General features: G+C 38.1%; 1 protein-coding gene across 19 annotated transcripts; it reads right to left on the bottom strand.

The window, feature by feature from the left end:
• Positions 1-201,310: 201,310 nt before the first annotated feature.
• On the bottom strand, positions 201,311-485,756 carry LOC127467540 (uncharacterized). 19 transcript variants are annotated; one of them, XR_007903162.1, is made up of 9 exons: positions 431,715-432,066; positions 407,029-407,101; positions 384,540-384,661; positions 337,269-337,325; positions 294,388-294,436; positions 284,929-285,083; positions 264,142-264,192; positions 238,676-238,739; positions 201,311-202,297 (listed from the first exon to the last, which is right to left on the bottom strand). XR_007903162.1 is itself a non-coding variant. In XM_051779616.1 (8 exons), the coding sequence occupies exons 4-8, from the start codon at positions 384,593-384,595 to the stop codon at positions 240,851-240,853; spliced, it is 339 nt and encodes a 112-aa protein (XP_051635576.1). In that variant the 5' UTR covers positions 384,596-384,661; positions 407,029-407,101; positions 485,060-485,350; positions 485,596-485,756; the 3' UTR covers positions 240,825-240,850. The 19 variants fall into 19 exon arrangements, 9 of the variants coding, with proteins under 9 accessions (XP_051635576.1, XP_051635575.1, XP_051635577.1 ...); XM_051779616.1 differs by lacking the exons at positions 201,311-202,297; positions 238,676-238,739; positions 284,929-285,083; positions 431,715-432,066 and adding exons at positions 240,825-240,976; positions 485,060-485,350; positions 485,596-485,756; XR_007903161.1 differs by lacking the exons at positions 284,929-285,083; positions 337,269-337,325; positions 384,540-384,661; positions 407,029-407,101; positions 431,715-432,066 and adding exons at positions 315,961-316,039; positions 316,475-316,522; positions 330,466-330,561 and having other exon boundaries at positions 201,312-202,297.
• Between the last annotated feature and the right edge of the window lie 23,270 nt (positions 485,757-509,026).

Genomic DNA, 509,026 nt, shown 5'->3' on the forward strand with positions numbered 1-509,026 from the left:
AAGAAAAGGAATACTTTTCATGCATGCACTCATGGTGCTCCAATTTTTCTAAAAGGATAAATGGAAAAAGCAATAAATTTGCTAAAACAACCAAAAGTGCTTTCAGATAAATGAATGTGGGTAGACCTTTGATGGATAGAGGTCAACAGAAATGAGATCAGAGAGCAAATCTGATGACACACATCTTCTGTGATTCAGATAGAATGTATTTATCTCAGCACAGAAATAAAAGTTGCTAAAGAAAAGGAGATGTTTAAGCCCAACATAAAAGGAAGGAAAAGGTAGTCTTGCTGTTAGTGCATAGAGGAGGAGGAATTCAGGAGAACTGGACTCAATGTTACTACAGACTTCCTGCAGGACTTAGGGAAAATCATTCAGGACAGAGTCTATAAAGACAGACTGGTACATGAATATAATCTGGGCACAGGAAGGTTTACCTGCATGTGGGACACTGGAACCAGGTAGCAGAACAGTTCCTAGGAGACAGGAAGAACCTATTTTATGCTTTGTTTACAAAGCTAAATCCACTTAAGTTGACACAATGCCACTGAGGAGCTAAATTTGTGTATAAATGATGGCAACAACTTACTGGAAAGAAGGAGAAAAAAAAATCCTGGAAATTTAATACCTTTGGTGATCTATGGAGAAAATCAGATGTGGATAGCAAACTGCAGTGACATTATTTGTTGTCATAGTAGCCGGTAAAAAAATGGTAGATGGCCATTTAAGTACTTTGATGATGTTAAGGTTTCTCTATCCATATCTACAAGTGGATATACTTTTTATTAAGTGTGATGGACAAGAAAGCTCTTTACCAGATTTGCAGCTCTGAGCATGTTAAAAATTCTTTAAATTTAGTTTCAAACAATAAAATACCTACTATTCTCCTTTCAAACTGCCCCAGAAACACAGTGTTTACTTGCAGCTGTTGAAACCAAAGAAAATGTTCTTTTCTAGTTATTTTCATGACTAGTCCAAAAGTGCATTCCCACACTTAGAATTCTGAAGAGCATTATGTGCAGCCTGTAATTTACTGTTTTCAAACACAGGTATTCTCTGTGATATAGACACTGTTGATTCGTAGTAGGTTTTGCTCATATTTGAAATATATAGATGTTTGACTGCTTCATTTGGAGAAAGCAATGGGGGCTCAGGGGACTTAAGAGTGGAGTCATTTATCTCTACTTACAGGAAGGCTGTGAAATAGTTTGCATCACCTCAGTGACTACAGGACTTCTGAACAAATGTAACTTTCCGGTACTGAATTTGGATTTTGATATATTCCACTACAAATTTGCAACTCTCACATACCAGGAAAACCATTCTTTGACTTATCTACATGCAAGTAATATCAATATATCTCACTTAGCTTGTTGGTGCAGCTGGGTGGCCAGAAAAATAATTTTTTCTTCAGATTACATTGGTCTGTTTTCTGGAAAATGAATGGTCTTTATAGGTCCCCCAAAGACCCATAAATATTTGAAAACACTTTTAAAATGATCATCTGGGACTTTTGGCAACTATGTAGAGGTATCCATTTCACGAAGTATATTCTCACAGCACCTTACAATGGCCTGCTAATCACACATTCCCTGGCTCATTCACACACATAAAACTACTGCTGTACATTTGGATGCATTTATAGTGCATCTACAGAATGGATATTATTTGTAACATATGGGCAAAAGAAGCCATTTTAGTATGAAGAAGTAATACCCACTCAAATCTTGACCCTTCGCCATTGCTAGAATCCCAAAAGCTTATTTTTCTGCACTTCTAATGGAATGAAACTGATTTGTAATATGTGTAAAACAAAATAAATATTCATACAAATAACTACTACAACAGCTTTATAAAGAGGACCCTTACTGTATCAGATTAGAAAGTATCCCTTTTGGATTTGTTATAAATTTAATGGCTGTATCTCACTAGGCAAAGTTAATTGTACAGGTATTTGCAGTAAACTTGGGACCATCTAATTTAAAAATTAATCCATCAGTCCCACAATCACTGGATCTGCAAGTTTAAATATAAGCAGCTCAGTAATTAAGGGACTTTAAAATGCTTCATTAAAAAAGAGACACTATACAAGCTGTTACAAAGTTAATACAGCAACCAACTGTACCTCTTAAAAAAAAAAAAAGAAAAAAAAAGTGATAGAATTTTGTGATTCAACTGAGTGAAAGACATCATGTCCCTGTATATTGTCAAGACCCAAAGTCGAGAATCTGCCCAAAAATCTTGGGATTATTCAGCTTTTAACAGTCATGCTTTCTGAGTATTTCCTGATTTTTAAACCCTCTCTTTTCCAATGCATGCATGACTACGAGTTTTATCAGCTCTAAAAATGTTACCATGAATAAATGGTTTCAGTTCCAGCTGCAGTGGGGAGACTCACTCCCTCCCTCTCCTTCCTGCCAGTATAATCCTATGAACTCTACAGCCTCACACACCACAACAAAACTGCCTGCAGGGGAGACCAAGTCAGTAGACTCCTTGCAAAAATGGACTGTACTTATCAAGCAATTGCTGTGCTTTCAGTTGTAGGAGTGTTTACACAAAGAGTAAAAACTGATACGTTTTGTGATTGTAGTGTTTGTAATAAAAAGGGAAGAAGAAATAAATGATGACCTGAGAGTCGAGGAACTGAATTCAGATGTTTGAGATGAGTTGGGTTCAGTTCTTTCCTTTCCCTGAAAGCTCTTAAAGACTCTGGTGAAAACTATTTGATCACCTCATTTCCTAATCTATTAAATAAGGATAAAAGGCTGCTTTTGCCTACCTTGTCTACTTAGCAGCTAACTGCTTGAGGAGGCGATAATATCTCATTATGGGTGCATTTAGTACAGAGCTTTCTGAGATCCTAATCTCACTGAGTACTTCTGACACAAAAACATTGGGAAATCTTCTTTTGCAAATCACACTGAAGGCTGGGTGTCATCTGTTTTCAGATTTCTACCCTTTAGCTTTTACAGAGGCAGAGTTCAAGTCTGAGCTTTAGCCAAGCACGACTTGGTGACACCCCCTTCCCCCTGCTGCACCTTGGCTGCCTGCTTGGCTCTGACAAGTTAGTGCTGTCCTAATTTCTGCATGCAGCTGGTGGCTCCAGAAGACTATTAAGGCAGCCAGGCACACTCAGCCAACACCAGGCAAACTCTTCTTCCTTAGCCATGAAGTGTTAGTCCAATGAAGGAATTACTTGGGTACTTCTCTGCTGTGCTGTCCTATAAACACATCCTCCCCCACCAGGGAGGTGAGGGGGGAGGTTCATACAGTTTTTTAAGGGCATAAGGTAAGTATTTCCATTTGCATCATTCCAAAGCCTCAAAAGCAGACAGAAGTGCAGCCTGAAGTGGTCATCTATCAGTGAAAACTGTTGATTCTTCACTTCTGACTAGTTCTCATGCACACACAAGCATCAAGTGACAGCAAGAAAATCTGCAAGCCAAACCAATGTTCCCTTCCCTGGTGCCAGCTTTGCCAACCTTCAGCTGCAACAACAGAAGGCCTTGATGCCACTCAGGTGTCTGTTCTGCAGTGGCAATCCGTGTCTGTCAGCCAGAGGATTTGCACCAGCATCAGCAAGAAGGGAAACCAGCTCCTCTTTTCTGTCTGCCTGACCTCCAGTGAGGCCTTTGGTGTAGATCTGATGGGAGTTGGGGTCTTGCAGGCTTTGCCTGGTGAAACAGTGCAAAGCAAGTTGAAAGTAAGATGCTGCTCTGTGCCACTGGCTGCCATGTCGGATGCAATACTGCGGACACCATCTACTTCTGAGTCATTCTAAACCCAAGAAATTCTTTCCTGATGTGCCCTCCTTTGTTTATCTGTATCTATATAATCCCTGTGGTAGCAACAGGACTCAAAGGTCTGGGGCAGTTTATTTAGATACTGCACCAGACTGACAAACTGCTGTTCTGTACCAGGAGGAAAGGAAAAGATAAAAGGACAGATGCTTAGATATGACACTTCCTAAATGTATCCATACAATTTATTATTTAAAAGATTTTTACCCAGCTTGCTGAAATCTTGCTGAGTAGTTTTTTCTGGCTATATATCATTTATCTAGTCATATAGGTCACCTGAAAATAAGAATCCCTGTCTAGGAATCTGACTAAAAATTTGTCCTGCTTGACCTAGATACAAAAAGAAAATTCCTTCAGTAAAATAATTTAATTCACAAACTAAACAATGACAAAATGTTAAATGCAATAAAATGGAAACTTTTTCTTCATGCTGCAGTAGGAATGGAGGGAGGAAATTGCAATGCACTCTAGATACTCTCTGCTACCTGACTATAGTAACTTACTCCTATTAGATAAAAAAGTTTGAATGGTTTCATCTGACTTAAGTTACTAATTAAGATGACAAAAACCTCTTTAGCAATAATTTCTTCCTTTTTGTAAGCAAAGACAAGAGAATGCCCCAGGAGAAAATCCTGTCCATAATCCTATAGCAAGTTCTCATAGCTGCTATCATCCTACTAATTAAATACTCTTATATGTCCTTGGGTTTCATTGATCTGGGCTATCGAGTCTTCATTTAATTCCTACGTATTAGAAAGAGATATGATGGAAAGATTATTTCTGCCCCTAAAGCTCCTGATCAACTTTTATGTTCATATCAATATAAGTTTATATATACTATACATACCTTTATATACACACATCTATATACGGACATGATTAGAACATATTTATTTAACATAATATTATCTTTACTTTCCCCAAGGCTTCCTGTGTAAATGATGAGAATTAAGTCCCTTTTCATACAGCTCTGCTTCAACTTTATACCTGCCTGTATAACAAAAAGCTGTGTTTTGTTTCAAAAGAGCTATTTAAGACTGGAATGCCACATTTTGGTATTTTCACTTCTTCTCATCACAATAGTAAGAACCAGTTCCCAATGTGCTTAACACAAGTTTGAACTCCTATGACAGTCAATATATGTTTAACCTCAAAAACTACATGTTGTTGCAAAATGTAATTTAGATTACTAGAATTTTATGGGTGGAAAAGTAACCCAGTAAATATTTTTTTTTGCACAAATAATAGTAGCAATTTGAGCAGGCTTGGCTGAAAATATGTGTAATAAACAGCTATAAAGCTTTACGGATTTGGGGGGTTCATCACAGTTGAAATGAGGTATGCTAATCTGAAAATGTAATGCATTTGGAAACGAAACACACTCTTCTAAAAGCAACTTTCTATTTCTATTAAAATTTTCTCCAGCCATTCATCCCTCCCACACACCCAGACAAGAACTGAGTTTGACAGCAAGGAGGAAGGGTCATTCTTGAAATTTACAACAAATAAATTTAAAGCAGATAAAAGAGGCTAATCACAAATTAGTGTCATTAAATATCAGGGTACCAGCCCTGTTATAAATGCATGTGCTCGTTAGCGCTGTTTGTCTGAATAGCACCTTCTATGGGCACAATCTCTGGGCAATATGATAAAAAGAGACACTACATGTTTCTTTACCTGACCCAGGAATGAAAATCATAGGAATTCACCTCACATTATCCCTGTTGGTAACACTAATAAATCTCCAATATGGATAATCCAACAGCTGGCAATGTGATCCTAAGTTTTTATTACACAGATCACATGGTCCAAGGACCTTAAAATTTCAGGGTCAGCAGTGTGGAAAAAGCAGTGGGTCAAGGACACAGCAAGACTTCACCAAGAGAACCACTGGGCCTCTGCTGAGCACATGTCTTGCTGGAGCAGAAAAATGTACCATTGTGACATTTTCCATAATCACATCATATCACATCAGGTGCAGAAGCTTTCTCTCTTTACTCTCTTTGTCCAGAGTTGGAGTAATTTTTTTAAAAATCTGAAATCCACAAATACGTGTACAAAGATAACACTTCCATGCCCACACACTTGACAACTTATATGTATTCAAAAAAACCCAAAACCACTTTCAAAGAATAATTTTGCCCAGTGGGGATCCCTGAAACAAGAATTTTTTCTCAAGTTCTGAATTAGTGTCTCACTGCAAAAACAAGGTAACATAAAGTTACCAGTGCATCAGACTTTTCTTTCTTACAAGTTCAGAAAATAACCAGAATGTGTGGTTTTCAGGGGATTTCAGTTCCACGTCTTCCAGGTCTTAATTCTTTTTCCCCCTTAAATTGTCCACGAATTATGCCAAAAAGCTTACAGGAGGAAAATATTTCTGAGCTGATCTTCTTTCCAAATGGCCCCAATCCCCTTGTCTAGACCTTTTCAAAAATGAAAAGGCGAAGTTTGGTGTAGGTGGCAGTTTGTCCCCTCTTGTAGTGACCCTTGCTAAGGAAAGTTAAATGTTGTAGTTTGAATGTAAGACATGCTCAGTTATTTCACGTGTAGCTGTATCACCCACAGTCATATTTCCTGTAGTAGGAAATAGAGGATTATGAGGAAATAATCTGATAGGCACGGCATTAAACAACTGACCCCGCTTGCAGTTTGGGATGTACAAACAGGGAGTACTTATATGCACCTTTCAGTTTTAGGAGAAAATCTGTTGTGAATAGGCAAAGCTTATGTGCTGTAACATGACTAATTTATGATCTGAAATAGATGAAGGCTAAGAGAACATGAAATAGTAAAAGGATACCAAATCAAATACTAAATGATCTATTGTGATGGACTGTAAATATAGAGCTGTAACTTTACCTGACATGTCCACTTGCAAACTTGCCATACTCAGATGCCAAGAGAAAATACAGAGATATGTAAAATTATTTAAAGCATCCAGAGCTCCTGGTAAGTTTTCAGCCACAGAGAGTCAGCCTACTTGTTGGTGAAGCCTAAGTACTTTTGAAATACTACATAAACTGCATTGCTCAAAATCTAGTTCTGAATCAGCTTTAGGCATAGGTGAGAGATGCATGAAGGCAACAGCAGGTTTTGACACTGGATTATCCCATCATACAACCACAGAAGCAAAGAAAGTTAAAGTCTCTCCCCTGTTCTTGGAAAATTAAGGCGCATATAACCTAAGTCTCTCATGTCTTCCTGGAGTGAAGTGCAGAAATGTGGAACAAACCCTTGGATGGTGGATGGTTGGAGAACTGAAATAGACTTATTTTATAATGCAGTGTTTGGAGAAGCATTCAGCTAAGTGTAGAAAATTGTTTTTTTCTGCTTCATATGGGTTAGAGAGATTTGTATCACTCTAATATATGATCTGGCTTCCAGGAAATCCTTTACTTCACACTCCATATTTTTCTGACCAGTTTCCTGCTATAAGATAAGGTAAGATCTGAGTACAAGTGAGTTAAAGTGGCAGAGTTTTTTTAACCTTTTTTTTATGAAGGTGCAGGTCAGGGAAAAATAATCACATGATGATTTTTTTCTCCTCTGACTGTGTTCAGAGCAGACAAAGGCTGAAAGGGGCAGCACAAATGTCAAGTGAGATCTGATGCTTGAGGAGAGAAGGGAAACCTGTAACCTTCACAGAGCAGATATTCCTCTTGGCTCAGTGTTCCTCCTGCCTTCAGTTGTGGGTCTCCATCAGTCAGGGATCAGCTGAGTCCTGGAGTTCAGTATGAAGAGAGTCTACCTTAAGCTATGAGATCAAGAATGGGAACCCCGCAAATACACAACGGACCCAGCTAAACATCTGATACGTGAGAAAGGATGAATGGGTGGTTCCCTATGGAATTTAACTAATAAATTTGTGGCCTGCTGCTTCAATACCTGTCTTCCACTCCTGCGAGTCCTGATCTAGCTAAGTACAGGCCATGATTTGGTTTCTACCTATGATTGGTTTAACTGGAAATGTGTCAGTTCCTGTTGCCCGTTACCCAGGATAGTGACTGCAATGAAGATTTAAGAACATATATCTTAATTAAATTTATCAGGGTGTGCTTGCCCAAACAAAACTTGCTTTCCATCTTCATAAATCAAAACAAAGGTCCAACCTATTTCTGGTGACTCTTGTGCTGAATTCCACTTTTAAAGAAAGCTTGCCAACAGAACTGGAATGTGAGTCATTCGCAAAAATATTTTTCCCAGTCAGTCCTAAATTTTTAAATAAACAACTTTGTAGGTTATTATAAATGTTTGATTCAAGTAATTTGACACTTCTTCAGGGAATAAGAAAAATTGCCTTATTTTTGTTGGTTTTAGTAGATTTTGTGTGTGCCCTGAAATATGAAGATTTTCTTCTGTATTTCAATACCAAAGGGCAGTTTTCAAATAACTGTACCTAATTAGCATTTAAATATTGATCAGAACTTCACTATTTACAGCCTTCCATATCATGAACTGCAAGCAACTTCAGCATGATCAACTATTCTAAGATTTGTTATCCTATTTTATTTTAAAGGCTTAGATATATAAATCAGAGAAAAAAGGCATAGTATATACAGTAAATTAAGTTTCAAAGCGTAGCATATTAAAGGCAAATTTGAAGAGTCATTAGTCACAGATAAATCAGGTTTAATGGATAAAGTACATTGGGATATTTTTCTAGATTCCTTTTGTACTTGTGTGGGGATTTAACGGAAAGTCGTAGCACTTGAGGTTCCCCAGAGAATATTTATACTTCCTATACACAGGTGAATGCTTGACCACAGGCTGAATTCTGTTTTTACTGAACAACGTGGCAAAATTCCCATCAACTTAATAGAAACTGAAATAGTATCCAATAGAAAGGAGTTATGCATGTCTAAGAGTTGGCAGTATTTTATCTTTAAGGACTTTTTCTCACTAACAAAAAGATTCTTTGCCCTTCCCATTTCCAACACACAGAGCCAGGTAAAAGTCTGCACTAAATCAAAGTGGCCTATTCTAAGAGTTAACATTAAAACACTAACATGAAACATGCTGTAGAACCCACAGATTGGACAGTTTCTTTTAATAGTGTAATACTCTTTAGTATACTATTTCATAACATTTGGAGCTTTCCAATCTGGAACTAAGATTCCCAGTGATATTCTGAACAAAAGTGTGGAACTTCCATAGTTTTGTTTAGTAGTTGCCCAAGAGGTGTGTTTACCATTTTTCCTAGAGCTTAGGCAGGAAATTACTTTTAAAATATTTACTTGTTCCTAAACCCACTAGCAATTTTTTTTCATATTTAACAGTAACATGTGGAGCTCCACTGATCCAATTACTGTTCTCAAAGTAGTGGTATGAATTTTTAAGATGTAATGACATTACAATGCGATATCATGGCTAAAAGTAACAACCCTGTAATGCTGAAATATGGTTACAAAGGCCATTAATGCTATGCATGACATACATTTGCAAGAGAATAATGCAAAATGGAACATGTAGAGTGAAAGGGATACTAGAAAAATTTGGAAATGGAGATCCTTCCTTAGAAGAGGTAGGTTTCTGAGCTAGAAATATGTCTGAACATATATGTGTGTGTACCACATTTCTACTTGTCTTTCATAGACAACCTCCACCAAGCTGACTGGATGCACACCAAAACTTATCCAAAAGCCACAGGAGTTCAGCACCATGTCAGAGGCTACACAGCCAGGCTCTCAGCAGGGCTTGTGACCCCTGGCCTAGAGCACCTTCATGAAGCTTCTCTGCTTTGACTTCAAAGCCTCCTCAACCTCAGCCAGCCCAGGACACAAGCAGAGCAACCCTGGGTCTGTCTGGAAAAGGCTCCATTGGTAACCCTGTCTGTGCTTAGTCTCCTTCCTATCCGGGCTGGGAGGGTTGAGGAGTGCTGACTGCATGGATGGAAGTCACAGGATGTTTGAAGCATCTCAGAATGAAGAGCAAGAGACAGAGCTATTCAAGCTAAATGGGAACATCAGAATAAAAAAGTCTTCTCAAATCTAGTTAGTCTGGCAATTAAAAGGTTCCTAACTTACGAAGGGGAAGGCTTTCAGATGATCTTCTAATCAGAATAGTGATGAGCAAAGAACTAACTATTTCTAACAAGTAGCTTCGGAAGGAGCTGATAGAGATTCACTGTATATGATTACAGGAACTGCATTTAATGATCCACATAGTTTTTTCCAGGTATGTGCTTCTAATAATTACACAAAGCAACAATAAATTATGCAAAATCTGTAGAATCTGTAGCACAAGCAGTGGGAAATCTCTTCACCTTCTGCTGGATGGATGAATTCTTCCTCCTCGAGGTTTGAAATGCTTAATGATGCGAGCGTCCTGTAAATAGAAATGCAGAGTAGACAACTTTTCACGTATTCAGGTCTTTGCTTCAGGGAAGTGTTCACACTAATGGATGGCTATTTGTATCTCCAGAAGCTGTTTGGTCTCAGAAAAACTGATATGGTAGTTTTCTGAGAATGCATCTTGAGAAACTTTTAGTGCATTCGTTTCAGATCTGATTAATGTTTGTGTTGATTCAGTTTTCATTTGAGCTAGACCTGGGAAATTTACAACAGATGATTAGAAATAGTATGAGTTTCTGGAACCCGTTACTATTTCTCTCCAGGTTTAATTTGAGTAAGATTTACAGAGTTATCCATTATTTCTAATTTTAAAGCTTAAATTAAAAAATATCAGCAAGTGCATTTAAAAAACCAAACCCAAAATATATTTCAGCTGCCATTTTCAAAAGTACTCTGAATTCTGAATGGAAAAAGTATGCCTTCTTTTCACTAGAAGAAGATCTTTCCAACAAACAAATCAATAATTCATCATGTAAAATACACTCTTGTCTATAAGCAAGGGAAGCAGCTTTGATGCATTGACTTGTACATTGTACTGATTCCAAGGTATGGATTCTGTAGCATTACTTGCTGACTCAATAGTTAGGGAAATACTTATTTGAGTCTTACATTTTAGTCCTGAGAAGAACTTTCTCAAAAGTTTTAAAATTAACTTATTGGAATAGTTTTAATTTGGAAATGTTATAAGCTCTAAAGCATCAAGTCCTGCATCCTTTCCTAAGATGGTTTTGAAAAATGCTGCCATTAGTCTGGTTTTGCATAAGTATACCCTGCACTCCAGTACTTTATATTTCATTAACAGCTTGATCCTGGAAAAATAGTGAAAAACGTTATGCAAATTTGACAGGGACTTGAGAAGCAAATACAATTTCTGTTAGCTTGTGTTTCACCTTGAAAAAAAAAATACATTTTCCAGATAATGCTTTAATGTGCAAAGAATCCCTAGTAACTCTGCAGGTGCTTATGTAGGTAATATTGTAAACCTTTTTAAAGTGTTACATAAGGGGATAAAAGAACTACTTGTGATTCAGTTTTTAATACGTGTTAAATCCACAGCATAACTGAGACTGTAAAGTTTCAGCATTGCAGTCAGCTAAAGTAACATGCACTTAAAATCCCATATTAGCAGAGAAAGTTAAACAAGAATGTCATGGCAAATGCTTGTTGGCTTTCTTACAGAATCCTTCACTCTGTTCTTGCTCCACTGCTGTGGTCGAGATAAATGGAGACAGTTTCAATTAGTAATACCTGGAACACTTTCTCTCCTCCTTTGCAACAGAAACAAAGATTTTGATATCGAAAGAATGGTGAAGTGTATATATATTTATTGTGCTTGGTCTTGGAGTGAGAGGTTTCTTTAAAATTTCATAATAATGAACGATCAGAATAAGTATAGATGTTATTATAAGATGATCTCTAAATCGTTGACCCTTTTTTAGACATGATTAGATTGGGATTTTAAAGTAAAAATGTTCCTAGAGATACTACCTCTTAAAAATGATATTAAATATCTCAGTCTAACTTTTAGGTTGTATATCTATTTTTTTCCACTCTAGTTTTCATAGAACCATAGAATTGCCTGGTTTGGAAGGGAACTCAGAGATTGTCTAGTTCCCTCCACCCTGCCATCAGCAGGGACATATTTCAGTAGACCAAGTTTCTTAAAGTTCCATCCAACCTGGCCTTGAACACTTCCAGAGATGAGGCATACACAGCTTCTCTGGACAACCTGTTCCAGTACCTCACAGGAAAGAATTTTTTTTCAGATATCTCATCTAAACCTACTCTCTTTCAATTTGAAGCCACTCCCCCTTGTCTTGTCACTACAGGCCCTTGTAAATAATCTCTCTCCATCTTTCTTGTAGGCTCCCTTCAGGTACTGGAAGGCTGCAAATATGTTGTATCTAAGCCTTCTCTTTTCCAGACTGAACAGTCCCAGGTCTCTCAGACTTTCCTCATAGCAGAAGTGCTCCATCCATCTAATTTATCCATCTAATTCTCTGGACTCACTCCAACAGGTCCCTGTCCTTGCTGTGCTGGGGACCCCAGAGCTGGAGGCAGCACTGCAGGTGGGGTCTCAGCAGAGCAGAGCAGAGGGACAGAATCCCCTCCCTGCCCTGCTGCCCACACTGCTTTGGATGCAGCCCAGGACACGGGGGGTTTCTGGGCTCCCAGTGCACATGGTGGGTCATGTCCAGCCTCTCACCCACCAGCACCCCCAAGTCCTTCTCAGCAGGGCTGCTCTGGATCTGTTCATACTCCAACCTGGATTGGTACTGGGGGTTGTCCCAACCCAGGTGCAGCACCTTAGACTTGGTCTTGTTAAACCTCATGAATTCCCACGGGCCCATTTCTTCCCATGCAGTGTAATGTACATGCTACAGAGTGATTGTCTATGTTCTACTGAAGCTTCAAACTTTCATCTAGATAGGGAAGAGTTTTTTTTCAAATAAGGATGCTTTGTAACCTTTTGATGCATTCTAGAGAGGTGCAGGAGGAACAGTAAAATGTTCATAAGGAAGAATTCCCCAGTGTAATTGTGTTCCTGCTGCTACTACAATACCCCAGAAGTCTAATTTCAGCCCTGAAGAAACTGTCTTGTCAGTAATGGGAAAGATGGCTTTGCCTTATAACTTTCTCCAGTATGGCCTAGTGTTACTTCCAATTACTTGTGGACCATCATTTAGGAGCTGGCAACCACTATTTGCAACACAGTCTTTCAGCAGATCCTAAATGATGCAAGCCTGGGTAATCACTTCTGTGGGTGAAATTTCAGCTTCACTAAAACCAGTGAGGATGGGAGATTCTCTCTCCACCTCCTTCCTGAAAGATACCTGCTGTTGGATACCAGCAGTATGGGCTGTTTTAATTACAGTGACAACACCACACCCCTCTCCTGAGTTCAGTTTGAGCAGGGGAAGCAGGAAGCGCTACAGTTTTGCCATTTGTTTTGTGGAATTTCCCTAGGTCCCTATAGCAGCAAGAGTCCCACACAAAGGAAAAATCACAGCCTGCTTTTTCTTCAGAGGACTGAAAACAGAGTAACATCTTTCTCAGAGGTGCACAGTACAGATGAGGAAACACTCATAGCTTGCAATGAAGCTTGAAATATCACTAAGAGGGTGAAAAAGTGCTGGAGAGGTTCCCAGAGTAATGTCTCCATCCCAGAGTGATGTCTCCATCCAAGAGTGATGTCTCCATCCTCAGAGATTTCTCCACAGAAACCAGAGGGACAAATGACTGGAGCTGATCTGGATGTGGGCATGGAGTGACTCCAACATGAATTTTCTGAGATTCTCTCATTCTTGAGCTACCACAAGCCACTTTACGCTACCTCAGAGGCCACAGTAGAATTCTTCACTGGTTTCACTTTACTCTCTAGATCTGTCCAAAATACCAGAATGATTTCTCATTTCTAACTAAACTTTCCCTGCTACCTGGTATTTCCTGCTAAGTAGAAACCTGATGGAAGTTCACTTGCAGACAGTTGTGGCCTCCTGTTCTGCTCCTATTCCCCACCTCACTGCTGACAGTGAGCAGGCAGGTGCCACTGTCATCTTTCTAGGACTTCCCCCACTCCCCACAGCAAAGCACAGTGTAGATAAACCCATATCCTGGGCTGCATCCAAAGCAGTGTGGGCAGCACGGGAGGGAGGGGATTCTGCCCTTCTGCTCTGCTCTGGTGAGATCCCACCCAGCTCTGGGGTCCCCAGCACAGGGAGGACATGGACCTGTTGGAGCGAGGTCATCAAGTTGATTAGATGGTGGAGCACCTCTGCTATGAGGAAAGGCTGAGAGTATTGAGATTTTTCAGCCTGGGGAAGAGAAGTCTTTGGGGTGACCTATTTGTGGCCTTCCATTTCCTGAAGGGAGCCTTCAAAAACGACAGAGAAGGACTTTTTACAAGAGCATGTAGTGACAGGACAAGGGGGAATGGTTTCAAACTGAAAGAGAATAGGTTTAGATTAGATATTAGAAAAAAATTCTAAACTGTAAGGGTGGTGAAGCACTGGAACAGGTTGTCCAGAGAAGTTGTGATGCCCCATCCCTGGAAGTGCTCAAGGCTAAATTGGATGGGGCTCTGAGCAATCTGGTCTACTGGAATGTGTCCCTGCTGATGGCAGGGGAGTTGGAATTAGATGATCTTTAATGTTCCTTCCAACTCAGGCTGTTCTATGATTCTATGTTTCTATGATAAGGCAATCTACTACCCTTATTTCCTATGGTTATTTTAGTGATGCTATTTAGTGGATGGGTCTCTTCAGTTTCCTTTCTGCAGTACTGTCTATCAGCTCAAGTATTTAACAAGCAAGAACAAGGCTTCAGAGCAATTGTGCCTTCAGAAAGCTCCAGTGTATTCACAGAAGATTGATAAGGTACTATTAAAAGGCCTTATATTAAATAGCATCGATTAATTATATTTAGACACTGAATGAAGCTGATTTCTGTCAGAATTTTTGTCCAAGAGTGAAGGCTGAACAACACAGTGAGATGAATTAAATATGTGCCCTCAGTGGAAGAACTATGCAGTTAAAAGTCTCATCAGCATTGTTATCAAAGAGCACAAAATAACTGCAGAAAGTTTAATTATCTTATTGATCTGCATTTTTAAACCAGAAATTTCAAAAAAGGAAGACAGAAATAAGATAGCTTAGTTTCAGGCAGTAGTATCAGTTTTCAGTTATTGAAGAATAACTGAAAAGCTGTCAGTTTTTTCCCCAACTATGAAACTATTACAGAACTTGTTACTAAAGCCACACTAATAAAAAAAATAAAATATTCTTTTTCTTAAAAAAAGAGAAAGGCACAGAAAAGCTTCTAATTGATTTAAAAACAAAGACTCAGTCTTAAAGTTTTAGGTGCCTATATCCCCCAAAGCCCTAGGAGTAGGATAATTTCTGGGATCTCATACCTCCAGAAGTGAACTCTGGGGGAGGGGAAAAAAACAAACAAGAGAAAACAAGTTGTTGAGCAAAAGAAGCCACATACTCCACAAAAATAAACTATAGTGCTAGTGGAAAGCTGGACAGGTGACCTCCAGAAATCCTTCCGACCAAAATTATGCTGTGACTCCATGATTCACACAGCCCTCAAAAATCACAGCCCACAGCAATCCACTCTGGGCTATCCATGCCAAATGCTGTATGTCAATGCAGTGATATGTGGAAGGAACTGTATTTCATGATGCTTAATACCAGGCCCAGATGTGACCTCACAGCACTGGCACAGAGGAAAACAGCAGCATTGCAAGCCAGAGGAACTTTCCATAAGGCCAGTGGAGAACCCTCTAGCAGAAGATAAGAATCCATTTTATTATTATAAAAGCAAATGAGATAGCAAGTAGGCAGGACTAGCTGCATTCCAAAATCAACACAATTAACATGGAAAGAAGAAGTACATGAGTAGGACTCAGAACTATAAGGTTGTCCATACTGAGATTTACTGTATCAGTAAGTAAATCAGAAAAGTAAGAAGAAAACTGATATTACCTACTTTTCAAAACATCATGAAGGTTCAGGAAGGCATCCTTTGGAAAAACAGAGACCAGATACCTCTCACTTGAATATTACTTCACATTCAAAGCATACAAAGGCAAAGCAAACAATATTTGGGAAGATAAATAATGGAACAGTCATTACTTCTGGAAGGAAAAGTGTAGGCAGGTAACATCAGAGGCCACAAACAGCTTTTGTAAGGACCATAATTGCACTACACCTTGGAAAATATTAGTGGTACCTTATAGCATGGTCAAGGCAGTCAGCAATGTGGTGAAAATTATGAACTAGGTATGAACTTACTGTGCTGCAGCTGCCAGTGACTTCCAGCTTGACTGGTTGTAAGGCCATTTCCCACACAGGGAGCATGACTGTGTGTGGATGTCATGTCCTCAGCACTGACAGACAGGCACACTCCTGTTGCTCTGCACTACTCAGTAATTCAGACAACATCACTGGTGTTTCTGAAAAGGGTCCCAGCACAGTTGCTCTTCACCCATAGAGCACTTACTTATAAGTTATGGACATTAATGAAACAAAATGTCAGTAGGCTTGAATACAGAAGGAGTCTTTGTGTTCGTTCTTAGCAGACTTTTTTTTGGTCATGAACCTATCAATGCTACTGACAAAAGGAAGATAATAAATATCTGCCAGTCAGGAATGCAGAGATTACCTTTTCATTTAGAAATGCTGTGAATACTGGGGAGACTACACAGATAGAAGTTGTGTGTATACATATATATATATATATCTATCAGGAAAAATGATCATAACTTTCAGAGTTGCTGCTACTCTGGAGAAAATAAGAAAGACTATTATGTCAGAGTGCCTAGGACAGCATGTTTCAAATTCCTGTTATCATTGTAAAAGGTCCCTCAGTATTAAATGGGTTTTTACTGTAGAAGACATAAGAATCCTTCTTGGTGCACTAACAATAGGGAAGGCACAGAAACACACACCCACACAAAAGTTTATGTACAAATGTCTAGCACAAAGGCTGGAGACAGTTGACAATGCTGTCAAGTGATGAACACTTAAAACTTGCTGTGTACACCAGGAAATACAAGCCAAGCAGACACACTGAAGACTCCAAAGTCCCCTCCAGCAAATTATGTCTCCTATGCTTTTTTTTACTTAGTTCTCCAGTATAAGCTTAGCACCAGTATTTTTATAGATAACATTCCTATCAGAACCATTTTCACCTTGACACGGTAGTACAGAGTGATGGGCTGCAAATAAACAAACATAAATTTAATTTTGCATGAGTTATAGCTTTGGATACATAATCACCATTGCCTTGCTGAGCATAGAGGAGCTAACAGTGACTATGTTCCCAGTTTATCTACTCCAGCTTAGTAAAACAGCTATGTGGACCCAAGCCAAGCAGTTATGCTCACACACCGAGAGACTCTGCACACAAATGAAGCACTTGCAAATGTGTGTAACTGTGCTCTTTAGCAGCTCTGGCCTCGTGTGACTAATATTTCTTTCCAGAATCTACTATTCTCTTGTATTCTGTTATGTTCAATGTTAATTTTCCCCTTGATTTTAAAGTATATATTTACTTCTTGGATTGTTAGGGAGCATATTAAACTTCCAATAAATGCCACTAATTCCTACACCCACAGAAATATAATTTGCTCCAATGTTTTAATCCGATCTGCACTGCATTGACAAGAAAGGTTATTTGCCAATGTTTTGAAGTCAGGCAGAGTGAGAAGGAAAAGCCTTTGCATTTTCCAAGTTTATAACTAGGACCCAGATGGAAACAATTCTACAACAAAAGAATGAAATCTGGTAGGATATTCTTGAGATCTTGTAAGTTCAGCAGCACGTCACTGGTACTGAGGCCAATTTTCCAGAAGACTGATTTGAATTGCAGAAAAGAGGAGGAGAAGAAGGCCAAGTGGAATTCTAAGTTAACCCATAACATGCTGCAGTCTGGAATTAACTGGGAATTTTACATAAAGCAACACAAATTATATAATTAAGTCAGGTTACATGTTTGCCTCAGTTGTTAATACTGAAGAATAATATATGTGCTTGTGGTTTTTTAAAGGAAAAGCCTTCAGCACTTTAAGGTAGGCAAGTGAATGATGCGAGTTTCTGTTACTGATTACAGTACTTAGAGTACTTTAGAAGATCTGTATTTATAATCCCAACATTTATCTTTGACATCAGAGGCTTCAATCTGCAACACTTAAAAGCTTCATACATTTTGTTGCAAAAATCTACCATTGAAGCAAATAAATGATACCCCCTATCAGCCCACATATCTTTCAAAATAGATTGTTATACTAATCAGTGAGTGAAAACAAAAGGCCTTTTAAAGCCTGCCAGCAAAGATGGAATGAATTACTTTTAAGATGCAAGACTGCAGAGCTGGTAGCTTGCTAAGTAATCATTCTTGGAGACTGTTTGCCTTTCACAGTTCTTAAAAAAAGTTTCATGGCGAAATTAACATCCAATTTAACATCTGTTTCCTAGCAGAGGAAGGATAGTCCTGTGGATTAAAGTTGAGGACTTCTGGACTCAGATTTCCCAGGGAGCTTTGACCAAATCACTTAATCTCCCTCTGCTCCATTCTTCGTAAGTAAAATGGGGGTGAAAAATATTTCCTTGGGCTGCCTTTATCACTTGTAATGAAAGCTTTTGTGGTGGAGGTTGTGCCTTGCATAGGGACATACCGCTCTCGTGACTAAGTGGTTCTGAACTCAGGTCCTTTGGGCCCTGTTGTACAAAAAAAATGAATAAAAGTAATCAGAGAACACGCTGATGTATCACATGCTCAGGGAGTTACATCAGATGCACTGGAGCTGTCAGAAGAAAAGGTCGGGAAAATAGGTTTTGATCAATGACTTGGGAATTTTTTCATGAAACTACCAGGGCTTTCATGAGTTCTGTGACTGTTGTTGGGAAAAAACATTGTGACAGACAATCACCCTCCACAAGGACTCAGTGAACTCAGACGGAATTATCAAAACTAAAGCAAGTGAATGTAATTCATTAGGTGTGAGAAGAGCTTTCAGCTTGGATAGCTCGTTTATGTTGAAAAGACTCAAGCCTAGGTAACTTCCAGACACAAAGCCCAAACAACTGATGCTGAGTCTAGGCCACTGGAACTAGAAATAATTTTCTTCTCCTAAAGCAGGGGATTTTCCTGTATTGCTTAAGGTATCAAGTGTCCCATTCTTAAAAAAATCACTTATTTTGGTTTAAACATTGGTTTAAACATTGGTTTAAAAATTTCAAACTGAAATAATTAATGGGTGAATAAGTTGTGTGAATCAGCTTGAGACTGACATAAAAAGCTAAATATCTGAAATATTTCAAACAAAGGGTGGGATTTGAACCTTATCAAGTAAACCAGGTCTTTTTATTTATTTTTATAGAAATTTCTTAGCTTTTTTATACCAATAGGCAATACTAACTTTCTACAAGTGTGCTTTCCTAAAGGTTGAAATTCTTGGTGGGTTGAATATGGTGTTTGATTATCTACTGTGCATTGCAAATTTGGGTCAATCAACCTGCCACTCATCTTCTTACACTGTAAATAAATTCACTGAACAAAACTGAAGTCAAATAAGAACACTGAACACAGAATTCTGTTCTAAAGCTACAGATGAAGATTCTGGTCTAAAGATAATCATTCCTATCTCTCATTCCCTCCTGTATTCCTACCAGTCCATAGAAAATGGCACGAAAAGCAGAAGTCTGGGAGCAGTGAACTAAAATGAGGGCAGAGGGGCACAAGGACACACACAAAGTGCAGAAGACACAGCGAGTTAAGTGAATGACCATCTCATCTCATCTCATCTCATCTCAGGAATTTTCATGTTCGTGCAGTTCTTCAAAGCTGGTTCAAGCAGAAAAGAGTTAAATGGAGCATAACCAGAAATGAACTAATCAGTTGTTTTGTACTTATTACTGCTCAGGTCAGCATAGCCTTTCTGTATTTTGATACATTTTTAATCTCGCTTTTCAAGGAAAAATGATTTTACTATTCTGACACGAAGCTCACCATCCAGAATAGATTTTTTTTAAACAAAAAGGTTTCACATTTTAGAGAAAAAAAGTAAGACTGTAACTAGAGCTAAAGAAATATGAAAATGTATTTTACACAAACATTTATACAATTGTTTAAATTCTATATTTTGAATTTTGATACTGCCAATGTGTCATCATCAAGAATGTATTGCAGATATGTTTATAAAAGATTTTAAAATGTGTAGTCATGAAAGGTGCATTGCAATCAGTGTTTGAGCATAAAAATATTTCAGCAGGGTTTTGACCATGTGACCTGCAGAGGTTCCTTCCAACCCAAACTATTCTGTGATCTTATCAAAATAAATTTTTATGAGTTATTTGTGTCTAATCAGTGTCGAGATTCCTCTCATGTGACTCATTTTAAATCAAAAGGGCTCATCTAATAGTGTAAGCTACTCACAACCAAACTATGAGCAAAGAATTCTCAAAAATAAGTTTTCCAGTGACCCACTCAGACAGTGACAGTATTGGTGGAAATTGTAAGAAATCACAGTCAGGATGGAGAAAAAACCAAAAAAACCCCGACTAGATAAAACAACAGCAACAATTTATATGACAAAAAATGTGAAGAAATGGAGAAATCCTAAGACCCCAGAGCCAAATTTTTCTATTTTTCTTAAAAATATTTTTGTATTTCTGTCAAATGCCAAATTATTTAGTTTCAATATTTACACATTTTGTTGATTTATGGAAAGTTATGTTACAAATAATAAACTTTGTTGGAAAAGGTTCAGATTCTGCAGCTTTTAAACAGTTTTTGACTAGTGTCTATTAATTTAAAATTGTGTCACTAGAATAAGTAAAATTGTTCTCCTCAGTAATTGTTTGCAACATGAAGCCACACTGTAATAATAGGCTTATTTCTCCAGACTTTTCTCTTGTATTTACATTGTGCATTTCATCATGATTTGAGTTATAAAACAGTTTGAGCACAGGAAAAGGTTGGCATTGGATGGCAATGAGCAGAAACCTACATAACATCTTGCTCAACGTGTTTGCAATGTCATTATCTTCTTTTATCTTTTCAATTTGTTAACTATAAAGAAAAATAACAGTAAGAGCAGAAAAGATAAGACCCTGAAAAACGTAGTGGGCACAAAATGTGTTAAAGACAGCTCTCATGGTACATAGTTAAAGCTGTTGGCTGAAACATGCCACGAGTCATGTTCCATTATAGCAGTGAAGTGTCAGCCAACAAAATTTGAAGTACAATCCAGATTTCTTCTCCTTTAAGCAGACTGTAACCTAATGAAATTAAAATGTATATAGAGAGGCTGGATGAAAAGCACAAAATAACAGAACCATGATTTGAGTCTTTCATTCTGAACAGCTGAGGAAGAAGTGAGATCTAATGATCTGGTTCCTCTTGAACCCAAAGGGAAAGGGGACACCATTACAAAACTCAGGCTGAACTCTGAGCTTTTGCACTTGGAATTCTCCCTGGCATATGGAAACTGTTGCTCTTTATGGAGCAATAAAGGTTGGCTTTTAGGCAGAGTCCTTCCCATTTCAAATACTTCACTCAAACAGTTAATCCCTAACACTAGTTCCATTGAGTGTTCCCCATGATCTTTATGAATATAACTATTTGCCTACATGTATCAGAGTGTACCTTGAATCAAGTTTAAATAAAGGATAGGAAAAAATGATATTAAGATGATGAGATGGAAGTTTGCCAATGGGAGGAGTACATAGTTCACGGAGATGATGAAAATTCAGCATAGAATCAAAACAAAAAGTGAGATGCAATTGGTCTCCAAAGGTATGACTACATTTTTAAAATGTGAAAACCACTCTCCTGTGGATGTTGTTGAGTGAAGAAATTCAGATCCATAAGATTAGAGAGAATATCTCTGATATAGATCCATCTACAGTTTCAATTTTCCTCCCTTTCCAAAACTCTTTATTTACAGCTGCTTTTACAGTTAGATTTCTTTATTGAATTCTTTTGAAATAGTAAACTTCAGACTAGCCCTAGGAAGGGAGAAAAAACCCCAGATTTCCTTATTTATATGTTATTCTACTTTTCTTCCCCCCCACAAAATATTGATTAGTATTAGCTTCCATTCTATAACAGAAGACTTAATATTTTAATCCCTGTTTAGCTTGTGCTCACTCGTATTTTAAAGCTATCAAACATTTTCTTTAGATATAAATATTTTTCCTTAGCAGCCTCTCTGCTTATGATTCCGTTTTGCAGAAAGTCTTTGTTTCTGGGCTAACAGGCAGTTCTTGCTTGCTTGCTTGCTGTTTTTTCTTCCTGGCTTTATTGATTTCCTGCTTTTTCTCTCTCTCATTCTCTGTCTCTTTCTTTCTCTCTCTCTCTTTTTTAATTTGAAACATGTTGAATCACAGAAGCATCTCCTTTAATAATTCTCTTTTTTAGTCCAAAATAAAACACAGCAACTGAGATTCATTTGAAATGTCTTTTTTTATAATTTAGACTGCACTGTATAGTGCATGTTAAAGAAAGTGGTTAAGTGCAGGCTTCCTAGCACCCTTCCACTACCTAGAACACTGACCATATAATAAGGGCAGTGTACATTAAGCATAATCACATCCCTCAGCCATAGTTTCTCCAGAAGAGAAGGATTTCTTCACAGAATTTATACATTATTTGTACTGCAGTGGTCCCTGGAGATTCAATAATGGATGGGGAACTGGTTGCATCCAGCAGGAGAGAACAATGGGACAGTTGTCCCATGGAACATCAGAGCAGCGAACCTTTTCCCCCAAAACTATAAGTAAAGCAGACATACTATTATGTGCTTCCCCAAGGGACAAGAATGAATAAACATGGCCAAAGCTTTCAATCCCATGAGAGAGACATGAGGAGAAACCAAGGCAATGTTTTCAAAATAATGGTGTGTATTCTACTGAGGAAGAGACTGAAAGACTGTGGAGAGGTGTCCTGTGTAGCTTTTTATACTTAGAATTCTCTAGAGCTGCAGTGCCCAAAAGGGAATATTACAAAGGATAGAAGACATAGGGGATGATGGGGTGTTTGCTGATTGCATCAATTTTTCTGAAGAATTTCTCATGGACTTTCCAGAAGAAAGGGCTTTCCCAATCAATTCAACGGATGAGATAGGAAAGAGCTTTTTCTTTGGGCACAGAAAAGAACATAAATAGTAAATGAAGGAGAGACCTCGAACAGCTGGCAAACTCCTGTATAGCCACAGTTGCCAACCATTGTAATTAATTTTTCAGGAAGAAAAAAAATAGATTTGAATGCCCAGAGAGTTAAAAAAGGAGAAGGAAAGAGATGTCACCAATGTATCCAAGTACACATGTGAGATGCAACACTATATTATCTTGAATGGATATGGACCTATAAGAATCATCAAGCCCAGCTCCTTGCTCCTCACAGGACTGTATACCGGAAAACAGAGCATCATCCTTGACATCCTAGTGCCCTTTTGAAATGTCCTCTGGATATTTTCATAACACAAAGACTGAAAAAAATTTAAAAAAGGAAACACACAGTTTGAAGGACATATTTTCATTTTCCTTTACAACTAATATACTCCTTAGCAATCTTCTTCAACCCAGGGCTGTCTGCCTTTTTGTCTGTATCCTATGCTTAGAGACTTTCAATAATGAAATGCCCCATTTTAAAGGGGGTTTGGAATAAGGATTCCCAGAGATTTAGAAGTCATGAATGTTCAGAAGCCTTTCTCACCATTTTGAACTCTCTCGAAACATACCTTATTACTGAAAGCTGCATCTACTACCTTGATTGACCTTGTCTGAGTAGATTTGTTCACTTTTTTCTCTTTCTAGCATTGATCAATGCATAACCTCTGTTTCAATTGTATATAGATATTTTAAGAACACACAGAGAATGCACTATAAGCATTAAGGGAGGAAATACACATTTAATCCTGAATTAAATCCCTTGCTGAAATGTTATGAAGACAATCGATATTAGGCAAGATCCTCACCTGGTGTAGATTTGTGTAGCTCTGAGAAAGGGAATGAGCTCTGAAAACATATCCCCACTGAGAGTTTGGTACAATATATTTCATACAAAGGAGGGACATAGATTCTTTTAGATTGAGCTGCTGTAATGTAGTTTTATCATAAATTCTGTATCCATAGCATGTTTCAGTTTGTATCCTAAATCATATTTTTGTATGCTTGGCTTCTTAAATGGGTTGAGCAATCTCATCAGAGCTCCTCTTATTCTAAAAAAAAAAATCCCGCAGTGTCATCCTCCTGGCAGAGCTGTACAAGATGAATGGAAGGTAATGAAAACATGAGTGGCTGCCTCAGCTCCGAGGCTAGTTAAGTTTGCTCCTTTTCTGATCTCCTCAAGTGTGTTTGGTCTTTTCCTCTTGCCCTTGGGATGATTCTCCCACTTTCACCTCTCCATTCAAATTGGTTTAGGTGATTCCCAGAAGGGGACAACAGAGCCATAAGGAGTGTGTGCTTGATCTTGGTATTCAATGCCTCACAGTGGAGTGGGTACTTATTATAAAGGGATCGGCCCTCTCAAGTGGAATAAGATGAAACTGCTGCCCTCTCAAGTGAAAAATCAAGTGCACAGATCGAAATGGTCTATTAATACAGATATTTTTGGCTCTATTTTGTTACAATTACAGAATGCCCCATTCATAATTTACATTATATCCACAAACCACTACACTTTTTTCTTCAGGCATCATACCAGGAGGACAAGAAAATGAGAAGATAATAGTTTATTGCATAGTACTTTCTCTTTGGATGTGACAGTGAATTCCATTATCTTCTAATAAGCTTTCTTTGTCATAATTTATAAATGAATATTATGTTGCAATTCACAATGAGTTTGTAGCTCTTTTCTGATTTGGTGTGCTTTATTGCTGAATGTTCTACCTGAGAGTGAAATTTTGATACAACTGAGCTATTACAGACTGCTCTTATACATCTGATCACATTAATTTCTTCCTTGCAAATTTAAACAAATTTATATTACTATAAAGATGCAGTGCTCACACATACTTGTATAACAAAATAAAATGGCCTGTTTTTCAAGGAACTCAATTGTTACAACCTCATGATTTGTAAAATGAAGCATAATTTTAAATTTAATTAATAGGTACTTGAGTGTTTGGCACTTTGGATGAAAGGAAGCTTCGATAAGCTGAAACCTGAGCACATTTAATTATACTGTGACTTATCAGTTCTGTTTGCCATTTCACACCTGGCCCCTGTCACAAGTATTCCAGATAGTCGTGCTTTACTCCAGATACTGTCATTTAACTGCTTTATGCATTTCTGATTACCTTGCCACAAACTGCAGTGTCAGCACAGACCTGAATGTGTGCTGCATGTTATGGTGTGTTTTGAAAGTATGGAATTTTAAGTAGCATATTGCAATTTTTGGTTTGGACTGGAGTGATGCAAACCAGGATCCTGAACAGGATGAATTATATCACTGTCCTATGGCCTACAGTTTGAAAGAGGGTTTGATTTTATGATAAACACATTTCTGCCATTACAAATAAAATAAAAACAGATTTACAATGCCATGGCATTTTACTAGGAAAATGTGAAAACAACAGTTTTACGATGCTCAGTTTGTGGTCTAGGACATTCCTCAGTGTTATTACAGCTCAGCAGAGTACACATTCTCATTCTGTAGGCCAGTGTTATTAAAAACACAACCGGGAATACTTTTCAAATGCTGCCAGCATCCCTGTAACAGTATTTCATCAATAGGTGTTCTGGTAGTAATCTCCTTTTTTTTTTGTAACTACCGGTTCCTTTGTGTTACAGTTTCACCTCCCGGTAGGATCAGCTCCTCAAGGAACTCCAGAGCAGCTCTGTTGGTCCAAGGTCAAGGATCTACAGCATTTCAACAGCTGCAGTTTTGGCTAGGCAGCTGTGTGGCCCTCCCTGAGCAGCACTTGAAAGGCAGGACTGTCAGTGGCCAGCACTGACTTCTGCTCAACTGCTAATTTCGTGGAATCATGGAATGGCCAGGGTTGGAAGGGACATTAAAGATCATCTGGTTCCAACCCCCCTGCCATGGACAGGGACACCTTCCACTAGACCAGTTTGCTCAGGGCTTCATCCAACCTGGCCTTGAACACTTCCAGGGATGGGGCATCTACAACTTCTCTGGGCAACCTGCTCCAGGGTCTCCACCCTCACAGGGAAGAATTGCTTCCTAATGTCCTAAACCTACTCTCTGTCAGTCTGAAGGTATTCCTCCTCATCCTGTCACTACATGCTCTTGTAAATAGTCTTTTTCCATCTTTCTTGTGAGCTCTAAATCAATTTTCTAAATCAAAACCCTCTACTGGATCCTGGCCCAAAGTTTGTCGTGGAGGGCTGCTTGGCATTTCTGCAATGGAGGCACCTGGATGTCTAACAGACCTTAGGGTCCTGACTTATGATATCCACAGATGGTAGCTCAGGTCTGCCACTCTCTTTTAGCTTTTCTTAACCAGAGAGGTCTTGGGTCAAGTGCTGATGGCTTTGGAAAGACATAGCTCTAAATTTTGAGATCTTAAGTGAGAGTTTCCAATAGTGGAATAAGTCACCACTTGCACTTTATACAACAAATTAAAGTGAGTTGTGACAGTTCTTACATGATATTTTTGACTTACTAGGTCCTTTGGCTACATTTTATAGTTCCTTTGGCAGCTACACAGCTACACAAACTCAAAAGGTAATAGATATCTTAAGGGGGAAAAAAAAAAATCCTCTGCTCTCAGAGGGCTGTTTGAATTGCCTGTGGTTTTCGAAACCTAATACTAAGGATCCAGAGAGCTACCATAACTTTTTTTTGCATACCTTGGCATCCCATCAGTATGGATAAAATCTACAAGCCACTCCTTTGTTTCTCGTATGACCAAATGATATACGAGCCATGCAAACGGCTTATGATAAAGACGGTCACCCACTATTGACAATTCTACTAAATAAGCTGTGCTTTGATGCTAATTAGCTGCCCAAGTAAAATAGTTAGCAAATATCTTACTACTTGACAAAAATGCCCGACCTTCATTCAGTTGATTTCTTTAATGGCAGACTGAGACACCCATGCAGAATTCTCAAGCCACAGTCAATCTGCACCGTTTATTAGATCCCCAAAACATACAGGATAAAAGAAACAACTGAGATTGAGCATAAGGATTCATAATGTACTCAATATGGCTCACACTCATTGGGCCACCTATGTGACTTGAGTCTTTTCCAAACATATTAGTAAAAAATCCTCCAGTCATCCGTTCAGACCCCAGAAACCTTGGATCTTTTGCCAGATCCAAGAAACCTGTAGTTACCCTGGCTGTTTTGTTTTGATGCATGGGTTGATTCTTATCCTTTCTACATTGTTTTTCCTGCCATTTAAACATATTAATATTCAGAGGAAAAAGGAAGACAAACAAGACAGAAGAATTTGTCTCTTACCTTCTGATGGATTGATCAATTCAATTCCTTTCGGTTGTCTGTCACTCTCCACTGTTTAAGGAATCTAATCTTATGTACTTTTTCCATGTGATCTGATCAACTTAGGCAGCTCATGGACTACAAAAGGTAGGGATGGGAATCTAGTCATGTCTCCTAATGAGATTAAAAAAAAAATCAATTCTACATAGCAGTACTGAAATGCAGCATTACTTCACATTTGAAGGATGGAATGCTGCACAGAGGGACCTGGACAAGCTCAAGAAGTGTGCCCATGGGAATCTCATGGGGTCTAACAAGACCAAGTCTAAGGAGCTGTACCTGGTTCAGGGTAACTCTGGTACCAATCCAGGCTGGAGTATGAACAGATCCAGAGCAGCCCTGCTGAGAAGGACTTGGGGGTGCTGGTGAGTGAGAGGCTGGACATGACCCAGCACTGGGAGCCCAGAAACCCCCCGTGTCCTGGGCTGCATCCAAAGCAGTGTGGGCAGCAGGGGAGGGAGGGGATTCTGCCCCTCTACTCTGCTCTGGTGAGACCCCACCTGCAGTGCTGCCTCCAGCTCTGGGGTCCCCAGCACAGGAAGGACATGGACCTGTTGGAGTGAGTCCAGAGGAGGTATCAAGTTGATTAGAGGGCTGGAGCACCTCTGCTATGAGGAAAGGCTGAGAGACCTGGGACTGTTCAGTCTGGAAAAGAGAAGGCCTGGGGATGACATATTTGCAGCCTTCCAGTACCTGAAGGGAGCCTACCAGGAAGATGGAGAGGGACTTTTTGCAAGGGCCTGTAGTAACAGGACAAGGGGGAATGGCTTCAAACTAACAGAGAGTGGGTTTAGATTAGACATTAGGAAGAAATTCTTCCCTGTGAGGGTGGTGAGCCCTGGCACAGGTTTCCAAGGAATTACTTTCTGCCCCATCCCTGGAAGTGTTCGAGGCCAGGTTGGATGGAGCTCTGAGCAATCTGGTCTGCTGGAATGTGTCCCTGCCCATGGCAGTGGGATTGGAACTAGATGATCTTTAAGGTCCCCTCCAACGCAAACCATTCAGTGATTCCATGAGTCTGTCAGCTGGATATCAGCAGGACAGAGTTACCATGATTGCAAGCAGGTAGGTAGATTTCTGGTTAAGCTGTCCTGTGGCCAGTATTCTCTAACAATGTCATGAGAAGATACAGATCAGTGGTGTTCTGAGTATAATGCTTTCATATTTTAAGGTTTCAAAAAAAATTACCCACTAAAATTTGATATCTTATAATAAGACACATATTTTCCAGAGTGGGTGGCTATCTGGGGACTTTACTCAGAGTAAGCTGGCAAATAACAAGCTATAGATTTGCATGTTCAAGTGTCCTAGGCATGATGGGATAACTGAAAAGGCGTAGAAGTCAACAGCAAAGATTTTGAGTGTTGAGCTGTAAAACAGTCAGTTATCTCACTGCTAGTTGAAGATGGTGGTGCAGACTATAGAGTTCCCTCATTGCTATAGCAGAAGCAAGGTGAAGTGCAGAATAAAAATGTTTAGCATACAGCATATAAAATGCGAGCTTTATTATGCTGCTCTATACTTAACAAAAGGACTACCTTGCAGATCAATTCTTCTCCAAATTGTGACCTTTTCCAAATGTGGTTCCCTGCATGCTTAAAATGAAAATGTAACAACTTGGAAAAGTTGGTACTTGAGCAGCTGAAAGTGAAGATTCCTGCTGTTACTAGCCATATATCATAATACCACAGGTAGTACAAATAATCTGCAGTTCTGTTTCCTCCAGAGCTATAAAAAGATGTGAAGAGTAAGATGACAATGTCTTTAAAGCCTGTGTAAGAATTATTACACCCATTCCACCAACATATTATAAAGACTTCCCTAAAATAATGTGGCATAACTAGACGTGTTCCAGGCTCTATATGGGGAAATTAAAGGATGATCTGTTTAAAATTGAAGCTAAAGCTTTGCAGTGAAGAGGAAGATGAGAGGGAGAGATTCATATATGCAACAGATTTTGCTGCAATAGATTGGAAACTGAGGAAATGGGGACATGAACACAGTCCTACTCATAGCCTTGAACGTGGCTGCCACCCAAGGCAGTGTGAAGGGGGTCCACATCATATTAAATGATTGAATTAAGAATAAGGTAAATGGTTGCAAGAGTAAAATCAATAAGTTACAGTAGACAATTTCCAATTTTATACAATCCAACTTAGGTTTTTGTCATTAAATCAAAATAATTTGGAGTTTTTTTTGAATGCAACTGCAACACGACCAACGAGATCTAAGTTCTGTGGTATTATCACTCCTCCAGAAGTCTCCAGTCAGTCAACAAAGATCCAGAGTTTTATCAATTTCATCTTCCTATGGAGTTTTTTCACATATACTAAAGTCAAAAAAAGGGAATCAACCAATCTTCCTTTTGTCCCATAGAGTAAACAAACATGGGAGGGATTTTATTTTCTTTTCTCAGGAATTGAGCTTGTGAAAATTTGAGAATTTAAATTATAAAGGAGAAATGTCTTTTAAGGAGGTAAGTGGTAAGTAGGAGAAAATTATTTGAACCTCTGGGAATATATTAGTATTGTATGTTATGAAAAACAGAAGAATCTTATGAGAGTAACTAAAATAGATCCTACATACCAGAGGTGAGCACCACAGAATTGCTCTGAGAATCTGTCCCAAGGAATACAAACATGACTTTTAGGGCTTTTGATTCTCTAATGTCAGAAAGCTCAAATTTAAGGATTTCTCTCAGACTGATCAGGATGTCATATTTACCAACACATCATCTGCTGCAGCCAAACTAAATGTAACATCACCTGTAATTATGGCTCTGAAAGATTAGTTTAGACACTGTGTACACAACCTGGAAATGAACTTATGCTGTAGCAGGTCATTTGTGGTTTGGGAAGGTTCATCTACAGGTCACTGAATACAGGTAACATGAATAATTTACATTTGTTTTTTTAGGTAGAGGAAGAAATAGGTTATGCTATATTTAAACCCTATGCTAAACAAAGGAGTCTTTGAAAATTTAATTGGATTTATTATGTGTGGTACAAATTTTAAAGCTAAATTTCTCTCCACATACTAGGGCATAATTTTGATTGAATTCCTAAAGGCATTTTCAGTCTCTGCTACCTAATTCCAAGCTAGTCTTCTTTCATGGTTACAGTTCAGCTAATCAGATATGATATGTTACTCCACTTGTAAACATTTCCTGAAAAAATTAGTAATAGATACAGAACAGAATCAACTGCACCAGGAAAATGCCAGTTCTTTGCTAATATAATTTAAAAATTATTTATGACATATTTGTTTGAATTAAGGCTAAAGGCCCCAAAACCTCTCTCAAATATCCAAAAGCAGCTCCTGACTGACTTCACTGGGAATTGTGCCTGTCTATCTGAAGGCAGAGCTGGGCTGCAAGTGTTTGTGTCAGATAAAGTAATCCAAACCTAACAGTGGGACAAAAATAGAGGTGATCAATTACATGAGAAAAATAATTTTAAAAACTTCAAATGTTAGGTAAAACTATGCTTCCTTGCATAAGAAATTAGAGGTAATGAAACTGAAGTGAAACCACTACTACTTTTCCTTAAATAGATCAAATACTGTGACCCTTTATCATTTATAACTTCCTTAAAATAGTATGTACACCAGGATTTTCCTTCCACATAACCCACATATCTCCACAAGATAATAGCACTCCAATCAACTGTTTTAAAGTTCTCAGAGCTACATATTCCAGTAGCTTACCTCTTTTATGAGAGCCTTTTTTAAAATCTGGGGAGAGGAGAGGGCAGGATAATTCAGAATAACTGATAAGGAGAATAAAATAAAGATCATAGTTGGTTACAAACTGTTATGACATTGGAGATGGTAATTCTCCAATTATACTTAGTTACAGAGGTGAAAAGAGTGATACCAATCCATGTAAATCCATAGGAAGAGAGTCAACTCGTCTGTTGTCATGAGGTTAATGGAAGTGGCAAACATTAAGGAAATCTATGGAATTAATAGAGTAAAAAGTAGATTTAAGAAGATTCACTGAGTCCAAGTTATCAAAATGAATATACTGCAGCCCAGGTAATCACGTAACATGACTGCAAATAGTCCAGGGACATATTTTTTCCTGTCCAGCAATTATATACAATTGGTGAAGTTTATCCTTTCAGCGTCTTTCTAAAAGTTTACAGAGTGACTAATAAAAATAGGACCCACTCTGGATCTTTAGCATCCAGGGAAATCATATGTATCATAATAACAAGCAGCAATTGAAATTGCTTCCATCTTTGACTTGATTAGTCAAGTGCTTCGTCAAACCACGGATGCTCTTCTTTCACCTCTTCTTCACTTTGACACATCTCTCAGAGGCTGTGTCAGTGATGCTGCTTTTGAGACTGACAGCTGTGAAAAACTGCTTATATTTCTACCATCTCTTCCTCTTTGTAAATTTTACAAGGCAAACTTTCAGCAAATTTGCCAGTCTTAACGGAACTGGTGTTTTTTAATGGTAGTCGCAAATACCAGACCCGGATTTTTTTCTCTGGACACAAATTCCAACCTGTTTTATTCTTACCCTATTCTCTCCTATTTCTATTAAAACTAGTGAGGGTGTAAGAGATTTAAAACACTGTTGAAAGTGGCCTGTTTCTGTATAAACATATTTAAAAGCTGTGATTAACAGTTCTGATTAAAGATTCACAATACTTTTTCATGCTTATAAAGCACTGTGTGTTGCTTAATACTATAATTAAACAAAAGGCATAGACATTGCCCCAAAAAATCTTACAGTCAAGGTTCTGAGTCTGCAGATGTATCCTTGTGAACTAATCTTCATTTCTCCAGAAACCCCTTCTGAGCTCCACAGGGTCCTTGGAGGGTAAAAAGATTCAGAATTAGTAGGGTTGTGTGCTCTGTACGTCATGAACCTACAGAGTTAGGAAATGAGAATGGAGTAGGACAAGGAACAAAAAAAGGCAACAAAACACAAATAATAACAGAAGATGAAGGAGAAAATGAAGCAATGAGGACTTAAAAAGTTACTTGTAAATTAAAATGGGATAAAATTAGAAATGAGCACCTTAAGTTCACCGCGTTATAGAAAATCCTTCAAGAGAACTGTTAAAACCTCCCTTGGTTGAAACATTTAAGAATAAGCACATGAACATGGCAAATATTTGTTGTGAGAGAAAGGACTAGAAAATATCCTCTCTATGTTTTTTAGACTAAGTCTCATAATCCAACAGCAAAACAGCTTCACACCCCCTATTATCAGGTCATCTCCTGTTCATGATCGTGCTGTTCTCCTTTGCAGGACCTCATAAGGAAGAGATACACATGAAGTTCATGGGGCTTTAACACTTATGAAAGGTCAGGTAGTTGCCAGAAATAAAAGGAAGGTGTAGAATATGGAAAACATTGTCTCTATAGATTGCAAATCATAGTCCACAAATCAGATAACTGAGCAGGTTTCCCTTCTCAATTGCATTGTCCACCCAAATGCTGTCATCCAAGTGTTATTTCGTTGCGTTGCTGAGAAGCATATAATCATTTCTCCTTTGCTTGGCTCCTGTCTTTTCAGTGCAGCCCTTTACATTAAAAAAAAAAAAAGAAGAAGAAAAAGAAAAAGCCCTGTAAGCATTGGAAATTGTCCACTTCATAGACTCACAGAATGGCCTGTGTTGGAAGGACCTTAAACATCATTTAGTTCCAAACCCCCTGCCATGGACAGAGGCATCTTCCACTAGACCACTTGATCAACACAGCACAGCATATGCAGAAAATAAGGCTCTATCTTTCCATGTTTCTCTCCATTAAAAGCAAAAACACCACATTTTTTTTATTTCAGTTATGAATTAACAGCTCGTGTAATTATATGATCCATTATATATGTGAAAGTTGCATAAATTCTGTTATTACTTTTTACACATAAGAACCCCCAAATCAAACATAGTTTAAACTCAAAATATAATTTCACAGATTTTTACAAAGAAACAAAATGCCTTTCACATGAGAGTTGCAGTGGGTGTCAAGATGATGACTGAAAGAAAAGTGAGAGAACAGATTCAATGAGAGACGTCACATATATATGATTTCTGAGGGGTGAATGAGAAAAATCTATGCAAATGTAAGCCATGCACATTCTCTACCGTGCTTAAATTGGTTGCTGAATCCTGAACAGAACCAGGTTCATTTTTGGAACATACAAAAGGCTTCTGGACAAACAAATGTCTGAGAAAACCTGAGCCATCCCTTAATGAACAGGTCTCTGAACATGTCTCCTGAGAGTGTTCTATTGCAGCACAGAAAATAAACAAATTATTGCTGAGTTGTTACCCCTCCAAACCTGACAAAACCCACAGAAGAGTCCCTGTGTGGGGCTGGCTACACACTGTAACCCAAAAATTAAGTGATGAGGGAACATTTTAGATCCAGGTAGAAAGAAGTTTTTATTCATAGTTTAATTCATAGTGTCCTGCACCAGAAAATAATTAATGGTACTTGAAATGTGAAATCATGAAACCTAAAATATTAAATGACATTTTATTTTTAATAATAACCCTTATTTTTGCCAACGGTTAGAACATTTTGCAAGCGAAATGCCAACCTGTCTCAGTCTTCTAGAACACATTATAGATGTCTTAACAGCCCTCTTCAACAGGAAAGAGAAAAGTTGACTGAACTAATCAGAAATACTCGTTGCTGTAATTGAAATCTGATACTGGTCCCTTGCACGTGAAATGAGACAAGAATAGAAATGGGAAGGGAAAGAACTGAGATATCAAAGTCGACAAACTGGCAAAGCAATGGCAATAACTGCAGAAACTCTCCTGTACAGAACAGTGAAAAAGAAAAGGTTCTAAATCTTAGTAGGCTCCCTAAGCTCAGTGATGACTAGGAGGAAAGAGAGGGTGCTCTGGTCACCTACAAATAACTGAAGAGCAGAAAACCAGCAGGAAAGATGTACTGGTTACGGTGATCCAGTAGCATGTCAGTAAGATTAATGGATTAAAACTGACTGAAGGAACAGTTAGCAACATTTCCTAATAATGAGGTCTATTATACTGTAGAAATATCTCCCAAGAGAGGTGGTGGAAACCCATTGCTTGAGTCATGTGCAGTTAAGCTTGGACAAGACAGTGGAGAGTGCACTCTGAGGAATAATCCTGCCCTGGCAGGGATTTGAGGAATGGGCTAAATTGATTTAACAAGACCTTTCCAGCACTTTTTGATGTTGTTTTTGGCAACAGTGCTATAAAAACAAATCAAAACAAGTTTACAATGGACCCATCTCTTTGCAAAATCTTCTTGAAAAATCCCCTAGCATTTTTTTTTTCTGTATTGGAACTGTTAGTTTTAGCATCATTTTTATATGCCCCACTCACAATTTTGCTTTCTGTTCTCAAGAGTGTATTTCTGATTTGAAATACAACTCTTATTCTAAGTGGAAAATTACTTGTCAATGTGTTATAAAGAACCTGCTACATAAACCAAAACCAAAGAAGTCTTTTAACATAAATTCTTAAGTCTATAAATGATTTATTGTAGCAATCCATACCAAGAGTTTTTCAATAGCATGTAAATAGAAAGTACCCTGTACCCCTCCTGCAGTCCATCTTTTTAGAAAAGCAATTCTGTTTTTAGCCAAATCTCCATCAAAATTAGTTCAGGTATTCTCCAGATGGTTCTGTCTCTAAGCTGCTAAAAAAGTGAAATAAAATAACAGAAAGTTCAGTACAGACCTGTCAGTGTCTGCATCTTACTTGACCTCTCTCAGTGTGGGAAAAGGCAAGACTGCAGAGGTCTCTGTTTCCCTACTTGTCCTAGTCCTGTGCTCTCCTGTTACACTCCTTGAGAATTTGGCTTTTGTGGACTCAGTGAGAGAATGGGTGGGAAGTACCTGAAATGGGGATCATTTCTTCCCTGTGAGGACTGCAGAGAGCACAGAGCTGGCTCACACATGACCTGGTCTGTGGTTTGGCCTCTGGACACCCAGATTTGTTCCTGCTCCCCTATGACTTCTCTGAAACCTTTTCCTCCCCATTCAACCTCACCTCCTGCCCTTAAATAATTTATAAAAAAACAAATTCCGAAAACATTACAATGTTGGCCCTGAAGTTTTGAAAGACCAGATCTCATAGTTTTAAAAGACCAGATCTCCCATTACAATTCTTTTCAAAAAACTTAAACATGTTCTGTCACACAGATAGGTCAGATTTAGGTTCTACTTTCTCATTTAGTCAGAGGGTTGTGGTTTCTCATAGGTGCAATTTCATCTTTGCTGACCGTGAGATGCTGGAGTTTAGGATCCTAAGAGAAGGGAGCATGACAAAAATTAGTATTGCAAGCCTGTATTGCAGGAGACTAGACACTGATCTGTTGAGGGTTTGACTTCAAAGCATACCTGGAGAAGAGGGGAGAAGAAGAAATTTTTGATTTCCAAGTATCACCTTCTCCAAGTCCAAGGATGATCCATCTACATGGGCAGGAGGAAGCCAAGCAAAAGTGGCAGGAGGCCTGTATGGATGAGCAAGGAACTGCTGACAAGATCCAAACATAAAAAGGAAGGATCAAGAGGTGGAAACAAGGTCAGGTGACCTGGGAGGAACATAGAGACACTGTCAGACCTCTCCAGGATGGGTTTATTAAAATCATAACCCATCTGGACTAGAATCTGGCAAGGAACATGGATGGCAATGAAAAGGGCTTCCTCAGATACTTCAACAACAAGAGGAAGACCAGGGAAACCGTGGAGTCACTGCTGAATAGGGCAGGGAATGGGGTGATAGAGAACAAGAAAAAGGCTGAGGTGCTCAATGCTGCCTTCACCTCAGTCTCTACAGATAAAATTTACCGTCAGAAATTCCAGACCCCTGAGATCTGATGGAATTCTGGAGCAAGTAAGACTTACCTTTGGAGGAGAATCAGGTTAGGGAACATATAAACAACCTGGATGTACACAGTTCCCTGGGACTAGATGGGATGCACCTCATGACTGCTAAGAGAGATGGTCCGTGTTGCTGTGAGACCACTGCCAATCAGCTATAAAAGCTTGTGGCAACTGAGGAAAGTTCCTGAGGACTGGAAAAAAGCAAATGACATGCCTGTTTTCAAGAAGAGGCTGATGGAGCATTCAGAGCACTACAGGCTGGTCAGCATCACCTTGATTCCTAGGAAGGTGGTGGGGCAAACAATACTGGAAACCATTTCTAAATATATGAAAGTCAAGAACGTGACTGGGAGGAGTCAGAACGAATTTAGGGAGAGCTGGGACTCTCCAACCTGGAGCAGAGAAGGCTCAGTGGATATCTGATCAATATGTATAAATAACTGATGGGTGGAGCAATGAAGATGGAGCCAGAATCTTGTCCTGTCATTAGGCTCCCCTGAGAAGAGACAATTGTCCCAAATTGAAATACAGAAAACTAAAGAAAACACTTTTACAGTGGGGGGTGTGTAGTGGGTTGACCTTGGTGGGATGTCAGGTCAACTCTATCATTGCCCTCCTCAGCAGGATGGGGGGAAGAAAATAAGATGAAAAAGAACTTGTTGGTCAAGAGAAAGGCAATTTAATGAAGTAAAACCAAAGGTCACATGGAAGCAAATGCAAAAAAAAAGATTTATTCTCTACTTGCCATTGGCAGGCAATGTCCAGGCACTGCCTGGGAAGTAGGGCCTCAGTAAGCATTGTTGTTGCTCCCAAAGAAAAATGTAAGAACAGGTGCAATCCCCCCTCTGTCCTGCTCCTCCTTTCTCTTAACGTTTGTTTGCTGGGAAGTCATCATAGAGCATGGAATATCCCCTTCATTGGCTTGGGTCATCTGTCCTGGCCCTGTGCCCTCTCAAGATCTTGCCCACCCCCAGACTAATGGGATGTGTGTGTAATGCTGGACAGGTGGCCTCGATGCTGAACAAAACCACTGGTGGGTTCTCAGCACCTTTGTAGCTGCTAATGCAAAGCATTCTGAGGGCTGTTGTGGAGAAACCTGACTCCATCTCAGCCAGTCTTGACACAAGGGTGGTCAAACACTAGTAGAGGTTGCCCTGAGGGGCTGTGGAGTCTCCATCCCTGAAGATATTCCAAAGTTGACTGGACACGTCCCTGAGTAACCTGCTCTGGCTGACCCTGTTCTGAGCAGGGGGTTGGGCCAGGTCATGTCCCAATGTGTGTTCCTGCATCAACTGCGTTTCTGTCTTAGATAGAAAACCCTATTGAGAAATGGTGAATAGATAATCAAGCAGAGTATAATGTTAACACATACTTCAGCAAAAAGAAGCAATAGCTGGAGAGCACGGTAAAACATTTCCTCCCTTCTAAAGAAGAAAAGTATTTGCTAAATGTTTTTCTTTTAATAGAAAACCTCTATAGAATGTGACAGAGGAACTGTTGACTCTATCAAAAATGCTTGATTGGTAGGGAAAATACAAAAAGCTGAGTCAGATTCTGCTCCACTTCCATCTTTCTTTCTCTTCCTCTCAAAAGCTTTGGGACATCATTCATTTGGATTTAACTTTCATGATAGAAGTGTCTCTAAATAATTAGCTGAGGCACAATATCCAGAAACTTCTTGCAAAGTTTGGTTTCAGATACAGTCTTTCTGGCCGAAGTTAATTCTTCAACCCATCGCTCAGATTAAGTGACATTCCCATCCTTTAAACAATATTCTTTATCTATTCACCCAAGAGAAAATCTTGGAATTTTAAAACTTCATCTATCTTTTAATTTGAATGTTTGTACATACTGAGTTACCTTTGGCAACAGTTTTTTTTGGCAAATGAAGTGAGACTTTCATGGCTAAACTTCATAAAGTTTTGACCTTTTCTTAGTATTAAATATAGCTATAAGAGCAACCTCAAATTATTTGTCTGTTATTCAATTTTTAAATCACAGACATTTTCACCAAATACCTCAAGGTCACAGGAAATCCAAGCTAACTTTGTTCTACAGTTTTCTTTATTTTCTTTGTCCACATTAGCGCTCTGAAAATAAAAACACAATATGGCAAGACAAGCACATTTTCAAGCCTGCCTCAACCTTTCAGACAAAGAACTATCATACTGCACAGGAAAGTTGTATAACCTGCAGTTTGAAGGAGCAGTAAATATTAGGGGTTACTGGTCTGAGATTTCTTTGGCATATTCAGAAACTTACACATTTTAAAAAAAATATTGATTCTGTTGTACTTTTGAAAACCATGTTCAGAGATTGGTATGTTTTTCAGAAGTACTCAAAATCCAGGTGAAAGAAACAATGGGAAAAAAATCATCACCTGGCACAGTTCTCTTGAAGTCAAAGAAGCTGTGGCATTTTCCACCTGGTGAGGGTATGACCCAATATTAACAAATGCAAAACATACAAATGCTATTCCTCAGGTAGCTTTAGACGAGCATATGCTTCAGTCAGAAATATAGCAATATAAACATACATCCATAATAAAGTATAAAACTTTAAAGGAATTAGAGGAAAAGACATCTATTGGGACAATGAAGGAAGAGAAAGGAAAATCTCAGAGCACAAAGACAGTTAATAAGGCAACTTCACAGTATAATGGTCAGATTTATTTTTCCTCTGAAATTATCATCCAGTTCCTGTGACTTAATTTTTCCTAGTGGAGAGCTTTCCCTCCATGACTGCTTTCTTTTGGAACAGATTTGAAGTTCACTAATTTGAAAAACAAACTCTAACTTGACAATTCATAAATATTCCCTCAGAGTTATTTCTAGTTCAATATGGGCTTAACTTTACAATGTTTATCAGATGTTAAAATTGACAAAAAAAGTGATGATTAAAGCGATGATGGCGTTACACACGCTATGGATGTGCTTTCTGAATAAATAAACATTCTATACATTCACTTAAATACACATGTATATGTATATAGGTTACTTTTATATAGTATTCCATTTGCAGCTAAGAATGCAGTGTTCAGCATAACCTATTTCTGAGGCTGTCAATCAACAGCTACCAGTTTGAATGTGTTGAACTTAAATTCTGTGAAACGATATTTAAAAGAAACCCATTCCCTCTGACAGTCTGGCTGCAATTTGTGTCACTGCCACTATCCCGAAACATGCTTTATTTGAAGCATGAAAAAAAAGGAAGAAAAACCCCTCCACCAAACATTTTGGTTTGCAGCAAGGAAATAGACTGTCATGTTGAAGTCTACAGAGAGCTCGATGGAAGGTACACATCTGAGGATATGAAGAGGCTTATTTGTTTATGGCACAAGCCCAAACCACAAAAAGGGAGGGTCCAGAACAAATTGAAGCATTTCATGATTGCCTCTGTCTTGTGCACACTTTTTCACTACATAGCACCTTTAATGATACACTTAAAAAGACATGAGACAAGAAATATTGAAGAGGAAAGCATAATGCTTTGAAACACCAATGAATTAGCATCTTATCTGCACAATGGCTTCACTGCTTTCAGCAAGGAACATAAATTCCAGCAAGGCAGCATCAGTATCCTATGGCTTGACAAGGTGGTATAGCTATAGATGAGAATGCTGAGAAGGTTCAAAGCCACCTGAGGAAGGGTTTCTTAGCAACAGACTGGATCATGAACGAAAGGAAGAGAATGTGATATAGCTATTTTTAATGTTTCAAACCAAACAGAGATATTTTAAAGGTGTTAACCTTTAAAACCTGCATCTTTGCTATGTAACCAGCTTAAATGAAATACTGGTACTTCATTAAATTTAAAAATTTTACTGTATCTGTCTTAGAATCACAGCATGCAGATGTGTAAGCAAGAACAAACCTCACGAATAACTAATATGCTACAAACAAATCATTTCACTGTGTTGATTAGTCTTCACAGAAGAAACTGTAGGGGAGAAAATCCAAATTGCTGGCAATTATGAAAGTCCAAATAAAATGTGATTCATAAGGGAGAAATCTCTCAGCAACTCATCCAGAGAAAAACCCTGAATCTTACAGGTTTGGCTTGTAGCACCATGTGGCAGATGAGGGGGAATTCAGTTTCGTTGATGACTACCTAAAAAATGAACAGTTCTGCAGTAACTCTTCTAGCAGTTGGGAAATTAAACTTCCCAGAGTCCCACAGCACAGACATTGGGTCCTTCCCTCACCATAAACTCTCTCCATAATTAATTCTTTCCCCATGATTCAGAGGCCACAGACACCCATCTATCAGCAAACAGTTGTGATGGTTGGAGATGTTCCTGTCTTCTGCTACCAATGACTATTTTCCCAGCAAAATCTGCAGAAGGCAGTGAGGACTCCTCCATCTGAGTGCACTGTCAGCCAGGTTAGTGCAATCTGCCAATGGGGCAGTTTGAATTAATCTGGTACTGAAGTATTCAGGTGACGTTTATATTCTCCATTCTACAAGTTAATCTGAGGGAGTAGGAAGAAAAAGCTGAATAAAAAAGAAGTGAACAGAGCACAGTAAATGTTTATTTGCTGAGATCACCAGAATTACAGAGACTGAAAATAGCAGATTGAAAAGCAAGTTAAAAATAACTTTTTTTTTTTAAGAGTTGCTATTTTAGTGCAAATTGTTCTGAAAAATACAAAAATATTTTTTAAATGAGCTTTTGTGTTTCAGGTTTTATGTAACTTTTTTTCATCTGTGTATTTTGTCATTGTTTCTGAAGTATCTTCTGGTTTTGAAAACTATGGATAAACCTTCCAAGCTGACTTTTGCTCAGCGATCTCTGGGTTGGTTTCTTTGCCTCACCCTTCAAGGCTTGTTGCACCTAAATTGTGGTATTACACTGACCCAGACTGCGGGCACTGTGTGCCTTGCAAAGAATCTGTTGAACCACAGAAACCTAGGGAACGAAGAAGTCCAGAATTCCACAACCCTGCCTTCCCGAGGAGTGACCCATTCCCTGTGTGAGGGAAGGTGAGGTCCCTCACCTCAGAGAAGGAGCTGGAGTGAAACAACTTATCACCCACCACCCACTGCCACTTGTTTAGGGACTCCCAAGTGCTGACAACCTCTCATGAGACCCCTGGGATAAGGACTGAAGGCAGACTCAGGCCCCTGGCAGCAACTTCTCCAGGACAGTGAGCGGGTTTTGGCTCCAAATGCAGCTTCTTCAGTCGCTGGGAAAGTAAATCAGGACCTTAATAACAGGACTTACAAGTGGCCTCTCTCTGTAACAGTCCAAACCAAACTCCTGGCTAAACCTACCAACATTTTTTTGCTTATTAAACTCCATTCTAGATCCAGTTTCTCTAATTCAAACCATCTCTCATTAATTTAAAAATAATCCCGGCGTGGATGCAGCAAGACAAGTTATGCTATTGTTCAACATTAACATTCAGCTAATTACTGAGTAATATGGGTCAAAGGGGGTTGAACTGGGGGCACATTTGTTTTGACGTTCTCTGTCCTGTTGCCACTGTGATCACAAAATTTTTTTCCTCATAAAAAAATTTTGTATATATCAGTTCCACAAAAACTTTCTTGTGCACACATAAAACCTGCATGTTGTTATCTTACTGACCATCTTCTAATAGCATGGACAATTTCACATCCTTGAGGTCCAAATCTGTCCCAGTCAATGCACTAAAGTGAGAGGGAACTTAAGGAGCTCACACAGTTTGCAGCTGCTGCAGTGATTTTGACATCAGAGACATTCCAAGCAGCAAAAAAGTAAAGATTCTGAGAAACACACAGTTGTGATAAATCTGCATGATAACTGGCAGAAACTTTAGTGACAGAAAGATATCCCAGAAACCAAATCTGAATTTGCGCTACAGTGGAAAATTCCATATATAAAGAACGTTGCACGGCAAACAAGCTTTCATGGCTCGATACATATAAAATAAGTTATTGCTGATTGTGGACATTCATTGTCTGAAAAGAGACAAAGTCAAAGTTTCAATAGGTGTTTGGACAAGGAAAAAGGGCTTTACTAAAAAAACAGGAAAAATATATGTGAGAAAGAGTTGAACCTTTAACAGTGAATAAAGTTTTAGTCAAAGTCTGAGATTTAATTCACGCTCCCAGCTTATGTTAAAAAGAACAAACTGATTTGTCTCAAAGGAAGCAGATTTGAAGGATTTTCTTCCTTTCTCATAAGAAGCTACCTTGGAAATCTCTTATTGCTGCCCTTTTCCTAAAAACAGTAAGCAGAAGGCATTCAGGCAGGATTTTTTCCTCACAGACTACCTCTTAACAGTTTCTCTCAAGCAGACCTCTCTGCATATTTTTCCTTGAAGGTGAGCAGCTGGTTCTTTGCTGTGTTTAATATGTGATCTGAAAAACCTCAGTGTTCCTCAAAATGGATTTTAAAATATTTTGAATAAATGTCACTTTAAAATTAAAAAAAAAAAAGAGAGAGTGGTTTCTGTACAAGCATGTTCACTATACTAAAAGGTGCAAGCATTTAGTCAGGAAGTACATTTAGTCAACATGTACAGAGTTGACTTTAACACAATTTGACATGGAAAGTCAGAATATGTAGGTTTAACTACAATCCTCACAACTGAATCAGCTATATTTCAGTTACAGGTGCTCATCAAACCCTGTTTTAGTTTCTAGAGCTTCTTTCCTATGACCAACCCACTTTTTCAGATTAGACTCCATTAGGGAAAACTGTCAAAACAGCATTTCTAGGTCTTTGCATGTATGATTTCAGTGTGTACAGCAAGGCTCAAGAAAGTTAAGTGCAACTGAAAAAAGGATGGGGACAAATTCTCATTTTAGTTTGTAAATATCAAATGTATCATCTTTGCAATGAAATTAAATGTATCTGTATGTGAAAGCAAGAGAGGGCAATGCACCTTCAGATTTTGTGTGTTGATATAAATGAAAGAAAATGTTTATATCCTGATTCTGCAGAATGCATTCATGACTTGCTTTAGTTGTATAAAAGGCCCCACAGGCTCCTCCTTCTTTATATCAACTGTATTTTAAAATGCAGTGGTTTTATAGTTCAGGGATTAGGATCTTAAACTCACTCTAAATGCTTAAAGCATGCCTTTACTCTCTAAACTTCCAGTCTACTGAGCAGCACGGGGTACGTTAATTTTTAGAATATTTTCCTTCAGTATTTTGTTTTTCTTTTTGCATTAACTGTATGTCTTGTCTTGAGAAGCTTTTCAGTTTTAGATACATTAAAAATGTTGCAGCACTACAAAGAAGAGAAATGGGGAAAGGAAAAAAAATGAAAAGAATGAAGAAGGTGAAGCAAAACCTGTACAAAACACATTACAGAGCTTCTCCACCTTTAGACTAGGATTTCTTAGAGGAGAAAAGATACAAAGGGAAACCTTTAGCATAAATATCTCACCTGAAAACTGAAGGTATACACAATGAGGGCTGAAATTTGAACACTGAGTTTTATTCAACAGTTATTGTATTTTCAGTCTCTGAAAGATGAAAACTTCCCCAAGGCTTCTTTCTGGACTTGTACCCTCAGTGAGAATCAGATACCTTGCTCTTCCTCCCCATGCTGGTCCCTGTGCCCTAGGACAGAACCAAATTTTGCATCTTGTTGCCGAGCTCAGTTAACATTTTGGGCAAATGATTTTGCTGCTGGGTGTGGCCCTTTGCTATTCATTTGGCAACACTTCGCAAGCTCGTTTCCAAATGTAAAGTCATGGGCTTTTAAAGTTGCAAAAACCCCCCAATTCCCTTGATAGCCTTGATAGTAATTAAAGGAACAGACAGAAAGTGTAAGAGAATACACCACCACCCACAGCACAAGAGCTTATACAGCCTACATTGCAGTACAGGAGCATATCTGTGGTAACCTCTCATTGACTTATGCATTTGGATCTGACTCTTTAAGGGCTGCTGTGATTGCCAAGGAAACCCTTCCCAGAGTTTTGCAGAGGCACAGGTGATTGCAAGGGAGATGGCTCTCATCAGGAGTCATCACCCTTGCAATCATCTCATACAGTTCATCAGGAGCTGTAGTGACAGGACAAGGGGAATGGCTTCAAACTGAAAGAGGGTAGATTTAGATTAGATATTAGGAAAAAAATCTCCCTGTGGGAGTGGTGAGGCACTGGAACAGGTTGCCCAGAGAAGCTGTGGATGCCTTACCCCTTAGAGTGTTCAAGACTAGGCTAGATGGGGCTTTGAGAAACCTGGTCTAGTGGGAAGTGTTCCTGTCCATACCAGGGGGGTTGGAATGAGATGATGTTTGAGGTCCCTTCCAACCCAAACCATTCTATGACTGCATGATTCTATATTCTAATTCTACATTACATCAACACAGTACTTGAAGCATATTCTCAGGGCACAGCTTCCTTACACAAGCAGTTGCAAATACCACATGGCTGTCATACAACCACTAAAAGGTTCAGAGAAACAGCACTATCATGGATGGGAAGTATTTTGCATGAATGGGACTACGTTCCCACTGGAAATTCCTTAGTAAAAAGCAGTCAACTATGGGGAAAACAACATTCAGTAATCACTGCAGTCAAGAGCCTTTCATGAAATACAGTAGTCTATGGGATAATTTTTAAAAATCTGAGTCACAAATTATGTGTACCATCAGAACCTGATGATGAATACAAAGAAAGAATTATTTATTTTGTGAACATTTCTTTTACTGTCAGAGTAATTTCTTTTCCTCTCTTTGTTCTGAAATTTAGAGAGGGAGAAATGGGTATTTCTGAAGCATTGTCTGCTTTTTTAGGTTTGAGGCATGCTTGCACAGCAGATGAACTTTTTCGGAATCAATGACATTTGAGAATGTCTTCCATACTTCAGGGATTCATTTTACACCTAATTTTGGCTATCTAAAATCTTGATGTCAAGATGTGCTCCTGGGAATACTTTAAAACGGAAGCAGAAAAGTACCTGTGGGAGAATTTACCCCCCATTAGCACAAGGTCAGGAAGACCCTTGAGAGTCTTTGGTCACCATTTGGTTGACCTTGTGGAGCTGCTTGGGCAGTGCAACCTGATGAAGCACAGCTGGAAACAGCCTTCCAGGCATGCAACTAATGCACCCAACTGCAAGTGGATCCTTGGCCAGAATCAGGCTAGTCCAAAGCCTCTTCCCTGTACTAAATGGCATCATGCTGAGTCCTCAGGACAAACTGCTCCTGCACTGCTGTGATGAATTGTCCAGGAGATGCTTTTCTTTGTTCATTATAGCAAAAGCACACCCAAAGAATTTCTACAAGCCTAAAGTTAGGTGAAGTTAATCCTGTTTTGCACTGGACAGCCTCCATTTTCTAATATTTGTCTGTATTTCAAGACCTATTTTTTTCCTCCCTTTTAGCCTGAAGGAAGCTTGGAAATGGGATGGTTGGAAAGACAATAACTGGTAACAATTTTGTTAGGGAAGCTTTTTACGTAGTGTTTGTATTTGTGTTGTTGCCTTTTCTTCTAGGAAAAAGAAATAAAATCTCTCATTCAAAAACATAGTAGAACTATGGGAAGCAGTCCTTTTAAAAGCAGATAACTAAATATTACCAAATTTCACTAAAAGCTGAATATCTGTTCTTCACATATTTTAAATTGTTCATTTAAACACATTACCAGTAAAGCTAAAAGGTGTGTATGAACTGTTGAAGAAAGAGGAATCAGTGTACACCAGCTATTTGCTCCATTTTGAGGTGAAAAATCCACACCCTCTACTGACAGAAAAAGAAACCAAACCAAAAAATAAAATCCCATCAGGCTTTAGTCTGGCACTCTATCAGATTGAAAGTGAATCTTTTATTAGACTACTTATGGTATTGATAATATGCAAGCTGAACAAGAAATTTTGAATTCTAATTTGTTTCAGCATGGAGTTTCTTATTTCCAACCATTTTCAGACTGTAGGATGTAGCTTTCAAATATACTGCTCTTCAGAAGGAATTAGTTCCTACTCATGGAAAACACTTTTCTTAATGCATGACACTGTGAAGGTGAAAACAATAGGAAAATACAACCTTAATGGAAGTCTACAATAGAAGCCCTTCGATTTTGTTGAGTGCATAAAGCTTTTTTGACCTGGTCCATTATGGGTTCATAAAACATTGATTGTTTAAAAATTGGATATCTTAAAGCAAAATGAAGAAGCTGATTTGGGTCTCTTAGTTATAATAATAACAGTTGTAAGTCACTTGCTACATAATTTACATCAAAATTTGTCAAGCCATACAGTAGAATTTTTAAATAATCTTGAGGGAAAACAAAACTGTTACTTCTATTTCCAGAGTGCCCCAGAAGAGTTCTGATAGGGTCTGGATCCCTGAAGGGATTGTGGGTAGAGGGAAGTTCCTCTCTTCCCTTTCTGCACTCAGGTGCAGTGCCTGCCTGCCCAGGCAGCAGAAATCCTCGGTCTCAAGACAGACCAGGAAATGAATGAAATCCCCAGACAGCAAAGGTGTTCTTGCTTGCTTTCCCTGCTGCTTTACTAGCTTTCTTCAAACTCACATCCCCTCTTCTCTTATTCTGTCAAAAGCTTATGGATCATTTTTGCTTGTCTTTCCCAAAGTTTTGGGACAAACCTATGTAGGAATGCACCATTCTGCTTTAACTTATACCCGTAAAAAGAATTTAGGAGTAACATCAGTGAAGTTGCTGACTGTAAAAATCTGAAAGAAAGATATAGTATTTGAGGCCTGTTACCAAGAAGGCAGATGCATTGACATTTCTGCCACCATAATGACCTCTTTGCCTTAGTGTTAACTTTACCATTTCTCGTCAGGAGATGGGGAAAGGGAAGAAGGGGGAAAAGTACCTGGAACACTATAACCAGGGGAAAATCCATTGTTTTTCTTATATTCCATGAACATGGCAGCGAGGAAAGGTTGAGGAGGCACATAAACCAACATCACAGGCCAAGTGTCAGTGTGCCATCATCAGCCTCCTTGTAGCCTACTAATCAGTCAGCCAGCTAAAAATTTCTGTGTGTACAATAAAACACAAAGTCATGCTTAATGATTTCTAGTATTTTTATGTAGCTACAAGTAACAACTGCATTGCCTTAATTAATGTTTCTCTTTATCATGCTTTTATGTAAGAAGGAATTAAAAAAAAAATCCATTGAGATTTTCTTGCTTCTATATCAATGCTGCTTTCTGTGCAGACTGGCATTCTCTGGAGAGACAACATTTTCTGCCCCTCAACTTACACAGTGAATTTTAGACTAGGTATTGTCATAATAAATAGTACTATATTCTTAAAGGGATATAGTGATGTAGAGTATGTGCATGGGCAGTACACAGTGACACAAAGGAATACACATGCAGGCCTGGAGTGTGGTGTTACCGTGAGAGGCAATTTCATGAGCAAACAAAACGCCCATGGGAAGCGTGGGCTATAGTGCAGAAACCACCAGCCCTGCATGCAAAATGAAATTAAAGAGACAAGTGCAGAAAAGCCTTCCCAAAACAATGAACTAGACACAAGTCTGCTATGCCTGACAAATGGAATGAAGTTAGGATAATTCTGACAAATTCATACTACCCTTCATTTGCATACACTTCAGGAGCAGATATAATAATTGCTAATGAAAACAGTAGTTAAAATGACCCTGACATGGTAGGCTGCCCAGAGTCTAACCAAACAGTGAATTAATATGTAACAACGATGACTAAATGGATTATTTAAATCTTCATGTCTTAGAACGAAATTACAAATTCAAAGTAATCACGAACCAATTTAATAATTCATTTTGTGAATTTTGAATGCACTCATCTTTGCAAGCTACAGAAGCCAAAAAATTATGGTCAACTGATTCACCATGGTATTAGTTATGGTTGTTGTGATAGCACCTAATGAACAACCAACCGTGTGTGTGACTCCCTTTGTTCTAGGCAGGACACAAATATCTAACTGTATATGTGCCTTTCCAGCAGGACTCCAATCCATGCCAAACCTGATAGATACAAGATTGGATTCTCCCCATCCCTTTGTCCAGAATAGTTAGCAATGAAAGGCAGCAAGTATAATTGTAGTTTCCAGGGTATGTGGGGTTTTGTTAAGCATTTCCCCCCTCTTTTAATCTTGGCAGAGGGGCAGAAATGGATAGGGAAGCAGCAGAATAATTATCAGAGAAATAATAAGTGAAATGCATGGGAAAAGACTGCTAAGAAAGACAAGAAAGTGAGGAAGAGAACAAAAATTCAGATACAGAATGTGTCTCAGGTGGAGAAGATAAGAAGAGAAAGGCCGGAAAGAAGAGATCAGAATGATGGTCATGGAAAGCATGAGGTCTAGTCAGAGACTGATGAAGTAGTAAAAATTTAGCATCTGGACTGTGTCTTTTCTCATCTATTTCCTTTCTTTTCCAAGAAAAGCCCCATGCAAAGAGGCCCTAGGACTCAGATAAGAATCCCTTTTATGATCAGGTCCTTCAGCTAATGATCACAGGCCTCACTCTTAACAGCATGGAGTCCCCAAGGCTTCTATTTAAAGTCAGCAGGAGAAGCAAATGCTCAGTAGTTCCAAAAAAAATAATAATAATAAAAGGAGAGGTCAGACTCTTTTCTTTGAGAGTACCCACAGTAGAAATGAATCTGAATTCTCTTGCCGACAATTTAATATCAGAATTTTTAATGGACTTTGAAAATCATCTTTCTTGGTATTATTTCTTCCCTTCTAACTGCTTTTCAGCTCATGGTTCCACTCAAGTTTTTTTGACTGTCATCTCTTTAATGTTTTTTTTTCTTCAGCACTGTATCACTGTCATTATGGCAGAATTGCTGGATACCTGCAATAAAACATTTCCAGCCAGGAGGAGAAACAACCCTCTGAAGAGCACATATGAACTGAATATTTTCTTTGGTCAGTAACTCTGTTATTCCCTGAGAACCCTTTAGTGACTTCTGGAATAAATCTGTCCTTTCTGTGCCTGAGCTCCTGCTGTCAGATTGTCCAAGTAACTCCATAGATGACTCCAACATTGAGGGTTTCCAGGATTTCTGATTAGCAGGTTCAACTATGGTCTACCATCTCATGCAGTAAATTTTCTTAGCTGTGCAATTTTGAAGAGAGAGTGTCAGCAATGGAGTCCCATTTTCCCCCTCTTTAAATAAAGACCTTCATGCCTTTGCACCTGTATTCTCATGTTTCATAATTTCAAATATTGCTCTGTCTCATACTTGTTTATGAAACACTTGAATAATACAAATAAAGGATTAATTGGGTTGCATTGGCTTGGGCATGTGAGATACCCAAAGTCAGTGACCACTGAAATCAAAAGAAGGCTGAGTTCTCAATGTTTTGCAGATTTCTTTGGTGTAAAATTGTTTGTTAACAAAATTGATCTTGTCTGATTTTGTTTGAGGAGCTGCCTAGCTCCAATGATCTGTCAACACAGCCCAGGTTTGCTTGATCTAAAATATTTAGATTTGTGATTCTAACAAGTTGACACTTGTTAGTGTTCTCTGTTCAGCTGTGACTGTCTCCTTAGATACCTCTGACACCGAGCTGAGTTTTTAATTAGTCGTATCAGTTTCCATAACCAACATTTATGTGTGAAGTAGTAACTTAATAGAGAATTGGAATCATGCTTCAATATTAAACTGATGCCAGGCAGGCCACAATTCCACGCAGCATCTTCATCAGCTTGAGTAAAATAGATAACTTCATGGTTATATGCTGAACAGTTTCTTCTACTATTGCCAAGGAAATCAGACATTGTTCATTGCATAAGTTTGCTAGCTGTTTATAAGTATCACTCTTTAAGCAATCAAGGTGATACTTCCCATGCTGTCATTCTGTCTTAAGGTTTATATTTATTTGTTTGTTTTGTGGAAAAGATAGGGGGACAAACTCCAGGGGGAAAAAAACCAAACATAAGACCACATACAATCTTTCCCCTTTTTTTTCTGAGAAGATTAGTGATTACATAATTTCAGTTTACTCATATTAAAATTTCTGGCAGCTTTTCCTTTAGTGGCTCTGACAGCCCCGTGTTTTGCAGCACAGGTACTGGAGGAATGGTATGTCTTTGTCCTCCTCGTAAAATTCCACCAAATGTTGGACAAGCCATTAGCTTTTGGAAAACTAACTGTTAAATCTCCACACTTTGTGTCCCTGAAGAATTCATCTGCACTTGTCATGCAGCAACCCAAGCCTGCACTGTGGGTTCTCTAAAAGGAAGAAGATGGAGTGGAGAAGACCACACTGACTAGGAACACATCTCAGTCAAGACATGTTTAAAGTCCCAAGTCAAAATAGAACAATGTCCAGAAGCACTCATCAAACGTAACATTACCTTGTCTGAACACTTATGAACATCATCAAAACTAAGTTCGCATTAACCTTGCTCAGATATGTACATTGTTGCATAATCTCAAACATCAACCCTATAATAGTACTTTTCGCACCAATTTACACCTCTTCAGGTTTTTTATGAAACAAGTTTTGGATTTCATCTGTAATGCTCTAAAATTTGTTACCTGAAGCGTAACAAACAAGATTTGAGACACTGTTCTTTGGTAATACATCTGGGATGAAAATTCTGAAGGCTTTTTTGTTGCCTAAGAAAACAGCCAAGTTAAGTGGACATGTGCTAGAAAACACTACATTCACAAACTTCACCCTGAAAACCCAGGAGAGAAACACAGTTTTCTTAAACCCGTGAAGAAAAGAAAAAAAATACCAGACATGTCAGGATCACCAAATTCCTGGAGTCTTACAAATGTTGGACCCTTTCTTCCATCCAGATCTTTTGAAACTGGGCATTCCCGTCCTTAAACTGGAGTATAGGTTCATCCCACATAATTATGGAATAAAATACGATCATGTGAATATAAGTCTCAAAGGCAGGGGGAAGCCAAATGAGAAATACTTCTTCCCCTTCTCAATGTTTCATAAGACCTCATGACTTGAAGATATTTCTATGCTTGGGAAGAGGAATTTATGATTAGTTTAATATTAGAAATTGACAGTCCTCATATAGAGTTCTCATCTTTAAATGGAAGGTAGCTGCTGCTAAATCATAATTACAAGAGACAAAAGGAAGGTTTGGGTCAATTTATCAAAATAATTTCTCCTGTTTTGTGGCAAACACAGTATTTCTGGATGTCATACAGAAGAGCACCCACCAGCTGTTGATTTCCTTTGTCCCAGCAGAACCTGAATGTTCTGATCTCTTTCTGCAAAAGCACTGCCCTGTAGATTACAATGCAATGTTCTTGAAAGACCCTCAGTATCGTCTGTGCAGGTGTTTAATTGCTCATTTGCCAGCATGGAAAAAGCCCAGTGTCAAAAAATTCCATCTAAAATGCAAACTCAAAGTACTCTAAATCAGATGATAATCGTCTTTACTGAAGCTTAAAGTGCAATAATTTTTATCCAGACAGCAATGACATTATGCAAAATAACATGAATTTGGGAGTACTTGAAAGAATTACATGAATGAGGAAAAACTAAAAGAACTCTTAGAAATGCACACAGATCATCATCTCACACCACAAATAGGAGTCAGAATGACAATACCATAAATTAAAACAACCCTCAAGCAAAAACTAACAGCCAGGAAATGAGAAACAGATTTAAAACAGAGAACAGAAACCAGAAAGCATGACCACTAATGAGATTCTGCACAGCACTCACAGTAACAAAGGAGGTGACAAATGATAGCAGAGATACAGTATTAATAAGGAAGTACAAATTATATTTCCTGTTTATGCAGTCTTTCACCTTGCATAATGCCAGCACCTAGCATTTGAAAAGGGGACACAATCTCTTACTTTAGAGGGGTGGAAAGCTGGGAATGGCATGACAATCAAATTGCAACACACCTCACAGCTGGAAAGTGGAGAAAAGGGGGAAAAAAAAGGCAAGCTGAAACAACCTGCAGAATTAAAATGACATTATAATGCATAAAGTGATGCCTAGCCAGGACAGGAATAATGACTTCAACCAAGATTGCAACAGTCAATTTAGTGTAAATATATGGCATGCTAATGTAGTGTCATACTCATTTCCTCTTTCCCTAGTGCTGCTCGTATTAGAGGCAGGATTCCCACATTTCTGTCCAGGATTTCTGCCGAGATAATGCAAAAGCAGGGAAATTGATGCATCTGGGATACCTCAGAGCAACTGCACACATGAAATACAGATAACCTGTTTCTGAGAAAAGTCAGGCCTACAGTACTTAATGTTCCATTAAGCCCAAAGCTTGTGGAGCCCAGGAGATTTTGAGTACACGCACAGACCCCTCTGCTGTAGAGCCAACACCCCCTGAACTCTGCCTGTACGTGCTTCTTTGGTGGTCTGCACCAGTGCCGTGGACACATCCAGGGCTGTGACATCTCTGCAGCCTGCGCAGAGCTGTCAGACCACTGGAGACCCACAAATCCTGGGAAAAGATTCACAGCCCTCAAAGAGGCCACATACAAGGAAATTTGGCCTTGTATACATGGGGCAAGTCACGGGCTATCGACCCCTGGTCTGCGGGAATCTGAGTGCAATTTTGGAGAAGTCACACCTAGACAAGGCAAGTGAAGCAACTAATTGAATACCTGAGAAATTTCCAGTCCATTCAATAATTAGAAAAAATATATCCACAGGATGTGAACTGAAGTTCTGAGTGACATGATTTCTATGCAATTTGTAAATAAAGTTGCAATCTATCAACACAAGGAGAATAACTTAACACTGCTTAGTGCGAACTAAACCTTTCAATCAGTGACCTAAGAAAAAACCCACTTTCTTGCAATATAATTTTTCCTATTGCTATGAAACATGGTGCAACGGAGTTTGATAACTCTGCATGCACTCTTCTGCATTGTCACCATTTCTGCTCTTATTTTCTTTTCTTCTGCTATCCTAGTGCCTTGGAACTCCTGCTCTATTGTTATAATGGATAATGAAGATGCATTCCATGTACAGCATGAAAAAGCCCATATATGGGAGTTTATTCCACTGAATGTGGAATAAACCCATTAAAAAAATCCCACAAATATACAAAAAATACATAAAATTAGATTAAGAAGTGTTATGCCTTATTGAACAACTGTAATAGAGAAAGTCTACAAAAATAGACCATAAACAGGATAAAAATACTTATTATTCTTTAGGAAAATGAAAGACATTTATGCAGTCAGATGCTAATTATGAATCACATACTCAGAAAATTTTTGTCTAGGTCAATTAAGAAAAATTCACCCCAGTGTAACACTATTTTGACTTCAGTTAAATTGGGGCCTAATGAACCTAATTGGTGTACATCATTAATTGGTACAAATGATAACAGATCCTTTTTTGGAGTAACCTTTTTTTTTTTTTGCCTTTACAACTTTGCATATACTTTACAGAAATCAAAAGGCCAGAAGTCTTGAGTAAGAAAAAGATTAAGTACAGGCTTAACTTGATTCATGTGTATAAACTCATGATAACAGTGGAATTTTTTTTCCCCATCTTCACAGATCAGATATTTTCCTAGAGAGAATCTTTCTTTAACCAGTTCCAAAATGTTTTCAGGACACAAACTAATCCATAATGCTATAAATCTGTGTTTCCAAAATTGGATGCTACATTGAAGTTTTGTTCCAAATTATCAACCCCATGGCTGACCTTCTGGCACAAAACAATACTCTTGTGCTATCCCAAGCCTCTATCTAAAGGTCTTTGCTATGTCTTTTAATGTAAACATCCCTGCGTTTTGTTAAAAGTTGATCTTTTAGAATACTGTCTAAACTGAATTATTTTGCAGCAATATGTAATATTAACTCAGAAAATGGATAGCGACGGATGTTTAGCAGGCACAGAAGTCTTCCTAAACAGTGAAAAGCATGGGCTATGTCTGTGTTTTTCTGCTAGCTCAGGATCCATGCTTGCAATATGGCAAATGTCCTCAGCCATCTACATGGCCCTCTCAGTGTCCTGCAGTCTGGCTTTTGTCAGAGCAGAGTCTGGCTCCACTCTTCTGAGAAACTTGGTGGTTGAGCAGGGCTCCTCCTTGGGCTATCACTGTTCCAGCAGGGATGCAGCCATCCTGAGCTTGCAGATGTCCCCAGCTACCCTACCATACTTCCTTCATCTCCAGAACATCCTCAGCACTGTTGTCATAAGATTGATTGAACAGCTTCAGCTGTGTTACAGGAAAACCATGAAAGACAGGAATATATAAAAACACAGTTCATGCTAGGAGTAACAAGTTAATTCTATATAATATATACTGCCATCATAAAATTCTAATTATATGTCAAAGTGCTGGAGAATGCAAGAAGTTGGGTAGAGTTAGAATTGAAGTATATTGAGGTATATTTTCAAACTATTCTCATAATATAGTGAATGGACTTTATATATAAAGTTGAATGCCATGTTCAGTCCCAGCAGAGGAAATATCAAGGGACTCTGAGTTTTCAGACTGCTATTTTGAACTAAAGCCAAAATAAGACAATTTAATACCATTAGCATTATAAAAGAAAATATTGCTGAAGTACTGTCCTAAACAAAGCTTCTTTATGCAATTTGAGAATTGGTTTAGAATTGACATCTCAAGGAAAACAGCACAGTTTGTCCTCACTCTTCACTCTTTCAACATTACCTATGCATAATAAAATTCTTACATGCCTACACATCTCAAAAGAAGTTTGTAAACTGAATTCAGGCTCTGTGCTTCAAGCCTACCCAGTAAAAGTGAAGCAAATAGCAGGAAGGGGGCTTTGGAAGGTTCTCACTCCCACTCTGAGGAGGAATGGTCCATTGCTGCTGGGGAACATCTGCTGATGCTGCTCACGCGCACCCACAGAGGTGACAATTCCACAGCCCCCCCAGCAGCCCCTTTATTGCCCTCTCTGTTGTAACTTAACCCCATTGTTCTTTGTTCTTTCCTTGGCAGGTCCTGACAACAATTTATTCTTTCCCTGTTTGCAGCAGCCTTTTTAGGTATTTGAGGACTGTCTTCGCATCTTTCTTAAACTGTTTTCTTCCAGACCGCATTAGTCCCAGAACTGGCACTGAGCACCAGATGAGGCTTCAAGCAGCATTCACTGAAGTCAGAGATTATTTTACTTGCCAGTATTGCTCCTATTTTCACAAAACACTGTGTGCTCTTTGCTCTTCTGAGGAAAAGTCTATAAACTGGCAGTAGATGACAGAAAATGAAGTTCTCTGAAGCACTGTGATTGCTCCCATATTTTGCCTGAGCTGGTCCTTGCGATAATACCTTGTTTGTGTTTTGGGTTTGTATACTTGAAAACAACAGCATTAGCAGAGGTATATTCCCTGCATGGATTGCCTCCTACTTGCAAGTAATAAGAAGAATCTGCCTTATTTTGCAGATGTTGCATTCTGCTTGTCTATTATACATCAAAAATCTTTTGTTGCTGTCATATTGCTGAAGAGTGAGCAGAGCTACAACCATTCTGCCTAGGTTAATGTATGCTGTATTCCTCTCCCACCACAGCAGGGTGCCTTTAAGATAGACTGACTGCTCTCTGGTCTGTCCCCAGAGAGCAAAAGGATGTGTCTGTGTGTATTAGTGTGTGGAAATGCAGAGTGTACAAGTTTCCAGAGATGTGCTGTAGCCTCTGCACCTCCAAAAGCCTCCAGAGTCAGAAGACTTGCCTGAGTCAAATTCTCTTGTGTTGTCTGTCCTTACCTAGGGGACTTCTATCCTCTCTCTCACTCCTCCTTGTCTTTTCAAAGTGTAAACTTAGATGGCAAGGAGTGAATAGCCTGGGCAGCACACAGACCTCAGAGCCAGCCCAGCCAGCACCAGCACAGGTATGTCACTCTAAAGGGATGCACTGTACCACATGCTCCAACTGGCACAACACTGTCCTCACTGGGATACCTTCAGAAGTTGTCTAAAAACTTGTATTTCTTTCCTAAAGCAGCATTCTGAGGTCAGCATGTCTTTGGATGGCAAAAACTTGGTAGGATCTCTGACTAGTCATGGACATTTCCAACTTCAGCACTGAATGAAGGCGAGGTACAGGGAAGCTCAGACCATCACACTAATGGAAATATCTCATGGGAATTCTCAGCTGGTCAAATACATCCCCAATCCAGTCCTACAGTGATGTTCACATGGAGAAACAGAGGTGTGCAAAGAGTCTGTCCTGCAATATCCACTGAAAACATGGAATTCTCTACAATCAACCTCACTTCTTTGGGTAGGAAGAAAAAAACCCAAAACCAAAGCCAAAACCAACCCAACAAAAAAAGCTAATAATATTTTAAGTACCTGGTTCCTGGATTGAAAAAGAATTAATGCAAACCAGTTCCTCCCACGGCACTCACTTTTCTACACTCTCGAGCCTATAACATATAGTGTGTATTTCATTTCATCTGATGAGATCTCTCTAAGAGATAGAAGATCACTAAACAGTTTGAGGTTATTAATCTGTCGAGTACAAAACATGAAAGGCTGCAAATATTTGTAAAAGCAACCTTTAAATCACTAAGCATATTAAATACACATGAGATGTAGAAAATAGTGGCAACAGGAAACTGAGGAAACAACAGAAGAACAGAAATCCATCTAATGGCATATTCAAGGATTTCTACCACACTTGTAGGATTCAGGAGGACTACTTCTCCAAGTTACAATTAAGTCAATTCTTGTTACTTTAATTTTCAGTTTATTGTTTTAAATTTCCTGCTTGCACGAGTTCACAAATTTTACATGTAATAGACAATTTTAGGACTGCCTTCTTACAATAGAAAATGGACAACCCAGTAATCCACACCTATATTGATAAGGCTTTCCCCACATTGTTTCTACCTCTACAGTCATAATATGCAGGAGATGGAAGGAAATATTGGAAAGAGCTGGAACATGGGATTGTGAATAAGTGATAAAAATAGAGGAGAATGCCAAAGAGCATGGAAAGGGACTATGGGTAAAAAGGCAGATTACATTTCCATGCACAAGCTTCTCATCTTGACTTCACTCCTAAACCTAACAGTCACCACTTCTTTGGAGGCTTCAGGTTTTAGGGTTTTCAATTTAATACATCCAGAATGGATATCTACATTAGAAACTTGTGATCCAGGCTTTTTCCCCGGTATGAAATGGAATTTCACACATATTATCCTACTGTCTGACAGGTACCAAACTGAACAAAATCCATAACAGAAGCACCAATATTCCCATTTACATGTTTGTATTGCACAAGTGTCAGACTTTAGAGTCCCACCAGGTTTTGGTGCACAAGCCAGTTTATAACTAGCCCCAGTACCTTTTCACTGCTGCAATTGCACCCTTGGTCCTAGTAAGTTATCTTAATCCTAAGAAGGGCCAGACTCACTATACAGACACCTTCTCTAGAGTAAAACAAAATTCTGAAACATCTGAATTAAAACCATTAGTGGTCTCAAAACCAGCACCTTGAGAAATCCTGAATCTTACATCATGACAAGGGCAGTAAAGATTGCAAGGACTGATGGTAAAAGTGTGGGAAAGGACCTAGTCAGAAGGAAGTTGGCCAAGTGATTTATGCCAATCAAGCTCTATAGAGTTCTCAAAGCAGCAACTATTGAGTCTGACTTGGTCAAATTTGCATAGTGCTTTCTGTTTATTCCCAGCAAAAAGGTATTGCAGACAAAGTATTAGAAGGAAACTTTATCCTCATTTACCATCATCATTACCATAATATCCCAGCACTCAGACTGTGCCTACAGGCAGGGTGATGAGAAAAGGATACTGCACATAAATTGCTCACTTCCCATCTTAAAGATTTTGTGTTTTAAAGGAAAGGTCACAGCACTTGTACAGGTAAATATTTGTTCCAGTTCAGCTGTTTTGCTGAGATGTTTGTAGCTGCATCTAGTATGTTGGATAAAACTTGATTACTTTGTGCGCTCCCCATGCAACTGGTGATCCTTCTTATCCTTTCCTTCTGCATGATTGCCAGTTCTTTTTGCAGAGTCCCCAGCAGAGTCAGCATAATTCTGTGTTAGGGGGACTCCAGTAGGGGGACTAGCTTCATTTTTAGGTGTTTATTTCCTTCATATACCTTTTTTATTAGAGGAATACTAAACAGGACCCTCCCTGACACTGTATTGTTTTGTGATCAAACACATCCATAGTTTGAGTTACTCTGCTGCACAGCAACAGACGACATTTCTGTGTCAACTTTTATGAACTCTTTCTAGAAGCATCCTCCTGAGTTAGCTACAGAATTAAGAAATACAGAAAATGGAGCTGTTTCTCACAGAAAAACCTATACACATGCATTTATTATTTTTTCTCTTCTTGCAATGCTTTTGCAGTGCTATGGCCCCCCTCCAGATTTTCTCTCAACTTTCCGTCTTTTTCCTTCAACTTGAGTGATTATTTTGAACTAATAAGTTTATAGTTCCAGAGCTTTCATTATATACTTTTCCTTGCAGCTTGGAGGCCCTTCTTTAGGATGAGGTCACTTTTACCCTCAACAATTCCTCACGTATCATGCTAAATTCAGGAAAATGGTTGCTTTTAATTGCAAAACCTTTGACATTTCTATACCAAGCTGCAGACACTGGAGTTTTCTACTTTGCAACGTGACTGTCTGTTCCTTTTCTGCTTGTTGGCTTCAGGCAACAAACACATGAGAATTTCAATTGTATTTTCACGTAATTTTCCTCTGTTTCAGACATTAGTTGTAAGACCATATGTTCCAGAGCATAAATACCTTAATTAAGATGTAGGCTTAAAACAGTCCCTAAATAGTTTGAAGAGGTCTGAACAGATTTTTTTTTTAAGTTAGGCAGAACTTCAAGTTTTTAGCTAAAAGCTTTCAGGTTTTGTACATCATAAAAAAAATTATCAGACTACATCTTCTTGACAGTTTTATTTTAGACACTACTTTTAGTCTGTTGGCACGGAACAGAATGAAAGAACTTGTTCTGAGAAAATGCTACTCAGTAGAAGTTCAGAGTTTTCCACAATACACTGCATCACAGCCAGAGTTGAGAGAAAGAGTCACTACCATATGAATACGTGGTTTCTTTCTAAATTTGATGCCATGCATCTTAATAGTATTTACATTTTTTTGTTGTTTTATTTCTGGGGTTTTTTTTCCCTCTCTTTATTCTTCCTATCCATGTCACTGGACACTATTAGCTCTGATTGGAAAAGAACACAATTGTGAAGTTCATAAAATAGATCTTTACCCAAGCAGCAGTACAGGTTGCAAGACCTGCAGCAATTTCTCAGAAGTTATTGGAAAATAAGAAGTTAAAATGCTGCCAAGACAAGTTTAACTACATAGAGATGTGACTAGGAACTATATACATCTTGGATGCTGAGAGGCATGAAGGTGTGATCTGTTCCCAGTACAATTCAGAAAAAAACAGAACCATTTTCTTCAACTCTTTGTTAACAGGAGAGTGAAACGAGATCTCCTCTGTCAGATCTTCAGCAGGGTTTTTTACGAAGACAAAAATCACAGCATTTTTGAAAAATAAAATGAAGCCCCAGTGAAATAGAGAGATGTCATTAAATAGAGTGACTGCAAAGAAAGGCCACATGATCTCAAGTCAGTCAGCCTGTCTAGGTTGACCTACACAGCAAGCAAATGGTCATGCTCATGGGGCAGATCAAATCTAACCTCATGAACCTGAACACAGAGATGGTTCTAAGGTTTTCTGGTTTGATTATGGTGGAAAGTTGAAGCTTATCAATAAATTAACATATCCAAATTACTGTTCCATTATACTCCATAAGTGCTTCCTCATTATAAAACAAGGCTAAAAAAAAAAAGTTTTAATCAGTCATTTTGCTTTTTCACAATGTATTTAAATACAATAAAATTTTTTTAAGGAATTTTTTCAAGGAATTTTTTCAGTATTTCTTTGAAGTGTGACACTCTGAATCGAATGGATGGCATAATACTCATAACAACTACCAGCTTTCCTAGAGACTATTTCTATTTATCCGATAGCCGCAGAATTTTCAGCTCAGTTTCCTCACGTGTTGTCCCATACACTGCAGTTTATATGGCCTGAGTAGGGAGAATTAATTCATGTCTCAGCCTTTTGTGGGCTGAAGATCTTAATAATGCCCTGTGGCATGGTGCCCAATATGTGCTTTTTCCAGGGCCATCTGCTACCTATAGTTCAACAGAGAACATGACTTGGCTACAAGACTTTCTGCACAGAGACGTGCTCATCCAGTTTTTACTGGCTGTTCTGAGGTCCATGTCAGGAACATACATTTTTAGTCCTCAAAGAAAGTAATTAATTCACCACACCCTTTTCTAGGGGGAGCTGTCTGGCCACATGTTTTCCTTGGCACTGCATCAAAACTAAATATCCAAGGGTAAACACCTGCAGCTTGCACATACATGTGGCTCATGGTCAAGTGCTTAACAAATTAAGTTCCACAAGGAGAAAAAGAAAAGCTATGCTACTTGTATTTTATTTCTATATTCTGAAAGACAAACATATCTATTTCAGTCTACTGTTCAAATATCCCAAAAGGTGACAAGCAGCTCTTTAAATGAATGACACTTGACTTATGTTTGAAGAATATTTGGACTTTGACTTCGAAGCACTCAGACATAAGGGATGCACTAAAAAGGAAGAGATTCATTTTGAACAGATTATAGAAACCATGTGTGACAGAGTAGAACAAATGGTAAATTCTTGTTTTGAACATAGTTGAGAAGGGCACTATCAGTATTTTATGCACGAAACATGCATAAACAGAAAAATGTATCCAGTAGCTTCCATCCTAACAGGAGCCCCATGTATAATCAGTTGTATCTTAGATCAGTGGCCAAAATGGGTATGTGAAATACTCGGGTGAAAAGGATGCCATGGAATGCCCCACTCACTTTTCTCTGAATTTATGCTGTAATTCTTCTATTAGGTGGTGTCAGAAGCAAAGATTGAAGTCAAAACCTAGAACACTATTGTAAAATTTCAGAACAGTTTGTGTCTTTCCCCTTTTTCAAACCAAGGGAAAAATAAATCCAATCTTATATCTTGTGTTAGTAAAGTTCAGTCCACCAAATCACTGCACTATGCAACTTTTTTTATTGTCCTCAGAGGAACCTGTGTTAAAAGCACTACAAGAAAGCAATCACAGAGCTTCACCACACTACACATCTCACTGGTGAGCCCATTCAACTAAGGACAAGGTGTCATCCAGATAAGTTGCTACTAATTTCAGATCTAGAAATGCTGAATTAGTGGTTGTTTTTTTGCAAAGTTGTCCTCCTTTTCTGCCTTGAGCTTCAATGCTGATTAGGGCTCAGTTGCAGACCTCATCTCTGGCTATCTCCAGCAGCAAGAGGTTACTGTATAGAAAGAGCCAAACCTCTGCACCCAGCTCAAGGCTTTTCACCAGAGTAGCAAAAATTGTTGTCCTGAGGTCAAGAATAAAATAAATTAAGCTAGAACAGATAGGTTTTCTGCCTTGCTGGGTATTGCTGGTCATCTAACTGAAGTGGTCCTGCATGCCCTGACCTATGGTAGCAGAAGGATGCTCACCTTTCCCTGGCTCCAGCAGCAGTGGAGGAGGAAGCAGGTTCACGGTTGCTCTTCTGCACAGCCTTTTCTTGAAGCCTTCTCCTTGGACACATCTCAGCAATTCCAACACTGATAGTTATGGGGCTCAGCAAAGTTGTCAAGGTCTATTCAGCAACACCTTTGCACTCTGAAGACTTTGATAGCAGTACACCTTAGCCCACCAGAAGGTCTCATAAATGAGCAATCTATGCCCAGCACCCTGTTCAAGCCCCAAAGGAACAAAGAAGTAGCAAACTCAGAGATTAGTTTTTCTCAGACACTTTTGAGTATCTGAATTGACCAGATGCCAGATGGTAAGAGCAGGGAGCCCTGCTTTGTACAACGCAGACACCAGGTCACGTACTGGATTAAATCCTACAAGTATCTTGCAAGTTGCAACTCCCTCAATGTCACCTGTTTTGAAATTGAGGTGTAGTGTAGTCACATCTTTTTTTCTCTTGAAGGGAGGACAGCTATTGATAAATAAGGGAAATCAGTCTTTGGGGCAAAATCAGACTGGCTCCAGTGGGTATATATTTGGCTTCAAGAATGGAATTTTGATCTAATCTTTTACCCTTTCTAATTTTAAGAAATTGAATTATCAAGTAAATCTCTTGCATTTTTATTCTGTGCTAAGGTGATGCTTTCTGTTTACCAAAGTCACCACACACCTAGGACAGTCCACAGACTGGACTGGTTGTTATTCAAATGATGACATGAGCCTGTGAAGTGTAATAGCCCTGATGGGCAATAGGAATGAATGTGGAGGGTAGGGAGAATTGATTAGCTGGTGGGATACCAGTAAATACAAAGTGCTTAATCACAGGCAGACTCAGCACCTTGATCTCCCAATCAATAGCACTTGCAGGTTCAGAGCACACAAGGAAACCTTGGGTTTAAAGAGAAGATAAAAGGTGCTCTCTCTTCTTTGTTATTTTTACAGTGTTCTATACTTGTATTTCCCATTTTATCCTAACAGTCCAAAGGCTTTTACAATTTTGTAAATGAAGCAAAAACTTCACCCATTTCAGAGAGAAAATACACCAGCTGTTCAGTATCCAAGAGTGGAGCAGGTCTGGGAATAAAGAGAGTACCATGTCTCTTGTAATGCTATGATTTGAGAAAAGGGGGTTTCAGTAGGCAGCACTTTTAAACCTAAATAAGTACTTAATCGAAATAGAGGCTAATTACTCATACCCTGGCAGAAATTCTACAAAGTTTTTTAATGGGCATGGAACCAACATGTACCGTGAGAGATACCACCTTTAATATCCATTATTACCTTCAGTAAGCAGGAGCACAGTAAAATCTGCAACTGGCCTAGGGAGGAATGAGCTAGAAAGAGGCACAGTTTGATTTCTCCTTTGGGCTAGGGAGAAAGAAAGGAAAACTAAAACCCATACACAAGGCTTATGTTTCAGCCAGCAACCACCGAGCTGTCCCTGCTGTGAACTGATAACTGAGAATGATAATAAATGTAGTCTGACTCTATCAGCTGTACAGAATTATTGTGCTCAGCTGCAAATAGAAATAAAATCAAGTAGTGCCAAAGATGGACCAAAATGGATTCTCAGAATATCAAGACCCCTGTGAACTTTGGCCTTTTGGTCAGTAGAAATCTTGGACACAGACCATCTCACGATAGGGTTGAAAAACATTAATCCCACCTAACAATGTACCAGTTTAAATCTCAGGGTTTTAATTTCATATCTGTAAATGTTGTTTGTCGACTTCAGGATTGAAAAAATAAAAAAACCTGAAGCAGTATTGCATTTTAGCATTCAGCTTGAAATGCTCTACTAGAAAACAGGGAGATTTTATATTTCTGTGATTCTATTTTTATGATATACCTTTGCTCTGTTCTTGTCATATATTACAGTTTTTGGCAAGCAACAAGCAGCTTACCCTTAGTAATTGAAAGATATTTTCCAGCCTTAAGCTGGCTGCCTGCTGGCACATCTGATCTTGTGCTACTGCTTGTGCTGGTGGAAATGAAAGGGCTGAGAGACAAAGAGCCACAGCCATCTTGCAGCTGGGCTGCACGGAGCTGCTCGGGAAGTGGGAATTTGTACAAACAGCCTGTCCCATCCCAAGTCACTTCTCTATATCCTGACACTGCTCCTCAGAGCTGCTGGAAAAGCTATGGGAGATTTCAACAATGGCAAGTTCATAATTCCCAAAGGCTGAAAAGCAAGAAAAGAAATACTTTTTTTTTTCTTCTCCTAATTGCCTCTTTTTTTTTCTTTTTCTTTTTTTTTTCCTAGGGGTATGTCTTCATCGCAGTGTGTTTCTGCAGGCCTCCTGCAGTTGCCTCTCCTATTTTCACCCAGTTGCACTGTTTTCCATGAGTTCGTGCTCTTGTCAACATTCTCCAAGCATTTTCCATCTCTCCCCTGTGTAAATCCATATAACCTTATTCTATTGCTACATGTGTTGAAAAGTCTGAGTTGCTGAGTGTAATGTTACATGTGATATCTCCAGAGCCTTCAGAGCTTTGAGGGACCATCTGATGGCATCACTGAGGGCATTTGAGGCATCTGATGCTTGCAGAGCCAAGGCAATTGAAAATGTTAAGACTGAGACTAGAACAAATGGAAAGACTTAACAAAAATAGTGGCTGTAAACAAACAAATAGACTGAAATTGGGGATAAAGACAGAGAAAAAAGTCAAAGAGAAAAACATTCTCTTACCATGGAAACTATTGGTGCTACATATAGATAAAGGTCTGACAGCTTTTCCTTTTAAAATCCCCTATTTACAGGGATTATAAAGCTCAGATGTGGAAAGTCTCTGAAACATGGCTCGCAAGGTCTCGGGAAAGAAGCTTTAAAAATACATTTAACTATTTCATGCTAAAGTATAAGACTATAAATGTTAACTAATTTCAAGAGTAATGTAAAAAAAAAAAGCCAGAACAACTTAGCACATTCCTTGAGTCTATGTTAGATTTTTTGATTAATTATTTAAAAATTTGCTGCATCATTTCAGCTAATTCCTGCTACTCAGACTCTTCACATGAGTTCAAAATGCAGCAGAGGCTATTTTTAATTAAATAGATAGAGACTGATCTAGATATCCAATTGTATTTTTCTTGTTGGGTGCTATACATTACTCGAAGATGGAAGAGGGAGATAAGAGTCACTGCAGTCCCTTTGCCACTAGCAGGATGTTTCTCAGCAAGGAAGACTCTCAGACCACCAAACCTGCAAGTGATCTTTGGCTGTCACATCCTCAAGGTAATGAAAAACCTCTCTGAACCAGGAGTGAATATCTGCTCCCTGACTGGATGAAAACAAGAATACAGCCCTGCTCATAAGTGGTCGAAACTCCAAGTTCAAATTCACCACCTGTAAATATTTTGCAGTATTTTCTTAAAAATAGGCATTTCTGCAAATATTTCTTTTAAAAGGCTCACTCTGTCAATGGACTATTTACAAAGAATAAACACAAAGCAGACATTAGAACAGAGCAAATAAAAGAGGTGTCTATTTGCAAACCTAATGGCTAAAACGGGTTCACTCTTCTGTCCTCACAGGTTCAAAACTGTAGTTTTGTGGGAGTTTTACAGGTAGAATTTTTTTTTTAAACATTTTTAGCCACTCACACCACATTTTTAACAAGAGATGACTGCATAAAAATATATATATTTCTATTAAATTCAATATGCTCACAAGCAGATTTAAAGGTTCATGGGCACACCTGGTGGCAGAGAGCATAGAAATGACTACCTAGGCCTCAGAAGTTAAAGTTTTGCACATAATCAGAACAGAATCAAAATGTTAAAGCCTTGGAACCCACATACTTGGACACAAATATGAATCCCTTTTCTCATTAAAAAAAAAAAAACGAGGATGAAAACAGGCTGCTGAAATAAAAGTAGCAATTTTCCTCTGGGTTTTTATTTTTTTCAACCTAACCATTTCAATGCACCAGTGACCCTTCAGACCTAAGAAATACTTTCAAAAATGCAAATTTGTGTTCTCAACACTGTGGTATAAGATGCTCTGATGTGACACAGACTACCGACATCTAGGTCATCAGAGGTAGGAGAAAGTGTTTTCTGCATGGATTGGAAGCATTGAACTTTCCATGAGGAGTTCCAGCTTCCAATGCTGTTCAAACCTGTCCGTATCCCAGCCATCCAGCTGCGGTGCAAGAGGTGCTCATTTCTTGATGGAGACGTGCCAAGGCATACGGAGCTGGGAAAAATTGCTCTGTGCAGAACATGCTTTGGCACACAGTGCTTCTGAACATGTCACAGCGATTAAAAAGAGGGAGAGAAGGTGCACTGAACTGGCAGATGTCACTGGATCAGCGCCTGCACTGGCCTGGGTTTGTCCCTGGAGGATGAGCTGGCGGATCCCTGGATCACTGCTGGTCGAGGTGCCTCTGCACAGTGCAGTGCTGGGCAAAGCCAGAGCACAGCAGCAGGAGGATGAGGAATGAGGCAGGTTTAGAGATTTGGGCCAGTGGGTTTTTGTTAGATAATGTTCTTTTCTGCTTTTCTGTTGGACTCATCGTCCTGCATGATGGGACAGAAGGGACACTGTAAGTCACACTTAAAAAAAAAACTCCCTGTCATTTCTGTTCCCAGAGTAGTTTCTGTTCCACAGCTAAAGTGGACTTACAAAGCTCAAAAACTGTAATTCTTGTTGCTTACGGGTTTTTTTCTGCCTACTGGATAAAATTTCTTCATTAGGTTCACAATCCACTTATGTCTGGGTAGGTGAGGGCCTATTTAAATGTTATTGACTTTAGTGACTGTTTTCAAAAAGAAACAACCCCCTCACACACACACACCCTTTCAGAAAATGGACAAATGAGTGGAATATTGCCTTAAACTTGGACCATGCAGCAAACCTGCTGTGTCCAAGGTGGATGCAAGCTTTGGCATGGAACTAAATTCTGGAAAATTTCATCTGCTTTCTTAAATCCAAAAGAAACTTAATTACACTGATAAAATCCTACCTTGTAAATGGATCTCACCTTTCTTTCCCCTTCAGCTCCATGCCCTTTTTCCACTACAGAAATTACAGCACATGCAGGAGTGAAAAACCTGTGAAAGGGGTGGGTTTTTTCACATTAACCACAAGTGACACAATCCTAACTGCAACTCCAGATACATATATAACTTTTCTATAGGTGCTAATACTGTATGACTTTGCCCTGAAGGAGCTTATTGTTTTTCATAAATTGTAACACTAAATAAAAGCCTGATTCTTTGCATTTACCATTTTGCTACAAGTTAAGTGTCAAATGTATTTTAAGTCACCTAAGTTGTTGCACACAGTTTCCAAAACCTACAGCCATAAAAAAACTATAGCAATTTGATTGGCAGCATGCTTTGAATGTAATTAATACAATGAAAATAAAACATGAAAAACTGTGATTGATTCTGTGTGTATGTGCATATTTGCATGCTCGATACAAGAAAAGCACTAAATCCCAAGAGGAAAAAAGCTACTATTCACAATATTGACTATCCAACTTCACCAGAATATAATTGGCCCTCAGGGAGTACAACAAAGAGTAACAAGTAAAATACATAGAAGAGTGGAAAGTGAGAGTAGGAAGTTTAAAAATGCAATTATTTTATGGTATCTAAAATAATGATTGTCGAAGCCAGCTCTTTTTAATTTGTTTTGATGAAAATAGAAAATGAAATTTAAAATCTATTTATTGTTAACATGGTTATCAGTGGAAGAAAAAAGACAAATTTTAAAAAGGCTGAGACTTTTCTACAGATACTCCCATTGCTTCTGAAAAGCCAGTTTTCATCAATTATATTTTGCAATCACAAAGAAAACAAACCCATCTGAGCAGCCCAGCTTTTTATACTCATAGTTTCTATGGATGCTTAAGGACTACATAGAAGAAAACAGGGTTCATTTTTACAAACTTAAACAGCTATGAGAGGGATTTAGGATGACTTCCAGGCCTCAGTCCCCTTGGAGATATTGAAGGACCAGACTGAAAGATGATTTGGTGAATGCCTTGGGGAAAGCGAGTTTCAGAAAGTGATGAGGTGTCGTATGACAGGTAACAACCTGCTCCATTCCTGAGTTCCTTATCCCTGGGATTTTAAGATTATATGTTTGTGATGGTAGCCTGCATTTTAAAATACTATCATCATCCCTGTTACTGCAATGTTGCTCCTGCCAGGCACTACATAACAAAGAGACTTTTTGTGCCCAAGAGAGTTCATAATTAGCTTAATGATGAGAGGCAATAAGCAGATATAATGAATGAAAGGAGCAACAGGGAGCAGTGAGATGTTTCTGCACAAGGGATGAATGACACTCACTGCAGACACAGCACCCAAATGCCACCAAGTGTTTCGTAGGCATGTCAGAGCAGGCAGGTTGGAATGAGAGATCTGAGGGAGGATAAAGCACCACCCCTTTTGACTTTTGCAGATTTTACAAAGATTCCACCTCCCTTATCCCAGCTTCAGTCTCCAGGGGACTGGGGACAGCCATTGGGCACTGGGGATGAGGGAACAAGTGCAAACATGGGAGAAGGGGCAGGACTGGAAGAAGAGCAAGGCCACTCTCATGATAAGACAAGGGAAAGAAGGAGAGGACAGAAACAAGAACTGTAAAAGGGGGGAAACTGTGGCAAAAGGGAAGATAAAGCAGATCAGGAAAGATCTGCAGTTCTCCTGGAACTGAATTGCTAAAAGTTGAAAAACAATTTGTATGTAAAATACAGTTTGATGGCTCAAGTAGTGGCACTGTGAGTGACAAGTCTAAAAGCCTCTGTCTTATTGAAGACAGGCGTGGAGATCACTGCAGTCAAAAATAAACAATTTTGTGTTTACTTTTTTTTCAGGTCTGAAAAGTATAAGAAATGACATTTAAAAGTACATAAAGGGATTACTATTGCAATTGCTATGCCAGAGATTTATAAGTTTGAAAAAACAGAAAACCCAAGGTCTTCTGTGCAACCTCAGCTTCAACCCCTGGAAGCAGATATAATCTTTCCTTATAAACTCCCAGAGAATTTTTGTCTTGTTGTGACTTCTGCTGATCCCTTGTGTCACCCATTTGTGTGGCCTCACAAGTTCTCAGACTGAGAGAAGAACAAGCACACTATGTGGCTAATTTTAGGAAGTATTTACAAGGCAATGAGCTAAGGTGGTTGGCATACAATATTCCTTTAAGGCAAATGTTGTCAATTTTAACAACAGTAATAAATTATCCAGAGGTATCTCATGTTCTGCTATTAAAAGTAAGATAAGTACAAACACTCACCCTCATACCTTAATTAAAAAATCCTCAGTGTTGTGCTTTTGCTCAAAATGGATGACATTCATTTGATTACTGTGAGCATAACTACACAGCTATAACCACAACAAATTATTCATCACTCCCACATCTTATGCTGTTAATGGCAATGTAAGTACAATCTTCAAAAGCATCCAGCAATGGCAGACTAAAGGCTGTTTCATCGCTCATCCAAAAATAGCAGAAAACTACCTTTTATATCATTCCAAGGGCTCTGCACTTTCTCGAAAATGTATGTCTTACTCTTATCTACACCTTGTCAGACAAAAACCATATGTGTTAGAAGTTCTAATATGCCCTTTTCTTCAGGTAGACTTGGTTTTCCAAACTGTTAGTGGGAGCTTATTATCTTGAATTACATTAATTAGCTCTGAAGTGTAAAACTGCCTATAATATACCTTGGTGTTATTATGTTGCATTGACAGAAAATACTAAAATGGGAAATGTAACTGATGGATGTGGTGTTGAGCCGCTCCTGGGAGGACTAACAAGCGATGGATGTCCTAATGGAACAAGAACAATGGAGATTAAACAGAGGCCTGGGTTTTTGTCCTGCAAAGTATCTATAGAAAGAGACTATTTCTAACGTTAACTGTTCAAATAATCAGGCACCAAGGGAGTACAGGGACTACCATGCTGAGGAAGACCAAGGAATAACACTAAAGTTTGCTCCTCTACCGGTGATATATACAAGACATTTAGGATGAAGATACAAACCCCAAATGATACATGCTTTAATTGTGGATTCTATAGGGTCAGGAGGTGAGTTTCTCCTGGCCTCAGCCACTCTTCTTGTGCTGTGAAATATGATAGCGGTCTGTGATTTTCATCTTGACTACTGTAACAGTAGTTTGCACCCTCATTTATATTTCCCCTTCTGAATTAGCCGATACAATCTACTGGTAACAGGATTAAAAGTCACTGCAGTACACAAATAGATCATTAGAGACAAATTACATTTTTAACTAATGCGATTCTTAAGGCTCAGAGGTGATAATCATCAGATGGTGGCAGACAAAAAAAACCCTAACAAAATCCTTCAAAACCCGTGGCTGAGCTTGCAATTAAGAAGAAACTAAATTTGTTTGATGTCAGCAGTATGTTCATTGCCTCAGCTTCCACTGCAAGTGGCATGCCAGTCCCTCTAGGATCACACGGTAATGCCATATTCACCTTGAAGCCAAAGGGGAATTCCCTCTTAGAGATTCTGTGCCACTGGCCCAGGTAATCAAGCAGCAGCAGCTCTGTTCCTTCCCTGTTGATCTGGCCCCAAGGCTCTTCCATTTCCTTTACTGCTCCAGTCGGCCAAACCCCTGCAGCTTGGCTCATGATCCAAGCCCCCAGCTAGAGATGCTTTTGCAAGTTCTCCCATAACCTCTCATGTTCAACATGTTACTTCTGTCCCATGGGAACCTTTTTCTATAGTCTTTGTGATCTGAAACTGTTTCCTCTCTCCCCACTCCTTTTCCTTTTTCTTATAGGCTCCCTTCATGAGGAACTTCTTCTAAAGATTTTCCCAAATATTTTTGTTGATAAAGATAACTTTCCCAATTCTTCTCCCAGTTGAGAGAATAATCATTGCTTTCTCTGGATCCCATTAGCCATACTTAGGATGTTCTCTCCACAACTTTCTCAGCCTATACTCTGCAATCTGCTTTTACTGCTACCTTAGATTCCACCTCCTGAGTGACTGATTTTGGGCTACTGGACATTTTTATTTTTCAGCAATCATTCTAAAAAAAATCCCTGGTGTCTGTGGACTGGGTAATGAAACCATCAAAACACATTCATTTGAGAAAGGAAAAGAGAGTAAGGCAATTTTGGAGCAATAGTTAGCAAGCTCAGTCACACAAACAGATGGAATAATCTGAAAAGTTTAGTGGCCACATTCCCATTTCTACTCTACTATGTTTTTTACAAACATGCAGCTGTTTCAATATGTGAAGTAACTTCACTGGGAAGTCAAACAAGAATCATGAACTTCCCAGTCTATTATATGCAAGACTCTTGAAGAAAATGTACAGAGAAATAAACCATACATATTTAGTAATATTTTACTGGTTGCTGTGTATATTCTTTAGATTCCTAAATGTTTATTTTTACTAGATCCAGACACCCAATCATGAAGAAAGGACTGCGTATTTCCTGACATAATAGTTTAGATGGATTAGGGGTGGCAGAGTGTGCAAATTGCAAACTTTAGAATTATTGTAGTTTGAGTGTTTCACATCAAAATTATGACATGTATCATGGAATAAGTGAGTAAAGTAACACAGGCTAATAGAAATTTGCATACCCTGAAAGATGATGAGGTGGAACTCAGTTGGCATGTCATTACATGTGAGTCATCAGTGAATCCATCTTCTCTATTGCTGGTATGCCAAAGCAATATCACCTCCAACTGGAATGTACTTGTGCCCCAAATAAACCACTGAATGTCCAGGAACTCTGCAGTTTTCTGATCTCTGACTTTTTATAAATTATCTTGCCTGAAAGTGTGATGTACTAATAAAACTGACTGAGAAAAAGGATTTCTAACAACAGAAAACATCAGTGCATGTAGCACAATATCGAGCCTTGGTTGATGCTAAGACACTTCACAGGTGGTCCTCAGCTCACTTGCATTGCTAAACCTCTCCTGGAGTACCTGGTAAAGGGTCGGAGACTTTAGAGGGTGAAAACTCTTCTTGGCCTGAGCAGGAATCTGCATGGTCAAGATTTGACAATCCAGAAGAACAAATTGCTCAGAACTGACTGCTCCTCTCTTCTGGACAATGGACAGACTTGTAGTAGGATCATAGTCAAAAGCTTTTCATCATAGTAAAGAATACCATAGATAAAAAAAATTCTTACAATTAATTCCTTTTTCCCCCATTCTAATGAAATTCCTATTTTGAATGCACTAGATATCAGTTGTCCCTATGTATTTATCCTTCTTACAAAAAAGGGATGCTGTCTGAAGCACTGAAGATGCCAACAAGGAATTTAAAATCATCTTATTCAAATTCATTCAAGTTACCAACCACTGTGTTTTTTACCACCAGTGTGCTTTGCCAGGCATCTTCCGGACTTTCAAAATCATGAACTTGCTTGTAAGTGCATAAACAACACAGAAGCAAGGGGCACAATGAGTTGTGTTGCTTTCAGGTTTCATGAATCCATTTTTATTTCTCTTTGTGCTGTGCCACAGCTCTGACTTGCAGCTGGACTAAGAGGATGGCTGCACTGTGCTGCATTTCAAATACTCCACCATGAGAATTCCACCATATTTTTCCCCGGCAGCCAGAGAAAGCAGGTCAAGGATGTCATTTCACACACATTCACACACACACACACACACTGCTGACTCAGGAGCAGCTTTAACTGAAAAGAAGTGATAACCAGGGGGGAAGTTGCAGTTAGTTTAAATCAGAGGCAAAGGAACTAAACATCAAAAAGTTGGAAACCCATACAGCTTCAAGCCATTGTTTCACACACTCTCACAAAAGGTGATTAGATGGAAACACAGCAGGTGTAAAAACAAAATCTGCCCTTAATGGCTTTGTTGGAAACTAGCTTTTGTTTGAGGTAGGTTTAGTATAGCTCTCATGCTGTTTCATGGTTAGGATATTTCCCCCTAAAGTAATGTGTCAGGTATAGATAAGTTTGTTTTAAATTCTATATAATTAAAGTATTAAATAGAACAGTGACATGTCTGTGACCTGAAACACTGTATAATAGATAAGTATATGTGGGACTGTGCTACGAAAAACATGCATAGAATAAACCAGAGGTCAGCCAAGGTCCTCTGCTCTCAGTGAAATTACCTGTTTACTCTAAATCATGCATCAGCATTAAAATTGCAAGAAGAAAGTTCTCCTCCTCCCTCCAGTACTGAGACAGATGGAACAGACCTCCAGCTGGAGCCTTTTCAATGTTTTTGTGGATGGTACTGATATATCCAGAAATTAAAAGCTGTATCTACTAATTTTTTTTTTGCTCTTGTGATAAGTATGCTAATTGGATAAAACAAGCACAGACAGTTGCAAACCCATTGCTACAAGATATACTGTTTAATATCCACTCTAGCAATGAAAGTGATTCTGTTTGCGTTAGAAAGAGAAGCCAAGGAGAAAGGTCATTGTATTGTGTCTGCAGCTTTCGCTCCTAATATGTGATTCTCATTTCTCAGTAAAGGGAAAATCAATACTTCCTTTAAGTTGCCTTGGATTCAGAAAAGATAGAGCTTTTACCTGCGGTGTGGTAGTGATTTAGAATGATCATGAGGTATATTATGCAATGCTGGTTTTTACAAAGCTCTGAAGTTCATTTTAAAATTTTTAATTGTGCCATTGAATCTTGTCCAGACTAGCAAAAAAGAAACATTTTTAAGTGCTATGATTTTTTTAATAGAAATTTAACTCTCTGCTTCTGCTGCTTTTTAACACCTTGCTGTTCTCCTCAGCTCTGATTTAGCTGGGAGATTTTACTCCCAAAGCTGGAAGATTAAAGGCAGCCATGGCATCCAGGATTTCTGACAATAACAAAAGAAGTATAGTTCAGGTTCATACATTTATTAGGGTTTGCATAGCAAGAGGCTGTGCCTATAACAGAGATGCACAAGTAATTTCCTTCCATTTTTCCTTTATAGTTATAAAATCGTATTCTCAACCAGATTAGGCTAGAAAGACTGAGAAAGACAACTAGGTCATTACTGAAAATGATAAGGAAATAAAAACAAGTTTTAGTTTCGTTATAGCACATAAAGAAATATGTGCTATATATTCTAGAAAAACCTGGCAAACTAACGATACACATACACAAAGGAACAATGAGAAGGAACAATGGAAACATGTACTGTGGAGTAGGAGCTCTTGTCAGATGTGAAGGAGCAACTGGGTTCACTGTAAAAAAAAGCCTGGAGTCAGCACCTTGAGGTACAATCTCCCTCTCAACTAGGACATGGCAGCATTAGTCACCAACAAGGAGTTAATAAAGAGGAGTGTAAGGATGTTTCTCATAAGAAGAAATCTCTCGCAAAAAATAAAATTCCTTAGGCTTAAAGAGATCAGTATCATCCCTGACGTCATAAACTCCATGTTCAGCACTAAAACCACAAGCCCCTTCTCTTTGGCATACAGTTTCCATCTAGACAAAAACATTTAAACATGTATGCAAACCTATTCCTAAGCATGTGTTGGGGAGCTTTGATGCTCTGTGCACCAAAGGAGAAAGTAACTCCACTCCGGAGGGCAGTTCCCTCCTGCAGTTGCTGGGCCATGCTGTACTATGGGCTGAACAAGGCCCTGCATGAAAGCTATTATTCACCATTTACGAGGGATCTCAGATCTACATCCAAATCCTGATCCTGAGTCATCAGCCCTCAACAATAGGATTCCCTTAATTTCAGCCTCAGATTCCAAGTTATGCATTACCTTTTCCCGTACTTCCTGTATTCTTTTCTCCCTTCCATTTTTTTTTTTAATATGGAACACAGAATTTTAATCTGATATATGAAAAAAAAAAAAATCAAAAAAAAAAATTGCCATTGCCACCTGCTCCTTTCCCCTCACCATCACTCACTGAAGACACCATCTGGGAATGACTAGCAACCAGAGCAGGGAGTGAGCAGTCCATATGTTAAAATTTAAAATTTGACAGCCCTATTCTGGCCTTTCCATCACCCACTATTTTTCTATTTTACGGTTTCAGTACTATAACTAGTGTCTTCAACATTTGCAAGGAATAAATCATTTTTTTTAATTGTAGATGGATCTTTATTTTAAGGTAAATCTTTCATTTAGGCTGAAATTCAGCAACTTCTGTCTACACTCAGACTTTTTCCTAAAATTTAATGTGAAATGGGATGAGACAATTATCAAAACCTGTGGCAATTATTGTACAGTTCATGTATTAAATTATTAGACCAGAAAGAAAGATGAGAAAGAAAGCACAGTTCTCTCTTCTTTTGCATTATTTTGTGACAGAGCTCTGGGTACTGTTATTAATTTTTCACAAGGCCAGCAAGAAATCTAACTACTTTATTTTCTTCTTCCCATTTTGATTCCCATATCCCATCTTGTGGTTTTGCCTTATCATTCACATACATCCAAAGTGTAGTGAGACTCTCAACCAACAGCAAGATAAAATTTTTAAAAAAAGCAAAATGTGTTCATAATCACTATCAAAATAGGCAGGAGAAATCCAAAGGAAGATAGAGTATCTGAAATTATGTTTGTTGCTTACTAACTACCCCTGGACCAAATTTTCCACAAACTAACTCCTCTTGTAATAGTGAAACTTATAGATGTGTACCTCTGTAAAGGTTTTTGGTGCACTTTCATGTGGGGAACATTATAACCTAGGCTTAGGCAGATGGAGGAAAAATAACTTGTGAAAAAGGCCAGACACACAAACTTTTATATGTACAAAACAAAGCCAGACTGAAGCATTCCACTGAATATCAGCAGATCTAGTACATTTATCTTTTGAATGCGTACATTTGTTTAAAAAGCACAAAAAGATTCTGTAAGACCATTTATGAACATCTGAAAGAAGTTTAGACATTGCAAGGCTTTACTATTACATTCTGAATAAAACCAGCACCCAATAAAACTCTTTGAAACTGAAACTATATTAAGCATTTACTTTAAAATAAACCCTGCAACTACACCTGATAAAAGCTTCTGAATGCTTTTATACTCTGCTCATAACCCTTTCAAGGTTATTTGGTGCCAAAGCAAATATTGTTACTGCAACTCAGGAGGTGTTCTGACCAGGCAGACAGCACAATGGGTATCTCAAGGATGTGCATGAATTCCTGAAAATGTGAGAAGAAAAAGAGGAGGCTCATCAGAATACCTGTTGGAGAAACTCAATTCATACTTCTAAAAGGTCCTCTGCACTTCTTAGGCATTATCATTTTAACATTTAGTTTGTCAGTAGTTTTCTAAATTTTAAACTTGTGTGCAGACTCAAGATTTTATTGATAAAGTATTTGGTTGAAATAGGCATTGTTACAAGCCAATATCTAAGTGGGTAAGGATCAGATTCTGATATCTTCAACCCTCTGGGTGTAGGCAAAAATCATCAACTTTTGCCACAGGGAAAAGGTTTACTTTGAGATTGTTCTAGTGGAAAGGAAGAATTAGGCAGGAATTAGCACTATACAGAGAGTTATTTCTTTTAGCCACAAGGTTCTGAGATTTACAGCTGAAGAACTAGTATGTTGTTTTAGTGAGAACCTATCCTGTAAAAAGCACATATTTTATACCTGCCCTCCCTCCTCCTCTCATATTTTGGAACCCTACTGGCTTGGCTGCCAGCTGTGACCAGACTGTCAATTATTTGGCTCCCTCACTGAATGGCTGGATCAAATCCAAGGCTTCTTATTTACAAGGCTAAAACAAAATCCAGGTCCCTTTTGTTTGTATACAGGTGCTCAATTAGGAGAGATCCTACAGGGAACAATTTTTTATTTGAACCATAAAAGACATTGATACTCTTTAATCTGAAAAGTCAGCAAAAAGGGGGGGACTGCCTCCTGTCAGCAGGAAAAGTGATAGTGGAGTCAGGAGTTTCCCTGATTCAGTGCACTTTCCTCAAAAATTACCTATTAAGCCCAGAGAAACACGAGGAAAAGCAATGTTTAAACTCAGTTTCAAGTCTTTTTCCACCAGAAATGAATTCCAGAAACTTTGTCACTGTTGCAGTTCTGCTTTCTGATAGCTTTACTGCATTCCCACACACACCTTCAAACCACTGGGAAAGAATCCTCTCCCAGTCACTTCTGACTCTGCTCTGAGTGGGAAATTGCCCCTTTTTGGGAGTGAGAGCCACGATTTTCTCTTACACATTCCCCAGGTAAAAGAGGGGAGTTGTGCTGCCTCCCCCAGCCATGGGAACCAGTTACCTTGGATCTGGAGGTTCCTCTCCAAGATGTTATAAGGATCTTTATTGAAATAGCAAATAGGTGTTACACAGGAATTCAGAGCCCTTTTCTGGGCACGATCATTGCAACAATTGCAACTCCTGGTCCAAGAACTGCTAATGGAAGAGTTTTCCACAATTTTATCAAAGCCAAAGCATTCAGCAAAGTTTTCCTTTAACAAATTTTGAAATATTGTTTAGTATGTAATTTTCACTGAGATGTTCTCTATAATTTTTTTTCTTTTCTCATTATGACACGAGATCGGGAAAAAGTGTCTAAAATAATGTTATCTTTAGCAATTCTGGTTTTTTTCTTGTGTCTTGTCATGCGATATAACAACAAATTTTGACTTTGTGTTATATTTTATTGTACAGTGGGGCAGCAAAAGTTTGAATATTCTTCTGTTGTCTCCCTGCGGCTCTGTGGCATTTAAGCTGCTACTGTTACTAACCAGAAACAGTTAAGCATTTATTTTTCTTTTGTGTTTGAAGTTCCTCTTATGCCGTGTCACATCAAAACTTTGACAGGCATACTTTGAAATAAGCATTGCCTACTAGCATAAAAGAATTCTTAGATATTTCTCTGAATATTTTTTCATAGAACAGGATGATATCAACAACAAAGGAAAGCATAGTTTTTACAATAGAATAAAAGCTAAAGAACAATCCAGTACAATCATATGAGTGCTATCATGTGTTATGGTGGAACTATATGCTAGAGACCAGCAGCAGCACCTTTCAAGGCTCTGCAGAGGGTACATAAAATTTTAAAGCACTGCTTAGGCTGTCGATATAACTAGGAATATTTTCCTCTATCTTCTCCTTTCTTCTTAGAGCTGAAGATCTGAAACCAATGGGTAGAACACATCCATTGCTGGGAGGTGCTCCTCTAGTCTCTGTGGACTTTGTCTATATATCCAAGTAAATTCATTCATCCTCAAATTTCTGAACGTGAGGAAGACTTTCTACCGCCTTCCAGTATCTCTTTAGTATTTAGCAGTGCTTAACTGCAGCAGATTCTCAGATTAAGGGTCTTGGCAACAGTTTCCCTCCTCATAAAGATCTCCTTTGAATTCTCAGGGAAGATGCTCTTAATGGTACTTATCTTTCCCTGCAGAAACAAAGCCTCAAAAGCAAAAGTTTACAGAAAAGGTTTATTATATCTCCAGTACCACAGATAAAGGTGTTAAAGGTGTTACATTGGTGCCACAAGGAATGATTTGATTAAAGCAAAGGAGATACCTCTGGTATAAGAAGGGATTCTCTGGCATTCGTGATGCAGCAATTTCAAACTGCTTTTGAAACTGAGCATAAAAATTAATGGCTCAGCCAAGCATTGTAAATTCCTTATAACACTGTGATGATACATAGACTGGCACATGTGCTAGTTCTTTACACATAGATGAATTAGCATCTCTTTTTCAGTGAAAATCAATACAAATGGGCTTTACCCATGGAACAGGTGACCTCTTTGTTATACACCTTGCGAAATGTTTGCTAACAATATTGGGAAAAGGGGAAGAAAGTATTGGTCTATGCCTGAGACAACTTGCTGTGACCCCAAAATGATGGTCAGTTTTGGCTTCATCATTAGGTGTAGTGGGAATGACCTTGCAATTCTGGTGCCCAGAGGATGATCCTGTTGCTGCCATGCCTTCCTGCTTTCCTTACAGGGCTGAGGTAAGGCAGTAGCAAGATCATAGCTTCAGACTGATCCTTGGATATGTATAAATATCCAGATATAGTCACCTGCATCATTCTCAGAGGCACATTTCCAAAGAGGCACATCCTACAGAAGAGTAAAGTGTAGGACGAGTGCTCCTGGTAACTCTGCCTAAGTGTGTTTATGACCAGTAAGTGCCAACAGAGACACACCCAGTTTATTTTTACAGTTTTCATACAAATATTAACTTCATATTCCAGTTACCTTGTATTCCCCTTCTGGAATATGCAGAGCCTGGCTTTATTCACTCAGCAAAGGCAGAACATGGCCAAAGCATATATGAAACACCCAGGTATCCATAATTCCTTGGGGTTACAGCTCACCACCTCTTGCCTTTCCCAACTCCCTGAAGTTCTTTCATCACTATGTGTTTACTGAAAGATGGACATGGGTTCTATATATAGCTGTCACAACTCTCACAAAAAAGATTTTCTTACATTTGCTCTTTGCAAGTTGACTTCTGATGTCACTGAATTTTTTGGGAGTTTTTCCACTGCCTTCAGAGGTCAGTACTTTGCTCTCTTGTAAAGTCACTGCATGAAATTCAGTTGGTTGTGAAAGGCTTATACAAGATAGAATAAAAATTGTTGCTGAGGGGAGACTTTTATTCACAGAGGAAAAGCTGGAACGACAATGCTCTGATATCTGCTGGGTATAGAACTGCAATTTTTGGTATTCCAGAAAGCTTTCCAGTAATTTAACACCCTTGTTGTTCCAAAATTATAGTTGCAAATTATATAGAAACAAATGAATGTTCTTTCTTTTTTTCCAGATAGTTAAATTCACAACAAGTTTTTGTTGTTCAGTGTTGAGAATTCTTTGGGTTCTTTTGTATGTTCATTGACATTTGTCCACAAAATCAGTGTGGCTGATTAGTCTAGAATATAACATCTATCCTTCTTTGTGACTCAGGGAAAAGGTGTGTTTGAAGATTAAAACCCTTTTTTATATTCACTTATTTCCTCATCAACCAAACCCCAAATTGCCAGACAGCTTGTCTATCTCTCTACTGAATTATCTAATGTAAGATGTAATTGAACAATCATTTTGGTTATATCCCACTCACCGAATCTTAAAACAAGACAATACATTCTATACAGAAAGATTTTTTTTTCTTTTATTAAAGTGTGATCTTTAAAGTATGAAACTCAACAGTTTCATAATATTTCTGAAAATCAATGCAGTTAAAATGATGAAAAAGCTGGAGTTTATGAAAGATTTACAGTAATAGCTACTTTCTTCTTTTGTAGGTGTAACAATAAAAGTCAGCCAGAATTGTTTTTATTTTAGTGTTCCAAGCAAGTTATTCAGAAGCAGCTCAGTCTTTACCAAAGCAAAGTCTCCATTGGTTGTGAGGGTGATTAGATTCCTGCATAAGGACTAGCCATAAAGGACAGCACTCCAGATACTCCATGACAACAAGGACATGCACAGGCTGACCCTGCTCACACTGAAGTTTTTGGGAGTCATGCTGCCTCACCAAGGGCAGCATTGCTGGGATAAACCAAATTAAACAGAAAGCCATTTACTACAAAGCACTGCTTAAAAAAAAGAATATGGGTGGGTGGTACTTTTTCCCACTCCAGCCTGGTTTTCCACTGGATTCCAAGTGTTGCAGGCCAAACACAATAGCTGGTACAGAGGGGATGGAGGCTCCTGCTCTCTTTGTTTCTGTCCAGTAGGTGTTCTGGCTTATCAAAGAACTCCACCTGGAAGCTTATTTCTCACACTAGAAATAGTTGACCTCTCCTCCATACTTGAGTTTTAGACATTGTATAAGGGCAGTACATATGGGTTTTTTCATTTTTCACTCCATGTCATCGAAGGCACTAGAAAAAGATCCCCTTTTCTTTCTTGGCACCAGCAACAAGAAAAAAAAAGGCAAATAGTGGACACCTGGAAGTGGCTGATGCTTAAATGCAATTGATTTCACCAGTACAATGACAGACCAGCTAAAAAGCAAGTTGAAAATAAGAACTCTGAAGCCATAATGTACTGACATGTGAAAAAATATGCAAATATTTCTGCTGATTCACTGGACTGCCTGACTAAAAAAGGATTTACTAATCCTTAAAACCCCTGAAAAGATACAAGATTGAAAAAAAAAAGGAAAATCCAATAGTCCCTAGCAATTGCCAGCCCTTAACACCAGAATAATCGATTCCTAACTCTATCCCTAAACCTTTTGTTGCCTCAGACATGGATAAAGAAGGTCTAAGCAATATGAGGATCTCCTGGATGAGCCAGGGATTACTGAATCTTTGCTACCCCTTAGAGGGGGTTTCACATGCATTACCTTTATGCCAGGCCAGGTTAGCTGTCCACACAACAAACTACATTTCAAGTCAAAGTTCTTCCAGACTTCCAACAAATTTTTTCCCTCCTCTCAATTTCATGCCATATACCTGATGGATTTTTATATTGTCCCTTCATCAAACACTTCAGGGTATGGATACAGTATATTGCTGTAGGTAATCTCCCCTTTATCTACCAAACAAGACATGATAAATTTCCCTCTGGATCTGACTACCTTACCCTTCTCACTCCAACATGATGTATATCCTCGTAGCTTCTCCAAGTGAGTGAGCACTACAGCTTTATGTTGGTAGGGGGTCTATTGGCCAGCCTGGCTTGTGACATGAAGGATTTTAATATGGCTTTTGAGTATTTGAATAAGCATTTCCCCCATCTTTACACCTTGTAAGTGTGAACCAACAGGTTTGGTTCTTGCTTAAATCCCATTCTCCAACCACTTCTCCTCTTTACCTCTGAACACCTTTTCAGGTTTCTCACTTTCACAACGTAATTATCACATTCCCAATGTCTTATAATTCAGTATGGGAATTTCTCTTAAGCATTTTTTTGCAGTTCTGACTGAATAAAATCACACTGTTGCCAGAGCACTCAAAGCTCTATGCCAGGAGCTGTACTTTGCCATTTTTCACTGTTTTTTTTGGTCATGGTGCTTCACCCAGAAAAGTGATTCACATGAAAGTACCATATACTAAACAGACCATAAACATCCAAGTGACACCCTGGCTCCTCCATCACAAAACCTATCTGGAAATATACCCTTGATCAGGAAAATGTCATTGGGCATGGTCTTAAACTACTACTTTCCCTTCATCTGCTAATTATAGATCAGCATTGAGGACTGTTATTGACATAGGTAAATCCTACCAGGAATACACTTTGGTGGTTCTTTTAGCAAGTCAGCCCTAATAAACATAGCAGAATTTGATCTTTTGTAATTCTATTAGAAAAAGGCAATCTGGTTTGTAAGGCAAGAGTTGTTCTTTATAAACTCATGCTGTTTATCACTCTTGGCATTACTGCCCTGGATTTAGTTATTTTTCTCTCAATATTTGTTCTATTATTTTAATGAGCAACACAATTATAGTTCTAGGCTTTGATCCTGAAATGAGCTCAGTAGGAGCTTTACAATGTCAAAATTCAGTTAATTTCATGCCCTTTTTCACTTAAAACACTGTCCAATTAATACAAGAGTCACTGGGTATTTCACTTGTTGACTTAAATTAAATTTAGGTAAAACCTAAAGGAACCTCTCTCACTGATACCTAATCCACACTCTTTCCTTTGACTTTAAAGTGTTTTACCCTGGGTTTTACTAAAAGCACGGCCTTAGTGCATTTCCATCAGCCTTCTTTCCCCTGAACTCTTCCAGGCAGTGTTTCCTTTCTTTGCCTTCTTGGTTTGGTGTCTCTGGATCTTTCTGAAAGGCACCTTTCCCTCTAGCTTTCCTTCTCCAGTGCAGCTTTTCTTCTGTGTCATCCCTGGGTACACGACACCTCATTTGCAAAGCTGCTTTCTCCATACATTCTTCTTCCCGAAAGTCCTGAGCAGCAGGAGCCATGGATTTATGAACAACCAAACAGTAGGTGGGTTGGTGTTATTGAGACATCTTTGGCTTGGGAAATCAGGTTGAAATTCCATGTAGAACACTCCAGACAGGCTCCCACACACTTCTCTGCTCTTCCCATCCTGGCAGAAATCGTCAAGTGAGAGACATGAAAAGGGGGAAAAAGAATAAGGGGGAAAAGGTTTTAGGCATTATAAATGTTTGCACTGGGCTTAAGGAAGGAGTAAAGGGTCAGCTTGGTTCTTCTTTTGTCTGATATGATTTATATGTCACTGTTGACAACAACAGGCCAACTCCACATTATGGATTAACAGCTTGGCAGTGAAGGACAAAGTCATTTATTTACTTTTCATTACAGAGTTCATGGGTTTTGGACTCTTATATAGGACATGCTGGGAGATTTCTCTGTATTTTCCTAACATTTACTCCTAAGCAGACCTTGGATGAGAGGGCAGGCTTTGATTTGTGGACATTTGGTATTCCATTGTGCATTAGATATTGTATTACTTGTCATTTGGCACATCCGACTTACAGCAGAGAGACAAAATAATAAAAAAATGTAGAAAACATTTCATGATATTAGAATTGGAATTAAACAACAAAAGAACAGAAATACTTTTTTTTTTCTTTTCTGGATGTAAGGGCTTTTTGAAAACAACTACTCAACTATAACCTTATGCATCAAGTCTTTAACTCGGGCAATTGTTTATGGCTGAATCACATGAAACTATAAAACACTTCATAAAGGTGGATCCTGATCAACAGCTGTTTTAGCAAGGTTCACTAGAAAGTGGAGTTTTAAAAACTGAAACTTGCTTTTTCATGTGATATTTTGACCTTTTAGTTTCTCATAACTGCTTGATCATGATTTTCCTCCCTTTCCCAGCAAATGCCTCAGGAATTTAGCAGTTTGCTGGCTAACCTGGGACAGGTTGTGTGCTTCATATTCGCTTAGATAATGTCAAAGGCAGTAGCAGCATTCTGGACTGATGTCAAGACAACAAATTCTATAATGAAAGTGTCTTCTTTCATGTATCTGCACAAAGAGGAAGATCCTCTGTAGTTTTTGCTTTCATTTTCCCAAGATTGTTTTTACACATTTCTTTCCGCTTCAGCAGAGATCTGAGTTTGAGTTTGGGGAAAGCTAGATTTTATTTTATTTTATTTTATTTTATTTTATTTTATTTTATTTTATTTTATTTTATTTTATTTAGTTTTAAAAAATATGTTTGGTTATGAATGTTTGCAAATGACACCTTTGGATTTCTAGGAGATATCTTGGCAGTGGATAGGACTATAAATCTTCACGCACACACTTCTGCAATCCAAGAAGAAACTGTAAGACCACCAAAGCCTGGCAGAAGAAAGTGAAATAAAAATGACTGTTCCCTTTTTCCTGCAACTGCCATTATTCAGAATACTAAATAATAAATCTGACAGATGGAAATATTTAGATTGGAGCTAGAAGAGAAGATACAGTATTATCAAAGTGGATTCTACTCTACTTTTTAGTCTCCAATGCCTCCATTAAAAAAGCACGAGGCAGAGCTATTCTAATGGAAAACATTTTATTTGCATTTATATGGGAGAGTGGAAACCTAAGTTTAAAACCACAAATTACTTTATATTTAACGTTTCAGTATTGGGGTTTAAAGTGTCCAGATGTGAAGAAATATTAGATATTTTGAACTGAACTTATTATCCAGGGGAAAGGAGAGGAAATACAAACGGATTTGCTCTAGTCTCTAAAATACCTCAAAAGACAAAAACAATATCGAGGAGTATATGACTGGGTGATATGTGCCAACTAACCAAAAAGTTAAAAAATAGTAGGAAATAATTTTTATTAAATTAGAGGTTGCTAGATTTCTTGTTCAGACTGACTTCAAAATATAATTTAATTATTGATGATTTATATGTAGCTAGGAAAGAAAATTGTAATTTTGGAAATTAATTTTATGAAATCTGAAACATAGTCTTACTTTAGTCAATATCTTAATAGGAGACAATAGGAGATTAACTGACATAATTAGTAACTACGGTAATAGATTTTATTATAAATAAGAATCATGTTTGAAGGTCATGTTTAAGTAAATTCAAAGAAGATAGAGAGGATCTCTCCACACAAAGGGCCACATAGAGAAGGCAAGGAGCAACAGGTGCAAGTTGCACTAGGAGTGGTTTCATCTTGAAATAAGAATGAAATTTTTTTGCAGTAAGAACAATCACCCACTGGAACAACCTCCCCAGGGATGTGTCAGAGCCCTCATCACTGGAGGTTTTCAAGACGTGACTGGACAGGGTGTTTGGTAATCTTATGTAGTTCCTTTTCCCATGAAAGGTTAGACCAGAGGAGCTTCTCAAGGTCCCTTCTGCCCTGGGCAGTTGTATGATTGCATGATCATCAAAGAAACTGTGGATATCCCATCCCTAGAAGTATTCAAGGTCAGGTTGGATGGGGGTCTGAGCAATCTGGTCTAGTGGAAGGTGTTCCTGCCCATGGCAGGGGGGCTGGAACAAGATGATCTCAAAGGTCTTTTACAACTCAAACCATTCCAGGATTCTGTGATTCTATGATTCTATGATCTAGGCTGCTGCAGTGTGGATGTTTAAGAGTAAGGCAAACACCATTGCCTATTCCTTTTCAAGATAATGAATGAAAAATTATGCAAGCATTTCAAAATGGAAAATGTTAAAGAACACAAGAGAAAGGACCGAGTTCTATTTTTTTTTGGTTCTTTATCGTTTACAAAATGTATCACTGCTTTTTAAGTGGTCTTATTAGAAAACATTTGAAAGAAAAATTCTAGTAGTAGATGTTTCCAAAGGTCCCGTCCTCACTCATGTGTGGCATTAGAAAACATCAGTCATGCTGAAGGCATCATCTCCCAGAGCAGTACATCTGGTACTTGCCATTCTTAGGCTGTCACAGACATTTCCTTTCTAGCAGAATTCATCTGCAACAGGGCCAGTATCTAAGAGGCTTATTAATAAAAGATTATACTGCCACTGTATTCTATTTGGTTTCATATAAATAATTTAGGCACAAAGGAATTCCCTTTTTTACAGACTTGGAAAAAAAATACAGTGCAATGTCAAAGAGGATTGTGGCAAATCAATCTGTTCTTACATTCTCTTGCTAAAGACACATGATGAATTACAGAAATAGAGTGAAAAAGATTGTCAGAACAGTCAAATATGAGGTACAAAATGAAAAGAATTATAGAAGACGACACGAACACAGAGAAGAAGGAAATGAGAAGTGGTTGTATTGATGCTAATGTTGGTCAGAAGCTAACAGTGTTTTATGAAACATTTCAAAATATTCTTTCTCTTTTTCATATTACACATTTGAGTAAAATTAATCACTTTCATGGAGAGAATGCTCCCAAACACAGCAATAATTCACCAGCTTGGCTGACAGGGGCTCTCACCCAAGGCTGGAAAGCTTCTCCACAGTGATAATCCAGAGCAGTGCCTTGTATGGGTCTGTGAACTATTGCAGGGGTGGTTTGATCAGTCAGATGTTTTAATGTTCTACTACAGCTGTCTCTTCTTCCTCATTCTGAACTTGAAAAGTTTCCTGATGAATGAAACCCACCAAACCTGTTTTGCAAAAAGATCCAGAACCAAATCCCATTGCTACAGTTTTATCAACTCAAAATGAACTACTCTGATTTGCACCAGTAAGGAATAGAGCCAGAGAGAGAAACCTCATAGATTACAGGTGACAGCTGGCTATTTCCTCTCTTTGCTCATCTTCTTTCTGTCATTTTAGAGTTCATCTAAATTAAACCTTCAAGCAACCTAATTTCCTATTTCTTAACTTTCCTCTTTCTCATTGCTCCTCAGCCAAAAGGAGCATTATGCAAAACTGCAGGGTTTGTCTACACCTATAGCTTTTAAAATAGGTTTCTGAAGGTCTAAGTCTCCAACATATTCTGTCCTGTCCCCATAAACAATCACCACTTATAACAATGGTCTCAACTCACACACCTCCAAGTAACTTCAAAAGTATGTCACAGTTACTCTGGCACAATCACATCTGATGAATTTACAAATTCAATTTGCCATGAAGGACATGCCTGAGATGAGAATTCGCAAAGGCAGTCAGTAGAAGTTATATTCACAAATATTTGCAGAATATTCTGAGTTGGAAGGGCCTCACAAAGATCATCGAGTCCAACTCTTAAGTGAATGACCCACATGGGGATTGAACCCACGACCTTGGCACTACGAGCACTGTGCTCCAGCCAAGCCAATCCACTCCCTCCATCTCCTATAGCAGGAATAAAGCCAGAGCCAACTACAGCAGAACCAGCTACAGGGAGTCAAAGTCATATTCCAAGAAGGTAACAGACACATTTTTCATGTACAAATCCTGCATCCATTAAAATGGTCCATAAAAAAGCAACTTTATGCCATCACACTAACTGATGATTAACTTCATTCCACTGCTGACGAAGATGGATGAAAGACCTAGCACGGGCAAAATGAGCCTCACTCAAAAAAATCGTGATCATGATCTATTTGGACTCAAGCAGTTGTAACTTTCATTTATTCTCTGGTTACCATTAGAGAGGAACAGCAACAAAAATAAAGAAATTAAATACCAGGGGTTTAACTTGCTATGCTCTTTAAAACTGCCACATGAAAACTGCTTACTGTGTTAGAGGAAATGTTGCATGTTTGAATAAAAGAAAGCTACCAAATGTGAGGTCAATCTTCTGTTGCTTACGTGAGCATTCTAACAAGCAGTCTAGTGATTTACTGCATTTATAATTCCTTCGGTTTGGAAAAGAAAAAATATATTCTTGTGTAAGAAAAATAACTCCTCTTAATTAACTTTTAATCCTACCTTTTTGGTGCCAAGCCATCTCCTTTACATAAGCACTTACCAACCACTTCCATTGTGTTTGATGTCATGTTTTGTGCACTTTATTCTGCTAGTCAACATTACACTTATACTACTTTTATTCTATGGTGATAACAAAGCATGAAGTTACTAATACAATGGAAGTATCTTAAAGAAACGTAGCTTGACTTCACTAATTTATAGTAAGACTAAAATACTGTTATTCTGTAATTAAAAACATGAAAAATCAATAAATGAGTACTAAGACAGCTGTTTTTATAAAGTCATTAGAAAGGACTGACCATGCTATAAAGCAGAACCTTTCAAACACTTGCTTTGTTCCAACATCCTTAGTTTGAGTATCCTTACTCCTGTTATAAAAATAAATACAATTTTCAGTTCAGCTCTAGAAAAGTATAATTGATTCCTGTTCATAGGTTTCCGGAGCCATAAGTGCCAAAGGACTTAATAAAACATACAAATTTGTCAAGACATGAAAAATTCAATATTAATTTTCCATTATTTATTTCAAATGTGGAATGTATAGAAGTATTGTTGTCAATTTTAATAAGAACACAAAGGATCAAGATATTGAACACTGGTAAGGCAGCTTAAAAAGAGGGTTGTGGCCCACTGATCCACTACAAACTAGATCAGTCAACATTTCTCTACCAAATAATGTCACTAGAATAATGGATAGTTTGAGAAGCTAGTATACAACATTTATAGCATTCCTGATAATGTGACTATTCTTTAAAGTTACAAGTGTTCTAAAAGACATTAAAAAGTTTCTAAAGGGCTGCATTTTTTTCATAGAAAATGTAATGTGCCAAGAGCACCCTGTTTTTCACTTTATCACCCAGCTTTATGACAACATCTTTGGTGCCTTCTAGTCTTAGCTGTAGATTTTTTCCTCTGTCTCTCCTACCTGTCTGCCTGTGGGTTCACTTCTCCATTAGAGAATTATAGTTCAAATAAGAATATATATGAATTCCCTTCTGAAAAAAAAAAAAAGAAAGAGAGTTACCAAGATCTTTATAAAGCCTCAGGCACTATGGAAAAGCCAGAATGCAAGGCCAGAAAATGCCTCAGGCTCATGGCAAAGGGCAGCATAATTCATAGTCTGGGGGAACGTAGGAAAATATAGACGCGTGTTATTGAAACCAAAGAGCAGAGGCATTCCAGGATCCCAAGGACTGCAGTTAGAACAGAAAGTTCCTCCATTCTAAAGGAAGATTTAGAAGTTACTTTGTGGCCTGAGATCTTGGATGAGGCTCTTACAGCGAGAGATGCCATTTTTAACAAATACAGGTGCTTATACCAGGCTGAGTTTATGGTGCGACTAGAAATTGCAGTGGCCTTTGTAGTTAAAGAGCACCTTCCTCTTTCCATGAAAAAGTGGTGGCATAAAATGTCTAGGCAGCCCATTCTTACAGTCCTCCAAAACTGAAGCATTGGAAAGAGGCTCAATGATTTAGCTCTGGACATCTAACCCTCACTTTTACTAGCACATCTGAAGTAAGGTTCAAGTCTATACTTCCTTGTCAACTAGATAAGAAGGTTGAAACATTATTTGTGTAGCTACAACACCATCTAGATGGTAAAATGGAGAACTTAATAATTATTTCATATAAAAAATATAGCTTCAAAAAAAAAAAATCAGTGGAATCATAGAATCCTTAAGATTGGAAAAGACCTCTAAGGTCACCAAGTCCAACTGTCAACCCAGCACCACCACCATGCTCGCCATTAAACTGTGCCCCTCACTGCCTCATCTGCACACCTTTAAATTCTTCCAGGGATGGTGATTCTACCACTTCCCTGGGCAGCCTGTTCTGGTGCTTGACAACCCTTTCTGTGAAGAAATTTTTCCTAATATCCAACCTGGAAGATATCTTCAAATAAAATTTGGAATAAATACAGATTCAAATCCATCCAGATTTTTAAGGGTACTGTGTATCTGCTACTTCTGAGGGAATTTGCCTATGATAATGATCAAAATACTTCTTTTTAGAAACATCATCACTTGATACGCCTTCTCTCAAGCATATTGATCTGTATCTTGGTAATTTAGAGAAACCTTTTCTTTCTAATTTGGAGAAAACTCATCATGATTAAATTGTCTTCAGTTGTTTCTTAGGTTCAAGTACTAACCTGAAATATAATTTCTAACAGTGTCTAGTGAAATAGGAAAGAAAACCCTTTTTGATAGCAGCAATTATATTTAGTTGAGAAATGGAGGAAAAAAAAGTCCCATCCGACTGGTTAAATCAGACACTTAGCATGGGAAAATGATCTCTTTTTTAACATGTTTTTCAGATCTTTTGAAGTCCTTGTCTTCAAATATGCCAAAGTAGGAATCACAAAGACTTGGAAGGTGCTAATGTGCCAAGCTTCATTCTGTAGTCACTACAGACAGGCAGGTCTGCTAAGGTCTGCAGGTCTGCAAGGGTTAAATGAGGATACTAACTCTTAGTCACTCCATTGGCAGAGAGGGTAGGGGAGAAGACAATTTCTAGGCAAAATTTGGGCTTTGCTGATGCCCCTCTTGAGCATCCCTGGCACTTTTCCGTTCTCAACAGCATTCTCGAGTTGCAAGAAAGGTTGAACATTTCTGTGATGAAACAAATATCAAAAAGAACTTGCATCAGATTAGGAAATCAAGGGTCCTATCAGTGTGGGTTTAGCAACTCTCAGGAAGCTTCCTAGAAAATGACTCAGGAAACTACAAAATATATATTTCTGAAGTACTGAAAACAAAAGTAAGGATCCTTCCCTTCCCTTCCCTTCCCTTCCCTTCCCTTCCCTTCCCTTCCCTTCCCTTCCCTTCCCTTCCCTTCCCTTCCCTTCCCTTCCCTTCCCTTCCCTTCCCTTCCCTTCCCTTCCCTTCCCTTCCCTTCCCTTCCCTTCCCTTCCCTTCCCTTCCCTTCCCTTCCCTTCCCTTCCCTTCCCTTCCCTTCCCTTCCCTTCCCTTCCCTTCCCTTCCCTTCCCTTCCCTTCCCTTCCCTTCCCTTCCCTTCCCTCCCCTTCCCTCCCCTCCCCTCCCTTCCCCTCCCCTCCCCTCCTCTTCCCTCCCCTCCCCTCCTCTTCCCTCCCCTCCCCTTCCCTTTTTAATTTGAAGTATCCCAAATAATGAGTTCATATGCTAATATCAGGTTATTGTGCAAAGACCAAATCCCTAAACTTCTTGAGAGTTTCTTTCCTATTAATACTTCTTTCAAGTTGCACTTACTGGATTTGAAAAGGAAGAAAGTGTGCTGTAGTTTGAAAGGAGAAAGATGAGAGATACAAAGAAAGAGAAAAATAAGAGGAACAAAAAATTGAAAAAAATAAGGTAGATCTAAAAGTAACAGTTCCATTTGCTAGTGCATTTTAGTCTTTCAAATGTCATAGTCTGAGGGACTCTAACAGACATGAATACATTTGTGTAAGAGAGTATCAAATGAGATGTATTCCCCAGGCTCTGGAAGGTTGCCTCTGCAATTTTCTATTGGTCCTAGAACAGTTCCTCTTATGAAAAAAACACAAAACAAAACAAAATCTCAGGCTTAACAGAGGGAAACTCCGTGTAATTTTAACATTTAATTTCATAATCCAGTGCGAAGCAAAATGGCAGCATGGAGAACATTCCTAGAAATGTAAGGAAGCAGAGCAAGTACCAATCTTCAGCCACCATTAAGCTCTTTGAATATAAGAGACTTCAAAAAATCCTGCTCAGAAGAGCTTTCTGCCCTTAGTACTGCATATAAAATTTGGCATTGATCTGTCAGCAGAGATCTACTTTTTAGATGTTTGTAAAAATGAAATAGAAATTTTAAGTTATAGTTTTGAAGAGATAACAAAATTTGTTTTCTTGTGCCAAATACTTTGCTTAATGGCAGACATTTCTCTCATCAGCAAAATTTCTCAGAGACTCTTAGAAAACCAAAAAAGGATAGATATAATTTGTGAAAGTACTCCTCATAACTATGACCTGTATAGAGGAATGCAGGTATATGCACAGACCTGTAAAGCTTCCATAGGCATATTAAAAGCAGGATTTACTCTGTATGTATGCGTTGTCCAGAACACAAGACAGACTAGTAAAAGTCTGTATAAACATGTCCTTTCCTCAATAAATATAGGTATTGCACATTTCATATATATTTATAAACGGAGAAATACACTTATGCACTTTATAAGATAATTACAAAATCAACTAAGTGTCAATAGTGTGGTAAGGTAGCACAAAATAAGTTTAATTTGCAGGAAATATGGTTCCAATATGTTCTAAAGTAAATGAACATAAATTAATCATATTAAGAACAATTTAAAAAAAGTTACATATTGCTTTCTTAATGTACCATAACACTTTTGGATATTTTCCAAACATTTATCAGAAAAAGTGCTTCAACACTCTATAAAAGGCTTCTATACATTTTCATAAGTGTTCCCATGCCTTCCAATATTCCTCCACCAAATAAAGTGGAACATATGCTTATGAAAATATCTTCCACATTTCCTCTTGATATATCCAATATACATATCAATATTATTTTTTGCCATACATCACTTTACCATATATCACATTTTCATACATATACTTTAAACATAATCAAAATATTTCAGAACATATTGCTCTTGCCGTAGGAAACACAGGAAAATCTGCCATCAGTGGTCACCCAAGAGACCAACAAAAAAAATAAATCGCTGCTTAACAGAGGTGGTCTTTTTCTGAAGTCAAAGCAGCAGAGTGCATTCAATACTGGTGGGAATACTTTGGCTTCATTTCTTTAAGACAAGAAATGGCTTAGACAGGGTGGTCCCATGAATAACTCCCTGTCTCACTTACTTGATGATAAACTCAAATAATAACACAATAAGCCTTACCCATATGTAACACAACTCCATGAGAGCTTGACTGATCCTAAAGGTGCACAGACCAGCAAGTCTGAAACACAGAACTGGCTTACCCTAAATGAGGGCATTTTCACTTTTTTTTTTTTTTAAGTATCAAGCAAAACTTATTTTTAAGTAAAATGACAATGGTGGTGTAAAAGGATTTCTGTTAAAAATTGCTGTACAGTTCCCTTTTTTCAAAATAAATCTTCTTTATCTTTTCTATTTTTCTATATCCAGCTTTTATCAATAACTAAAAAGAAAAAAAGAGGAATGAGAAATAAACCAACCGTCAAATCTTCTAAATATCTCAGATTTATTTAACATAAACTTTACTTTTCCACCAATTGTCACCACACCCACATATTCAAGGCCCTTTGACTCTTATATCACTCATTTCTGAGTTAACTACTGACACTTTTTTTTTTTTCCCCCCTCCTTGGCAGTATCCTCAAGAAGGAGTCTGCAGTTTCTACTGAAGAAGTCCTGGTAAAGTTGGACACCTGAAAAAAATAGTGAGGAAAACACAAGAGAGGAAGAATAGTGGAGGCACATGGACACGGGGACAGAGAGGAGAGGAGGCAAAGGAGGGAATACACACAGCTTCCAGGGAAAAAGAGAAGCATTGGGATCTCAAGAAGAAGCTGAAGAAGAAAAAAAAGTATAATTAAGAGGGTATAAGGACTCATACCAGTCAACAAAAGTCTCCCCCTAATATTGGTGCTGTCTTCACTCTCCTGGATAAGAGAAGTGCACTGGCAGAGCGGAGACAAGGTCAGACCTTGAGGTGATGCCTGAGACCCCATGAGACCATCTGGGCAGGCACAGGTGGAAGGGAGGCCTCTGAGAAATTTCACAGCTAATTGTGAGAAGGCAGAGGGCTTTTTCTTGTGTTGTTTTGCTTTTCAATTTATAAACCCTGGGGCTTTCAGAATAAAGCTTTGAGCATAATAAAATATTTCCTGCTAGAGCAGGTTGCTCTTAGCAACCACAGAAATCCCCCGCACGCTCTTTTCTGGTGCTACCAACCACTTGCACAAACTGTTTGCCACTGCCAGGCCCAGCAAACTGTCATTAAAAGCAACCAAGCCTATGAGCCCACCCACTTCTGACTCAGTTCACCATCTGAGGGTTTTGTCTGCTGTTGGTCTCCTCTCAGATCATGCATTTCCAGGCTGAGTGATCAAGAACACCTGCTCGTTTCCTCTCCTCCAGATGCACATGCACAGACTTTTGGCCGACCAAGGCTGTCTGCAGTGCTGTCAAAGACAGGCAAGCCCACTGCCTTTAAGCCTTTGTTGTTCCTACACTAAAGAAGCTGCTATTTGCTCAATGTTGGCCTGACAACAAAGCTCTTTTTTCCTATGGACACCTGGACCTCTGGGCATTTTATCCCTGTGGATACTGCAAGGAAACAAAAACTTCAGAAAATCTTTTCAGGCACCCTGCAATGGACGGCAGGCACTCTCTGGATGGTCTTCAAGCAGTCATTTAAGCATCACTTACTGCACTTTCATTGTTTCATTAAAGACAAGCCTAAACAGAGCTGCTGGTGGCAGGGGGACAGTCTGACTTTCACAGTGCCCTGCTGAGCATGACTGTCACACCTATGAGCCCCTTGAGGTGGGCAAGGAGCTTGTCTGCCCCAAACCCAACTCGCACCCATGTGTATTTTATGTTCTCCCACCCAGCTAAATCAGCTTCAGGGTTTGTCTAACTGACCATGCAAGTGCAGAAACTGCAGAAACTCATAGGACAGGGAGGACAAGTGACACAACTAACTACTTTCAGCAAGAGCTACCCAGGGCAGTTTAAAATGATCATGAAACACAACCTGAAATACGTCTGAAACTGCTTTTTTTTTTTAGCAGTTGTAAGAAAACTGTATTAATGTTCAGAAAGATGTTAAATTTCAGCACTGGATGCAGCCAAAGGACGTGGCGAGTTAGAAAAGGTCTAGGAAATCTTACTAATCTGTTGTCAAGATTATCCTGTTTTAAACTATATCAGTGAAGACCTCACACACTGAGTTTCTTGGGCTCAAATCTTTGAGAAACTCATGGGAGGAGAAGGGACTTAAAAACTTTCCATTTCATATGGAGAATTTGACAGGATGTCAGAAGTAATTTTTCAAGTATGACATTAAAGTGCCTTGGGAAGACTGCACCAGAAACCCAGTGTTTGAAAAAGGCCCCAAACCCAAAAACATCCAAAGACAAAATGCCCCTTGAACTCAGACTGACCTGAGCAGAACCAGACAGTGCACAGGAGCAACTTGGAACCAGAAGGAAGCACAGCCCAGCCTTCCTACCCCTGCACCTTCCGCCCTGCCCAGCTTCTCAAACTCTAGGAATATATCAGAGTAAAATCAGAGTTAAAAAAAAATAAACAAAACCAACCAACCAAAAAAAAAAACCCAAAAAACCAAACACGCAACTATTCCTACTTTTTCTGCTTTAAAATATTTTCAAATGGCTAAAGTAATTCTACAATAAATAGCTTTGTTGTTTGGATGAGGCTTTACATGCCAAACATCAGCCTCAAATGAGTATTTATAGCAGAGTTTAAAGTCCCTGAAAATAGGGATTTATATTTATAATGGAAAGGTTGACGAGTTTTTGCTGTAGTTATATTAGCAATCCATTCTATAATAAAAAGGTGTTATTTTAACAAGGAGTACTTATAATAGCAGTCTAATGTAGTTAGGAAAGAATGAACTTTACAAGGTGAATGCACAATTTAACACAGATATTCATGCCAAAAAATCAAACAGCAGATCATGAAAGCAGTCTGTTTAGTATGCAGTTTCTCATAGACCATCTGATTTTAGACTTTTACCGATGAGAAATACAACATCTTCTTCATAAATCAGAATTGTTTAAGTCTTCATTAATTTTAATAGCTGATGTCTTACATAGAGTCATATTTACTTGAAAGAAGTTTATGAGCAGAATTCATTGGATTAATAAATTTCATCAGTGCTGGTGAGTGGTCTAATGGGATAATATTAAAAAGAGGAACTGTATATGCAAATTCAATAAACTTCAGGATTTTTTAATGCATATCAGTTACAGCATAGTATCAAGATGTCCTCTTAGGAGTTGATTAAAAAGAGGACAAATTCTGATTCCACAGAGAGAGAGAGGAAATCCTTTGGAAAAAAAAAAAAAAAAAGAAAGAAGGAATACTAACAAGAAATCTGGTATTTCTCTATAGATCACACAAGCAAATTCTGCATAAAAAACATGCTGTGCTTCCCTCCTCCCTTGTCTCAGCATACATCCAGAAAAAAGCAGCTTTGTAAAAGGGGTTGTGGTGGAGAAGACCCCCCAGACCCTGCCAGCAGGCTTTAGAAACACCCACCTGCAGCCTCTCTGCAAAGCTGGGACAACTGTTACAGCCCCGAAGTTCCTCTCCCAAAAGAACTACAAACAATGCAATTGTGAGCATCATCTCCTCTAACCCATTCTCATACCTCTCTTTCAGCTGGTCTCTTCAAAGCTGTACCAGAAGCTCCTCTCCCAGCACAGATGGGAGTGGATTTCACAGGGTGGGCTGCAGACATCCTGCCATACACGCTACACACATTTTGGCAGCTCAAGGAATGCCTCAAGCAGACCACGGCTGACCAAAGCGCCCTGCCCAAAATCTGCCTTTGGTGCACATCTTCCCACTGCATAAATCTGTGGAGCTGTGACTGGGGCTAGACCTAAACAGAGCTTCCCAAACTCAAAAAAAGTCGCTGCAAGTACTCTTGTGAAGTGCTCCCTGCAGGGCAATGAGCCTGTCGGTCAATAAACATAAAAAAGCCCTAGTTCCACAAGCACTTACATACCTGCTTAAATTTAAGCCTCTGAGCAGTCCCTCTGTGTGTCAGTGGGCCTTCTCACTTGAATTCAAGCAAAATCCATGTTTATAGGGTCAGGAAATGAAGCACTAAAGTTGTTAGTCTCCTCCTGCACCATCTAGAAGAATTAAGAGCAAATCCCCTCAATTTGTAAGATTCATTGTAAAAGAAGAGCACATTATGTGACTGTTTAAATGCTGTAAGAAAAGCAATAAAAGAAAGAAAAGAATATGGTACGCATCTTTTCTTCACCCTTATTTCAAATTCAGTGTTGCCTTTTGCTTTCTTTTACTTCTTCTTACTTTGTTTCCACAGATGAACAAACCTGTGGTCTCTTATTTGTTTTTAACTTGTCCATTTTGTTTAGTGATAACATGAAACGGCCTGAAATAGCAGCTGATTATTAGTTACACTGTTAATTTTTAAAACAATTTTATAAGAAAAGAAAATATGATGTTCCCCTTGGTTGCTTACTTTTCCACGAAACTTACTGGAGTTTGTTTCTTCCACTGAAGTGATAGTGTTAAAACTAGTTGTCAAGGCCCAGAATTTGCAAATTGCAAAGAGACCTAAAACAAAATGGGAGAATCCAGTGTGGGCTTCAAATACACCACTAGAAAAAAACCCCCCAACTTTTATGGACACTAATTGTGCGGACAGAAATGTCTATTTTAAATAACACTTTTTATTAGCTAGAAATATATGCAAAATTATTATTAACACAAATATACATATTTCAGAGTCATGTTTCTAGATATAAGTTTTAAAAACCACTTTGGACAACTACTATCTCTGCAAGATGACAATTGCAATAGCAGTTTTCCAATGATTTTTTAAACAGAACTGGAGGATCAACTGGTTGATAAAGACACTCCCTTTGCGGATAACACACTACAGTAAGGCCTGGATTAAGTTCATCATAAAGAAAATGCTTAAAAAAAATTCATTATACCTAGGAAGTGAATATTAAATGTTGGAATACTTTCTTTAATTTCTCTTAGAGAAATAGAGAAAATTATTTCTCTTACTGCGGTTGATCTCCATGAGGTGACTCATAATCCAGAGAATCAGCAGTTCCTCAGGATGTAAAAGCTAGTGAATTTTTAATATTTTATTGCATTGTGTACAATTGTGAGTTTGTTAGAGCTCTTTCTCACTGCTAAAGCATTATGCAGCTTGCACCATTTATTTCATTTTTTCTGCTGCATCAGCTGCTGAAGGAATATATACTAACTATACAGCAATGCTTTTCACTGTCTCATTTCCAGATCTGGAAAAATATGACATAAATTCAATGCTTGATTCCAGGACAGTGTAGCTCCCTCAACCCCTAACTTGTAAAGAGTCAGAAAACCAATGAAAGCTCGTATCTCACAGCACCTTGTTGACGTGCTCAACTGAAATCAAGCACTGTTGATCAGCTCCTGTTATTGGATATTGATTCCCCTGCAAAAGTGACTAATTCCCTCCAAAAACCTGGGTAGTTCAGGTCACCTCACATTGAACACATGTTTCCCATTAAAAACCATCAGGAAGCAAGCACACGTATTTAAGGAATGAGTTGTGTTTCTTTGTGCATGTTTGTTCCATAAAATAAATTTTTTCCGTCCCATGAAATTGAACAACCTTATGTCCATTGCAGACAATGGAAAAGAGCCATTGACTCCAACATGCTTTACATCAGGCCCTTCGTACTTCTAGTTATTCCAGGCACAAATTTCCCAGTGCCTAACGTGGGGTTAGTCACTTGAAATCATTCAGGACTCTTATAACACTTCATTATGTATGATACAACTTCTTTCACAATAAATTCTTTCAAATACTGCCTTTGTTTGGAGAAACAAGCTCATGATTAATTCACTATGTGTATTTAAGAACTGCACCCTTCTCTAGAGAAGGTTAATGGTAAATTTGCTGCAAATAATACCTGCAATTTAACCACCAACTTAATTCCACGTAAGGACATCAGCAGTTTATTTGGCAAAAAATACTTGTATGAAATATTATGAAAATGGTTCAAGAGTGTAAATCCATACTGTGCATTTTAAAGTGTTACTATTACCACAAATTTATGAGAGTATAACAACAAGGAATTAGATTTCTTAAAACCAGAGTAGGAATGCCGGTACCACAAGAAAAACAGAATTTCCCAAGCTAATCACTCTCTTCTTGCTTCCTTATATGTCTGCATCTACAATGGGCCTTTCTTCAGCTCAATTTGATGTGTTTCCCTGTAAAACTGTGGAGGAAGTTCACACACATGAACAAATCAAGTAACATTTGACCTACCCAGTTTTAAGTTGAAGTACTTAAAAGTTGTCCAAACTTTGTTGCTGTTGTTGTTGCTTTTTCTCATCCTGATTTCACCAGATTGAAATCCAAGGTTTCTTTCTCTTATAAGTCACTCATAATTTTTATTTAAACTCCTCAAACTTTTGGCTTGAGAGACTGAAGCTGCAGCACTGTTTCCCTTCCACATCCCTCAGCTTTGCATCCATATTTTTGTTACAGGGTACCCACCAGCAGCAGTTAGTTAATTATCTGGTTTCAAACTAGTACACAGAGTTCTCAAGGGCAGAAGGGATCACAGTGAACATCCATCACAGTCTATCACAGTCCATAGGACTGCTCTTCATCAGACTCTGCCTTAAATTGAATGGTTATGCTTGAACTAGCCCGGGGCTTTCAGGAAAAGCAAACAAACAGCTATATCAGTATGAAAGTTACCCATAGCAGGAAAGCCAAACCAACCTTCATTTTATAGTTTCAGGGCTCTGGTTTTTAAAAATACCTTACTTTCAGAATGAATTTTTTTCACTTCAGCTATCATATTTCAATTCTCCAAAAGCCATTATGAGTAATATTATTAAAACAAGCAAGACAGCCTGTCAGAGAAGGAGATAACTAGTTAAATGCCACTGATGAAAGATTTCATTTGTGATAAGTTCAATTCCCTGTCATACACCTGGGGGCATTCCAAAGTGATTAACTCCTTTTCATGATTGCAAGGCAACGTGCTTCTTCCCCAGGCACATGTTTTCCCATGTGCAATACATTCACTCAAGTTCCACTCACTGAGGCAACAGTCATTATTATTGAGAAAGCATCACCCCTGTTCTCAAAGCAATTCCTTCAGCAATTAGTCCCGTAGAAAGCAGAGTTGTGGCCTTGCTTTTAACAGTGATCAAGACAAGCTATGGCAGATTTCTAGACAATGTCCCAGTACTCCTGTTCCTCACACTGTGTCCTGTCCCGCTCATCCTTGGCTCATGAAAACACACCTCCTGACTTCTGGAGTAGGTGTTCTTCCCTTTTGTCCATACTTTTTCCAGTATATCCATAATAAGAGGCCTGAAACTTCTGTATCTTCTCATAATATATCAAACTGGAATCCATCTTTTTTATCTAAACATTTTTATAACTTTATTATGGACAGTTGGTAAGTCTCTCAATTATAGTACAGCAAAAAGGGGGGAAACTACACTTTCTTATCTTATGGGACATTGCAAGAATAAGTCCTTTAGTCAAAAGAATTCAGATCACCACACAAACTAGTTAACATGAATACACAGGCTCAAAATAAAGATGACTCTATCACACTTAAAAAAGTATTGAGAATTTACTCATCTCAGAGACAAAAAAAATTAAAAAGAAAAATTAAAAAGTATTAAGATTACTAGAATGAGTTGTGAGTTTGAAGTGAACTGGGATTTTAATTCTTTAATTATTTGGGCACAAGATTTCAAAGAGTTAAGATTCATTTTCTTACTGTCCTAAACTGAATACAGGTGATGTTAAATAGTTGTTTTAAATGGAGTGCAGTCTAAAATTTCTAAAAAGGAAAAGTGACAGGAGATTTTCTTTAAATCTGTTTATGCATATGGAATAAAAAGATTTATTCTTTTAAAAATGCCAAGGATTCCTTCATCCTCCTCCACCCGCTCTTTCTCCCCCAGGTCTCAGCTTCTGATGTTGTATTCTCTGTTCAGGGAGAGCTGATGGAACCAGAATAAGCAATAGCTTCATATGCTCCATGACTTGTTAAATCCTTCTCTCAGGTTACAGCGATAGTTTATGATGGGTCTGACGTGTCATTAGAACTGCAGTGGTTAATTACCAGACACTGCAGAGACACAAAACCTGGAGACAACGCAGGAGTGTAGGTTCACATGTAGATGAAAGGGGGTGAGGATGATGAATGGTATAAAATTATTATTGTATACTGAGTAAGACAAGTCTGAATGCTCAATATCTGGAATTTAGCAAGATCTTTTTAAAATGTTATGTAGCACTTATTTTACTTATTTTACTTGGCTGGTGTGTTCCTACATTATAAATTCCCTCCATGTATTAACCACTGCCCTCCTGGCAGGGACTTGAGCCAGCTGTTAATGGTTTTGTTGCTGGGGAAAAAAGAATAAATTAAAAAAATAGTGTGTCCTTGACATGTCACTGGTATAAATAAATATTTTCAGAGAAGGATGTGAGCCTAGATGCTATAATTTTTGCTTGACAGATTAGGACAACTGGGTTGAGAGTATCTGACAGCTAGATACAGTCTGATTTATAAGACTGAGTAGGGAAGCATGACAGACATATGTATTTATTAAAGATACATTTACAAAATGTTCCAGTTTAATTTGACAACTCTGCCAGCTAAGGCCTCAGGAAGTGCAAGGATATTACTCTGTACTTACCATCACAGTACAGTCTCAGTAGAACTTAAAAATCAGAAATGAATAGTTTTAGTGTTTCAATTTATAAATTGCATGTACATCCATTAATAGATATAAAACAAGTGTATCTTTTTACAAAATAAATCACAGAAGGTGAATTATTCCGCACACATGTAGAAAAAATGAAGATGTATATACATATATTTACAACACTGTACAGTGTAATGACTATTATATTCAAGTATATATCAAGAACAATGCTGTCATGGCAATATCCTAGCATAGAAATATTTTTGTCATTTATTAAATTGTACAAATTTAATTATACAAATTCTAACTGCAGATGGCGTGCACAAGATGCTTTCCCCCCCCCCAAGAAATTTATAAGAAAAATGTAGACATTCCTCTGCGACTGAAACAATACTCTAGTGTGTTCCACTTTTGAAACTCAGCTTTCTCACCACAGTCACTCCAGCTCACCTCATATTTATCTATCTGTCAAGATTTCAGAGAACTGGACAAATTGTACTTTACATTTCTCTGGCTCTCTAACAAGCACTTCTTTTAAAGAGGTGTTTTCAGTGTTTCTTATGGATATAACCAACCTTCCAGGAGAGAAAATAAGAGTGGTTAATCAGCCCATCTATTTGCCATTGATCTTTGCTTCCAGCATTTCTGATAACTTCAAATGAGTGAAATCATACTCCTAATATTCCTACCTGCAGCACTGGTGCTACAAAGATACCCACATGCCTTCACTTCAGGACAGGAGTGAAATCACAAGTGCATCAAGGCACCAACTGGCAGGCGTAGCGTTGTAGTTTAGATGAATGTAAAATCTGTGTAAACCACAGACCACGAGAATGAAAATTCCTCCTCATTTTAAAGAACAAGGCAAAACTTCATGAGATAAAACTTCATCAAGAAAGATGGTGACATCCTTGCATCCTTACTAAACTGCTACTGAGCCTTCAGGCCCTTCTTGAAATGCAAGATTTTCTTGAGGGAGTGAAAAGAAGCAGCAAGATTTAGGTTTTAAATTTTTTAGTGACAACACTGAAGAAAAGAAATTATTCTACAGAATTTTAATGTCCTCTCTCTCTCCTTTGTCTTTCCTGTTGAAATTCAAATTATCAGCTAACTCTTTTTAGAACCTGAACATGCTGGTTCCTACAGGCAACATATTTCTAGTGCAAATCAGTATGGTAGCAAGGCCAGTAGAATCTCCATGTAGATAAATATGGTCAATATGCATAAAGTGTATTAGATGTGTCCAGAAATTTCAGTAAAATTTTGCTAGACCAGACATTTACATTGTTAACCAAATTTAATTCTTTCTTTCAAAAAAAAGTGTGGTTGAACCATTAACCCAAGGTAAAAAAGCAAAGACTGAGCCTTTTGAGAAAACTCTTCCAATCAGAGTAAGTGGAAAACTTTCTCTCCTATATTAAGCACAACACTATGAAAGAGGCAAGAAGAGAAAGAGGGAAGGGAAAGAGGCAGGGCAGTTGGCAAGATAAAAACCAAATAAATCAAAAAGCCTCAGTATTTTACATAATGAAAGTGCTGGACAATTCAAAGTAGCTAAATATAAACTAATCCTAATAAGTATTTTAAACACATTAACTGTATTATCTCCCAAAAGAAAAGGATAGTCCTCTACCACTTTTCTGCAGTCCAACCTTTTTTCACTTGCCTAAGTTTTCCACTTAGAGATGAGGTTATAACTCTTGTCCTACCCTGGGAAAATCCTTCATACTTCTGCTTCTCATCTTTCTTACTGACAGCCATGTACCAACTCTAAGCTCAAAGAATTGTTGTGCATCAGTAGACCATAAATTAGTAACTTTGATAAACAAGGAGAGAAAGCAATGCACAAGAAACTGAAATATCAAACAAAGAAAAAATGACAAGAAGTAAAGAAACGCAAAGACAACATTTTTTTTTTCTGAAATCAATTTCTTTGTTTTCCCCAAAGGATAGCAATAATTTGTGGGCTAAAGTTGTTAAAAGTCACCCTTAATGAGTAGGACCACTCACCCACAGCAAGCTTTTGCCAAATTTCAAGTTCTTTAAAGAAAGTAAATCCAATCAAATAGCTTAGATGCATGCTAATACGCTAAGAAAGATGCTAAATGTAGTTAAAGGCATATATTTGCCCTGGGTAAAATTTGACACTTCATTTGTGTTGTGTGAGAGCAAAGAACAAAAAACTTCTGTCCAGTTTGCAGCCATACGAAAGAAAAAAACCCTAGATTTTCAGGGAGGTGATTACCACCCAAAAATATTTCAAAAACAGAAAGGAAAAAGATTAATCCACTGAAAAGAATTCCTAGTCCATGGTTTATTATTAAGAAGCTTAGTTCTTTGTTGTAAGTAACAATGATAATTTTAGATGCATTAAGATATTTGATCTCATCTGGTGACAGTAAAGTTCATACTTACTAATTGAAAAAAAAAAAATTACAGCTCTTAAAAAGAAAATGAAATTATTCTTTAGTCTGTAGTGTTAATCCAGGCCCAGACAGAATTTCAATAGATTTCCGCAGCTTCAAATCCCAAAAATATTTAACAAGAACTTCTGGGATTTGTTAAGAAGATGCAGGCTGCAACATGTAGTTAAGTCTGTTGAGCAAACATCTTCATCACTGAGTTTCCCCACTTTTCCTCTTAGAGCTGTTTGTGGGTTTGAGCCTCAATAAAATATTGTAATGTTTTTAGATAGCAGGTGAAAAGTCCCCATGTTTAACTTGGGTACAAACTGATAGAAAAATCTGACCCCAGATCCAACCCATATATAGCATTCTTGGACCTCACATATTTTTAAATTTGGATGGAAAACATAAAAATTAAGCTTTCAATGGAAATACATTTACAAACTCAAGTAGAAAGCAGCTCGTGCCATTTCTTTAATCCCTTCACAGTCTGTATGTTATTACTGCTATTGAAATAGATGGCAAGAATACAACACCAGGGCCCTGCACATGATTAACTTTTTATTCTTCCTGTAACTTGCTATAAACCTCAAATGAACTCGCAGGTTGGCAAGAGCATGTTAAGAGCTAGATGCCAAACTGTAAGAGACATTTTTTCCAAACAGCATCACCTTCCTTGGACGTGGTTCCCTTTCCCTCTCCTCTGCTTTTTTCTCCCTCTGTCTCCCAATAGCTATTATAGCTAGGCAGATATTTAGTTTGTATTTGGGACTTAAGTCCTTCAAAAGGTCTCAATTTTAGACATAAAACACTTCACAAAGAGATTTTTCCTCCTTTCAGCTCCAGCCATGGTCTTTCTGCTAAGAAATGCTACAAAAAGAGACACCAATTATTCCAATTAGCCTGTCAGCAAAGACCTATACTGGACTCACCCACCCAATTTCCATAGGTCCCCAAAGAAGAACTGATGTTGCAGAGTAACTATACACCTTCAGCCACTGCTTTCTGTACCACATCTAGCAAGTGATGATGGAGACTCAGTGCCCAAGGAATCAGCCTGGTTCTTGAAGGAAGCTCTTCAGTTCTCAGGGTCGTGAACAGGACCCCTCCTCAGATTTTGGGAACATACTTAATGGAATGTAAAATACCTGCAAAGGGTCTGCCTAGTACAGGACTCAGAGATTAAAGCCTAACAAGATTTTTCCATGAAGAGTCAGATTTAAGGCAATAAAGGAAGAGATTCCTAAGGACTAAGCTCCTTCAGGCAGCAGTCAGCCTAGGTACAGACAAGATGAAGAGTGAGAGCTCAATTTTGCTGAAATCCCACTGGTTTACTGCCAACATTGTCCCTTACTGTATTGCTTGAGGATCAGATCTGATCTCTGAGCAATCAAAACAAGCTGGTGTCTTTGTGTTTGTTTTTTTTTTCAGGGCTTTTTTATTTCTTAGGAGGAAGGAACAAACTTTTGCCAAATCATCTCCTTGTTAACATGCCTTCAATTGTTGAAAATCATGGAATCACAGAATGGTTTGGGTTAGAAGCAATATTAAAGATTGTCTAGTTCTAATCTCCCTGCCATGTTCAGGGACACCTTTCACTACACCAGGTTCCTAATTCTCTCAGCCTTTCCTCATAGCAGAGGTGCTCCATTCCTCTAGTTATCTTGGTGGCCTCCTCTGGACTTGCTCCCACGAGCCCATGTCTTTCCTGTGCTGGGGACCCAAGAGCTGGAGGCAGCACTGCAGGTGGGGTCTCATTCCCATTACATTCACCAAGTGAAAAATGAATGCCCTTGTACATCAGTGTGATGTGGAATCTCGATAGCATACTGAAACAGCCAGACATTTCAATTCTATGCTGATAAATTTGTTCCTTTGAAAATGTGGAACATACTTCAAAAATATCAATGTGATGCCTCAGTGAACATCCCTTTATTGAAAACCAGAGTAACAATACAATTCTGGTCACAAACAAATGGCCTGACAAAGTCCAGATACAGACAGTCAAGGTCCTGTTTTGCCTTCACATTTACAAGACTGATTACAGTAGAAGTGGCCCCCCATGCACCTCAGGGAATAATTGGCCTTTAGTTTACAAAACCTTTAGGTCCATGTAGTTCCGATGATGAAAGCTTCTCTCTCACTGCAACCAATACTATTTTCTATCTCTATAGCTCTTGTGAAAACCATGGCATTTTTCTCAGAAGGAGGGTAACTGTGTCTGCATTACTAGAAATGAGAAGAAAAAAGCAAAATATTGAATGACAAACTGACATGCTCCAAGCTATTGGCAGCTACAGAGAATACTGACTTTCAGACATCCAGTCCACTGTGCTCTAGCTATTCAAGCTACCCGTAGAGTTGCTAGATACTTTGGAGATTGTACACTGATAGTACAGAAAGAAGGAAAAGGAAGAACTGTGAAAGAAAAGATAAATTAGAAAGTGTTAAAACAGAAGGATTGAAATGATTGGTGACATGGGAAAAAGGGAGTCTGGGCAGCAACATAAAAATAAAGAGCAGATAGTAAAAAGCAAGAGAAGAAACACCAACAGATAGCACCATCAAGTAGCAATCAGGAATTAAATTTGTTTTGTAAAACAAAGCACATGTAAATCAAGAAGAGACATGTATCAGAATTTAGGTGAGGTGTGACTGTCGGCTTGAATTTACTGGAACTAAAGATGGAAAAATTATTCAAGTTGTGTAATTGCTATATTGTTATACCTTCTTTTGGCATGCTGGAGGAAAAATATGCACTGAAATGTTTTGCATTGCCTTTACGGTTTTCAGTTTAATTCTGCTTGTGGTTCTTTCTCTGGGGTTTTGCATGTGCAAATAGCACAACCAACTACAAAATCCAAACTACAACTGCATTTCCTAGTTTCTCTGCTGTCCAAAAGCTAGGACAGGATCCTTTTTCTTCTGAGAGGCAGTTCCATAACCCTAGGTTAGAAGGCTGGCCAACACTTTTAACACCTCCTAAGACCCCCTGTTGTTTGACCAAAGAGCTTGGAAGGCATTTCTGACAGCTGTGTTGAGTTTAGCGTCCTGCTGAGCTTGTGACATGTCTACTGGCATCCCACTTGCGCCGTCCCAGTGGTGCCGAGGGGCTGCAGCATCCCATCACCCTGGCCAGGCTCTCACGGATTTGTGGCTGTGCCTTCCCTCTGCTGACCTTCAGGGGCAGCTGCAGTGCACAATCCACCTTGAGCTGAGGTCCTACTGCTGTGACCATGGCTAGAGGGGCATGATATTTCTCCCAAGTTTGATATTTCTCCCAAGTTTGATATTTCTCCCGAAATCTGAACAGCTCCTCTTCAGATCAGTGAGTTGTGCACAAGCGCGGTTCCTTCCCCTACGTCGAAGAGCTCTGAGAAACAGAAAACAGACAACTGGGTAAAACCTCACATGGGATATTAATAATGTCATTTCCAGGCTTCTAAGGTTACAAAGACTTCAGCTGTACAGAGTGTTTATTATGTAACTATTCCCCATCAGTTTATATATACAAACTGGTAGAGAAAAAACACATAGGAATGAACTGTAGTTACACATAACATGTTGTATCTCAAGAAAAATAATATTGGCATTCCTGTTTGAAATATCTCTTCTTAGTTTCAGGATATATAAAATAATTCTGAATATCATATGCATACATGTGATGTGTAAAACACTGTATATTAGATAAAAGACAGGAATTCTACACTTATAGTTTAATTCAGTTTTATGTTATAAGTAAGGAGTCTGTCTGCACAGGTCACTGAGGAAAAAATAAATTTAAAATGGCAGCAAACTGGACACAAAATTAAAAGCTTTATCCATGATTTTTATGAAAATGTCACCATACATACAACAAGAGGAAGATGGATTCAGAAATGTGTATGATGTATGTAGCAATTGAAAAAATGTGATGGAAAAGCATATATTTCACATATATTCCTAACTTTCAGTCCCTTTTCACCTCACAAAGATCTGTTATGCTGTTTTGATGATCATCTGCATAAAAACTTAGCTTCAAAGGATGTCTGAATTTTAGATATGCCCTATGAGAGGAAAAGATTATGACACAGTAATATTCATCAATATTTTAATTTATTGTGAACTGTTTCTAACATCATCAATAATGAAAGTAAGCTTATGCCTCATTGCAAACTTGAACTAACTTGTTTGACTTGAGGAGTTAGATTATGGTTGCCATTGATTTCTAATTCTACAAAGAAACCCCATGACAACAGACCCTAGCAGAAATTATAGATTTTGATTTTCAGGACTTCCAAAAAAACCCCCTAAAAAACAAGCCAGTTGTACTTGTGTTTCCTGGTGTAAGTGGTAACTGTGTTCTGTTCTTTTGCTGCCACATGTTAAAAAATAACACAGGTTTGTTTTTTAGCATGAAAACATTTCAGAAATATCCTTAAGAAAGTTAAATGTAAATGAATAATTAAACATAAAAAAAAAAAGATAAATTGAAAGAAAAGGAATACCTGCTAAAGCTGGACTGCTTGAAACTTGTGGTAGAGTTTTTCAGCTATTAGCTGTTCCATCAAAAAATATGATCCTGTTGGAACCATGAAATTTAACACATTAATAAAAACAACTGATCAATACAGCAGTACCAGCAATTGGCCATCTGTAAAGTTCAACACTTAATCATAATTAAGTCAGAAAAAGCTGACAAACACAAGTTTAAGAAACCACACAAACACAATGCAGGAAGTAACCAGCCACCCTTAAATCATCAATTTGGTCAGTTCTGACACTGGATTCAGTTACTTCTGTTTAAGTTCATTTGGAATAAAAATTAATCCCTAATGCATATCTTTTCCAAGTATCAAATTAAGATTTAACCCAATAAGCGCAGCAATATATTAATTATATTAAACCACATGAAGCACACGGTAAGGGTGTGAGTGCAGACAGCTACTTGGGCATTGCACATTAAAGAAATTAATGAAATAAAAATAGTAGTGAGTTTTCTTGCCCGTAAAATATTGTGCTGCTATCAGAGCAACCCCTGTTGGTCGGTAGATGGGTATAAGGAGAAGAGAATTTACAGCTTTGGATGTAATTTCTTTTCCTAGGGCACCAGGTGTTTTAAATGCCACCAGAAGGATGCTCTAGGCAGTGCCATACTGTCCAACATGGCTTGGCATAGATTACCTCAAAGCCTTTGTGCCTTTGCAGACTTTGATTAAGGGCCAGTGTTAGAACTCCTATGGGTTTTTACTTGATCCGGTGTAGCACAGGGATTTTTTTTTTTCATCACAGCCGCCAAAAATATGCCAGTTAAGATAATTACATTTCAATTTAAATTGGTAATTTAATGGAAAATTTTAAACCAGGATGTAGGGTAGGATATTTACTTCCACCCTTATCCCACAACATTTTTTTTTGTGTGTTGCAGATAATTTAGGGGCCCAGTTTCCTATTTCTGGCTTTCAGTGAGACCAGAGAGTCAACAACTCTCCACAGCTTTGCAGGATTCTCTCTTCAACCTGTTTTGTCTTCAAACCTCACCTCAATTTGGCTTCATCCATCTAATGTTTGTTGTTTCATTAACAATCTTTATGTTTCATGACCTGTCTCTATGAGTCATAGCATAGACAAGAAACAAATTGTCCCTCGGGATATTTGCTCCCTTTTGAGGGGACAAGTAGAAGAACCCAAGACATTCTGCCTGCCATTCCTCTGCTGTTTTCATTATTTGTTTCGGGGCTGACACAGAAGCCTGGCAGTCGCAACATACTGTAAGGGGAATCATTTTCCTTTGTTTAGAGCGCAGTGTGTACTGTCATTTACATAATAAAATCCTCACACAAATAACAGATGGCGAAGAGGCACTCATGTTGCCACATGTTGGAAGCATGATATAGTTCCTTGATGAACTCGTTTCTCTTGCTCTTGCCTACAGATGTCTACCAGCTATTAAACCTTGGGGGTTAGTCAGCTGGTCAGAGGTTTAGACAGGCAAAAATCTGTCTACAGAATTTTCCTGCTTCTAGGAGGAGCAAATGTTGGATGTGCTATCCGTTGAAATGTGATGGAAATGTGTTATCCGTTGAAAATTGTTTCCACCACCACGGAAAGTAAATAGTCATCTCTATTTTCAACACTCATTGGGCTGAAATGGTTTACTATAGAAGACAGAAAATGCCATTATTCCACTGAGTCTGAGCTGTTTTCTCTCTTTTTGGAATCCTATTCTGAGCAGAAGCCGGGGACAGAGTGAGCTATGCAAATGCTGCATATTAGCAATATCAGCTCTTGGATGCATTACCATTAATTTTATGTGCAAATTAAGTGCTGGAAAACAAACGTCTGTCACTCGAAATAAAGAGCCATACAGCCTGTATACAGTGCAGTGAAATAGGATCACACCACATTCCCTAATTAGAGCTAATGGATCAGCTTCTGATCCCATTTACACCGATGTTACAATCATGTAATCCACGCTATCATCTCCAGTGGAGCTGCTCTTTAGAAAGAATCAGTTCCAGGATGACAAAGGGTATTTGAATGAGTGGTCATTTAGTTAAGTCTAAATGTTCCGTAGATGCATGTTTGTGTATTATTTTCAGAGCTGGACCGCTGCAGTTTCAATGCAGGAGTTGGGATGGGGAGACTGGCAAGACCATGGGTCTGGTTTATGACTTCTGTTTTGCCTGAAATGTGGCGTTTTGTGTAGCTGTGAGGACAGAGAAAACACTTTAAATAAGCTAGGTCCCTTAGCAGTTACTGGAAAAGAGAGCAGCAATTCCATGTGATATTGGTTACATCACAACTTTGTTCTCATCACGTTAACACCCTTTGGTCTGTGTGCATTAGTGTAAGAGTGTTTATGAATGCTAAATAGACCCACATCCAGCTAATCCACTTTCCTGTATGCTCAAAATTCAGCCCATGGATTCCAGAAATCTGATTTCCAGTTCAACAAGAGGCTTGTTCATACTCACCAACACTGTTGATTGACAGAGGGCAGTTTCCATTTTGTGATCACCAGCATAGAATTCCAAATAGCGAATATTCATCCATCTGGCTCTGCTGATGGGCAGGAAGGGCAAGAGAAGTGGTTTACAGTGGTGGGTCTGCTCATGAGCTCCCCTATGTCCAAGAAACCCTGGGATCATGTTGCAGTACCAGCAGTGGGAATCTGCTGTGCCCAGGCTGAGAGGGAGCACCTGAACACACCTCATGAGGGCTGGCTCCATGCAGGACGGGCAGCCCAGGGCATGGGATTAGCCATGGGCAGCAGGAATGGTGGTATTCACTGAGGACCTCAACACATCAGGGTCACCCTTCATCCTGTCCCCATTTTCTTTGGAAGCTCACATGCCTTGTAGCCCTAAATCAGCAACCCTGAAGCTGCTGTACAAAGCAGAGGTGACATATACAAAAACTTTCTTCCAGGCAAAAAGCTCTGCTGTAGAAACCTCCTCCTTCCATCCCACCCTCTATATTTGTTGCTGCTCCTCAAAAATGACTAGACTGTACATTTCTGTTTCACATCTGCCCTGGTAAAACCTACAGACCTAGAAAGTCTATATAATAGAGCTGTTAATCAGGCAGTACTTTCAGAGTGCCACAAGTGCACAGGATCTCCAGTCTCTAAAAGAACCCTAAAAAATGCCAGATCAAAGCAAGCCCGAAAGTTTAAGTTCTGCATGAAAGAGTACACTATGATGGCTTTGAGCTCTCACCCAGGCTGTAAACCTGATGAGAATATTTTTTAATGTTTGATTAGCTCTGATTAACTTGTTTGGGTTTTGTGGGTTTTTTTGTTGGGTTTTGGGGTTTCTGTTCTGCCTTTGCCACAGGAGCCTGTTCATAAGGAAAGAATATTTTGAATTGCCAGATTTTTATCTAGTACAGCCTAAAGAAGAGTTGCAAGCCTGATTATCCCATAACATCCCTGATCTGCAGTCTTTAGCATCCAGGAACTGTGTGGTAATTTTCCATGCATTAATGCACTAACATTGGTCAATTAATTTGAAATCACTTGCATCTCATGTCATGACATAAAAGGAAATGCAGCTCCACAGCCACAGACTTATAAGGTTGTGTAAAGACAGAAGCAACAAAAGGGAAATAAATTTCCTTCCTATATTTTACATCAAGGTAAAAACTGAAAGGCATCTCTCTCCTGAAATGCTTTAACTAACACTGATGATGTCACCAGGAACTTACTACTCCTGATCCAGTTTTCACATCTTCAGGTTCTGTTCACAAAATATTACATTCTACTCACGTAATCTCACTGAATTGTCTTCACTTAAGAAGACAGTGTCCCTTTCTTACCTTTCTCTGACTTCTCTCCTTCACCACTCCCCAGGGCAAACAAAGAAGATTGTTTGCCCAGAAACCTGAAGATTGAGAAGGACTAAAAAATGTCTTCTGGGTGATTAGGGAATTTGAAATAGGATTTTGATTACTTTCCTTGGGAGAATCTACATGTGATTAACAATAAAAATCACATTATTTTCATTTCTGCTTATTCCTCATTAATTAAATCTCCATAAGTACAGCTATACATCATACATTTTAATTGTGACAAGTACAGCTCTTAAGCACAATATGCTTGTATGATTACTAATGTTCATAAAAAAAACCCCACAGAGGGCTAGAGTGTGGATGTAAGACACTACAATATGGACGTGCTTCTCAAGCTGTAGCTATAATGCGTGTTAAAGTTAAACCTCTAGCACAACTCTAGCCAAATAAAAATAATATGCTTGAATAATTGAAACCAAAAGTGACCAAGATTCCCAATTGACTACTTTGCATTTCCCCAGTTACAGATTATATAAATATCAATAGTTTGTTCATAAATAAATGTCAGGAAAATTACTTTAATATTATGCATAGAACTTTAAACTGAAGCATTAGAATTACAATCTGGAATAGCTGAGAACTGAATTGAAGTATGTCATCTTAATATTGACATAGAACATTGACTGAGAAATCAAATGTCTATGTACTTTCTGTAAATGAGGTCTCTTTCTCTTGCACTGGAGCTAAAGTAAGCAAAAGAGTGATGAGTACAAGCAGAGAACAAGAAGGTCGTGCTATCTTGATGTTCACTCAAGATTGAAATAGAACTTCGAGGATTTAAAGAAAATCATTGCAGGAAAAGGTATTTAAAATGATGATAATGAGTCAACTCTAGAAAAAAAGGGTCAATTGTTTTGATAAACACTTTGACCCGAAAAGGAGTTGGTTCAAGCAGTTGAAAACTTTACCCACACTCTCACTTTTATTATCCAGAAGCATGGTTAATGATACCTTTTAAATGATATTTTGTATTTCTAGTTCTAGACACATAAAAAGAATAAAAATTCCACAAAACAAACAAATAAACAAATTAAAACAAACAAACAAACAAACAACCCCCAAAACTTTCTCCTAAAATATTATTTGATTTTATAGAAATTACGATGCTTGCCAGGCCAGTTTACAATTGGCATTGAAGGCTTCCTCCTCTAGCAGAAGGCAGTGCATTGTCCTGCACGGCATGACCATGGCTGCATCTGTCATGTTAACTCTTGGCTGCTAAAAACCCATTACACAGTATACCATGCTTCCATTGGACCTTTCATTTTCCTTTTTACTTTCCCTTTGAGACATTATTTATCTTACTGTTCCCTCCTCCCCTTTTTCCTCATGCTTTTTCAGCTCCAAAAACCCGTTTTTCTACTGAAAGTTTGATTTGTTTTATTTTTTAAAATATGACTTAAATTCTTATTACCTCCTTTGAAGATCCCTAACTAACACTGTTTCAGACAAATAAAAATTTCTCATTAGTCTCAATTTTAATGGTTTTCCTAATGTCTTGAATTCAAATTAAGATTTCTTTTTCTTCTAGGGGTAGATACTCACTGTCAAGGACTCCTCAGCTCCAACAGGTCCCTGACAACACAGACTGATCAAACTTCAATATTTTCTTATAATCCCTTTCTGCTTTTTCTTAAGTTTTTATTACAAATCCCAACCACATGGATCTCTTCTTATGAGCAATTATTTCTCCTAAACCTGTTTTTAATAGTTCTAGGTAAGGATTTCCCTTGTCTTAAAACCTGTATTGCTATGCAACATGGAATAAAAAAATTATAAATGTTAGTTTATTGAAAACACAGCTGCACTGATGTGTCTACTGGAATTACCTCTTTTTCAACACTGACACATCTTTTGTACTTGCACATAGAGCTTAAAAGTCTACAGTACCAGTAAAGCATAAATACAAGAATTTCATCCTGGTTGTCTTTTCAGTTCCCTTTTTATTCTCCAATTTTTTGTTGTCCAGAGAGGTCAGAAATAGCTGCAAACAGTCCTCTTTTACCCTTCCCAAAGCTCTTTTTGTGGAATAGCTGCAGCAGCTCTGTGACAGCAGGGAGAAGTCTCAGTTCAAAATAAATCATGGCAATTTCCATGTTTATGTATAAAACTTATTGTAAGCCAATTACAGAATCCACAAATGCAAGTGATGTCAGACTACAATAACCCAGTGGAGGGGGGGTGTCTGAGGGTATTTGGAAATATTAAAGGGAAAAAATTATTTCATTACTATTTGACCTATAAACAGTTCCCTTCTCTGCTGGAAGTTTTGGTTCATTGATTTCTGCTGCCACTCTTTTTGATGTAGCAAATAAGCAGCTCTTCAGCTTTTCCCTCCACTTATAGAAGGCTCCGGGGAAACATTCACTAATACAGTGACACCAGGGACATGGGACAATGAGAGGGAAGTGCAAGAGTTCTAAAAACCATGAAAAGATCTTCCAAATGCAGTTCCTTTTTGCTCTGCTATTATCTATTATCTATTAACACTTACATCTGAGTACCAGCAACATCCTAACAAAGTTAAGCGGTCTTCACTCCGACAAAACAAGAGTGCCTATCATGGTACACATAAAATTGGAAGACAGACTAAATTTTCATTTTTTCAGTCATAACATGTATTTGATAGATCATCCATTTAACTCAGACACCCAACAGCCAGGGTCATAAACTCAAGGTCATCACATCTATTTCATTCATTGTCTGCTCTTTCTTCTAAATACTTTTTATATAATTTTTTTGTCCAGTTGCTAAGAGTTTATTTGAATAGCATCATCTCCTCTATCAAGTAATTTGCAAATCCCTTTTCAAACCACAACTTTACAATCACTAAGTGAAATTCTAAGTCCACACAACCAGTTTTCTGAGTCATAGCTTTGACTGTACACAAGATGACAGGGTTCTTGTCCTTTTCTCCATCTCCTTGAAGCAGGGGTTGGTTTTCTTTCATAAAATAAACAACCCAACAGGAAAGAAGGTATTGACAGAAATCTTAAAAACAACAAAAAATTGCATTCCAGGATATGTATTTACAATTCAACATTGGATTTTCCTCTTAACTAATTCTTTTACCTCTTTTATATATCTTAAGGCTCGAATGAGACAGAAGAATATGACTGACCATTTTTCTTACCATTTCAAATTACTCTAACATAATCTCCTGAATGAGTAACTTCACTGAATATGGAGTTATCTTTCTTGTCCTTTTAAATTTAGAGAAATACTAAAAATACTGATTACTACCAACATGCTAAAAATTCGGGATGACTAGACTGTCAGTGAACCAGGTCATTTAGTTACTCATAGCAATACAACCTGATCATTGCACTCATCCAATCCTAAGAGGCAGTTTCAATTTTCATGGTAGGGAAGGGAGGAACTTCATTTTTTTTCTGTAGTACATGTTTCACAATATTGAATCAGTTAATACACAATGATATATTATCGTTGAATATTAGCACATCGTTACTGGCAGAATGTAAATACTTTCCAAGCAATTTTGAAAACACAAACTGCACAGATTCTCAGGTGCATAACTTTCCTCCTTTAAATCAGCAAGATGTACTGCCCAGTGTGCAAATCATTAAAAACAGTACTGAAAGAACAGACAACCAGGATCACAGGTTAGATAGTTACAGCATATTTGTGACTTGACAAAGTAAAGGAATCCAACTTTTGGAGATATATTTGTCCACCAAATTCCCATGTGGAGGAAAAAACAACCAAAGAGTTTTAATTTGAGCTCTGCATCTTTATGTACTTAAATCTTTAAGTACAGACATTTCCTTATCCATAGGCACATAAAGTCCCTGCATAGTTAGGCCTCCATCAACAGGGATGATGTGTTCAAATTCCCTTGAAATGTGCACAAAGAGGTACCTAACTCCTGATGCTCAATGCACATCCTTCAACAACTTTCACCCATGTTCTTAATCTTTCCTGTTCAGCTTGTCTAAACCAGAGAAATATCTGAGGCAAAAGCAAAAAAGAGTCTATGCTTGACCACTGCTTAAGGCATTCTCCCAGGAGACCAGTATCTAGTCCTACTTTTGTGAATGTGTACAAAGGAACAGCTTGAAAGTAGGAGATCAGACAGTTACTGCTGGCAGACACTGTTGCACTTTTGCAGGCACAGGAGATAAAAATGGATCCAGGGAAGTGCTTAAGTCTGGATCCTTCCCTCTCTACCTGTTCAGTAGGTTGTAAGTTGAATCTAAATTATGAGTCAGGAAAAGACTACTTGTATCTTCTCTCCCTCCACAGACAATTACAAAAGCCTGGTTGGAGTAAGGAAATGAAGACTGGTTGCTGAATGCAAGAGTCTCGCAGGAAACCTAAACAGTTAGCAGACCCCTGGCATTGTCACTCCAAATCTAAACTGTTGACTAGAGGAGCTTCATGGCTTTATTCCTCGGTGTTTTCTGGCAAGCTGTCTAGAAATTTTATTGTACAGCAGAGAATTAAACCTTGACATGCAACATTCTGGCCTTGCCAGTTTACTGTGCCTGTCTGAATATTAAACAGTTACATGCTACTGAAATGGAACTCACTCTTACCCCCTGTTCCCAACAAAGATAACAAACACCAACTCAGGATGGTGAAAATAAGGCTGATGCCTAAGCTTGCCTTATAGCTGACACTGAGGTCTATGACAGTGCTAAGTCAGACTAAACCTGTTTAAACTGTATTTGCTTCAGTGGTAGCAACCCCAACACATCCTGATCCTCAACCAACTTGTGCCGATTGAGTTATGAGGATGCTCCCAGTGCAGGTTCCCTGGATTGCAGGTGGTTCTGCAGAAATTTATCTACATGGAGAGTCAATGATTCTCAATATCTCTCCTTTACTCTTTCAAAGAAACAAAAAATATAAGCATTGTTAAAACTCACAAAAGTTTTATTTAGATCTTTATACACTTCTTATTTGAGTGCCTGCCTTTCAGACATTTGCAGATGTTGTACTAACATCTCACCTGACCTGTAAAAATAAACTTAAATTTGGCGAGGGAGACTGATCTTTCATCTGTGTCCCACTTCCCATGTCCTGACTGAAGAGTCAAAAGACTCAAAAGTTTGCATTAGTGGTTTAAAAAAGAAAGTCCAAAGGTGTACAAGAGCTGATTTGGGCTTAGTATATCTGGGTCTCTGTAGGAGTTTGGCTACGTGGGGAGACTGCAATCACCCTGAGGGCTATGGCACATTGAGACTCTGTTAATGCTACCTCCACACATCTATCCACCTCCTCTCTTATTTTCTGAGTTCATGGGCTGGGACAGTGTTACCCACACATTTAGCAATTCTAACTTTTTGCCTCCCTTAACACCCTTCCACCGGCTGAATTCCCAGATTTAAACATCCAGCACTCACACGTTGGGCTAATCTTGCTGCCACTATGCTAAAATAACTGAAACAGGTATTGAACTCTTTCTAGACATCTAAAAAGTACTAATTAGATAATACCAAATCAGCAACACTAATAATTTTGCACATGACGGCAGAAAGCAAAACAACTCTGCATTCTCTCTCCAGGAGCTCTCTAATGGTTCAAGAAAATGGAGATAAGTAAATGCACTTACAAAAAAAACCTGACAGAGCTTTGCCCCACTGTGCAGTGGAGAGACATGACCTATCAAATGAGACATCAGTCTGGGCACAGGAGACTTTGGTTCCATTTCCAGCTGTGTTAGAGCTCTAATACACAACCTTAAGTAAATTGTGTCTGTGCATTGGCTTTCTCCACCTTGAAAGGGATTTTGTTGGGGTTTTTTTCTCGTTTTTATCCTGTAAAGCACTAAATTCTGCAGACACGAGAGGCAGGTATTATTATGTTTCACAACTTTATCTTGACTATCTGAAAATGTATCCTTCCATGCCAGTGGCATTGCTGTTTGGTTGTTTATCATGTACTTTTCCATCATCCAACAGCAGATGTACTTTCTGGATAGTCTTCAAGATTGCTTTACAGAGCACTTGAGACTATTTTGTTTTAATTTTATTTCTTTTGTTGCTTATTTTCTTTAAACATTTTATCCTCAGGGATTTGGCTAAACTACGACTATTAAAAAATTATACAGTAATATGTAGTTTCTGTTTTCCATTTAAGCTAACTTTTGCACAAATAAATCTCCAGGGATTGAATATACCTTCTCCACTTTTCTGATTCTCTCCCCATGAATGCTGCTTTCTGTCTGGGCAAGGTCTCTTCCCTTTGTAGAATGATTATTAAAGCCAAATGTTGCTTGAAATATGGATTATATTTGCCTTGCTCCTAGAATTAAGAGCACAGTGATTTCCTTACTTTCCTGTTTGTCCAAATTCTGTCATCAGGTTTACATAAACAAGTCAGGTTTCTTGAGCCCAAGGAGATGATGACAGGAAGAAAACAGACCAGAAGGAAAGTTGCAGAAAATAGGACCTATTCAAAACAACCCAGTGAATTTCTCTAGTCTCCACTTCAGAGAAGCCCAGACTGCTAAAATAAACTTAATCTATCAAAGCATGGTTAATCCAGGTCATGACCTTGTTTTCTGTTCCCACTCCCCGTTCTTTACTGTTATTAAAGCCACAGCATTTCAGAAATTACATATTTTTACAGTTCAAATTTGACTCAGACTTTAGAAGGCTATGGAAGAGTTGAAACCAATCACAACATGCAAAGAAAAAAAGTCTGTGATTAACTGTAGCAAAAGGAAACAAAAGGATTGCAAAATTGCTTCAAAATTGTGCCATAAACTCACTACAAGAGAGACTTTTTAAAACTGTGCTGGAGTTGCAACTCTGCAGCCCCCATTACATTTTACAGAGGCTGTATATCTATGTTGTCTAAGCTGCTCTGAAGTACCTCACCCTGCATACCTAATGCCAATAACATAACACTTGGAATTTACTGCTCCGTTTAACCTCCCTCTGCCCACTAAAGGATTCTCAAATTCTACAAATATAGAGTAGCTTCAAACACCAATCTTTACAAAGAAACAAAATCCTGTTTCAGAAACAATACCTTTCTTTTCCTTGAGTATTAAGCATAGACCCAGAAAGAGGGTTAAAATCTGATGTACTCTGACATATTTGGTTTACAAGCAGCTTTTGTTCAGTTGAGAGCAGGGTAAAAGTCAACCTGAGAATATTTAGGTGAACCCAAAAATCAACACTGGCAAGGGAAAAAACCCAGAAATCTAACCTGTTCCTATTCATCACAATTATTTCTGGCCCACGGATTCAACCTAAAAAGACCTTTGAGAAACTCTAAAGATATAATCATCTACAATTCTCCCTTCATTAAACTGGGATTTTACAGAATGTGGATCCATTAAGAAAAAAAATTACAACCCCCCAGATCCCCAAATTTTACGTGTGCAAATGGAGGCCAATTGCTTCCCTCTCTGAATCTCAGTCCTACCACTGAATTAAAAATTATTTCAGCTAAATTGCATTCCTAGGGATAAATTTCAGATACTCTCTCCTTTGCTTTCATTATACTACCTGGGGGTTTAGATGGCCACAAAAGCAAGCTAAAATGAGAAAAAGTCAACCTTTTCAATAGGGGCCAAAATAAGGGGTTTTTCCGCTCTGCAGTCAGTCCTTTAGCAAATGATCAAAACTTTCATGAGCATTTCATGAATCCCCTAGTTGTTTCTACCAGCCCTGCACAAAGATTGCCATGACCCATCATCATGGGATCATCACTTTGCAGAACTGTTAAAAAATACCCACAACCCCCAACACAAAGAGCAAGACGCACCACCTAACAAAAAACACCTAGAGTTGAGGATAAAAAATTGGTAGCACAACACGTTATTAGACTAAGTCTGCACCTGTTCAATTCACTTGAACAGGTCTTTTGGAAGGCATACATATGGCTACAGATATTATTTATTTGTACAATAACAAGTAAAACCTTTTTCAATGAGCAGAATATTATTTAAATCTGGCAAATTCCAAACCTGGTGTTCAAAAAATGTTTTCTATGGGAGATCCATCACAAAATTGATTTCCAGGACTTATGGGCGGGTATAAGCCCTTCTTAAAATCTTCCAAAAGTTACAAAATTAGTTAACTGTTGTGATTTAAGGACCTATGTCCTTAGATAATTGGTAACTGGTACTACCAATGATGCACGAGAGACGATTTTCACTGTAATTTCAAGGATACAAATAGATTTCATCAACCTATTCCAGACTAAAATCGCCCCAGAATATAATAATATAGGGCACATATGCATGTTTATGTTCTGATCAGTTGAATTAATGACTAATGTATACAAAGTGCTCTTTAAATCTTCACATGAAGAACAAGCTTCCGTAACTGTAAAAACAGAGGACATGGCGGCAAGACATCTCTTATTCAAAATAGTCAAAGCAGTTCATGGGATCCCATCTCTGAATCCAGCTGCCAGAAGCGAAGAAGAAACAGCCACCTGTGAGAAGGCAGTGAAACAGTGGCAAAAGCCTAGGACTGGGTGAGTGAAGTGAGGGAGAGGTACAAGGTAGAGAACTACAAAGGAGAAGGGTTTGGCATCTTGAAATAAAAGTCTCTCAAAAAAAGACAGAGACTCCATATTTATTCCTTCCAATAACAGTCTCTACCTCGCTTCATTTTCCATAGGTAAGAATTTAGTATTCTGTATATTTATAGCAGGATTTACTTTAACTGATATTTTTAGGCATCCACTGCACCATTCTTAATTCTGCTTACTGTGAGACTGCTTATGTGTATGTACAGAGAGTAGCATCAGAAATGAACACGACATCAAACCTTATTTAAAACACTCATGTAAATATTCTCTTCTTTCTTCCCCATTTACCTTCCTTTTCCTTGTCAACTGTCTTCTTCTGCCTCCCTCCCCTTTTCATAAGTCTTTCCATTTCACTTCCCCAGCTTTTTTCAACTTTTCCTCTTCTCTCCCTCTCTCAGGTCTTTTATTCACTTTTACTCTTCTGTTTTGCCTTTCAAATTTGCTTTTGGCTAAAGTGTTCTCAAGACTATTTGAATAAATACAAGCTGAATGGATACCACAGGCACCAGCCACTTCTATTGTGCTGCAGTAAACAATACTTTGCTTTTTCATTGCTGCTGCCTGGAACAATGTATTGTGCTTAGATTATACTCACTTCATATATATATTGTTTCAGTTAATAGAAAGCAATTGCATACTGATTGCAGAAGCTTCAGAGGAATGTTTGAGCAAAAAAAGATATAAACCCAATCTAACAGGGTGAAGAATAAAAATATGAAAGCCTGGTAACAGTACACACTGCATGTATACATGAAGTAAAATATTATAATTTTAAGAGCTCAGACATACAAAGAACAGGGGAAAGGATTTTTATTCCACATATGGTAGAGGCTAAATGTCCTAATGAATTCAACACCCATTTCATCAGTCAAATTAAGGAACAATCCTAGTATCCTGATACAAACCGTCTTTTCCCCAAAACCTCTCTTCTCTGAGTCTTCTTGACTGGCCTCTGAACCCCAGAGAAAGTAGAAGGAGGAGGAAAAGCACAGGAGAGTACAAGCATGGCAGTGTCGCTGTTGGTTTATCCAGAGGGGCAGGAGCTTCACAGAAATGGTTTTTTTCTGGGCACAGATAAAGTTAGGATAATCCAGACCTTAAATTATGAAAGCAATATTTAAAATAATTAATGAAATGTACTGCCACATGTGTGTTTGAGAGAACAGGGAAGGAAGCACTTTAGCTCTAATTAATCTGTTATCAGTTAAGGGAATATTAAGCCTATGAATGCTGAACCTATCCAGGGGATAAGCTCTCCACTGATGTTAAACCTTATTGGGAAAAAAAAGATACACATGCCTCTGTTAATACACATATGGGAGAAAGGCTGATGAATAAAAAGAGGTGAGAAAAAAAGTGAAGAGATACAGAGGAACTTTAAGTAATTGATTTGAAAACATAGGGTGTGTTTATCATTGTAAAACTTCTTTGTTTGTACTATACTGTAACAGCAGAAGAAACTCATTTGGATGATGATGGCAATTTAGTTTTAGCCCAGGTCCTGGGCTACCAAAGCATTTTATCCGTACATTTTCTTTTTTCATTATTATAGGAGTTACTGCAAAGAAGATTATTTTTATGTTAATGTTCTCACTTGTTCCCTCTCCTTCAAAATTCCTTTCATTTAAGCTACTCTTAGGAAAATTTGGCAGAAGATTTTTCTCTCCATATAACAAGACAAGGAAAAGGTCTCTTCTCTTAAACTATACTTAGGTCTTGCTAGAGACAGAGGAGGAAGTGCAGAATGATGACAAAGGATAATAATAACAATGATAAAGATACAGTCTTTGCTCATTTAAAGCTAATCCAAGAAGCATAAACCATAAGCAGATTCAAACCTGCATTGAAAATAATTGTTACTTTGCCCATCTGCTAGTTTGCCTCTTGCAAACACATGCTTATTCAAGTCATGGATACTTAAACAAAATAGCTTTATTTACTTCACCTCTTCCAGTGTGGTCTTTCCCACACCCATGGAGTATTTCCTGATATAGTTCCCTTTGGAGGAACATTCCATAAAGGCCAACTTGACATGTTATCTCTTGGTGGTGATGCAAACCCACATGTTGCTACTCTTTAGAATGAACACTTTATTAAGGCAATATAATAATAATCTTATTATTACTATTTATGATTTACTCTTTGCAGCACTGGTACAGCCTCCCTGCCCACTCCAAGGTAAACAGGCAAAATTTCTATCTGATTTAATACTGAAATAAGGCTGGCCCTAGAGAAACTGATAATTCCTGTCTTACCATTTGAAGGCACGGAGAAGAGAATACAGTATTTTTCTTCAAATTTTCCCCTTTTAGGTTTACATCACCCTTGCAGATTCACAAGAGCAGAATGGCCAGTGCCCTCTTGTGAACTGACCCCGAAATTGTTTCACAGAAATGCCTGCAAGAGGTGCTCAAACACCAGTTGCTCATTTCCCCCTTATGGTTTGCGTGCTGCTGACACTCCTCAACTTCATCAGTGAGGGGTAAGACACCTAAGGGTGTTCGTGGTGTAACATCTTCCACAGTGTAAGAAAGTACAGTTGGTTTAAGTACATACTGTAACTGATATTAACTTCTTTTGAACTGGGAAAACACCTGTATTTATTCTCTTACATTTATTTTTTTTTTAAGAAATGCATTAGATGGCATGGAGGTGGTTACGAGATATTTGAATAGATAAATGGTAAACAGTGGCTGTGAAGACCAATAGTTTTGTTCAAACCACATGAAAGTCATGTGGTCATAGTGAATTACAACAATAAAGATTGGCAGCCTAAAAGAATTGAAATTGAATTGTGTTGAATTAGGTTCTAGTACAAAATTGTCTCCTGGGCCAACTCTTTGCTTTTCCCAGTAGGAAATTACTACAAAAATCATCACCTATCACAATCCTTGCAGTAGAGAACAGAAGAAAAGGAGAAGAATGGCCTTGAGAATTAAATTATTTTCCCATCCCTGCAGCCTGTGTAGTCGACTGTATAAAGCCAAAAACAGACAACACCTTTGTAGGAGCACCAAAAAATAAGTCTATATTTACTTGTTTTACATGGAAAATAAGATTGTTGCATCTCTGTAATTAAACCCTCTATTAAAAGATAGCCGAGTTCTGCAAGCATGAGTTAACAGTATAGAAAGAGGTTCAGAAAGCCCTGTGGCAAGACCTGGACTCAGCAGACTGAAGCAGAGCATTCCTGTTCTCTGAGAACATGATAACAGCACCATGGAGGTGAATGAAGCTTCCATGGTGAGCAAAACCACGTCACTGTGTGCAACTTCATATGTGTCCTGACAGGGCAATTCCACAGAAACATGCTCAGCTGATCCTGTGCCTTTCACAAGCATTACAGATAAGCACCAGTTTTGCTTCCTGTAAATTACATTCACTATTTCTTTTGCAGTTTGCCAAAATAAACAAAATACAAAGGCTGCCTGTACTTGTGTCCTCTATGTCAATTATACAGATAAATTCCAACTATTTTAGACTCATTCCGTGCTACTTCAAGTTAAATCTCACAGGTCTTTGAACAATGGCGTTAAATTTTTCCAGGCACAGCAGCAATCCCTTCACTTTGTAACCCTTGGAGTTCTATTTGCCTTTTTTTGTAGTTGTACTGCAAAGGCAGCAGGTGATCACCTCTAAGATTAATGCACATGTATTTTTCATTACTTCCAAATGGTTCACTCCTACCTGATGACAGGGATTCTATTTGTATTGGCCTCCAAAACAGAACCTGTGCATTATGATAGAAAAGTCCACTCTTCCTCTGCATCACCATTCCAGTTCTTCCAGTGTGAAATCTTTGCTCTCCTCTGTATTGCCAACACCACTTAGCAGCATGAATAGTTGTCACCAGCATGCTCCCTATGTGAAAAATATTAATGAAATAGTAAGTAAGAAAAACCTCAGGAGTATTCCTAGGGGAGCTTAATCTGTAAGTTTCTTCAGCTCCAAGACCCAACCTTTTACCAATTTGTTATTGATCTCAAATTTCTGCTACTTATCCCCATCTTCTTAAATAATTGCTAATTTTCTGCATGGTGTTGTTTCAAATTCATTGCAAAACTCCACACAGGCTAAAATCTAATATTTTCCTTGCCTACAAAATCAGTTATTTAAAATCCTAACCTAATGAAAATATCAGGTTATCTGGTGTGATCATGCTTTAATAAACATTAATATATCCCATTTTTTTATTTGCTAATATATTTGAGTTTTATGGTTTCAATAAATATTCATTATATTGATGCAAATTACTGAGGCAGATTAAGAATTTGATAGGTGAACTTGAACAGAGTAAATCCAAATCTTTTAGCTTCCCATCTTGAAATAGGAATAAGAATAGACAAGAAAACAAGAGTTTTCTTAAGAGTAATGGCAGAAAAACCACACCTATAAGAGCTAGATCATGATAATTGTATTGTTGGACCTTCATACTGCATATTTTTCTAACCCAAGTATTATTACTGGGTAGCACAGACAAATTATGAATGCTGTAGGTAACACTTATGCAAAGAAAGATAAATGGTTAAAATACTAAACATTCAGCCTGAAAATGAGTGTTGTTATTGACATTATCACCTGAGAAGCATTTCTGCAAAGCATCCTAATGACAAAACTGTGCCCACAGCCACTGCTTGTGTGTGACAAAAGGAAAGAGGTGGCTTCAATGGAAAGCGAGGAGAGGACCATTTTCAAACAGAGGTGAGTGTAAAACCTAATTTCTGTGGAGTTCTCACAGTACTGCATCAGAGAAGAGTTTTGAGCATGGATGGCATGAAGGACATATTTCAGTACATATTTGAAAGGGGGCTTATGTGACAGCAGTAAAACATGAACACGGCAGCCTGGAAGAGTCATCTTGATTCTCTACCAGAAAGGAAAGTGCAGAATCAACTGGAATCTGGTCTAGCTCTCTCTGCCAGGGACCAATGCTTTATAAAGGAGCCTGCCAAACTAGTTTCCTCAGAGTGTTCACTGTCAACAGCTGATGCTCTCAGCAAGCAGAGGTATGCCTTCCCACACCACCATCTCCTTCCAACTGGGAAGGCTCCTGGCCCCCAGGTTTCATAACCTCCATCTTGCTGGTTGGGTAAAGCATGGCTTATACGGGGTTACAAAGCACTGCAGCTTCATCCTTACCACTTTTCCCAGACTGTGGCTCAGGCTAGCCTGGCACTTTGCATTTCCAACATTGGTCTAAATATGTGGCACTGAATACGCTCTGAGGGATGCCCCAGAGCTGCCCTGGGACTGGGCACACTCAGAGACAGGCCTTTATCCAGCTGCAGTGACTTTGTCCGTAGAAGATTTATTCACCTCTATCTGTCTCCAATAGCCCTGATGCAGCCCCTCCTGAACTGAGGACACCCTCAGCTCTCTAATGTGCCCCACAGGTTGCCTACACATCACCTTCACCAACATGGTTGGCCCACCCACCAACATCAGTAGATGATCCATTCTCACAAATCACCCACCAACTCTCCAGCACCTCTACCCACAGGAGCTGTGCATCTCCCCCAGCTCTGTGTCCCACAGACCCACACAGCTTCCAACTTCATCATCAACTGCGACAGGATTCATCAAAAACAGAAAGCATAATCTGAAAAGAAGGTGTTTCCCTTCTAGTTCTGTGTGCCCTCTTCAAGGGTACAGCTGATAGGACACATCAGAGACTAAGTCAGTGCCATGAGCATTGGAGATTGAGGTTTGACGCCTGAAGGTCCATAGGAGATGGAAAGAAGCTACTCAGTGCCAACACAACCCCACAGCAGCATGAATGTCATACAGAGACCTCCAATCCACTGCCCCATATGTGGGAGAGGTACTATTTTGAAGTGACTTATTAGAAGGCCAGAAACAGGAGCTGCTCCTGGGACAGGAAAGGAAATTTCGTATCCCACTGGGGCAGGAGTGAAAAGGTGCCCAGAGGAGAAAAGTGAGACAGCAACATGGTAGGTGTAGTGTGGGAAAGCAGAATATGACAATAAGCTGCATGGTTGTTCTCAGAACAAGGAAGAGCAAGATCTAAAGCAGAGTAAGGGGGTAAGGTATAAGAAGGAAATTTTTTTTTTTTTTTTTTTTTTTTTGAGAGCAAAATTCCTGCTGCACTAAAGGAATTGTACTGTCAGTTTTGGAGCTGTAATAGCAGCCTGTCTTTTCCCTTGCTTTGAAAGCTGCATACCAGTGATGTGGTGGCATTCTGTGCCCAGTTCTGTGAGGTGAGAGCAAGTGTGTACCTAGAGAGAGGGACAAAATGATTGCATCGGAAGTCTATCAGGTTTTTGAAGCAACCAAAAGCTTACCTGTTTTCACTTACAATCATTAACTTCTAATGTCCATGAACTATAAAAGCAAACTTCAGGACGATCCCCATCACTGAGGCAAAATGGGAAGAAAAGTCTGTCATGTATTACATGAAAATAATTACTGTTGCCATTTTTCTTCATCATTAAAGAAAGGCCAGCGTAACTCCATCTAACACTTCAAAGAAAACAAATCTCAGAGAGAATACTGTCCAAAACTGCTCAATATCATATTAGTAAATGCTTGCAGATCTACAAAGATGTAATTAAAGACTTGGATTTTAAATGGTTAAGGCTATTTATGAACTTAGGTTGTGGTGAATCTTTATGTTTTGCTAGGGAGAAGCCTCCAGGAGCAAATTTTTAAATTCATTTGAACCAAAAACCATATGTCAGTTTTTAGTTTCGATTTCTATTAGTAAAAATTTCATAGTGAGATCAAGGTTAAGGTTTTAAAAATATAATTATAATCATATCAAACAGTATTATTACACTTCTCAGAATATATTACAAGATGTTTGAGAAGAGGTGATAACAGCAGAGTTGGGTTTACACAGTAGCAGAAGAAATGCAAAATTCTAGGAGTTCTGTAGACCTCAATAAGAAGGAGTTAAAAAATAGAAAAATACATCCAGAATTTTAAATCTCTCTCTTTTTTTTTAAAAATATATTTTATAATGGCAACAGTTTCTAGGATTCCTGAAATTTGGCTATATCCACAAGATGATTTAACTTAAAATGTAGTTATTTTTCTTCTTTATCCACTAAGAAATTCCATTAACCTTGAGCCTGCAATGTCAAAACAGTAATAGTGAAATCTGCAGTTTGCACTTCCAAAAACATTTAGTAAAAATATGGCTGAAAGCAATCTGCAAAAAGTGTAGGGGTAGCTAATGGAAAATAATATGACATACCAACACAAGGATTTTAGAAAAAGACCACTTGTCTGCCAACATCATTGTCACAGTTACTTTTCTTTTTAATAAATTCTAAAAAATAAAAAGTGCAAAACTTCAGTCAGAAGGATTCTGTACTTTAAAATTAGCCCATAAATATGATTTAATATAGGATCACCTTACCTTTTTAATACAAATGTTTTAAACCTTATTTTATGCTCCACATGAATTATACATCTGCAGTTCATATAATTTATAAATGATGTGGCCTTTAAGGAATTTGACAATGGACTGATCTAAGATCAAGGGGAAGTTCTCCAGAATGCTTTTAGGAATAAACATCAATCTGACATTATAATTTTTTAGGCATTTTGAAGTGAAGTATCAATTTTGTCAGATAATTATCTGCTGGAGGTCATTGTATGTCAGCTTCCAATCATTTTCTATTAGAGATATAATGCAGAGAAGGTCTATATGTACTGGAACAGATTTTCCCTGCATAGTTATAACTAAGTAGACCTTCAGGCTTCAGGAAGAAAACATAGGTAAGACAAAGATGTTTAACCTGCTCTCCTGAGCCAGGTAAGATTCATAGCATGCACAAAAACTGAAGTCTCCTGTTATGGCACTGTCCTAGCAGGGATAAATTAGTGAAAAAAGCTTAAATTAATCATGACCAAGATTCAATGCCATCTCAGAAATGCTGCATTTTTCAACATAAATATATGAACCTCTAAATTCACCAGAAATCACAGAAAAACATAGATAAAGTTTGTGTAAATTTACTTTATCTTAACTATGCTCAATAATTCTTTTATGGTACCACTTCTTTCCTTTAAATGAATTTTATTCCAGATCTTTGTGTTGTTCCCTATTTTAGAATCAAATTTGATCCGTTTCACCATAAAGAAATGTAGCTTAAGTCCCACCCTAGTTTATGAATGTAAACAAAAAGAGGAAATTGTAAAGTGGAATATTATGTCATGCAATTATTTTAGAGTTATGTCTGTCCCCCTCCTCAAAATTGCTGAAAATTAGTGTGACCTGCAAGGGGATGAAAATTCATATTTCCCGGGATCTGGCATCAAAGTTATGGGATACAGCCTCTTTCCAAGACCACCTGACACTGAGTGCCATTGGCTCTGCTGTTTTATCTAATTGAAAGTACCAGGTGCAATTTTAAATACGGGTTTTTGACTTGCAAAGCAGAACAGGAGGACGGATTCTGCACCTGTTGCAATTTCTGTGAGTGGCCATGTGGCTTTGGACACCCACATTGCTTCTTTGAGGGTGCTTCCCTTGTCTATCTGGCTGGGAGGCCTTGGGGTGGAATCTCTTCTCCTTTTAGACTCTCAGCACTGCTGGACTGTGAAAGCACAGCTAAAATTGAGGTAACAAATGCACTCACTCTCATATCCTATTGCACTACAAGAGCAAGGTTTCAGGGGATTCAGTTGGGAACCTGGTAAGCTCCAGGGAGATATTCCATCTGTGAATGTGCCCAAATGGAAATAACCATCAACTGTAGACCCACAGGACTCATTATAAGATAAAAGGTTAACAGTTAGTTTACAGAGATAAAATAAACAAATAAATAAATCGGTTTAGAGTCTTTTCTCTATGTGATTCTTCGGTGATCTATGTTTTTCTGAGAAAGAAATGTTCTTACTGCATAACTTCCATATTTAAACATTGCAGAGGAAGTCTAGAACAAAAGAAAACCAGTATTTAATAATAATAATAATAGTAACAATAATAGCAGGACATCAAACCTCATGTCAAATTCCAGGTTTTGGGCTTTTTTTTTTTTTTGTCTTTATCTTGCATAAACCAAGAGCCTAAAGTTGTCAGATTGTAGCACTACAGTATGTCATCTCAAACTGCAGTATTGACTGGATTTCACAGATTAAGACACAGGCTTCCCTGCCTTAAATACCAGCCAGGCTGCCACTGCCTCCCTCCACATCGGGGAAGTAAGAGTACATCTAACAGAGGCTTTTGGAGCTCTGCACAACATCACTGAGAGAGATTCTCTATCCTTAGGTGCAGACAACACCAGATTAGGTCCTTTCTGGTTATGACATGTTTTAATTCCAGTATGGTCCATCCTGAAGGTCAGTTTAGACCCACAGTGTGAGCAGATCTGATGCATGACATGGCCCTTCCACTGGAGGCTGGCTTCACCATTTCCCAGTGGTGGCAGAAGTGCCAGCACATGGAGAATCCTGCTTTAGCCTTCCACAATCTCTTATTCCTCAAAGATAAGAGACACTACAGCAGAAAAAAAGCAAATGGTTTTGCCTCAAAAACACATTATCCGGAGGGTTAGCCTGGTGTATAACAAACTATATTTCATCCTTTTGGCTGTCTGTTTTTTTTTCCCTGCAGGGTGCTAGCTATTCATCCCATAGAGCTTAAAACGCACTGGAAACACTCTAATGAATAAGGGCTTGTGCTACAGTTATAGATGAGATATTGCCCCCATTTCACAGTTGGAAAAATAAGTGCACACAGAGAGCAAATGACTTTCCCAGTTGCAGAGTGTGCATATCTGTGGCAGAGCTGGGAGGGTTGATGGACTATCCCTCTGCATGAACCACCATCCTACATCTTATCCCTTCCCCAGGAATAATTCTGTTCTCATGAATGGTAAAAACCAGACAGAAGTTCCTGAGAACAGACATGTCTGAAAAAGTCTTTGGCATAGATTAAAAATGGCCTTGAAGCTTTAAAAAGACACTCTTGGGCTCTGGAGATGTGTAATGGGTTTTTAAGCTTCATTTTTAGCTTTTGTGGTTATGCAGCAAGATTTTCAGTAGTCAACCAGCCCAGTCCATCTGGTTGTTCCTGCTGGTGATGATAGCAGTGGCCTCTGCTTATACATGCTGTGCTCATCCACAGAATTCTGCAGCTGACATGCAGCACACTTGGGTTTTGTTCCAGTTGAGCTTTGATCTACAGCATTTGAAGATGAGCACTTCCTTTCAAGATATTTGCAAACCTTGTCAGAGTCTGATTGCAGCATGACATCGACATTAGGCTGATTATTACTTGTCTGAGGGAGCACTGTTTCCACGAACACACTGGCTTTTCTCCTGCTATCTAGTGAGATAGATATTAGTGGCAGCAGCTCTATAGCAAAGTCCCAGTAATGAAAAGTCCCAGTAATGAAAAGAATTCTTTTTTTATCTGTAAATACTAAAAATCTGCAAACAGGATTTCAGGACAGTGTTGCTGTGTATCATATCTCAGATTAAACAAACAAACCAAAAAAAGCCTGACTAAACCAGCTCCAACTCTGACTTATTCAGTATATTTGAGTATGTACAGAAAGTCTATTTCACTTAAATAGTATATTCATTACACATTATACATTAGTGTTGCAGGCAAAAAGAAAATAAAGAGGAGGAATAACCTCTTTGGAAATGACAAAACATTACTTTTCTTCATTCTTTTCTTTTTTTTTTCTCCACTTTTCACCGTTTCAACCCCGAACTGCCACCTTTTTCATGGTTTGAAAATGAAAAAAAAAACAATCCCAGACTTTCAGTCTGAAATGACTGGATTAAGGTGAAGGGGTAACCTTGGTGAAAGAGGGCGTGCATGCCATGTGCACAGAAAGTCATGGCACGTCCAGAGGAAATGCCCAGTTCCACTACATCGTTCAGGAACTCCCTGGGAACACTGAGCAACCAAAACACATCTGAATAAAGACAAGGAAGGTTCAATCTCTGCTCCCCTGTCCAAGATCTTATATAATATTGTACAGTTGCTGGTCTCTGGAGAAGTCACTATAAATAATAAAAACTATTGGATAAATATGTGTTCTATACATAACCACAATCCCTGCTCAGTCTTCTGTTCTCCACACGTGCCTTACATCCCTGACTCAGACTCTGCAAGTGATGGTAAGAGACTGGAGGGGACCTGGACTTCCTCAATATCTGATCACATTTTGGCAGTTGTGTGGATTTTCAGCCAAGCACAGTGAAATGTTAAATATTAAATGAGTCGATGTCCTATGGACATCTGACAAGAGAGCCTCTGGAAGAGAACTGCTTTGCTGCACCAGAGCAGCTGAGCTAACAGAGACAGCATTTATTTTCACCAGAGCATGTTGCCCCATCCTCTGTTTATTTTAGTATTGTCAGATTTTCCAGTAAATCCTTTGGGGATATACTCTGCCTCCGATGCATGCATGTAACTTTCATTAACTTCAGGGAAAGTATGTATTGGGACAGGAAGAAAAAAAATCTCTATGGAAAATATTTGGGATCTTCCTCCATAATTACAAGCATTTGTCCATGTAGTTGGTCCTAAATTCTATTAAAGGTAATTCCAAAACAAAACAAATACCCAACAGAATGAGCAGAAACTCTATAAGCTGGTGGTGTGTCACACAACTCATGGTGTTAATAGACATTTTGGCCTATTGCACCCCCTGTTTGCTAATTATACAAATAATAAAGGAAGAAAAGAATCACTGATGAGAATAAAAAACCCAAAAAACTAGGAAAAAAAAAGAAAAAAAAAAGAAAAAAGTCATTACTTCTACCTTTATTCAAATACTATGCTGAAAGGCACATTGATTGAAGGAAAAGAAAAGAACAGTCTGAGGACATATACCATTACACACAGGAATTAGCACAAGTCTACTACCAGAGAATCTTGCCAGACCTCAGGGTATGAGTCCTTCTCTGCTTAACTCTCCTGGAATCCCCTAGTGTCAGAGGGGAACTAGCAAGATGGTTTGTACCCTTTCAAGCCTATTTGTGAACTGGATCAGGCTGGTGCACATAAGATTAAATAAGAGAACACCAGTGCTGTTTTACTAAACTGTTTAATTAATCCATGAAATGGATTTCTATTTCTGCACCTGGATATAACTGACAGCTGGGATGTCACAAGCACAGTCTCTACCTGCTAAGAACACATTTATTTCCTGAGCAGTTTCAGTTTCTCTCCCTCTCCAAATGACTTTCCCAGTTGTCACTTTTATAGCTGTATGCTTGCACAAAGTGAGTTTATGTCACTAACCTGCAGTACCTTAGTTCTTGGTTGTCTTCTTTTCCTAAGCAAAACAAATTAAATGCCTAAAAAGCTGAGTTTGCTTTTTAATGTCTTTTAAATTTTATTCTTACTATTTATTTATTTATTGTTTCTTGTTGATGGAGCTTGGAGCAAATTGTAACTCACCACTGACTTAATGCTGCGTGACCTGCTGGTTTTCTGAGGCAATCCAACATTAACTAGGACATGGAATGAAGCATATTCAAGTCATATGCTTGCTTTTACAGGTTGCCTTTTCACATGACTCACTTCCCACCTTTTCTACTTTTTTCTCCAGTGTCAGTCTCTACCTAATTATCAGCATTTCTTGCAAAGAGCCCTGAACCATATTTCACATTCCTGCTTGTAATAAACAACCCTGAATGAAGAGGAGCCAGAAAATATTTATTAATTCATCGTGCTCACCCCCATGATGCCTCTTCAGTCTTTCCCAGGTGTGTCTATCCCACAGAGGAGAAGGAACCAGCCAAAGGTCTGCTAATTTGGAGAAATAGAGTAGCATTTGCTTTTACCTGGTCTTCAGTAGAAACAGAAAATCTTCTCTGAGATCATGATACACAAAGAAATATTTATTTTTTCAAATACAGTTAGTCACTGAAACAAGGAAAATATTTTTTTTAAATTGCTACTTATTTTAATTAGAAAAATAACAGGAATATATACTAAATGTTAGCATCTAGCACATTTTGGGAATAAGGTACCAAAATATACATAGATATACCTTTCAAAATTGCCTTCAGTGCAATTGTTAACCTGTATGCAGCACTCCTGACAAGAAACCACCATTAGAAGGGTCCTTAAGAACCATAATCTGGCTTTGAAAATAGAAACTGAGAAAAAAATCAGTGCTAAATTTTTTTATATTTTCCTATATTTCTTCAATCTGTCACTCCTCTTGGCAGATTATTATTGAAAATATTTCAAGAAAAAACACACAAAATAACAACATTCAGAGTTGCTTCAGGTAACTCCAGATTTCTATTAGAGGACAACTTGAAATAATTGTGGACACTTTATTCATATATACATACATTTTATACATATATTTATCTGGTAAATAAAATTATATTTAAATCAAACTCCTTCATGTTAAATGTGAATATGAAAATGGCAATTTTTACATTAGGAGAGTAGAAAGAGGTTAGAACATGCACTTGCAATTCATTGCACCTTAAAGACTGATTCTATCTGCAGCAGTCTTTTGGATTAATAACTATAAAAATCTTCATTATTCTTCCTTTGACCTAATTAGTAGTATTTCAGTACTCTCCAGTTTTAATGTCACAGTGAATTAGTACAAGGTCTGCAGCAATAGCAAAGATTTTAATGGCAACCTCTGATCATAAAACAAGGGGAACAGAGAGAAAGAACAAGAAGCAGAAACAGACCCAGTGCTGGTCTTTCAGCTGTACAAACCTCCCCATAAAGTCCACACCACTCTACAGACATATGTTTGGAATCAAAGCCTTCTGGCAAGCTGATCACCTTTGGTATTCTCTCATTTGGTCACTTTTGGTTTTGTACTCGGAGAATTAATATACCCTTCCTAAGCAGTCAAGTGTCCCCAGCCCAACAAAAGGATACCTGTGTCTGGGACTTTGCTGGAGAGGTGTTAAGTACCTGCAGCTCCTGTACAGCTCCTAAGACCTGTTCTGCAACTTGTCATCAGATTTCTCTTGCACATTTCTCCTTATGGCTCAATTCTTGTACAGTTTTAGAGCCTCAAATATGAGGTACAAAACTACAAGGGCCAGTTTCTCTTATTTCTGCCAATTTTGCATGAATCATCCCATTACTGGTCACCAATGCTTTGTTGCCTTCACAATCCAGTCAGAAGCAGGAAAAAACCAAACCACCAAAACAATGAAGAAAAAAAGATCTGTGAAGTATTTCCACCCACTTCAGAGGACTTTGAATCAGGTTCACAAATGCATGAAATAGACCCAACATTCAAAAAGCTTTTAGATTTTTTTTTTTTAAATAATCAATAGCTCATTAAAACCCCCTAATGTTAATGGGAAAAATGGAATATAATTTCTCTGGCACATGCAGTGGAGAGCCACAAATATAAATAGCAGAGGTGCAAATATAAAGGCAGTTACTTTATCTGCATTACCATTCTGTGAGCTACCACTGGCTGCCAGTGTTAGCTGAAAAGATCAATGCAGATATTTTTAATTTGAGAGGATGTTTGAAAGTAGTTGTCAATATGTAAATAACATATTTTTATGTTATTATTACTTGTTTCCTTAGGCATCCATACACAGTTATCCTCAGCTGGGTTAAAAAAAACAAAACAAACAAGAACAAAACAAATAATCAAAACCAACATAAAAGCCAGCCCACAGACACCAAAAAAAATAAATAAGTTCAACAAATAAACCCCTTCAGACATCTCAAAATAACAGTAACATCTATTAATGTAAGTAACACTTCCCTTAAAATCTCTCTCATAAATTGTTGTACCAAGTACCTATATCCCAGCTCCTCTGCAGGAGAGTTTAAATCTAAGAGGACAACTCAAACTTCCATTTTGTTTGCTCCAGGACTCCTAAATAAATAAAACACTTTGTGTCAAAATATACTTCAAGAAGAACAAAGTGGCCTGTTTTTACATCCACAAAGTGCATATCTGCAGTCAAAATAAGCTGTCAGATGTGGTGAAAAAGAATGACAAGAAATAAAGGGGTTTGACTAAGAGCTGGTTAGCATCTCCTTTAAAGTTAATATAACAGTGATTTTGCAGTATAAAACACCTTAAAGTTTTATATCAATTCCAAAACATCATTAGAGAGTAGCTAGAGTTGCTCAAATCCTCAGAAATAGTGTCCTTTACTCAACTGCCTATGGAAACCATGTGCAACAGTCAGGGATGCACACCCAGATTGTAGAGAGAAAGGGACGAACATGCTACACTGCTGTAAGCCTTCCTAAGGTCTTGATGAGAATCCCATGTAAATCTTCAGAGCATAACAAATAATTACATTGGCAAAGCTTTACAATAAGCAGCAAATCCTTACTGCTTTACTCAGCATTTGTTTCAAAACAACATGCTGTACTCTTTTGGCGTTCATGTGACCGTTACGCTCACATGTGCAGGAACTTCATTGCCCTTTTGCTTAAGAAAAGAGGGAAAAGTGTAGGAAAGGAGAAAAAAAAGAAAGTCAGATGACCCCAAATGAATACCCGCTGTGCTTACATACTTGAAACATCTTAATGGAAAAATATTCAGTAAGTTACTTTACAAAAGTTTGTAATGAGTCAGGATAATTACGGCAGAATTCCTGCAAGTTGAAGGCCTTGGCAGCTGTTGCTCATGTGACACAGCAGCTGCTTCAGTCCCATAGTAGATTGATGCTTTGTCTTTGATTTTCTACTGTTTTCTGAAGTTTCTTTCTATTAAGGAATGTCCCCAGGTATTTTCACCTTTTTTATTATTGGTTTTAAATATACTGTCCAGTGTAATTTCATGACGCTATTAATGATCAACAGGAACTTGGGAGAAAAACAATGAGCAGAAAAGAGTCAAGCCTATGGGTATTTTTATTTACATGAGTCCTTGCCTGAACAAAAACCCCAACAATGTGGGGTCACCCTAAATGACAGGTACACATTAATGTCATAATTACAGCAACAGAGCAGAGGGTAAAACCAGAAGCTCTTCCAAAAGGCGTCAGCCACACACTTTGCAAGAGTTGTCCCATGCTGAGGGGACAAGGCTGCCAACAGGAAATGCAGGAGCAGGGCAGAGCATACAGACACAGAGAGGGAAGTGTACCAGAGTCACAAGTAGGACAGTGGTACAATTAGGTTGGTCCAGTCTTTCTCCTTTCAAGACAACATTCTACCAATAAAGAATGTCAATATTCATGCCACAAGAAACAGCATCACCTTCTAGTCAAGGCAGATAGAGTTGTGGTTCTACTGTGCCTACCCAGTTCTCTCTGTCAGGTATAGCTTGCAGGCAGGAGGACTTTAAATAGTTTTTAGAGTGCTATTAATTCTTACTGATGCTGTTTTCCTTCTCTCTCTTTCTGTAAAAGCTCCTTCAACAAGCAACTCGCACATGACAAAGATGAAAATGCATAGATAGAAATATCTGTAAAGATATACTAGAAACATCCAAATTTCATGAACTGTGGCAATTAGAACAAAACATACTCCACAATATTTTCAGTTTCTTGGCTTTTCCACAGCTTTATGCCAAAAGGACTGGGTTAATTCCCTTTAGCAAGCAGCATGATGGTGCTTCAAACATGTTTTCTCAGAAGGGTGAAACACTTGACATACCTCATATAGGTCCCATCTTTCCAAACCAACCAGTGACCAACAAACACACTCTCTTTTTGATGCATCAGAGTTTTTCTGAACACATATTCTTCTCAGTGAACTTAATAACAAAAAGGAGCCTTTTGAAATTACTAATGTTCATTTGGGTTTAACTGTGAATCAAAAGCAACCCAGGTGAACTATAATGCCACAGGTCACTTGAAATCTCTGCACCTCCTAAAGAGAATTTCTTGAAGGAGATGTGGATCATAGAGCACAAATACAAAGTTTTGACAATTAACAGCACTATTTAAACTTTCAAAACACTTTAGACTGTGCAACCTAAAAATCAGCATAGATCTTTGACAAAGTGGTTGCATAAATTCTTGAATCTGCCAATTCTGCCCTTATTTAAGATATCACTTGGGCAATATCATTGCTGCCTGATTTTCACTTAAGAATTTCCAATCTCAGTAGGTTTTTAGAATGCATGTTCAAATACAGGAAGAAATCACATCGAAATCTATGGTAACTGGATTTCATTATGGGTTCATATGTATGATTTGATGTGGGCATAGATGTATGAAAACTTGGTTCCCTTCTTCCAGTCAAGCAAGCAACATGGGAAAAGGCATTGCTGCTACAGTAAGGTTATTCTTTCAAGATGTTGAAGCAAAACAAGGCAGTAACAACTTACTGTCAGAAGTGTCATTGTGGTAGACAGGATGGTTAAAGAATGAAAGCTCAAAATATACTATACATGATATCCTTTATTAATGAAGCAGCACAAGTATATGAAATTGAATCCTTAGGGGACAATGTTAATATCAATTTAATTCTTATTTATAAATACAAAAACCCATGGGTTTTTAATGTAATTTTAGGGAAAAAAAAAGAAAAAAGACAGCTGAATTTAGGGTTCAGTTTGAAAAACTGCAGTGGAATTTTTTAAACTTAAATTTTAGTGGTTAAAAAATAATCACTTAACAGAACTTGTAGAACAGGACCTTTTTTCATTTATTTGTGAAAAATGTATCTGAGTTTTTACTGAAAGTTTTCAAAATGAAGAGTTTTTTTTTTCTATATAATACGTAAAAAAATACATATTATTTTTGCCACAGGTCCTCACTTTTCCAAGAGACAAAACTGCAAAAGTAACCTTTCATAGACCCAATAAGAAAAACTTGAGCCAATGATAATACTTGTTCTATAAAATTCTGATTAAAACATATTTCTCTGATTCCCTAAAATAATAGATTAAAAAAAAAGGCAAAACTCACTTGTGATATCTGTAATTTTTTTCACTGTCAGCTGCTTAGAAATATCACATAGACTTTTTCTGCATTTTTTACTAGATATGGAAATACAAATCCAACCTACGCTGAAATAATTTATGTTTTCCACCAAAAACAAAAAATATCAAACACACAAAAATATAAGGATGTGAGATGAAGGTCAAATGACATATTAAGCTTGGTTTCACAAGACAACCAAACCAGAGATGTCTAATGCATTTCTAAATGACAGTAGCAGCCAGATTTATCTCTGTTCTTTATGCCCAGTAATTCAATGTACCAGTACCAGTTTCTGAGGAAATGTGCAGTAGGAGATGTTAATGCCGAAGAGATGCAAAGTGAGGCTCCTGAGAACTTGTTATCATGGAAGATCCCAGGCCAACTGCAGGTGGAAGAATGAAGACAAACAACTGCACAGCTTTACACTGTCAGAGTGAACACCATTATTTTCCTCAGAAGTGATAGAGGCTAGAAAACTGAGGTTTTCTCAATGATGTTTCCCTCCAGCTCTGACAGTTTTGGTTTCAATAGGTAAGCAAGGGATTGAGCATGAGAGTGGAAAGAGGAAAGATACACAGGAAAAAATAGAAATTATGGAAAAAAGTTGAAATGTTGAGTATTCCAGCCCTGGGTTTGCTCCATGGTGGTGTACAGCCCTTTGCAAAGACCAGGACTTTGTATTGGGCTCAAGGGAGGGATTTGAAGGGGGCAATGAAAACCATCATGATGCAAAGAGAATGAAATGACTGATTACAGGAACTGAGGTGGGGGGAGATATGTGTGTGCGTGTCTCCAAACCAATGCTAAAATGTTTAACCTATTTTTGCTCCCCTTTTCCCAACAGACAACCCACCTGCTGCAACTTCTCCTAAACCTTTAATTGCTTACAGGTTCCTCATGAAATTTTGCCACAAGCCTGGGAACTATTAGCATCTGTACAATAGTTATATTTTAACTTTGATACATGTCCTTTACTTCCACCCATCCCACTGCTCCAAGGTCCTCAGCTGCGTCACAGAACTGCTGATTCATGTCACAGGTGGTGCTTTTAGCTAAAGGCTGCCTTTTGCAACTGGGCATAAAAATGCCTATACAGAGACGTTGCTCAGTATACCTAGAACAGGACGCACTATTTCAAATAAAAACACACTTTTAAAGCTAGAGTCAACAGTGTTTAATCACTATGCAAATCTTGCCATATGTCCAGACATAAACCCAGACAGCCATGTCTCTCCAGCCCTGTTGGTCATATGGTCAACCTGGCTTCTGCCAAGTCTGTGGCAAGGGTGTATTTTTTCAGGGCCCTGGAAGCTTTCCTCCTTTTGGATTAGAGCCATAATTATTCAGGGATCCCAACAGTTCACAGAAGAACTTCCCATGCTCATGCCAGGTTGAAACCACTACAGACCAGGCACTCACACACTTTAGGTATTTTGCTGTCTGGCATGGGCATTTAAAAATCCACTGAAATCTGTATTACTGGACAATATAGCCAAGTTTCCTTACTTTTTGCATAAGACCAAACTTACACATATATCTAAGACAGGCATACTCTTTCATCTTTCATTTCAGAACCTTAGTTCTCTCTCAGTTGTTTTTCCCCTTTTGCCCCTAGAATGGAAACTTCAAATGTATAATGGAGTGGGAATAACTGAGAATAACTGTAAGATGAGTAGCACTTGATATTTTCCAAAAAGCTTTCTTTCTTTCTGCTCCTGCAGCTCTTTCTGCCTGCCTGCCTCCCCAGTGATGACAGTGCAGTTTCTTTGCCTTCAGGGCCCCTTTTGTCATTTAGGTTCAGAATTCACTAGAAGATGTAGACAACCAGGCCTGTCATTGATCTCTCTTAGACAACTGAGGTGGTGACTCAGCGTCTGCACAGAAATATTGCCTTAGAGATAAGCAATTAACCTGATTAACTACCCAAATTATCTTCAGGTAATTCTGAGCTCCTAGCATATGCTCCATACACTTCTCTGAATGTTAGCTGCTGCATCTCCATGCTGCATTCATATTTCTCTGTCTGGCAATAGCTATGCATGTAGACTGTTAGATGGATATCCGTGGATAAAAGCGATGATGAACAAAACTGCGTCTCTCCCTGTTTTGGTATTCTGTGACATTCCCATCTCAGCAGACTGTGTCTGGCAGTCTCACAATGAGGCACTGCATGTGTCAGGGAGATGGATTATATCTGCAGTGTCTGAATTTCAACCCTGACTACACGAGCTCCTGCTTAACCTTATCTTGGGGATCTTGAATTTTGTGTCATTGAATTAGAACAGCAAATACATATATTTTCACGTGCGCTTATTATGTCACATTGCAAACATTTAGCAGTGTGAGATAACAAAATTATAGAAAACGATACCTTTTTACATATTTGGCAAATAGCATGCTTACTCTTTATATTGATCTAAAAAGCTCAAAGTATTGCAATAGCACTGCAATTGTATTTTTGGAGGTTTTTTTTAGGTTTGGGGAATTAAAAAAAATCAATTATGAATTTCTTTTCAGGGTCTTTAGGCATATCACATAGAAATGAGAAATAAATGGATTAGTATACCTGTTTCCACTAAGGTACGAGCACCAATGCTGCAAAAAAATCTTGTGAAATAAATTGGTTTATCTCATTTCCTTCTGTCTAGTTAAAAATACTGGTAAAATATTGATATTGCAGCTCACAGCTTAGCTGAAATATATATCTAGTCTGCATTAAAGGAGACAATGGAATGGTTGGAAAATTTCAGAATCACCAATACCAGGATGATGCAGAAAAAAAAAAATCACACCAACTGGAGCTGCACATTATTTTTTCCACAAAAAAAATTTTTTCCATTGAAAATTGCTAAACTTGGACCTTCACTGCTATAGATTTAGATCTGAACAGAAACAAAAGGATATACTAATATGCAGGGCTTCATAGTTTGCAATTTCTGAAGGCAATCATATGGGAAACAGCTTTGTCCATTTGAGGTTAATTTGGTCTTTTTGAGTTATGACCTAAAATTTATCTTATAGAAATTTAAAGACTATAATAGAAGTGTGATACTTTGAGTACAGCAGTGAATGCAGATGAAAGAAAAAAAAACTAAATACAATAGCACAGACCTGCAGTTGGATACCTCCTACTGTTCACAGTCTTGGGCATTGGGCTGCTTTCTGAATGGAAACGTCAAGCTAAAATTCTTATAGATAAATTTGTTTTACCACTACTTTCTCCTTTGTAAAATCTGCTAATTAGCAGGACTTATCAGACCAGCATTTTTTAAAGGCTGCAATGTGACTTTTTCTGAGAGGTGGCTCCAATAATGCAGTGGGAGCACTTTTCACCCGTCTTTAAATGTGGGTGGAGTTTGGGGTTTAAACTAGCACATGGAAGAGGAAAGGGCTCTGGCCACTACAATATACTGAAAATACTGAAGTAGCACAATGGATTTAATTGATCTCAATACCTGCACTTTAAAGGCTAAATTTTTAAATATAGATGAAAATAACACCCTGGTTCTATAACAATTTTTCATAGTCCTGAATCAGAAAAAATAATATTAAAAAAAAATCTTAACACTGCAGTAGGCTGGGAACACAGTGCTATACATGTATCTCTCTGCATGTTCATTGCATGTTAACTCTACAGAAGAGAAAAGTATTTAGGAAGAGAAATATCCATATAGGATTTATTATGTAGCTCATAAAATATTTCAGATTTTACTCTTAAGCTTTGTTTGCAAATAAGGTTTATCCATCCCAAATCATCACATTTGAAAGTATAGAATCCAGCCAGTGCAATAAAGAAACAGTCCTAAAGATTTGCAGAAATGGTCTCATGCTCTGTTATATTTTCTGGTTCACCTCAGCTGAGACAAAACCCAGGACTTTCCTCACGCTCAGAACAAAGCAGCTGTTTCATTGATCACCTTATTTTGCATTTCAACACCAATCTGATGTTTTAGTTTCCAAGACATCCTTATTTCTGTATTTCTTCTTTCTGATAGAGACCAATCTATAACTACTGTCATATTGCACAACCCACAGTATTTCTCATGACTGCAGATTCTGCATATCTCAGCAAGCAATAACCAGAATAAAACATTCAAAAGTCTTCAGTGACCGTATTTCAGAGACAGGCTTGAGCAGCAGAGACAACTTGGTACATTTGAAGATCAGTGGCAGACTCACACTGTCACTGAGATTATTTTTGGCTCTCCCCATCCTCTAAATGGTACGAAAAGCTGCTTCTACAAGTCATTCCAAGTCTGTCTATATTGCCTCAGGGTATATATTTCATTAGTAGTTTATACAGTTACTTCTGTTATGTAAACAGTGTTGATGTTCTTTAATTTCACTATGGCTCCCAAAGGCATTTAATACTGTCTGGTGCTTCTGGACCCAACAATATGGATAATGCCTGTCTTTAGGAAGTGGCAGCAATGCCTCCAGAAGACTGGATTGAGATTCACACTCATCACAGGAAGCACTGCACGTCAAAACAGGCATGAGTCCTGTTACTGTAGCAGCAGATGCAGGATGAGGACCACCATCCTTTGGTAACTGTTGGTTTTTCCTTTCTGCTAGGATTTATGTGAAATGGAGATAAAGAGACTGTTCCATGCATTTAAAACCCATGAGTTTGAAGTTATGAACTGCACAGTGACCGTGAAATTCAGACCAAGATAAAAAAAAAACCAACAAAACAACAAAACAAACAACCTGCCCCCACAACAACTACAACAAAAAAAGCCAAACAACAAAATCCAACTATTTTAAAAGAAGTACATCATAAATTAAATCAAACACAAAAAAAAAATCTTTGAAGTTTTAGTTTACTCAGTAATGGAATATGTCCTTTACCACCCAAACTAAAACTTTCTGTATATGCAATTACAAACAATTTAACAGTCTCCATTACACTTATTCCTGTTCTAATACTTTGTTTGTCTCTGGATGGGTGCAATGCTTTGTTTGTCACTTTCTTAGTCCCTTAACTGTTTAATGTGGAATGTTTTCTGCTACTCCAGTGTACTGAAAACAGCCACCTAAAAACATCCTACTTAAAGATATAGTGACTCTCTTGAATTAAAAAAGGATGTGGTTATATTTGGCCTTCAAAGAAACAAATTATGCTAACTGATTAATCCAAAAAGATGAAAAGTTTGGAGCATCGATCCTTCAACTTTGAAACAGAATTAAAGTTGTGGTTGTTTTTTGGGGCAGTTAATCCCTGTATTAAGTTCATGTACTGTCTTCCAACAAAGTGCAACTCTTACTTTTTAAGAGAACATTTTAATAATAAAAACAACATGTAACAACACTTATTAATCCTAAAATGTATGATGATTCAAGGTTTTATAGATATTACTAATCTAAAAGCTAAGTTTTATCCTGCTGTTTCATGAAACTGAACACGGACTTATTTCAGGAGGACTTTGTAACATTCAGACTAAACAGTTCAATGACAATGAGTATGTCTTGACCAACTTACCTAACCTGCTGTGCCATGATTCCCAAAATATGTTATAAAGCCCTGAAAAAAAGTGCTATTACATGAAGAAAAATAATATGTCACTGTACAGTGTCCCAAAAGGTTTGCATTTAACCTCTAGATCACATATTCTATGTCAGTCTTGGAACAAGATACACACATGCTATGTGTCTGTATTTATATTTATCAATTTATAGCATACATAAACTTAAAAATTTGCAGATAGTCTGAGCTACAGAAGTTCAAGAAATGTTTTCTTATGCCTACATTTTTTTTCTCAGTATATTCACCTTCCTTCCCGGCTGTGAGAGGTTAGATATAATATCAAAGTTCTCACTCCCTTCTAATGAAATTCATCTGTGTAGAGGTACCTAATGATAGCACATAAATAGGACCAAGTCAGACTATTCTTGAAGATGCACAGTGATAAGCTGCAGATACAAAGTCTAACAGGGAAATGTTAAGTGGATACTAGGAATTGCAATTAAGGATATCAAACATAGAAACAGGTTGCTAAAGAGGCTTGAACATCTTCAAGGATGGATATTCAATAACCTCACTTGAAGAAGGCCCTGGACAATCTGATATAATCTAGTTATACATTAAAGAGGGAGTTCCCTTCAACTGAAATTATTTTATAAAAGACCAAAATGACTACATATTTTGCATAAGTAGAAGTTTCCTATATTCTATCTTTGGAAAAAGGAGAACACTGTTTCCATGGCACATCAGGCAGGCACAGCAAGTCCTACCTACTGCTACACAGTAGACAAAAAAATTGAATTACTAAAGTCAGCTGTGTGAAAGTATGCTAAGAAGATTATTGACATAGCAAAAAAATAATTAATTGTTAAAGAAGGGGATCCTTTTCCTGGATGAACTGACCAGTCTCACAGATGAGTGAAAGGAGTATCGTAAGATTCCTTAGGATAACAGCCAACAGTATTTAGCAAAGGTGTTCAGGTAAATTTTAGACCAAGACAAGAAAAGGAGAAGTTAAGAAAATCTCTCAAATACTCTTTACTGTTTCTTCACTAAATTTCCCTGCTCATCATGACAGATGATATAGATATGTCCTAAGAAGTTCAGCATGAGCAATTTCTTATGTGCTTTTATTTCACCAGAAGAAAAAATTAGATCACCAACAACTGAGCACTAGTAGATCATATCCACAATGTCAGGTGCAGACACAGAAGACTTTTGCATGCATAAATGCATGCCAGCCCCTCCTCCTCCTCTTCAATCAATCAAAACACATTTGTTCACACACAGACCTACTCTGCAGCAACAATATGTCTGTAGAAGGTTGAAACTAGCCCAGACAGTCTAAAATAAGTAACATAAATTCAGTGTAATTCTTCATTATTTGAATGCAAATACTAAGAAAAAAAATTGCATTCAGACTGCTGAATCTTAGTCTTGAGGATGGATTGTTACCTCTATTGTTTTATCATAGGACTCAATTTTATTCTTTTCCTTTAAACCAATACCAGGGATAGAACCTCAAGGTCATCAATAAAAGCTTTTGGGTTTTTTTAATCTAGAATTTCTTTCTGAACTTTGTCACTTACAGAAAGGAAAGTGCATTACAAACATTTTTTTGACAGATGGTCTGGGTGTTTCTCTGTAGTTTCAATTTTTCACAAAGTCATTGTTTAGATTTAAAAGACAGGAACAACTGAAATCAGAAAATAACCCACCAACTTCGCCCATGGAAAATGTTATCTGGACTATGTTGTTAAGCCTTTAGAAGACTTCTAATCATCATAAGGATGTCTTAGTATCCTCCCATGATTTCTCTCCTGGAGAAGTCAGTTATGATCATTATCCCATGGATCTAGCAGCTTGGCTGGAAAAGATAGCTGCTGGACAACTTATATCAACAGTTTCACCACCTGGGAGTTAGGAAGAAAATTGCTTTCAAGATTCAAACTTTTCATTTTCCCTTTACATCTGAGCTAAAAACTCACCACCAAAATCAGTCTCTGGGAAGTGTCAATCTAGCTACTTGGAGAAATAGAATGAAACACGACTCAGATTCTGGTCTAAGTAAAGATGTATTTGTTGAAATCAAAGTTTGCTCTTCAAAGCCATCTAAACCTCAGAGCTCGCTTGAATCCATACCTGGTCTTCCCAGTGAGCACAATGGACAGAGGTGACTGCTGACTGAGTTATGTCATCATCAGTCAAATAACAGGCAAATACCAAGAATTTAAGAGGCAGAAGTCCTTAAAAAAAGTTAGTTGCATGAAAGGAAGAGAAGTTATTGGTCCTAGGAGGCATGTATTTGAACAGATTGCATGTGAACAAGTCAGGACCACTTTCAAACTTCAGGTAATGAACTCTGAAAGCAGTGCTTGCAGGACTTTATCTGACAAGAACAAGGGAAAACCACTGTCCTTTAAGTTCATAGATTGCTTTTGCTTACATTATTGTGAGCTCTGACTCCAATTAAAATCATGACAACCTGACAGTGTGATCTACATCTAACAATTCATCTTAACCACAAAAACCTCAAACAAATTGCTCACCAATCCAGAACTAGGGATCAAACAACTGAATGCTCTCTGGATAACAGATGATGCTCAGTCTGTCTAGTTACTAGTTATTTTAGACCATAACCAAAACCATTTCTAACTGAGAGAGTAGTGGTATCTTAGAAGCCTTCCTTTAAAAAGAATGTATGAAATATCAAGTTGATAATGAACTATAATATTGCCATTAACTTAAAAGCAAACAAACAAAAATTCAGGAGGGAGAGCAGAAAAAAATTGAATTTCTAGATGTAGTAAGTAGTAATAATACCAGCTCTTCCATAAAACAATAAGAGCATGCTTTGGAGAAGGAAAATGAATGACACAGCAAGATGACAAAATAGGATGAACACAAAAGGACCTGCAAATGTGCTGACAAGTGAAATATTGACCTTTGTGCCATGAAGTTCTTGGGTTACTAAACTTACTATCTTAGGAATGGCAACCATTAGTCAAACAACTTCATCATAGCGGGAGAAGATTAATATACATCACTCAAATGGGTTTGACTTTATTCCTACTGGTCAAACACTGTGGACAAATTTTCAGTTCTGTGCTTGAGCCTCCAGCAAAGTAAGTGTATAAGCATAAGACAGTAAGGGGAAGGAACAACCTCTTTTCTAATCCTGATATCTTCAGATAACTCTGTAAATAAATCCCTTGTTGTTTTAATAGAAGAAGGTTTGGCTGCATAGCTCAAGACAGTCTTCAAAAAGCATGGAGTATATTTCAACAGTTAATGTGAGTGAATACATGAAGAGGAAAACAAATGACAACAAATGAAACTAAAATAAAAAGATATTTAAAAAAAAAATCTAAATATTGGGAGTTCCAGTTCCTTTACAATCTATTTCAGGAAGGCTTACAGCAACAAATTAAAATATTAACAAGACTACAGTTACAAAAATTTTTTCTCACTCTTCTGTGTGCTGAAGCAGGCTAGGCTTCATCTCCTACTGAGTCTTTGAAATACATTTCTCATGTCACTTCTTCCACACTGTGCAAGCAAGATTCAAGGGTTTCCTTTGACTATTCTTCTGGCTTTTGCAAGGAGCGTGGTGTTGTTCTGGTGCAGCATAACTTCTGAAATGCTGAATGAGTATCTCACTCTGAGCCAACTTCTTTCCTTAGCAACAGTTTATGACTACATTTTATTATTTTAATGAGAGATACAAGTAGCAGGAATGTTCAGCAATGTTGTAATAACACAGATACACTGTTCATTCAAATGAAACTGTATTAGATACAAATTATTCGTTAAAATAACGTTTGTGTGAGTCTTAACCTTAGAAACAGGGTAATTCAAAGCCAAAGCTGAGTTTTTACTCCCATTGGTGCCTTCACACTGCAGCTGTCACACTCCATTGGTAAACAGACAGCAAATGATTTGCAACAACTAGACAGTTTGGTCAGCAAAGACTTAACCTCAATTTCTTTCCATCAGTACCTTAAACATCACATAAGAAGTGTTGTTCTCTAAAATTTTTAAAGTTTTCTTTGTACCACAACTTGATCAAAACCATGAGTCCAGGAAAAAACCCAGCCATTCTGTGTAACAGACTGGGAGTTTTCCAAAACCATGAGTAAGACAGACTCCCATTTTCAACAAAAAATTGAACATGCTATTTTTTTCTTTTATTAGTTTAGTAACAACCAAACAGTTGCATGGAAGAAAAAATGGCACACAAAGAATCTCACATATAAATAGACTCAGCAAAACTCAGACTTGACAAGTCATTTTACAGAGGGGGAAAGAAAGTAAAGTTCTTCTCCTTTTCTCTTTCCACATGAATATGTCTCAGTGTCATTCAAATCAGCCTCATGAATGGCTTCCACCAGTTATTTATACAAACCAAAGGACTAAAACTGTCTTGACTGGCTGAAGCAGAGTTTGGCAAGAATAACATTCATAGTAGTTCTGCCATAATGCTGCAGTGCTTGTTCCACTGCCAATAATACACTGAGTAACATAAAAGTCAGAGAATGGTTTAGTTGGAAGGGACCCAAAGACCATCTAGTTCCAACCCCACTTCAGTGTGCAAGGAATCTTCTACTAAACCAGGTTGCTCAAGGCCCTACCCAACCCAGCCTTGAACACTTCCAAGGATGAGGCATCCACAGTTTCTCTGTGTGACCAGTTCCAGTGCCTACTACCTTCTGAGCAAAGACTATCTTTCTAATATCTAGTATAAAACTCTTCTCCTTTAAAACCATTCCTCTTCTTGTTCTATCGCTATCTGCCTGTGTAAAAGGTTTCTCCCTCTCTCTGTTTTGGAAACCCCCTTTAGGTACTGGAAGGCTGCTGCAAGGTCTCCCCAAAGCCTTCTCTTAACCATGCTGAACAACCCCAGTTTTCTCAGCCTGCTTTTGTAGGAAAGGAGCTCCAGCTTCCAGAGCATCTTCCTGGCCCTCCTTTGGACCTGCTTATACAGGTTCACATCTTTCTTGTGCTGAGGACTCCAGAACTGGATGCAGTATTCCAGGTGGAGTCTCAGGAGGGAAGAGTAGAGGGGCAAAATCACTTCCCTTGACTTGTTGGTCAAGCCTTTTTTGGTGTAGTCCAGGATGAGGTTGTTTTCTGGATTGTAGGTGGAGAGCACTGGTTCATGTTTGGCTTTTTATCCATGGGAATCCTCAAGTCCTTCTCCACAAGTTTTCTGGGATTGCCCCAACCCAGGTACAGCACCTTGTACTTTGTTGAACTTCATGAGGTTCTCGTGGCCCCATTTCTCAAGCTTATTCAGGTCCCCCTGGATTGCATTCCTTCCTGCTCTTCTGTCAACTGCACCGCTCAGCTTCCTGTCATCTGCACACTTGCTGAGGGTGCACCTGATTTTGCTGTCTCCTTGATGAGGATATTAAAGAGCAGCTGTCCCAAGACTGAATCCCAAGGGACACCACTCATCACTTGATTCCATCTGGACATAGAGCCATTGACCAGAAGTATCTGGCTGCAGCCATCCAGCCAATTCCTTATCCACCAAGTAGTCTACATCTCTCCAGCCTGGAGATAAGAATGTCATGTGGGACCACACTGAAGGCCTTGAAGAAGTCTAGGTAGATGACATCAGTGGCTCTCCCCTTACCGACCGTAGCAGTCACTCCTTCACTCCTGACCAGGTTGGTCAGGCACAATTTGCCCTCAGTGAAGCTGTGCTGGCTGTCTTGGATCACCTTCTTGTTTTGCATGTGACGTAACATTGTTTCCAGGAGGATCTATTCCATGATTTTCCCAGGCACAGAGGTGAGGGTCACCAGTCTGTAGTTCCCCAGGTCTTTCTTTCTTCCCCTTTTAAAAATAAAAGTGATGTTTCCCTTTTATCCGTCATCAGTGACTTTGCCTAATGGTCATTCAAATATGATGGAGTGGCTTGGCAAAAACATCAGCCATTTTCCTCAGGACTCTGGGATGCATCTCATCAGGCCGCAGAGTCTTGTGGCTATTCAGTTTTGTCAGGTGATCTTGAATCTGCTCTTCACTTGGAGTCAGATGACTTTGCTCCCCCAGACCCCTGGAGGACAGAATTACACTGGAGCAATCTAGGGTACAGTCCAACCACCAAGTGTCCTTTGTTGGTCCCAGCCTTGCTTTTTACCATGGACTCTCAACCTGTTTGTGGCTGTATCTCAAAGGCACTTGTTCCTGATGTAAACCTGTCCCTTCCTCACTGTCCAGCGACTCAAATATATACCACAGTATTCAGGAAGGAAGGCAGGGGATCCTTGGACTTATTTATTTTTTTTTAACACTTATTCATTTATAACTATGGTACTTGAAGCACAGCCAAATAAACACCCTTTATCCTTGAAACCAGTGTGGAGAGGGGAAGTTTGTGATTCCCTAGGGTTTCACAGGGATGTTGTATAGGTTTGCACCTACACTCTAGAAAGTCCTTGCTTTACCTGTACTGATCCATTGGATATGAAGTGCCTGTGTGTGTGTGTGCACATGTATTTGACTTACTAATTAAATCTGGGTCATTTTCTTCCATTTCTTATTTTTCCTTTGCAGTATTAGCTGGAAGGAAGGTGCCCCTTGGGATCTCAATGGTTATAGAACACATTTCAAGATATTTTTTGCTGAATGCATTCAGAATATATTAACAATATATATATATTGACTTCACATTTCAGTCAACATCAAAATTTATTGACCTTTGAGGTAAATATTAATCTCAGCCTTGACTCAATATTTACCACTTGGTTCAATACATCTTGATGATCATCTCAAGATAATTCAATATATACTTGATATGCAAGAAAGTTTATTACACTGTTACGTGGGGTTTATGTACTGTTCTTTCTATTTTATTTTAGGAGATAAAGGTTCTAAGTGGTATTTTGATAACTAATATTATCTAGCTTTGGATGATACTTTTGATCATAAATAAAATAAAAAGTACATAGACCTGATTAGCAAGCTCAGGGAATGAAGAGTTCAGCACCAGCAAGCTTTGTTTAGTAACAGATACAAGAAAATGTCAAGGACAAAGTACATGACTGCCATCTAAAAAAAAAAAATAAGTATTTTTCGGTACTAGAATTTTTTGTATTCACAAACAAATTTAAAATAGAGGAATTGTAATAATGCTGCAGACATCCAGTAATTCAAAAAAGGAAGAAACTGTTCTATAGGTATAAAAACCGGTACAATATACTCCCAGGGAAAAAAAGAAAAAAAAAAAAAAGAAGAAGAAGAAAGGTGAAAAAATGCAAGCCAACTTTTTTTCAACACTTTTCAAACAACATTTCAAAAAAAATTCTGTTCACAACCCTCACACCGTGGCTATTAAAGAAAAAAGCCCTATAATGGAATCTGTACACATGATTCAACTCTGACAAACACCTGAGGCCTGCCATGGACTGAAGAACCTTATGTCCCCTGAAGGTGCATTCTCAAAGCTGCTGTGGGTTTAACTGGTGAAGTCAGAGAAACAAATTCAGATTTGGTTAAAACAGGCTATCCCAAATTCAGTATTTTGCTCACTTCAAGGACTAAAGGCTAATAACAGATGCCAAACCTAAGCAGGTATCCTAGAACAGGAAACTGAACAGTCTCCCTCCCCAGATTGTTCCTGTTATCCATATAAACTGGGTACAGAAAGCATGAGTCAAAACTAATGGTATTTACTGAGGCCAAGAGAAAGGCTGCTTTGACAACTGAGGACAAAGGCACTCACACTCTCACCTCACTCCGAGCACATCCTCAACACGTCTGGTGGGAACCCCCGACACCTTACAGGGCTCTCCACACCCCTCTTCCACAGGTTCCTACCTGGTTGGAAGTAAAATGGAGGCACAACGCAGATAAGCAACTTAACGAGAGTCATGGGTCAGGTTTGTCCCACAGACCAAGACTGGCAAAATCCTTGTGCCTTTTAGTCCGTTAGAGAATCCACAGAACAAAACAAACCCAAAATTTAAGTGTCCCAGGTGTGTTGCTTAAAGCTAAACTTCAGATACATTTTGTTCTATGGAAAGGTAGAACACACACATTCATTCACACACATGCCCTGCTGAAGTTATTATATGTTGAGTAACCAACCGTCACATGCTTTGTAAGAAGTTATATTGTGTTTCCAAACTCAAATGTTTCTCATGGAACATATTAGCAGGACGAGAATGATACCTTTTACCAAGAAAAATCCCTCTACCTCAGGTTTTGTTCAAGAATGCAAAAATCAATGAGTTTTGCAGACTTCATTATTTCCTTAACATCAAGGGGTGATTCTTAAGACAAATTCATGAAGCACCTACCTGGATATCCTCAGCACAACATACAAAACAGAAAGGCTTCTAAGAAGCAAGAGAAATTATAACATCTGTCTTCAAACACAACATGCTCTCTGCTATCAGAGGACAGAGATAAAATTCAGAGTTTTCAGAACACAGTATTTCAAGATTTTGCAGCTCTGATTATGTAGCTGATGAGTACTTTAAGCATACAATTCACAGGCCGACTGATGTTGAAAATAGCAGACCTGTAGCTTTTACTGCCTCTGTATTGATTTCCACAGGAATAGCAGAATCTCTCAAGGAGAAGATGAGCATGTAGAGCACTTCAAATGCCTAGATATGTGAAAATATGGGCAAAATACACCTAGATTATATAGAAATGTAGGCACCTGAAATTGAAGATGTGCACGAATTTACTGTTTACTGCTTCACGCCAGCAGATGGTGAACGACAGGTAGTTCTTAGCTTCTGACTATGAACTCCCAGAAGCCAGAAGATTGCTCCTGCCTGCCAGAACTAAGAGAGCAAGCCTATATTCAGCAAACTTAAAATTGCTAAAGGAAAGGTGTTTCTCCACTGGAAAGGTTTAGATTTATGGGTCCCCTGGAAGATTAAGAACTACTGATTCCATCTATTTGTTACACAGGTCTGAAAATGGGATAAAAGCTGTACAAGAAGAAATTTAAGCTAGAACTAGATAAAGCTCCTATTAGCACAAAGAAAATACTCTGAAAACCAATTGGGATTCTGGTAAACCTTAGGGATCACAATTTTCTGGTCTGTTTCCTTTCTCTTCCATCTCTAACTTTACCACCTCACTTCTGTAGTTTTTAACAAGGATAGAAAAAACATTGCATTAGTACAGCAGAGAAATGGCTACAGTTCCCAATACAGCAGAAGAAAAATGTAGGCTGGAACAAATGAAATATACACATGAATAAGGTCAATATAAGAGAAATCTTTGTTGCACAGAGAACCAGTAAAATATACTGTGGGAGGGATTAAACAAAGGAAACAAGCAAAACATTGACAAGATTAAACATGTGAAACTTTGTTTTTCTTTTTAAGTGAAGTGGCTCTCTCAAGTGCTTCTGTAAGTAACCAGTGGCACAGACCTAATGTTTGTATAAATGATGTTGCTAAGTCGTCTACCTGATCAGTCAAACCCAAGGAGGAACTCTAAAGCTGTCCAAAAGATTCATCCAGACAGAAGAGTTTTGTTCTTTGAATAAACATTTGAGTAAAGGACAGAGACTGGATACTTAAAAAAAGAGTATGTTACAAAAAATAATCAGCAATTTGGTGATTAGAATAATAATTTTAATTCAATGCAAAATGAAGGAAAAAATAATTAGGGAAAAAGAGCTGTGGAGTTTACCACTGCCATCAGGATTAGGGTGGAGTGGGGCAGCCCTAAACCATTATTGAGGCTTATTTGGCCCTATTCTTTATTTTTTAACTCTGAATTTCAATTCAGTCTGCCAGTAAAGGCAAGAAAAATTGAAAGGTGGACAACATTTGCCAGGGGAATGCAGAAACACTTCAGGTACACCTCATTTCTTCCTATTCCCCATGCACTTTTCCACCATTGTCTTAAATCTTGGATTATTTCTGACAGGACAACATCAAACCATTGCAGGAGACCCCAAGGAGGCACTGTATTTTCAAAAAAAATAAAGGTCTCTGTTTTTTACCAGAGGTCAGCAATGCTGCCAGTGAAGCCTCATCAATAATTGCTATCAGTGAAATCAGACAGACCTACCTCAGAGCTTCCAACATGCAGTGTAAAATGTCTTACCAAAAGATAATAATTCTGTTTTCTTGAACACAAACAAGAAACCTAACAAAATACAAGCAAAAAATCCTCCAACAAAACAGTAAACACCAAAATTAAAAATAACTGGATAAAGACACATTTTTAACCATAAGTTAGAAAGCTATCCTTCTGTTTTAATCCCTGGTTAAAAAATCAATAGGGTACTTTTATGTAACTGTTAACGATAGTATATCAGTCTGCAGTACCTTCAGTACAAGAATAGTTAAATCACCAAAAAATACATCATTTTAGCCCTATGCTTTAAGATGATTTTGCCTTGCATTTAAGGCTAAATCAAGTCACTGGGTAGAGCCCTGCAGAGAGGAGACGGTAAAGAATGTGGTAAGCAACAATTAGCAAAATTATCTATCTAGAATATTTATAAGGAGTTTTGAAGTCCAAATGAATCAAGACTTGGACCTGCAAGAGCATGTCCCAGCAAAGGGTGATATAAGGTATAAATTAAAGCTGTGCACGATGCAAGAATACTTGATGTTATGCCTTGAAGATGGAAAAAGGCTACAGGAAACTCCCGGAGGACCCAGATTTAACTGTTCTTCAAAGTAATCCACCAGTTGAGGTGGACTGGTCATTAGCTAAAAAAAAAAAAGGTAGTGGTTATTTATGGATTTTAGGCTGAACAGAAGTTCCCAAATAAATCTGTTGTCATAAATATTATCTTCTGGTTCAGTCAAATAAATAAAAAAAAATTGAGGGCTTACAATGTTTAGCCATTTTTATCTCCTGCATTTAGGTCTGAAATCAGTGCACAGATAACCAGACAAAGATAATTTTATCAAAAGAGAATAATTCATCAATTAGGCTGATAAACAGTTTAGTTAACAATTACTAATCAAAAACAATATTTTCAGCTGCAACAAGATTGCATTCAAAAAGAGGTGGCAGACTAGAACTGAGGAGTTTGGAGATGTCATCCATGAAAAATAGAAACTCAAAAAATTATTATTCTAATCACCATCTCATGAGTCATATCATGCTTACATAATCCTGATGCAAACTTACATTAGAAAAAAGTCTAACAAATAGGTAATATTATATACTTAAGTAGAGTGATGTGCATAGTTGTAAGAATTGAATGAATATGTAATGAAGATAGAGTTTTGCTACCTATAAGTTAAGAAAGAGTTTGGAATGATTGACTGCATTAAAAAAGTTTTGCCAGGAGGCCCTCAAAGAGGTTTGCTATACTCTTAGCAACCTCCTAAATTCTGAGTATGCCATGTCCTCCAAATAACTCTTGTACTGTGTCACAGAGGATGCACATGCAGCTACAGCTTCTGATGGCATGGAAGAAAAAAAGAGTGAAACAAGATATGTGAGAAGCAGAGGAAGGGCATGCCCAGTCAAAGACAAGTTATCAAAGCTTCTGCCAAATCACTTCCAGGAAGTGAACATGGTTATTCAAATAAGATGGTTGGATCGGCATATTTCTTCCTTCTACAAGGAACTTAAAAGAGAAGCTTTCAGTGTCAAAAGTATTTTTTTTGTAACCACATGAAGACTGGGCAATTCTGTACCTCTGTGCAAAAGATCAGCACAGTTTACAGAGGACTTGAAAGAAAATCAAATAGAAGAGGTGAGAAAAGGGAACAGTGTCACTGAAATTGGTGCATTTGCTAAAGCATGAACCAAAAGGAGAAAAAACTTCCTGTGAAAATAGTGAAGGAAAGGCTACCCTGACACAAAGTAGGCTTACAGTTGGTTTACAATGGCTAGAAAAGGTATAGATATGACCATCTTAAATTAGTGTATCCCTTCTCTAAGACAGTTTTAATGAGAGTTACTGCAGTTACACAGAAACCTTCCTTCATGAAATACATCTTGTGAAATGCATTTCACAGTGACTCTCACTTGATGAGCAGTTTATTGGGCACTTAGCAGTAAAATACAGATCAGGCATGTCACAGCTAGACCTCATCAACTTTAACCCAAAAGACAGTCAGAAAATGTTTTGAAAATAATAAGGTATAGATTTAAAAGAGCTAGAGATTCAAAAGAGCTACAGATTTTGCTATACCCTCTTGAATTCCAGAGCAGCACTATTGAAGGTTTTGCTGACTTTTCTTTTTTTGAAGAAAACCAGAAGCCTTGAATGATTCAATGCCACAGAATTTGCTTTAATGTTCCTAAAATAACCCTAAGACTGCAACAAGAAACAAAAAGTAACAGAGATACCACAAAAGAAACCGTACAGTCACAATGAGAAACTTTCCTTGGACAACCACATGTTCTCCGTGAATAAGTGATACCTTCACAGAAAGAAGGGAGGAGGTGGCAAGTTGACTGTTTCTCAGAGAAGATCCAAGTATGGCAATGAAACAGGTGAATCTCAGACCAGAGGATACTCAGACTGAAGTTACCAAAGTCTCAAAACTGTGGTGCACCTCCATCACTGGACAAAAGCAGGTCTGTACAGCATTTGTTTTTTGGGGTAGTAAGCAACAACTGGAAGAAAAGCCAAAAATAGAAGGGTCATACACATTGATTTCTAAGCATTTCTGTCATAGAGCACCAGTAGTGCTCCTCCTTCGAGGAGGACCAGTAGTCTCCTCTATGCTACGTGGACCAGAAAAAAGCGTTTTGTAACTATTTGACAGTCAAGGGAGATCTAAGTAGAAACAGGCCTACAACTTATATGTAGTCACCTGGTTGGCATGCTCACAATTTCACTTGTACTGATTTTGCTAGGCTGGGAAAAAAAATATGAAAAACCCTATAACTTTTCTTCATGCCAGAGTACCAGTTATTTTGTATCATTTCACCTGCCATATTATTCCTAGTCTACACAGGGTAAAGAGGCCTCTGTCCTGAATTTCAGTCACTGGTTTAGTTTCCAGTACATCAGAAACGCTCTGTTTAAAACCTGAAGGTGGATATGTATGGTATCATTTTTCTCCTCTCCTTTTCAGGTCCTCAACAGACCTGCCAATAAGAGTACAATCCCAATAAATAGGACACTCTCCAAGGATGTGTAAAACAGAGACTGGCATCCATGTCTGCCAGATTCCTTTTGATTCCCTTTCGCCTAAGATAGGGAAGACATCCCCATGTTTTATTACTTTCCTCCACTTATTTTCCAGTGTGCAGTCATTTCCACCCAAAATCACTCAGACAAGTGCATGGACCTAAAGCTGTTTTCAAGGGAGTGACCTGTCTATATCCAGTGCCCTGTTCAGCACTCGTTGACAAACCCACTGACAGCCACCCGTGTGCTCTGTGGCCGTGGCCGAGCAGCACAACACCCTCAAACACAGTCCCACGTGTGCCCGCGAACAGGCGCTTCCAGAGAGCCCCAACCCTGCTCTCCCAGGAGTCTGCAAGGACTTTGCCAATCACTTCAGCGGGGGCAAGAAAAACACCTTTGTGAATAAAACAGGGAAGGAAATCAGTTCTGTTCTAAGCCGAGTCCGTAGGTCCTTTCGTACATTAGGTGGTCCTCTTTGGAGGAACGACAACAAAGCTGAAACCCTGGTGAAGGAGTCCCTCTGGGTTCTCTAAGAAAAGCTCACACATTTACTGCCACTCACTTGTTAGGCTCAAGATAAAAAAAAAAGCATACCAGAACCCTGCCAATAGTTATCTATTTATATTTGGAAATTCAATAGTTTTATATGAACACAAGACTATTGAGGGGGAAAGCTTGCCAGCCAAAAACAAAGACGATTGTTCTATTAAGAATAGAGAAATATTTAATTTCTCTTAGCATTTATTCATATTTCTCCATTCTATTTACTTTAATTAAGCATACTTTAGGCTCACAAGGTCAAAGGGAAGGAGGTTTCTCACTCCCCTATGGTTGTACGAATAGAAATTGTTCTCCGAGCAGATTTTTCCAAATGCCTACAGCTTTGCTCTCTACTTAAATAAAAGACCTTCAAAAGACAACTGTGTGGGATGGTTCACCACAGCTTTGAGATTTTTCTAACAACATTCCTACAGTGCTCCAATTTGGAGGGTTTTTTGTTCAAAACCTCAGCTGCTATTTCCATCCAGCCATAGATGTCAAGATAAGGGGAGTACTCTTTGGAACTTGATACTGGAGTCACACACATCATCAAGAATGTAAGAAGGGTTATCCCATCCTCACTTTGTTGTTAACAGAGATTGTCACAGCACCCACTGAATTACTTTTAATGCATATTTTTAAATTCCAGGCCAAGATCTTGTTTCACTCTTTAACTTAATGTCACACCCTCTGCTTCCAAATTTATTTTTAAGCTGAAGTTGTTCAAAGGGCACTTTCAGTGATATGGAATGGAAGCTAAATAGGTGTTGCTTTGTAAAATGATATATTCCCTAAAACTGTTTCCATTGGGTATTATAAAGGCTCAGCAAGCAAACTCTCAGGAGGCATAACTAGGTAATACATCAACAAAGACACATAAAAAAAAGAGGCAGCTGGGCTATTATTAAGAAATGAAGCAGAAGCCGTTGAAAGTATAGGGTGTGAGTTAGAGGAAAAAAGCAATTTGGTTAAATAAAAAGAACACCATCATCTGCATTTAAACTGGAAAGCAAGAACAACCATAAAAAAAAAAAGTGAAATCCTATTTTTCATTGTACATCAGTCTTACTGCAACCAAAGAACTGAGCAAAGTCTATGCCTGAAGGGCCCTTCAAAGCAAAAAATTTCCAGACATAGTTTCACTTTCACTGAAACCAGCAAGAGTTTTGGGGTCTGGGCACCTCTGAGAGAGGCAGTGTGAGCTCTGAAGCTCTGTGTTGATATCCACATGGGGGCACAGTTGTACTTGCATGAAGTCCCATTGAGCTGAATGGTTCAATAGCCCTCCCTGAAAACCTGCAAACAACACAAGGGCATCTACTTAGTTACCTCAGTTCAGAATTTGGCACTCTTCCTTGTGTTTTTTTTTTGTTTGGTGTTTTTTTTTAATAATTTATAACCAAGTTCTTATTCCCACCATAACAAACTTTGCTTTTCCTCCAAGCTGGTCCTATATCCACAGCATCATGGAGTTCAGTGGGAAACCATGAATTAAGATAATAGCTGCTTCAATTTTTATTTTCAGTGTATTAAAACAAAATTAGAAGTGACGCTTACTAACTTCTGCTAGAGATCTCTGGTGAAGGCATACTGTAAAGAATTCAACATCAGCAGATCTATAACATTAAATATTACACTTATTAAAATTTGTTTTAATAGTCACGCAAATGTAACATTCATTTGACTTGAATTGTGGAAATTTGTTTGAAGTTCATGTAATCACTTTGTGTTCAGAAAATTGAATTAATGTCTGGATACTCAGTACTCAAAAATCCCAAACAAACAAACTGGATAAAATTATAACCATGCAGATCCAGTACCTAATTCTAAATAATTTCTCTGTCCTAGTGTAGTTCACATCCAAGAAAAACAAAGACAATAAAAATTTAGTCAGAAGGCAACAAAAGATGGAGGTAAACACCAAAATAACTTACAGAAAGCACCTAGTGCTTACATTGCAGTGCTTTTGGACTGATTTTGCTGTAATGTAATCAAAAGCAGAGCTTGACCTTCAGCGTCCTAGTTATGGTAACTCCAAGCCTGTTTTGGTTCCTTCAAACCCTTTGGTGGAACTCCTTCCCAAACAAACATCCTACATCTCTCCTTAGCCCACAGCGTGGGCACCATCAGATGAAGCACCTGGTCTTTGCTTCTCACTCTCTTTCACAGACAAGGACAGAGGCTGACTTGAACATGGTCAGACTCAATCTGCACAAGATGCTCTTCTGGCACTTCACTCAGGGCTGCAGCAGAGTAAACACCCTCATCTGACTGATTTAATCTGTTATACAGAAAAGGGTCAATTCAGCCTGTTATGGCAAATCAATGCCTTTAATGTAGCACCAGGCAGATGTGTTTCAAAGAGCATCCAACTACCTTTTAGCCCAACCTACAAGTTGGCTTTTTGCATTTCATCTTTCACTGCCTATGATTTTTTTTTCCTTTTCTACGTAGTTGCTGGGTCTACCTGTTTCAGGTTAACAAAACACTTGATATTTGTACCCAAAGCCCAAAAGACTATTTTGATGGCTTTGTAAATCCCAGATAGGAGACATGCCATATTTTCAGCTCTTATTATAAATACTTCATACAAGGAAAGATAAGAGAACAAGGCCCATCTTTTTTCAGCAGACCACAAGACCTATGTTAAACTGCCTAGAATCAGCCTCTTTTCCTTACTTACCTACATTTTTTGTATTTCCCAGCTTTCCTTTCTTACAGCCATGGTTGTAGTCTTTTAAAACTGCTGCTTTTAGTGTGCAGCAAGGGATGAAAGAGTAATAAAGGGATCCATTAAGGCTTTACATGCTTCAAGTTCATGGGATGTATACCCATGTCTCACAATATCCCAGACCACAGCCAGCTACTGACCAAACTACTGCCTCAATGTTAAACTGCAGAATAGAGGCACAATTCCAGCCTTCAGATTATGCATCTCTGTCTACTAAACTCACATAAAAGTCATAGAATCAGTTGTTTTTCTTTCTAGCAATTTAGGAAGAAGGTAAGTTTTCAATAGAGTACTTGTAGTAAAAAATCTGTGAGCCAACAAGCATTCAATTCAACGAAAAAAAAAAAGAAAGTGGAGGGAACCAGGAGGGACAGAGGGATAGATTTAAAAAAAATAATATACAACTAGAGAAAGGACATACGTACTGACAGAAAAAAGATTAAACCATCCAATTTCTATTTGTCTGTAATAACCTTGATTTCCTGCAGAGAAATATAAAATATTTATTTTCAGTCAAAAGAAAAGCTAACAGAAGGGGCATTACCAAAACAGAATCACATTAAAAACATTTTAAAGGAATTTTTCAAGGGACTCGTAAGGTCCTCATCTAGTTTCCTCTGAAATCATTAGGACCCTTGCCATAGATTTTTTTAGATGGGACATTAGGAAAGAGCTTCCCTTGAGAGAAAAAAAAAATAAAATAAATGTCTTTCCACCACTATATAACTCCTACAATTGTGCAAGCAGAAACAAAATTTTGTTGCCAGCACTTGCCCTGCCATAACTCAGATATTACATAGCAATAATAGCAAGAAACTACCAAACACTTAGTAAACTAGTTGTCACATTTTAAGAGCAGTATTTACTGCATGTGCACACTTTGAGTTTTAGAAAAACTACTGTTTAATTAAGTAGTTTAATCTCTGTCTGGAAACTTGACTCACCCCATGCCCCAAAAGAAGTCACCAGGTTTTGGGTCCAGATTTACACAGCACCCACAGCATCACTGGTGGTAATGGCAGCACTGCCAACTCCCAGCCTTTGCTGGCTGTGAGGGAGGGTGGTGGGAAGGGTGTCACAGGGTCAGCACTCACTGCAGCTGAGTACCTGCAGTTACTTGACTGCACTGAGTGGTGGAGCCTGACATGAGCTGGCAGAGGAGCTGCTGGTTGGTTTTTGACCCCAGTGGGGGAGCAAGGGCAGGGAGTGAGCTCTCTCTCCCATCCCACCTCTGCTGAGAGCCTCTGTCCGTGCATTCCTGGCTGATCCAGCTCCCCATCCATCAGCTGCAAACCCTGCTCAGCCAGCTCTGCCTCCTCTTGCCTTCAGCTGTGGTGCTGTGCCATAGGGAAGGCAGTGGCCTGGGTCTGCATGGAGCAGGATGGGTTAAACAGGTTATTAATATCCCTGCCCTCAGGCAATTTAAATAAATTTCAGTGTAAGAACCAGATAACTATCAGCTGATATATGGAAGTGCCTCACAAATATTTACTTATTTCAGACTGAAACTTTGTCAGTAGTTTCAATTATGACATATGCTTTCGAGCTCTGTGAATTGTTTTGGTTAATAAAGACATTGGTAGATATATATATATATATATATATATTTATTCCCTATTAGAGCCGAAAACATAACAGTAGTGGTAATTTAAAATAAATAAAAAAACAAACAACATACAAAAATTCCCACAGCAAAAAAAAAAAAACCCAAATAGAAAACCATTGAAATTGGTTATATAGAAAATGTTGGCAATAGAAAAAAAGTGAAAAATAGAATTTCCTCCCCTTCTTAGATTTAACCATTACCTTTATCATGAAAAAAAGTAAAGGATTTCTGGTAGATGTGTGACATTAAGATTGTTGTGATCTTATAATTTACTAAAGTGTTAGAAAATTCATTTCATATTGTTACAGTGCATCATGGTGATGGTTAAACTTATTATGAGTGAAAACAAAACCACAAAATGCACAACATTTCCCAGTAAACTCATACTATGTTCTCCTCCCTTTGTCTTACTCTTTTCTCCCATGACTGTAACTCTACATTCAGAATGACTATAATAGCACTATATAAAACCATGCTATTGCACTGTAAAATCTTTTAAAAAATTATTTTTTCCCATAAAGAGATCGTAAGATAAATTTTATACATAATTTTCTTAATCTAAGTGATGGCTTGGTCTGCAAAGAAATCAATTAAGTAGAGCAAGAGATGCATATTCTTCAGTCCTCAATTTTCTTTGTCATAAGGAAAATACTTTTATTACTCACAGAGGACTGTGCCTTACACCTAGACATGGTAAACTTTCATATTTTGTTGTATGTATGTATCTCAAGATATCTAGAAGGGAGCCTGTAATTGCCTGCATATGACTCAACCTCATATAATTTTTCTTGGTTGAAACATAAGAGAAAAAAAAAAATCTAACCTTTAAATTGAAAATCTTCGAAGCCCAAACCAGACTGGCATACACTCTTTTGAAAGCATTTAAGTAGACTGTACACTCAGCTCAGCTTTTTTTTCCTCCTTTTTTTTTTTTTTTTTTTTTTTTTTTTGTGTGTACTTTCTGGGCTTGTCGACACAAGAAGGGATAATGGGGAGGTATATCATTCACAGCAAGCTGCAGTTCAGTAACTGCTGCATATTTAATGCTAAGCTGCAGCCATGGCTGCACAGCCAGCTGGCTCACATCTACCGTGCAAATAACTGCTTTCATATTTGTGGGGATTTTCTTGATATTAAGCATTACATGACCATACCCCGTGTTCCTTTTCCCCCTATCAGCCCATCCGCACGGCAGAATTTTGTCTGCTGTATATACTTCAAACCACAGCAACAAACAAACAAACAAACAAAACACATTTACCACATTGATCCTTCTCCTGCCATGCCTTAATCCACCTCCTCCTCCCGTGCTGGCAGTACCCACACCCAGCCCAGCCACCCAAGTGGAACCGGTGTTGTGTGCCACATTTGTGGTTACCAGCACAAGGGCATCTGGAGGTATATCTGGGACTTTGCCAGGGCCCAGGGCAGCTGCAGAATGCCAGCCTGCCAAAGCCGAGCTAGAGCCTGGACACAGAGCAGTGATCGACCCTCCTGCAGCCACAGCAAAGGGACAAGGCACAAACATAGCTTGGAAAAGGTTCCTTAGGATAATGTCTCCCCAAGCCACTGCCCAACATTTGGGGCCAGATGCAGATGGTCAGCTAAGGTGCTCTGCTTGGCAACATTCGGCAAAACACAAAGACTCATCCATCAGCCAGAGAAGAAGAAGTGAGAAAAGATCAGGAGATGTCAGCATGGGACATCTGTAATGAGATAATCGCTATCCTTCGTGGTAGTGCATAGGTGACAAAATTAATTTCTCAATTAATTAGTTAATTAAACAAGGAGCATTGAAATCACCCTGTCAATGTGGGCCTTTCCAGATCAACCAGTAGGTTAGAAAATGTGTGAGCTCAGAGGATGGAGTACAACTGTACAAAAAACATGATCATAGATACCATTAGTTGCCTAAGGGCAATTTGGGAATTACTTTTTGTGCAAACTCCCCAGCAGTCTCCTAGAGATCAGCAGGCCTTATCATACAGCTGACATATCTTTTTTAATGAAAACACATCTCTCCTACCAATGGATCTGCCCCCATCATATTGGTAGGCTAAGGATTAATAGTAGCTAGGATGGTATTTTGGGGTAAAAGCAGCTACATGAGCAAAGGATCACTTATGCTTTTGGTCTGCTGCTGTTCCTGCAGTTCTGGGAAGAACTTGTCCTAAATCACAGAATAGTTTGTGTTGAAAGCGACGTTAAAGATCATTTAGTTCCAATCCACCTGCCATAGACAGGGACACCTTCCACTATACCAGGTTGCTCAGAGCTCCATCCAACTTGGCCTTGAACACTTCCAGGGATGGGGCATCCACAACTTCTCTGGGCAACCTGTTCAAGTACCTCACCACCCTTAAAGTAAATATGTTTTCCTAATATGTAACCTAAACCTGTTCTCTTTCAGTTTGAAGCCATTCCCGCTTGTTCTGTCACTACAGACCCTCCTAAAAAGTCTCTCTCCATCTTTCTTGTAGGTTCCCTTCAGGTATTGGAAGGCCAGAATTAGATCACCCTGAAGCCTTCTCTTTTCTAGGCTCAACAGACCCAATTCTCTCAGTCCTTCCTCATGTGCAGGGTAGTCTTTTCTATGAGGTTTGTTGAGTATGGCAAAGGTATGGATATTATGCTTACAATTTTGGTGGAATTCACCTATCAGATGCTATCCTGACTGATAATAACTTTTATTGGACAACTGGATATTCAACAGAACGGTTTAACCATCATCAGAGCAATTACATTTGGCTGAAGGAGGCGAAGCTGATGCTCTTTCACAACTAGGTTAGTGCTTGCTGAGCAATGTCTCCACCTGGCACTCCAAGTGCATGTCATGTATTACATAACACCCGTGGAAGCATGAGAAAGCAGCTCTGGTGGCTGGAAGGCATGACTTCATTCAGCTTTAGGAAGGCAGAAGCAGCCAGCACTCAGCCTCCTCTGAAAAGACAGTTACTAGGGACATGTCTAGGTCTTACTATATTCTTGCTTTACTTGCTAGATAAAGACTTGTCTTTTGGATTAAAGAATACATTTTCCAGTGATATGGGTTTTTTTTCTTGTACCTTGTATAATTTTTCATGCATATTTCATGGGCAGTCTATGCAACACAACATGAATATTTCAAGGCTTTTTTTTTCCCCAGAATGTCAGGGAAAGTTCTCTCCTATTTGAGTAAGAATATTTTCTCTTTTAAAGTTTTAATTTTCTTATTACTCCTCTTTTAAAGCTTTGTCCACTGAAAAAGGAGGAAGATTATGTATGAGTTGACATACAGGATTAGCAACTGGACTGCACAGAAGTCCCACGGAAAATACTGTGATCTGAAACTAAAACGATGCTTTGATTTTGCAACAGTATAAAATGCCTAGCTACTTTTATTATTAAAAAGAAAAATATACAAATGGACAAAAGAATAACACAAAACTAAAATAAAAACTGTGTGAGAGTGTAGTGTGACTGTTTATTCACAAAAAAATCTGTGTAAAATAGGTAAGGTTTAGTATTCAGTCATACAAGGTCACAGTCTCCTGTACCTCTTCAGCCTGTGGCAAAAAGCACAGTTGGATTAGAGGACTGAAATGACATTTTTGGGCCACTGTTCTTGATGTCTTTGCAATATCACCAACAGTGGTACAGGACTATTTGGGGTTGGGAAATGGTAGCCTCCCCAACAAGAGCTCCTTAGGTTATCCAAGGCCAGAGGAGAAATTCTGTACAGCTGCTGTCCTGTGCCAAATAGGCATGTGGAAGAGGAGAAAGAGATGTGACAGAGCACTTCTTTCCATACAGCTGCCCACTCCACTCATCAGCTCTCATGGCAGGTTAAGTAGGCAGCCACGTGCCCTATAGTTCTATAAAAAGTGAGATCTCATGGGCACACATGGTCCTGTCCCATCCTAACATAAGGGACATGGCCTGATGTGTTCCCACAGCATTTCCTCCTTCCCATGAAGATAGGTGGACAGAATCTCCTGCTGACTTATCAGCCCTTTGATTTCTCAGCCCTTTGATTTCTCAGCTCAGAGAAATCCCAGTAATTGCTGGTCTTCCTTACCTGACTTCTGGGAACTGGTCAAGTATTCCTCATTTTTTTCTGCCCACTTGGACGCAAATCTCATGGAAGACAGTGCAATAATAAACAACAGTGGTCCATTTGCCTCATTTGCAGGGAGGCAAAGCCATCATCTCGTCACTGTTTTGGGAGATTATGGGCATCTTCAGCCCAGGCATTTAAACCCAAGCCAGCCCACTGGTCTGGCCCTAATACCCTCACATTGTCCAACACAGATTCCTGAAGGTAGGTGAGATGGATCCCACTTGTGCTGTCTCAATCCAGCATGCCTGGGGAATCCACTACCCCTGACTACAAGCACCTTGCAAGTCTGAGAAAACAGCAAATGGCTCTTGTGGGTGGTGGGTGTGTTAATACACAGCTGTTCACTTTGGGTTGTGGGAGAAGCAGGACCAATCTATGAGGCCACTTGGCAGTTATATCTGCACCCGTGCAAACATCTCTTCTAGCAGAACAAATGAGAGTGGGGAGAAGAGAAAGTTTCTTTAGGAAGACTGGAGTGAGCTCAGCACCGTGTATATTATGTCACTCACCAGAACGGTGACATTTGGTGTAAAGTGGAAGGGTAAAGCTCCCCAGTGAGGGATGGGTGACAAGGCATCTACGCTTGGCACAGTTTGGCTTTAGTAAATTGCTTTCCCTGTTTTTCCATTTCATGCCCCCTGCAGCCATGCACAAAGTTCACTCTGAAATAAATGGAGTTTTGAAATGATTGCCGACAATGTCTTCATACTGATACGTATTTTCATGGAATAATTCCACAAAATATTTTTCTCTTACTTAGAGTTCATTGCCTAAGAGCAATACTAGGGTTTTCTTAAGGGCAAAAATTGAAATACCTTTGTACAGCTGTAATGATCTAATCTACATGTGACAAAATGCTCCAGGAAATACCTTGCATGTTGCCTCACTGGTACTTTGAAATGCACTTCATAGCATGTTATGATATCTGTAGTCACAATAAAGGGCTTTTAGCAACCTGTTTCTTTTCAGCCTTCTCAAGCTCCTATTGCCTCAGCTCGGGTTTTTGTTGCAAGAGGCCCTCCTTCACTGCTTCTGCTCAGAGCTGTAATCCAGGACACCTGCACCCAAATTGCTGCTCTTCCATGAGCCATAGTCCAGGACTGGTGTCACAGGACCAAACACTGCCCACTTCTTCCTACTGGTGGAAAAAAACATAGACCATACTGTTGTCCTGAAATGGCTTCTCTGGAGAGACACAGGGGAGGGCTGCTTCTTGGCATCCTTGCAAACTGAATTCTCAGATTCCTGCTTTTTATCTGAAGCTAATGATTGGTCTGAATGCAATGGCCAGTGCAATGCAGGGCCATCTACACATATAGGCACCTGCCCACACTCACACATGTAACAAATGTTTCTGCTGGAGATTCCTGAACACCTATTGCACCAGAAATAATTAAGGATTCAAGGCTTCCAACAAGCTGATTATGCTGTCCCGGCATCTGATCCTAGCTGAAAAAAAACTGATCCTAGTTGGGCTTAAACAGAAACAAGATAGATAAGAAGGAAGAGACTGACTGGCCTGGTGGAGAGATAAACCAGAGTGCAGTGTTACTGCATAGGGATGCCAAAATACTATATAGAATAGGCCAATTTTGTTCATTATTAACTCCATGCTGTCTAATTTACTACGCTTAGATACAGAAGTATGGTACAAACAATACTTTGTCAGGTATACGTACTACGAATCGTATCTTGGCAATGCAGCTCATCTCACTAAGCTCATTTGAGAAATTTTACTCAGAACCAGCTTCCTTTCCAGCCTCCCTTAGATAATCCCTCTGTGTTTCACTGAAGAAATGAAAGCATACCAACAAACCATGCAAGAAAGAAAGTTCTGACAGCATCCTATTAACTCTACAGAAACAGACTGGTTATCTGTGAAAATGAATAAAATCTTCCCTTCTGAACAGAAAGAACCACCTAATTTATTTGTTCAATAATAACTGCATGTTAAAATTCCAAAGTTAATCTACTTCTCAAAAGCATTCTTTGCATGTTCCTCCCCCTCACCTTCCGCTCCTTATGTAGCCAGTAGTCCTGTCAATCTCTACACAAGCTTTTCACTAAATCCCAGAGTTCCAGCAGATTAAACCAAGAACATGAATTCTTTCTGTGTGTTTAAATGCTAAAAATAAAGCATCAGATTTTCAGATGACATAAATCAGCCTGATTACACCGAAGTCCACAGAAAGCAAGGGATAAACTAGCATACCAAATCCAGCTCACACAAACATATGAAAGTTACCCAGGTACCTGCTTCAGAAGATTTTCCACCAGCTGTGCCTTAATTTACCAGCTCTTGGTTCTAACATATACTTGCTACATTTTAAGTAAGTTAAAGGTGTAACCAAAAAAATTCTGTAGCAGAACTAACCATAAACAGTGCAGAAAGACGCTGTTCACCTACATATGTTATTTGCAAAGACAAGCCCTAAGCATGCCTGAGGGAGTATTCCCATGACTTTTGCTCTGAGTGACCACAGATTTCCATACTCACGATGAAAGGCACTGGTCACACCTCTGCATTGCTGTTTAAGGATGCCTGCAGACCCAGTGAAGTACTAATAAGAGAAGTTGGAATGTTTATGCTTGTTGTTAAGGTTGTGACAGCTGTAAATATTTTGTACTTTAGTGAGATTATGAAATCTTGAAACCCCAGATCTTATGCTATGTGAGGGTTTCACTATTTGGGCCTTTGTGTTTGGAGTGTCTCATGCCAAAAACATTGGATAGGGACAGAGCAGGCTTCCAAGAATTACTTAGATTCCCCTCAGCCCTCAGATAGGGTCACAGTCAATGACCAACCTGTTCCAAGACACATTCTGTGATGGAATGCCCTTAAACCAGCTGTTGCAGTGTTTTACTTTCCTTCCTGACAAAAAGATTATCTAATGTTTAACTTTTAGGTTCCTTACTGAAAATGAACTCCATTACTTCTCAACATATCTGTCATGAAGATAGGGAACAGATCATTCTTTTCCTCCGTGCATTAGACATAAGCACACTTAAAGATTAATGTCATGTTTCTCATCAGACTCCTCATCTTTAAACTAAATAGTTTTATCCCGCAAAGCAAGTTATCTGGACTTCTTAATTTTCCCTGTTCCCTTTCAGATCCTCTTCAAGGGGTTTGGAATAGCAGTGCCCAGGCTTGAACACAGTCATCCCTTTGTGGTTCTTCCTGTTCTTTAAGAGGCATGTATCTTATAAAACAAATGTGTTGACATTTTCCTGGTTTTCAACAGCATAATTATATTTACTTCTCTCTTTATTCTCAATTTGCAGGTCCCTTTCCACACACAATGTGCTGGGTTGTTCACCTACCTGCCTTTGCACAGCTAAAGCTAATTCCTACCTAAACTTTGCATCTTGCAATTGTCCCTACTGACACTTATCCTATCCTCACCCATGCCCAAGGTCATTTCTCCAATTTATTGAAATAATTTTGAGCTCCAAACCTGTCTTTCGTCGCTTTGGCAATCCTCCCCTACCTTGAGCTGAACAGGCAACTGCAGAAATCTTGAAAGATCTTTCCATCTTGATAATGAATTATGAACTATAGTTTCCTAAGTAGTTTGGTTTTGAGTTTTATTTTTTCATCTAGGTCCCACTTCCTTAATTTATTGTGAGGATGTCACATGAAATACTACCAAAACCTTCTGGAAAATCAGTATACATATCATCTACTATTACTTTTTCTCTTACAAAAAGCAGTTAAATTTATTTAAAATGAAAAACTCTGTTGTTCTTTTTTTGCTGCTGTCTTCTAGGTGCCTACAAAAATTTGTTTAAATCATTGCTAGGTAAAATAGTTTTTCCAATGTTTTTATTCTCTGCCATGACACTTAAGCTTAGAAAGAAAATTTATCTACCAAAGATGATACTCAACAATGGGATCTTCCAATTCTTCTTTAACACTGATAACATCAGTACAAGCTCCTCAAAGTACCAATTTCTATAGATGTTAAGGTTAGCTCATCACATATGGTTAAAAAAGCTGAAACGGTATCATCTAAGCAGGAGGGAGAGCAGTGGGAGCCAAAATTAGCCATGTTGTGAAAAGACATCTTGCAGAGGAGAAGAGGTTGCATAGTACTTCTTATTCCCACATTTCACAACTACAGTACTATGGAACAGAAACTACCCTTGGACTTGTGGATGGTTGGTTGTCTGCTACTTTTGCTTTTCCTTGTGCCTTCTGGCAAGTCATTTAACCTTTTGCTGCTGCAGATTTTCTGCCTATATGGTGGACATAATGGTGCACACTATCCTTTGTAAAATGTGCTTTACCAGCATCAAAGATGAAAAATGTTCTGTAAGTGCTAAGGTGTTATTTATGAATAACTTTTCCTGGGCAGAGGAAAGTGAAATTTAGAAAATGGGGTGGTTAAAAAAATGTAAACAGGTAGCATCCAACATAGCAAAGATAATATGTATGAAAAACCTAAGGAGTTTCAGAGATCATTGTTCTGCTCATAGAAGTAAACGAAGATGTAGCATATGCTTTTAACTCCTTTTTCTTTTCACCAGCTGTCCCATGAAACCTTTAACTGCTCAAAAGAAATAAGCACATAAGTGCATTATTGGTTGGGAAAAAAAAAAAAAAAGCCCTATCAAGTTTTGATGCACAGTATTCCCTCCACATACATTAAAATAAAATCAAGATTTATGCAGTTCAGTGCCATTTTTTTTTTTGGTAATTATATTTTTCCCATAAACTTTTGTAGATCTTGTCTAGACCTGGATGACAGAAGATAGGCTGTCATTTCAAAAATATCAAGAAGTACACACAGTTACAGTGATCCTACAGAAGAGAGTAGAACAGGTTAAGCAACCTAAAGCCTAACAATTAAACTTTTCTGAAGAAATCACATGAATAAATAAATATTAGTATCTATAATACTAAGTAATTTAGTTATATATTTTATGCCTTCCTGTGAAAGAATGTATGAAAAAAGAAGAGGATAGAGAAGAAACAAGAAAATGGTTACTGACAAGCCTTGAACAGACCTGTCTTTCAATGTAACTTACTCAAAATATTTGACTATATATCATTTATATCTGTGTCATGCCCTTGACTTAAACACTATCAGATCACTCTGTCTTACCATATCCATTCATTTTTCTTGAAAATGTGAAGTAGTTACTGAGACAAGAAAGCAAAGCTTGAAATTTGAAGTGGAGGTTTTCCTAGTGAACTTTAGAAGTACCCAACACATGCTGGGAGGTGGCATTCCTCTAAAGAATTTGTCAAAGGGATCTAATTATGTGGTAACATTTGTAAATCCCATTTGCTAGAGTGTCACCAAGTTCAAATCAGTAATGGAAGTGGTCTTCATATACATTTCCATATGTACTTCAAAGAGGAGAGTCTTCTGCTCACATATGGCCTGTATAAGGCATTTAGAATTCTGGAGTGCAAACTTGTGGGATGTGAAGTAGCTTTGTACAGGGGAGGAGGTTTCCATCTGCAAATGCAAAAGGCCAGAACTGTGTCTTCACCAGAGCCTTAGCATTTATTCTTGCTTTCTTAATTCTCTTTATTGGCATATAGTGTGAATTACACATTTCAGATCTGGTCTTAGCTTTGCTGTAATAGTCAGCAAATGGAAGTCTATTTCTAATGTTTTGTTCTTTCATACTTTTCTCTTTTATTCTCTTTAAATTCTCCATTAGTCCTCTCCAATATGACTAGTCGACTATTGTTCCCTTAAAAAATGCTCACTTCTGCTCTCCTTTTAACTCACCAAGCCCACATGTTCATTTCAGCCAAACTACCTTATAAATTCATTGACAGTGGAGTAGATTCCAGCTGAAATGTTGTTTCTCACTTCAGTGTGGATGCTAAAAGTTTTAAACATGTCCTTCCTTCCTTCCACTCAGTCACAAATGTTACTTTAAGAAACTTTCATTTGAATACTGATAGTGTTCATAATGGTCCATACCCTTCTAATGGGGTAGGATCCTCAAATGTTTGCAGTATGCAACACAGCTTCAATAAAATATTCTCATGAGTGGGATAGTCTCCCAAGTGAGACCACATAGCTCAAAAACTTGAGCAACATACTCCATATAGTTTTAGTTTGCTTTAATGCTTCTCTGGATCTGGAAAATGGGAGTAAGCCTTCACTACATGATACAGATAGCTCTATCTGTATATACAGCAATTGCTCAGAAGACCATTTGTGTCTCTGGATTACAGCATAACCTTGGAAACAAAATACTACCCCTCCTCCATGCCCCATCCGGGCAAAGATTTCAGCTACATTTGCAACGCCACACTGATGGTTTTGGTAGCAAACAACCACTACTACATAAGTTTGAGATGTCATCTAGGCTTCACCAGTAATATCCCTTGTAGCTTTAGATATTTTCATCAGGAAAAAATACCGAAAAACATTCAAACTTACAGTATCATGTATCCATATCCATAGCTGAGCATACGTTGATTGTCCCCCGTACTCGGCACTGGTGAGGCCACACCTTGAATCCTGTGTTCAGTTTTGGGCCCCTCACTACAAGGAGGACATTGAGGTGCTGGAGCAAGTCCAGAGAAGGGCAACGGAGCTGGGGAAGGGTCTGGAGCACAAGTCTGATGAGGAGGGGCTGAGGAAGCTGGGGTGTTTAGTCTGGAGAAAAGGAGGCTCTGGGGAGACCCTATCACTCTCTACAACTACCTGAAAAGAGGTTGTAGCCAGGTGGAGGTCGGTCTCTTCTCCTAAGTAGCAAGTGTTAAGGAAAAAAACAGCCTCAACTTGCACCAGGAGAGTTTTAGATTGGATATTAAGAGAAATTCTTCATGGAAAGAGTGGTCAAGCATTGGAACAGGCTGCCCAGATAAGTGGTAGAATCACTACCCCTGGATATATTTAAAAGACTTGTAGACATAGCACTGAGGGACATGGTTTAGTGGTGGACTTGATAGTGCTGGGTTAATGGTTGGACTCAATGACCTTAAAGAACTTTTCCAATCTAAACTATTTCAGGAAAATTTTAAGTGTCAGGATAATAAAAGCATGTTAGGCAGATTATTTCTGCCAGGTGTTTGATATTTCTGAAGGTATAATCTCCACATTCTGTGCTGGTGGGTAGCCTCACTCAAGGATTTCCATAACAAGGTCAATCATAGCTTAAGTAAATATAAATCAACCTCCCTAACAATTAAGTCATCAAATGATTCAGCTCCTTCTATGTTATGAAGAAAGTTTATAGAGATCTTGCAAAAACTCTAAGCTCTCTGTTCCTAGACTGTTTTCCAGTTCAACACTTTCCTTCTCTTTGAGCAAGCTCCTCAGCCAAAGGTAAAAAAGGAGCCAAAAAGCTGTCCCAGGTCAAGCCAACTCTATAATGGTTATTTCCTATTATAAACAAACCTTTGGAATCACAGATCAAAACTTGCTATCTATATTGTTCTTTCTCTCTCACTTGCTATCTATATTGTTCTTTCTCTCTTCAAATTAACGTTCTTATCCTCCAAACTCACTCTATACAATTATCTTTGAGCAAAAAATTACAGCTTCCTCTCTACATACACATATCACCTTTGTAGTGACAGATAATACAAATAAACTGTAAGCACACATTCCATCCAGGCTCACTCTGATGTTCCTTTGCTTGTAGCATTTTGTTAGAGACACTGCTGACACAACCTACTGCCTAATTAAAATACCACTCACCTACACATCAGGATGATGGCTGGTATGCCCAAGTGAAATGAAGAGTCTTTGTCACACTTGCTCCTCTTTTTGGACTTGCATATCTATCTTGAAAATAAGCCTAGTACAAGACATGAGCTTAGATGTAAACCTAGTGTGAGACCTGAGCTTAGATGAATCCATCTTTCAAAAAGAGTCTCTTACAGAAAGTATTTCCACAGCTTTTAGTCATTTTTTTTTGTTATTTTAGCTTTATATTTTTCAGAAATACTGTTTCAGTTCTTTTCCTACTTCCTTTTCAAAGAGGTATAAACCCCCTCCAACAACATCTTACTGCGCTGTGTTCTTTATCTTCCTTACAATCTGGAAGAAGGCTCATTAGTAGTACCCATGATGATGATCTCAGTGGTCCTTTCCAACCCAGCTGATTCTATGATTCTGTGATTTTACAGGTAACCAAACACTCTATCTGTGGTTTCTCAGCTAGGCCAGAAGTCATTCAGCAAGATGGAGGCGTGGCTGAGGGCCTCAGGTGGGGCTCAAGACCCTATTACAGAGTAAATAGTCAGAAAACTGAGAATCCAGCAAGATTAAGAAATAATAGTAATGAAAATAAGAAAGACATTACTCACTTTGCACGAATCTCAAGAGAAACGCTTGAAGAAGATTCCTGGGTAAGACCGTGCTTTGGGAGCTATTAAGTGAAGCTCTGAAAGCTGTGCTTTAATGATTTGAACACCTAAAGTTTTTAGGAAAAGAAAAGCACCCAGAAAAAAGCATTCATAAAAAAAACCCCCAAACCAAAACACCACAGAGTTTATATCTCCACCTGTCTTGGTTTGCTGCTCTCCAAACTATTCAGCCAGTAGCCACAGACACATCTTCATGTGGCCAAGAAAATATGTTTACACACAAAGGTTTCCAGAAAACCAAAGTCTTTTTCCACCACATCAAAAAGCCATGCAAAAAAAGTATGCTGGAATAGAAGAGGAACTCCTAGTCCTTGCCCAGACCTGTTTATTGGTTCAGTGCATATTTGTTCATCTTAGTTTTTGACAAGAAGCAGGACACAGGTCACTGGATATTTTTTTGAACTATGATCCAAGTAATATAACTTTATCTAATTTTTTTCCCACATGAGAACCCTATCACTGAAAAGTTTTAATAGGAGTAAATACTCCAGAGTATTTAGAATAGAAATGGTAACCAACCACCAAATTAAGGAGAAAAGATGATAATAAGAATAATCTGACCTCATCCTGGCAGCAAAGTTGGTTGATCAAAGCAAGTTAGAGATGAAAAACTAACACATGAGATTTGCCAGTAATTTCAACTCCACCTTCATCAGTGGTGAGTCAATGTCCAGCAAACACATCACCATATGGGCAGGATTGAAATAACCTTCATATGACTGATAGGCTGCCTCTTAAAGGACAGCTGATTTTGATCCCTTGAGCACTTCAGAGGGCTGTGTTAGTTCAGTACCTTGAAGAACATAAATTTACAAAAAAAAATCACAAAATGCCGGATGCTAGACTGCTTTTTAATTTATTTTTTTTAAGCACATTCACGTTATTCAGTAAATAAGCATTTGGAATGTAATAATTTAAGGGCAGAAGGGAAAAAAAAGGCACAAATAGTAACGATCACCAGGGCCATTAATCTCCTCAAAGCTACCTGCCAGATCTTGGCAGTGGAGGCAACAGACTAGTTTTTTTGGAAAGGACACAAATACAGTACTGTGGCTGATTACTTCTCCAGATATATTGGTTTGGCTCTACTTATATAGACCTCAGTGGCACACATTGTCCAGAAAGTAAGTAAATACTTGAGAAACATGAAGTCCTCATGTCAGAAAATGGACCTTTAAAACAATTAAAGTATTTTCATAGAGCCGTTACATTCAACATTGTTGTCATAGTTTATTTTGCCCCCAGAGCAATGAGAAAAAAGGTAGAGATGAGAAGAGCATGAGCCAGCACAGATTAAAGGAAAAACAAAACTCACAAACCGTCTGCAAATATTAATGGATTGATATAAAGACTTCTAGCCAGTCAACAACCATTGCACCTGGATCTGCTCCTGCACAATTTCTGATGGTAAGATGATTAAAGATGAGTCTATCTGTGGCACCCTGATAGCCTTAAACTGAATGTTCTAGCTGAAAGGAATGTTGAACATGAGAAGGTGAAATAAAAATCCATCAACAACAAATGTCAGTGGTTGGCACAGAGCAAAACCATTGCCTGACCTAAGATCAGGGATTGGAGCTCTCAGGCATGTCAGAATTAGCAGATACTCCTAGCCTCCTTTCTGTGATGATTCAGAAGGATTGCTTTGGGGGATCTGGGCTCATCTGTAGTATTTTCCAGTTCAACAAGGAGAGAGTCAAGGACCTGTTTGAATTCCCTAATGAAATGTAAACTACTTAGGAGACTTTCCACAAGACCACATCAGAAGACAGAACTATCTTAGCAATGAAGTGATCTTAAAACCTCTCTCTGTGGATACGCTCCATACACATGTGCACGTGTGTTTGTGTTTTAGAAATGTTGATTTGTCATTTTAAGTTTTAATGTAATTGCCAGACAGAACCAGGATATGTTGTAAGGTTAGGATAATGAATGGGGCAATTTCAGGAAAGAGTTTTTCCTAGCAGCAGCATAAGCCACGTTCTTATTTAAAACATCAGGGAACACCAAATATTTCATTTTGTATGAGATCATGTATATCAAAACATTACCATTTTCTAAAAAAAGATGTTGCTTTTCATAATGGAAAAGGTTTATGTTAAACTCTAACAACCTGGAGCAGTTATTTGATGCAGTTGATGCAGTACCTTGTACTCTGAGAATCTTGTTTTTACCTCTGGTGACAGAGGCCTTTCTTAGTTTTGAACCATCAGACACATTTACTTCTTTAATTGAATATACAGTCCAATCCCAGGGTACAGCTATGGCATAGCTTTCATTTTATAAAACAAATTAATCTGACTTTATGCCTACACTCTTCAAAACGCTAAAAGAAAGGAACACCCCAATACATCTTACATACAAATATGGAGGCTGCATGGTTTATTCTCTTCCTTCAAGTTTTCTTCTTATAAAATATTTTTCTCACTATCAAACAAATTATTCCAGCAAATATTAAACTGCTCTAGTACAAAAAAACCCAGAAATGAAACAACAACTAAGCCACAAAAATTAAACTCCAATAAGAGGTGAAACAGAAGCAGGTGTCCTTTGCCCATGCAAGTCCACTGGCTTTTAGCAGCTTCCTGTCCTGCTGCCTGAAGCCCTATGCTCTTCCAGAGCATTTGTGCAGGACCATTGGAGCATTATCCATGTTCAGGATGAGCCTGATGCTTCCCCAGCACCCCACCTTCTGCCTGTGTTTTGCAGAAGTCTCCTTACTTAGGGGTGCTGTGCATTTCAGAACAGGGTTTGCAAGACATATCTACAATGGATATAAGAACAACCACTTTGTAGTTCCCAAAGCTGGCCAAGTGGGTTACCTGTTCAACACAGTCAAGACATATTCAGAAGAGCTGCAGTCATATAAACAGGTTTACTGACAAAAATGCAGGTGTGTATAACCTTACAGCACTTAGAGACTAGGCAACAATTTAATGGATGCTTTGGAGACGTGCATTTGGATGTTTCCAGGGGCAGTTAGAAGAAGAACTTGGTAACCTGAATCCCATGGCAGGTTTAGCCCAAAGAGCCTATGCTTCCTCTGTAATTTTGAAAATCTACCCCTGTTCTTGAAGTATAAGAGAAAGACGTTTTCTTTTGTGACAAAAAGAAAAAGAAGTACTGCTTCAGAAGGACTCAATAAAGCAACTCCTCACTGATAATATTATGAAGAAAAATCTTTGCCTCTGACTGCAGCAGAGACCAGATCTTCACCATGACTTTGTTCTGTTTGATGGATTTTTATTCACTTGAAAATAAAAAATGGAGTTACTTGATATCTACATGATACATATTTACCTTCTACCGGTATTTCCAGCTTGGGAGACTTTTGGCTGTGACAGGTGTCCCTGAAAGCAATGCAGCTACTGTAAGAGTTCATATCTTGCCAAAAATCATAGTTTCCAAGACCCAGAAAAATACTGTAGTCTTCATGTGATCATCTTTTCCCTTTTGAGGTCTTCCAAAGGAATAGGGAAGTGGTATGGGACTGAGAGGGGAAGGCTCCAAAGCATCTTTCCAACTGTATATGGGCTGATGTATACCCTGGACGTGCCACTTCCCTCTTGCAGGGTCATGAGTGGGTACATAAGACTCTCCACACTCCTAACTTTGGTGCCTGCAGAGGCACAGGAAGAGACTGAGTCAGTCTTTCTTCCAAGACGAGGGAGTGCACTCACATCCTCTCTCTGTTCAAGGGCCCAGAAAAACACAAAAAGAGGTTGCAGACAGAGTGTGAAACTCCTTGCCAGCCTCATCAAAATAGATCTGTGAATCCTTCCACTGAGATTCTGTGATATCTTGTTACTTCAGTTATTCCATAATATTATTTATCAGATTTTCATCATTTTAACACCATAAATTTGCATGCCAACCAGGAGGAACTGAAACTCATGGACTCACCAGGTTCAGAACTGAAGTACATATTGCTTCTTACCACAGTTAGAGACACACAGCTGTTTCTGTGTCAGCCAAATCAGTGCTCAGACATCCAAAAGAGAAGTCTGAGCGTTTATTTTTATATCACTCAGCAATCCAACAGAGGGTTTACATGGATTGGTTAGAACCATATGTTTATGTGTATAATTTATATATATATATAACTATATATATTTGTGATATATGCACCTCTTAAAGCAAAGTCAAAGCTTTCATCAGCTGAATGCTTAACACAGACAAATTAAACACACTTGCCTAGAAGAGAATTTGCACTAGGGAGTACTGGTATACAAGCAGAGTGCTTTTTGTATTTCTGTACAAGATTACCTCGCCTCCCTCCATTTCCTCTAAAAATCTTGGTAGAAGAGGAAATTAAGGGAGACAAACTGAACTGTGATGCTTAGGGAGTCCCTTGATTCTGTCTGTCACAGTTTTAAGCCTGCCTGGGGCCTCAGGGGAGTCTGGCTGCTCTTACTCCTCCTCTGCCAAGCAGACAGTAACGGCCCACTGCTTTTATTCATTACCCTGAATGTAATGCACTAAATTTAACAAGTAACACACTCAGCGGGAATTTATTGGCCTTTTGCAGCATGATTGCAAGGTAGGATATGGATATGGATTCCAATTACTGCTGACACCCAGATAAGAGGAACAAAGCCTATATATGATTGTTATTAATCAGAGGTGATATCTGGTATTACGAAGAAAAGAAAAACAAACCAAGAATAATTTAAAAATACTTAGCTAAGTACTTCTTTCCTATCAAAATGTCAGTTGTTCCAAATAAAATTATGCTGGCATTTTTTAGCTAGGGATAATAAAAAGGATAAGCATATTATACAAAACTGGCCAGGAAAAAAATGTAAATAACAACTGCTATTGATTATAAAATGACATGCAGAAAATTCACATCCCAGGAGAGGTAATATTCTGGGTAAAGCCTAAAAAAAAATATATGCATGCGTTCATAGCTATAGAAGTATTAATGATCACTAAACAAAAAAAAATATCTGTGTAACATATTCCAGAGAGCTGAGATTCATATTCATCTGAAAGTATTAAAAAATAGGATAGGAAGAAATTAATTTTTCTTATTCACATCTGGAGTTTAAATAGGTACAATATGAATGGGCAAAGAACAAGCCAAAGACCACTGTGTCAAAATTCCAGAAACCAACAGATGTGGAACACATGTATATCCCTCCCAAATATCTCCCAGGTGAGCACAGTAACCAACCACTTAGCTATATGGGATTGCATTAATTTCATAATACTGCAACCCACAGCTTATTAAATACTACAGTCATTCAGAGCTGTAAGAGGCAAAGAATTCAGATTCATAGTGTTTAGAATTGCTGTTCAGCTTGGACCAAGAAGATGAAAGTCCTTTCCAGGCTGTCTAAACCATTAAGGTCAGCAGAGTGGGACCAGAGAGCTTGTGAAGTTTCTTACTACTGTTCCCAGTATTCAGGCTGAGCATATCAGATGGATAATATTTTCTGGTAACAACTCCATTCCCTTTCTGAACCATAAGCAGGATGAATCTCTTTTGAAAACTGGTGGGTTAAAAACAATGAAAATTTCTGAAAGACACAACAGTACAATTTGCTTGAAATCCAGTGAGTCTGCTATTCACTTACAGGCTGCCTTATATGCTATAACTTATGTACTACTTAAAACATTAACGAGAAAATGTGAAAATGATGTTGCAAATACCACAGTGGCCCTTCCTGGCCTGACTCAACAACTCTTTCCTGCTTCTTGAGAACATATTTCCTGTATGCTTTTCATTTCCCAGTCCCTTCAGGACTGGTAAAAGGCCATATGTCTGCCCAGAACTGCCACAGTAGCTGTCTCAAACAAACCATCACAAAATTTCACTGAGACTTCCAGAAAGGAATGTGATGCAATCATTTGGAGAACAAACTTAAAAGAACGTTGACAACTCTCCTGTCCTTAACTAAAGACTTCATTCTACAAGACATTATTATCACCCTCTCTGCATAAGACAGTGCACATATAAAATTTAACTGCACATATAAGCTGTGTTAGGTTGCTTTTTCTGGCATGCTGTCTTCACCTGTGAAAAGCAAGACACCAGTTTTGCTGATATTGAGGATTATATTATTCATCTATGCCACAAGCAGAACAGTGTTCATGCCTTACACATACAGGATAGATAAAACATAAGTTATAAAGATTTACACATGTCATCAAATGAGGAGGAGAGAAAAATCTTAAAAATAAAGGCCATTACTTAGTGAAACAGAAAAGCAATCATGTTTTCTAACTGCTTTTTGCCACTTTACCTGGTATATGGAAGTGTTTTTTTCAGACTGGGTGCAGCAGGAGGGGGAAGAGAATAAATAGAGAGGAATAACATATTTTTAGGAAAAAATCATATTTTAAAAAGACCCTGTATACATCATATATTGTGTATTACCTATCACATGACATTTGCTATGTGTATATGAATGATGGATTGTATGAGAGCATAAAATAATTTTGATTGCATTTGATGTTGTAAGGTATTACTGATAAATATTTTATTACATATATACTTGATTTCAAACAGAAACAGTCAGCTTGGTGATGCAGCCTTGGGTATCAAACAGATCTTTTATTTTTATTAATAGCTCTAGCATTTTCTTGCAATATTTGAAGTTTGTCACTGAGACAGAAATGGAAGCAGCTAAAATTTTGATTCCTCAAAGTATGCAACTACATTTATAACTTTAAGCTTGAGAGCACTTTCCACCAGGGCTTTGTAAATAAGGACTTTGCTGAGCTATGACTTAGTAAAATACACCGTTTCCCAAACACTGGCTTTAGAGATCTGTTGGACCCCAAAAGGAGGATTACTTCTGTAGTCCTCTAACTGAAATGCATGCTAGTGTTTTACAGTCCTTGCTCACAGCAGCTATGTTTCTGTGATTGTCTACACACTGTTTTGTAAAGAACATGAAACTAATGCTGTTTCCTTATTTTACAACTAGAACCTTATATGAGGAAAAACCCCGCGGGTGGCAACAAATGTTGAAACTCCAGTCTTTTGTTCTCAAATGTTAATGGCAAAAACCCAACAACATTTTCTGAAAAAGATTACAATTTAAAATGGTAATGGTACATTTGTCTCAAGAGAATTTGTATTCTCTCTGCAAATCAATCAAGATATGGTAAAAGGATTTAGAGAGAAATCATGGCTGAATGCGTAAAATCCTGGGAATAAAGAATGGTACCTGCCTACAGGAGACAGCTGGCAAAACCCATCAGTGAAAAGAGAAAAGCAGTTCTCTTATTCTTGTAAATACAAAAACTTCTCAATTTTTGTAGTTTCTACTATTTATGACACAGATTTTTTTTACAGACCGCTGGCAAGGAAGTTACCCTGCCCTCCATATTTTTGCTAGCACATACCATGGATGTGTATTACATCCAGACTCTCATGATTGGAATAAGAATCACTGAAACGTGGATCAGCTTGATAACTTTAATGTAAAATATTATCTTCTCTTTTTCACCCCCCCCCCCCCCCAATTTCTCACAATGCTTTTAACACACTAATCCTTAAAAATCATTTAAGCAATAAGAGTAGGAGAAGGCATCATATTGGAAGGGAATAATTTCATGCCTCAGATGTGTTGTGAAGCATGAGGATGAAGAATGAGTGACTTCAGTCACCTGAGAAGCACTGCCCAGAAACGCACTGCCTAGAGTATCTTATTGCTATTACTGGGTGGAAATTATTTTACAAAAGGTCACACCCATGGAGCTAGTAAGAATGATTAGATATGAGCTACCAAGGTGGCAACCATACAGCTTATAATTCAGTTTTTAATAAATGAATGAGTTTTTCCATCATGCTTTTAAAAATAATGTGTACATTTTAAAGATTAAAAAGAACTTCCTTGTTCAGGTGAAGTCCCATCCTGGCCAAGCACTACTGTCAAAGCTCTGCTACAACAAATGGTTGTCCAAACCAAAAACAAGCATTCAAGATGTGCAAAAATGTTTGTGTTGACTAGAAAGAAGACCAGAAAGTTGAACATCACTCTACCATACTGTCTCTGGAGTGCTGATGCTGGAGATATCACCATGGGGAAGTGTCCACTTCCCATTCCTCTGAGTGATGCCTCTGCCCAGGGCTATCCCTGAGAGTATTCGTGGTCTTCCTGGGCTTAAGAATGCCAAAGGGCTCCTCACTGTGTGGGCAACCAACAGTAGTGCTCTTTGGGTCAAAGATCTGTTTGGGTTGGAAGCAGATACTTCAAATTTTATCATTAGTTTTGTTGGAGCTTTTATCCCCATTCTGTTTCTTTTACATTGAAAAATCACTTCTATTCTTCAGGGTAAAAGCAAAATGATATCTTATTTGTGTAGATTTTATATTTAATAAATAGACATTTCAGAAAATGAAATGTAAAAATGAAGCCTTAAAAAAAACCATCCTTCATTACATGGATAACAGGCTACAGTTCAGTTTGTTGATACATCATTTCATGGATTCTACTACAGCAAATTATCACCTATTGAATGGAAATAACACTTTGATTTTGGAAAAAAAAGTATAATTTTTCTTTTGAAAAAATTGAACTATAGTTAGTTTTTAAAGTTATATCACTAATCTAAAGTTTCACCTCCAAAGATCACAGTCCTACTCTCATTCCTGATATATGGTGCGATTTAACCCTACTGGATACTGTAAAATATTTTCTTCCTTATTCATGTCAATTTGTGTCTCTTTAATTCTATGATACTTTTTTTTTATTTGCCTGATAATCTGAGTAAAAAAAGAAAAAAAGTTGGTTTAAAATTTAAAGAACCAAAGTAGTCTCTGAATTTAAACCAGTATATTTTGCACTTTTGCTAGTCTTCTGAGGAACTGATCCAAGTATCTGAAGCACTTTTGACTTTGCCATCACAATGAAATATTTAAATTAAGGGACTTATTTTTGCTCCCCTTGAAGTTCTATTCAAAGTACCTCATAAGGATAAAATGTGATAAGAAATCAAAAGGATGAGGCATACTTGAGGAAGTATTCTCACAGCCTACTCAAGGTACATAAATCAGACATGATTTCATGTAACTAAGTTCAGCAGCCAACATCTGCCACAGAGGCAATAATATGTAGAGGCAGGTTCCATCAGAGAGTAGTAAAGAACATTAACTAGTTTTAAACAGTAAAGAAAGTCTTACATTCAAGATAAATTTACAAGGTGTTTACTGATTGCCAGAATGGAAGAAATGCTGTAATTTACTCCTTCTAGCCTGAACTTCTGCTGTTGTTCGATTTTCAGCAATTGTTTTGGGAATAAACAGAAGGGAGTGTGTTGGTCTCAGCACCTGAGAGCAAGCGAGATCCTGCAAGTCTTTGTCTTTCACATTAGAGAGCATCAGCTCTGGAAGGACTTTGGGGATTCAGAAGGACTTGACAGCTTTGCATCCTCTGGTAGAGACTAATTTGCTACCAATTGTGGTAAACATTATATATTGTGGTGGGAAGTGGGCTTAATTACCTACAATAAAGGTTTTTGGTTTAAGAACTCAAGCTGCTCAAGCTGGAAATCATGAAATTACAACAATGACTGTCTTCCTGATTTTTTTCCCATTCATTATTTTTCCTGCCCCCCTTTCCTTGTGATCTGGTTTACATGCCCTCATTTGCAAATGTTGTTGGGACAATGTCAGGTCGCTCTAGGCCAAACAATGAGATTTCTTATCTGTTTTTTATAAAACTTAATCCCACTGGCAATATTGGCTTGATTTCTCTAATGATTCCAATGAAAGCAGTGTTTCATTTGGCTTTAAAGTGTGATCACAGACAAAACATTACAGGACTATGCCAGAATATGAGGGCCAGGCACGGAAACCAACACTAAACAAAAACTGAAACTACTCATTCTGTGTATTGGTTATAAAATCTGAAAAAAAAAAAAAAAAGAAAGGGTGGGGAGAATAACTCTGAAAAACCCATAAAAGTTGCTTACCTAAAGAAACAAATTTTCAGTGATTATATTTATAATGGAAAATGTTCCCATACAATGGCTCAGCGTTAAGTTTGCTTCCTTTTTTTTTAAAAAAAATAAATAATATACCACTATACCTGCTAACATGCTGCTGATGTGGTATCAGCCATCATCCCAGCTCAGAGCTGTGGGGTCCCAGATGGGGCAATGTTCATTAACACCCAGCAGCTGGATAATTTATCAGCCAACCAGCACACGGAGTTTCACATCTCCCTCTTTCTCTAATTCAAAGGGGACCCTCTCCTCCAGCCCGCTCCCACTCCGAGTTTAACCCCACAGCAAAACTTTTATGCTTTCGTTGCAAGGATGTCTAATCCACACTAAATATGCTAATCAAGAAACACCTCAAGGGCCTTTTTTGATCGTTTTGGTTATACATATATGCTAAATCTGCAGCTTGTGGCGTTATCTGCGGTGAGAAGTCACTGTCCCTGGTTCATCAAGTGCCATTTTCTTTGTCCTGCATAATAGGCAGGTTTCAAACATACTATATTTTATCAACAAACACAGGCTGGGAGATCAGTTCAGAAGGACACGTTCCACAGCAGCAAGACGGATGCCCTGTCTGAAGACTTTGACCTTCTAATCAAGACACATCTGCACAAATAATTTGGTAGGGAGGGAGGAGGGCAGATGAGGAAAAGTGTCCACCCTGCCAGCATCTCCATCCACACATCCATAGCATGCACAGAGAACAGCCTGTATGCAAGAGTCCTGTGACGGATAATGGTGCAGGTCCACCAATTTTTGCAGCTAGCCTCATTTATTTATTTATTTATTTATTTATCTATTTATTATTTATTTATTTATTTTATTGTGAGATTGCCTAGAAAGAAGAGTGACAACAGGAAACACAGATGGGGCGAGTCCCAGCACCACTGCAGTGTGTGCTGCCAGATAGCAAGAACCTGCAGCCTCAGAAAAACAGGTACACAACTCCTACACCAATGGTCTTGTGCTTCTCTGGAAAACACTCTGGGATGTGCCAGCTTTGGGAGAGAAATCTCCCTTACTCTTTTAAGGGTAGAAAAAACCTGCCTCATCCCATGGACAAAGTAAGGAAATATCTGTTAGTGAAATTTTGTGGAATTTCCCTTCAATTGATAGCTTTTATTGCAAGTCTTTAATAGACAGAAGAGGGGGTTATGTCCTGGCTTGAAATTACTAAAACTGCAATACCACATCATGCTGCATATAAATGCTGGAAAAGAGGACATTTGAGAACTGGGCTGAAGAAAATGGTGGCTCTTCCTCTTTCTCAGACCTGATTTTGTGAGCTTAAAGGTCCATCTGGTGAGATGCTGCACTGCCCGCTCCCACCTCAGGGTCTGGAGTGATGGGCTCCAGTGGCAGGTGCTCAGCACCTCCAGTCTGGACTCTCCTTCTCCCAGAGGAGAAAAGGAAAATCGGGGAGGTAAATACAGAAACAATATGGCAGCTCCTTGCAGCTTTGCTCCCTCTCCGCAGGTACCAGCCTAAGATGGGGCACTGTGTGCTAAAGCAGACCTCTTGTAAATATTTCATATTCCTGAGTCAAGCAAAAAAGGCCTGTCACCACCCTGTGCATTTCTATTATTTAAAGGGTCACTAATCAAGCAGTGAACTTACCTTTCCAACAAATCTACACACCAGACAATCAATATTCATCTGCTACTAGTGATACCCTTCCTCCACCCGCCCAGCATGTGGATGCAAGCAGCACTGTCCCCCTCCTCACTGGGGATTAGCACAGCCTGGGCAATGAGCCCTGAGGACTCAGGAGGGTGTGCTGTGTCCAGTATCCCTGGGAAAATGTTTGGAATAGTTGCCAACCGCCGCAGTAGGTACAGTAGTGGCAGGACTAGGAAGGGTTAAAGTTTTGTCTGTGACACTGAAATTGAGGCCAGCTGTAGGTCATATTCATGTCCCAGTCACAGGAAAATGAACCTGTGAGACAGAACCTAATTATCTGCTAAACCAAAAGCCAGTCTCAGTTCAATAACTTACGACAGAGCTGGCAGCCAGATATAGCGTTGTCATGGTAACGCCGAAAAAAAATCCACTGCAGTAGAGAACAAGAAGGAAAAGAAGGAGACTGTAACCCTAAATATGCTGTAGCCGTTTGATCTTGGACAAGTGGATATGTCTAAAGAGCCAGATTGTTACAACTGTCTATCCACTTTAATATCCTCTATAATTACTGAAATGAAAAATGCAATTACAGTGTGCTCTGAGCTAAAAACCAGGAGTAACTGGCTAACTGGGAATTAATTTTAGAGGGAACAATATCAGTTTCTTTCCCCTCTTAACACACACGGACTGAGAAGTACGTGGGGGTTGGAGAGCACAGATGCCTTCTTCCTGCTAGTCCAAAATCACGGCATGCCAATCAAACCCTTAGTTTTGCCTATCACCTTCCCCTCCTCCCTCTTCTTCCATCCACAATCCATTACAGACCAGGGAAAAGTTCAGTAGAGCAAAGCAGCAAAGATCTTGCTTTGGGGACTGTAATGTCTGACCTACATGAAGTTATGGGTAAGATGAGTTAAGCTTGCAATGTCCTGAGCATGGCCCCTTACACGAGACACACAACAGGTCACAGCACTCCACAATGGACTCCAGGGAGTCATGGGGCGAGGGATCCCATCCTCCCAGGGTGCTCCTACTAGGAGTTAAGCGCGGCCAGCTGGATGTGGGGCTTTTCCCAGCTCAAGACAAAAGATGCTGTCCTTGAGTGGTTCCCCAAGCTGGACAGCCACACAGTGACAGACCAGCAGCTTGGCTGTGGACCACCACCACCCTGGTCTGCCTTGGCACACCTGCCAAAAAGTTTACGACAAATCAGACAGAAGTACACACCAAACACAAAATCAAACGTGTGTTTTGAAACATATATTTAAAAAGTTATATATGCATATGTATATTTATATGTGCATACACTGCTTGCTTCTCTGAGGACCACAAAACCCATCTTCCATCATTTTGGTCAGGGATGCAGATTTGATGTCAAAAAGATCAGCAGTGATTCCATGAAAGAACACTTATCTGATTATGCGAGTGCATATCAATGCAAATGCAAATATAAATGTAAATGAAACATTATGGTTAGAAGAGAACAATTAAACCGAACAGGCCACTTATTTGGGTCAGCACTTCTGTGTTGGTGTTTCCAGCTTGCTGCCAGGGATATCTGTGCTATCCAGAGCAGCTTGCTGAACAGTGAGACTTCATTCCCAGATGCTACAAACTGCATGGTTTCAGACTCTCACACAGGCATGCTATTCAGACTCAAATTGTTCTTGCCATTACTAATTATATGAGAGACTTCTGAAAAAACAGTAGTATTTCAGGTGGTTAGGACAACAAAATCATTTCCAGCCTGAGAGTGTGATTAGGAAATATTTTTGCCCTCATATTTTTACCCTACACAGGCTTTCTTTCTTCTGTCTGGACAACTGAAGTCCAGATTTGGCATCTCTTTTTCAGAAAAAAAACTCTTATGATGTCTGGACAAGAAATAGTGATTTAAGTATGGTGCCTTCTGAAGAAGGTTATGTATCAATCACTACTGCACAGTGCTATGTAATGAAAAGGAAATCCATTAAGCAGTATGTTGTTGGTATTCTACCTTAAAAAAAAAAGTAAAAAAAAAAACCCAACAAACCAACCCACACCCCACAAAACTCCACAGACAACATATCATGTAGATGAACATACCTCCATATAGTTTGAGACCAGCATCCTGATCTTGTAAATACTTACCATTAGTACCTACTCCAGTGAGTAGTTCAGTTGAGGTAGTAGAAGTGTCTGGTATCTATACAGAGGTGCAGCATGACCTTTCCACACATACACAGGCTTTGTTGGCAGTAATGCAGATCAAAGGATGTCCATGGCACTATTTTCAGTGAGCCAGCCTGATAGTTGGCATACGTGAGGTCTGCTAAAATCTGTGGGCCTGAACCTGATTATGGGGTCACTAATTTGACCTTGTTTTCGTCATAGGATATATAAAGGACCTTGTGGTGCTTTTCTTTCTTTGATCTCCATGTTTCTGAAATGTTAGCAACTTGCTTTTCAACCGGTCTAAGAACGTGCAGTGTCTTCAAATTTTAGGAAATTTTAGGAAAATGTCTTCTGTATCTGCTGGAAATTGGCTTTAATGCTCTGTTTTTCAGCTTTCAAGGATCTAACTTTGTAAATTGATAACTAATTTTTGAGATAAATTTCTCAACAAGGCCTCTGAATCTTAATATAATGAACACTCACAGGAAACTCCGAGGATGCAAATAATGCAAAAACAGAAAAACTATTGGGGAAAGGTAACATTCACTTCAACACAAGGAACAGAAATTCTGCTCCCATTTAAAAAAGCAAAACAAAAAATACCCTGGTCTTCACACATGGGATAAGGAACAAAATCTTGACTTTGCTACTCAGTTGTGTTTGTTTCCCACCTGAGTCTGCAGACACTTTGAGACAATATTTCTCAAAATGGTGGACTGCCCTTTCCCTCTCACTTATATGGACCTGCTGAGGAAAGACAGGCTCATCCAGCAGATGAGGCAAAGAAGAGCCCCAGTGTGGGTCTGCTGAACCTCTGTGCAGCAGAGCTGCCTCTGCTCACTGGGAATCTGATAGGGCCACTATTACGACTGGAAATTTTTCAGGAAAGGAAGCAACCACCCTCACCTGTGATGTTGGCAGCACATTCATCACTAACAAATCCCTGGGCTGTACACTTTAAACTGCTCATTGTAGCTATGAAAGGGCTAAGCGAGAGTACTGACATAGTATATGTTTACACAGCTGAAATCCAAACGTGTGCCTCAGTTGGTGTTCTGACATTTGTTGAAAACATACCAAAAAAAAAAGGCCAACTTATGAAAAACGAGAACACCATTTTGTCATGGCAGAAACATTACAGACAGTTATTGGTCAAAAAGTCTGTCTTTTTAACATCACCATTGAAGGAATAAAGAATAAAGTAAAAAGAGAGAAATCGTGATCTGACAATTATAGCAGTAATAACAGTGGTCAAATGCTGTCTTGTGTCTGTGTATGAACTCCAGCTTACATAAACCTGAGTTATAACAAGTATCCACTGACATATTTTACTTTCTGCGCTTTTATCCAATCTCCCCCTGAAAATATAAACTCAAAAAATGAAGCTGGTTGTAATAGACATACTGGAGTAGTTTGAGGGAGATACTTTTCTGAACAAAATGCATAGTTTGTGAAGTTCATAGGAACACAAGAGAATGGGACAGGTAACACAGGACTCAATTTCCTATGTGTTAAGCATCTGTTTCCTTTCATGATGCTTTGGAGTATCTGAGACATCTACATGAGGCCAGCAGATATGTCACACAGTCCAGATGACTTGCCATCTTCTGGAGTGGCTTTACTTGATCTAAACCTCCTGAAATCAGCACTTACTATTACATGTTGAATTTTGGTTATGAAATAAGACCTCAATCACCGTCTTAAAAATGAGGTAACGACTGTGAATTACTTCAGGTAGAGTATTTGGTAACATCACACAATTTACAAATTGTGATGGTATAGTTACTTTAAAAATCTCACATACAGTCTACATGAATCATCTAATAAAGCTGCTATATTAAAAATTAAAATCTCTGTTTAAACTAAGCAGTTAATATTTAAATTCCTGTTCCATTAAAAGTATGCCAGGACAGTTTTGCATCATGTTAAATGACACACAGTGAGGCCACTGGATTTGTTTCTATTTTTGCTGCGGTTTTTAGATCCCTGGCAAACCAGCTAAATATTATATTTCTTTGCTTGAATCTAAACAGAACCTTTCCATCTCTTAATATAGACTATTTAAAACCTTTTTCCAGAGCTAGCATTCTACTTTGATGCAGTCTTCAATGTAAACTTTTCATCTTGTTCTTGATACCCATGACTCGGTAGGCCTGACGTTCTGACAAGGGCTGCTATGGGGAGAAACGCCCTCCAGTGTGCCTTACACTGTCCCACAGGTAATCTGGGGACATGAGAAGTGCAAAAGGATCCAGCTCATAGTATGGAGCTTTTCGGGGTTGGAAATAGCTTAAGTAAGTGTTTTGTAAGGGTGGTGGCCACGCTTCAAAATGTTTAAATTTGATGATGACATCTTAGCAGCTGAAGCCAAAAGCTCCCCTCGACTTTAACAAGGCCAAAGCATTCCTTTGTGGAAACTACAAGGCTGCAAGATGCCTCTGTCTTCCAGGGCATGATTTGCGCTGATAAAAACAGTCATGAGAACATCACAGTGCCAAATGTCACAGTTCTGATCTAATCCACCTTAAAGTCTCTCCGTTGTACAGAACAGTGTGTGGCTGGAAAAGTTTGCCAATAAGCTGTATGTATCAGAAAAAAAACATTGGCCCCAGGTAAAATCTGTCATATAACTGCACATTACAAATTTTACCTGTCAAGAAAACACTTAGGGAAAACAAATTAAGCGAGCATAATTATGCAGGTTGTGTAGAGGTGTTGTGCCTTGGAAATCCATGCAAACCACTTGCTCCAATATTTTCTCAGTCTTCCTTGAATGCAAATGGATCTGCAGAACATAGAGAGATATTTGTGACCAAGAAAAGATACCATTGTCATCATATGAAAAGGGTTCAGCACAAGTAATTAAACAAATGTACAGAAGAAAGGAAAAAATTCTGCCCAGGGTGCTTAAACAGGTTGGTACCACCTATCAGTCACTGCACTGAATTCTGCAGGAGACAGAAAAAAACCCCACAACAGAGAAGTATTGCTTTACTTGTCCTGATCTTATCCCTGTCCTTTTCCCTGGGCATGTGCTAGTGGCTACTGTCAGAGAGAAAAGATTCTGGGCTAGATGCTAGCAATTTGCTAGATTGTTAGCATTTCTTTCCACACCAGTACCCTGTCTTTTACTGCCTCTTAAGATGTGCTGCGATAAAGCCGACGGACAGTGTCTAGACAGCACATAGCTACGGCCTTTGGAAGGCATTCGATGCACTCGGGTGGTGTTATACATGCATGGTTTTAATGAGGTTCTTACAGGTTTTTCAGGAGCATTGTGCAGCAGGCAAGAGACACGAAAAGAGAGAAAAATCCTTACCTTTGATTTCACACCTGTTGCTATAGACACCGCTACGTGTTTCGCACTATCCTGTTTAAGGGTCTTAAACAAGGAATGGCCATCAGGTATTTTTAATCCTCTGTATGCTAAGGACATTTTTCCTTTTTCAGTTTCACACAGGAATGTATCTATTGGCAAATTTAGGCACAGCTTACTCATTTGGCTTAGATTCTCATGTAGGCATTACCTTACGCCACCTTCCTTTTTTAGTCAAAGTGTCATCTAGATTGTCTTGTTTTGCCAAGTAAGAAAACTGAAAATTTGCAGTGTCGTAGCTCCTTGTGAAAGTATTGGAAAGAATATTTCAAGGTCGGTTTTGGACCTTCAGTCACTGGAGGTCTGATGCCACCTCAATAGCTTCAGCTGAAGCACTGGTTATGTGTACTACCCTGCCTGTGACACAAGGGAGATGCTCCCACAGCCAGCCTTCCTCCAAAAGAGCTGTTGAGCTACGTATCGGAACAGTTGGAGCAAAGCAAATTTGGGATTGTATTTACTTACACTTAGTGCGACAGTACCGTGGGTGCTACAAGCACTAAGCTCATTCCCCTCCCTCCTTGAGTGGGGAGTGTCTTGTCTTTACAGCACATCCTCACGAACCAGGCAAAAGGGAAAAAAAAAAAAAGAAAAAAGAAAAAACAGAAAAGGCAACTTTAGTTTCATTTTCTTGGGTTTCTTTCTCTCTATTGACATAATAAAAAGTGCAGTTGGTTTTTTTAGAACTTCTGGGCCATTTTAGGTGCAAAAAGGCAGTTAGAAGCATGACAACTTATTGCACAATGGGAAGTCCTGGTGCACCAGCACTGCCACCTCTTTGGAGCACCCCCTGGGTGTTCACATCCAGGTGAGCAGGACTGTGAGATCACATGCTCTGAGCTGTGCCTTTTCTTCCTGCCAGTGCAGGTTAGCTACTGCCTTTGGAGGTGGGAAGAAGGTAAGGCAGCTAAAGCAGCTGTGCCCATCACCTTCAATAGGCTGTCAGAAAAGGGCTTTCTTTCCCCACTCCTACATGGTACAAGGCTCCGTGATGCACTCCTTACACACAGGCATTTCTGTAATTCTAAACTGCATGTAGGAAACAAAAGTCATTGTATAACACAAGTAAACCTTTAAACCTTTATCAGGATCATGGAAATTCTGAATAAGACACAAAAAAAAAAAGAACACATTTGGAGTATCCCAAGATTTGTGAAATGAAATTGATTTCCATTCAAATCAGGTCTTTTACTCTTCTTGAAAATGTCAAGGTGTCAGCCTTGGCCATTACCAGGCTGTGATTTATAGTTGAGGCAAAGCGATAATACTCAGGTGACTGTCTGGAACTGTACTGCTGTGTCTGGAAAGGCTACAGATGACAGCTACCTCCATTCTTAACCAACTTGCATTGCTTATCTAAGATCAGTCTTCCCCCCATCCCTCCTCCCGAAACCCATGATATGAAAATGATAAAACATGTAGGCTTGAAGATTTACTGAGATCAGGTAAATAAGCTTTGTGAAGGGACTAGGTTACAGAACTTTGGAGAAACACATTAAAAATAATCCTTTAGCTAGCTATATCCTAGCTGTTTGGATGAATACCTGTAAAATGTGAGACTGATTGCCTGGTTTGAACACATGGGTATGTTTTAATCCATCTGTAGGATCTATTTCTGTAATACTGGAAACACAAAAAATGCTGAAACCAAGTAAGCTTTCAAATAGTAAGAATAATACAGCTGCTGTAATTTCCTTCTGAAATTAACAATTTATTCAATAAATAGATTAATGGATGTCAAAAATTACCTGGCTAATAATCAGTCAAAGACTGATAAGCTAATTCTGTTATTTCTCCTATTGACATAAGGTTTTGCTTAAATAAAGGCAACAGAAGTTCTTAACAGTTTAGGTGATAAACTCCTACTAATTTTAGCTGGAATTGGGCACCTTCAAATACCTCAGACAAGCATTTTTCAAATCTATTTCTCTCTTTATTTCTTCAGCTACACTTCTGGTCTTAGCATAGTGAAGTGAAAAAGAGAATAAACAAGATAAATGAGTAAATCAAACAAAAGAAAAGAGGAATTACTGGTACAACTAAAAATACCATTCCTGATACCAGATCATTCCTTCCGATATTAGTATTTGCAGAGGATATTGACAAAATGGGAAAGGTTCAAACAAGAGCAAGCAACATGATCTTATCTTTCCAAAAACCTTAAAATAAGACAATGAAGACAATCTCATTAGATTTTCAATGAAAAACTAATGGTGGTGGAAAGAAGTAAATGACCATTTAAATTGTCAGGAAAGTTTTTAGTAGCTGGAAGCTGATTCTAAACAAGTTCTAATTAGAAATAAAGCCTATGTTTTTAATAGCGATGTAATAGACTACTGGGAGACTGTTCCAGGGGGTTATTACGGATTCTCTGCCATCCCAAATCCTAAATATACATGCTAACCAAACAGAAATTGTTGGTGTTGATGTGGGAGTTGCTTGGTGAATGCTTTGGCATGTTTTATGGAGGAAGTCAGACTAGATGATTGAGTTTGCCTTGGCAGCGGACGTGATATTTCTGCTGTGTGTGGGAGATACGAGGGAGGAAAGGGGAGGGAAAAGGAAAGAAGAAGGACGTGCCTGGCTGTATTTCTTGCCTAGTCTACGTAAGGTGCAAGCCTTGTGTGATACCATGTTTCCTGGTTCAGTGAACGGCACATGGTACCTGGAAGCAGGGAGGAGACAGGAGGGTATTCAGCCACAGGTTTTACCACAGGGCAGGAGAGTCTGCAAATTGTCTCAGAAGACTACTGCAGATACTAAGCTCTGCTGTCACTTCACAATCTGAGCTGGGTGCCAGCTGGAGGATTTTTTTCGCCATATTGAAATCTTTCCAAATTGAGACACACATTAGACTGCTTTATAGAAAAATGTTGACCCAGGGACCCTCTGTGGATTTAGTCTTTTGCACGTTTTTTTGCCTTACTTGCTATTGCAGAAGATCAGGACCTTTAAAAATATTAACCTGAAAAAATGTAAATGTGCATGCCAAAACAAATCTGAAGTGTTTTGATGGAGACTAGATGAATAATGGGATGAGAGATCCCATAGCTTGTTCAGATGCAACCCTCTCTCTTCCCAACCACTGCACTAAGTTACTGTGAACAACTGAAGAACAAACAGCAGAAATAAGATTCTAAAAGAAGTGTGTAAAATGTCCCCTCACACTGCCACACTTCATCACGACCTCCTACTGGCCACTGAGTGCTTTGCTAATATTTGCTTTATACTCTGGTCTTGGAGATCTAATCAAAGTCAAGGTCCCACCATGTTCCCATTAGTGAGTGGTGGTCCCCACATGAAGACCCCGTGGTCTGCCTGGACAACACTGGGCGAGTGGCAGGGAAGGAAAGTAAAGGTTGTCTCCCTGAAACAGAGCTCGAGAGAGCTTGTTTGCATTCATACTGGGTGCCAGGAAGCGACCCTAAGCCTTTAGCCATCGATGCAGGAAAGAAGAGCACGTAGGCAGCAGCCTGGAAACATTTCAAAGGTTTATAAAAGTGTTAGTTATTGCATGTAGTAATTTTGATTTCCCACTAGCATTTAGGGAATGATTACCAAATTTCAGAAAGCCAAGCTGCAGCCTTTGGAATTTATTAACTCGTAAAAGCCTACCAAACCTCAATACTCAGATACTGGCAACACCCACAAGAAATCTAACCCCTGAGTCAGTCAGGAGAGGTTTCCAATACTGCATGGGTAACCTGTTGCACTTTTAAACATACAGTCATTGCTTAAGAACCCGGTGCCTCAATGACTCCTAAAATATCAATGTTTTGACCATAGTCCTCTATTTCAGAAGGAGACATAAGTTTAAGAATTAATATCCAAAATAATATGCCAACATAATAAACACCAAAAAAGCATGGCCTCCTAGGTTTATTTAAAATCTAACAGTAAATCTAACTCCTTGAATACTCCACTGTGCGTGTATAAATAACATCAGCAGGAGCTATAAGCACTGTGTATCCTCAGGCTTGTGACAAATCTTCCCAACAGAGAGATGAACCCTTCACTTTGCAGCGAAAAGCTGTAAATCCCACCACAAAATGGCTGCACCGGCCATTTCACATCCTGGGTTTGCCACTGGGATGTTGGGCGGGATAGGAACGGAGAGGTGCTGTGCATGGCTGGTGCTGTGCCTGGATAAGGCTCACAGCAGCTGCTGCAGGATGGCAGGCACTGTGAAAGTCCATGGACCAGAACCGCCTGCCCGCCTGCTGTATGCCCAAAGCAGAACCAGGCTCCTCGAGGATAAGGACTGATTGTCAAAACCTCTGGAAATATCAATCTGAATAAATGCTGGCAGCAAATGTTTCTTGCACACCACTAGCAGAAACTGCCTCTGCTGAAGAGTGCAGCAGAAAGTTATTCCATAGCCCACCTTCCCCAAATCACAGTTATTAAATCTGATGTTCCACAAATGAACCTCTGATCTGATCGTGCAGAGAGCAGGGCTATTATGCTCCAAAAGGAGCAAGAAGTTGACCTTTATCTGAAAAACTGCAACTAGCAACTGAAAACATAACCTCTGACAGCTTGTTGTTTCTGAACAGGGTCAAGGGAGGAGAGGCAGATTCTGCAAAAATTTACAAGTAGGGGTGATTTATACATCCTTCATATTCAGGATGAAGGACTACTGTGAAGAGAAATGCAAAAAGTGGGAGCAAGGCTAATTTAAACTCTCAGGATAACAAAGCTGGCATCTTGTAGGGCCCTACAGTGGGGCTGTGGAAGGGACTAAAAGAGATGATCACCATATTGGAAGAGAAGAAAAGGGGAGAGGTGACAGTTACGCAGTAGTAATATTGTGAATCTATTTCACAGAATAACTTTAGAGAGAAAGCAACAAACTTGTCTGATTCTTCAGCATATCTATACCAACATGGACGGAAATGTTTTAGAAGTAGAGAGAGCTAGAAATTATGGTAAGATCCCACAATCAAATTTATTTCTAGACACAAAGTTGTTCCTTACACTTCAAAGGCAGTTTGCAGAGGAGAGAGAGTACAGGGGAACAGACAGCGAACCATGAAGACTTTTCCACTGCCAACTGTCTCACTTGTATGAAAATCAGTATATAAATTGGAAAAACAGAATTTACTTCTTTATGCATTGAAGATACTCACTCCATCTGATTTACCATCATCTGATGGAGATGCTCTGAGTGAAGGGACGCATTATGAAGAAAAGCATTCTACTAGGAAAGGCTTGAGTTTGAAATTAAATCCTCTGCAAAACTTTTCAAGAAGTATTTACCTTCACTGAAGTCTTTTCATGGCCCTGCTTATTTCTACTTTAAACTTCTCATTTATTGTACTTTAAGCCCCATCAGTGAATGTAAATGGGGTTTCACTATACGTTTAGTGCATTCAAGCATTCTTTGTTACAGTTCCCACCCTGCCGCATTATGTGAGCTCTGCCACGGAAGTCCAGCAGTCGGTTTGTTTTCTGCTATTAATAAAAGAACCTACTTTTCCCCACTTCTTTGAAGAAGTTGAAAGGGCTACATGTTAGAGGGGGAGGTGGTGGGGAACAGACTGTGGTGTAATCCCCAAACGCAAATGCTGTCTAGATTAGAAACCTCCCTGAAGAAAATTTACAAATGCTAAGACTGTGCTTTTTGTGTGATGAACACTAGAGCAATAACTTAGCCACATACTGGGTTCTGCCTAATGCTTAAGGAGCCTACTAGGTGAAAGGAATTAAATGAAAAAAAAAATCTTCCAGTTGGCACTGTGCCCATGCCATCTAACCCTTTCGGTATCCACTGACTTACTAATGCAACTATTTTCATTTTTTCATATGTATTTCATCACTGAGGTAACTTAATATAATACTTGGGAATCTGTTAAAATAATAATAACAAACACACTAATGGGATTTACACACTGCCAGTGTTTTTACATAGTCCGGGAAAAGCTTAATTAAAGGGGTGGGACGTGTCTCTGCTGAATAGCTGTTTTTCCTTCATACCTTCCCATGCATGACACGCACACATCCAAGAAAAGAAGTTGGGGGTGGTGGTGGTGGAAGAAAACCACCCAAAACCAAAACCAAAATTACCAGCCCTAAACTACTCAGCACAACCTTGTTGATTTGCTTGGCCATTTAAATAAATGAATATGTTCCTTGTAGAGAATCACGGCCCTGGTGCAACAGCTAACGAGTAAAAGGAAAGTACAGAATATCATCTGCCTTTTTCCCTATAGGATATTCATAGAGTTCAAAGTATCATTACCGTATCTAGTTTATCACACAATTACAACTAATCCTTAACTCCTAAATAAGTAGGAACAGGCATAAAAATTGCATTTCTGAAAGCTTACTAGATAAACTTTAGTCTATAATCAACTGGATGATTCTATGATTAATTTTAAATCCTCCTTAATAGGTTAAAGACGTTTATAAAGATGAAATAATTTTATCCGTGTTGATCTCATTAATCTTACGTTCTCTTAGTCTCCAAGGCTTCCATATTCCATCCACTTGTTGCTACTCAGACACTGCAATTAAAGCATTGCTTTGCACATCAGTCAATTGTGCTGGACTCACCGTGTAAGAATAACTCAAGTGTTGCCAAGGAATGGAACGACGTAGCATCCAACAAACTCTGAAGATGCCTATTGTAATCATCAAACAATGAAAAACTTTAACAAGGTGATGAATGTCTCAGATATGTTGTTTGGACAAAAATACTTTAAATGAACATAAAATAAACCAACTTATAATCGAGCGATACAGTTTCAGCTAGTACTTTTATAGTATTCCAGATATTTTTTCCCATTGTCTGTATCTATCTGACTACCTAGCTAGTTATAGACCTTAGGCGTTCTTTAATTCTGTTTTTTCTTGGTAGGCTACAGTTGGTCCCTAAGAGGAGATGACTGCTTTTCAGTGTGAAATTATGTACCCACTCAGGAATTGAGCCTAATCATCACACGGGCAAATCAAAATGATGGCTACATTTACTGCCTGCAGAATTTTCTTCTGCACTGCATATTAACACACTGAAAATGTTGTGTTAGCTTATTGTGAACGTGCCGATTTTCATTACCCAGGGAAAGGCAGAACATCTTCTGTTAAACTTCATTGACATTTTTCATCAAATGAACAGAGCAATGCCCCGAAATGTGTTAATTGTAGATTCTTGTTATACAACTTTGAGTAAAATATTCTTTCCTCTAATTCCACCAGTAATTAACTTGGAGTGGAATTCCCTTGACTCATGTAACAGTCTTCAGCACTGTATTAATGGATCCGAGAGTTTATGTGGTTTGAAAAGGAATCCTGCCCCATACATGTAATATTATATTAAGGTGCTAAAGACTTTCAGGTTAATGAAAAGAATTGATCAAATCACTCCATCTTGAGCTATAAGCATTTTTTTTTAAAATTGTATTGTTTTGGTTAAATATGAAATGGTATCTTGTTGAAACTTAAAATGCTTCTAAAATGAAGCTCTGGAAAATTGTTGCATCTCCCATGAAGACTAAAAATTAAAGTAGACAATTATCATAATAATAACTCAATTGTACATGTCAGACAAAAGAGAAGCTAATACTTCCCTCTGCTTTTTGACTGATGTTTTTGTTGGGCTGTAGCTAAACAGCACTTTAAGTTGACAGTAAATTAGCAAACAATATGAGAGAGGAAAAAAGAAAAAAAATCATGTAGGGGTTAAGATGTTTATGTAAAACAGTGATTTTCCTTTTTAAAATTAAAACGTACAAATAAGCTGGTGTCAGGGACTAGGTGATCCTTCATTTCCACCGCATTGAGCAGGCTCACATCAGCAGCAGACAGCCGTTAATATATGCGTCTGGCTCAGTCTGGTCTACCAACTAGGAATTCATCGAATTGTTAATATCATTCCTTTTTTGTATGCACCACACATCATTTTCACTCTCTCTCTCTCTCTCTCTTCCTCCCCCTTTGCAAGAGCTTGTGTTTTGGTTTTTTGTTTTTGTTGTAGCACAAGCTGATTACTCTGAAATCACATATTAAATAGCATTTAAATGCATTTTGCACTGAAACAACATCAAGTCATATAGAAATGAGAGTATATTGAAATTCTGTACATATATCTAAGCATAGCATATTGAAGATGATGCTTTCTATTTATTTATGCTAATAGAGACAGCTTTCATATACTGTCACAGGGTAAATAAGACTGCTTTCTATATGGTGTCTTTAGGCATTGTCACATAGCCCCAGGACTATATCTTAGTCTTGGTGGGAATTTTGCCCGAGTGGAGACCGTGATTCTCCCTCCCCTTCATCCACCTCTGCCCTACCTGTGTACCTGAGGTTGGCTTGGCTGTGTTGAGACTGGGGAAGAAGAAAGAGGAGGAAAACAGGAAGGCAATGCACCAACTTTTTCATCTCTATGGCAAGGGGCAGCACTGAGTACAATGGGCAGAGTAGAGCCACTGGAGTCATCCCAGTTCAAGCAGTAATGCAGAGGCAGGACTGCCTATTTACAGCTTTTTGCTGTAGCACCAAATACACTAGGCAGGGGTTTCTAATAATTCATTTTCTTCTCGCTCTCAGTGCAGAGTAGAGCATAGTTGCAATCTTCAGACTGACAGACCAAATGTTTCACACTAGAGTTTCACCTTCGCTGCACTCACAGTGTTAAATGCAAAGCAAATTCAGAGTGCTGAATGTGAACTACCCTCATTCAAGTAAATTTTGCCGATTGAAAAATAAATGCAACGAAAATCTTTAATATGCACAGACATGTGCACCGTATAGCTGATTAAATCTATAAGGATTTTTATTTTGATAAATACTATGCGTAATTTAAATTGCATATTGACATGTATATACCAACACGCAATATGGTTTTATCTCATTATGCAGCTTGAATGAACAGAATACCTGTTCAGCTGATCAGTATCTTAAATAATCTGTTTTCAGGATTGAAAACTGCTGTACAGAACACATGTCAATTGCTGCTGAAGGGCTTGAGGAGTGTAGCACCTAGCTGGGTGTGTTTGCCCTTCCTGTACACATTCAGATTGACTTCTCCAATAGTGCCTAAACAGAAGTCAATGTTGAATATCATGTCTGTGTTAAAAAGTTATGTCTGTATCTAAATTTTTGCAAGTCGCTCTTTTGGGTGTTCTTAGCATGTGGGACTGACAGTTTACGAAGAAAAGAATTGCATATTTACAGGAACTGTATCATCATTGTAATTGCTAAGGCAATATTTTTATGACTATTTAAAGACTAATTATATCTTGAGCAACTTGAAAACTATGTACAGCGCACAGTTTCTGTCTCTTAAGAAAACAAGACAAGAAGAAAAAGTATTATACTAACAGATAAGAACCATTTATTTTAACAATAGTGTTGATGCTTACAATAAAACACAATTCCTCCCACGCAAGTGGAAAAAATATACTGCAGCCAAAATACCACTTCTGAAATGAACAAATAGTTTAGATGCCTGATCTGTGTGAAGTCTTTGTTTCAGTGAAGTCTGATGTATCAACAAGGTCTTGCAGCATCTTGGTTAGACACAGGAAACAGAGAAAAATTACTCAGAACTAAACCACCTATAAAATATTAAGAAATACAAATCATATTCTGTGTTGTATATAGGAAGTTTGAGTTTAATGAACAGTGTGCTTGTGAAATACCTTGTGTGCTTGTGAATCTTCTTATGCAAAGTCAGTGAAGTACTTAACACATGAGGGACAATCTAAAGCTCACACTGCTTTTTGTCAGAGGGGTGAAAAATTCAAAAAGTGATGGAGAAGCTAGAAGTTGGGTCTGGTACTTAGAGTACTGGTGGCTCACTTTAAGTTGAACAGGTACAAGAAAGTGATTCTGGGTGCAAAGTGATTTTAATGCTGTAGTATGATTTTTAAACCAATATTCCATCTCAGATTAAAATGTAAATTAAATGAGAGAATATTTTAAATGACATATTGTGTTTTCACTTGGACAAAGAAAAAAGATGGCAATTAACTACAAAATACTCTTTGTCCCATGTTACAGGAAAAGCTAAGCAACAGTTTTCCTGTAGACTGAAATCATTATTCAAACAATAGAATGAATGTTTTCTAGGCCTCAAACATCAGTGTTTTTGTTTTATGTTTTAAAAGTTAATGCTGCAACAGTCAGGATGACTCTATACTTTGTAGTAATTATCAGAATTTTCTATAATAGTAATAGTAATATTATGGTTGAAAGCCTTTTGTATATTTTAGTATCAGTTTTGAGAGGGGGGTTTTGTTGGTTTTGTTGTTTGGGCTTTTTTTTTTTAGGTGCAAACTAGTATTCAGATTAAATTTTAATTCTAAATGTTACATGGCATTTAGTTCAGTTTTCTAAACATATAAATATGTAACTTCCTAATGTTGCACAATGGATAACAGTTGTTTAGATTTTTTTTTTCTTTTTTCTTTTAGGAACAGTTGTGTTGCTTAACATTTGAAATAGGTATCTTTTCCTTTTTACCCTTCGAGACAAGGAAAGCTCCTTTGGTTCTCTAAATTCTGCAGAGAAACAATCACAGTCCAAAGCTGCTGGTTCCCCTCCGCCTAGGTCCCAAGAGCCTGACTTGTGATTGTTGCTAAAAAACCTCACAAGTTAGGGTCTCAGGGACTAGGAAAAGTCCGATATGGTCCAGTAGAATTCATCTTCCAATAAACTGAATTGCTTAGTAGTCATAATCGCTGTCAGCAAAACTTTCACTGCTATTGTTAAAAAAAAAAAAAAACAACAAAAAAACAACCCCCCAAAAAAACCCTAGAAACAACATCCCCCCCAAATCAACAACCCCTCCTTCCCCCCAGATAAACAAACCACAGTTTCAAGTAGGGGGCAGAAAAGATCAAATAAGCAGGCAAGACACATACATACATTCAAACAATGTATCAGCTGACCGAACAGACTTTTCTGAGAGTATAGTCCTTAACTTTTGAAAAGAAAAAACAAAGAACACAGGAAAAAAATCTTCACTGCCACATCTTGCAAGCAGCCATATTATTATAATGCATCTGAGGGAAGCCTCTATAAACGGGTTAAAATCTGCTTCCAGCAGATTTGTACAGTAACAATTTTATTATATTTTCCTTAATGCCTGAAAGAAGGATTAAATGCTTGTTAAGGGGGTTCTAATTGAAATATTTCCCCATTATACTTTCAGTCCTACTGTTCAGGTGGGCCCTGGGTTGCAGAGTACTTTAAACCCATTCACGATGCAAGGATAACCTTTGGGCGTGTATTCACTTTTTGCCTCTTCCCCACGTTCAACATTTAATCCTTCTACAGACTGCTACAAAAAAGCTTCTTCCTTTCCAATGGCAAAACTATACTTCACTCCATAAGCTGCAGAAAACACTGACATGCAGAGATTGTTGTCACTTGAACCAGATTACTCAAAGCACACATAACTTTCAAATACTGTTGATACAGTAAGAAGAAATGCTCGGATTTCCCGAATAATTTTGTTCTGAAGCCGAACACTTTTAATGGCACGACCACAATCCTGAATTACTTTTGCATTCATTCTCCTCCGATCTTTAGCCTTGTTTGCAGAATGAAAAAGAAAATTTCTACTTTAGGGACAAGATCCACCGTGGCTTTTTTTATTTTTTTTTTTCTCTCCATCAGATCCCAGAGCAAAAGAAACAGCAGCCATAAAGGTCCTAGCCACTGGAGCAGAATCTGGCATAGAAAACTCAGTGCTCTTCGGGAAGCCGTTCAGCTTTAAAAAGGAAAAAAAAAAAAAAAGAGAAGAGGGGGGGAAGAATTAGAATCTCTGCTGGTCGAACAGGTGAATCATCCATTTACAAGAAAGCTGTACAGAGTGCTCTGCCGAAGAAAAGATTTGCCAGTGCCCCCCGCCCCCACCCCTGCCCTTCACCCTCCCCTCCACACTGATACTTCAGATTTCAGAACATTTTGGATTATTTAAAATATTATTTCAGCTGATGATATAATGCAACATTATATAAGAGCCGTTTCTTTGTCACTGTGCACCATTCAATCAGTTATGCCTCAGACACAAAATAGTTAAATGAAACAAAATATATATATATGAGAGAGATATATATGTATAGCAGCCCCTAGATTTCATTCAATTTCTTTTTTCAAAGCTGATCATGATTTAACAAACAATTTTGACCACAGCTTTCAAATCAATAATTAGAATGAAAAATCTCTCCCCTCTATAAATATGACATTAACATAATTATACCACCCCCATCGCATAGACCCATCCTCTTTAGGGAATACATCTGATGCTCTGAAGATGGAAATCAGTCAGATTTTAGTTGCTCTCGAACGTACCTTTGCTTCTCACTGACTGACTGGCTTTACCTTCCATGCACACACACAGTCACCAGCACACACACGCACACACACACATACACATGCGCGCGCACATACACACACACACACGCACAAAAAGGCAAGGCAAAGCAGCGGATGCTGACTCAGAGCAGTTGTGTGTGGAGGGGGTGGTATCGGCTGGTATTTTCACTGCACTCATCATTAACATTAACTCACTCTCTAGCATCCACCCTCTCTCAGACCTGCTGGACTGCAGTATTTGCATGACGCTGTCACTCTAGCCCTTGTGGGTCAGATGTTAGAAGAAAAAAAAAAAACAAAACCAAAAAACCTCAAGGCTCTCATAAGGAATGCCTTCATTTCTTCCAAAGGGTCCCTCTTCTTATTTTTCCACCTTTCTACTTCCTCTGTTGCTGTGTCTCAGTTGTTTGACATCTTTCCGGAAGAAAATGTCTTGAGCTGCAATAAGCCAGTAGTCAGTCGGTCCTCCCCTCACCTCACACTCCTATTCCCACCCCCTTTTTTCCTAATCAATAAGACAGATCTCCAAATGCAGTTGTGAAAACAGGCTCTGACACACAGACTTTCATCCTCGATCCTCTGCCTCAGGAATAGCAGGCAACCCAGGCTCACACGTGATGTAGAGAGAAATAATGCCAGTAATTCTTGAACAGTCTTAGGAGTTTATTCTACGCCTTCTTCATTTTTTCCTTTGCTCGAATAAATACCAGTGGGAAGGACATGCTAGCTCTCAAAAGCTACAAGGATTCACTTCTTCAGAAAATAATGAACCTTAAAAGACTAATATTAATCTTCCTCAAAATTAATGCTATCTTTCCCCCCCTTCATTGTGCTCTTTATAAGTAGGAATTGTCTCATAGCCAAAACCCTGCCAGGGTCTGAATCACCATTCACTGTGCTGAAACCGTGAGTTTCTGGACTTCAACTGGCATTTAACTGGACTGAGCAAATTTTTTTTTCTCTTTTCTTTTTTTATTTATTTTTTTAGACTTCCTAATTAAAATAAAATATAAAATAGAAGCTGCTTGAGTCAGAGAGAGCACTGCGAGAGAACAATGGCAATACACCCTCACCACCACATTGAGTCCTGAAAATGCATGTTTGAGCTACACTTGTGTATTTTTTCTGTATGGTATTTGCTCCGTGTTGGTAGAGAAGCCTGAACACATACACGTACACCAAATACACACACACAGAGCAACTCAAGACGCGTACATAAAATACACAACACAAAACAAAGCACAAAGGCTGATAACTGAAACACAGGCACAAGTTGTCTGACAGGCTATGAAAATCCACAGAGCATAATTATTGTGTGCAGTTTTACCTTGTTCCTTTGTTCTTAAGGCAAGGGACTTTAATGACTTACGGTGTTGACAGTCTTTCGGCTTTTCCCTTTTTACGCCAACAGTATTTGGGAATTACTTTTCCAGACAATACCACACCACTGTGATTCGCGGTATAAAAATTATTTACCAGAGGGGGGGACAGGTGATACGCAATTCGCCAGCCAATTCTCAGAGCTGCCTGGTGCCGTAGAAGCACTCGGCGTAGCCGGGCGGGCAGGTCCCAGGATGCAGTGCTGCACCGCAGTCCCGGCTCAGGTAGCCAGGTTTTGGCAACCTTAAGGCAGCAGCAAAGGTGAAGGGCATCCACTTGCAGGAAAGGTCCAAAAGAAAACACCGCGCAGCCCCGAAGTAAAGACAGAAAGCCAAAACGCCGGGGTACACGCCCTAAGCCCAGTTAGTACGCGCTTATGACCGGCCGTGGTGATGGCAATTAATTTCTTAGGAAAAGGACGGAGGAAAGTAGACAATTAGGAAACAGTTAAGTTTGTAATCTCAGTGAAAAGGGAGAGACAGAGACAGACACACACCCACAGACAGAGAGCGAGCGAAGAACACCAAGCATGAGACAACAAAAACAAGACCAAAATCAGATTTGGGAAACTGAAAAAATACAGGATTACAGCATTCAGCTTAGCATTTACTGAGGTATAAAAAAAAAAAAAAAAAAAATTACCACATGCACAGCATGGTTTAAAATACTTATTGCCATCAACAGTCTGTGACGGATGCCGGCTTCTTACTGCTATACGTACATTAGATTGGTCATCGCCTCTTAATCTCCTTTTGCTCAGACCCATCCATTTTTTGCTGCTCCAGCATCTGTGCCCTTTATGCTTTTTTTCTGTATAGTTACCCACAATACCCTGGATAAATTAATGTCATGACCTCGCTATGGCTATCAGACAGAAAAAAAAAGTCTACTATTTTAATAATTGAACGTGCGCGTACAGCAAACTGCCTACTGATAGCCCAGCTTTGTGGACTGCCTCCAAAAGCAGCCTTTGCTAGCTCTGCGAATCAGAAACAACAGATGCAAATACTAGCCACATAGTCCCGGCTCTCTGCCTTGCCTTTTTTTTTTAAAAAACCCACCCTTTTCAGTCTGTGCCATTTCATGTTCCCTGCATCTGTCCCCTCAATGGTTAAAAACATTAGCCTGATGAAATTAGAAGCTTCTGAATAAAAGCACGAGAAGATGGGTGAAAATTATAAATGGTTGCAAGATTCTGGAAATTTATATCCAGACGGTGAGTAGGGAAGAGTACCCAGGTTCAAGTGCTGAGCCTCACTCGGGAGCACCTCTGGGGCCAATGGGACTGCAGACTAGATTAAATCAATAGTCGTCTGAAACGAGATGTCGTAATCAATCAGCTCAATTACCACTGTCATAGATCTGGGCTTAAGGTCTTTCCTGATTCCACTCTTCTAATCATTAACCCTTATACATCCTCAAAACAGGAACTCACACTTGCTCTGTTGCCCTACCTTCAGACCATCAAAGTTTAACTTACTTAGCATTTTCCCCTCTTTTCCCCTTCCCCTATTTAAATAACATAAGAGTGGGTCGGCAAGGAATGTTTTAAATGTGAATATGGTGAGATTAGATGCACTCCTTTAAGTGTACCTATTATATATTTGCTGCTGTGCCCTTATATATTATTATTATGCCTCCGGGAGTGGCTGGGTGGATCAAAGACTGCTGTTTAATTAACATTCAAGTCAGCTGTTTCCTTGGAGATTAAAAATAGAAGACTAGTTGAATTAAACTGAAGCTGTTCACTCCTTTCACTAATCCAATATTACAGAACCCTCCTCCCCTCAATCTAGTTAGAAACAACTCATTTCTGGTTAATCAGCCACCAGGAAAATCCATTTTCAGTTTGAGGGTAAGTGTGAAAAAGTTGGAAAGACAGTTTTGTGTGCATGTCTGAATTTCACGGAATTGCCCATCATTTACATTTTGCATCCACAGTACAGTAAATCCTCATGAAATGCAAGGAGGAAAGAACCATCAGATTTGACTATGAGCAAAACCACTTTAAATTCTTGCCTGTAATTATTATTCGCTGTATGAAGATTAAATGTCAACCATTTAACTTTTTTTTTTTTATTCCTGCGCAGACCCTGAAAAGATTGAAAATCTTTTCATAAAAATGCTCCAGCAATTGCCACATATCGTACTCTCACTTTCTCAGGAGGAAAGAAAGAATCCAGCTAGCAGGTATCTGGAATTTTGGTCACTTTAATTTGATTTATTCTGTTGATAGACTCAGATAATAATAGTGAAAGAAAACCCCGATAGATTTACAGTTACATCACTGCCTGCACACACTGCCTCTGTTTCCAAGCAGAACCACACCTTTTTTAACCATAGATCTGCTTCTCAGCTGGAAAGACCGAACGTACGGTGGCCTCAGTCCACACAGCACCGTGAACCCTGGATAGCACAATTAGCCCCCGTGCCATGGCAGTGATATTTTGGGGAGGAATTTGAGCTCCTAGAAAAGCAAGAAAGTGGGTGTGGGATGGGGCAGCAAATTGGTGTCTCAGGGCAGAGGCAGAGGCCGAGGTCGGGGGTCTGTCTGCGGGGAGGGCACCTGCCGGGGCAGGGCGCCATGCTGTCCAAGACAGGTTATAATTGGAGATCGATTGCTGGATTTAATGACCCAGCTGTTTTCATTAGTTGAAACATAAAAAATTGGCCTAGAAAATGATTCAGCTGCTAGCATAGGTGCTTTTTACAGGCTTATGCCTCAGCCAGGAACGATTGTTGCAGTCACTGACCCCTCACAGATGGAAAAAAATGACCTCAGCTTTGCCTCTTTTCTGGGAAAGATTTAGCTGACAGGGGCATGAGATACAAAAAGAACCTTAATTTTGTCCTTTAGTAATGCTAAATGAATGCACTGCACCAGACACCACCTTAAACTGGCTGAAGGGCACTGCTCAGTTTCGCAGGCAGGAGCTAAGACTGTGAGCATCATCCACAAGGGGACAGCATCCTCATCCACACTGGAAAGATGTAGTTTGTGTCCATGAAGAACAGAAAAAGGAGCAGCCATTGCTGAAAGCACCAAAAAATTAAAAAAAAAAAAAAAAAAAAGGAAAAAGAAGGCGTTTCCTGGATTATTACTTCTGGACAGAGAGGGAGGGGAGGTGAGGCTGGGCATGCATGTCAGTTATCAAAACCCACCCAAATATAGGATGAGCCTTTTGTTTCTTAGACAACAAGAGTAAGGTGATTTGCAATATTAATGCAAACTTTGTGTGACAGATAAGGACTCTCTGGAATAACAAATAACAATTTTAGGAGAATGTGATGACAAGAATTAAATATTACTGGAACAAAATCAAAATGTATCTAACGGGAGGGGAGAAATGCTCTAATATTGAACACTATTCTGATTTTACAGTTCTCATCTTCATATTCTCAGTGTGCTCCAACTGGTACGCAACACACTCATCCCTCTTCTCTTTCTAGAAGCAAAAGTTTCTTCATCACAGTGCACATGGAAAGCGTACTCATAAAATAAAAGGTTTAGTTTCTCTTAATGTAGCATGTAAATGACTTAGAACAGTGACACTGTTAGAATGACCCATGCCTAGTTAGAATGACCTAGTCCATAGTTCTGTCCATAACACCTTCTCACCTCACTGATGAACACCAAAGAGATAAAGACTTCAGAAAATTCCCACAGCTATCTAGTTCCAGATCTGTCACAAAAAAAAAAACAAACCTACCCTCCTATTTTCTTCTTTACAAATGCTACACCCAGACTGTCTTGTTATTTAGTAAGAGTGCCTTTTGTAACTTAGCTGAAATTCCCACCTGATTATGAAGTATTAAAAATATGTAGAGCCTACGCAACCTATTACAGAAAGGAAATCACAGAAATAAAATTACAGAGAAACAGCAATATCCTTCTCTTCCTACGTGAGCTCCATCTTACTCAAGAAATGCTATTATACCGTCTCCTTGCTGACTTGTCAATTTACCTGCCCTTTATTAAAACAAAGACATATGACAGCAGAAATTATTGCAGTTTGAATTACTCTGTGTGTGAATACTATTCAATAGACCTTGATTTCACCAACATTTTCAATTAAAAAAAGTAATTATTTGTGAAAACAAACCACTATGATATATATTCTTTTTTTGACCTATGTTTCCTTCAGCTTTGAAAGCATGAAATAATGAATGAATTAACTTTTCTATTTATGAACACTTTTTATACTTACATCACTAATTGATTTGTGTTACTGCTTAATACAGCATCAGCACAATGTGAAGAAAGGGCCCAGTACTAAAATGAAACTCCAACTGTTCAAAAAACTGTTTTTCACTAAGCACTCAAGTCTGCATTTGCAGTCTGTTCAATAAGAAAGATGTAAAGTGCCAAGCACTATTTTAAAAATCCCGCTTCATAAATTTCCTAGTATGACATTTTTACTGTTTCCTGACTAATCAGGTATACAGGCATACATGTATATATATACATACATATATAATTGATCAAAACGCAAGAGTACGTAGAACTAGATCACCAAAAGATGCTGCTTATTCCCAGAATTCATCCCTTCATGCTGGTTACACACTATTATTGCAATCATCAGTGGACCTGATCCTGAAATAGTGCAGTACAAGTCACTTTATTCGGACGAATAATGTCTCTGAAACGACCTGAACTATTTCTCAGAGCACCAATTCTTGGATACGTATATGCCACATAAGAATCCGAGTTTATAAAAGGAAATTAAAGACATTCAGTGCATGCTGCAAACAGTAACAGAATGTACAGAATTCTGCTATGGGGAAAAACCTTCCTATTTTCTTAACGATGTGATCTGAAGATAAACATTTGTGAGAAACATTCGGACACACCATTTCTACAGCCTTGTTCTAAGAGGTTTCAAAAGCAGGCTGGGGAAAAGCAAAGCCTTTTAAGAAGAAAATACAAAATAGCAGGTTCCGTGCCTGCAAAACTGGAATATTTTAAATTTTCTAGACAGTGAAGGTTAAAGCTATCCTGCATTCTCATAGTTCTCACTCTCCTTTCAATCAATCTCATTGATTTTTTTTAAAGGTCAGAGGCTATACCTTCATTGATCAAAGAAACAGCCTGACACAGCGAAAGAGTCTGCCAATTCCAGACAGATCAATCACACCTTTGTCTGCTTTTGATACATTATGGTTATTTATTCTGCATCACCATGACTTTCTGTCGCATGGCTCTTAATGTAATAATGCTTCTCGGGGACAACAATAAAAAAGGGGGGAGGGGAAATATTCTATTTAAAATATTTTAAGCCTCTCTCTGGTATTTCTGAGGGTGGCTTATGATGGAACTTGGTCAACTTGTTTGATTTTATTTTTGCCTCGGAAAAGAACTGTTCTGGTATTTAGCTCTTCTTGGTCAGCACTTTGTAGGATTTTATAAAGGCAGCCCTTTGAAAACGATTTGTGCAAACTGTTCTTAGAAAAGTAATTAGATCTTGATAGGGCAACACTTACGATCTAATCACAACCATAATTTCCCGTGTTTAAGCACTGTTTTAGAAATGTTTTAATAAATAGAATGTAACCGATACTCGGCTACAGCTACGGACTGCTTTATGACTGTAAAATGAAACTAAATGGTCAGCCTAAAATAATTACTAGGAAATATTGCTGAATAAACAGATATAAGTGCTGAAAAGCTCCTGGCTTTGCAAACTATTATGCTGAAAGCCAGCTAAAGCTTTAAAAAATGCACTATATGCTCACTGTCTGTCGTGACTGAAAGTTCTGTGCTATTATTTAGCTTTTCATAGCTTCTGCAAGAAGTCTTCAAAATTCCTGTTGGTCTAATACCAAATCTTTTGTTCACATTTGGTAGCATATCGCTTCACAAGCAGTTTCTGTACTTAAGAGAAATCACTTCTGGGTCTTGGGATATTTGTTATTAGTAAAAGCATTAAAATCTAGTTCTGAAAGTGAAATTGTAGCCTAAGAGAAGTCAGTGGCAAAATACCCAGTGACTTCAGTGGAGTCAGGACTTCACTGCATGAAGTTACATCTCAACTCCTTCAATCCAAGCTACCTCCAGTAGAAAAGGCAGCTCGTGGGATTGCACAGGACCACAACCTTATAAAGATTAAAGAAACCCCAGCACATTTCTTAGCAAAATAGCTAACAAAGCTGTTGTGAGCTCTATTTACCACTCAGCCTTATCAAAGACAGTGGAGCTGTTCAGTAAAATTAAGGATGCAAATCTTTGCAGAATCAGGATATCAGGTAATAAGACATAATCACCATCGTTAGAACATTAAAATAAGATATACGATAATCCAAACACTTGGCATTGGTTTCTGATTTCATTGTGCCTGCTCTGTAAATTATTGTGCACCCAATTTACAATTACATCAGCATTATTATGTAGAGCAAAAGGTAAGTGGTATACAAAGCTGAAATATTAAACCCATTAAAAAGTTATGAGTTTGACAGAGTCCCTACATGTATTTGTGTGCATGCCAAGAAATGCATTTGAAAACCTTTAACAAAAGGAAACTTGCCTTCCAGTGATAAACTGCAATGCCTAAAAGACATTGCTAAAATGCGACCGCCACTCTCAAAGGCCAAGAGACCTTAAAAGCGGTTGCTGGCTGAGAGCATTATACAAAAACATACAGTTTCTTCTGTAAAGAAATAAAGCTGAATGCAAAACATTTCAGAGAAGTTTTGAATAAGTCTGTTTGTCCAGCTTACTTTGCAAAGGCTCTGAAGAAAACAGCACCATAAACACTTTCAGTCCCCACACAAGGGCTAAACAAAGAGTCCTCTTTCTAGCCATTTAATCCAGTAATTTATTTTTTCAACCATCACATAAATCGAAACACAGCTGTAACCAATGACTTGCAGATCCAGTTCCCTGCCAGCTGGATCCTGTTCTGCTGAAGCAGCAAGATTTTTACATTGTTCACTTCGGTACATCTGGAGAAATCATTTGGGTTCAAAGGTGACTAGAAAAGCTCTTTAAATAAACTCAACCAGCAGTGAAGAGAGGCCTACATATCTACAAAAGCTCCATGGAGTTCCATTTAAAAAGTTCTTTTCTTCAAATTAGTGAACAGAGCAGTTTGCTTCTTTAAATGTTTTATGATTATGACATTTTAATTGAATTATACACTCAAATATCTGTTTTGATGAAAAAGAAACCCTTTCCCTAAAATTTTCAAACATAATGTCAATATTCAAAAGCAATCAGTCATTAGGTTTTATACTTATCAAATTTAAAAGAATCATCAGAAAAATGGAATGAAAAAATATACCTGAATTAATGCACCTCAGCTGCTTCCCGAAACGCAGCTCAACTTTAAATTTAAAAAAAAAAAAAGGGCAAAAAATAACAAAGCATATACTGTACTTGGATATGCTGAACCTGAAATCTTTTAGCAGTTAAACCTTAAGATAGCCTTACTTCAAAAAGTCTGCCTCATCCCTTCCTGCATGAGTCTGCAGGTTAAGTAACAAAAATGTCCCTGACATTTAAAACTGCACACAGTAAATTGATTACAATGCAGCAATTCTTTTAGAAAAGCAATCACAAAGCAAACCAGCTGAACCTTTCAGAAGTAAATAACAATGAATATTAAAGGCTCATATAATCTGTATCTTTGATTATTTTTCAGACAAATCAGACACTCAAAAATACTTACAAAGGAAGGGTTTTGTGCACAGCCCAGCCCCATTAACAAAAACATTTGCAACACTGAAAGTGCCAATGCCAGGTCTTATTTACAAATTCATAAACACGAACTCTCGATTACAAATCAAACTAAAATTTGTCTCTGGATTTGTGTCTCTCTTCAAAGCAGGTAAGTAAGACACATCCACATCCAGAACATGTCCCAGTTGCTTAGGTAAAGATGCAGTTCCTGTACTGCACATTATTAAAAGGTATTTCAAAATTCAGTTAGGGTTCACTGCTGTAATTGCTTCTCTTCCTCTGTTAATACTTACTGTAATAGCTGCTTTGAAACAATGCTGATAAAAGTATCCTTTCTGCTTGCCACTCTGGCCACATCCCCTGCACTGGTTTCATGTTATTGCCAGTTATCTCCTCACAGATTAACTGAGTAGCTGCCTCTCCTTCAGCTCTTCCTTTTCGTTGTCTACTCTTGCCTGCACTTCCCCCATTCACTCATAATTGTAGGAATTCTATATGTGCTTTGTTGTAAAAATAGGAGCATTAAAAAAAAGAAAAGAAAGAAAATATAATGTCTTTAAAAGCCAGATAAACCAGATAAATCACCTGCAAAAATTAACACGCACGACTCATAACCGGGTAATTACCACGTCACTCCAGGGTAAACTTCAGGGTATTTATACATGCATTTCTCTCCATTAACATGTATAGATTTACGTAAACATTCTAAAATTAAAAGTATCTAAGTTTTCACTTGTAATGTTTCTGGAAAGCTTCCTCCCTGCAGTCCCTGATGTGTACCTGTAACTATGGTTGAGTTTTTGCCTGATAACCAATGTAAGTATCAAAAAAAGGAAGTGAACTTTGTCAGAACAGAAGCTGCTGGTGCACAATGAGTGAACTTCTGCAGGGTTTGCCATGATCAGCTTTGCCAAAATCATCAGCACAGTTCAACAGTATAAACTTCATTTACCATCCATTCACCACAGTTCTTTTGTTTCACCAGCAGCAGCCCTCTGTAATCAGATTTTGTCTTGTCAAAACTATTTGCCTCTATAGGCAAATGGATAATAAATCCCTTATCCTCTATCAGGATTTATTAACCAATTCAGACATCACTTATAGTCCATGATGTAACATTGTCTGCTTCCTGCGTGCCTAGGGTTTCAGGTAAGTTAGGCTTGGGTAACTTAGAGTCACAATCTGAAATACACTCTTCAGAGGCCCGTGATTGTCTAGGAAAAGTAAAGTAGCCTGGAGAGAGTCACCTATTTTTGTTAGGTGCCTTGCTTAACTCTCTCACATTGCAGTTGGCAGTACAGATGGCATTCTGATTTATCTAGGAATATAACTCCCATGGCAGGCCCTGAGGCAAAGGCTTTGGTGGTTTTAATATATATCTGGTTTAAAACCTAAGCTCTGCTGAATGAATCTCCCAACTCACTGAGCTAGAAAGACCAAATCAGAGATTTTTAGGTCCGACACACCAATTTCAGAATGTGCTAAACCAGATATTCCAATTATCTGAATTTTTGTTTGGCAAACATTATGGGTGCTTCTACCTAGGGGGTTGGGTAATTATGCTTATTTTCTATAAGGCACTTATGCCAGTTTACATTGCAGAGACTACTTTATGTAACCTGTACCACTGGGTGCTCTGCAGCAGGGATGAACAGCTTACAAAGGCTGGAGTGCCAGACTTCACATCCGTCTCCCCTATTAAAGACAGAGTTTGTCAATAGAAACTGCACAGGGGAGCCAGAAGCTGCTGCCATTTAAAGATGAGTGATGTTGCCAATCACCTTTTTGGCAGACCTTTGCTCCTGTGCAAGGCAGCAATTATTATTTGCCAGTTCTCAGCGAGTGTGCAACCCAGGACCTTCAATGCATAGCATAAACCAGGACATCTGCCAAAAGTGGGGGTTCTTTCTGCTCTCCCTCCTGACCTGGGTCATTTATTCCTTCACCTTGCTTACGCTGACACTTGCATCTTACATCTGCATCATAAAGCAGGTTAGAGATCTGACCCAAAAATCAAACCAGAAGAAATACAAGATTAGTTTGCAGCAGGATCAATCTTTGATCTGGCTTGTTTAGCAGTCAGATAAACTAAGTGCCAGCACAAAAGGCCAGGTGGAAATAAGTGCCACTGGCAAGAGGATGGACTTCTCCATTCAGTGGCAATCTGAACTTAGGCAGAATATATGTGGTCCTATACCTAGTTGGACCCAGGAGCTGTATGAGCTGTGGCCTCTCCAAGTTCAGTTCTTTAGGACACTTAAAGGTCTCCATCTTCTGACTATGCATTAGCCTTACTATGCTCCCTGGCATCCATGTTGAGCCCTGCAATACAAAATTAAAATACTTTCTGGAGCAAAGAAATGAGATTGTTTTACAGCCAGAGAGAAATTAGAAGATACAGCCAGGGGGATAAAAGACTAGACACTCCAGGAAGTATCATGTAAAAGGGCTCTTCAAGGTGGTCAGAATAGTAAATGAGATATTAGCAACAGTCAAGTAATACAGCAAGGTTATAAATAACTGTGAAATCAGGTATTAACAGTAAAAAAACCAAAGGAAGTGCTTAGAGATTCTAGTACACTTGAAATGCAAATTACAGTAGAGCTAAGGGTAGTTGTGACAACAGATTTGAACCAAAAATTACATCTCTGATTTTCAGGCAGTACGAAGAAATTTATTTGAACTTTGCCAGAGAGGGCCGAAATGTACCGTGTACATATAATTACTTGTACAGCCTTCTCCTTGCATGTATCTCATTCCACTTATCCCATTTAGAACAGTGTTCTCAGTCAATTATTTACTAAGATAAAATAGACAGGCTTAGGGTTTTCATAAAGTCCATTATAGCCATAAACCACACAGAGAGAATCAATAAATTGTATGTTATCTCCATATACCATTCAGCATTTTGCTGCCCTTTTTTTTTTTTCTGGAAGTAACACGCCTGATACTGATGTAGTCAGTTCACTTTCCATTGCATTTTGATCCACAGGCACACACCACAAGGCAAACATATGCCTTTTCCTTCACAAATAAAGTGCCATCAGACACCGCGCCCGTGTTTGTAAATCGTTTTCGAGAGGCTGTGTTCTCACACGCTCGATCTGAGAGCAACAACACGAGACGAAACATATCGTTGTGAATCATATCACATCCCATGCTCATGAAAAAAAAACAAAAAAAAAAAAGAAGGTGGAATGGCACGATCCACAGCTAGGTTTACGTTGTGCCCTGAATTCCTAAGCAGAACATCTCATCGCAATGGCTGAGCACTTCAGCCCCCAAAGGACCACGCCCCTCCAGGGATCACAGTGTTTGCAGGCGCACGGGGAATCCATGTGACGTGTGCGTGCGACAGACTCTGCCTGGGAACCCACCAGCTGGCAGAGAGACACCAGCAACATGTGCGACCAGGCAGCTTAAAGAATTGCTGCACATAAGGAAAAAAAACACACCTTCCCAAGTCCCCGCTAATTCACCTTTGAAATAGCCCCCAAAACATAACTTCCTTTTTAATAAAGTGAATTTGATGCGCAGTGTTGTCTCAGCACTTCATTTGCTCATCATCAAGAGAATATGGCCTTAACTGCAGGCCTAAGGAAATGCAGGTATCAGAGAATATAAGGTATCTTTCTTTCATTTTTGATTATTAGATTGCAATGGTACCTTGAAAGGCACAGTTCCCTATGTGAAACCCTACTGTATGAAGGCTTTCCTTCCCAGGAAAACTGCACAATTAATACACCTGTTTTCTCCCTGAGGAGGTAAAAGCTCTACTACACTTTAAAAACATGTGCTTCCATGACAGTAGGTGAGAGGCCTGTAGGATAACCAGCAATCGGAGGAACACAGATTTCAATCCATCATGTAGAATAAAAATTGCCTTAATGGGTTAAATCCAAGGGCCTCCTTGCTCAGGATCCTGACTTCAATACTGCATATATATGGATGCCAAAGGTCTTCCTTCTAATCAGACAAGCATGGATGATCCTTCTAACAAAAGACTATCAGGCGGCTATAAGGAAAGAGAACTTGTTTTTACATTACTAAGAGAGATGCCAGGTGGGAAAAAAAAATATCAGAGAATTTTGTAGTAACTTGTTTTCAGAGTCTGAAGGACAGACAGCAGAGGGCACAAAGGACAGGTAGCAGTATAACATGCTGTTCTTCTATATTGACTAAAATTTCCCTGTTTCCCAGCTCCTCTCTGTTATCCATCGATATTATTACAGTGATTTCAAAGCCTCTCTGCAATTCTTTCATAAGGGTCAAATTCCACACTCTGTTTCAACATAAGCAGTGGCAACTTTGCACATCAGTTCTCTGGTGCAAGGAACCTGTTACCAACACATGAACTCCTTCATACAGTCAGGCCCTGAAGTTTGCTGAGTGCAGGTACCCCAGAAGATGAAAAAGCAAACCAACAAAACCCAACAACAGCAGCTAACTGATAGAAATGTTTTTTAATAATTACTTTTGGGGTTTTTTTCTTCTCCATCTAGTGATCCTCTGAGATCCAACCTGGGAGCTTTGCAAAGATGTAAAAGTTGTAAATAAACTCCTAATGACAAAATCACATATTTCAACTACATCTGGGAAGTTCAGAAAGCCAGTTTGAAGATACTGCCCCTAGGTGAGTCTGATAAACATAGTTAAAAGCTACATGTCATAAAACACATAACCAACAAGTTTTAAAGAGATAATTATTCCATTAATACAATAGGCAGGAAACTAAGTAAATATACTACTGTATTACACTACTCAAGCATAAAAGTTCTCCTTAAAGCCTTAAGCCAGCAACTGAGTCTTATAGTGTTTCTTTTTTTAGAGAGAAACACTATACCTCTGTACAGATACAGACACTGTAGGCATAGTTATTTGAAAAATTAATTACCAAAACTTTCTGTGGATTTTAGTTAGGTAACTGCAGCCTTCCTGGGCTGAGAAAAAACCCTTGTGATGTAGTGAAATGTCATAGTCCTGATTTATGAAGGATGCAGAATTTACGATCCAATGCAGAAGTGGCAGGCTGCTTTGTTAAATCCACCTGCAAGAGAAGGGCCACGTGATGCTTTTCCATGGAAAAGTGGTGCTGTTAAGCCTTGATGATATTAGAATTCTTCAAAAGCATGATGAAGCACAGTATTTTTTCAGCCTGTCAAACAGTGCCATTACACTTGCTTCATTCTTAGAATTCAGCAAATAAGTCAACAAGTATTTTCATTATTCAGTGAGGAGCACCAGAAAGCATGAGACAAACAATACATGAGGACAGGCTTATAACTTCTACCTTTCCACCAATTCTTACAGATTTCAACTGTTTAAAATTGTTTCCTGCACTCCTGTCACTACTTTAGCTAGTGAAGTCATAGCAGCAGCTTTCAATTTTAAATACCAGGCATTCAGCACTCAATGAATGTGCAGCAAGTTACGTTACATCAGCACACCATTTCCCCTTATTCCAGGGAAAACTACTTGTACAAATTCTTGGTACTCATATTCATGTATTCCCAGATTACGAGTGGGGTAAAGGAGCACTAAAAATATACTGTTTGTTATTAATCTCATTTCTTAATATTTTTCTATCATTTTTGGAAAAAGAAAAATACAGTTTCTTGCATCCCTTTAAAAGCAATATACATTTGGATTAAAAAAAAAAGGCAAAAACTACTATCAAGTAGCACTCCACATTCATTCATCTATAGTCTTGGTATGATTATTACTGCTCATGATTGTGAGCCCTGGAATCCTCTCACTCTATTTTCCTCCAGGTTGTATTCTGCTTTTAACAGGAAAGAAAAGACTCACTATCTTATCTGAATACAGGGATTTTCTTTTGATTTGTAAGAGTTTCAAATATGATATCATTAGGTGTGGAAGTAAAATCCACAGAACCTATGTTCATTTCAGCTTATTATCCAAAGGGTTAAAATAGACCTGAGGGAGCAATAATATTTCTCTCACAGACTACACTCTCACTTCAAAATAAATCAGAAAAAGGGATCTCAAGCAAAGGGTTTTACCCATGTAAACCCAGTTATGCCCTTCATTAAGGTCTATTCACTCCTCTGCTTCAGAACTACAGTCAGAATTTACCCAAACTGTCACTGAACTGCTATTTCCCTGTACCCACAGTAGGAAATAGCAGTACCTGAGATGAGACTCAAGCATGGTAAGCACAGATAAATACCACTGCAGGATAAGGAATGGAGACGTTGTGATATCCTCAATATCAGAGTACATATGAAATTCAAATTTGCAAGTCTTTCATAGTGATCCAAACCCTGTTTTCTTAAGTACATATATACTGCACTGCAGTGAATTTCACCCAATCAAGGCTTTAATGACCCTCACGGTCTTAGCAGCTTCGAGAAGAGATCAATAGGAAAACCAGAGTGATAAGTACCAGTGCCAGCTTCATGAGCAATACCACTGTGCACTTTATAGACTAAATGGGGAAGAAACAACACTGATCAGGAATGAACACAAAGTAAATTGATTGTTGGGATCCTGAATGTCACAATTGTACCCCATGTGTGGGTATACAAACATGATCTGACTGTGTCTACCTGTGGATAAAGAATATTTGGACTTAATTTTGGATAACAAGTTAATTTTAAATTTTGTGGAGAATAACCTGGACTGGATCCAGCAAATGCATGGAAAATGCAATGCTGAAAGGAAGAACATAGGTTGAAAAGCCCAGTTGTACTTCTATTTTGATATTATAGTAAACTACTGTGTAGCATACTAAGAAAGTCTTGGGCCAGAAAGCTTGCACTAACATTTTTCCAATATGAATTTGATACACTGAGATAACCTATATATAAACTGTAGGAGAACATTTTCTCATTTGCCATGGCTACCAAGGTATAGCCAAAATTAGCCTAAAATGAGATGTACCACTCAAATGAATTTTCATTAGTTCATCCTGTTATAAGAAACACTTTGACAATCTGGAGGGATTTCAGAGAAAGACAAGAGGTGTGATTAGGCCACACAGACTGGAGAATAACTGTCAACAGAGGTAAATATTTTAAGTATTTGCACAACAGCCTACAAGTATTTGTTAGGCATTACTCCCACAGCAAAAGTGAGAGGTTTTCCATACACAGTCCTGTGTAGGAGTGAGATGGAAGTAAGAATTTCTATTTGTGTAACACGGAATTATTTTTCACAATGAAACACTATTTAAAGATATTGGCTAATGTCTACAAAATTAGCTTACACCAAAGATGAGTATGCACTAACCCCTCACTGGCTCAGTAAGCATAATGGATCACTTTCAGCTCTAGTTCTTATGAAAATAAGAAGTCAATATGAATATGAAAATAAGGAAGTCAAAGAACCACATCAGTGGTAAGAATCAATAGAGAGGAGGGACCTCTGAGCATGGCAGCAGTTCAAGGATTCAACTGCCTCGACAGTGATTGAAACAAGATCACAACAGCAACATCACAGCGAGAATCCTTCTACCTGACCTTTCAGGGAATCAAGGTTTTTATGAGGATATGGAAATACTGTAAAACATAGAAGAGAAGAGGAAGTAATTAGGAATTAAGGGGACTATTCACGGACAAAAGCATGATGAAAACCTTTTAATCTTGAAATCAGGAAATATAGGAACTTAGAGGCATTGGCAAATATGTAAAAGGACTTAGGACAAGACATAACATCCAGAAAGAAGTAAAGAAGACAAAAAATAGCGGTGCATGGATTTGCCTTGGAGTTAAGAGTAGCTATTACGAGGCTTCAATTAACTTCTTTGGCTTGGGGTTTTTCTAAGAGTCTTTGCTGTAATTGTGATATGGAACAACCTGCAAAAGGTGAGACAGCAATGTACCTTTATGTAAAATCTGGACCTTTTCTTTATGCTGAACAATAGATGTATGTCAGCATGTCTGACTTATACCAAATTCAAACAAATTTAACAAAAGAGGATAAAATCATAGAAAAATAGAGTAATTTAGTTTGGAATATGGAATATACATATAAGATGACTGAGTCCAACAATTAACCCAGCCAAGTCCAGCACTAAACCATGTCCTTAGTTTCACATCTATACACCCTGTAAATACCTCCAGGAATAGTGACTCAACCACTTCCCTGGGCAGCATCAGACCTCTTACTTCCCTTCCCTGCCAAATCCTTTGCACCAGAAGTTCCATCAGTAGACTGAATCACGACCACCTTAATCAACATCTTGTAATGGATTTGTGCAAATCCAATTTTTCTTCAAATATTTTTAAAAGTACAGTTGTTTGAGCAATGGCATAATGCACTTTTGTCCATGAAGTCTACTTTAATCAGTTTTGTACATAATACTAAAAAAAGATGTTCATTCTACTTTTTTCTTACCCTCTTCCCATGTTTTCCACTTGGAGGTACACTGTGTAAAAATTGCTGCTGTGATTGCGTGACCGTCCATTGTAACAATGGTACTTTCTTGTACAACCATGTAATTCATTTGTTCATACCATATATAATTCACTATTCACATGTAGCATGTGCCCAGCAAATGCAGAGGAGCAAGTCTGGCTAACTACAGGTGTAACTCTGCAAACACGAGCTATGCTAAATAACAATTAAGATATAAGCAAGGAACAAGGACTGTTCATAGAAATCCCTCAGCTCTTTCAACAGTGGTACAGACAGGGTAAATCTTGCACCACAGAGGGAACAGCAGGACAGAAGGGCTCAGCTAAGACCTTCACTGACATCTCCCCTCTCTGGGATACTCAGCACCCTGTACTGCTTGATACTACGAGCACTTCTATCTCAGTCTGGGTTTACACATCTAAATTGCCCTCCGAACCACCTACAAGTTTGGAACCTTCTTGCAGTGACTAGCATTCAGATACTTACTTAATATAGAACATACATGATTTCTGCATACCTAAAATTTGTGTCTTCTCACTTTTACCAAATTTTCACTAATTCTTGTGCTTTAGAAAGAGGCACAACATGTTTATTAGGAAATATGTTGTTTTCTTCTCTCCTTTTGCTCATTTATTCTCTACCACAGCAGTCAGAATAAGAGATGACGCTGCATTATATGCTATGAGCTGTACTGTATGTAGTTTATTACCACACAGATAGGATCTTGTCGCCATTTATTCTTGTTTTGTGGTGAGGGGGTTCTTTTATTTTGATGATTCATAAGGGGAGGAGAAAGGCCACTGAAACCCTAACAGAGATCGCAGGTTTTACTGAGTTGTCCGCAATGACTTTATCTCTTTTTCTGGTATTTTTAAATTCATTTAGAACACAACAAAGGTCATAAATAGTTCAAACTACTTCTTTCAATGCCTGTTAGTTTTTATACACCACTGTTGAATTTTGTTTGACATTGTGTCATCCACTACTGTAGGTCTGAGAGCTCCTATTTGAAGTTCCCCACATAGTGTGTATTGGACTTGAGTAACCCAGGTAATTGTACCATTTGCAGATGCTGCCATCCCACTGCCTGACTTTCTTTCCTTTATTTCTATTTATCAAATAACAACCATCATAACATGAAGCAGTGGAGCAGCCCACTCTAATCTTTCAGTCACAGAGAAGGACAACTATATGTTTTTACTCTAGACATTCTCATCTAGCAATTTTCACTATATGATGAGGATTTCCCTCTCCACCACTGACTACTTAGCTTCCTTAAAAGTTGCTCCTGTGGAGAAAACTTTTGGAAGTCCAAAAATTATCTTGTCCGATTCTTCCCCCCCTTCTTTTCTAATAATTGGTTAAAAAAAAAAAAAAGAAGTGAAAATAAAAGAGCTAGTGGAATAGTGAGGAATTAACATATTTTCAAAAATAAAAGGCCTGGTAACTATGATATTTGTGTCAGTATTTTAGCATCATACTCTAAATAGAGCCTCCTCTAATTCCCAGTCTCTATCTCTTTGTATTGCACAGGAATATACTCCACTGGATTGATCTGAAAACTTGTCACAGCACTACTCCATTCTTCGGTATTGAAGAATTGTTACTCTTCAATTTGTCAGTACAGAAACTGAAACATGGTCACATGTAAATAAGAAATGTTTATACACTTCATCACATTATTCCAAAAATAGATTTCCTTAATGCAAGGAGGACATAAGCACCACTGTTGCTTTCACGGGTCAGAGAGATTGAGACCTTCTAATTACATTAACATCCACATACTACAAGCAAAGCAACTTGAATCAGAATAAAAATCCACAGTCTTAGACACTTTTTGATCTTAACCCTTTCAAACTTCTACTTTTATATTCTTGAGCTGTGAATTTTATACCTAAACCCTTTCCCACTCATGTGTCAAACATTACTCCTACAGCTGTGGGATTCTAGAAATTCATATCTGAATTTGAGATTACATAGCATTTTGCCACATACTTTAAAGAGTTAAGAGTACAATGCTCACATAAACACTTTAAATTTCTCATTCCTCAGGTGTAGAACGTACAAGTCACACCTTGAGGCAAGTGGGAGTAAAATCCAGTTTTGAACCTCCTTTATCCTGGGCTGCTCTGCATCTGCTCACATAACTCAGTCGTCTCTTTGAATCTGCCTAGGTTCTAGCAGGGAAAGCTCAGCTGTTCATGAGCTCCAGCAGTGATGCTGTGGTTTGTCCAGCTGTGCCCTGGCATGCTCAGAGTTCCTGCCTCCCCAGGGCTTGCCTGGAAAACAGCCTAATGGCCATTTCCTTGCTTCCCTCCACATCAAGAGCTCTCCTCTAGATGGACCTGGAACTTTTGGGGCCATGTCTGCAAGCTCTAGTGGTCCTTGCCATAGCAAAGGGGCCAGGGCACAGTTGAGGATAAGGAACAGGTGAGGTTACATGTCATTGCCAAGAGCATTTCTTCACCTTCCTTAATATAAAGTCAATGCTGCAGATTATTTGAAAAAGTTTGAACTTTCCACCTCTATTCACCCTCCTTATTCATATGCCATATTCCTCTCCTCTTAGACAATCAAGATCAGCAAAGGCAATCTTAGTTTTATTTGTACAGTCAGTCTTACTTTCAGGATCCTCTGAGCCTCAGCACTTGAATTTCAATTGGTGTTGTTTATTTTAAACACCTTCATTACTGCAGTCTTTATATGTGCATAAATTACATAGCTTTTAATATTTATGACAACGAAATAGTGTTATTAAATGTGTGTGTTATTATTAAATACAAGATATGCATTAATTTAAAGAAGAACTGTAGGGCGAGCTGTGTAATTACATTAGAAAACACAATGTGAAAACATCACACTGACAGAAAAAACATATTCCAATGTGATACACAGCCTTCAAACTGTGAGATGGTGCTTTTTGACTCAGAGCACAGGGGTTACACCTTTAATGTGCTGCCCAGGAAGAACTTTCATAAATATATATTTTGGACTGGTCATCATTTTGGTAAATTAGAAGGCTCATCCCTTGATCCCGATGCTGACAGTGACATCCAGCATGAGCTTGGACAAACTATTTAATTGTCCAGAGCTCCTGCTTTTCACCATGGGTATCATATCACAAAAGCATATCAGACTCCTAGGTACATCCTATTTATTAGAAGTTGTCTGTGAAAAATTATTAAATAGAGGTATATAGAAGGAGAAAGACACGAAGACATTTGCTCTCAAAGTAACAAATCTGAATGCTTTCCTGAGTACAAATGCCCTTAAAGACCTCAGTGAGGTTGCCAGGGAAGATGATAGACTTCTGAAACACTGTGTATTTCCCTGTTTTTTCTAACTGTTCCCCAATGCTTGGTGAATGTAATTGCAATGCCTTATATGAATGTATCTCAAAGTTACATCACACTTATTCTACTGGAATTTGTGAAAATATTGAATTCTTCAAAACGCTGTGACTGGTAGTCCTTGCAGTGAATAGATTTACATTTTCCATATACTGATGATAGTAATATTCTAAAGTGGATGCTGCTGAACTACTGTATATAAAGCTGGCTTACCTTTAGATAATAGATTTTTTTCAACAAATTACATAGGTTAGCAAAAAGGCGACAGTTTAGACAGCTAGTCTGCAAATGTTACTTTGCAAACAACTATAAAGATTTAAATTATGCTTTTCATTTTATAGTGATTCACTTTTCCTTCATGTTCCTTTTTTGAATAACTTTGAACTGGCTTTGTGAAGTTTCAAATGAACACTAATATTTACTCTTCTTGGACTCTGTTAGTCAGAAGATGCTAAACACATAAGTACAGGACTTTTAGGATTACTGAGTCAAATAACGTAGGACAATTTTCTTTGTCTGATAGATGGTTATTAATGATTCATTTCTCTTTTGGCCTTGGCTACTCCTACTGCTAGCAACAAGGCCTATTTCTCCTGAAAGCCTGGGGTTTTTTTACATACCTTTTTCTATTTACTTTAAAAAAAAATAATTATTTTGTGCCTGAAAAAACTTGACATTGTTAAGACTTCATTTGTACACTTATTACACTTTCATTTCTCCTCAATAATGGTCTTTGCTTGGTCTTCACATAACTATTTCCCTGTAGGACAGAACTATTGTCTGTCTGCATGGAACTGTTTCTTGGTAGCTGGGTGAGCCCCTACCTCCAGGTTTACAGAAAAGCTCTTATAGCTGAAGAAGGGACAAGAATTCACCATGTTCCCTCAATCATTTATCATTTGCCTTGCTCTTCTTTGAGTATAAATGAAGAAAATTTTATCCTAACAAAGTAATGAACCGCTGAAACTGCATTCATGAAAATTTCACCCTGGAACAAAGAAATTGTTTTTTGTTAAATAGCTTTAAATTCATAAGAAAAATGAAGATTCTAAAATATAATATAAATTACATGAATTTGAATCCTTGTAACGATGTTGGTAACTCTCTTACCCCCATTTCTTTTTAAATTTTTTTGATTATTCAAGATCAATTAAGGCCACATATATGGAGACCAAGCTTGTGGAAAAAAAAAAAAATAGAAAAAGTTCTCACTCCCTTACATTCCACAGAACTAGAATTGAATGTGCATGCTCTTATTAATGAATATTATTAAGTATTTGTCAAATATATTTATACATGTTTACTTCAATCCACAGATATAAATTTTAAAGCAGATTTAAAGCTTCTGAAGTCCTCTGCAGCTCTGAAAGCATACAGTAATTTTTAGAGCAAGTATTTTCAAATGCTTTTTTAACAAAGAGTTACTTTTCCAGTATTTCAAATGCCATGCTACAGACACTACTGATAAAAGGTGACTGGGACTGATTTTCACTTGAATATTTTGACATACTTCATCAAGGATTTTATTTATTTCTTCTTACAGGAAAGTTTTGTGGTTTTTAAGGTGTTTGGTCCACTCACTTTTGAAAAGAAAAGCCGTGAGTGAAAAATTACATTAAAAAAACCCCAATATGCTTAATTCATTTTAGAAAATTTTACTTTCTCAGTATTTCCTAGTTTCATATATATTATTGAAATATAGACTTACATTAGTGAACACCTCTCTTTAAGTACAGATTCTGTTGTCATTAACACTAATTCTGAAATAAATCTTTACTCGAGACTTCACTCAGGGAGAAATGTACTATCAGGTCTTAAAAATGTAACATTACATTTGGGAAGCTGTGTTTGACAGAATGTAATGGTAAATTGGGAGCTGAATGGTATAAGTACAGTTCCACCAAATGGAAAGAAGAGAAACAAGTGATGATGATCAGACTAGTCAGTAGAATCCTCCAATGCAATGTTAAAAACACTGTAAAATTACTGTAGTTCTCTCTAATGAGAAATTAGTATGTGGTAAAAAAGGGCTGTCTTTTAAAAGACAATATTTTTTAAATATATTTTTGTTTTCCCTCTCAAAACCGCCCATGAATATGACTCACTTCACTTTGCGTTATGCTACTTTTTGTTTAAAGCAAAAGCTTTGAGGATACCTTACATGAAGAACAAGGCAAATAATTCCCTACTTCATAACCAAAGCAAGAGTTTGCTTTGCTGTTTAGTCATTAAAGTAAATAACCTTATAAATCAAAACTCAAATTCTGACAATACATAATAACATTATTTGATAACTCATGACATAAATAGTCACATTTTCTCCTTTTTGTTGGACAGAAAAAATAGTGTTCATGTACAGAACACAGAGGCACAATTTTTCCACAAAACAAGAAGCTGAATGTAAATCTTCAGACTGCTTTTGGATGCTGAACAAGCTGATCTCCATTACAAAAATAGCTCAGGTTAAGATCTGGGTATCTCACAATACAGACCCTGCTGGTTTAACAGATTCCATATTCTGCAGATGTTTTCATAGAGTCGAAAAATTTGAAGCAGCTAAATTTACTTCAAGGAGATGGAAACTTATAATGACTTGACCAGTTTAGTGACATTTAGGGAATTAATGAGATATTCCATTAATATGTGTCATGTGAAACTGCTATTACGCTCTGGAAGGGACTAATAGACCATCACTCTGTGTCTGGAAGTGATCAGCAGTCAATAACTTCATTCTCTCACAGTTTTAAAAGGGAAGAAGTTCTGTAACCTCAACAACTCTTCAGTGCATGGTTTGAATCAGAAATATTGCTACTTCTAGCGCCACTGCACATACTGTTCTTATTCGCACAAATGTTTAACATTCTTGATTCTAACTAGGAATTTCCCTAAATTAAGTTTTGTGGTAACAGGCTGCAAATTAATTACAGTTCATATGAAAGCTGGGGTTATCTTATTCTTTTTGATTCAGGCTTTTGAGAGTTTTATATTTCTCATTCATGTAAGTAAACTGAGCAGACACAAAGGAAGGGCACACACAAGTTAACTCTCCCTTACAGTGACACTGTGCAGTAATGATATGGCTACAACATAATCACATCTAGTGTTTGTTGTCTTAGCCTAAACTGAACTAACCAGCATTATGAGATACATTGCCTAACTGTGTCAGCATCAGGCAGTTATGGCTATCTGTCTGCCTTCACACTGGATTTTTGGTTTCTCTTTAGCTTGGAATTTTGTGGGTTCCTAATAGTCAAGAGTATGGAATAATTTTGACATGGTTTCAATATGTCTGGAATGTGAACTACCCTCAATTACTACTCTTCAGACTTACCACCCTTTAAATTTATATACTATAATGGGGTTTTCTGCCTATAAAAGAAAAAAAATGACCAGGCAATACAAAAAACTTATTCCCATGGGACCTTCTGTTTATTTATAGATATGAAGTTTTACCTGTACACCTTTCCTTTTTAAAAATAATACAAAAAAAAAAACCCTTCTATTTTCAAGACATAGAAATGAATATTTTACAGTTACCAAGATGTACCAAAATGGCTGAAGCAAAACAATGTGAAGCTACAACACCCTCATGTCCTTTCCCCACATCTTTCAAGCTCCCTTTGTTTCTTCCACCTTCCTGTACTCCTCTGCCTCCATACCCAGAGCCCCTCTAAGTGCAAATGCACAGCCGCTGCAGTCCCATTCCTCACAGCCTCTCTCTTATTTTGTGTGTTGCTTCAATTTCCTTCCTTCTCTTACATCCTCTTATACTTCTTATCACATAATAATTCATCCTCCCTATTCCTTCCTTTCTCCCATATGGATACACTCTGTGTCTCTTGCTGCTTTCTTCACTGACTAGTTCAGGTCCAAAGGTTCGGTTTTGGAAAAGGTAAGAAAAATTATCATTAATTAACCCCTTGCTAGTTCCTCCCTCTTCAGAACATTAATTCCTAACATTTGTGAATATTAATTTGTAAATATTAAAAAGAAAGCAAACTTGTTTCTATAAAATCACTAGACTTCAAAACCAAATAATCTATTTTTCAAGCTTTGCAATCTCTACTTTGAAAAAACCCTGCAGTTTGAGAATAACTAGGAAACTGTTGCAGCTAGTTCTACAGTATTAGTTCTGTATTTGGTAAATTTCTTACTAATAAATAAAATAATAGATTTCCAGAAGTTATAAGTTACTTATTTTCAGTGAAAGTTTTGCAATTACAATCTCCAAGATCAACCCTTTAAAAGGCCATTGTACAAAACTCTAAAAATGAAATCTCTGATTTACCTTTGAATAGATATTGAATGTGAGAGTTTGGGGGGAAAAATCCACAAGAGGAAAAACATTGCCAATTAAAATAGTTGAGTTTAACTAAGAATCTTGTTTCTTAAAATATTTTCACACCACACCTCACTGACTTGTTGTTGAAGCATTTGAGTTCGAGTTCCATCAAAAAATTCCTTACCATGCCGGTTTTGCCGACTTGCATTAAATCTACGATGAAGCTTCTGAGTGCAAGTCCAAGTAAATTAAAGGTCCAATCAACAAAAATGGAAATCAGCCTTATAAATCACGTTGCCCACTAAGAACTGTCATTAAATTAGAGTCAAATCACATTACGCAATAACAACCGGCAGCCACTCCTCCCACACGAGAAGGTTTCCTTCACACAAACCTGAAGATGCGACGCTCGCTCCGGACTTCCAGGGTTGCCCCTTGGTGAGGATTCCCACGTCCTTTGGCTCCTGGCTTAGGGAGTTGTGTGGGTCCAGCCCCGTGGCCTTGAATCACAGCCCTTATCCGCTTTGGTATTTCCAGCAGCTCCCAGTGCTAATAAATACTGCATTCATTGGGCAGGCTGCATGTTTGCTTCCACAGACCAATACTCGGACGTTTTCAGCCAAAAACCCCCAACGTGGCTCAACACTATGCTCAGTTCCTTCCCTTCGGGCACAGCACCGCCTGCACCTGTCCTTGGTGGAGCAGTGGGGCAGCAGAAGCCCCCACGTCTGCAAGAGCCACCCCAGTCCCAGCAGTGCAAAGGGCTCCTGGGTGCCCCTGGCACGATGGTGCCTGCTGGTTCAAAGGACAGAGGCACGAGTGCCTGGGCAGTGTTCCCTGCCAGCACTTGTCCTAAAAACAGGAGGCTGGGGACAACACTGTCTCCCGCAGCAGACAACTCCTCCTGCAGCGCTTGGCAAGACAAGGGAAGGAGTTGTATGTCCCCTTCGAGCACCTGCATGGCCAGCAGCACCTTCAATAGGCATATCAGGTGTGCAAGCTGCACATATTTTTTCTGACTGCATTGCTTTTACTGCCTTGCTTTACAGCAGCAAGCGGAGAGAAATTAAGGTACTATTATCTCATAAAAGTGGCTAAGAATATATTGGCAGTCCATGTTTAAGTGTTTCACATACAGAAGCACGACCTAGAGGCAGCACCAACCACTTTATATATATATTTAACATCCTGCCACTGGGTCACTCATTATGAAGCCTATGGTCAAAAAGCTGTAAAAATGCCTTTACACCTGCAGTTTCCCTTTTAAAACTTGCCCTCATGTTGTAAATCAACAGGATGTAGGCTCCTAAATGCCCAACACTTTCTGGGGAAAAAGCAGGATTGCTTCAAAATGTTACACTAAGTATGAGTTAGGTTCTTAAACTTGTCACTAAAATTTGCATTTTGGCAATTCTGTTACAGTTATAACAAAACCTAAACAATAAAAAAGATACCTGTAAATTCTTCTCATATCTGAAGCTTAATATTTCTGAAGTGCAACATACTTTACAGTATGACTCTCAAAATCCCCTTTATCACCACAGGAATCGTGTACTTCACAAGTCGCATCCTGAGTAAATATAATTCTGAAGACAAAACCAATTTTTTTTTAGTAAAACCCTCCCTGTGCTTGTAGCCAGACTGCCAGCTGTGGTACTTCAGATGAACTCAAGCAATCAGTCTCTTCTCAAAGTAGATTTGGGCCATAAACAGCATAGGCTGAGAGTTTTCAGACTGCCTCCCTATCCAGCCAGCGATGAGACACAAGGGCAATATATGAATTAGGAGGTCTGAGCTTAATTCTTTACAATGCACAAACTGGAAATATATACTTGGGCAGTAAGGCCAAAAAAATTAGGAGTGAATATGGTAAAATACATACTGTTGGACAAATCTAGCCTAACTCTAGATCAAAAGTTATCAACATTTGGATAAAGGAGCAAAGCACATTACTTAGCACAGAGCTGAACAGGTACGTTGGTTCACTGCTGCTCCCTGTTCCCCAGCTCACAAAGGTGTCCTTGCTCAGTGACATCAGCCTCAGCAGCAGCCCTCAAACAATTTAGTTGAACATAGTATAAATCACACTTTAATAAAAATTCTACAGCCCCAAAATTCTCTCCCCTGTGAATGGCTCAACTGACATAGGTAAATCTGGGTGTTCAAAGCACTTTGGGAGTAAATCCCCTTCAGTTGTGCAAACTAAGTGTACTTAGGCTTTTTGAAGAGGTAGAGATAGAAATACTGTCTAAAAGTACAAGATCTGTGGGACGAGCTATGATATAGAATAGCAGTCACTGATCCTCCACCCAGGACACATGAATACCACACAAGCCATGTCTCCATGTCTCCTGATCATAGGCTACCGTGAAATCTACTTCCAGATCCAGACAGAACATCTTTCTTGGGCAACTTGCCAGGAAATCAACCATTTACACAGATTTAGCATGCTCCAAATGCTATTCCTAGTCTCAGGTTGAAGTTCTCTCAAGTGATAGTGAAGTTCTCATGGTCAAGTTCTCATCTGATGGTTTCTTCCTAACATGGGAAATTAATTAGTTTGTCTCAGCAAACTAATTGCAATGAATGAGATGGAGAATTTTGTGTTTGTGTTCTTTTTTTCACATCAGTGTAGTGCCATGCAAAAATCCCCACAGTAAACACACATAAACATACACACTGACAGTCATCTTTTCTTGGACATACAAATCTATTTTGATATTGCAGCAACCACCAGGTTGGGTGCATGTCAGGGAAAAGTGAGTCTTAAATTGCTTTTATTGTCCAGGGACTTTGGAAAAATGAGTCTCACAGAGTTTGAACAAATCTCAAGCCAGATCTACAAAAATTGTACTACCAAACAGTCTATGCTCTTTCCTGAGTTGGCAAGTCATGACAGAGAGGACTCATGGAGCAAACTTTGGCTTCTGCTAACCTTACAAACATGACACCAGTCCCAATCCAACCCTGTTGCCGCCATATCTGCAAAGTTTTACATTCATTTCAGGACTATCATCATGTCAGTAAAGTAAAGAATAAAAAAAGGACCAGTGAAAAAGTGAAAACGTAAAGTAAAATGGAGGGAGCTGCATTTCCCAGACAAACTGCAGATTGACCCAGATAAATCGCGCTCAACCACGGACATAAAGTTTAGTTGAGAAGACTCAGAACATTCAGATAAAAGCAATACAGGCATAATATATGTATGTTAACTACATACAAGAGAATGTAAAATGTACACCCCTCCCTTTTCATTCAGCCATAAAAGCAAAGCAGGTAGTACACAAGACTGTTCTGACTCTTAAAAAAATGATTATTCTGCTGTTCTGTATCTGTGTCCTTTTACTGAGACTCTTGGTGCAATGGTTGGTGCACACCAGCATCAGTCTTACCCAAGCCAAACAACTACATTAGCCAGAAAGCCTCCAAATACAGTTTTTTAGGGGTGAGATCTTTCCATTCAAAAGCAAGGGAAAGAGAAGCCTCATCTTTGACTTTCTACTCAGATTTTGCAAGTATTCCTGAAAAGACTTCATCAGTGTGAGGCTTGATCTTACTATTTCTAGAAGTAGCATAAAAGAAGAGGTGGAGGAAAAAGACAACAAAATTGGCCTGAAATTTCCATATAAATTATATGTATTACAATAAAATACAGCTGGAAGTTCCACCTGAATATGAGGAAAAACTGCTTTATTGTGCAGTGACTGTGCACTGAAACAGGCTGCCCAGAGAAGGTGTGGAGTCTCCCTCACTGGAGATATTACCAAACCTTCTGGATGCAATCCAGATGTGCTCTGGGATGACCCTGCTTGAGAAGGGAGGTGGGACCAGATGATCCACTGTGGTCCCTTTCAAACTGAACCATTCCGTGAAATATTCGGAAGCCTTATGCAAAAGTAAACTCTATGAAAAAAATCACTCTGATGCAAATATTTTTACTATGCGAGAAGAGACAAAGCAGAAACAATGTAATTTTTCTGCGCTACATAATGCAAAAGCATTAGCTTTTCAAACTTGTATTTAGCTGCTATAAAAGCAATACTCACATTTAAACAGGGCCTGCCAGATGTATTTAGTTTTAGTTTTATTAAAAATACCAGAAGCTGCTCTTAATAGATAAATGAATGTCATATGAAAACATATTCAAAAAATTTGAAAAATTTCAGGTGCACTTCTATTCCAACTTTATCAGTTAAGCAACCTATCACAGGTCTCTTGCTGAAGACCTTCAATAAACAAGTTTTAGAGATTCCTAAGAGCTGTTTGTCATTTTTAAAGGATAGAATAGCAAATAAAACCTTTCCTGGGATTGCTTTAAAATATTTTACCACATTCTGTATATCTAAAAATCTCTTAAGAACTTTAACTTTTTCGAAGACTAGGAATTCAAACAAAGGATGAGACCAAGTGAAACTCAGCATTTTCTTTTGCTGAAGGGAAACAACAAGAAGAGAAATTCACTCATATATTTTGACTATTCTCTGCTATTTCAACACCGTAAAATTACTACTAACTTATTTTACCTCCTCTGGTAAACTGGATTAATGGCAGCTTTATTCCACAGAAAGGCCTCAAAATGGCTGGACCCAAAACACCCAGGCTCTATCAGTGCATCTGACCCACAGTTATTAACTCAGAAACGTCCCTTTAACTCTGTTTTCTCTGGACACGGCTCTGGACACAGGCACTCTGGGCTGCAGAAGGAAATACAAACGCTCCCCAGCTCTCTGAAGTGACTTAGCTCTAAAGACAAACAGGATCTGGCATTAAAGTGCGTTTTCACCGTGATGCAAGTTTCTGCGTTGGGAAGCAGGGCTAAGGTCATGGATAACACTTGATCTTTACCCAGGAAATTGTGGCAAGCAGAAGGGTGCTGGGCAGGTCAGCGCCTCTGCAGTCAGGTTTTCTGAAGGACCAAACTTGGGAAAGGCTGGCGACCTGTGTCTCCCCAAAGAAACAACTGGGAGTTGCAGGTCAGTTGGATCTCAAATTTTTCCCCAAATACCCTAATGGAGACTTCTCCCAAATGCAAGAAGCAACATAAAGGCACAAGGATGACAATGTTACGGCTTACTTACAGGAATGAACGCTCTCAGATGGGCCCTAGATTGGAACACATCCATGTGTAGCCACATTACAAAGTGCATTTATTTACTACAGAATCATCATAGCAGTGTAATGTTGAGCCTACATGACTGACTAATATTCCAAGCACACTGTAAAGGTAAAAAATGCCAGACTTCACCTAAAACAGACAATATGTTTTATGACTTTAAAATGAAATCACAGAAGATTTAACTCCATTCAGCTGTTCTTAATAGAGCTTTTTTCCCCTTTGTTTTTCATTCTCTACCTTAATCCGCTTCAAAATTACCTCACAGTCTCATTCATTTTTGCTCGTAACTTGATAACTCTTACCAAAACAATGTATTGCACATTACAGGGCAAAAATCTTAAATTAAAGAACAGAGAAAGAAATAGAGAAAATGTATATTCATTAAAGCTGGTGATGGTGCACTAAAAATTTGCATAGCAACCTGCAACTCTGTCTGACAGAATTACAAATTTATCATGCCTTTGAAGGATAGATGAAACATTCCCACATTTTCTACATCAGTCATTTCTATTCAGTTCAGCTTAGTATAAACAATTTCCCTTATTTTGCAACTAATTGAAGAATTAATATAAAAGGATTTGAACACCTGTTGCTCTGTTGGCAGAAACCAGCAATTACAATGTTTCTTTCCAGTGAACTTAAACTACAGAAGAAAAAAATTAAAATAGAAAAAGAAGAAAACATACTGGTGACCAGGGTCCTTTCGAATCCACAGAGGATATGACAGTTTTTATTCAGATTGAGAGTGGTCCCTGTTAAGTTTCATTGGTTGATGGAGGTCTCCTCTCTATCCCTCCATTTAGCCACTGCTCCCTTAAGCATTTTCCATTAACTTGGAGTAGCTTTGATTCACTCAACCTCATCTCTCCTCTGTCCCACATACTTTAAGTTAGGCTTAAAATCCATTGTGCATCCACCTCTTTACCAATTTCCTATCACAAACAATCACCACTGAAAATAAATGCTGTTAAAAAGAGAGACTAAATCTATTTTCATCTCCTTTTTGATTCCTTATCTAGGAGAGTGGTAAGGTAAGTCTTAAGCTGAGATAGATAGAGTCAAACCGGGGCCTGTAAGCAACTGATTTTTTGAATAGACAGACATGGAAAGACAACAATAACCAAAACACAATCAGTTGTCAAATCCACTTAAAATAAACATTCTTAACTTTACTTGCTGATGCAGAACATAAACTAATGAAACACTGGAAATATTGAACATCTTGTTATGTTCACCTCCAATAAAAGTAAAGCCAGAAATGCAGGGGTTCAAAATACCCTGAAGAAAGAACTATTTGCTGTTAACTTTGGAGCTCCAGGACCAGAGCCCTCACCCCATGTGGAACAGCCATGTTTCACACTTTCCCTATCCCATGGGAGTCTGGCCTGCCCATGGCCCACATCAGTGGTGTCCCCCTGAGTAGAGCACCACAGGGGCGTTGTTCCACTCTTTTGCTTTATATCAACAAACTTAAATCATTTTCCATCAAAATTATCACTATTACTGTCTTAAATTATAAATTAATATTCCTGAAAATAATAGTCCTTTTACTTTCTATGGAAAAGTATGTGGAAACATACAGTATCAGTTTTTCCCAACTATTTTGGAATGAGCCTTGTCCAGATGCTTCGACTTTGGCAGCAGTGTGTTCCATCACATTCAGGAGACCTCATCTTTGAGGTCATTTTCAGAAGCAGCTCTCACTTAAAAAATCATGATGAACATGTAGGCACAGTCTTTTTCCTTCTTGCTTCATAGCTTTTACTGGGAATGGTTAAACTGTAAAAACACTCAGTCCTTTCTCTCTTTTGGTTAGGACACCTGTTCATGGGATGTACAGATCTTATGGGATTTTTTTAAAGAAAAGGTACACAAACATACAGAGAACATCAGGACTAAGGAAGGATGATTTTGTCTACAGCACCTGGTCCACACGGGTAAAAGCACCCAGTGCTGGGAAGTGCCACTGTCATCAGTTCCCAGTGCTTTGGGAACCATTCACACAGGGAATGTGACTTCTCCAAGTCCTTCTGAGTTGGGAATATGCACCAGAACCTAATTCTGGGCCAAAAAAGACAAGGGCATTGTGGTTCAGGGTCAGCCTGACATGCTGTGTAAGGACATGGGGGCTGAGATCCCAGAGTGGGTCTGGGCTGAGCAGCACATGAATCTTCCAAAGTGGAAACACAGGTGGGTCTGCAGGTCATTTGGATCTGAGTTTAAAACACCAAGTTGTTCAGGCACAAAGCAAGAATATTGTAAATCCAAGGAAGACCAGGATCAGCTTGTGACACTGCCTGCTACTATCCAAGCAGCAGCATGAAATACTTTTTGGAAAGTATTATAAGGACAGAAAAAAATTCCTCATTTTTTTAAAAAATGTGCACTCATGTAACATCAGAAATGAAAAAAACAACTGTGTAGGATAAGCTGTTTCCATGAAGAAAGAACGAAGGATTAAATACTTGATATTTTCCTGAATTTATAAATCAAAATAAACTTTTAAAGCTTTCCTGTTAATGTCATGAAAATAATCATCAGTCTTTCCTTAAGTGTCTGCAGTACATAGTAACAGCCCATTAAGACAACGTGTCAGCATTGTTCATAACAGGATTTAAATGAAATAATCAAGTCATCAGGACTATTTCAACATCAATAAAGCCTCAGAGTGTTCATTATGTACAGCCACGAAACAATACCTTTTTTGCATACTTTCCCTGATCAGATTAAAGTGGTGATGAATTCCTCGATGGCTCAAGTGTGCTCCAAGGAAAGCTAGAAGGTTGTACAGTTAACTCCCAGGGTGTAACTCTAAACCATACAACCTACTACCTCAACCCGGATGCACACAGCTTCCGACGGTGACCATAAAGTCTTCTTCACTTCTTCAGCCTTTCTTTGAAATAGGCCTATATATTTCCTAGGGGGGTAGGCTTTCAACTGCAGTTATTCCCCACTTTTCAGACAAAAAGACATGTTCTTAGATAGGTTTTTCTACTTCAGAGGTAGAATGTCTGTTCTATGCTGTTTATATATGTATAAAGATATATACGTGTGTTGTGTGCATATATATATATACATACATATTTGATGGGAATGATGCAAGCCCAACTACATTTCTGGAAAGAAATTGATATTTGGCCTTATTTTACAATAAAAATAAAATACAAAAATCTTCTTGGTTTTTCTACATTTTTTTTTGAGTGTAATACCATGCAGTGGTATATTTAATAAAGCCAGGAAACGGTATATCCTACACTCCTTCATTGAAAACCCTACAATTCCCTCACACTTCTTTCTAAATTTTAATAAGATATTAAGCCAAGTGTGCTTAAAGCAACCGATAAAAGAACAAATCACTTAATCAAGTTTGAAGATAAGGCAATGGACAAGAGAAGCATTCCAAACCCAGTATAGTTCTGTACACTCATTTGGGCTTGTTGTCAGATACCACTGTGGTGTGTGCTACACAGACCTCTGCCAGATCACCACACTGACACAGACCCATAGAAGCGAGCTTGTGCAGTGTGTTTCAACACAAGATCGGATCTACGGGTTTATGCCAATTGGCATCGCTGATTACAATTTTCCTTTTAAAGGGGGACGCAGAAGACTTTAAACAAACAAACATATGACGCGATATAAGAACGAGTATTCGAGATTGAAAGTATTACCATCTACTGCAAAGAAGGCTGCTTCAAGCTTAACTGCATAAATGGTGGAGGCAGCAAACAAGCCAGTGATTTGTAACTAGTTTCTTTTTGAAAATGGAAGAAAATCTATTTTACTTTTTTTTATAGAGTGATGGCACAGCACTGTTTGTCTTCAGCAGGAATTAACATCCTTTTGCTCACCCTTTGCCTTAACAATGAATCCTCAACTCCCAACTTGCACCTGACTATAGTGTGCACACAGCAAGCAAGACTGGAATCAATAACTGGACATGACATAGAAGTAAACAATACAGGTTTGTCCTTTGTGTCTGAGCTCATATCATGTGCTACAACTCAAAATAAAAATCACCCCACCAAATCCGAAAGGTGTGAGGCACGCTGGAGTGCTGCTCCCATACGACATTACGAAGACTGCTTAGCTATTTCTTCAACTTACACCACAGCTACATACTGCTTGACAATAACTTGTTGATTAAACAACGGCTATTAATCAAAGCAAAGAGGTTGATTTGTATATATTATTCGCTAATCCTCCCATTAATGCGATTCCCTAATAATAGGAATGCAAGTGGAAACGCGATCTTGTAAAACTCCAGGGTTAATGCCTACAACAAATCCTTCCTTCTTGTGACTGGCAAGCATAGTATACAAATTATCACACACTAAAAGCAGGGGTACTCCACACAACAGACTGAAAACAGGTCCTTTGGAGTAATAACCAGTAATTCAGAAAGGTGAGATACAAACAGTTTTATAACTTTCATATTCTAGGTGAAAGCACTAACAAACACTGCACTTTGAAGTAGAACATCTCACACATCAGAATAACTTTTAACAATACCACCACAAATGCATTTGTAAAATACAGGCATAAGATACAGGTATAATTTTAAAACCAGGTGCTATAAAAAGGTGACTTTTGATTTCAGCAGGTTACTGAAATCTGCGTCTCAATACCATCTCAATACCTTCCTTCCACTAGTTTCCACCAAAGGCCTAATTCTGCCATTGTTAGTTGGGCAAAATTCCTTCTAGGAAAATAAATGTTGTCAATAGCAAAGTTTTTTTATCAGGGCAATGCTTCATTTTCTTGCAGATTGCAACATGTATTTTGAGTTCAGTAATGATGGTTGTAAATTAGTGAATTACCTTTTCCTTTTCTTTTTTTTTTTTAAACTTGCTGGATTAAATATTGCATGTTGAAGCACACCCTTTTGCATTTTAAAATAATGTTATTTTATTTTTCTAGAACAATCTCTTTTAAACCTGCTTTCACTTTATGTGCAACACTTCAGCATTCAGAAGGAATGGTATTTTTATAGCTGTTTTCTGCTGACACTGAGGAGATAGAATATGTAAAGACAGGACTTCAAACTAGAAGAGCTATCCCAGTATCAGAAATAAGTATGCAGACTGCATATACAACTTACTGAATGGTTTCATAAGCACTGTAAAATTGCTTTTCCAATTTTCTTTTTTTTTTTTTGTGAACAGAAGAGATATTCCGCATTTCAAAACTAATTGATCACTGTGTTATAGTTACAAACTAGCAAAAAAATATGTATTATAAATATACTAGTGACATGAATATACTAGGAAATATATCATATATATATTATATATATATGATATATTTCCTAGGCATAACCAAAAAGCAAATTATGTTTTAATTTTTCAGTTAATTCTAAAACTTCATGTAAACATAGAGTATAAAGCTACAGCTTTGTACAGCTACAGCTACATAAACTGCAACATTCCCGACAGAAAGTAACAAGAACAAAAGTGTAATACACATATCTGAAATTATATTTGTAGGCTCTGTTCAGGAAATAATTTATTAAAATCTAAACTGCTTCATATTCTTGCTAATAGCTTTATTTTTTAACAAAAGAAATTTCAAGATCACTGTGTTACCTTCGTTGATTTCTGGTATAATTAAATTCTTCATTTTCTTTTTTCATTTTTATTTTTTCTTTCACTAAAATAAAAAAAAAAAGGCGAGAGAAAGATTTTGAAACATTTGCTTTATGTGAAGTGTTTTCTGAACAACATGAAACATACACAAAATTAGTAATTATGCTTTTAAGATATAAACCCGACACATTGCTGACGCCCCTCCTCAGGGCCATGGGAAGACATGCTGTGAACACGCACACGTTGGCAAAGGGAATCTTTCATTTACTATTTCCTAGGCTTTTCTCACCCCGCAAATACTTAATTTGTATTAGGAATTTTGGAAGGGAAGGAGCAAACTTAAAAGGAAGTACTTTTTATCAGACAATGAATACAATTAGGTAATTTGGTCCGGAATTTCACAAAAATACCGGGATAAAGTAAGGGGCTTAAATCAAAAAACATTTACAAAAAATTATGGGAGGGGGAAAGTGATTAGTATGACCAAATAGAGAATATTGAAAAGTTATTTTAAGGTAATGCAAGCCTTGGTTTCTCGACAGGCTTAGGTACGAATGACAAACAAAACTATTCCAACAAAACTATTGGGGAGGGTAGGATCACCATAAATCTAAGAAATACTTTCTGGTCCAAAATGGATATATGGAGGTTTATGTGTCATATATATAAGGTCTCTATTCAGCAATTTCCCAGAATTCATTGCAGAACAACAAAAATATAAAGTAGTAAAATTGGCATATAATCTTAGAAGTTCCTGTCTAATCAGTAATGTATAAAAAATGAAGTACACATTAAAACAATTCTATTTTGTAAAGTCATAACACATTTATAAAGCTTTTTATTAGACACACACACATCATGAACATTTTGAAAAAAAAAAACAAACTATAAGAGTTTCTGATGAAAGAGATACTGTAATTTCAAAGTAATTTCAAGCTGAGGACATCTGTATTTTTAACATAAATTAAAAAGACTAGGAAAATATTAAAAAAAAAATAAATCCAAACTACACAAAACACCGATTTGGCTGAGCTTTTCAAAATCTGTCAGTCAGAATGAATTTTGTTACACACTCTTCTAATTGCCTAGGAATATGTTACAACAGACAGACAAATGCCTTAAGAAAAAAGCTCTACTAAAGCGTCACATGCTCAAAACTTACTTTAACTGTACATGCACTTATCACAAACATTCTGAATGGGTATTTTAAATACTATTTTCAGCTATTCCTGGACAAGTGCTGCTTTACCGAACATCTTAAAATAGTCACTGTTACTAGCTGCAGACCAGGCGTAGTTCATGAATGTCCCAATAATGTGCCTTTTATTCCAGTGCTTATCACACTGATTTCTTTGTAAAGGATTTAGATACAAACTGTAAGAAACTCATATATGAATTAACTCAATAACAACTTTAATATACTGGCTACAAGAGCGATCCTTTCCTGCAGCTTAACACTTTTTTTTTTCCACTTCTCCTCTTTAGAAAGTGAAAGTATGAGTCACACTGTAAAAAAAGAATTTAATTTCCTTAGCAACCGGATCTAAATACCCACAACTTTCTTAGAGATAACCAAAGTTTCAACTGAGCAAACGTAACATTAAGGTCTTTGCATAACTCCAGTGCTTAGCTAAGAGAAAATGTGCCTAACAACTTCTACAGACCCTCAGTTTTTTGTTTACTTTCTATTTTCAGCAGTATTAGATCAAACACACACCCAAAAAGTTAGTTTTAAAAAGTGTGAACATCTGACTACATTAAAATTAATACACAAGAACTCAGTTGCAAAACAACATGTTTAAAACAACTTTAAAAAAAAAAGAAAAAGAGGAAAAAAAGAAACAGAAGTTATACCTGATATGAAAGGTACGTTTTCACTCAGTGCCAAATACTGCTATATGAGCAATAGTGAAAAAAACAAGCAAACAAACAAAAAATTCACTCCTTCTTTCTTTTTTCGTTTCTTTTTCCTTTTTTTTGTTTTTTTTACTTAAAATCTCCTATGTTCATTTTGTTACACTGTTTTAAGCAGCTCTAACATGTCCTGATGCCTCTGTAGTGAAACATGCCAGATTTTTTTTTTTTTTTTTTTTTTTTTTTTGGAAGCAGGAGAGTCACTTTTTTTTCTTTCCTGCACTCTTGTATGTAGGACAAACTCAGATTTGTTTCTTCTTCTCAGGGCTCCTGTTCTTTCTCGGAAGAAGACCAGGATGCCTGTCTTCTCTCTCTCTCTCTCGCTCTTCTCAGAATTCCAGGCACAAAGCACTGCGCAAAAGCTGCACCAATCCTTGCCGCAACTGCCTGCACAGGACAAGAGGTGGGGAGAGACCAGAAAATTCACCTCGCCCCTGCGCCGGTTTTATAAATGGGGATTGCACAAATCTGCCCGAGCGAAGGGGTGAAAAGGCAGGGTGCCAGTTTGCTACACTACGCTGCAATGAGCTCATGTTCAATGCTGTCGCCCCGTTTGCCCGGTTCAAACGCCTGTTCATTAAACAGGAGGAAGGGAAAAAAAAAAAAAAAGCCACCAGAAAAATAAAAAAAACAACTTCTATCCTTGAGACCCTCTAAACTACACAAAATCAATAAAAAAAAATAAAACGCGTAGTTTTAAAATGCAGTTATGGAGTATAAATATTCTGCTTATATTTTCTTTCTTTCTTTTTTTTTTTTTTTCTATTTGGAGATAAGAAGCAGAATTTATCAGGCGTGAAAGGGACAGCCTCCTGGTGGTGTGCCAAAAAAGCCAGAATAAAGGCAAAGTTGTGCTTCAAAGCTCAATCGCTTGCTGAGTCTGGCTAAAGTCAAGTATTAAGATCCACCATTTTCTGAGCCATGTAAGAAAAGAGGAAAAAAGTCAGAACGGGCACCGCTTTCCAAGTCTCCGTTGGCACCATCACAAAATCTCAGCCGTAAGGTCACATGATGCTCTGCCAAATGTGGAGTGCATTCCCATAAACCATTCTGCTGATACTGCGAAGGCAGCTATTGTCTAGTTTATACCCAAAGTTCAGCCCACTCTTCATTGAATTAGCTGAAAAACGCATCACCTTTGGGGGTTGGGAGCCATGGAAACGTCTACCTGGCAGGCTGCCCACTTTTTCTGCCCATCAACCAGAGATGGAATTGTGCTGCCTAATGTAATGATGACGAGGAATGTGAAGAGTCGTCCAAAGTGAATCTGATTCTTGCAAAGCCTGCTTCATTTGCACAGCAAACTCTGGCTTCTTGTCGTTAAAAAGGGGAGGGGGGAGGGAAGAAGAAGAAAAAAAGCGCCTTTCTCCTAAATGTAGCAATTAAAGGTCTAGTAAACATGCCTAGTCTGCAACTTTCCTTCATAACATACTGAAATGGTTCCCAAAATAAAGCACTTGGTATAACACAAATTTTCTGATTTAAAGCAGCACTCGCTTCTCCCCAAGAAGTTAATGTGGCATCCCCTGGACATTTTTTTCTGCCTAAGAAAAAAAGAGAAAAAGAAAGGAAAAAAAACCTATACAGCAGATCTCTCATCCTTTCTTTTTACCTGTCTTTATTACCTCCTGATTTTATCTAGCACAAATAATACACGCGTGCGGCAATACCCACCAGTAACTGTGGGGATGCAATATTGCTGCAATCTCCCTCAAAGCAATCTCCTGAGAAAACTGGTTGTGTTTCCAGCAGCACAAAACCCTTCATCTGAGCCCTCTTATCTTCACTAGTGAGTAGGACAGCTGGTCTGCAAGTTTGCAAACCAGCACATTTGAAACCAGCCAGCGCCCTCCCTTCTTCAAAATGCATTTAAACTGGATTTTGTGAAAAGAAGTGCAATCAGGCAGAATTTATAAACGATGCAAGTTACTAAATAGACTAAGTAATAGACATTACTCTTTTTATACAGACCTGAAATTTCAATTTTGCCCAGCTATTGTTTTAAAGTAAAATGTCACGTAAAATGTCACTTCCAAATGAAAATACCACGTAACCTACTGAGCAACAAACATGCTCGCCCAGCACCTGAAAACCTCATACAGAAGAACTGACCTCAGAGCTCTGTGTTGTGAGCAAATGAGCTCACTCTTTCTACACCATGAAACTTAATAGCTACTGCAAAGGCAATGTTAAAAACGTGGTAATTCCTCCGATCCTCCCATTAATAAAAACGGAGCCATGGGAGGAGCCTCTCTACCTATTAGCATCACTATAAATGCTCCTGCAAAGAGGAGGTTGCACACTAGAGAGCTTACAGCCAAACACTGAGAAGGAAAGGCAAACAAAGTTGGACACAGCAGGCTAGGAACCGCAGCAGGAGGACAGGAAAACCCATTCCCAGGGACATTGGGGGCCGTAACTCTCCAGCTCAGCTACTTTTATGCTTTGTTCTACAGTTCTTTCCAGTTTTCAATTTATTTACCTGGAGGAAATTGAAGGTTCATTGCCGAAGGAAGGAAGTGTGAGAATGGGGGCTTTGAAGTAGAGGAAGATGGTTATGATGGTGGCACAGCCCTCAGAGGGAGGGTTGCAGGGGCTGCACCCCCAGCTGGGACTAGGGCAGTGCAAGGGGCAGCCTGGCAGTGTAGGTCAGCTTCTGTCTTGCTCCTGGCACATCCCAGAGGCCTCCACCCAGGTTTCTGGGAGGGCAGGTGTGGCTGGGAGGACAGTGCTTGGGGCAGCCTCTATGAATGACAAGGGGCAGTGCTGGTGGGACCTGTGCTGGGGAGAAGGTGCAGCCACTGTGGCCCAACAGTGGCAAGGGGCCGTGAGGAGGTGCTGGGTACAACATCAGGGGATGGAAGTGACCCCGCTCCGCCTGCTGAGCCAGCACACCTGGGCTCAGCCCTTCTCTGGTCAACTGGTGGGAGGTGTCTGACAACACAGAACTTACTGTGGCCCCAGTAAAACAGTCCATAACTTAGTCCCTCTCTTTTCCAGATTTGAAGGTTTTCAAGGGCCCATGGCTGGAGGAAAGCTCTCTGATGCAATGACCTGGTCTAAGCTCTCTCAAATGGTCTTCCAGAGTGAAATGCTGTGTGCGTGGTTTTGAGTCCAGAAACCTTTTTTTCTTTCCTATGAGCTAAAGGTGGCTCAGTAGGTGCTGCCAGTAAGTGGAAATGATGCTTATCACTCCAGCCTCTTGCCACAAGACCACAGGGATCACACTGACTTCCAAGGACCTCAAGCAAACTCTGCATGTAATTATGCTTCAGCCATAAAATGAAACATAGGTGGATTCTCCCATAAATAACTTTGAGATTTAATAATATATCTTAGAGATTATTTAAAAATAAATTAATTTCTTCAGGCTCATAAAACTCAGACAGCCAAATGTCTTTCATTAACAATTATGTAGAAACTGAAACTTGAGATTACATTTTACCGTTTTAGTAGACTTGTTGATTTGAGCAAACAGATCAGACTAGAGTTTCACATTTTTTTTCTAACAGGGTACATGGGACTCCAGTTCATCCCACCTTCCATTTTATCATCAACCATAAAAATGTTCAGGCCATAATACATCAGTGTCTCCAACAGAACCCCTCACAAGGGTGAAACCTACAAACCCAGGTGCATTTTGCATCACTGTGAAAAATAATGGTTTCCTTAGAATTGAGCAGAAGCCTCCAACTAAACAGCAATGAATTCATATCCTGTTCAAATTTACTACTGTTATTATCAGTGATGGTATGTGAAAAGGACAAGAGAACACTCTGACTTTCAGATCTCGGAAGGGTGTTTGCCACTAATTACAAATAATAGATAGTCTGAGCAGGGCAAATTTGAGCAGCAGTTTTTGAGGGATGATAGGCACAGCATCCTACACAGTCTTTTTTATTTTCCATGTGTGGAAAAACACTTCAACATGTGGCTAGCCCTCAATAACGAGTACTGACTTCACCAATATTCAAGAAGGATGTTAAAAAGCTGTTAAAAAAATCACTTGCATATGTGTCTGATAACAATTAGAGATGTAGACGAACCTCAGAGTGCTTTGCCTATGAACTAATATAGGGGCAACATAAAAGGAACTAAAAAGATATATCTGCGGGAGCGCCTGGCCCTCTTCATCCACAACTGGCAGGGAGGAAGGAGGCTGCACAGGACCAGCCTCTCCATGGGAGAAGAGGACACCCACCAATCCTTCCTCTACTCAGGAGGAAGAAAGGGGAAGGCAAGGAGGACAGGAAATCTGGGCTGGGCTGAGGGTTTCTGTTCACAGACAAACATGGTTTCTATGTCTGTACTCAACTCCCACAGAACAACCATCAACCCAATCTTCTTAGCTTAAGAGGCAGTTTGCAAATCAACTGGAAAGAAAAAAATCAGAACCTTCCCTGGGCAATGTCAATCCACACAAGACATGAGAGCAAACCTGAGAAAGAACGTGAAAGAAACACAGCAACAGTGTCAGAGTGAAGTTACAGGGACTATGGGAATCTGCTCTTTCACATGTTTTTTCTTGAACAGGAAAACAAAACTAGCAAGCTTAAAACTATAAAACTACAAGTTAAAAGCTGAAAACACACAAAAAAATGAGGACATACAAGTGGTGGATATATTGCACATTTCTGGATAACTTTAACATACTATATTGCACAGCATAACACTAGAATAAAATGGTCCTGCTCTGCAGATTACATTCTCAAAGTCCCTAGTATATAGAGGTGACAAAAATTATTTGTAAAATGCATGCAAATTAAAATTTATCATCTGCTTGTTACTTTAATTTTATCTTCAAATGGCACTATGCCTTCTGGTTTTTTCTGCCTTAAGGTTAACAGCACCAAATTAAGAGACTTAAGCAAGATGCTCTATGGTAAGAGCCAGAGATGTCATTCATCACAAATTTAAGTGTAATTTTCTCCTTTCTGAAATTTTCATGAACAATTTTGTTTTAAATTCCTTCTTGAAACTTTTTACTGTGTTGTCTGCAACTTATTTAAGTTTTTGGTCACTTCATCTGTATGGTTGGGCACCTGATCTTCACAACATTCTTTCTGCTTTGCTACTGGAGAAAGAAAATTAAAAATAAGTAGCAACAAAAACTGAATAGTGCACATCCGATACTCTTGTTCCTGCAAGCAAAGCCTTATTCATGGATGTTTTAAGATTAGCTCTTCCCTTAAGAGTGCAGATACTCATAAATATCAAAGGGTACAAATATAATGAATTGAAACAGATACTGAAAATTCAGATGAGCCTTTTCCACTAACTCTTGCACAGTATAAAGAAAGAACTCAGAACAAAAAGGAGATACTCTTCTGTTCTTCACAGGGAAGCACACTTGTAGAGTAAGCAGCATGGCTGCAGTGCTGGAGGAGTCCAGAGAGGAGTCCATAGCAAGACACAAGCAAAATCCAGGCTGAATCACCATTTCCCATATTTTAAAAAAGCTTGGTCTATTACAGGCACGAAAAGATATGGCACTTTCTCCACAAACAACGACACAGTGACTCAGACAGGTAAAAATGCTGTGGTGTTATATCAAATCAAACCTGATGCTACGAAGAGTTTTGCCACAGACATTTTCTTCAACGTACGTGTTTCAGTTCCCTTTTACTTCACCACTGTCACTCCAGAAACATTAAATAAATTCACAGCAAGAGGTAAAACATTCAATATACATATACACCCAGTCTTAGACAGAAAAACACTTTGTGCATTCTCTTTACTTCGTTTGTCTCTTCCAGATCTAAGTACAAATATGACTGAGCATTATCATTACCATTCAGCAGATGAAAAAAAATCTGGAGCATCATTTCCCCCCCAAATTTAAAAGCTTTTAGCACATCACTCTTCAAACTCCCTAAGTAACATGGCACTTAAATGTTTTTAGCAGTACTAGAGCCAAAGGAACTAAAGGTTAACTTGTTTTCATAAACAATTTGTCATTACTGTACAGAGCATAGAATACTTGACATTGCTCAGTGTTAAGTACATTGCTCTGAATCATAAGTATTACCTTGAATTAGATGATTTCTAAATACCATCCACACAGTTTGCACCAACTTGGCCCCTACCTTTGAAAATTGAAATCCAAAGATAACTTAATACAGTTCCTGGTCATTAGAGTAGAAGGACAGTGCACACAGTGCATCAGCTATCGAGGAGAGTAAACAACAAATAATTCCTTACATGCCTTCTTCTTGTGACAAAAAAGCAATGTCTGCTTCTTTCCCTAGCACCTCTTCAAGATAAGGACAAGTATAGCCAGAATTGAAGACAGAAACTGTTTTACTATTACCTGATTTAGCACCATCCTTAGTGCCTAGAGCTGTCCCAGTGTAACTCCCATCCCAATGCTCCCCTCCAAAAACTGCAGCAATGCTCAGCAGAGCTGCAGGCCTATATGTAGAGAACATCATCACAACAGCAACCCCCTCCAAGCTTAAGAACAAAAAATCCTCATGGGTCTGGCATTGCACAGATGTAACTCAGTGGAAAGCTCAGATGAGCTCCCCACCATCCAGCAGGTTGTGTAGCAAAGGTCCTCTGGGGCACTTATTTTTCCTAGAACTCATTCTTGGCCTGAATAACTGGTATATAAAGGGTGTCAGAAGGGCATTCTTTGTACCATTGATTTTTCTATCAGCGATAGACAGTTTTTATGTTTTTAATGCACACTTTTCCCATATGACCATGTATGAATCCTGGCTGCTCATACCTTAACATCTTATAGAATGTTATTTAAGAGGAGCATTTTTGTTTAGTTGCCTTGAGCCAAAAGTAGACCTCAGTAGAACATAAGCTGTGCGTCACCTATCTTTCAGCTACCATAAATGACACAGTCTTACACCTCAATATGCCAGAGTTCGTGGGTAAAGAGAGAAAATAATCATTTTTGAAACATGATTAATTATTTCAGGAAGGACATTACATATAGGTAATGTCCTTATATTCCTACAAACCTGGGCAGTACTTTCCAAAACATCAGAATGCTGTGCAGGCAGATATATATGTACCATATCCAGAAATACCCCACACATTTTGTTAATTTAATTAAAAAAATATGGGACCTATGTATGCACTTTGCTGGGTTACATTGCTAGCAGGTTGAGTTCTGTTAGCTAAAAAAAACCTGGTCAGGTCATAACTCTTAGTTGAAAAGAACAAATGTGAATTATAGACCAAGGTAAGGTGTGTTTTTGATTCAGCAGACTAAAGGATCAATTAGTTTGCAGCAAAAATCATTAAAACTGTACAGGAAACAGTTTTATATATAACCCTTTTCAATTTCTCTACTGTGAATTCTCAAGTCTGCAAAATAGTCTCACTCTAAACAGCACAATCCTTCAAATCTAGATTTTAAAGTACTTTTCTACTGGAGCAATTAACACTTTGTACATTAAAATACTTTAAATATTTGGTCTGGATTTTGACTTCTTCAGTATTTTTAGTACAAATGGCTACTCTTTCGAATTTTTTTTAGTTTGAATTGGCATAATTTTGTGAGGAAAACATACACTTCAAAATAATCAACATCCTCAGATAACCTGAACAATATAGAGAAGGAGGCAGATGAGATCAAAGGCATGGAGCCTTCTCATAAGATTGAGCAGGCTATGAGTGATCAAAGGCAGGGGAGAGGACTCTGGATCTTAACTCCTACTTCTACTATACATGTATAATTTACAGGTTATTGAATCGTGGAGAGGGGAACTATTTATACATTAAATATAGGTTACAGGCCTGAAAAGTTATTTAAAACACAAAAATTAACTTTGGTTGTTGAAAATATCTAGACAGTAGCTTTTCCAATGTCCTTTTCCAATATCTTTTTTAAAAGGAAATTTTGCTAATGCAAGCAGCTTTCTTTTCAATGAATTGGCATTTTCTATACAAAGTCAAACAGATAAAAAGGCACACTGTGGGTGGCTGGTGTCATTGCAGAAAAGGTACTGTGTTGTTTGGAAGCAATAACTCACAGGAATAATGGAAAACTCGTGTTTGGAGTCAAGCAATGCTAACTACATTAGATTGCTTTTCAGAAAATTTAGAGCACACATGGATCAAAATCACAGAATCATAGAACGGTTTGGGTTGGAAAGGATCTTAAAGATAATCCCATTCTAACCCCCCATGTCATGGGCAGGGACAAGTTCCACTAGATCAGGTTTTTTAGAGCCTCATCCAGCCTCGCCTTGAACACTTCCAGGGATGGGGCTTCCACAGCTTCTCTGGGAAACCTCTGCCAGAGCCTCACCACCCTCACAGCAGAGACTTTCTTCCTAATATCTAATCTAAACCTACTCTCTTTCAGTTTGAAGCCATCCCCCCTTGTCCTGTCACTCCAGGCTCTTGCAAATAGTCTCTGCCTTTCTTTTAGGTTCCCTTTAGGTACTGGAAGGCCACAATTCAGTCACCCCAAAGCCTTCTCTTTTCCAGGCTGAACAATCCCAGTTCTCTCAGCCTTTCCTCAGAGCAGAGGTCTTTATCTCTTTAGCAAATTACAGTTCCACACTATGTGAAATTCACATTGTGCAATCACATAAGGACATTTCTTTAGTTTTTGTCTCACATGTAATAAATATTCCTGTGTACAACCAGTCTTCCACACAAGACTTTTTCACAACTTACCAGCATAGGGTACTCAACTCAGCACTGAGATGAGTTTTCATGCAATCAGTTGAGTACCTTAGCTACCAGATCCTTGGTTACTTGATCATTATCCATCTCTATCAGAATTAAGTTCTTTACTGGAGAAAACATTTGTAAGATTTTGATATGGCAAATTAGCTAAGAACATTTTCTCAGAAAGTCCTGAATAAAAGTAAATGCCAAACATTATGTATACATATACAATAAATGAATTCAGTAATGATTCATGAGTTCACAGCTCACTGAATTTCATGCTAATACATGTATCTGCTGTCCCAGTTAATACATAACATTGTGAATTTCAGATTAATACCAAATTGTTTTCTTGGTGGGGAGACAGGAGCCTCACCACAGCCAATATTACCATAGTGTAGCTGAAAATACACCTGAATTTAAGAGGTGGTTCTAATTCACACTTGACAGCCAAAGCTGCAGACTTGGACAAAGGGTGATGTATTATAAATAAGCACAGAATGATTATTGAAGAACATGAAATATGTTGGACCATTAACCAAAACCAGATAGCACAGTGTGTTAGTCATTTGTTTGAAATTTTCAATACTGAATGACTGAACAGCACAAAGGAGATTTCAGAGGACCAACAAGGGTCATGTCCCTAGATGGTGGTTTTATCTTTCCTAGCAATAAATAGAAGACCTTTATTTCTTGTTTCACATTGGGACAAAGAGTACTGAGTCCTATTTCAACTTCTGCCTGGAATTCTGAACTACTAGTTTACATAGACTGCATAGACTTAAGAACATTAAAGGGATTTTACTTTAAATTTGTACAATTGCCTAGGTCTTTGGGATCAAAGACAAGAATTTGCATTTTTTTTATTCCAACAAAAACATGCAAAGCAACATTTGGACAAGAGCATTCCAGTATGAATATAAAAGTTTTGATCACTACTGGGCATATCCTGGCTTCAAAACTGGGAGGCATTAATTGTTCCAGTGGCTCAGAGATAAGTATCTACAGAAATGTGCTCAGTCTGGGTGGAGGGAACTGTCTGGTTTGCTTTCCAGAGAGGCCTGGTTGCTGAACAGAGTCAGTTTACAACACTGTCACAAGACATTGGTAATGAGGTGCATTCAAAGGGTAGACTACCTAAAGGGATATTTCTCAAGATATTCTCATGTCCTTTTTCCCCTATTTTCCTGGTTGTAATGGGAAATTAAAGGTTAGTAATCATTTAATCTATAAATTTATTACTTCCAATTTGTTAACAGATGGTTCGTTCAGCACAACTTCAGTGGACTGTATTTGATTACATTTCTGCTTCCTGAAAAGGTATTTTTCTAAAACACTATGGTAACCATTGCTTGCAGAGCATGAAACCAAGCAACCAGATTTCTGGAATGCATTTCTGGATAGTTTTTATTGAGCAGGAAAGAAGTGGAATGCAACATGTAGACAACAGTCCCCTTAGTTAAAATGCAGCTAAGTTCTGCAAGAGAATCTAGTTCTGTCCTCAGAGGATTGATAACAACTATGGGATCGTGAAATCATACAGTCATAGAATGGTTTGGCAGGGAAGGGACCTTAAAGATCAGCTAGTACTAGTGTCCTGCCATGGGCAGGGAAACTTCCTGCCAGACCAGGTTCCTCAGAGCTCCATCCAACCTGGCCTTGAACAGTTCCGGGGATGGGGCATTCACAATTTCTCTGGGCAACTTGTTCCAGTGCCTCACCACCCTCACAGTAAAGAATTTCTTTCTAATATTTCCTAATTCAAGAGAAATAAACTTTCACAAGGAATGCCTACATCAATTTGAACAACATATACTTGATAGAATGTAAGGCTGTGCACAAAGCATGCAGAAACCATGTCCTCATCCAGTATGTTCTGTGGTGAACCTTTTATTTCCATGCTCTGGGAGAAGAATGGTCTACATAATGTCTCTAGGCCTTTATCATGCAAACTCTTACACTTGTATTACCTGTACTACAATTAGCCTTCTCACTGAAATTAGAGGAACCATTCCTATCAATATTAGGAAGCATGCAGAGTTTTGTTCAGTATGGCAGCCCTGAAAACAAAGCCACCTATAGTGGATGCCATGCAAACATAAAGAACTATGCAATAAAGCTCCTACACTTTATTGAGGTCTTTTGAGATGATCTAAACAGCAATAGATAACTTTAAGATGAGCCAAAACATCCATCAATATGTCACTGCCCACCTCAGATCACTATCTTATCCTGTTACTGACAACTTGCAGAAGTTTCAAATAAATAGCCAAGTGGCTTCTCCTATATATGTGGAGCATTTCCCAGTAAATCATCTCCTTATCTACATGGCAAAAAATTGTTTTTGACATGAATAGTGCTTATTTATTTCCCTGAATTTCCTCCCCATTTGTCCACTTCTATCTGCCTTTAATGGTATCAGTGATCTTTCCTATTCAGGGTATAACTTAACATCTGGATACCTAATGAAGAGCCTGAAAGACCCCAACGATCTAAATAAATAAGCATAAGTACTGCTTTGCTCTCAAAGGATGTGGCAACACATTAAAAGTACCTAACAATGATAAAGAAAATGAATATAGCATTTGTATACACTTTCAGCCGTAATGTAAATGCTAATCACGAAGTATTTGTAAACCAAATTTATCATAGGAAATAGCATTTTTGCCAAACAAGACTTTCTAACACAACACACTCTGAAAACTCTTTTTTTTTCTGTGGGAGAAAAACTACATATCACAAACTTGTTCATGTTGGCAACTCCTCCCAAGAAGTCGGTGCCTTTTGAGTCAATGTAATGTGACCAAGCCCCCATTCACTTTTGATATTAGGGAGTTACTAACAGTTCTACAGGTGTAGTTCTACAGGTGCTCTGTAGATACTACAGTGTGTGTATACATACAAACATGTATGTAGTCCAAGAATCCTTGTAAAAATATTGCTTGGTAGTGAAATTCATGTATTACTCTCTTGAGTACAGTGTATGACAGAATAAATGCTTCACCTCTCTCATACTCTATCTCTCTCCCGTGAAGTTCTCTTTGGAATTAGGTTCTGGAGCAAAGAACACAAGAGAGACTAGCATGGATCAGCGGGTGTTACAGAAAAATAAGAGTTCTTTAGCTGAGAAGTAATCCTCTTTTTTCTGCTTTCGGCATTGTCCCCAGAGTACTGTAAGAAACTGCAACTGAGAAAATACTCACTTCTGGAGAGGAAGGTAATTGAAATGTTGCTGCAGTCAAGAAAGCAGTTTCTGCTGCTGATGTCATGTTGTGCCATGTAAATCATCAAGTCTGCAAAAATATGTATGCAGCAACCATTCCAGTTTCAGGTAAGGTCATACTGTGAGCTCCTAGAGGTACTGTTCACATACAATGCTTAACAACAGATCCATTTGCCTGTTGATAATATGCCCAGATGTGAATATAGTCTGAGTCAAGCTGGTCTTATTTGACCCCTTAAGTATCTCAAGTCAGTCAAAGCAGTAAATAATGCCTATTGCTACTAGGAAAATGTGTAGTTTGCCTTTTCAGGACTTGAGAAAACAAGATTATTCAGCATAAACTGATTTGGCTAAAAATCCAGTACAATTTTTATATGATAACCGGGACCAAATTCAAGTCATACATGGTTTTCTGAATTAAACTTGCAGTAGGGTAAACACTAGGATTTCAAATGCTGTGTTTTTCTGGTTAAACTTGCAATATAACACTCACTTGCTATTCAACATAACTCTGAACTGTGTAATGGCCATGAGAAAAACAGGTGCAACATTTACAAAATAACCTGTGATACACAATAAAAACAATGCAAGGATGTCCTGTTCTTAACATGCTTCAGACCTGTTTTCAGATCACAGGTTTGTAGGTAGTTAGACAGGAATTAAAATTAAATGATCAATACATTTTCAAGTCTGATACAGATGAATTATCCATTTAATTAGGTGACCATTTCTTTAACACATACTGTGCATAGGTATTCTAAATATACATAGTTAGAAGCTATTTAGGAATTTTGTTCATTTAAATAATTACTGTAAAACCAATTTTTTTCTTGGACCTTCCTGAAGAAACTGACACAAAAATACTCCAGGATTGCAGAGGTTTTTAAAATATCATCAAATTCATTTTCTATTTGATAGAAAGAGTACCTTCAATACTTTGATTTTCTTTTTAATCCATAGTTTTCTAGCTTGTGTTTGCTTATTTTCAGAGGCCTCTCAGCCTGACTGTTTATATATTTTCAGCTTCTTGCTTTTTCTATGCACTGAACAGTTTTATTTTTTAGCTTAATTCCATTTGCTTAATCTCACTATAAAGCTCACTTTGAGTATATTCTGAATTAAGTTTGTCTAGCTATTTCCCCAGCATCACTTAGTTAGAACACAAGGTCACAGATTTCCCAGGAATCCTTGTTTGGCACAGCAGTTTACCAAAGGGAAGGGGCTCTAAAACTACTTCTACCTTGGAATAATGTCACAGAAGAGCTATAAGGATACTATATTTTGGAAACTTTGTTCCTTTCCAAATTAAATATTGTGTTGATTAAAATCCAATGCTTGAAAATTCTGGCCTTTTTTGTAGGTTGTAATACCTTTTAACAATCTGTCACAGTTTTCTGAACTACTCTTGAAATAGACACCAACCTTCCAGGATCAAATGTCAACCCCTTGCAAGCCTTAACTTCCAAAAGTCTCTGCAGTATTAGTCAAAACACGTATATGTGTTTCTTTCACTTAACAGGATATAATTTTCAACATTTCAGCTCTCTCCTCCTCTGAATTAGCATTTCCATATGCAGAATTTGTTAATATTTAAGCAAGTTTTCACATCTTTCCTCTTCCTCTTTCCCTCAAGTCTACAGGTCTCATCCTGCAATAGCAGAGCAATAACCAAAAAATGCTAATCCCATAATGTAATGCACCACCATAATGTAATCAGATATTATGATGATAAGAGCAGTATAATAACCTCTATGGAATAAAGTAAATAATTGTTCACTTTTATCTTCTCTCCAAATTTGGATTTCTGTGCTTTGAAGGAACTTACTTCCTGGAAGTAAACCTGTGGTGTACTATTTAAATGACAGAATGGTTAACATGAATTCTTTTACTCTGTATAATCATGTCTATTATACTGCTAACAACTCCTAGGAATATTTAATTTCCATTCAAATACTTAACCACACAGATACCTACTGTTTATTCTAGTATAAGGTGTAATTAATGTACTTAATGGTCAAGATTTCTATCAATTTATAACTTCTCCTGCTATTAGTCCCTAAAGAGTCCTACTTCCTGATTGGAGTACAAAACCAGAAACTTCAGCATATGTATAATAAAAAACTTTTGTGTTTTGCTGAATCAAGGTAACAGTTTTAACATAAGTAATAAACTTTTATCTATACCCTACATGTATATATATCTATCAAATTTGTACATAATTGCAATAATCTTAAATAAATAGTGTGCAATTGTTTCCAAGAATATATAATTTGATTTCATTTTACTCAGAACTGTGTTTTTTTCCAGTGTAGCATTGTTTTTTCCCTAGAAGAATGAGCAGGTTGATGAGCAGCACATTTTGAACAAATTTGAATAGAGAAACATTAGAAAATGCAATGCTCAGTTCAGAGATAAAATTCAATAATTTCAAGCCTGTAAGAGGATATTTATTTATCCCGCTTAAACTGCAAATGCTAATATACCTTGCTATGATATTGCTAGTGACATTTTCATAATGTTGCCATTACAACTACAGGCTTATAGCTAAGCCTGTTGGTTCATTTATTAAGTCACCAATTAAGATTTCTGACCGTCACTGTAGATTTCCTTTCTGTCGATGTGGTGGGTTTAAACTGTAATTATTTTTATTTAATTTGTCTAAATGAGTGCACACGAACTGAAGCCTAGAATTATGGTTTCTGTACATTAGAATAGAACGTGAAGAATATTACACAGTACTTCACAATAAACAAATGTAAGTTCCTAATCTATACTAATGAAAATTACAGGACTACTCATAAGTACCTTCACTGGTTAAATTTAAAGTGATGCTCAAGCCTTGTGAAGGATGGTAGGAGGGGAAGGAACAGTTTGGTGAAGCATCTTAAACATATGAGTCCTCATGTGCCTCTCCTACCCTTTGCAGCCAAGAGATGCTCATAGAGATTGGGAGTTTCCTGTTACTATTCATCAAAAAGGCAAAGTTGGTATTATAATAGGAGCTTGTTTTCAAATCTCCAGTAAGACTTGGAAACAAAGTGTGTGGTTGTTTGCCTATAAAGAAATCACCAAGCCTCTGCACCATCAAACCAACAAGAAGAAACCACCTCAATCAAAGCTTTCTTCTTATTTTTAGTCATTTTTGTTCAGATGGGGGAAAAGAAATCATAGTATTTTGGGGCACAGGTACAATGGTATTAATGGACAGCCATGATCAGAAAAATAAAATAATGACTTTCAAATGTTATCAAGATTCTACAAGAGCTGTGACTGTTTATAGAATTTGGCAATTTATCTGCTTGTTTAGTTGTAGTGTGGAATTCTAATATTTAAATCCAGGTGTTAAGAAGCAAAAATGTTCACAAGCTAAGATGAACAGAAAGTATATGTTTGTGTGAGACAGGCTGCGGAGGGGAGCAGAAAGGTATGACCTAACTATGCTTGACACTTTCTAAAAATCAGGATGGATACTTTTTGTCCAGTATGAAAGGGCAGAGCTAAAGTTTTAAAGACCCACTGCCGGTGATTATGGGAGTGTGAACTTGCTGATAAAATTCCAGGGAGGAAGAAATTTACTATTCTTATTTAACAGTGCTATTAAAATGGTGGTTAAGGTGACTTGTGAACTAAATCTCTACCAGCAAACCCTGAGCACCTAGAATTGCTGCTTCTTTTCCAAAGTGACACCATCATATGCATAAATGTAAGTCTGAAGTGGGAGTATAAGGAGGATTCAGAATGAGTCATTTAACCACTCCCCCCCCATATACTGTTTAGAGGTAAAACACAGTAGTGCTGTATGCTAGAAAAAACAAAAGCAATTCAGAATCTGCCCCAACGGAAAAAAAACTTATTCAAAATATGTCTTTTGGGTACAGCTTGAAATGTATAATCTGTTTTTAAAATGCTGAGCACAATATAAATGCAGATTGTGCAAGATTCTACTAACCAAAAAGCCTAGTCACAGCGTTATGACAGCTTTATGACATTTAACCATCATAGCAAGTGAAAACATGGAAGAGATGGCAGGTGGGAAGAAGTACTTGATATTCAAGAGAAAATATTAATGGATGTGTCTAAAATGTAGCTACTTTTTAACATGTCATGCTTAGGAATGTTTGCATAATATTATCCTTTAAATTGCAGTGTGTACATATTAATTTTACAGTGTCACTCCCAATAAGTCTGGCATCTGTACATTCAGTGGGCCCAGTCTAGCACACTTGCATCTCTCTATCACAGACATTTGGAGTCTCAATTTAACAAGTGCCTTTAAAGCAAGACAACCCAGTCATGAAACAACATCAGTGTGTGGGGAAAAAACTGAAAGTCCCCAAACAAATCATGTTCTAGGAAACCATATCTTGCCATGTGAAGGGATGCTCCAAGTCACCTTCTCTCCCTTCCTCACATATATTCTTTCTTAAATTACTTCTTCCTCTGGATAATGCCTGTTATATAAGTACTCCAAGTCCATATGTATATATATAGATACAAGAGTCCATGGGCAACCTTCAGAAGAAGTAAGAAAGAAGGGAGTACAGAACAATTTAGAAATAGGACTGAGGAGTTTAAAAAACAAGCAAAAAGCCTCAGTGATGAAGAATTATGAAGCAAAGCATATGTTCCATACATAACCTTAGTGCTTGGTGTTATACACTCTCTAGCACAATTTTTACCTCTTCTATTCTGCACTCCCCACTTTTGCCTAAGAAGTACATCATTAGATTTGTATGAAATGTTGGTTGCACTTTCTTTCCTGATTTGAAAATATCACGTTTTTTATTCACAGAATCCCAGAATGGGTCAGGCTGGAAGGGACTGCAGTAGGTTACCTGGTCCAACCTCCCTGCTCAAGCAGGGTCATCCCAAAGCACACAGCACAGGCTTGTGTCCAGATGGTTCAATATTTCATAGAAATAGACAAAAAGCCTCACAGAGTTGTATGTGTCTGTCTAATTATCAATATGAATAGAGTCTTTTCTACTAGATGGTGGCATTTTGGACTTTGGTTTGATACCCATCTGCAGTGGGAAACAGGGATTGTATCACAGATCCTGTAAACCTGGGCTGACAAATACGTGATGTTTTTCTTGTACTACATAAAACAACATTAAAGGCAACACCACCTTGCAACAGTTAAGGTTTCTACTCTCTTTACTGTTAGAAGCATGAAGAGAACATTACAGGGACTGAGACTCAAGGAGACTAGGACATATGTACGAGTATACATTCCAGCACCATCATTTTCTAGCAGGTCCCTGCCACATTCAGTCTTCAGAGTGATACATGGGGAACAGATTTAGACCTGTAAATCTGCCGTTTGCTGGCTTTCATATGTTTCCCTTTGTAACATAAGCAACTTCCTTAGAACAGAATTTCTTCACAGTGTAGTTTCTATTCAAGAAGAATTAGATGCGCTTGCTAAAAAGCTTTTTGTTTTGTTTTAAAACCATTGTGAGTTAATAGGATACAAAATCTTTAGGACATATTATCATCTTAAAAGAGAATTGGCACAAAAAACCCTCTATAATTTAACTTCTTTTATTTATTATAGCTGCCGGTGATTCCAGCAGGGCAGTTGTAAAAAGGTTGGAAAATATTTTAACTCATTTTTAGCAAGCCTTTCTTCCTCATCCTTTCTAGAATTTTTGTCCTGATTATTTGCTTAATTGCATTCAAGTAGATCAGAAAAAACCTTGTCAATACCATTTAAAACTATACCCAGAGCGGGTTAGAAAAACGAAACTGCGTAGAAATCACAAGACAATTGTAAATCAGCTGTTCATTTTTCCTATATATTATAAAAACTAACCAAGACACTTCAGACATAAAAAATTCAGTCATAAAAATAGCATCCTGAAGATATCAGCTTAAACTACAAAATAATACTGCTGGTATATTTAGATGAAATTTCCCTTAAATGTTCCAGGAAAAACTACTTAATACTAAGACTTTGGACATACGACAGTTTTTAAGATACTGCAAAAATGAAGCAAGTTTGTATCTCATCCAGTTATTCATTTTGAGAAAATGCCAAAGCCCCAATAGTTACAGCTGTACTGTTCCAAGATGAGGTTTGTAGTTCTTAGCTCCTGTAACTTCTGACATACTACTGTCTGGAGATATTTGAGAAAAAAAATTACATACACTATCCTATTCTTACTTGTCTGACTAACTTTTAAAACTAAATTTGAAGCTCTACCGAACCAAACTGTTGAGTTGTTTCTGCTGAAATATTCACATAAGCCACTTGAGGTGACCGATAATTTATGTTTCACCTGCCACATCCTTGTGAAGATAAGAAAGTACAGAATGAAGAAAAAAGGCATAATGGGAAATTGCCTTAAATACTTGCTTTAAAATTGTTTAAAAGGTATGAAACTATCTTTTCAGGCTTCCTTCTCCCTCTAATAATTATTGTAAGAATACTGCATAAATGATGACATTTAAGAAAGAAAAAAAGACTTGGTGCTTAGTTTTGAATCTTGGATATTCTTGCTTTCATAAAAACTGTTTGAATATCCAAGAGTCTAAAGTTAGAACTAGTCTCTGAAAATGTCCTCTGTAACTACTAAGGCTACAAAGTTAAAGAGAGTATGAAAGGAGGAGCTCTTTCATGCTCACATCCAACTGCTGAGGCACTAATAAAATTATCCAAGTTTGGAAGATGTATGGATGGAGAAAAGAGTTGCCAAGTTTGCTGAGAGCCTGACCCTGCAAGAGGCCTCTTGTGCTCATACGAAGATCTGTCAAAATCTGTCATGTCTGAAAACAAGACCTTTCTCTGTCTGGATGCAGCTCCAGGACTAGAACCCATATATGCATATGCTAACAACTTTATATGTGAGCTTTGCACAAAGAGTATTAAGGACATTTTAATTGGCTTAAGGCTCTATATGGTTAGGCTTTCCTAGGCCTACTGACACAGCACAAAAAAAGGCACTGTGTGTATTCCACACCCGTTAGGAGGTTCCAAGGTTTGTATTTAATTTCAAAGGATCTCAAAGAAATCTCATTTTCCTTAAAGAAAGACCAAGAGAATGCTTAGTGGCAGAGATACTTGAAGGGAGACAAGGTTTTGGACCCTGACTTCTCAAGTATAAACAGTGGGCCAGGACCACACTCCTGATCCACTAATGAAAGCTCTCTCAATGATTTTTGACTGTTTTTATTCTTCAGGGGCCAAGGTGAGATCTGCATAGGAGGGGCTTGAGCCACCTGAACTAAAGCTGTGTTTTAAATGTGTGGGCACAGCAACTGACTCAGCCAGCACAAAATGTGTGATCAAAGTGAGGAAGAATTCCTGACGAAACCTCCTGCTGGGAAAAGGCAGATGTGCGTGCTAACACCTTAAAGGAAGTCAGTCTGGAGGAGAAAAAAACTGAAGAGATTTGCCATACAAGTCACCCACAGGAATTAGCAAAGCTGACCAGTAGATAATACTACATAAGAAGGGAAAATGGAATTGAATTTAGGACTAGTTAAACAAAAATACCACAAATGAAAATATATAGGCAAAGTTAACGTGAGCTCTGGGGTCTTCCATTATGGAGAAATACCCTCTTAGCAAACCAAAATGCCATTTTAGCTACAGTGAAAGCCACAAGAAATCTTTTTATAATCACTTGTACTAATGTTCATATTCTTGCATCCCCAAGTTGGAAAAGAAACAGCCCTTGTAACAAATTTAAGGCCTCTCTCAAAATTGCACACATTCATATATTTTTGTCACCAATCAAAACAAAGGGTCCAGAAGAGCAATTATTTACTGCCGGGCATTATGAAAAAATATCTCTGAATTAAATTATTTTCAATACTCCAAATTTTGAGCACATGAATGGAATTGTATTCTTTTAATAACAATACTGCTTTTTAAAGGACATTTTGCACTCACCCAGAGATACATGGAATTCTGAGTACAAATACACGCAAACCCCAACACTTAGTCAAGAATCTGCTTTTGTTTTTCTCGTGGTTGTTAATTTTTCAGAGGCAAACTGAAACAATTTCATCTGTACTGATTCTTTACAAAACTCACCCTGGTGCACAGAAACAAATTCAGTTTCATACCATACAAGACTTCAAAATAACAATATAGAAACTACCACATGAGGTGAATCCTAAGGCCAGTATGTCCAGTACTAGGTCTCTAAGAGAGGCAGGACCTCCACAAAGGTTTAAGTGAGAACAATTTATGGTGAGTCACTGGTTTATTTTATTTTAGCTTGTATACCTTTTTGGATTATAGTTTGTTTGTGAATAGATCTCTCTCTGTATATGAAACCTGAGTGGAGAATAATTAGATGAATCCTGTGGTTTTGTTCAAGAGTAACACTGGCAACCGGATGCCCTGTGTGAAAACTGTGACTCCAATCTTCACTCCCAGTAGCTTATCCTTATAATGTGCTCTGTATCTGCCAGGAACTTGATGTGCTAGAATAGTCCTAACTTGCTAAAACTTCTGAACATTTCAAAGAGGCACTGTTGGAGTACAAAAAACTTTGTCATGCCATTTACCAGAGCTCTTCTGCAATATGCTTTTCAGATTTTTGCCCCAAAATAGCTATTTAGAGCTCTTAATATTTCATGGAGAAACTGAATTCACTCCTTGTAATGAAAACACAAGATGCCACCAGTAGCTCAAAAGAGCATGAAATGTAGATTTAAAATGAAAGAATTAAAAATAAGCATTTTTGTTTTGCATTGTCCTTGTCCATATAGAAAATTCCTGGTCCACAACCTGTGTACTGCACAGAAATTGTGTAATAACAATACACCCATACTTTTAGCAGGCTTTCAAAGCCTCTGAGAATATCAGCAGCCTTGCAAACCCTAAAATACAGCTTTTTGGCAGTTCTCATAAGAATTTTCATAAGAATTGTTGTTGACCACATATCTACAGAAAATTCTGTTACTGCACAGTATCACAACAGCAACCCAACTAGTAACTAGGCAGTCATGCAGGTTCACAGCTTCCTACTCCACAAATGCCAACAGAATAAGGGGCTCATCAAAAACGTGAATAATCTTAAAAATACTTTGATTCACGTTTTAAGTTGATAGGGAGATATGAAAGGTGCCAAATCAGCTTCCATTTCAATATCAATATTAAAGACCAGCACTGCCCTCCATGCTGTGCTGCTCATCATCACCTGGATTCAGCCAAGCCCCCTTCATCACAGACATGTTTATAAGCTGGGATCCAATTAATTTATGGAACTGTACAGGATACATACAAAGACATATCATGTCCATGGAGCAGCAGTGTCTACTGTAGCTCATTTTCTCTACTTCATAAAGGCTACAATCATCATCATTAAGGGCAAAAAAGGCCACAAATTAAGCCAATAAGGAAAGTAAACAGTTAATAGAATCACAGAATGGTCGAAGTTGGAAGTGACCACAAAGATCATTTAGTTCCAACCCCCTGCCATGGGACACCTTCCACTAGACCAGGTTGCTCAGAGCTCCATCCAACATGGCCTTAAACACTTCTAGAAATGGGGTATCCACAGCTTCTCTGGGCAACCCGTGCCAGTGACTCATCACCCTCACAGAAAAGAATTTCTCCCTCATATCTAAACAAACCTTCTCTCTTTCAGTTTCATTCCCCCTTGTCCTGTCACTACAGGCCCTTGTAAATAGTCCCTCTCCATCTTTCTTGTCGGCTCTCTTCAGGTACTGCAAAGCTGCAATTTAGCCACCCCAAGGTCTCACCAGAACAGAGCAGAGGGGCAGAATCCCCTCCCTCCCCTGCTGCCCACACTGCTCTGGATGCAGCCCAGGACACGGGGGGTTTCTGGGCTCCCAGTGCTGGGTCATGTCCAGCCTCTCACCCACCAGCACCCCCAAGTCCTTCTCAGCAGGGCTGCTCTGGATCTGTTCATCCCCCAGCCTGGATTGGTACTGGGGGTTGCCCTGACCCAGGTGCAGCACCTTAGACTTGGTCTTGTTAAACCTCATAGGATTCCTAACGGCACATTTCCTGAGCTTGTTCAGTATGAAACTTCTTTTGGGGATCTAACCTCTGCCTTTTGACTTATTTTCTCTAAAAAAATGTCGTTGACTGACAGACATATTTCATCCAGAAACACAGACTAGGCAATTTTTGAGAGCAGTGGTCAAAGTTAGGAAGCATGGAGGGTCCACGGAAGAGGTGGGAGAAAATACTTTATTCACTACAAATACAGTTTTGATGATGAATTTTACTTAATTCTCTTAATTAAAAAAAATTTAAAAATTGTTCTATCAAAGACATATTTGGAGAAATTTTACTGAATTATATTGATCTTTGTTTCAGAAAAATTATTAACAGTATTTAAATAAACAAAGACTGTTAAAAAATAAATTTGCTATTTGAGCCACAATGATTTCTTTTCTCAGATTTCTTATAGTGATAAATAAAACAATTATTATTCTAAATCAATCAAAGAATTACAATTTAATTACAATGTATATCTGTAAAGCAAACACCATGACAAGCTCTTCAGGAGAGACCGTAATATAAGAAGAAAAAGAATAGACAGTGTTAACAATCTTTTTGCTGGAGTTGTAAAAATTATATTATTAATGGATTATATATTATTGATAATTATATCTTGTAATGTTTTGAACAAAATACCATAAAAAAATTTGAGCTATGGAACACTTTAACATGAAATAAGAGAAAGACTTATACAGGAACACTGTGATCTTATTTACTATTTTGTCTGTATTTGATTATTTTAACCAGGCCTAAGATGAGTCTATTGAAAAGCACAAGAACTTTAAATCTCAGGGAAACCATATCTGTATACTGTGAACACAATATTCCATCCAAAATAGCATCTTTAATTTATTTTGTCCACACTTGTCTCTCCCAACAAGATATCACATCACTGTATAGGAAGCATCAAAAAAACGATCAAATGGGGTGTAGGTAACATTAAAGTTGTACTGTATGCAAATTATATTGCCCAACTCCCTCATTAAAACCCATAACAATAAAAGACACGGCCAAGTTTTTTCTGCAAACTACCTACAGCTTATAATAACTGAAATTCCACAGGTAAAACACAGAATCCAGCCTAAAAACCTATGCACAGCAAGAGTGTAAACTGGTGCTTTGCCTTAATGTCTTTGGTATCCAGCAAACCAGATCATTATCTGCAATTTCATTCATTTTTCTAATTGTATTTTATGAATTTCAGATGTACAGAAATAAATTTCTGCTTATAAATTTCCAAAGACATCTCTACTTCCCAACACCCACTACAGTGTTGCTTTGCCATTCCTGTGATGTCAAAATACCATCCCTGGAGTTTTCAGCAGACAATCTTGTTTGCAATGCTGAAATACTGGTAGGTAAAGGGAGACTGACAGTACCCAGAAAAAAATATTCATTTGTAAGGTTTTGAAAAAAACACAAAATGTGAAGAAACAAGAACAAGAGAAAAGAAGGTAGAGAAATAATAAAAATACATACATTTGGAAAATAAACTCATTTTCTAATTGAAAAGGGTAGAAGTCTTAAAATGTCAACTTTTTCTTTTTTTTAATGACAAACTAACAACAGCATTTTGAACATATTTATGATATATTTTGTAAATTTTTTCCCAGTAATGCAGAACACCAGTCTCTCAGAATTAGTCATCAAATGTCTGGAAAACATTCTTATTAAAAAAAAATGTGACTATGTGTATTTGCTTACCTGGACAGTTAAGTAAATTCTGGCCTGAACAGAATGCATTGTAAAAGAAATCTGTAAAAGAGGGGAAAAAAGTTTCATTATTATTTATTTATAATTAAAAATTATAATTATTAAAAAAATTACTAAGTTTTGTAATGTTTTTAATGACAAAACTTAGAAAAAAGTGGTTACTACTATAGAGAAATTGCAAGCAGCAAAATAATTCTAAACAAAAAGCCTCTTAAAATCTATCAGGTCACTGTTTTCACAAAAGATTTCTGATTGTGTGACAGGATTACATTTATAGACAATAAAAACCAAACCACGCTATTCAAAAAAGGATTAAAGGTATCTGTTACGTAGGTGGTATCAACTTTTGTGTGTTTTTATTCAAATAGAAATGTGCAACTATCATTATTCCTTAAAGGATTCTCAGATGTCCGGCTGGTAAAAAACCCCCAAACATATATTTCTCATTAAATGATCTTCAGGGCATTTAAATATACAGAGTTTGTTTACTTCTATAACATTTCATATAAACACCATATCAAAAGAACGCTATTAAGACTGCAATGTGGTTAATATAAACAGCAGAAAATGCCAAATGTTAGCCTGCCTGAGCAACTTTTATTTCTTCAATTAGTATGGAATATGCTACAGTTGTTAATTACTTAGTCCCACAGTATTTCCATGGGAACTCCTCTTCAGTCCATGCACAAACATACATTCAAGAAGTTCAAGCACTGATATTTTGTGTAAATTTCATTGATTAACTTGTGGTCTGGAGAGACATTCATTCAAATCCTGACAGAAAAAAAGGTGATGCTTTTGCTATGGTCCATATAGTCTAATCATGATTGCTTTGACTGTGTTGCAAACACTGCACAACTCAAGTTCAGCAAATTCCTTTGCAGGAAAAACATTGTCCCAGATGAGTTCCTCAGTGCCAAGAGATCAAGCTGAAAAGTGAACACTTAATTTGAGTCACATGGGCTCAGTTTTTTTAGAGGACTCAGCATTACACTGGACTTTATACGTTAGAGATCCTGCTCAGTGGTTTCAGACCGAGACATTAACACCAAGCACGTTGCAAAACAGGTGACAAACTGAGGTTACAAAAGTAGGAAACACCTAATTGCTAAGCATCCCTAAAAAATTGGTGCAGTGCACTTCACATCTTGTATGAATTCTGTGGTAAATCAGAGGACTGAATTTTGTTCTCCTGGGCTTTAATCAATTTTGTCATGAGACAAAATTTTTCTTGATCAGATATGGTCTCAGTCTCTCCATTACTACAAACCAAATTCACACTCAAAGGTGGCCCATCCACTCCCTGCTTGGATCGAGAACAGTATGAAAAAGAAGATTCTTACCAAGCAAGAAAAAATTCCCCCAGCACATTTGCAGAAGGTGGTTACATCAAGCTGCACAAAGCCGCTCTAGCACTGTTTGACTTTACCACTTCAATAATGTTATAATACAGGTTTTCTTGATAAGCAAATGTCTAATCAGGGTGTTTGGAATGCATAAAACCTTCAGAAATTGTGTTAGGAAGCATGATATCTGCCAGCCACAATCACCAGCTCCAGTGCTGGAACATGTAGACGATCCTCCAAAAGGTCAGGGAATAACTGACAGCATATACCATCCTGTCTGCAAACTGGTATGACAGAAGAGTTGTTTGGTAGTGTTTGATTAAATACTCACTGACCCCAAGAAAAGAAACATAATTTCAATCCTGGACTCTGGAAATTAAGTCTCATAATGGTAAGTGTCAAACAATGTCAACAAAAGGCTCTTGAAAAAGACTGTGATAACATAGAAAGACAGTTCTATCACCTCGCTTCCATTCATCAGAGACAGCAGTTTCTGGTATGTGGAACATCATTCCATATGAGTATTGGCCAACAAGCCTCACATTTTTCATTAAAAGGTAGGACAGTGACCACAGTGCTGAGAATTTTGGAATGGATCAATAAATAGCAACAGGAAAAGGTACAGACAAACTGCAAACCCTGTCAAATTAGCCCTATTCTATTATCAGCAAAAACTGGAGTGTATCCTGCTCAAAATCGGGGTTCTTCTTATTACATTAGCACTCTTCTGATGTAGCTAGACTTGTTTATCTTAATTTAAAAACTGGGATTTGGGTCAAACAACTTTGAGATGAGAGGGTCACGTCCTTACCATTTCCTTTGTCATCTACCTGTCTGTAACTTTTGAGAACATCTACCTCATTTCAGAAAGACATATCACCTGACTTATCCTCCCAGTCCCAACTACAGCCCTGTTACTGGGTTTGTGCCACTGGACTGTGCAGGTAACTGTAGATAAAACAGTTCCTCTGCTCACATCTAATAGCAAGAAAATTTTGAGCAATTTAACAGTAAGAGAATTCAAGCAAATGCAAAAAACAGTGAAAAGAAGACTGACTGATGATAGGATAAAGGATAAACTAAACTGGTGACTATGCTTTTGTAAGATTTGCCATACATAATCCTTTATTCTAAGGTCCTACACAGGAGTGGAATGAGTTGAATTTAAAAAAAACCAACAACCAAACAAAAAATAAACCTAAAACCAACAGAAAACATAAGCAGAATCTACTGCTATGCAATCAATTGCACAAACAGTCCAAATGTGTCCAGAACAGCAAGACATTCAAGAGAATATCTGTCTCTCCATGTTGAAGATAGTCGTGTTTGTCTGAGAAAGACTATTACTTTGTGCACTAAAAGTCAGCAGTCTTGCTGATGATTGCTCCTTTACCATTTTCCTGACAGTTTTGTGAGGGAAGCTTTGGGTTTGAACTCCAGCCACAACAGCTATATCCCACCATTCTCAATCACCCATGGTTAGACTCCAGAACCAAACATGCATAGTCCTGATGATTATATTTGTTTAGAATTAGAGAGGAAACTATCCTTCCCTGTCAGACTTCTGGGTACTTTTGTTGTTACCTTCAGTGTGATGATAGGCATGAAAACTGAGCAAGAGTAAATGCATTAATGACAGACCGGATGCAATTTACTTATCTTGGCCATGTCTCAAAACTGTGATGGTCACCCATCCCTGCTGATGCAGGCATTGCTGCCAGGACTCCTGAACCAGCCAAAAGTTCTGAACATATGACTCTGCTCTGGGGAAATAAAAGCAGCAGCTCCACTTCCTTCATTAATTATGTCTCAGCCTTTTTCAGAGCAAAAGATACTGCTCACCACTCCTTGGTCCACTTATCTCTCTATTGCTTAGAGAAAGTAACTTGAATTCTTTACCTTCTAATGAATCAAAACCAAACTGTTATTCCCACTCTCACTGGAGGAACAGGTATCATGAAGAGTCTGATGACTGAAGACAGGGGTTTTTTTTACCTCTGATAAAGTCCAAGCAAGAAATGACGCAAGTTCCCCTTCTAATTTGCAGAGTCTGCAGACATAGTAGCCAACTTCTTATTTTCAAACTGAGCACATATGATATAAAAAACATCAAGGTACTGGGACAATTATCATGCAATTCTAAAGACAAATTTTGCAGTCACTTTAGAGGAGAACAGTGTTTTTAGTCTCTTCTTATTCTTTAAACATTTAATAGTAATCCTATTTTATGCATACTAATTTTAAGTCATAAAGAGATTTGCAAGGGTATTGATTTCATTGGGAGTTAAGGGCTAAATATCTTTATTTGGAGCCGCAGCCTTCATCCTATTAAATCTCTACATTTATTGTCTGCACACAAATCATTATAAAACAGGCATTATTCAAGAAAGAACTCAATAGCAAGAGAAAGGCCCAATTAACAAGGAATTCAATGCAATTATGGAGGTTCAGAAGTTGCCTGGGGTTGTGTTTGCCTGCAAATCATTGGGGAAAGATGAAAAGGGAAGAGTTTGTTTCATCCCCCCTTCCAAAGTATTTTTTTTCACTTCAGGTCTACATTATTAATTTTTAAAAGCTGAAGTATCAGGACTTCTACAAAGTCACAGGTTAGGAACAAAGATGCCATGAACTGGGTTTCTGGGGGATCTTTATTTTGCAACACTGTCATCAGTGCTGGGGTTATCCCTATCAATAGCTAAAAGCAACAGACTGGAGCTCTTGTCTATAGCTCTTGGATGTTTGTACATAATTAAACTGGCTTTTCTGACCCTAGTCTGTAGACATTACAGTCAGGTCAGCACAAACAATCCTGGAATGTACATTATAATGCCTAGACTTCTTACATCCACTTCCACACCTATTTATGGGAAAAAAGAAAAAAGGACTAAGAACAGAGGGTCAACTGAAATGGACACTGGCTAATTAAAGTCAGGCTTTTTAAAGTATTAGAACCTGCCTTATTTTATTATTACAGACTCAAGTCTTTCTATAAAAAAATGGCACTGTAAATCCTCCAGCTAACGATATAAAGTCAATGGATAAAAGAAATCTGTCAGTTTATATACCCATTTAAAAAAGTTATGGAAACAGGAGGATCACAGTTGAATACCTTTGTGATAGCATTGAGGCATTTCAAGACAGCATATATTTCTTTACACAGTGTTTTTATGGCCTTTTTGTGTGTAACATTGCGATGGGCTTCATACACCTTCTTACACCAGCAAAATACTGGGCTGGTGACAAACACAACAACAAATATGTTCAGTGAAATTTGAGAGCTGCACATTCCTGCTTTTCAGCATGCAACTACTTTATCCCCTGTGGCAGCTACCCACAGCTTTCCAGCTTGGAATCAGGCTTCTGTTCTCAAGGTGGGTTCAGATATATTATGATACATCACTCTTGGAAGGATGATGTTTATTTTCGCAGTTTTTATCCCTAACATTTTCCTAGAAAGCAACAAGTTGAACTTAGCAAGGGTTTCCAGGGCGACCTCAATGGCCCCAAGACACTTATGGTTCTACTCAGCATGCAGTGACACAAGGCAGAGATACTGGTTCCTCCATCTCAGTCCTCCTGAGAGGGATAGCAGCCTGTACATACATTGCCAAGGCTGAAGGAAAGATACAGTTTGAGATGGACCTTAGCCTGGCTGTACTAACTAATGTCTCATGAAATAGAAATATGGTTGCAAAAAGTGAAGGATGCTCAGGCTTTGCAACAGGTGAGGTAGGGCCAGAGCTGAACTCTACCAACAGTGAGAAACAACTCCATCTAGGTGGGTGTGGACACAACCCTCACTGTGGCAGCTCCTGAGGGCCTTTGAGAGACCATCAACATCCCAACACTGAAGTCCTATCTAAATAAATTAATTTTGCTCATCAGGAAAAGCTCTGCAAACCTATTTATGCTGTTTACAGTGAAAGTAATGCAACCAACATGCAAGAGTTTGCACAATCCAAGCGGAACACACAACTGAATGACAGCAGGTTTGTCAGACAAGGCAGTTCTGATCCCATCAGGGAGCTACAACAAAATAAAAGTTATATTACAGGTGCAGAACTCAACAGTATAAAATAATCTAAAAAAGTGTTAATTCAAATAAAATTGTTTGCATTTTTTTCAAAAACAAACGTACACATTTCAGGAGGAAAAGACTTCTAATATTGGAGATGGTAATAAATGCATGCATAAAGAGTTAACAGAATCCTCTAAATAGTATTGAAAATGCTGACACTCTTTGAATTTTAAGGTTTTAAAAAAATCCCCTTTTGGAATGTATATTTCCAGCTGAACAGGGCCAATCTGAAAACACTGAAAAGTCATATTTAATGCAGAAAAACTTGAAGAAGTCACCTACCAGTACATCAGATACCACTAAAACTGGACTGGATAATTTTGTGGTGAAAAAATGTTCATGGTATTTTCTGCATTTGAAGTAAGTATATAAGTATGAGAAGAATCAAACTCTTTCTCATGTGTTGGTGTGACCAAAGACAAACTACATAGAGGGATTTTCTTGATATGGATTTTTGTGGGGGTTTTTTATAATTTTTATTTTGTGGACAGTTGTGTCTCAGAAGCATAATACAGAAAAATTAAACATTTCATTAAATGAATTTGAGACCTTCAAGGTCCTTGCAAATGTTGAGAGATTTGGGAGTGAGAACTTAACACTTCTTTCCCCACCAAGATCTACTCTACTTTGTAAGGCTTCAGGTTCACTTCACTTCTTAAATTAGGGGTGAAACTAGACTCAAATATTGGGTCTGCTAATTGCAGTCAGATTCCTACAACAGTATACAAGCAGTGACCAGTTTACCAACACAAAGCCTTTATAAATGTTTTTGTTTTATAGTAGTAGTTTCACTCACTGCTAAAAAGAAAGGACAGTCTTTTAAGTAAAAGTCTTTTTTCCTCCTAAACTACTTAAAACAGGATTAATTTTAACATTCTTACTAGGGGTTGGATTGCACTGTAAGCCCATTATAGCAGAAAAAGAGATGTAAAACCTCCACTGCATCTGGAGGAGGATCAGAAGACACATCCACATCTCCCACACAGCCACTGTCCCCTGCAGCTCACTCCCGTGGCAGGTACTTTGTGGGGAACCATCCCCAAAACCACAGTCTTTATTCCCCTTCAGAAGGCAAAAGCAGATTTCTGTTTTCCTGTTGTCCCCTGCACCTTTTTAAGAATCCGAAGTGTCTCCCTAAGGAGAAGTTCCACATCCATGTCCAGATCCTAGCAAAAGGCAAAGACATTCTAGAGGCCTGTTCCAGACAAGTACAGCATGGTGCTTCACCCTGTTTTGCTGTGACTATGAATGCTGCTGTTTGTAAAACCTGACCATGAACTCGCCCGTCTTATACACCAGAACATTCAAGCTCAGTGATGTGCTACACTTAGAGTCCATGCAACACAAAGCTGAATGTATTGTTGAATACCAAATACCATGCAGGAATAGTAGCTCAAAACCTGATCTCAGATACCTCACTATAGGTGCAGAGTAACTCCATTAAACCACAAACCAGAAAAAAATCAAAACACATCCCTCTCACCCCTGTCTCATTACATTACTATTTCTTTATTATAAAAAAAAAAAAAAAAGAACTGTAAGCATTACATTATTTATTTATCCAGTCGAGTAACTTGTTTAAGATTTTCAGCATTATTTTGGCTGAGCTTTGTAATTTGTCTTGTAACATTCTTTACTATACCACATGAATGGAAAGCTGCATTTCAAAGAACTGCAAAGCCACAAGTTACGTAACAACCGCTGTAAAGTGGAATCTGCTTTAATTCATAATAGGTATAATTAGCATAATAGAAATTAATTACATTATATTTCAGTGCATCTCTAAAACACTCCAGATGTTTTACGCTTTCAATACTTCATTTGTATTTACTTAAATTCTTCCTAAACAAGGTTTGTAGAGGAACAGTACATAGACCTGACAGCTAAACAGCAAATTGCTCATTTTTTCACTAGTGTGACTAAACAGGAGAAAATTATATTCTGTTTGCTGCTCACCCCCTCAAACAAGTCAAACAAAAACCTCAGCTAACAAATCTATCCAAATATAGTGTTATACAGGAGGTGGGATGAGATGATATGTTGCTCTGCACTTTGTTTTTTTCCCTGTGAAACTGCATGGTCTTAGCAAAATAAAGAAAATAAAACCACAAAACAAAGAAAAAACTCAAATCCCGGAGATTCTCAAAGATATTATTTGAATATTTCACCTTCCAAATCCAGTCAGAAACACTCTGTACTTACATTTTGTCCTAAAGATTATTCTCTACCTTAAACCTTTGACATCTGTTCCTAGATAAATTCCAGTTTTTCCCGGTACAGCTTCAGCATTCCCGCTGCTTACCCTATTGTTGACTGCCTCATCCCTCAGTATTTTTCCACATAAGTCACATCCCCCACCCACAACTATTTTTACATCAGGAACCTGTTGCCTGCATGGCCAAACACTTACCTACAATGCATTTTTCACTATCATGACTAAGAAAAGAGCTGTGGTTTTGTCGCCCATGTGAGCCCGGCTCGCTGCTCGCAGCCAGCCTGGGGTCTCCTTCTGAGGCCCAACACAGACAACTGGAGCTGGTGGAATTTACAGCACTGCCGTGACCTCTGCCTTTAACCTTGAAAAAGCTTCCTTATCTCTAGAGCACCCTTCTTCCCTCTGGTAACACAGACAGATTCCTTTCAGAGGCTTTTCAGCTGGAGAGAAGTATTTCAGTAATTATTCTTCTTCTGACAATTCTAATACAGAAATCTCACACAAAATGTTTGCTGCAAACTAGAAATACTCTGATTTCTGATGTTTCTGTGACCTCTCCTGTCTGCACAACTTCATCCACAACACTGGTCTTTCACTAGTCAAATACAATAAATTGACATATGTATTCCAGTGATCACTACTGTCACTCTCTCCCACTTCTCCAACATATTCTCCCTCTCCTTTTCCAACTCCCCAGTTATGTCTTGAGCTATGTAGCCTATCAGGAGAAAAATCCTTCTGTTACATCCTATTGCCTCATTTTCTTCCATTTTTTATTCCTGTTTCTGTATGTCTGACTTCCATGAAGAACCATCAGTTCTAGAAATAGTCCTCCGTACAAAGTACTTGTCTGTGTTGGTCCTCCACTTACTCCTCTCTTAATGGAGCATTTGATAAGAGTTTTCTCTTGTTCCCTGGTATCTCCTTGGACCAGGCAATTCAATTTTTTCTACTTAGGTCATGTCCAGCCGCAGCACAAAGAACTGTCTTCCACTAAGAAATGTCTCTTGTTTCTGACACAAGTGCAGTTCAGTACATTGCTGATCTTTCCATCCTCTTAGGTGCATTGGTTCCATGTCTTCCAAGCTACTAAGAAAGTCCTTGGTGCATGGATACAGCATATACACATTCCAGCCTAAACAGTGCTTTGAGGTACTTAGACAAGCTTTATTACTGAATAATCCAAGCACTTAACAAGCTTTAGGTATTTATCCCCCCAACAGCCCTGTAAGAGATCCCTATTTTTACCTGATGGGGAACTGAGGCATAGGAAAACTACTTATGCTACTTAATGGCAGGATATCTGCGACAACTCAGGAACCAAAGCTGTGTCTCTGATAACCCAGACTAGAATGCTAATCTAAAGACTATTCCTCCTACTTCCTGAATGATAAGGGTTCAGCAAATCCTATGTACGTGGATTTTTCCCCTGCTGCCCTTGGAATGATCTGTGTGCAGATGAGTTATTTGGGCTGGCTTGAAGGCAAAGAAACGGAGCATCTTTTCCTCCCTGTGTACACCTTTAGCCAGAAACTGTTTAGCCATTCATGTTTTACCATGTGCAGCACTTTTAATTTTAGTCTGTGATATAAAAATGGATGGGCCTATAGCTATTACCAGATGTAGTTAAATTAAAAAAACAACAGAAGAAAGAAAGAAAGGGGGAAAGAAAGGAACATGTTACCTATGGTTTCTGAGTAGAATTCTGAAGCAACAGTGAAATCTCTGCTATTTTCAGTATCATCTTCTTTCCTTGGGAAATCACGGCCCATCACAGCATACTGATCAGAACCCTTTGTCAAAGCTTTCATCAAATAAGGAGGAAAAATGTCAAAATTCTAAGCATTGTTCTATTCAGGATGATGATATCCGCTTTCTTTACTGAAGACTGGAATTTTCTCCAGGCACCGAACAGTTCTTGAGTCTGTTTAAATGAGATAGCTCTACTATCTCATGAGGAAATACTGCCTACACAGAAACAGTAGCCAGAGGTAGCCTCTGTGACTTTGCCAGTGCAACTCCTTAGATACAAAGTTATTACAAATTATTACCTGTATCAGACAGGTAAGTCTGCTGAGGTGAGGGGTAGGGAAAGGGGAAAGAAGAGGTAAAGGTGATAAAGACAAACACTGTTTGCAAATCATTTGCCTACTCCAAACAAAATCATAAGTAAAAATTATTTCCAGTAAACAGGTAGAACTTTGGGAATTAAAATAGTTTTTGTTCCTCATATAATTTTTTTTTCCTAGGAACAAAACTATACAACCTCTGGGTCCAAGTTTATATGAATTTCAAAACAAAACAAATATTCTTTCTAAATGGTAGCAACTTTATTAAACAGGGCATCTGTTTCAAACTTTCCACATCCCATGAATTGATGAAGTCAATCCAAGTCTACTTTTTATTCTCTAAGTTTCTCAAGCTAAGATGAAAAGAACATCTGATGACGAGTAGTCCATTTAAGCAACTTAGACTACACCTATATTGCTTGTTTTGTCCTTTTCCTATAGCAAAGTGTAGTTTGTGCTCAGGTGGAAATCTGAACATCTCTTATCTAGTTCACTTTATCATTTATAACCTACTAAGCAATATCAAGAATGTTGAAAATAGCAGCTTAAAATTATATCACAGAAACGGGAAGAAATGGTCAACTGTGTTCCTGGGAAGAAATAGCCAATTTTGTTCCTAACTCATTTAACATGATCATGAAACTTTTTTGTATAAAAGAATATATACTATTGTAATGATCAAGGAAGACCATGTTTTGATATTAATTCACTTCTGTAAAACTTATAGTAGCAAATATTCTTTATGAGAAGCTATCGGCGCACTACTGCTACCCTGGTGGGGACTTGCTATAATATTACAATGAACTCAGTTCTATCAATAGATGTTATCCCTTGTTTCCATGCACACACGTGAGCCACAATGTCCATTTCTGTGTAAGAGCAGATCTAGATGAAATTATCCCAATTTATGGATGTGTCCGAAGCTGGAACTTTTAAACTGGGCCATACTGAATCTAAAGGGAAATCTCCCCCCCCCACAAAAAAACCCCAAACAACAACAAGAAAAAAAAGACATTCAAAACAAGGCCCTGCATGCCATGAAGTCTGGCACAATCTTAATCCATAACAAGGCTATGAATGAGCACATGGCATTCTCAAGTACTACCACACTAACATTTAGTTTGATATATCTTACAGATGGCAGTATTTTGCCACAGCAGGGAGAAGGTCTTGGCAGGGAAGCACAGAAAACAATAAACACTGAAGTTTTGAGAACTGGATTTTTAGAAACTGGTCTCCATGTTTGTGACATCTGAAGCTAGTCTGGAAATAAAGCCTTTAATTTCCTCTGTAGATGTTGCCAAGAATACAAGGAAACCCTGAAAGGAAGAGGAGGAGACGAATGAAGCAGGATGTGGAAGGTAAGGATTCACAGCAGCAGCAGCAGGATGCTGTGGTGTCCTCCCATAGCTGGTAGCACCCATGGGTCCACCTGCAAAATCTCAGATTACCAAAAGTAAAGCTTAACTACCAAAACCCCCTGACATATTTGTGGAGGGTAATGCTCCGGGGTACTCAACCTTGCAGCACTCACAAAGTCCTTCTATACAGTTTGCATCTTTGTGAATCAGCATTAGCTTTCCATGATTTGTATTTACCTACAAAAACACCCCAACATAGCAAAGGAAATTAAAAGATTGTGCTACTCAAAACTAGACCTAATAAATAGCTGGACCTCAGTTAGTAGAAACCTCTCCTTGCTTCCAGTGTGGCCCAAATGTCACTGTAATGAAGAAATGTCTTCTGCATCCCTCCACTGTGGATCTGGGACTGCAGGAGTAAGGTCAGAGACACGGGGCTGCCAGGGTGGTGCAGAGCCATCGCTCTCCAACCTGTACCTTCCCACAGCACCTACTGAGGTGAGCTGGGCCAGGCTGGGGATGGTGATCAGGGTCAAGAATGGCTCAGCCATCCCTGGTGGCCACTGCAGGCCCCAGAGTTGGCCAGGAAGGCAGCCCCTAAGATGGGATGGGGTAGAGCTGGGGTCAGGGTGGAGCCCAGCTCAGAGGGGCCCAGGGCTGGGAAGGTCTGTGGTGTGTCAGCGCCAGGGCTGAAATGTAGCTTTGAAGAGGAGGGTGAGCCCCCCTCAGGTTTCTCACAGCTCCCCTCAGGACTGGACACCTATGCCCCCAGTCAAGGAAGCCAAACATGATGTGGAAGTGGGGAAGGAATGTTCCCACGACCTTTACACGTATAATTTGTACTCATAGATACATATGCACCACATTCTACTGCCCTTCTGAGCATCCAGGCAGTGAGTAAACACATGGCCAACCTCACCAGGTCCACGTGGGATAGTGGTTTTTCACTCTCCTCTTCCAGTAGGAGGATTTACTCATAATACATTCCCACTCCTCCTGGAAAAGAGGAGCCAGAAGGCATGGTGAGTCACCACTGCCTCCCTGCAGTGCCCTCCGGATGCACCGCTGCGCCTCATCATCCTCCACACAGGAGAACTGGTAAAATCCCACATGATTCACAGTCTCTCACTGAAAGCAACATTTACCATCCTGAAGAAAGAGGGCAACTGTGCACAGAAGGCTTTGCAGTTTGATGGGCAAGGCTCCTAGCAAACATAGGAACCAGGCCTCCAGCCTTCTGCGGTCTTCCTAGCAGTGCTCCTCGACATACTGACTAAAAGCTGCTGGTAGCCTGTAAGATACTGCAAGATAAACTCCAAAAATACTGTAGGATTTAAAAACAGAGAGAAGAAAACATATGCATATCCCTGCACATGCAAGCCAGCACACAAACAAGTGGGGAAAACAAACCTCATAAAAAAAGCTTCCGAAGTTTTGCTTCATTTTTATCCGTTGGTAAATGAAAACCACTGCAGTATTACTAAGAGGAAGGTCTCTGGTTTTTGTTCTCCAAAAGGTTCAGTAGTCCTTTCATTAAATAGGACTGGGAACCACTACTATAAAGCACTCATCACTGTAGCAGCAGAGATCCTCCTGAGTAAATTAGATCTGCACTGTACAGCACCGACTCAATTGAAAGGAGCTATTTGCTCTTCAACCCATTCTTTAATGTTTTTTTTTAAAAAATAGATTGTTGAAAGAATGCTTTATAATGATCATTCTGCTGCTGGTAGTGGAAATACTTTACCAACAGCAGCTCTGGAAGATGTGTTGGGAGTTAGTTTTTCATATGAGATACTCATTTACTGAGGATACTACTTTAGAAACCCAGCTCGTCATTTCAAGCATTCACAGCGTTTTTCTTTTCATTTCCTTGACCATTTTATGTTCAAATAAAATCGTTCAAATGATCTCCTCAGCTCCTAGGGTTTTTTTATGTCTTAGTTTATGTCTTTATCTTTTTATTCAGTTTCTCAGCTCCTGAAACAATAAACACTGCTGTTATCATAAGCAAGGTACTGCTACCATACATAAGCAATCTAGTCCTGCTTTCTTTGTGACATGTTCCAGGTTAAGGAAGGAAGCTAAAGGTTATACTAAAGCCACAAAACAATGGATTTTGTATCCTGGTTTTAACCTCCTCAAGAGCCCTTCCAAACTGCCATTAGGCATACCTTCAGCTTCCAGCCTGTAAATCCAGAAGGCAAATGAGAAAAGCCACCATGAGCAGGGTGGCACACATCACATACTAGGCTATGCAGGTAACAAAGGGAAAAGCAGCTGCTACTTTTTTTGCAACACAATGTCAAAGTCCACCTTAAAAAACTGCCCAAAGCATATCAGAGATGACTAAAATTCCGAGACTTTCTCCATCGAATTGCTCAATACCTTTTTCCTCAATCTGCACTAGTTGAGAGCTTTTTAAAAAATGAGCAAGTATGACTCATTTTTATGACCAATGCACCATTCGCAAAATGCTTTCCAACCAGATTGCAGTTCAAATAAGACATGTGTATTGTTGCAAAACAAAATATGCTGGCTGAACAGAATGTATTCATCTATATTAGTTTTTCTTTCTAAATCCAGCACACTGGGAGCTAAATTAATCTGCTGAGTGCTAAATTCATCTACTGAGAGCTACTGTAGATTCAGGGAAATGTTTTGAGTGCTGTAGCAAACAAGTCTCCCTCACTCAGGAGCCCTCTGTGGGCTGTGGGTGTTTTAACCATTTTGTCTGCTTCCAAGCAAGCGAGCAGCTGATAGATGAGGGAAACGCTCATTGATTTGCAGTGGCAGCACCACAGCCAATCAGCCCTGGAACAAGGCACAATCACGAATCTCTCCAACTATGCATATTTATATGCAGCTGTCGTACCTCTGAGTCTCCAGGGAATACCGAGTGCTTGTGTGGCCACCAACACACACTGTGCTATCCTGTAGCCTGCTCTCACTTAACTATGGTGGGGAAAGATGGAATAGACTTAAACACATTTCATTTTCCCTGGCTGGGCTACCCCAGCAAAGTGCATGTCTAATATGAGTACTCTATACTCCCATAAATTCTTATTCCAGAGGCATTTTCAGAGGGCCAAAACATTAAAAGGAAACAAACATCTTGAAAGAATGTGTTTTCAGTAGTGTAGGCTGAGCTACAACAATACAGTAACAGAGACAAGCATCTTGCCAACAGTGTCAGTATTGAGGAAAGGGTAAGAGAAAGAACTTTCCCTTGTGCCAGCCACAGTGGCCGTGCATGGGCAGCACCCAGGGGTGCTAGACCTGTCTTGTGAATGTAACTCCTCCGCTCAGAGATGGGGGACAGGGCTTTGGAAGAGTGATGCGGGGTTTTCCTTTCGGCTTGGCAAACTGTAAGACTTGAAAACATAACCAAAAAGGGAGAGGTCTGTGGAGCTGAAAGAGAGAAGTCTGAGCAGAAATGCAAATAGAGAAATGGCCTCATAAAAGAGAAAACACAGCGATCTGGCACTTGGTGGGAGGTTAGTGAAGTAAATGCACTGAGGATTCAGAGGGGACTGGCTAATCTATTTAATGGTCAAACCATTAGTAGTCTACTGAAGGAGAATGACATTTAAAGTTGTTTCTCACAGTGTATGGGCACACAAAGCTTCTGCTGACTTGTATCAGAAGGAAGACAATAGTGGAACCCAAACTGTGCACCATCTAAAAGGAGCTGAAACAAAGCCTACAGACTCCATGTACAGGTGAGTTTGCCTGCCTGCGGTCAGGCTCCTCACAGCTGGGCTCACTGGCACATTCCCCTGGGGAAAGTCATCCTAGGAGCTCACTTGGGGTTTTTACACAGAAAACTAGCCCTCTCAAGCTGGACCTTGCTGTTCAAGCAAAGCCATGCTTGCAAACAAGGGTGGCATACAAAAGGCTGAAATCCAAAATCATTACAATCCAAAGCCATAAATAAAATTCATGTTTATATATATATATTCCTAAAATATCTTCACTGAGTTGCCAGGAATACTTGCATTTGCTACTCCCTTGCAAGCAAGCCTTGCTAAGACATAAAAGGGGGAAAAGGATAGAGTATTTACAATTGAAAAAAAGACTACAATTGGGTTTTATTTATTGTGGCAATCACATATAAATTTAACTCCTACTATGAAATTATTCTCATATTTTCAGTTCCAAAGAACAATAGAAAAAGGCTACCAATAAATGCCGAAAAAGAAATCTTCTACATAGAGTAGATAGATGCTAAATAAAACTGCTAATCTGAGAAAGATTGTTCCAGAAATCTACATCATTATAAGATCAAACTCCAAGCGGTATTGTATGAAATTGATGAAAATCTTGTATGGATCAGGAAATGAAGCAAATGGACCTATTTTATGTTCAAGTTTATTACTGAAAATGGGTTTTACGATTTGCTGTGCATAGTTAAAGTGCTACCCAGACAAATTACAGCTGCTCTTTTAACCTGAACATAAGATGGCACAGTTCCAGCCAATCTGAAGTATGGTTTCTAGGCAGGATGTCAAATCTCAGCCCCCTGGGTTCCAGAATGATGGATTGAACCTTGAAAGTTGCAGCAGAGCAGCATATGTGATTTCTGTACTGTATTTTGATCACTCATGAATATATTAAAGCATGTCCATGCATGCTATTCAAAGCTTTGGTTTATTGCTTTAAACTATCATTAACAAAAAAAAAAAAAAAATAGCACCTTTTTTCCAAAGGTAAATAAACACATAATAAAAATGTAATGCTAATTTAAAGGTAAAAGAACTGGTTATAAATTTGTGGGTTTTTTTGCTTTGTTCACTGAAGAAAGCTATTAGATAATGATGCAGTGAAAGGACACCATTTTAGAAGCCAGATCTCCTCACAAAACTATTGGCATATGCTGCCTACACATTAAAAAAAAAAAAAAGAAAAAAAAAAAAAAGAAAAAAAAAGAAGCCATGAGGTTTTGCATTATCAACTAATGCAAGTACAGAACAACAATGTTTTTTAAAACAGTTTTTGGCATGCAAACACACTGTCCAAATGTTAGACATCAGACACACTTCTCCACCTGCTCATTCAGATGCTCCAAATGTTGTTATACTTCCATTTCCTTAATTTATTTTCCTCTCTTTTGTGTTTCTTTTCCCTTCAAGAATGTTGCCCCTACAAAATTATAATTAATCCAAGGAAAGACATCCCTCAAAATGCCCTTTGGAGAGCTGGGGGAAGGTGGAGGATACTAATATCACATGTGGAGGCTATTGCAGTGTTGACCTGGACTGTGTGCTCGAGGAGAGGCTCCTGGGACAGGCAGAGTCTCCTGCTGGGGGGCTCTGGGCTCAGACCCTGAACACCATCACAGCACAAGAAATAAACACGTTAGCAACATCATCATATTGCACATTGAACCCCACCGAAGTCTGTAGCTGTTCAAGATGCACATAAATGCACACAGTGGAGTTTTTGGAATCAGGGACAGAGCACAGTTCCTACAAGACTGGGGTAGCTTTGAGGGGAACTCGCTTTTAATAGAAGTAAAGACAAAAAAAAAAAAAAAGGAGTGGAAAGTCAACATACAGCAATTTAATGAATGACTTGTGCAACTCCGCACCGTTTTAAAAGCTCCTAATTTACATACTTTTCAGCTAGTTAATGTCTGCCTCCAGGACATGGTTTTAAACACTGTATTAACACTGTGACTTTTCTGTTTTTTCAACTTCTATGGTTTTACTCTTCAGAATCCCCTTGTTTATGATGACAATATAAAATACTTTAACTCACAATTTAGTAACAGTTACGAAATTCTAGGTCAAGGTTGGCTTTGAATATATCCTGAAAACATATTATCTATATATTTTACATCATGTAGTACAATTTCAGAATCTGGTTAATTTGCGTTTCTGTAAGACTATTAGTTTAAAATCACATTTTTAAAGTTTTTAAAGTTATTACATTGGCCAAGACCATAGTATAGACTCACAGAGAAGACTGAGAGAGGGAGGCACCTCTGGAGTTTTGCTGAGCCAACCCAGCTCAGAGCAGGCTCAGCCAGAACAGGTTGCTCAGGGCTGTGTCCAGTTGGGTTTTAAATATTTCCAAGGATGGAGAACCCACAGCCTCTCTGAACATCCTGCTTCCTTGCTGGCCACGCTCAGAGTAAAAAGTTTTGTTTTTTTCAAATCATCTTTAAATAGAATTGCTGTCATCTTTTTACTGAATGCCACTGAGCCTGGTTCCATCTTCTATACTGCATCACACTAGTTCTGTATAGACATCATGCACATAATGTGTTGTATTTAAACATAAGAAACTAAAATGGCCAAAGTTCATTAGCTTACAAACATGTCTTCCCATCTTTCCAATTAATTTTTAGCACGCAGTTGAGGGCATGACACCAAGAACAACAAAATAAGGAAATAAGATGTTCTAACTTAAAAAGAAAGATGGCAGAAATCCTTGTTATCTTAGTGTCCTGATCTTTGTCCATAAGCATGTACAGAGAAACCAGAAATAACTGAGTGAAATTCAGTTTAGATCCTCAGGGTTAAAAAATACCAGATTTTTTTTTGGTGAGTTTCAAAGGAAATTAAGCACTGAGATTTCTTTGAAACCTAAGGCATTTCAGGTGTGAAAAGCAAACCCTTTAGGTTTTCGTTTGTTCTTCAAACAACACCATGGACTACAAAATAGGTTTAAAAATTTTACTGTATTTAAAGTTTCTAACATCTTCTTTGTCACTACTGAACTTTTCATAATAAGGGGTATGAAGAAACACCTTCTTAAATTGGAAGTATAATTACACTGAAGTTAAAAGGAAGTTTCAATTTCAAAATTAATCCAATACATGTTTTTAATAAAGGTGTGGAAAATTAAGAATGTGACTGTCAGACATTACGTAGAATTTGCAGCCTTTTGAAAATTTGTATTTTTGAAATTTAATTGATTCCATATGCAAAAAAAGGTGGCTACCAAACAAGTTGCAGCATCACTAAGAGTTCACCTTTTTATTAATATCCTAACTCTATGTATGTTGCGGACTATAAATAAATTTACCAACAGAGTTAGATAAAGCTAACTAATTAGCTGTAACATTTGACATAAGGATCACAATAGTTAATTGATTATACTCTATATCAAAAATAAGTCTGAATGAAATCTAATGTAAACTGATGCTGCTCTTGGCCAAACTCCTTCAGTCAGTGAATCACCATGAACAAACGACCTCAACAGTTCCTCAATAGTATGAATTTGTCTTTTGTTTGTAATTGGATCATTTGGTATTTTAACTGGCCAGCTTTCCAGGCTTATGATCCTACACTTTATCATCCTTATGCTTAATTTGGTGCCAATTGCTGAACACTTCTTTCTTAGTTATTTCATTCTTTGATTCTGGCAAAACTGGGAGAACTCAAGACTTGTTTACTAAAAGTTAAAGCAAAGAGGACACAGCAACAGCAAATCCCCCAAACTGCTTTTACAGGACTTCTGGAAAACAAAAACAAATAAAACAAACAAAAAACTACATACCTTTCTGCCTGTGCCATCATCGGAAAGTCTACTGGGCAAGGTACAAGCTGTAGAGGTTGGATCCCTCTCTGATACAGGTGCAGGGACCACGAACATCTCAGTCCAAGCCCGGGCAATGGAGCAGCGAGGAGAGAGCTCCAGGCCTCGGCCAAGACAAGCCAAACGGGCAGCTTTCCTCTGCCTGCCACAGATTCTGATTCAGGATATTACTCATCACCCCCAGCAATGAAATTTTGACTCTACTGAAGTCAATGGCAAAACACTTGTTCGGCAGGGCCAAAATTTTGCCTGAGTTTATTACTGACTTTATAGCAGTGACAAAATCTGATATCCTATTTCCAAACTCCTAAGACACCAGCTGCCTTCCTGTTCAGGATCACACGTTACCATAATGTTTTTCCAATTATTAAATAGATATTTGTAGCCATGAAAAGGAAACCAAAGAAGAAAAAAAAAGGAAAGCAAGAACAAAATAAAGGACTATTGCTAACATTTAGCAGATATGCTCTAAGTACAATAAATGAATTTTCCGATGTAAAGGCACCAGTTTATTACCAAAATACTTCTTTCCTTTGGATGGAAACTAAGTTCTCTTTTGTCTTTTCTTCCTTTATATTTTTTTTGGTTACTATTCATTATCATTAAATTTCCTGTAATTAAAACTGCTGAATTAAAAACACATGGCTGCTTGTGAAGCCAATGCTTCACAACATACTGACATCCCAGAACCATGTTTAGCCAAGAAAAAGCAGATCAGCTTTCATTATTGCTACAGGATTTATTGAAACTTAGTACAGCTACAAGCCTTATCTACTGCCCTATCACGCAGTACCTGTACCTGTGAGTATAAGCACTGCACAACTTAAAAGTCTTCTTACAAAGCATGACATTTTTATGTAAAAATCCAGTTCCTAAAATGTGTGCTGATTTGACTTCTGAGAGCCCATATAATAAGTTTGGGATATCCATTATTTTAAACTAACTCAGAAACACTCGCTTTTATGAGATAAAATCAAGGAAACACCACTGAAACAATACATTTCTAGACCTCACTGGCCCAATAATTTTCCAAGAATATAGTTTACCTGCCACTTCCACATTTTTATGTCCTTTGCTTTGTCATTTTACAATTGTAGTTTATAATGCATTATTCACCCCAACCTGCACCCGTCAGAGTTTTTTTTGGCTTCACCTTCTACCTGCGGAACTAGAGAAAAATTGCTTTTTTAAGGAACTTTTTCACACCACAGTAATTAAATACTAGATAATTCTTTCCAAGTAATAGGACAGCTGCTTTCAAAGGAACGGAGAGAACCATTGCGCAGAGAGAGCTGCTGCCTAAAGATCCTGAAAATACCTGTGCTCACAGTTCTGGTGTGGCCAACTTGCTGTGCAATGCCATTCCTCAACTACTCAGGGGCATTTCAGACCATGTCTGCTTTTCACATCCAGTCCTATCCTCTGATATGTAGGAGGATATATATTATCTGACTGGCATTTAGAGAAATGCATTACAGCAGGTTTTGCAGGATGCCATTTGTGTATTCGTAATGAGCAGAAAAAAAACAGGAATGAACTCTAAGTACTGTGTGAAGAGCAAAGGGCAATCCTTTCAATACAATCTCCTTTTCAACTCTCATTTTATGTGTTTGGCTTATTTTTTGAAATACACAGAAATGGCAGGTTTTGCATCCTTATGACGAGTACTGTATGTGGAAAGGCACAAGCCAACTTCTATATTTATACTCATCTTTCAGATGCAATATTGACATTTTCTTAGATTATAATAAAAGCTGTAATGACTTCAGAGTTGGTCTCCAGGAATAAAACTGACTAAAATATGTGTCGAAATACATAAATGAGAGTTTTGCAATGTACAAACTTTCAGCAAATATCATCAGGCAGTATGTTCTCTGTGACACAGAACTTGTTCCTTCCAGTGTAAAATACAAGAGAAGGATCATTGTTTGGAGTCACGCAGCACCCTCCATAATTAAAAAGCAAGGCAAATTTCAAAGCATGAGAAGACTATGCAATAATTCAACTCTCGGAGAAGAGAGAGAGGTGGGAATTTTGAAATTTGCTGCAGGCCAATTATGAGAATCCTCCTTTAATTTTCCTCAAGCTTAATAATGCACATTACAAGAGCTCAAAACAAAGGGTGATAATTTTTCTGTAGCTCAGCTTCCGGTACCTAACTTACCTCATCTAAGAAGGCACATTTCCACGCCCACCAATGGACAGAGAGGGGCTCTTCCAAAGGGAAATTCCAATTGCCTCTTTTTCTGAGCTGTCTTTTAACATCAGATTGTGGAAATATTCCACAAACTCTTCAAGAATGGGTGCCCAAGAAGCATACTACAAAATAAAGGATTCTAATGAGTGATTATTAACTTCTGTCTGCCTCCACTGAGGGCACAGTAAGTAGACTTTTAATCCTAGAAACTGCAGGAAATTCTTCAAAAGCTATAACTGAACTATACAAGTAAGGAATTAACTCAAACTGTTAGAAAATACTGTGCTACATGGGTAAAGGCAGACCCAGCTGAGCTAAAGCACTGCACTGTAAGAAAAACTGACAAGGATCTCATTTAATTACCTGCATAAATATGAACTTCAAATAACTTAATTGAGTAAAAGAACCTTATGACAGGATGTCACTTCTTTTTTTTTTTTTTTAAACAAAAAAACCCCAAAGCTATGCCTCAAAACCAGTATTAGCAAAAGCTTTGCAAAAGCAACAATCAAAGATCAGTAAACAGAGAAGTGCCCAGTGAATGGGTGATGCAAAGCTTACCCTCTGTTTCCAAGAAGGAAAAAGAGGCAGGAGCACCACTGGGAATGAGCAACAGGAAGGAGTAGAGCAGAACTGACTAAGATGAAAGTAGAAGTGACTCTGGGGCAAAACTGAGATGCCTCAAAGTGGTATTACAGAGAGCACCAGAGAGTTTCAAAATCAAAAAAAACAACTTCCTGATTGGTTTTCAAAATGAAGATGTGGCCAGTGGAAGTAACCCAGGTGTGATACCTCAACAGATTTCTAGTGTGATGGGCCTATATTGCTGAATTTTAAGTGCACAGTCCTTTTGGAGAAAGAGCTCTAAGTAAAAACATAAAAGAGAGTACAGCAGCTAAACTACTAAATGACAGAGGAAAACGGAAAAAAAATCTAATTAAAAAGATATGGGAACCATACACAGAAAACTTTTATTTCAAAACTGACTTCTTAATTTCAGACTGAATTCTATCTGCAAGTCAATTGGGATTTCTGTTTGCCTGCTGTTAATAAGGTGGCGAAAGTCACTTTGACACCACTTTTGTGCTCTCAGAGGTAAAGACTGAAGTGTTTGACTGCCAGTGAACCCAAATAAATGGAAACACATACGTATAAAAAGACCACTATTCCTTCCTAACTTCCCAAGTAACACATTGGAAATAAATCCTTTTGACTTTACTCTGGTGTGTTTTCCACCAGGGCATGGTGCACACAATCTTATATAGCCCATTTTGCTAACTATTGTGATATCACATTAAACTGCTGAGAAGAGAACAGTTGTTACAGAATCAACAGAACAAAAATTTCAGAGTTTGTTTTCTTATTTTAACTGTGAGACTTTAGGTACGTATAGTTATCAAGAAGAAAAACAGAAATGAATGTGCATGAGTAGAAAATAAACAGAAAACTGCTGAATTAGTACTGTAATTCTGGGATAATGGGCCTGATGCCTCCCCTTCTGTTTTGTAAATATTTTTTCAAGTATTTCCTAAAATTCCCATTGAAAGCTGATTTCCTGTTCTCAGTTACACACAACATGGGCAATGAGGCACAAGGTAGAAAGTGACTTTGGTCTGGCTGAAAGGATGTTCTTTGAGATGATGCATGATTCACCCCAGGAGATTTCAAAAATTGTATCTGTGAAAGCAATACTGATGTCTAACTTGAGTTTTTGGGGAGGCGGGGCAGAAGAAGCATATTTGGGGTTCTTAGCACCAAAAATCTTGTATTATATTGTTTTCCAGAAATGCCACCTCACAGATGGAGTAGAGCAGCAGCCTCTCTTCTAATTTCATTCACCAGTTGTTCTGGTCCGAGGGTTGTACATCATCAGTCTCCCATGCTGCCATAATCACTTTCTAGACTGTGTCATAGATTCCTCACTGCTTACTGGCTCATTACTCAGGAACACACTCTAACAAATTATTTCAGTTTAAGACAGATTTTTCAACATACTCTTCTCAGATGGAATGTTGCGCTGGTTTATAACAGGCAAAATGTCAGGGACCACAGACATTTGATTTGGGTGTGCTCTGAAAACTTTGAAATCTTATCCAGGATTATCCACCTCCTTGTGGTGTCCCTTTCTCCTCCCTTTTTCATAACTTCAGGTCACAACAGACGCCTATTTGTTTCCTTTTCTGCTCCTGGATTTCTACAGTCTCATCCTGTCTGACATCTATAGCAGAGATACTCTTGTGGAGTTTCCTTCAATTCCCACTGCAAGCTCAGATTTCTAAGTTCTGATTCCTTTGATACCAATCCTCGGTAGGATTTTTTTTTTTGGCAATAACAATTCTCAACAGTTTCTTAATTTTTAAAAGGAATATAAAAATAAAAGTTTGCTATGAAAAAAAATAAATCAGTTGTTTTGTGCTCAAAAGATGAATAATACTTTGAGTGAAACACAAGCCCACCATGGAAGGGCAGCAAAAAAGACTGGATACTGCCTCATTCCTACATTGGCCCTATCATTATTTTGACCTCATTTGTCATCTTTGAGGTGTTCAAATAGAAGTTCTCAGCACCTCAGCAGACCAACCACACACTAGAAAAGATCATGGTGCTGACAACATCAAATTTGTTGTCCAAAACATCCAAAAAAACCCTTGTCTTAAATTCGGCAGTGAAATGTTGGAAAAACTCTGAGGAATCAAACAGTTTATGGAAAGAAACAGGTAACTCCTCTCTCCTCTACAACTTAAAATACTGCAGAAAGAAGTTTGTCTTGTACATGAAAATTCTAATGCATGCAATGATTTGTGGTTTGGGAATTTTTTCTTTATTTTTTTCCTTCTTTGTTTTCTTTTTTTTAATGAAACCCAAGGGACAGAAATTTTTTTACCTGAGAAGATAAAAAGAAAAATGAATTTTCAAAGTCCACACTACTCAAGCGGATTACACTACTTAAAATTCAGCAGGCACTGACTAGAAAACCTCTTTTCCTAGATTCTATTTGACATACTGTGGTACTACTTTAAATTTGAATCGAGATGAATTTTACCAAACTTAACTCCAGCTATGAGCCGGGAACCACAATGATCAGTTGGTCACCTTCTAACGTTACCTACATGTGTCTTTAACTGCAAAGAGTTTCATTTGCCTTTGAAAGCACTAGTTTTCAGTGCACACGTCGATTTTTATGCACAACTTCTACTCAGGAACCTCACAGTTCTTAGTATTTTTGGAAATAATATGCAAACCTGCTTCTACCTAAATTTACTTTCTAGAATCCTTGCCTTGCTGCCTTGCCCACATTCTTGCTATATTTTCAGACCACCATGAATTATATTCTTGTTTTACCTTAGCACCTTCTTTCCTGTGCTTCACAGAGTTGGGGTTTCTTTTTTTTTTTTCACTTACTATTCAAAACACCACAAACTGGAATTTTCTTTGTTTTCTTCCAACACAACAAACATCTCCAATGCACCTTCTGCTCCCCTACTCCATCTATTTTTGTTGATGTTTTCTACTTGCTCTAACAGACTTGGTTTGGATGTCCGGGTGTATTTTGTCCTCATCCTATGTTTGCTTTCCAGTTGGAGAGTTTCCTGGCAGACAAGGACTGTAAATTTGCTTTGTAGAGCACAGAGGCAAACAGTCAGGACTTAATGAGTAAGATACCTGGTTGCTTAGGAGAAACAGGTGTTATTCACCATGTTATGAGACATATTCCGCTCTACGAACTCCCCAGTTCACATCAAAAGAGAAAACCTGAACATCACTTCTAACACTCTTGACAAAAAATTACCTATTTACCTATGTAACTTTGATGTTTTTTGATGCATTTCTCAGTGTCCCATATCCACTGTATTTTAAAGAAGATATGGTAGCCCATTGCAGCTTTAAGTAACACAAGACAACTTTGCAGCTTACCATTTTTTATCAAGGGTTTGTCATTTGCCTGTTCTCAAAGCTTATTCGTAGTATGTTACCGAATCCATTGGCAAAACACAGACTCCATGTACTCATCTTTTATGTACAAAAGGATTTGTTTAGCATTAGACACACATTCTCAGCATTGTACATGTCTGTTTCATTTAGTGGTAAGAAAAGGCTAAAGTAAAATCCAAACAAAATTACCACAATGTTTCAAATTCCAATTTATCTTCAGCTATTCTGTAAGTACAGGATCTTCCCATAGGCATTTTCTTAGCCATTTAGGAAGCTGCCATGCTGAAGCTGAAATTACTTGTAAATTGTTTGGGTTTTGGTTTTCGGGTTTTGTCTTTTCTTTTTTTTTTTTTTTTCATCTATCCACAATTTAATAGTAAGCACTCCCCTTTATTTAAGCTTTTCTGAAGTGGGACTTTCCCCCTGCATTCTCAGCAGCACATTCCAGATGCCTGTGGAAACAAAGGACGGAGAAAAATGGAGCACAGAGAATCTGCTCCTGGACCAAGAGCTCAAGGAAGGCTGTTCCTTGTTATTTCAGAAAGCAGTGCAGGTATTCAGACAATGCACTAGGAAATACAATTCAAAATAGGAGCAATGATAAAGGCTGAAGAGACTTCTTTTACCAAATGCCACCCACTAAAGTAGGTCTTGTCATACAAATCAGTTTGCCAGACACGAGAAGTTATCGTAATGAAAGAAAATTTTTTTCTGACCAACTCTACGAGTTTAACAACAAGAATCACTGTGCATAAATTCCTTCTGAAACGTTAGAAAATTGTGTCTGTTGGGGTGGGCTGAGGTGAAGTAACAGGACAATGTGGGGAATCATGGAGAGAATGGAAAGACAGACTGAACACAAGGGATCCTCTAGTCCACCACGTTTCCACAAAGCAGCACCAGTTATTCTTGTCCTTTCTAAGATATTTGGCTAGTTACTCCATTCAACATTCCTTGTAAATTAGACCTTCAAGATCTCTGATTATCATCACTATACTCCACCTCCTTCTTGCTGTACAGTGCCCAAAACGGGATATCACACTCCAGACTACCAGCACAGCCACAGCTAAGAGGGAGTGTCTGTCAACAGCAACTGCACTCTCTGCACAGATATACATTTTAACTGAACCACCGACAGAGAAACTCATGTTCTGTTTCTAAATAACTAAAGCTCTCCTCTCAGAGATTTCCAATGTCCCTTCAATCATCTGAACTTGGAAGCCAGTTCTAACTGTGTTGCATCACAGAAAAATTAAGATAATATTTAGAACGTATTTGCTCCTTTGAAACTCTAGTAGTTGAATGAGCACGGATCAGAAACAATCTCAACTCTGAAGCACTTGATTAGCAAACAATAGAAATGGTCATGCAAGACAGGTGAGGACAGGATACATTTGTCTTCAGTGTTAGTGCCACAACTGATGACCCTGTACAAGAATAGAAGGCACAGTGATCACATGTCTTGCTGCAAGCAGATATTCCTTCATAAGAATCTTAAAAAGCAAGGGTATAATCAGTTTGAATGACAACCCTATTAAGAGCTGTGCCTTTAAGCCTTCCTTAAACATCACTGAAACATTTCAACAGGATGACATCAGGAAACAGCAAAATACCAAGGGATTTCAGCCCAGTTAAATGGAAGGTGGATGCTGGGAGAAGGCAAGTGAACCAGAGTCACACAGCTGGACAGTGGGATATGGAGACTCCTTGGAGGCCACCTTTGGTTTCCCAATGACTCTGTCTTGCTTGCTCAAAGCAGCTAGTCATGCTGCTTTGGCTACAGACATGTCCTGCACAGGTTTCCCAGCTGCTGGGGAAAAACTCAGAGGAGATGAAAGTTCAGGGCAGCAATTTCTGCATGGTTGTATTCAAGATTATTTGTAGTGTAATGACATGTGTGCAGGTCTCAAGTAATATATTTATAATGCTGTAACACATACTGGCCTTGAGTAAATCACTAAGCACACACCTTTTGATGGGTTTTTACTTATTTACATGAGTATATGAGGCTTATCCACAGCCAAAACCTTCAAACTACATTTTCCATATATTTGTGCTATCACCTACTTCATTCTCTCGAAGAATGAATCTGAAAACTCACAGTTTAAATTGATAATTTGTTAATGTTCCACATTTTACAAAACCACAAGCACAATGATTAAAGGAGTGCAAAATATATGTTTGTCACATGATATAGTTAGTAGGAAATATTTGAGACATATTTGCCTCAAAAAAAAAAGGCCAGTTCATTAAAAACAAAGTTACTTGCAAGGAAATGTGCCAATTCATTTGTCATTTAAAAAGGCAGAGAGAGTTTTAAAATTGCTCAAATATTCTATTTAGATATTTTCAATGTGAAAAAGTTCCGGTTTAAAGTTCAAAACTATCCTTTTGGGTTTCTTTCCCTAAAGACTAATACAGATATGTAGAAAAACAAATCAAAATGAAATATTTCAAACATACTGATATATTTCACTTGATCAGATTCACCTTACCCCAACCTTTATTTATAAAATAAAATGTATTTTATCTTTTTTTAAAAAAAAATTCTTTACACATATGATAATTATTTCCATCTTCGTGTTCTGCAAAGTCATTTCATTAAAATATCTGAAGAATATTTTTAGTAATATTTTGAATCTATCATTTTTTTTTACCCCTGAATTCTTTCATCATTAGGGATATACATTTTAAAAAATAGTCTTTATATTAAAGAGTTCTCCTTTTTCAGTAGCTTACTCTTCCCAAGGCCTTAGTCAATGATTTCTAACATTATAAACTATATTCTTATAGCAACTAATTGTGAAGCCACAGCCAGAAGTCTTTAATTCAAGGTGAAGAATAGGTATCTGGGAGACATAAGAAATGCTGGTAATGATTCTGATTTACAAGAAAGTATTAAATCAACAACCCAAAAGCCCAAGACAAAAAAGCAAATTGTTCTAGAGACAAAATGCAGCATCAGACAGGCATTTTTAGCTTTTTTTTTCTCTGTGAAACAGGGAGTATTGTACTTGTTGAAACTGGAACACTCCCAAAACCAAGGACATAGATGTTCACAAGAGGAAGTCCTTGCAAAACTGGCAATGGTGCCATATATATGTAACAGTTTCTCCACTCACAGTCATCAACCCACTGGCTTATAAACCTGTACTCAATGTTTGGTAGAAGTTTATACCACAGGAGGGTATTGCCTCATCTGTTTGAAGTACACTGGATGAGTTTGTTGCACTCAGGGGGAGATACATCCTTGGTGGGTTGTCTTCTGCATCTATTGGTCAAGGAAAGGTCTTTACCTTCTTCATGTCCCTTGTTGCACAGCCCCAAAGAGCTTTTTGACATCTCCCCCAGTCAGGTCAGCATTTTACTTTTCGACTAATAAGAATATGTTTAATTAACAAGTACACAAAACTCTGCAGTTACCAAAGATGCAACCCCCTAATATTTAAATAATCTCTTTTTTTTCAGTAAGCTACTTACTTTGTTTAACCCATTTGACCTGTTGCAGGAATTGACCCTTTGTACAAAATGGTTTTGTACAAACTGCGGGCAAGGTTGTGGGGCTGGCCAGGGCTGGTCTCTGATGTGACTAGCCAGTTCAGGGGAGTGACCACTAACAAGTCTTAATTGCAATCAAACTGTGAGTTAAGTGTCTAGGTAGTGTTCATTTTGCACATTTTCACATCCGAATATCTGTATTTTTGTAGTCATTTCTAAGTTTGATGTCAAATGACATTTTGCTAGAGAAATACCCACACTTATAATAGTTTGGTGCTAAAATCCCACCTCCTGGGCAAACAGGGATTTAAATGTGATTAATATTAAATGTATGTGCATGTGTTAGTAAATACATCCTTGTAAAACAGTCACTGGAAGCAGAAATTTGAAGTCTTTATGTCAAGATAGAACATTTATAATATAGAATAGCTATTACAACATAAGGGAAAATAAAAAAAAAAGTCAGCTCTACTAGCAGTCAATGTTGCTGAAATCAAGATTTTAATTATGAACTTATTAATATCCTTCTTATTGATTATTATCCATTTCTTTGTATCATCAAGATGCTCCAGGCCCAGAGCAGATGCAACTCCTACACAAAAGAGTCCAACTACGTTGGACATCCCAAAAACTTTTGATTTTCTCAGTGTTAGTATTTCCCTAAAATAAAATATTTAGCATTGGACTCTCACTTGACAAAGAATCCTACAAGTCACATCTGCTGAAGTGTAAAGGAAATATATGCAAAGGTCAGGCACTATTACACACAGTATCCTAACAGTATGCTAAAAAAATCTTCTCTTAGTATTTAGCAGCCTGGTCACTAGTCTGAGACTCTCGGGCTAGTAGGTCCCAGCCTTCATTTTTTTTCAAAATGAACTCAAAGATATAGGTATCAGTAATTGGTGCAGTGCTAGAAGAAAAGTCAGTAAGAAGATGGCAGCCACAACATTCTTCCCTTGTGCTGTTGAAAGCAGCGGCAGTAACTAAAGCTTCTGGAACTGCAAAAACTTTCTTCTGAAACTGGGATTTTATTTTAATGACAACATTTCCACTTAACAAAGTCAAGTGGATATTAGGACAAATATTTTGTTTATTTAGTTAAATCAAAAGATCTGTAATCTCCTCTCAAAAATATTTTAAAACCTAGTACCTTTTCTGAATTTTGTTCTGATTTATTTTCTTTCACATAGTTCAACTAAGGATGCATCATATAACCCTACAAGTAGGGTTTTTATATGAAGACAAATTAAAGGTCAATTTTCAGCACATGATATATTTCTTGTTTTCTGAGTATTTAAACATCTTGAAAATTTGGTTAAAGAAACTGAAATCTAATGTTTTATGGTATCATTTATTTCACTGTACAGAAAACAAACAAAACCACCGAAATTTGCTACCTCTTCCCAGTAAAAAAATGAAATAACTAGCAAGGGATCACCTCTCGTGTTTTCATGAAATTAAATGCTAATTTTTGTCCAGATAGATTTTGCGTATTTGCCACAGTTCAGCTCTGAGCTACTCATAGAAAATCCCAAGAACATAATGTGAACATAAAATGCTACTGTCTGTTGTCTACAGACACCTCAGTTTTACAGTGGGGGTGTTGATGCTTTCAACCTTTTTATTACCTGAAAAACCATCAACAGCTTTATAATGATGAATGCAACACAGTTCAGTGTGCATTTGCAAAGTTCACTTTTAAGAAAGGGCAGATGTGTGCCAGCACATCTGGAAACCACTTTTAATTATACTTTCCTCAAGTGGGAAAGCAGTAGCTTGTACCCACAGTGAAGGTTTTATATCTGACCACACAAATACCAGCAACCACCTGTGCTTTACACTGATTTTCATTATAGACTATATCACATTACCACCCTATTGTTCCAGAACGTCATCTGAAGCTGTTGTGTGACTAAGCTGCATCAAGTGTGGTCTTGAAAAGGCCTCTACTCTACAAAATGTAATAAACTTGATTGCAGTAAGGGTACTTACCAGTGAGGGTATCACAATATGCCTTCTTCTAAAGTTGGTTCCTCTTGCTCTGAAAGTCATAAAAGATATACATTAACAATCATTATTACCAGTCTGGGAATTGGAATTTAGTAAACTCATGTATGCCCCCAAATGAGATACCTTGTAAGCATTTTGGAATTACTTTCCAGTATTTGTGTCTTTCCTACTATTAATCCAGCAGTATTTTAGCCAAATACTCTGCTGCTTCAGCCATGCTCTGAGACTACAGATTTCAAACATGATCTGCCAGCCTGACCCTATCTCGATTCCATCATCAATATTTTCATAGGTTGCAAACATTGTGAGTTACACAACTACGTTGGGTTTTCTAAACTTAAACCTTCCTCCCCTACTCCCCATTGCCCCACCCAAACATAACAGACTTTTTACATCACTGTTCCTCATTTCTGACAATTAAAAAAAACAACTTTCAGATGTTTGCGAAACCCTTTTCTTCTTCACAACACTCTTCCTATATTTTGGAAGGCTGTAATGTTGACATGCAAAATGTTGTATGTCCCAGTGGAAGGGAAAGGTCAAACATTTGCAACTCTCAGGCACTGGGAGACGTAGAATGCCCAGGGACAGACTGATCATACGTGGACACCGGGGTGTACAAATTTGTAAGACGTAAAGCCCAAAATTTTGCAGACTGTGTTTTAAGACAATTTGCTACGCTGACCTGCATAATGTACAGGGAACTTTAAAAACCCCAAATAATCACTTTAGTATAATTTAATCTGCTTGTCCGTTACTATGCTTGAAAGAAAGGCCTCCACATTATTACACATCTAAGAACCCACATTCACCTGTCTGCTACTTTCCATCTATAAGCCAGGACTCACATTCTGTGGTAACTCATGAAGCCACAGAGGATCCTTCACAGGACTGAGCCCTCTCCCAGTGCTCTGCCCATGTAACTGCACCACACACTGCCAAGGGCTCTTGGATTGCAGCTGAAAGAAACTCACCCCGCTCTGGGGAAGCCTCAAAGCAGACCTCAGTCTGGGATCCCAAAACAGCCGCTGTGCTCCCTCTCTGCCAGGCAGAACAACAACTGATCTGTACAGTCACAAGTACCTTGGCTTCTCTCCTGCCCTCCTATCGCTCTGCCCGCTCTGTTACGCGCAGCTGCACCGAGGCGCAGAAGTGTCCCGGTGCCCCTGTCTCACACCACCCCAGAGAGCTGCTTCTGCGGCAGGCAGGACTCTCCAGGTCAGCAGAGAGGAAACAGCAAGCTTTGCTTTAATGCAACTTTTTTTTTTTGGTTACCTCACAGCCTCACATGTGAAACCTGGTAGGCATTTAAACATTCACCCATCTACTATGCATTAAAATTATGTAGGGGGCGTTCACTGGGTCATACTTCGCAAAAATATTCATAATATTTTAAGATTGAGTATTTCAACAGTTCGTAACCCCCCTGCTGTAAAAACATAACCTGATTTCACACTGCAAATATATTTATTATCCATGCAAACAAGGCACAATATTCCTACTTCTATTCTTTTATTATCTGTGGATACAGTTTTACATTGCTAATAAAAATGTTCATTTTTGTGAATTACTTAAAATAAAATTGATTATTGTCTACTTCAAAATACAGACACACTCCGAATATAACTTGTTAAAGGTTTTCCAACCAAATACACCTATGGGTCAAACAAAGACTGAAGCACTCTACAGTACTCTACAAAAGAAAAAAATATCCTTTTTTTGTTTGAAGATGAAATCAACCTTACTGAAAGACTTTGGTGTCTAATTATCAGAACAATAGACCTAGAATGTATATTCATTTCATATTGGACATATATCTAATGCAGCATTTTAACAGGGATACAATGGAAGACAGGTAGCTGCTGACACCGAACCTCTGCTTGCAATGGTGACACGAATAGATAATCAAGATCAGACACAAGAGTAATTTCTAGAAGGGGAGAAGGACAAGAGAAAGGACTGTAAATGGGTAAAATAAGCACTCAGTTGTCTTTTTATTTAGAATACAAGGAAGACACGTTCAAGCCTTTTACTCAGCAAACCTTCTTCTTTGAGGACTTCCAGTGAAGACAACAAAGTTGCTTGAGAAGATGGCAATGCTAGTCATGCTGGTGTCATTGGGATCTAAGGGGGAAGAGGCAGCTTTTGGCATCCCAGAGCAGCCAGGTCACCGGGTGTGGGATCCAAAGAGATGTTAGTCAGGGGGATTCTCTCTGCTGACTGCAATGGGCACTAGATCAGTCCCTTGCCCTTATACCTCTCTAACTATCCCACTCCTAACGCTGTCATCATGAGCTTAAGTATGTGACTGGGAAGGACAGCAGAAATGTCTTTGAAGTCATGAAATATATCCAAGATTCTGGACACCTGCCATTTTAAAACACTGAGCTGAACGCACTTGGCCTTAGCAGTAGGTTAACAGTCTGGAAGCAAGGAGTTGACAAACAGAGGAAAAAAAAACCCACCATGGGTGCATCCTCCCCGCCTAACTGCCTCTGATTCCAGGCATTTTGGGTGCACTGAGCCGTGCCCCCAGGACCATCCAGTCAGGTAGACCGCACGCCTGCGGCCGCACCACAGCCTGCCCGTCGTGCCGCCGTCCCTGAGCCCACTGGAAACCAGCTCCGGGCTCAGGGCTGGTGCTTGGGGCTGCACATATCTGCAGAAGGGAAAACCCACGGGCTGAGGTGCAGGGTGCTGGGGAAGCCAAGCAGGCAGAGGGATTGCTCCCGGGAGCAGGGTACCACTGCCAAGGCGGCAGCTGCTCTCCCCAGAGCAGGGTTAATGTCGCCTCCGTTCCCTCCTATAGCGAACTGATTGAAAATACTAAAAAGTCTTTGCAATCCTATTGGTCCTGCCAAGGGAGCTTGACTGGCAGGACAATGCATCTTTGTTCTCAATTAAAAACATTATTTGGACACGGCAATTATTTAAAAGCCAGGAGGAATGAGATTTTGTGATTATAACCACAATTTGCCAATTGAAGCAAATGTTTTAAGCAATCAAGGTTTGGTAGAGAAAGAAGAGAGAGGGGACTAATAACAAACACTACTATGACTACATGTAGCTTTCATCCAGCCAGTACAATTTTACATGTATTCTGAGATCAATGCAGCATAATCACAAACCAAAATCGTAACTGTAGTGAAAACCCACATCCGACGTGCTGATATGGAGGGATTCCATTTGCACATTACATGGCTGGATACTGCAAGTAGCCTGCCTGCTATGTTCTCCTTTCCGTAAGAATACACGGCAACTGTGGCTATTCTAATGCTGAAAAATGGGAAGCAGAGCAGGAAAGAAGTGGAGAGAATTTGTGTTAAATTGGATTTCCTTGTCTCCTCCTGTAGTTTTTATCAACCAGATGACAAAACATTATCATTAGCAGTTTATACCGAAAGTTAACATTTGCCTATGGTTTTCTATTTTCTCCAAACCACAAAGGTTGGAGCCTGTAATGCACTCCCCTTATCTTACTCTGTTACTTTAGAATCTAAGGGCGCACTGTGCACATCAATCTTTCATGGCAGAGTTCACTGAAGTTCTGCCAAAATTCAATAATTATGTTTCATCCAATGCAGCAATTTATTTATCTCATTGATGGAATTTAGAACATATAGAACAAAGTGCTTAGTTTATATGAATGAAAACCTTGCTAAAAAAGCCCCAACAAATCCACAAAGACAAAACAAAACAACCCCGTTTAATTTCTAAAGTTCTAAAACATGCAACAGAATCTACCAAAGAATAAAGCTATTTTTACAAGATCAATGTTTTCTTGATAAACTGAAAGCATTCTATAATGTTTAGGGTTCTTTTTCTTTTCACATAAGTGAAAGAATTTTGTAAATACATTTGTACCTTTTATTCAAATACATAACAATATGTACCACTTACACTGCACCAATAATATATGAAATATTAATGTTTAATAGTCAGTAAAAATGCCAACTAAAAAGTAATAATTTGTATTTTGAATGGAGAATAAATTGGTTTAGTGCACTGAAATGAGTAACTGAGAGCTCAACAGTTCCATGGAGCAAAATCTAAGATACAAAATTACAACAAAGCTTTATAATTGCACTCTTTCATGATATGTTTGCAAACAAATAGAAAACATAAAGCCCTCCAAGTAGGAAGATTAGAGACACGTTATTCCTGAGGGCTGTTAAAAATTAAAAGGGCACAAAGGAGAATACTTAATATTCTTCACCTATTTCCTTTAGTCTCAGGAAAAGTAACAAAACAGTTATTTATCAACCTAACTATAAAGAAGAACCATTAATCTACTGATTTGGGATTTAGAAACAGAATACAGTATCTATAAATTTTAAATTTTAAACTTATGAGTACAGAATGTTGATTTATCTCATGGAAACATAACTTCTTCATATGTTCATACAGACAATAGATTTGATGAAAGAAAATGTTAATTTGGTGCCTGCATTCAAAAGCCAAATTTATGATATTTTAAGTTTTTATGCAAAACTCTCTGTTACTTTGTAGATTAGATTTTACACTTCAGAAATGCTATGAGATAAAATTTGACTCTGGATTTAAAAACTGCTCACAAAGTTTTTGGACCATAACTTGCTGTGATTTATAACACAACTAAAACAGAAATGTACACAACTAAAACAGAAATTAAAACCTCTAGAAGTAGTACACTTGCATGTGTTCATTATTCCACAGTAAAACCTTGTAGGCAAAACCAGGAATATCACTGTAAGACATTTTAAAATCAGTTTTGCAGTAACAAGGTGGGTATGTGCATATTTTAAGTTAACTGTACTTAATTCAGTAACTCGGCAGAAATTACTTCCACGCATCAGCAAATAAATTCTATAACAATTTGCAAAAACTCTACTATCACATTTACTTTTGCACCCAGTATGGTCATTTTCTGGCAATGCTTTACATTAAAATAGGATTCAACTGTGACGTATTTTTCCCCTGCTGTAAAAACTTTTCAAAACCCCCAGAAAAATGCAATTAACTTCTATGGGTTTTATTTTACTAACGCTCTCCATCTATTTTTTCCAACATGTTAATCTCGTCTGCTTTCTTTCATTGTAAATACGTGTTATAGTTAAACTCATAGGAGAATTTCAAGTACTGTAATTCAGTCTCCTGCGACGTAACAATGAACAAACTCTCCCAGACAAGTTACATGAAAGTACAGATACTGAAGAGTCTATAAAGCTCGAGTTTTTTCCCAATCTAGCAGTGTCTTGCACCATGTAATAAAGGCAACACACACACACACACACACACACATACACACACACACAAACACCTTACAGAAAATGTATGGTTTAACAGAAGAAAGACAATACCTGTAAAGCCCATTTTAACAGCAGGAACTACCGCAAAAGGGATCAAGGCTGGGGGGGGGGTCAGGGGCAGGGAAAGGTGCCAAAAGGCTGTTCCATATCGATATTGCTGCCGAAGTGTGGTGTTGCTTATAAATAAACAACACATATAGGAAGGAAGGAGCAGCTCCTCGGCCACAGCCACAAGTGCAGAAATGTAAAACAAAAACACATAACAAAATTGCTGCCCAATGCACTTTGTCTTTACATTGAACGCACGTGGAAACGACACTGGGGTAGAGTACACACAGCATGTAATAGGAGGTCCTTAATTTCCAATTGCTGGGTTGCTTTGCTAAATACAGATTAAATTCACAAAACATTTAAGTGTACAATAATAACGTATTCACTTACAGTGCCAGACTTGTTTATATAATATCAGCGAGGAATAATCACCCATTTATTGCACTGATGATCTCCACAAATTTCAAAACTCCGAGCACACTTGAAATGTGAACTTTTGCAGCTCCTTATTAATGTTTAGACTAACTCCCTTTCCCCCTTTTTAACAACAAAGGACTACCCAGCTCCTGCTCGCTTGTCTCGCAGATGAGACCCATACCCAGATTTCAAGGAACTGGGATAAATCCAAAGGCACATCCAAGATTTTCCTTGCAAATTCCCCCCCCCCCCCCCCCAAATTGATCCAGGCATGTATTTTTTAAATAGATATCAAAAAGCTCCACTCATACAATTAAAACAAAGAAACTTCTTGAAAATATCATTACTTACTGTTCACTGAGCATAATTTACTGAGATTAAAAGTTTAAAGATTCATCTGCTTTACGTCCACAAGTGTTTTAGGCAACCCCTAATACTGTATCCTGCTTAAATGTGACAATTAGTGCTGCTTTGGCATGTTGAAAAATACAAAGGTACCAAAGATCCTCATTATGCCTTAGCTCTCTGTAGCCTGGTTTTTGGAGGTGCGTAAGCTGCGGAAATTTAGAATGATAATAGCAACAATTTGGTACACGAGGAAAAAACAGACCCTCCCCCCCGAATGCTTCAGATATACTGTATAAAGTCATTTTGACATGCCTACACAACTGGTTGTGGCAGCTTTCAGACATGATTCCTAATCACAAAAAAAATGCTTCAGGTTCTTTTAGAGAAAGCTTGCCTTGGGAAGTTGATTTTGGCCAAGTGCCAAAATCATGTGCAAAAGGGGCCCTCATTACCAATTCATGGCAGCCTTCAGCGCTGACAAAAAATGTGACCCAACAGGCTAAAGCAACAACTAAAATTAAAAAGTATGAGACAAAGACAACTTACTTAATATTCCTTCCATCGCCACGTTAAACTTTTCCGTAATTAAACCCTTGTTAGTTCAAAGCAGTTTTCAACTACTTTTAAATTATTGCACAGGCAGTCTGTAACAGTGGAAAGCTTTCCCTGTAAATTCTCCCCAGCCACTCCACTTTTAACAGCATTTGGGTCTGACAGCAGAACTTTTTGCTGCACGCCTCTGCAAGATATACCCCTCTCCAAAGAGAAGCGAGGCGCCCGCGCGTATTTCAGCGAAAACTAAGCAGATCATTACAAGCTTTTGCAGGCAGTAAAGGCATAGGAGGAGTGAGGAGGAGGGAGGAGAGAAAGGGCTCAAGACGCAGGAGCAGTTATTTCCTAAACTTTCTAAAAAGCTTATCAAAACGGGCATGCAAACATGAAGCAATCGCAATTAACATCGCTCGCTGCCCCACTCTCCCATAAAAGCAGATTTGATACACAGCCTTACCTAGATGTCGTCTGGCTTTTCTGTGGATCAAAAAGTTTCCTGCCTAAGCACAGAGATATTCTTTCACAAACCATAAAGGCCCCTTTTATTAATCCAGCACTGTAACAGCCTGCTTTCTACACCACGTTGAGAGCAGGATGCATCAGCTTTCGAGAGAAAAACAGTCTTAACACACAATTAGTGGCAGATTGTATAATAGAGGATTTATCTTAAAGAGTGAAAAGGCATTTTTTAAAAAGCAAAGAGGGTGCGGTCAGATGTTAGGCTATCCCTGAGAAAAGGGGCCTAGGCTGCACTAGTACCTAAATACTAGCAGAAGCTTACTGGGAAGGGAGCCAATGGAATGACTTTGTTTGACCCAGCTGCCAATCTCTCCTGAAGCACTGCGCCAGACTAAACACTGACACTATTTTAACTCAAATCAGGCTACAGCAGCTGTTTGCTTTCCGGCTCTCAGCTATGCACCATGGCCATGATGACTCTGCACAGCACATATGATAGAGCTGGGGCACTTCTGCTAAAATATGTTCCACGTTTGGACCGGTGGTATAGAAGAGGGGGCTGGGACGGCTGCTGTTTTGGGGGGTTCTTTCTTCCTTTTTTTTCTTTTTTTTTTTTAGTATCTCTGCCTCCATTTTCCCCAAAGTCAACTAAAAATGAGATTTGAGGTTCGCAAGTCAGGGGAAAGAGAAAAGTTCCTGCTTGGGACTGACAAGAACCAGAATACATTGTAAAGGTGTGCACGTGCATGCATGACTCCAAAATCCATCTACTCTTTCAAATGATTTATTTTCCTCTTGCTAGTTGCTCTAATATTGTTCAGTATATAAATAATAAACAGATTCTCCCTCTCATTTATTTTTAACTGTAAAATGAAAGTGTGTATATAAATACATATATATATGTAAGAAAGCAGGCATTACATGTGTGCATACATGCTCACATTTACATATGCACCCAGATTCTGATCTAAATTACACCAGTGCAAATTGCACTGCAAGCAATGAAGTTATTACAGGTTAAAACCGAGGGTGGAATTTGATAGCCAATTTACATATGAAAGCATATGAGAGCGAAAAAATATATAAGCACTAGTAGTAATAGGCATATGGCATGGAGGTTGGCACGTCTTTTCTAATTCAAAAAAAAGTCAAAGAAGAGTTGCAGCAAGAGAAACAAAGCACATACACATGGTACAATCCAATGGGGGCCTCTGAAGCACTGGGCATGCTGCACAGTCCAACACGGCACCTACAGTTTTGCAGCATTTACACCTAAACTCAGACACAGTACTTAAGCCAAAATTTTATTTCCTCTCACTACTGCAGAGGGTTGCTGGTTAGTACCAAAAACTGCATGTCATGATAACTTCCTTGATCAGTAAAAAAATCAGAATCCTCCCACCTAAAACCAAAAGGTACAGAGAATGAAACCAACCCTTTTTATTTAATATAAAAGCGTGTGGAAGGTTTGGTTCCTGACATATGAATGTTTTCAGTAAGCACTGCTGGGTATCTCAAAGTCAATATGTATACTCAACAGAGATAACGGTAAAAAAACCACCAAAACAAAACAGAAAAGTAAAACAAAATAAACTGAAATAAAACAAAAAACCCTATACAATAAGAGCTGAGCCTGTTGCTCTGTCTTCGGCTGTTGTGCACCAACACATTTTCATGAGTTGTTCAACAGCCCGCTACCAGAAACCAGTGGAAGTTATTCATATTGCACAGGCTCAGATCTCACTAAATACCTGCCCCCCTCACTGGTCCTCAAGTACATTAAGAGTTTAAGAAAAGATCCTGGAAAAGATCTTAAATAATCCGCCATAAAATGAATAAGGATTACAAATGAAATGAGTAATGGCTAGCACAACAAATGTCAATGTTCCTATCTAACATGAGAATTGAAATGGAAGAGCAGACCTGCATTATGTCTGAAACGCCAAGAAAGAATGTGCAATTACTTTTACACAAAGTTAGGAAGCTACAAGAATGACAGTTACCTACACCTGAGAAATCTGAAATTTTAAAATAGCAGATTGGTGGGGCAAAGCCAACAGTTTTTACAGTCCCTCTCCTCTCTCTCTACAGACAAACATTTACCACAAGATGAATTTGAAGGGTCCTTAAAGAAAATGTGGCTCCACAAAAAGGACAGTGTGTGTCCTGTGAATTCATAGCTCATGTTGCACCAGACAAGAAAGGCAATACTGCAGCATTAGGTCTAGAAAGACATTAACAACACTGAACTTAGCATGGCTGGAAAAGAACAGAAGTACAAGATAAGAAATAAAACACAGGCTGGAGTGAAGCTTTGCCAGGTCCTTGAGGCAGAAAAGAAGGTAATGTGGCCAAATCAACAGGCAAAGAATTTAGTAACAAAATTTGAGGATGACAGGAAGGGAAGGATGTTCTCAGTGAAGCCAGCAAGGAACTTATCCAAGATAGGACAAGATCAGGATGCAGATAAACTATGGTGGATAGACACTTTAAACACTGTTGTAAAAAAAGACAAGACTATACACTTAAATGTGGAACACAAAGGCTTTTCATTCAATTACAGGATAACTAGCAGAAAACTCATGCAACCTTCTCCTTTTTGTCATAATTGCTCCAGGGTGGCTGCAGGAGAGGGAGGTGGTATCTGGCATTTCTTTCACTTTTAAACAATCTTTTGTCAGCTTTGGTCAATTCATTAAGAAACATAGAGAAACACTGGAACCAGTAACTAGTAGAGCTTTGCTGACAAATACAAATCTCTTTCCTTCTAGAAAACTGTTTAGAATCTTTATTATTTAATAAATGAAGCAGTAGTACAGCTAAGCATATTTGCATTTCCTGTTGTATAAAATCTCTGGTTGCTCTTAAAAGGGTTCTCTGTTAGAAATAACACATTCATTTTTTGTCCCTTGATTTTGAGGTTAGGGAGCTGAGTGTGTATGTGATTACACTGTGTGCATCTATGCCAACTAAAACCTCTTCAAATTTTTGGCCAATATTGATCAAATTTAAGATTGGAGCTTTCAGGTGTGCTTTTAGAAACTCCAGTAGCATTGAGATCTCCATCCCATAGCAAATACAGGTAAATGAATACACGAGTGAAATTTTTTTTTGGCATTCCAATGTGCTAATATGGAAGATCTTTAGAAGAAGAAAAAGACCTAAGTGCTTCATTACTTCATGGAGAAAACTTCCATCAGGCCCACATATTGTTTTAAATATCAAAGTTCAATTAACCTTCAGAGATGAATCCACAGGAAAGTAGGGTCCACTGGTCATGAACTACCTTGTTTTGCTGGGGAGCTGGTAGAAAACACATTAAACATATCATCCAAAGGCTTTTTTTATCTGCTTGTTTTACTTCTTAGTTTCAACTACTCAGAGTGACTTCTCCCTCATTTCTTCTATGTTTAGAACTGTAACTTTGGCCCAGCACTTTAGGATCAAATATTTCCTCACTTCAAATCAATTTTAAAACTCTAATTGATTTAAAAGGAATCAGGATTTTATCCTTTTTGTCCTCAAGCTTTAAGTATGTTGCCAGAGGATCTCAGAAGATGGTGTATGCAGAGCAACGTGCAGCTAACACTGGGAGGTGATTCGTAACTTTCGGCTCCCACTCGTGCATCAGTCACTTCTGGAAGAGACAACGGCCAAAACTACAATATAACATTTTAAGTCAATGGCACTGGAGACTCTGAGCTCCTAAAATTCTGTGCATTTGTTCACAAACTGAGCCTTCTACTATCTGAACTTTCAATAACTATTGCTGCCGGGTTGGAAGCCTTTCACTGATAAGAATCACCAGGGGAAAAACGAAAAAAAAAAAGTAAATTAAACACAAGAAAGAACTTACATTTCAGTATTGCAGATACTTCAGGGGAGCAAGCTAAAATTCCCAAACCAAAACTGACTTTAAATACCTTTATTTCCCTACCCACTCCATTAGTACATCACACTCCACCGATTTTATCAATGTTTCATTTATAAAATGCTTATTTTAAGCTTAAAGACAATGGCAAAATACAAGGAGAAAAACCCAACAAAATAAAACAACAAAAACCCAAAACCAACAACCAACCAACCAAAAAACCATGAAAAAGCAAAAAGCTCCCAATAAACCAACACACTTCCCCCCAGTCAGGAATAAATGCTATGCTTTCTATTAAAAAGTGAGAAACACAAATAATTTCAAGAGACAGTCACCTATTCATGACAAAATAGAACACAGATGCTAACAGCTGAGAAGAAACTTGCCTCAGAAATTTGATTGCATAACTATCTTTCATGATGGATTTTCATAATCCTTTTAGTAAGCCAATGCCCACCACACCACTACCAACAGTAGTGCACTAGACCTTTCTGTTCCATTTGATTAGGGAATCTGGTATTGTCAGAGTCCATAGACATCTTTTAAACAAGAGCAGAAAACATGGCAGTGACTTTTGCAGCTATGGAGTTAGTTTAATTCAGGCTCTAAAATTAGTCTTACACAATCTCATCATCTCCAGATGCTCCTTTATGCTCATAAATCCACTAAAATGTTTATATTGTCCCATGCAAAGGGTTGAATGCCTGCTGTGGATTGTTGCTCCAAGGCAGCAATAACTTACTATGTCTTTTCTGTAGCAAGTTGCAGTGGTTTTTTGAAGTACAATCTATAGACATTTGCTCTTTCCATCACACCTCCCACATGTCCACAAGCCACAACATATTTATGCTTCAAGACATCTTCTGGAACAAATCAGTTTTAGTTTTGAATTAGAATACGGCATGACATGAGACAGATATAGCTGGGGTTTCTCCTAAGAAAAAAATGGTGTGCTTTTAGAACAGAGACCAAGCACACGTCAAGCTTGCATATAAGCCTCACTTCCAAGCCAAGGAAATAGCTACCATATGTATTAAAAAGTCAGTATCAAACATAATTAGATTAGATATAACACAACTGGGCCCCCAAAGACCACCATCTTACTCATTCCATCTTTGGGACCAATTATCATGTTATTATACTGAGTAGTGCTGAGAATCCAAGGATGAAGGAAGAGGATCCTATTGTGTCTCCAAACAAAAAGGCAGTTCTTGCCTCAAATATCACCCTACTATTTTGTCAGTCAAGTTCAGCCTTGGCACATAAAACCCCTGAGCTCATAGACAAGGACAGGTCTCTTCTCCCACCACCACAATTTCTTTTGCAGTTTTGACTTCTGAAAAAGTGAGACATTTCCCAGTTTTTCCTCTGTGGGTAAAGATCTTCTATGGATTTACTTTCTATTATTTTCTCTACTAAGAGATTAAATAGGATGAAGAAAGAAAAAAAAACAAGAAAAAAGAAAATAATGAAGTAGGTATTTGGTAATGCACCCCTCCAAACATTAAGCCAACATGAAAAACGAGATGGATAGCAAACAAATCCTATTTACAGTGTTGCACAGTACCAACATGCTAGCAATTCTAGGAAGGAGTATGATACAGTAGCTCAAGGTGACTAGAGATCTAGATTCTTGGAGTTTATTTCTCACCCTGTTCCTAACTCAAGAGGTACCCCTGGGTATACAACTTAACTTCCTCTGTTCCAGATTTCAGCTGAGGTAAATGCACAAGGCTCAAAAGCCACGTGAAAGGATGTGCAAAGTCAAGCCTTTGGTTGCCTACATCTTAGTTTCTCTAAAATCGTATTCCTAATTATTTCGAATTAAGTGATAATGTACTATTACTTAATAATGTATACATTAATTCTTGCTAAACAGCTTGAGATCCACCTTTGCAGCAATCAAAAAAACCATTTAATCATAAATTAATGTAAACTGAATTCAATTTCTGAGCCTGTAATTTTTCTCAATTTTTCATTGCCTGCAATGTTCATCTAGAGTAGAAATAAATATTAAACAAGGCTCAATTGAATATCCAGAATAAATTTGTGGTTGGTTGAAGTGCCATTTTTGTGTAAATTGGAGAGACAGGGCATCAGATTCAGTTTTTCACTGCATGCTTCACAAAGACAGTCCTAAGCACTAATGTCTAGAGTTTTAAACTACCTGCTTCACTGCAAAGCTTAAATAACCAATCACTCTGCCAATGCCTATGCCTTTAAGTCAAAGCTGTGTTGACTCTTTAAATATTTTCACTTTTTTAATATAAACTTTTCGGACAAAAATTTCTCTTAGAGAACAAGGATCCTACACAACCAAAATGGAGAGAAGTTACCACTTTCTGGTTTTTCAGTCTCACCTGTTTAAGTACAGCTGACACAGCACAAGCATTGCTATTGTCTGGGGGAGAGCCTGTTTACTTAATTACTTACAGAAGAAATCATCTCATTTAGGAATCGTGACGGTATTGACTATTAATATTGAGCAGAAGAGACTACGAGCTACACCAGAAGTTAAGGAAAAACTGTGTCTTGGGTTCTATTCAAACTGCTGGAGAAGAAAAAAGAGGCAGTTGGGATTTGCATACATTGATGATTTTGAAATCCTGCTCAGCAGGCATTTCCACTGCTGCACACTCAGACACAACCAAAATTAAACCTGGCAATGGGAGAGGAATTTCTCAGACATCCCACACCAAAATAGCTAGTCTTCTTGTGCATCCTACACCAAAATAGCTATGTTTCCAAAATATTACATCAGGAGGGCTGGAAATTAAAGCCTTTATTTGCATATTATAAATTCATCTAAAAATTGCCTGTAGATAAAACATAACAGGCAACTGAAATAACATGTACAGTACTACTATTGTATTCTTCATGCAAAACTGGTTGTTTAGAGTTTTCTCTTTCCAAAGCCAATACAAGACACAAAAGGAACACCTCTAGAATCCTTTATTCTTTGCCAATCAACCTACCTAAACAAATAAGCAGCAGATAATGAAGTTTAGTTATTACCTGCTGTCTTGTATATCCATGAAGGCCCAAGGGAAAAGACCATCAGCTACAGGCCCTTGACTATGGGAGGTAAAAAAAAATCATAGCATTGCATGATTTTGGTTAGGAGTCTGTGGTACAACAGAGTAGATTTTATAAGAACACAAAGTAGAGGAAAGCAATGTATTTGATCATTCATCAAAACAACAGTAATAAAATACGATGTTAGAAAATGTACTTAATAAGTTTTGTCATACTATTTTGCTGTTCTAAATTTTCATGACTGCCACCAACTGTCAAATGAAACATGAACTACAATAACTTGCATAGATCAAATTAGGCACTTTGTATTCAATAACTTTTGCTTATTAATACAAATATTAACCTCTACCTTTTTGATACAATGCATCCTTATGCCTAAACCCAGCTTTTATTCCACTCCCATCTGCATTTTATTAGTTATTTTAGACAGAACTTTACTGTCACTGGAGAAGTTTCAAGTTTAATCTAAGGCAACTTCTGCATCCCAGCTGAAAAAGTAGCAGCCATGAAAAGTAATTTGCAGTTAGTCACATCATCACAAGTTGGTTTAAATTTACACTATATGAAGTTAAATTACCATTCCAACATGAAACCCAGAAAGCAGGAATTCACTTATGAAGAAGGTCTTGCAGAGCCTTTCTCAAGTTGTGAGTATGGTCTGTCACATCTGCTCAATACATACAGTTTCCATTAGTATTAGAGAGCTGTATGCAGGTCCTGATGGGGAACACATGCTTATTACTTGAGTCTCGTGAGTAATCACGTATCACGAACAATCAAACATATAGTTTTTGTCTATTACTCCGTGTACATTCACAATGTAGAATCTCGATATGTAATAATCCCTCCAACATCACAATATTTAAGGAGCAAATATCTGAGGAACGGGTTTCACAAACTTCCATCGTGCAAAAACTTTCTCAATCATCGTGTTCTCTAAGAAACAAGGTAAGAAGAGAAGACAGACAGCAGATGCCTCAGTTTGAATTCAACTGCACCCAATTTGATGCTGAAAATGATGGTACCTCCAGGTACATGGAGTTTCTACATATGCTCAGCATATTCAACAAAAACTACTTCAAAACTGTGACAAGGGCATGCAAAGAGCTGGATATTAAGCTGTCTCATTTTCTTCAGCTAAATGGTGTTTTAAAAGCATGAAGTATCCACTGCTCATGTGACTAAGGAGTGGGGAGAACATACTCAGCAGAGAGGCCATAGGCACAGAAGAAAGTAAAACTGTTTTCTGGGCTTCAGACAAAAGAATATTGTTTTCACAGCTTTTGCCTGGGAGTAATTGAGTCCCTAGTTTGGACATGAAGAAGCTAATATGGAGTAATACTTCATCTTTCATCAAAAAGACTAGCAAGATGCTACCAAACATAGTGCTCAGGGGTAAAAGGACCAAAATTGGAGTGGTGGAATAGGACGAAAATGATGAGCAAGAATTGTGGATACATTAATAATAATATCAAGAAAGTACAAAAGGAAAAACAGAAGGTGGTGGGTTAGAAGGAATAAAAAGAGGAAGAGAAAATGACAGGGACCTTTTTTCCCCTCACTCATCAAGCCTGCAACAATGAGGCAGGAAAACCAGAAACTTCAATTCTTCGCTACTTCAAGTTCCATTGTTGGACAGAATTAATGATGGACATCTCACAGGTTATTCAGTCCTAGAAATGAATCAATTTGGAAACTCATAGAAAAGGTTTCCTAATAAAAGGCACCTGCCAACTAAATAGCAGCAGTTGTGTCACTGGAGTTTCACAGATTTTGTTGAATTTTGGAATTTCTCTTAGCAATAACTAGAGGGAGTTTCAGCACACAAATGCTTTCAGTACTGCTGTAAGCAAAGTGACTTCAAATATAGCAGAAAAATGTCTTTAAGTGCACATTCTAATCATCCACAGTTACACTACACTATAATAAATGTTATATGAAGCTCTCTCTATAAAAAGATTGTCTGCTGTGCCTTATAACCTTTTAAAAATCTCTACTGAATGCAGAAAGTGTTGATAAATTACTTATCACAAGCCTAATGATGACTCAAATATTAGCAAAAATGGGCAAAATTACAAACTGTTGATTTTTTTTTTTTTTAATTTTGAATCTATATTAAATTGAAATGTGTTCCTTTAAATCAACCAGGTTTATTTCAGGGATGCAGCTGTAACATGGAACTGTGGGATATAAGAAAATCTAGCTCCTTGTAGAAATCATTCAGTCTTTTAGAGAAATGCATTCTATGACTATGAGGCTATGAAATTTTACACCAGCTAGAGACCAGCTCCCATACTTATTTCCTCATGGCAAGTGACGTGCACTAGTTCTGCATTCAGAGTTATGCAGAAAGAGTAAAAATCCAACAAAGAGTGAACAAACAAATACATAGTGTGGATTTTTTCCTTTCCATGAAATATTCTCTTCTAATTAAGCTGTAATTTTGGAGGAAAACATCACTGGTGTATATATTTAAAAATTCATTATCTACAGAAAAGAACCAGAGCATGCCAAATCTCATACTTTAATTTGGGGCATGAGAGAAAATTGCCCAAAATATTTGCTTAGCATCAGAGACAGAGACTCCATGATTCTAAATGTTCTATAAAAGGGAATGAACCACACACAGCAATATATGTTAAATGCCCATGTGCAGAAAACAAAACACAGCAAAAAAAAAAGATGTTGTTTAGCCATGCCTTAATTACTAGGCCATGTTTTTTTAAAAAATGTAATAAGAAAGCTGTTTTTTCAAAAGAAAGAGTTAAGCAACAAGGCTATTTATGCAGTTTTCTCAGCACTCAATATAGGACTAAAGAGCCTGCAATTTTCAAGGTGATTTGCAATTTCCATTAATTTGTTGAAGGTTTTGTAGCTCAATAATGAGACACTTTCATCAGTTATTAGTGAATCAGAGCTGTTTGCAGCTTTAATTCGAACACAGTAAATACAAATGCAAATGTGCACATGATTTTCTATTATTATTTCTAGAGGGTGAAAGAAGGCAAATATCTTCAGGAGAATGGGGATGTTTATCATTACTTGCCTAGAATTGGTTAACAGCCCCATACTGCTGGAAGTGAAGTGAGAGCAGTGGTGAATGCCAATATTTGTGTTGTGATGAACTGCAAATGGTCATTTGGTGCTGGGTTGCTGCCTTGAAAAATGAAAGTCTTAAGGTTTTGTCTACTTGAAGAGAAACTATTTTGGGGCTGTCACAAAGATATGGTTTTATTTATTCATCGGTTCCTTGATTAAAGGGAAAATTTCTTGAAGTTTAGGAACCATTTTAGTTCTGGTCTTTTAGATCCAGCACATTAAAGTCCTTGCAAAAGACTACAGACTACATCTATATTTTGCAGTTCTCATAGAAGGAGTTAAAACGAGACCTTAAAAGAGAAGATCTACCTGCCTGTTAAGGTGCCTGAAAATTCAAAAGGACACTCGGAATACTTCACAAGGTGACCAGAGAGGTTCCTAATGTTTGTTGAAGCTGATGTAAAAATCAATGTCAATAAAATTTGATGTCACAGAAATCCCATTCTTTTAAAGCATCTTTCAAAGCATCTTTGAGCATCTACCTCTACAAATCTGGTCCAGAGACCAACAAACTGATTATTGTTTTCTGTCAGTTAGGCAAGTATAGGATGCTTCCTCCTTCTAAACCAAGCTGTTCATTAAAACTAAGACTAACATTTAGATTAAAGATGGATAACACAGAGGTTCTACTCAATAGCCACTTGATGGCAGCGTCATGTATAAAAAGATTAGTCTGTGAAGTTAAAACTTTAAAGAAAACCCTTCAATAACAGCAAAAAGCCAAGCCGAATGACATCTGGATTACTGCAGAGTGTCACCTTCCTAACAGAACTCTTTTTAATGCTATTTTTAAGGTCAGCAACTAAATCAATAAGTAAACCCATAAAAATAATGAATTTTAAATTTCAGATATGTTGCCATAAAGCTTATTGCTTTAAAATCAATATGTGAACCATTTTTAATATCTGTTATGAATTTGATGTCCATTCTAGCATGAATGAATAACCATCCAATGACAATGCATGGTTAATTTCTTTGAGAAAAGAAAGAAGAAGACTATAAAGATTCCTTGAAGATTTAAAAGAAAGAATTTATGGACACTTCTTAATTTAATAAATAACCTTTAATAAAAATATATGACAGTAATGTTACCAGCATAAAATAATTTCTGTAGAATATAACTGTGCAAATGCCTTACATTTCCTGCCAGCAGGATAATCCACGTTCTTTGGTCAACTAACTGAGCCAAATAAACTTAAGAGGGATAGTAACACATGGAAGGATATAGGTCAAGTTCAAAAATTTCTCCTCCTCTCTTGACTTACTCATCTGTTTGCACTTCAGCCTGGAAAGCAAACCCAAACTGTTTCAGTTGGACGATGGAAAGGGTTGGGTCCCTGTGCTTTAAGTGAACCATGGGTTAGGATCTGACTTTGTCTCCCAAGATGTCCAAATATGATCAAACCCATTTTCACACTGGTTTGAAAAATGGATCATCCCCAACGTGTAATGACTGTTCAGCATATTAAAAGCATTGGTCACTAACATATTGCAATAATGCAACTGCAAAGACAGCTCTGTGAGTATCATATTCTATCCTCGATTCTCCAGAAAACATTTGTATCCAGGGAAGAAAAGACAACTCTGTTATTCCAGTCTTTTAAGAGTTAGGCAACTCCTTATGAATACATTCTGTCATTCTCTTAATTTATGACAGGAACTTCTATTGCCACCAATGATGATTCAACATACTGAGTGAAACAGGAAGAAATCCTTCAAATGGTAAAATAAACAAAAAAAAAAAATCAATGTTCATAAATATAGTTTTGAGTTACAGAAACACTAAATAACATCCTGAGCTAATACAGAACTAATACTCACAAAGTCTTCTGTTTCAAAATTTGGATAACTTCATTCCAAGCACTACAGCTTTACTGTTAGTTTTTTACCCAAAGTAAATCTTTTTGAGTCAAGTTCTTAAACCTCTACAAATACGATTTACAATAGAAGCTGAAAGAGAAAGGCCACTAAGTGTAGAATCACAAACAGAAGCAGGGTTTTAGATCTAAAACTAATGTTACATTTCTCATTACTTCTGCAAGTCACGAAATTCATATGGAGCAGTCTCAATGGTTCAGTTGTACTTGAGCTTTAAAATTAGATGTCAGGAATTTCCAGAAAACTTTAAAAAGAAGAAATAAAAAACCCCCAAAAATATTTCCTGCCCTTCCTCCACCAAAACTGCTCTGCAGGGGAAGAACAAACATAAAAAAAAAGAAAAATCTCTCAGATAGTTTTATCAAACACAATTCAACAATACAATGATAACAAGATAACAATATGAAACAGTTCTGGGAACGTTCCTCCAACAGTATCTTGAAAAGATATTTTTCAGGTTTTATGTAAACCTTAATGTATTTGAGTGTGAATTTCTAAACTCTTATTGAAGATTTAGGTCACTTAAATTTATATTTAAGCCATAAACACTTTTTTATTTTATACCTAACAATAAATAGTTTACTATAACTGGGACCTGGGGGGGGGGGTGTGAATAGAGAGGAAACAGAACAAAAAAGTAACAACTGTAAATTCAATTTCCAAGTGTAGCATTACTATGCTCCTTCCTGAACTGAGTACTGCATAATATTAGTCTTCATTTTGATATTGAAAAAGGACAGAAGACTCTGGTAGTCTGAAAAATATTATTTCAGGTAAACCTAGAGAATATGGATCACATATGACTGAAATACTAGCACAATATGAATCACACATGACTGAAATACTAGCATAATAGCAGATATTACTTCTCCTCATACCAAAAAAAAAAAAAAGTCCTTAGGTTGCAATCTTAGTTATTTAGTCAACTGTATATTATTTATATACTACCTTTTCCATGTTAGAGTCCACAAACCAACTCCTTCTCAAACTGTTTCTCAAACTAGGAGGCAGCTGTCAGAGGAGGGGTTTGTTTATTTATTAAGGAGCATCCACCTCGGTATTAATTTTTACAGGACTCCTTCATCATTGCTATAGGCCAAACTTTGTTATTTCACTGTTTGGAAAATATATAAACGACACTGCCAGGACTGATTGATTCCTGACTAAGTCTTATAAACAGCATGGTGGCAAACACACAGAAATTGTCCTGGAAATTGAGAACCTGGAAGACTACTGCTGTAGACCATAGTCAAATAGGCTCGAGAACTGATTGTAATCCCCAGGTCACAGAATATCATTAAGACCTATAAAACCCCAAGTAATTTCAAATGTTAGTGATGAAACTGAGAAACAGAAAAGCTTTGTTTGGTTGATTCTTCAGTTTCCTTGTGCAATTTAACTTTATTCTTTGTGAATCACAAAGCTTTCAAACTGGTCACTTCAGAATTAATAGCACAAAGAATTGCCAAACACTGCAGTAAATGGTAGCTCAATTTTTGCAATAAGATCATGCATTTTGGTGGCGACTGTGAAATAGGTGAGCTTATAAGTATTTCAGAGAAAAGGTTGTAGGTTCTTGCTGCAGAGGAGTAGCATTCTTATTAATGGAAGGCAATTATGCAGAGAAGGGAATGCACTGGTAGGGCAATAGAGGTGCTGTGATGTATGCATATATTATAAAATTTCATGTTCAAGGTCTGAGAAAATCTTGTTTTAACCAATAACTATTAATCAGCATTATTTGTGTTTGCAGACTTTGGGTTTGGGTTGTGTTGTAAGTTTTTTTATTTAAATTGACATTAAAATGACCTTAAAATATCTTTTGTGGAATATGGATAAGATGCTTACATGTTATTTTAGCTTTGAAGCTTTATATTGCCCTTCTCTTGGCCCGTTAAGCAGTTAATATTTCATACTTAACCAAATTGTTTAGATTTCCACATGCAATCTGTTTCTTTTCTAGACAGCATTGATGAGCAACAACTACAAATGTTAAATGCCCTAGAGATGGGCATTATATAAATGTCATTTCTTACTGTTGTTTCTATTTACTCATTTCTTTTGTCTACTGATTCTTTAAAGAATCTTCTCACTTCAGAAAGTGTGAATCCCTTAATAATTAGGTGGGTGAACTTTTTATACAAAAATTTATAAAAGCAACCTGCACATGCAACTTCATGAGAATATCTAAAACTTTCTCCTGTTTCACTGGTAGATATTCTACTTATTAACACACACCTAAAATACTGGGAAAATATTTCTATTTTTACCAGAACAGAAAAGGAAAAACAGTAAATATGGCAAAGCAAAATTCATGATTTTTTAAATTTCAGATCAACCACATCTTTAACAGATATATGGAATAGTATTTGAGATTAGCCAGACAGCTTGATCCTATCTTTTTTTTTCTCTTAAAAACTGATGTAATTCCCAGATTTCCGTTCTTTCTAACTTGAGCCCAAGTAATACAAGTATCAAATTGCATCAAATAAATCATAATAAATGCTTAATAGACAAACATGCTTGTTGTTTTTCTTCTACTTGTTAATGACCTACACAGACTTATCTTTCAACTTGGAAGCTGCTGTTCGTGTTCCTGACTGTCCTTTTGCAGTGAGTTTTATCTTCATAGGCACTGTAAAGACAATTTTGCAGCATGGTTGATAACATTTGTTTTCAAATTTGATAACATTCTTTTAGTTTCTTTGTGCTATCTGATAAAATACGCATGGAGAGTAAATTTGCTACTCATGAAAAACAAAATATTTTGAGAAAAGCAATCTAATATAAATGTGAAACTTGTTCTACATGTCTCTGTTGCTCTATCTACAGACTAACTTCCTGTATCAAAGATCATAACACACAAGAATTTTTCAATTAAGTGATCATCTTTAAGGAGGGGAAAAAAAAGTACTTCTCAGAGAAGAAAGAAAAGTTATACCAGAATAATTTTCTTTTCCTGCCCCCATCAGCCTCTTAGAAGTATTGATAACCCTTCCCTTCCGAAACAATGCTATACTGTACTGAGGGTACTGGGTGATATCATTGCTTAAGTTATTTGGAAACTTACAGTAGAGATGCACTGCTTCAATGGGAACAAAGCACAGAATTATTGGCCCTAGAGTAACAAAACATGAAGTGTTTTCTAGAATATAGGACCTTTTGTTGTTGTTGTTTTCAAATACTAAAAGCTCAGGAATTACTGAGACTTCTCAAACCTTTAAATTTAAACTCTGATTTATCAAGATACTTTAGTGTACACTTTACAGTATGTGAGCAGTCCAATTAAGAACTGATTAGAAGCTATCTGAAAAATATCTGAGCGATACCATAGACTCATAGAATAGTTTGGGTTCAAAGGAACCCTAAAGATCATCCAGGTCCAACCCCCTGCCATGGGCAGGGACACCTTGCACTAGACCAGGTTGCTCAAAGCTCTGTCCAACGAGGCCTTGAACACTTCCAGGGATGGGGCACCACCCTCTCAGTAAAGAATTCTTTCCTAATATCAAATTTAAACCTACCCGCTGGCAGTTTAAAGCCATTTCCCCTTGTCCTGTCACCCCAAGCCCTTGTAAATAGTCTTTCTCCATCTTTCTTGTCAGCTCTCTTCAGGTACTGGAAGGCCACAATTAGGTCACCCCAAAGCCTTCTCTTTTCCAGGATGTACATTAAAACATCCCATTAAACCTGGAATTAATGCTGCTGTTATATTTACTTCAAATCATTTTTTTAGGATGCCATGCTTGCTGTTATTTTACTATGTACAAGCAACACTATAACAAGATTTGAAAAAATGTCAGCTATTTTTACAGAGAAACAGGAAATTAGAGCTTTTGCATCAATTTTAAGCATAAAAACACAAATGGAAACAAAAAGCTAAATCTAAAACCATCCACAATAAACAGGAGTCAAAATGTGCCTTTAGGAGCCTATTCACTTATTAGAGATTCCTTCTTTTATTTCAAAATTCTGTGACAATATTCTGTGATTTAAAAACTAGTCGTTAAGTTAAAGAGAAATACACAACCAACTATTTTCAGTATAAAAAATTATTTTCCAAAATAAATTCTTTTGGAAAAAAAGCCTTCCATGACAAGACTAATTATCATAATTATTTAATATCAGTTTCTTAAAGCATGGAAGGAGTTTGGGCTTTTTATTCAGTTACTATTTGATCCCATGTTACACAATAGTCTTGTGTGTCTTAACTCATAATGCTTTTGATATTATATATTTAAGAACTGAATGCAGTCCTAACCATGAATGTTTTCACTTTATAAATAAGCAGACTGTTTATTTATAAATGGAAGGTATTAGTAAAACAACTTTTAGCACTACTTTTTCATATCAGCTTATAAAGTTGATAACATTGAAAGAAATATTGCATCTGTCAAATGTTGGCAGCAGGCTAATGGTTATCACAGCTAAGATGATGTTAACTTAAGAATGACATCAACATTTCTGCTTCCAAAACTGATGATGCTAATCAAAACTTGAAAATTACACAGCCACCTGGGATAGATGGGAAAGTTTAGGTATGACATCCCCAAAGTCTGTGTTTCAGGAGTGACAAATTAAGGCTTTTGAGGAGCTACAGTGCTTGCAAGTGAGAGAAGCTGATAAAAATCATGTGAAGCAAAACAGAGATATCCTTTAGAACATACAATTGGGCTAAGGATAAAGAGAGACAGAAACAAGATTTTGCTCTGAAGGGAAGAGGAATGCACTTGAGGAAAAAAAAAAAAAAGTATGTCCAGGAGAAAAAAAGTAAAACAAAAGCCCACCTTGCTATCAAAAGGGTTGCATGGTGTGAAACATTCTTCTTTCGAGAACAGTTACATGTAAGGTCTTAAAGGGCCTGAGTACTTTTCCTTTTTTTACAATGAAAAAAATCTTTATAAGAATACTTGTTTTGGAAGAACAATCAGCCAAGAAGAAGAATATGTTTACCAGTCATTTAGAACCCAAAAACATTTATTGCAGGTGCATCTCAGAAAACAGTTGAGATTTTCTTCTGGGACACCAACTGGTGGCCACTGGACTCTGATGTATAATTAGAATTATACATTCAGCGACTTCAAGGTAAAACTATTGCAGGAAGTTTCAGAAGTAGAGTAAAAATGAGGTAAAATACCGAGATTAGACCTTCAGGACCAAAATTGGAACCACATCAAGTTCTATTTTGTCATACCATTTTCCAGGCTGGAGAAAGCAAAGGGAAGGTGTGCTTTGCAGTGGAAAGTACAGTCCATAAAAAGAAAGAATTTAGGACACATAATTTTTCTAACAGTATTTTTACAAGAGACAGACTATCCAACTAAGGGCCAATCCAAACACATGCACATGCAAGAAAATAATTTAAGACAAACTCTACTGCATGATACCACACCATGAATAGGGCAGACATCTACATACATAGTGACATATGTCATATACACGTCATATACATTGAAAAACAATTAATATCTGTGATGACCAATCAGGAAGCATGGAGGGGTTATCTAAGGAAGCAAACCTCTTGTTATTGAGGCTGAATGGTGTTGGAAATTAAGGGCAAGTTTTGTTTTACAGATAAAAAAATGTAGCTGCCAAAAATACACAGCAAAGTACTAAATACAGGGAATGAACCTAAACCAAATTATGCCTTCCAAGACTGCACCTAGTTGTGTCCTGTACTTTTGGGCATTTAGTCAGTGGGACGAGAAGAGAGTCAGCCTGGGGCAACCCCCCTGCTCCCCCTGATCCCTGCAGTGGGGAACTGGGATCCTCAGCACCAACTGTTTCACTCTGCAGATCAGGTCCTATTGCTCCTCACTACTTGCTAATGTAGACATAGCCAAATTATATTTATTTGGAGACTGAAGTAGGGCTACATATGGAGAATTTCACCTTTGACAAGTACTAACTTCATTTACATTAACACCTGTCTAGACTGTTTTCCTAAGTATAAACACAAAAATCTCCTTGGTGTATTTGGGCCCTTCTTAGTTAATTAACCATATGTGACGTAAAGTGATACAACCCAGTTAAAGGTATGTCATTGTTGATAGGATCAATTACAGTCAGACATAAGTATTCATTGCTTAGACCATCTGTGCTGTACTCCTAAGTGCAGAACCTTGTCAATGAAAGCATACACACATTAACTGTATTCGCTTTCATTAAAAAACACCAATCTGGTTTGTCAGCTCTGGGCAATTTCTGTTAAAAAGCTGCAATAATATAATGCACAGTCACCTCCTCCTTCCAGCATACCGTGGCTATATAATTTGAAGGGTTTAGAATAATATTTGTGGTTATTCTGCTTCTTGAGTGATTTTATTCTTAACTAGTGGCAACCATCCAACAGTCCTCCAAAACTCCACTTATATACCAATCTGGGAAATCATTGTGGTCATAGTAAGGAAGCAAATCTTGCCTGTTCCGTTGCATGTTTATCAACATTTTCTAAGGTTTCTGTTTTTCACTGTTGCTCTTCAATATTACCACATCTGATCATACCACATTTGAGGAGGAAAAAGCCCCCAGAAGAGTAATTCAAGCCTTGGAAACTTTCAGTTGCCATGTAGATATGCCTACAAATACACACACATATATATATACACATAGTAGAAATACTACTACTGATTTCATACCTTTGATGTCAGCTGCAATGAGAATTTACAGTTAGATTAAACTAATACTCCTAAAATTAATTAACAATTTCATGGATGAGTTTTGTACATAAGAAGCTGTGTATAGCTCTATAGGGTTTGGAATAGGTCTTATTTTCATTCCTATCATTACTATGAGAAAATTATTTTTATTAATTAACATAATTATAGGATAGCAGCATAGTCTCTGTATGGGTGTAGAACAGGTTTTAAAGGACTGGTTTGGAGCATGGGGAAAAGCTGTACAACTACATTTGTTTAGAGATCAAAAGGTCGAAAAGCTGATTGGATTACAATTTACATTTTCCTCATAACTGGGGCAACAAACTGATGAGATAAAATATGTTTCTAATCAAGCTCCCTCCAAAGATGACATCTTCAAGGAAGATTAGGACCCAGTTTTCTATTGTTAAATGATTACAGTTAAAACTGTAATCAATACAGATCACTTGAGAAAGTAGGCTGTGCATCTAAGTGTATTTCTCACTCCTAGAATATTGGAAGACCACACTTAAGGATGCTCATGAGTAAAAATCAAGAAGGGATAAATAACATGCATGTCTATTGCTATTGTTTGCATACCAGGTTTATATCTCTATGTTTAATTTGGAAGGGATTTAGAGGCACACCCATGTGGGAAAAGCCTGGTCAGTTTAAAATTGAAAAAAAAAAAAGAAGTAAAAAGTAACAAACCAATCAAAAAACAACTTTTGGCTGATGAGGACTTTTCCCTGTGTTTATAGTAAAGTAAATCCAAGGGCTTGGTCTCCTAAGATATAAAACTGTGCTGATGAGGATACTGACCAAAGTTTAATAAAGTGATCTGGAAGAAGCAGAATTATAAAGAGTTTAAATATGTTCATTACAAAATGAGAAAAGTTAAAACAGTACTGTCAAGATTTATGATTAGCATTCTCATTTCTTTTGAAACAGTTGAAAGTAAATCACACTTCAGGATGTTTCAAAAAACATTTAAATAAGGAAATATTTATTTGAAATCTAGCAAGGTGCCTAGAATATTTTTATGATTGTATATAACACAACTGTAAACAAAACCCTGTTTACAGCACCTTTTAAAGATAAAAGTGAAAAAGGAAATTTAGTAAAATGTAAAAAGTCCCTCCTTCACCCACCCAACAGCACATGTAAGTATTTTTATCAAGGCCCGATTATGAAAGGATGGTACCTGCATTCTTCAGAATACAAAATATTCAGAGAAATCACCAGAAAAATCTCTGAATTCACTTGCAAATAAATTTAAATTTTATGTAGTTTTCAGTGGTATTTTTATATGTTATAATAACATATAAACACAAAACCTCACAAATGTCTACACAGAAGAGCCTGAAATTCTCTTTTCCTTTTGTTTGCTTTATTCACAATCTCAAAATCTTACCTACTTCTCACTTGTAACAGAAAGCCATATTTAACTAGATCTACTGGAGCACAGACGATCTGACTGTCACATTAATTGCTGACAGAGACACCTCTGAAGAGGAAGCATTGTTTGAATCTCACCTAGAGGACAAGGTTAAAGCAAACTAAGCAGAGAGGTTTGCTGTAATACCACCAAACAACGGTTACATGATTGTGTGAAGCTGTCAGAGTTGGCAGGTTCAAAATCCCAGTATAGAACCAAACAGCTTGCTTGATCCTTGAAGTCAAAGAAGTTATGTAACAAGAAATTTGTTTGTGCTGGGAAAAAAAACCAATCTCTGTACCCTTTCATGCCTTCCATGAGTACTTTTCAAAAGGCAAGCAGTGGCATATTTGCCCTGAGAAGACGTTTTCTTTCGTTAGAAAAGTCAAATGCACACATCAGAAATCAAAACTCTATCTTCTGCCCAGTGCAGACATACAGACATTATAGAATGTGTTATTCTGTTTAGATGCTCCTCAGTGAAGGATGTGCACTCACCACAGTCTGTGCTGTATGGTTTCAGAAACGTACATTTTAACTAAAAGCATGCATTTGATTTAATCACACCCAGTGTTGGCTCTGCACTACAATGTTTGGATGAAGACTTGCAGTGCAGATACCTGCTTGGAACACTGTATACCAGAGATGGCTGTGCAGGCTCTGGGGTGGAGAATGAAGACAACAGTGTTAGACAAAGGTCTCAGAAGTTAATAGTGTCTGCTGCAACAGCAAGTCTCATCACACTGCCTTGATCCTTCCTTCTCTCCTCATTAAAGACAGACTAATTGCAAGGTAGTAGAGCATCGGCACAACTGTAGTAATTCCGCTGTGTTGCTCTAGGAAACAAACTTTATGAACAAAGGAAACTATTCTTCTACCATTCCTTTTCAGATGGTTACACCTCCTCTTAGGAAATGCAACTAAATAGCTATTAGGAGTGTTATGCCACTCATCCTTACAACTCACACATATTACAGAAGATATTTTAATAACCGTTTCATACAACGATCTAGTGTTTCAAATGTAACAAATTTTGTAATTATCATTATTATCTATAATGATCACACTCCAGGAAAAATTGCCTTAGGAAACTTAAAATATTAAGGTATCATTGTTGTAAAGAGGTCAATTTGAATTTAAAGTGGATTCAGGTGTTCAGATATTCACAGTTTAACAATGTGCTTTGTACAAACAATAAAGTTGTGACAAAGTTGCTCCTTATTCCCTAAAACAATAAAATATGCTGTTTACATTGTACAATTTTTTATTGAAAAGTCAGGTAGTTCCACCTGTTTCATCATGAATAATATTAGACTGTCTTGTAAGAAAATAATAATTGATTTGAGAAAGAAATTGTAAGGAAGATGAAAAAATCAGAATCTGTTTTGGAAAACTGATTATCTCCATTTGGAATTTTTCCTCTAATCATGTCTGGACATACTCTTGAATTAAATCTTTAGGCAAAAATTTCTACATGCTAGTGCAATCCATCTGGAAAACAAATTCCAAATCAAATGGCTACAAATCAATTATGGTACACCAATTTTAACACTTTGAAAGTAATTTTGCAGGAAGAATTTATGATCAACACAACAAAAACTCAAAAAGAGGTCTTAGTGGTTATGGTACCAGATTTGAGATGGCAGATCTAGATTGAATCCCTCATTTCAGCCCAGACCACTTTATCAGCTATGAGCTAAGTCCTGGGCCACAGATACACAAAACCAGGAAGGTCCCCAAAACTTCCCTTGTGGAAGTTGGCACTTGTGAAGATCTTAGCCTTGGACTCTTTCTTTCTCTGGCTTTTCTGTAGGTCAATAAAATGGGTCTAATAATCCTGTCCTATAAGTTAATATAAATGGAGGTGGAAAAAATTCACAAATAGCTTAATTAATGCAAAATAAGCAACACCTAGCCTGCACTAAAAGTCTAGAAGATCAGGCACACGGCAAACTTCCAGGGTGCTCAGATAGGCCTTTTAAAAACATTTTATCAGTTGCTGATGTTCCCTTTCACTTATTTCCCTCAGGTGATGAATTTCTGCCCCAGGTCTACCTTTTTCCCTAAGAAAAGAAAAATACTCTTTGTTCCCCATTTTATGCAGTTATCCAGGCTGAGATTGTTAATTTCTAAACATCAGTTTTTCACGATTGTCATTATTGCTGTTTCAAGTTTTCACTGTGTTTGAGTGAAATGTCCTATTTTCTGTTTTAGTTCTGCCTCTTCATCATTCTTCCTACCTACGCCTTTTAAACACTGCATCCTGAAACCTTTAACACACTCAGCTTCAGATTACCATCTTGTACTCAACAAAAAGTTCAACGATGAGATACGTTTCCAAAGTCCCTCTGGACAATGTTTGTCATCTATGAAAACATTGAGGAGACAAAGGATGGGGAACAGATGACAACTAAAACTGGAACAATGTAATATTCATAAAATTCAGTGATCCAGAATACATCTGCCACTCAGTCAGTCAGTCTCTGCACTTATGTCCTTAATGCCCACATGCAGAACAGCCAAGAGCCTTTTCCTCTTTCTTGCTGGAGGTGGCTGCAGCTGGCTGAGTCCTGCAGAAACTAATGCCAAGACTGATTTCTAGGATGCAAGTGACCCCACTAAATTTTATATCACAGCACAGCACAGTGACACAACAAACTCAAAGTTTTACATACAACTGTCATCTTACATTGACTTTTCACAGTTTGTACTGCCTCTTCAGCATGGTCTTTATATTACTTCCCTCAGCGAGCCAACCTCCCTGTAATTACTGAGTACTGGTACTGCCCACTGCTTTAAACAAACCTCTGTAAATGAAATGGAGGCTATAGAAGCAGTTCATAGCCTTAGCTACCTTCAATTACCTTCTGAATAGTCACACAAGGATATATGCTGAAATTAAATCCAGTTATTTTTAAGGAACTATACTGAAAATCTGCTTAAACGTAAGGAACACAAAAGCATCAGTGAAGCAGACGAGCCTGCTATTTGCTTTGCTACAGTGGAATATCATACTTAGTTAGATGTTGAGAATGAATTTGGATAGCAAAGCAACAACAAGGAAGTAATCTTCCCATTCTTGCCAGTACCGGATATTTTGCCATACTGAGTAGAGGGGAGAGAGGGGAAAGGGAGAAGAAAAAAAATAAAAAAGGAGAAAAGTGAACCCATTTGTTTATATATAGTTTATATATGTTTAATGTAGATGAACAAGATTCAAAGTCTGGTACTAGTCTATTAGCCTCAGCTTCAAAGTTTTCAAATACAGTTAAATGAAACCAAATGCAGTTAAATGAATACGAACTGATTTCTTATAAAACACTGAATTCTTGTGCTTTTTGTGGTGATCTGGTATGCAATTCCAATAGTTGAAGCCAAGAGAGCTCAGATCTGGAAAATTAGCTTTGCTGAAAATAGACAAGCAACTCTTCTCTAACATTTACACTAACAATGTCTGGAAAAAAAATCCAGCAATCTTCTGTACTTCATTTGAAAGGAAGAATAAATGTCAGTACCAGGCATTTTTCCCATTCTGACCAGGACTCCCTAATCTACATGAAAACACAAAATTACTTGTAAATCAGATTGCTACTTACCTGCTTTGTTTTTCCTTCCAACTGCCACCAAGTCTTGACCCACATCTCACTATCTATGCCATTCCCCAACAGCTCTGAATGAAGATGATTGCAAAGTGAATACAAAAGGTTTAAAAACAAATGATCTTGTGTGTTTGCTCATTAACCGTTATTCAGAATTCATTTTGTAATTGCATCCGCTCTTTAGGGAGACAATTTTCCTACCATGGTCTTGTCTAGTCTTCCTAACATTAAGGAATAAACATTTTTTAGTCAGTGTAAATACTTGTTAGCTTACACAAGTATTGATGAATCCATTTTTATTAGGGGTGTCTCGAACTCCACCTGGTTTCCAAGCAGGTCAATCAAAACTGAACCAGATGTCACCCACATCAGTGAAAAAGCAAATGTACACAACACTTCACTTCACTTCTGTAAAGTATAAATGGAGACAGCCAGCACAATTCACACACTCATGCCATCCCCCACTCTATTTAATCTTTTAGAAGTAGCATTCCTTTCATCCAAATTCAACTCATGTTACTCTTCAGTTATCTCTCTATGAACATCTGGCCATCGACTCAAGCTGTGTATCACTAAAACAAAAATTTAAGATTTTGTCTCACAGAAGTCCCTTCCATAAGATTATTTTCGATCTTTCTAAAACCTTTAACATCTGACCTACACTGATAGGACTAATGAATTCCCTTCTGTGTCTTCATAGGTAGGATACTTTTTATGTCATCAGCTGTAGGTATGGCCTTTCCCACCTACATCCTCAAACAAATGCCTCTCCCATGTTCCCAAAATACCATTTGTCGACTATGTCATGGCATCCTTCTCTGGCTTTGACAAACCTATATGCTCAAATCTGTCCATTTTTTTTTGATGCAAAGATAATATTTCTAGCCCAACAGTTCACGTTGACCTCCTTTTTAGCTCCCTGGTGACCCCCTAGGGCAAGGTCTCGCTGATGAGGATCTCCAGAGGGGTCTGAGCTGACAGTCTGCTGCTTTGGACCAAGCACAACTCTGTTACTTCACAAGCTTCTCGTCCTGTTAGGGAGTTACAAGTGTACAAATGCCTTTATGTGCTGTTTTGGTCTGTTACCACATTCTCAGTCTGCCACCAGAGAGTCTCTCAGCAAATGTTGGGGTTTTTTTTAAATTTTATTTACAATAACTCCAAAAAAATAAAAGAAGAGCTGTGCCAACTGGATGCTCAGACTGCTTGTAACACTAATCCATGGTCACCTATATGTCCTTTTCCACCTATGTTTAATTATAATTTAAATTACATTTAGGTCTGTGTGTTTTCACATCGTTAAATTCAGTTGCCTTTCATGAAAACAACTCATCAAAATCATACAAACAAATGAGAATTCCCTTTTCTTTCTGCATTATTACCTTCTTGTCAATGAAAGGAAGGAGGGAAAGAACCTTACTTTGGTTATAAAATTTCTTAATTTTTCACCTAATGTCCTACTCTTTTAATGGTTCCTCATTTTTCTTTATGATGTACTTTGTTAGTCAGTCTTCATTTTGGTTTTGTAAAGTGGGAATTCCATATAAATAATAATAATAAAAACCATTCTGGAGCAAGACAATGATATCTCCGGTATATACCAGTGGTTAAAGCAAAACACAATAAAAAAGATAAGGCATTTATTTGTAGAGACTTAATGTGCTGATGTTAGAGCCTAAAGCATAACCATGTTGACTTTGCAAACACACCTTTCAAATAATTCTACTGACTCCCATTGCACTGCATCTCTGCTGAGCTGAACTAAATCACAGAATTTTAAAGATTATTCAGAAATCAAAATACTAAACTTCAGTAAGCAACATAACCTTCCTCGAAGACTTGAAAGTCCTAAAAAAAACAACAAACAAATGAGTTTTCTCCCAAATTGTCATCTGATATCATATTCAACTATCACTTCTAAGAAGATTCTCAAAATGAAACCTATAGCAAAGTTAATGAAAACCACTGACTCCAAAGGAACTTTGAACAATATTTATGTACAGAGAACATTCAGAAAGTGTATCCAAGTTTAAATGTCAATACAGTACCCACAAGAAGAGAAAGTGTTCATTGAAACACATTACATGTTAATTATCAGATATGCATATGCATATACTTATAGGTTTTTTTCTGGTGCTCAACTTTGTAACCTCAAAGTAGCTTCAAAATATAAGGTTTTGCTATTTGATACGTAGACACATATATATATTTAATATGTAATATATACACATATTTTACTATGAAACCACATTAAAAAACAAACAAACAAACAAAAAATCCTGAATGGTAAATCTTGGTTTATATTCTCAGTTCAAAACAGTCTTTAGAGGACAATACATAATTTATAATCTGAACAGACATTGCTCAATGCCCAGAAAGGACAATTATCATTGCCTAAGTAGCCTTTCAGCACTTCTTTTTGGTCTTATTACTCTTGGTTTTATCTCCTTTACTGAAGGTACTTAAAACTTCACATGCTATTATTAATTTCTGAAGGGCTGTTTCTTTGGCAAATATTATCCTATCCAAGCACTCCACAAACCTTCACTGAAGAACACAACACACACCTACATGAGACCATTGTGTGGAAAAAGCACCATTCATGTAATTTCAGTTTAACTGGTAGAAAATTATCAAAACTACTTTATTTTGGGCACCAAAACCAAACCTCTCACAGACTGATGTTTTTCAAACTACCTATTTCTGTACATTCAAAACTACTCATCCCCCTTGTTTTCTTTTGCTGGAGTTGCAAGAATTCCCAGATGCTGCCCTGGATGGCACAAGTATCTCCCTTAAGTACTCTGGAAATAAGGAACAAATGGGGCTCATCTGAGCAGGAGTGTGTATATACAGCATATATGTGACTTGAGTGGTGTGACAGGCACAGGAAGAGGACCCAGTCCTGACCTACCAGTCACCTCTCCTAAAATAGATTATTTTCTTCCTGGGGGATAACTACAGGGATGATCCAAACAAAGACATGTGCTGCCATGTTGTTGGACCTAAGATGTGAAGCAGTAGCTGGTATTGAGGGATCCAGACTCTCCTCCCATCCCCATCCCACTCTTGAACAGATGCACATGCACCTGTGAATCCAACACATCAGGCACACTCAAAACATTGTGTCTAACTACTTCTAATTCCTTAGAAACTCCATTCCAGAGAACTACTACACTTGCTCCAAAATGAGGGCAGAAGATTTAAAAACTCCTTAAGAAAACAACAAAAGGCATAAGGGAAAGTAAAGTTTGCATGTTTTAAATGTTCATCTAGGCTATTCTCATTCTGAGCACCATTAAGTTGTTAAGTAATCTGAAGGAAAGTAAAAGCTCAGAAAAATGAGAGTATAGGCCTTTCCATAACATAACCTGGATAAAAGATGTTACAAACCTGCTTCTGTGCAGCAATTTGAAAGTGGCACATAAATGAAATACTGATTTGAAGCATAAAGATCATTCTAGATTTAAATGCAAAACTAAAAATCAGGTAAAGTTAAAATCAATCCATTAAAATTAATAGATATGAAAAATATAGGGATTATATAAGTATGCTGCATTGCTATAGCCCCTCAGTTGCCTCATTACTGCAGCATCATCAGTTCTCTGTTGTCCAAGGTAAAAGCAGGCTGGATTCCCCCGAAACTGGGAGACTGGAGAGGGAGAGCAGGGAAGTGAAATGAAGCAGAGGTAATACAGATAGTTTTAGAGAGAATACAAGACCAAGGTGTAGCTCCACACAGCTGGATGTGATGCATCCCTCCCAGCACAGTGCTGCCCTGGAGGGCCAGGAACCCACCTCACAGTTCAAACACTCTGCCAGCGTGGGGTCAGTGCTGTGCTCGAGTTATTGAGTGCTCATGTGCTGTTAAAGGAGTGTAGAGAAAAGGCTTTGCACTGAAGTCTGATCCCCTGGAGTTTACCAGCTCTAGCCCAGTGCTGCCTCTCAGTGCTTCCATGTTTGCAAAACCTGACTTAATAACACCTTTTGGAAATGGAGCAGGAGGAAGTGATAGCGACTGCAAATAGATTCACTGTGGGTTTGGGACAGTTGACACCAAGTCCAAACTGATAATAGCTGTTGGACTTGCCTCTGCATCTATTTTCTGCATTCCTCATCCAGGAAAATGGATTCAGGGAGGTTCAAATTAGGTCTGCATGGAGGCTGTTTGGTTCATACAGAGTTTATGCATGAAAGTAGCTAATCTGTTTGTGGATTAAAGATGGTTTTAACCACATTAATGTAGCACTGAGATCTAAGGTAGAAAAACATGGGCCCAAGCTGGCTCTGCACTTGTGTCGTGATTAATCCAAAAACTGAATGACAACAAAATACTGAATCATAACTGTAGCTCAGTTGTCCATCTTGTCTACTCACTGCAAAAGATATTAATTTTTGTAGCAGATCAAGTTAAGTTATACATAAATTAAGCTCATTGATGTTTCTTTGTTATCAGCCAAGACTAAATTCGAAGACAGGATGTGTCAGTTTTTTTGCACCCCTCTCTAAATGGAAGGACAACACACTAGGAAAAGGAATACCAACATGCTGGCATGTTATTGAAACTGATTTTCCCCAAAACTTAATCTAACCCTATCTGAAGGAAACATCATGTCAGCTTACATGTCAGCTCCTTGAATTCAACTAACCTGAATAAGTTTTGAAGTTCCCTCAGTACATAGGAGTAAGAACAGCATGAAACATACAAAAGTTTGTTTTACTTGAGATATTTGTTCAAGAGAAGCCAAAATTGCTTAGTGTCCTAGACTGAATTACTTTTCTACCCCAGAGAGAGGGTGTTCCCTCTAAACTAGATGACAGCACAAGAATTTCAGAAAGTATTGTTTGCATTTTACTGATCTTCACATTGCTAACACACAAGATTTTAAAATAAAGCACTGGTAGTCTGAAAGTTATAAGATATTTAAATTGTTTTGCTTTAAAAAACAACAAAGCACCATTAAAATTATTTAGTATTCTATTAGAGGTATAGTCTTTTTACTGCCTTTAGCACTGGGCTATCAAAGTACCCTCAGCAGTCTAATAAAAGCTAGAAGTAGTGTCTACCATAGTTGCCATAGTTTCCTCTTTCCCTAAGGGGGAAACTAAGTCTAAAATATAAATGTCTTGATAAGGTTCCTTTTATTTTATTATTTTAATAAATGCATACATGTACTTCTATGTTTGTGTCAGAGACACAGCTATGTAAAAGAATTGTGCCTTGTACTTGAATTTCCATAGGAAGTGGCTCCCACCATCCCAAACAGTCCTTAGAAAGGCTCAGGAGACAAGCTTTATAAAGCATCTAAAAATTTCCAGTGTTCATAAACTGAATTCATTACAGTGATTGTCTACCTCAAAATTAGGTCAATTTTTTAAAACTCACATTCATTCATCATCTTCAAGATAAGAACTATGATCTTGTACTGAAATCTCTGTTCTTTGGGAATATCTTGTATCTAGAAGTCCAGGTTTCATATCAAGGAACCACAGAATAAATGAGCTTGGAAGGGATGTCGAAGTCACAGAACCATAGAATGGCCTGAGTTGGAAGGAACCCTAAAGGTCACCTAGTGCCAACGGCCCTGCCATGGACAGGGACACCTTCTACTAGACCACATTTCTCAGAGCTCTACCCAGCCTGCCTTGGAGACTTCAAGGAATGGGGTAGCCACACCTTTTCTGTGAAACCTGTTCCAGTGCCTCACCACTCTTACAGTGAAGGATTTTTTCCTTATATCTAATCTAAACCTACTCCTACTCTCTTCTAGTTTGAAGCCATTCCCCCTCGTCCTGTCACCACAGACTCTTGTAAAAACTCCATCTTCCCTGTAGGCTCCCTTCAGGTACTGGAAGGCTACAATCAGGTCATCCCGAAGTCTTTTCTTTTCCAGGCTGAACAACCCCAGTTCTCTCAGCCTTTCCTCATAGCAGAGGTGCCTCATCCATCTAATCAACTTGGTGCCTCCTCTGGACTCGCTCCAACAGGTCCATGTCCTTGCTGTGCTGGGGACCCCAGAGCTGGAGGCAGCACTGCAGGTGGGGTCTCACCAGAGCAGAGCAGAGGGGCAGAATCCCCTCCCTCCCCTGCTGCCCACACTGCTTTGGATGCAGCCCAGGACACGGGGGGTTTCTGGGCTCCCAGTGCACATGGTTGGGTCATGTCCAGCCTCTCACCCACCAGCACCCCCAAGTCCTTCTCAGCAGGGCTGCTCTGGATCTGTTCATATTTCAGCCCGGATTGGTACTGGGGGTTGCCCTGACCCAGGTGCAGTACCTTGGACTTGGTCTTGTTAAACCCCATGAGATTCCCATGGGCCCACTTCTTGAGCTTACCCAGGTCCCTCTGGGTGGCATCAAGTCCTTCAGGTGTGTCAACCACACCCCTCAGCTTGGTGGCATCTGCAAATTTGCTGGGAGTGCACTCAATCCCTTTATTTATGACTACGCCATTAATGAAGATCTAAGAATCATCTAATCTGATTCCCTGCTGAAGCAGGTCTAAGAGCAGGTTTTGCAGTAGCTTATCTAGTCATGTCCTGAACATTTTCAAGATTGGAGATTTAAATATCAAATAGAAATATCACATCTATCAGAGTGCTCCTGGAGAGGAACATCCACATGCTCATAGAATTTCAACACTAGCTGTGATCACTATGGTGTTCAGTTCTGATTTCCTTCATAATGAACTCAAAGAGCTGGATTCACTCATTTCTGTATCAACTCATTGTGAAAACTGTCTGTCTCCTTGAAAAACAATTAGGCAATTACATTGCAAAGTCATGAAAAAGTACTTCCTCTAAAACCTATGAAGAAATCAGACACCTGCATGTGCAATGTAGTCTTAAAAGCAGAATGACAGGATTACAAGGTTAATGGTTTTCCTTTTGACAGATGTTATCTGGGCAGGATTCTGGCTCCTAGAGAGTTCAGAAAAAGGAGAAAGACAAAATACAAACAAAAAAACTACAACAGGCAGCAAAAACCAACCAAGTGAAAAAGAATTTTAAACAAAATAAACAAGAATTATGAGAGACGAGAAGTATCTTTTTCTGAAACCACACTTAACTCATTCAGTAACATCCAAGAGATGCACATAAAGTCAATATCATTAGGTTTTTGGCTTAATAAGATTCAAGGATGAAAGAATTCATGAAATCATAAGGCCTCTTCACATGTGGATTGGTAACCAGAATTTGCTTTCAGATATGAGAGCAAGAAGAATGTGGCTTGCCTACAACCTGGGCTTGACCCATCACTTTGTAAATGTGTAAACCAAGAATCTCCTCATAAGATGCTCTGTATAAGACAGGAATGAAAAACCCACCTATAAATGAAGCAGAACCCCAAATCTTATCAAACAGATGAGCTCCTGCAATTCAAGTTAGTTGTCTAGAATGTAAGATGCAGTCAGATAAGCACTCAGCAAGACTCTGATGTCACTGTCAAGGCCAGTAAGCAGCCAAAGAAACAATATTCTGTAGACTACAGCATCAGAAAGCCCACCAAAGCAAGGGTCTCTCCCCACAAAAAAAAAAAAGACAACAGAGAGGATGTCATTAGAACAATACACATGCTGTAATAAAGCATAGGGTGGCAGCACTTAGTTATCCCTTTAAAGAGGAATCTAATACTACTCTGCTTTTCCAATTCAGCACAAGGTACGATGTTCACGAGCGCCTGAAGCAAGTCTCCTCAGTGACCTGAAATCAGCAGGACTCAGAATCCAGGGATCTCAGCTCCACTCAGATCTTGTGTCTCGTGTCCATCACTAATCACGTGCCACTGAGGGCACAGAGACTGTCGAGGAACAACACTGAAGCCATGTATGCCTCCTGTAGCCTTGCCTTGGCCAGCCTCAGCTCTGGCACAGTGGTAGCTGGGATGCCATCGGAGACTAATCATGCAGCTGGAGGGCTTTGGATTTGACCAATCCAAATTGGGGATCCGATCGCACCACTACACACCCCAAGGCACTCTTGGATCTCCCTAACTTTTCCTTGACTCTGAGCATGAGAAGATGCCAGTTAAAGATACATTTTTGATACAAACCTAATAGTAGAGAAAATGGCAATTTATTCTGCATATCAAAAGCAAAGGATCACTTCTACCGCTCTCCACCAAAAGAAAGCACAGCATATGACAAGCACAAAAGCAATTTAGTATTTGTACACAAAGCAGACCTAATCTTATTTGGAGTCTTTAGACACCACACCAATGAAATAAGAATTCTGGACACTATTATTATCCTCACATGGTTACTGAGCAACTTCTTACTAAAGATAGACACCTGACACTGTCTCCCACAACTGAATCTTGCTTCACTTACCACTTTGCCTATCATTCACTGCACGGGTGCATCTAACATAAGAATGTTAGCTCCTTGAGAAAACATGAACAATTTAATTGTGTGTAAAATGCCCCACAGACTCCCCTGATGCACCACTCATGCAAATCCATTCCTATTGGGCTGATCCTTCAGGAATCAGACAATAGTTAACACAAGTACATGTCAAGACTCGAGGAGGAGCAAACTTAGTGCAGCAAAGAGAAAATGTAAGCAAGGAATGGAGGCACAAGGTAGAAGCTGCACGGATGTTTTTGCAGCAATAATTAGTGGTCATCTCTAACACAGAGTCCAGAGGAGGTCACCAAGTTGATTAGAGGGATGGAACACCTCTTCTTTGAGGAAAGGCTGAGAGAATTGGGATTGTTCAGCCTGGAAAAGAAAAGGCTTTGAGGTGATCTAATTTTGGTGTGCAGTACCTGAAGGGAGCCAACAAGAAAGACGGAGAGGGACTATTTACAAGGGCCTGTGGTGACAGGACAAGAGGGAATGGCTTCAGACCTAAAGAGAGTAGGGTTAGATTAGATATTAGCAGGAAGTTCTTTGCTTTGAGGGTGGGTTAAAGCACCAGCACAGGTTGCCCAGAGAAGCTGAGGATGCCCCATCCCTGGAAGTCTTCAAGAGCAAGCTGGATGAGGCTTTGAGCAACCTGGTCTAGTGGAAGGTGTCCCTGCCCATGGCACAGGGATTGGAACTAAGTTCCTTCCAACTCAGGCCATTCTATGATTCTATTATATGATGATAGGAAGTGCTACATGAAACACTGCACAAACTGCAAGATCTCCAGCTGTACAAAGTACAAAGAAATATTCTGAGGACAGTTCTATACATGATTCTCTATGTTAATCCAGACCAGAAGTGTGGGTGCACTGGCAGTACCACAGTACATATTTCACATCTCTGTCTGCTCTGCCTCTTATGTTTTCCCTTTTTTCTTTCCTACATTTCTCTACCCTTAATTAAGCTCCAATTCAGCAGGTCATTCTGTATGACTGAATATTTGAAAATTCTTTTAAAATCAGCAACCAAATGCTCATATTAAATATATCTATATCGACGTCTGTATAGGTGTGTGTATATATACACACACAGAGGCACACACGGTATAAACACACACAGAGAGAACATAACCCTAACAGAATTGCTTCCAACTATTGGGATATAACACTACTTTGCCCACCAGATGGCAGTAACTTCAACTTAATACAACCAGACACCACATGCACAGCAAACAACGGCATTCCTTATATTTGGGATTTTCCTTAAGACGGAATGCTGGGTTTTGAACATGTAGAGTGGAGCTATTCCAGTTTCCTTCTATTTAATGACAAGCTGTAGGATGAAGTGTTGTACTACCAGCTAAGTTCAACACTGATCAGTGTATCCTATAAAGTTGTTTCAATTTTTTTTTTAAACAGATATCATTTCGTAGGGGTTTTTTTCAGTATACTGTAATTTTCTTGAATTTGAGAAGTGCAGGTGTTATTCCCAGTCATTGTCTTTTTCCAAGAATAACTTCCAAACAGAAATAAATGAGTAACTTTCAATTGCATAATAAACAGACTTTTACAGTACATGCTAACAGTTAAAAAGACTAAAGGACTCCAAAAAAGGGGGGAAATGGAAAAAACCTTGTGCATAATTGTTTGACAAAAATATGCAGTGTGCAGATTTCTTAAGGTAACATCTACTGCAAAAATATTGCAGGCAGTACATACTATATTACATACAGGCTAAATCGCCTTTAATGTGGGAGCTGACAATTGCTCCTACTGGTAAAAGCAAGAAAGTTTTCTCAACATAGTCCAGGCATCATAAAATAATGTAGTCTAGTGGATGGGGACTGCTCTATAGGATATCCAGCTATAGAAGCAACTAATCATTGATTCTAGCCAAAAGATTATTGTTGCTCTTTTTATTTCTTTAACTTCTCCCATTTTTTAAAAGAAATTTTCCAGAACAAAATGTCCTATATTATAAAAAGAGGACTTCACTCCTATACTATTAATATTAGTATTCAGAATTATTAACTGGGTTTTTATGCATCTCTACTCTGACTGCAAAGATAATATCAAAAGTGCACATTCTTATTAATAAAACACACTCATCTTCCAATAAATTTATGACAAAATACACAGTCTGTTTGGACAGCTGGCTTCCACCATCCTACAGGCAGGGATTCAAGATCCTTTCTTAGTTTCATGATCTCTTTTTCAGCAGAAAGACAAAGTAGAGCAAAATTTTCTCCAGATATACAAAACAGATAAGTATGGTAATGTTAAAAAAAGACCAAGAAAATAAAGCAAAAAAATTATCCAGGCTTTATGGGTAAGCAGAAGATTGAGGGAAAACAACGATGGCAAAGAAGAAACTGGTCTCAGACACAGAAAAAAAAAATTAAAAAAAGAAACCAAGACCTTAACAAAAGATTTGCAATAAAAGGAGGAAACATAAGCAGGAGGGTAAGAAAATACGATTGTGAAGCCTTTGGGAAGAGAGAGAAGGAAAGACTAAGTGTGGCTATCAGGCCTGGCTTTAGGAATGCCACCGTATGCAAAAAGCTAGGTCTCTGCCACCTGCTCCAGCTGAAGTAGGCTGGTGAAATACTGTTTTTCAAGAACACAGCGATATGCCTACTTTCTACTGATTAAACATTAAGCAGCCAGGCAGACTTGTTTTTCACACTTACGGCTAATATTCGTAAATATTTCACTTTTAATAGCCAGCTCCTCTAAATAAACCAAAAAGGTAAAACCCATTCACATGGATGTGTACTAGACCACCAGCAGCCCAAATTAGGGTCATTTTAACTGATGATAATCTCTAGATATAGTATAATTCAAAAAACCTTTCCATAAACTTTTCATTATGGCTTGATATTCTTCTGAGATCGCACATTCACATCTGCTGGGAGTATGAGCAGAACCTACCATAAAACTCATTCCTAACATCTGAAGGGAGAGGAAAAGTAAAGGTATCAAAGAATTTTGAGTATGAGCCTGTCCAAAATGGTTTGAACTGGAAAATGCAAACCTGTGTGAACAGCCATGCATTCAAAATCCATCCTTAGATCAGAAAGAGAAACCAAGTGAGTCATTGTTGAAGGGAACAGAGTAAAGCACAGGGGTCTATCGTTCAACACAAGGGCCCAGCATAAAAAGTTTAGCACAACCCCGTGATGTTCAAAGTGCTGGTGAAGTAGGAGTGACAGGCAACTGCTTTATCCTCCAACTGCAGTATCAGTAGTAATCCTACAGTCACGTTTAGGAAAATTCTGTATATTTTGAAAAGGATATGGGGAAAAAATACAGGTAAAGGAAGAGCCACAACTACTGGATACTGGGCAATGTGTTATGGTGAAATTTTTAAGAGATATCAGATCTATTTTAGCTGACTTGAACAAATATGTAGCAGTGATTACAGGAAAAAAATACCATCTATGGTTCAAAGCTAAAGCTGGTCAAATTTAAATTAGGTGAAAGAAACAAATCCTGATAGTTTGTTTCAGGAATTAAGCATTCTTGCTATAAAGATAAATAGCAATTAAATAAATAATTTCCTGCTTCAAAGACAAAATACAAGGGAGTGACAGCACAAAATGTAAAAACTTATGAGTTTAAACTACATAGTCCAATGGCACATTCTGATTTGAAACACAGCCCTGTTCTGTGTGAGGAGGACCATGACTGAGCTCCTTGGGAGCCATTTCAAACACAGAGGGAGTGTCTCCTCCCCATCCTGGGAAAGCCACCATGGGATGGAGAACCTCAGCACTGCCCATGGCCCCATGTACACTGGGTGACTGGGATTCTGAAACTTTGGGTAGTTGCCTCAGGGCTTACCTGCAGCTCATGAAGTGGCGAACACAGTCCTGCTGAGACAGAATGGCAGCTGCACACCTAGAAAAGATGCAGGGCATCAGAACAAGGATACAGGACTCACTCGATAAACTAGTTGAGTTTCACCCGCTATTTTAAAATTAACCCCGTTTCAAAGAAAGACATAATGTTATCTCCCAGAATTACAAAATATAAAGACAAAAAAGAGGAATCTTTTTTTTTCAAGGCTTGATGAACTTCAACATGTTAAAAAAATTACGGGAATTGTCATATATCAGCAGCTGAAGCGACAAATTAAGGTGGTACCATGACATCTGTCTTGCAGAGCCCACAGCCTTTCAGCACATCACAAACTGGGGGCACTCTTGCTGGCTGGACACTCAATTGCATACTTACCTATGCAAGTTAATTAAAGTCATGATTTTATGACTTTTATTTCATGCCAACCAGTTTGAATTTATGCACAAAACTTATAATTTTTCTCATTTGTTCTAACTTCTTCACAGCAGACACAAAGTTGTGTTTAGCAGAATATTTAGGGAAAGTATTAATCTACAATCACATGTCTAGCACAGTAAATACAATACCAAGGGAAAACACGTTTAGCAGAAGTACTATGCTGGGAAAATGTGTTTAGCTTACACAGTAAGAAGTGCTTTGAGCTGTTTGTTATCAACTTATCACATACAGTGCTTTCCTTTCATTAACATGGAGTTTTTCAAGAAGAGGGATAAGTTAGTAAACTTGTTACACTCAGCAAGATTTTTAAACGAGGAGCCCTTCAGTTTCTCAGAGCTCAATTAGTATTAATTACAAGTTTAAAGAAGCACCACAACATATTCACATTGATAGTATAGGCATATCTACAGCATAATTACTGTCACTTCAATAAGTGCAGTCATGCACGTTCATCCCCTTCTAGGATCAAAGTGGTGGCATTTCAAGCCCAGGCTCCTGCTATCAGAGGCAACCGTGTTTCACATTCCTTTCATAAATGTATCATTTTCCACCTTGCAAACAGTCAGACGTGTGTGGAAAAACAAAACCTGACCACCTTCTTGGGAGACTCCTTCAGAACAGCTTTGATGGCTGGAAATCTTCTAAATTCCAGTCTGATTTTCTGCCAATTATTTCTGCCCCAGCTCTGTTCTTCAGATTAAATAATTGTTCTCCTTAACTCACAGTTGTCCTCTCCTTTTCTCTTGGTCTTTATTTTACTCAAGGGAAATAAAGGTTTTAGTATCCTCACAATAACCACCTTTCCCTTCCCCCTATTTGTTTTTACTCTCATTTCTCTGTTTGTTACACCTAAGTTCACTCTTCCTATACCTGGGCACCCTGAATGCTTGGCAGTATTCCTGGGGAGGCTGTTGTGGTGCCTCTCATGGAGGCGTTAATAATTTTATTTCATTACCTGAAAGGTCTAACTTGGTACATTTTTAACTGGCATAAACCTCATCTATGGACATATCAGATCATTGGGACCACAGTCCTTTTGGATTAAATTCATCTTATCTAGTTTTAAGCAGCATCTCTGAGCTAGTCACTGCAGGCCATCTCAGAATTAGAGAGACATTTCACAGCATGATTCATCTGACCTGCTTTCAGAGATTCTGACTGGGTGAAATCTGTTGTGTCCTAGAAATACTCTTCACTGACCATGTCTAAACAAATACCTCAGTTGGAGAGATCTATACTGAACTCACTGAACAGCTTATTTTGTTGTTTATTAATATAATCCTTCATTTCCTTTTTAAAAATCTTGAGATATCAGATAATAGCAGAAGCAATCCTAACCACATATATAACTAAGTTTTCAGACTTCCATCCTATTTATATTCCTTGCACTCTCCCAGTTGTGAAGTTTTCTCTGGATTATTCATTGATGGCACTTTTGAACGGCATACTGAAAATGGCTCTTCTAGTAGGCCTTTAAAACTCACAGTAACTAAAGGTGGCAGAATTTCCTCTCAAAAATCAAGTGCTTGTGTAATGATTTGACAGAATTATCATTTGACAATTGTTATTCTAGTCTGGCATATGAGCAACAGCTACTTTAGGAAATCAGACTGTAGTAACATTCAGCAGCGAAAACAAAATGCTGAATTTTGATAAAATAAAAGGATGTAGACTTGGGGAAGTAGGTGGATGTTTTTTGTCAATCCATCTCTATCAAAGCTCCTAAACTACATCTTCTAAGTAAGATGCCTGAAAAATCTGAATAGTAAAAGTTAAACATTAAAATCAAACAAACAGGTGCAAATATGTATTTCTATCATCCTCTGCAATGGAATAATTACAGAATTTTGCTTCACAAAGAACAAATTAAAATCAGAAGGAATTTGATACTCTCTCTCACCTCCATAGACAAATCAATGTAGTTACTGTACTATATAGTTTCACAGTGGATTTATATTTAAAAATTTACTGCTTTTGAATCTTAAGAATTTACCTTAAATCCTCCAAATATGAGCTATAAAATGGGAAAAGTGTAACCACTCTACCACTGTTTCTTTGCTTTGAGAGGGAAGTGCTAGTAGAGATAAATAAGTTTATCCCAGGTTTTGCAGCAAGTAGCAGGCTGCTACTTGGATATTTTGAGAGTTTTGATTTGGCCAGTACACAGTCATGAAGGTTTTCTTCACGTCTCACCAATCCTGTTTACATACAAGCATTTGAACAATTCTTCGTGTGACACAAGTGTTTAGACAAAATTCCTTATGAGAGGGGATAACTGGTGAAAGTTTTCATCCAAACCCAAACTAAATACAAATTACAGAGTATCTGGAAGATTGCTGAACACGAGTATGAACAATTCAAAACTGAGTTATTTACCATAGCAGAACTAACTATGAGTACTTGTAATCCTACTTGGTGCTCAGAAACCAAAACTCAGAATAAATCTCAGAAAGGTGAACATCTAACAACTTCATTCCTCAGACCAAAATACCAAAAGGATTAACTTCCAGATAGTTCAGGCTAAAGGAAAAATTCATGGACAGGAGGTCCATGAACAGATACTGAAGGGTAAGGCAGGGGTGTCCCATCCAATACCACAAATCCAAAAAAGATGGATGTCAAGAGAGTACAAGGGAAAAGGATCCCTGAAAGCAGAGAGGCACATGTGCTATCCCCCAATTGAATGCCCTGTTAGCACTGTCACAAAATAAGCATCAAGGTAGATGGACCATTAGTCTGGCCCACAAGAGTATTTCTTGAATTATCTTGTTCCGTGAATAAAAACCAGACAGACTTTGGTAGCACCTTAGGGAAACTCAAATAAAAATGTGGGGGGAAAATGTCAATTTAAAATTGTTTAACAGTACAGCCTAAAAGTGAGATCACCTAGTCAGAAATAATGAGTGAAGAAATACCATTAGTGTTCTCACACAACACATATTCAGACCCAAAATTCCTGCCACAGCAGGTTCAAAGGGATGTCATCTCAGAGAAATATGATTTTTTTCAGGATGTAATTCCAGCTACATTTAAATGTCAGACTATCAACCATCTTGCCCCTCATAAACCAAAAATGATCAGATTTTTCATTCTCTATGGAAATTCTACTTTCTTAGGCCAGAATTCTGATAGACGTTCTTGGCAGCAGCATTTGTTAAGCATATATGCTGACCTTTTCAAAGTTCCCCTTTTTAAAAAATTAGTGTTCTTGTTTATCATTTTGCTATGTATTCTTTCAAATACTGCTAAGCACAAACTTTGGATGCTCACTCGAGTTTGCCAAGTTCCCTATTCATGAGCGTACAAGCATTACAAGACTTGTCATTCTTTCTTGTCAGTAAAGCATAAATTCCAGAGCTCTTCAACCAATGCAAACACAGGGGAAATTTCCATCCTTCTTCCTGAAACAGGATGTAATAATTCTACCAAAGGTATATCTGTATATAAAATAGCCAGTATTTACCCTGAGAACTCCCTCTTTCACGACTATTTGGGAGAAATCAAATATGAAAAAAAAAAGTAGTGATTTCCCAGACAACACAACATTTTAAAACCAAGACCAACAGTAGGTTAGACACACTCTGGTCCTGTTTGATTTTTTGTTGCTGGAGCACTTCCCTACGAAGACAGGCTGAGAAAGTTGGGGTTGTCAGGCCTGGAGGAGAGAAGTCTCCTGGGACACTTACTGGGGCCTTTTAATATTGAAGGGGTTTGTAAGAGAGGTGTAGAGGGACTTTTTACAAGGGCCTGTAATGACAGGGCAAGGAATAATGGCTTTAAGCTAAAAGAAGATAGATTTAGGTAAGATATTAGGGAGAAATTCTTCACTATGAGTGTGGTGAGACACTGGAACAGGTTACTCAGATCAGCTGTGGCTGCCCCATCCCTGGAAGTGTTTAAGGCCAGGTTGGACGGGGCTTGGAGCAACCTGGTCTAGTGAAAGGTGTTCCTGCCCATGTCAGGGGGTTTGGAACTAGATGATCTTTAAAGTCCCTTCCAAACCAAACTATTCTATGATTCTATGACAGTTTGGCATGACCAGACCTTAGCAGCAAATATTTTAGCCCTCCAGCATATCACAACAATTGTGATCTTAACTTAGCCAGGCTCTACACAAGAACAAAGCTCTTATTGCTGTTGTTCTGCAGGTCTCTATTAGAAAGCTACAAGAAATATCAGGTTATTTCAGATTAACATTATTTAAGTAATGCTAAAGCTTTCCTTCTTGTGAACAGAATACCAGCATTAAAGGGACTTCTACTTATCAATATCAGAGGCTCATAAAATGGCAGTATAGAAAAGAACCTTATACACTTGAGATGCTCCTGGAATCAGACTAATTTTCATTTCAAAACATCATAGAACTATGAGTGAGAAAATGTGCCTTTCTGGTCATTTGACTCAGAGTGCATGCTGCATCTCTTATTTATTTTCAATGCATTTGGAAGGAGACTTCAGTAAGAGGCAATTTAATCAGACTTTCTAAGGTTTTTTGTGGTGGGGATTATAGACTAAAAAGAATATTCAAGAGCCAGGGAGACTTAATTTGTTTAGTATCTTAAATCGAAGTTGATGCAGTTAGTCATTCCCAAGTTTATAACAAACAAATCCACCTACAGTACCAAAAGCAAACAACTGCAACTGTTACTGGCTTAACTGATCTATCAGGCCTCTTGCTTTTGAGGAGGAAAGCCTATAGACTTTCACATGACACCAAAAGTCAAACAACACACTTTTAAGTTTTGATGATTCTTTGCTACATGGGTTTCTCCAAGTCCTTGCTCTAAGCAAGTCCACAGTCAGGCTTGAATATTCATTGTCATTAAGGAAATCTAGAAAACGATGATCCTGGAGAAAAAAAAAAAACAACAAAAAACAAAGGATTTTTGGTGGGGATTAACCTGGCAGCACTTTTAAAAACCTTGAGTTAAAAAGGTGTCTTTTCATCAAGTTTCAGACAACTGTAATTCACCCTGTATCCCCAGGCTAAACCTTGGGGTTCTTCTGGGTTTTGCTAGCTTTGCTTTATCCAGTAGATTATTAGGATGTGCACCTCAACAAACTACTGTCCTTAAAGTTCTGGCTTACAACATTGCTGCATATCATTATACAGTGCCAGAGTATACATTGCTTAAAGATGGCACCAAACTGCAGAACCCAAATCTTCACTGAACAAGAGGATTGTGGGTTTTTTTGTTCTGGTTTGGTGTACTATGACAGAACTGACACTTTTTTTTGAAGAATCTTACCTGGGTGACTCAAATTATGAGACTTTTGGTGAAATAAAACCTTCTTCTCAGTTGCTGAAGTTTTCATAGGCTAGATGTTCTGCATTGGTTCAGCTATCTTAACAGATTTCCGCAACTCCTTGCATTTCTTCAGGTAAGGAAAAGTGGAGGGAAGAAAGGGTAGATAAATCATGCTGGTAAGACTGGTACCTCCCATAATTCAAGGGAGCGATTCAGTGTAAAATTTCTGTAAAGTAAACTGATGACACAGTGAACCTTGCCTCCAGCATACTGCATTAAAACTTTGTCTACCTCTCTTGTAAAAACAAAGGATTTCATTCTGAAGACAACAGGGGCATGAATTGCATCGATTATGAAGGAAATTGCACCTGATAATCCTTGCTATGCAAACCACAGAACTCCCCATCATCCAGAAGGCATCTTCAGTATTAAAAAAGCTCTCTTTCTCCCTGTTCTCAAAATCAGTGATGTAGTCCCTTGGTTCAGAGAAGCTGAATTGGCTTCTGTATCACAATGGAGGTTAGAAAACAGTGGTGCTTCCTGAGGCCCTTAGAGTCCTGGTATTCAAGAAGAGGCATAAGATGCTTAGATTATTTGCTCCTTCACTTAAATGGATAGTTCAAAAGGGAAAGTAAAGAGAAATATCCAGTTATTAGTCATCACTGGCTGAAATGGAGTAAAAGGCCTCAAACTGGCAGCCTGAACTTTAGCTTGAATGAACCAGGTGCAAAGTTGGCACATAACTCAAGCAACAATTCACTATAACCCAATGTGTTTTCAGAAGCTCAGTGTTGACGACACAAGAGGGACAGGAGCGTGTGTACTTTGGGGCAACACAACAACACATGGTAAAATCCACCCTACAACAACAACAGAACTAAAACTTAATGGTTTCTCAATCATGTTTTCATTGCTCATAGAGATACAACTACTCCCTTCAACACCAAGCCTTACACATCTTTCATTGCAATGCTCTCAGGAGAAGACTAATTATTTCAAGAATGATCATGAACATAATTAATATCAGATCCTCCCCTTGGTACACTGTGCAGACTGCTGTGAATCCAGAATATTTTCTTATTAATGACATTAAAATGGACAAGAGGGAAGCCTTTTACTTTAAAAATCTTCCTTCTAGTAGCCAAATCTCTCTCTTTTAAAAATTTGTTTATTAAAACCTAATGTGTTATTAGCATGAGAATAATTTCAAGCAGTGCTTGGATACCAAATACAGCAGCACTGTCTTTTGCACTGTTTATGCCATACATGTAAGACTTGAGTACTTAATATTTTAATTTATTATTGAAGGTAATAAAAATTAAGAGAATTCCACAGCCTAAATAAAGCTGAAGGCACAACACTTCTACATGGTGTATGAATTTCTAAACTGCAGTCAGCATATGAACATGTTTGTCATCATTAACATGCATGTTCAGCAGGAACACCACAACGCTGTACTACATCTAACAGCCTACACAAAAGACCAGCAAACAAATTCTTGTCTTAAGCGGATGGGACAAGTTAATGGACCTTCTGGAGCAAAGTTACAGTTTGCAATCATGTCAAAGTCTATCTGAAAACTGAATTAATATGCAGGATATAAATTACCCAGAATTAATCTAATTAATCCGGATCATGACTATTTTAAGATAATGGGCTTTCTAGTTTTGCTATTAATATTTAATTGCTTATATTGTATATTTATATTTTCTATGAACTTTTTTCTTAGATAATTTTGACCCATAACTGTGCAGGGTAGGCCAAAGATTTTTTCCAAAAAGCCTATTGCTATTTGGAGGCAACTTACTGTTAGTTCACATACTTTCATCTCGAATACACAGTCCTCAGTCTGAAGCTGAATCAAACCAACCTACAGATCAACGAGACTTCAGAATACACCTTGAGAAAATACTGCCCTTGATACACTCATAAATATTAATTACATTTATAAGAATAGCAATACAAATTCTACCAAGTACCACAGGTCCCTGCAGCTATTGAAGAGCAGGAAAAAATAGTGATGGAAATTACCTGTGTAATTATTAGTGCTCCTGGAACTTCGAACTCTGTTCAACAGTTCGTTAGACATTTCCCCCCACTACACCCCCTACTTTAACAGGAATAGTTGGAATAAAGTTAATCTCATACTGATAATAAGAAAAATGCTGTAGAGTTTGTAATAGAACAACATACAATAAGTATATAACAGAAGCTACTGGTCCTACAACAAACTCTTTAAGAGTAAAATTCTAATAAAATAGTAAGCCATCAAAATTTACAAACTACCACAAACAGTTAAAATGTCACAGAACAGATGTAATAAACACAATTAAAAAAAGCAGGCACACTTATGCCGGAGCAAATACACTGCACATTTTAATTTTTCAAGAGGAAATGTAATATGCTGCAGATAAAGGAGTAACAAAGCAAAGAGAGACTAAGTAAAAACATAACAATTCTCAAAGGTTAATGATTACACCACAGGCATATTGTCACTGATCACATTTTTACTACCTATAGTTAGCAGATAATTTCTTTTTTTGCCCCCCAAAGAAGGCAGGACTATTATGTGTTGACTTTTGTGTGCATTATTACTTGTCCTGTCTAGAAGTGCAAATCTTGAAAATTAGCAAAAGGAAGAAAAATAACTGGTAAAATATTGGAACACAAAAGTTATTGCAGAGAGACAGAAATTCATTACTTTCAGACTCTGTCAAACTTATAATAATATGCACTTAGAAAGAAAAGCAAAATCTTATTTTAAATGGTATTTGCTAAAGCTACGCTAACAAAAGGATTTGTGGCCCTGTCAGGAAAAAACACTGACCCTTGACCTTTTTTCAGTTTAGAGAAGGAGAATAGCCAGAATCTTGTATATCGAACAAATGTTTGTTCTATATAAACGTTCTCGCAATTTTCTTAGTTTGCTGAAAAAGCGGAGAAAAGAAAAAAAAAAAAAGACAATATAAAAAGAAAAGAAGAAGAAACTGCCCCAAACGAAAGGCTCGATTCAGAAACTGTGCAAGGCTGCTTCTAAACAGTCATGTGACTTTTTTTTTGCTAACAGCCATGTGCTCGCGTATCATTTTACTCTGAAATAACTCTGCGGATTTCAGCTCAACCTGCCTTTGCTTATAATGCATGACATAGCCTGTGAGGGAGCCTGAGAACCGTCCCTCTTCAAAAGCAAGGTTCCCATGCTTGGCCTGTAACCATGGAAGCAGATGCCTTTTTTGCTTACCCCTGCTTACCTCTTTGCAGCCACGAGCTGCTCCCTATTGTTAAAAGGGGTACGCCTTGATTTTTCTTCGTCGTGACTGAACTTGCCTCTTCTTCAAAGGGCACGATGCTGCAGGTCATTGGTCTAGACTGTTTGCACGGTCCAGAGAACAGCCTTGATGTAACCCTTGCTCCGTCTGTGCCACACCACCAGCCGTGCGACTGCAGACTGTAGGGGGACATCGGAGATCTGTATTTGAAAAGAAGTCCGTCCGATTTTGCCATTGTGCCTTTTCAGTCATCGATCGAATGAATATCGAACCTTCTGTCGTTGCATGTGTGAAATAGATAGCTTAGCAAGCACTTTTGTGCCCAAACCTGTGCAGTGGGCCAAACTCTCTTCCTTTATTCACAAGTATTATTGGTTTTTTGTAGTATAGTAATTTCTTAGGAACTTTAATAACGGTGTCCTAATGTTAGACCAGCCTCACAACAGAATCTCTTTGTTGTAATGTGCTTGATTTAGCACTTAATTTTTTTTTTTTTTAAAGGTGCTTTCTCTTTTAGTCATTCCCAGTTGAACATCAGCCCTCTTAAAGTGCAAGAGCGGCTGATTTTGAATCGGTATGAATAGCCCAGAATCATTTCAAAACAAGATACTGACTGGACGTTTGCTGCCACAAGGCTTTAAAAATAACAGAGGGGTGGGGGGGAAGAAAAGTGAACTTGGAAAGCTTCCAAGATAAATTCAAAAAGTAAAAAATCCAACAAATACGGCTTTTCTTGTTGTTGCTGTTAAATAGAATAAAGTAGATAGTGTTAAGAAAAGATAGATATTGTAATAGATAAAATAACCTGACAGTGGTGGCTAAATCTCTAAAAGAATCTTCTTTTTTTTTTCTCTTGATATAGAAAGACAAATAATTCAGAAAATTAACACCTAGTAACATGGGACCTTGAAAGCACTTTTTGCTCTTCTGTACTATTGCATAAACCTTTCTGATATTCACTGGTCAGCTTATTTTTTTAATATGCATTTAATTAAAAAAAAAATATACCGATGAATGTCGACACCATTGCAAGAAATAATGAAAATCATGCTAAACCACTGAGAAAATGTAGCTGAAGTGTTCAGTCGAAGAGTTCAACAGAACTCTAAGAATTTCAGGGGGGAGTGAAGAAAAAGATGCTCTAACACCTTCAAATAAAAAACACCCGGAATTGTAGCTAACATGGAAAATGATACATTCTTGAAATCAGTCGGTAAGCAAGTTTTTACTCTTCTTTTAACAGAATGGTAAACTCTCTGATCACTGCCTGTCAAAAAAACAATAATCTAGTGAAAGCCATCAGCACCTACTCATTGTAAAATGTGCCTGCCTCTACTCTGTCCTAATAAAATCCGGATTGCATCAAAAAGGGCTTATATATTCTTCAGGGTGTTGCTTACCCAGCGTTGTCTGTATATGACATCAGTATATATATTTTTGAGATACCACTATCTCATACTTCAAGGCATACCTATTTTCTCTAATTGCCGCAGGCAAAGGGGAGGTGCACTAAAGAATAAAGAAGGTTATTGTGACAGATGAAACATAATTCACAATGAGTACTCTTTTCATCCAGCCCTAAGTAGCAGAGGATTACTCCAAGCTGAATTTTAGGGGAGTATGTATGATCTGATTTAATAATACGAGGACAGGCCACGAGCTGAAAGGCAGTATAAACCAATTATGCTTTTGCTGATTGTTTGTGGGGTTTTGTTGTTGGGGTTTCCCCCCGTCCCTTCTCTTTTCTGGAAATAGAAGAAATGTTAACGTGAAGAGGGTCTGAAGAAACATGGGGAAAAGTAAGAAATGCGGAGAAATAAAAGTTGGGATTTTTTGGAATGGATATTGACAAATGCTTATTCTATATTTCTGCTTCATGACACTTAAATGAAATAAGATCATGCCTTTTCTTCAGTATTAATGCGCTGTGGAAGTAGGTAAACTAATTTTGATACACTTACTGAACTTGTCTTGCTTCCGAGAAATTAATACTTGAGTCTTCTAAAAATGCTGTATGATGTCAAGTTTAGATGTAGATAACTGTGATAGTAAAATAACTTTGTGCTAAGTGTGTGTACATTGCTTTTCTGAGTCACTATTTTAATATTTAAACAGTAAGTGAGTAAGCTTGCATGAGTATTTTATATGTTTGTTTCCTTATAGTGTGCTTTGGAAAATAATTGCCTAGCACAAATTACTGTATTACATTCGGAAAGGTTTTGTCTTTTTAGACTTTCAGTTTTCATATAGCAACTATTTTTTTATGATCTAAAATTGCATTCAGAATGCCTGGACATGTGTAGCTAGTTAAAATGAAAAAACTGCTAAGGTGCTTGGCAAAAAAACCCAAAAACACAGTATCTCATTTTCTCTTTATAAATGTTCTTTTAGACTGACTACTTTTTAAAGTAATAGGTAACTTCTAAAAATTCCATCTTAATGCAATTGTATTAAACACTGATCTTCTCAAAGAACATTTCTATAAATTTTCTATAATTTAGTATGCAAAATAAAACTATTTTGAGATACATATTCTAAATGTATTATTCTAATCTTCATCTTGTTTGAAAAATCACAAAAAAATCAAACAACTGTGAATTACATGTTTGCTTTCATATATTTTGGATTTTTTAATTAAATAAAAAACAAAACTGTTTAGCAGTCAGAGCTAATAAAACTGTGCTTCTAACTGAAAATGAATTATTACTGGGGCTTAGTTTATAACTTTGAGATTTTGGACTGAAATATAAAATAAAGATTAATTGGAAGAGACTTTCTGTTATTCTGTGCTGCTATATATCAGACCAGCTAAGATGATTCAACAACTTAAGATCAAATGTTCCATAAACAAAATAGCAAGGAAATGGCATAAAAATCAGCATGTGAAATTATTATTATATTTTCTAAAGCGGGAAAAGAACACTGAAATTTTGTCTCTCTAGAGGCTGTTACTGAACTATTCTCTTACATAATATGATTTCATGCCATTCTTAAAAGCAAACATAAAACCAATATTAAGTGTTTCATAAACACCATAAGCAATTAAGCGTATTTCAGTGGATGAGCAGGATGCATTAAGCACACCACAGTACTATATTTTAAAGAAAGAATGAGCAGTCAGAAAACGCACGAAGTACCAAAAGAAAACTGCCAGAGTGAAAGCATACATTTTAATATTTTAGTTCGCAAAGGGAGCAGCAGCCAAAAGACCGTTCTAACCACCTGACAAACAGCAACAAACAACAGCTCTCGAGTCAAAATATTTATTAGGGTGTCATGTCAATGCACAGCCTAACATATGTGCCAAGGAGAAATTATTCTATTATCTTCAGCTGAGTGAAGCAGTAACAATGAACGTACAGATTTATAAATATATATAGGACTGAGAACGTTCTTTCAAATCATACAACCATTTAGCTTTCATTGATAATTTAAAAAATACATTTAAAAGTGTAAAGTACAAGTTACATTAATTCCTGTGACAATTTTTATCCAAATATTTTTGTTGCCATGACACACTGCACTTGCAATCCATCGTAAAGTTTCTTAGCAAGAAATAAAACACTTTAGCATTTGTTTAAGGAGTCAAATGGCATTTTAGCTACTCTAAATGACATTAATTTAAGTAATATATCTTCTGTTATAAACTTTTAAACAGCATATATTTTAGGGGCATTCATACTGGTAGACTGGTTTTGTTCTCTTTAAAATTAGTTTGAATTAAAATTTACTATTGACATGCATAAAACTTTCAGTAAAAGTGCAGAGGAAGGTTGCCTTTGGAAAAGTAGGGAAAAGAAAGCATGTCAGATGACGCCTGCATGCAACAAAAGAATCTCTTAAGATGAACAATGTTTTAATACTGAATCAAATGGTGAGCACGCATGTAATTTACAAATCTAAAAATATATAGTATTACACATTACTTTCATTCTTTTCTGTAAAACTTACATCAGGCTGACTCATACAAAATTCACCACATCATTTTTAACAGCCGGTGTTGAGGTTTTTTTAAGAGAGAAAAGGCAGGGGAAAAGAGCTCTTCATGTCCCTTGCAAACAAGGTTTGATTTTAACCAAAACTAAGTGTGCAGGTATAGTTGTCTCATCCCATACCCTATAAATCTTTAAAAACCTGCAACTGAAATTAAGATTTGTAATATTTTGGGAGCTACAAAGAACACAGCAGCTCAGGAGACAACACTGGGAATGTAAGAAATCACAGACTTTGATTCTATACGACAAGCTGGATAGGAGTCAAAGCTGCCACATGTGGTGTGAAAAAATGCCACCCCGGTGTGAACAAAGGGTTTAAAATGGAGTCAAGAAGCGTGCAAGCTCAATGTCTAAGCTTTTCCTGTGAATTGTACTGCCACAACCTGCAGGATATCAAGTGGGCTGGGAAGAATAGAGTGCCTTTGGAAGCTACAATGGAGTAGCGGTGGCCGTCGGTGCGTTAGGGTTTCTATTGTTTTGGTCTTCTTGTTTGCGTGTCCTGACAATGTGCTGCTCTACTTCAGCGAGAAATTAAACTCTAAGCACCAAAAATAAAGTCACAAAATTCACCGAGAAACTGATGAATGCAGCAACTCTGATCTTGCTTATTGTAGTCCTAGTTTACAGCTCAATGAGAGAATTTACCAGCTGGATTGTTCATTTTACTGGGCCCTGAACCACAATCTCACGCGCGCAAAAGAAAAAGAATAATAAATGCTGTTCATAAAAATCTCTGTGACCTTTTACCAAGATAATAATTGCAATAATATAAATATTTTTTTGGGGTTCATTCAAACAGAAAGAATGCTGCACCTTATTTCAGTCAACAGCTTTCCTCCTTTTATTACAACATAAAGCTAATAATCTGCATATTCATTTCAGAAAACACTGTCTTTTGGAAATAATCTATGCAAGTGCATGCAGCAGCAACCCAAAAGTGTATAGGTCACACGCTTGCAAGGATCCTGTGCTAACACCGTTCAACAGTGAAGGTACTAAAAATCATAAATATTCTACCTAGGTAAAAGAAAATGTTATGTAGTCAAGGTAAAAGGAATAATAAGAAAGAAAATAGTTAAATACATCTTCCCAAGAGATGTAAACAACAAAAAGTACAAGTTTCACAAAGAGAAAATGCATTATATTTATCAGAATTCCTAAACAAAATCAATTAAAATCCAAGGAAGTGCACGCACAAAACCCAATAAACAGTAGATTTTCTAAGAATTAAAGAAACCTTCTTATTTCCTATATTACATTTACATGCTTTATTAAGGATTAGGTCAAAAGCCACCGATTTTTAGTTTATGAATGCAGGTCAAGACAAGAACATTTTTCTATTTACTCTGTGTAACTCTGTATAGAAATCAATCTGTTACTTTCATTACAACCACACAATCAATTCCATTTAAAGTACAACGCAACAGCCAAGTCCAAGGACAATATGGATCGCTGAAAATCCTTCATACTCTCTACAGAATTTATTCGGTCTGACTGGGATGATTTTTCTCCTCATTAGTATTCACCAAGCTTTCACAAACAAACTTATCCCAGCTTCACCTGTTTTTAGTTCAAAGCAGAAAGCAAAACAAAGCAAACACTAATTTACCCATCCTGGCACTGCTCTGTAAGTATTGCTCCTCAGTAAATAACACAAATCATCTATCAAAGAACAATTTTATGGAGGAGAATGCCTAAGTCACACTGAGTCACGAATATTTCTGCAAACTGCAGTAAGACAGGACTACATGCCAGATAAACCGCGTGACATACACACATGCAGACATGTATGATGAATGTCGATGATGTATTTAAGCAGTCTGTCTTAAATGACTGTATTTTATCACCTTACAAATACTTGTAAATATGCCCCTCTCATTTTTCTCTCCCTCATAATGTTATTCTGAGGTTCCTAAGGGACACAAAGCTGAGGTATTTAAAAACTGTGAAATATTATAAATGTCTTTCTCTGCATACCCAAAGAATTTGTTACGATCATTTGAAAAGATGCAATTTAGCCACTGTTATAAATCTTTTAAATGTTCATAATTACTTTAACATTCCTAGTTCAACATATTAAAATCTAGGCATAATATCAGATTTTAAAACTGTAAAACTCCAAACAGTACTTTTATTTATGGTATGTTTATTCAGGTTTATTTGCTGATTTGCTTTTATTCCCGGTCTATTTTCTCAACTCATTTTCTGCTGCATCTTAGTATTTGTAGGGGCTTGTTAAATATTATTTTTTCCTTCTGCCTGCCTGAAAGATAAGCCTGTCAAACGAATATTACTGTAAAAATAACATAATAGATTTAAAAATGTTCTGTTCAGAGATTTTTGCACAATAAAGCTGCCTGTGATTTTCAAGTGAAAACCTTATCTTGAATATTCGTAGCATTTGTTCCCTATTTGTTCTTTTATTGATCAGTTTGTTCAACTACATGTCTCCCTTCCCAACAAGACATCAGAGAAAATGAAAAATGAATCTTGGAATATTGCTCCAGAACGCGCAGTCAGGTGTCTGGTGGCAACACAGAGGCTGTATTTCCACGTCCATGGTTTCCCAAGCTTTGATAATTTGAGATGGCACTGATATGTAATCTCTGGGTGTTTCTTAGGGTGCCATCTCCTTTTTTAATCCAATGTATGTTTTTAAGTCGCTATTAAATTGTTGTTCCTGCCAAGTGGTCATCCAATTAGCAGCATGCTCTCTTGGGTAACAAGACAGCATGCACACATGTACATACATACATGTACATGTACGGATGGGAATGTGTGTATTTTGGCTTCTTATTCCAGCTGAGCCTCAAACTCGGGCTCTCATCAACCAGTTAAATTTCTCTCTGCCAAACCTCTGAAATACTGAATGTATTTCAGTCAAAAAGAAAATTGCATAATGCCAAATTTCTCACTCACATATAACAGCATGTAAATAGACAAAGGGTTCACAGCACTGTGAGAAGAGAAACTGTCCTGACAGACTTGCATTTATCCCCACTGCAAACCTTAAATAAGCACACATAAACATCGTTTTCCTCTTGTTCAGCCGCGTTTACTTGCCACTGATTCTCTCCCCTGGCTCCCACCAGCTCATTTTTCCCCACCTCCTGAACCTGTCTGTTTTCTCTGTCCTGCCTGTCTGCCAGCAGCGGCGCTGAAGAATCCCCCAAAAGCAGCCCCACGCATCCCCATCCCAGGGGTACCCTGAGCTCGTGAACGGGGCACAGGAACGAACAGGTTAATTCCATACGGGCAGGAACAGGAATGACTCAGGCTTTGAGAACACGAAGCCGGACTGTTTGGAAAGACTGCATTAAATGTAAGACGTAATATCTGCGAGTGAGATAGCAGGGATACTGGTGAGAGAGAAAAATCCACTTTCCCAGAATACTCTTCGCCTATTCAGACATTGAACAGCTGAAACGTGGGCGCCGCAGAGGTTAAGCTTGGCAGCCGAGAGCAGGACACTGAGCTGCTCAGCAGCCCTCGCCTCTCCCTCTGACTGCTTCACCAGCCCGGGGAGCCGCGACACCGATTTCACCAGCAATCTGCCCCCAGGGGCTATTTTAAGACTGTACCAGACCCATCTGCAAAGCTGGCCCCAGAGAGCCAGCTCAGATCTGTTTGAAATGCTACAGATTGGCTACGTACTCCAGTTCAGAGCCCGCAAACAGGCGATATAAGGGATCCAGGCTGGCTCCTCACTGCTGCATGAATTTTGGTGATAGCAAAAGAGCCAAAATCGTGGGATATTAGTACAATTAAAGAATGTATTGGGAAAGAGTAAAGTCCACTTTTTAGAGGACAGTTACCTTTCCTTGCAGCAGGAAAACATGCCTTTATTTATGATTAGAAGAAAACAATTCCAAACTTTCCTGACTCAACTGAGTAAAATTAACAAGCAAGACTTTCCCCTAGCTAAAATGCACAGTGGACCAGGGCAGTAACCACCTCCAAAATTAGCTCCTCCCTCTCACCAAAGGACATTTGTTATGGCAGCCCCTCCTGCCACCTCCGAAAGCCTGCTGAATGTGCATGAGCCTCGCAGGCCAGTCAAGGTGAAAAGAACCAAACAGACAACAGGCAGAGTAACATGAGGGGAGAACACAGTCTGACAGACCATCTCCAGGATAGAAACCTACCCCCAAACAGCAGCTTTAGAGCAGTTGCCCGTGGTTGAAGCTGTCATTGTGATAACAACAAACATCAGGGCCCCTCTCACCCTCAAGAGTTTGGGGGCTATGCTGTTACCCTTTGCCCATCCCTGAAGAAGGTGCCTGGAAAAAGCAGTCAGGAAAAGTACTGGAACAGGAAAACACCGTCACCCTCTTCTTCTACAGCCCTTGCTGAGCATTTACTACCACACGGAGTAGTAAAGGCAATTCAGTTTTCCCTATGTGCAAGTGCTGGAGGTTATCATTGGCACGAGGGCCAAAATTATTCTGATTTCATGACACAATATGTTAAATTCACACTTCTCAACAGTTCAATGGGAACAGCACTGGCACAAGCACACACTCCACCCATTAACCATCCTGTGGTGCTCAAAAATGAGAGGCCAAGTGTAATATGAGAGTATTCTTTGCTTTGAAAGAACTTTTCACTGCCTTCCTTAATTTGTAAATCTCCTTCTGTGGGTTTATTTTAGTACCTTGATTCTATTTGAACATAGCTTATTATGATTTAATTTCCTCTTTTCTTTTTTTTTTTTTAAACAGAGGATGGAAAAGAAAAATAAATCTCTCATGCTCTCAGCATATAACAGTTGATATAATAGACTGAAATGGCTCCTTCTAATCACTTGGGGATTTTTAAGTGCATTTTATTGACAAGATAAGCCATTATGAGTCCTTCAGACTTGTTATGGTTTATCATATCAAGGCTTACAATTTTAAGTAATATTCCTAATATGCATTCACAGCATCCACTCCAACAGCTTCTTTAATCTCAATTAAATACCATTAAAGATATGTATGGTACCTATGTAGAAGTGGCACTAGAACAGTACTTATATGCACTAGTGACCAAATAATGCCAGACTGGTTCAGTTGCCTTCCACCTTATCCCATACCCAGAAGTCTTATTGTTCAGTACAAGTTACATGCAAAGGTAACATTATTCAGTGGAATTATGGCAGACAAAATTTTCTAGTGGTTGTTTTTTTTTTTTTCTAAGAACTTGAAGAAAAGAAAGAAAGAAAGTTGGTCAATGAGATCCCTTCTGCCAATCTCCAGCAGCTGCCTGAGCGGAACTTGAAACTTCTTGATACATCCCAGCAAAATGGACATTATCCCTAGTGTCTAGGACAACATTTGTTCTCAAAAGGAAGTAAAAATGAATGATAAAGGTCACTTGAGAGAGCAAAACTCTGACTGCTCAGAGCACAACCGTGCAGCTCTCCTGAATGGCCACATAATTCAACTATGTCTTCCCCAACCTGTGCTGCAGATTTATTGTCTGCCCCTTCATGCTTTTTGCACTTCAGACTACTCTGTTTCCCCATTTCATCTTCCTTTTATCTTTACATTCTGACTTCTCCACAGACCTAGGGCCCCTGCCCTTAGGAGAAGAAGGTGAAAAGTAGCAAAAAGAGAAGTGTGCAAGGCAGAAGAGAGGCAGTCAAAACAGGTATGGCTGCCAAACTGCCTAGACCTTCCGTGAGCAAAAGGCAGTGACTCCTGCACTAAGAGCAGCAAGACAGAAAACTGTTAGAAGGTTACAAACCACTTAGAACTTAAGTGTTATGAATTTCTGGCAATCGTCCTACCTTTGATATGAAAAGGTGCAGCTACTTTAGGAGGCCGAACTGGAGCCGAGGACAAAGCAAGACCCACCGAAAGAGTACAAAAAAAGGAGTGGGCAGCCTGGGAAAGCAGGCACCAAATTTGGCCTTGGAACAGATATTGAAACATCCAAAGGTACATTAGGTTGTCAGTGGCACGTCTTGCCATCTGGTGCTCTGCCACAGAGACCAAGGGCAAAAACCTTGGGAGGGAGTATAAAAACAGACCAAAAAGTGCAGGGTTCTCCAAATTCAAAAGAAACTGGGAGCTGTCACCTTGCACAGAGGTTAGACAGTATTAATCAGCTAATGCTGTATCATCCTGCCTCTACAAGTAGAAGCACTTGGCACACTTACCTCTAATTCAAGGAAGCAAATTATATATAAATAAAAGATTAAGAACATGTGTGTCATTTAACTAGTTATACCAACAGCTGAAACAAAGATATTCATGTTGTAAAACTAAAGGACGTAGGTCCAAACTGTACTCGTAGTTACAGTCAGAAAAATGCACGACCCCCTAATCACTTTATGCAAAACAGCTGCAAAAATGGAAGGTAAGTCTTTCACTGTTGTCAGAAGTTGGCCCACTACTGGTATTCCCCTCAGCACAGAATGCAGTGGTTCTCCTATAATGGATTTTAAGTTTATGATGCACTCTCAGAATCATTTCAATAAAACAAAAGGCTATCCAATGATTTCATAATCAATTAACACTACAGCTTAGTTCCCAGTCTGCTACATCCTTCAGTGCTGCTTTGCCACATAATTGACATCTAATTTGCCATACCATAAAAACAGCCTTGTTTATTCTCATTCCATTACCAGTAACTAGCTCATTATTCTAATGCACTTTGAAGCATTTTAAAAATAAATGTGAAAGAAAATTCCACTCCATTCTACGTCCATTAGTTATCCTTCCAGGTTAAAGACCATGTTGTAATCATTATAGCCCTTTCTTTTTATTCATACCAAGTAACTTCTTTGTAGCAGAATACAGTCCATATTTTAGGAAAGCTGGCTGTGGTAAGACAACAAAGCACATATCAACAGACAGCAAGACTGATACATACCAATCCTCAAACAAGTAAATATTTTTCATTTTATAACTTTCTGCTTTATTTTCATAGCCCAAAATTATAGAAACGGTCCAAAAGTTTCTTCTAAGAAATAATTTTATGGCATCATAACCTTAACATCAATAACTTTATTAAAATACTCCAGAACAAAACTAGTAGCATAAGCACACGTGCAACTGGAATCTCACCAAAAAAAGAGTTTATAGCAGCCATAAAACTACCCTTCTCTGACCTCTACCATATTCAACAATTAAAAAGTGTGCCTCTGTGGTAAAGAGACATTTCTGTTTAGCTGTAAATTCATGGATGTCTAAACACTACCACCACAAAGATGTTCAAGTCCACTTTACTTTTGTATTTGACAAAAAAAGCCATGTAGCACAGGTCAGGGATCAATGACTTACCTAAGCAGGTAAAAATTGATCAAACAACTACAAATTTCTCCTCTACTACTTACAGAAGCAATGGGAGATGGAATTATTGAAAATAATTTACTGCCCACTTGAAGTCAGAAAAGATCTGCTCTTGAGTCCCCTAAACAGAGCAGCTGCAGTGTGGTTTCTGATTGCATATTTCTACATTCATTCAGCCAACTCTGAATTCAGACAAAAATCCACAAAGATAAAGTCACTTCCTAGAACCTTGGGCCTTTTAACTACTCTCCTGATCTCATCTAGTCACATGCTATTTCCTTAGATTGTTAAAGACAGAATTATACAGTTACTATTCTTGTAATACTCTGTCATTTAGTATGTACTTTCCAGGACAATTTGCTTTCCTAAAGATACATTACTGCTCTTTGATTATATACAGCCACTTCAAAACTCCCTGCAAGTGAGAAATTTTATTTTTTTAGGAAATGAATTACTAATACTCATGTGAATCAAGTCAGTGATAAGGTATTACATTCCTGGACCACAAATAATAAATGATATTATAGCTTGATAATCTAGGAAACTCCTATCCTCACCTTTTTTTCATTCATGATTTTTGGACTTTTACTGTGAGTCAAGATCCATTTCATACATAAAATTAATCAAGAAAAGAGAAATAGTCAACAAAAGAAGCAACATGGATCAACACCTATGAAACTCAGATTTAAATTTGCCTTCACTGGAGCAGGGGTCCAGAGCTCTGATATCCATGTCCCTTGGAGCACCTGGTGACAGCATCTGTATTCTCATGCCACTATTGACCTTCTGGGAACATCCATGAATTTTATTTTATCGTTATATAGAACTCAAAACTTCCCTTTTCTAGAGAAGTCGAATAAACAGTTTTTGCGTCTGACTGCTACAGATCAACCATTCTGAAAGAGATTATTCATCCCCTCATTTCACATTTAAATATAACTTTGGGATTTTCTGGTTTGTGAAGAAAGAAGGACAGCCATCAATTAGGTATGACCATTTAAAGTATATAAAGAAGATAAAGAGGAGGGCAGGCCTAATGAGACAGAATCTTAGTACCTGTAATGATGGAAATTAATTGACCCAAGCTCTCCTTTATGTGGAAATGCTCAACAGAACCTCTGTCACCCCTGTAGCTTTACCAGTGTAAATTTTACTGTTAAACAGACTTCAAGTATTTCTTTAATTTGAGGAAAGATTCTCAATATTATTATGTATATGAGAATAATAACATATTCTCATATACATAAAGAAACAAACTGAGGACTATTTTTCTGAGTTTTGCTTATTAATGTTTTGCCTCTGTGTAAAATAGAATCAGGTGTAGATAACATACAAATGTGAAATAGTATTATGATCATGACCACAAATATTGACTACGATCCTGTAAACACATATTTGTATCCACAACCATCTATCCATCCATCCATCTGTCCACCAATCCAGGATATTTGAAAGAAACCTAATGTACATAGTCTGAACAACATGTAAGTTAAGGGAGCACAAAGAACTAGTAGTTTAACTTCATGCTTTCATGTCTTTGAAAAGGCACAGTCCCTAGAACTATGGTATGCTTTCTAGGTTTCCTTAGAAGTATTTAGAATATACTTAGAAAAAAATCATCCAGTACAGGACTAAAATGGGAGGTTTCCAGTAGTGAGTGCCTTCATGTGGCATAGGCAGGGAAAGCAGGGGAACAGACCCAGCTAACATGTGTTCATGAAAGGAAGGTCCTGCTTGAAGGAAAGGCTGTTGATATTGTCTGCCTGGACTTTAGGAAGTCCTTTGACACCATTTGCCAAAGGGTTCTCATAGAGAAACTGGCTGCCCATGGCTTGGACAGGTGGACTGTTCACTGACTGGAGAGAGTGGTGGTGAGTGGACTTAAATCCAGCTGGCAGCCCTTCACAAGGGGCTCAGCATTTGGGTCAGTAATGCTTAATGTCTTTATCAGTGATACAGATGAGGGGATGTACCCTCAGTGCACCCTCAGTCAGTTTGCAGAGAACACCAAGTTGGGTGGGAGTGTTGATCTGCTGGAGGGAAGGAAGGCTCTGCAGAGGGATTTGGACAGGCTGGATCGAGTGGCTGAGAACAATGGTATGAGGTTCAACAAGACCAAGTGCCAGGTCCTGCTCTTGAGTCACAACAACCCCAGGCAATGCTACAGGCTGAGGGAAGAGTGGCTGGAAAGATGCTTGATAGAAATGGACCTGGGAGTGCTGGTCGACAGCAGCTGAACATGATCCAGTGTGTGTGCCCAGGTGGGCAAAAATGCCAGTGGCATCCTGGCCTGTATCAGAAATAGTGTGGCCAGCAGGACCAGGGCAGTGATTATGCCCCTGAACTTCCCCCAGGTAACAAGCAAGAAGATACAAGGAAATGGCCTCTAATTGCACCAGGGAAAGTTTAGATTGGATATTAGGGAAAATTTCTTCCTGGAAAGGGTTGTCAAGCATTGAAACAGGCTGCCCAGGAAAGTGGTGGAGCCACCATCCCTGGATGTATTTAAAAGACATGGCACTGAGGAACACAGTTTAGTGGTGGACTTGGCAGTGCTGGTTTAATGCTTGATCTCGATGATATTAAAGGTCTTTCCCAACCTAAAGGCATCTATGAGTTTATGATAATATATTTGGCTAACTAGCTTAGCAGTTGGACAGCATCTTAGTCTTAAAAGCAACTTAAATCTCTACTCTCAGCAATTTCAAGAAAAGTGTTCCAATTACGAGATGAATATTAAAAACAGAATCTCTTTTTCTTTTTAATTCTCAGAAGATGATCTTAGATTCCTCGGATTTTGCTTGTAGCTTAGCCAAGCAGAAAAGCAGGGAAAGTAAAAGGTCATTCATTTTGTTTTTCCTCTACAACTATGAAACTAGCAAGAATAATTTATTTCATTGTAGGAAAATGACACTGTCCTCGAAACAAACTCTTCAAAACATAGTCTGAATTTCAGGTAAGCAAACCAATGAAGTAGAGCATGCCCGAACACCTTATAAATGCAGCAGCTTCACACCAGTTTACAAACAGGCTACGTAGCACAGTGACAGAACCCAGGCCAGAGTAGCAGAAAATTAAACAGGAAAAAAAATCATCCCTCTCTCATCTCCTCCTCAGAGAAGCCTCGTTCTTGACAACAACTAGGAAACACCTGTATTTTCCTTCCAGCACTTATCCTCAAATTCCTGCCTGTAGACAATACTCTTTCCTTTGAGCAGGACTTGGTGAGGTTCCAGTTGCCCTTCTGTTGGTTGTACATTGTCTATACTCCACTATAGTAGATATAGAAGAGACTGCAGTCTGGCTGTACCATTGCAGCTCTTGTGTGCCTTATGGTGGGGAAGTCATGAAATTATTTAGGAGACAGCAGTGCCGCTGGGAAAATGAAATGCAGTCCTCTTGAACAAAAGCCATTAAGGTTACCCACACTTTTATTCTAAAGTATCTGCTTTTCTGTGAGTTGGGCAGTCATAAAAGGCATGCAAAAAACATCCTGATAATTTTGGACACCTCTTGAGAACTAAGTAATATTATTCTTCAAGCCACAAAGTTACCCGATGCTCCTAAGGGACTGATGTTACACATTGTAAGAGAATGTAGCACCACAAGAAAGATTAAGCACCAAGAACCAAGAAGGGTTCATGCAAGAACATCATGTAATGTTCTGTAAAGACTGCTATGAATTCAGAAGAAGTCAATTACAAGTTCCCTTGTCTGGAAAAAATTAAAGGAATTGGTTGGTCTTTCTCCAACAGCACAAATAAGCCTTCATCTCCTTGCCTCCTTCAAGAACAAATAAGATGCTTGCTGGTCAGCAAAAGGTTTAAATTTCTACTGTGCTTTTTAAAATTTTTTTTATTATTATTTGTGGTCCCTCTACAAGTGATTTCAATATGTACAATCACTAGTCAGCTGACCACTGACTCCACTTAGAAACAATGCTGAAAGGACTGCCTTACAAAACTGAAATCCAGAAATTCTTTCTTTCTGGGAAGCATACAGGATACTGGCGAATAGAAACCTTTCTGAACTGCACAGAATCACAGAATCATTTAGGTTGGAAAAGACCTCTCAGACCATCGAGTCCAACCTTTGATCACCACCAGGTCAACTAGACCAGGGCACTAAGTGCCCAGTCATTTCTTGAACACCTCCAGGGATGGTGACTCCACCACCTCCCTGGGCAGCCCCTTCCAATGTTTACAACGCTTTCCATGAAGTCATTCTTCCTGAAGTCCAACCTGAACCTCCCCTGACACAGTTTGAGGCTGTCCTCTTGTCCTGTCACTACTCGCTGCAAACTGAAAAGAGCCTCAAGCGCTTCCATATCACATAAGAAATATAGGTAGTGATGCATATTCTGGGCAAGTAGTCTTCATATTTTTTCCTTTCAATCGAGAAAATGAACCCTCACAAGAAAATTCTCACCCATTTTAGTAGAAACTAGACTTTATTTATCTCTAAAGATAAGTACCTTTATCTCATTTTCAGATTCACTGTCAGCATCTGACATTTCCTGGGAAGATACAAATCAGATTTTGGAATCCCTAGTGCTAGAAGAGGGTTGCCATCAAAAGGGAAAACCTAAGGAAGTCTATCCTGCCTGTTAAAAGGGAGATCTTTACTGTAGCGTGAGGCACTGGCACAGGTTTCCCAGAGAAGTTGTGGACGCCCCATCCCTGGAAGTGTTCAAGGCCAGGTTGGACAGCATTTTGACCGACCTGCTCTAGTGGAAGGTGTCACTGCCCATTGCTGGGGGATTGGAATGAGATGATCTTTAAGGTCCCAACACAAACCATTCTGACTCTACGATGATTTTATGATTGCTAACGTGACTTGCCCCACTACTTCTTTCTATTTCAAATTACCTAGAAGTATGAGAATTTGCTTTTCAATTGCACATACAAAATCAATTGGTCCAACCCAAAAACTGATGAAGAGGAGGTATTTGTTTGTATTACAGTAAGTTAACATGACTGTACTTCTGACTTTACTTCCAAAATCTTGGCAATCATTACTACCACATCTAATAATTGTTAGGACTAAACTGATAATTCACTCCACTGGTATTTATTGATGATTTTCTAGATGAAACTCAGTTTACTCTTCTTTAGCAGATGGGTCTTTTTATATCTACTGTCCAACATTTTCCAACAACCAGAATTAGTACATGTGTTAAATACTGAACTTCAAGTGGAATAGTAGTATAAACACCATTGATTCCTCCTCAGTTGGAACACTGTCTGTGAATGACTGTCCAGTTTCTGATTAATGGACAAAACTACTTAATACTGAAAAATCAAAAGACAAAACAAGGCTATGCTACCAGCTTTAGTTTATTGGATAAAGTGCAATAAAGAAAAACGGTATTTATTTATCCAACCTTCACACAGAGATTGAAAGAATGTTTGCTCCATTCTGGAACCACATGTCTCTAAAATTCAAGCTGATCATAATCACTTGTCTCTTTTTCTCACTAAAAGGTTTCTAATTGCCAAATAATGTGAAAATACTTTAGACATCCTTTGCACATTGAAGTGATAAAGGTGAATTGCATATGGGAAAAATGTGATTGTCTACAAATCCACCAACAGTTAAATATCAAAAAAAAGTAAAATCCAGGAATTTGAGAAGCCCAAAAATAATTCCAAAAAGAAAAAGAAGTTTTTCGTAAACAACTGTATTATTTTCTACCCTAATTTTGCTAGAAAATTACTGGTAAATTATTGCTACAGATGATAACAGTCAAAACCATAACTGACTCAGATATTGAGTTAATTACTTTTTTCTCTTTTCAGGCAAACTGTTTAGAGCTCTGCCTTGTGTCATATATTTAATCCTAATTCTCTATAAGCACTTGAAAGAAAAAAAAAAAATTGTTGCTCATAAATAAAACAGTGAATCCTAAGTCTTCAGAGCAGAACAGAATATTACAAGATTTGATATACTTTAGGGATCTTTTCTTCTAGGTTTGTATACATAATGTCGGCAATAATTTTTCAGGTCCCTTTTAACTCTGTTCCACTGCTAACAGAACTGCAGCTGCTCTTTATTTATTTTGATCCTTTTTGTCTCTCCCTGTTCATAATACACAGGCTGTCTGGCTCATTTTCAAGCTATTGAAATATTTCAATTCTAAAAAGAAGTACAATAGGCCATAACCACTTGCGTGCTTATGCTGAGGAAACCCTCCCTCCCTCCCTCCTCTGCCCAGTCTTCTGTGAATGTCTGAAGTCTAGAAATAAAACTGGAAATTCAAGTGGATACCTTAAAGCAGCAAGTCTGTATTGTGCTGTTATAGCTGTTCCCTCACGAGATTAAAATACCATACAAAACAAGTAGTTCTTGTGGTACTAATTCTGGAACTGTGAAATGCAGACGCCTGCAAAAAGTGTGACACTGACACAAAATCATCTAACTCAACTTTTACAAACTTAATGTCTCTTCAGTTTCAGCTCAAGGGTTAGCTGTTGGTGAGCTGAATTTATCCAAAAGTACATCTCAATGAACTTTCATCAGGTCAGGGAAAACATGAGTTTGTGGTGGAGAAAATATAATAAAAGTTGCCTGGTAGAGCTTATTAAGTAGTGCTGAATTTGGAGACTGATTGGTTTTCTTTTTTCTAACATTATTTTATGTATGGCTATTGGAATCTGATATAATTAAACATACCATTGAAAAAAATCCAGAATAAATTATGGACAAATTTTACATTGGTTATAAATTATTCACATTGCCACAACAAGACCCCTTTGTCTCCTCCCCCAAAGTCACATTATTTAAAAAAAATTCTTCTTTTTTATACCACAGACATCTTCCTTCCTGCAGTGAAATGAACACTTTGAAAATGCAAAATTATTCTATAAGTTACATTACGTGAGCCCGCAAAGCCAGGAAGGAGCAACACACCTCTTCTGTTTGGAGTGCAGAAAGAAACAGAAACCTATGCCTATCCAGGATGTTAAATGAGGAAATCACTTTAACTGCTTTATGTTAAGAAGCTACACCAACAGCACTGGCACCCAAAACAGTTGTTCTGAGACTGCCCACAAAATCTAAGCAATGCTATTTGCCTCATGTGCATACTAATATTTTTGATTTCATACCTGAGTGGCAAATGCATTTATTAAATGGTCCAGCACTGAAAGTCTCCTCATCAAAGAGGAGAAGTTGCACAAACAGTGCTGCCTTTGCTACAACATGTTATACCGTGATTTAACTTTAATAGTAAAAACATCACTTTGAGGGGATAGAAGCATAAGACGAGTTCACCGCACTGTCTTTTAATAAAAGGAATCTGTAAAGATACTGGCAATGGAGTAAGTATTCAAGTTGTGTATACTCTACCTCTGAGAATTCAAGAACAGCAGTGGGAATTAAACAGCCATTATTCACCTAAGCAGCATCCCCATTCTAGATCAGCCCACAAAGAGCAGGTCCAACAATAATTCAGAGTTTGAAGGTACCTATCTTTGCTTCTAGGTAAAAAACTAGAAATGACTGGAAGTGCCTGAGGACCTTCTTCCATCCTCATGTCTGGGAGGTTGTACCTTGCTCACATGATTTCTTTCCTAGAGTCCTCAGAAGTCAAGTTACAGATCCCCTCTAGAACTACTGCACAAAGGGAAGACACTTTATACTCACAGCAGTCTAATTGTTGCTGATCGATTTAGCAGAAACACCTAATTAATAGCACAAGATCAAACTATCCTGAGAAACCTCACTTCATCTCAGTCCCAACCTCTCATCTGAAATCCTGTAATTCTGAAAACCCCAGTTTGATCTTCAGGCCCATGCCTCCCACACTGGTAACTGTGCATTTAATAATGGCAGTTGCAAGGAAGATGTAGTCCTGAACATCAAACCCTCAAGGCTCTTAGTTAAAATATGGCTCCTAGGGCTCCTGTGCTCCCCACTGCAGGAAAAAGGATTTTGGGAGCCACAGCCAAGCCATCAAAGGTAGAACATCGTCAGCAGCCACAAAGGCTGAAAAGTCAAGAATACCAACCCTACATACTGCATGTGGCACAGCTGCAGACCTTGGAAATCCAGGTTTCCTAGCAGCTCAACGTGCCAGTTGATGAGAATCTATTTAGTTTGGGGTTTTATTTGATTGGTTGGTCTTTTTTGTTCATGATAGTTGGAATGGCCAATACACATCTGTGAAGTACTTTGGTTCTGGTGAATTGGCTTTTCCCCAGGTAACCTCATTTCAGCAGAGAATCCCAAACCTGCCCTGGACATAGGTTTTTGAGTTGCAAACCCTCCCCTGTGAGTTCTCTGGGAGCAGAGGAGATCTGGACACACAGCCCTGCTACCTCTAAACACAGAAGATGGGAAGGAACACCAGGAGGAGAGAATTATCAAGGTTTTCCTCACAGGAAACTTCTAAGGAGCCTGAACATTTTCAGGAATGTCTAAGCTACCTGCCCCAAGTCTGATGACAAAAAGCACTTCTGTAAATCACCTCTGCATTCTAGGATTGTCTCATTCACATTTTAGGCAGAAAACTGTGAGTTAGATCGAAAGTAATTTATTAGTTCTGAAGTTACCACAGTGTGAAGACTGGTGAGAACATCAGTTGTGAATTGATGTAGGTCTACTTAAGCCTGTGGAGCTAATCTCTGTGTTTTTGTATTACATTGACAGAGCTCCTCAATGGTTTTTTTTTTTTGGCCATATTTAAAGTAAACAATAGAAAAAAATGAGCAACCCTTATCTTCAGATGTTTATCTGGAATTACTGCCCTACAGCACGCAGGCGAATCTCTTAGGCAAGCAAGTCCTTTCATTTCTTAAGCCCTTTCTCTCTGTGTACCAAATTCAGAAGAATCAAGTGTTTATTCATAAATCACAGACAAGATCTGGACAAAAAAATCCAAGCGTTACTGAAATGAACAATGTGCTGGACATCTACAGATACTTATTAGAAAGACAACATAGAATGCTAGCTCTGCTGATATTGCTTTTCAGCATAGCTTTAGAATAACGATTTTTTTAGAAGATAAGTTTGATCTGTAATTCAAATCACACTGTATCTTTGATTTGCTACCCCCTCCTCCCCTCACAGTCCTTTCCCTCCTCCCTCCCCCCAAAAAGCTTTATATAGAGTGGCTGGAAAGCAAAGTAGGAATCTATGCAGACACTATCCATCACATTTCTGTCTTAATTGAATGACACCAGAATGAGATCGATAAAATGTAACAAGAGACAGCTTTGCATTTCCACACTCACTTATTCTCCTTCTCTATTACTGCCAGCCATCACCGTGACCAGAAAGCCTAAGTATTGAGTCTGAACATTGCTGCCAAGCAAGCTGTTAGTATATGAATAAACTTGTCAGGAAAACAATAAAACTTACAATACTGGGAAAGGCCAAAATGTCAAAAGGCCGCTGCGAGCAGCATTAAATATGCTGCTTTTAAAGTTGAACTATAGAAACATATGAAGAGTTTCTAAATAACATGGGCACTGGCAATTCTTCAATATTATTCCCCCCATTCCCCCAAGACATGTCTGTGTGCGTGTGTGTGTGACCGTCTGACATGGAGTTGTCGTGACCTCTTGGCGCAAATCTGCAATTTCGACAATAAACCCAGACCAGCTGTGATTTCCCTATGTTCAAGGATTCTGAGATCCCCAATGCATTATTGATAACCTCGTTGTTGTGCTAAAAGCAGGGGCTGACGCACTCATAATCCCAGACTTTTCCTGAAAAGCTCCAGCTTCACATACCAATCAATCATGAGAAATAAAATGAAAAAGCCCATTTCAAACCAGACTACATTTTGAGTATTGCATCAATTTCAGTGTGCATCCTAAGTAAAAATCTAAGCTTTTTTCAAACTCGTCTTTTTTTCTAACCTTCAATTATGATGATCTTCTACTCCTGACCTTGTAAAGGTAATGTTAGATTATCAGGAGCATAATTCCTATGTCAGCTTTGGAGTCACATTTATGTTTAAATTCTATACTGCTTTTGTAGCTAAACTCCCAAAGCAGAACTAGGGCACTAGGTATTCTGCTAACTGCAAAGCAAGTGAAACAGATAACAGCATTAAAAACCCCACAACAACAAAAAAGGAATAAGTTGCATCAAGTGAATGTGATAAACAAGATGAATTATAAAGACAGGAAGAGGAAAGAGTTAAAATCAGTAAAACTGCACAGGATACATCTTTAGTTATGCATAATTAGAAAGCTACTGGAATCTGAAAACACAAGTATTACAATTTTCTAATGTCAGTTTAGTACGTAAAGAAATGCTTAGGCATTGCATCACAGGAAATGTTCTCTTCATGTTTCAAGACAGACTGTCATATTTCAGCTTGAAACTCAATTAGATATTAAACAATTGCTGTACAAGTACAAGCACTTCTGCCAGGCATTATTAAAATCCAACTGATGAGACACTTGGCCTCTTAGCTTCAATACATAATTCTTCATGCCTGGTTGACTATGTTGCATTGTTTCCTCATTATTATGTTCATTCTTAGTCTTAGAGCAGCATTTCTTTTTCCTTATCTTTTCTTCCTGTAGAAACAATCAAATATGACTTGGCTGGAGGTAGGAGGCTGAGACTGACTTCTCAAACTAGAAAGATTCCTCAGTTCATCCCTGTTTAATGAATTTAAGCACATGACAAATTTCAATTCGTATTGCTTTTTTTTAAGAAGGCATATTTACACAGCAGACCCAAAGGGAACTATTTTTCAATATTATACACAATTTACAGCAAGGACATAAAATTACACTAATGATCACGAAAAAGGTGGTATTATTGAAAGTATACTGAAAAAAAAGTGTATATTCTCATCTTTCAAATCAGTATCTAAACTTGAATTATCAATAGAAAAATTAAAATAAAAGAGATTTTTTAGTTTAATGACTGTTCTCTCAGGTTAGACTCACCCAGATCAACAAGGACTTGCTAAGACTAATACATGTTCCTTAAAAATCACTGTTGAAAAGCTGAAAATAACTAGGGCGTCACTGAAAACTTCCAATCACAGAAATCAGAAATGAAATATCTTGCACCTAGAGTAGATGATGCCTTATTAGAATATGGTCAATATTAAACATCAGCATCATATAATTTGACAGAAAAGATGGCAACTGAAGGGAGGTAAACTGGGAAAGTCTTAATGCCACAGCTTCAGAGAAGTCATAACACCACAACTTCAGGGTATCTACACAGTCAGTGGAAAAAAAAAAAAAAAGACTACTCTGAAAGGGAAAATTGAAAGAAGGATGCCCAGATTGCCTTTGGAAAAGCCTAGCTTCGGTATTCAGTTTGGGTAAATGAAGTGTGATGGTGTGATTGCCCCTCTGGAGCACTTGCATTGCTGTGGAGGGCAAGCGGATCTAACAGCACATGTTTTATTCTGGTGCCCACTCTAGGACAGGGAAAACATAAAATCTTCCCTGTACAAAAGGGGCAGTGCAAACTGGGAGCTGAGGGCAATAGGCTTCTTTCCCTTCTCTTCCCTTGCTCACACCAGTGGATAAGAACCACAGACAAAAGCTGAAGAAACACACCAAGTATACACTAGGTGCCATTTATCACAAATGCAATTTGTATCACTCAGAGATAGCTCCTGAGGAGGCTAAAAGAAATGGAAGGCAATTTTAATCACAAGTATTTACTTCACTTTTAAGTCACTATCAGAAGATTCGGGATTTCCAAGAACATCAGCAAATTTCACAGGGTTTCCATAAGAAGACAGAGCCTTCTCCTCAATCAGTTCCATCCATATGGTAAATTTCTCAGGGGTTTACAACAAAATTTTTTATCGACTGAGTCTATATTTCACCACAAAACATTAAAAAAAATACATCTTTTAATTTATTCCATCATCAACATCAATGTACAGAGGTCTCGTTTTTGCTTCCTAATAACCTACACCAGTGAGTTCCCAACTGTCATTCCAAGGTCATCTTTGTCAGGGAAAGCTGATCTCACAGACCATGCCCATGATCAAAGAACTGTCCCTTCCCCTTCATTGGTTTTCACTGTGGTTTCAGTGAAAATTGCAGTGAATTTCAGAAAAGCATCATAAATGGATGATCTAAAGGCAGCCTGAGAAAGACCACATTACTTCAGGCACTGAGAAGTGAATGCTGTGGACAGATTCTCTGGCAAGATTAAATTCACATTTTTACAACACAGACTGCCAAGTTTTTGCCTAATTCTACTTATTCTCTTTTTCCATTACTTGTAAGGGGAGTTCATACTATTTACCTGAGGTTAACTTATGTACCTATGATGAAACCCAAAATACCTAAGTTTAGGACCTTAATTCTCCATGTAGGCACTGCAAAGAACTATCTACTTCCCTCCAGCAGTCAAAATCAAAGTAAATAAACTTACATAAAGGTTTGAAGTCCAGCAGCACCATCTCCTTCACATTCAAACAAATCTAAACCATAGACATGCAGATGAGAGAACCCGCCAGAGTTAGGCATCAAGGTCTTCCTCAGACATATTTAAACACCAAAGGATATTATAGGCAGCAAAAGCAGAGCTGCCTGGACAGCTGGTGTCCCCTGATGTCCAGGTGAGAGGAATCTCCTCAGGTCCACAAAATCCCTCACGGTGGAAACCTCCCACATTTCAAGTGTCAACAAACTCTCAGCCTTACTGGGAAATTATTAATCTCTGGTCTCTTTGCAAATGCAGAAATCAAGTTTAGGTGACCTGTGTTACTGTACGAAAAAGACTTAAGACTCTTCACGCACACACATTCACCGGTGAGGCGCGTTTCAAGTGAACATGGCGTGAAGCTGTGGGTTACCCTCTTCCAGTTACACCCCTGTAGGTGAGGGCCATGAAGTTCACTTCAACAGGCATCCAGGAGACAACAATCTGTCAGAAGGCCACTGCTCCAACCCCTTCCCCTGCGAGGCACCAAGGGATTGGGGCAGGGAGGCTGCGCTGCAAGGAGCAGCCGGCGCAGCTGACGAGGCGTGGAGCAGCTCCCACCGATCCCACACAGAGCCGTGTGAACTCGAGTCATGTCAGGGGAGCTTTAAACCACTGCCATATCTCCCTCCACATCTGTGATGGTCCAGAGCTTCATCATGCCTGAAACCAGGCCAGCTGAGAGCCTTTGCACTGTGCAACTGCACCTCTGCAGATCAGAGGAGCGTGCAGCACAGCCTACAGGGATATCTGAGCAAGTACAGGTGTCTTACTGCAGTCTGGACACCTCTCCTCATGTGCACTCACACATAGCTACAGTCAGAGCAAAGATCTTAAAGTACACAGAGGTGCAAGAAGGGCAAAGAAATAAGACAAGCACAACTAGAGCAGCTAAGGGTGGCAGGTGGGGACACAGGGAAGCACTAACGTGTATTTTTCTGGGGCAGTTTTCACCTACAAATGCTTCACTAAAAGCAGCTCAAGATGTTTTGCAAAATGCTGTTCTTTTCTGGTACACTTAAAGAGCTACAGATTCTCTTAGCTGCCTTCAGAATACAGATATTTACCCATATTTCATTCCAAACACATGGAGGTACAAGGCCTCAGTGGAAATCAGGGATAGGACAGAGTTCAGAATTACTGCTGCGTTGGGACTCTGCTACAAAGGCAAAGTTTTCATAACTGAAGTATTCTTTAAAAAATAATATAAATTTCCTTCAACAAATTTAAAATAATTCAACATGCCAAGAACCTTACTTCACTATCTTTCTTTAATCCAAGAAACAGTACTTACATAACAGTAAAAATTTCTAGTACCATATGTAAATTTTCACTCTCCTTTTTCTAAAATCTACTGTTAGTGGGGAACAAGTTTAAAAAATTACATCAAAACAGGTATGAATTTGTTTATAAAAACAGTAATTCAAAAGATTTATCTAAATAGTATGCAACCATGATTGAAATGTTAATACATTTATATATCTTATTTTAAAATTAATTTTTATGCTTAACTCATGACAAAAGATGACAACAACCACTGTAAGGAATAATAAATCCTATTTTTGAAAACTGAATATACCTAAAATGAAAGATAAATAGAACTTGACCAGCAATCACAAAGATAACATTTCTTCATTGGTACGATCCTCTACCAGTGGAGGATCTACTGTTCTGTCATTTTAGTACTACAGCATTAGACACCAGAGAAAATAAGTATAATTTGTGAAGCTATAAAAGCTTAGAAAATATTTCCTCCTACATTTTGAAGTCTTTTGGGCTTTCAATATTTATTTTTTTTACTAATTAATTCTTACGAGGCCATCAGTACTCCCTTTCAATAGTCATTTGATATGTAGCTCCTTTCCCACTTTGGTATATACTTTGGCCTATGATGTTCAAAATATCAAATTTTGTGACATATATTCATTACTCTTTTTTTGTTTTTGTTTTTTTTTAATTCTTAGGAAACAGACAAATACACATACAAGTTGGTTTTTGACTAGTGCTTGTAAAAATTAGAACTGGCTTTTACTGACTGCACCTATTCTAGACTTTAAAATATTTACATAGCATTAAAATAGTTTAATCTGGAAAACATGGATAAACACTGTTCTGTACCAAATACCAGTGTCATTAACAGGTGGAAAATATGATGACAAATTCTGTGGTGTTATTCTAGTCCACTGAAATAGAACAGTTTTGTCAAACACACTGTAAAATAGAAGGAGAGAAGGTAAGAGGGGTTTAATTGGTAAAACACAACGAAGTCTAGATTTTGTAAAGTAACTGCTGGGTAAGTTACTAAGGAGTATTTTGATATGAAAAACTAATGTTTTACCACATGAATCAATTAACACATTATGTTACTAATGCATTCCTTCATATCAAAATGACTTCAAGCTCTTGAACAAATAACATTTATATTATTTCAGGAAAAATTATGCCAGAAATCTGTTTGTTATCACATTTTTATAAATCCTACCAGAAATCTGTTTGTTATCACTCTTCTATAAAGCAATTATTGCATACACTGAAGAAAAAAGTTTACTCCAACACATTACCACTAAGAATATTTATGGAGGAGAAATACAGAAGAGGTTTGAAGTTAATAATGTAGGGCCATTAATTAGCATCAAATGAAAGAAAAGCAATAAAGCAATTTTGTCACCAATTACTGACAATTTGCCTAAGTACAACCATTAATTTTGGATAATATAAACCCATAAAATTAAGGGAACAAAACTATTTGAATCAATATCCTTTGCTAGTCTCTTTCCACTAATCTAACTACTTTCAGGAGTGTCTAAAGGTTTGAAACCTTTAAACGCCATAAGAAAAATGGAAAAACATATGGTTATGATTTCCTACCTAAAAGTTGCTGGCTTTTGCTTTGGGGCTTTTTGTCTTTTTTTTTTTTTTCTTTTTTGGCTGAAAATAAGAAAAACGAGGGCGATTAAAATTGTAACTTTTGGGAATTACCAGAGTCAAAACATTTTTTCACTTACGGTTTCCCTACTGTTTTAGGGAGCTTTCATAAAAGAAAGCCTGATTAGGGCAGACAGGAATACCAGTGTTTAATAGTTTGATTAAGGAATCTCCAGAATTTACCGACACTATTAACAATTTCCTGACGCGACATTAACATCAGGTGGTGACAGGGGGGCGTGAATTCTGTTTTTGCGCTGGGATATGTTGGGAGCCTTTCCCACTTCCAGTCTCAAAAAAAAAACCCCAACAAAACAACCAAAAAAACCCAAACCACTAGCAACGAACCCCCCCGGCTCTCATTCCCAGCAGAATTCCCCTGACAGGCAGCATCACCCACTGCCTGCCATTGGCGGAGGGCGATGGCCCTGCAGATGTGGCCACAGCAGCCTCTCCTCACGTGTCCTCCCTGTGCCCCAGTGCTTCGCGCCGCTGCCTCCGCAGCACAAGGTCAACCCACTGTACACAACATTTAATCGGTACAGCTACTCAGGAGCAACCTATCCCCCTGCCCCAGCCCTGCCAGGCACAAGCACCGGGCGTCAGGGACGGGCTGCGCTGATGTTTTCCAACGTCAAAAAAGCAGGTGACGTGTCCGAAAGCCAAAGGTTTGCAAAAGTCTCCTAAGCCTGGGGATGAGTTTTATTAAGGAACGTACTTTCTGGGCTGCCTTCTTCCTCAGCACTGCTATTGGTCCTCAGGAAACCGAAGCAACCCTTTTGGTAGATATCGATACGTATTTGGGAAAGAAAATATAAGCAGCAAACACCTCCGTGCCTCCCAAAAAGACTCGCTGAGGAAACTTACAGCGTTTAATCAGCATCCATATCAATTCATAAACCTCGGGTGCTAGAGTACAAATAAACACTCTAAAGGGTTTTAGCTGCAAGGAGATAAGATCTCTCCCTGGGGAGACGGCTAGAAACTGCTCCATTGCCTTTGTGCAGACTACTGGAATGTGCTTGCTTTTCATTTCGGTCTTTGTGTCTGGCACTCAGGCCTCACAGGCAGTGTCTTAAGCCATGCAGGGTCAGGGCAAACAGAGAACTGCATTCATGGACAGATCAAGTTTATGTGAGAATCTGCTCCTCCTGTGCCCTCAATTTCCATTTGAATTGTTAATAAAATCTCAGCCTGAAAGCACATGATCCCATCAGTGGGGAAGTCATGCAGAGAATCCTCTAGCTCAGAAAAACAAAATTTCTTTATCTTTTTCATCCTCCTCCCACATTCGTGGGAATTATGCCATGTAACCCCCCTCCTAAAGTAGCCCCCCCCCTTCCCCAGCACAACACCTGATTGCCAGCCCACAGCTTGCACCAAAAAACAGGGGGGGGAAAGAAGGGAAGAGAAAGGAGGGAAAAAGATGCACAAGCAATGCTCAGCAAAATCACAACCACAATAACTGCACCTTCGTAGCAGTTTACAGATGCCCAGACACCTTCAGACAAAAGGAAACACAAATATTTCAATTTTTAAGTTAATTTCCAACAGCTGATAACACTGTCTGCAAGACTTTCCCACAGCTTTATGACACTGCATGAACTACAGGGCCACAGAGATAATAAAAGGTCACACATAAAGGAAAGAACAGAGCCATACCCCAATTAACTTGGTCTCCCCATGCAAAAATTGTACTGGAACAAGAGCCGATATTTGCTGCAGGCACCAGACATGCATCTCCTAACCTTGCCACGGTCTAACTGGGCCTCTTGTTTCTTCTGCCTTTGCTTCTTGCAAACTGTTTTAATATTGAACGCTTTTCAGAGGGATGGGCTGATGAACGAAAACATGAATTTCCTGCTTGCCCTTTAAGGTGGGTTAAAGGGGGTGCTAGTAATCAATTACAGAACAAAAAGCAAAAGAGACACTAAAGATTTTACAAACTAGATGTCTTAAAGTTCACATGCTGTTTTCCAATCAAAGCATCCCTTTACTCCTTCCTCAAAACTGTGTTGTTGAGGTTTTTTTGAAGGTACAAAGCAATAATAATACAACATTGAAGTAAAATCTGTGTAAAATACAACGACAGAGATTTATGCAGTTTTCACTTGTTCTTTAGAGCAGCACATCAACCCCAGACAAACAATAACTGCACTACGTACGCAATGGAATTTAAAATCTTGTGGTTCTGAGTTTTGGATGCTCCCAGTCCTGGCCTCCTCTCCCTCCTCCTCCTAGTCAATGGGGAAGATGTTTCTGTTTGCAATAATCACTGGAATGAGAAAAGTTTTAAGGCTGAAGCTGTGTCTCTGGGACCAACCCTGCTCATCACTTCACTCACCAAGGCTCCTCTTCTGCCCAGTGACCTCAAAGGACTTGCTCCTTGCAGTAAATACAAACTCCCGGAAAAGCAGATAAGACCTTTGCCTGCCTATGAACAGTACTTGGCTGAATCATTACTGAATAACATTAATCAAAGAAAATAATTATTGTAACAGTATCTCATATACAAAAGCTGATTTAAAAATAATACAGGAATTTGAAGGTTCTGGAGGCCTAAGGACCTGCTGGTTCGGACTGAGTGGGATCAAAAAAACAGGTACACAATCCATCATATGTAATAATCATACCAACAAAGGATATATCACAGCAGGTGTTGAGGAGGGACATTGCTGTTACATGATGAAACTGTTTTTGTTCTAGTCTTGATTTTACACATTTTTAGCTAGGGCTGGTGGAATTTCTCCTTGGGAAACACAGCCAATGGATTGAGCCCTTAAATCTGTTCACCAGGTGTCTGCAAATAGGTCACGGGTGTTATTAATTACTCTGTTAGTCACAAGTCCTTGAGCAGTGTATGCAAACATATTTGACCCTATGACACAATTTTTAACTGACCGATACGAACAATCACTATTCGTTATTCGCGATGCGTGACTGGTCACTTAAAGCACAAAACCATGCTCTTTTGGGCTGGGTATCCCAAGCCATGTAGAAAAGAAGGCCTTTTCTGTTTGTTAATTCTCCACAAATGCTTGCAACTGCCTGAGGAGTCTTCTTTTGCATCAGTTAAAATGCTTTGTTCAAATCGGACTTTCAGTGCAGCCATTCCTGCAAAGACTTGTTGCAGATTGCTCTTTTCCCCACTAAATCTGTGACTGGGGAACGTGGCTGTGACTTCATGCTATAGATACCTGGAGAGCTGCTGAGGGAGCAGAAGATGAGCAAAGAGCTTCCTTAGATTTCTAGAGTTTACATCAACATGTGCACACTCACAGAACACAGCAAATGCCATGTGGAATTTACAATTTCAACTTATCATTTAACCCTCTGACAGGATTTTTACAGGCCTTCTTGCCTAAATGACCTCCTTCTTTTCTCCCTGATGTCTGAGTATAAACTCAGAGACCCTCTCTTGTGTTTTTTGGTACGGTCATTCTCTCCTCATTCAAATACCTCCTTAAAATTCCTTTCTCTTGGATAGCTTATTGATGCTCACTCACATTTTATGGATACAGAGAAAGCTGCCATATCAGACCACTAAATACAACAACTGAGAGCAACTGCAGAGCAGAAGAATGTCCTTTCATTAACTCCAGACCAAAACTTCAATTCACTGGGCATATAGGTGCAAGGAAGAGGAGAACATCCTAGCAGGAAGTTGCATAAAAATTATGTATCATATATATATATATATATATATATATATATATATATGTAAACCCCCCCCCCCCGTACAATGTAGAGTATGTGTCTCACTATTTTTCTTTATCTGCATCCATTTGGCCAACAATAACTTCAACTTAATCTTTTGTACTCTGTGGGAATTTCTATGAAGACCAATAGAAATTGTGTGGTGATAGAAGGACCTCATAAGGGTTTTTTTAATCAAAATACCTGTACTTTTGGACAGTACCTTCCTACATATATATATCCTTGGAACTAGATAAGAACGTGAAGTCCTGTCAGTAAACATTATTTTCATCTCTTTTGAAATAACTCTCATGGCTATTCCCTCAAAAGAAATTCAGGGCTAAAATCTGTTGTCTTTATCCAATTTTGAAATAACAAGTTTTAACAGTTCTAATAGGCTTTGGCCATAAAATAAATCTAAGGGGAAAGGAAAAGAAAAAAATGGCAGAAAATTAATCTCAACCTATAAAAAAACGGAAGGTGGACTAAAATATAGGCTCTGCTAAATGATTTGGTAAAGTTCACACTTATTTTCTCCCAAGAGATTAAAGTATCCATCTTGCAAAGCAGATCATGAAAAAGCACAGTAAAATTTAGCACATAAACTTGCATCTTCCAGGTTCTAGCTAAAGCCCTTAACTAAACAGCCAGCCCTCCTCACTACATTACCTTACATATACATGTTCCATGTACAATACATATTCTTAAAAAAGTCAAAATAGTGAGGTGGGTTTGTTTGATTTTTCTTCTTTTTAACGTAAGAGAACACCCTAAATGTCCCTATCAATAATGTAATACAATTAAATTATTAGAGTTAATAGATTATTTTTTCACAAGAGTTTGATATCAATATCTTAGCAACTAACCGGTACTTCATGAATCATTAGACTGTTTTCTATAAAAAACCGAGATTTACAATGGGTATACTCCAATAAAACATCAACAAAATAAGGCTTATCCACTAATTTTAAATAATACACCTATGATATTCCAATAACATTCCCTAAATTCAACATTAACTGCTATTTTTTCAGGTAATAAGCTGATAAACAAAACACATCCGTTCTTAAGGAACTGAATGTAACCAAAGCACATAGTCAACAAACTTCCCCTTTCAACAAAATCTAAAGCATTAAACAAATACACACAGAAAAAAACAATGCTACCTAACTCCTCTCCTCTTAAAACACACACTTTTTCCCCGTCTCAAGTGCCTACAGAAGCAAATTAGACTTTACTGGAAGTGGTTGTGAATTTTCATGAGTTTTAGAAAGCATGTTCAGCAGCAACAAAGCCAGAGCCACCTATCCAGGTCGTCCTGATCTTGACCGCTGTGGCCCAGGGCTGACTTGCCCTTCCGTGGGCTTTCTAACTGTGCCAGGTTATATACTGTACATATAATGTAAGCAATGTGATCAAGGAGGTGATTTAAAATACTAATTTACATAAATTTGAACACATCTCTCCAAATGAGATTACAGACTTAGTTAAACCACACTTTCACCTTCCCCCGGTGAGGGTGTGTCTTTGAGTGTCAAAACCTCAGCTATGCAAACTTATTTTTTATTTAATTACCCAATATAAAGTATACCTTGTTGGAGAAATAACATCTACATTTCTTTGAGTTCTGGCACCAAAAACACAGCCTAACTGTTGCTTTTAAAAGGGTATTCATTAAATCATTAATTGCACATCATTTTAAAGTACTTATCAAAACTTACATTGATGACATTAGAAGTAGATGTTAAGGGGTTTTATTCTTCTATAAACATTCTACATTACTTTCTGTATAAAGGTGGAGAAAATTATCTTCCTATTAGGGAAGATCATACCAGGGGACATTTAGAAAAATGTTTGACAGCAAATACAACAGATTTATTCTTTTTCTAACGAGTTTCAAGTATGTTTAAACCCCAGGATCTTATTTTACTAATTTTAGAAGTCCATTAAAATACCTAGAGGACTGCTTGGGGTGAAACCAATACCAATGCATCTGTGAAGCAGCCAGTCACAATCCTAGCTGGCACAGTCTCAAGCACTGCCAACCAGCCCGAAGTGTAAACTAAGAAAACCCAATAAAACAAAGGAAGCAAGTAGAATACCCATGTTACTCCTTCCTGTTCTGCATTTTAGCTGCAGGACTGCTCGGAATAGGAAGAGCAAGGAAGAGCAAACAAGTTCATGAGCACCCTCACCACTGCATCTACAGAGTAGGGTCATCCTATGCATAAACGGAGTCTCTCTGCTCCACCAGTCTGATGTAAATTGGGAATCTTTATTTCAGTGGTGATGTCCAGCATCTCTAATGTAATGGGCAGCTTCATCTGATATGATCAGGTCTGGTTTAACAAGTGAGCTTCAGGGATACATACAACTGACAATTCTATCAGCTTTTCCATTCTCTCAGTTCTCATTCCCCCTTCTCTGCTGGGGATGGGCAGGCCCTGCACCTGTAATGTATCGATTGTGTTTGCACAACAAATAAAGTCATGGGCTTCTGCTGGCATTTACCTGGTTTGTCTTGATCTAGCAAGCACGGATGGCAGTGGCAGCAAAGACAGAGGCACAGCTTTTGGCGCCTGTGCTTACAGTGTCCTACATGTCCCAGGCACACCTTGATTGTGTTTCCACAATTCTCCAACTTGGCTAGGTGTAGTTAGCCATAAACCTGCTACATATGTTGATAGATTTACTCTTTTTTTCATAAACAGTTAACCTTCAGAACAACTAGTAAAACAAAATGTGCTGTTTCAAGTCACACATTCCTCTATGTTTCCAATAACAGGACAGTATATTTTCTTGTAGGTTTTGGGGAATGAATGTGTCAAAAAAAAAAAAAAATCAGAACTAAATCTGAAATCTAAGTTTAGTTCAAACATCTAGTAACTTAGTTAAATTTATTACATACCTATTTATTCTTGAGGATCTGGACCATGTTGAAGACCAAAGAGCTTTGAAGGTTTAATTTTGAATGATAGACACCTGGCACAAGGTAACTTCCTACTGTCAGAGGCCCTATGCAATTTTTAACTTCTGCTATGCTGACAAAGCAAGACTAAATATCTGCGATGGCATAAAGAATATATCCTCAAGAGTTGAGTATTTCCCCACCTTTAAAACTCTTCCAAAGTGTTAGGGAGTTCTGCACTATATGCTATTTATTAGATAAAGCAATTTCAAATTAGTTCATTAAATTATCTCAATATTTTCAGCTCAAATCAATAGACATTTATAGTGAGCAGTGACAGATCCAGGATACAAGGAGAAGGATAAACAGCAAGAGCTGCTTTACAAAATATGGAAGAGAAGCACAGGGTAGTTGGGTGATTATCAACTGAGACAGCTGATATAGCTTGTAGGGTAGGGAATTACTGAAAAAATTGGGTCTTACGACACCTGATGGTCTTCAGGTACCTAGGTGAGTATAGTGGGTGCTCAACTCAAAAGGGGTGACTTGCTGCAGCAAAATGTTAGAGAATTCTGGTTTTCACTACAGTTTCTGACATAAAAAAACCTAATGTATGAGACAGCAAACCCTGGAAAAGAGATTTAGGCTTCTTTCCTCTGGATGCTGCTCTATGGCCAACTAACTCCTGGTTTGTGTCCAGATGTCTCCTGTGTCAGCAGCACCACAGCAGCTGCTACCAACTGAAGGGGTCAATTCCCCTCCTGCAGGTGACTAAATCCTGCCCAGCTACAGAGGTGCTTATCAGGATGGCTAAACACATGATCATGGGCAGCTTTACATCACAGGGTTCTTTAAGGTTACCAACAGGGATCTGCTTCACAATTCATCTTTGGGGACATAAGGAATCTCTTCTCATGAAATAACTGAAGGAGTTTCTGTGATAGTAGAAATTCTATAAACCTGTGATTAAGGCAGTAGTGAGTGAAGTTAGTGTATCTAATCAAAATTGGACTCAAAAGGTACAGTAGGAAACAAGATAGGCGATAAATCACCTTTCATTGCAAATTTTAGAACGGAAAAGAAAGGAGAAAAAAATTCAATAAAATCTTCCAGATGGATAAAAGCTCGAGCAAACAGGAGTAATAGTCCAAGAAATGGTTGCATCCAAATTGCATAAGTCAAAAAGGGCACAAATCTGAGAAGTTAAAGTAAATAAATGTGACTAAAAGTACATAAGATTTTAAAATTAAATCAGAAAATCGTATGTTTAATTCTGAAGGGAACAGTGTGTGCCAGAATATTGAGTTATACATCGCTGTATTGAAGAGCAGGTCAAGATCTTATCAGCTCTATTATGAGGAATGTCAATAAAAGTCTGCGTGATGATAAAATGTTTAATTAAAAATGAACATTGTGCAACAGATGAACTCCTTGGATTATACTAAAAAAGGAGTCAAATGTATTGCGCTCTCCAAGTTACAAATTGCACTGAATCATTTTTCCTCCATCAAACATGCTTATCAATATGAAATCTTGTATAAAAAATGGATTTATTTATACTAGGTTCTTTACAAATTAGTTTAAGATTATTTACCTACAGGATACTTCAAACACTTTAACATCTGGGACAACTGTGATGAGAAGAGCATTAGGATCTTGTTTTCTTGGTACTCTTTCAGGTGACTAAGTGGTTTGCTTTGGCAAGTTAATTAACAAAGCAAAGGATTAGTACTAATTCATGAGTATGAAGGAACAGGAACTAGCAAGATTGAGTATTCTGGTTTATTATTTATATAATATACATGTACACAACATGACTGCCCAGTAGAGAAGGCAACAAACCAGGAAGAGCACACAGAACTAAATGCAGCAATACCCATGGTAAACAGACATCATGCTCTTCCCTGGTGAAAATAATCCTACCCCCCATCCCCTCTGCAAAGTTAACCGTCTCAAATACAAGGAAGTGCCAAAGCTAGGATAATTATCTATGGGAGCAATGCCTCAGCAAGGCATTTCAAGACAGAAAATATGCTTTGTACATACTTGTAAAGGAATGATGCAAAATGCAGGGAGCATAAAATGGTAAATTAGCACCATAGGAATAGGCAATAAATGGTTTAACACCTTCATGGCCTTCCCTTCTGGCATAACTCTATATAACAAAGTATAACAGAGCATTTGTACGGATACTTTGGCCTGAACATGCAAAGAGAAGATTTTTAAAATATCTCTACCACTCAGCTTCAAAATCCCAACATAAACAGACACTTGAGCATACACATATATATGCACACATACACTGCATAAACTGTGTACTGATGTAATTCTAAAAACCCAGCCTGAACTGGAAAGGATTTCTAATGAAAAGCATTGTGAGTTTCCTAACACAAGATCCACCAAGAGAGCAAAACTTCCAATAGGAGCTGATGAACCTGAGATACCGAAACAGTGAAATCAGATATTGGATGAGAGCACACTCAGCATTTCACATGTCCCTTTTTTTCAAAAGCAATTAATCCTCACATTAAAAAATATTTTAGGGTCAGAAACAGCTTTGATGTAGCATTCATGTTTTTGCCAACCAAAATTTATCTTCAGACGTCATGCAACTATTTTAACATACTCTTATGCCTGCTCTATACAATGAGTGGAATACAGAGCAAAGTACTCTACACATCAGCTGATAGAGAAGCAATATTATATAGAAAATAAGAATTTTGATGCCCTGCAGTAAAAGGGTTGGTAAGTTATGAATGGCCTGTGGGCGGTACATGCTCCAACAGTAGGAGCGTGAAAGAGTCTATTACTAAAGCAAGAATAATTCCTTTCACTCATGGACAAAAATAAGCCTATCAAATCCAAACAGTTGATAAAGGAAAATCCACAATACACTCAAGGAATTTGCAGTCATAGAAACTGGTGATATTAAAGAGCTATTAAGTGATCTAGTTCATTTTGTAGCCATCAACAAAGCAGAATAGTTTAATATTACATCTTACCTGCAGGATTGCCACCCTATCCTTTCTGTAATTATTCTGAAGTCCTTTCTCTTTTTATCAGATACTATTTCCTGAGAGTCAGTCTATAATTACCGCTAACAATATGCCATATTTAAAGGTAGAAAAATATAGGTATAGAAACATGTTTTCCTTTGAGCATAGGATCCCCAAAATAAAGTACAAATAAACTTCAATAAGAGAGAATTATTACCTAAGAAGCAGATTTGGTAGCAATATTAAAAACTAAGTCCTCAGAGGAGGTCTAGTTAGAGGCATGAACAGAACAAATCTTTTACCAGGAACCAGCAGAGATTCCCAGGGTCATGGCCTAGTAGAATTTGAGAGAAAAACTCCTACTGATCTCAATGGAATATGGTCCCCATATTTTATTCATAGTATATCACCACAAATGTAAACTACAAATGAAGCATCATGAGGTGAGGTGCCTATAAATTCATAATGTTTTCATCCACTGTAATAGCCAAGACCTCTCCCTGAACTCCAATGGAGGCAAATTAGTTCCACATGTCACATACCAACCGTAATATTTTCCCTTACACTTGGTACACAATGAGGGGATGCAGTACAGCATAGAGCAATTAATACATTTCTTTTTGTGAAATAATGCATGACAGAACAACTCAGAAAAGATGTCACTCACTTGAAAGTGGTGAGTTGCTAGCCCATGAAGAGTATAAGTAGAAAAAGCAATCAAAATAAGATAAATTGAGCCCCCCTACTGTCTAACATCCTCCTAGTTGTTGCCTCGCTTGCTTCATTTCAACCCTTCTTTCCTTACAGGTCTCCAAGTACACCTCACATCCAAGATCACATCTCAGTCTGAGATTACAACCTATCATGATCCAAACTGAATCAGGTCAAGTTGTATCGTTTCCTGAGGGAAACTATATCTAACATATAGGATAGGAGCGCCAAGCATAGGCAACTTGTGCATTTTGCATACCCTAGGGTATCCTGCCAAGGGCTCAGCTGCCATTCCAGATGGCTGTGGGTCTATTGCGGGGTTTGTGTCATATTTACCAGTCCCATGTTTAAGTAACAAACTTTCACCTCAATATGTCTTTTACCACCAGTGAGAAAATATTAAACTGGAACTGATGTCATTAGGCTGTGTCTATTCATTTCACTGCACTTGGACCAGAGATGACATATAATAATAACAATAATAAAAACAACAACAACATTAATAATAAGCAAATTTTCTCAAAATCACTGTCATTAAACCATTCTGTTAGGAAACGGCCTTGGTTATGGAACACTATTTAAGATCTGTTCTTTCTGATGACACATGCACAGAGGGACAACACAGTATACTTGTAGTCACAGGTAACAGTCACAACATTCCAAGAATGCTTTGGAACAAAACTGGGAGACTAATGAAAGCTCATAGAACATTGTAGGACAGTAAAACACTTGGATGCATTAATAGCTTTGTTCAGTAAAAGAAGAAGCCACTAAAACCAATGACAAGTCAAGGTGAAGTGAAATCTGGATCCAGCACAACACTGTTTTCAGAACTGCTCCCTCCATTGTCAAGCTTCTAAAATTACCCTGCAGTACTCCAGGATTTGCTAATGAAGGGGTCCTGTCCCTATTTCCTGAGCTCTAAGCTTTTCATATATATTCTCTTCTTGCTTTCCTAGCTCAGATTTGCTCCATTCCATTTTCTGCAGCACCACGTTGAGGAAACATCATATCCACTTGATTCTTCTGCAGATGTTCCAATAGTCTTTAAAACTACAAGCAATGAATTTTTCACATTATAGAAGTTACTACTATCATAAAGAATAATTAAATAAGTCCTTTAATTTCTTAGTTTCTGTTACTGATTGCGAATGGTGGGTTTTGCTGCAGTGAAATGGTGATACCTTGAAAATATCTTCTGCCAGTAAATTTAAAGGTACAACCAAGTAATAGCAGCAATAGCTCTGAGATTACTAATGTTGTTCCAAAATTTGGAAGACTGGGAATACCTGTTTGACTTAATTTATATTAAAGAGAAAAGCGATTATGAAGAACTTCATCAAGCCTCATGGGAAAGAAATAAACCTACCTCATTCCACGAAATCTCTTCCGTTTGCCAGTACTACTCAGTGCTGCATGTGGCATTACTCAAAGAGTGGGATATCACAGCAGGCAGAAGTTTTCATCTACAGAAAATGTTACCTTCCAGATCTGTAACATAAAGACAAATCACAGTTCTTTCAGAAACAAAGACTCTGTAAAAACACTCCACTGTATAATTCCAAGATTATCTTTATATAATTCATGCCTATTAAGTCTGATGTTTCACAAGGAAAAAAACCCAAACATTAAAAAAAAAACAAGCAAAAAACTCCACAAACAAAACAAAACAAAACAACCCCAAGTCAAACTAAAACAAAAAACAAACAAAAACAAATAAGCTTCACCACTCCTCAAACTGGCAAACTTGACTTCTAGAGTACAAGCCCATGTTTTATGAGTTATGCATCTACGCATCATCATCAGTAACCCCAATTCAGTTTATAAATATAAAAAGTGCTTTTCTTTGAAAAACTGATTTTTGCCATTTAGAAGTAAAGACATTGTTGCTTTGGATTATAAGCTTTCTAGTATTTGCCAAGTATCCAGTATACAATAGAATGTTGAACATCATAGTAACAGTTTCAAAATATATAGCAATTGCAGAAGTGTGAAATAAGCATTGTAGAATTAGACTTCAGTGAACTAAAGAGGTCTATGTATGTCCAATTGATGGTCGTATTATTGTTATTTCATTAATTTTTCCAATAATGCATTAACCAAAGTGGAAGCTGACTTCTGCTCCTAAATCCACATGGACTTGAATGCAACCAGTATGAACACACACAGAAAGGGAAAATGGAGAAGGAGAAGTTGATTATTAAAGAGCAAGTTGATACCACAAGAAATACAAATGCTATTAAACAAATACAAACTCTATAAACATTATTTTCGAGCATTCTCTTTTCACAGGCATCAACAGATTTTGAGCCAAATTCACAATGGTTTGCCAACATGCAAAACTTCAATACAGAGGCAATAAAGTTTTCATAAGACTAATCCTTTATTGTATAAAGGACAAACAACTTCATATCATTCGTACCATCTTGGTTTGGAGCATCAGAACCTCACTGACAGTATGCAGACCACAGTTTAAGTATATCATTTTAAGACAAGAAGAAAATACCTTGCAACAAAGTGTCTTTCTGAGTTTGAAGTTCTTTTAGGGACTGAAGACAAAAACTAGATATCTTCAATAATCTATTCTGAGAAGATTGTAAACCAAGTGCCTACCTGAAGAATGTGAATAAAATATTCTTCCTTATAACTCTCCGAAGTAAATATCAGGAAGGGGAAAAAAACCCCAAACTAAATGTTATGGTACTGAGATATTACATGCTAAATGCTATCACAGTTCATCTCTTGGATAGGGAATGAGAATAACCACTTAGTTTAGGTAAATGGAATAGGAACAAATTACCATGGAATATCAATGCCCTGCACCAAGATAAAAGATGAAAAGATAAAAGAGTAAAATATAAACAGTTAAATAAAATCTTCAAGCCCTAAGAATTCTGTAGATTGAACCATTTGCTAAAGGTTCTGCAGTAAGGTTCTGCTCACAGCCAAGGCCTAACTTCAAACAAGCTGCTGACCCAGTCCTGTATTACTTGTTCTCTTTCATACATGAAACCTCCACACTCTGCCCTCTGGGTTACACCTTCTCAGCCCATCACCAGAGCAGCCCCTGAGGGACTAAAGGCTGAGATTTTTCCAAAATGTGCAGAAAAGAAAGGAAGATCCCTTGTCTGTTAAAAAAATAAAATTAAAAAGAAAATTGATATAAAAAGGAAAAGAGGATATTCTGAAAACTTCATGCTGAGCAGTGCTGAACAGCCATCCCTGTCTGGACAGACATTACAGTGTTCTTCCCCTTTTCCAAGAGTCAATGAGAAAGAGTCTACGAAGTGCCATCAGCAGATCTGGTATTTCTGAGAGACAAGACTTCACTGATGGAGAGTAGGGGGGTACTTGGAGTCCACCATCTACTTTGCTTTCAACACAAACTTTTCCTTATCTAGATTTGCAGAAGGCAGACACTATGATAGTATGGTAATATGAATAAAGAGGACTAAGACTATTCTGTTTGATTTTAAGGCATAGTCAGATTTTTGTGCAGCAAAAATTTAGGAATGTGGGGAAAAAAATTACAATCTGTAAAGTTTTAAAAAGTCTACAATCCAAATGTTGAAATTTAGCAGATTCAGATTGTGAAAATAGCGTTTTATGTGAATTAGCAGTTGCTCTGCTTTTATTTTTGTAAATTGAAACTTCAACTCTTCCTTTCTGCTCTTTATTTTTAAAATAAATACCAATTTCTTTCACTGACCAAGACGTAGGTGGCTAAAGTATTAGTCTTGATCTTCAAGGCCTCTAAAGTTAATTTGAGAAGATGCAGCTAGTCCCAAATATTTGATAATTTTTAGAGTGGAGCTCACAAATAGAATTCTGAGGTTTTCAAACATTAAAAATATTTCCTATTTGCCCTGAGAAAGGTCACTCCTTTCACATCAGAGTCAGAAGCAGAAGCTAGGATTCTTTCCTAAAGGTTTTTGAGATAGTGTAACAAATGGAAAAATAATAAATTATATATGACACCTTTTCTAGATTACATACTTGATTCTATACCTACCACAGTGTCAGTGTTTAAGCTGCAACCAGGACACACAGTCTAATGAAACAGAAAACATACTGATTTTCAGGACTGTGCCTGACAGTGGGTATTTTTTTTAACTTCTCATAAAGGACTGATAACTAAATAACTAATCTGGTAAAGATATTAACTATCTAAATACATTTATTACCCCTTCAGCCTTTGTATTTCCTGCATTATATTAAAGAACAGTTTATTGCTAACACTACTATGGTTTAACATTTAGAACAATAACCAAGAGTGAAATTTTTCTTTTGCTGAACAGAAATTAAGTGGGAAATTCACAAAAGTAAAAAAAAAAAAAAAGGATGGAAAGCTCCTTTTGCAAACCTTGGGTCTATTCCCCTTTTGAAAACATTTGTTGTCATTCAGTTTCATGACAGCAGATTAGTGCACAAAATAAAGTTTGAAATTAATTTGAAATGAATTTTTCACCAGCCACAGTTCTGGCACAGAGCATTTGTCACCACAACAAACGTGTACTAGAATTAATCTTCATCCTGTAGAAGGCTTCCCCAGCAGCTTCACACCAGAGCAGATCACAGAGAATGATCAGATTTATTATCTATTTATTGATATTCCTGAGGCATTTGGATGGATTGATTTGGATATGCTACTCCTTAGACATACTAGATAGATTACTTAACAAATTTCAGAGCAGCTGCCCGTGACCGGCTCAATATCTCACAGGAAGTTCTTGCTCACACAGACCCATCACTTGCCAGGAGCATGTCTGTTTTCTGATCTACAGCTGTCTTCTTGTGATAGGCAAACCAGAGCACCAACAGAGGAAGTTAAAGCAGCCTGATCTTGTCCTTTGAATTTAGACTACATTACTAGCTTAATAATATGCTGCTTTGCATAAATACTTTGAAAGATCTCTGTTATTCTACTGTTACCTTAATAGCAAAAGGAAATGTGTTTTCAGAGATGAATCATTCTTTGATTACCACTTTTTGCTTTTAAAAATGCCAACTCCTGACAAAATGGACAGCCTTCTGCAGCATGTTTCAGTTTGAGCTGTGGAGCAGAGCAAAAGGAAAGACACTTGGTAACTTTTTAAGAGTTTCTTTCTACGTGATAGAATCTAGTAACAGAACTTGAGGTTTACCATGGCAGATTCACAGCCTGGCACAGTTGTTCGTTATCCATGCAAAATCCATCCCACCTTCTGAGGGAAGAAAACTGCCCTCCCTGCAGATCTCATCCTACTGCCTGGTGGTGATGGGCTGCTCCTATTTTAGCATTACTCAGGAGTCTTTATACTCAGAACTGTAGGAGGGCACCTTTATCAAGGAGGTGTTGCCTGTAGAGGGGCTAGATTTCAGCAGTGTTTCCTTCCATCCTACTATTTTTAATTTAGAAGTCATGCCAACCACAGAAGAAGAAGGGCAACACTGTTGGATAGTTCCTCCAACTGGTTTTTCTTATTTTAAATACAGAAATAGAACTACTAGGCCAGCTGTTCAGACATGTGCATGGAAAGGTCAATACACACAAGCCCCTTTTCAAGAAAATGCCCAAACTGCCAGTCTTCAGGTGATTCTGGCTACATCTCAGTACTGAGAACCTGATGCCCCTGCTATGAACGTTTCAACTCTAGTCTGATTCTGTGGTTTGAATCCCTGACTGGAGAGTATCTCCCACATTAGTTTAATCTGAAATGAAACTGGTTCACATGCTCTCAGACACAAAGTACAATCATGAATATATGATTTTTTTCTGCAAATAGGTTTCACACAGATCCATATGAACTGGTTCTGAAGTTGGTGAAGACTTTGTCTAACCCTGAAGCCATATGAGTCAAGAAGTTGAGAAAGGTGGCTGAATTATCAATTAGATCATACTAAAAGTGAAGGTAACAACTACACTCAGAAAAGCTTATTCACTGAAAATATTTTCCCCAGAAAATTTAGACAGATTAACTCAATACAATAAAATAAAGAGTGACTGGCTATTAAGTAAGCCTGAATATTTTCCATAGTACAAGATAACAGTGCAAAGATAAATTTAGATATCTAGAGAGAGACAGAGGTAGCAAGTATTTTTTTTCTGTTGGCACTATGAATAAAAAAAAAAACAAACTGCTTTTCAGTAAAGAAAACTGTCTTCAAATCACAAATCTTTTCAGTACGAGTTCTCTTAACTAAATTATGCAACTAACAAAAAGAAAAAGGTTATGAAATCTTTGAGAACAAGTGGTCTTTTCCACAGAATAAGATGGACCCTAAAGGTAAAAAAAAAAAGAAAAATGAAATTGAATTTACTCCTTATGAGATATTTAAAAGTCCCTCTACAAAGTCTTCAAAGTTGACCTCAGAATGTTTCATATCTTGTTATGTAGATGCAAACATTTCTGAAGAACTAGAAATTTAGAATCCACAATTCACTGCTTTCAGTGGTAAAGGAACAATAGATCCAACCCAAGCATGCGGCGATTTTCAAGGAAGCCTGAAGTAATAAAATGTTCAAATTACTTTTAAATTCAATGGGAGTGAGACTTCTAACTCCTTAAGGCTGTTGAAAATACAATCCCTTACTTCCAATATCCTGAAACCAAAGAAATTAAAATTTTGATAAACCTTCTGTGAATTACTAGCTATTGATTTTGTAAGGGTTGATTAAACTTTCTTACTAACTGCCTCCAGAATTTCGCAGTAGGAACATTAGCACTCATTTCCATTTTTCACAAATGTCAATTCTGTCTGACATTGTATGTTATTCAACATGAAAGATATCTGGAAAATAATCCTGCATAGCAGTAGGCTACAGCATAGAAGTGATCCACTGAATGCTACCAACAATGAACCAGTAAAAAATTAGTTCAACAAGTAAAAATACAAGCATTTTTTAAGAACATATTTTATAAAGTAGAAGTTCTCCGTTTTCAAAACAGAAAACAAAGTTGGAGATTTGCATCCCTGTCCTGTTCATGCACAGCAAGAGGCATTCGTGATTCTAGCCTACCAGCCATTCCAGGATGAGTTCTCCTGTTCCCATGTGCTACACCAAAAGGCACAGAAAGCCATGCTTCTGTTGCAATAAAATGCAAAAGCAAAATTAAACAACACAAAACTATTTTGTGAGACTGAATTATTGCCTTTCAGCCAGCTCTAGGGGTCAGGACATGACCTAAAACCACGAGCAGTTAAAGTCTAATACTTGGGAAATGAGTCCCTGCACTGCCCCACAGAACAAGTCCAGTACCAGCTCCTCTTCTGCCCAAGGCAGAAACAGTCCATCCTTGACTTTTCCTTTATTACCAGGCCAGCAAAAGGCAATTTTATTTTAACTTCTCAGAAGATTTTAGCCAGCTGTAAACCATTTTCACTATTCATAAAACCTGAAGACCCCAGTTTCTGGTTTGGAAGGTTTTGTGCTCATATGGGATTGTGCAGGAAGAGATTTGGTGTTCTCAGATCTCACTGGGCAGTTGTGTGTGGTTACTCAATTAGTACTTTTGAGAGTTGTGAACAACTAGAACGTATGAAGCTTGGGGATTCCTCTGTATAAGCATTAGAGCTGGAAAAAGAGAAACTCGTGTTTGGTCTAATAATGAACAAATCTCTAATAGCAAAGAAATTCTAGTATTTCAATGCATAAATATAGAACAGCACTACTTGTTTGCATGCCAGGTCAATTTTATTCCTTTCTTATATATGGAGAAATGAGGGCACTGGAAAACTGTGCAACTTTCCATCAGTAAAACAGTAGGTATTAACTAAAGCCAAGATTCCTAATGTATGTGCATCCTGCCTACAGCTGCCTTCCTTGCCTTTGCTTTCTCTGCATGGCATACTGTTTTTGTCCTGCAAAAATCTCTCTTGCACATGAGACCTGAAACCCTCGTCAAACAAGGTACAAGCAGAAAAATGGAAAAGGTCTTAAGAGGCCACACATAATATATCCAAACATGAAATGCTCCAAGTTTATAGACCAAAGTAAACATTTTAGAATATTTGTAATCAACATAGGGAGTCTTTTATTGTTTTGCAGAAATCTACTCCAAGAAAAAATTGCAGCTCTTTTATTTTTTAATGACGCAGCGTGCTGTTAATTTGGGTGTAATGCCAAAAAGCTCCACAGTGTTATTCAGGAAAGAGTTGTATAGAAACCCCTCAATGCCTTAGATAAAATTGAATCTGAATGGCTAAACCAATTTGAAAATAAATCAATTTAAAACTGATTTTGTCCACAACAGGCAGTTTTGTCACAAATATCTTTTACTACAACAGAGCTACTGGTGACATCCTTAAAACCAATACATTTATTCTGTTCCTGATGCTGCACACAAAATATGAACACCTTTCTGGTACTACTCAGACCACAGACAAAACAAATGCCTCAGTCCTTCCTCTTTTGTTGGCTCATTCCCATTGTTTAAAACAAAGTCCATCTCAAAGCTAGGCAAACACCTTGGAATTTCTCCCACTCTGGCTTCTTGGCTTTTCATCAAAACCGTCCTCTCTCTCACCTGCAATTTTTAAGGTCATACCAAGGCTCCACATACAGAATCTCTTCCCCCCTGGCCTAAATAGATCAACACTGGTTTGAAATCTCACCAAAGAAACGTGTATTCTCTTGCCTTTTGTACCCAGGTACTGCATATACGGGGTGGGAAGGAGGAGGGAGACAGAGAGCTGTAGAATGTGACTAGGAGGTAGATGAGAGGCAGCCACCCAGCCAGGGGCACAGGGCACATCTCACTCAGCTTCTCCTGTCTTGCAAAATACTTTTTTTACCTCTGTGCCCCAGAGAAGTAGCTTTCTAGACAGTTTTACACATGTTCCTACTATTGCAACAAATGACTGACTCCACCCCAGAACTCTAAACAAATGCTGTAGGGAAATACTACTTCTTTACTGGAAAGGTGCTTTCCCATTACAAGAGGCAGCTACACTGTCCATCATTAAGCAAAATTATTCAATGCAGCCTGGTTCCTTAAGCATAATAAACAGAATTACAGTCTGATTTCATCAGTTTTTCAATGTAGCAATTGTCACTTTTATAAATATACATATATATATACACACATACATGTGTTCTTTATTAATGTCTCCCTTGTCATTAGTTTTAAATACTGTCACACTCCATCACATACGTGCTGTGTACATATAGCCATTACTCCTCTTTTATCCTTTTAAGTTAATGATAAGCCTGAAAAAAATTCACTCTATCCCAGCATACACATGCATTGCACAAGGATGAGATTGGAACATGTGAAAAGCCAAATCCTCTCGGAACCCATCATACATTGACTTGATTAAACTTCTGCCACCTTCCACTCACATCAAGAAAAGAAACATGACAGTATAAAGCAAAGCACACTGGGAAGATGCTTGGCTCTACTGACTACCAAAATCTGAACTTGCAATAGTAAGAGATGTAAGGGACAGAAGGTTGAAAAATAAGAGCTTTTATCTCCCATAAAACTGTGTGAATAATTAGCCATCTCAGTTCCAGTCTCCATCTCTGAATTTGCACAGGAAACAATCTTGAAAAATGTATAAAAAAATAAAGCAAATAAATTATATTGTTTGACAAGGTAAGGAACCTATTTATTTTCTTTTTTACTCAGTCCCTATTAATGCCTAAAAAGATAGCATGTTGTTTCTTCCATGGTACTTCAAAAAAAAAACCACACAAACCCAGACAGCAAATGACTTCACACTCTTATCCTTCCAGTAGTTATAAGGTGGCCCTGAACACTAATGTGAACCAACATGAAGTTTCCTGTTATGCTTTTTATTGCCTTTGCATGCAGCCTGAAAATTCACCTTAACCTTCTAAGTGCTGCATTACTCACACCCTCTTTTTTGCACTGGCATAAGGAGAGCATAAACAGAAAGAAAACAATGATTGAATATCTTAGAAAACCTGAAACAATACAGTCTTTTTCATCTCCACTCACCCATTTGTAATTACACTTCTATTAGTTCTTATAAAAATAAATCCCTACTCAATTACAGTGCATCTGAAGAAACACAGAAATACTTTTCTCCAAGTTTGAGTTTCAAAAGGAAGCACAGAACCAGGTTGTTCTTTCATTTATTCTGATGCATTTAGAAGTTGCTTCAAAATGTGCTTGCTGTTTTCTCATTAACTTTTAAATCATCTTAAAATCACTTGAGAATAAAGTAATAATAATAATAATAATAATAATAATAATAACAAAATAACCCAAGATAATAAGCTTAGTTCCTTTTCAGGAGTTGTGGAGAATTAGTCCTACTGTGTAGTTCATTCCTTCAGCATTTTATTTCTTTGTTCTGTAAGGATTTTCTGTCCTTATAATGAGGGAAAAAAGAATTTCTGGCCTAGAATTTACAAAATCATATAACTATTACAAAATCTTATAGAATTATTCAACAGCCACAAAGTGCTACAAAGGGAACATATTTCCTGTTACATGACAAAGAATTTAAAGTAATTTCCATTAATATTATACAGAACATTTTTGGATCTAGTCCTACTAAATCCTTGTTGAAAAGTCCTGTGGGACTGAAGAAGTCATTCAGGATATTAATAATATTTAATTTTACAATTACAAAGACATTTCATTTGACCTGAAAGTTCAACATTAAGTTTCCAAACTAGATTGAAAAACATAGGGTTTCTTACTGAAGTGAAATACAATTTTTCCCATAAATAAAAATGGAACTATAAATGGTACATGTATTTAAATACTGACTAAAGAAAAAACCCCAACATTTATTCTTCATATTTAGTTGATTTTATATTTTAACAATAAATAGACTAAAAGATATTGTCTTTTTAATGGGTTTATATCATTTTCATAAAGGGAAGTCACTGAGGAAAGCCTTGAGTTATTATTTCAATTCCTTCTGCCAACAGAACCCTTGCTTGTATAGGACTTATTTTAAACAGATGTTTTATTCATATGTTTTTAAAAATTCAAAAAGAGGGCTTGAGGAATTTTACAGACACTATTACTGTTATTAGAACACTTCTTTGTATACAATACATCCCACTGGAAAATAATATAAAACTAATTGAAATAGTTTCATAAGCCATTTCACATACATCTCCCAAGTTTTACAAGAACTCTGTGGAGCTAGAAAACACTTCAGATTCATACATCTCTCTCAAAAAATAATGAAATTTTACGGATTGTAAACAGTGATAAATTTAAATCTAAAGGCTTCAATTAATCTTGATAAAGCATATTAGTGCATAAATTAGTTTATGTATAACTAAATATATTCAAAATGCAAATGGTTTATAACCTAGGCACCAGACAGTCTTTAATAGCAGCATCCAATAAAGTCCTAGAACTCTATCTACACCAATGCCTAAGTACCTGAGCCTTAACTTTACTTCCATGTCTCAGTGGGACTACTCCAGGAGTGAAGTTACTCCCTGTGTTAGCATCTGTTAGCATCTGTTAAATGAGATCCATAATTACAGCTGGCAGTTGGAAAACTGAAGCAAAAATGAATTAGCATTTCAAATATTTCAGTGTATATACTATTCCCATGTCACCAATTACAGTCCCATCTGTACAAAACTGTACCAAAAATACTCATATTTTAATATCCTTCCCTTTCATCTCTAAACACTTTGCTTGTATGGAAAAATAAATTTGAAAAGCTGGGTTTTCACCACCAACCACCCTACAGAGTGGTCAGCCTTGCTCTCAACAGCAGCAGTACATTACCATTGTACAAACTGCTACCTAATGTTAGAACGAATTTATTTCAGCAGTGGTACAGTTTTCATAATTTTTGAGTTGCTGACCATGTTAACCATCATGAATTCTTTTATATATAGATAAAAGAAATATTATAGGTATGTTATCAGATAGAAGTAAGCAGAAAGGCAAGTTATCTCAAAAGAGGAGCTTTTTCTATGAACTTGGGCACATGCACTTTCCCTCCCCTCCTTCTTTTCACTCTTCTGTTTCTGTAGTAATGATCATTCACTACAGTATTTATAAAACTGAAAAGAATAAAATCCTCAAATAATTCATGTGCTATTAGAAAAGAAAGTTGGACCAGCCCCAGTTTCTTTTTTTTAAGAAGAAAACTTACCTTGAGGGTAAAAGCAGATCAAAAATATATGGCATTTACTATTATACAAAATATCTGTCTACAGAATATACTGTGTTTCTGAAGAATAAATCTCTCTTTACTAGAGTACTTATGTCTTGCCAAAAAGCCTGAAAAAAATATAGTAATTCTATCTGAGGTAGCCTAGATAATCACTTTATTCAATGAAATGGAAAAACCCATAATACTATATATTCTGTTATATTTATATTTTCGTTTCCAGACACACACTCTAGTATTATCAGAAATACGAAAAGCCTTAGTATAACAGAGAAATTTTGTAAGTTATCATAGAACAAATGTTACCTCCAGGAAAGTAAAGAAAAAACTCTGAATTGAGAAAACTAACAAAAAATAAAAAAGGATATTTTTACCTGTTTTAAGAAAATCCTGAGACCATCTAATTTACTGCTTCTCTATACAACTTTAAGGAAACACTATCAAACTATCTGGACTTAGTAATGCAAGACAAATAGAATGCAAGTTCTGTAATCTGAATTAAAATAGATACCTGGAAACAAACAATTGTCTTTATCTAAGAACTCTTCTGTTAAATTAGAACTAAAATAATTTGATTTCATTAAAACTGATACATTTAAGGTCTGTAGAAAGGTAAATTATCTACAAAACCCCCAGGAACTGTTCTTCTAAAGCTGCCAGTTTCGTGACATTTCAGAGAAGAACTTTGAAAAAAATATTACTGTCAGGAATAAAGAAACAACAATATTTCAATCTGTCTCCCATTACAAAGCTTTATTTTACATTATTAATTTAAAATATAATGATGTATATAAAATAGAAAGGTGTCAATTCCATAAGCGCTTGCTCCCAGAAGTACCACCAGGTTGAATATATTTTTCCAGATAAACAGGACTATCTACAAGTATAGTCATTCTACAAAAAAGATATTTTTCCATCCTCCACTCCCCCTAAAAAAAAATATTTCTGAAATATATTAATAGCAGACAAAACCTGACTGGGTACAACACTTCTGTTATGACACAGCAAGTTTACTTGCTGTACTTAAAAGCCTACATTGTTGTAAAGTCCTATTGTAAATTTCCATGGAAAAATATTTTAAAGTATTCCTCAAATCCTGTGAACTATTAAAAACTCCCCAATACTGATCAGATACTACTATGAATTATGTTGTTCAGTGCTAGAAATCCATGCAATAACATCAGTTTATAATGCTTATTATGAGGCTGAACACTTGCCATGTGAATAAATTTAATCACAACTAGTCTCTTCACAAGTTTGAGAAAGTGGGGTTTTATATTACAAAATCTTAAACTTTTATACAAGATTTTGAAGATGAATAGTTATAAAAATAAGTGCTTGTACATTTCAAATACCAACTAAATTCATATTGTATTAAGGATACACATGTGTGAAATCACTGGATAATCAGTATTCAAGTACATCTGAAATACTACGTTTCATGTATGATTTAGTTAAGGAGAACAGGCAAAAATGCTGTAAGGAGTTTCATGGATTCTAATGTTTCCTCCCTCTCATTCATGGCTTAAAATGTGAAGTTGTCAGACACACAGCTCATAAACCAGGGCATCAAAAAAAAAGAAAAAAAAAGAGCATACAAAAATAAACCAGACAGGCAAAGCAATAAAATTTAATAGGTTATTCACTCAATGGCACATAAGATTCTGAAGGAGAAGGAATACTTTTAACAACGTGGTATTCCTTTAACAGAGACAATTGCTGCATTAGAAGCGACACAAAGTGAAGACAGACAAGATGACCATTTCTGTCCACACAGAATAAATAAAAAACCAAACAAAACCAAGCCCCCAGACCATTATCACGTGGAACAGAAAAGACCTTCTTGAAACGCAAAGTCAACAGAGGGACAAGCAGGTGTTTGCATTCTCTGCAGTTTAACTCATGGGCTTCATTGTGTGCTTCACAGAAAGAAAAACAGTTTCATTTGTAGATCTTGCGGGGAAACAAAGAATTTCAACAAGGAGCCCCGATAAACATCTTACGCTGTTAAACATCTTCACCGGGAGAGAGAGAAAAATCTCCCCCGCTGCAAGCAACCGTGGACATCTTTTGTTCCCTGATAAATATTTGCCTTTGTCTTTTGTGATAAGGTCTGCTGCCTTCGCCTAGCGCACAAAAAGGACCCGCTTGTTTCTGTATAGAAAACATTTAATTAAGATCATTTCCGATTTTCACCCCCCCCCCCCCCCCGTGCACTGAGGGAAAAAGAAGAGCGAAAGGGAAAGAAAACCCGACCCCCGCTGGCGGGGCGGAGGGGCCGGGGAGCGCGGCCCCGAGCCCGGCCGGGACCCGCCGGGGGATGTCGGGCCGGGCAGGGAAGGGCCGGGAAGAGCCGGGAAGGGCAGACAACAATCATGCACGCTCCGTCCCGCCGCGCTTGGGAGCACCGCCCTGCCAGGGAGCGCGGGGTCAGCATCTCCTGCGGTCCCGGTGCCGCAAACACGGGCCGGGGCGACCGTGGGACGAGATGCTTCGGTTTGCTCCGGCTGGCCTGGGAGGAGCGGGGAAAAGTGTTGTTTCGGTTGCTGGAATTTTTTTTTGGTTGGTTTTTTGACTGTTTTTTTTTTTTTCTTTTTCTTCTTTTTTTTTTCTTCTTTTTTTTTCCACGTAGGTTTAGACCGAGTTGCTCTTCCCGCTACGCTTTTGGTTTTTAAATCCTTTAAAAAGTAACGTACAGTTTGAGGGTTTGCCTCTTTGTCACAATTCACGCTTCACCAAAACATCGAAACCTTCTTTACCAAAATGAAGAAAAAGAACAGCTTTAATCATTATTTAAAATATTCTGCCTACAAAAAAAAAAAAAAAAAAAAAAAAAAAAAGAAAAAAAAGCTCCATGCCAGACTATATGGACTCCACGGTGTTAGTTCTCTGAGGTCTTCACCTGTTTTAGATACTAGAGTTAGAATGCACAGAATAGCCCCCAGTGCTGTAATACTTTGAAACACTGAAAAGAAAATTTAGGAAAATGTGTTTATGCACACACAAACAATACATAACTACCAAAGCTCTTAGCCCTTATGTGTATGTTCATTTACTGGAATTAATCCTCTTTATCATGTTGACTGCCTGCAGGACCCAATCCTGGAATATTTCTGTGTGCCAGGTGCATGGAACAATATTATTAAATGAGGATTCGCTGCAAGTCTAAGCCACTCAGCAGAGTTACCTCCCCACATACCTCAGGACAACACACACATTCATAACTACAGACTTATTTCTTGACTCTGTATGAAATTTTGTGAAGAAATATCAACAAAAATACTGGTCTGACACAGGGAGAACAAAAATGCAAAATTTAAAACCACGTGATATGAGTAAGAAGAAATACCAGCAAAGATACTCCACCAGGAAATATGCACAAAGTTGGAAGAAAAATCATTCCTGCAATCCAAATATAAACCACAGGAGATTAGCTCATACTGTGGACACAGGATAGTCCTGAGAGATTTTCCTTTGGTTAAATATTCAGAGCACAAAGTTGCATTTTTTTCCTTCAAACCTTAGCAAAATAAACTATAACATTTTTACCGTGTTTCAGAGAGAATAACTAAATTTTGTTTCTCCAGGACTATCAAAGTTTTTATTTCATGAATGAATTTGTGTGACACCAAAGACAGCACCATAAACAGAAAGAAAAAAAATGGTTAATGCAAATAAATCAAAGTCATTCCATCCTTCTCTGGCCATCTGTCTCCCCATGAATACACATGCGAAAAATAGAATTTGCTAAAAGCAGCTTTTTTAAAAGTCTATCACATTATTGTTCCAAGTAAAAAAACAAGAGCAGAAACTGCCAACAGTATCATCTTACCTGCCTTTTAAGCAAAAGTGTAAAAACACAACACACAAGAAAGCCTGCAAGCTGACAAAGACTCTGGATTAGCAACAGCAATTGACCCAGTGAAAATGCATCACTCTTTTTTTTTTTTTTTAATGAAACAGATTACTCCCCTACATATTGACACATAAAAAAAATATGATTATAGCTCAACTTGATATTACAGTGCATACCATACACTCCTATGCTCTTAGTGGGTTTGATCATGAAAACACTCATTCGACAAAAAGTATTTTTTATGATTCCATAAATGTTGTGCTAACAGTTTTGAATTGAGAAAGGTAAATGCACCTTATGTTAGCCTGCTTTGCATAGACTCATTTCATGAGCTCTCTAGTAGCTGTCGAGTAAGAGCTCCGTTTTTTTAACCTCCATTAGTAGTAAAAAGTTTCAGATAAGGTGCCTCACTAGAAGTCTTGAACATCCTAAAACTTCAGTGTGTAATTTTCTTAACAGCACCACAAACTTGAGAGGAGTATTTCAAGGTGACCCTATACGTATTACCATGTGTAAGACCAGTACCTAAAAGACACAGTATTTAAAGTAACATAATCAGAATGTTTGGTATGTCTCTGTTTTGTTTATCTGTGAGCAGTAGGATTCAATGAAGGATAAATTTACATTTTTATAGGGGAGGAAATTCTGTAATAAATGATAATGAGAGTACCACAAACAGAATACAGTCTTTTCACAGTTTGTGTGAATTTGATGACAAAGAAAGCCATAAACAAGACCAAAGAGTGTAATGGGATTAATCCAAGATTATCTTAATTGATCCTCTCCATAAGTACAGTGAAACCACATCCACTTAAGAGCATTCAAGAGGATAATGAGTAAGCAGGAATTACCCAACTTCAGCGTCAGCATTGGGCTGACAGTATCAAACAACCATGCAGAATACTGGACACAAGTTAAACTAAGATAAAGATTAAAAGCTTCTGTCCAGTTACAGAAGGACCAACAAAAGACCTACCTATGTTTCAACTTTTGTTTATATAGGCAGGACAGATAAAGATAGCTGTAAACTTGAGACTACTTCAGTATGTCAAGGGATACGCTTCTTAGCATATCCTTGTACTCTAGAAAAGTGAGATAAAGCCTTTTCCAAAGGCAATCTGGGGTTTGGGGTTTTCTTTGCCTACAAAGTCTGGGGCCAGAAGAAAGATGTTCTATTTATCAAACAAAATGTGGTAGGACTAGTTCAAATGTATTTAAGAAACATGGAAGTGCACTTAGTACCTACTCCAATATCTGGCCATTGTTTAAACAACACATGACTAAAAACATTAACTGTTAATAATCAAGGAAAGCTAGAAACTTAAGGAGATATGGATCGTAAGTTAATCTTATCTTTATCAACTCAGCAGGAAAAAGAAGGAAATGAAGGCAAATATGTAACAAACAAACCATGCTGCCTATTACTGGCAGTTCAGGCACGTTCCATACAGAACAGAAAATATGCAATGTTTTTCCTGGAAAAAAAAATTTGTTTCTATGTCACAGTACAATTTTTTTGTAATGCATATTTATGTTATTGAGGGGTTTGGGGTGCTTAGTTTTAACATAGGTCATCTGTTCACATCATTTATTGCCAACAGTTCGAGTTTATATTTTCTGATCGAAGAGATACATAGAGAAGCTGTCTGAGTGTTCAGGGATGGGGTTGGGAAAGCCAAAACTCCCTGGAGTTGAGTGTGGTGAGGGATGTGAAGGGCAACAAGAAGGGCTCCTACAGGTACAACAGCAGCTACAGAAAGAAATTGTGGGCCTGCTGTGGAAATCAGGTGGAGGACAAGGGACATGGAAAATGCCAAGGTGCTCAATGTCTGCTTCACTCATTAGGATAGGAATCCCAGGCCCCCCAAGACATTAGGGGAAATATGGAACAAGGAAGTCTTAGCATCAGCAGAGAAAGATCAGGCTAAGGAACATTTCAACAAACTGAAGCAGACATAAGAAGTCCCTGAGATCTGATGGGATCTACCCATGAGTGCTGAGGGAGTGGGCTGTTGTCCTTGCAAGGCCACTCTCAATAATCTCTGAAAGGTTGCAGTGACTGAAATAGGTTCCTGAGGACTGGAAAAAAGCAAATGGCAATCCCATCTTCAAGAAGGGCCAGAAGGAGGACCGGGGAACTACAGGATGCTCAACTTCACCTCAATCCCCAGGAAGGTGCTGGGACAAATTTTGCAGAAAAATATTCCAGACAGATTGCAGACAAGTAAATGATAGGAGTAGTCAGCACAGTACTAAAAAGGGAAAATCATGCTGGACCAACGTGAGAGCTGTCTATGATGAACTGAGCAATGAATGTTTATCTTGATCTTACATGGCCTCCCATAACACCTGCACAGACAAAGGAATGATATATGGACTAGTAAGTGGACAGTGAGGTGGACTGAAAACTGCCTGAACTGTCAAGCTCAAAGGGTTGTGATCAGCACAAACTTCATCAGGAGGACAGTCCCTGGTGGTCTACTCCTGGGGTTGATCTCAAGGACAATATTTTTAAATTATCTTCCCCAATGACATAGGTGATGAGACAAAATGCACACCAAGGGAGTTTGCTGATGATGCAAAACTGGGAGAAGAGGCTGATATGCCAAAGAGTTGTGCCATTCTGAGGGAAGTAGAGAAATGGGCCAACAGGAACCTCATGAAGTTCAATAATGGTAAATGCAAAGTCAAGAACCTGGGGAGGAATTACCCCAGAGAGCAATACATGCTGAGGGCTGACCAGCTTAAAAGCAGCTCTGTAGGAAAGGACCTTGAGTTCTGTTGAACACCAAACTGATCATGAACCAACAAAGTGCCCTTGTAACATGTTGACACTCTGGGTTGCATTAAGATAATCATTGCTAACAGGTCGAGAGAGGTGATCCTTCCCCCTGCAAAGTCCTGGTCAGACACATCTGGGTCCCAAGATGGGTTCCCCACTACAGGAGGGACAGAGGCATACTGGAGGGAGCCCAGCAAAGGACCACAAAGAGGATTAAGGGACTGAAACATCTGTCATACGAACAGATGCTGGAACTGTTCAGCCTGGAGCAGAGAAGGCTCAGGGGCATCTTATGAAAATGTATAAATACTTTAAGGGGGAAGGAAAGAAGATGGAGTCAGAATTTTCTTGACAGGATAAGAAGCAAATGGGTAGAAGCTGAAATACAAGAAATCTCATTTAACATAAGAAACCACTTTACTATTGTGAGGGGAGTTGAACACTGGAGCAGGCTGTTCACAAAGGCTGTGGAAACAAAAACTAACTGGATATAGACCTGAGCAGCTTAGTCTGTCTGACCCTGCACTGAACAGAGGTTTGGACCAGGTGATCTCCAGAGACACCTTCCTGCCTCAGCCCATCTCTGATTCTGTATGTGAGGCATTGTGATAAACTTCATGGTAAAACACAACACACTTGCATATTCACTGTTTTTGGCTACCAGAATTCTTTCTATTAAATTATCCAGGCTGAAGAAAAAAAAAAAAAGAAATCAAAACCAATTTGAAGTTAGATAAGTGGATATATAGTCACAAGAGTAAGCTGTAAAGTGTAGACAGACATGTCTCATCCATTAAAAAAAAGAAAAAAAGAGGAGAGTCTGGGGGAGCTGAGCCTCTTCAGCCCACAGGAGAGAAGTTTTGGGAGAACATAATGTTGTCTACAACTGCCTGACCAGAGGATACAGAGAAGACAGAGCCAGACTCTTCTCAGAGCTTCACAGTGGAACTAAAAAAGGCAACAAAAAAAGTCAGAATGTGGGAAATTCTGATTAGATAGAAGAACTTATCTGTTTGTTGATTTACCATGAGAGTGGTCAAACACTGACACAGGGTGTGCAGACAGGAATCTTCTCATGAAGGAATTCAATGTGGGAATGCAAGACACAACTGGACACAGCTCTGAGCAACCAGATCTAATTAGATCAGTTTCTGGAGGTCCCTTCCAGTCTCCTTTATACTGTGATGATTTGATCACAATGACTGCAGAAAGACCATGTATGTAATTCTTAGGCAACTCTCCAAGTATGAGTATGTGGAGTATGGTAGCTTGTAATTGCTTTGCTCTTGATGAAACTTAAAAGAATAAAAGAAAGAATGTCATAAAAGACAATGAATCTCTCCTCTTTCAGACTGGTTACTGCAAATCATCTCTGCAAAACTATCAGCAAGAAGTTATCTTAGTCATGAAAGACTGGTTTGGAAGACTTCCATAACTGACACTTTACATTTATTTTATTAAGTGCATAACAAACCACACAAGTATGACATCAAGCTTTTCACTTCTGAAGTCACTTATCATTTATACCTTTCACTGTTACCCTGTCAACACAGCATGGTTTTTCCTCACAGATATTCATACATAACCCAGTGTTATCTAACTCCTGGTGAAGGTTCTTGGTTGCACTTCAAGATACATCAGTATTATCAGGAGAACTTATATCGACAAAACAAAGCAAAGCAAACCAAACAATAACAACAAAAAAAAGATATTAATGCCAAAGAAGAATCCTGAAAATATTTCACAGTGTGTGGGGTGATGGCCTGAGGAGGGGCAGAAGATGAGGCTGGTCGTTGCAGTATCCTTCTAACACCTGTTGAGCGTGAACCCCCGTAGGTACAACCCTGTGCTGGCCACCAGCACTACCAGCAGAACCCCAAGGGCAAGGGGATGTGCTGGGCAGACATTTAAAATCAGCTCAGCTGTTGATGGGCTATGGCTCTGTCCACAAGGATAATGCCAGTGCAGCAAAGCCTTCTTCCCTTCAGCCTTGGTACAACACAAACAGCTCCCCCTCTCCCAGAGGAACTCTGGGAAGCCTGCACAGCACCATGCTGGGTGGATAACAAATGGGCAGCAGTGCCTCCTCTGCCCCTTAACCAATTCCACAGCACAGACATGTCCTGCAACCCCTGCACTGAGACCTCAAATCAACATCTACTTCTGGCACGTTCATACTTGGATCTCCTCTCCTCAGACCAGACCTGGGCTTACTGTCTCTGTAAACACCTCAATTGATTCCACTTAGGTTCAGGTTTGCTCCCACTGGGACTGATAAAAGAGCAGTCAGTGACCAGAACAAACCCCTCAGAGTGCTCTGCTATTTGTTCACAGGTGAAAAAAATTGGAACAAAGAGGTCTGAAATAGATTCTCAGGCTTCCCTATTTCTCCTTTGAACTTCACCTTCCTTGAATCCTCTTACAGACCACTTGGCTGTTCCAGGCCCTTTCCTTAGATAAATATTGGCAATGAACACTCTCACAGGCAAAAGGGATTTTTAGCTGCTTACTGATCCTTTGTGCTCTAGATGCCAGCTAGACAGAAGTGTTGTGCCTCTTTACATTGGATTCTAGATGCTACATGAACTGTTACTTTGGTTTTCTCCAACAAATTCATGGGCCAAACTCTCATAAAAAAAAATAAAAAAAGAGAAACCAACTATATAATAAAATATTTTTTTTCGTAGAAATGCCCCTAAAAGGAAATTAAAATACAGATTTGCAAAGGAGATTTCATACTACACTCTTACTGGCATAAATGGAATCAGCATTTCTTGGCACTGTGCTTGATGACATACAAATGTATTAGAAAAGATTTCCCTGCCCTGAAGACTTCATATATTTTTTAGCTATCTGAGAAACTTCTAAATCAGTGGTTTAATTCACTGGCTAGTGTTTCAGAGAGCTATAGGAGTTAAGTTAATTTTCTTCAGGGCATGAGTTTCAGGTTACATTTTTTGTTTGAGAAAAATAAATTCCAAATGTCATCCATGTGCTTTCCTCGGCCTAGCAATCCCTTGCAGGCATCAGCCTGCACATCTTTTACTAGGGAGTTAAGATGGGCATCTTCATTCTTTCCTACTGGGCTTTTCCTCCAAAAGATTAATTTTCAGTCTTTCTTGTTTGCTTTATACTGGGCTTGTATTCCCAGGCTACTTCTGTAGGAAATTGCATGTTTCAGACTATCTTTAATATCTAAGAAGCCTCTTTGAAAGGGCCAGCTTGTCCCGAAACAAGATTCAAGATAAATTGTGTAGCCAGAGACTTTATAGACAAGCACCCAAAGGAGAAGGTCAGTTTTTTATTCTTTATTCTACCATCTATGGATGTTTAATAATATTTTTAGGACACTTTTACAAAATTTTGTCTCTTGATTCTTCTCACTCTAAACTTCTGTATGATCCCTTACTTGTACAGCTAATTTATGCAGTAACTGATGTGAATAAACAAATTGTAATCACTTAGGCAACCAATTCTGCCATTGTCTTATTTCTGTTATCCTTTCTATTTTATCTTTTGCTCATCCTTTCACTTAGGTATAAATTCAGGGAGTAGTTGAAGGTTCTGAATCTTGTTTCTTCACTTTTCCCCTGACTACTGTCCTGGTTACACTGGAGAGACCGGAGAGCTGGTGTCAGAGTTCACCACAGTATGCTCAGGCCAAAAAGGTGAATATGAAAAACGCCCGTGTCTCTGAAGTATTCAGGAACCCACTGAAACCCAAAACAAACCAACTGAGCCCTTGCAAGACCTACTGAAATGTGACATTAAAAAGTCTAGAGCACTTCTATGAAGGACTAGAGCAGATCCCCTTGGAAATCCATGGGCTACTTTTCCTTCAGTAAATTTGAAATGGATCTGAAACCTGTACTCTGCATGGATAATATTGTCAGTTGTTCAAACTTCAGTGTATTGAAGCTATACTATTTTGTTCCAATGCTGTAATTATCATCACACCAAACCAAGAATACGCACTCAGTGGGAGCTATAAATAACTACTATTAATTGTGTGCTATAAATAATTCCTGTTAAAAAACCTGACTTTTGGTTCAGAGTAACTGTAATAAATAAAAATTTCTTTTTCTAAAGGCAATCCTAATTAGATGCACTCTTGTACTTGTCAAGTTCTTAAACACAACTCTGGACCTGCTTTCTATGCATAATTATCTCTCAAATGATACCAACCTAATTAACCTCCTTCTGTGTCTAGTTTGCATTCGAGCCAAACCCAGAAGCACAGTCACTGACAGCCCAGGAAAGGTACAGTCAACCTGCTTTTGGTTTGGGGCTTCTATACCAAAATCCAAATTTGCCTGAAGCAGGTCCTGATTGAAGCAGCAAATATTCTGCCAGTCCTAAGTTGGTGTTTATTCAACACAGAAAGAAAATAAACTCCAGCTGTGGAGGCCTAGAGCTCTCCACTGAGCATGTAAAAATTGAAGCAAGTTGGGCATATTTGAGCAATTTTTGTAGTACTATTAAAGGCACCTTCTCTTCTGCCCTCTTACTACAGTAATGAAAGGGCAGAAGATATTTTCTGTAAGAGGTTGCCTGAATATTAGCAGAAGACCAGATTTCCTGAATTACTGAAGCCTTTTGGTGGAAAGGGAAAGGAAGGAGTGAAAAAGATGGATAATTTTAACCTAAAAAATTACAGTTTTCCAGAAATAGATTGAAAGTAGGATTTTAGAATGGAAAATGCTAGGCACTGTTCAGAAGCAACACTTGCCATCCTGAAGGCAAAATCATTGTAAAACTGGACAGGACAAAACAGAAGTTCTAAAGAAGCATATACAGATATTTTAAAACATTAAATATATGAAGAAATAGAAATCTGTATAAGAGAAGGCCTATGTACAAAGCCCAAGAATAGAAGTGAGGTCAATAGGAGCTGAAAAGTCTCTACACTGCTTTTAGCAGCCAGCTCATAGTTATAAAGCATGGAAGTGTTAAAAACTGTGCTTTATGCGATTTCTAAAAAAATTGTTCTTTGGGGTATATATTGACTCAAAGCACGACAGTTCCCAGTAAAGAAACTAGAATAGCACTTCCTTCATCCAAGTCATCAGCTCCACACTAATTGAGTAATAACAACACAGTAATGCAGCTTCCCCTTACCATTCAAGCTGTAGACTTAGTGTTTAAACGGTGACTTGTTTTTCCAGATACGCAGTGTAAAATCCCTAAAGACCTAGAAAAGGAAGGCAATAAAAGGCAGTTAGAAAAGCATGTGTTTTACTAAGTTTGACTGGAGATCTGTTAATTTTGTATGATTTCTGGCTTGAGATCTAGCTGAGCACATCAGTGGGAGGTTAATTTAAATGACGCTGGAATTGACGCCTTCCGAATTTTCAACACTATTGGGCCCATAAAGGGTAACTTGACAGCATCAAATCATCAAGGCACACACCAAATGTTCTGTTCACAGTTACCTTCAAGTCCTTGGGCTGAACTCACCTGACAGTGTTGTTTAACAAGGAATAAGGCATTTCCCCATTGCTTCAGTGCCCCCTTTTTGAGAAGGCACTGATAATACTCCTTTGCATTTATTTACTTCTTCTAGCACAGGTAGTTCTAAGACTACTAAAGCACAATCAATTTGAATGTTAAAATATCCCATATCTACAAATTAACACCCAAACTCCTCATATCTCTTTTTGTAAACTTACATATTAAAGTAGGTGAGATGTGCTACACCAAAATTGATAGCAATTGTGATAGGTCAGAAAAATAGCAACATTCTCCTCAGTGCAAAATAATAGTTTTAAAAGTCAGTGTTGTTTAAGGTTTCACCTGAGTTAATATTGAAAAATTTCCTAACTTATTACTTTACACTAAGGAGAACAATACTTATCACCTGAAATAATGATTAAGGTTGTCTCTACTACAGATTCTCAAATCTCTATAGAAACAAATACATTGGCCTACAATCTTCCTATAACATATCAGAGAATCTCTTTTACCCACATAAATGGGGGGTAATTCTCTCACAGAACACAGAGGAATCAGACTCTAAAATGAGAAGCTATCAGTATGGTAGTTTTCCCTCATATACCTTCAAAACCTAAACTCTTTGCTTTGGTACATGCTCAGCAGGAAAGCTGGCACTAGGGGCATCCAAAAAGCTAAAGATGGAGAACAATCAGACATGAGAAAATTATTTATAGTTCTGGTGGAAATCAGTGTACAAACCCAGTGCTACTGATTTATTCTTTTTTTTAAGTGGAGGTATATTTAAAGGAATCTGTAAGAGATTTTAAACAGCAATCTGGACTTTTAATATTGCTAGAAACAAAATATTATTAAAGCTATAACTGTAACTGCTAATATTTAAAAATATTCTTTGTGTTTCTTAAATCAGCATTTTATTTACGATATTCACCAGATGTTATTCATGTTAAATAGGAAAGTATATTCAACTAGGAACTAGAACTAAATAAACTGAAGGCTAATTAATCAGAAATAACGTGAGTTCTAATATAGCTATAGTACTTCTTATGTAGCTACAGTACTTACAGATAATGTTTAGCTATAAGGACAAGGAAGACACACACACCAACACACATCCCCCCAGTGCCAGAATCCTTAAGAAGTTATCACAGCATGATCTCCACTTATGTGTGTTCTCTTGTGGAGTGCTAACACTGCGTATAATGGAGACTGTGGAGTGGAAATATCAGCAAAGATCAACCATTGTAAATCTTTCTGCAAGCACTGGAACTGACACAGTCAATTAAACTGGTTCATATAAGAAACGGGCAAGTCCATAAACACGGTAGAAAGACAAGTAATTTGGTAGTTAATTCGCATAACAAAAAGCAAGTCCATAAAGTTGTTTCCAATTCAACGCTGCCCTTAAGAAGCGTGTTCTCCTTAAAAGGGAGCATGTAGACGCAGTAAGGGTCATCAGCTCAGCATTAGACAGTACATGATGTGGACATGAATCAGCTATCTTCTCCCAAAGAGAAGTTGGCTAAATGTTTCTGGATGGGTCCTCAAGTTTCTGGACAGGTCCTCTTGTTTCTGCTCAAGTCTCTCTCTCTGCCAACTTCTGCCTCCCTACCATTCCTGGATATATTAAAAGAAATTGATATGCACTGCAGGAAACCACATCAAAGGCCCCAAAGCAAGCTATTAATTTCTCACCTTTATAGTATTGCTTTAGAGAATTCAAAATATATGTGCTTAGTAAGAAACACATGAATAAAAATTCACTGTCTTGAATTTCCAAGTGTCAGTTGTCCAAAGAGTCACATGATAAGAAGGTGGAGCTTTTTGGTTTATTTATTCAACCAAATGAAATGGTATTACCTCCTGCAAATGTTACTTAAGTAATCACACTGCAAAGACTTATTCTTCCATTCTGTCCCAAAGTAAAGTAAAAAGTAATTTCATTTTCACGTTGGTTTCAATATTGGAACTAGCACAACTCCTGGCATTGCTCCTTATTACAAGCTTTGCCTTTCTTCAAAGACAGTTTTGTTAATATTATTGAAATAAGAACCTCTGGAGTGATTTTCTGAGCAAGCAAGAGTTTAAAACAGTTTGAGGAGAGTGTGAGGTTACTTACTGGGAGGAGAGTGGGAAGCAGTACAGATAAAGGAAACAAAAGGCCCAGCTAGATGACCTGCAGATTTGGACCTTTACTGAAGCTCTGAACGTCAGTTAGGCTCAACAGAATACAAAAGCACAAGGTTGGGTAGAACTGGATTTTGTCAAGATGTCCTCACGTTGATCTTGGAAAACAGCAACAGGAAGATGGGCAGAGATGTAGGCAGTCTGCCACACACACACCTTTCAGCTTCATTCTGTTTTATATACCACACTCACACCAAAACATAAACTCTTTGCATTCAACCCCATTTTCACAAAAAAAAAAGGTTTCCTAAAAACCAGTTGCTTTAGTTTTCCACGTCTTCCCCCTCAACAGCTAAGCCAGTTGTGAATGGTGTTCAACACTTCCCTGAAGCAGAGGAAGGATGAGAAAGGAGAAATGACCACCCCATGTTCCAGCTGGAAAGTTTCACTGCTGTCTTGGACACTGTGTTTTGTGAGCACCAACTTGGGTTTCATAAGTGATCCCTCCCACCAGACCTCCCGCTCTTCCCTATGAGACTGGGAGGAACAGATGGAGAAAAATCAGGTCTTCTGCAGGGGTTTTTAAGACAAGTTACTGCATTTCCAGTTTAAAAAAAAAAAAAACAAATGTCAAAGGGAAGTCTAATGAAATGTGCTGGTTCATAAATGCATGCTGAAGTGAACAGGAGAAAAAAATGTCGCAAATGGCAAAAGAAGGTATACAAATAATGTTTAAAATACAGAAAGTCTCAGTGTACTGTGAAATATTGCATGTAATTTTAGGAAATAAAGACAGAAAAAAAATTAACACTGCAATTGCTTTGAAGCCCATTTCACTGGATATGTGGGGTTTTTTTCCCTCAAGTATTAAAATATTATTTTCAAATGTCCCAGCTGCAACTTTAGAAAGCATAATCCAAGGGATTCAAGATATCTACTGATATAGAAGGCCTGCAAAATTCTAAAAAAATTCTATTCAGGTATAGAGCACATATTTTTATTTTATTAATATCTATAAATTAGTAACTACTTTGTGCAGTAGAGAATGGATACTGTGGCTCCATATCTGGTTTGGACCCAATAACCCAAGTAATGGAGCTGAATAGAAACTTGTTTCATCACTAAAAAGTACAGTTAACTTCAGTAAACTTATAACTTTTAGATCATCTCTTAGAGCATGCTCTAAGCCATTTAAAGATAATTGTGGTGAAGCTTGTCATCTGTCCTAAAGCTTGGATACAGAGAGGTCTTTTTTATTGCCAATGTCTTGATTTGCATGAAGTAAACCATATTTGTTTTCAAAGTAAGATGTTTTCAAAATATTTTGCTTAAGGTAATAGAACAAACAGAGAACCTGATATGGAACTCAAAGACATTGCCCTGGGGCTATTTTATTCCACAGCCATCTAATATAGGACTTCTAAACTCCAAAGCACCTGGAACTGGCTACCATCACAGAAAACATATGGAACAGATGGCCTGCAACCTGTTTCAGCTTGCAATCTCCATGGCCCTAAAACATTAATTTCACTAAAATATGTAGTGAAACCTCATCACAATGTGTGATATTTGTAAAGTAGGATCTCATTTTAAAACTCTCCTTGAATCAACATAAGTTTAATTTGCATTTCATTGTTCTAACCTACTATATGTCAGGCACATAACCCAAACCTATGTCAGAACATCATATGCATCTCCTGACAGAGAAAAAACACACATATTAATTAAAAATAAGAGTAAAAAAAAGAGTGGGGCTGCTAGCTTATGAAAAATATTTTCTCTGAGCGTAAATGAATACTCAATCCACAGAATGAGCCTGAACCTAATCTGAAGTAAAAACTTCAAAAGTGTCCCCAGGTGTGCACATCAGGTCCTCAGCAAAATGTTTTGCTTTTCAGATTTGCTTCTATTGCACTCTAATATGTGCTAATGTAAACAAGCAAACTGAGGCATTCAATTTTAACTATGATTTACTCTGAAGAGCTACATTTAAAAGTTTTAAGATCTTGGTAAGCTTTCAGCATAGTGCAGCTGTTCTCATAAAGATGTAATGAAAGTGTAGTGCCAAATCTTTAGTTTGGCTGCAGACATATGAAGCAAACATAAGAGATTTAAACAAATGGACATTTACTACTGTTTACTCAAGGGTGATTTGACCTGAACCATCAGCAGAATCCAGCGGTACTTCTTGGTGTGGACGACCATCATGTTTATGGGCTAGTCCACTGCAACACCAGCCACACAAACACGAACAAAAAACCTGGGATCATCAGCTGTGTAAGTCAAATTGTATGAAAATGAGATTTTTTGAAACTACTATTCAGTGGTTTCCTAGCTTTTTACAAACGCGTTTTAAAAATGCGTTTTCTGCTAGCCAGTATTACAGCTTGAACTTTATACAAGTAATTTGTAAAGATATGTGTATACCAAACATCTGTAACAAACTGAGGGTTTCGGCCAGGCAGAGAACTGCTCACTGCACAAACAGGTACTCTGGACTCCCCACTGGGCAGCCGACTGACCTGCACATTCTGCCTGTCAAATCGTGTCCATTAAACAACTTACACAGTAAAGTAGGCTCATTCCACTGCTGCACTCCCCAAATATTTATCCATTCTCCTAAAGCCTCATTCTGCAGATGACAGCTCTTTGGCAACCTCCAAGGCCAAAGACGTCAGGCCTCGGCTGCCTCTGGGAGGCCCCGCACGAGCTGCGGCCACTTCGGTTTTTTGTGTCCTCATAAAATCCCTTCTGAACTTTGGGTTGAGTAAGCAGTTCTACACGTGGATTTAAGTTCTCCTCTGCAGCAACAAGTGCAGACACAAGCTGTACAAATGTCATGGTCCCTCTCTTCCTGGAAAGACACCGGGTGACTCAGGGCTCAGCAGATGTTGCTCCGGAAAGAAAGCACCAATGTCCAAAAAAGGCAGTTCTGAAGAAATGTTGGTAGGCACCTGTGTTGTCCACAAAACAGGATGGACAGGAACAAGAGAGAGACTTGGTGGGAGACCAGGGAAGAAGCTGCACTAGGATTTATTTAGAAGAAAAGAAATACGTAGCAAAGGAACGGGGTTTCTGATTCTACAGTAAAGTTAGCCAACCTTGTTGATTTTTATCTGTCCCAGTAGCTCCCCTCCCATTTCTGACTATTGGCAGTTCACGTATATTTTCTATTACATTAGACTTGTCAGACAGTTCTTCTCCAGAGCTATTAAACATTTATGGTACACCAGCAAGTAAAATTTGCTTTTTTGGTCTATGGTCTCTTTGGATGAGGTCTCTGGATGGGCCTAGCTCCTCTACTTCATTGGTGTCATGACAAGTCAAACACATAGAGGCTCAGAAAACAGATCCATTTTATAAAACAGTTTTCCTTAGTTTTAAAACAGTAACTTTGTGCTATCCTCAGATGCAAGGAAAGATTACTATACAGATTACTTCAAACAGTGTAAATAATTCCACGTAAATCTCAGTTACAAAATGTGAACAGTACATAGTCAAACAGCGAAGAAACTTTAGGTTGTATGAATAGATATGCTTGAATCTTCTATTAAACCTTGGTGCCATAAATCAAGTCACTACATAGGCTGTTCTGCAGAGTTAGGACCTTGCTGGCAGGCACTGTCATAGGACTATTTATTATTCTATGGCAAATTGTAAGGAGGAGATCAATGCTGAGTTTTAAAAAGCAAAATCCTTACCTGAGCCCTGGTATGCTTTACATTATCTGCTGATGCCTACTTCCAGTTATCTTTCTAATTCCTACTGTTATGTTAAATTCTGACTTTCCAACATGCACCTAACCCAGTCTATGAGCATGCTTAGCAGACTTTTTTTCTGAGCAGCTTGAATGTTCATTATTAAACTATACTCTCTATGCTTAGTAGTTCACAAGGCATGAAAATAAAACCGAGTCTCATCACGACCTGTTAAAGAATTCCCTGCCAAAATTGATTCATTTCTGTGGCTGTTTTGGTCACAGAAAGTTTAAAAAAGGCAAGTAAAAAACCCGAAAAAAATATTAAAGTATTTTTCTCCCTTGTCTCCAAATCAGAGATGCTATAATTATAATACACTTTCGTCCCTAAAACCAAATAAAAACAAAATCCAAAAAATCCAAGACAAACAAACCCAATAACAAAAATCCACCTTCTAAAGCACAAAATACTTCAGCTTCTGAGCTTCACAGAAGTTACAACCTCCTACAAAATTGTATCTAAAAGAAAAACTGGAAAAGTCCTTAAACATCCTTACATGTGTCACCTCTACCTCATTCACAGCAACTGTATCACTTAGGAATCATGTTAGAGGTGTGTTATCTTAAGTTCCACACCATAAATGTATGCTGAAAATTTTAAGGCTACCTCCAACAAAAAGGGGGACAGGAGTAGCTTTGCTTACTTTGTCACTTATATTGACCTATTTAAAAGGAGCTTTCACAGTAATTTAAAAGTAATCAATCACTTAAAGGCAAGCCAATCTTTCTATTTACCCAAGCCAGACAAGGATTGTTTTTTTAATTTCATAGGGACTCATTACCTGGTAGATGAAAAGCAAAACATAAGATTAAAAAAAAAAACCCAAAACAACAACAACAACCACCCCACCAAAACAAACCAAAAAAAAGAAAATAAAAAATAGAGGTTGCCTTTGTTGTCTTTTTGTCTTTTATTTAGTTTAATATATAGTATGGCCAGCAGGTTTACAACTTTGAGAACTTACCACTTCCAAGTAGCATAAAATACATGTTTTGCATGCCTCCAAAAAGCCAACAACTTCGTATTGACTAATGCCATCTCTTTCTAGTGTTCATCTCCCTGTCCTGCTTTGCTCCAATGAGTCATCATTTTAATCCTCCAAGTGCTTCTGCTGCACTTACAGTGTAGCACATAGATACCATCTGCTCTTGAGCTCAAGAACTGCCACAAGACATCATTTCACACCAGCCAGCCCAGCAACTGAGATATTTTACAAGAGGAAGAGTCTGTCTGCTGGTCTTGCTCTTCCTAAAATACCTTGTGGGGGGATCATTGTGTTCCCTCTCTGAGAAGGGTCCAGGTCAGAGCAGGGGCATGCAGGGTGGGGGGAGGCCCCTGCATTGCAGGGGGAAGAGGGAGAACGTCCCATTCCTGCTCCCTGCATTGTGGCCAAGCAGAACCAGCACGGTCTGTGACCCCCTCTGGGCACCACTGAGGCTGCTGAAGGTATTTATGGTCTGGCCCAGAGCACTGCAGGCCAGATCCTGATCACAAGGCTGGGGGTGCCTTGTGCCACCCCTCAAAGCCTGGAACCCTCAGAGGGAATGTAGCACAGGGGTGCAGCAGCCTGTGCTGAACCTGGCCCCAGGGTCCCCCAGACCCAGCATGGTATGTGCCTTAGCTCCAAGAGAGCACTGCCACCTCTCCACTGGCCCCATCAGTCACCACCTGGCGGAACCAGAGTGAACAATCCAAACTCCAGGTGATGAGCATCCATGTCACAATGCTCCAGAGCATGGCAGGGTGGCCCAGGAGCCTTACACCCCCTTACATCCCTGGAGTCTTGTCTGTACTGCCTGATTCCCCTCAGCATAGCAGCTCCCCCCCCCTCTCACCATGCCCATAACCTCCTTCATGGCGCAAACAAGTAGTCCTGGTGAAGTTTCAACCCTCCTGCTTCCAGACAGTGCATAACAGCATGCAACAATTCTGCCCCACCAGCAACAGGAGACCTCAGAGGCCATCATGGATGCCAGGTGACCAGGAACAGACCAGGAACAGGGAGTCACTGCCAACATCAGTACACCACACTGCCGTGGTGCCAGGCAGGCACAACTCTCACCGCTCTCCACACTCACTGCCTGGCCCTTTGGTAGGACCCAGCAGGGCTGTGCCTGACTGCAGACCTGCAACCTCTACAACCCACACCAAACAACTGCTCTAGCAAAGGGCTTCAAGAGAAAGCGACAACTAAAAATAATAAGAGATGCCTCCTTCATTTCCAGGAAGGTGAACAACTGTTCAAGGAATTGTTAAAAATACCTATCAATATCAAGTTAGTTCAGCTTTTCTTTGGATTCATTTCCATTTTCACATACAATTTGATATCCTAAGGAATCAAGTTATTTTGGTTTAGGTTTTTTTTTTCCCCAGTAAAACACTTGCTCCATTCAAATAGGAGCTTTTAAACGCAGAGTGATTAGGAAAAAAAACCAAAAAACCAAAAAAGTCCTACCCTTCTACTTAGCACTAGGGAATAGTTTTCTTACACCTGGGAAGGGAAACAATAGCTTCTGCCCTCAGTGCAAGGGTGTCATGCTGGTAATGTTAATCCATTCCAAGAAGATGGGGCTCTCCTCTTCCTGCTCTGTATGAAGAGTCTATGAAGGAGATTTCAGGTTCAATCCCCTTTTTCTTGAAATAAATAATATCATAATGTACTTTTTAAAAGCAGAAGCATTTGAAATGGTCATAACCAGAGTTATCTCTGGAAAAAGGGTTGGGCAACTAATGAATATTCCAAACCAGCATGATATCAGCTCTCCAGAGGAAGCACAGAAAGAGTACCACCCTGAACAGGGCTCGGCAGCAATGAAAGAAATTTAATCTTAAGTTAAATAACATGGGAGAAATTTCACAATGTACTTGAGATGAATATTTTATTCATCACACAACTACAGGAAATAATTAACCCTATAAATAACATTTTATAGTAATAATAATAAACATGATTAGAAAAATAGCATTATCACCTTGCAACCCTAAACTATACCATGTTAACAGATGAAACTAGACCAAATCTAAAAGAAAGAGCATGTATAGCCTCAGTCCACGCAGGGAAAAAAAAGGCAAATATTCAGTCATACATAAATTACAGGGAAAGAAACAAGTAAATTGATAGTCCATTGGCAAGGACATAGTATGATATTTAGGAGTTTGATTGCTCCTCCCAGGGCCTGCCACTGTGAGCCTCTGGGCAAGTCACTTCACACTGAGAACCAATTTATATATCTATAAATTAAACAAGAGAGTAGGGTTCTCTTGGCAGAGTGAGAGAGTTTATGCTGAGGGCAACATTTCTTAAAAGACCTGGCACTAAGAGTGGACATGACTCCGCCGAACATGAGCTCCCCATGTGCTGTCAGGGCCGAAGGGAAAAACACATCCCCGGAGGCCTCTGCGGAAGAAGCCTGAATAGGACTGAAGAACTGGGATTAACTGTATACTTGGCACTCAAGCATCTAGTGTTGGAAGGCTATATCAATGTCTGATGTGCACAATTCAAGAAACTCACTGAAGAGCCTCATAAGTAAAGGACTGGAAGAAACTTGGTAATGCAGCTTCATTTATCCTATGAAAATTATGTCTGAATGGATCACTGGCTAAATCAGTTTTGACAGGAGGTTTTTAGAGGTAACAGACAGCACTACAAACAAGTTCCAGCAGTCAAGTTCAGATCATATTTATATATATGATGCAGATACACAGGGATGAGTACTTTGCCACTGGAACACAGTAGCATGTTCTCTGTCCTTGACCCTTTTAAATCAAGATTGGAGCTTGCATTCTGAAAATCATATTTCAAGAGGAATTCATTTCACAAAGAATGTTAACCTGAATGATCTCACTTTTTTTGTTCTGCTTTTTCTTTTTAGTCTACAAGCACATAACAATATATATATGATATCATATACTTAGGCTTATGCAATTCAATAGACTTTGAAAAATAGTCTTAAAAGCACTAATGAGAAATCACAGTTGAAAAGTACTGTTCATAGCAATACTGGTTCTTAATATGATGTAGTTCGATGTTGATGAGTTACTCATTAAAGATATCTTTTTAATTTTTATATTTTAAATTAACAGAATGGAAAATAATAACATATATAGTAAAATTATGACATATAAAATGTGGCATACACTACCCAGTTGAGACTGATATATACAGATGTGGAAAAGAGGTAGAAGAAGAAGACTTAAGAGTGACCAAATAAAAATTTTGGGGGAAAATCTCTGTGTGGAGCACCTACCACCAAGGTAAAGCTTCACAATCCTGTTCCTAGTTGAAGGTTTTCTCCTCATCTAAATCTTCCCTGTCAGGTCCCTGATGTTTATACCCTCCAGCTGTTGCCTCCTTTCCTTGCCAGCCCAAGGCCTTTCCCAGCTGTTCTGCATTTCTCATCCCGAGTCTCCAGCATCTACATGCTCCAGCTGCTAGGTATTCAAATTGATACTACGGGCCTAACAGCCTATAACCTACCAGTTAACTCAAATAACTTCTTAATTCATAGGGAGGGAGAGGACCATCCGTTGCTTTTAGACACAAGGCACTCAGATTACTTTATGTTATTCAGGTTTGTTATTTTAAAGACGGCAAAACAACAGGTTGGTTTCATTGGTACGTGTTGCTCTATTACATCACTCCAGTAACACAAAGCAGTCATAAACCCTGTTTAATTGGTGTTTTAAGGCAGGTTTATGGCTACAAGCATTGCTAAAGCATTACAAAGCAGAAGCAGCACTAACTCCTTCCTCCTGTTATCCCAGACACCACAAATATCAACAGATATTTACACTGTGGTCTAGCTATTGATTAAATTGCCAATTACCATTTTCTGCTCTCTGATTTCTGCTCCATTTGTCACGTGTTCACTGCCTTCAGCTAGCAAGGACCAGAGAAACCAGACGACATTTTGAGATGATCTCTTGCTTTCAGAGATATATATACACACACATACATATCATATGCCTCTACAGAAGGTAAAACTCTGGCATGTACAAAATCAAGGTAAGACTTGAAAGGATTGTGATATTAGGACTTTGAAATAAATTAAAAACATGGTGTACTTTTAAACTTACCTTCTAATGCTTATTTGAATTCATGCTAAAGTCATGGTTTACATTTCTTTCTATAACAATCTGGACTATACATTTTTTTTTTCTTTTCTTTTAAATGAAAATAAAGATTTTTATCCAATATCATGACCTCAGGGCTTTAAAACTTCAATGCACCCTCCAAGTTGCCAACTCCACCTTTATAAGTTCCTTGCATAAGACAGATCTGCATTAAGGGATCCAGTGATTCCTAGTGCAGGTCTTTCAGCACAGTTTTCCTATGTGCTCTACATCTGTAGTAACGTTGATGTAAGAGAATTTTTAGACATTTGCTGCAATCAGTAAGTCACTTGCAAAAAAAATTATATTGCTTATTAACTGAAGTATTAAAGATTTAAAAAATTATTACTATTTGGAGTAAAAAAAATAAAAGGTCACAAAAATTCTTTGCTTTTCTTCCTAGCTCAGTATTATAGAAAATATTAACATGCTTAAAAATATACTAGATAAGCAATAGTAAATACCTACTTTCTCAGGATAAATATTGCCCCTTTATAGAATAATAAGTTCTCTATGTATTCTATCAAATTCATGCTCTATATGAATACACAATAAGATATGGTAAAACATAGAGAAAGCAGAATAATGAAAAAAAATCTGGAAAAAAAAGACTTACAGATCTTGCCATCAGCTACAACTGACTGAAAGTACTGACGGGGGGACCTTTTAGGTTTCTCTAAATACATACTAAACAAGTAGGCAACATCAGTGATGCATTCAGACTTATAGTTTACATTTGTCTTTGTTACTTTACCACCATTCACCTTTAAAAAAGATGAAGTTTCATACAAGCAATGGTTTCTTCCTTATTACAAGTATTTTAATGGAAGATTGCCTTAGCAGTGCACATGTAAACTAATCAACTTTACTTCCTCACTGTAGAATTTAAAAAAAACAGATACAGCAGGAGTGATTTAATGGATCAAAACCATCCTAATCTTAGTTATATGAATAAGTATATAATAAAAAGCAATTAATAAATATATAATAAAATATAACAGTAGTGTCACCTTTTTCAAGGCAGATATTGTGAAATAATGACTCTAAGACATACTACTTACAAGAAATAGCCAAAAAAAAAAAAGTTAAATAAGGTTAAAAAATAACCTCCCATTAAAATTTTAGATTTATACCCATTGGTGTCCAGCCTGTGTCAGCCCACATATCTTACAAGATGTCTATTCTCAGCACTTGTGTGCAGGTCTTCACACAAGCGTGTGTACTGTGGCAGTGTTGCATTTATAATCTACTCATAACAGGTGGGGTAGAGTGGGCACTTGCTTCTTTCCCACACAAGGAACTTCAGATATCTCTGTTTGACCAGATTTGGGGGAAAGGGATCATAAGATCACGTCTGCATTTGAATTAGACAAGTCGAGTTTCCCAATTGCTTCCAGTTGGTCAGTGACATATATAAATATATAGCTGGACACACACATTTGCAGATATCTCTCTGTACTTATATTTAGCTTTATTGTCATCAACAGCATGCCAGCAGGATACTGTTCAAAGGAGTTGCTTTATAGATGCAATCAGGGATTTCAAATGGAGGCTGTTTTAATCACAAATTCTGCCTTCATCAAAACCAACTTTTCTATTTATGGAAACATACTGGTTTTAATTTAAATGCCACTGGTGCACAAAGGCTAATGTGAGACTAACTGAAAAGATTTTAAGTGTTTCAATCTCATTGCAATAAATATTTTTGCTCCATTTTTTTTTTAATTCAGCATCTGTAATTACCAGACTTCTGCTATTTCTGCTCTTTATAGAGTAATTCTAGCAACACACTTCTAAGGGGGCTAAAATTACTCCATATAATCTACCCACAGGGCTGTGTTCTGAATAGAAACTGTGTTACTTGATTCATTGCACAGTACATTTCTGTTGTACATGTTTTTCTCAGTCACCATTTGACAGAAGTACTGGCACAGATCTCTCCAGTTTATCAACATTTGAGATGTCCCAAGTGAACTAAATAAAATCTTCTTTTTTAAAACTCGAGCAGCATGCAGCCTTTAAGCCAACACTGAGCTTTCCTTACCACGTTTGAAGTTATTCAGTTAAATTATGGATGTTTCTGTGCATCTCTCACACAAACCTTGTGGGTTTTTTTTAAGATTTCCCTCAAGCTACCGACAAATGGCCCTGCATGGCATGACCTGAGCAGCCTACAGCATCAGTCTGTTCCTGATTATCCCAGTTTATGGTTGACTATGAATATATATTTCGAGTTAAGATTCTTTTTCTCAGCTTTCACTCACTAAGCCTTTACAAAATACTCCGATTTTATCTTTGTGAGAAGCTTCCTAGTCCTTGGTCTTTTCATCATATGAAGTTCTGAGAATTTCTATCTGTCCCAAAGCCTCCACTTCTTACACAAAGCCTATTCTGTGGCCGTTAGGTACCTATCTCATGGCTTTCCTCTTTTTTAGGACACCCAAAGAACTCCAACCCCACACCCCATCTCCCTCCCACCACTCACGCTCAAGAGGTGCTACATAGACCTGCTTTACATTTTTCAGCTTTCCATAGAGGTCTGCTTGAGCTACCACAAAACTTGAATCAGCAAAAAGGGAACTGCTGGTGCTTTATCTTGCTCAAGATTCCTGCTTGGAAAGGAAAAATGGGTGAAGCACAAGTAGGACTGAGCCTTTTACTGTGCCAACATGGGAAACTCATCTCTTCCTTTTCCTGTGGCCTGCTTTCCTTAGGGGTATTCCTCGTGCCCAGGACTCCCTGGTAGGAAAGCAGCAAGGGATCTCTGGTGAAGGGATGTTGCGAACAGACACGAGTTTGCCAATCACAGAAGATATAAAAAGGAAAATTAATGAAGTAATTTTACCTCCTGTATTTGCACGCACAGCGCACTTGCATGAGGATTTCCTGAGCCCAGAACACATTCGTTTTGCTTTGTGTGCTCCTACACGGGTATATGGAACTCCTAAGCACATAACCAGCCTCTCTGATTGCCTGGGTGCTTCGTCTGTCTTTGGCAAGAGCCAACTGAAGCATGAGTAGATGCCTGAGTCATGGAAGAGGAAAGAAAAGGGAAAGCATTTTCTCTTGCAATAGGACTTTTCACATTACTAAGCCACTGTAATTATTGCACTAACTGTTGCTGAACACCTCTGAGAAAACCAGCAACCTCAACCCATTGACTTCCAGCATCCCAAAACAGAGCATTTGAAGTCACATACAAAGTCACATATGGATTTCCAGGCTGTTGAATGCAGGCCTTACCAGTTTATCAGTGTGTAAGCATGTGCAGTAAACTGTAACCAAATATGTGCTTACATCTGGAAGCACTCTAAAAAAATGTGATTAAAATATAAAAACCATATGAAACACATGGTTTTTCAGGAAGTTCTAACATCACAACATGCTGCTAAAAGGAAAAGTGCACTACTGGTCTGGTCCCTGGTTACTGAGCGGACATGAAATGGGAGAGCCATGAAAGGGAAGAGAACCACTTGCTTGGAAGCAGTAATGTGCTATTGCATGTACGAGGAATCTTTTCCTTCAGAGAATCCCCATGATTTACCCACCAAAAAGGGTGTACAGAAATGCACAAAAAGGAGCCACGGAGAGACCTTCATAGGCCATTCCCACGGTAGCCTTTATGGTCTGCTTTACCAGCTGTAAGAAGGGAATATTGCTCTAAGGACTTACCTCCATCCCTAAATGCCCTGAAGAGAGGAAGAGACTTGTGTCCTGAGCACTGAGCTTGTAAGTACTGCAGATATTGGAGAAGGGCAACTGTGGCTAAATACATCTGTTATCCAGCATTTCAAAGGACAAATCCTAGTTGCTAGTAACTTTTTTAATTCAGCTGCAAATTCCATCCAAAAGTTGTTGCTGGATGGACTTCAGGTGACCTGAATCATTAAGATTTTTCTCTTGCTAGTGGTAGCATTCCCATTTCTTGAAAAATGCCCAGGAGAATATTTAGAAGTAGTACCTTTCTAAAGCAGCCCATAAAAGGCAACTGATATTCAAATGTGAAACCTTTCTACTTTCCTCTAATAAATAAACTAGTGATTGCTGCTGATCATCATCTGGCACTCACTCAGCTTGTAAAACAAAAGCATACTAATGAAAATGAGTTGGTGTTTTCCCTTATCTTGAATGACTTTAGGAGAAGGAAAATTATCTTACACAAGCTCCAGCATTTTAGAAAACCATATCTACATAATCAATAAAATCATAAAAGACAGTGGTGATGCATATCCATTGATGAACCTTGTTTGGCTGAGAATTAGTGTTCTTCAAAAATATTATTCAAATAAGAGAAACAGGAAATCGTTAATATTTTCTGTATTATAATTCTCATCTTTAGAAAAGACTCAACCCAAGTTTACAGAAGCAGGCAATTTGTCCAAGGTAAGATGGAATACATAGGCATTTTAAATGTAAACAAATAGAAAATACTGAAGCACTTGAAAAATCAAGATTTTATCCTCATCTAAACATGTCTGTGCTGACTTCAACAGAGCCAAGTAAAGAAACGAGTTCTGGCTTAATTCACAGTTGGAAAAAGTAGGTTTCCTCCAACTTAACTTTTATTATCATATTTTGTATCTCAGCATCCCCATCTTACTATTTATACAGAACTTAACTGCAGTTGGCCCATCTCATATGAAAGATTAGTACAAATCTTGTGTTCAGTGCAGCTTGTGATGACTGAAATAGTATGTAATATTTTCCATGTAGGATGAAATGCTCAGTAAATAGAAAAAAAACCAGCAAACAAGATGTTCTTGTTTGCCTATAGCAAGCAATTTACATCCTTTTAAGATCTTCTGGCATTTGGTCCTTTATTCTTTTGCAATAGCAAACCCAAGGTGTCCTGTAAGCACCAGATTGAACGAAACCTGCTTTCCTTCAGATTTATGCTCTTTGCTCTGCATCTCCACATTCTTTCTTCTCACTGCAAATGGCCACGTCTCTCCACATTGTTTATTACACTATCACCTGGCAGGAGAAACTGTGCTGTGAAGAGTCTGGGACTGCACACATCTTTTTTGGCCACTGAGCCACTGCCAAACAGAATGTATAACAGCTATGTTCTGCCTGCCTCTTCCTCAAAATTGGCACTGATCTGGGTTTTTTTCCCTCCATACAGACATGGATTTTCATAAAACATGATATTCATTGAGAATTTAGCTTTTCAAACTTAACTGAGAGAGATGAAAGGGTTCAAAAACCCATGAAAAAAAGGAAAGAACAAAGAAAAACATACAAACCTTAGCAGCAGTCTCACTTTCTTAGTGAGAGTAACAACAAATATTTAAGATTAATACTGTTGGTAATGTGACAATTCACCAGCCCTGTCATATGCCAGGCCACAGTTTGGGTTGTTTGGGTTTTTTTAATAGATTCTAAGATCTAACATCCATTTTTAGGAACTGTGATGAGTGACTCTGCTTCCAATCCAGCAGGAATCCAGCATCTTACTTTAAGTGTGACATGCACCATACTTCACACTTCAAAATAGAAGACTTTCACTTCCTGACTTCAGACATACCAAAGATCACCTACAAATGCATCCAACCAGATGTAAATAATTACTCATAGAGCATAGATAAATAGACTTGCAAAGTTAAAAACCAACAAGAAAAAAATACCAAAAAACTCTCTAGATAGATATTATCAAGTTAATGTACTTAGAGATAAAAAGGAACACCTTAATTTATAAAATAAGTAGAAATACTAAAAATATTTTAGCAGTAAGAAATTACATGCTTTAAGTGATTTGCCCAAAGCTACAAAGAAGCTAGATGATACCTCGACATTTCTAAATCCAGATGTAGATTGAAACTTTCAGAAATTCTTAATTCTGTAGTAAACTCCAAATAAACCCAGGATGACAGAGACGGACACAATGGCACTGTGTACTACATTCCTGTTACTAAATTCCCATAAAATAGTTACCTTTTCAAATTATTTAAACTAAAATGAAAGTGTTTAACCATGTCAATGTCTAAAACTGGAAGTTCTTTCCAACAGTTCGTAGCTGGACTGTCTTAAGAATAGACTCCTCCACATGAAAATCAGTCTGATTTTTACATAGATACCATATGTAGCTCAAGGTAGGTAAAAAGTCAAGTTTCCATGTAAAGTTTTTGATATTTCAGTTTTGGTCAGGTCAAAAAAACTGCTGACACATTTTCCCTTTCAGAGTCCATCCCCAATAACCAGAGAGTTCTTTAAGTCACAATATCAGACCATGTATAAAACATTTTACTAATTTCAATTTATCTCTGAGAAGACTGAAGCACAAAAAAACCCTCTATTTAAAGTAACAGCATCATTTGGTTTAATAGATAATATAAAAAAATTTAAGTGTAGGTAAACTTCTTATCCTCTAAATAAATCTATTTGCCTATACACTGTCATGCATTGCTTTTGCTCACAGTCTTTTTTTGGGTTTTGTTCAGAAAGATGCATGTTGGAAGGGAGGCAGTTTTGGTCAAATTTTAAGCAAAAGAGTAGTGGATTCGATACATAAAATAAAGCATGCCATCAAAAACCCCCCACCAAAACTGTCAGAGCTGAAGTCTAAATAATATAAAATAAAAGATGGAATAGATAGAATAAAGTCAGGATTCTGTGTGTCACTATCATGCTGTTCCCTAATACATAAATATTAACCAGAATAATTAAATATTGGTTCAGTTCAGAGGTTTTCTATAGAATATTATATATTTCTATTCAAAAAAGCAATTCAGAAGCTATATTTGCTGTGACTTGCTGATATGCCAAAAATAAATCTGTCTATACTCCATAATCTAGCAGTATATGGCATGATGCTATTTAAAATAACAGATTTTTGAATATAAGTGGCTGAATAAAAGAAAAAAACCATAAAACAGCAGTAACTTTGAGGTAAGACAGAGGAGATGCCCACTGTCTGTCCTGCCAGAGCTGAGTTATGAGTCACAGTACTGTTGTCAATCACCTGGTTGTAATGTTGGGAGAGATGCAGAAGTTATTGAACTACTGTAATTATGTATATAGGGCAGCATATAAAGAGGGGAAAAAAACCCAGCCCATCTTCATTTCAATTAACACAATTACAGTCTAGGAAGCCTTCAGGGAAAAAAAAAAAAAAAAAAGAAAGCATCTCCCTGTATTATTCTCCATATGAATATATATTGCAATGCCCATATGAAACTTGAGCCAGCCCTGCGCACTCAGAAGGCTTCATAGTGACATCCCTTCTTTTTGTGAAAAACTATAGCAAAAACTGATTGTGATTCTTCTGATTCAGTACTGAAAACAAACATTTCTGGGAAAGAGAGCCAACAGCAGCATTAAAATGAACAATCTACATCAAAACTGAGTATTAATAATACTTGAAGAATGTGGAAGATGGAGAGAGGGTTCATTCCTTCTCCATGTGAGTTGCTCCAAGATGGCATTCTTGCTTCCTGTGTTTTCACTTCTCAGCACCCAGCTAAGTTAACCTTGGATAGGTGCTCACACCAAGCACTTTCAGCATTGCAGTCTCTAAGGACAGGACAGTGCTATCCACATGGGATGCCCAATTTGTAATAGGATCCTCATAGCAAATAAAAAAAACACAGTAAGTACCCTAACACCTACTGCCAAAAGACATGTAATAAGTAGCTATGATTTAACATCTCCAGTATATAACAACTTATATTTATTTTTACGTCAGACCCTTGAAAGTAGTCCACAAACTACCTGTTGATCACATTGTTTCAAGGGTTGTTGTTCAAAGACTTTTGTTGAGTTGGTTTTGTTTACTTCATTTTTAACAGGAGAAATATAATGTATTCCTACTTCTGCTGCTTAAAATAATTTTAACACGCTTCCTTTAACAAAAAAAAGAAAGAAAGGAAAACAAACAACAAAAAAGAATCACCTGTGGTTTGGGACTACACAATGAAAAATTTCAGGCCAAAAATACAGTTAAAAGAACAGCAAAGTGATGGAAAGCAAATGGTTTGATGTAACTTAAAACATGATTAAGATGTCAGATCCTGCCAAATTTCTTGTTTTTATTCCAGAGATTGGCACTAGATTGTAAATGAAAAAAAAAACAAACAAACAAAAACACAAAGGAAAGAATTTGAAGAATCCGACTTTTCTTTAGCATTAATTTTTACAGTTTTTGCCTAATACTCATGTAATTCTCATTGCTGTCAGTGGAAGGATAGCTGGGTACTACCCTGGGTACTTCTGGAAAAAACTTCCCTTGTGAATTTCCAGCCAGAGCTTGAAAGAAGCTTTATGGGGCCAATAGAGAGCACACTCTGATTTCCATATGATAAATTCTAACGTATTTTCAACACAGACTGATTCTGTCTGTCATGTTGCTGTGTCCCATTTTGTATATTTTTCTGAACAAAGTTCTGCACTGATCACTTTCTCCTCCATTTTCATCATTTATAACTTACTCTCCTTATTAAAGGCACAGATTTTTATTTCAGGTATTTATTACAGACAGGCTGAAATAACAGATGCTCAGTGACAACCAGGTCAGAATCATGAATAACTTATAAAACATACACCAAAACCAAATCCTCATTTTCAACACTATTTTAACCAGAGTCAATTCTGATCCATTCCTCTGAGTAGCTTTCCAAGGTTGTACACCCTTACAGGGGCAGCAGGGAAGAGGGAGAAGCGGCAAAAGAGCACTGGGATAGCTTCAACAAGCTCTGCCACAAAGGACTATTCTTGAAGGATGTCTTTAGCTGGTGCTGCTTTTTGAAAATAATGAAAATTGCCAACAGTGATGGGACATGTACTTCTTTAATTTATCTTTATCATTTAACACCAATCAATGTGCACTGTTCAAAATGGAACCAATTACAGGGCCTGCAAGTCTTTCACAGGACATTTATGGTCCATGGAACGTTTCTTGGATTAAGAGATGTGGAGAGCTGGTAATACAAATGGGATACTGTCACTCAAAATGGCTTAAAAGAGGGAGAACAGGGTGCTTTTTGCAGTACTTCAAGTTGTATTTCTTACCTATTTCTATCATATTGCTAAATAAACTGGGATTACATAATGAATACTATCAGAGTCTTTGTGTTTTAAAGGTAATACCAGAATTGGAAAACTCATCTAGTTATTGCTTGAATCACCAAACATTTCTATAATGAAGAGGTAGGTATCTCAGAAACTGCAGATAGCACTGTAGTGTATTACTCTGGTCATTTTCAGTAGAATATTGAGGAACCTTAAAATGTTATGGGTTCCACATTCATACATTGAAAATTATCATGAACACAGTTTTGAACTCACCCATTGACCTCACCAAACGCCTACCAAAGTCAGGAGGACCTTTGACAGAGTCCTGAATAAAGCCATGGGTGATGAAATGAATTTAAAGTGGGTGGCCAGAGGAGAGGTAGAGGAAAGTCCATTGCCATTTCTCTTGTCCTTCACAGATTTCATGTTTTCTATTTTCTGATGTTTCATGTTCCAAATGGCTTGCATCTCTCTCAGATCCAAGAATCAGAATTGCCCAATGACCTTCCAAAGGGTTTTACAAGAATTTTTAAAGTTACTGGAATCTTGCTGGAGTTGAGAAAAGGAACTTAAACCAAAAAACAACCAGATATATCACATGTAACCATCCATCCTAACCTCCACCTTCACTACTAGACAGAGTAATATAAGTAAATATAAGAGGATGTTAGGTGGAAAAGAAAGGTTCCATCTAACATTCTCCTCTCTGAAATGCTGTGATCATACTTTTGGAAAGAACAACCTATTTTCTTGGATGAATTTATAACTTCAGGTATAAAACTGACTGCCAGCAGTGGAAATGCTTCTGAACAAACCAGAAGAAAGACAGCATGTCAGTTGACAATTCCCAAGGCACAGGCTCATCTCAGTGCCTGACAGACCATTTTAGTCCTCTCTCATGCAATATTCTTTTACTTTTAGATCTCCTCTGGTTTGCTTTTCCAGTTCCTGCCTCTCTTATTACTGCCCCTATCTTCATCTGTGATTACTTCTGCTTTTTCTCTGTGTTCATTTTCTTCTATCCACATATTATAATCACTTAAATAACCTCAGGAGAAAAATGTTTCTCCTTTTATCTGTTCTTCTGTCACCTTCATCATCACCTTTTGGGATAGTCTTCTGCTGATGGTTTGAATATGTTGTTGGAAAGTAAAAACGAACTGAAAGTTAATCTGGGTCTCCCAAAGATCATATTCCATGTGATCATGAGTTGTAGCTGAGAAGATGAAAGAAACTTTTCTTTGTCCTTGTTTTTTTTTTAAATTCTTTTAAAAATATTTTTTTTTCAAAATTACTAGGATATAACATAGGGTTTGGGTTTAAACTTTAAATTCATCTTATCACTGTGATCCACTGACTCCATGAATTCTACAATTCTCGTATACCTGTCAGTTTTCCTTCCTCTCTTGTTATAGACATCACCTTGTCATGACAGCATAAACTACTGCCATTCTTTGAAAGAAAAATCAATTGTTAGTCTTGAATTTCCATGATTTCTCATGTGACAGTAAAGGTACCCATAGGGGTCATGAAGACCTGTTTCTGTTAAGGAATGGGTCAATAAAAGGAACAGGGCTGGTAAATAAAAGTTTTTCTTCTTCCACACAGAACAACAGAACAAATCCAAAAGTGAACCTCCAAAATCACTTTGTAATTCACAAAATAAACCCAGTTACTCCTTGAAAAACACTAAAAATGTTAAATACAAACTTTTCAAAAAAATTAACACTATAAAGCAATAGTGTTTTAACCTTTTCAAGACTACTTTTTTTTTTTTCTCTAACTGGTGCCAGAGAGAATTAAAAAAGACAGTATAAATATTTTAGTTTGAGATCATGATTCTTTGACTTTCTCTAAGAGAGAATAGTAGTATTTGGAGATATACTATTGATGTTTAAGCTTCCTGCCAGTCACACTAAGTTGTGTCATCCCTCAGATGGTCAGTAAGAACACTACATTTAATCATCATTCACATCATTATTGCAGGGATTCTGTGAATCACAGAACACAGCTACTAGGAGTAGATATTCTCCTTTTAATAACAGATATAGGCATAAAATCCTCAGTAAATTCTTCTCCTCCTCATTAAACCTTTTCCCCTTCATCAGGCTGATCATCAGAGCATGAAGAAATGTTTCATAACCCTCTAATCTGGTGTCACAACACCAGTGGTGCATTATTTTACCAATGGAAATCCAACAGCACAGAAAGGATTGATCCTCTGCTCGTGTGCCTATGGAGGTGGCCACATGTGAGCACCCACCAGCCCCTGCTCCCCAAGTGCCTTGTGACCACCAGGAGGTGGATGGATACCCAGCTCTCCAGGCCATCAAAGCTGGGAGGAGACCATCTCCTCAAAGTTTCTTTTACTTTCAGTTTTTAAAGGTGTAAAGAACACTTCAGCAGGGATTCCTCCATCACAGTATAGCCAAGAAGGAAATCACATTTATGTTACTTAAGAGGACATATTTCTTTCCCTCAAAGTGAACCCTGAAACTCTTAAAAGAAAAGCACACCCTTAACTAAGCTAAGAACACAGTCAATAATTTTCTTGTAGAAAGTCTAATGTTTAGCCTAAGTCAAAATATGCAGAAATTCAATTCACAATAAGAAAACATGAAGAATGAGGTCCATTTAGATCACTGTACATTGCAGCATCACATTCAAATCTGTATTCAGCTTTCTTTGACAAAATTTCCCCCCCTTATTTTTAAAACCATTTTCAGAATTGATGGGTAAACTCAAGATCTCAAACTGGCAAATAAGAAAGGACACAAGAGGTGAACAACACGAACTTCTGCACTTGAAAGGGACGGCAACGTGAGATCAACTTAGATCTGAAGCATCATCTTATTTTTTTAAACAGGCACTGTGCTAAATGTTAGCAAGTTTCAGGTGAGCAGACAAACTTAAAAAGACTGGTCAAGACATGATAGTAATATACCTTGTGCGTAGAGTTCATCTGACCAACTTTTTATATTGCATATTAGAATTATTCTATCAAGTGAGCCTTTTCCCTTTAGCTCCTAAGATTTTTCTTGCACCGACTTTGGCTACTTTTCTTTTTTTTTTTTTAAGAAAACTATTTATTTAATGAAATATATGATGAAAATAATTTTCTACAGAATCACACTTCTGCTGGAGGAAAACCAGACTCATTTCTCCTCTAAATTACAGACATCTTAAAACATCACACACAGAGTAACTCTGACATGCCTTGATGATTTATTACTCCAAATTTCCTCCACTCAGCAGTTTTTGCAAACATATTTCTAATGTTACTGTCAACATGCAATGTTTAATTCTGTTGCTGTGCTAATAAAGTAGCTTTTTCAAAGTAAGTCAGTAACTGAAATTACATTATAGCTCAGATGATATTTATTACCAATACACTAAGTGACTAGGGTATCCAACACAATCTGTTCAAGAACTTATCCAGAAGCATTGTGTCTCCCTCCTTAAGTGAGTCAAATGTTATAGAAGTCTTAGCTTCTGCATAATTGTGCAACTTACCTAAAATTTAGACAGTTCTCTGGTATTTTTGGAAATATGTATCCAAGTATCAATCCTTTTTCTCTTAGCAGAAATCAAAATAACTGAATGTTGTTTTAAGAAAAAAAATTATGTGCATCACAACAAAGGAATGTAAAAAAGCTGCAGGAAAGCTTGAGCAAATAAAATAAATATGGAGAGAATAAAACTGGCTTCCCCCCAAACCCGAAGTTTGTCAAAAGAACAAAGCACACACAAACAGCATGTAAAACCTGAATTCAAAATACGTTTATAGAAAAGGGATGAGGACACATGTTTTTTCTATTTCAGCTTGAAAAATAAAGGGACACAGCAATGAGTCTTGCTGGCAGGCAGATAACTCATAGGCCCTGACCCTTCGACTCACCAGGAATTCAAACACAAAGCTCTTTTCATAGTGACCGTGCCATACATTCTCAAGATAAGGCAGAGAAATAAGGAGCAATGGAGAGGTGCCACAAAGCTCAAAATGCAGAAAACTCTGCATAGAAATTATGTTCACTCATTCACCTACATGCAGCTGCACACCAAGTGCTGGCTGCAAAACTCCTTCTTTCCAAATTAGGAGCCATGCAGCCAGCTTTTGGAAACGGGACCTGCCTCCTGAAGCAAGCAAAGGCAAAAGAGAGAGCAAGCAGCAAGGAAAGGGCTATCCCTGTACATTTCTGTATCGGTCAGAACTGAACTGCACATCCGGACAAATAATCTCTAACACAATGAGCTTCACAAAAGGATTGCTGTGGTAAAACGGAAGGGTTTTTAGAAACAACAAAAAGAGCTACATTTCAAACAACATTTCAAATCTGGACTCACCATGAAAAAGCAACAGTTGCCTGAAGTTAGTGTGCTATTTTCTGCCCTGTTCCATTGCACTTTTTGCCTAGTTGTCCAACACTTGGTAGCTCAGAGCTGCCACACAGAGGCCCCTTCCGTGATCTGGCTTATTTGCCTGTCAGTTTGAGTCTCAGCTTCTGTATGATGCAGCTGTGCACTTTGCTGAAGGTCTAATATCATTTCCATAAGCTTTCTCCCTGACTGGAGCAAGCAGTTTGTTCTCCCTGCTCAATAAATACTCAGATCACTTTTCTGGTACTCACAGGGATAAAGCTTTAAGTTGTTAAGGAGTTCTTACTAAGTAGTGGGTGGAGAACATAAGCTCGGTACAAGGAAACTCTGCGCATAATCAGAAACTGAGAAACTTCCTCCCTTTCCCCCAACCCCTCCTCTCTCCAGGCAAAGCTGCCAGTGCCTCCTTTACAGAAATTTAGGAATGTAAAGGGAGGACTCAAAGGGGCCCAGTCAGACAAGCCTTTCTCAATCAATTAGCTTGCAGCCATTACTTGTGACCCTAGGTCACACAACATAAGTGTGTGGGGTGTGCCTTTAGGGGTACACCAAAGCTACTTATTAAAACTTACATAACCAAAAGTGTTCAAAATCAAATAAACTCTGAAAGCTGGAAAATATTTTCCACGTTCCGCAGTTTTGCTGGAAGAAGAGTTTTGAGTAAAGAAATGTTACTTTGTTTTTCCAATAACAAATCATCTGATGCAGAAAACTAACTTTTTTGTACTTTAAAAAAAAAAAAAGATTTAAATGTGAGATACACAAGCAGACTTCAAAATGATATTTGCTTTACAATTATACAAAAACTAAATAATATCAGCATGAGTGATTTTTGATGAAGCACATGATCATGTTCCTTAAAATAAGACTATTGTCTGTAGCTACAAAGGAATAGATGTTTATAGGACTGTTTAATTTATTCATGAAGTTCAGCCCAGGTATTTCAGTCCTCTGCAAGAAATGAGTTCTCAGCATTCAGATTCCATTCTTCATTTTAATACTCCAACATAGCAAATCAAACAATTTACTTTTTAAAAAGGTCCAGAATATTTGAACACTGCATTAAGTTATCCTGCACTGAACACACAGGGAGACGAGGGTGTAATTTACCACAATTCCCACACAACAAGTATACACCCCTTGGTGTGAAGGAAAACTTCAAAAAGACCCTCAGCTTCATATCCTGCCAACCCAATGACATGGAGATGATGCCTTGGAAAAACCCATGAGGGAGTCCTGATTTCAAAAGCAGATCTATGACAACCCCTTTCTGGGCCAGATGAGATCAATGCACCGCAGGGGCGATGCACTTTAATCTCAAGGTGCATCGCAAAGCATCTTTAAGTGGTGCCACAGATCAAGGCTAATACGTAGCTGAAAAAACAGTTCAGCCCAAACTTCACCGTCTACTGAAAGTAACTGAGCAACCGCTGCACAAAAGCTCGTAGAGGACTCAGGGAAACACGTAACCATGCAAGAAAGCAGCAGCAATGTACTGAAATTCATTGGGGTTGGTGTAGACAACCTGCAATCTACATGTTCATTCTCCGTTAAAATCCCAGTGAAACGCTCTGAACAGGCAGCATGGTCTGTGTTAGTTCAGACATTCATTCAAGAGATCAGATTGCAGGATCAGGGACACTGAGTAAGTGCCCCGGGGTAAGGATTTTATTTCTGTCTTGCACATAAGACAGCATTTAATAAATTAGGTCACATTTAAATCCTTGGAAAGCCCTGGCAGTAGAAATAATAATCAAGGACACTTTAATTTTGAATGAGAAAAAATGGGCTCAGGATTAAGATGCTGGATTGGAATTTAGGATATTTGGATTCTGTTCCCATTTGTGTCTCAAGTGGCCCAAATGATTTGGGAGACATTATTTCAAGTTTTGCATTTATGCCAAATATCACTTGCCTTCACCTCCTCAAAATCTATCAATAAAAAAGGGATGATGAAAATAATATTCAATAAATGGATCCCTTCAATACTGGTTCACAACACATGCTCTACATAGTAGAATTAAAGCAGTAATGAATATAAAATATTTGCTGACACTGGACTTCTGAGTAACTGAACACAAGGAAACTACCTATATCAAACCTTCTGAAACATCATTCAAATCCATCATAGGCTTCAACATACACCAATCTCCAGGAGGTAAATACAAAGCCATGCACATGAATAACAATATAGGCTTCATTCTCTCTCTTTTAGCCCTCTAAATGTAAGGTTCCTGGAAAGCTTACATAGAGTTGGACCCTTAAATCATAAGGGGTTTGAGTCCCTAATAATAGGAAAAATATGGGAGGACAGTGCTTGTCAGGAGACAGGCTGTCTGGAGTGTTGGTCCCAGCAAGTGTTAAGAAATGGAGAACTCACTCCATCTTTGGCCAATCTCTGTGAACTTCCAGGCTAAAACAGAGGAATTACCACTGATTTCAGGTTTCCCTTTAACCTACAATTTCTAAAGCAAGATGCATCTCAAGCAGTCCACTTAGTTACACATTCACACACCTTTCATTTGGAAAGGTTGATACGGAAAATTTACAACACAAATAACAAAGAAATTTAAAGGATGTTTTTAATGTAACTTAAAACAATGCTTCCACACTGGAAATAATAATAGAATAATGGCTCCTCCTGGCACTGTTGAGTCCCCTGGCTAAGGACTCTTCCTTTTCCTGATTGCTGGCTGTAAAATTACCCCTCCATTGGCACCACTCCATCGCTGCCACATTTCAGCCATGCAAAGGCAATGTGAGCCATTTCAAAATAATCAAAATAACAAAAAAAGACACAAAGGTTGAAGCAGAACGAGGTCCTCAAACCAAAGATGGGAGCCAGGAATACATAAAACTCCTTTAACATTCTCAGGGTGCTGTGCTATGAGCAAGATTCTTTTTAATTAATGGAAGTAAACACCACCTCAGTGTTTCCATTTTTACATTCTAATATGGATCAGCCCAGAACAGACTATTTCAAGGAAGGGTGATGTAAGTTTTCATATATTTTTCCACGTTCTGCTCTTTTTCCTCAAAAGTAATGAATTTTGGAGAGGTCTACCTTAATTAGCCACCTCTTTTCTCCCTTATCTGTTGCATGATCTTTCATATTAAGAAGAAAATGCTCCACTCCTTGCACCAAGGTATTTTCACACTTACTAACTCAGAGGTAGCAAGAAGATGAAATGTGTAAGTATTATACAAAGTCTTTTCTTTGCATATGCAGATCTTCAGGCTTGGAATACATCCAAGTTCAATGTGATCAATACATGATCATGCTACGTTAAGGAATCCTCTGAGAATAAAAGGGATTTCTTGTTATGTGGGGTTTGTTCTTCTGCATAACAGTGGTCCATATAAAAAGCAACACCTGTAACATTTATTCACAGAACTAGCTCTCCTCCTCAGTTATACTCTTAAATGAGATTATATTCATTTTAGTTAGAAAGACAAAAAAGCTATGTGCAAAACACTTGCAGCAGAATCACATCTGTAAAGTTTATAGTGTTGACAGTGGTACTCAGCAAGACATTCATATCTTAAGTCGTGCTGTAAACACTGCATTAAAAGCAACTGCTTCTTTAAGAAATAAAACAAAACTAATTCCAGGAGAAAAAAAAAAAAAAAAAGCTTGCAAATACACTACAGTACTTTGAAACAGATCTTCCACTCTTTAAGCCTTCTTCCCCTGAGTTCCCCCACCCCCTTTTCCTTTCAGGAAACAAAACTCAAGAAGAGAAAGAGAGAGAGAGTCAAAAGGTTACAGCCGGCTTGTAAGTGCAAAGAACGTGAGAGGCCCATTCTTCCCCTTAACACCTGACATCCCAGGGAACATTTTCTGCAGTGCCGAGTCTGGTGGATTAGACATGCAGCCCCTGTTGATAATGGAAGCTGTGCATCTCATTCGCCATGCAGTGCTACTTAAAGTTCTTCTCCTGCTCCGCCTCTGTAAACTGTTCTCACTCCTGCTCCACAATTACGAACTTAATTAATGAAAACTGGCACTTTGCCACGATTAGGCCAAGTTAAAATACCTTCTCTGAGTCCAACAAAAAACATAAAAATTCATTCCTGGAATTCTGAAGTTTGAAAAAGTTGCAGTAAATCAGTAAAATCATGCACTTTATTCTTAATTACAAATAAAACCTAAGAGAAAAGCTAATACAAAGCTAATAAATGTTAAAGCCTTGATTAAAAAAAAACCCACCTGATTGACAACCTTAGTGGCAGCGTTATAACATTCATGCTTACTATTCCTTGACTCAGAATAGACAGGTTTCCCTGATTTCCACAGCTTAGTGAAGCAGGTAAAGCACATCTAGGGTATGTTTGTGACAGCTACAGAACAATGAAATACTAAATTACCAAAGTATTTGCTGCACTTTTTGTAGGATGGAGTTTTCCCATATCCCTCAGATGTAGCTGAGATCTGCTTGCTTGGCTGATGCTGTAGGAACAAGGAAACAATTACCTTTAATTAGGTGCATAATCGTACACAAAATGGAAAAGGACTGAGAACAAAGTTAATTCTAAACACCAGAACTCTTCAGGCAAAAGTACAAAAGAGAAACAAGATTGATTAGGGTAGAAAAGGTACAGTTCACAAAAATCAACATCTAGGTGCAATAAAAAGTAGTAGGGGAAAGTGACACAATATGATTACTTGGAATTTCCTGCTATTAATAAATGCTGTGTTCTAACTTAAAGATAAATTTGTTTCAAAAAAAAAGATGCAAATTCCAATGTAAAGCCGAGTAAAAACTTTAAAAACTAATTAATAAAATGCTGGCATTGAGAACATGGTAAAAAAATGTGAGTTCTTTGCTGTAGTGTGGTAGCTCTGGGATGTTGCCCACCAGATGCAACCAAACAATGTCAGTCCCTGCTTCCTCTCACCCCTCACCTACCTCATCCTAAACACCAGCCAATTAATTTCTTTAGTTGTATTTAAAAGACACTTGAAGAAGTTTGGGGGTGTAGTTTCTAATCTTTTTCTTTTCAGTGTGATGAATATTGGAAGTTTTATTGCTTGGACTTTGCAAATATCTTAGTCCGGTAGATGCTAAGAGAGAACTGTTACAGATTTTATAGGAGGAATCTGAGAAGGGGAAAAAAAAGATCAAAAAAGCAAATGAAAATTCTGGTAATTGATAGCCAGGTCTCCAGAAACATACTGAGATAATTGAAATATTTAGGGTTCAAATGTGTGAAAAATCCAATGAGAACATTCCAAAGAAGGCTTAAAGGAAAACTGCGGAGATGTGCAGCTCCTTTAAGAAGATTTTATAACCAGTAGAATAAGACTTTCCTGAAGAAACTGGTTCTTACTACTTGTTTAGATGTATTGCAGTGAAAAACTTCAGCTTCAGCTGGTTTTATTTCCTAGACATGAAAACAAGTGGGTGTGAGTTTGTCACCTGATTGAAGGACTAAGGTTATTTATTTATTTTGTTAAGTCACTTCGGTCTTAGAAGTCTGGGTGAATACAAAGACAGAGATTAAAGAGAGTGCACTCATTCCACAGACACGCATTAAATGAGATTTTAATGAGGTCTGTCCATCACCTCACCAGTAACCTGCCAGGTACCACCAGGGAAACCCTCACTTTACTTGCCCATTGGCCAGGATGGTTTGATTTAGCTTTGCTGTTCAGGTGTGAGGTGCTGTTCATTTTGACCACAGAAACCAAACCAGATATATACAAAGACACTACTTATTTTAAGAATATTTGTATTTGTAGAAAATATTCCTATGAAACAAATCTAGTGCCAAAAAGACCTTGAAGGGAAAGATACATAAATGAATTCCAGCATCCCTGTCAAAATAGCAACAACACCATGTTTGTATCCAAAAACTGTGTCAGGCTGAGTGAGTGGATGTAGGCTGGACCAAGTTTAGAGTGTAACTCTAGACCAGCATGTACAGCCACAGACTGTACTGTAAAAAAAGAGTATTTAGCTGTTCTTGATGTGAATGAAGATTTCTTACAGCACCTGTCTGGTGGAGATTCTGCATCCTCACACACAGCTCATCACATTAATCCATTCATGTCTGCAAATCATTTCCCATGTTGCCAATGTGGACAAGCAATGAATCTGTTCTTGAAAGAATTTGACTGTCCTAAAAATGTTAAGAAGTTTTAAAATTCAATCTCATAACATACATGAAAACACATGGATGGGTAAAATCTTTTTCTGCCACTGCCCACACCAGCATTTAACATGTGCTTTTAGAAGAAAAGTCTGGAATTTTTATCTACTGCATATCTAGGAACACTTCCCTGACAGAGAAGTGTAAGGGAAAAAAAGCTTAGTAATATTTGCTTCTATTTATTTTCTCTGAAGTTAATGCTCCTTTTTTATCTGTGAACTTTTTTTTTTTTTTTCAGTGTCATGAAAAGCATGACCTTGTTGAAGCTTCTCAGTTAAAAATGAATTCTCAGTAGAAAAATATCCCTAAAGTAGATTCTCTCCCTTACCAGGGAATGCTCTGGCAGTCAACTTCAATTTGCCTTAAAGACAAAAAGGCATCTCTCTAGGGATAAAAATCAATCCCCAAACTGTCAGCAGCAACATACAAAGTTTAGAAATGTGCTTAATTCAGCACAAACAAATGCTTGTAAATTGTCAAGCCAATAGGTGAGAAGTGTCTCTTCCATTAAATAAAATCATGAGCTAAATGAAAAAACTAAAAAGGGGACAAAGACATCATAAACAGATATATTTCATCCCCCTGATATCTATCAAGCACACTTGTACAGAATAATAAGAAGTCATTCTTTACTAATAGACTACTGATTATGTTTAATATCATTTTAATTGCTACTGATTTTTTAAAGGTTTTCATTACTGTTGTGTTCAGATGCATTCAAAAGCACACCTTCTCCATACAGCTTGGCGATGAGCAGCAGTTTCAGACACCATCAACTCAGATTTACAGCCTGAAGGTGATCCACACTCAGCAACAAGGAAATCAGTTTTCCAGCTTAGAGACATCACCACAAACTGCAACAACTGCAGAAACGACTGAAGCTCTTGCTGGCTGCAGATATGCAGCAGCCATGCTCTTTTTCTCATCGCCTCAAGGCCAGAGCAAGATTAGAAAGCCCAGCTGGAAGTTCTTGCCTTCTCTTCTTCTGCACCTCATGGTAGCTGTAGAAACTGCTAACATGCTCCTGCCTTCCCAAGGTGACCCTGTCTCCACCTGGCCATGGTCTGACCTCCTGGGAACTGCCTCCACACCCACTACAGTGCACAGACAAGGTACAGGGTCTGGCTGAACGGCATGTGGGCAGGCAAGGAGACCTTCCCCATCTGGCCATTCTGTGTGCAGTCACTCTGGAGAAAGGGGTGGGTTTAGTTCAAGCCTACACCACGCTCCTGGAAACCACTGATCACAGGATAGAGTCAGAACATCCTAACAAAGGGGATAATATAGCCATGACAATGGTTACAGTAATTTCTCCCCACCTCCCTAGAATAATTCCTGCTATAAATGTATTTCCTACCCTAGTAGATGAGGCCATGATGATCTACACTTGTAAGAAGAAAGGTCTTGGAACATGCTCAAGATCTGAGCAGAGCTCTACCCCCTGTAGAGCAGAGCTCCACTTTATCTTCAGTGAAACAATCTTTCTGTACCCCTGTTTCTGATCCAAAAACCTCCATCTACAGTATAAAATACTGGCTTTCTTATCACATAGATTTTATGCAATAACTAGTAAAAGCTTTTCAGCTTTGTTCTTACATGTGGCTGTATACATCACAAAGTCCTGAAACAAGAAAGTGCTATTCAGTGCAAAGAAGGAGGTGTTTTGCAAAAAGTAGGCTGTATTTTACCTAAAAAATCCAAACCTGCAATGACCCAAAAATAAAACAAAAAACCCCCCACCCTCCTTTGGGAGGATCTAACACAAACTCAAAGATCAAGTTTCAGTGTTGTAATTGCAGAGTTACAACCAAAACATCCCTATGTGTTAAAAATGGAAGGGCATGTTCTACTGTGTTGAAAAATCCACCATAAATCAGTTAAAATATGAGAGAATAAAAACATTTAGGAATATAAAGTGAATGGACAACATAAGAAAAGAAGTGGAAGAACCATCAAAGCAAGATCAGCAACAACCAGAGCACAAAACATTGCTATTTGAGGGTTCTTCTGTGTAGAATGCAGAAAAAAAATAGACCAAGGTCCATGCTGGAGATCCACTGCAAGAAAGACATGACCATGTGTTATTAATATGTTTTTATGTTATTTTCTGTGAGCGCAGAAAATACCATGAGTTGTGAACTTTCAGGTAGAACAAGGAAAGAAAAAGAAAAACCATACCCAATGAGGAAAAACTGTAAGACAAAAGTTGCCATCTCTTTCTGCTGATACTTTCAGAGATAGCAACACAGTGAGATTCCCACACGCTGACAAAACATGTCACGCAATTTCACATATAAAGCTGTAAGTGCCAGAAAAAGAATGGCTACTGCTACTCTCTGAACTGCCTTATTATAAAGCTTTCTATGGAGACCATTAAGGATTGGAAGGGGAGGAAAAACCCTGACATTTCCTGATTTATCTTGAAAATCAAAGTCTAGGCTATTTGCAGCTGATACTTCAGAATGGTCAGAAATATTTCATGACTACTTTACCAAATAAATTTTAGGGTTCACGAGATCAAAGGAGAAGATTAGCTCAGGAATCTCAATATCATTTATTTTGGCAGTGTGCATATGTTAGTAGATTCTTGTGGTCCTCCCTAGGATTAACATGAGTTTTGAGAGATGGTATGGGTTCCATACAAAAATCTGCAAGTTCAAAGCTAAATTCCTTAGGAAAGTGAACTAGAACAACTGAACTGTCTAGCATTCAAAAATAAGACTACAAACTGTTACAGAAGAGAGTAGAAATTCAGAATCACAGGTATTAGAGATCTCTCTCATTAGCTGCTTCCCTCTTTCAGACATTACACCATCACCAGAGTCCTCCCTGAAACTGTTCTTAATATCAAAAATCTTTCTCCAAAATGTACATATAATTTCTTAACTTGATCAGATTGATAGCTATAACTGTAACTACTCTTCATAGAATGCAAAAATATTATTGTTCTTTGGTTTTCATAACAATGATCTGTTTATTTATTTTTTAAAGAGCAGTTCCTTCTCTGTCCCTTTCACAGAAGACCCTGGTTGTTGCTCAGGTCCACAATATATATGTCACTATTTCCACTGAGTCCAGAGATAACAACAATGCAACTTCAAGCTAAAAGGTCAAATAAACAGATTCAAGATTCAAGTCAGCATCAAATAAATGGGGTCTCAGCCATAAAATCCACACCACATCCTGCCCTTGGAAGGCAGAGTTCCATTTTGGTTGAGTCAAGCAGGGCAGCTCGTAATCCTGAGAGTGCTTGTTGCTGTCTGCACACACCTTCAGCACTCTGTCATATTTTCAGTCTTTTCTTTGTATCTGAGCTAGAACCTCTGAGAGTCTCTAAGCATGGAGAGTGTCACCTCTTGCAGAATCAAAAAGTGGACAGGGTTGCTGGGATTAACGTAGCAGTTCTCACAGAATTATCAGTGTTTAACAGTTTTGGTTTAATGCCTTTGGATGAGAATTCCTGATTCTGCAAGCCAGGCTGAATCCATGCCCCATACCTTGAAGAACTGATGGGATAGGGGACCCCGGGAGCAGCTTACTAAGAGGTAACCAGAAGGCTGTTGTGCTTTCCCTGTCCACTGCCTGAGAGCCAGACAGTGTCTGAACAATTACTGTTTGATTTGGGTTAAGAGTCAGACACCACCCGGGGCAACGTCCAGACTGCAGCCAGGGATACTGTTTCCGGAAACAGGAACGACAGGTGGGAATTTGCAAATGGTAATGCTTATACACTTAGAGCACCACTGTGTTTCAGGGTAGACCATTAAAACACAAGAATATGACATTTTTCAGGGTGATTTTTTGCATTGGGCCTTGGCAATGCTGAGAGCAGAGTGTATCTCCAAACTCCCTGATCTTTTGTAGCAGTCGATGATCCCGCACTCAGGGTTGCAAATACTGCCTTACCTTCCATGCTGTTCCAGTTTTAGTCTGTCAGATAAATGTGCACCACATCATCCAGTGAGAGGGCATGGAGGCAGTGAAAGGGGGCTGCTGTATGACTGGAAAAGGGTGCTACTTTCAGAGCTCCATCATTTCAGTTATGGCTGTGATCCTGGTTTCTTTTGTTATCTGATATAGAGGGAGAAAAATTGCAGCAGGTCATTGGTGACTCCAGTAATGCAAAGCTATGAAGACAAAATATATGCTCTGATTTCTGGAAGTATACTGGCTCTATGTAACACCTTCATTTTATCTTTATCGGTATGGACGATGCATAGGTGGACAAAAATTGCTCTCTGAAGACACCAAATGTTTTGTGAAACAGACCAACCTCCATCGAACAAACCTATTTATTATTCTTAGCAGACATCCACGGCCAAACATTTGTCATTGCTGCTCATTACTCATTTGTATGTTCAAGAGAAAATTTGCTCAACTTCCAATTCCAAATATATTTTATCACCTTTGACTGCCTGGCTTAAAACACTAGGTAGGTATTTTAGTACTAGGTAGGTATTTAATCACTCATTTCTTAATTTAATGCTTCTTCACTGACTCCATTCATATTGAATGGGCTGATGGTTTAGAGTTCACCACATTATTTTCACCTTGCCTGAATGACTGAAACTATGTGAATAGAACAACAAAACAAGACATAAACTTCTTAAATACAAGGCTATTGGGAAAATAATAACCCATAATAAAATTTCTAAAATTATTATGGTCTGGGAACAATTCCAAGGGGAGGAAGACCATGTGTTACTACACTTTTAAAATGAACAGAACTTCACAGACCTTCTAATGAAACAATATATTTTTAACATTCAGACACCACTAATTTTTAACCTTTCTGAGCCCAAGAGGTGAAAAAAACTGACAGAGCAAAAGTACTTATGCACGTTGGGCATGGACATGAGACACTTTTTTCTTCAAGGACTACTCATTCCCTCTCTTTGCCTTTTCCAGTGCAATCCCTCAATTTGAGTGGTTGTCATCTAACACCTCAGACTATCAGGTTATTGCTCAGTGAATGTTCTCTTCTTGTTTACACCTGAAGGAAAGCCGAAGTGATTTCAGGCTTTAAAAAGCCCTGTGGCATTTGAAACACCCTGGGAAGTGCAGTTCCCAAGACACAGCTCCAGTCTAGCATTGCAAGGGGCACAGCAAAATTCCACATATGACATTACCAACGTGCCCTAAACTCCGACCCAGAGGGACCATCTTTAGGGTTGAGAGAGCACTTCAGCCTCCGTTCCTCTACAGACCTTTGGCTCTCTGCTGAGGCTGCTACCCAGGGTGCCAATTAGTGCCAGCTGATTGCTCTTCTGATGTGCACACCTCTCTAGGAACTGGACTGAAGCTACCAATTCATTTCGTATAGGTCACTGGATGTTGACAACTTTGTAAGAGATTGACTAAGGCCCAATTTGGATTAGCAATTTAGCAGGAAGGTCCTGTACTGCACTGCCCTCCAACCTCTCTCATGTATGCAATTTTAATACAGCAACTTCTCGCCTGCAAATTGACTACAGTTTCAGAGAAAGGGGTGTTAGAAAACTCCAGAAGCAAGTACATTTACAAAGACTGCCATAAAGCGTTATTGGGAAATTAAACTGTGCCTTGCCCTCTTAACCTTTTGCTATGTAGACTGCATTTAAAGGATTTCATTAGGGCCAGAGGCCAGAGCTTACATTTCTGTTGCTAAGCAAAATGAATCATGGAAGAAATTGACTTAACTGGAGATTCCAATAAAATACTGGTTTTAGAAACAGGGAGTCAACACAGATTCAGCCGCTTCAAAATTTTCAGGACGTGAACAGGACATTTGTGTTTTGTTCTAGAATAAGGAAAACACGCATTTTTATAAAGCCTTTTACAATCTATTTTAATAAACTCACTTCAACAAAACCCTAAGAAAAAGGAGTGTGAGAGTCTTACTTGGAAAGTACATACTAATTTAGGCCACGGGTTACCTGCAGTAGTTAAACTTTCACTGCTGTTAGCACCGTACAGTGTATTCTGTGGTATGACAATTTTCCTTAAGCTGCAATCATCAATTTTACTAGTTAAACTTCTGCCACATGTTTATTATAGATCCTACACAATTGATTCCAATGCCAGCCACTACTTCTGGGACAAACAACCCTGTGATGGTTTCTTTTCCCTACATTCTCATTCCTAATGTTGCTATAGAATGGAAGTGAGATGCTGACAGTATGTGCACTCTGAAGATTCCTCTGTGTCAGACTGAGTCCTTTCAGGAATTTCATTGCCTTAGCTAATCTGCAAGAGGTGCAATAATTTTTTTAACCACATTAAATGAGTATAACCACAGTGCACATGCAATTATGCCTAGTGTACAGGTCATAGCAGTTGTTAAAATTGTATCATTTTCCCATGTAACCAGGACTGCTGTTATTATAAGATGAAAGTATTGCAAACTTTCTGTGCATCTAATCCAGCTCAGACACATCTGTACTCTGGAGGTATGTGAGCACTCAGCAAAAATAGAAAGGTATCTGCTCAGCAGTGTCAGCCACTTGAGGTGCTCCATTTCCTTGACTCCCACTCATCTTTGACAGATGATTGTAATGCAATAGCTCGGAGGAGATAGAAAACAGGAGACTGAGACATCCCTGCAGGGCTCCACTGAATTTCAAAGTTGCCAGCAGCAAGAAACACAGTAAATTAAAAAGCATGACAAGAGCAATGTTCAGGGTTAAATATATATTGTACGTTGTATGAAGAGTCATAATACAGTCAGTCTCCTACTGAAGAACAGCTTACAGAAAAGCCAGATATCTAAGAGTTAAGTTGGCTAAGATAGTAAATTAAATCAAACAAACAAAAACAAAGAAAAACCACAACAAACAAATGAACAAACAAAAAACCAAACAAACAAAAAACCAAAACCCCAACAACAGCAAAAAGAAACAAACCCAAAAAAAACCCTCAGAAAACCACAAGGGTTTCCTGAGTGTGTACCACATTCAGAAGGGCATGAGAAGGCAGTGGGGAACTTCTGTGTTCCCCTTGCTCCTGGCACTCAGAGCACCCCACAGCCAAGCAAAAACAGGAGCTGCTCCCTGCCAGGTTACAGTCAACTCACAGGCACACATGAAAATTGCAAATTGCAGCATTCCCTTTGCTGTAATCCTGTCCACTTCAGCTTGACATGATTACTGGGACTCCTGGACTTCACAAGGGAAGCTGAGTCTGCTCTTTGTGACACCTAACACACCCACTTTGCTGGTGACTCGTGATGCTATCCCTGCATTTTACATCTTTGCTCAGGTTCAAATGCCTACAGTAAGGTATCAGAGAACAAAGAATGAAAATCAAAAGGATTCCCTCCATTATTCATGTTTCTTGAAGACTGAGCTGAGGAGAGGTGTTCCAGTGCCTTTTATACAGAAAGAAGACACAGAAATTGTCATGCTGAATTGCAGATTCAGGACTGGTCTTTACTTGCATGGATGGGAAAAACCCACCTATGTTCTTGGATATTTGTACTTTACAAGGAGGACTTCGCAACATCATAAAAAAGAGGAGCCTCTTGTTAACAGATCACATTCTATGTATAATACAGAGTTATATATATTAAAAATAAATTTAACCCAGTCAACCCGGGTATGTAGGTGGGAAATGAGACTACTAGTATAAAATAATTTTTTATAAGAACAAGCTGGACAAATTCCTATTAGAGAAATGATATTTTTAACACAAAAAATAAGTTTTAATTAAAACTGGTTCTTTAAGGACATGCCAGATAAATCCTTAAAATCTGTAAGACAAGCCTGATCATCTTTTTAAAATCTGTGTTAGAGCCCAAAAGAAGTGATGAGCTTGAGACAGCTTTATTTAGTGTGGTACTATGGCCTTTTGTAGGTCATGGGGTCAGAGAATATCAGTCACCAGGGCTGCCTTCTCTGATGACTTTAATCTTTAGAACCTTCTAGTGAAACTCTGTGACCCATCATTAGCAAAACGCATGAAAAATGGCCAAAGTACATATTTGGTTGCACGTGACATCATAAATTACCCACAGGACCATTCTGACCAATGAGTTTTCACTGGAAATAACCAAGAAAAAAAATGAGAAAAGAGCACTCCTGCTGTCACCACTGCCTACCAGCAAACATCACTGTGATGAGCTGACACTCCTGGTCCCTCAGCCAGGAGTAGTCACTCACTTCTGCCAGACAGCCACTAGGAGGAGCTTGTCAGTCCAAAGGCTGCCCATCTTCTAATCAGGTGGAGCCATCCTCTCATTATCTTGTAATCACTTTGACCAACTCCCCAAACAACTCATTTCTAAAACGCCAGCACTATCACCTTACACACTGGGACGTGTTGACTATCTGAGTTTGATCCCACAGGAAAACAGGGGATTTCAGGAAGAAAAGAACCAAGGACAGCCAGGATCAGGATGGGCTACAGGAATTTGGTTCCCACAGCAGTATGGTTTTCCTTGCCAACAGCACCAGTGAAGGGCATAGCCTTGGAAATATGCCTCTGTTACCCCGGGATTCAAGCAGGGCTCCATGCTCCCCTCAGGCCTCACTACCTCTCACAGCAAAACCTCTTGGACCATAAACAGCACCCAATTTCAGTTTTATATATTCCTTCACAAAAAGTTTCACTTGATTAGAGTTAAGGTTGTTCACATATCTTTACTCATAAAAATGGACATATTAAAAAAGACATTAGGAAAGATATATTTGACCTCAAGTCAAGACACTGAAATCAAACCAAACATAAAAGACCAGGGAAACACACTGTAACTCACTCAATAGTGTAACAAAATGCTATCACTGCAGAAAAACACAAAAGTAATAAAAGTAACTTCGACCTTAGTAGCTTTCAAAGTGTTAGGAAGTGATGGAAATTTTCTAACCTGATTTAAGAAATCTCTTCTGCTCTGCAACCTCCTTTTTTTTTTTCCTCTGTGATATGAAACTTTGAAAGCCTCTGGCATTTTTTTCTAATTCTAAGATGAAGTTCAATGAATGAATCTACAATTTGTTGAAAAATTACTTTAAATAATAACAATACTTTAATAAGCTCCACAGCCACCATCATTCTTTTTCACCTCTTGGGAAGGTTTCCTGACAAGTGGGAGTGAATTAGGAGCTAAACATCTTTGTAAACATAATTTGAGCAGTGAATTAGAGAATGGTTCCTAAATCACTTGAGAAAATAAATTCAGCTTCTTGATCATTTGGCCTCCTAACATTTTTATTTATGTCCCTACCTCTATTCAGCCTGCAGGTATATGCCAGTTTATTTTCATAGCAAAAGACAAGCAGCTCTAATGCAGGCTCCAGAACACCTTTTAAAATTAGTATTTCTGAAGTTTCCTTTCTTTCCCACTCCTGTTATAACTACACTGGGAAGAAAACAAAACACAGTTATAACGAACAAAAGGGATGTTACAGATAAAAATCACACATTTCTATTCTGTATCCTGCAAGTATATTCCAGACCAAATCACAAAGTCAAAACCAGACATCTTTTCCTTCCTAACCCATACAAATGGGTGAATTATGAATGAATTATGTTTTATGAATTACATCTTCAATCCTTTTTTTTTAATTTTGATGGATTTGAGTGTTAAAACACCTTACAAGCAGGAAAACAATTTACAAAGGCAAGAAGGGAGTTGAATGCACTAGCTGATCTACAGGAGGTTTCTTAGCTTATCACATCCCCATGCCACTATCTGAAAATCTTGCAGTCTCTCTTCTCAATAGTTTAGAGGGCAATTTGCATAACTGCAAGCTCACAAAATTCTGCACACAACACAAGTTGCATAGGAAAGCAAAAGAGCAAAGGCAGAGTAACTATCCATGTCACATCACTATCCATGTACTTGCTGCTGAGTCTAATGCTTCTGGAAAGACACAGCTCATCACCCTGCCTGCCTCTGCAGCGCATGTGCCAGAAGCCTGATTCCTCCTGAGCCTCAGGAAGCAAACTCATTCAGCACATGCCATAAAATTGTTTTGTCTATAGAAATGCAGAAATAAGGGACAGGGACACAGGAACTCTATTCTTCACAAGAAGGGGGAGATCATGTTAAGAATAGTGAACTGTGGAAGGCATAGGAACCTGCAACCAGAGAAAACAGACCCATTCCAACACGAATTTTTGCTCTCAAACAACTAAGTTCCTTCTTCCCTGTGGCAAGAAATGGATTTCACTTTTATACAAGAACTAAATAGAAGAGGAAAATATGAGAATTAAACCACATTTTAGAATCTTACCTAAGGCTGCACAGCCTTCCTTACTAGAGAGCCTGCTGTTAGTGAGGGTACTTGGGTTGTTTCCTCTTTATTTACCCTACACACCTTGTTAAGCAATGTCAGTCAGGTTACAGAATTCAGTACTCATTTGTTCAGAAACTGCAGGATCAGTATGTGATTTAAACTCAGCCTAAACTATTATCTAGGCTTGATCAATAGTTTATGATACAGCCTTTAATACACAGTACTAATGTTGCTTTATTTAATGCGTAAGATAGCAAATGCTCACTTTAGGAGCACCTCACTCTGCAGTACTTTGTTTTGTTCCATTACTCATATTGCAGTTCTTTGTAGTGGCCTTTATTCTCTACATGAGGTTCAAAACCTGCTCTGAAGACAAATTCATTTACTTTGCCCAGGCATTTGTTTGGTGCTCATCATTAGAGGATACAAGTGATTCAGACATATTATTTTTACTGCAGACTGAAAAAAGTCAGCATCCATCTTCTACACAAGACGTGCACGGAGATTACAGTCAGAGAGATACAGGTACACAAAATCTGAGACATCTGGCACATGAGCTGGAATAGTAGATAGCACTACTCATTATTCAGTAGACTCAAAACAACTCCCTAGTGACTTCAGGAGTAGATGTGGGTGTTCAACACTTCTGATTAATCAGAGTGTAGGATCTCACAGTCAGCATGCAGAAGCTGGGGAATACACGCACGATATGAAAAATTTACTGACTTTACTAAACATCTGTGGCAGAGACAAGACTACAGTCCTATTTTTCAGAGTCTTATCTAACTTCTCACCTATATATTTCCTTTCCTGTAGTCTTTGATTTATATACTACACACCATCCAACTGCAAGAAATGAACAGTCTCTTCTACTGCACAAGCCTGTATATCTCTGGGCAGGTCTAACTTGTAGTCTGGATAAGGCAGAAATCCCATGGGAGGTGAGGACATGGGGAGAGAGAAAGAGGCAGTAGATCACTACATAGTTAAAGACTCTGTTCTAGTGCACGTGAAAAAATGAGTTGTGTTTGATGACCTCAAATCTGCCATTTTTTCAACTTCTGAGTACTCTGCTTTGCTACCTAAAAATTAGTCTATGTTATTTTTTAATGCTACTGCTGTATGAAACCCTGTGCTTTGTACGCCAGAGAACTTGTTTATGCTACAACAGAATTTTGGGAGGGCAATAAAGTACTAGAAGGATATTTCCACATATGACTTTCTCTAACTTTATGCTTTGCTTTTTACTTCAGGCATTGTTGATTTGGTCGATTTCTGCTTCTTTGAGTTTTTTTTGGGGGAGAACGTTTGTTAGTTTTTATTTAAAATATTGAAATAATTCCATGTGTGTGCCTTTTGTGCAAAAACTATACACGCTAAATAGTCCCTTTTTTAATTAGAAATGTCCTTTCCATTGTATTTATTGAGGAATAAAACTCAAGTTTTATTTAAGCACTGAGATTTGGATCACTTAAAAAGATTGGACAAAAAAATTAAAGCTAGCTGAACACCTGAATACCAGGATGTGACCATCCACAGCAGGACTTGGATACTGTGGGGCACACTGCAAACATGCCATTAATAGTGTCACCTAAATAAGCCCAAGGACTTCATTATAACGAAAACCTTCAAATTCCTGCAGTGTGTTTCTCTGATTGTCATTAGCATTTTGCAATTTTGTCTGTGAGTTGGATGGATTTTTCTTTCCCATTTTGATGGTGGAAATATCCCAGCTCCCTGCAGCATAAAGTTGCATTTTACATATCCCAGGGCATGCAGGTAATGCCTGACAGGTGATGTCCTCTCCGGGGAGCTGGGCGGGGGTCTTGGTCGGGAGGAGGAGGAGGAAGAGGAAGAGCAGAGCTGGGTCGGGGTCTGTGTCGGGAGGAGGAGGATGCCCGGCCCCGGGCACGCTGCTCTCCAACGCCGGACTAGGAGCATCCTCTAGCGGCCAGCGCCTCGGGAAGTCCCTGCGTCCCCCAGAAATAAGAATCTTCTGGAAGACGGAGAGAAATCAGCAACCGAGGGGCACGGGCAGAAACCAAAAGGATACTCAGAAGGTGAAGGATATTTTTTTCCCGGTGTCATTTATGCCTCCATGTCAGAATAAATGGGAGACAGTTCTCTTCTGGGTCCTGAGTAGCACAGAAACCCCTTTCCCTCTCTGCTCTGGAAAACCCTCATCATCAGCTGTTCTTTAGCATGTAAGAAAACGACAACAACAAAAGGAACAAAAAAACCCAAAACACACAAACAAAAAACCCAAAACACTCCCCAAACACCCTCGAAAACCTCCAAATGCAACCAAACCAAAACATCCCACAAATCCAACCGGTCTGAAAGAACTGTGTACAAAACTCTGAAGTGTGTTACATTTGCATTAACTTTGTAGCCACTTCACTTAAACAACAGCCACATTACATTCTAATCAGCATATGGTACAAAACAGGGGACAAATGCAAAAGAAAGGAAAAAGAGCAAACACATGTGCTTGGCACTTCCCCAGACCATAAAGGAATCTCATTGTGGTTAAAAAATTATATATATATATAAAAAATTGCCCGATAAGTGTTCCCAAATTTGATTGCTTAGGAACTTCAGAGATTTTGGCACAGATGTAGTCAGAAGTTTGGTACTCCATATTATTATTACGATCTAGGATTAAGGCAAGTTAAAAGCCTATGGTGGGTACACACTGGCTGAAAACATAAATTAGCTTGTTAGGGCATAAATCACACAGTCAAGGTCAAGCAACTAGAAGGCAAAGGACAAGTGCCTAATACTTTACATGCCATGAGGATGGCACCTGGGATCAGAAATGGCCACCTCAAGGGCTGCAGGATGAGGAACGTGACTGAGAGCACACTGGGGTTTTTAGGGAGGATGGCTTTTGTGAGGTTTCCAGCCTCACTACTGCACCCTTTTCTATTCTCCTTTGGTCGGCTGCTTTTCTCAGGCAGCATTTGCCCTCCAAACACATCAAAAACGGGCACATTCACCTGGACTACTCTTAATAGTCTAACACATTCCAATCATGCCTGGAGTAGGAAAAAAGGTAGCATGCTTTGACAGATGTGACAGTAATACGGTCAAGTGCAGACAGTATATTTATAAAAATGGCTACGTTTGACTTTTGACTTCCAGGCAAAGCTTAAAATTAGTCATGTCCTGATGGGTAATATTTTGAAATAAGATTTGCTTATTTACCTTGGGTTTCTACTGAGGATAATTTTAGGGAAACTTTGCCATGTTTTAAAGCAGACTGTATTTGCCTGTCTTCCCGTGAAAGGAAAGTATGATTCAGTTTTCCTCCATTTCTGCCAGGATGCAGTTAGATACAGGGGAGAGAATCATGCCAGGAGCAATGACTAAGCCACCATGTGTCTTTGTGGATTAGCCATGACCTGGGCACCATGAGTGGCACTCCAGCAATCTCAACCAGACTCTGCTGCCCAAGGGTGCTGGCCCTAACATAGAGAAGTACATAAAGAAATTTGTGCATTCCTAAAATTCATTAGAACTGCAAGACACACACCAAGCACGATGTGTTGAGAGCAGTACATATATCTGCCACACTGCTGTAGATTGAGCAAACAAAAAAAATTCACAGGGAAAGAAACAAAATGACCTCTGGCAGCGACAACTACCCTTCAAGTACTTAACCTGCACTCCTATCAAGGAATCCTGATGATTAATTTTTAAGTGTATGGCACAGACAACATGCATTGCTGATGCTGTGTTACAAACCATCTTTTATATTTCAGTGCAGTGGGGAAAAAAAGACCCTTCTGGTAAAGACACAGTGTGGTGGGAGACCAAACATTTATTGTTACATTTCAATCTGACTTCAAATCATGGCATGGCATGGCACATATACATGTTTATGCATATATATATATATCTGCATATATAAGCAGATATCTGTGTGTGTGTGTGTATATATATATATATGAGATCTATATCTGTAAGTTTATACCTATTCTGTGTACCTAATTACATATACAGACACACAATGATGCAATATTAATTGGCTATTACAATTTAGGACAGTTATTGTCTGTAAACCTATAAGAATACCAATGTAGGTTCAGCGGGAGTCAAAAAGACAAATGGAATACTAGAAACTTTAGAGAAAGAATAAAGCTCAAAATATAAAGTCATTATGATAAAGTCTGGGCATAATTCTGGTAACCTTGTCAAAAAAGGATGTAGCAGAACTCCACATGAGAAAAACAAAGAGGATGACCTATGGTGTAAGAACATTTCTGTATCGAGATAAATTAAAAAGCTATAAAAATCACTAATAGAATGGAGAATATGAGGGGCAATGATAATTCCCTCTTTCCCATTAGGGATCCTCAAATACAATTACCAGGCAGCAGCTTTAAAACATACAAGAGGAGTACTTTTCCACATAGCTCTTATCCTGGAACTCATTGCAACCGAACACAGAAGACTTCATTAGGTGTAAATGTTAAAAAAGTGCAAGAAGGTAAATCACAGCCTATTAACACAAAGATACAGCTATAACCTCTAGCTTAGGACAGCCAACTGCTTGATCCACTAAGAATGGGAGTATAAGAAAGGATGAGGAATCATCACTATTTATCTGACTAATTCTTCATGTTTTGCTATATTTTCCATTCTTAAGCTCTGTAAGGTTTTATTTTACTTGCCTTCTCTGTGTAAGCTCATGTCTGTAGCCTACCAACTACTTTACCCATCATAAATGTTTCATACTTTATTGCTACTGCTGTAATCACCAAACATTCACAGCATTCTTCTTAACCTGCCAAGTGCTACAAAATTCAGTGAAACACTTTCAACATCCCAGAGTAATCCAAGGAAAGTGTTTGTATTTACTCCTTTCTGAATTACTCAGTAACTTTCACCTGGTAGATTTTACATTTTCTTATTATCTTTATATTCCTCATTGCAAGTCTGAATTTCTAAGACTTTTAGAAACGGAGAAGTGAAAGAAAGCACAACTTATACACAGTGCTACCATCATCCTATACATATAATGAAATGAAGAACTGAACAGCTCTTTCTAACCACTGTTTTATCTTATTGACACTTGTGTGCTGAAAAACACATTTACAGATTGATTCTTAACGGATTATTGAAACTCCATTAATCCTACTGGTACTACGACCTAGTATTCTTGCAGCACATATAAATCAAAGAAAGTAAGTTAAAATTAAGAGAAAACAAAATACCCAATAAACCACATTTTTACATGCAGCTGGCTTTCAGTTTTGGTTCATGGTAAGTTTATAACTTTGAAGATAATGTACTTTTTTGTTCTCAAAACACAGGTATCCATTGTAACTTTCTTACTGTCAGCTGAAAACTCTGCACTAGTCTACAGTCCCCAGCACACTCTTTGAAGCCAGATGAGAAAAGAGAGGATGCAGAAAAGGAATCAGGACAGACCGAGATTTGAAGCTTTCAGACTTAAGTTCTAAGCTTTGGTATTTCAAATTGAGACCATTTTTCAAGTGAGAAAATACAGGGGAAAAAAGAAAAAGGCTGGAAGTTGTGTTCTTTAACATGCTTGGAGTGGGAAGGGGGTGTGCAATTACTTTCCAACACATTTAAGCAAAGGTTGCATGTGTATATGAAAGAAAGGTAGAGTTGGTTGGCCATAAATTAGTTTCAGCTGCATAGCCCAGTTTCAGTAGCAACTCTTGACCTTCTTTCCTCCTAAGAATGGGTGCTCTAAGCCTGGTCTTTGTTGAGCCTGCTGGACAGATATGACAGCCAGGCAGGGAGAGGCTCCAGGGTAAAGAAAAGTTCTGAGCTGCCTGCAGTCACTGTCACCATGATAGGCATGATGTGACACTGCCAAAATAAGCATACTACCGTGAAAAGTTCACAGATGGCCAAAGATGGATTATAGTTCATAAAGTTAAAACTGCTCTATATTTGAGTCCATATTCCTGCAACTTTGCCAGCCAACCAGAGCAGAGCTAAGCGCTATTCATTAGAGTCCTTGCAAGCTCCACAGACTTTAAGAAATCAGATAAACTAAAAAAAAAGGGATTTCTAGCTGAAATTTTCACAGTCTTTACTAGAGTGGAGTTTAAACCTCCATGGTTGAGGTTTGTAACTCGTACCAGAATCTTACAGAACAGCAGGAGAATCAATACCAAAACCAGCAGATGAAGAAAAAAAAAATACACCGAAACCACAAAGCAGTAACTCATGCCTGCACAGAGAAAGACTAACTCATCATTTCATACCTACACAGGACATCCTAGCCATGACTGCAATCCACAATTAACCCAAAGACACTCAATGATCACTGAAATATAATTGCTTTTTGTTCACATCAACATGTGAACATAATAGTCCCCCGAAAACAAACTAATGCATTTTCACATACAGGGATCAAATACTTTCAAAATGCTACCATACAAGTGTAAAAATACAGAAAATATAGATATCTTAAATTTCTTTCCTTTTTTTTTTTTTTTTTTAACCTTGACAGTGAAGACACAATTCTACTTTCTCAAAGTTTGACAAAGACTGGACAAACTCATCCTCTTAATAAAAGAATAGCTAGTAAAATTATGCTTTGTAACAGACTTCCTAATGATTTTATGCTGGTCTGGTACAGTCAGGAAAATTTTAAGTACAAATTTTACAGTATAATATGGAATGTTCATGGTGGAGAACAGGCATTTGAGTTCCTACTGACTCTATACAAGAGACAGGCTGGCAGACTTTATTGCTGTCTAGCAAATATTAGACATGGGGCACATTCTACCTTCTTTGGCAAAGGAAATTTTACCCCATATTCTGCAACATCAACAATAGTATCTGTATAGGAAATCACTCAAAAAACAGTCACTACTATACTAAAAAAAACCCACCTAATTAAGCCTTTTCATGAGTAGACATTATACTGAAGTTTATATGGTTCCTATCTCATGTCCCATCTGCTTCTGTTCTTCACACCAGAAGAAACTTTCCCAAATTTATGAGTATTTCATAGACTCAGCAATTATTCTGTTTGAAGAAACAAGTTGTAAAATACTTTCATAAAAGATAGGTTAAAATATTTGGGAACTGGAAACATTCTTCAAAGGCCTACAAAACCTACAAAACCATTGCATGTGTTTGTGTTAACACAATATAATGTGTTAAAACAACCATAATTTTTACAGTGCAATTTTGCTGATTTGACAAATCTGCACAATCTTGCTACCATTCCATTTTCTAAACAGAATAATGATCTTACTGATTAGCTAGATATTGTACTGCATGTATCTGATATGTTTAGGTAGGTGTAACAAAATCCATACCAAGAGTACACCCAAAGGAAAAGTTTGAGCAAAGTCCAAGCTCTACAGTTGTTGTTCAGGCTGAACTATGCCAATCATGTCTGGCAAATCTCACAAACTTGATGACATGAGAGCAATATGTCTCTAAAACTGACTAAAATAAAACTAGATACTCTAAAGTTTACATGTATTACAAGGGAACAGAAAGTCAGGTTATATTTGATTTTTTTCAAGAATCTACTGACAAAAAAACCCAAACAACTGCATTACCTCATTGAGAAACATAGTTTTTGTCATAAAATGTAAAAAGGACAAATAATAATAAATTAAAAATAAAAAAATAATATTAAAAAAACCTTTATACAATTTTTTCATCTCAGAGAAAGGGCCTAACATGCTACTTTCATTCTAAATGTGTCTATATTCATGATATTAATTTAAATTTACAAATGTTAATTAACTAATGTTGTTATATTTGCAAGGTATATTGAAGTCTAACAAAGGCAGCCACACAGGAAAATTCTCACATTTTCATGCAGTAAAAAGACCTAACCATAGATATCTGTGGCTCCAAATATGTCTCTGCAGAAAGCTTTTTTATAAGACATAGAATAACACCCTTTAGATGGCCTCATCAGGGATATAGTCCTTGTGGCTACTTACAATTCATAAGATGCAGAAGTGCCAGGAGAAGCACATTTAAGGCATAAAAAAGCATATTTATGAATTTGAAGGTTATGTGTCTAAGGGCTTTTCAAAGCATCAGTAACATACTCTCAAATTCAGGTTCTACAGTTTTTCACTGAAATTCATTGGGAACACCTCTCCGACATTATTTTTTTTTTTTATTATGAGATTTAAAACCAAAAGGTGCTTTTCTAACAGTTCACTTAAATCTACTAGATCTTTTGAAAACTACTTAGCAGATATGCGTTACAAGCAACAAACAGGGTACATCAGATCCCCTCGCCTGGACTCTCAAAACTGGTTCAACCACTCAACAGATTTCAGACTGTGAGACCCACAGCAGAGAAAGACAACCACTATCTACTCCCAGTGCCAGGTTTGCCCAAACTATCCGAGGGAACAGACACCATAATTCTGAGATAACATTCACCTTTACAGATTCAGGTAGGTGGGTTTCATTCCCGGCCAGTTTCCGCAACTCACTGAAAAGTGTCCTGTAAGGAAAGGCTTCCAAGCTGCAGATCTTCCCATTAGCCAAGTCGTGAGGCCTGGTGGTTGCCCCTTGCACGCAGCTGCTCTTTGACTGCACTGCAAAGCCATTAGTGAGCTGCTTCCCACTCACTGACATCAGCACCTGGGCTCAATTATGACTCATTTGACTTTTGCCATGGGTGATACAAAGTCCTGGGTGATCTAACTGACAATCAATAGGAATTTTTAGTACATACACCACTTACCTTGTCAAAAGCAAATTTCATTAACGGGCAACTTGTTTCTACTGACCACTCATCATTCAATAAGGGAATAAAAACCACCTTTGCTACAGCAGGAAAGATGCATTTACCAAGTGCATTAACTTATCAAGTTCTGCTCAGGTTGTCTCCCGTCCCATCATTTGGATTACAGCACAGAGCTTAATAGCAGGATCCAGCTGAATTCACTGCTCCACAAACTGGCAGCAGCCTGGAGAAGAATCAGTTTATAAATGATTGTTTATGACAACCGAATTATCCAGAAGTTTAGAGTTAAGTATTTGCTGTGCTGATCATTTAAAAGATAAGATGGGGATCATTTAATAGAATCTGAAGCATGACATGGCTGAGGAGATTATAGTTCACAATCTATACTTTCATTATTAAAATAATTTTAACATAGTATTGCACAGAAGGAATGGCACAGAGAATTCTAGAAAATGATATGGCTGCACACCTATAAGATCACCTGCTTTTACTCACTACTGGCATTATGTAACCTAAACCAAGTGTATGTTATTGCCTTCCAAAACAAGCCAGGGATTAAAACCTATGAAGCAATATACATGTCGAGATATTCAATAATTAAAATAGGACAGTTCACATGATCCCAAGTTTTACAAAAACAGTTAAAAATAATTTTAGAAAGGCAAGGGCAATTGAAACAGTGCCTGTCTTCAAGCAAACGCTATGCAAAGTATTTCCCTTGGAAGAGAAAATTAACCCAATTGTGAAGCTCTCTCAGTAGTATTTCCATCCTTAGGCAACATTTTACAGCTATTGCTCATGCTGTGCTTCTGGCAGGCAAATGTCATTTTTATATAACATGAGAGGAATGCAGAGCTGGAGTCAGAGTTCACCTAGGAAGACGAGCACAGGGCTCAAGGTTTAGTGCACAGGTCAGTTGGAACCAGCAGTCAGATGTTTTCTCGGTAATCTCTGTTGGTTAGAGATCACTGTGGTTCACAACAGACAGAATGTCTGTCTGTCTGGTATGACAGGTATATAACAGCTCTCCAAACCAGGCACTCACTAAATACACTAATTTAGTCTCAAGCAGCATAGCAGATAGTCAGACAGAAGGGATTAGTTTTAAACTGTGATCTTTCTGCTGACAGTTCCCATCTTGCAGAAAACGTAGCATCAGGTCATCCTCTGCCATTAAGCTGTAGGCAAAAAAGTGAATGACAGAATAATGGTTCATCCTTTGCAAAAACCAATAATGAGAGAATCCAGTTTTCTAGGTTAAAGTCCAATTACTAACCCAGTTCTGAAACATTTTGAAAAGTAGAAGACATTTATTAAGCTCTGTCTTTAAAACCAGCATGCAAAGCTTTTCCCTGAGGAAAATTCCTTTTAAAAAGGGATCTTTGAATCCTTTCTTGCAAGGCTTCAGGATAATATTTGACTATTTACAAAGCAATTTTTTTTTTTTTGCTTAGTCAATTATTCTAGCTCTATTCTTGAAGCAGCCATAATGAATGAAAAGATAAGAAGCATCCTAGAAGTGACTGTTTCAGTTTATCAGGAGAAATCTTCATCAACTTCAGCTGAACAAAGTCACTAGAACAGGTACCCTTTTCCTTTTTTTCTTTTCTTCTTCATTTAGCTAAAAGCAAGGAGATTGAATCACACCAGGGTTTGTAAGATTTCAGCCTCAGTTACTTTTCTTCACTCTCCACTGAGTTCAGTAACTCCTGCATTACTCCCCCTCTCCTCCAAGATCACTCTTCTATTGTGTTATAGAAATAGAAATAAAATATTATGTATCCTTTGAAGTCATCAAGAAATAGTTTATACGTACAATAAGAATGAAATTACTTTTTTAAATGCTACAAAGACATTTACAATTTTTTAACAGTTGAATAGATTTAGGGTTTTTTTTAAGGTTCTCTTTCTGGCATGAGGCTGGAGACATTCTGCACCAGTGGGATGACTGAGCACAGAGCCATTTCAGTTACAACCCAAATTCTCCTTGACTGATTCGTGTCTGACCTTGTGGGTCCCTTCCAACTCAGAATATTCTGTGACATTCTGTGAAAGCTCATCCATTCAGCTGAAGCCACTGAAAGTAGTGTTAGGCTTCGGGTAGTTCTGGCATCTGAAAACTGGGTCATATCTCTTTCCTTAGAAAGCAGAAGAAACACTCTTTAAGAACCCTTCTGTCAACCCAAAATATGCCTTATTGCCCTTGAAGAAATATGGCCCTTGAAGTCTGAGAAGCAGAAGACATCTAACTCTTACGTTATCAGTACTAAAATTCCGACATGAACACATTTTTACACATTTGTTTTCATTTCTTTCTGTCTTTTCTATGCTAAATTAAAGATGATGTATTTCCACCAAGGGGTTCAAAGGCAGAATGTACTCTGTTTTTGAAATAAAATGTTGGGGTTTACATTTTTTTGATCAGATGTGCTGAGGTAGCACAAAAATAGAAGCTTCTAGATTTGCTACTTGTTTCTCAGAAGTGATGCTTTAAGTGACTGGGGCAGTTGCCATGGGTAAACTCCTGGCCTCATTAAAGTTTTCACAAAGCTTTCCACAATGGTTTCCTGGTCTAAGCCCATTCTACAAGTACTGCTGAAATGAAATGCTCAAAGTACAAACTCATGGCAGTTTTCCACAGTTGCCTTTGCATATTAATAGCACACTCTATTCCTTCCGACCCCACATTTTAACTTAAAATACGTTTTCAAAAGTAACGAAGTTAAAAAAAAGAGCAGCATGTGCGCCATAAGAAATACCCAACTGGAAAGATTTTGCTAAGATTTTTGCTTATCACATATTTCTTTATCTCAGCATCGCCATTCCTACTTCAATGTGACTAAGTGTGTATTAAAATGAGTGACACTACCCATGACCCAAACCATTGAAAGCCAGTAATGATGGGCAGCTGAGCCCCACGTTGAAAAGCTGTTGCCAACCCCCCCCTCGCTTCTCCCCCTCACTTTTTCCCAACCTTTTGGCCAGATCTAATTTAAATGTGAATACCTTAAGTAATTGCCAATATTTGTAAAGTCACTATATGCAACTGCATTAAGGACAACAGATTTTTGTGTACTGTTTTGCAAGGATTATTTTTTTTTTTTTAATGCCCTGTAGTTGCTGGGAAGGTGCTGGGTAAAACTTGCCTCAGTTGGTGCACAATTGTTTTATACACTTTCCCCTTACTTCATTCTTTAGTGAACATCTCTGGAATAAGTAATTACTGTGGGAACACTTCTTTACAGCAATTCTCAAACAGTAAAATTGGCAGAGGTTGGTTTTATAAAGTTCACAAACTGAATGGTGCCTTATTGCCATAAACAAAGGGATTTTAACTACTAGCATTAAAATACTCTAAGAATAACAGATAAGTGAATCTGTGAATAAAGATAAGTCCTTAATTGACAAGAAAATGAAGGATTAAGCTAATGCAGCATTATAGCAATATGCCAGGGATTCAAACTTCGGCCTACATCACCATTTTGGACTAAATGATTATAAAAGCTTTTTGAATGACAGAAAGCAGGACTCCCCTGAGAAATTTTCTGCCTAAAATTTGTCAAAATGAGTGCAACTTGCACTAAGCCTCAACATAGGCTCCCTAAACGAATACATAATGTATTTAGTTACTTAAGATAATTGAAGTCTTGCCAATGTAATTAAAATCAAGCAACCTATTTAAAGGAAAAGATATTTCAAAATCTCACAACTATTGGTACCACTGGATGAATTTGATGAATTTGTTTTATTACGTCTACCTGAGAAATCAAAGTTCTCTTGCCTGAAAAGACAGCTCACACAAAAGTCCAGGAATCAAATCCAGAAGTCATAATGGGCTTCACTGAGTAAGAACTGCCAGCCTTGAACAGCAATCAGTATACATAAGTATGTATGTTGCTTTAAATTGCATCTAGAGAGTATTTGTACATCTCATTGCTTTTCCATTTGTCCTTGACACACTACCCAACGTTTGTAAAATAAATAAATCAAATTGAAAACTAAAAGGAACTTAATGGAACCTGAAGAGTTAAAGTTTTAAGAGGTATTGCAAGCTGATTTTTCTTTTGAATGAACTATTGGATAAATACAGAGCAGAAGATAAATAAACTTTTTGTTGATTACACTGAGCTCCAGGATGTAAGAGAATAAGTTCAGGTTACTACCAGTCGAAAAGGATTTATTCAGAGATGCTTGTACAACTTTTATAACTATAGCAAAGGAGGAGTTGAGACAGCCTCTACATATCGACAAGTGCATAATGCTATAAGTTATTCCATGTACAGTCAAAAAATCTGACAGTCATTTCTTATTAGGACTGCTGAGCACAGACATGCTTCTTCTCTTCCTAAGTTTCATGAAACCAGTTCTAAACCCACTAAGTGTCACATGGTGGAGTGACTAGCTCTGAGACCTAGTTTGTCTGAAGCAGTTAGAAATTGCTCATGATATATTTTCTCTCACATCTAGAGCACTTAAGAACATGAGTTCCATGAGAGAGCCATCTCTGATTTGTTATATAGTTTACCTTTAAAATTATCTCAGAGCCAGTGTTGGTATGTCATGCCACATATAAACAGAGCTCAAAACAGTGGGTTTATTCTGTATTTCAAAATGAAGTGCAGAAATAGAATTACTTTAAAGTTATGAAAGATATAGTTTGTTTTAGAGAAAAACTTTTCTATAACTTAAAATAAGAAAAGAAAACGTTCTCTGAAAATAAAGAATCATTAAGGTAAAATGAAGAGCACAGTGCTCCCTTGCTGATGAAAAACTGAAGTGATGGAGTTATGGAGAAACAGGTCAATAAGTAAGAGACTATCTCTGCTTTGAAACAAGACTCCTACCCAAGTATTTGGAGTGCAACTGTAGCAGAAAAGAAAAGGTGGCGGAAATCACATATTTACCTTCGAAATCCACAAGGGTTTTGTTTTGCTTTAAGAATCTAATCTAAATAGCAACCCTTGCCACCATGGTCATTACTTGTTCACTAAGACATTCCTTGTAGAAAATATTGTAGAAGTATATCCCAAGTCAGCATATGTAGATTACTCTTTATGTCCATTGTAAGGAATTATGGAGAATAAGACAGAGGGATGTGAAAAAAATATAGCTAAATCAGATGCAGTTAATTCCTGACAAAAAAGTAGCATCAGAAGAACAGAGGTATGACAAAAGGTTATAGGTAAATCTAATGTGGACATGTCAGCTGGACTCAGCTACACTCAAGTCATCACAGTATGTGCCTGGACTGTGCATACAGGAACAATTAACCAATGTTTCATGAATGCAGGCTGCAATGTGGAAATAAAGTTCCAGGCTCCACTGCTAATCATGTCTTCCCAAGCAAGGAACCTGAATCTGAGCACTCAGTGTCTGTTTCAGTGCAAAGTTCAAATCCAGTTTGCTAAAAGCACTGTCAGTACAGCCACATGAGTTAGAAGACAACTTCTGTAATGAGAAGCAAGCTGAACAAACAAAGAATGCAATGGGTCACATTGTAACATAACGAAAATCAATGCAGATCCATTTATAACAGATTTGCCAACTTATTTCCTGTGACAGCTTGGTCTTGACACCAAAAAAACCAAATTCCTTTCAATTCTGTTAGCTAACATAAATATGAGATTTCCTGGGCATAATTCTGTTCCTAATACAGCAGTTTAAATGGCATTGACTGCGTCAGAGGTCCTAATTTTATATTTACATAGGCAGTTGTGAGAATAGAACTCCCCACGGTTAAATCATGGCAGGTTGGCATTCATGTTTAGAAAAACAGAGGCAAATTTTCTTTACACATTAGGTTTAGTATTACTTATATATATATCTTATAGTTTGAAAGCAAAGGACTTTGTTTACTGCTTGTAGAGTTGTGTTCACAATGTTTAGTCTTCATCTATGAAGTTTATGGAACTTTAAACTTTGCCTTAATGGTATGACTATCTTGTGTAAGGTACTTTACAGTCAACTTTTAAACAGATTAGTGCACATAATCAACATCTGGATATAGACTCTTGTCATATTATGGAAACATATTTATAAAAAACTGGGAACTTGATTAAAGTTTTGCAGACCACATTTAAAACTGTACTGCTTAAATTTAAAAAGCAAGTGGAAATTACTTCATTTCTGAGTCAAACTACTAATTAAAAACTTTTGGAGCTGTGGGTGGTCAGCATCTCCGAAAGTCAAATGTTTATTTAAGCAGTCTGTGATTAACTTTAAACCTTGATGTTTGAAATGTTTTTGGGATTTGAGAGGTTTGTTTTCTTTTTTCCTTTTTTTTTTTTTAATTATTATTTTTAATATATGCTGATATTTTTTATCTCTTCCTCCCAGGGAGGAGATGAACATAGAAGATGGGTGGATGTTTTTCTTTTTTCCTTTCCACTACTTTTCAAAGTTACTTGCCTCTCAAATTTATATATTTTTTTTTGGAAAACAGACTGACTCAGGTCTTCTGGCCTTTCAGAAAAAAAACATTCAGTTACAATTCCACACTCAGTTACAATGCCACATTCAGTGCCTCAGCAATACTACTGGGTTAGCCTAAATAAGCTGGGATTCAGTGCTGGGTTTAGTAGTGTAAATGAGTTTATCTCCACAATGTGGAGCAAGGCCTAATTTATTCTATTCCCTTTTCTCACTCATTTAATGTTGTCTAGAAAATGGCAGAAATTATCTTCTAGCAGCAAATAGACTTTCCAATGGCTCGGGCGAGATAGCTGGTGGTCTCAGATCTACAACATGAAAAGGATCACCTTCTCTGAAGTTGCCTTGCTCACTGGCACTCTCTATTCAAAAATCAATAACCCAAAGAGAATATTTTATAATCTCACTCTTGGCATGAGTGTCACGAGATGAGTAATGTTACCATTTAGAATTGCAAAAGGGACCAGAAATTCCTTTAAAAAACAAATTTTGACAGCAAAGTAGCATAAACGAAAAAAACCACCATGAATTTAAAACTTTTGTTGAAGCACAACAGGATTTCCAACAACTCCCTGGAAGGCTCTAACACAAGCTACGCTTCAGTAACCTGCCTTGGGGTTGAAGCTCTATGCTTTGGATTGAGAAGCTTGGAAGACAACTCAACTCCAGCCTTTACTCTGACAGCCTGTCCTGTCAGCTCCATAAGAGGGATACTGGAAGACCAAAGGAAGTATTGTATTGTCTCAACTGGAAAACCTGAGGCCCGGAGGACAGAGTGGCAAGACTCACAACTGCACAGTTAACTCTGTTTCCTAAAAATAGGATGCATATCCATACTGCCATATCATATTGCTTGGCCCATGCTATCACTTAATTGCTTTCAGCCACAAGCTGAAACTGTGTCAGGGAGCATGCAAACAATTAAACAGCATGGGTAATTGCATACTAGAACTAAAAATAATGACCCGATCTGATTTCTTTCATTAATATGAACATGAACTAGAAAAGCTGAAAATTACCTCCTCTTCCAGCAAATCTCAGGAATTTCTTATGAACTTCCAAGAGTTTAATCACAACATCACTGGAGTGCCAAAGCTGTTCAGTTTAGCTGTGGTTCATAGACATCTGAAACCAGGGCACAGCCAATCCAATAGGACTGAGGGGCACCACGTCTTTAGAAGGCCTGAGTAACCTGATACTCTCTATCCTAAACTCACAGGATCATTTTTGTTTGGAAATATCTGAAAGGAAATATTCTGCTTATTTAAGAAGTGATTTTTTCTTTCTTTGCGCATAAACACTATTCGAAGTTTTATTCCAAAACCAAACAGAATTATTTGCTTTAATTTCCTGCTTCTGACTACTTTAGCTTGAAGCAAATTGTCTGACATACTGCAGGATCACTTGTGGGCACAAAAAACAGAAACAAAATACTGGCTTTGATCAACTTTGTGTGGAATACTAAATAGATGATCCATAGGAAGGGAAACTTAAAGGAAGACACATGCATTAGCAGTGACACAACTGGCAGCTGTTGCTATTTTTACTGAATGCTGAAGTATTGGTATTCAGTATGGAGTCTTTAGGTCAGGTAGAAAAGTTACTTGTGAAGCTAAGAATACAAATAACTTGTTACTCATAGCATCAAGCCAGAGTAGGCATTAAGAAAGAGCAGCTATTTCCAGAAGCATTGAGATTCTATTTGTAGTGTTTAAAACTAGAAATTCCAACTGGTAGAATGCTTAATAAACAACATGGAATTAAGACACCTAAGGCACAGGGGAAGACTGAAGCAATCACAGAGAAATGTTCTTAAAAGAGAATGCTGAATAAAGCTTTTCAGTCCCTTTAGCAATTTTCCAGACTATGTGAAAATGCAATTTCATCTCTCCACTTCAGAATGGTTGCCATTGGAAAATAAATCACTGATGGAAAGCCTTTTCCATTAATTTGGGAAGGGCACATTCATAGTTCCTGAGTGAAGTAAAAAACAGTATTGAAATAAAAACAAAGCGGCAGGCAGATCCAAATGAGAAGAGCTGGAGCAAATGCTGTTAAAGCTCAAGATCCCTAAAAACAGTCCATGAATACAAAGATGGAAGGGAGAGAACAGTACTAGTATCACAGTGCATGGCCAGTATGGAAACCATGAGCATCCACAGTTCTGGGTCTACTGGGAAAGCTACTCTTTAGTCTAAAGAACAGAGACATGATGAAATTTTGAAAAAATGAAACGATAAAAAATACTAAAACTTGATTATCATGGAAATTTTCTCAAATAACAACAAACATTATCACACAAATTTAACTGTCTAAAATAGACCAAGATAGTTTTCACTTTTCTAGTTGGCACTCTTTTTGACAACAGTCACACCTTGAAATATATGCAGCTTCATAATGAGCCAAAAATAATCTGTAGAGCAGATTTATTTTATTGGGAACTTTCTGACTTTATTGGGCATTATCTCTCTCTGTTTGAGTTCTTGCCTAGATAGGAGTAGCATATAAAGAGAGTAATTGTTTTAGGACAAGAGTAATCCAGAACACAGATTGATGATCACTGTGGAAGAGATTTAGTAGTTATTTTTTTTACTATCAGTATATGAAATATTCAGTTTGAGTGGTGGTCAATGTTGGAGTCTTCCTCTTGAGCAAATGGAGGTTAATCAGGAAAGTGCCCTGTTGACACATAAGTGTTGGAAGGCTCAACTCCCACAAAAACACTACAATTTATATGTCTCAAAATGAGATGTAGAAGCCAGAGAACACTCATTGGCAGGCAGCCGTATTCTATACTAATTCCTTTAATTTGCTGCATGTTATTTCAAAGCAGTTTGGTTGGTACATTTTATGCAGATGATTTGAATAGTACCTGCAATGTCATAAGAGCTACAGTTGTTAAAATATTATTACAGTTAAAAAAGAAAGTGAGGCTGGGGTAAATCCATGAAGACCATGGCAAAAAAGGCACTGAGTACCTCAGCCTTCTCCATGTCCTGGGCAAACAGCTCTCCCACTTCCTTCTGGAGAGGGCCCATATTCTCCCTGATACACCTATATACGACGTTTTTCTTTGTTGCCCTTGATGTCCCTAGGTTAATTCTATCAGGGCTTTAGGTTTACTAACCTGATCCCTGGTGGCATGGACAATTTCTCTGTATTCAACCCAGGCTACCTGTCCTTTCTTCCACACTCTGTAGGCTTCCTTTTTGTATTTAAGTTTGTCCAGGAGCTTTTTGTTCATCCACACAGGCCTCCTTGGTGTTTCGGCCTGACGTCCTCTTTTTTGGGATGCACCACTCCTGAGCTTGGAGGTGGTGATCCTTGAATATTAACCAGCTTTCTTGGGCCCATCTTTCCTCCAGGGCTTTATCCCATGGTACTCTACCAAGTAAATACCTTTAAAAGAAAGTGGCCAAAGTCTGTTTCCCTGAAGTCCAGGGAAGGGAGCTTATTGTGTCCCTTCCTTGCTGCTCTGAGAACCTTGAACTCCACCATTTCATGATCACTCCGGCCCAGGCTGCCCCTGAGCTTCACATTTCCCACCAGCCCCTCCTTGTTGGTGAGCACAAGGTCCAGGGTAGCACCACTCCTCGTTGACTCTTCTATCACTTTTAGAAGGAAGGTGCCATCACCACATTCCAAGAACCTCCTGCATTGCTTATGTTGTCCCTCACACAGATATTGGGGTGGTTGAAGTCCCCCACGAGGACCAGGGCTTGTGAACACAAGGCTGCTCCTCTCTGTCTATAAAGAGCCTCATCCACTCGGTTTTCCTGGTAAGGTGGCCTGCAGCAGACCCCACTACAATGTTACCTGTCCCTGCCCTCCCATGTATCCTGACCCATAAGCTCTCAGTCATCTCCTCATCCATCCCCAGGCACAGCTCCACCCACTCCAGCTGGTCATTGACCCAAAGGGCGACACCCCCTCCTTTTCTGCCCTGCCTGTCCTTCCTAAAAAGCTTGTATCCTTCCATTCCAACACTCTGGGCATAGGAGCCATTCCACTACATCTCCATGATGCCAATAAGATCACAGCCCCGCAGGCATGTGCGTCTCTAACTCCTCTTGTTTATTCTCCATGCTGCCTGCATTTGCATAGAGGCATTTAAGTGTTCATACATATTCATACAGGTGTCCTTAATGACAGCTTGACTTTTCTGACCACATCAGTTCTGTGTCTCTGCATCTGACTGAGAACTCCTTTTAGAACGAAACACATTCGTCTCCTGTGTTGTCTTTGTGAACTTCTCATTAAACCAATAGAACATTTCCACCACAGGAAAAATGAGACAGGGTTGGCAGCTTGGGAACATTAAATCTTGGTGAATACTGTTTGGAGAAAAGCTTCTTTGAATAATTAATTAAATATCCTTTGGGATACAAGGAGTAGTAGTATCTCTTCCCAATTTTTTGTTGCATGGTAATACATTGGACAATTAGTTATTTTTTTATCATGTGATAAGACCAGTCAGAAGGTCATCCAACAAAAATGACTAGAATTTCTAAAGTGAGGATTAGTGATGGTTTGCTTTTTCTGAAAAAGAGAGGAGAAGGATTATGACTGGAGAAACCATGTTCCAGAAGACACTAGCAAAGAGAAATGAAGACTTCTAAGTGCCATAATCAACTCTGGCTTTTTCACTGAGATGTGTCATGAAATGAGGTAAGGAAATATACTACTTTAGTCTATTCCTTACACTGTTTAAAATAACAATGATTTCTTCTGGAACAAAGACTTCATGCCTGTTAGTTTATGGTTCAGCCACATCAAACTAAGACAATCCTGTAAGCCCAATCAAGGGTTACCCAAGTGTTGTGAAATGCCTCTGGAGTCTGTAAAAAGGTAGAAGACTCATAGCTCCTGATCTGAAAATTTGTCAGAGGAAGAAGAGGCCCAGCCATTGCAATCACGGAAAACTTTAGAATGTAAGGATTCAGTTCATTGAAAAGGTTTGTGTATTACAAAACCATGTGATAAACACACACATACAAACCCTTCAAATAATATTAAGAAAAAATCAAAGTAGGAGAGCTTAATTTCTTTTACTAAGAACCTGTTAGGCAGAAAGATTACTGTATGCCAGTACCTTCACTAGACCCAACTTGACCATTAGGAGATTTTTTTTTGTCTTGCATGTTATTTTTTCTTGGTGGACTACACACACTCCCCTTGAAAAAATTAAATTGCATGTGGTTACTTTTTTTTTACCTTTTTCTTAAATAATAACTGTTTTGGAAATGTTAACAGTTCATTCTGCTTTCAGTTTTCATGACAGTTCTCCCAATGCATATTACTTGCATACATAATTAAAGAAGTCATGTCAAAACTCTTTCTCATAAATGCAGTGATTTTCTGAGGACCTATCATACTCTCTAATATTTCATTTGCAAAACTTCATGATTATGCATAAACAGAAAGACTATAAATTAACTTGATTTTGTACCTCAAGAAGAAAATGGGAATCCTAAGTGGAGTAGGGTATATAATAACAAGGATAGCTGTAGGGCAGTCTGAACCTCAAGGGGAATACCTCCAGGCATATTAGTTATAGCCCCTTCCAGCACATGTTTAAGTCATTCTATCACCAGACTTGCATATAAAGTTGGATTTCTTTTCCCATAACGAATCCCCAGGACACCTGGCAAAACCAGCAACATTAACCCCATAGATTGAGCTAAAACTGCCACAGTTCTGGGAGAGATTTCTACATTACTATCAAATCTTAACAATAAAGGTCTGTATTTTTATCACTTTTATCAGTTTTCACCACAAATTAAATTCAGAGCTAGAAAGGACGATAATCTCAGCACATATTTCAAGAGCTACTAAGGTGTTTTTAGAAAGAAAATCCAAGAAACCAAGAATGGTGCCAAAGGTTCTCAAAGAAACCAAAGCAAACTGAAAACACTCCTCCACCTCTGACAGACCCTAAATCAAAGCCTCACACAGCTAGTAAGCATGGCAGAAGACAGCTAAACTTCAACCAAACCTGCCTTAGATTTAAAAGGGAACACTGCCTGCACAACTCTAATTATCAGTCCATCACACTTCTAAATAGCCACCATTAGCAGTGAAAGTTTTCGAGCAGCCAGTTAAACTTGAATGGCTAAGGGAGGTACAAGGCAGTTCGAGTCAGTGGAATGACATGTCTGCCTACGGGCACGCACGAGAAGGGACAGAAGAATGAGATGTTCCGTTTTCCAAAAGTGTAACAGATGACTACAACTGTCATAACAGGTTTTCCATAATGTGTTCAACCCGCTATGGATGTGAAGAGAAGGACAGCTTGTTTGATTTCAATGATCATCAGCTGGATCCCCAGTTCAGAACAAACAGAGCGAGACCAATGCTGGAAGCGTTCAAGAACGGGTATCATGTTGCCTTTCCAAGCTGAAGGCATTTATCTTTTGCTTTTTCAAATAACGAGTGCTTTAACTTCTGCTGGATACATCTGTAAAATCTTTGCCACACTACCCACCTACTTAAACATTTTCAAAGCATCTCATCTCACTATTCAAGTCTGGAATCAAACATCCTCATTCCCCAAGTCCTTTGTTGCCACATAAGTGATCCCAATCACCGCAACAGTAGAATAACTTTTGTGTAAAGGCACTGTTCAAAGTGAGATGAAGTGGTAGAGTAAGGCCCTAACTTACAAAGCTTAATAATAAAAGCTGGGGATTTTTGTTGCCTGTACATTATAACTAATTAGGTACAGCAAATCAAAGAGGAGAAAATAAAACAGTTTTAGTGATAATATGTGCATTGTTTTACTTAATTGAGACCAGGAGTTTAATCTCTTATGTCTGCTTTGATCTCTTCGTGCACCCTTTCATTGGTAAATACAAAAAATCTGTGACTCCAACAAACAAAAGTGAAATCAGTAATAAAAAACCATAATAGCAATTAAACCCAACTTTGGACCCAGCCAGGAAAGCCACGGTATCATTACAGGCTATAGTGGTTGGATTCACAGAAAAGAAAAAAAAAAAAGTCGATTCATTCTATGATTTCTATTCTGGAAAATAAATAGTACTTATTCAGTCTCTTATCTCGAGAAGAAAGGAAAAACTAAAAGCATTTTTGGTCTTAAGCCACTACTTTCATCTCCCTGCCTCTTCTATTCTTTTTAACAAGAGCAAAAAACAATAAGAGAGAGAAAGAGAAGTATTTTCGAAGGCATGACCCTCTATAACAAAACAAAGACTCCTCCAAATTACCAAACTGCCATCAATGTTGTAGACACCTCAAAGTTCCACAGTTTGCTTGCTAAATTATATTAACTGACAGTGATGGAAGAAGCACCTGTGGAACATAAGAAGGTAATTTTGTGCCCCCAGAGACAGAGAGTCCATGGGTGCTTTGCTGAAACATCCATTTTATTGCCAGCAATGTTTGCATGTCTCACACAGGGGAAAAGAGGGATGTTCTCTATATAAGAAAAATGTGTCTCCCTCCCATTTACCTCACCTGATTGCCAGCTTCTTTTCATGGTCTCAGCACTTTTTGCTCCTAAGTATGGAGAACAGATGCCAAAATCCCATAACAAGGAACTGCTTCTCACAAGATTTTTTGCAAAGTTCAGCACACTGAAGAAGATTTTGACAAACCATTAGCAGAGTGCAGAAGAACAGCTTCAAGGTAACAATCAGGTTCCAAAATCAAATTCCCATGCTTTAATTAGAGTCAGGGACTGTAGTGAAAACAGCAGAATCAGAGTCCATTAGGAAAGTTTATGACTAAATCAATGGAAACAACTTCCAAAACAATGTAAATTAATAATTTTACTACTTCCAACTCTGACACTATTACTTAGCTAGTAGTTCTGATTTCTGGTGAAAATTTTTCTTTTTATCTCTTCCCAAACCCTTTTTCTACATTACTGAGTAATCATTTTCCTACCAAATCGTGTTTCTTCATCCCAATCCTTTTCCCTTTTTTTTTTTTTTTTTTGCTGTACAACATAGGAGTGACCCATTCACAGAAAATTTCAAATACGAACAAAGCACAAAAGATAAAGTCACAAAGTAAAAGCAGTAAAAGGTAAAGGTTTTATAGATATTTTTAGCTAGATGACAACTCTTGCTTCAATGTGCATTGCAAGAGAAAGCTGTGCTCATCTCCTGAACAGCAATCGGATCAAAAAATATTTGCTGCAGGAAGTTGAATTTACCTTTTGACCTCCGATCTCTTCTGTGAGCTTCACTCCCTTATATGAGAAACACAATTTGTTTTCACCACTCAAAAAGCTGGTTCACAGTTATGTTGAACTTTCCAAAAGAAATTAAATGTAATCATGAACGCTGTGTTTTTCCAGGCCACTCCAACAGTAGAATGGGCAGAACAAGGAAGCCAGAAGTCAAAGTTCTTACATACAGATAACATTACCTCCACATGCACCAATCCTTTATTTTAATCCACAAGTCTACCTGTGATAGACCCATGTGTAGAAGAGGCCTTGGAGTTCAGCTGCTTTCCCACACTGGTTTACTACGTACCTTCATAACTGAAACCACCCCACAAATAATTATAATGTGTTAACTATTATATATTTTATATATAATTATTTGTGCTTCATCCGAAATGCTCCACAGTACTGAAAGAGAAATACTTTCCCCTCTTTCTGAAGGAATATATCCCTTTCATTCTTAGCTCAAACTGAAGTACTTGCCGTAAAGGTATTATTTGGCAGTAAATCTGCTACATTAACTGATCCAAAGATTCCTAATATGTGTTAGAAATCCCTTCACATTTTAATCTCAATATAATAGAACTGGACAAAACACACCCCATTTCTGACTGAAAAGATAAAAGCTGAAATAGTAAATGACAATTAAATAAATAAATGTATCTCTAGTAAAGATACACTCTACCTTGCCACCTGGTATCTATAAAAAGGCCCCAATATTCTAATTTTGGCCCAAATTTCTCATAAAAAGTGGAGAGCTTATTGAATTTTTTTTGTTTCTGTCTTTTTTTGGAAGGAAAAATCTTAGCAAGTCACTCAAAGGCATTATCTTGACTTTATTTTTTTGTTTTATTTTATAATTTTTTCCACTAATTCTTGTAGCTCATCATAACACAGGTTTGGGGAGTTTTTGAGTACATTTTTTTGTTTGGTTTTTAAAAAGCTGTCTATAAATTCAGTTTTTTCTCTCATGCCCAAGAGGGTCCTGAAAATTTCTAGGATTATTTCAAGGCCAGCATAGCCCAGGAAAATGCTGGTGCTAAAGATTTCAAGGACTATGCTGACAGAAAACAGTTCAAGTCAATGTATTGTACTACTGAGCAACTCAGGAAATGAAAACTAAGAAGTTCTTAGCATGACACAAAACATAGAGAGTATTCCTGCCAAACATAAGTCTGATTAGGTTTTTGTGCCATACCCCTGCAGGTGTTCACCCACTTTCCATCTGTACCTGGTCTCTTGTCACAGGTCAAGTTTAAACTGCTTTTCTAGTCTATATTCACTAAATTAAAAAAGCCAAACCAACAAATCACAGAACTATTGACTGTGATTCCCCTAACAAAACACCCTCATCCTACATTGCCCAACAGAATTACTGCTTTTGGTAAATCTTCAATACCAGATCCTGCTTCACTTGTATTTTTCTTAAATATTATTAAAGAACCTAAATATTATAATCAATAAAAAAATCCCCTACATTTCAAATATCCTTCCTCAATATAATTTTTAATATAAGAGCTAGATACAATATATTTCTATACATAACTATAAAAGTCTACATGGAGACACAGTTCTAAACACTGTTAAAGGTTATTCACCAACTATCCATAACAGTAAATTCAATAAGAACACAACATAAATAAAGACAACACACAAGACAAGCAAAAAGCACAAGCAAAACCAGTAATCTTCCTCTGACAGAAGGTAGCAATACCTGATGGTATCTCCAAAACTCATCTCTGAACAGGGAAACCCACCAGGGAACAGCTACCAAACTGCATCATCTTTGTAATAACACCAGAGAACTAAACTCATCTGTGAAAGTCATTAATGCATTTAGGTGCTGCTATAAAGATTACACACAGCCATGAAGGAGCTGCGAAAATGAGCATCTCCTTTTTTTTTTTCTAAATAGCACTTCCCAGCAGTCTCATGAGCGATATTGAAACCTCTTGTCTGATTGGGCAAGGCAAATTCAACAGCTGATTTAGCAAAATGCACTGGTTTCTTCCTCCTAACAGATGTCTGTCAGGCATTGCTGTAATAAACAGTCACTGAACACATTTGACACTATCACAGAAGAGGAACAACTTTTTCAACACCACACTGCAAAGCAGAGGGTTGACAAGGAGTGAGTTCAAAAAAGACTGAGGCAATCCCTGGAAGTGTGAAGGCCAGGCTGGATGGGGCTCAACTTGGTCTACTGGAAGGTGCCCCTGTCCATGGCAGGGGGGTTGGAAAGAGATAATATTTAAGGTCCCTTCCAACCTAAACCATTCCATGGTTCTACGATAATTCCTCTAAAGAATGTTTCATTTTCCAAGATCCCAAAAGACCCTGAACTGGACAGAAAGGATGCAGAACAACTGACTTACAATTCTGAGAAGGAGGGGATGGAATGGATATTAATGAATACCAAATATACGTTATCTCTTCAAATAAATACGAACACACGCAAGTGTATTTTGTGCAGCCAACTGAAATCTTCTAAGTCCTTTAAAACGTTTTATTTACCTAAACCAGGAAACCACACCACCAGTACTAGAATTGTACTTTCATTTATTATATTTTTAAAGATTCATAGGATTTTATCAGGATTTCTAGCATCTGGTCAAAAATGCAAAGTATAAACAATAGCTTAAACTGCCTATCAGAGTTAAGTAGGGAAAAACAAACATTAAGGTTGCCTGTGTATCAAGGAATATTGCAGCTAACAAAAGAGGGTAAGCTATAGAATCTGGAGGCACGTTTCTGTATAAGAAGCAAGAAAGGAGTGTGAATCCTTGCAAGTTCAACATGTAGGAACAGCTCAACAGAAGTTAACACAGGTAGTAGAGAAAACATCTAACTATGAGATTTGCATACTGGAAGAGGTTGCTGATGCTTCAGATAACCAGGTCAAAGATATGACAAAAAAACGACCAAACCTTTTCAAACTGACTGGTGATACAAACTGTTCTTTCTCTCAAACATTTCCTCGGAGGTCACTCAAATAAACTGTTCCATATTAAGTAAAAAATTCACAGGACATCTGCCTACAATATATATGCTTCTTCCTGAGCTGACTTGCTGCCTATTGCTTACCAGGTGCACTTAGTTCTAGGATTCTGCATAAATTTACATCATACAAAGCTTTATTTTCAAGGATTATCCCAGTGAAAAAGGAATCCAAGTATGCTCCTGTATTTCCTGGTTGGTGTTTTGTTTTTTCACCAGGAAGTGAATTACCTCAACAAAACCAATCTGAAGGGTTACTTTAGCTCCCTTAAGAATCCATCTAATTCTCTTGCACTGGATGGAAAGGGCATGAAAATGCACGCTGAGAGACTTGCTGAAAATTATCCACCAAATAAAACAGAGAGGACAGAACCAATGGGCTGAACTGTTTTAAGTATAGTGGGAAATAAACTTGCTACTATCAAAGTTTAAAATAGATGGAGTACAAAACAGAGGGAGAACAAATTGTCTAATTCACCAGCTATACACAGAAGTTGGAAAAGAACTGATAAATAGATTATCTCAAGAGCTAAGTGCTTAAAAACCAGTTCTGTGTTTTCCATTCCCTCCTGTGAGTCTACCTTTCCCAAATACGGTAGAGGATGTGTTTCCTTATGGCTGGCTGCATTCTTTAAAGTGATGCTTTATACATATATGCTTGTACCACCTTATAAGAGTTCACCTGACTGACACAGATCAGAAAATACAATATAAAAGTCGAGATGAACAGACAGATCTCTGATCATAGGTGATTCTGTATCCTTCAGCACAGTGAGTCAAACATCCTTGATTTACATGCTTCTACTTAAGCAATGTGTGATTATTTAGAAAAAAACTTTTGACGAGAGCAAAATAACACCACTTATAGAGACAAGGTATTAACATTATTGTATAGAAGAATCTACATGTTATTTTATGATGCTAATGTTCAACAACATGACAATGTTCACGTTTTAAAGAAATAAAGTGGTATTTATCTACTGAAGCTGACAGAGTTTGCACTAACAATAAATAATAAGACTACTATATGCTATTCTGATACATGCTGCTTTTGTTTTTTTTCTTTTTTTTGGTCATCTGGTCAGGGTTTGTGTCTTCATAATTGTTGTGCAACAGTAGCTCCTAATTCTGATTAGGCCTCCAGTGACATCAAAACATTGCTCTGATTGTTATAATGAACATCCAGATCCAAATAATAGCTACATTGGTAGGAAGGCATGAGGAGGTGAAAGTTATGAAGAAGTCTTGGAAAAATTTTAATAAGTCACATTAATAATAATCAATATAGGTAACAGGAACTGTGAAAAGAAATGAGAGAAAATTAATAATGAAGTTACCAGTCAGGAGAGTGTAACTATTAGGGATATGAAGCAATTGGTTATGAGGTGCACAAAATTTGTACCCAGGTCTCTCTCGTGGACATATTTTAACGAAGACATACATTTTTGTATTACATAGACACTGCTGTAAAAGAAATGATGCTAAGCCAAAAAGGAGACTGAGCAGGTAAGTAAAGGAAGGAAAGAAATATTAGTCATTTATGCCATACATAAAAGCTATTTCAGATATATATCAGAATGGCATAGGAAAAAACTGCTGAGAGGCAGGTCTTTATTTAGTCAGCTAAGCAAAAATTCCTAGAAAAGACACTAATATAGTTCCAAATACATGCCAGAAAATGAATATGCATAATAAAATCATGTAACTATATCAAAATAATGGTTTGTATTCATATCAACATTCATGTTGATGTTGGCTCCAAAATTTGGACTGTGAGCAGAACCACACAGTGTCTTCAAAAAGAACTCATAAAAATATTGCAAATGTAATTATTATAATTTTTTACAATGACATCGTGTCAACTATTTAAAAAAATTTCCACAGAAGCATTAAGCTCCAGAATTTTCCAGGTCTGTGCGATCACTGTAACTTTCTAAAAACTATGGAAGCAACGCTTAGCACTTTGTTGCTGTTCAGTGACTTAAATGGAAATATATGTTGTTACAAAACACCAACAGATTGTCATTCCTTATATTCTTGTTTTCAGATTCAACTAGTGCTTGGGTGTTATTTACAATGTAAATATCTTTTCCAGCATGGCAATCATCATTATCATAGTCTTAATTCTATGTCCATATTTTGCAGGATGAGAAACAAAAGGAAATAATTTATGTTTTGTAGACCAATTAAAGCAGCTGGTTTAACAATGAGAGCTTTTACTAAAAATATGTACATTTACATGTACTTAGCCCATTCTGCTTGGACAGTAAATCTACATAATTTTCAGGATGTAGCATGTATTACAATGAATGATATGTTAATAACTTAGAGACTCAAACCATTATAACTGCCTCTCACAAAAAATCATAGACTAATTGAAGTAATCTACAGGAAACAGCCATAGAGCATAAATTTTGTGGGAGAAATTAATGGAAACCTAAGAAGCAGCTATTTCACACACACAGTTGTTGTTTCAAAGGTATTTGATGGGCAGGCTTTAGGTCAGGACAGTATCTTTCAGTTAATAGAAAAACGAAATACAGCCTTACGCTCATAGAGCAGCCTACTGAAAATTATCAAAATATCAAATTTTTACATAGCAAGGTTTTTCACCATTTCAGATTTTCTTGTATTACCAAGGTGGTCAAAGTATAGCAGCTTGATGTTGAACGGGACATTCCAAAAGGATTTAAAAATGCAGATATATTTCAACTTTGCTGATAAATGGCAAGCACCTCTGAACATTCAAGAAACCAAAATATCTTGTTTCAGCTGACTACAGTGTTTCCACAAGCTTTATTTCATGCACCATCAAAATTCCTCTATCTTTTTTATTATCACAATGTAATACCTGAAAAGAACAATTTAGTGGCTTGCTGTTTCCATTTTTGTACATATACCATCTGCTCAACTGTATTTTGTTTATTATAGCTAAAGTCAATTTACTCCCAAAGACTGCACTGAGGAAAATTTAAATGGGGTCATACTTAGCACCTCAGGGAACCAAGTAATGCATGTACTAGAACACATCAGAGTCCAGTATCCTATCTCTGACAGTAAATGCCTAAGAGAAAAAAGTAAGGACACACAAACAGAAATACTTCCCTGCTATAACTTCCTAGCCGGCAGCAATTCACATCTCAAGGATTTACTGAGTTAGAGGTAATACCAATGTGTTTAACAGCTCTCCATGGATTTTTCATCCAGACATTTGACTGAACACTCTTGGAATAAAGGTAATTTTTTGAACAAAGGTAATTTTTTGTCAGGAATGTCCCGTGGTGAAGATTTCCATAGCACCATTTTGTGTGTGCATGTGTGTGTATATGTGAAAATATCTCCTGTTTGTTTTAAGCACGGCTCATAAAGAAGAAAAGAAGCCCAACTATTCTCCTGATAACATGACACAATAAAATGGAACCCACTGTGTGCAGCTTTGTCAGTCCAGAAACAAACCTTTAATTAGGTGATTTTTTTAATTTTTTTTTGAGATGACTTGACCTCCAGTGGAATATAGTTTTCCATTCCTTGCCTGTGTAAACTTGATAATTTTTGGTAACAAACATTACCCAAAGGTAGCTCAGATTTTACAGAACCAGTAATTTTCATTGCACAACCAGCACAATTATAAACCCCCAACATAATCTACCAGCTGCAAAACGTCACATATTCTGCACACTATATCAGATGGTTATATGTGAGCTACAGTGGGTTTTTCAAGACAGATCTTACAGGTTTCCCTGGACTGAACACCACTCCTGGACCTTCCCTGGAAAGTCCAAAATGACTTAAATATGTTTCTCATTGCCATTTGTTCTCTTCAAAGCCTGACAGCCCCATAATCTGTATCTCCTTCATGATGTATATAAAAGAATAATCCCCTAGATTCTTTAGTGTCTGGGTAGAGTTTAATCCTAAGGATGAAGCAGCTAATAACAGAAGCAGTCAAGCCTTGCTTCCTTGCTACAACCCCATATTAGAGGTCAGTCAAGCTCATATTGCTGCCTCAGCTCAAAGCTTCCTGTTCCTCTCAGAGTCCTCCAAACCACCAACAGATGAACAGATCTAGAGACAAAAAAACCCACCCATTTCTCTTTGCAGTGGACAAGAAGACTTGATTACATTTTGTGAGATACTGAGCAGGTTATGATCAGGACATTTTTCTATCTATCTCCATACTACTTATTAAACATATTTCCAGGCAAGAAAACACTCAACATCAAGGATTCAACTAGTGTAAAAATGCTTTCGATGTGTTTAGCAATAGATTCAGAAACAATGACATTGGCACTGATAGCCTTTTGCAGCACAGTCAAGTTCCCTGGTGATTCAGTTCCAGCTTTCTGCCCTCGGAGTTAAAGCCTTGCACTTACCTTTTTACAGGTAAAATTCTGCACAAAATGTCTACTCTGCCACAATAAGGACACTGCCAGTCAGTATGGGAAGTCTGTGCATGTCACATAAAGTAATTATCAAATACAGTCTCTCATGAAGAAAGTTCCTTTCCATTCCAGTCACTCTGATGATAGTTTGGAATTTCAAGAATGAGGGTTGTTTCTCAACTTTGAAGCTAATTTTGGCTCGTATGGTTTTTGTGACCTTCTCTTTAGCCATTTTGGATATATATTGTACAATGTAGAGCCATCTGGTGAAACTGAATTTATCTCAACTACACCAGGGATCTATCTCAGCTAATTAGGCTATCTGCAAAGGTAAATTAGCTCATACCTTGCTAACAAAGCAAGCCTGTTTCCATATACCAAGGTAACTTGGTTCATGCTACAGCTCATATCTAATCAGAACTGTACTATTCTGTTACTCTGATTTACTTCTATGCCTTTTTATGATTATACATTGCCTGAGATTATCAGAATATTCTTTAATAATTCTATTGCCAATCTAAGGGGTTTTTTTAAATGTCTGTGTCATCGGGTCTCTTGGACTAGTTTATTCACATTAAAAGAAATCCAACCCCTCCTCAATCCAGCCTTCTGACCTATGAATTTGGCAAAGACAGTTCTCTATATCAGCCCTTCAGAGACAGTTTTTATTTCTTCAAGAACTCAAATGAGGTCACAATCATAAGCTGTTATAAATCATGGTACTCTTCTATAATTTTCACTTCACTCAGTGTGATTTCTTTAATCTTTCTAAAGACAGTTCCCAAAAATATTAAGTGATAGTTTTCATAACAAAGTATTAGTGCCTAATTTTGTAACTACTGGATAGTAACACAGAGCTCAGTTTCTCTCTGCGAAAACGATTGTCTTAAATTTATCAGGCTAAGGATTTTCTAATAGCAAGATGCTTTCTCCTTTTATAAATGCAGGAATAAAATGAAAAATTATAGATGAATTAATAAAACATGCCTGTGTTCCAAAATTTTTCACTAAGGGCAATACAATGTTGATGTTTAACACAGAAAATGAAAACAACTGTATGAAGAAATTAAAACACAACCTCAGAAGTCAGCAGTTTACCATCTTGCACATCAAAGCCCCTGTCCGATGGCCTTCAGGGTAACGTAGTTCCAACACACACTGCTCAACTCCCTTCCCATTAGACACCAGTAAAATGAAGACATTTTAGTGCAGCATTTAGGTCCAGAAATGGCCCCTTTTTCAGTATCACCCCTTAAATTATTGTAGGGCTGACCTTGAACACCTGATGACTCCTACATCCACGTTCACCATTTTTTCTATACTTGCTTCTAGAAAACAGTTTTTGGTCCCTTCCAGGCTTTTTCTCACACAGAGAATAGCCATCACACTCCATTTCCCCCAACCTAATTTAAAGTGAGGAAAGCTAAAGTGTCACAGTAAAATACCAACTGAACCTGTTTACCCAAGATCGTATTTTGATTCAGTATTAAAGTACCCCATAAATAAGCTCTTTCCTCCACAGTCTTAGACGAGTATGTATCTCAGTAATGGCTAAAACAAAACCAGGATCATAAAAAATCCTTACTCAGAGAACATTCATATGCCCAAGTGAAATGTGTATGTAGGTACTACTCTAGATTTTTAGACCAAACTCAACAAGGCAGGCATTTCTCTATAGCTTTCTACCATTTCTACCCTTTTGCTGTTGACTTAAAAGGAAACAAGTGTATTTCATAGCTCAATATCCTTTGCCTTTAGGTAAACATACACAGGGTATTTTAGTCTTGATTTACACCTGAGTATTAAAACCAACTTAATGTAGTAGGTTGCAAAAAAAAAAAAGTGAATGTACAGGGTTTTTAAGAGGGAACATTGTCATTGGTTCCTTAGTGCATGTGCTGGATCTGGCTGGGGTGGAGGTTATTTCTTTCATGGCAGCAGGTATGAGACTGTGTTTTGGAAGTGTGCTGAACACAAGGTTGATATCACTGGGATGTTGTTGTTATCACTGAGCGGGGCTTGCACAGAGCCAAGGCCTTTTCTGCCCCTCACACCTCCCCACCAGCGAGCGGGCTGGGGGTGCACAAGGAGCTGGGAGGGGACACAGCCAGGAGAGGTGACCCCAACTGACCAAAGGGCCATCCCCCCCTAACATATGGTGTCATCTTGCTCAGCCTATAAAGTTGGGGGAAGAAGGAGGAAGGGAAGGTTGTTCAGAGTGATGACATTTGTCAAGTCACCATCACACGTGACAGGGCCCTGCTCTCCTGGGGATGGCTGAACACCTGCCTGCCACCATCCTGGAACGAGTGAATTAATTCCTTGGTTTGCTTTGCTTGTGCATGTGGGTTTTGATTTACCTATTAAACCTTCTTTGTCTCAGCTACAAGTTTGCTCACTTTTACCCTTCTTAACCTCTACTTCATCCCACTGGTGGGGGAGTGAGAGACCAGCTGCATGGGGCTTGGCTGCTGGCTGGGGTTAAACAATGACAGTGTGTTTTCCTAGCATTGTCACCCTTAATTCTAATAACTGATTGAATGAAACTGTTTGTTGAAGTATTGACTATTTGAGGAAACAGGAATATTCTCTTAAAGATAAAAATCTAAATGCAGTAATTCACTATTAGTGTCACCTTTGCTGTCCAGTCTCATTGTTTTCATTATAAACAGTACAACTTGAACTGCAAAAACTTGGCTGCTTATACACTAAGTAATGGCAGAAAACAACTTTTAGTATCTATACCCTCTTCATATAGCTGTCCTACTTGGAAACATCAGCTACTGAAATAATAGGCTTTTGAAAGAAGAAATCCATGAAATGGACTTTCTGTTAGGACTTTCATCTGAGAGCAGAAATTCTAGCACAAAACAGAACCAAGTACGATGTGTTTATTCACAGAAGTAGAAAAGAAATATGTTATTTCCAGTGGCTGTTATTTGCTGGCTCATCCTTCAGAGTGATATAACTCTTCTTTTAAATAGGATGAACTATGACAAATGCCATTCTCTGCTTAGTCTGTTTTCACATGCCAGAGTTCAGCTGTCATAAAGGTGATTTGTCCTCCTGTGATCCATCAAATCATTATGTTCTTTTGTATTGTTTTTCCTACTGAACCCTATTATTGAAAACTTAATGACTATATGGAGAATGTTCTGCAATGGAGTATCAATGGCCTGTTAAGCTCTCTTCCTCCCTCCTAGGTGGTGTGAATCAGGGATTAAGCCCCAATTATCAACCTGTTTGCCTTAACAGGCAATTTTAGCTTATTTCTAGGCCACATTACTGGACTTCCCTTGTTTCTGTAAAGAATACCAATCTTTTTTGTCAGTATTTTAAATATGACAGATTATTCAGGTGTTGAGGTCACGTCTTCCCTCTAAGAAGATTCTTTAAAAGTCAGCCACCAGGTGAACGCTGTTTAACTGTCATTCTTTTAGTCTGAGAAGAATTTCTGTTCCTAAATATTAGCACTTTTGACTATCAAATAGGTTATGGACCTCATTTCTGTTTTCCAGAAGGTAAAACAAGAGGTGATGACAACAAGAAGACTCTCCCCTCTTTATACACCTCAGTAGTACCAAAATAAACACAGCTTGTGTAGGATTAGTTACTACAGTTGCATTGACTTTCTTCAATCAGGAATAGGTAAGCTCCAGGATGAGATGAACATGCAAAATCAGACCTCTTCTCCTTCTCCCCAAGACCTCCCTAAATCAGAAACAACTCTGTTATCATTAACAGGGATGGTCAAACAGTTTGTACATGACAAAAAATTCCACTCCTCTATATGCTTACACAAAAAGAATATTTTTAAAAATAAGATCTCAGGACATATTTTTTGGGGGGTTTAGGGATGACATTTAAGTGAATGAAAGAAAATAGCAGGCCACTACATTGGCAGCAGTGTACATCCTAGAGATGAGAAAGTTGCACAGATCTGGGATTCCTCTTCATCTGCCCCCATGCAGGTCCTTTAATTCACCTCTGGATGCCCTACAGAGCTTTTATCAGCAGATACAACTCATGTTGTATGAATACAATTCATATTCTCAGATTCTGCATTTCTGGGATTTGCTACTTCATTGTGAAATGGTCATATTTTCTACACTCTTAGTCCCTTTCAATATCTGTTTTTAATTCACTACTAACTGATAACACATCCTGTTGAATGCACCAAATAAGGTTAGATTCTCAACTTGGGAAATGCACCTTTAGTCCCAACTGATACCATCCCATCAGCATTCGAGTTAGGAAATTACCTTGTCAGCAAGGCAAACGTCACATTTTTAATACAGCACCAATCATCAGCTAAGCCAATAACATGAGTTGGAAAAAAATTAGCAAGAACCACAGAACAGCCACCAGCTCCTATTTTCTTCTCCTCTGCCTCTGTTAGCCACTCCAAATGTCCTCACAGCCTGGATTTCAGCACATGGCACATTCAACACACTTTTGATGAATTCCTGTAAATGTCCAGTTTTTCTGCTCCGGTATTCTCAAATATTCCTGCTTCCAAGAAAACCAAATTTATAACGTGAGGGGAGGCTGCATATTTCTGGCACAGGCAGTTGTGCAGATGTTATTCCTTAAGGAAGACTATCTTGATTGCCTCCATGAATAATGGCTACGAGATGGCAAGGAGCCAACAGTTCTCTTATAGCAGAAGGTATAAAACCACTCTCCTACTGAAGGAAGGCCCCCAGTAGGATAATATATTATTACGCATGATTCAAATTACAGGATCTGCAGCAGGGGAGCTCGTGGCTGAATCAGGACAGCCGCACACAGAATACTGATGATGGGATGATGGAATGCATCATGCATTGAAAGAGCTATGGTTTAGTGTTTAAATCCTCTGTTTTTCAAAGTGGCTAGAAAGATCAATATATAACTGAAGCACCATAAACAAATTGTACATTATTGTGTGCGTGGAGGGGGGAAGTTAGCATGTTGTCGCAAAAATTCTATTTCAGGCTACTTCCTTAAATAAAATTTTGCTTTACCAAAGACTTGACCTCTTGAAGCCCACTAGCAACAGATATAGCTTTAATTTAATAACACAATATTGAATTTGTCTCATATCTGATTCTGTTTCAGCTATTAGAATACTGAAGAGCAAAACCTTGCCTCATTAGATTATGCAGTCTGAAATCTCTGCATTCCACAGTATTCTAGGCTGGTCTTAAATTGTTCGCACAACAAATTACTTTACTCACAAAGAGCTAAATCCAAATGTTCAACACAATGTTGGCTTGCCAAAATGTTTTCCATTTATAATTGAACACATCTCAAGAAAATTTGCACGTTTATTATTAAAAAAAAAAAAAAAAGCCACACCAAACCTATTCCCCAATATTAAAAGCTGGCTAGATAATAGTTTTTCAATCTGAGATCTAATCTTTTCTGTGTAGATTAAGCACATTATAAGTAAAAATAGAAATAGCTAAACAAAAATTCTATATTTCGCTTTGCTGCAACATACCCTGAAGCAGTATGCAAGCTCTCCCTTGACTTCCTTTCATACTGGCTCTTGTATTCATTTATTCTCGTAAATGGATGCAAATCAGGTGCATTGTGTCGAGGTGGAAGGAAGGGGGTGAAATTTGTTCAGAAATGATCTCAGTTCTATTCATTAATAAAATGACATCTTGGCTGAAAGTGGTGAAGAATGAAATATAACAGTACTGAACTTCACTCAGTTGTAACAGATGCACGTAAGAACCTTTAGAGAAAGCCAGATATGTAAAACGGCCACAGTGAAATGATTTCTGAAGCATTAGAATAAGTACTTAGACCGTGATGGTAGCTAAAGATGCAAACTCGATGCTGCACCAACACCCTTTTTACCTTTCAAGACAGCTAAAGGTAATCTCAGGCTATAACTGGAGGAAGCAGTACCACATTAGGTAAGGACTACAAGGAGACAAACAGACATGAAAGAAAAATATATGCACAATATTAAATAATAGACACTTTTAAAGGTTTTATGGGGCCAACAGAAAAAAAAAAATGGAACAATGCCCATGGTTACCTGCAGAGACAGCACATAGTTAAAAAAAAAAAATCAAGAAATTGTAGCCACCGTTTTGCATAGCGATTCAAATTATGCTGGCAGAATAATTAATGGAGGACCTAATCTCTGTGAGGGAAAAAAAAAAAAAAAAAGAAAAGAAAAAAGGATACGTTAAACAAAGTTCATTACTGCATGATGTAAATGAGTTTCTCACCAGTGATGTCACTGATTGGCTGGGATGTAGAGCTGGTTTCGAACAGTGCAGCATGGCCGGATTGGCTGCTAGCTCTTCTGGTTACTGCCTGCTTGGGCAGCGGTCGAACCAGACTCTTTCTGTCTCTCTTGTTGTCGTTTGAAGCAAATCTTGTTCAGCCCAGCTGTGTCTCCATAGTAGTGGCACCCTAAGAGAGTCTCCCTCCTGCTTCCCACAGCTCATCTGTAAGGCGGTCGCTGCTGTGAAATACCAGCCTTTGGCACGGAGCCCAGACTGCGTTGTTAGATCCGTCTATAATACAGAAAAGAATTTTTTTAAATCAGTTCTTTCACTGAATTACATCCTAAGAAGGATTAATAAGCACTAAATTGCAACTGATTTGTGGACTTTTAAATTATGTAGCTAGCACTATTTCTGAAATAAAATATTATCTGATCTGCAATAGCACAACATCATTGGCTTAGAAAGAAAAAAAAAAAGAAAAAGAAAGAATGAAAGAAAGGAAGAAAGAGAAGCAACAACTCTTCTTTGTTTACCTTGATTACAAAAAAATTAATTCTTCCTTTTTTCCCCTAGAATGGTAACTGATATCTTGGTGCTACGCAAGAATATTTTAAACTATCGCCAGTTTTCTATTTACATCCAAGTCATTATTTTCAGGTTAAGACAAGGGATCTTAATTAGCATTCTCTTTAACTATGCAAACTGAGACAGGGCATGAAAGAAAAATGCTGTATGGAAGAGACAGAGAGAGAGACAGAGACAGAGGAAGAAGAAAAAAAAAAAAAATCTGTGCAGCTTTTACAGTTCAGCTGTCTGACCCCCTGCAAAAAGAATGCAGTCATATCAACTTTGCCAGACAATGGAGTACCTACAGGCTTTCCTCTAGACAAGTCCTTTATAACCAGTCAGTATTATGTGCTGCAGACAGTGGCCAATCGCTAAGCTGCTTTCTACAGCAGTGACACAATAGGTGCACTGGCCACACTGTCCTCCTAGCCCCTGACAGCGGTGCAGGTTCATTTTTTCTACGCTGGAATACACATATGTCTTTAATGTTCCCACTGCATGGGGAAAAAAAAATAAATATCAGCCTAAGCTTGCTTTGTTTTGCTATAATTACATCAGCCTAATTACTGCAGCCGAGCCGCAGAGCCACTGCTCAGAGCGGCGCATAGGCATGCACGTCATATAAATATGCATGAGCATGCCTGCTTATTTAAATACAAAAATGCATCAGTTGCTGGTGGTGCCTTTTTGGTTTTGCTTTCTGCATGTCCTTCCTTCTCATCCCCCCCCCCGCTCCAACACCCATTCCTGATAAACCAAGTGAGTTAAGGACGCCCAGCAAACACGGTCACCATTTTTTCTCCCTTTATTTATCCAAACTTTTATTTGTTCCGTTCTAATTGTAAGCATTGAGGAGGAACTAAAAAAAAAAAAATAAAAATTTTCGGATGCAAATGAGTCTCAGCTAGTAAGGGGAAGGGTATTGCAGACCTAGGGCATTTTTCTCCCTTGTCACTACCCATCAGAGAAAGCGCCTGTAAATGAATCTGCGTGCACTCCATCATAGCCAGGCATCAGATGCCCAGCTCTTATTAAAGCCCGATGATCCCCCAGCATGTGCACGCACCAAGCTTGTGTGTTTGGGTACTCTGTAATTACAGCAGCTCTCGTAACTGTACCTGAATCCCCTCGTATAGCCAAAAGATTAAATCATCACTATTCACGTATTAGACAGACATAATTGGGCACATTCTATAATGGGAATCGCCATGCTAATTTTTCTGATTTTATGCATGGGATTTACATATTCATGAAGAGAATAGCTCTTATGACCGCCGACAGAGCAACATGAAAAGAAAAGACACTATTCTCCAGCACACAGAGTATACAAAATCTAGGGGGAAAAGATGCAGCATATGGCGACAAGGAGAAGAAGTTGTTTGGCTTTCGAGGGTTATTTTCTTTCCTATTTATAAATTCTGGGTAGACGGCTTACAAAAGCATGTAAGTATTCTGATCACGAAGGCAAAGTAAATCTGTGTTATTAGTAATCATCCACTGGTAGCTGAAATAAAATCCTTTTCCAGTTGGTGCCCAATGTTCTGCAAGTTTTGCCTTTGCATTAGAGACCATTTTCAGTTTAAGGATGCTTAGGACGTATTCATCCAGGAGTGCACAAAAATACTAATGAATCAGAGAGGAAAGAAAATTCCGGCTGATATCTAAAAACCTTGATTTCATATTCTAATGCCTGCTCTGAATTAGGGAACTATGCCTTTCCCAAGAAAGCTGGTGTTCCTCATTATCACAGGGTTTTTTATGCAACTTATTAGAACCGCGTGTTTTCCAAACCTCATAAAACATATCCTCTGAGTGACTTTCAGGTTCTATTGTTTTTTAAAGAAAAAAAAAAAGCCACTAGAGGAAAGATAATTCAGGCAATACCATAAACATAGAGCACATTGATTTGTATAACAATTTCATATAAATAAACACATTACTCTTACTGTAACCTTGTCCCTTTTCTGCATTTAGTATAATAATTTCTTAAATGTTTGTTTATCTCTCTGGTAGCCATCATTCAAAACAGTCCAAATTTCCTTATAATAGCCAGATAACATTACCTGTAGATGTGTGCTTTTCCCTACATTTTCCTATGTTTGATAAAGCTAATGTTACAGATAGCAAGGTGAAAATATTTAGTTTTTGCAAGGAAAATTTTACTGTAATAGTCATGTTTGACAGGCCTTGTTGTATATCAGTTTTCACAAAATAGTCTATTCAATATTCCTCAAAAGAACAAAAAAGAGGGTTGTTTTTTTAATTTACATTTGTATACTATATATCTCTTTGAATTGTAGCCCTTCGACACAGTCACGCAGTAACATTTTTGTAATGACAGAAATTATATATTACATTCTAAAAAATGCACTTAAAAGCTGATAGATATTTTCTAAGATATCATTGTAAATTCAACTAACAATATTGAAATTACATTTAAAAATAAGCACAAGAAATTGCTTTTGGGGTTTTTTGTTTTTTGGGTTTCTTTAGAAAAAAAACAAAGCAAAATAAGCGATAAAAAATTATTTAAAGCCAGCAATATTACCTAAAACATATTTCTCCACCCAGATCACTGTTACAGTCTCTGTCAAAAGAATAAGCTGTCAAATACCTTCTTTGTGTTTGTCTTTACCTAAAATTCAAACTCCAGTGACTGTAAATCTGTAAGCTAATTATTAATTTTTCCCTTTAGCTTAAATGTCTGTGCTATGACATCATACAGCACAAAAATAAGCTTCATTGCTTATTTTTTCATTGCTATTTAGAGAGCAGAACAGTGATATAATTTTTAAGGTATGAACCTTTTAAAAACCTGTGCATGGCCTTTATTCAAGAACCCCACTCCATAATGTCAAGTACATTAGTGCTGATTTGAAGCTTTTGTTACAGGGTAACATCAGAAAATTTCAAGTATTCATGGAAGAATGTCAGGTAGGTTTGCTTAAAGAAAATATGTAATTTTGTATTCTGTGCTTACTGAGAGAGAAAAATTAATATCTTTCTTGTTCATAGCAATGAACCTGACAAATTTCAAGCACTGAATTGAAGTAAATGAAATCACAAAACTCTAAACATGGGCAGGTTTTCATTTGATTTTATAATCTCTACCGTACTGCATTTTTTTAAACTCATTCCAGCAGAGTAAACACTTGCAACAACAGTATACGTTACGAAATTTCAGCAAAGAGATTATCTGATTTGTTATAACTGGCATAAAGTGAAATGGATAATAGTTAAAAAAAAAATCTATGTTTAAAGTTTCTTATTCTAGAATAGCACAATATACCACATCAGTTTTCTACACCCTTCTATAATTTCAATTGCTGTTTTCTTGACAAACTATCATCTTTTGCTCTGTACTTTCATAGCATGTAGTAATATCAGCCTCAGCCCTTTATTCAAGTTCTTATAAATTCCCAGAACACACCATACTATGTCAACAGTGCTAATTATGATGATATTTGGTGTATTTACCTGCTACATCTTCAGCTTATGAATTATGGTTCAAATTTTCAAAGAACACTCAGGCTCTGTCACCCATGTTTAAACTCTGGCCCTGTTATGAGTTTCACTCCAGAAAAGTACCACACACCTGAAATTTTAGATCCTAAATAAGCAGGTAGTCTGACTTTCAGCACTACCAAGAACTGGCAGCTCAATCATACACTACAGGAGTTCCCATTAACTGCACTGCCTTAATACAATGCAGATGTCAAACACTTTGCTTTTGTAAAGGACCTGATGCAAAATTGACCTGATCTCTTTTGTTTTAGTAACTCTAACAATCCCAAATGCTCTGATGATGGAATAGAGCCTTCCAGGCTTGGGCTTGTAACCTTCTGTGGAAAAGCAACGATGTCTTAAGAGGTGAAAAATGTAGCATTCAAGAGTACTACTTAAATTTGGGGCAACACCAGACTAGTAGTGGGCTGATATAAAATATAAGGTCTGTAAAAACATTTCAGTAAGAAACATTTAGTTATCATTTAATATCTGTTGTGTTAAAAACTTGGAAATTCATGGTCCAGGGCCAAACCAGTTTAGCTGTAAACTACTCTGCAATGATGGCACTAACAGAAACACAGACTGCAATTCAATGAAGGATTTCCACTATTATATCTTTCGTTACAATATTCGGCCAAACAACCCTATGTGGGAATAGTTATAGTATTTTTTATCCAGTTTTTTAATTCATATTTTCCAAGAATTTTTGCTGGGCTACATGCACAATAAATACAGAGCATACACTTTTAAAACCTTGATTAATAAAAGCAGATAAAGGTGCACTATTTTTTGGTAGATTCATGTGTACATGTAGCATTTTGTATATTATTTGGGGACTTTTCCCAATTTTTAATATTCTTATTCATTTATTATGTAAATTACCTGATGTAAAATTGACTGCCCTTTTTAAATGTCCCTGAGAAGTCACATTTAGGAAAATTTTTAACAAATCTGTTTTAAGAATACATAAAAAAATGTTTGCCTAAAGTCTTTGCCACTTAAAAGCATGTGCCATTCTAGCGAAAAACTCATCTTCATTTACCCCTTGAAGAAACTTACCTTAGGGTTATGTTAACCCTAATTTCCAACTCAGTTGCCTCTTCTTCTTATTCAGAATTCATCCTTTCCTCGGGCTGTACTTAGTCCTCCTAAAGAGGAAAAATTGAATGATACGCTTTTGACAGTAATTTAATTAAACTGATTGTAGAGGCATGTAAACATACGATTAAGTGTCTAGTTCTCCACAGTAGTTATGGTGCTGTAAGTACTTTTACCTTGCAGTACTCCACCCACCACAAACCTAATTGCCCTTACCCATATCTCGTTTATTTGGAAACAGGATTCTCTGTGTGAAGTTACATGTGCTGTTACTACGTGAGTACCTGAACTTGTACATTCACAGCCTGCCATAAGCTGTGGCTGTAACTGAGTTAACAGAACTAAATTGCTCATTTAACATAGTTTTATTTCTTTTTCTTGCATGTGCATTAACTAAACCTCAATAAATGTTCACTTCCAAGAGCAAACACTCCGGGGTTTATCATTTGATACAAGGACCAAAACAACCCCATGCCATACCATGGATCTACTTTCACATGTTGTTTCATCTCAAGATAGAGTAAGAGGGTCTATCTGAAGGCCAGTAAATGCTATGATATTGTTGAATGTTTGAATTACCAGGACCCAGAGACAAAGATAATAATTTATTCAATTGTATCATCCCCCTTATTCATAATGAAGTCGCATTGCTACACAGAGGAGTGAACACACCCATCTACATCACAGAAGATTTTTTGTTGTGTTAAAAATTTACATCGAGGACACATCTGGAATTTCTTAATCTATGTTGAACGTGACAGTCTACTTTTAATTACCTGTTTTGGGTAATACTTCAGCAAATCATGCAGCCAGTAGTCGAGCAGAAAGCCTACACTACCCAGCTGTAACTCCACTTATCCGCCAACTGTTTTGTAACCTCAGGTTAACTCTCCTCAAATACAGAAAACAAACACTGTATTTGAAAGACAATGCGAAGTTAGGAAGTCCTCTAAGCACAAGATGTCTAAACACTAAGTACAAGATGTCAAGAGCAAGATGACAGTCCCCTCAGTCCGCAAGTGAAATCTCTGAGGGAGACAATGTCAGTCTGGGCTACCGGGTGAAAGCAGCAAGGCAGTGAAGGATGGCTACTGACAGGTATGTCTGACATGTTACACAAGGAATTTCCACCACTTCCCCTACAGCACAGAAAACCTCCATTCATTAGTGATACTACAGACATTGCACCTTATAAACCAGCAAACAGGGCAGGATTTGGTGGTCTGTATTTAGTGTTAAATAGCCTAATGCTATCTGGCCTCCCAAGATGGGAGACCATGAGTCCTGAATGGTTGCTGCCCAACATATGGAAAAGGCATGGATAGCAACCCATACTTTAAAAGGCAGTCAGTGCCTAGTTTTAAGATACCAAATCTCATCCTCAGAGTTTACCTTCACCTTTCAAACAAAACTAGTCTTGAAGAAGCCAAGGTGGAAAAAATAAGGTGAAAAAGTTTATGGATCAAGATAAAGACAGTGAGATCACTCACCATTTTCCATCACAGACAAAACAGACTCAACTTAGGGAAAATTTAACTCATTGCATCCATCCTCCATGACACAGAGGGGATGAAGGATAGGGGTTGTGGTCAGTCGGTAACAGCTCCTCTCTGCTGCTCCTTCCTCCTCACACACTTCCCTGCTCCAGTGAGGGTCTTTTGCACAGGCTGCAGTCCTTCAGGATAAACCTGCTCCTGTGTCAGCAATCCACAGGCTGAAGTTCTTTCAGAGAACATCCACCTGCTCCAGCGTGGGGTCCTCCACAGGCTGCAGTGTGGATACCAGATCCACAACGGTCTCTCCAGGGGCTGCAGAGGATACCTGCTGGGACACCTGGAGCACCTCATCCCCCTCCTCCTGCTCTGCCCTCGAGCCTCTTAGAGCTGTTTCTCACACCTTTCCCCACACCACCAGGCAGGTTCTGCCCTCCTTTATCCCGGCTGTCCCCAAGGCACCACCACTGTGGCTGCAGGGCTCAGCCTCGCCCTGTGCTGGGCTGACTGGAACTGACTGGAACTGCTGCCCAGCAGCTCCTGCCAGCCCCTGCGCACCTCTGCCCAATGTACACTGTTGCTGCTTTCTTGACTGAAAAACGTCAGCAGTTCACACACACTTTTCCTCAACTGACACTGTGTTTAAATGAGCACACACAGAGTGTTCACAGTTTGCCCACGGGAAGGGCTGCTGTGAAGTACCTACAGTGCATGTGGCTTTTCACCCCAAGCACAGGTTTCTCCTCAGAGTGATTTAGTTTTACATAGACAGGTATTCCCAGGCAGCCTTCAGGACAAAACATGCATAAAGACCATTTTCTGTCCAGTAGTTACATTTCTTCTGCACACACGGATACAAAAAACTCCTGCTGCTGTCTCAGCTCCACAAAGCTGGAGACATCGAAAGAAAAACTCTGACAAGAATTGCTCAAAACCTCGTTGTCTCCAATTTCTCTGACAATTAATAGCTGAGGTGATCTAAGGGGTTGCTATCCCCAGTCATGAATCTGCAACACTTGAAAGCAGAACCAGCTTTCACTGTCAGCACCTGTCCTCCCAGGGCCCAAAGGTATGAGCACGGACAGGCTCCACAGACTTCTGACTCCTCCAAACAAGTGTGCTGCTGAGGAGAGGAACAATAGGTAAAATAATGCCTAGTTTAACTGGCTAAGGACAAAAAGTTTTGACCAAGTCAAACCCACACACATAGCCATGGGAATATTCAGATGAGAACACCTAAACACTTCCTTTTTACCAATCAGAAAACTGGTATATCTATTACATTAGGACTCCTCCCTTTGCATAATTCTTAGGAATCAGAGCCAGACATCAATCAAAGAACCCTATGTATTACTTTAATAGCTAGGATTAATAAATTATAGGTTTCCCACTATAAAGAAGCATGTATTCAACACAAGTTACTGTTTGAAACATATTGATAATTGTGGATTTGGATTGTTCCCAAGTCAAACTGTGCTCTCTGCACAACAGCAACCCTCCCTGCAATGTTCATTGTCCCAGTCAGCATCACTGCCCTCTCCTTCATTTAACACACTTAGGGGATGCTGAAACCCTTGACAAGTCTATCCTTGACAAAATTAGTACACGATGATTGTCGGATCTAACACACAAGGCACATAAGAAATTAGCTTTCTTTTGCCACAGCTCTTCGAGTTATTTGCTCCCACATCAAACCAAAGATGTTACATACCACAAGGACTTTCATGTCACTCAGAAGGCAATGTCTGTATTAACTGTTTCCTTGTTCATTTGCTTTGCTTCAAAAAAGACCTCTTGGCCCTCTACTTGAAAACAGCAGTGGGAGACAGAGGGCAGGAGAGGAAGTCCTAATAAATACATGCTCAAGAAAACATTCAGGGATTTCACTGTAGGATTCCCATTAGTATCAGTGGGGGTTGTTTAGGGATTTAGCTATACAATGCTTTGAAAACATGTATCTCGGTGTTGTTAGGACGATATAACTGCTCTGAATTTGTCTTTACCCCTATGTTTCCAGCCAAGGAGGTTAATAAAAGGTTTAAAGAGAAGCAGTGGCAGGATACAGGTTTTGATATGTTGGCAATGCTGCCTGTCCTGCTGGGCTCTCAGTCTATTTCACATGTCACTTCATGCCATCACTGTACAGTTGGGCAAAATGCAGGCATAGAAATAAGTGCATTGTGCACTTCAAGTACCAGCCTGCCTAGAACATTAAAGTGAGCAAAAACACCAGAGAACTTAACATGGTTGGCTTTAGTTTTGTTTTCCACCAATTAAAACATTGATTTGTTTTAACTTAGGAAAAAATTATGAAGCACCTCATAAAAATTCAGAAAATTCAAGAAAAACCCCCTCATTTTACATGTATTGTTTTCAACACCTCACAATTTAGCTTTTCATTAGGACTTTGATAAAAGCCTTAACAGGGAATTTTGTGTTAAGAATTCGAATTCTACTTCTACCACTATCTAAAACAATTTAGTATTATAAAAATGGAAAATTAGTAATATTCAATACCTACATGACGTGCAAATACTCCCTCTGTTACAAAATGGGCCTTCAGATGTGAAATCCATGGAGACAATATGACCACATAAAGAACTCCTGAGTAAAGACCAAATGAATAAGATGCACGTGAGAGGTACAAAAGGACTATGGAGATGAAACACGTCATTCCAAGTTAAAAGTGAGAGTATTAAATTAATGCTTGCTGCATTGCTATGCAATGTCTGAGCGAGCCTATGCCTTGCTGCAGGAAGTGAATTTCAGTACTTCAAGGAATAGACAGACATTGATTTTGTTGCACGTTCTCTGTCCCATATGTTGCCATATGTTGACACTGCAGCACTTCCTCCCTTTTTAAACCCCTTACAGGAGGTAGATATTGAATATCTTCCCATTCTTCAGCATAACCACCTGAGAAAGATCATTAGTTATACCAAGATACTGCTCTGTTTAGCAGAAAAATGATGAGAATTGTCCCATGGTCAAAGTGAATTTAGCTTACTGCCCAAACCCACACAAGTTTTCCATGTATTTTCTGTTAAAATGCAATGATGAGAAGCACAGCACATACTTCCTTTCCGTAAAAGTAACACACAGACTTGAATGTGCTTTTCTTTATCCACTGGAGGGAAATAAAATTCTCTGTGGCTCTGATCTACCTGGCCCTCTGATTCCTAATTTCACTCTGCTTTTCAGAGGCTGCAGAGGTCTGATTCTGGCCCCTAAAATCTGGGATGACAAAACTCAATTTTCCCTAACCAGTAATGAGGAGATTTCACCCTGCTTGATACAACTGCTCCATATGCCAACCTGCATTAATTCAAACACATCCCCATGGCCTTTGACAAGCTGCCTCACAGTACTGTTAGACAAGTAACACTGATGCTGATGCTGCTTTCAGGGGTCTTGTTTTCTACAGGTGTTGTGAGCATTTATATAGAGACACTTTCCAACTAATAACAAATGCTAAACCCACTGAGGACTACAGGATTTATGCATCATAATTTTTTTTTAATTTTTTTTTTTTATGGCAGCAAACCAAAACTAATCAATTCCATGAACATACCTCATCTTGCCAGTCATTTCCATGATACAAAATGGACTAAACTTCCATGTATTTGCAAATAAAAATATCAAGAATGATAATATTTATACACAGCAACAAGAAACACACTCGTTTATGTGCAAGGAAAAGATTAGAGTTGGACTGAAAAACGTCCAGTGGGTATTGCTGTTGGGAAAAGGTACATGTTTTCCCATGTGTGTGTTATGCATGGACACTGAGACAGCAAATGATAAGATTTGCTTCAGAAGCACATGCATAAAAAATAATGTTTAGACATGATTGTTCCCATATGTGCTATTCCAAATGCAAGGAAGATTTTTTTCTTCTCCCCTCAAATTCTGAAACTTGATGTAATAACTTTTTTTTTTTCAGAAGGCACTCCAGCTGTTTCGTTTTCTCCTTTCCTCCTACACACTTGCACTCAATGTACCAGAAATTCTTCACGTTTCACAAAAGTGCTGTGGAAGGTGTGTGGAGGAGAACACAATGTTATATACACCTTTCAATACTTAGTGCCAGACACCAAGTCATACTTCAAATACAGATGTGGCTGGCTAAAACCAGTCCAGAAACCTCCCTTACATGATACATTTTTGTTACGTGCAGGAAAATAGAGCAACTCCACAGGACAAATGCAAATAAAGCAATGAACAGTGGTCAAATACTGCAAAACCTTAACAGAAAAAAGGGAACATTCTCCCTCAATTATTGTCAGATGACATGTATGGCATATATGTACCTCTCTCCAGTTGAATGGTGTGCAGCCTTTTTGGTGTGGACGTGTACACGGTCCAGCTTCAAAACACTGCGTGTCCCACATGGCCACAAACCATGTCCTCTCAAGTGTCACAACCCATTGCCCCAGATGCTGTTTAGAGAGCTACACCCTGCTGTTTGTGAACACCCAACAAGGGATTACTTCATCTTTGTTTTCTCATGCTGAAAAGTCAAGACTGACTTCAAAACCGAAACAGTCGTTCTCTTGTCACTGAAAATTTGAGCAGGTGTTCCTCCATTGCAGCAGTTCAGATCACGTTTCTAGCAAATACCACAAGCAGCAAAATGCTCTCAGCTATTAAATCCTTAGCATGAGTTGAAAGTAACTCAAACCAGCTGAAGCAAAGTGCAAGGTACATGGATAGTGTCGCTATTCTTGTTGCTACATTTTTATTGTGCTGTTGATAACTGATGACACCCACTGGAACATGATCCTTTATTATTTTTTGCTCTGAATAGCGTCACAGTTCCAAGTGCCACATTAACTTCTGAGAGATTTCATTATAACACTCTAGCAAACCAGGAAACATGATGAGAAGGTGTAACACTCGACTTTTCCTGACATGACTGGTCTAATAGGGAGCCAGACTTGCTTCCACTTAAAATGGAAATGAAAGGAAAAGAACCCTAACCTACATTTATCTTGTGCTGCAATAATGATTGCCTTTATCCACCATGCTACTCATATCCCAGTGTACCATAAATGTTCCAGTAAAGTACTGAATGAACCATATTTTCTGGTAATGGCTGTCTAATACCAGTCATGGTATTAGAAGGTAAATAAAAATGCATATCCAACCATTTAGTCAGATTACCACAAAGAGAGGGATTGTTTTGTCCCAAGTAACTCTGTGCACTCTTAAGACTAAGCAAATGAAAAACTCTTCCTTCCCCTTCCCTGTCCCCTGCCACTACCCAAGAAGAACATTTTCCTTACAAACATGCTGAGGTTACTGCCACACATCCATAAATGCAGCCAGATGAGTGAAAATAAGTGCACACATCTGGTAATCAAATCCTCTGGACAGAGCTGAAAATGAGGAAAAGGTTTCTAGACATGAAGAGAGGCATCCAGCCAGGAGAGCAAGTCTCAGCAAGAAAGGGGAGGCAATATAGCTCACTGGCTGTGCCCATGGAGCTCACAGGCATGAGGTTCAGAGGGGTCCAGAGAGAGGATGTACAAGAAAAAGGGAGAGGAGGGTGCAGGTACAATAGAAAGATGAATGGAATTCAGTCCTCCAGAGAACAGGGGGAAAAGACTGAAATAAAAGGAAATGCACAGCTTGTTTTAAACTTGTGGGCCCCATTCTCCTCATGTACTGATAACACACTCTTCAGAGGTGATTCCTGCTCCAGAAAGTTCAGCAATCAACTATATGTTTGTACAGGACCTTGGCCTCTGGATATGGAAGAAATATACAAAATTAATTAAATAAATTTAAAAAACAGTAATAGGAGGTGGAATCAAATCCCTGAAAATTGAAAGAAATGGAGAAGGTTAAACTACCAACAGAAGGTGGTCTTACTTTCAGTGAATTGCATCATAACTGTTGTTTATACCACTGCAGCTAGATCAGTTTGAAGGCTGCAGCACAATTCTGAATTCAGGCCAAATTTACCTGACAAAAGTAATATCAAATACTGCTGCAAAGTGTATTATAAAGAAACCAACACCATCAGCAAAGGTTTATACAAAGAGAGAGAATCAATCTATGAGTAATATTTCAGAAAGAATTAAAGGATAAATTATGTTTTTCTCCAGGTGGAGAGTTACATATACCTCAGAAAATTGCTTTTTGTGAGTTTGTTATTGTTTTAAAGCAATAAAGATAAATTGAAAAAGTAAATCAAAAAATATCCTAAGCTCATCTCCAAATAATATCTGTCACTGTGGCATCACTATTTTCCAGTTGGTTTGTCTGTTTAAGAGGTCTAGAAGGCTCTGAATACCTGGAATGCTAAAAAATTACTCTTTGGGCTTCACACTTGTATTTATTAGGACTGAACACAAAACTTGGATCCATGAACTCTCATTTCTTTCCACAGTTCCTCCTCCATTTTATCTCCATCATTCATTCTGTGTTGGAAAAGGCTTATTAGTGATGCTTTTTCGTAACACAACAAATCAAACCCATGTTCCAAAACTGTTCCAGTTTATATCCAAAGCAGATGTCAAATGGAATAGTTAATTTCAGTAAATCCTATATATTTTTTTGAAAACAAACAAACAAGAAACACAAAAATGTAAACAGCATCAACACAAAAACAAAAAAATCCAAAACAAACAACCAGGGAAAAAACAACCAGAAAACCAAGCACACATAATCCTGACACAGACAACCTGGCCTTAGTTGATATTTACATTGCTGTCTTGCTCTTCATATATTGCTCTTGTTTACCTTTTATGCATCCCTTTTTCTTTCTTTCTTTGCACACTTTCTGAATAAGAACCATAAAAATAGTCTATTCCAGCCCTCAAATGCTGACATCCTTCTATGAAGAGTTTCTCCATCCTATTTGTCATTATTATTTACCTTCAAGCCATAAGTTCCAGTGTATGGCTACTGAATACATTTCAGATTAGTTACTTATTTTATTTCTGGAATGAGCAACCGTTCATGGTAGAATATTTTAAGAACTACACTGTAACTTCCCTTTCACAAGGCTGCTGTCCAACAGTGGATTCCTAAAAGAGCATCCTCCCTACTGACAATAACTTTTTCCATCTTCCAGTAAGAACATACCTATGTTATCCACTTAGTCTTACACATCACAGTGAGCACGCAGTGCAGCAACTGAGTGTGTTAAAAGCCACTCTGAGGTCAAAAGTGCTCTGCAGCAAATACTTCTAAAGTTGTGCAACCATCTGAAATATTAGGCTTTGGCTTCGGATAACTGAGCAATGCTTGGTGGGTATCTAAGAATTGGGATTTTTCTCTCCTCAGTGCTGAAATGGTAGTAACTTATTCTACAAAATTAAACCAACTGTTTCGGGCCAGAGACAAGAAATATATATGTTGGTATCAATTAATTAAAAGTCTATCTGACACTGGTTCATGCTTCATTAACACATGCCAGTCCAATACCAGAGACTGAAAACTTCTTCAGAAAGAACAAGGACAACTTCTCTATTTTTAATTTTCAAATGTTGACCACACTTGTATATATTTAAAATGGTTATATCACAGAAAATAGAGTAAGTTACTTCCCAACTTCCTTTTCTTCTGATCCTGTTGTGGTACAACTCTGGTCGGTAGTAACACAAGATAAGTGACATTTCTGTACAACCCTTGAGAATCTGGACTTCATAAGAGCTATGAATTACTTGTTTTTAACATTTTTACTAGGCTTGTAGTATTTAGTTGTACTCGATGGGAAACTTTTCTCTTGGTGTGCCTACGAAACACTTCATATACTAATTAAATTTGTATTTGTAACAAAACTCTACTGATTGTCTGTCTGACCCATGGAAAACGTTTCCTTTTCCTTTATCTAACAGTTATCACAGTTGTAAGACAAACATTGGTCTGTTCTTGAGAGCTGATGAGTTTGTCTTCAAGACAATAGCACACAGGTCAACGTATATAAAACACATTCATCCACTGTTTGCAAAATACATGCTGTGTTCTACTCCTATTATTTGGGGAAAAAATTGCTGACCTAGATCTGTTGCTTTAGTTCTATCACCCAAGACACTTGACACATATTTGGAGACAACTACAAGGGTTAGTACAGTCTGAGCTCTGATATCGGTGAAGATGAAGTTTAGCTTGCTCAGTTAGAGCCTTTTGCCTCTTTTTAACCACAGGGAACAGCAAAGAAGTTTCAGCTATTGTTTGACAGAATGTAGGTTAGAGACAAGACATCTGCAAAAATCCTTTGACATCCTTCTCTGCCCCCAGCTGCGTGAACCTCTCAAGGATAAGCAGAATAAACAGTTGAAAAGGCACTGCTTCCAGTCAACAAAGCAATATTCAGATGTATTTTCAGGAGTTCTGTCTGTCCTATGCATGTATATCTGATTCGAACAATTTTAAGACATTTTTATTACCTAAACATTCAGATACAAACCTCCCAGACTATCACAGCATCTTCTTCATTCCTGTTCCCAGTGCAAACTGATGGAAGAAATATCCATATGAACTCCAGCCCAATACCTGCTGTTGGTCTTGGTCCCCTGAACCAAACCATGAGGCACCAAGAACCACACCTGTGTCTGTCTTCTTTTTTTTTCCTCTGTTTGTTTATTTTAAGGTAGACTAGTCAAATCTGAAAAACTAAGCGTTAAACAGCTTTAACCAATTTATTTTAGTTGAATGATTATCCAAAAAAGGATAATATTAATTTTCAATGATGTGAAACTTTTGCAATTGATCTGTTTTATTTTATAGGACTAATCCAGCTATGTTCAAAGACATCAGCCTCTCTCAGTGGCATAAAATTAAGAAAAATAGCTAGCATAAAGAAAATCAGGTCTGAGTGACAAAAGATTGTCTTTAAAATAGAAAACTACATAGCTTTTTTACGTAAAAAATTTTAGAAGTTGTATTTTCCATCATTTGAAATCCCAATCACAGTGCTCTAAAGAAAAACATACACAGTTATGAATTAAACAAGTTTACTACTCAGCTGTTTAAGTCATTTGAACTAAAATATCTGTAGCAAGTTAAACTTTTCAAAAACTCACATAAAACACTGGGGATAGTGGTATATATATATAGATGGTATGAAAGGTGCTTCAGAGAAAATGACCCAAAAAGCTTTCTCTCCTTTTCCTCCTCAATATTTTTTACTGGACTAGGACATGGTGCTTTTAATATACAAGAAAGAGATTAAAATATGTTAGAAAAGTGGGATAACTTTTGTCCCAGTGTCATACCCGTGATATGTGCCAGTGCAGGTTGTGAGGAGGGAAAGCAAAGAGAATTGTTTGTGGGGTTTTGGGCCCTCTCTAAGAATTATGGAGCAGGCAAGGAATCTATTTAGCAAGACAACTTGGCTTTCTATCCAATTTGAAGAGCAAAGCCAAGGGACACTAATCCATCTGATTATAAATATCACACAGCCCAATGGTCACTTGAATAAAACAAAATCAGATTTGTGGTGGCCTGTGCCTGCCACAGATCCCATCTCTGCTCCGAATAATAACTGAGACAGGCAGCTGCACATTGGAAATTAAGGGCTGGATTGATAAATGATCAAAGCATTTTCCATACACCAGACATTAGGAACACACTTAAACTCTCTTTACTAAAACAAAACTTCAAAACCAGCACAAAAGCTGCCTGGTTTGTGAAAGGAGTGAACAGTGCAGAGGTTTGCTATAGTCAAAACTTAGATGAGGAGATCTATGCCACACATTGCTGCAGATTTTTCTAGTTACAAAGCCTTAAAGTACCTCTTGTATTTCCCTAAAACAAATAAAAATGAGCAGAGCATCTATCTTTATTTGAAAGAATTAAAAAATTAAAAGTAAATAGATTACCACTTCAATTTCCCAGTTCAATACCCAGAATAGCAGGGAGACTTTTTTATGGGTAGTTCTTTCTCTTTTTCCCTTTTTTTTTTTTGTTTGTTTGTTTTATTGGGGGAGGGTGTTGTTTGTTTGGGGGTATTTTTCTTGTTTTTATTTTTGGTTTGGTTGTTGTTTTTTTTTTTTCTTTCTTCTTTTTAATACTGTGGGAAGAAGACGTCCCGGCTCAAAAATAACACAAATACAAAAGCCAAACGGAGATTCTTCTCTCTTGTGGTCATGGGACACAAACAAATGTAAACTATCTTTTCATGTCTGTATTGGACTCTGTTCCATAAATTGCCAGTGAAAAACCTTTCAGATGAAGTTAAGTGACACACTTTGAATAAGCTTGAGTAAAGGCAGGTGGAGGCACTTGGATTGAGGACATGGATACATCTATCTTCAGTTGAAAGCCAGCATTTAAATTTGGGACAGAGGTTCCTGCTCAGAACAGATGATAAAAAAGCAAGAAACAAAAAATACTCTCTTTTTGATTGAACAGTACTAGTTCTGTAGTTCATCTCTTTCTCAAGTTCAAGCCACATGGACAAGAAGATCATCCATGACAAAAGTCTTTTCTTGGCTGAAGTCAACAGTAACCACCATTTCGTTATGGCCACTGTTTCAGCACCAGCATCAACTGAAGGAGGGAGAGATGGTGCTGCTACCAAGCATTGGTCAGCCAAAAAGGGAGATATGACAGAAACATGAAAAAAATGACTTATTTAAAGTAAGGGTAATTTTTTTATTCACTCTGATTGGTATTACTCATGAGGAACCTGAACAATGTATTCCCCTATCTTTCACATCAGTAGAAAAATATAGACATAGTAAAATATTTATGAAGCTATTTATAGCCCCTACTAACCTAGTTCAGACTGAGGACAGTGAGGAATACATGGAATACATCTGGCCACTCCTCCAGCCAAAATTAGTTTTACAGTTGGCAGTTCTAAAAGGCCATGTCATTATATCAGTTAGTGGGCTGAGCTATAAAATCTAACAGGTTGCAAACCCAGATTCCAGTAGAAGACAGCTGAGCCAGACTGTAAATTTCCTATGCTTAGATAATTTTGATTATTAATTTTTCAACTGAATTGAGAATATATTCTTGTATAAATCATAGTTTATTTACGAGAACACATAAACTGTCATTAGGTCAAGCATTTTTGAGTGAGTGGTTTGAGACCAATATTATAAACTTGAAGACCACAGGACAGCTGCAAGTGTTTGCAGAACATAATTAGAACATAATTTCACATTCTGATTTACCATAAATGTGTTAAAAAGATAGTTTAAATGTTAACTCTGTAACAGAAAAGTCATTCTCAGTCATCCACTGGTGTCCACTAAGCAAGAAGGCTGTAGAACGCTGACTGCTTCCCCAGTTCCTTCTCTGCCCCTCTGTCCTATCAGGATGATGCAATGATACAATGCAGAGAATGCTTTCAGGACACACTAATTTTGTAGAAGGGTTTCACCCGAACTCCTCAATGCTTTATATCACGCATCAGGCTCTGGCTCCAATCTAAGTTTTGGAGTGTCTCTCTACAGAAGATTACATATGTAGTTTGCATAGTCAGAAAAATCTCAAAAAATATCATCTACATCTACCACATAACTTATTTCTAAAACTCACTACTGCTCCTCTTAATGTATAAATACAACAACAGACAGGACTGAAACTCTGGCCCACCAGATGCCACCTTCCCAGGGACCCAGGAGAGACTAGGTAGAAATTTTTTGCAGCCCATGAAGCCATGGAAAGTTGTGACACTGGGAAGCAAGACTGGAGAAAAGGTCTCTGCTGCAATAGCTTGCTATGGCACACCTCTTACGAGCAGTTTTGTGCTTGCTCCCTGAGCTCCTCAGAGACCTCCCTCCCATCTGAGCTGCAGGCTGCCTGCCTGCTCCACCCTGCACTGCACAAGTTTCCTCCAGCTGAGCAGGCTCAGGCCAGCACAGCAGTCATTTCCCACTTTTGAGGCTTGCACCTCACTTGCTCAGGTGGTCCTCTTCTAATAAATACAAAGCAGAGTACACACACATCTAATTTTGAGCAATTAGAACAGTTATACCGTTCATTGCAATTTGAAGAACAGTTCCCAAAGAAAAGGTTCGCTGTCAAACCAGAGGGTTGTATCATGCAAGGCCTCTTGGCAATAATCTGGGAAGCTTTAAATGTTTTCATTAACAACTTGGATAGAAAAGAAGTTAGAATATTTATGGCTATCACTGAGCTGGGAGGGGTTGCAGGCACCCTCAAGAGCAGGATTAGATTTCATACTAATTTCAGAAATTGGATCAGAGTTATAATACCAACAGGATTCAATTAAATGAAGGCAAAATTTAAATACTTCTCTTTGAAAAAATGAATACATAATACAAAAGGGTAGCTACCTGGCTAAGCAGCAGCAGTTGAAACACAGTTGGTATTATAACAGCTCAAACTGAGCAGAAGCCAAAAACTTAATGCTAGTAAATGTCGATCTGAAAAATAATTTTTCAAGTGTCATGGAAAAGACATGGGAAGCAGATTTTCTGCTCTCCTGGCAATGAGGAGGCTCAGCTGAAACACTATTGGGTTGGGTCATTTCTCCTTGAGAAAGGCAGAGAGACTGCAGAGAACCCCGAGGGAAACCTTAAGACTGACAAGATGTTTCACAAGCACGATCTGGGAAGAAGGGCTAAGGGAAATGGATATGTTCAGTATTACAAGAAGATTAGGAGGAGGAAGGGCTTAAAACAGTTACAACACTTAAAATTTGTTATAAAGCAGACAATAAATAAAGTCTCTCCATAACTACGAAGAGACAGGATAAGAACTTATTCAATTATTTTTCAATAAGAAGGATTTCAATTAAATAATACAGGAGAAGTTTTTCACTCTAACTGTACAGGCAAAGAGAGAGTCTGTGCCACTGCTTTTGCTAGAAGGGGAAATTGTCAGAAGGAAAAATAACATGTGCCAATGCCAGTGTTCCAAGCTCATGTAGTTAAACATGACAGCACTTGAGTCTCTTTGCAGATTTTCCTATACAGAAAATTTTCACAAAGCTGGTTTTTCTGGGGAGTTTCAGAAGAGTTTCAATGAGGAATCTGCTGGAATGGAGTCGGCCTGCTTGCAAAAACTCTGACATGAAAAATAAATGTTTTTTTTCCTGACATAGAATTGGCAACTTTTTAAGAACAAAATACTGTGCTTGTTGCTGTGATGGGAGACGGAAAGGTCAACATCAAAGAACAGCAAAGAAAAATACTGCATCAAAAATCTTGATCTTCAGAGATCCCTTCGGCAGAGTATTTATAAAACAAAAACAGCTAACAAAACACAATTATACAATAGACTTGGAAAAAAAGCTGTCACTCTGCCAAGTGACACATGAGATCCTTTTGGTAACAGGATAAATCGGTGACACATATAGTTTAATAGTTCAAGAACAACTGCATATTTCTTTTTAAAGGTACAGCACAGTGAAATTATATTACATAATGAAATAGCGATTTTCTACTTGTAAATGGGAATCTTAATTGTTGCCGAACAACTGCATGTCCCTACCTGTACACTTGCCACTACCCATCTTCCCTCCTGGAAAAAAAAAAAAAAAAAGGGAAGGAAAAATAAATCAAAATTAGGAAGAAGTGTGGAAGTGCTCATTAGCAAACCTATGTTTAATAAAAGAGAAATAAATAAATAAATAAATACACAAATAAATGCTTTATAAAGCAGAAATAGATGCTTTTCCTCCATGATCAGGTGATTAATTGTTGAAAATATAATACAAGTTAGGGGTTTTTTTTATGGGTTTTTTAAAGGAGTATTTTAGGGGGTTGAGAAAACAGATGACAAAGTGGTTCTTGGCTTGTGGCTGGGATTCTACCTGTAGATAGATGATAGGGGGCAAATGAACATGCTAGAAGAGGGAATGGACATGCATCTCCTTCAAATGCACCTGTGCTCACCTAGGACAAATACTCTGCTGCTGGCACTTGTCATCACTGGCACTGCCATTGATGGAGTCCAAGGAAACCAAATTCTGTATTCTCTTTAGGAGATCACATCCTTCACTTAGATATAGTTTCATTTCCTGGGAATTAAAAATAATCTCTAGTGTGGGAAAAAATCATTATGAGTAGGATTTTTCATGTTGAAATTCGATTTCAAATAGGGGATTCCATAACCCCTATTGCACCCATCATGCATAAATCTAGAAAAAGCAAGTGCCAAAATTTTTGACTTGGAAGAACTCAATGGAAAACAAAACTGAATTTTCAACTAAACTAATTTTCAATTAAAATGAGGATCTAAAGCATAAGGAAGGCACAGATCAAAGGATGCTACATGTTCTGACAAAATTTGCCTCTCTAGTCTACAGTGGCCACACAGTGTCACTACCTGAAAATATATATAATTTCTAAAATAATTAAAACTTTCAATCCATAAAAATATGACTCAGACATTTCCCCTAGAAGGATCAGTGGCATTGAAAACACAGAAAAAGCACCTAACAGAGGAGGTTTTGCTTGTATTGGGGTGGGGAGCTTGGTTTGTGGTTTGTTATTTTTAATTCTTGGTCCTACAGTCATTTTAAAGAATTATACCAGAGCCAACAATTACAACCTCCTACAAGATATTCCTGTTTATTCAATGCTAAAATAGACTTTGAAGACTACTTTAATGATGCCATACATCTGGCACATTTCAATTACACTATTAGGATAAAGCTCACTAAAGACAGTATTTAACAGGCAAATAAACATCCTGATAACAGAGCTCGATATGAACACTTTTGCCCAAAATCTAGATTTAAATGACAATAAATTAAAAAAAAAAAGCGCATCACCCTGATTTCCCAAATCCACGGACAAATGATTCCAAACTTTCCCGAGCACAAAACATTTAGAGGGAGTTGCTGCTATTGGGGGAGTGGGGGTAGAGTGAGATTTTTATTTTGTGGGGTTTTGGAGGGGGTTCTCCTCAAAAATGCCCGAAAACGAATTTTGTTTCAAAATTTTACAAAAAAAATTTGCAATCTAAACACAGACAGATCTGGTAAACTACAGCCAAACAAACCACTATTCAAACAACAGCTCTGTAAAATACCTTCAAGTAAGCTAAGTTAGATAAAGCAATTCAATTCTAATAATCCACATAAATTACTAGCAGAAAAGAATTCCATTTGTTGATTTAAAAGATGCCACCATTATGATTTGGTTAATCTGATACTGTCTCTGTAAGCTGTTCACGTAAGACCTCTGGTTAAAAGGCAGCCAGTGATGGATGAAACAGGTCTAATTACATATCTCTTTGTAGGTTTGTCAAATGCATAAATATTACACAAAGAAAATGGCTGTGTGATAAATTATAGCAAATTACTATAATAAAAAAAGTTTACTTTTGTTTTAGATAATCAGAAAATTAATTGTGTTTGTTGCCAATTTAAAATGTATAATTAGTACTACATCTGTGTCATTTAAATCAGCAAAGCAATTCTCATTGTATCATTACTGGAGGAATCTGAAGTGTACTTAATGTATTAATGATTCACAACAGGGAAGAATTCTCATTAGTGGAAACTTTTGCATAGTCAATAACCAAGAAAATTAGTAAATAAATAAATTACTTCTCCACTAACCTATGAATTCCATGTAGGCAAATAAATATTTGGTAGAAGGGTAAACCTCTCAAAAAATAAATTAGATACACATCAAGGGTGCATGTTTGCAAAAGCCACACAAGAATAAGCTCTTCAAACATTTAAAGGAAAATTTGAAAAATCAAATAGGCACATGACCCATAAACAGTGATATACTAGGCAGAATACAATGGTTTTACCAGTCCTTGCTACCAAATCACTCATACATTTAAGTCTGGATAAAAACCATACAGATTACCAAATTCAAGACATTCAAGCTGCTCATATTATTCTGCTTATGAAAAAGATGAAAGAACAAGCAGTAAGGCACATAAATGCAATATTTTGGTGTACTAAGACAGCCCTACCAGCCAATCTCAGCAGGCACGTGGTTGGAATGAGATTGCTCACTAAGGGGGGCAAGTGGTGACCGTAGAACACCTCATATTTGGTCAGCACCATTTCCTCGTCCCTGTGCAAAATAGGTAAATTCCTGCAAGTTCTGCAAGAATCACAGAATATTCTGAATTGTAAGGGACCCACGAGGATCATCAAAGTCCAACTCCTGGCCCTGCACAGCACAGACCCGAGTCACCCCATGTGCCTGAGAGCATTGTCCAAACACTTCTTGAACTGTGTCAGGTTTGGCGCTGTCACCATTCCCAGGGGAGCCTGTGCCAGTGCCAAACCACCCTCTGGGTGAAAAATCTTTTCCTAATATCTGACCTAAACCACACCTGACACAGCTTCATGCCATTCCCTCGGGCCCTGTCACTGGTCCCCACAGAGAAGAGATCAGTGCCTGCCCCTCCTCACGAGGAAGTTGTAACTGCAGTGAGATTTCCTCTCAGTCTCCTCTTCTCCAGGCTGAACAGACAAGTGACCTCAGCCATTCCTCATACAGCTTCCCCCCAAGGCCCTTCACCAACTTTGTTGGCCACCTTTGGACACTCTCTAATGGCTTAATGTCTTTTTTATATTGTGGTGCCCAAAACTGCACACAGGACTCGAGGCAAGGCCGCCCCAGTGCAGAGTAGAGCGGGACAATCCCCTCCCTCGACTGGTTGGTGATGCTTTGCCTGATGCCCCCCCGGACATGGTTGGCCCTCCTGGCTGCCAGAGCACTGCTGTGGTCCTGAGTATTTGTTTCCACCTGGTCTGCAAGGACAGCCAGAAGATGGACCACAATGCCAGCTAAATACCTCAGATGGCTCAAAGCCTATTCGGGTATGGGCCTCTTTGTCATCAACATACCTTTAACACATGCCATATAAGAAATCATAACATTGCAGAAATGAATCAACTTGTCCAACTATTTTGAACTGCTACACTGTTAACCTGGTCCTAAGTACCTTTCTTCATTAATTATTCAAAGTGCTTTTTGGGAGGGTAAACTTCAGAAATAAATGGGAAAAAAGTGCAACCAAATAGAGATACTAGTGCCTGTTCCTCCCCAAGACAAGATTCGTGATCATTTGAGTTTGCAACTTTTGAACCCAGACCAGATGTAAGACTGGAAGATCTAGAACTTTATCAATCAATCTACTCTTCATCTAGCACACTGGTTCTTTCTAAAAATAACATTCCTGCTAAATTGAAAAAATATTTCATAGCATTTCTGGCTTTGAGCAATCACTGTCCTGATATTTCAATACATGTATCTTTAGCAAGCCAAGAAAATAATGTCAGTAAAACTGATTTGTCTAACCAGTCAAAAATCTAGGAGTTTGGTTTCTAAAGAGTGCAAAAAATGACTATAGTTTAATCTCACTGAAAATAAACCTTAAAAAAAAGTTTTGG

The sequence above is a fragment of the Manacus candei genome, unplaced genomic scaffold, assembly GCF_025592945.1.
Source record: "Manacus candei isolate 608988 ecotype Guabito, Panama unplaced genomic scaffold, ASM2559294v1 h1tg000014l, whole genome shotgun sequence".
Taxonomy (NCBI): domain Eukaryota; kingdom Metazoa; phylum Chordata; class Aves; order Passeriformes; family Pipridae; genus Manacus; species Manacus candei.

Bases quoted from the DNA above. Each gene is read 5' to 3' on its own strand.
- LOC127467540 (XM_051779614.1), bottom strand. The intron at 316,040-316,474 runs GTAAGTTTCCAA...TTGTCTTTACAG, and splicing joins TGAAGCAGTGCATCTCTACT to TGCCTATGAAGATAAAACTC. The intron at 264,193-294,387 runs GTAAGTACCCTT...CCTCTTTTACAG, and splicing joins ATATTGTGATACCCTCACTG to ATTTCTTTTACAATGCATTC.